This window comes from Pristiophorus japonicus, unplaced genomic scaffold, assembly GCF_044704955.1.
Source record: "Pristiophorus japonicus isolate sPriJap1 unplaced genomic scaffold, sPriJap1.hap1 HAP1_SCAFFOLD_416, whole genome shotgun sequence".
NCBI lineage: Eukaryota > Metazoa > Chordata > Chondrichthyes > Pristiophoridae > Pristiophorus > Pristiophorus japonicus.
In genome coordinates, this window is record NW_027254047.1 from 1 (window position 1) to 576,716 (window position 576,716).

The following is a 576,716-nucleotide window of genomic DNA, read 5'->3' on the forward strand; positions in this document are numbered from 1 at the left end:
CTTTAGCTATTTTCCCATGATTCCCTATCTCCGTCCTTTTGCCACATTCTCATGACCAGCTTTCCTTCTGTCACAAATCGCCTCCTGTAGCCCAGTGACACAAACAGCCCATTAAACACCAACAATGTCCTTTGGTCTGGTGAGGTCTCCCTTTGTGAAACATCAGCTGTTAAAGCTTCTCATTCTGACTCGCTCGCAGTGAGACAGCATTCACTGTCCTTTTTATTCCATGGGCTTCATCTTTGCTGGTATTGGTAACAAGCCCGGGATCACTAAACACAAAACCCAGTCTGTTAATCACTTCCAGCTACTGGACTTAGCGTGTACCCCAGAGCATCTCTCTCTCCTTCAATGTGTGAATAGAGCATCACGCCTGCAAAGCTGGTTTAAGTTTATAACCAGGCAGCGAATCTATTTAAGAAAAGCCTGTAGGCCGATGAGGCATTGTTCAGGTGCCAGTGTGCAGCTGGTTTGCCCGGCATTTTGCCTGTAATGGAACATAACTGAATATTTCTCCCAGTGTAACCTTTGCTGTAATGAAATGTGTCTTTTAATAAGCCTCACATTCTTGCTCATGTCTGCTGCAATTGTTTAGAAAGGGGATGTGTGAAGTGATGGTGTTTGTATGGGGATGTGAAGCAAGGAAACGCTATCTGTGTATGGCAGTGACACAGCCTTGTGGTCACAGGCAGAACAATGCAGCGATATCCTTGTGGTTATTGTTTGAGCAGGGTCAGTTCATGAATGCTCAAGCTAAGAGGTGCCAGGGATGGGGAGCAGCAGCAGTAAATAAAGTCTAAATGTAAATTCTGATGTAGTTTATCTTCATTTATTCCTATATTAATAGCTTTTGCTGAATGTGGCCCATGCCAAGTGCCTGGATATTGGATAAGGCCCACCATAGAAAATGAGTTTGACACCCTGAGGTAGACAATGTCAACTGGATTCCCCCATCCACCAACCTAACGGCTTCTTTACAAACTCAAGCTAGTTTGTAAGACATGACCATGTTTACCAGAATCCGTGTTCAGTATCTCTAATGGCCCCTTCCCTTTCCCCATGATCGAAAACAGCATCTCTCAGGATCCCTTCAAGCACCTTCCCATAATCGAGGTCACGTTGATGGGCCTTCAGTTCACGATTTCTGACTTGTGCCCAATTTGGAAAATGGTAACTACGTGTGCTATCTTCCAATCTCAGGGAACAATCCCTGACTCTACTGAGCTGTTGGAGATATGGGCAAGGGACTGACAGAGCACCTGTCCCATCTCTTTAAACACCCATGTCTGGATATCATCCACACCTTACACGCATCAAGATTAACCCGCATGGCGACTTTGCTGTCAGTGAAGAGAGATGAGAATGACCAAAGTGCCATTTGGCCCTCTCAGTGTGACCCGAAAGGACTGTGTCCAGACTCCCCCCATACGATCCTCCCCCAGATTGTCCTCTCTGAGCTCCAGCCAGCTGATGCTAAACACTCCGGTGGGAAAGACAAAAATCCACAGCAATGTGTTGAAAGCAACACTAATTTATTTGAATATATCACAAATATTAAACTCCAGTCCAGTTACAGGCGTTATTAACATCAGCGGAAACAAACTCCAACTGTCAGAATGAACACGATTCAGTCAGAATGTGATTAACAGCAGCAATAACAGCAGAATCCAACCCCTGCAATCACTTGTGAACTCGCTGGTGTGTCAGCAGGTTGGATGATGTAGTGAATCCCTTCCCACACTCCGAGCAGGTGAATGGCCTCTCCCCAGTGTGAACTCGCTGGTGTGTCAGCAGGTGGGAGAACCGAGTGAATCCCTTCCCACAATCGGAGCAGGTGAATGGCCTCTCCCCAGTGTGAACTCGCTGGTGTGTCAGCAGGTGGGAGAACCGAGTGAATCCCTTCCCACAATCGGAGCAGGTGAACGGCCTCTCCCCAGTGTGAACTCGCTGGTGTGCCAGCAGGCTGGAGGACTGAGTGAATCCCTCCCCACACTCGCAGCAGGTGAACGGCCTCTCCCCAGTGTGAACTCGCTGGTGCCTCAGCAGATGGGAGAACTGAGTGAATCCCTTCCCACAATCGGAGCAGGTGAACGGCCTCTCCCCAGTGTGAACTCGCTGGTGTGTCAGCAGGTTGGATGATGTAGTGAATCCCTTCCCACAATCGGAGCATGTGAACGGCCTCTCCCTAGTGTGAACTCGCTGGTGTGTCAGCAGGTGGGAGGGCTGAATGAATCCCTTCCCACAAACGGAGCAGGTGAATGGTTCCTCCCCAGTGTGAACTCGCTGGTGTGTCAGCAGGTTGGATGATGTAATGAATCCCTTCCCACAATCAGAGCAGGTGAAAGGCCTCTCCCTAGTGTGAACTCGCTGGTGTGTCAGCAGGTTGGATGACTGAGTGAATCCCTTCCCACAATCCGAGCAGGTGAACGGCCTCTCCCTAGTGTGAACTCGCTGATGAGTCAGCAGGTTGGATGATGTAGTGAATCCCTTCCCACACTCAGAGCAGGTGAATGGCCTCTCCCCAGTGTGAGCTCGCTGGTGTGTCAGCAGGTGGGAGGACCGAATGAATCCCTTCCCACACTCAGAGCAGGTGAACGGCCTCTCCCCAGTGTGAACTCGCTGGTGTGTCAGCAGGTGGGAGGACTGAGTGAATCCCTTCCCACAATCAGAGCAGGTGAACGGCCTCTCCCCAGTGTGAACTCGCTGATGTGTTTCCAGCTGGGACGGGTAGTTGAAACGTTTCCCACAGTCCCCACACGGTTTCTCCCCAGTGTGACTGCGCTTGTGTCTCTCCAGGTTGGATGATCGGCTGAAGCCTTGTCCACACACAGAGCACGTGTAGAGCTTCTCCCCGCTGTGAACAGTGCTTTTTGCTTCCATGGTCAAAGGCCGATGATATTCAGGTCCCGATGAATCGAGTGACTCCGTCAGATCTTAATGTGATGTTTGGTTTGAGCCTCCGGTCGACAAATCCTCCCCGTTTAATACCCTGTAAGTGAATTTCAAACAAGAAAAAGGGTGGGTGAGAGAGAACCCACAAAACACAAAGGCAGGTTGTGAAATTGAGCTGAATGAACCTGGTTATTTGTGCGGCCGTCAGCAGAAAAAAAAGTAAGCATGAAAGCTGTCGGATTGTCGTAAAAACCCAACTGGTCACTAATGTCCTTCAGGGACGGGAACCCACCACCCTAAGCCTACACAAGACTCTGGCCTCTATGGGAGGAGGGAGAGGTGGGCGGGGCGAAGAGGAGGGACTTTATACATCTGCAGGTCAACCAGAACTTTGACAGAACCTCCCAAACCTAGAACCTCTCCCACCTAGATGGACCAGGGCAGCAGGTGCATGGGAAATCCATCACCTCCAAGTTCCACTCCAAGTCTCTCACCATCCTGACTTGGGCATATATCACCGTTCCTACATTGTTACTGGGTGAAAATCCTGGAACTCCTCACCTAACAGCATAGTGGGAGGACCTTCACCACACGGACTGCAGCGGTTCGAGAAGGCCCACCATCACCTTGTCAAGGGGCAAATGGAAATTGGAAATATATTCTGACCTTACTAGCGACACCCACATCCCAAGAAGGGCTTAAAACAAATCTGCATACTGAACGCCTGTACAGAAATACTTGTTCCTAAACCAATACTCTTCTACATTGTGCGGGCAGTGTGTGTTTCGCAGCTTAATCTCCCCTAGAATCTACCGCCATTGACAGTCTCTCATCGGAAATTGTTGGGCCCGACTGGGCTCAGAGGTACTGGGGGTGAAACCCAGCAGTTTCTCCCCACCCCCCCCCCTCTCCACTCCAGCACAAACTGATGCAACAAACAGACCCACACAGGAGGCCAGGGAGCGACTTCCGCATCCAGTGCCCACCCTGATACAGAGCGGCTCTGGATTGGTCGCTCTGTGTTTCCAGTATCGATGCACTTCAGATCAGCCTGTGAGGGAGAAGGGAATAGAGGCTTATGCTGATAGAGTTAGAACCATCGAATCAGAGAATGGTTACAGCACAGAAGACCGTTCGGCCCATCGAGCCCGTGCCAGCTCTCTGCAAGAGCACCTCAGCTAGTCCCACTGCCCCGCCCTTACCCCACAGCCCTGCAAATGTTTTTCTTTCAGGAACTTATCCAACTCCCTTTTGAAAGCCGTGATTGAGTCTGCCTCCACCACCCTTTCAGGCCGTGCATTCCAGATATTAACCACTCACTACGCAAAAAGCTTTTTTCTTGTGTTGCCTTTGGTTCTTTTGCCAATCATCTTAAATCTGTGTCCTCTGGTTCTCGACCCTTCTGCCAATGGGAATAGTATCTCTCTATCCACTCTGGCAAGACCCCTCTTAATTTTGAACACCTCTATAAAATCTCCTCTCAATCTTCCCTGCTCTAAGGAGAACATAAGAAATAAGAGCGGGAGTAGACTATTTGGCCCCTCGAGCCTGCTCCGCCATTCAATACGATCATGGCTGATCTGATCATGGGCTCAGCTCCACTTTCCTCCCACTCCCCATAAACCTTTATTCCTTTATCGCTCAAATATCTGTCTATCTCCGCCTTAAATATATTCAATGACCCAGCCTCCACAGCTCTCTGGGGCAGAGAATTCTACAGATTTACAACCCTCAAGAGAAGAAATTCCGCCTCATCTCAGTTTTAAATGGGCGACTCCTTATTCTGAAACTATGCCCCTTGGTTCTAGATTCCCCTATGAGTGGAAACATCCTCTCTGCATCCACCTTGTCAAGCCCCCTCAGTATCTTTTATGTTTCAATACAATCACATCTCATTCTTCTGAACTGCAATGTGCAGAGACCCAAATTACTCAACCTTTCTTCATAAGTCAACCCCCTCATCTCAGGAATCAACCTGGTGAACCTTCTCTGAACTGCCTCCAATGTGAAAGTATATCCTTCCTTAAATACGGAGACCAAAACTGTATGCAGTACTCCAGATGTGGCCTCATCAATATCCTGTACAGTTGTAGCAGAACTTCTCTGCTTTTATACTCTATCCCCCTTGCAACCCCAGCTTCTCCAGTCCAGGTAACTGAAGTCCCTCATCCCTGGAATCATTCTCGTAAATCTTTTCTGCACCCTCTCTAAGGCCTTCACATTATTCCTAAAGTGCGTTGCCCACAATTGGGCATAATACTCAGGTTGAGGCCGAACCAGTGCTTTGTACAGGTTCATCATAATATCCACACTTTTGTACTCTATACTTCTATTTCTAAAGAAAGTACTGTCTAATGTAATACAAACAGGGACAGGGTCTAGTGTAATATAAACAGAGGCAGGGTCTCGGGTGATATTTAAAATTAGTCCCGGTGCCACGAGCTAGTGAGCACAGAAATAGGAGGATAGAGCAGATGACTGCGTGGCTGGAGAGATGGTGCAGGTGGGAGGGGTTTAGATTCCTGACGCATTGGGACCACTTCTGGGGGAGGTGGCACTGTATAAGCCGGACGGGTTGCACCTCAACAGAGCCGGGACCAATATCCTCGCGGGTGGGTTTGCTAGTGCTAGGAAGGGTTTAAACTAGTTTGGCAGGGGGATGGGAACCTGAAAATAGATTCAGGAGGAAGGGAAGTAAAGCTAGAATTAGAAAGCAAAAATGTAGAAAGTGAGTTTGAAGGACAGAGTAAAAAAGCAGGAAAAAAGTGTAAAAAAACAAATTTAAAAGATCTTTGTCTAAATGCACATAACATTCGTAACAAAATAGATGAGTTGACGGCACAAATAGATACAAATGGGTATGATCAGATAGCCGTTACAGAGACATGGTTGCAAAGTGACCAGGACTGGGAACTGAATATTCAGGGGTATTTGACAATTCGGAAGGACAGGCAGAAAGGAAAAGGAGGTGGGGTAGCGCTGTTGATAACGGATGGGATCAGTGCGTTAGTGAGAAACGATATTTGCTCAGAGGATCAAGATATTGAATCAGTTTGGGTGGAGATAAGGAATAATAAAGGGAAAAAATCACTGGTGGGCATAGTCTATAGGCACCCTAACAGTAGCTACACTGTTGGACGGAGTATAAATCAAGAAATAATGGAGGTTTGTAATAAAGGAACGGCAATAATTACGGGTGATTTTAAACCTCATGTTGATTGGACAAAGCAAATTGGCCTGGGGAGCCTTGAGGAGGAGTCCATAGAGTGTATCCGGGATAGTTTCTTTGAACAGTACGTTGCGGAACCAACCAGGGAGCAGACTATCTTAGATCTAATACTGTGTAATGAGGCAGGATTAATAAATGATCTCGTAGTAAAAGATCCTCTAGGAATGAGTGACCATAATATGGTTGAATTTCAAATTCAGTTGGAGGGTAAGAAAGTTGGTTCTCAAACCAGGGTCCGAAGCTTAAATAAAGGAGACTACAATGGTATGAGGGCAGAGTTGGCTAAAGTGGACTGGGAAAATAGACTAAAGAATGGGACGGTTGATGAGCAGTGGTAGATAGTTAAGGAGATATTTCATAACCTACAACAAAAATATATCTCAATGAGAAGGAAAGACTGTAAGAGAAGGGATAACCATCCGTGGCTAACTAATGAAATAAGGGACGGTATCAAATTGAAAACACAGGCATACAACATGGCCAAGACTAGTGGGAGGCTAGAGGATTGGGAATTTTTAAAAGCCAGCAGAGTACGACTAAAAAAAATGATTAAGAGGGAAGATAGATTATGAAAGTAAACTAGAACAAAATATAAAAACAGATAGTAAGAGTCCTTCATAGTAGAAGACACTAAAAACATCCCAATAGTGGATAATCAAGGGGCTGTAGGTAGGGAGGAACGTAATACAATCACTATCACTAATAACGTAGTATTAGATAAAATAATGGGATTAAAGGCGGACAAGTCCCTTGGTGATGGCTTGCATCCTAGGGTCTTAAGAGAAGTGGCTGCAGAGATAGTGGATGCATTGGTTGTAATCTACCAAAATTCCCTGGATTCTGGGGCGGTTCCAACAGATTGGAAAACCGCAAATGTAACGCCCCTATTTGAAAAAGGAGGCAGACAAAAAGCAGGACACTATACTATAGACCAGTTAGCCTAACATCTATCGTTGGGAAAATGCTGGAGTCCATTATTAAGGAAGCAGTAGCAGGATATTTGGAAAAGCATGATTCAATCAAGCAGATTCAGCATGGTTTTATGAAAGGGAAATCATGTTTGATAAATTCGCTGGAGTTCTTTGAGGATGTAATAAGCAGGTGGATAAGGGGGAAGCAGTGGATAGAAACATAGAAACATAGAAAATAGGTGCAGGAGTAGGCCATTCAGCCCTTCTAGCCTGCACCGCCATTCAATGAGTTCATGGCTGAACATGAAACTTCAGTACCCCCTTCCTGCTTTCTCGCCATAACCCTTGATCCCCCGAGTAGTAAGGACTTCATCTAACTCCCTTTTGAATATATTTAGTGAATTGGCCTCAACTACTTTCTGTGGTAGAGAATTCCACAGGTTCACCACTCTCTGGGTGAAGAAGTTTCTCCTCATCTCGGTCCTAAATGGCTTACCCCTTATCCTCAGACTGTGACCCCTGGTTCTGGACTTCCCCAACATTGGGAACATTATAGAAACATAGAAAATAGGTGCAGGGAAACATAAAGCAGGACACTATACTATAGACCAGTTAGCCTAACATCTATGTGGTGTATTTGGATTTCCAGAAGGCATTCGATAAGGTGCCACCTAAGAGATTACTGCATAAGATAAAAGCTCACAGGGTTGGGGGTAATATGTTATGGCATGGATAGAGGATTGGCTAAATAGAAAACAGAGAGTCGGGATAAATGGGTCATTTTCCAGTTGGCAAATATGACTAGTGGAGTGCCGCAGGGATCGGTGCTGGATCCTCAACTATTTACAATCTATATTAATGACCTGGATGAAGGGACCAAGTTTGCTGTTGATACAAAAATTGCGAGAACACAAAAAATCAGCAAAGGGATGTAGACAGGTTAAGTGAGTGGGCAAACATTTGGCAGATGCAGTATAACGTGGTAAAATGTGAGGTTATCCACTTTGGCAGAAATAATAGAAAAGCAAATTATAATTTAAATAGAAAAAAATTGCAAAGAGCTGCATTACAGAGAGACCTGGGGGTCCTTGTGCATGAAACACAAAAAATTATTGTGCAGGTACAGCAAGTAATCAAGAAGGCAAATGGAATATTGGCCTATCTTGCAAGGGGGATAGAGTATAAAAGCAGAGAAGTCCTACTACAACTGTACAGGGTGTGGGTGAGACCTTGAGACCTGGAGTACTGCGTACAGTTTTGGTCTCCGTATTTAAGGAAGGATATACTTGCATTGGAGGCAGTTCAGAGAAGGTTCGCTAGGTTGATTCAGGAGATGATATGAGGATAGGTTGAGTAGGCTGGTCCTATACACATTGGAGTTCAGAAGAATGAGAGGTGATCTTATTGAAACTTAATGATAATGAGGGGGCTCGACAAGGTGGATGCCGGCCATTTAAAACTGAGATGAGGAGGAATTTCTTCTTTCAGAGAGTTGTAAATCTGTGGAATTCTCTGCCCTGAGAGCTGTGGAGGCTGGGTCATTGAATATATTTAAGGCGGAGATAGACAGATTTTTGAGTGATAAGGGAGTAAAGGGTTATGGGAAGCGGGCAGGGAAGTGGAGCTGAGTCCATGATCAGACCAGCCATGATCTTATTGAATGGCGAGCAGGCTCGGGGGGTCAAATGACCTACTCCTGCTCCTATTTCTCATATTCTTATGTAATTGTGTGAACATAAACTCAGAACTGAGCAACGCCTTTCGGGGAGATGGTGAGAAATCCGAGATGTGGGGAGTGAGAATAAATTATCTGATACATTGCTTTCCGCACTAGGACCCGGTTGGAAACAGACACTGACATCATTCACTTTGTTCCTGCACCAAGATGGCCGCGCATGCGCTGTGCTACTCACTGAATCAAGATGGCTGAGCACTGAACCTGCCTTCCTGCACGAAGATGGCTGCCGTTAGCCTGGCCTGTGACCGGGAGAAAGCCCCGAAGCTGCAACCGTCGATATTCCGGTTATTATTCCGGGCTTGCGGCGGGCACCGGTTGTTTATAAAGCCTCCCCGGCTCCCCGCTGGTCCATTGCTCCCCTCCGACCCGCTGAAAATGACAATTCTGAGCAGCCTATACTACACGTGGCTCTTCCGCCATTACACGGACCGCGCATGCTCAAACCCCAGGCAGGACCCGCCCCTGCGCAATGAGCTCCTGTAGTCTGGGTGCGGCACATTCTCGCCCGTCGTGCATGCTGGACAAAAGCCCCGCCATTGACATCCTGCATTTGTGACTGGAACAGGATTTACTGTGATTGCATTGGGCACAGAACCATGCTCATTCTGGCAGTTATTGTTTGTTCCTGATGATCTTAATAACCCCTATATGTGAGCTGGAGATTAATATTGTCTATAAATGTTGAATAAATCAGCTTTGTTTCAAACACAGTGTGTCGAATATTTGAAGCAAAAGATAGAAATAAGAAAAGTAAAAGCGGAGGGCAGCAAAACCCAAGTCAAAAATGAAAAAGGGCCACATTACAGCCAAATTCTAAAGGGGCAAAGGGTGTTAAAAAGACAAGCCTGAAGGCTCTGCGCCTCAATGCGAGGTGTATTCGTAATTAGGTGGACGAATTAACTGCGCAGGCAGCAATTAACAAATATGATATAATTGGCATCACGGAGACATGGCTCCAGGGTGACCAAAGCTGAGAACTCATGAGTAATCAGCATTCAGGAAGGATAGATAGAAAGGAAAAGGAGGTGGGGTAGCTTTGCTGGTTAAAGAGGAAATTAACACAATAGTAGGGAAGGATATGGATGATGTGGAATCTGTATGGGTGGAGCTGCGGTATACCAAAGGGCAGAAAACGCTAGTGGGAGTTGTGTACAGACCACCAAACAGTGGGGTCGTGGACAGCATCAAACAAGAAATTAGAGATGCATGCAATAATGGTACAGCAGTTATCATGGGCGGCTTTAATCTACATATAAATGGAGCTAACCAAATTGGTAGCAATATGGTGAAGGAAGATTTCCTGGAGTGTATTTCTAGACCAATATGTCGAGGAAACAACTAGAGGGCTGGCCATCCTAGACTGGATGATGTGTAATGAGAAAGGACTAATTAGCAATCTTGTTGTGCGAGACCCCTTGGGGAAGAGTGACCATAATATGGCAGAATTCTTTATCAAGATGGAGAGTGACACAGTTAATTCAGAGACTAGGGTCTTGAACTTAAGGAAATGTAACTTCGATGGTATAAGACGTGAATTGGCTAGAATAGAGTGGCGAATGATACTTAAAGGGTTGATGGTGGATTGGCAATGGCAACATTTAAAGAGCACATGGATGAACTTCAACAATTGTACATCCCTGTCTGGAGTAAAAACAAAACGGAGAAGGTGGCTCAACCGTGGCTAACAAGGGAAATTAAGGATAGTGTTAAATCCAAGGAAGAGGCATATAAATTGGCCAGAAAAAGCATCAAACCTGAGGACTGGGTGAAATTTAGAATCCAGTAGAGGAGGACAAAGTGTTTAATTAGGAGGGGGAAAATAGAGTATGAGAGTTAGCTTGCTAGGAACATAAAAACTGACAGCAAGCGCTTCTATAGATATGTGAAGAGAAAAAGATTAGTGAAGACAAACGTAGGTCCCTTGCAGTCAGATTCAGGTGAATTTATAATGGGGAACAAAGAAATTGCAGACCAGTTGAACAAATACTTTGGTTCTGTCTTCATGAAGGAAGACACAAATAACCTTCTGGAAATACTAGGGGACAGAGGATCTAGTGAGAAGGAGGAACTGAAGGAAATCCTTATTAGGCGGGAAATTGTGTTAGGGAAATTGATGGGATTGAAGGCCGATAAATCCCTGTGGCGTGATAGTCTGTTTCCCAGAGTACTTAAGGAAGTGGCCATAGAAATGGTGGATGCATTGGTGACTATTTTCCAACAGTCTATGGACTCTGGATCAGTTCCTATGGACTGGAGGGTAGCTAATATAACACCACTTTTTAAAAAAGGAGGGAGAGAGAAAACGAATAATTACGGACAGGTTAACCTGACCTCAATAGTGAGGAAAATGTTGCAATCAATTATTACAGATGAAATAGCAGCACATTTGGAAAGCAGTGACAGGATCAGTCCAAGTCAGCATGGATGTGTGAAAGGGAAATCATGCTTGACAAATCTTCTAGAATTTTTTGAGGATGTTTCCAGTAGAGTGGACAAGGGAGAACCAGTGGATGTGGTGTATTTGGACTTTCAAAGGGCTTTTGACAATGTCCCACACAAGACACTTGTGTGCAAAATTAAAGCACATGGTATTGGGGGTAATGTACTGACATGGATAGAGAACTAGTTGGCAGAAGGAAGCAGAGAGTCAGGATTAACGGGTCCTTTTCAGAATGGCAGGCAGTGACTAGTGGGGTGCCGCAGGGCTCAGTGCTGGGACCCCAGCTATTTACAATATACAGCAATGATGTAGATGAATGAATTTGTGTATTATCTCCAAGTTTGCAGATGACACTAAACTGGGTGGCGGTGTGAGCTGTGAGGAGGATGCTAAGATGCTGCAGGGTGACTTGGACAGGTTAGGTGTTTGGACAAATGCATGCAGATGCAGTATAATGTGGGTAAATGTGAGGTTATCCACTTTGGTGGCAAAAACATGAAGGCAGAATATTATCTGAATGGCGGCAGATTAGGAAAAGAGGAGGTGCAACGAGACCTGGGTGTCATGGTACAATAGTCGTTGAAAGTTGGCATGCAGGTACAGCAGGCGGTGAAGAAGCAAATGGTATGTTGGCCATCATAGCTAGGGGATTTGAGTATAGGAGCAGGGAGGTCTTACTGCAGTTGTACAGGGCCTTGGAGAGGCCTCACCTGGAATATTGTGTTCAGTTTTAGTCTCCTAATCTGAGGAAGGACGTTCTTGTTATTTTGAGGGAGTGCAGCAAAGGTTCACCAGACTGATTCCCGGAATGGCAGGACTGACATATTGGGAAAGACTGGATCAACTGAGCCACTCGAGTATTCACTGGAGTTTAGAAGGATGAGAGGGGATCTCATAGAAACATATAAAGTTCTGATGGGACTGAACAGGTTAGATGCAGGAAGAATATTCCCAATGTTTTGGAAATCCAGGACCAGAGGACACAGTATAAGGATAAGGAGTAATCCATTTAGGACTGAGCTGAAGAGAAAATTCTTCACTCAGAGTTGTTAACCTGTGGAATTCTCTGCCGCAGAGAGTTGTTGATGCCAGTTCATTGGATATATTCAAGAGGGAGTTAGATATGGCCCTTACAGCGAAAGAGATCAAGGGGTATGGAGAGAAAGCAGGAAAGGGGTACTGAGGTGAAGGATCAGCCATGATCTTATTGAATGGTGGTGCAGGCTCGAAGGGCCGAATGGCCTACTCCTGCACCTATTTTCTATGTTTCTCCGTGATCAGAGGAGAGTAATTGATTTTCTGTTACCGACTGTTCCATTTTAGTGCTTTTTCTTACTCTAACTTACATCACTTCTCACCTAGTTCGCCTTCTATCATATCAAACCTCAAACTTGTTCCGTTTGAATACATGACTTGTGGTTGTAGTAGACTTAACTGCAATGTCTCACTGTAAACTCAGCTGAAATCCTTTGAACCACCCCTTTATTGGACTGTCTTGCATAATATTTGAAATCCGTTACTTTCTGTATCTGTTAACCCGTTTTTGGAACCGATTTAATTAAAAAAAACTCACCCACACATTTTGCATGTGATAGCCTGTGAAATATTTTAATATTTGTAATTATCATTGTCACAAACTCCGTTCCTTAGCCACCGACTCCATCCCTCTCCCCAACTTCTGTCTGATGCTCAAGCAGACTGTTCGCAACCTTGGTGTCATACTTGACCCCGACATAAGTTTTTGACCACATATCCTATCCGCAGCATAACTAAGATTGCTTATTCCACCTCTGAAACATCGCCCATTTACACTCATCCTCTGCTGAAGCCCTCATCCATGCCTTTGTCATCTCTGGACATGACTATTCCAACGCACTCCTCCCACATTCTACCCGACATAAACTCGAGTTGATCCACAACTCGGCTGCCCATGCCCTAACTCGCAACAAGTCCAGCTAACCCATCACCCTGTGCTCGCTGACCGGCATTGCCTTCTGGTTAAGCAATCAGTGGGTGTGGTCTAGTCATGGGTGGAGATTTCTCTGTATCTGACCCGTGTTGTACGTGCCCTAGGAGTATTTGAGGCAAGGTAGAGGAAGATATACTCTGTGTCTAACCTGTACTGTAGCTGCCCGGGAAGTGTTTGATGGGACTGTGTAGAGGGAGCTTTACTCTGTATCTCACCCATACTGTACCTGCCCGGGGAGTGTTTGATGGGACTGTGTAGAGGGAGCTTTACTCTGTATCTCACCCATACTGTACCTGCCCGGGGAGTGTTTGATGGACTGTGTAGAGGGAGCTTTACTCTGTATGTAACCCATGCTGTACATGCCCTGGGAGTGTTTGGGATACTGTAGACTGAGATTTACTCTGTATCAACCCTGGTATTGTTTGGGACAGGATGGAGTGAGATTTACTCTTTATCTAAGCCGTGCTGTACCGGTAGCCATGAAATCAGTGGTAGAGATAATGCTAGAATCGATTATTAAGCACGTGGTAACAGGGGACTTCGCAAATAATAACAGGATTGGGCAGAATCAACACGGATTTATGAAGGGGAAACTGTACTTGACAAAACTGTTAGTGTTTTTTGAGGTTGTTGTTGGTGTTTCGGACAGTGGGGTAACGCCCCTTTGGAATGTTGCATTCCTTTCTGCCACTTTTGATCGGTTCACACTTTCCGGAGTTTACTACTCAGCCTTTCTTGTCATTGTCGCTTGATTTATCCTCTTTAGTTATTTTCATTATTTTGAATTATGTTGATTAACAGTATGATCCTTTAGGTTCTAGTTTCTTTTTGGTAAATTGGATTCTCTGATGCCCCCTGTTTATTGTGTCTAGACCGCTGTGCCTTTGTGTATCATTCTGGACACTGATGCAATGCTCTGTTTTTAGATTAGATGTGGGGCTGGGTTAATATGGGTAATATACCTTCTGTTCTAGCTTCCTCTTTTTAGTTGTTTGGGTTTTCTCCTGTCTATTATTTGCTGTATCAGAGAGGCTGTGACTTTGTGTGTCATTCTGGACACTGATGCCTTGCTCTAATTTTATTCTGGATACTGGTGTACCATTCTATTTCTAGGGTTAGGGCCTTTGTTGTTTCGGACAGTGGGGTAATGTTCCTTTGGAACGTTTATGCAAGTGTTTTATTAATAATTAAATTGATGGTAAATTGAATTGTGCCAAGAGATTAAATTGATGGAGATTGGATTGTATTTATATACAGTCCTTCTTAGGGGGTTGTTGATTTAGGCAGGGTTATCTTTTGCAGGGGGGGACGGGGGAGGGGGGTTGTCATTTAAAATTGGTTATTAGGTGGGTTGTCAGTTCCTTACTATGTATTCAATTGATTCCTGTGGAGTTAGGGAACTTATTAATTGTAAATAAGTCAACTGTATTTTTTGGATTTATTGTTAATATTATCAGTGTTCTAAGTTAGGGATATTAATTGGGGAGTTATTGTTATTGTTTAAGCCATTCAAGGATTCTGTGGAATCAGTCTGTTGGAAACGGAGCCTTGTTGCTGCTGTTGGGCAGAATGCTGATTGGTCACAGTGTGGTGCCACATGTCCCTGAGTCTGTGTCTTCCCATTTTATTCATTTAAACATTTGTAAATTTGCAGATTACGTTTCGGTTACATGGCGGGCGGGGGGGATTTGGTGGGTTTGCTAACATTTTTTGGTTGTGGAGAGTGAGTCTGTTGTTTATTTATCGGGTTGGAGCGAGCGGTGGCTGAGGAAAAGAGTGTTTGAAGACCAGGCCCTCAAACCTACCACCAAGCTCATGGTCTACAGGGCTGTAGTAATACCCGCCCTCCTGTATGGCTCAGAGACATGGAGCATGTACAGTAGACACCAAGTCGCTGGAGAAATACCACCAATGTGTCTCCGCAAGATCCTACAAATCCCCTGGGAGGACAGACGCATCAACGTTAGCGTCCTCAACCAGACCAACATCCCCAGCATTGAAGCACTGACCACACTTGACCAGCTCCGCTGGGCAGACCACATTGTCCGCATGCCCGACACGAGACTCCCAAAGCAAGCGCTCTACTCGGAACTCCTTCATGGCAAATGAGCCAAAGGTGGGCAGAGGAAACATTACAAGGACACCCTCAAAGCCTCCCTGATAAAGTACAACATCCCCACTGACACTTGGGAATCCCTGGTGAAAGACCGACCTAAGTGGAGGAAGTGCATCCGGGAGGGCGCTGAGCACCTCGAGTTCATCACCGAGAGCATGCAGAAAACAAGCAGGCAGTGGAAAGAGTGTGCGGCAAACCTGTCCCACCCACCCCTCCCCTCAACGGCTGTCTGTCCCACCTGTGACAGAGACTGTAATTCCCGTATTGGACTGTACAGTCACCTGAGAAATCACTTTTAGAGCGGAAGCAAGTTTTCCTCGATTCCAAGGGACTGCCTATGATGATGATGACCTCCATTTGTTGAGGCCGTTTGTTTTGCTGGGAACCCTGATTTAATTTTTTTGAAAAAAAAATTATTTTTGTTTTTGTGCAACTGTATCTTGCTGTGGGGTCTCGGTTAGGTTGTGTGTGTGTGGGGGGTCTCGGTTAGGTTGTGTGTGTGTGGGGGATCTCGGTTAGGTTGTGTGTGGGGGGGGGGGAATCGCGGTTAGGTTGTGTGTGGGGCAGGGGCTCAGTTAGGTTGTCTGTGTGGCGGGCTCTCGGTTAGGTTGTGTGGGGGGGGTCTCGGTTAGGTTGTGTGTTGGGGGGTCTCGGTTAGGTTGTGTGTGGGGGGGGGTCTCGGTCAGGTTGTGTGGGAGAGATCTCGGTTCGGGGTGGTCTCTTTAATTTTTGTGGCTTTTAGGGATTGAGTAGTCGGGTCACTTTGTTTTTAGTTATTTCTGGGCCTAGTGCCGATTAAAAGCCTCAGGCTGGATTTAACATGCGGCGGTTGGAGTGGAGGTCTTGTTGTTCCCGGGGAAGGGATTGGTCTCCGGATTTTGAAGGTGGTTGATTTTAAGTTGCTATTACCTTCTTTTGGGAAGATTGAGTTATGTACTTTGATGTGCTGATTTTTATTTTTAAGAGTTTAAATGTTTAGTTGTTTTTTGTTATTTTTTTAAATTTATTTTAACAATGTTTTTGGGTGAGGGTTGTTTTAATGAGTAATTCAGTTGTAGGATGGGGAAGGGGGGGTGTTATGTCCTTTTATGGTCTTAGCGGGTTGATCAGGGTCCTTGCCGCGTTGGAGGACCGCATGGCGGGAGGGGGGAGGGAGAATTTAGGAAGCACTTTTTCCTTTGATTGTTTTTAAATTTACTTTAATAAATCTTGTGTGTGTCATCATCACAGGCAGTCCCTGGGAATCGAGGGAGACTTGCTTCCACTCAAAGTGAATTCTCAGCTGACTGAATATTCGAGGATCCACAAAATCCTACAAATCCCGAGAGGACAGACGCACCAACATTAGCGTTCTCGACCAGGCCAACATCCCCAACATTAAAGCACTCACCACACTTGATCAGCTCCGCTGGGCAGGCCACATTGTCCGCATGCCCGACATGAGACTCCCAAAGCAAGCGCTCTACTCGGAACTCCTTCACGGCAAACAAGCCAAAGTTGGGCAGAGGAAACGTTACAAGGACACCTTCAAAGCCTCCCTGATAAAGTGCAACATCCCCACCGACACCTGGGAGTCCCTGGCCAAAGACTGCCCTAAGTGGAGGAAGTGCATCCGGGAGGGCACTGAGCACCTCGAGCCTCGTCACCGAGAGCAAGCAGAAATCAAGCGCAGGCAGCGGAAAGAGCGTGCGGCAAACCAGTCCCATCCTCCCCTTTCACTCAACAACTATTTCTCCCACCTGTGACAGGGACTGTGGTTCTTGTATTGGACTGTTCAGCCACCTAAGGACTCATTTTACGAGTGGAAGCAAGTCTTCCTCAATTCCAAGGGACTGCCTATGATGAACAGTCCAATAAGAGAATTACAGTCTCTGTCATAGGTGGGACTGGTTTGCCGCACGCTCCTTCTGCTGCCTGCACTTGATTTCTGCATGCTCTCGGCAATGAGACTCGAGGTGACACTCGAGGTGTGTGTGCACGTAGTGGTTCGATGGCAATAGTGTTCCGTTGGGTAGGGTGGGGGGGGGGGAGGTGAGGAGGGAGCAGAGAAATCACAGTCCCGCATCAAACACTTATCCTACTAGTTCTAAGTAGCAGTACAATTAGAGCTGGTACGGAGAAAAAATTTTGTTAAGAATAAAGGGAAATGAGACATAGGCTTTTTTTTTTAAAAAGAAAAAAACCAGCACGGTGGTTTGGAAATGTGGAGAGAGTGAGGAAGAAGTCTCCCAAGGGTGGGGGGAGAAAAGTAAGGTGGGGGTTTTTCGGGGAGGGGGGGGATTTATACTCACTTCACGATCCATCGTCTAGGTGGTTGATTGTAGTCTATAGGCCTAATGTTTCACCCTTACTGGGGCTTCATCAGAGACCAGGAAAAGCAAGTGGGTCGGTGGGGGGGGGGGGGGGGTTCAAGGGTCAGAGGGTATCAGATTGATAACCTTACAGTGAGAGGTTATGGAGGGTTTAGAGCTCCCTACCTTCCACCAGGTCAATTGGAATGAAAAGGGCTGGGAGGTGGGAAAGAAACTATTTAAACCTCCTCCCTCTCAGTGATGAGCTGTTAATTGTGTGCTTTGTCTGGTGTTATGGTTTGTGTTTATACTCCTGGTGTGTTGTCTATGTGCTCAGTGGTCCTCCCTGTTTGTTAGGTACAAATGTGGAGCTCTGCTCCCTTTTTATTCGTGTTTGTGCATAGTGTGATGACTCACCTGGTTGAATGTCCGTGGTTGGGGTTTTTTGTGGGGCATCTAATGTTTTGATTTACTGATAGTTTGTTTGTTTCTTTTAAGTCTTTTACCCCATTTTTCCCTTACTTCCTGTACATTTTTGTTTTTTGATTTTAATAAATTATTTTTTTTTAATTAAAATTTTTTGTTTTTTTGTTTTGTACTTTTTTTGGTTTTGTTATAGTTTGGGGGTTAGTTCTGTTATGTTTTTGTTATTACCGTCTTTGTTCAATCCAGTGTTTTGTTTTATTTTCGGTTTGGTTCCCTACGTCGTCTGTTGTCCCCGATTGTTGTACACCCTTCTGTTTCCTGGTCTGCTCGGGGGGAGGGCAGTTTAGGCCTCTGTTTTACACACATTTCTGTTTAGTTCCTGTTTCCTTGAGGAGGAGGGAAGAGCTGGGGGTTGATTTAGGGGCATTTAGAGTTAGGTCTTGGGGTTAGGGTCTGCATTAATATGGTTTAGGTTAGGGTTCAGTCTTGGTGGGGGTCTAGGGTCTGGGGTTAGGATTGGGTTTGGGAGCTGTGGTGTGGGCTGTTCAGGTTTCGGTTAGGGTTCGGTTTTCGGGGTTTCGGATCCAGAGTTAGGGTTGCAGATTTGTGGTTGGGGTCTGGACTGTTATGTTTTATGTTGGGGTTAGATTTTAGGGGGGTTAGGGTCCTGGGTTAGGGTTTGGTTTTGGAGCTGGGGTCTGTGTTTACAAGGTTTAGGTTTATGAGGGTTAAGGTCTGGAGTTAGGGTTCGGTTTTGGGGCTGGGGTATAGATTTAAAGGTTACAAGTTTTAGGTTTAGGTTTATGAGGGTTGGGGTCTGGAGTTCGGTTTAGTTATTTTTGTTTTTTTTATATTATTTTAGTTAAGAGTATGATTCTTTCTGTTCTGGTTTCTTTTTGGTAAATTGGATTCTCTCTTAAGGTTTGGGATTAGTTTTAGTGTTTATTGTTACAGTCTGGGAACTAGGATTGGGTTTAGGGGTTATGGATAAGGCCTGGGAGTTAGGCTATTTTGTCACAGTGCTGCCCGGTCACAGTGCTGCCCGGTCACAGAGAAATGATCTGGGCTTGGGTATATGGGGCACATGATTAAAATCTCCAGGGAACACCAAAAAGGGCCCATGGCCACCTGTGAAGAGGACTTTAAGTGTCTTCATTTTCAATACACAAAATAGTAATTGGGGCAGGTAGATGTGAAATGAAATTTAATGCAGAGAAATGTGCTGAGATAGATTTTGAGAGGAAGAAAAAGGGTGGAAATGTACATTAAATGGTAAAACTTTCAATGGAGTAGAGGAGCAGAGAGATTTAGGGTTGTAAGATTCTAGCTAATTCCTTGTCTTATTAAGGATCAAGAATCTAGTGTTAGAACACAAGAAATAGGAGCAGGAGTAGGCCATCTGGCCCCCCGAGTCCGCTCTGCCATTCAATAAGATCATGGCTGATCTGATCCTGGCCTCAACTCCACTTCCCTGCCCACTCCCCATAACCCTTCACTCCCTGATCTTTCAAAACTCTGTCTATCTCCACCTTAAATATATTCAATGATTATCAGCAACTTTAATATCTTAAGAACTATAATTTGAGCAGATTCTCTGTGTTCTACCACATCAGAGTAAAGATGCAAGTCCAGCGTGTCCACAGTAACTGACACCAGGTCAGTCCGCTGGGTGCCCTGAGCTTGATCTCCGGTGTCTCCAGTCCCGACTGCCCCCTTACATCAGTCTCCCCTCACTTTTATACCCTGCACTGATCCACCTCTGGCACCGGACTCTTTGCCTTCTCTGCTGGGTTTTGGCAAGAAACTGGGAAAAGACAGCTGGAACTTCTCTAATCTGTGATTTACAAGGTCACTTTCCCAGGTTCCCAGCAGTTACTTTTCGTCAGTAATTTTCTCATTATCCCTAAACTCCCCTGCCTGCTATTAGTTGTTATTTCTTATAGTTTCACAATTATAGGTATAAACATCACACATTATAATCTAATCTATTGTGTTACTCACTCTGGTTTAAGCTTACATTGTGGTTACTCACAGACAAACCCTGTTCTTTCCCTTGATCTGATTACAGATTGCAACAGTGGGTTCAGTGAATGGAATGTCTGATCAGTGTTGCCATGGTGACCTGTCTGCAGTGAATCGATTGTTTGAGTTTCCAACTCAGACTAAACTTCTCTTTCCCATGATGCACATTATATCAGCCAGTTTATGTCAATGTGTTTTAGTCATGTTATGTTAATATGTCTTAAACCTACAAGGGCTTCAGTTAGACAAATCTTTAAAAGTAGGAGGACAAGTTAATAAAGTGGTTAAAGAGCACATGGTCCTAGGTTTTAGAAATAGGGGTGTGGAGTACAAAAGGGCAGAGGTCATGTAAACCTGCACAAATCATTGGTTCGGCTGCAGTCCCGATATTGTCAGGTTTTGGGGATCTTACACCAGGAAGGATGTCGAGGCCATGGAGAGGGTGCAGAGAGGTTCACTGAGATGGTACCAGGGAAGAGAGGCTTTAGTTATCAGGGGAGATTGGAGAAACTGGGGCTCTTTTCATTAGAACAAAGGGAAATTAGAGATCTGAGGGAGCTGTTCAAAGTTTGATCATAGAAACATAGAAAATAGGTGCAGGAGTAGGCCATTCGGCCCTTCGAGCCTGCACCGCCATTCAATGGGTTTATGGCTGAACATGCAACTTCAGTACCCCATTCCTGCTTTCTCGCCATACCCCTTAATCTCCTTAATAGTAAGGACCACATCTAACTCCTTTTTCAATATATTTAGTGAATTGGCCTCAACAACTTTCTGTGGTAGAGAATTCCACAGGTTCACCACTCTCTGGGTGAAGAAGTTTCTCCTCAGCTCAATCCTAAATGGCTTACCCCTTATCCTTAGACTGTGGCCCCTGGTTCTGGACTTCCCCAACATTGGGAATATTCTTCCTGCATCAAACCTCTCTAAACCCGTCAGAATTTTAAACGTTTCTATGAGATCCCCTCTCATTCTTCTGAACTCCAGTGAATACAAGCCCAGTTGATCCAGTCTTTCTTGATATGTCAGTCCCGCCATCCCAGGAATCAGTCTGGTGAACCTTCGCTGCACTCCCTCAATAGCAAGAATGTCCTTCCTCAAGTTAGGAGACCAAAACTGTACACAATACTCCAGGTGTGGCCTCACCAAGGCCCTGTACAACTGTAGTAACACCTCCCTGCCCCTGTACTCAAATCCCCTCGCTATGAAGGTGAGCATGCCATTTGCTTTCTTAACCGCCTGCTGTACCTGCATGCCAACCTTCAATGACTGATATACCATGAAACCCAGGTCTCGTTGCACCACCCCTTTTCCTAATCTGTCACCATTCAGATAATAGTCTGTCTCTCTGTTTTTACCACCAAAGTGGATAACCTCACATTTATACACATTATACTTCATCTGCCATGCATTTGCCCACTCACCTAACCTATCCAAGTCACTCTGCAGCCTCATTGCATCCTCCTCACAGCTTAGACTGCCACCCAACTTAGTGTCATCTGCAAATTTGAATATCCTAGATTTAATCCCCTCGTCTAAATCATTAATGTACAATTAATGATATAGACAAGGGGATTAAATGTGCTGGGGGCCCCAGCACAGAACCTTGTGGTGCCCCACTAGTCACTACCTGCCATTCTGAAAAGTACCCATTTACTCCTACTCTTTGCTTCATGTCTGCCAACCATTTCTCAATCCACGTCAGCACACTACCCCCAATCCCATGTGCTTTAACTTTGCACACTAATCTCTTGTGTGGGACCTTGTCGAAAGCCTTTTGAAAGTCCAAATACACCACATCAACTGGTTCTCCCTTGTCCACCCTATTGGAAACATCCTCAAAATATTCCAGAAGATTTGTCAAGCATGATTTCCCTTTCACAAATCCATGCTAACTTGGACCTATCATATCACCTCTTTCCAAATGCGCTGCCATGACATCCTTAATAATTGATTCCATCATTTTACCCACTGCCGATGTCAGGCTGACCGGTCCATAATTCCCTGTTTTCTCTCTCCCTTCTTTTTTTTAAAAGTGGGGTTACATTGGCTACCCTCCACTCCATAGGAACTGATCCAGAGTCTATGGAAAGTTGGAAAATGACTGTCAATGCATCCGCTATTTCCAAGGCCACCTCCTTAAGTACTCTGGGATGCAGACCATCAGGCCCTGGGGATTTATCGTCCTTCAATCCCATCAATTTCCCCAACATAATTTCCCGACTAATAAGAATTTCCCTCAGTTCCTCCTCCTTACTAGACCCTCTGACCCCTTTTATATCCGGAAGGTTGTTTGTGTCCTCCTTAGTGAATACCGAACCGAAGTACTTGTTCAATTGGTCTGCCATTTCTTTGTTCCCAGTTATGACTTCCCCTGATTCTGACTGCAGGGGACGTACGTTTGTCTTTACTAACCTTTTTCTCTTTGCATATCTATAGAAGCTTTTGCAGTCCATTTTAATGTTCCCTGCAAGCTTCCTCTCGTACTCTATTTTCCCTGCCCTAATGAAACCCTTTGTCCTCCTCTGCTGAGTTCTAAATGTCTCCCAGTCCCCGGGTTCGCTGCTATTTCTGGTCAATTTGTATGCCACTTCCTTGGCTTTAATACTATCCCTGATTTCCCTTGATAGCCACGGTTGAGCCACCTTCCCTTTTTTATTTTTACACCAGACAGGGATGTACAATTGTTGTAGTTCATCTATGCGGTCTCTAAATGTCTGTCACTGCCCATCCACTGTCAACCCCTTAAGTATCATTTGCCAATCTATCCTAGCCAATTCATGCCTCATACCTTCAAAGTCACCCTTCTTTAAGTTCTGGACCATGGTCCCTGAATTAACTGTTTCATTCTCCATCCTAATGTAGAATTCCACCATATTATGGTCACTCTTCCCCAAGGGGCCTCGCACAATGAGATTGCTAATTAATCCTCTCTCATTACACAACACCCAGTCTGAGATGGCCTCCCCGCTAGTTGGTTCCTTGACATATTGGTCCAGAAAACCATCGCTTATGCACGCCAGGAAATCCTCCTCCACCGTATTGTTTCCAGTTTGGTTAGCCCAATCTATATGCATATTAAAGTCACCCATGATAACTGCTGCACCTTTATTGCATGCACCCCTAATTTCCTGTTTAATGCCCTCCCCAACATCACTACCACTGTTTGGAGGTCTGTACACAACTCCCACTAGCGTTTTCTGCCCCTTGGTATTCCGTAGCTGCACCCATACCAATTCCAAATCATCCAAACTAATGTCTTTCCTTACAATTGCATTAATTTCCTCTTTAACCAACAATGCCACCCCACCTCCTTTTCCTTTCTGTCTATCCTTCCTAAATGTTGAATACTCTTGGATGTTTGGTTCCTGGGGGTCCTATCTTACGCATGGAGTAATTATCCTGGTTGTAATAATAATTACTTGCTGTCTGATTATCGGGTGTTTTAATATCTGCTGTAAAGTTATGATGGCCCGACTGATGCCAGTATCCAGTGTAATCGCCGAAGAAGAAGCACATCTGATGGAAATACCTGAAGAAACCATGGATGAAGAAACAGACGACGATGACACCGACCACTATCTTTGAAGGGTAGCCTAGAGCTACAGGCAAGATGGACATATGGAACATCAGGGAAGTTACATACCCCAAAGGACGAATATATGACAATATGATACTATCATTGTGGTCATCTGGATTTTGTGAACATCATCCAGGACCAAAAGGGGGAATATTGTTGGAGCGGATTTTTGGACATATACTGGACTAGTATACGGGACCAAACATTTGTTTTATTTTCCCCTTTAATGAATTTTGTAAGGGACAATACTGATGCATTATGTTTATATAAAAAAAATTGGAGCTGAAGGTGGATTCACTCTGGAGCCACCGACTCACCGACTGGTGGAAATAGTTTTTCCTCATTTACCTGAGGAGGTGCGTGGAGAGGCGGGAGTTCCGGGGATCGGAGAGGCCTACAAAAGGCCAGTGAGACCGGGAGCTGCATCGAGGAGCTGCTTGGAGAGGCGGGAGTTCCGTGGATCGGAGAGGCCGACAAAAGGCCAGTGAGACCGGGAGCAGCGTTAAGGAGGTGCGTGGAGATGTGGGAGTTCCGGGGATCGGAGAGGCCTACAAAAGGCCAGTGAGACCGGGAGCTGCATCGAGGAGCTGCCTCTACACTGTCCCATCAAACACTCCCAGGGCAGGTACAGCACAGGATTGCTGCACTCAGTGTTGCCATCTTTCAGATGAGTCATTCAACCGAGGCCCCATCAGCTCTCAACCAATATCACTCAAACAGATTATCTGGCCATTGCTGTTCATGGCAGCTTGCTGTGTGTAAATCATCTGCTGCATTTCCTATACTACAACAGTGAATGCACTTCAAATGTACTTTGATGTTGTTGTACTTCATTGGCTGTAAAGCACTTTGGGACATCCTGAGATCATGTGAGGTGCTACTGTTGTGGAAAAATATTTCCGAGACTGTATAATATATAAAGAGAGGTTTATTAAATCGGAGACAAAGCTTTGGGAGAAGTGTTAAAGACCCCTGTCTTTGAACCATCTTCTCAAATTGATATCTGCAGTGAAGTTCTTTTATCTTACAAATTACATCACTTTACAACACATGCTTTATCACTACAAAGCTGTTACTATCGAAGGCTAAGCTTTTGATATTAACCATCCTGCATTGTGACAGGGCAGTATAAATAAGTGCAGGTCTTTTGGCACCGGTATAAATAAACATACCCAGCACTTAACTCTCCAGTGTTCATTATCTCACTTTCCTATCTCCATAACTCAAGGCCCGCATACCTTGAAGTCTAACTGTTTTTTTTATATAAACATAATGCATCAGTATTGTCCCTTACAAAATTCATTAAAGGGGAAAATAAAACAAATGTTTGGTCCCGTATACTAGTCCAGTATATGTCCAAAAATCCGCTCCAACAATATTCCCCCTTTTGGTCCTGGATGATGTTCACAAAATCCAGATGACCACAATGATAGTATCATATTGTCATATATTCGTCCTTTGGGGTATGTTACTTCCCTGATGTTCCGTATGTCCATCTTGCCTGTAGCTCTAGGCTACCCTTCAAAGATAGTGGTCAGTGTCATCGTCGTCTGTTTCTTCATCCATGGTTTCTTCAGGTATTTCCATCAGATGTGCTTCTTCTTCGGCGATTACACTGGATACTGGCATCAGTCGGGCCATCATAACTTTACAGCAGATATTAAAACACCCAATAATCAGACAGCAAGTAATTATTATTACAACCAGGATAATTACTCCATGCGTAAGATAGGACCCCCAGGATTCCCCCTAACAGCTAGTCAAATCAGCCAGATCCTCCTGCTGTCATGGATAACTTCTTTACCTCCCTTCTTATGTGATCAGCGAGGTTGGTTATGTTTTCTGAATTATCGGGAATGTAAGTGCAACATTCAGCTCCAATTAAGGCACATGTGCCCCCGCTTAGTGCTAGTATATAATCGAGGGCCATTCGGTTCTGGAGTACCATTGTGCGTATGGCTACCATTTCAGCCGTTATGCCCTCTATTGCTTCAGCAGTGTCGTTAACTATCTGTTCCAGTACCCTCTCTAGATTACGTAATTCATCCATGGTGCATCCTATCCCGAATGGGAGCATCATGACTCCAAATAGCCTCTCTACCGGGGTAAGATCTCGTCTTAGTCGACCTGCTGTCTGTACTTCTGCTAGAATACATACCCGTCTGACAAAAGGGACCACATATCCCAAATAACAGGACCCCCTCCAGTTCTGAGGCAACCAGGGGTAGGCCTTATGCCCGCACACAAAATAAGTGCCATTGTATGCTGTTAGATTCGATCCCAATCTCTCTCTCAGCCTCCGTCGCCACCTAATCTTAGGGTCCCAGTCCTGGCTACTTGTCTGATTCTTCAAACCTTCTAATTCAAAGAACCACTGGTTTGTTGTTTCGCTGGCTATTATGTTCCACCTGGTGAGGTTAAAGTATATCCTGCTACAAAACCTGTTTAAACAAATGTCAGCGGTGGGCCTTCCAACTCCTGAGGTGTTGGTCAAAACCAGGAACGGGGATCGTACCGACCTATTGTATTCCAGCTGGTACCATCTGTCAAATGCATCCAAAAGGTAACACCCCGATCTCCACGTTTCTTTATCCCCACTCTGGTTCCAAGTATCATTTACTTCCCCTGTACCGTTTTGTCGCATTACCCACTCTTCCGAGATGTTAAGGGAGATTGACCTCAAGGGGATGCCTCCTTTGCTATGTATAGGGATGTGCGAACATACCCAGCAACTGGAAAAGTTCTCATTTTGTGCATAAACATAAGACATGTACAAAAAGGTATTCACATGTAACTCTCGTTTCGATCTAGCTAGCAGGCCGGACCTAACACGAACTATGATAATCGCACCGATCGCAATATATAGTTTCATTATCTTATTACTCTATAATTAACAAATAGTCAAAGGCAAAATGGCCGTATGGCTTGCTTGAAGAATCTCTCGCTGTCAATCTGTAAATAGACAAACAACAACAACTAATATGCGTGCTAAACGGCTGGTTCAAAAACCTTAAGCTGGGTCCGATGCTTCCATTGTCCATTCCCTTTAACATCGATGCAGGTACAAGTGTCCTTGCTGATTATAACCTCATACGGTTCTATCCATTTTTGGGGCAAACCCCGGTTTTCCCGGGAGGACCCTTACCATAACATGACTTCCCACCAACGGGACTTCAGGGAGCTTTGTAAGCTCTGCTTCCGCGTCTCTTTCTTCCTGATTGTCCCTAACTAATTTACGCATCCCTTTTAATTGAGTACCTAGTTCCAAAACATACCATTTTATTTTGTCTTTTAATGGGCCTACATCGGCCCCCCCTGTTATGATGTTCTCTGGTAATTGCATCGCCCTTCCTGTCATTAGTTCATAAGGAGTTAATCCGGTTGTCGGTTTGTTGTGGCTCTTAACTTCATCAATATAATGGGTAATACTTCTGTCCACGCTTTTCCTGACAGGCCTTTGCCAGGGCATTCTTAAGGGTACGGTTCATGAGCTCTACCATTCCAGAACTTTGCGGGTGGTAGGGGATGTGGAATTTTTGTTTTATGCCCATCAGCTGGCATATTGTTTTTACAATTTTTTTTTCGTGAAGTGGGTGCCTTGGTCAGAATATCCTTGCCACTGTTGAGGCAGTGCAATCACGTGTGGGGAAAGCTTCCACCCACCGGGTAAATTGATCGATAATCACTAGGCAATATCTTTTTCCATGGGATGGGGGCAAAGGACCTGTGAAATCAATTTGTACGTGTTCCCATGGCCCCCATGGACGGGGCTGGTGTCCCATTTTAATTTTAATGAGCCTATCTGGATTATATTGTGCGCACGTAACGCATCGATAGCAATATTTGGCAATATCTCTCCCCATCCCTTTCCACCACCAATCTCTCCCAAGACTCCCGGTCATGGCCTCTCATCCTGAATGAGACAGGCCATGATGCAACTCCAATAAGGTATTCTGTATGCATTCAGGCGCCATTACCTTTTCGTTTCATCTCCAAACGTTATCCTTCCCTTGCGTTGCGCCCTGCTTTGTCCACATACCTATTTCCTCAGAAGTGTCCTGGTGTAGTTTCTCAATAATTATCTGTTCGTCTCAGGCCCCAGCGGCACTGACTTAATTTTAATAATTTAAAATCATTATCAATGGAGAGTGGTTTTTTTTACCTCTTCAAATTCTTTTTTTCAATTAAACCAATATCTTTTTCACAGCTGATATCAACTGGTATTTAGTAAGTTATGTCTTTATCCATCGCAAACACCCCTTCTCCCCCATGCTGTCATATAATCCTGTACTACCCCAATGCATGTCTACTGTCCGTATAGATATTAACAATCATATTTTCCGATAATTCCAGTGCCTGGGTGAGGGCTACCAGTTCTGCCACTTGAGCTGACGACTCCCCATTAATTGGCCCTGATTCAACTGTCTCTAGATCCTGGTTAACTACGGCCCATCCGGTACGAGGTAGTCCCTCTACGTATTTTCGTGAGCCGTCCACAAACAAGATTTGTTCTGCGGTTTGAAGGGGGGCGTCTTTTATTCTATCCTCTTCCATATCCTCACATACCTCTTCGCAAAAGTGGGGTTCCCCTTCACCCATCATACCTTCTGCGGGGTTGTTTGCTACATCCCTAATTATGGTTACCGCTTTGTTGGGTGTTAAGAGTACTGCTTCCCACTTTGCCCGTCTCATATTAGATACAGTTCTCAGTTTTCCTGTGTTTAACATTTCTACCAATGTGTGTTTAGTGTGGAGAATGATGTTTCCAGTCATCACCACAGGCTTGCTTAATTTTACTGCCCAAGCTGCGCAATCTAGCGCGGCTATACATCTGGATAACCCAGTCACCACCGGGCTTTCGGTGGTAGAGTAATAGGCTATAGGTCTCCTTTTATCAGGGATAAAGTTCCGGCTGTAATTAAAGAGGCCCAGTACTTTCCTCACCCCCCTTACCGTTACTGGTCTCGGCATGTCCTTGACAGCCTTTTTCCTATCCGAGGGCATTTCTTTCAGCCCCTTGAGAGGCAGTACCCTAGGTACAGGACCTGGGATTTCCCTACCTGAGCCTTTTTGGGGAGTTAGTGGTGCTAACTGTTTCTTTTAAGATACCCTTTTCCACTAGCCCTTTTACTATTTCTACAACCGCTGTTCTAGCTTCAGGTCTTATAGGGTATTGTGGCAAGTCCCCCTTTTCTGCCCTCCTCCTGTCCCCGTGGCAGAGACCTTTTCCTTCATTATCTTTTTCTTTTCTAAACTGCTAAAGCTTACTGTTTTAGTCTTTTTCAAAAGTCCCTTTTACACCTTCACAGATAGCTCACCACTCGCCCAGGAGTTTGACCTGATCCCTGAAGTATTTCTAAATTTAAAACTCTTTTTTTTTTTACTGAGCTAGAAGCTTTTGTGTCAAGGTTTTACTCAAAGGAAAATGGGAGCGTTTTAAAAGGCATTCTTTATCTCATTCCTAGACTAAATTTATGTCTTGCAACCCAATTGCATGTTTTCTTTCGACAAGTAAGTGAGCGTGTCAAATTCTTTTTTTTTTACTACCGGGACCATGTATTTTTATCTTTTACTCAACAAACCTATCCTTTGTGCATTTCCTAGCTCCGTAACTTATCATCCGAATATATTCACACCTTCGTTTCTAACTTAAAATGTAATACCATAAGGTTCACAGTTTCTTAAACTTCCCACATACAGGACAACACTACGAAGGGTTAAAAAAAAACATTTCACTCTGTTTGGAAAGAGTGGGTGGAGCTAAAACAGGCAGGCAATGCCACACCTTCTTAAAACAGGCTTTCATTCATTCCACAGTCAGAATTACTCGAGTACTCTCTTCATTCAAAATAGACACTCACAAAAGTCTCTCTTCATTCAACAAAGCTTATGTCTGGATCCATATGTCACTTAAGATAGTCACTATCAGCTTTTTTTTAATGGCATTACGTAATTATGCAAGTTACAATTAATGATAGGAATTAATTAATGACCCGGGCAGCCCGCGTTTTACATTCCCTTCCTTACCTTCCATGTTCGCCAGTCTCGGACGTTTCCCTTTGTTTCTGTAATACTCATGGCCACGACTACTCTGTGGAGACCCTTTGTCTTCACAACAAAGCTAGCGTGTTTCCTTACCACCAGAGTTTTCGGCTCTAGGTTGGATCAATCAGTTCCCTTCCGCACCGACCTTATTTACTAAAGGGACAACTCAAACTGGTTAGTCAGCCTCTTCCCGCTATCTGTTTACTCGTATATTATACACTATCCCGTCGTGCCCGTACACCTCTCTTTTCAGTCTCTAACACCAGATTCCAGATACTGTCTTAAGTGATCACGTCTGATCAGACAGTAGCCTGTCGACTACGCCATTTTGTTGTGGAAAAATATTTCCGAGACTGTATAATATATATAAAGAGAGGTTTATTAAATCGGAGACAAAGCTTTGGGAGAAGTGTTAAAGACCCCTGTCTTTGAGCCATCTTCTCAAATTGGTATCTGCAGTGAAGTTCTTTTATCTTACAAATTATGTCACTTTACAACAAATGCTTTAGCACTACAAAGCTTTGACTATCGAAGGCTTAAGCTTTTGATATAACCTATCCTGCATTGTGACAGGGCAGTATAAACAAGTGCAGGCTTTTGACACCGTATAAACAAACATATCCAGCACTTAACTCTCCAGTGTTCATTATCTCACTTTACTATCTGCATTAACTCAAGGCCAGCATACCTTAAAGTCTAACTGGTTTTTTTATATCGAGCATAATGCATCAGTATTGTCCCTTACAAAATTCATTTAAAGGGGAAAATAAAACAAATGTTTGGTCCCGTATACTAGTCCAGTATATGTCCAAAAATCCACTCCAACAACGGTATCCAATTAAAAGCAAGGGCATACAAAGTGGCCAAAACTAGTAGGAGGACAGAAGATTGGAAAGCTTTTAAAAGTCGGCAAAGAATGACTAAAAAAAATCATTAAGAAAGGGATGATAGACTATGAAAGTAAACTAGCACAAAATATAAAAACAGATAGCAAGAGTTTCTATAGGTATATAAAAAGGAAAAGAGTGGCTAAAGTAAATGTTGGTCCCTCAGAGGACGAGAACGGGAATTAGTGATGGGGAACATGGAGATGGCAGAAACTCTGAACAAATATTTTGTATCAGTCATTATGGTAGAGGACACTAACAATATTCCAACAGTGGATAGTCAAGGGGCTATGGGGGGGTGGGGGGAGGAACTTATCACAATCACTGAGAAGTAAGGTAATGGGTCTAAAGGCGGATAGATCCCCTGGACCTGATGGCTTGCATCCTAGGGTCTTAAGAGAAGTAACGGCAGGGATAGTGGCTGCATTGCTTATAATTTACCAAAATTCTCTGGATTCTGGGAGGTCCCAGCAGATTGGAAAACGGCAAATGTAACGCCCCTATTTAAAAAAGGAGGCAGACAAAAAGCAGGAAACTAGACATCTGTGGTTGGGAAAATGTTGGAGTCCATTATTAAAGAAGCAGTAGCAGGATATTTGGAAAAGCATCATTCGGTCAGGCAGAGTTAGCATGGATTTATGAAGGGGAAGTCATGTTTGACAAATATGCAGGAATTCATTGAGGATGTAATGAACATGGTGGATAAAGGGGAACCAGTGGATGTGTATTTGGACTTCCAGAAGGCATTTGACAAGGTGCCACATAAAAGGTTACAGCGCAATATAAAAGTTCACGGGGTTTGGGGTAATAGATTAGCATGGATAGAGGATTGGCTAACAGAAAACAGAGAGTCGGGATAAATGGTTCATTCTCGGGTTGGCACTCAGTAACTAGTGGGGTGCCGCTGGGACCCCAACTATTTACAATCTATATTAACAACTTGGAAGAAAGGACCGAGTGTAACGTAGTCAAGTGTTCTGACGATGCAAAGATGGGATAAAAAGCAATGTGTGAGGAGGACACAAAATACCTGCAAAACGACATAGACAGGCTAAGTAAGTGGACAAAAATTTGGCAGATGGAGTATAATGTTGGAAAGTGTGAGGTCATGCACTTTGGCAAAAAAAAATCAAAGAGCAAGTTATTATTTAAATGGAGAAAAATTGCAAAGTGCTGCAGTACAGTGGTACCTGGGGGTATTTGTGCATGAAACACAAAAGGTTAGTATTCAGGTACAGCAAGTGATCAGGAAGGCCAATGGTATCTTGGTCTTTATAGAAACATAGAAAATAGGTGCAGGAGTAGGCCATTCGGCCCTTCGAGCCTGCACCGCCATTCAATGAGTTCATGGCTGACCATGCAACTTCAGTACCCCGTTCCTGCTTTCTTGTCATACCCTTTGATCCCCCTAGTAGTAAGGACGACATCTAACTCCTTTTTGAATATATTTCGTGAATTGGCCTCAACAACTTTCTGTGGTAGAGAATTCCACAGGTTCACCACTCTCTGGGTGATGAAGTTTCTCCTCATCTCGGTCCTAAATGGCTTACCCCTTATCCTTAGACTGTGACCCCTGGTTCTGGACTTCCCTAACATTGGGAACATTCTTCCTGCATCTAACCTGTCTCAACCCGTCAGAATTTTAAATGTTTCGATGAGATCCCCTCTCATTCTTCTGAACTCCAGTGAATACAAGCCCAGTTGATCCAGTCTTTCTTGATATGTCAGTCCCGCCATCCCGGGAATTAGTCTGGTGAACCTTCGCTGCACTCTCTCAATAGCAAGAATAGCAAAGGGGATGGAGTATAAAAGCAGGGAAGTCTTGCTACAGTTTTACAGGGTATTGGTAGGCCACACCTGGACTACTGCCTTGGTTTCCATATTTACAAAAGGATATACTTGCTTTGGAGGCAGTTCAGAGAAAGTTCACTAGGTTGATTCCGGAGATTAGGTTGTTGACTGACGAGGAAAGGTTGAGTAGAATGGGCCTATACTCATTGGAATTCAGAAGAATGAGAGATGATCTTATCAAAATGTAAAAGATTATGAGGGGGCTTGACAAGGTGGATGCAGAGAGGATGTTTCCACTGATAGGAGAGACTAGAACTTGGGGGCATAATCTTAGAATAAGGGGCCGCCCATTTAAAACTGAGATGAGGAGAAATTTCTCTCAGAGGGTTGTAAATCTGTGGAATTATCTGCCTCAGAGAACTGTGGAAGCTGGATCATTGAATAAATTTAAGACAGCGGTCGACAGTTTCTTAACCGATAAGGGATTAAGGGGTTATGGGGAGCGGGCAGGAAAGTGGACCTGAGTCTATAATCAGATCAGCCATGATTGTATTCAATGGCGGAGCAGGCTCCAGGGGCCGTATGGCCTACTCCTGCTCCTATTTCTTGTGTTCTTATGTAAAAGGCCGATGATAATCAGCCCTTGATGAATCGACTGACTCTGGCAGATAGGGACATGATCTTTGGGTTTGAGCTTCCCGTGTGCTAATCTTCTCCTTCTAACACCCTGTAAAAGGAGTTTACAAAAGTCATCACTGTAAGTACAGGATAGAACTTCAGAACATTCTCTCCTTCTTGTTCCTGTCCCATGGGCCATGCAGCGCCGATACACCTGGGTAATCTGGGCCTGTCACTGATGCGAAAACCCGCAGCTCCCGCCCCGCTGGACACACACGTGACAACCAATGGGCCAATGGTTTTCCTGGTGCCCTCCCCGCCCCTGGTGCCAGGCTTGGTACACAGCCATCCTGTGGGTCGGTGCCCTCCCCTGGTACCAGGCTCAATACACGGCCATCCTGTGGGGTCAGTCACCCTCCCCTGGTGTCAGGCTCGGTACACGACCATCTTGTGGTGTCGGTGCCCTCCCCTTGTGCCAGGCTCAGTACACGGCCATCCTGTGCGGTCGGTGCCCACCCCGCCAGGCTAAATAACGTCACAGAGACGGCGTTGCCAGGTTACTGAAGTCACACAGCTCGCGTTGCTGGGGTTCTGACGTCACACACCCATTATTGCCGGTTTGCTGACGTCACGCAGCTCGATCTGCCGGATTGGTGACGTCACTGGCGCTGAGTGAGCGGCGGCGCGGGTTTGAATCGCAACCACATGACCCGGAGCGAGCCCGCCTCCGACTGTGGGAGTGGGCGGGGTAAATGGCAGATACAAGGCCGCGATTGGTGGTCGGCCTGTCAATCAGCCAATTGCAACGGCGGACAACGCCTCCCTGAGCGCGCTGTGAGGCGGCACTGCGCATGTCCGGGATCACCGGAGACCGGGTGTTGGTGAAGGTAAACAAGATGGCGGAAAGTGAGCGGAGCTGAGCGGCATCGGGGGGAGAGGGGGCCGAGGGAGAGTGTCCCGGGGAGGGGAGAGGGAGAGTGTCCCGAGGGGAGAGGGGGCCGAGGGAGAGTGTCCCGAGGGTGAGTGTCCCGGGGGGGGAGAGGGAGAGTGTCCCGGAGGGAGAGTGTCCCGGGGGGAGAGAGGGGGCCGAGGGAGAGAGAGGGGGCCGAGGGAGAGAGAGGGGGCCGAGGGAGAGTGTCCCGGGGGGGAGAGAGGGGGCCGAGGGAGAGTGTCCCGAGGGGAGAGAGGGGGCCGAGGGAGAGTGTCCTGGGGGGGGGGGAAGAGGGGGCCGAGGGAGAGTGTCCCGGGGGGAGAGAGGGGGCCGGGGGAGAGAGAGGGGGCCGAGGGAGAGTGTCCCGGGGGGGGGAGAGGGGGCCGAGGGAGAGTGTCCCGGGGGGGGAGAGGGGGTCGAGGGAGAGTGTCCCGGGGGGAGAGGGGGCCGAGGGAGAGTGTCCCGGGGGGAGAGGGGGCCGAGGGAGAGTGTCCCGGGGGGAGAGGGGGCCGAGGGAGAGTGTCCCGGGGGGGAGAGGGGGTCGAGGGAGAGTGTCCCGGTGGGGAGAGGGGACACGGACACGCGCATACACACTGACAGAGGCACACCCCCAGAATGACTGGGGAGGGAATGGCGGGCGGGCGGTTCCTGCGAAAGCTGAGGGACTCCTGTAGTCGTCTCTCTCCCCGCTCCCCTCGGCTCCTCGTCTGGGGCCCAGTGAGATCAGACAGTGTGTAACCCGGGGGCCCAGTGAGATCAGACAGTGTGTAACCCGGGGGCCCAGTGAGATCAGACAGTGTGTAACCCGGGGGCCCGGTGAGATCAGACAGTGTGTAACCCGGGGGCCCAGTGAGATCAGACAGTGTGTAACCTGGGGGCCCAGTGAGATCAGACAGTGTGTAACCCGGGGACCCAGTGAGATCAGACAGCGTGTAACCCGGGACCCAGTGAGATCAGACAGTGTGTAACCCGGGGGCCCAGTGAGATCAGACAGTGTGTAACCCGGGGAGAATTCTGGCGATTTTCTGTAAGCCCAGACGTGTGGGACAGAGATCTGAGGAAAAGGATAAAATCAAACAGAAATACTGGACATACACTTTTCTGAAACGTTGTAAAAATACTTTACACTACATTCCACTTCATAACATTAATAATTTAATTTTCTGCCCTGTGATAATTAGATCTCCTGGTGAATGGCGGAGTGATTGAGAAAGTTCCACAGCTGGAAGGAAACGGGGATTGTGGACTGAGGAACAACAGCAGGTGAACCAGCACAGGATTGTGAGAGCACCAATCAGTGAGCTCTTCCGATTGAAAGCGCTTCAATAGATCGACTGGGGAGAAAGGTAAGAGAAAGTGCCATTTACTCAGATACACACCGGTCCTGTAGACAGTACACACAGGTTACAAGGTAAGACAGGAAATGAGACCGGGGGAGACTAACCACCGAGTACAATTATCCAGCATGAGGCCGTGCAATGGGATGTGAAGTGAGATCAGTTTCTGTCTCTGAACACAGTCACAGTGAATCTTGTGTGTGTTTTAGAGTAAAGGGCTTTGATCTAAGAGGTGACTCCAGTTTGAGGCACAGCCCAGCAGATGGACCGGTCTCTGTACATTAGGTGCGGCTGAACTCACACTGACACCATCAGATCTCAATGTTCAAATATTTCCCATCTGGTGAGAAAGCCAATGGAAAGATTGAACCGGAAGCATATCGTCAATTCACTGGTCACGGTGCACAGACCCATCTGAAAGACCAGCACGCCTATCACCCACAGAATTAATTATTCATTCATGGACATTTAGAATGATAAGAAAATATATTGATAACGACTTTATATTGATAACTACTAATATTGAAGCATTGATCACTAGAGATATGTAGTATTCTAATATACTGAAACACAGATATGGAGAGTTGCAATTTATTGATTGGCCTCGTACTTGACCCCGAGATGAGCTTCCGAACCCATATTCCCTCGATCACCAAGTCCGCTTACTTCCACCTCCATAACATCGCCGGTCTCTGCCCCTTCCTCAGCTCATCTGCTCAAACCCTCATCCATGTCTCTGATCGGCCTAACACCTCGCACTCTCCGTAAACATAAGCTTAAACTTAGGGGGCAGATGAGGGGGCTCATCTCGGGGTCAAGTATGACGCCAATCAATAAATTGCAACTCTCCATATCTATGTTTCAGTATATTAGAATACTACATATCTCTAGTGATCAATGCTTCAATATTAGTAGTTATCAATATAAAGTCATTATCAATATATTTTCTTATCATTCTAAATGTTCATGAATGAATAATTGATTCTGTGGGTGATAGGCCATGCTGGTCTTTCAGATGGGTCTGTTCACCGTGATCAGTGAATTGACGATATGCTTCCGGTTCGATCTTTCCATTGGCTCTCTCTCCAGATGGGAAATATTTGGTTAGTGGAAGGTTTAGAGGGGATTTGAGAAGGGCGGGGGGGGGGGGGGGGGGGAGGCTTCTTTACACAGAGGGTTGTGGGGATCTGGAACTCACTGCCTGGAAGAGTGGTGGATACAGAAACCCTCACCACTTTTAAGAGATGGTTGGATGGGCACTTAAAGTGCCGTAACCTGCAGGGTTACGGACCTAGAGCTGGTAATTGGGGTTAGACTAGATCACCTCTTATTGACCGATGCAGATATAATGGTAAGTGCTGCAGGGAATCGAATATGGCCAGGGTGATCTGGACTAGTTTCGATCACTTGGATGGGTAGGAGAGAAATTTTCCCACATTTTCTTTCCCTAAATTGGCCTGGGTTTTACTTGGTTTTTGCCTCTCCCAGGACATCACACGGTTCTGGTTGGGGTGGAGTATTGAATGTTTCGGTCAAGGGGTGTCGCAGTTGTGTGAGGCGGGCTGGTTGGGCTGGGTGCTATTTACCTTTCCGCCATTGTTCATTGTTCATAGGTTTATATGTAACCTTCAGGGCTGCTGACCGAGGGCCATGCGGCTCTTTGTCGGTCGGCGCGAACACGATGGTCTGAAATGGTCTCCTTCTGCGCTGTAAGTTTCTATATTTCTTCAACACTCCTGCCCGTATCCTTACTCAAGAACACAAGAAGTAGCAGCAGGAGTAGGCCATACGGCCCCTCCTATCTGACCCGCCATTCAGTAAGATCTCTATTCGATAGATAATTTTAAAGATTCACAACTCTGAGTGAAGAAATAGCTCCTCCACATCGTCTTAAATCACCGATCTCTTATCCTAATACTAGGACCCCTAACTCTAGACTATCCAGCCCTTGTCAATTCCTCTCAGAATTTTATATGTTTCAATGATATCACCTTCCGTTCTTCTAAACTCCAGAGAATATAGGCCTATTCTACTCAATCTGTCCTCAGCCCTCTCATCCCAACTTGTACCAATTTCCGTTCACCCATCACCCCTGTGCTCGCTGAACTACATTGGCTCCTGGTCCATCAGTGCCTCGCTTTCAAAATTCTCATCCTTGTTTTGAAATCCATCCAGGACCTTGCCCCTCCCTACTGCTGTAACCTCCTCCAGCACGACAACCTTCAGATCTTTGCATTCCTCCAATTCTGGCCTCTTGAGCAGCCCCAATTTTCAGCAATATTGGTGGCCGTACCTTCAGCTGCCGAGGCCATAAGCTGTGGAATTCCTCCCTAAACCTCTCCACCTTTAAAATGCTCCTTAATACCTACCCTTTTGAACAAGCTTTCAGTCACCTGTGCTAATATTTCCTTACGTGACTGGGTGTCAAATTTTGTTTGCTAACAGTCCTGTGAAGTGCCTTGGGACATTTTACTACGTTTAAGGCATGATATAGATGCCATTTGTTGCTGATAACTGAAGATATTTTGAATCGTAATATAATGAATCTACAGGCATGGGGAATTGCAATAGATTGATAACTGCAGAGGAAGAGGATTGTTATGTATTGCTAATAACGTGAATTCTTTTAACGTGAGGTGGCCCTTGCACATTCGCTACCACACGGGCTTGGCAGAGCAAGGTCTTGGTCCAATGGCAAGGGGATCCAAGATGACGGGAGACCAGGCTCTGCTGCATGTTTTCTCTGGTACTGACTCTCACTGGGATACAGTTTTCTCTGGCACTGACTCTCACTGGGATACAGTTTCCTCTGGCACTGACTCTCACTGGGATATAGTTTCCTCTGGCACTGACTCTCACTGGGATACAGTTTCCTCTGACACATTTACTGTACCTAATTCATGCTGTCCCTGCCCTGAGAGTGCATGATGGGACAGTTTAGAAGGAGCTTTAACCTGAAGCTGATCAGGAGCTGTGGGTGGAAAGTTTTCAGTGCAGTGGCAGATCGTACTGCTGCTGAATTTTAATTGATCAGCTGCCAGCAGTGCGGTCGGGACGGACACCGAAGTGTGCTCTGCGGCAGTGTAGAGGGAACTTTACTCTGTATCTAACCCATACACCACCTAGTCTGTGGGAATTTAGTGTGAATTTGAAATCAATTGCTCGGATAGATAGAGAGAAATTTATTCTGCTGCTTGGGGTGTCTAGGACGAGGGGACATCACCTTAAAATCAGAGCCAGGCCATTCAGGAGAGATGTTAGGAAACACTTCTTCACTCAATGGATGGTTGAAGTGTAGAACTTCCCACAATAGGCAATCGATGCTCGCCCATTGAATAATTCTGGGCCAGTTGTGATGTCTGCCCAATGACCGTTGCTTGTTCCCTTGGATTGGATCTTTATTTATTCCCTTTGGTTTGTTTTCAGTTTCACTGCTGGACCCACCACTCAAAGCACTTTGTCTGATCAGCCCCAGGGAATGAGCAGACTCCTCCCTCCTCTCCCACACTGCACCGTCTCTCCTCCTCTTTCCCCCTTGGTTGTGTTCCACACTCTGGGCCTTGGGCCTTCCCTGGGGATTCTCAGTATGAACAGCGAATGTGTGTTAAGACAGGATGTCCCAGCTCGCCTCCCCTTTCCCCCTTGGTTGTGTTCCACACTCGGCCTTGGGCCTTCCCCGAGGATTCTCAGTATGAACAGGGGGATGTGTGTTGAGACAGGATGTCCCAGCTCTCCACCTTTAAAGGGACATGGAGAGGACCCACTGGGCTGAATGGCCCTGCTTTATGACATCGCTGCAGTGCCTAGCAACCAATCTCCCTGAGCCCTGCTTATTATGGGCTGGCAGTGTCTGATGGGACAGTGAAGAGGGAGAAAGACTTGGATTTATTTGGCGCCTTTCACGACCAAAGGATCTCTCAAAGCGCTTTACAGCCAATGAAGTACTTTTGGATTGTAGTCACTGTTGTAGTAAGGGAGAGTTACCCTGTATCTAACCCGTGCTGTACCTGCCCTGGGATTGTTTGCTGGGACAGTGTAGAGGGAGCTTTACTCTGTATCTAACCTGTGCTTTCCCTGCCCCTGGGAGTGTTTGATGGGACAGTGCATACGGAGCTTTACTCTGTATCTAACCTGTGCTTTACCTGCCCCTGGGAGTGTTTGTTGGGTCAGTGTAGAGGGAGCTTTACTCTGTATCTAACCCCGTGCCGTACCTGCCCTGGGAGTGTTTGATGGGACAGTTTAGAGGGAGCTTTACTCTGTATCTGACCTGTACTGTACCTGCCCTGGGAGTGTTTCATGGGATAATGTAGAGGAAGATTTACTGTGTATCTAACCTGTGCTAACCTAGCAAGTTGTGAGGGGGACGCCAATAATCTACAAAGGGATATAGAGAGGCTAAGTGAGTGGGCAAAACTTTGGCAGATAGAGTATAATGCGGGAAAATGTGAGGTTATCCACTTTGGTCGGAGAAATAATAAAGCAAATTATTAATTAAATTGTGAGATTACAAAATGCGGTGGTACAGTGGGATCTGGGGGTCCTTGTACATTAAACACAAAAAGTTAGTATGCAGGTACTGCAATTAATTTGGAAGGCAAATGGAACGTTGGCCTTTATTGCAAGGGGGATGGAGTATAAAAGTAGGGAAGTCCTGCTACAATTGTACATAGTGTTGGTAAGACCACACCTGGAGTACTGCGTACAGTTTTGGTCTCTTTATTTAAGGAAGGATATACTTGCACTGGAGGCAGTTCAGAGAAAGTTCCCGAGGTTGATTACTGAGATGAAGGGGTTTTCATAATGAGAAAAGTTGAGCAGATTGGACCTGTCCTCATTGGAGTTTAGAAGACTTAGAGGTGATCTTATTGAAACGTATAAGATTCTGAGGGGGCTTGACAGGGTAGATACAGAGAGGATGTTTCCCCTCGTGGGGGAATCTAGAACTAGGGGCATAGTTTCAGAATAAGGGGTCGCTCATTTAAAACTGAAATGAGGAGGAATTTCTTATCTGAGGGACGTGAATCTTTGGAATTCTCTACCTCAGAGAGCTGTGGGGGCTGGGTCATTGAATGTATTTAAGGTGGAGATAGACAGATTTTTGAACGATAAGGGAGTCAAGGATTATGGGGAGTGGGCAGTGAAGTGGAGTTGAGACCTGGATCTGATCAGCCATGATCTTGTTGAATGGCGGAGCAGGCTCGAAGGGCCAAATGGTCTACTCCTGCTCCTATTTCTTATGTTCCATACCTACCCAGGGAGTGTTTGATGGGACAGTTCAGAGGGACTATTACTCTGTATCTAACCCATGCTGTACCTGCCCTTAGAGTCTCTGATGGGACAGTGCAGGCGGAGGTTTACTCTGTATCTAATCCATGCTGCACCTGCCCTGGGAACGTTTCATTAGACAGTGCACATAAGAGCATAAGGAACAGGAGTAGGCCATACGGCCCCTCGACCCTGCTCCTCCATTCAACAAGATCATGAACTCAGCTCCACTTCCCCGCCCGCTCCCCATAACCCCTTATCCCCTTATCGTTTAAGAAACTGTCTATTTCTGTCTTAAATTTATTCAATGTCCCAGCTTCTACAGCTTTCTGAGGCAGAGAATTCCACAGATTTAGAACCCTGTGAGAGAAGAAATTTCTCCTCATCTCTGTTTTAAATGGGCGGCCCCTTATTCTAAGATCATGCCCTCTAGATCTCGTCTCCCCCATTAGTGGAAACATCCTCTCTGCATCCACCTTGTCGAGCCCCCTCATAATCTTATACATTTCGATAATATCGCCTCTCATTCTTCTGAATTCCAGTGAGTAGAGGCCCAACCTTTCCTCATGTCAACCCTCTCATCCCCGGAATCAACCGAGTGAACCTTCTCTGAACTGCCTCCAAAGCAACTATATCCTTTCATAAATATGGAAACCAAAACTGCACACAGTACTCCAGGTGCGGCCTCGCCAATACCCTGTACAGTTGCAGCAGGACCTCCCTGCTTTTGTACTCCATCCCTCTCGCAATGAAGACCAACATTCCATTCGCCTTCCTGATTACCTGCTGCACCTGCAAACTAACTTTTTAGGATTCATGCACAAGGAGCTGTCCTGCAGGAGCCGCTGCTCGGGAATCCGTACCTCCACGACCGAGGTTTTATGTGGCGGTCGGAAGAGAGGGCTGTGGCTGGTGAGGTGACCAAGGTCAGGGACCTGCTCGATGGTGGAGGAGCGGGCTGGATGGTGCCAGGCACGCTGGCGCGGCGCCTAAATTCAGCCGACATCCGCCACACGGTCGAAGCCATCGAGTCGCTAAAAACAGCTTTGGGCCCTGACTCCGTTAGGTGCATCGAGGAGGCTCAAGCACGTGGGGAGATCCCGTCCGAACTGACCCCCGTCCGGACGGAATTCCTCATCGGCGCCAAACCCCGGAACCTCCCTCGGGGGCCGGCGCCTCACAACTTGAGCCGCCTCGGGGAAATCCCCTCCGTGCCTTTCAGTTCCGCGCGGAGGGGTTTCCTGTACGGGCTGCTCCTGCACACCCTCAACTTTGCCATCCTCGCCGGCCGTCCGGACACGCCATGGCGTACCATCTTGCCGTCCGGAGGAGGCGGGGGTCCCCGATGGAGGGCACTCTACGCAGGGGTCCTCCCACTATTCATCGGGGACTTGGCCTGGAGGGTGGTGCACGGAGCAGTGCCGTGCAACAAATTTTTAAGCCGGTTCACGGACTCCCAGGCCGCCTGCAATTTCTGCGGTCTGGAGGAGTCCGTGTTCCATGTTTTTATTGAGTGCACGAGGTTGCAGCCCCTGTTCCATTATTTGAAGGGGCTGCTCCTGAAATTCTGGCTGCACTTCAGTCCCACCCTCCTGATCTTTGGGCACCCTGTGCGGAGGGAAGCGGGTAGGTCCGAAGGCCTCCTCGTAGGACTGCTCCTGGGCACGGCCAAGGGTGCCATCAGCCGGTCCAGGCAGCGGGCGGTCGAGGGGGTCGTTCAACCTGACTGCCTGCCTCTCTTCCGTTCTTACATCCGGTCCAGGGTGTCCTTGGAGATGGAGCACGCGGTGTCCACCGGTACGCTCGCGGCCTTCGGCGAGAGGTGGGCACCGGAGGGACTGGAGTGCATCATCACGCCCGGCAACCAAATTTTAATTTGATTTTACGTTTTTAAGTTTAATTTGTTTTAATTGCCGGTGCTTTTAGTGTCCCCCTTCCCTTTTATAGGGGGCACTGGGGAAAATTGTGAATTTAGTGCCCAAAAAAAAAACCAAAAAAAGAAAAACACAAAAAAAAATCAAAAAAAGCGGGGGGGAAAAAAAAAAAGGGCCTTGTAAATGTCTGGAGTGTCACCCAGGTCGGGTGGCACCGTTTAATGTTTTATGTTTTCGCAGGTAAACTCAAAAGAGTTTCATGCACAAGGAGCTGTCCTGCAGGAGCCGCTGCTCGGGAATCCGTACCTCCACGTCCGAGGTTTTATGTGGCGGTCGGAAGAGAGGGCTGTGGCTGGTGAGGTGACCAGGGTCAGGGACCTGCTCGATGGTGGAGGAGCCTAAATTCAGCCGACATCCGCCACGCGGTCGAAGCCATCGAGTCGCTAAAAACAGCTTTGGGCCCTGACTCTGTTAGGTGCATCGAGGAGGCTCAAGCACGTGGGGAGATCCCGTCCGAACTGACCCCCGTCGGGACGGAATTCCTCATTGGCGCCAAATCCCGGAACCTCCCTCGGGGGGCCGGCGCCTCACAACTTGAGCCGCCTCGGGGAAATCCCCTCCGTGCCTTTCAGTTCCGCGCGGAGGGGTTTCCTGTACGGGCTGCTCCTGCACACTCTCAACTTTGCCATCCTCGCCGGCCGTCCGGACACGCCATGGCGTACCATATTGCCGTCCGGAGGAGGCGGGAGTCCTCCCACTATTCATCGGGGACTTGGCCTGGAGGGTGGTGCACGGAGCAGTGCCGTGCAACAAATCTTTAAGCCGGTTCACGGACTCCCAGGCCGCCTGCAATTTCTGCGGTCTGGAGGAGTCCGTGTTCCATGTTTTTACTGAGTGCACGAGGTTGCAGCCCCTGTTTCATTGTCTTAAGGGGCTGCTCCTGAAATTTTGGCTGCACTTCAGTCCCACTCTCCTGATCTTTGGGCACCCTGTGCGGAGGGGAGCGGGTAGGTCCGAGGGCCTCCTCGTAGGACTGCTGCTGGGCACGGCCAAGGGTGCCATCAGCCGGTCCAGGCAGCGGGCGGTCGAGGGGGTCGTTCAACCTGACTGCCTGCCTCTCTTCCGCTCTTACATCCGGTCCAGGGTGTCCTTGGAGATGGAGCACGCGGTGTCCACCGGTACGCTCACGGCCTTCCTCGAGAGGTGGGCACCGGAGGGACTGGAGTGCATCATCACGCCCGGCAACCAAATTTTAATTTGATTTTACGTTTTAAAGTTTAATTTGTTTTAATTGCCGGTGCTTTTAGTGTCCCCCTCCCCTTTTATAGGGGGCACTGGAAAAAATGTGATTTTAGCGCCCAAAAAAAAACACACAAAAAAAAAAAAGAAAAACACAAAAAAAAAACATAAAAAAGAAAAAAAGGGCCTTGTAAATGTCTGGTGTGTCATCCAGGGCGGGTGGCACGGTTAATGTTTATGTTTTTTTTCAGGTAAACTCCAAAAGAGTTTCATGCACAAGGACCCCCAGGTCCCTCTGCACCGCAGCATGTTGTAATTTCTCCCCATTCAAATAATATTCCCTTTTACTGTTTTTTTTTTCCCCAAGGTGGATGACCTCACACTTTCCGACATTGTATTCCATTTTCCAAACCTTCGCCCATTCGCTTAACCTGTCCAAATCTCTTTGCAGCCTCTCTGTGTCCTCTACACAACCCGCTTTCCCACTAATCTTCGTGTCATCTGTAAATTTTGTTACACTACACTCTGTCCCCTCTTCCAGGTCATCTATGTATATTGTAAACAGTTGTGGTCCCAGCACCGATCCCTGTGGCACACCACTAACCACCGATTTCCAACCCGAAAAGGACCCATTTATCCCGACTCTCTGCTTTCTGTTCGCCAGCCAATTCTCTATCCATGCTAATACATTTCCTCTGACTCTGCGTACCTCTATCTTCTGCAGTAACCTTTTGTGTGGCACCTTATCGAATGCCTTTTGGAAATCTAAATACACCACATGGTTAGGTTCTGGAATGCACGGCCTGAAAGGGTAGTGGAGGAAGACTCAATAACAGCTTTCAAAAGAGAGTTGGATAAGTTTCTGAAAGAAAACATTTGCAGGGCCGGTGTCGGGGGCGGGGGGGGGGCAGTGGGACGAGCTGGGAGCCAGCAGGGTCTCGACGGGCCGAATGGCCTTCTGTGCTGTAACCATTCTCTGATTGTGTGAGCAGAACCACTCTGTTCCCTGACTCAATCTAAAGCTTCCTGATTGTGAGCAACTCTGTTAAACCTGCCCTGCACCTTCACTGCTCCAAGGAAAAACACCCCAGATGCTGCAGCCATCATCTTATTGAATGGTGGCAGGCTCGAGGGACCAAATGCCGACTCATCTCCTATTTCTGATGTTCTCATGTATTCATGTCACTGGTCCCCATCCTGCACCTGATGGCCTCCCTGCAGTAAGATGGCCACCGCGCATGCTCCCTGCCCTGCAGAGGGACAATGGAAAGCATTGTGACGTCGAGGAAGCCACGCCCCTGTCGCTCCCTGCGGCGGCCGGTCCCGTGCTGCCCAAAGATGGCGGCCGAACTCCCTGCAATCCCTGACAGTAACAAAGGCCCGTCCCCGCCACCCGCCGACTTGGCGGCCAAATCTCGCTGCCCGCGCGTGTCCGTGAGTATGAGAGTCCGCAGGGAGGCCGGGCGCGCTGCTCGGGCCGCTCCTCCATCCTCCGCGACGGCGGCGGTGAAACATCGTCCGTCCATCCGCGGCCAATAGGTTGGCCCGCGCCTGCGCACAACTCCGCCTTGCCTCACCCGGGACCCCGAGCTCAAAGGCCGCGAGTGGAGCCCGCCAACCGCGCGCAGCACTCAGCCCGCAGCCAATGGTGAGGCGGTGCGGGGCACCAGCCCACCCAGCGCGCGGTGCTCCGCGCCAATCAGCGGCGGGGGGGGCGGGGCCGCGGCACCAATCAATCAATCGCCGAACAATCCAGGGCGCGCGGTGCTGAAGGGAAAGTGTCTCTGGCGACACAAACAGAAGATGCTGGAAGTGTCCGCGGCTCAGGCAGCATCTGTGGGCAGCGTCAGAGGGGGCGGGGCCGCGGCCCTCCGTCATAACTGGAGAGTGCTGGGAAAGAACAGATCCTGAAGGAGTACTGAAAGGGGGAGGGGGAGAAAGGACAACAGGGAAGGTCTGTGATAGGGGGAAGGCAGGAGAGATTAGAGAGACAACAGGGAGGATGGGCCGAATTCAAATGGTACTGGCAGGAGTTAGAACAACATTAGTCAGGATAGGATGTGAATCGTGGGATAATGATCAGTGGGCACTCGAGACAAGGAAAAAAACAGGCTCCGGGGGGGTGACCATGAGAAATAGGAGCGGGAGTGGGCCACCCGGACCCCGAGCCTGTTCCCCATTCAATAAGATCATGGCTGGTCTGATCATAGACTCAGCTCCACTTCCCTGCCTGCTCCCCAGAACCCTTTACTGCCTTATCGCTCAAAAATCTGTCTATCTCCGCCTTAAATATATTCAATGACCCAGCCTCCACAACTCTCTGGGACAGAGAATTCACAGATTTACAACCCTCAGAGAAGAAATTCCTCCACATCTAAGTTTTAAATGGGCGGCCCCTTTTTCTGAGACTATGTCCACTAGATACAGAGAAAAACTTGCTAAACACGATCACATCAAAAACTGCCAGGGCAGGTACAGCACAGGTTAGACAGGAAGGTTTAAGCTGGGCATTCCAGAACTTGGGGCCTGGGCAACAGAAGGCACAGCCAACAAAGCCACCAGTGTTTGAACAATTATAATCAGGGATGCTCAGGAAGACTGGGGGGTGGGGGGGGAGCAGATGTGGGGCTGGAGGAGTTTACAGAGCTAGGGAGGGGCGAGGCCATGGAGGGATTTGAAAATAAGTATTAGAATTTTGAAATCAAGGCGTTGCTCAACAGAAGCCAGTGCAGGTCAGCGAGCAGAGGGGTGATGGGTGAGCAGGATTTGGTGCGAGTTAGGACATGGGCAGCCGAGTTTTGGATCAACTCCAGCTTATGTAGGGTAGAATGTGGGAGGAGTGCTTTGGAATTGTCAAGACCAGAAGTAACAAAGGCATGGATGATGGCTTCAGCAGTGGATGAGCTGAGGCAAGAGCAGAGATGGGCGATGTTACAGAGGTGGAAATAGGCAATCTTAGTTATGCTGTGGATAAGTGGTCAAAAACTTATTTCAGGGTTAAGTATCACAACAAGATTGCGAACAGTCTGGTTCAGTCTCAGACAGAAGTTGGGGAGAGGGATGGAATCAGTGTCTAGGGAACGGAGTTTGTGGCAAACACAATTACAAATATAGGATATGTCACAAGCTATCACGTGCAAAATGTGTGGATGGGTTTGTTAAATTCAATCAGTTCCAAAACCGGGTTAACTGATACAGAAAGTAACGGATTTCAAATCTTATGCAAGACAGTTCAATAAAGGGGTGGTTCAAAGGATTTCAGCTGAGTTTAAAGTGAGACACTGCAGTTAAGTCTACTACAACCAAAACTCATGTACTCAAACATAGAAACATAGAAAATAGGTGCAGGAGAAGGCCATTCGGCCTATCGAGCCTGCACCACCATTCAATAAGATCATGGCTGATCATTCACCTCAGTACCCATTTCCTGCTTTCTCTCCATACCGCTTGATCCCTTTAGCCATAAGAGCCATATCTAACTCCCTCTTGAATATATCCAATGAACTGGCATCAACAACTCACTGCGGTAGGGAATTGCACAGGTTAACAACTCTCTGAATGAAGAAGTTTCTCCTCATCTCAGTCCTAAATGGCTTACCCCTTATCCTTAGATAAGGTCCCCTGGTTCCAGACTTCCCCAACATCGGGAACATTCTTCCTGCATCTAACCTGTCCAGTCCCGTCAGAATTTTATATGTTTCTATGAGATCCCCTCTCATCCTTCTAAACTCCAGTGAATAAAGGCCCAGTCGATCCAGTCTCTCCTCATATGTCAGTCCTGCCATCCCGGGAATCAGTCTGGTGAACCTTCGCTGCACTCCCTCAATAGCAAGAACGTCCTTCCTCAGATTAGGAGACCAAAACTGAACACAATATTCCAGGTGAGGCCTCACTAAGGCCCTGTACAACTGCAGTAAGACCTCCCTGCTCCTGTACTCAAATCCGCTAGATATGAACGCCCACATACCATTTGCCGCCTTCACCATCTGCTGTACCGCACGCCAACTTTCAATGGCTGATGTACCATGATACCCAGGTCTCGTTGTACCTCCCCTTTCCTAATCTGCCGCCATTTAGATAATATTCTGCCTTCATATTTTTTCCACCAAAGTGGATAAGCTCACATTTATCCACACTATACTGCATCTGCAATGAGTTTGCCCACTCACCTAACCTGTCCAAGTCACCCTGCAGCCTCTTAACGTCCTCCTCACAGCTCACACCGCCACCCAGCTTAGTGTCATCTGCAAATTTGGAGATAGTACACTCAATTCCTTCACATAAATCATTAATGTGTATTGTAAATAGCTGGGGTCCCAGCACTGAACCACTCCACTAGTCACTGCCTGCCATTCTGAAAAGGACCCGTTTATCCCGACTCTCTCCTTCCTGTCTGCCAACCAGTTCTCTATCCACGTCAGTACATTACCCCCAATACCATGTGCTTTGATTTTGCAAACCAATCTCTTGTGTGGGACCTTGTCAAAAGCCTTTTGAAAGTCCAAATACACCGCATCCACTATTCTGAAAAAATTCTAGAAGATTTGTCAAGCATGATTTCCCTTTCATAAATCCATGCTGACTTGAATTGACTTTCTCGCTCCCTCCTTTTTAAAAAAAGTGCCGTTACATTAGCAACCCTCCAGCCAATATGAACTGATCCAGAGCCGATAGACGGTTGGAAAATGATCACCAATGCATCCACTATTTCTAGGGCCATTTCCTTAAGTACTCTGGGATGCAGACGATCAGGCCCCGGGAATTTATCGGCCCTCATACCCATCAATTTCCCTAACACAATTTCCCGCCTAATAAGGATTTCCTTCAGCTCCTCCTTCTCACTAGACCCTCGGTCCACTCATATTTCCAGAAGGTTATTGGTGTCTTTCTTCGTGAAGACAGAACCAAAGTATTTGTTCAATTGGTCCGCCATTTCTTTGTTCCCCATTATAAATTCACCTGAATCTGACTGCAAGGGACCTACGTTTGTCTTCACTAATCTTTTTCTCTTCACATATCTATAGAAGCTTTTGCAGCCAGTTTTTATGTTCCCAGCAAGCTTCCTCTCAAACTCTATTTTCCGCCTCCTAATTAAACCCTTTGTTCTCCTCTGCTGAATTATAAAATTCTCCCAGTCCTCACATTTGCTGTTTTATCTGACCAGTTTATATGCCTCTTCCTTGGATTGAACACCATACTTAATTTATCTTGTTAGCCACGGTTGAGCCACCTTCCCCGTTTTATTTTTACTCCAGACAGGGATGTACAATTGTTGAAGTTCACCCATGTGATCTTTAAATGTTTGCCATTGCCAAGCCACCGTCAACCCTTTAAGTATCATTCACCAGTCTATTCTAGCCAATTCATGTCTCATACCATCGAAGTTACCTTTCCTAAGTTCAGGACCCCAGTCTCTGAACTAACTGTGTCACTCTTCCTCAAAGGGCCTCGAAAACAAGAGTGCTAATTAGTCCTTTCTTATTACACATCACCCAGTCTAGGATGGACAGCCCTCTAGTTGGTTCCTCGGCATATTGGTCTAGAAAATCATCCATAAAAGACTCCAGGAAATCCTCCTCCACCGCATTGCTACCAGTTTGGTTAGCCCAATCAATATGCAGATTAAAGTCGCCCATGATAACTGCTGTATCTTTATTGCACATCCCTAATTTCTTATTTGATGCTGTCCCCAACCTCACTACTATTGTTTGGTGGTTTGTACATAACTCCCAAAGGGTTTTCTGCCCTTTGGTATTCCGTAGCTCCACCCATACTGATTCCACATCATCCAAGCTAATGTCCGTCCTTACTATTGCGCTAATTTTCTCTTTAGCCAGCAAAGCCACCCCACCTCCTTTTCCATTCTGTCTATCCTTCCTGAATGTTGAATACCCCTGGATGTTGAGTTCCCAGCCTTGGTCACCCTGGAGCCATGTCTCCGTGATGCTAATTACATCATATCCATTAACAGCTATCTGTTTAGTTAATTCCTCCAGCTTATTACGAATACTCCTCGCATTGAGGCACAGAGCCTTCAGGTTTGTCTATTTAACACACTTTGCCCCTTTAGAATTTTGCTGTAATGTGGCCCTTTTTGCTTTTTGTCTTGGGTTTCTCTGCCCTCACTTTTACTTTTCTTCTTTCTACTTCTGCATTCTACTCCGTTCATCTGCACTCACTGATTCCTGGTATTGTTGTTGATGTACAAAATTCTAAATGCACTCTGAACAGCACTTAATTACAATTGTTGACATTTACAATGGGTTTGCTTCTGCCCCCATTCTACTTCCCTCTGTCTCCCTGCATAGGTTCCCATCCCCCTGCCATATTAGTCTAATCCCCAACAGCACTCGCAAACATTCCTAGGACATTGGTTCCGGTCCCTCCCATGTGCAGGTCAATTGTACTGGTCCCACCTCCCCCAGAACTGGTTCCAATATCCCAGGAATTTGAATCCCTCCCTTCTGCACCACTGCTCAAGCCACGTATTCATCTGAGCTATCCTGCGCTTCCTACTCTGACTAGCATGTGGCATTGATAGCAATCCTGAGATTACTACCTTTGAGGTCCTACTATTTAATTTAGCTCCTAGCTCCACAAATTCGTCTTGTGGGACCTCAAACAGAACAAGTCTGGGGTTTGATATGATAGAAGGCAAACTAGGTGAGAAGTGACAGAGTTAAATTAAGAAAAAGCACTAAAATGGAACATCGATTGGTCTCCTGTGATCACGGAGCAATCAAATATTCGAAACACTGTGTTTGAAACACAGATAATTTATTCAATATTTAGACAGGGTTTTAAATTCCAGCTCAGGTATAGGGGTTATTAAGTTCATCATAAACGAACAAGAGCTGCCAGAATGAACATGGTACAGTGCCCAATGAAATCACAGTAAATCTTGTTCTATTCACAAATGTAGCCTTTCTCCTCAGCCCATTTAAAACTGAGATGAGGAGGAATTTCTTTTCTCAGAGGGTTGTAAATCTGTGGAATTCTCTGCCCCAGAGAGCAGTGGAGGCTGGTTCATTGAATATATTTAAGGCGGAGGTAGACAGATTTTTGAGCGATAAGGGAGTAAAGGGCTCTGGGGAGTGGGCAGGGAAGTGGAGTTGACTCTATGATCAGATCAGCCATGATCTTATTGAATGGGGAGCAGGCTTGGGGGTCCGGGTGGCCCTCTCCTGCTCCAATTTCTCATGGTCTTATGTACCCAGCATGCCCCGCGGGGGAGAATGTGCCGCACACAGACAACAGGAGCTCAGTGCGCAGGCGCGGGTCCTGGGGGGGAGGAGGGGGTGGCTTTGGAGCATGTGCGGCGCGGGTACTGGCGGAGGCAACATGTTTTAAACAGGCTCTTCAGAAGTGTCCTTTTTAGCGGGACGGAGCGGAGTAATGAACCAGCGGGGAGCCGGGGAGGCTTCACAAACAACCGGTGCCTGTCGCAAGCCCGAAATAATAAGCGGAATATCGGCGGTTGCAGCATCGGGGCTTTTCCCGGTCACAGGCTCAGGCCATTTTTGTGTAGGAAGTCAGGTTCAACGGTCCGCCATCGATATTCAGTGAGTAGCAAAGCGCACGCGCGGCCATGTTGGTGCAGGAACAAAGTGAATGATGTCAGTGTCTGGAACTGAACCCAGCCAGAGTCAGCACCTTCAGGGGAGGGGAACCAGTGAATGTAGAACTGAACCCAGCCAGAGTCAGCACCTTCAGGGGAGGGGAACCTGTGAGTGTAGAACTGAACCCAGCCAGAGTCAGCACTTTCAGGGGAGGGGAACCTGTGAGTGTAGAACTGAACCCAGCCAGAGTCAGCACCTTCAGAGGAGGGGAACCAGTGAGTGTAGAACTGAACCCAGCCAAAATCGGTGGTGAAAACTGGGAGTGGAGGGGAAACTGTCTAGAACATAAGAAATAGGAGCAGGTGTAGGCCATTTGGCCCCTTGAGCCTGCTCCCCATTCAATAAGATCATGGCTGATCCGATCATGGATTAGGTTCCAATTCCCCGTTCGCTCCCCATAACCCTTTACTCCCTTATCGCTCAAAAATGTGCCTATCTTCACCTTAATTATGTGTAACTCTCCATCTTAATAAAGAATTCTACCATATTATGGTCACTCATCCCCAAGGGGCCTCGCACAACAAGATTGCTAATTAATCCTTTCTCATTACACATCACCCAGTCTAGGATGGCCAGCCCTCGCGTTGGTTCCTCGACATATTGGTCTATAAAACCATCTGTAAAAGACTCCAGGCAATCCTCCTCCACCGCATTGCTACCAGTTTAGCCTAATCAATATGTAGATTAAAGTCGCCCATGATAACTGTATTGCACATACCTTTATTGCACGCATCCCCAATTTCTTGTTTGATGCTGTCCCCAACCTCACTACTACTGTTTGGTGGTCTGTACATAACTCCCTCTAGCGTTTTCTGCCCTTTGGTATTCCGTAGCTCCATCCATACTGATTCCACATCATCCAAGCTAATGTCCTTCCTTACTATTGCGTTCATTTCCTCTTTAACCAGCAATGCCACCCCGCCTCCTTTTCCATTCTGTCTATCCATCCTGAATGTTGAATACCCCTGAATGTTGAGTTCCCAGCCTTGGTCGCCCTGGAGCCATGTCGCTGTGATACCAATTACATCATATCCGTTAACTGCTATCTGTGTAGTTAATTCATCCACCTTATTCCGAATACTCCTCGCATTGAGGCACCGAGCCTTCAGGCTTGTCTTTTTAACACACTTTGTCCCTTTAGAATTTTGCTGTAATTTGGCCCTACAACACTTTAATCTACTTTCCCAGTCCACTTTTGCCCAATCTGCCCTCATACCTTTGTAGTCTCCATCATTTAAGCTTAGAACGCTGGTTTGAGATCCAAATATCTCGCTCTCCATCTGAATTTGAAATTCAACCATGCTATGATCACTCATTCCAAGGGGTTCCTTTATTCAGAGATTGTTTATTAATCCTATCTCATTACACAGGACCAGATCTAAGATAGCCAGCACTTCAGAGGAGGAGAGGGAAAGGAAATCAGTTATTGTACAATTAAACCCAGCCAGAGTCAGCACTATCAGGGGAGGGAGAGGGAGGGGAACCAGTGAGTGTAGAACTGAACCCAGCCAGAGTCAGCACCATCAGGAGAGCAGAGAGTGGGGAACGTGTGATTGAAGAACTGAAGCCAGCCAGAGTCACCACCATCAGGAGAGGAGAGGGAGGGGAACCAGTGAGTGCAGAACTGAACTCGGCCAGATCCAGCTCATTCAAGAGAGCATAGGGAGGGGAACCAGTGAGTTCAGAACCGAATCCAGCCACAGTCAGCACCTTTAGGGGAGCAGAGGGTGGGAAACGTGTGATTGAAGAACTGAACCCAGCCACTGTCTGCACCATCAGGGGAGGGGAGGGAGGGAACCAGTGAGTGTAGAACTGAACCCAGACAGAGTTAGCATAAGAACATAAGAAATAATAGCAGGAGTAGGCCATATGGCCCCTCGAGTCTGCTTCACCATTTAATACGATCATGGTTGAGCCAATCATGGACTCAGGTCCACTTCTCTGCCTGCTCCCCCTAACCCCTTATTCCCTTATCGGTTAAGAAATTGTCTATCTCTGTCTTAAATTTATTCAATGAGCCAGCTTCCACAGCTCTCTGAGGCAGCAAATTGCACAGATTTACAACCCTTTGAGGGAAGACATTCCCTCTCATCTCAGTTTTAAATGGGCGGCTCCTTCTTCTAAGATCATGCCCCTTTAGTTCTAGTCTCCCCTATCAGTGGAAATATCCTCTCTGCATCCACCTTGTCAAGCTCCCTCATAATCTTATAAGTTTCGATAAGATCACCCCTCATTCGTCTGCATTCCAATGAGTAGAGGCCCAACCTCCTCAACCTTTCCTCATAAATCAACCCCCTCATCTCCGGAATCAACCTTATGAACCTTCTCTGAACTGCCTTCAAAGCAAGTATATCCTTTCTTAGATATGGAAACCAAAACTGTACACAGTATTCTAGGTGTGGCCTCACCAATACCCCGTATAACTGTAGCAAGACTTCCCTGCTTTTATACAACATCCCCTTTGCAATAAATGCCAAGATTCCATTGGCCTTCCTGTTTAGTTACTGTACCTGCATACTTACCTTTTGTGTTTCATGCAGCAGGACCCCCCAGGTCCCGCTGTACTGCAAATTTTTCTCCATTTAAATAATAACATGCTCTTCGAATTTTTTTCTGGCAAACTGCATAACCTCACACTTTCCAACATTATATTCCATCTGCCAAATTTTTGCCCACTCATTTAGCCTGTCTATGTCGCTTTGCAGGTTTTTTGTGTCCTCCTCGCACATTGCATTTCCTCCCATCTTGGCTACATTACACTCGGTCCCTTCATCCAATTCATTAATCTAGATTGTAAATAGTTGGGGGCCCAACACTGATTCCTGCAGCACCCCACTAGTTACTGATTGCCAACCCGAGAATTTATCCCGACTCTCTCTTTTCTGTTAGTTAACCAATCCTCTCTCCAGACGAATATATTACCCCCTACCCCGTGAACTTTTATCTTGTGCGGTAACCTTTTATGTGGCACCTTGTCAAATACCTTCTGGAAGTCCAAATACACCACATCCACTGGTTCCCCTTCATCTACCCTGTTCCTCAAAGCCAGAGTCAGCACTTTTAGGGGAAGAGGGAGAGGGAAACCAGTGAATGTGGATCTGGGCCCAGCCAGACTCAGCACCTTCAGGGGTGGAGAGGGAGGAGAACCAGTGAGTGTAGACCTGAACCCAGCCAGAATTGGTGGTGAAAACTGGGAGTGGAGGAGAAACAGTCGAGAAATGTGCGATGGGTTTGGATTTCAGCACAGCAGGAGGGACAATGTGTGGGATAGGGATTTACAGCTTTGGAAGAACAAGAGGGGAAAGAATGTTCCATGGAAACTAGATGTGTCTATCCTGAATTTCTGTCTTGTACTTACAGCGATGAGTTTTATTATCTCCTTTTACAGAATATTAGAAGGGGAAATTTTCAGACAGGAAACACAAACCAAACATCACGTCAAGATCTGACGGAGTCAATCGATTCATCAGGACCTGAATATCATCGGCCTTTGAAAGTGGAAGGAGGAATGTTTGCCTGTTCTGCCTGTGGGAAAAGATTTCAAATATCAGTGTGACTGGAAAAGCACCGAGACACACACAGCTGAGTGAGTGTTCCAGTGCACTGCCTGTGGAAAGAGCTTTAGCCAGTTACACAGCCTGAAAAAACATCGCACCATTCACAGCGCGAAGAAATTGTAAACGGGTTGTGTGCGTGGGCGAGGCTTCAACTGATCATCCAACCATGGAGAGTCACAAGGACACCCGCACCATGGAGAAACCGTGGAAATGTGGTGACTGTGGGAAGGGATTCAGATCACCGTCTCAGCTGGAAATTCATCGACGCAATCACACTGGGGAGAGGCCGTTCACTTGCTCCGAGTGTGGGAAGGGATTCACTGGGTCATCCCAACTTGTAGCTCACCGGCGAGTTCACACCGGGGAGAGACCGTTCACCTGCTCTGAGTGTGGGAAGGGATTCACTCGATCATCCCACCTGCTGATACACCGGCGAGTTCACACTGGGGAGAGGCCATTCACCTGCTCTGAGTGTGGGAAGGGATTCACTTTTTCATCCAAACTGCTGATACACCAGCGAGTTCACACTGGGGAGAGGCCATTCACCTGCTCAGAGTGTGGGAAGGGATTCACTACGTCAACCAACCGATTGACGCACCAGCGACTTCACACTGGGGAGAGACCGTTCGCCTGCTCTGAGTGTGGGAAGGGATTCAATCAGTCACACGACCTTGTAAATCACCAGCGAGTTCACACTGGGGAGAGGCCGTTCACCTGCTCTGAGTGTGGGAAGGGATTCACTCGATCATACAACCTGCTGATACACCAGCGAGTTCACACTGGGGAGAGGCCGTTCACCTGCTCTGAGTGTGGGAAGGGATTCATTCGATCATCCGACCTGCTGACACACCAGCGAGTTCACACTGGGGAGAGGCCATTCACCTGCTCAGAGTGTGGGAAGGGATTCACTCTGTCATCCACCCTGCTGACACACCAGCGAGTTCACACTGGGGAGAGGCCATTCACCTGCTCAGAGTGTGGGAAGGGATTCACTCAGTCATCCCACCTGCTGACACACCAGCGAGTTCACAAGTGACTGCAGCGGTTGGAATCTGCTGTTATTGCTGCTGTTAATCACATCCCGACTGAACCATGTTCATTGTGACAGTTAGAGTTTGTTTCTGCTGATGTTAATAACCCTATAACTGGGCTGGACTTTAATATTCTGGATATATTGCTGATTGTGTTCTCGGGGCTGCATTTTCCATTTAAGAAACGCTGTGTGTTATCTTTCCCCTTAATTCAGTGACTCACAACAGAAAGTTAGTTTGCAATAAAATTATGAACTTTTACTTTAATCCTAAATTGATCTTTGGTACAAAATCTGCAATAGTGTGTGAAAGTTTCTGCTGAATAGAATCTCCAATTAGAAAGAGCTTGCTGACAATTCTTACTGACTTGCACATTACACACAGTGGCCCCTCCATTATCCACCAGAAAGAAGGGGAATGGGAATTGGTGGGGAATCAGTGTCCCCAAATGTTGCCCCTCCCGTCTGGTGTAGCAATCCCCTCGGCACGGGAATAGAGACCACTCCAGACCAAAACTGTGCGCAGTACTCCAGGTATGGTCTTGCCAACGCTCTCTACAGTTGCAGCAGGACTTCCCTACTTTTATACTCCATTCCCCTTGCAATAAAGGCCAGCATTCCATTTGCCTTCCTGATTACTTGCTGTACCTGCATACTACCTTTTTTGTGTTTCATGTACAAGAACCCCCAGATCCATCTGTACATAGAAAATAGATGCAGGAGTAGGTCATGTGGCCCTTCGAGCCTGCACCACCATTCAATAAGATCGTGGCTGATCATTCACCTCAGTACCCCTTTCCTGCTTTCTCTCCATACCCCTTGATCCCTTCAGCTGTAAGGGCCTTATCTGACTTCCCCTTGAATATATCCAATGAACTGGCATCAACAACTCTCTGCGGTAGGGAATTCCACAGGTTAACAACTCTCTGAGTGAAGTTTCTCCTCATCTCAGTCCAAGATGGCTTAGCCTTTATCCTTAGACTCTGTCCCCTGGTTCTGGACTTCACCAATATCGGGAACATTCTTTCTGCATCTAACCTGTCCAGTCCTGTCAGAATTTTATATGTTTCTGTGAGATCCCCTCTCATCCTTCTAAACTCCAGTGAATACAGGCCCAGTTGATCCAGTCTCTCCTCATATGTCAGTCCTGCCATGCCAGGAATCAGTCTGGTGAACCTTCGCTGCACTCCCTCAATAGCAAGAACGTCCTCCCTCACATTAGGAGACCAAAACTGAACACAATATTCCAGGTGGGACCTCATTAAGGCCCTGTACAACTGCAGTAAGACCTCCCTGCTCCTGTACTCAAATCCCCTTGCTATGAAGGCCAACATACCATTTGTCTTCATCGCCTGCTGTACCTGTATGCCAACTTTCAATGATTGATGAACCATGACACCCAGGTCTCGCTGCACCTCCTCTTTTCCTAATCTGCCGCCATTCAGATAATATTCTGCCTTCGTGTTTTTGCCACCAAAGTGGATAACCTCACATTTATGCACATTATACTGCAACTGCCAGGCGTTTGCCCACTCACCCATCCTGTCCAAGTCACCCTGCAGTCTTTTAGCGTCCTCCTCACAGCTCACACTGCCACCCAGTTTAGTGTCACCTGCAAACTTGGAGATATTACACTCAATTTCCTCATCCAAATCATTAATGTATATTGTAAATAGCTGGGGTCCCAGCACTGAGCTCTGCGATACCCCACTAGTCACTGCCTGCCATTCTGAATAGGACCCGTTTATCCCGACTCTTTGCTTCCTGTCTGCCAACCAGTTCTCTATCCACATCAGTACATTACCCCCAAGACCATGTGCTTTAATTTTGCACACCAATCTCTTGTGTGGCACCTTCACAAAAGCCTTTTGAAAGTCCAAATACACCACATCCACTGGTTCTCCCTTGTCCATTCTACCAGTTACATCCTCAAAAAATTCTCGAAGATTGAACAAGCAGGATTTCCCTTTCATAAATCCATGCTGATTTGGGCCGATCCCATCACTGCTTTCCAAATGTGCTGCTATTTCATCTTTAATAATTGAATCCAACATTTTCCCCACTACTGATGTCAGGCTAACCGGTCTATAATTACCCGTTTTCTCTCTCCCTCCTTTCTTAAAAAGTAGTGTTACATTGGCTACCTCCAGTCCACAGGAACTGATGCAGAGTTGATAGACTGTTGGAAAATGATCACCAATGCATCCACTATTTCTCGGGCTACTTCCTTAAGTACTCTGGGATGCAGACTATCAGGCCCCGAGAATTTATCAGCCTTCAATCCCATCATTTTCCCTAACACCATTTCCCACCTAATAAGGATTTCCTTCAGTTCCTCCTTCTCACTAGACCCTCGGTCCGCTAATATTTCCGGAAGATTATTTGCGTCTTCCTTCGTGAAGACAGAACCAAAGTAGTTGTTTAACTGGCCTGCCATTTCTTTGTTCCCCATTATAAATTCACCTGAATCTGACTGCAAGGGACCTACGTTTGTTTTCACTAATCTTTTTCTCTTCACATATCTATAGAAGCTTTTGCAGTCTGTTTTTATGTTTCCTGCAAGCTTGCTCTCATACTCTTTTTTTTCATATGTTGCCTGACCTGCTGAGATTTCCAGCAGTTTGTTATTATTTCAGATTTCAGCGTCTGCAGTATTCGCTTTTGTATTAAGAAAGAAAGACTTGCATTGATATAGCGCCTTTCATGTCCACCAAACGTATCAAACACTTTACAGCCAATGAAGTACTTTTGGAGTGTAGTCACTCCAATGTGGGAAACGCAGCAGCCAATTTGAACACAGCAAGCTCCCACAAACAGCAATGTGATAAATGTCCAGATATGCTGTCTGTGTTATATTGGAAGATCGGGATATGTTATGGCAGGTCGGGACCATAAAAGGAGTGGTGTGCGGCCCAGGGAGCAGCGTGGGGGCATGCAGCTTCAGGGAGCAACGCGAGCTGTGAAGGCAGCAAAGAGTGATGTCATCAAGGTCCAGGTTGATGATTGGAACGTGGGTCGGTGCAGCAGGAGCAGTGAGGTCGGGGCAAAGGAACGGCGAGAGACTGTGGAGGGACGTGATTGGGGCCCAGGAGAGGTGTGAGTTCGGGGCCCAGGGGCAGCACGGGCCAGCCCACACTGCGATATGTGTGCGTACTAGGTCCATGCAGCAAAGCTGATCTGCAGTCGTCCTGGTTAATCCTCACCACTGGACCAAGACCTAGCTCTGTCAAGCCTGTGTGGTGGCTGGTGTGTAACAGCCACCACACGTTAAAAAAATCCACGCACAGGCATCTTCCTCCCTTCAGGATGTAGTTTGGGACCTGGAATATTAGGTCCTTTATTGAAACACCTGTGAACTCATCCTTTTTTGGTGTGGAAGCAAGTCATCCTCGTTTCGAGGGATTGCCTATGATGATGATTTCCCCCTCCGAATTAAACCCTTTGTCCTCCTCTACTGAGTTCTAAATTTCTCCCAGTCCTCAGGTTTGCTGCTTTTTCTGGCTAATTTAGATGCCTCTTCTTTGGATTTAACACTATCCCTAATTTCCCTTGTTATCCACGGCTGAGCTACCGTTCCCATTTTATTTTTACGCTACCAATTTGGTTAGCCCAATCTATATGTAGATTAAAGTCACCCATGATAACTGCTGTACCTTTATTGCACGCATCCCTAATTTCCTGTTTGATGACATACCCAACTTCCCGACTACTGTTTGGTGGTCTGTACACAAGTCCCGCTAGCGTTTTCTGCCCTTTGATGTTCTGCAGCTCCACCCATACAGATTCCACATCATCCAAGCTAATATCCTTCCTTACTATTGCGTTAATCTCCTCTTTAACCAGCAACACTACCCCACCTCCTTTTCCTTTCTGTCTATCCTTCCTGAATATTGAATACCCCTGGATGTTGAGTTCCCAGCCCTGGTCACCCTGGAGCCATGTCTCCGTAATCCCAATTACATCATATCCGTTAACAGCTATCTGTGCCTTATTATGAATCTTCCTCACATTGAGACACAGAGTCTTCAGGCTTGTTTTTTTTTAACACTCTTTGTGCTTTTAGAATTATGTTGTAATGTGGCCCTTTTTGATTTTTGCCTTTGATTTCTCTGCCCTCCACTTTTCCTTATCTCCTTTCTACATTTTGCTTCTGCCCCCATTTTACTTCCCTTTGTCTCCCTGCATAGATTCCTATCCCCCTGCTGTATTAGTTTAAACTCTCCCCAACAGCACTAGCAAAACACTCCCCCTAGGACATCGGTTCCGGTCCTGCCCAGGTGCAGACCGGTTGTATTGGTCCCACCTCCCCCAGAACCGGTTCCAATATCCCAGGAATTTGAATCCCTCCCTCTTGCACCATTCCTCAAGAAACGTATTCATCTTAACTATCCTGCTATTTTTACTCTGACTAGCATGTGGCCCTGGTAACAATCCTGAGATTACTACCTTTGAGGTCCTACTTTTTAATTTAACTCCTAGCTCCCTAAATTCAGCTTGTTGGATCTCATCCCATTTTTTACCTATATCGTTGATACCTCATTATCCTATCCATATCCCTTTCTAGATTCTTTGCACCCTCCTTACAACTTAGTTTCCCACCTATCTTTGTATCATCAGCAAATTTGACTGTGTTACACTTGGTCCCTTCATCCAAGTCATTAATATAAATTGTAAATAGTTGAGGTCCCAGCACTGATCCCTGCGGCACCCCACTTGTTACAGTTTGCCAACCGGAAAATGACCCATTTATCCCGACTCTCTGTTTTCTGTTCATTAGCCAATCCTCCATCCATTCTGATATATTACCCCCAACCCCGTGAGCTCTTAGCTTGTGCAGTAACCTTCTATGTGGCACCTTATCGAATGCTTTCTGGAAATGCAAATGTACAACTTCAACTGGTATTCCTTTATGCACTCTGCTCATTACATCCCCAAACAACTCCAGCAAATTTGTCAACCATGATTTCCCTTTCATAAAACCATGCTGACTCTGCTTGACTGCAACATGATTTTCTAAATGTCCTTATACTAATTCCTTAATGATGCATTCCAGTATTTTCCCAGTGACCGATGGTAGGCTAACTGGTCTATGGTTTCCTGCTCTCTGCCTCCCTCCTTACTTGAATAGGGGTGTTACATTGGCAGTTTTCCAGTCTGCTGGGACCTCTCCAGAATTCAGCTAATTTTAGTAGATTACAACCAGGGCATCCACTATCTCTGCAGCCACTTCTTTTAAGACCTTAGGATGCATGCCATCTGGGGGATTTGTCCACCTTTAGTCCCATTTATTTGCTAAGTACTTTATCTCTAGTGATAGTGACTGTTTTAAGTCCCCCCTCACCACCGCAATAGCTCCTTGATTATCAACTGTTGGGATGTTTTTAGTGTCCTTTACCGTGAAGAACAAGTCAAAATATTTGTTCAAAATCTCTGCCATTTCCATATTTCCTGTTATTAATTCTCCAGTCTCATCCTCTAAGGGACCAACATTTACGTTAGGTACTCATTTCCTTTTTATTTCCCTGTAGAAGCTCTTACTGTCTGTTTTTATATTTCTTGCTAGTTTGCTCTCATGTGCCATCTTCTCTGTCTTTATCATTTTTTTGTCGTCCTTTGCTGGTTTCTAAAAAATTCCCAATCTTCTGGCCTTCCACTGTGCTTCGCAACATTATATCAGACAGGAGAGGATTGGTGTCAGTGACTGTGGGGTTAATTTATATCCGACAGGAGAGGATTGGAATCATAGCAGTTTACAACACAGAGTGAGGCCATTAGGCCCATCATGTCTGTGCGGCCGAAAAAGAGCTTTCCAGCTCTTGGTCCGTAGCCCTGTAGGTTAACGCACTTCCAGTGCATATCCAAGCACTTTTGTAAATGCGATGAGGGTTTCTGCCTCTACTGTTCTTTCAGGCAGTAAGTTCCAGACTCCCACCTCCCTCTGGAGGTTATGCTAGAACTGTGTAAAACACTAGTTAGGACACAGCTGGAGTACTCACACAGTTTTGGTCATTACATCACCCTATTGGGCCAGCCCAAGCTCACTCTATTGGGCCAGCATGGACTCACCCTATTGGGCCAGCACGGAAGAGCCAGCGTAGAAAATCAGCAGCTCATTGAGTTTATTCTCACTCTGCGCACAGGAGGTGCAGAACTGAACCCAACCTTGCAAGCTAGAAATGCATTGTCACAGTCACAAGGGGAGAGGCTGTTCACCTGCTCTGAGTGTGGGAAGGGATTCACTCATTCATCCGACCTGCTGAGACAGCAGCGAGTTCACAAGTGACTGCAGGGATTGGTTTCTACTGTTATTGCTGCTGTTAATCACATCCTGACTGAATCGTGTTCATTCTGTCAGTTGAGGATTGTTTCTGCTGATGTTAATAACCCCTATAACTGGGCTGGAGTTTAATATTTTGATATTTCAAATAACAAAGTGTGTCGATATTTGATGACTCCAAAATTAGATGAGACTAATTGACATCCTGTTACTGACTGCTCCATTTTGGGCCTTTTCTCCTTTCTAACTCTGGATTATTTTAGTTCTTATACCTTTGGTTACTCTCAGGGGCAAGTCCCAGTTTCCCATACCTTCCAGAGTTGATCTCCTAGCCTTGGTATCCAGGGAAGGTGTTGATAACACGCCCAGGATCACTAAACATAAAACCCAGTCTGTTAATCACCTTCAGACCTTGGACTTATCATGTGCCCCACAGCATCTCTCTCACGTTCGATGTGTGAATGGGGCATCACGCCTGCAAACCTGGCTTCAATTTGTATTTGAATTCACTCAGCAAACATATTTAAAAAAATACGCACATGTAAACCGATCACATCAAATAATTGGCAAAGATTTAGAGTCAACAAGATGAATAAGTAAACACATTACGGCCCAATAACCCAGCTCTATATGCACAGGAGAAAGTCTGTTATCTAACTCCTCGAATGTCAGTTGGTGAGATGAGCGACTGAATCACTTTCCATGTACAACAGCATCCATTCCCACTGTCCCCACATTTACAGTGTTGAGTCAGGTGGGTGCACGAGTCTCACAGACTGAACGATTGGTTGAAGGTGTATCCACACACACAACATGTGTCCTGTTTCTCCCCGCTGTGATTGGTGTTTTTACAAAGGCTGATGATAAGGTGATCCTGATCAATCCGGGAATCTGTCAAATCTTGACGCAATGTTTGGTTTGAGTTTCCGAGCTGCAGATCCTCCCCTTCTAATACCCTGCAAATAAATGGTGGTTACAAACATTGTTACTTTAAATACAGGATAGAAATTCAGAACAGACAATTCTAGATTCTACACAACATTCTGTCCCCTCCTGTCCCCCCTAAGCTGTAAATTCCTTATTCTAGACACTCTCCCTCCATCCTCACTGTCTAAATTCAACATTCCTTTCATCGTCAGATTTATTATCTCCAGAAAATGCTAAATCTGGCTGGGTGCAATTCTACAGACATTCGTTAACCTCTAGTGCCTCACCGTCAGTCGACTCAGTGAGTGCCAGCAGGATTTCCACTGCGGTAGGCATCACAGCTTCATATCCTGTCCTCAAATGACACCCACACACTTCCCAGTTGAGGTCACGGGATCGGTATGAACAGTAGGGACACTGGCTCATTTTTACTCATATTTAGCCCAGTGGTACTGAGGACAATTATAATCCCTGAACTGCTGCCTTGGCTGAGATCAACTCACAGCCCAGATCATGGATTCAACTTGGGAACTTCCCAGTCAGTATTGCAGTGTTCTAAAATTTGGGGGGTTGGGGGAGGGTTAGAACAGAATATTTTGAAACAAATTTGACTCCACCTTTAACGTTGGTCATCACACTGCACAATTCTGAAATCTTTCCAAATTATACAAGTGGATCAGCAAAAACAGTGAGACATTTTAGAAAGGCTCAAGTCACTGAAATAGACAGCTTTACAATCACTGCACAGTACAGAAAGGAGCGACTGTTGATGGGAGCTCTGCTAGCGAAGTCCTCCGACACCCCAAGATAAACTGGACTGTCTCTTTAAATATAATGAGGCAAAGAAAGGGGAGTCCCTGCCCCTTTAAATATCTGCCCCCTTCCCCCAGGCAGTGGGAGGAGGAACAGCGCACGGTCTCTTTAGATCCTAACCCAGCAAGCACCGCCGGATAGGCTAAAGAACATCGAATGTGTGGATCACATCAGGTTACGCAGAACAACTGAAAAGAGCACACAAAGTCTATATATATTATATATAGATATACACACAAAGCACATCATTTTTAATGTTTGCTCGTCAATTCCAGAGATAAATTATCTTCACCAATTATTTTCCAGTATTTTATTTACAATGTAATTGCAGAGTGTTTAATACATTTACCATTTACTGATAACCCATTGTCTTGTGTGCTCTTGTTTACAAAGTGATGTCACACTGACCATTCTGTTACCAAGGTGACCATGTCTGTCCGCAGTATTCAGTGGGAAAGGGGATTAAATCACAGAGGATAATGAGCAGCCCCCCCATCAGTCTCTGAGCTTTATTGTTCAGTGATCACCTCACCATCTCACAGAAGTTCGTGATATTTACCTCCAGTGTGGATCATTGGTATAATTGATGGTCAAAATGAAATTGTATACGTGAAATAGGAGTAGGGGTTGAGGGGGGGATGTTTGGGGCGAGGGGGGGATGTTTGGGGCGAGGGGGGGATGTTTGGGGCGAGGGGGGGATGTTTGGGGCGAGGGGGGGATGTTTGGGGCGAGGGGGGGATGTTTGGGGCGAGGGGGGGATGTTTGGGGCGAGGGGGGGATGTTTGGGGCGAGGGGGGGATGTTTGGGGCGAGGGGGGGATGTTTGGGGCGAGGGGGGGATGTTTGGGGCGAGGGGGGGATGTTTGGGGCGAGGGGGGGATGTTTGGGGCGAGGGGGGGATGTTTGGGGCGAGGGGGGGATGTTTGGGGCGAGGGGGGGATGTTTGGGGCGAGGGGGGGATGTTTGGGGCGAGGGGGGGATGTTTGGGGCGAGGGGGGATGTTTGGGGCGAGGGGGGATGTTTGGGGCGAGGGGGGATGTTTGGGGCGAGGGGGGATGTTTGGGGCGAGGGGGGATGTTTGGGGCGAGGGGGGATGTTTGGGGCGAGGGGGGGATGTTTGGGGCGAGGGGGGGATGTTTGGGGCGAGGGGGGGATGTTTGGGGCGAGGGGGGGATGTTTGGGGCGAGGGGGGATGTTTGGGGCGAGGGGGGATGTTTGGGGCGAGGGGGGATGTTTGGGGCGAGGGGGGATGTTTGGGGCGAGGGGGGATGTTTGGGGCGAGGGGGGATGTTTGGGGCGAGGGGGGATGTTTGGGGCGAGGGGGGATGTTTGGGGCGAGGGGGGATGTTTGGGGCGAGGGGGGATGTTTGGGGCGAGGGGGGATGTTTGGGGCGAGGGGGGATGTTTGGGGCGAGGGGGGATGTTTGGGGCGAGGGGGGATGTTTGGGGCGAGGGGGGATGTTTGGGGCGAGGGGGGATGTTTGGGGCGAGGGGGGATGTTTGGGGCGAGGGGGGATGTTTGGGGCGAGGGGGGATGTTTGGGGCGAGGGGGGATGTTTGGGGCGAGGGGGGATGTTTGGGGCGAGGGGGGATGTTTGGGGCGAGGGGGGATGTTTGGGGCGAGGGGGGATGTTTGGGGCGAGGGGGGATGTTTGGGGCGAGGGGGGATGTTTGGGGCGAGGGGGGATGTTTGGGGCGAGGGGGGATGTTTGGGGCGAGGGGGGATGTTTGGGGCGAGGGGGGATGTTTGGGGCGAGGGGGGATGTTTGGGGCGAGGGGGGATGTTTGGGGCGAGGGGGGATGTTTGGGGCGAGGGGGGATGTTTGGGGCGAGGGGGGATGTTTGGGGCGAGGGGGGATGTTTGGGGCGAGGGGGGATGTTTGGGGCGAGGGGGGATGTTTGGGGCGAGGGGGGATGTTTGGGGCGAGGGGGGATGTTTGGGGCGAGGGGGGATGTTTGGGGCGAGGGGGGATGTTTGGGGCGAGGGGGGATGTTTGGGGCGAGGGGGGATGTTTGGGGCGAGGGGGGATGTTTGGGGCGAGGGGGGATGTTTGGGGCGAGGGGGGATGTTTGGGGCGAGGGGGGATGTTTGGGGCGAGGGGGGATGTTTGGGGCGAGGGGGGATGTTTGGGGCGAGGGGGGATGTTTGGGGCGAGGGGGGATGTTTGGGGCGAGGGGGGATGTTTGGGGCGAGGGGGGATGTTTGGGGCGAGGGGGGATGTTTGGGGCGAGGGGGGATGTTTGGGGCGAGGGGGGATGTTTGGGGCGAGGGGGGATGTTTGGGGCGAGGGGGGATGTTTGGGGCGAGGGGGGATGTTTGGGGCGAGGGGGGATGTTTGGGGCGAGGGGGGATGTTTGGGGCGAGGGGGGATGTTTGGGGCGAGGGGGGATGTTTGGGGCGAGGGGGGATGTTTGGGGCGAGGGGGGATGTTTGGGGCGAGGGGGGATGTTTGGGGCGAGGGGGGATGTTTGGGGCGAGGGGGGATGTTTGGGGCGAGGGGGGATGTTTGGGGCGAGGGGGGATGTTTGGGGCGAGGGGGGATGTTTGGGGCGAGGGGGGATGTTTGGGGCGAGGGGGGATGTTTGGGGCGAGGGGGGATGTTTGGGGCGAGGGGGGATGTTTGGGGCGAGGGGGGATGTTTGGGGCGAGGGGGGATGTTTGGGGCGAGGGGGGATGTTTGGGGCGAGGGGGGATGTTTGGGGCGAGGGGGGATGTTTGGGGCGAGGGGGGATGTTTGGGGCGAGGGGGGATGTTTGGGGCGAGGGGGGATGTTTGGGGCGAGGGGGGATGTTTGGGGCGAGGGGGGATGTTTGGGGCGAGGGGGGATGTTTGGGGCGAGGGGGGATGTTTGGGGCGAGGGGGGATGTTTGGGGCGAGGGGGGATGTTTGGGGCGAGGGGGGATGTTTGGGGCGAGGGGGGATGTTTGGGGCGAGGGGGGATGTTTGGGGCGAGGGGGGATGTTTGGGGCGAGGGGGGATGTTTGGGGCGAGGGGGGATGTTTGGGGCGAGGGGGGATGTTTGGGGCGAGGGGGGATGTTTGGGGCGAGGGGGGATGTTTGGGGCGAGGGGGGATGTTTGGGGCGAGGGGGGATGTTTGGGGCGAGGGGGGATGTTTGGGGCGAGGGGGGATGTTTGGGGCGAGGGGGGATGTTTGGGGCGAGGGGGGATGTTTGGGGCGAGGGGGGATGTTTGGGGCGAGGGGGGATGTTTGGGGCGAGGGGGGATGTTTGGGGCGAGGGGGGATGTTTGGGGCGAGGGGGGATGTTTGGGGCGAGGGGGGATGTTTGGGGCGAGGGGGGATGTTTGGGGCGAGGGGGGATGTTTGGGGCGAGGGGGGATGTTTGGGGCGAGGGGGGATGTTTGGGGCGAGGGGGGATGTTTGGGGCGAGGGGGGATGTTTGGGGCGAGGGGGGATGTTTGGGGCGAGGGGGGATGTTTGGGGCGAGGGGGGATGTTTGGGGCGAGGGGGGATGTTTGGGGCGAGGGGGGATGTTTGGGGCGAGGGGGGATGTTTGGGGCGAGGGGGGATGTTTGGGGCGAGGGGGGATGTTTGGGGCGAGGGGGGATGTTTGGGGCGAGGGGGGATGTTTGGGGCGAGGGGGGATGTTTGGGGCGAGGGGGGATGTTTGGGGCGAGGGGGGATGTTTGGGGCGAGGGGGGATGTTTGGGGCGAGGGGGGATGTTTGGGGCGAGGGGGGATGTTTGGGGCGAGGGGGGATGTTTGGGGCGAGGGGGGATGTTTGGGGCGAGGGGGGATGTTTGGGGCGAGGGGGGATGTTTGGGGCGAGGGGGGATGTTTGGGGCGAGGGGGGATGTTTGGGGCGAGGGGGGATGTTTGGGGCGAGGGGGGATGTTTGGGGCGAGGGGGGATGTTTGGGGCGAGGGGGGATGTTTGGGGCGAGGGGGGATGTTTGGGGCGAGGGGGGATGTTTGGGGCGAGGGGGGATGTTTGGGGCGAGGGGGGATGTTTGGGGCGAGGGGGGATGTTTGGGGCGAGGGGGGATGTTTGGGGCGAGGGGGGATGTTTGGGGCGAGGGGGGATGTTTGGGGCGAGGGGGGATGTTTGGGGCGAGGGGGGATGTTTGGGGCGAGGGGGGATGTTTGGGGCGAGGGGGGATGTTTGGGGCGAGGGGGGATGTTTGGGGCGAGGGGGGATGTTTGGGGCGAGGGGGGATGTTTGGGGCGAGGGGGGATGTTTGGGGCGAGGGGGGATGTTTGGGGCGAGGGGGGATGTTTGGGGCGAGGGGGGATGTTTGGGGCGAGGGGGGATGTTTGGGGCGAGGGGGGATGTTTGGGGCGAGGGGGGATGTTTGGGGCGAGGGGGGATGTTTGGGGCGAGGGGGGATGTTTGGGGCGAGGGGGGATGTTTGGGGCGAGGGGGGATGTTTGGGGCGAGGGGGGATGTTTGGGGCGAGGGGGGATGTTTGGGGCGAGGGGGGATGTTTGGGGCGAGGGGGGATGTTTGGGGCGAGGGGGGATGTTTGGGGCGAGGGGGGATGTTTGGGGCGAGGGGGGATGTTTGGGGCGAGGGGGGATGTTTGGGGCGAGGGGGGATGTTTGGGGCGAGGGGGGATGTTTGGGGCGAGGGGGGATGTTTGGGGCGAGGGGGGATGTTTGGGGCGAGGGGGGATGTTTGGGGCGAGGGGGGATGTTTGGGGCGAGGGGGGATGTTTGGGGCGAGGGGGGATGTTTGGGGCGAGGGGGGATGTTTGGGGCGAGGGGGGATGTTTGGGGCGAGGGGGGATGTTTGGGGCGAGGGGGGATGTTTGGGGCGAGGGGGGATGTTTGGGGCGAGGGGGGATGTTTGGGGCGAGGGGGGATGTTTGGGGCGAGGGGGGATGTTTGGGGCGAGGGGGGATGTTTGGGGCGAGGGGGGATGTTTGGGGCGAGGGGGGATGTTTGGGGCGAGGGGGGATGTTTGGGGCGAGGGGGGATGTTTGGGGCGAGGGGGGATGTTTGGGGCGAGGGGGGATGTTTGGGGCGAGGGGGGATGTTTGGGGCGAGGGGGGATGTTTGGGGCGAGGGGGGATGTTTGGGGCGAGGGGGGATGTTTGGGGCGAGGGGGGATGTTTGGGGCGAGGGGGGATGTTTGGGGCGAGGGGGGATGTTTGGGGCGAGGGGGGATGTTTGGGGCGAGGGGGGATGTTTGGGGCGAGGGGGGATGTTTGGGGCGAGGGGGGATGTTTGGGGCGAGGGGGGATGTTTGGGGCGAGGGGGGATGTTTGGGGCGAGGGGGGATGTTTGGGGCGAGGGGGGATGTTTGGGGCGAGGGGGGATGTTTGGGGCGAGGGGGGATGTTTGGGGCGAGGGGGGATGTTTGGGGCGAGGGGGGATGTTTGGGGCGAGGGGGGATGTTTGGGGCGAGGGGGGATGTTTGGGGCGAGGGGGGATGTTTGGGGCGAGGGGGGATGTTTGGGGCGAGGGGGGATGTTTGGGGCGAGGGGGGATGTTTGGGGCGAGGGGGGATGTTTGGGGCGAGGGGGATGTTGGGGCGGGGGGATGTTGGGGCGAGGGGGGATGTTTGGGGCGAGGGGGGATGTTTGGGGCGAGGGGGGATGTTTGGGGCGAGGGGGGATGTTTGGGGCGAGGGGGGATGTTTGGGGCGAGGGGGGATGTTTGGGGCGAGGGGGGATGTTTGGGGCGAGGGGATGTTTGGGGCGAGGGGGATGTTTGGGGCGAGGGGGGATGTTTGGGGCGAGGGGGGATGTTTGGGGCGAGGGGGGATGTTTGGGGCGAGGGGGGATGTTTGGGGCGAGGGGGGATGTTTGGGGCGAGGGGGGATGTTTGGGGCGAGGGGGGATGTTTGGGCAGGATTTTGGGCGAGGGGGGATGTTTGGGGCGAGGGGGATGTTTGGGGCGAGGGGGGATGTTTGGGGCGAGGGGGGATGTTTGGGGCGAGGGGGGATGTTTGGGGCGAGGGGGATGTTGGGGCGAGGGGGGATGTTTGGGGCGAGGGGATGTTTGGGGCGAGGGGGGATGTTTGGGGCGAGGGGGGATGTTTGGGGCGAGGGGGATGTTTGGGGCGAGGGGGATGTTTGGGGCGAGGGGGATGTTTGGGGCGAGGGGGGATGTTTGGGGCGAGGGGGATGTTTGGGCGAGGGGGATGTTTGGGGCGAGGGGGATGTTTGGGGCGAGGGGGGATGTTTGGGGCGAGGGGGATGTTTGGGGCGAGGGGGGATGTTTGGGGCGAGGGGGATGTTTGGGGCGAGGGGGGATGTTTGGGGGCGAGGGGGGATGTTTGGGGCGAGGGGGGATGTTTGGGGCGAGGGGGATGTTTGGGGCGAGGGGGGATGTTTGGGGCGAGGGGGGATGTTTGGGGCGAGGGGGGATGTTTGGGGCGAGGGGGATGTTTGGGGCGAGGGGGGATGTTTGGGGCGAGGGGGGATGTTTGGGGCGAGGGGGGATGTTTGGGGCGAGGGGGATGTTTGGGGCGAGGGGGGATGTTTGGGGCGAGGGGGATGTTTGGGGCGAGGGGGGATGTTTGGGGCGAGGGGGGATGTTTGGGGCGAGGGGGGATGTTTGGGGCGAGGGGGGATGTTTGGGGCGAGGGGGGATGTTTGGGGCGAGGGGGGGATGTTTGGGGCGAGGGGGGATGTTTGGGGCGAGGGGGGATGTTTGGGGCGAGGGGGGATGTTTGGGGCGAGGGGGGATGTTTGGGGCGAGGGGGGATGTTTGGGGCGAGGGGGATGTTTGGGGCGAGGGGGGATGTTTGGGGCGAGGGGGGATGTTTGGGGCGAGGGGATGTTTGGGGCGAGGGGGATGTTTGGGGCGAGGGGGGATGTTTGGGGCGAGGGGGGATGTTTGGGGCGAGGGGGGATGTTTGGGGCGAGGGGGGGATGTTTGGGGCGAGGGGGATGTTTGGGGCGAGGGGGGATGTTTGGGGCGAGGGGGATGTTTGGGGCGAGGGGGGATGTTTGGGGCGAGGGGGGATGTTTGGGGGCGAGGGGGATGTTTGGGGCGAGGGGGGATGTTTGGGGGCGAGGGGGGATGGTTTGGGGCGAGGGGGGATGTTTGGGGCGAGGGGGGATGTTTGGGGCGAGGGGGATGTTTGGGGCGAGGGGGGATGTTTGGGGCGAATTTGGGGCGAGGGGGGGGGGGGGATGTTTGGGGCGAGGGGGATGTTTGGGGCGAGGGGGATGTTTGGGGCGAGGGGGATGTTTGGGGGCGAATTTATGAATTCTCCTGCGAGGGGGGATGTTTGGGGCGAGGGGGGATGTTTGGGGCGAGGGGGGATGTTTGGGGCGAGGGGGGATGTTTGGGGCGAGGGGGGATGTTTGGGGCGAGGGGGGATGTTTGGGGCGAGGGGGGATGTTTGGGGCGAGGGGGGATGTTTGGGGCGAGGGGGGATGTTTGGGGCGAGGGGGGATGTTTGGGGCGAGGGGGGATGTTTGGGGCGAGGGGGGATGTTTGGGGCGAGGGGGGATGTTTGGGGCGAGGGGGGATGTTTGGGGCGAGGGGGGATGTTTGGGGCGAGGGGGGATGTTTGGGGCGAGGGGGGATGTTTGGGGCGAGGGGGGATGTTTGGGGCGAGGGGGGATGTTTGGGGCGAGGGGGGATGTTTGGGGCGAGGGGGGATGTTTGGGGCGAGGGGGGATGTTTGGGGCGAGGGGGGATGTTTGGGGCGAGGGGGGATGTTTGGGGCGAGGGGGGATGTTTGGGGCGAGGGGGGATGTTTGGGGCGAGGGGGGATGTTTGGGGCGAGGGGGGATGTTTGGGGCGAGGGGGGATGTTTGGGGCGAGGGGGGATGTTTGGGGCGAGGGGGGATGTTTGGGGCGAGGGGGGATGTTTGGGGCGAGGGGGGATGTTTGGGGCGAGGGGGGATGTTTGGGGCGAGGGGGGATGTTTGGGGCGAGGGGGGATGTTTGGGGCGAGGGGGGATGTTTGGGGCGAGGGGGGATGTTTGGGGCGAGGGGGGATGTTTGGGGCGAGGGGGGATGTTTGGGGCGAGGGGGGATGTTTGGGGCGAGGGGGGATGTTTGGGGCGAGGGGGGATGTTTGGGGCGAGGGGGGATGTTTGGGGCGAGGGGGGATGTTTGGGGCGAGGGGGGATGTTTGGGGCGAGGGGGGATGTTTGGGGCGAGGGGGGATGTTTGGGGCGAGGGGGGATGTTTGGGGCGAGGGGGGATGTTTGGGGCGAGGGGGGATGTTTGGGGCGAGGGGGGATGTTTGGGGCGAGGGGGGATGTTTGGGGCGAGGGGGGATGTTTGGGGCGAGGGGGGATGTTTGGGGCGAGGGGGGATGTTTGGGGCGAGGGGGGATGTTTGGGGCGAGGGGGGATGTTTGGGGCGAGGGGGGATGTTTGGGGCGAGGGGGGATGTTTGGGGCGAGGGGGGATGTTTGGGGCGAGGGGGGATGTTTGGGGCGAGGGGGGATGTTTGGGGCGAGGGGGGATGTTTGGGGCGAGGGGGGATGTTTGGGGCGAGGGGGGATGTTTGGGGCGAGGGGGGATGTTTGGGGCGAGGGGGGATGTTTGGGGCGAGGGGGGATGTTTGGGGCGAGGGGGGATGTTTGGGGCGAGGGGGGATGTTTGGGGCGAGGGGGGATGTTTGGGGCGAGGGGGGATGTTTGGGGCGAGGGGGGATGTTTGGGGCGAGGGGGGATGTTTGGGGCGAGGGGGGATGTTTGGGGCGAGGGGGGATGTTTGGGGCGAGGGGGGATGTTTGGGGCGAGGGGGGATGTTTGGGGCGAGGGGGGATGTTTGGGGCGAGGGGGGATGTTTGGGGCGAGGGGGGGATGTTTGGGGCGAGAGGGGGATGTTTGGGGCGAGGGGGGGATGTTTGGGGCGAGGGGGGATGTTTGGGTGAGTGGGTGAAGGAGGGGTTGAGGTTAGGAGTTGGGGAGTAGGGGTGGCTGGTGTGCAACCACACGTTAAAAAAATCCATGCACAGACATCTTCCACCCTTCAGGATGTAGTTCGGGATCCGGAATATGAGGTCCTTCATTGAAAAACCTGTGAACTCATCCCTTTTCGGCGTAGAAGCAAGTCATCCTCATTTCGAGGGACTGTCTATGATGATGATGATGATGATGGTACAAGATTACCGAGAGGGTTGTTTAATATGGAAATTACTTCAAGGTGTAAATGACCTTGATCTTTGCTGGAACAAAAGAGAACAACTCCAGTAATGTTCAACTTCTTACCTGCAGTAATGGATCTTGAATACCACAGCATGGTGACAAATGGAACTTAAGACTTTTTGAAAAAAATGCCTGGAATGAATGATTTGGAATCATGTGTTATCTTCCACGACAGATTGCTCGAGAGGGAAGATAAAGAACTTGCAGCAAACACATTGCAGATACCTTTTGTATTGTTCAATCACAAAGGCTGGACCAAGGTTTGTGTGAAAATAAAATTGACTATCTAAATAGAAACATAGAAACATAGAAACATAGAAAATAGGTGCAGGAGTAGGCCATTCGGCCCTTCTAGCCTGCACCGCCATTCAATGAGTTCATGGCTGAACATTCAACTTCAGTACCCCATTCCTGCTTTCTCGCCATACCCCTTGATCCCCCTAGCAGTAAGGACCTCATCTAACTCCTTTTTGAATATATTTAGTGAATTGGCCTCAACAACTTTCTGTGGTAGAGAATTCCACAGGTTCACCACTCTCTGGGTGAAGAAGTTCCTCCGCATCTCGGTCCTAAATGGCTTACCCCTTATCCTTAGACTGTGACCCCTGGTTCTGGACTTCCCCAACATTGGGAACATTCTTCCTGCATCTAACCTGTCTAACCCCGTCAGAATTTTATATGTTTCTATGAGGTCCCCTCTCATTCTTCTGAACTCCAGTGAATACAAGCCCAGTTGATCCAGTCTTTCTTGATAGGTCAGTCCCGCCATCCCGGGAATCAGTCTGGTGAACCTTCGCTGCACTCCCTCAATAGCAAGAATGTCTTTCCTCAGGTTAGGAGACCAAAACTGTACACAATACTCCAGGTGTGGCCTCACCAATGCCCTGTACAACTGTAGCAACACCTCCCTGCCCCTGTATTCAAATCCCTTCGCTATGAAGGCCAACATGCCATTTGCTTTCTTAACCGCCTGCTGCACCTGCATGCCAACCTTCAATGACTGATGTACCATGACACCCAGGTCTCTTTGCACCTCCCCTTTTCCTAATCTGTCACCATTCAGATAATAGTCTGTCTCTCTGTTTTTACCACCAAAGTGGATAACCTCACATTTATCCACATTATACTTCATCTGCCATGCATTTGCCCACTCACCTAACCTATCCAAGTCGCTCTGCAGCCTCACAGCATCCTCCTCGCAGCTCACACTGCCACCCAACTTAGTGTCATCCGCAAATTTGGAGATACTACATTTAATCCCCTCATCTAAATCATTAATGTACAGTGTAAACAGCTGGGGCCCCAGCACAGAACCTTGCGGTACCCCACTAGTCACTGCCTGCCATTCTGAAAAGTACCCATTTACTCCTACTCTTTGCTTCCTGTCTGACAACCAGTTCTCAATCCATGTCAGTACACTACCCCCAATCCCATGTGCTCTAACTTTGCACATCAATCTCTTGTGTGGGACCTTGTCGAACGCCTTCTGAAAGTCCAAATATACCACATCAACTGGTTCTCCCTTATCCACTCTACTGGAAACATCCTCAAAAAATTCCAGAAGATTTGTCAAGCATGATTTCCCTTTCACAAATCCATGCTGACTTGGACCTATCATGTCACCTCTTTCCAAATGCACTGCTATGACATCCTTAATAATTGATTCCATCATTTTACCCACTACCGATGTCAGGCTGACCGGTCTATAATTCCCTGTTTTCTCTCTCCCTCCTTTTTTAAAAAGTGGGGTTACATTGGCTACCCTCCACTCCATAGGAACTGATCCAGAGTCAATGGAATGTTGGAAAATGACTGTCAACGCATCCACTATTTCCAAGGCCACCTCCTTAAGTACTCTGGGATGCAGTCCATCAGGCCCTGGGGATTTATCCAAGGCCACCTCCTTAAGTACTCTGGGATGCAGTCCATCAGGCCCTGGGGATTTATCGGCCTTCAATCCCATCAATTTCCCCAACACAATTTCCCGGCTAATAAGGATTTCCCTCAGTTCCTCCTCCTTACTAGACCCCCCGACCCCTTTTATAACCGGAAGGTTGTTCGTGTCCTCCTTCGTGAATACCGAACCAAAGTACTGGTTCAATTGGTCCGCCATTTCTTTGTTCCCCGTTATGACTTCCCCTGATTCTGACTGCAGGGGACCTACATTTGTCTTTACTAACCTTTTTCTCTTTACATATCTATAGAAACTTTTGCAAACCGTCTTAATGTTCCCTGCAAGCTTCTTCTCATACTCCATTTTCCCTGCCCTAATCAAATAGATAGGAGTTGCTGCTCAAGCATTTGGGATGGGAAATGTAATCCATCTAACCTAAGTTTGAGCTGTGGAGGGAAGACCTCTCACAGAGCGGTGCTATTTTTCCTTTTGTTTTTTTCTTGCAGAAGCAAGTGGAAGCGAGGTCGCAGGATGAAATATCGCAGCCAGCAAGATCCAGGTGAACGAGGGAAGGCCAGTGTGCCTAGAATGCTGGGGAAACATCGTTGACCTACATTCTTCCTGGTTAAGCAACGCCTCACTTTCAAAAAATTCATGTTTGTTTTCAGATCCCTCCATGACCTCGCCCCTCCCTATCTCTGTAATCTCCCCCAGCCCCACAACCGCTGAGATATCTGCTCTCCTCTAATTCTGCCTTCTTCAGCATCCCTGATGGTAATCGCTCAACCTTCTGTTGCCTCGACCCCAATCTCTAAAACCTCTCCGCCTCTCATTCCTCCTTTAATCTGCTCCTGAAAACCTATGTCTTTGACCAAGCTTTTGGTCACCTGTCCTGATATCTGCTTATGTGGCTTGGTGTCAAGTTTTTGTCTTATAATACTCGGTGAAATTCCTTGGGACGTTTTACACATTAAAGGCGTTATATAAATCAAGTTTTTGTTGTTGCTGATTCCCTTGATGTGACCTTTCATGGTATTATATAGAACACAGCATAGAAACAGGCCATTCGGCCCAACTGGTCCATGTTGGGGTTTAAACACCACACGACCCTCCTCCCACCCGATCAACATATCCTCCTATTCTTCTACAGTGAGGAGTTCCACAATCACTGGTTGCCTTCTGGTGCCCGTCCAAAGGGCGATTGTGTGAGGGTATGCAGTGATTGTTGACAGCCTATTCAACCTTGCGGGCATCACAGTCCAAAACAACGCCCCGTTTACAGACTTGGTTTTTGCTGCTGGGGTGAGTGGACAGTGATCAGTAGCAGGAGCCCAGGGCACTGAGGTTAACTGAGTCTCCCCAACTGCAGCCCAGGCTGGGATCCGCTGATAACCCCCACAGTGAGCAGCTGGAATGTGCAACCTCTCCTGGTCTGCATTGTGGAGCAAGGGAGCTCGAGGGTCAGCACAGAATGTCATCAACCTTCACCCCCCACCCCCCGCCCCCCCCCAGCCTCCCTCACTCAGGAGAACCAAGTTGCAACGACGTCATGATGTTAGCACATTCCGATGTGTGTCACGCTTGACTGCCCGCCCACAGTGCTGCAGGACGCTGATTGGTTGGTGAGTCAGACAGGCTTTGTCCCTCCGTGGGCTGACTAACTGTCCATTGCTGAAATCACAACTTGTATTTATATAGCGCCTTTAACAGAGCAACACGTCCCAAGGGCTTCACAGCAGCGTTACAGACACAACACATAAATTTAACACCCAGACACAAAAGGAGAAATTAAGGCAGATGTCCAAAAGCTTGTTTAAAGGGGCAGGTTTTAAGGAGCGTGTTAAAGGAGGAAAGAGAGGGAGGGGTTTAGGGAGAGAGTTCCCGAGCTTGGAGCCCAGGCAGCTGAGGGCACGGCCACCGCTGGTGGAGCGATTATAATGAAGGATGTTCAAGAGGGCAGAATTTGGGGAGCGCAGACGTCTCGTGGGGTTGTGAGGCTGAAAAAGAGTGATTTGTAAACTGGGATGAGAATTTTGAAATCGAGCGTTGTTTAACCGAGAGCCAATGTAGGTCAGCGAGCACAGGGGTGGTGGGTGATCGTGACTTGGTGCGAGTTAGGATGGGCTGCTGAGTTTTGGATGACCTCAAGTTTATGTAGTGTAGAATGTGGGAGGCCAGGAGTGAGTTGGAATAGTCAAGTCTAGAGGTAACAAAGGCATGGATGAGGGTTTCAGCAGCAGAAGAGTTGAAGCAGGGCCTGAAGCGGGCAATGTCACGGAGGTGGAAAAAGGCAGTTTTAGTTATACTGCGGATATGTGGCTCAATTCATTTCAGGGTCAAATATGACATTGAGGTTGTGAACAGTCTTGTTCACTCTCAGATTCATGCGAGGGAGAGGGATGGAGTCAGTGGTTAGGGAACACAGTTTGTGACGGGAGCCAAAGATAATGGCTTCGGTCTTTCCAATACTTGGAGAAAATTTCTGCTCATCCGGTTCTGGATGACGGACAAACAATCTAATTTATAACTACTTTCTTTAATTAGTGACTAAATGAGATAAAACCAATAAATAATAAAACTAAAATCATAAAAAAGAATGAATTAACGAATCAATTTAAAACAGAAAAAGCTGGAAATCTCAGCGGGTCAGGCAGCATCAGTGGAGAGAAGCAGAGCCAACGTTTTGGGTCTGTGACCCTTCGTCAGAACTGGCAAAAGTTTCAAATGTAACAGATTGTTAAGGAAGTGCTGGGGCCCTGAAAGGGGGAGGGGAGGAAAGAACAAAAGGGAATATCTGTGATCGGGTGGGAGGCAGAAGTGGTTTAAGAGACAAAGGTGATGATGGGCCAAACTGATAAAGTAATGGCACAAGTTAGGAAACAAAAGGTGAGTCTAGATACGGTGTGAATGCCTGAATAATTACCAGCTGTCATGGGAAACTGGGAGAAGTTTGTAAAAAAAAAGGGAGGAAAGGGAACAAAATATGGGTAGAGATTATGGTCTGAAATTGTTGAACTTGATATTGAGTCCGGAAGGCTGTAAAGTGCCTAATCTAAAGATGGGGTACTGTTCCTTGGGCTTGCGTTGAGCTGCACTGGAACAGTGTAGGACACCAAGGACAGAGAGGTCAGAGTGGGAGTGGGGAATTAAAGTGACAGAAGACCGGAAGCTCAGGGTCACACTCGCAGACTGAACAGAGGTGTTCCACAAAGTGCTCACCCAATCTGCATTTGGTCTCCCCAATATACAGGAGACCACATCGTGAACAGCAAATACAGTTTTTGAGGTTGTAACTAGTAGGTTAGATAAGGGAGAATCAGTAGATGGGGTGTATTTGGATTTACTGAAGGCATTTGATAAGATGCCACACAGGTTATTGAACAAAATGAGGGCCCATGCGATTGTGGGTAAAATACTAGCATGGATTGAGGATTGGTTAACGGAGAGAAAACAGAAGATAGGAATAAACGGGTCATTTTCAGGTTGGCAGGCTGTAACTAGTGGGGTACCGCAAGGATCAGTGCTTGGGCCCCAGCTATTCACAGTCTATATCAATGATTTGGATGAAGGGACCAATGTAACTGTCGCAGGAGAGAGAGTGGAGAGCACCAGTTCAAACTGTCACAGGAGAATCCAGTCGTGCCCCGCTAACTGTCCCCAAAGGAAGTGGAGTGTGGGAAATTGCACTCCGCTTCCATTGAGGGGTGGTAAGGCCAATCCTGCGGCGAGAGCAGGACTTCCATGCCGGGGGCTAAAACTCCTGGCCCCAGAAGGTTACCGCCCCCAAGATGGAAGCCTGTGCGGGGAAGCAGAGGGAAGATGAGGGGAGACGGGAGCGGGGGATGGAGGGGAGAGTAGTGGAGGTAGGGGGGGGGGGCGGGGGCGGAGAAACCCAGGGCGGGGGACAGGAGGGGCCACATTGCAGCGAAGGTCTGGGGGGGCGAAGTGTGTTGGAGGGGCGGGCCTGGGGGCTCTGTGCCTTGGTGCGGGGAGTGCTCAGAGTGGTGTGGACGGGTTGACTGTGCAGATGGCGGTTGGTGGATGTGATGTGGTTGGCGTCGCGGGGGCGTGGCTCCGGGGTGACCAGGGCTGGGGGCTCGACATCCGCGGGTGTTCGGCATTTGGGAAGGATTCTGACGGGACGGGGCGGGTTGGGTGTTCCCGGTGTTGGGTGGGTCCACAACTGTTTACAATATACATAGGTGACCTAGAAGAGGGGACAGAGTGTAGTGCAACAAAATTTGCAGATGACACTAAGATTAGTGGGAAAGCGGGTTGTGTCGAGGACTTAGAGACTGCAAGGAAATTTGGACAGGTTAAGCGAATGGGCGAAGGATTGGCAGATGGAATACAATGTCGGAAAGTGTGAGGTCATCCACCTTGGGGAAAAAAAACAGTAAAAGGGAATATTATTTGAATGGTGAGAAATTACAACATGCTGAGATGCAGAGGGACCTGGGGTCCTTGTGCATGAAACTCTTTTGAGTTCACCTGTGAAAACATAAAAACAATAAACGGTGCCACCCGACCTGGGTGACACTCCAGACATTTTCAAGGCCCTTTTTTTCCCCCCTTTTTTTTTTTTTTGTGTTTTTCTTTTTTTGGTTTTTTTTTTTTTTTTTTTTTTTTTTTTTGGGCACTAAAATCACAATTTTTCCCCAGTGCCCCCTATAAAAGGGAAGGGGACACTAAAAGCACCGGCAATTAAAACAAATTAACTTTAAAACGTAAAATCAAATTAAAATTTGGTTGCCGGGCGTGATGATGCACTCCAGTCCCTCCGGTGCCCACCTCTCGCGGAAGGCCGCGAGCGTACCGGTGGACACCGCGTGCTCCATCTCCAAGGACACCCTGGACCGGATGTAAGAGCGGAAGAGAGGCAGGCAGTCAGGTTGAACGACCCCCTTGACCGCCCGCTGCCTGGACCGGCTGATGGCACCCTTGGCCGTGCCCAGGAGCAGTCCTACGAGGAGGCCTTCGGACCTACCCGCTCCCCTCCGCACAGGGTGCCCAAAGATCAGGAGAGTGGGACTGAAGTGCAGCCAGAATTTCAGGAGCAGCCCCTTCAAATAATGGAACAGGGGCTGCAACCTCGTGCACTCTATAAAAACATGGAACACGGACTCCTCCAGACCGCAGAAATTGCAGGCGGCCTGGGAGTCCGTGAACCGGCTTAAAAATTTGTTGCACGGCACTGCTCCGTGCACCACCCTCCAGGCCAAGTCCCCGATGAATAGTGGGAGGACCCCTGCGTAGAGTGCCCTCCATCGGGGACCCCCGCCTCCTCCGGACGGCAAGATGGTGCGCCATGGCGTGTCCGGACGGCCGGCGAGGATGGCAAAGTTGAGGGTGTGCAGGAGCAGCCCGTACAGGAAACCCCTCCGCGCGGAACTGAAAGGCACGGAGGGGATTTCCCCGAGGCGGCTCAAGTTGTGAGGCGCCGGCCCCCGAGGGAGGTTCCGGGGTTTGGCGCCGATGAGGAATTCCGTCCGGACGGGGGTCAGTTCGGACGGGATCTCCCCACGTGCTTGAGCCTCCTCGATACACCTAACGGAGTCAGGGCCCAGAGCTGTTTTTAGCGACTCGATGGCATCGGCCGCGCGGCGGACGTTGGCAGAATTTAGGCGCCGCGCCAGCGTGACTGGCGCCATCCAGCCCGCTCCTCCGCCATCGAGCAGGTCCCTGACCCTGGTCACCTCACCAGCCACAGCCCTCTCTTCCGACCGCCACATGAAGCCTCGGCCGTGGAGGTACGGATTCCCGAGCAGCGGCTCCTGCAGGACGGCCGCCACTCCAGCCGGCGGAGAGCTGCGCTTGGTGGAGACTTTGTTCCAGACCCTGATGAGTTCCCTGTAAAAGACAGGCAGCTCCCGGAGGGCGGTCCTGGCACCCCCCAAGTTCACAAACAGGAGCTGCGTGTCATAATTGAGGTCGAGCTGCTGGCGGAAGAAATACCTCGCCAGAGCACACCACCTAGGAGGGGGCTCGACGTAAAGGTATCTCTGCAGGGTCTGAAGACGGAAAGTCGCGAGCTGGGCGCTGACGCACACCAACGACTGACCGCCCTCCTCAAGCGGGAGACTCAAGACCGCGACAGAGACCCAGTGCTTCCTGTTGTTCCAGAAGAAGTCCACCAGCTTCTTCTGTATCTTGGCGACAAACGCAGGGGGAGGGGTCAAAGTGACCAGCCGGTACCACAGCATTGCGGCCACCAGCTGGTTTATGACTAGCGCTCGACCCCTGTAGGACAGCACTCGGAGCAGTCCTGTCCAGCGCCCTAGGCGAGCGGCGACCTTGGCCTCCAGCTCCTGCCAGTTCGCCGGCCAGGCTTCCTCGTCGGGGCTAAGGTAGACTCCCAGATAGAGGAGATGGGTCGTGCTCCAGGCAAAAGGCCTGAGCTCCTCCGGCAGGGAGTCCACCCGCCACTGACCCACCAGGAGTCCGGAACATTTCTCCCAGTTGATCCTGGCGGAGGACGCGGCCGAGTAAATCTCCTGGCACTCACGCATCCTCCGCAGGTCAGCGGGATCCTCTACCGCGAGGAGCACGTCATCGGCGTAAGCCGAGAGGACGACCTCCACGCCCGGCCCTTGCAGAGCCAGTCCCGTCAACCTCGTCCGCAAGAGGCGCAGGAAAGGCTCCACGCAAACGGCGTATAACTGGCCGGACATGGGGCATCCCTGGCGCACCCCTCTCCTAAAGCGAAGGGGCGCCGTCAAGGACCCGTTAACCTTAATCAGACACTCCGCGGCGGCGTACAAAAGTCGGATCCGGGCGACGAAATGCGTCCCGAACCCGAAAGCGCGCAGAGTTCCGAGCAGATAGTCGTGATCCACCCTGTCGAACGCCTTCTCTTGGTCGAGGGATAGGAAGGCGACCGACAGACCAGCCTCCTGGGAACAATGGATGAGGTCCCGGACCAGATGGATGTTGTCGTGGATCGTCCGGCCCGGGACCGTGTATGACTGGTCGGGGTGGATCATGTGGTCCAGCACGGCACCAAGGCGAGCAGACATCGCCCTGGCGAAGATTTTGTAGTCCGTGCTGAGGAGGGAGACCGGGCGCCAGTTCTTAAGGAGGCGGAGATCGCCCTTCTTAGGCAGCAGGACGATGACTGCCCTGCGCCAAGAGAGGGGCATCTCCCCGGTCGCCAGACTTTCCCCCAGGACCCGCGCGTAGTCGCTCCCCAGGACGTCCCAGAACGCCCTGTGGAACTCCACGGTCAGCCCGTCCAGCCCCGGGGATTTTCCCCTCGAGAGCCGGGCGAGGGCACCGGTCAGCTCCGCCAGGCTTAGCGGAGCTTCCAGATTTTCGGCGCCCTCCGGGCCGACCTTCGGCAGGTCCTCCCACAAAACTCTACGCGCTTCCTCGCTGGACGGATCCGGAGAGAACAGAGCCCCGTAATATTCACGGACCCTGTTGTTGACGCCCTCCGGATCCGAGACGAGAGAGCCGTCGTCGGCCAGCAGCGTCAAGAGCTGCTTACGGACACTCTGCCTTTTTTCCAGCGAGTAGAAGAAGGGGGAGCCGCGGTCCAGATCCCGCAGGAACCGGATCCGCGACCTCACGAACGCGCCTCGGGACCCGACGAGCTGCAGGTCCTTCAGCGCGGCCTTCTTCGCTTCGTACACCGTCCGCAGGGCCGGGTCCTGGACGACTTGACCGAGACGGGCTTCCAGGTCGAGCACCTCTTTTTCTAGGCGCCCGACTCTGGCCGCCCGCCTCTTGGTCGACCCCCTCGCGTACTCTTGACAGAAGACGCGGACGTGAGCCTTGCCCACGTCCCACCATAGCCTCAAGGAGGGGAAGCCCCCCTGCTTCCTTCTCCAGTCGGACCAGAATCGACGGAACGAGTCCTGGAACCGCACGTCCTCCAGCAGCCGGTTGTTAAAGTGCCAGTACGCGGACCCCGTCCTCGCGCGGAGCGAAGCGAGCTCCGCCCACACCAGGTGGTGGTCCGAACACGGCACCGGCCGCATGGAGGCCGCCGGGACGCAGGAAACGTACGCCCGAGACACGTAAAGGCGGTCGACTCTAGACCATCCAACTCCAGGCCTCACCCAAGTAAAGGCGCTGGAGTCGGGGTGGAGATTTCGCCAGACGTCCACCAAGTCGAAGGACCCGACCAGGTCCCTCAACTTCTCCATCGCCGTCATGCACTGCGGGGCACCGGAGCGGTCCCTCGCCTCGAGGGTGCAGTTAAAATCCCCCCCGAGGACAATGCAGTCGCCGACGTCGACGGAGCCAAGAAGAGCGGACACCTCTTCAAAGAAGCGCGTTTGCTGCGGGCCGGGATGAGGGGCGTACACGTTCACGAGATGGAGCGGCACGTCCCCCAGGCGAACCGTTACGTGCAGCAAGCGGCCTGGCACGGGCTCCTCGACCCCCAAGATCTCCGGCTGAAAATGCGGGCCCAGCAAGATGGCCACCCCACTAGAAATGGCGGTGAGGTGGCTCATGCGGACCTCTCCTTGCCATTCCAGGAGCCACGTGGCTTCGTCTCCCGGAACGGTGTGGGTTTCTTGCAGGAAGCACACCGCATATTTCCCCTCCCGCAGGAGCGAAAAATTGTCAAATCTACGGCGTGCCCCTCTGCCGCCGTTGATGTTGAGGCTGGCTATGGTTATCTTCATGGCAAAAGCATAGTGCAACCTCTACCTTAACCTATTGTGGGGGAGGGAGCGGAGTCTTTTGTTGAACTCCGCTCCCTCCGCAGCCCAGCGAGGAGTCCCTCGAGCTCGCGCAGCTCAAGGTGCTGCTCCTTTGTCAAGGGCCCGCCCGCGGCCAAGGTTTTAACGGCGGCGCGGACGGACCCCTTGATCAGCTCCGGCTCGGACCATTTTTCCAGGGCCAGTCGGGCTTGGTCGCGGCGACCCCGGCTCTGGGCCAAAAAGTCCCGGAGTTCCTTTGCAGGAACGAGGAGGGCCTCAGCGGCGGCCGCGAGCAGATCCACCGCCTCCCTGGCGGTGGTCTCTAGGTCTTCACCCGCGTCCCCCACCGAGTCCCCGTCCTCCTCCGGGAGGTGGCCGCCAGCAGCCGGCCCATCGACCGCACAAGGTACGGCAAATGAACCGGCCGCTCCAACCGGCCCTGGCACTGCCCCGATCCCACCCCCAGGATCGTCGGCAGAGGAGTCCCCACTGGGCTCTTTTAAAAATGGTGCTGGGTCAGGAAATGACAGCGGAAGGGGTTCCCCCTCCGCCCCAGGAACCGGAGAACAAGGAGAGACCCGGCCATAGGAAATCCCCAGGCCCTCCAAGTGCTCCAGCTCCAAAGTAAGGGGCGAGGGTGGGTGTTCCTCCCCCTCCCCGCTGCCACCCCCCGGCCCAGCATCTACAGTATCATTAAAATCAATTGTTTCATTCTCTGCCGGGTCGAGCAAATCCCGGGGTAAGTTGTGTATTGGCTGGGCGGGCTCAGGTTCGGCCTTTTCGGCCCCGCCCGCCTCGGTCCCCGGGACGCTCGACCCGGCGGCTACGCATTCTTCCACTGGCCCCACGCCCCCCACGACAGGCAGATCTTCCACGCCCTCCCCAGGAGGCAGCGGCTGGGCAGCCTCGACTGCCTCACCCTCCCCGGGGAAAGACTCCTCGCGCCTGCAGCGCAATTTGGGGGCGCTGGTGGGGGACGCGGGACACGCGGCGGGCACCGCCTCCTCCGCGGAGGGATGTTGTTCCCCCTCCGCCTCATTGGGGCGGTGCCTCTTTTTGTTCCTGGGGGCGCGCGGAGTCAGGGAGACCTCCATGTCTGCCGAGGCCTCCCGCTCCGCCCCCCCCTTTTCCTTTTCTTGCCCGCGCCTGGGCCCCTCTGTGGTGTTATTCAAGGGCCCGGGCACGGGCTCGGGGCACCCCGCGCTCGCCGGTGACTGGGTTGGGCTGAGCGCGGTGGTCAGACTTTCCGGCGCACCGAGGGGACCCGCCTCTAGATGTTTTTCCTTCTTCCGCGCCTTCTTTCCGCTCGGACGCTCTCCCTCCCCCCCGCCGGAGGCCCTGAAAACAAAGGCCTCCGACGATGCCCGCGCACCCATGGCTCCCGGCACGCGGACGCAACTAGGGGGAGGGGTGGCGGCGGCGCCAGCTATGGCCGCCTTCGGTGGTTTGGCGGCCTTGGAGGCGGGGCAGTTCTTGCGAACGTGCCCCACCTCCCTGCAGGCATGGCACCGCACGCCGTCCGACGTCCAGAAGACGCGGTAGGCAGTCCCCTCGTGCACCACATTAAAGTGCCCTTCTGTCAGGTCCTCCCGCGCCAGCCGGACAAAGAGCTGGCGGCGGAAGGAGAACACGTGGCGCAGGCTGTTCTCCCTGAGGCCGAGCGGTATGGGGTTGATCCCTGACCTTACCTCCCCCAGTTGTTGTAGGTGAGGGAGGAGGAGCTCAGCGGGAACAAAGGGCGGGACGTTCGACACGATGACCCTCTGCGCGGTGGCCTCGAGAGGATCCACCGGCAGGAACGTCCCGCCCACCGTGAGCCCCTTTTCGAGGGCCAGGGACACCGCCCGCTCCGACCCCAGGAAGAAAACAGCCTTCCCAGACATCTTGGAGGCTGCGACAATGGCCGAGGGGCCGACTACCCCAGCCATCGCCCGCACGCACTCCTCAATGCTCATTGTGGGGTGAGTGTAGCTCTTGACCCCGTGTTTTCTAGTAATTAATCTAAATGGTGGCAGGGCAGCGGGTGGCGCAGGAGGTGCTGTGGAAGCGGTTGCCACCTGCGCATACGTCCTTGCTGGCCCTGCCACCGGCGTGGATGGGGTCGCCATCACGGGGTCCCTTTAAGGGCTACACCCACCCCAAAGTCACAGGCCTTAATGGTCTTTAATGGCCTCTTATGTTCACTGAGCAGAGGAGCCCTTAACGAGGCACCTCTCCCCTCGTTGACAATTGGGGAGAGGCCTTGCTCCCTCTGCTCAGTTGTCTTAATTGGTTTTTTTTTGTAAATTTGGAAGGAAAGGGTTCTCAGAGAGAGAGGGGAGAAACAGAGTAGCAGAGAAAGAGAGAGGGGGGTGGGAAGGGGGGGGGACTGCGAGGGCAGGTCTCCCCTCGCAGCTGTGGGTGGGTGCACTCCCCAGATGGCAAAACACAAAAATCTTTGGGGTGGTCTTCAGGTGGGGGGAGAAGATGTCTTCACCTGGGGTAGCTGGAGCCACCAGGCACTCCTAACGATCTTTAATTGGGTGATTGATGACAATCTTCAGCCTGGTAGCTCCAGCTATCCCAGGCTAGGCAAATGTGGGGGGTGGGGGGGGTTCCAATTGTGGGGGGGGGCCCAGTTGTAAGCACGGCCCCCACGCACACTACCACACACACACACACACACCCCCCGCGATGTTCCGGCCCTCAGTGGTCTTCTTTCCTCCCCCCACCGAAACAACAAAGTCTTTTTGGGGAAATGCACCCACACCCACCTGTAGAATGTTGAGTCTCCCTCCTTCCACACTGGATGTTGTTGGTTTTTCCCCCTCTCTCCAACTCCTTGCAGAATGGTGAAAGTTGTTAATGTTTTCTGCTTTTTCCTCCTCTCCCTCTGGATAAAAGTTGGTGTGAAGCCCCTTCCTTCCTTCTATTCCTGGGCTGGTCTCAGGGCTCTCCAGGCAGGAGCACAGGTTGCTTGCTGCTCCTCTCACTGCTCACAGCTTCTACTGAGCAGGACACGCCTCCACTGCTCTACCATTGGTCCTTGTGCTTGAATGACAGAAGGATAGTTTGCAGGTGAAGCAGGCAATCAGGAAGGCAAATGGAATATTGGCCTTCATTGCGAAAGGGATGGAGTGCAAAAGCAGGGAGGTCCTGCTGCAACTGTACAGGGTATTGGTGAGGCCGCACCTGGAGTACTGCGTGCAGTTTTGGTCACCTTACTTAAGGAAGGATATACTAGCTTTGGAAGGGGTACAGAGACGATTCACTAGGCTGATTCCAGAAATGAGGGGGTTACCTTATGATGATAGATTGAGTAGACTGGGTCTTTACTCGTTGGAGTTCAGAAGGATGAGGGGTGATAGAAACATAGAAACATAGAAAATAGGTGCAGGAGTAGGCCATTCAGCCCTTCTAGCCTGCACCGCCATTCAATGAGTTCATGGCTGAACATGAAACTTCAGTACCCCCTTCCTGCTTTCTCGCCATAACCCTTGATCCCCCGAGTAGTAAGGACTTCATCTAACTCCCTTTTGAATATATTTAGTGAATTGGCCTCAACTACTTTCTGTGGTAGAGAATAACACAGGTTCACCACTCTCTGGGTGAAGAAGTTTCTCCTCATCTCGGTCCTAAATGGCTTACCCCTTATCCTCAGACTGTGACCCCTGGTTCTGGACTTCCCCAACATTGGGAACATTCTTCCTGCATCTAACCTGTCTAAACCCGTCAGAATTTTAAACGTTTCTATGAGGTCCCCTCTCATTCTTCTGAACTCCAGTGAATACAAGCCCAGTTGATCCAGTCTTTCTTGATAGGTCAGTCCCGCCATCCCGGGAATCAGTCTGGTGAATCTTCGCTGCACTCCCTCAATAGCAAGAATGTCCTTCCTCAAGTTAGGAGACCAAAGCTGTACACAATACTCCAGGGTGTGGCCTCACCAAGGCCCTGTACAACTGTAGCAACACCTTCCTGCCCCTGTATTCAAATCCCCTTGCTATGAAGGCCAACATGCCATTTGCTTTCTTAACCGCCTGCTGTACCTGCATGCTAACCTTCAATGACTGATGTACCATGACACCCAGGTCTCGTTGCACCTTCCCTTTTCCTAATCTGTCACCATTCAGATAATAGTCTGTCTCTCTGTTTTTACCACCAAAGTGGATAATTTCACATTTATCCACATTATACTTCATTTGCCATGCATTTGCCCACTCACCTAACCTATCCAAGTCACTCTGCAGCCTAATAGCATCCTCCTCGCAGCTCACACTGCCACCCAACTTAGTGTCATCCGCAAATTTGGAGATACTGCATTTAATCCCCTCGTCTAAATCATTAATGTACAATGTAAACAGCTGGGGCCCCAGCACAGAACCTTGCGGCACCCCACTAGTCACTGCCTGCCATTCTGAAAAGTACCCGTTTACTCCTACTCTTTGCTTCCTGTCTGACAACCAGTTCTCAATCCACGTCAGCACACTACCCCCAATCCCATGTGCTTTAACTTTGCACATTAATCTCTTGTGTGGGACCTTGTCGAAAGCCTTCTGAAAGTCCAAATATACCACATCAACTGGTTCTCCTTTGTCCACTTTACTGGAAACATCCTCAAAAAATTCCAGAAGGTTTGTCAAGCATGATTTCCCTTTCACAAATCCATGCTGACTTGGACCTATCATGTCACCATTTTCCAGATGCACTGCTATGACATCCTTAACAATTGATTCCATCATTTTACCCACTACTAAGGTCAGGATGACCGGTCTATAATCCCCTGTTTTCTCTCTCCCTCCTTTTTTAAAAAGTGGGGTTACATTGGCTACCCTCCACTCCATAGGAATTGATCCAGAGTCAATGGAATGTTGGAAAATGACTGTCAATGCATCCGCTATTTCCAAGGCCACCTCCTTAAGTACTCTGGGATGCAGTCCATCAGGCCCTGGGGATTTATCGGCCTTCAATCCCATCAATTTCCCCAACACAATTTCCCGACTAATAAAGATTTCCCTCAGTTCCTCCTCCTTACTAGACCCTCTGACCCCTTTTATATCCGGAAGGTTGTTTGTATCCTCCTTAGTGAATACCGAAGCAAAGTACTTGTTCAATTGGTCTGCCATTTCTTTGTTCCCCGTTATGACTTCCCCTGATTCTGACTGCAGGGGACCTACGTTTGTCTTTACTAACCTTTTTCTCTTTACATACCTATAGAAACTTTTGCAATCCACCTTAATGTTCCCTGCAAGCTTCTTCTCGTACTCCATTTTCCCTGCCCTAATCAAACCCTTTGTCCTCCTCTGCTGAGTTCTAAATTTCTCCCAGTCCCCAGGTTCGCTGCTATTTCTGGCCAATTTGTATGCCACTTCCTTGGCTTTAATACTATCCCTGATTTCCCTAGATAGCCACGGTTGAGCCACCTTCCCTTTTTTATTTTTACGCCAGACAGGAATGTACAATTGTTGTAATTCATCCATGCGGTCTCTAAATGTCTGCCATTGCCCATCCACAGTCAACCCCCCAAGTATCATTCGCCAATCTATCCTAGCCAATTCACGCCTCATACCTTCAAAGTTACCCTTCTTTAAGTTCTGGACCATGGTCTCTGAATTAACTGTTTCATTCTCCATCCTAATGCAGAATTCCACCATATTATGGTCACTCTTCCCCAAGGGGCCTCGCACAATGAGATTGCTAATTAATCCTCTCTCATTACGTAACACCCAGTCTAAGATGGCCTCCCCCCTCGTTGGTTCCTCAACATATTGGTCGAGAAAACCATCCCTTATGCACTCCAGGAAATCCTCCTCCACCATATTGCTTCCAGTTTGGCTAGCCCAATCTATGTGCATATTAAAGTCACCCATTATAACTGCTACACCTTTATTGCATGCACCCCTAATTTCCTGTTTGATGCCCTCACCAACATCCCTATTACTGTTTGGAGGTCTGTACACAACTCCCACTAACGTTTTTTGCCCTTTGGTGTTCTGCAGCTCTACCGATATAGATTCCACATCATCCAAGCTAATGTCTTTCCTAACTATTGCATTAATCTCCTCTTTAACCAACAATGCTACCCCACCTCCTTTTCCTTTTATTCTATCCTTCCTGAATGTTGAATACCCCTGAATGTTGAGTTCCCAGCCCTGATCATCCTGGAGCCACGTCTCCGTAATCCCAATCACATCATATTTATTAACATCTAATTGCACAATTAATTCATCCACCTTATTGCGGATACTCCTTGCATTAAGACACAAAGCCTTCAGGCTTGTTTTTTTAACACCCTTTGTCCTTTTAGAATTTTGCTGTACAGTGGCCCTTTTTGTTCTTTGCCTTGGGTTTCTCCGCCCTCCACTTTTCCTCATCTCCTTTCTGTCTTTTGCTTTTGCCTCCGTTTTGTTTCCCTCTGTCTCCCTGCATTGGTTCCCATCCCCCTGCCATATTAGTTTAAATCCTCCCCAACAGCACTAGCAAACACTCCCCCTAGGACATTGGTTCCGGTCCTGCCCAGGTGCAGACCGTCCGGTTTGTACTGGTCCCACCTCCCCCAGAACCGGTCCCAATGCCCCAGGAATTTGAATCCCTCCCTGCTGCACCACTGCTCAAGCCACGTATTCATCTGCGCTATCCTGCGATTCCTACTCTGACTATCACGTGGCACTGGCAGCAATCCCGAGATTACTACTTTTGAGGTCCTACTTTTTAATTTAGCTCCTAGCTCCTTAAATTCTTTTCGTAGGACCTCATCCCTTTTTTTACCTATGTCGTTGGTACCAATGTGCACCACGACAACTAGCTGTTCTCCCTCCCATTTCAGAATGTCCTGCACCCGCTCCGAGACATCCTTGACCCTTGCACCAGTGAGGCAACATACTATCCTGGAGTCTCGGTCGCGGCCGCAGAAACGCCCATCTATTCCCCTCACCATTGAATCCCCTATCACTATTGCTGTCCCACTCTTTTTCTTGCCCTCCTGTGCAGCAGAGCTAGCCACGGTGCCATGAACTTGGCTGCTGCTGCCCTCCCCTGATGAGTCATCCCCCTCAACAGTACTCAAAACAGTGTATCTGTTTTGCAGTGGGATGACCACAGGGGACCCCTGCACTACCTTCCTTGCACTACTCTTCCTGCTGGTCTTCCATTCCCTAGCTGGCTGTGGACCCTTTCCCTGCGGTAAGACCAACTCACTACACGTGATACTCACGTCATTCTCAGCATCGTGGATGCTCCAGAGCGAATCCACCCTCAGCTCCAACTCCGCAACACGGACAGTCAGGAGCTGGAGGTGGATACACTTCCTGCACACGTAGTCGTCAGGGACACCGGAAGTGTCCCTGAGTTCCCACATGGTACAGGAGGAGCATAACACCCGACCGAGCTCTCCTGCCATGACTTAACCCTTAGATACACTTAAATTGGCAACAACAATGTTAAAAGTTACTGACTAATATAAGAAGAAAAAGAAAAACTACTCACCAATCACCAGCCAATCACTTACCCCCTAGGCTGTGACGTCACCTTTGTTTCTTTCTTTGCCTTCTCCCTGTAGCTGCACCGGTACGCCTCTCGCTGACCCCGGACTCGCGCTGCTCCGAGCTCCCGCCTCCTCGACTGACTGCTCGAACTGCCTGACTCCCGCTGGCCTTTATAGGCCTCTCGCCGACCCCGGACTCGCGCTGCTCCGAGCTCCCGCCTCCTCAACTGACTGCTCGAACTGCTCGACTCCCGCTGGCCTTTATAGGCCTCTCGCCGACCCCGGACTCGCGCTGCTCCGAGCTCCCGCCTCCTCAACTGACTGCTCGAACTGCTCGACTCCCGCTGGCCTTTATAGGCCTCTCGCCGACCCCGGACTCGCGCTGCTCCGAGCTCCCGCCTCCTTGACTGACTGCTCGAACTGCTCGACTCCCGCTGGCCTTTATAGGCCTCTCGCCGACCCGGATTCGCGCTGCTCCGAGCTCCCGCCTCCTCGACTGACTTGGATAGACAAGATAGAGGCAGAGAGGTTGTTTCCGCTGGTAAGGGAGACTAGAACTAGGGGGCACAACCTCAAAATACGGAGGAGCCAATTTAAAACCGAGTTGAGAAATAATTTCTTCTCCCAGAGGGTTTTGAATCTGTGGAATTCTCTGCCCAAGGAAGCAGTTGAGGCTAGCTCATTGAATGTTTTCAAGTCAAAGATAGATAGATTTTTAACCAATAAGGGAATTAAGGGTTACGGGGAGAGGGCGGGTAAGTGGAGCCGAGTCCACGTCCAGATCAGCCATGATCTTATTGAATGGTGGAGCAGGCTCGAGGGGCTAGATGGCCTACTCCTGTTCCTAATTCTTTGTTCTTATGTCCGGAGCCGGGGGGTGGGCTGTTTGGGGCTGGGATTGGGAGAGACTTCTTCACTCGGGGAGTTGTTGGCCTGTGGGGTTCCCTGCCGCGGAGAGTTGTTGGTGCCAATTCATTAGATGTGTTCGGGAGGGAGTTGGATGTGGTCCTTTCATCTGGGGGGGGGGGGGTCGGGGGAGGTGTGGGGGGGGGGGGAGTTGCTGGGGTGAGTGATCAGCCATGATCTTGTTGAATGGCGGTGCAGGCTCGAAGGGCCGAATGGCCTACTCCTGCACCTATTGTCTATGTTTCTATGTAACACAGGTTGAACCTCTCCAGTCCGGCACCCTCAGAACCTGACCGGTGCCGGACCAGAGAATTTTCCAGACCTCGGGAGATTACACAGACCCCCAGATTTTAAAATCCCATTGTCAGTAATGTTTCCGGACAGGTTTCTGCTCCATTCACTGCAATCCACGTCAGAGTCCAGTTAACACGAGGTGCCATGCAGCTGTTGCACACACTGTGTCCCGGGGGGAGGGCACTTTGTCTCCTGTGTCCCGGGGGGGGAAATGATATGTCCTGTGTCCCAGGAGTGGGGGGGGGGGGGGTGGGGGCACTGTGTCCTGTAGCCCACTGCGCAGCATTTCAGGCCCAGCTTCGGCTACCACACTTCTTGCTCCCTCTCCAACCCGACCAGGAGATGGGGGGGTGGTGGGTGGGGGGAAAGAGGAGAAGCGGCCAGCCCCGGGACCCAGCGTGGGTCGCGACCCCTCGCCGGGAATGATGCCAGACCAGGGAGGTTGCCGGACCAGGGAGGTTCAACCTGAGTATCCAAGTTTGCTGATGACACAAAGCTCGGTGGGAATATAAGTTGTGAGGAGGATGCAAAGACGCTTCAAGGGGTTTTTGACAGTCTCAGTGAGTGGGTAAGAACATGGAAAATGGAATATAATGTGGAGAAATGTGAAGTTATCCACTTTGGTAGGGAAAATAGAAAAGCAGAGTACTTTTAAAATGGTGAGAGATTGGGAAATGTTGGTGTTCAGAGGGACCTGGGTGTCCTTGTACACAAATCACTGAAAGTTAACATGCAGGTACAGCAAGAAATTAAGTAAGCAAATGGTATGTTGGCCTTTATTACAAGAGGATTTGAGGATAAGAGTAAAGATGTCTTACTGCAGTTATTTAGGCCTCTGGTGAGACCACACCTGGAGTATTGTGTACAGATTTGGTCCCCTTACCCAGGAAAGGATACACTTGCCATAGCGGGAGTGCAATGAAGGTTCACCAGACTGCTTCCCGGGATTGTGGGGACGGGGGGGTGGTTGCCCTATGAGGAGAAATTGAGGAGACTGGGCCTATATTCTCTGGGATCTTATTGAAACGTATAAGATTATGAGGGGGCTTGATAAGATGGATGCAGAGAGGATGTTTCCACTGATGGGGGAGACTAGAACTAGAGGGCATGATCTTAGAATAAGGGGCTGCCATTTAAAACTGAGATGAGGAGAAATTTCTTCTCTCAGAGGGTTGTAAATCTGTGGAATTCGCTGCCTCAGAGAGCTATGGAAGCTGGGACATTGAATAAATTTAAGACAGTTTTTTTAAACGATAAGGGGTTATGGGGAGCGGGCAGGGAAGTGAAGCTGAGTCCATGATCAGATCAGCCATGATTGTATTAAATGGTAGAGCAGGCTCGAGGGGCCATATGGCCTACTCCTGTTCCTATTTCTTATGTTCTTATGAATGTAGAAGAATGAGAGGTGATCGCATTGCAACATATAAAATTCTTACAGGGCTTGACAGGGTGGATGTTTCCCCTGGCTGTGCAGTCTAGAACCAGGTGTTACATTTTCAGAATAAGGGGTCGGCCATTTGGGACTGAGATGAGGAGAAACTTCTTCACTCAGAGGGCGGTGAATCTTTGGAATTCTCTACCCCAGAGAGGTGTGGAAGCTCAGTCGTTGAGTATATTCAAGGTAGAGACGGATAGATTTTTGTATATTTGGGGAATCAAGGGCTATGGGGATAGTGCAGGAAAGTGGAGTTGAGATAAAAGATTGAATGGCGGAGCAGGCTCAAGGGGTGATATGACCTACTCCTGCTGCTATTTCTTATGTTCTTTATTTCTGTAAGACATAGGAGACTAATTGATATCCTGTTACCCACTGCTTCATTTTGGGGCCTTTTCTCCTTTCTCACTCTAGATTATCTCAGTTTTTATACATTAGGTTACTATCATTGACAAGTCCCAGCTCCCCATACCTTCCAGAGTGTCTTTCCTAGCCTTGGGATTCAGGGAAGGTATTGGGAAAATACCAATGAGCGAAGCGATACTAAAAATAATTCAATGGGAGAAATAATTCGCGATTAGTTTGGTGTAATTTTATTGATATGGATTTCCAGAAGGCATTTGATAAAGTCCCACATAGAGACTGTTATTCAAGGTAGAAGTCACAGAATTGGGGGCAAATTATTGACCTGGTTAGGAAATTGGCAAAACTGCAGGAGACAGAGAGCAGGGATAATGGATATGTACAGAAAGGGAAAGATATAGAGCAAAGCTCCCTCTACTCTGTTCCCTCAAACACTCCAGGGCAGGTACAGCAAGGGATAGACAGGGAGCAAAGCTCCCTCTACACTCTCCCATCAGACACTTCCAGGGCAGGTACAGCAAGGGTTGGATACAAAGCTAAGCTCTCTCGACACTCTCCCATCAGACACTTCCAGGGCAGGTACAGCATGGGATAGATACAGAGCAAAGCTCCCTCTACACTGTCCCATCAAACACTCCCAGGGCAGGTACAGCATGGGATAGATACATAGAAACATAGAAATGTAGAAAATAGGTGCAGGAGTAGGCCATTCGGTCCTTCGAGACTGCACCACCATTCAATAAGATCATGGCTGATCATTCACCTCAGAACCCCTTTCCTGCTTTCTCTCCATACCCTTGATACCTTTAGCCGTAAGGGCCATATCTAACTCCCTCTTGAATATATCCAATGAACTGGCATCAACAACTTGCTGCGGTAGGGAATTCCACAGGTTAACAACTCTCAGTGAAGAAGTTTCTCCTCATCTCAGTCCTAAATAGCTTACCCCTTATCCTCAGACTATGTCCCCTGGTTCTGGACTTCCCCAACATTGGGAACATTCTTCCTGCATCTAACCTGTCCAGTCCCGTCAGAATTTTATATGTTTCTGTGAGATCTCCTCTCATCCTTCTCAACTCCAGTGAATAAAGGCCCAATCGATCCAGTCTCTCCTCATATGTCAGTCCAGCCATCCCGGGAATCAGTCTGGTGAACCTCCCCTGCACTCCCTCAATAGCAAGAACATCCTTCCTCAGATTAGCAGACCAAAACTGAAAACAATATTCCAGGTGAGGCCTCACCAAGGCCCTGTACAACTGCAGTAAGACCTCCCTGCTCATATTCTCAAAATACCGAGCTATGAAGACCAACATACCATTTGCCTTCTTCACCGCCTGCTGTACCTGTATACCAACTTTCAATGACTGATGTACCATGACACCCAGGTCTCATTGCACCTCCCCTTTTCCTAATCTACCACCAGTCAGATAATAATCTGCCTTCATGTTTTTGCCCCCTAAGTGGATAACCTCACATTTATCCACATTATACTGCATCTGCCATGCATTTGGCCATTCACCTAACCTGTCCAAGTCACCCTCAAGCCTCTTAGCATCCTCCTCACAGCTCACACCACCACCCAGTTTAGTGTCATCTGCAAATTTGGAGATATTACACTCAATTCCTTCATCCAAATCATTAATGTATATTGTCAATAGCTGGGGTATTTGTCTGCTGTATGGCTGAGAGACATGGAGCATCTACAGTAGACACCTCAAATCACTGGAGAAATATCACCAACGATGCCTCTGCAAGATCCTACAAATCCCCTGGGAGGACAGGCGCACCAACATTAGTGTCCTCGACCAGGCCAACATCTCCAGCATTGAAGCACTGACCACACTTGATCAGCTCCACTGGGCAGGCCACACTGTCCGCATGCCAGAGACGACACTCCCAAAGCAAGCGCTCTACTCGGAACTCCTTCATGGCAAACGAGCCAAAGATGGACAGAGGAAACATTACAGGTACACCCTCAAAGCCTCCCTGATAAAGTCCAACATCCCCACCGACACCTGGGAGTCCCTGGCCAAAGACCACCCTAAGTTGAGGAAGTGCATCCAGGAGGGCGCTGAACGCCTCGAGTCTCATCGCCGAGAGGATGCAGAAATCAAGCGCAGGCAGCGGAAAGAATGTGCAGCAAACATGTCCCACCCTCCCTTATCCTCAACGACTATCTGTCCCACCTGTGGCAGGGACTGTGGCTCTTGTATTGGACTGTTCAGCCACCTAAGGACTCATTCTAAGAGCGGAAGCCAGTCGTCCTCGATTCCGAGGGACTACCTATGATGATTATTAGCATGGATAGAGAATTGGCTAACTAACAGAAAACAGAGAGTCGGGATAAATGGTTCATTCTCGGGTTGGCAATCAGTAACTAGTGGGGTGCTGCAGGGATCAGTGCTGGGACCCCAACTATTTACAATCTATATTAACGACTTGGAAGAAGGGACCGAGTGTAACATAGCCAAGTTTGCTGATGATACAAAGATGGGAGGAAAAGCAATGTGCGAGGAGGACACAAAAAACCCACAAAAGGACATAGACAGGCTAAGTGAGTGGGCAAAAATGTGGCAGATGGAGTTTAATGTTGGAAAGTGTGAGGTTATGCACTTTGGCAGAAAAAAAATCAAAGAGCAAGTTATTATTTAAATGGAGAAAAATTGCAGTGCTGCAGTACAGTGGTACCTGGGGGTACTTATGCATGAAACACAAAAGGTTAGTATGCAGGTACAGCAAGTGATCAGGAAGGCCAATGGAATCTTGGCCTTTATTGCAAAGGGGATGGAGTATAAAAGCAGGGAAGTCTTGCTACAGTTATACAGGACATTGGTGAGGCCACACCTGGAATACTGCGTGCAGTTTTGGTTTCCATATTTACGAAAGGATATACTTGCTTTGGAGGCAGTTCAGAGAAGGTTCAGTCAGTTGATTCCAGAGATGAGGGGGTTGACTTATGAGGAAAGGTTGAGTAGGTTGGGCCTCTACTCGTTGGAATTCAGATGAATGAGAGGTGATCTTATCGAAACGTATAAGATTATGAGGGGGCTTGACAAGGTGGATGCAAAGAGGATGTTTCCACCGATAGGGGAGACTAGAACTAGAGGGCATAATCTTAGAATAAGGGGCCGCCCATTTAAAACTGAGATGAGGAGGAATTTCTTCTCTGAGGGTTGTAAATCTGTGGAATTCGTTGCCTCAGAGAGCTGTGGAAGCCGGGACATTGAATAAATTTAAGTCAGAGATAGACAGTTTATTAACTGATAAGGGGATAAAGAGTTATAGGGAGCGCAGGGAATTGGACCTAGAAACATAGAAAATAGGTGCAGGAGTAGGCCATTCAGCCCTTCTAGCCTGCACTGCCATTCAATGAGTTCATGGCTGAACATGAAACTTCAGTACCCCCTTCCTGCTTTCTCGCCATACCCCTTGATCCCCCGAGTAGTAAGGACTTCATCTAACTCCCTTTTGAATATATTTAGTGAATTGGCCTCAACTACTTTCTGTGGTAGAGAATTCCACAGGTTCACCACTCTCTGGGTGAAGAAGTTTCTCCTCATCTCGGTCCTAAATGGCTTACCCCTTATCCTTAGACTGTGGCCCCTGGTTCTGGACTTCCCCAACATTGGGAACATTCTTCCTGGATCTAACCTGTCTAAACCCGTCAGAATTTTAAACGTTTCTATGAGGTCCCCTCTCATTCTTCTGAACTCCAGTGAATACAAGCCCAGTTGATCCAGTCTTTCTTGATAGGTCAGTCCCACCATCCCGGGAATCAGTCTGGTAAATCTTCGCTGCACTCCCTCAATAGCAAGAATGTCCTTCCTCAAGTTAGGAGACCAAAACTGTACATAATACTCCAGGTGTGGCCTCACCAAGGCCCTGTACAACTGTAGCAACACCTCCCTGCCCCTGTACTCAAATCTCCTCGCTATGAAGGCCAACATGCCATTTGCTTTCTTAACCGCCTGCTGTACCTGCATGCCAACCTTCAATGACTGATGTACCATGACACCCAGATCTCGTTGCACCTCCCCTTTTCCTAACCTGTCACCATTCAGATAATAGTCTGTCTCTCTGTTTTAACACCAAAGTGAATAACCTCACATTTATCCACATTATACTTCATCTGCCATGCATTTGCCCACTCACCTAACCAAGTCACTCTGCAGCCTCATAGCATCCTCCTCGCACCTCACACTGCCACCCAACTTAGTGTCATCCGTAAATTTGGAGATACTACATTTAATCCCCTCGTCTAAATCATTAATGTACAATGTAAACAGCTGGGGCCCCAGCACAGAACCTTGCAGTATCCCACTAGTCACTGCCTGCCATTCTGAAAAGTACCCATTTGCTCCTACTCTTTGCTTCCTGTCTGACAACCAGTTCTCAATCCACGTCAGCACACTTCCCCCAATCCCATGTGCTTTAACTTTGCACATTAATCTCTTGTGTGGGACCTTGTCGAAAGCCTTCTGAAAGTCCAAATATATCACATCAACTGGTTCTGCTTTGTCCACTTTACTGGAAACATCCTCAAAAAATTCCAGAAGATTTGTCAAGCATGATTTCCCTTTCACAAATCCATGCTGACTTGGACCTATCATGTCACCATTTTCCAAATGCGCTGCTATGCAATCCTTAATAATTGATTCCATCATTTTACCCACTACTGAGGTCAGGCTGACCGGTCTATAATTCCATGTTTTCTCTCTCCCTCCTTTTTTAAAAAGTGGGGTTACATTGGCTATCCTCCACTCGATAGGAACTGATCCAGAGTCAATGGAATGTTGGAAAATGACTGTCAATGCATCCACTATTTCCAAGGCCACCTCTTTAAGTACTCTGGGATGCAATCCATCAGGCCCTGGGGATTTATCGGCCTTCAATCCCATCAATTTCCCCAACACAATTTCCCGACTAATAAAGATTTCCCTCAGTTCCTCCTCCTTACTCGTCCCTCTGACCCCTTTTATATCCGGGAGGTTGTTTGTGTCCTCCTTCGTGAATACCGAACCAAAGTACTTGTTCAATTGGTCTGCCATTTCTTTGTTCCCCGTTATGACTTCCCCTGATTCTGACTGCAGGGGACCTACGTTTGTCTTTACTAACCTTTTTCTCTTTACATACCTACAGAAACTTTTGCAATCCGCCTTAATGTTCCCTGCAAGCTTCTTCTCGTACTCCATTTTCCCTGCCCTAATCAAACCCTTTGTCCTCCTCTGCTGAGTTCTAAATTTCTCCCAGTCCATGATCGGATCAGCCATGATCGTGTTGGATGGCGGAGCAGGCTCGAGGAGCAGTATGGCCTGCTGATGCTCCTATTTCTTATATTCGTTTGTGCTTATGTTCTACACTCACTAATTAGACACTTCCAGGGCAGGTACAGCACGGGATAGATAGAGAAAATCTCACTCTTTACCTTCCCATTAATCACTCCCAGGGCACATGCAGCACAGTTTAGAGAGAGCAAAGCTTGCTCTGCAATTACCATCAAAAACGCACAGGGCAAGTATAGCATCATTTAGATAGAGTAAAGCTCCCAGATACAGCATAAAGCTCCCTCTATCCTGGTCCATTAAACACGCCCACGGCTGGTACAGCACAGGTTAGATACAGAGTAAAGCTCCCTCTACACTGTACCATCCAAAAACTTCCAGGATGGGACAGCTCGTATTAATTACAAAGCAAAGATCCCTCTACATTGTCCAAGCAAGCATTCCCAGGGCAGGTACAGCAAGGGTTAGATATCGAGGAAAGCTCCCTCTACACTGTCCCATCAAACATTCTCATGTTGATACAGCAAGAGCCAGATACACAGTAAAGCTCCCTCTACACTGTCCCATCTTACACTCCCAGGACAGGTAAAGCAAGGGTTAGATACAGAGTACAGCTCCATTTGCACTGTTCCTTCAGGGAAGGAGAACCAGTGAGTGTAGACCTGAACCCAGCCAGAATTTGTGGGTGAAAACTGGGAGTGGAGGAGAAACAGTCTAGAAATGTGTGTTGATTTGGATTTCAGCACAGCAGGAGGGACAATGTGTGGGGCAGGGATTTACAGCTTTGGAAGAACAAGAGAGGAAAGAATGTTCCATGGAAACTAGATGTGTATATTCTGAATTTCTGTCTTGTACTGAGAGTGATGAGCTTTGTTACCTCCTTTTACAGCGTCTTCGAAGGGGAGATTTTCAGACAGGAAACACAAACTAAACATCGCGTCAAAATCTGACGAAGTCAATCGATTCATCAGGACCTGAATATCGGCCTCTGAAAATGGAAGGATAAATGTTTGTCTGTTCCGCCTGTGGGAAATGATTTCAAATATCAGTGTGACTGGAAAGGCACTGAGACACACACACCCGAGTGTTCCAGTGCACTGCCTGTGCAAAGAGCTTTAGCCAGTTACACAGCCTGAAACAATATCGCACCATTCACAACTGATTGTCCAACCATGGAGAGTCACAAGGATACCCGCACCATGGAGAAACCGTGGAAATGTGGGACTGTGGGAAGGTATTCAGAAAACCGTGTAAGCTGGAAATTCATCGAAGCAATCACACCGGGGAGAGGCTGTTCACCTGCTCTGAGTGTGGGAAGGGATTCACTTCGTCATCCGACCTGCTGACACACCAGCGAGTTCACAAGTGATTGCAGGGGTTGGAATCTGCTGTAATTGCTGCTGTTAATCACATCCCGATTGAACCATGTTCATTGTGACAGTTGGAGTTTGTTTCTGCTGATGTTAATAACCCTATAACTGGGCTGGACTTTAATATTCTGGATATATTCCTGATTGTGTTCTTGGGGCTGCAGTGTCCATTTAAGAAACGCTGTGTGTAATCTTTCCCCTTAATTCAGCGACTCTCAACAGAAATTTAGTTTGCAATAAAATTATGAACTTTTACTTTAATCCTAAGTTGATCTTTGATACAAAATCTACAATAGTATGAAAGTTTCCACTGAAGAACATCTCCAATTAGAAAGAGCTTGCTAACAATTCTTACTGACTTGCACATTACACACAGTGGCCCCTCCATTATCCACCAGAAAGAAGGGGAATGGGAATTGGTGGGGAATCAGTGTCCCCAAATGTTGCCCCTCCCGTCTGGTGTAGCAATCCCCTCGGCACAGGAATAGAGACAAGTCCAGACCAAAACTGTGCGCAGTACTCCAGGTGTGGTCTTACCAACGCCCTGTACAGGTGCAGCAGGACTTCCCTACTTTTATACTCCATCCCCCTTGCAATAGAGGCCAACATTCCATTTGCCTTCCTGATTGTTTGCTGTACTTGCATGCTAACTTTTTGCGTTTCATGTATAAGAACGCCCAGATCTCTTTGTACTACAGCATTTTGTAATCGTCCTCATTTTTAAATAATATATTTTTTATTTTTCCTACCAAAGGGGATAACCTGACATTTTAACACATTATAGTCCATCTGCCAGATTTTTGCCGATTCACTGAGCCTATCCAAATCCCTTTGTAGATTCTTCGCGTCCTCCTCACAACTTGCTTTCCGCCTATCTTTGTATCAGCAGCAAATTTGGCTGCATTACACTAAGTCCCTTCATCCAAGTCATTAATATAAATTATAAATAGTTGAAGCCCCAGCACTGATCCCTGTGGCACACCACTAGTTACAGTTTACCAACCTGAAAATGACCCATTTATCCTGACTCTCTGTTTTTTGTTAGTTAACCAATCCTCTATCTATGCTAATATATTACCCCCAACCCTGTGAGCTCTTAGCTTGTGCAGTAACCTTTTGTGTGGCACCTTATCGAATGCTTTCTGGAAATCCAAATATATGACATCATCGGGTTCTCCTTTATCCACTCTGCTCGTTACATCCTCAAACAACTCCAGCAAATTTGTCAAACATGATTTCCCTTTCAAAAAACCATGCTGACTCTGCTTGACTGCAATATGATTTTCTCAATGACCTGCTACTACTTCCTTAATGATGTGGACTCCAGTATTTTCCCAATGACATGCTAGGCTAACTGGTCTATAGTTTCCTGCTTTCTGTCTCCGTCTCTTGAATAGGAATGTAACATTTGCAGTTTTTCAGTCCGCTGGGACCTCTCCAGAATTCAGGTAATTTTGGTAGATTACAACCAATGCATCCACTATCTCTGCAGCCACTTCTTTTAAGACCCTAGGATGCATGCCATCAGGTCCAGGAGACTTGTCCACCTTTAGTCCCATTTGTTTGCTGAGTACTTTATCTCTAGTGATAGTGACTGTTTTAAGTCCCACCCTCACCACCGCAATAGCTCCTTGATTATCAACCATTGGGATGTTTTTAGTGTCCTCTATCGTGAAGACCAACACAAAATATTTGTTCAAAATCTCTGCCATTTCCATGTTTCCCATTATTAATTCTCCAGTCTCATCCTCTAAAGGACCAATGTTTACTTTAGCTACTTGGTTCCTTTTTATATACCTGCAGAAGCTCTTACTGATATTTCTTGCTAGTTTGCTCTCAACTGCTATCTTCTCTGTCATCAATTGTTTAGTCGTCCTTTGCTGGTTTCTAACAATTTCCCAATCCTCTGGCCTTCCACTGTCCTTCAAAACATTGCATGCTTTTTTTCAATTTGATACCATCCTTTACTTCCTTAGTTAGCCAGGGATGGTTCAGCCTTCTCGAAGCATCTTTGTTTCTCACGAATAAATCTTTGCTGAGAGTTATGAAATATGTCCTTAAATGTTTGCCACTGCATTTCTACAGTCTTACCCTTTAACATACTTTCCCAGTCCACGTGGTGTCAGTGACGATGGTGTGCCGACAGGGTGGATGAGCGAGTGAATCCCTTCCCACACTCTGAGCAGAACGACCTCTCCCCGGTGTGACTGTAGTGATGAGTTTCCAACAGGGATGGGTAATTGAACCCCTTCCCACAGTCCCCACATTTCCACGGTTTCTCCATGGTGCGGGGTGTCCATGTGTCTCTCCAAGTTGGACGACCAGTTGAAGCCTGGTCCCCACAGAACATGTGTACGGTTTCTCCCCAGGGTGAATGGTGCGATGTTTTTTCAGGCTGTGTAACTGGTTAAAGCTCTTTCCACAGTCAGTGCACTGGAACAATATCATTCGGGTGTGTGTGTCTTGGTGCTTTTCCAGTCACACTGAAATTTGAAATCTTTTCCCACAGGCAGAACAGGCAAACATTTCTCCTTCCACTTTCAAAGGCCGATGATATTCAGGTACTGATGAATCGAGTGACTCTGTCAGATCTTGATGTGATGTTTGGTTTGAATTTCCCGTCTGTAAATCCTCCCCTTCTAATACCCTGTAAAAGAGTTCACAAAAGTCATCACTAAGTCCAGGGCAGAAAATCAAAACAGACAATTCCAGCTTCCATGGAATATTCTTTCCTCTCTTGTTCCCACAAACATGTGATCCAATCAAATGAAAAGGCGGCAAAATAAGCAACAAAAGCAAAGGGCACCTTCCCAACTAAACCAGAATGTTGTTCCCAGTGTGTTTGAGACACTCCGTACCCTGAGGTGCCAACGGTCACGGAAGACATCAAGGAACCAGTGCACACCACATGTTCCCTCTCCAGGGCCATCCGGGCACCGACAAGACAACAGACCACAAGAATTAGGCGCAGGAATAGGCCATATTGCCCCTTGGGCCTGCTCCGCCATTCAATATGTTCATGGCTGATCTTCAACCTCAGCTCCACTTTCCTGCCTGATTTCCATATCCCTTGATTCCCCCCCCCCAACCCCCCCTTCTTCCCCCCCCAACCCCCCTTCTTTCCCCCCCCCTTCTCCTCTCCTCTCCCCCCCCCTCTTTCCCCCCCCCCCTTATACTCAACACCCACAGCCCTTTCCAAAGATTTACAACCCTCTGAGTGAAGAAATTCCTCCTCATCACAGTCTTATATGGCCGACCCCCTTATTCTGAGACTGTGGGCCCTATTTCGAGACTCTCCAGCTGAGGGAAACAACCTCTTAGCATCTACCCTGTCAATCCCCCTCAGAATTTTACATGTTTCAATGAGATCCCCTCTTATTCATCTAAACTCCGGAGAGTATAGGCCCATACTGCTCAATCCCTCCTCATAGGACAATCCCCCCATCCCGGGAATCAATCTGGTGAACCTCCATTGCACTCTCTCTAAGGCAAGTATATCCTTCCTCAGATAAGGAGATCAAAACTGCACAGTACTGCAGGTGTGGACTCACTAAGGCCTTGTACAATTGTAGCAAGACTTCCTTGCTCTTGTACTCCAAACCCCTGGCAATAAAGGCCCACATGCCTTCCTGATCGCTTGCCGTACCTGTATGCCAGCGCTCTGTGTTTCCTGTACAAGGACACCGGAATCTCTCTGAACACTAACATTTATTAGTTTTTCACCATTTAAAAAATATTCTGTTTTTCTATTCTTCCTACCAAAGTGAACAACCTCACATTTCCCCACATTATACTCCATCTGCCACCTTATTGCCCACTTTCTTGACCTGTCCATATCCCTTTGCAGGCTCTTTGCATCCTCCTCACAGTGTACTTTCCCACCTGGCTTTGTATCGTCAGCAAACTTGGATACATTGTACTTGATCCCTTCATCCAAGTCTTTAATATAGATTGTAAATAGCTGAGGCCAAAGCAAAGCTAAGACCAAAGCTGACCGATCCTTGCAGTACCCCACTAGTTACAGCCTGCCAACCGGAACATGGTCCGTGTATCCCGACTCTCTGTCCGTTAACCAATCCTCTATCCGTGCTAATATATTACCCCCAACTCCGTGAGCTCTCAATTAGCATTTTATGTGGCACATCAAATGCGTTTTGGAAATCCTGCAACATTACAGCCACTGGTTCCCCTTCATCCACCCTGCTGCTGACATCCTCAAAAAGCTTAATAAATGTATTAAAGACGATTTCCCTCCCACAAGACCATGTTGAGTGCAGACTGAGAGCCTGATTTTCTCAGTGCCCTGTTACACTTGTGTAGTAATGGATTGCAGCATTTCCCCCAAGGACTGATGTCAGACTAACTGGCCCCGAGTTGCCCGTTTTCTCTCTCCCTCCTTCCCTGACCGTGGAGGAGAGGCAGGCAGCCAGAGTGAGCCAGCCCCTGGGCCTGTCACCGCGGGGCGGGGGGGGGACAAACCCGGGCTCAGCCTGTGGGCTGTGATTGGGGCCTGAGGCCTACAGCGGGTATGGGTGAAGCTCCCCGGCCCACCCGCGGGTCCACACCCTCCGCCGCCCCCACAATCTCCTCCCGCCTCCCCGAAGGGTCTGACCCACTCGAGCTCGGGGCAAACGCCGGAGCCGCAGGTTGTTGTTGGGGGCCTGAGGCCTACCCCGGGTGTTTAGAAAGCCTCCCCGCCGGTTCCGGGGCTCCCCTGCGCCGCCGCCGCTTCGTCCTCCTGCCCGCTCCGGAACCTTCTCTCCGCCTCCGGCCGTTGGGCGGCGCGCGCACTCGAGCGGCACGTGACCCGGGCCCACGGCCTGATTGACGGGAGCTCCCGACCAATGGGGAGTGAGATCGCGGGAACAGTGGGCGGGCGGCCGAGGGTGACGCGCGCTGCAACGTGCCCATGAAAAGTGCAACTTGGTTCTCCTGAGTGAGGGAGGCTGGGGGTCAAGGTTGAATTGATTCTGTGCTGACCCTTGACCTCCCTTGCTCCCAAGTGCAGGAGAGGTTTCACATTCCAGCTGCTCACTGTGGGGGTTGTCAGCGGATCCCAGCCTGGGCTGCAGTTGTGGAGACTGCAGTTAACCTCAGTGCCCTGGGCTCCTGCTACTGATCACTGTCCACTCACCCCAGCAGCAAAGGCCAAGTCTGCAAAGGGGGCGTTGTTTTGGACTGTGATGCCCCCAAGGTTGAATAGGCTGCCAACAATCACTGCATACCCTCACACATTGGCCCTTTGGACGGGCACCAGAAGGCAACCAGTGATTGTGGATCTCCTCACTGTAGAGCAATAGGAGGATATGTTGATCGGGTAGGAGGAGGGTCATGTGGAGTTTAAACCCCGACATGGACCAGTTGGACCGAATGGCCTGTTTCTGTGCTGTGTTCTATGAAATACCATGAAAGGTTAAATCAAGGGAATCAGCAACAACAAAAACAAAAACTTGTATTTATATAATGCTTTTAATGTGTAAAACGTCCAAAGGATTTTCACATAGTATTATAAGACAAAAACTTGACACCAAGCCACATAAGCAAATATCAGGACAGGTGACCAAAAACTTGGTCAAAGACATAGGTTTTCAGGAGCAGATTAAAGGAGGAATGAGAGGCGGAGAGGTTTTAGAGCTTGGGGTCGAGGCAACAGAAGGTTGAGCGATTACCATCAGGGATGCTCAAAAAGGCAGAATTAGAGGAGAGCAGATATCTCAGCGATTGTGGGGCTGGGGAAGATTAAAGAGATAGGGAGGGGCGAGGCCATGGAGGGAACTGAAAACAAGCATGAACATTTTGAAATCGAGGCGTTGCTTAACCGGGAAGAATGTAGGTCAGCGATGCTTCCCAGCATTCTAGGCACACTCGCCTTCCCTCGTTCACCTGGACCTTGCTGGCTGCGATATTTCATCCTGCGACCTTGCTTTCACTTGCTTCTGCAAGAAAAAAACAAAAGGAAAAATAGCACCGCTCTGTGAGAGGTCTTCCCTCCACAGCTCAAACTTAGGTTATATGGATTACATTTCCCTTCCCGAATGCTTGAGCATCAACTCCTATCTATTTAGATAGTCAATTTTATTTTCACACAAACCTATGTCCAGCCTTTGTGATTGAACAATACAAAAGGTATCTGCAATGTGTTTGCAGCAAGTTCTTTATCTTCTCTATCACGCAATCTGTCGTGGAAGATAACACATGATTCCAAATCATTCATTCCAGGCATTTTTTTCAAAAAGTCTTACATTCAATTTTGTCACCATGCTGTGGTATTCAAGATCCATTACTGCAGCTAAGAAGTTGAACATAACTGGAGTTCTTCTTTTTGTTCCAGCAAAGATCAAGGTCGTTTACACCTTGAAGTTATTTTCAAATTAAAGGACCCTCTCGGTAACATTGCACCATCACCATCATCACAGACAGTCCCTCGAAATGAGGATGACTTGCTTCTATGCCGAAAAGGGATGAGTTCACAGGTTTTTCAATGAAGGACCGAATATTCTGGATCCCGAACTACATCCTGAAGGGTGGAAGATGCCTGTGCATGGATTTTTTTAACATGTGGTTGCACATCAGCCACCTTTACTCTCCAACTGCTCGCCCCAACCCCTCCTCCACCCCCTCACCCCAACCCCTCCTTCACCCCCTCACCCCAAACCCTCATTCACCCCCTCACCCCAACCCCTCCTTTACCCCTTCACTCCAACTCCCCTCACCCCAACCCCTCCTTCACCCCCTCACCCCAACCCCCCTCACCCCAACCCCTCCTCCACTCCCTCACTCCAACCCCTCCTCCATCCCCTCACCCCAACCCCTCCTTCACCCCCTCACCCCAACCCCCCTCACTCCAACCCCTCAACCTAAGCCCTCCTTCACCCCCTCCCCTCCTTCACCCCTCATCCCAACCCCTCCTTCACCCCCTCACCCCAACCCCTCCTTCACCCTCTCACCCCAACCCCACTCACTCCAATCCCTCCTTCACCCCCTCACTCCAACCCCTCCTTTACCCCTTCACTCCAACTCCCCTCACCCCAACCCCTCCTTCACCCCCTCACCCCAACCCCTCCTCCACTCCCTCACCCCAACCCCTCCTCCATGCCCTCACCCCAACCCCTCCTTCACCCCCTCACCCCAACCCCTCCTTCACCCCAACACCTCTTTCACCCCCTCACCCCAACCCCTCCTCCACCCCAATCCCTCCTTCATCCCAACCCCTCCTTCACCCCCTCACCCCAACACCTCCTTCACCCCCTCACCACAACCCCTCCTTCACCCCTACTCTCCAACGCCCCTCACCCCAACCCCGACTTCACCCCAATCCCTATTTCACACATACAATTTCATTTTGACCATCACTTACACCAATGATCCACACTGGAGGTAAATATCAGGAGCTTCTGTGTGATGGTGAGGTGATAGAAACATAGAAACATAGAAAATAGGTGCAGGAGTAGGCCATTCGGCCCTTCTAGCCTGCACCGCCATTCAATGAGTTCATGGCTGAACATTCAACTTCAGTACCCCATTCCTGCTTTCTCGCCATACCCCTTGATCCCCCTAGTAGTAAGGACCTCATCTAACTCCTTTTTGAATATATTTAGTGAATTGGCCTCAACAACCTTCTGTGGTAGAGAATTCCACAGGTTCACCACTCTCTGGGTGAAGAAGTTCCTCCGCATCTCGGTCCTAAATGGCTTCCCCCTTATCCTTAGACTGTGACCTCTGGTTCTGGACTTCCCCAACATTGGGAACATTCTTCCTGCATCTAACCTGTCTAACCCCGTCAGAATTTTATATGTTTCTATGAGGTCCCATCTCATTCTTCTGAACTCCAGTGAATACAAGCCCAGTTGATCCAGTCTTTCTTGATAGGTCAGTCCTGTCTTCCCGGGAATCAGTCTGGTGAACCTTCGCTGCACTCCCTCAATAGCAAGAATGTCCTTCCTCAGGTTAGGAGACCAAAACTGTACACAATACTGCAGGTGTGGCCTCACCAATGCCCTGTACAACTGTAGCAACACCTCCCTGCCCCTGTACTCAAATCCCCTTGCTATGAAGGCCAACATGCCATTTGCTTTCTTAACCGCCTGCTGCACCTGCATGCCAACCTTCAATGACTGATGTACCATGACACCCAGGTCTCTTTGCACCTCCCCTTTTCCTAATCTGTCACCATTAAGATAATAGTCTGTCTCTCTGTTTTTACCACCAAAGTGGATAACCTCACATTTATCCACATTATACTTCATCTGCCATGCATTTGCCCACTCACCTAACCTATCCAAGTCGCTCTGCAGCCTCATAGCATCCTCCTCGCACCTCACACTGCCACCCAACTTAGTGTCATCCGCAAATTTGGAGATACTACATTTAATCCCCTCATCTAAATCATTAATGTACAGTGTAAACAGCTGGGGCCCCAGCACAGAACCTTGCGGTACCCCACTAGTCACTGCCTGCCATTCTGAAAAGTACCCATTTACTCCTACTCCTACTCTTTGCTTCCTGTCTGACAACCAGTTCTCAATCCATGTCAGTACACTACCCCCAATCCCATGTGCTCTAACTTTGCACATCAATCTCTTGTGTGGGACCTTGTCGAACGCCTTCTGAAAGTCCAAATATACCACATCAACTGGTTCTCCCTTATCCACTCTACTGGAAACATCCTTGGATAATAAAGCTCAGAGACTGGTGGGGGTCTGCTCATTATCCTCAGTGTGATTTAATCCCCTTTCCTACTGAATACTGCGGACAGACATGGTCACCTTGGTAACAGAATGGTCAGTGTGACATCATTTTCTAAACAAGAGCACACAAGACAATGGGTTATCAATAAATGGGAAAGGTATTAAACACTCTGCAATTGCATTGTAAACAAAATGGAAATAAAATGCTGGAAAATAATTGGTGAAGATAATTTATCTCTGAAATTGATGAGCAAACATTAAAAATGATGTGCTTTGTATACACACACACTATATATATATAGAAAATATATATATATATATGCTATATATATATATATATATGCTATGATATATATATAGACTTTATGTGCTCGTTTCAGTTGTTCTGCGGAACCTGATGCGATCAACATTCTACGAGCTTTAGCTCATTCGGCGGTGCTTGGTGGATCAGGATATAAAGAGACCGCGCGCTGTTCCTCCTCCCACTTCCTGGGGGAATGGGGTAGATATTTACAGGAACAGGGACTCCCCTTTCTCTGCCTCATTATATTTAAAGGGACAGTCCAGTTTATCTTGGGGTGTCGGAGGACTTCACTAACAGAGCTCCCATCAACAGTCGCTCCTTTCTGTACTGTGCAGTGATTGTAAAGCTGTCTATTTCAGTGACTTGAGCCTTTCTAAAATGTCTCACTGTGTTTGATGATCCAATTGTATAATTTGGAAAGATTTCAGAATTGTTCAGTGTGATGAAGGTGTTGGTTAAAGGTGGAGTCAAATTTGTTTCAAAATATTCTGTTCTAACTCTCTCCCAACCCCCCAAATTTTAGAACACTGCAATACTGACTGGGAAGTTCCCAAGTTCGATCCATGATCTGGGCTGTGAGTTGATCTCAGGCAAGGCAGCAGTTCAGGGATTATAAGTGTCCTCAGTACCACTGGGCTAAATATGAGTAAAAATCAGCCAGTGTCCTTACAGTTCATACCGATCCAGTGAACTCAACTGGGAAGTGCGTGGATGTCATTTGAGGACAGAATTTGAAGCTGTGATGCCTACCATAGTGGAAATCCTGCTGGCACTCATTGAGTCGACTGACGGTGAGGCACTAGAGGTTAACTAATGTCTGTGGAATGGCACACAGCCAGATTCAGCATTTTCTGGAGACAATAAATCTCAGACGATGAAAGGAATGTTGAATTTAGACATTGAGGATGAAGGGAGAGTGTCTAGAATAAGGAATTTACAGCTTAGGGGGGACAGGAGGGGACAGAATGTTGTGTTGAATCTAGAATTGTCTGTTCTGAATTTCTATCCTGTATTTAAAGTAACAATGTTTGTAAGCACCATTTATTTGCAGGGTATTAGAAGGGGAGGATCTGCAGCTGGGAAATTCAATCCAAACATCGCGTCAAGATTTGACAGATTCCCGGATTGATCAGGATCACCTTATCATCAGCCTTTGTAAAAACACCAATCACAGCGGGGAGAAACAGGACACATGTTGTGTGTGTGGATGCACCTTCAACCAATCGTTCAGCCTGTGAGACTCATGTACCCACCTGACTCAACACTGTAAATGTGGGGACAGTGGGAATGGATGCTGTTGCACATGGAAAGTGATTCAGTCGCTCATCTCACCAACAGACATTTGAGGAATTAGATAACAGACTTTCTCCTGTGAATATAGAGCTGGTTTATTGGACCATAATGTGTTTACTTATTCATCTTGTTGACTCTAAATCTTTGCCAATTATTTGATGTGATTGGTTTACATGTACGTATTTAAAAAAATATGTTTGCTGAGTGGATTCAAATACAAATTGAAACCAGGTTTGCAGGCGTGATGCTCCATTCACATATCGAAGGTGAGAGAGATGTTGTGGGGCACACGCTAAGTCCAGTATCTGAAGATGATTAACAGACTGAGTTTTATATTTCGTGGTCCTGGGCGTGTTATCAACACCTTCCCTGGATACCAAGGCTAGGAGATCAACTCTGGAAGGTATGGGAAACTGGGACTTGCCCCTGAGAGTAACTGAAGGTATAAGAACTGAAATAATCCCGAGTTGGAGAGGAGAAAAAGCCCAAAATGGAGCAATCAGTAACAGGATGTCAATTAGCCTCTTCTTATTTTGGAGTCATCAAATATCAACACACTCTGTTATTTGAAATATCAAAATATTAAACTCCAGCCCAGTTATAGGGGTTATTAACATCAGCATAAACAATCCCCAACTGACAGAATGAACATGATTCAGTTAGGATGTGATTAACAGCAGCAGGAACAGTAGAAACCAACCCCTGCAGCCACTTGTGAACTCGCTGGTGTCTCAGCAGGTCGGATGAATGAATGAATCCCTTCCCACACTCAGAGCAGGTGAACAGCCTCTCCCCAGTGTGACTGTGACGATGCATTGCCAGCTTACAAGGTTGGGTTCAGTTCTGCACCCGCTGTGCGGAGAGTGAGAATAAACTAAATGAGCTGCTGATTTTCTCTGCTGGCCCAATTGGGTGAGCCCATCCAATCCAATAGGGTGAGCCCATGTTGGCCCAATTGGGTGAGCCCGGGCTGGCCCAATAGGGTGAGCCCGGGCTGGCCCAATAAGTTGAGCTCGGGCTGGCCCAATCAGCTGAGCCTGGGCTGGCCCAATAGGATGAGCCTATGCTGGCCCAATAGGGTGAGCAAGGGCTGGCCCAATAGGGTAACGTGATGACCAGAACTGTGTGAGTACTCCAGCTGTGTCCTAACTAGTGTTTTACACAGTTCAAGCATAACCTCCAGAGGGAGATGGGAGTCTGGAACTTACTGCCTGAAAGAATAGTTGGGGCAGAAACCCTCATCGCATTTACAAAAGTACTTGGATATGCACTGGAAGTGCTTTAACCTACAGGGCTACGGACCAAGAGCTGGAAAGTGTGATTAGGCTGGATAGCTCTTTTTCAGCCGCACAGACATGATGGGCCTAATGGCCTCATTCTGTGTTGTAAACTGCTATGATTCCATGTCACCAATCCTCTCCTGTCTGATATAAACCAACCGCACAGTCACTGACACCAATCCCCTCCTGTCTGATATAAACCAACCTCGCAGTCACTGACACCAATCCCCTCCTGTCTGATATAAACCAACCCCACAGTTACTGACACCAATCCCCTCCTGTCTGATATAAACCCACTCCACAGTTACTGATACCAATCCCATCCTGTCTGATATAATGTTGTGAAAGACAGTGGAAGGCCAGAAGATTGGGAATTTTTTAGAAAGCAGCAAAGGACGACAAAAAAATGATAAAGACAGAAAAGATAGCATTAGAACAAACTAGCAAGAAATATAAAAACAGACAGTAAGAGCATCGACAGGTATATAAAAAGGAAATGAGTAGCTAAAGTAAATGTTGGTCCCTTAGAGGATGAGACTGAAGAATTAATAATGGGAAACACGGAAATGGCAGAGATTTTGAACAAATATTTTGTATTGTTCTTCACGGTAGAGGACACTAAAAATATCCCATAATCAAGGAGCTATTGCGGTGGTGAGGGTGGGATGAGGGGGGACTTAAAACAGTCACTATCACTAGAGATAAAGTACTCAGCAAACAAATGGGACTAAAGGTGGACAAATCCCCTGGACCTGATGGCATGCATCCTAAGGTCTTAAAAGAAGTGGCTGCAGAGATTGTGGATGCACTGGTTGTAATCTACCAAAATTACCTGAGTTCTGGAGAGGTCCCAGCAGACTGGAAAACTGCAAATGTAACACTCCTATTCAAGTAAGGAGGGAGGCAGAGGGCAGGAAACCATAGACCAGTTAGCCTACCATTGGTCATTGGGAAAATACTGGAATCCATCATGAAGGAATTAGTAGCAGGACATTTAGAAAATCATGTTGCAGTCAAGCAGAGTCAGCATGGTTTTATGAAAGGGAAATCATGGTTAATAAATTTGCCGGAGTTGCTTGGCGATGTAATGAGCAGAGTGCATAAAGGAATACCAGTTGAAGTTGTATATTTGCATTTCCAGAAAGCATTCGATAAGGTGCCACACAAAAGGTTACTGCACAAGCTAAGAGCTCACGGGATTGGGGGTAATATATCAGAATGGATAGAGGATTGGCTAAGTAACAGAAAACGGAGAGTCGGTATAAATGGGTCGTTTTCTGGTTGGCAAACTGTAACTAGTGGGGTGCTGCAGGGATCAGTGCTGGGACCTCAACTATTTACAATTTATATTAATGCCTTGGATGAAGGGACCAAGTGTAACACAGTCAAATTTGCTGATGATACAAAGATAGGTGGGAAACCAAGTTGTGAGGAAGATGCAAATAATCTAGAAAGGGATATGGATAGGATAATGAGGTACCAACGATATAGGTAAAAAATGGGATGAGGTCCAACAAGCTGAATTTATGGAGCTAGGAGTTAAATTAAAAAGTAGGACCTCAAAGGTCGTAATCTTAAGATTGTTACCAGTGCCACATGCTAGTCAGAGTAGAAATAGCAGGATAGTTAAGATGAATAAGTTTCTTGAGGAATCGTGCAAGAGGGAGGGATTTAAATTCCTGGGACATTGGAACCGGTTCTGGGGAAGGTGGGACCAATACAACCGGTCTGCACCTGGGCAGGACCGGAACTGATGTCCGAGAGAGAGTGTTTGCGAGTGCTGTTGGGGAGGATTTAAACTAATACAGCAGGGGGATGGGAATCTATGCAGGGAGACAAAGGGAAGTAAAATGGGGGCAGAAGCAAAAGGTAGAAAGGTGATAAGGAAAAGTGGAGGGCAGAGAAATCAAAGGCAAAACTCAAAAAGGGCCACATTACAACATAATTCTAAAAGCACAAAGAGTGTTAAAAAAACAAGCCTGAAGACTGTGTCTCAATGTGAGGAGCATTCATAATAAGGCGCAGATAGCTGTTAATGGATATGATGTAATTGGGATTACGGAGACATGGCTCCAGGATGACTAAGGCTGGTAACTCAACATCCAGGGGTATTTAATACTCAGGAAGGATAGACAGAAAGGAAAAGGAGGTGGGGTAGTGTTGCTGGTTAAAGAGGAGATTAACACAATAGTAAGAAGGACATTAGCTTGGATGATGTGGAATCTGTATGGGTGGAGCTGCAGAATATCAAATGGCAGAAAACGCTAGTAGGATTTGTGTACAGACCACCAAACAGTAGTAGGGAGGTTGGGTATGGCATCAAACAGGAAATTAGGGATGCGTGCAATAAAGGTACGGCAGTTATCATGGGTGACTTTAATCTACATATAGATTGGGCTAACCAAACTGGTAGCAATACAGTGGAGGAGCATTGCCTGGAGTGTATAAGGGATGGTTTTCTCGACCAATATGCCAAGGAACCAACTAGAGAGCTGGCCATCCGAGACTGGGTGTTGTGTAATGAGAGAGGATTAATTAGCAATCTTGTTGTGCGAGGCCCCTTGGGGAAGAGTGACATTAATATGGCAGAATTCTTCATTAAGGTGGAGAGTGACACAGTTAATTCAAAGACTAGGGTCCTGAACTTAAAGAAAGGTACCTTCGATGGTATGAGACATGAATTGTCCAGGATAGACTAGCTAATGATAATTAAAGGGTTTATGGTGGATAGGCAATGGCAGACATTTAAAGATCACATGGATAAACTTCAACAATTGTACATCCTTGTCTGGCGTAAAAATAAAATGGGAAAGGTGGCTCAACCGTGGCTAACAAGGGAAATTAGGGATAGTGTTAAATCCAAAGAAGAGCCATATAAATTAGCCAGAAAAAGCAGCACACCTGAGGACGAGGAGAAATTTAGAATTCAGCAGAGGAGGGCAAAGGGTTTAATAAGGAGGGGGAAAATCATCATCATAGGCAATCCCTCAAAACGAGGATGACTTGTTTCCACGCCAAAAAAGGATGTTTCAATAAAGGATCTAATAATCCAGGTCCTGAACTATATCCTAAAGGGAGGAAGATGCCTGTGCATGGATTTTTTTAACGTGTGGTGGCCATTGCACAGAGGCCACCACATAGGCTTGACAGAGCTAGGTCTTGGTCCAGTGGCGAGGATTAACCAGGACTGGAGACCAGCTCTGCCGCATGGACCTAGTGCGCACCCATATCGCAGTGTGGGCTGGCCCGTGCTGCCCCTGGGCCTGTGGCCCCGAACTCACACCTCTCCTGGGCCCCAATCACGTCCCTCGCTGCTCCTTCGCCCCGACCTCGCTGCTCCTGCTGCACCAACGCACCTTCCAATCATCAACCTGGACCTTGATGACATCACTCTTTGCTGCCTTTGCAGCTCACGCTGCTCCCTGAAGCTGCATGCCTCCACGCTGCTCCCTGGGCAGCACACTGCTCCTTTTATGGCCCTGACCTGCCATAACATACCTCGATCTTCCAATATAACATGGACAGGGTATCTGGTCATTTATCACATTCCTGATTGTGGGAGATTGCTGTGTTCAAATTGGCTGCTGTGTTTCCCACATTACAACAATGACTACACTCAAAACTACTTCATTGGCTGTAAAGCGTTTGAGATGTTTGGTGGACATGAAAGGCGCTATATCAATGCAAGTCTTTCTTAATACAAAAGCAAAATACTGCAGATGCTGAAATCTGAAATAATAACAAACTGCTGGAAATCTCAGCATGTCAGGCAACATCTGAGAGAAAAAATAGAGTATGAGAGGAAGCTTGCAGGAAACATAAAAACTGACTGCAAAAGCTTCTATAGATATGTGAAGAGAAAAAGATAAGTGAAAACAAGCGTAGGTCGCTTGCAGTCAGAATCAGGTAAATTTATAATGGGGGACAAAGAAATGGCAGGCCAATTGAACAAATACTTTGGTTCTGTCTTAACTAAGGAAGACACAAATAACCTTTCAGAAATATTAGGGGACCAAAGGTCTAGCGAGAAGGGGGAACTGAAGGAAATCCTGATTCGTCAGGAAATTGTGTTATGGAAATTTATGGGATTGAAGGCCGATAAATCCCCAGGGCCTGATAGACTGCATCCCAGAGTACTTAAGGAAATGGTCCTAGAAATAGTGGATGCATTGGTGGTCATTTTCCATCATTCTATCGACTTTGGATCAGTTCCTACGGATTTAAGGGTAGCGAGTGTAATACCACTTTTTTTAAAAGTGAGGGAGAAAACGGAATTAGAGACCGGTTAGCCTGACATCAGTCGTGGGGAAAATGTTGGAATCAATTATTAAAGATGTAACAGCAGCGCATTTGGAAAGCAGTGACAGGATCGGTCCAAGTCAGCATGGATTTATGAAAGGGAACTCATGCTTGACAAATCTTCTCGAATTTTTTGAGAATGTAACAAGTCGAGTGGACAAGGGAGAGCCAGTGGATGTGGTGTATTTGGACTTTCAAAAGGCTTTTGACAAGATCCCACAAAAGATATTAGTGTGCAAAATTAAAGCACATGGTATTGGGGGTAATGTATTGACGTGGATAGAGAACTGGTTGGCAGACAGGAAGCAAAGAGTAGGCATAAATGGGTCCTTTTCAGAATGGCAGGTAGTGACTAGTGGGTTACCGCAAGGTTCAGTGCTGGGGCCTCAGCTATTTACAATATACATTAATGATTTAGACGAAGGAATTGAATGTAATCTCTCCACGTTTGCAGATGACACTAAGCTGGGTGGCAGTGTGAGCTGTGAGGAGGATTCTAAGAGGCTGCAGGGTGGCTTGGACAGGTTGCATGAGTGGGCAAATGCATGGCAGATGCAGTATGATGTAGATAAATGTGAGCTTATCCACTTTGGTGGCAAAAACATGAAGGCAGAATATTATCTGAATGGTGACAGATTAGGAAAAGGGGAGCTGCATCGAGATCTGAGTGTCATGGTACATCAGTCATTAAAAGTTGGCATGCAGGTACAGCAGGCAGTGAAGAAAGCAAATGGCATGTTGGCCTTCATAGCGAGAGGATTTGCGTATAGCAGGGAAGTCTTACTGCAGTTGTACAGGGCCTTGGTGAGGCCACACCTTGAATATTGTGTACAGTTTTAGTCTTCTATTCTGAGGATGGACATTCTTGCTATGGAGTGCAGCGAAGGTTCACGAGACTGATTCCTGGGATGGCAGGACTGACATATGAAGAAAGACTGGATCGACTAGGCTTATATTCACTGGAATTTAGAAGAATAAGAGTGGATCTCATAGAAACATAAAATTCTGACGGGATTGGACGGGTTAGATGCAGGAAGAATGTTCCGGACGTTAGGAAAGTCCAGAACCAGGGGTCACAGTCTAAGGATAAGGGGTAAGCCAATTAAGACTGAGATGAGGAGAAACTTCTTCACTCAGAGAATTGTGAACCTGTGGAATTCTCTACCACAGAAAGTTGTTCAGGCCAGTTCGTTATATTCAAAAGGAGTTAGATGTGGCTCTTACAACTAAAGGGATCAAGGGGTATGGGGAGAAAGCATTGAATGGTGGTGCAGGCTCGAAGGGCCAAATGTCCTACTCCTGCACCTATTTTCTATGTTTCTATAACGAGCAAAAATCTGGCAGATGGACCATAATGTGGTAAAATATCAGGTTATCCCCTTTGGTAGGAAAAAGAAAAAAAATTATTTAAATGGGGACTATTGCAAAATGCTGTAGTACAGAGGGATCTGGAAGTTCTTCTACATGAAACTCAAAAAGTTAGCATGCAAATACAGCAAGTAATCAGGAAGGCAAATGGAATGCTGGCCTTTATTGCAAGGGGGATGGAGTATGAAAGTAGGGAAGTCCTGCTACACCTGTACAGGGCATTGGTAAGACCACACCTGGAGTACTGCGCACAGTTTTGGTCTGGACTTGTCTCTATTCCCGTGCCGAGGGGATTGCTACACCAGATGGGAGGGGCAACATTTGGGGACACGGATTCCCCATCAATTCCCATTCCCCTTCTTTCTGGTGGATAATGGAGGGGCCACTGTGTGTAATGTGCAAGTCAGTAAGAATTGTCAGTAAGCTCTTTCTAATTGGACATTTTATTCAGTAGAAACTATCACACACTATTGTAGATTTTGTACCAAAGATCAATTTAGGATTAAAGTAAAAGTTCATAATTTTATCGCAAACTAACTTTCTGTTGAGAGTTGCTGAATTAAGGGGAACGATAACACACAGCGTTTCTTAAATGGACACTGCAGCCCCGAGAACACAATCAGTAATGTATCCAGAATATTAAAGTCCAGCCCAGTTCATTAACATCAGCAGAAACAAACCCCAACTGTCAGAATGAACATAATTCAGTTGGGATGTGATTAACCGCAGCAATAACAACAGATTCCAACTCCTGCAGTCACTTGTGAACTCGCTGGTGTCTCAGCAGGGTGGATGAACAAGTGAATGCTTTCCCACACTCAGAGCAGGTGAACGGCCTCTCCCCAGTGTGAACTCGCTGGTGTCTCAGCAGATCGGAAGAACAAATGAATCCCTTCCCACACTCAGAGCAGGTGAACGGCCTCTCCCCAGTGCGAACTCGCTGGTGTCTCAGCAGGCCAGATGACCGAGTGAACCGCTTCCCACACTCAGAGCAGGTGAACGGCCTCTCCCCAGTGTGAACTCGCTGGTGTATCAGCAGGGTGGATGACCGAGTGAATCCCTCCCCACACTCTGAGCAGGTGAATGGCCTCTCCCCAGTGTGAAGTTGCTGGTGTATCAGCAGGGTGGATGACCGAGTGAATCCCTCCCCACACTCTGAGCAGGTGAATGGCCTCTCCCCAGTGTGATCTCGCTGGTGTATCAGCAGGTTGGATGACCGACTGAATCCCTCCCCACACTCTGAGCAGGTGAATGGCCTCTCCCCAGTGTGATCTCGCTGGTGTATCAGCAGGTTGGATGATCGGGTGAATCCCTGCCCACACTCAGAGCAGGTGAACGGCCTCTCCCCAGTGTGAACTCGCTGGTGTCTCAGCAGGATGGATGAATAAGTGAATCCCTTCCCACATTCAGAGCAGGTGAACGGACTCTCCCCGGTGTGAACTCGCCGGTGAGCTACAAGTTCGGATGACCCAGTGAATCCCTTCCCACACTCTGAGCAGGTGAATGGCCTCTCCCCAGTGTGAACTCGCTGGTGTGTCAGCAGGTTGGATGCCTGAGTAAATCCCTTCCCACACTCTGAGCAGGTGAATGGCCTCTCCCCAGTGTGAACTCGCTGGTGTGTCAGCAGGTTTGATGACTGAGTAAATCCCTTCCCACACTCAGAGCAGGTGAACGGCCTCTCCCCAGTGTGACTGCGTCGATGAACTTCCAGCTGAGACGGTGATCCGAATACCTTCCCACAGTCACCACATTTCCACGGTTTCTCCATGGTGCGGGTATCCTTGTGACTCTCCAGCTTGGACGATGGGTTGAAGCCTCGCCCACGCACACAACACGTTTACACTATCTTCGCGCTGTGAATGGTGCGATGATTTTTCAGGCTGTTTAATTGGTTAAAGCTCTTTCCACAGGCAGTGCACTGGAACACTCACTCGGGTGTCGGTCTCGGTGCTTTTCCAGTCACACTGATGTTTGAAATCTTTTCCAACAGACAGAACAGACAAACATTTCTCCTTCCACTTTCAAAGGCCGATGATATTCAGGTCCTGATGAATCGATTGACTCCGTCAGATCTTGACGTGATGTTTGGTTTGTGTTTCCTGTCTGAAAATCTCCCCTTCTAATATTCTGTAAAAGGAGATAACAAAACTCATCGCTGTCAGTACAAGACAGAAATTCAGAATCGACACATCTAGTTTCCATGGAACATTCTTTCCTCTCGTTCTTCCAAAGCTGTAAATCCCTATCCCACACATTGTCACTCCTGCTATGCTGAAATCGAAACCCATCGCACATTTCCAGACTGTTTCTCCTCCACTCCCAGTTTTCACCACCAATTCTGGCTGGATTCAGTTCTACACTCACTGGTTCCCCTCCCTCTCCACCCCTGAAGGTGCTGACTCTGGCTGGGCCCAGTTCCACATTCACTGGTTTCCCTCCCTCTCTTCCCCTAAAAGTGCTGACTCTGGCTTTGAGGAACAGGGTGAATGAAGGGGAACCAGTGGATGTGGTGTATTTGGACTTCCAGAAGGTATTTGACAAGGTGCTACATAAAAGGTTACCGCACAAGATAATAGTTCACGGGATTGAGAGTAATATATTCGCATGGATAGAGGATTGGCGAACTAACAGAAAACAGAAAGTCGGGATAAATTCTCGGGTTGGCAATCAGTAACTAGTGGAGTGCTGCAGGAATCAGTGTTGGGACCTCAACTATTTACAATCTGGATTAATGAATTGGATGAAGGTTTCCGAGTGTAATGTTGCCAAGATGGGAGGAAATGTAATGTGCGAGGAAAACACAAAAAACCTGCAAAACGACATAGACAGGCTAAGTGAGTGGGCAAAAATTTGGCAGATGGAGTATAATGTTGGAAAGTGTGAGGTTATGCAGTTTGACAGAAAAAAATTCGAAGAGCATGTTATTATTTAAATGGAGAAAAATTTGCATTACAGCGGGACCTGGGGAGTCCTGCTGCATGAAACACAAAAGGTAAGTATGCAGGTACAGTAACTAAACAGGAAGGCCAATGGAATCTTGGCCTTTATTGCAAAGGGGATGTTGTATAAAAGCAGGGATGTCTTGCTACAGTTATACGGGGTATTGGTGAGGCCACACCTAGAATACTGCGTACAGTTTTGGTTTCCATATCTAAGAAAGGAGATACTTGCTTTGGAGGCATATCAGAGAAGGTTCACAAGGTTGATTCTGGAGATGACGGGGTTGACTTATGAGGAAAGGTTGAGTAGGTTGGGCCTCTACTCATTGGAATTCAGACGAATGAGAGGTGATTTTATCGAAACGTATAAGATTATGAGGGAGCTTGACAAGGTGGATGCAGAGAGGGTGTTTCCACTGAGATGGGGAGACTAGAAGTAGAGGGCATAATCTTAGAATAAGGGGCCACCCATTTAAAACTGAGATGAGGAGGAATGTCTTCCCTCAAAGGGTTGTAAATCTGTGCAATTTGCTGCCTCAGAGAGCTGTGGAAGCTGGCTCATTGAATAAGTTTAAGACAGCGATAGACAATTTCTTAACCGATAAGGGAATAAGGGGTTAGGGGGAGCAGACAGAGAAGTGAACCTGAGTCCATGATCGGCTCAACCATGATCGTATTAAATGGTGGAGCAGACTCGAGGGGCCGTATGGCCTACTCCTGCTATTATTTCTTATGTTCTCATGCTAACTCTGGCTGGGTTCAGTTCTACACTCACTGGTTCCCCTTCCTCCCCTCCCTGATGGTGCTGACTCTGGCTGGGTTCAGGTCTACATTCACTGGTTCCCCAGCCTCTGCTTCCTTGATTGTGCAGACACTGGCTGGGTTCAGTTCTTCAATCACATGTTCCCCACCCTCTGCTCCCCTAAAGGTGCTGACTGTGGCTGGATTCAGTTCTGCACTCACTGGTTCCCCTCCCTATGCTCTCCTGAAGGAGCTGGATCTGGCCAAGTTCAGTTCTACACTCACTTGTTCCCCTCCCTCTCCTTCCCCTGAAGGTGCTGACTCTGGCTGGGTTCAGTTCTACACTCACTGGTTCCCCTCCCTCCCCTCCCCTGATGGTGCTGACTCTGGCTGGGTTCAGTTCTTCAATCACACGTTCCTTTCTCTCTCCGCCCCTTAAGGTTCTGACTCTGGCTGGGTTCAGTTCCACACTCACTGGTTCCTCATCTCCCCTGAAGATGCTGACTCTGGCTGGGTTTAGGTCTACACTCACTGGTTCCCCTCTCTCTCCTCCCCTGATGGTGCTGACTCTGGCTGGATTCAGTTCTACAATAACTGGTTTCCTCTCTCTCTCTTCTCCTCTGAAGATCTGGTCCTGTGTAATGAGATAGGATTAATAAACAATCTCCGAATAAAGGAGCCCCTTGGAATGAGTGATCATAGCATGGTTGAATTTCAAATTCAGATGGAGAGCGAGAAATTTGGATCTCAAACCAGCGTTCTAAGCTTAAATGATGGAGACTACATAGGTATGAGGGCAGATTGGACAAAAATGGACTGAGAAAATAGATTAAAGTGTAGGACAGTTAAAGTGTAGGGCCAAATTACATCAAATTCCTAAAGGGGCAAAGTGTGTTAAAAACACAAGCCTGAAGGCTCTGTGCCTCAATGCGAGGAGTATTCGAAATAAGGTGGATGAATTAACTGCACAGATAGCTGTTAACCGATATGATGTAATTGGCATCACGGAGACATGGCTCCAGGGTGGCCAAAGCTGGGAACTCACCATCCAGGGGTATTCAACATTCAGGAAGGATAGACAGACTGGAAAAGGAGGTGGGGTGGCATTGCTGGTTAAAGAGGAAATTAACGCAATAATAAGGAAGGACATTAGCTTGGATGATGTGGAATCAGTATGGATGGAGCTACGGAATACCAAAGGGCAGAAAACGCGAGTGGGAATTATGTACAGACCACCAAACAGTAGTAGTGAGGTTGTGGCCAGCATCAAATAAGAAATTAGGGATGCGTGCAACAAAGGTACAGCAGTTATGGGCGATTTTAATCTACATATTGATTGGGCTAACCAAACTGGTAGCAATGCGGTGGAGGAGGATTTCCTGGTGTGTATTAGGGATGGTTATCTAGACCAATATGTCGAGGAACCAACTAGAGGGCTGGCCATCCGAGACTGGGTGATGTGTAATGAGAGAGGGCTAATTAGCAATCTTGTTGTGCGAGGCCCCTTGGGGATGAGTGACCATAATATGGTAGAATTCTTTATTAAGATGGAGAGTTACACATAATTAAGGTGAAGATAGGCACATTTTAGAGTGATGAGGGAGTAAGGGTTATGGGAAGCGGATGGGGAATTGGAACCTAATCCATGATCGGATCAGCCATGATCTTATTGAATAGGGAGCAGGCTCAAGGGGCCAAATGGTCTACACCTGCTCCTATTTCTTATGTTCGAGACAGTTTCCCCTCCACTCCCAGTTTTCACCACCGATTCTGTCTGGGTTCAGTTCTACACTCACTGGTTCCCCTCCTCTGAAGGTGCTGACTCTGGCTGGGTTCAGTTTGACACGCACTAGTTCCCCTCCCCTGAAGGTGCTGACTCTGTCTGGGTTCAGTTCAACACTTACTGGTTCCCCTCCCCTGAAGGTGCTGACTCTGTCTGGGTTCAGTTCCACACTCACTGGTTCCCCTCCCCTGAAGGTACTGACTCTGGCTGGGTTCAGTTCCAGACACTGACATCATTCACATTGTTCCTGCACCAACATGGCCGCGCATGCGCTTTGCTACTCACTGAATATAGATGGCAGACCGTTGAACCTGACTTCCTACACTAAAATGTCCGCCGTTAGCCTGGGCCTGTGACCGGGAGAAAGCCCCGAAGCTGCAACCGCCGATATTCCGGTTATTATTTCGGGCTTGCGGCGGGCACCGGTTGTTTATGAAGCCTCTCCGGCTCCCCGCTGGTTCATTACTCCGCTCTGTACATATGAAAAGGACACTTCTGAGGAGCCTACCTAAAACGTGCGTCCTCCGCCATTACCCGCACCGCACATGCTCCAAAGCCCCTCCCCCCCTTCCAGGACCCGCGCCTGCGTACTGAGCTCCTGTAGTCTGGGTGCAGCACATTCTTCCCCGCGGGGCATGCTGGGTACATAAGACCATGAGAAATATAAGCAGGAGTGGGCCACCCGGACCCGCGGGCCTGCTCCCCATTCAATAAGATCATGGCTGATCTGATCATAGAGTCAGCTCCACTTCCCTGCCATCTTCCCAGAGCCCTTTACTCCCTTATCGCTCAAAAATCTGTCCATCTCCAACTTAAATATATTCAATGAACCAGCCGCCACTGCTCTCTGGGGCAGAGAATTCCACAGATTTACAACCCTCTGAGAAAAGAAATTCCTCCTCATCTCAGTTTTAAACGGACTGAGGAGAAAGGCTGCATTTGTGAATAGAACAGGATTTACTGTGATTGCATTGGACACTGAAACATGTTCATTCTGGCAGCTCTTGTTCGTTTCTGATGATCTTAATAGCCCCTATACCTGTACTGGAAATTGACACTCTGTACAAATGTTGAATAAATTATGTGTGTTTCAAACACAGTGTTTCGAATATTTGATTGCTTCCGTGATCACAGGAGACCAATTGATGTTCCATTTTAGTGCTTTTTCTTAATCTAACTTATATCACTTCTCACCTCGTTTGCCTTCTATCATATCAAACCCCAAACTTGTTCTGTTTGAGGTCCTACAAGACGAATTTATGGAGCTAGGAGCTAAATTAAAAAGTAGGACCTCAAAGGTAGTAATCTCAGGATTGCTACCAATGCCATGTGCTGGTCAGAGTAGGAATCACAGGATAGCTCAGAGGAATAAGTGGCTTGAGGAGTGGTGCAGAAGAGAGGGATTCAAATTCCTGGAATATTGGAACCAGTTCTGGGGGAGGTGGGATCAGTACAATTGATCTACACCTGGGAAGGACCGGAACCAATGTCCTTGGGGGAGTGTTTGCTAGTTCTGTTGGGGAGGGGTTAGACTAATATGGCAGGGGGATGGGAACCTATGCAGGGAGAAAGAGGGAAGTAGAATGGGGGCAGAAGCAAACCCATTGTAAATGTCAACAATTGTATTTAAGTGGTGTTCAGAGGGCAGTGTCATTAATTTAGAATTTTTTTTACATCAACAACAATACCAGGAATCAGTGAGTGTAGATGAATGGAGTAGGATGCAGGAGTACAAAGAAGAAAAGTAAAAGTGGAGGGCAGAGAAACCCAAGACAAAAAGCAAAAAGGGCCACACTACAGCAAAATTCTAAAGGGGCAAAGTATGTTAGAAAGACAAGCCTGAAGGCTCTGTGCCTCAATGCGAGGAGTATTCATAATAAGGTGGACAAATTAACTGCACAGATAGCTGTTAACAAATATGATGGAATTGGCATCACGGAGACATGGCTCTAGGGTGATCAAGGCTGGGAACTCAACATTCAGGGGTATTCAACATTCAGGAAGGATAGACAGAATGGAAAAGGAGGTGGGGTGGCGTTTCTGGTTAAAGAGGAAATTAACGCAATAGTAAGGAAGGACATTAGCTTGGATAATGTGGAATCAGTATGGGTGGAGCTACGGAATACCAAAGGGCAGAAAACGCTAGTGGGAGTTATCTACAGACCACCAAACAGTAGTAGTGAGGTTGGGGACAGCACCAAATAAGAAATTAGGGATGCGTGCAATAAAGGTACAGCAGTTATCATGGGAGACTTTAATCTGCATATTGATTGGGCTAACCAACCTGGTAGCAATGCGGTGGAGGCGGATTTCCTGGAGTATTTTATGGATGGTTTTATAGACCAATATGCTGAGGAATTAACTAGAGGGCTGGCCATCCTAGGCTGGGTGATGTGTAATGAGAAAGGAATAATTAGCACTTTTGTTTGCGAGGCCCCTTGGGGAAGAATGACTATAACATGGTAGAATTCTTTATTAAGATGGAAAGTGACACAGTTAATTCAGAGACTAGAGTCCTGAACTTAAGGAAAGGTAACTTCGATGGTGTGAGACATGAATTGGCTAGAATAGACTGGTGAATGATACTTAAAGGGTTGATGGTGGCTTGGCAATGGCAAACATTTAAAGATCACATTGATGAACTTCAACAATTGTACATCCCTGTCTGGAGTAAAAATAAAACGGGGAAGGTGGCTCAACCGTGGCTAACAAGGGAAATTAAGTATAATGTTCAATCCAAGGAGGAGGCATATCAACTGGTCAGATCAAGCAGCAAATCTGAGGACTGGGAGAATTTTATAATTCAGCAGAGGAGGACAAAGGGTTTAATTAGGAGACGGAAAATAGAGTTTGAGAGGAAGCTTGCTGGGAACATAAAAACCGGCTGCAAAAGCTTCTATAGATATGTGAAGAGAAAAAGATTAGTGAAGACAAACATAGGTCCCTTGCAGTCAGATTCAGGTGAATTTATAATGGGGAACAAAGAAATGGCAGACCAGTTGAACAAATAGTTTGGTTCTGTCTTCATGAAGAGAGACACCAATAACCTTCCGGAAATACTAGTGGACTGAGGGTCTAGTGAGAAGGAGGACCTGATGGAAATCTTTATTAGACGGAAAATTGTGTTACGGAAATTTATGGGATTGAAGGCCGATAAATCCCGAGGGCATGATAGTCTGCATCCCAGAGTACTTAAGGAAGTGGCCCTAGAAATAGTGGATGCATTGGTGATCATTTTCCAACAGTCTATCGATCCTGGATCAGTTCCTATGGGCTGGAGGGTTGCTAATGTAACACCACTTTTTAAAAAAGGCGGGAGAGAGAAAACGGGTAATTATAGACCAGTTAGCCTGACATCAGTAGTGGGAAAAATGTTGGAATTAATTATTAAAGATGACATAACAGCGCATTTGGAAAGCAGTGAAAGGGTCAGTTCAAGTCAGCATGGATTTATGAAAGGGAAAACATGCTTGACAAATCTTCTAGAATTTTTTGAGGATGTAACTAGTAAAGTGGGCAAGGGAGAACCAGTGGATGTGGTGTATTTGGACTCTCAAAAGATTTTTGATACGGTCCCACATAAGAGATTGGTGTGCAAAATCAAAGCACCTGGTATTGGGGGTAATGTACTGACGTGGATGGAGAACTGGTTGGCAGACCGGAAGGAGAGAGTTGGGATAAACGAGTCCTTTTCAGAATGGCAGGCAGTGACTAGTGGGGTGCCGCAGGACTCAATGCTGGGACGCCAGTTATTTACAAGATACATTAATGATTTAGATGAAGGAATTGAGTGTAATATCTCCAAGTTTGCAGATGACACTAAGCTGGGTGGCGGTGTGAGCTGTGAGGAGGACGCTAAGAGGCTGCAGGGTGACTTGGGCAGGTTAGGTGAGTGGGCAAACTCATGGCAAATGCAGTATAATGTGGATAAATGTGAGCTAATCCACTTTGGTGGAAAAAACATGAAGGCAGAATATTATCTGAATGGTGGCAGATTAGGAAAGGGTAGGTGCAACGAGACCTGGATATCATGCTACATCAGTCATTGAAAGTTGGCATGCAGGTACAGCAGGTGGTGAAGAAGGCAAATGGTATGTGGGCGTTCATAGCTAGCGGATTTCAGTATAGGAGCAGGGAGGTCTGACTGCAGTTGTACAGGGCCTTAGTGAGGCCTCACCTGGAATATTGTGTTCAGTTTTGGTCTCTGAATCTGAGGAAGGACGTTCTTGCTATTGAGGGAGTGCAGCAAAGGTTCACCAGACTGATTCCCGGGATGGCAGGACTGACATATGAGGAGAGACTGGATTGACTGGGCCTTAATTCGCTGGAGTTTAGAAGGATGAGAGGGGATCTCATAGAAACATATAAAATTCTGACGGGACTGGACAGGTTATATGCAGGAAGAATGTTCCCGATGTCGGGGAAGTCAGGAACCAGGGGACTTTATCTAAGGATAAGGGGTAAGCCATTTAGGACTGAGATGAGAAGAAACTTCTTCACTCAGAGAGTTGTTAACCTGTGGAATTCCCTCCCGCAGTGAGTTGTTGATGCCAGTTCATTGGATATATTCAAGAGGGAGTTAGATATGGCTCTTATGGCTGAAGGGATCAAGCGGTATGGAGAGAAAGCAGGAAAGAGGTACTGAGGGAATGATCAGCCATGATCTTATTGAATGGTGGTGCAGTCAGAATCAGGGGAAGTCATAACAGGGAACAAAGAAATAGCAGACCAATTGAACAAGTACTTTGGTTCGGTATTCACTCAGGAGGACACAAACAACCTACCAGATATAAAGGGGGAGGTGCAATGAGACCTGGGTGTCATGGTACATCAGTCATTGAAGGTTGACATGCAGGTGCAGCAGGCAGTTAAGAAAGCAAATGGCATGTTGGCCTTCATAGCGAGGGGATTTGAGTACAGGGGCAGGGAGGTGTTACTACAGTTGTACAGGGCGTTGGTGAGGCCACACCTGGAGTATTGTGTACAGTTTCGGTCTCCTATCTTGAGGAAGGACATTCTTACTATTGAGGGAGTGCAGCGAAGGTTCACCAGACTGATTCCCGGGACGGCAGGACTGACATATCAAGAAAGACTGGAACAACTGGGCTTGTATTCACTGGAGTTCAAAAGAATGAGAGGGGATCTCATAGAAACGTTTAATATTCTGATGGGTTTAGACAGGTTAGATGCAGGAAGAATGTTCCCAATGTTGGGGAAGTCCAGAATCGGGGTCACAGTCTAAGGATAAGGGGTAAGCCATTTAGGACCGAGATGAGGAGAAACTTCTTCACCCAGAGAGTGGTGAACCTGTGGAATTCTCTACCACAGAAAGTTGTTGAGGCCAATTCACTAAATATATTCAAAAAGGAGTTAGGTGAAGTCCTGACTACTCGGGGGATCAAGGAGTATGGCGAAAAAGCAGGAATGGGGTACTGAAGTTGCATGTTCAGCCATGAACTCATTGAATGGCGGTGCAGGCTAGAAGGGCCGAATGGCCTACTCCTGCATCTATTTTCTATGTTTATATGGGTCAGAGGGTCTCGTGAGAAGGAGGAACTGATGGAAATCCTTATTAGTCGGGAAATTGTGTTGGGCAAATTGATGGGATTGAATGCCGATAAATCCCCAGGGCCTGATGGACTGCATCCCAGAGTACTTAAGGGGGTGACCTTGGAAATAGCGGATGCATTGACAGTCATTTTCCAACATTCCATAGACTCTGGATCAGTTCCTATGGAGTGGAGGGTAGCTAATGTAACACCACTTTTTAAAAAAGGAGGAGAGAAAAAACAGTGAATTCTAGACCGGTCAGCCTGACATCAGTAGTGGGTAAAATGATGGAATCAATTATTAAGGATGTTATATCTGCGCATTTGGAAAGAGGTGACATGATAGGTCCAATCAACATGGATTTGTGAAAGGGAAATCATGTTTGACAAATCTTCTGGAATTTTTTGAGGATGCATCCAGTAGAGTGGACAAGGGAGAACCAGTTGAAGTGGTGTATTTGGACTTTGAGAAGGCTTTCGACAAGGTCCCACACAAGAGATTAAAGTGCAAAGTTAAAGCACATGGGATTGTGGGTAGTGTGCTGACGTGGATTGAGAACTGGTTGGCAGACAGGAAGCAAAGAGTCGGAGTAAATGGGTACTTTTCAGAATGGCAGGCAGTGACTAGTGGGGTACTGCAAGGTTCTGTGCTGATGCCCCAGCTGTTTACATTGTACATTAATGATTTAGAAGAGGGGATTAAATGTAGTATCTCCAAATTTGCGGATGACACTAAGTTGGGTGGCAGTGTGAGCTGCGAGGAGGATGCTATGAGGCTGCAGAGTGACTTGGATAGGTTAGGTGAGTGGGAAAATGCATGGTAGATGAAGTATAATGTGGATAAATGTGAGGTTATCCATGTTGGTGGTAAAAACAGAGAGACAAACTATTATTTGAATGGTGACAGATTAGGAAAAGGGGAGGTGCAACGAGACCTGGGTGTCATGGTACATCAGTCATTGAAGGTTACCATGCAGGTACAGCAGGCGGTTAAGAAAGCAAATGGCATGTAGGCCTTCATAGCGAGGGGATTTGAGTACAGGGGCAGGGAGGTGTTGCTACAGTTGTGCAGGGCCTTGGTGAGGCCACACCTGGAGTATTGTGTACAGTTTCGGTCTCCTCACTTGAGGAAGGACATTCTTGCTCTTGAGTGAGTGCAGCGAAGGTTGACCAGACTGATTCCCGGGATGGCGGGACTGACCTATCAAGAAAGATTGGATCAACTGGGCTTGTATTCACTGGAGTTCAGAAGAATGAGAGGGGACCTCATAGAAACATTTAAAATTCTGACGGGGTTAGACAGGTTAGATGCAGGAAGAATGTTCCCAATGTTGGGGAAGTCCAGAACCAGGGGTCACAGTCTAAGGATAAGAGGTAAGCCATTGAGGACCGAGCTGAGGAGAAACCTCTTCACCCAGAGAGTGGTGAACCTGTGGAATTCTCTACTACAGAAAGTTGTTGAGGGCAATTCACTAAATATATTCAAAAATGAGTTCGATGGAGTCCTTACTACTCGGGGGATCAAGGGGTATGGCAAGAAAGCAGGAATGGGGTACTGAAGTTGCATGTCCAGCCATGAACTAATTGAATGGCGGTGCAGGCTCGAAGGGCCGAATGGCCTACTCCTGCACCTATTTTCTATGTTTTCTATGTTCCTATGTAAGATTTGAAATCCATTACTTTCTGTATCAGTTAACCCGGTTTTGGAACCAAATGAATTTAACAAACTCATCCACACATTTTACACGTGATAGCCGTGAAATATCGTGATATTTGTAATTGTTATTGCCACAAACCCCGTTCGCTAGTCACTGATTCCATCCCTCTCCCCAACTTCTGTCTGACACTGAATCAGACTCTTCGCAAACTTGGTGTCATACTTAACTCTGAAATAAGTTTTTGACCACATATCCACAGCATCACTAAGATTGTCTATTTCCACCTCTGTAACATCACCCGTCTCTGCTCTTGCCTCAGCTCATCCACTGCTGAAGCCCTCATCCATGCCTTTGTTACTTCTGGTCTTGACAATTCCAAAGCACTCCTCCCACATTCTACCCTGCATAAACTAAAGTTGATCCAAAACTCGGCTGCCCGTGTACTATCTCACACCAAGTCCTGCTCACCTATGACCCTTCTGCTCGCTGACCTACACTGGCTTTTGTTAAGCAACGCCTTGAGTTCAAAATGCTAATACTTATTTTCAAATCCCTCCATGGCCTCGCCTCTCCCTAGCTCTGTAAATTCCTCCAGCCCCACATCTGCTCCCCCCACCCCCCACACCCCGGCCAAAAATATATCTGCCTTCCTGAGCATCCCTGATTATAATTGTTCAACCACTGGTGGCTTTGTTGGCTGTGCCTTCTGTTGCCCAGGCCCCAAGTTCTGGAATGCCCAGCTTAAACCTTCCTGTCTAACCCGTGCTGTCCCTGCAGTTTTTGATGTGATCGTGTATAGCAAGCTTTTCTCTGTATCTAGTGGACATAGTCTCAGAAAAAGTGGCCGCCCATTTAAAACTGAGATGTGGAGGAATTTCTTCTCTCAGAGGGTTGTAAATCTGTGAATTTTCTGCCCAAGAGAGCTGTGGAGGCTGGGTCATTGAATATATTTAAGGCGGAGATAGACAGATTTTTGAGCGATAAGTGAGTAAAGGGTTCTGGGGAGTAAGCAGGAAAGTGGAACTGATTCGATGACAAGACCAGCCATGATCTTATTGAATGGGGAGCAGGCTCGGGGTCACAGAAACATAGAAAATAGGTGCAGGAGTAGGCCATTCGGCCCTTCTAGCCTGCACTGCCATTCAATGCGTTCATGGCTGAACATGCAACTTCAGTACCCCATTCCTGCTTTCTCACCAAAACCCTTGATCCCCCTAATAGTAAGGACTACATGTAACTCCTTTTTGAATATATTTAGTGAATTGGCCTCAACAACTTTCTGTGGTAGAGAATTCCACAGGTTCACCACTCTCTGGGTGAAGAAATTTCTCCTCATCTCGGTCCTAAATGGCTTACCCCTTATCCTCAGACTGTGACCCCTGGTTCTGGACTTCACCAACATTGGGAACATTCTTCCTGGATCTAACCTGTCTAAACGTCAGAATTTTAAACGTTTCTATGAGGTCCCCTCTCATTCTTCTGAACTCCAGTGAATACAAGCCCAGTTGATCCAGTCTTTCTTGATAGGTCAGTCCCGCCATCCCGGGAATCAGTCTGGTGAACCTTCGCTGCACTCCCTCAATAGTAAGAATGTCCTTCCTCAGGTTAGGAGACCAAAACTGTACACAATACTCCAGGTGTGGCCTCACCAATGCCCTGTACAACTGTAGCAACACTTCCCTGCCCCTGTACTCAAATCCCCTCGCTATGATGGCCAACATGCCATTTGCTTTCTTAACCGCCTGCTGTACCTGCATGCCAACCTTCAATGACTGATGTACCATGACACCCAGGTCTCGTTGCACCTCCCCTTTTCCTAATCTGTCACCATTCAGATAATAGTCTGTCTCTCTGTTTTTACCACCAAAATGGATAACCTCACATTTATCCACATTATACTTCCTCTGCCATTCATTTGCCCACTCACCTAACCTATCCAAGTCGCTCTGCAGCCTCATAGCATCCTCCTCGCAGCTCACACGGCACCTAACTTAGTGTAATCCGCAAATTTGGAGATACTACATTTAATCCCCTCGTCTAAATCATTAATGTACAGTGTAAACAGCTGGGGCCCCAGCACAGAATCTTGCGGTACCCCACTAGTCACCGCCTGCCATTCTGAAAAGTACCCATTTACTCCTAGTCTTTGCTTCCTGTCTGACAACCAGTTCTCAATCCATGTCAGCACACTACCCCCAATCCCATGTGCTTTAACTTTGCACATTAATCTCCTGTGTGGGACCTTGTCGAAAGCCTTCTGAAAGTCCAAATATACCACATCAACTGGTTCTCCCTTGTCCACTCTACTGGAAACATCCTCAAAAAATTCCAGAAGATTTTTCAAGCATGATTTCCCTTTCACAAATCCATGCTGACTTGGACCTATCACGTCACCGCTTTCCAAATGCGCTGCTATGACATCCTTAATAATTGATTCCATCATCTTACCCACTACCGATGTCAGGCTGACTGGTCTATAATTCCCTGTTGTCTCTCTCCCTCTTTTTTTAAAAAGTGGGGTTACATTGGCTACCCTCTATTCGATAGGAACTGATCCAGAGTCAATGGAATGTTGGAAAATGACTTTCAATGCATCCGCTATTTCCAAGGCCACCTCCTTAAGTACTCTGGGATGCAGTCCATCAGGCCCTGGGGATTTATCGGCCTTCAATCCCATCAATTTCCCCAACACAATTTCCCGACTAATAAGGATTTCCCTCAGTTCCTCCTCCTTACTAGACCCTCTGACCCCTCTTATATCTGGAAAGTTGTTAGTGTCCTCCTTAGTGAATACCGAACCAAAGTACTTGTTCAATTGGTCCACCATTTCTTTGTTTCCCATTATGACTTCCCCTGATTCTGACTGCAGGGGACCTACGTTTGTCTTTACTAACCTTTTTCTCTTTACATATCTATGGAAACTTTTGCAATCCGTCTTAATGTTACCTGCAAGCTTCTTCTCGTACTCCATTTTCCCTGCCCTATTCAAACCCTTTGTCCTCCTCTGCTGAGTTCTAAATTTCTCCCAGTCTCCGGGTTCACTGCTATTTCTGGCCAATTTGTATGCCACTTCCTTGGCTTTAATACTATCCCTGATTTCCCTTGATAGCCACGGTTGATCCACCTTCCCTTTTTTTTTTACGACAGACAGGAATGTACAATTGTTGTAGTTCACCCATGTGGTCTCTAAATGTCTGCCATTGCCCATCCACAGTCAACCCCTTCAGCATCATTCGCCAATCAATCCTAGCCAATTCACGCCTCATACCTTCAAAGTTACCCTTCTTTAAGTTCTGGACCATGGTCTCTGAATTAACTGTTTCATTCTCCATCCTAATGCAGAATTCCACGATATTATGGTCACTCTTCCCCAAGGGGTCTCGCACAACGAGATTGCTAATTAATCCTTTCATTACACAACACCCAGTCTAAGATGGCCTCCCCCCTAGTTAGTTCCTCGACATATTGGTCTCGAAAACCATCCCTTATGCACTCAAGGAAATCCTCCTCCACCGTATTGCTTCCAGTTTGGTTAGCCCAATCTATGTGCATATTAAAGTCACCCATTATAACTGCTGCACCCCTAACTTCCTGTTTGATGCCCTCCCCAACATCACTACTACTGTTTGGAGGTCTGTACAGAACTCCTACTAACGTTTTTTGCCCTTTGGTGTTCTGCAGCTCTACCCATATAGATTCCACATCATCCAAGCTAATGTCCATTCTAACTATTGCATTAATCTCCTCTTTAACCAGCAATGCTACCCCACCTCCTTTTCCTTTTATTCTATCCTTCCTGAATGTTGAATACCCCTGGATGTTGAGTTCCCAGCCCTGATCATCCTGGAGCCATGTCTCCGTAATCCCAATCACATCATATTTGTTAACATCTATTTGCACAGTTAATTTATCCACCTTATTATGGATACTCCTTGCATTAAGACACAAAGCCTTCAGGCTTGTTTTTTTAACACCCTTTGTCCTTTTAGAATTTTGCTGTACAGTGGCCCTTTTTGTTCTTTGTCTTGGATTTCTCTGCTCTCCACTTTTCCTCATCTCCTTTCTGTCTTTTGCTTTTGTCTCCTTTTTGTTTCCCTCTGTCTCCCTGCATTGGTTCCCATCCCCCTGCCATAATAGTTTAACTCCTCCCCAACAGCACTAGCAAACACTCCCCCTAGGACATTGGTTCCGGTCCTGCCCAGGTGCAGACCGTCCGGTTTGTACTGGTCCCACCTCCCCCAGAACCGGTTCCAATGTCCCGGGAATTTGAATCCCTCCCTGCTGCACCACTGCTCAAGCCACGTATTCATCTACGCTATGCTGCAATTCCTACTCTGACTAGCACGTGGCACTGGTAGCAATCCCGAGATTACTACTTTTGAGGTCCTACTTCTTAATTTAGCTCCTAGCTCCTTAAATTCGTTTCGTAGGACCTCATCCCTTTTTTTACCTATGTCCTTGGTACCAATGTGCACCACGTCAACTGGCTGTTCACCCTCCCTTTTTAGAATGTCCTGCACCCGCTCAGAGACATGCTTGACCCTTGCACCAGGGAGGCAACATACTATCCTGGAGTCTTGGTTGTGGCCGCAGAAACGCCTATCTATTCCCCTTACAATTAAATCCGGGTGGCCCACTCCCGCTCCTATTTCTCATGGTCTCCACCCACCGAGCCTTTTTTTTTCCTTGTCTCTAGTGCCCACTGATCATTATCCCACCACTCACACACTATCCTGACTAATGTTGTTCTAACTCCTGCCAGTATCTTCTGAATTCGGCCCATCCTCCCTTTTGTCTCTCTAATCTCTCCTGCCTTCCCCCCATCACAGACCTTCCCTGTTGTCTTTTCTCCCCCTCCCCCTTTCAGTGCTCCTTCAGGATCTGTTCTTTCCCAGCACTCTCCAGTTGTGACGGAGGGCCGCGGCCCCGCCCCCTCTGACGCTGCCCACAGATGCTGCCTGAGCCGTGGACACTTCCAGCATCTTCTGTTTGTGTCGCCAGAGACACTTTCCCTTCAGCACCGCGCGCCCTGGATTGTTCGCCGATTGATTGATTGGTGCCTCGGCCCCTCCTCCCCGCCGCTGATTGGCGCGGTGCAGCGCGCGCTGGGTGGGCTGGTGCGCCGCGCCGCCTCGCCATTGGCTGCGGGCTGAGTGCTGCACGTGGGCGGTTTGTTGGCGGGCTACGCTCGCGGCCTTTGAGCTCGGGGGCCCGGGTGAGGCGGGGCGGTGTTGTGCGCAGGCGCGAGGCCAGCCTATTGGCCGCGGACGGACGGACGATGTTTCGCCGCCGTCGCGGAGGATGGAGGAGCAGCCCGAGCAGCGCGCCCGGCCTCCCTGCGGACTCACATACTCACGGACACGCGCGGGAAGCGAGATTTGGCCGCCGAGTCGGCGGGTGGCGACTGCGGGGCACCTTCGGGCGCGAACGGGCCTGGGTTACTGTCGGGGATTGCGGGGAGTTCGGCCGCCATCTTTGGGCAGCAAGGGACCGGCCGCGGCTGAGAGCGGGGAGCGACAGGGGCGTGGCTTCCTGGACGTCACAATGCTTTCCATTGTCCCTCTGCAGGGCAGGAGCATGCGGGCGGCCATCTTACTGCAGGGTGGCCATCAGGTGCAGGATGGGGACCAGTGACATGAATACATGAGAACATCAGATTTAGGAGATGAGTCGGCATTTGGTCGCTCGAGCTTGCCGCCATTCAATAAGATGATGGCTGCAGCATCTGGGGTGGTTCTCCTTGGAGCACTGAAGGGGCAGTGCAGGTTAAACAGAGGTGCTCACAATCAGGAAGCTTTAGATTGAGTCAGGGAACAGAGTGGTTCTGCTCACACAATCAGAGAATGGTTACAGCACGGAAAGCCATTAGGCCCGTCGAGACTTTGCCGGCTTCCAACGAGTCCCACCGGCCTGCCCTTTCCCCCCAGCCCTGCAAATGTTTTCTTTCAGATACTTATCCAACTCTCTTTTGAAAGCTGTTAGTGAGTCTGCCTCCACTACCCTTTCAGGCCGTGCATTCCGGATCCTAACCACTCGCTGCATAAAAAAGATTTTTCTTACGTCGCCTTTCGTTGTTCTGCCAATTCGCTCATGTACCAGCAGGTTGGATGAATGAGTGAATCCCTTCCCACACACGGGGCAGTTGAACGGCCTCCTTCCGTTGTGACGGCGTCGATGAGTTTCCAGCGCAGAGGGGCAATTGAATCCCTTCCCACAATCCCCACATTTATACGGTTTCTCCGTGGTATGAGTGTCCTTGTGTCTCTCCATGTTGGATGATCAGTTGCAGCCTGGTCCACACACACAACGTGTATGGTTTCTCCCTGCTGTGAATGGTGCGATGTTTTTTCAGGCTGTGTAACTGGTTAAAGCTCTTTTCACAGGCAGTGCACTGGAACACTCTCACTCGTGTGTGTGTGTCTCATTCATCACACCTGCTGGTAAACGAGCGAATTCACACTAGAGATAAGCTGTTCAACTGTCCTGTGTGTCGATTTTTTGTGTGCCTTACCCACAGACTACCAAAGAGTGCACCATCGGAGCAGGCTGGGGAGCGGAAGGAGCAGCATGGCGGCCTGGCCCAGCAGTCTGCGCGGCCCCTGGCCTGGGAACACCATTGGAGCAGGCCGGGCAGCAGAAAGAGAAGTATGGCAGCCTAGCCCAGCAGACTGAGCGGCACCCGGCCTACAAGCACTATCGGAGCAGGCCAGCGAGCGGACGCAGCAGCGTGGCGGCCTAGACCAGCAGTCTGAGGGACCCCCAGATTGCGACCACCATTGAAACAGGCCAGGGAGTGGAAGGAGCAGCGTGGCAGCCTGGCCCAGCAGGCTGAGTGGCCCCCGGCCTGCGAGCACCATTGGAGCCAGCCAGGGAGCGGAAGGAGCACCGTGACGGCATTTCACTCCAGGGAGCAGCACGTGCTGCAGCAGGAGAGCAATGGCAGTGAAAAGGGACGTCGCCAGGGTCCAGGTCAGTGATTGGAGCGTGGGCAGGTACAGCAGGAGCGGCGAGGTTGGAGCAAAGGAGCGGCGAGAGATTGTAGAGGGACGTAATCGGGGCCCAGGAGAGGCGCAAGTTCAGGGCCTAGAAGAGGCGAGGACCCAGGTGCAGCATGGACCAGTCCACACTGCGATTTGTGTGCACACTAGGTCCGTGCAGCAGAACTGGTCTCCAATCGTCTTGATTAATCCTTGCCACTGGACCAAGACCTAGCTCTGTCAAGGCCGTGTGGTGGCTGGCATGCAACGGTCACCACACGTTAAAAATTCCACGTACAGGCATCTTCCAGCCTTCAAGATTTAGTTTGGACCTGGAATTTTAGGTCCTTCATTGAAACACGTGTGAACTTTTTAACATGGAAGCAAGTCATCCCCGATTCGAGGGACTGCCTATGATGATGATGATCTTCTGCCAATCACCATAAATCTGTCTCCTCTGGTTCTCAACCCTTCTGCCAGCGGGAACAGTATCTCTCTATCTAATCTGTCTGGACCACTCATGATTTGGAACACCTCTATCAACTCTGCTCTCAACCTTCTCTGCTCAAAGGGGAACAACCCCAGCTTCTCCAGTCTATCCACATAACTGAAATCCCTCATCTCATGAATCATTCTTGTAAATCTTTTCTGCACCCTCTCGAAGGCCATCACATCCTAATGTGCAGTGCCCAGAATTGGACACAATGCTCCAGTTGAGGCTGAACCAGTTTTACAAAGGTTCATCATAACCTCCTTGCTTTTGTACGCCACGCCTCTATGATGCCCAGGACACTGTAAGCATTTTTAACTGCTTTCTCAACCTGTCCTGCCACCTTCAGTGATTAGTGCATGTAAACCCGCTGTTCTCACTGTTCATGCAGCCCCTTTAGGATTGTATCCTTTAGTTTATCTTGCCGCTCCTCGTTCATTTATTCATACTTCTCTAATTTTATTTCTTAGCTCAGATTCACGGCCTCAATTTATTACTTCCTCTGAGCCCCTCAACTTAATCTGGCAGCATAATGTTGGCGAGTAGTGATTGATTACCCTGGGAACCAACAGGAAGAGAGCTCAGAGATCGGTGGTGTTATGCTCATAATAAAGTAATGCAACTGAGCACTGTAGAAAATGAGTAATTGTGACGTTAGCTCCTTTATTCAGACTCCAGCGTGGGAGGCCTGCTTATATACAGTGCTCCCAAGGGATGTTGGGATCCAACAGGTAAGCCCTCTGATGGCAGTATTATACAGGTAGCGTGGGGTTGCAAACATGATATCACTCCCTCCCAAAGGCAATAGTACTCTTATTTACAGGGTGGGACGATTTGGGGCTTTTCACTCCCTTGTCGATCGTCTCGGTACAAATGCGGGTGTGGGTGAGTTGGTTGGTTCTTCACTGGGCTGCTGGACAGCTGGCCTTTCCGGGCTGCTGGGGATGGTGAGTTCAGTTTCGTGGTCAACCGTGATGTTGGTTGCCACTTGTGTATATGTTGGAGGGTCGAAGTTGGTGATGTCCTCATTGGGTTGCTCGTGGCTGTTTGTGAATCGCAGTTGGGTTTGGTCCAAATGCTTTCTGCACATTAGTCCATTGGCAAGTTTGACCTGAAACACCTGACTCCCTGCTTTGGCTATGACAGTGCCAGCAAACCATTTGGAACCATGTCCATAATTGAGTACAAATACAGGGTCATTGACTTTAATATCGCGTGACACATTTGCATGATCATGGTACATGTTTTGTTGATGCCACCTATCCTCGACGTGATCATGGAGATCAGGGTGGACAAGAGAGAGCCTTGTTTTGAGCGCCCTTTTCATGAGCAGCTTGGCTGGGGGAACCCCGGTGAGCGAGTGGGGTCTGGTGCGGTAGCTGAGCAGGACTCGGGACAGGCGGGTCTGCAGGGAGCCTTCCGACATGCATTTCAAGCTTTGCTTGATGGTCTGGACTGCCCGTTCTGCCTGACCGTTGGATGTGGGCTTGAACGGGACAGATGTGATGTGCTTGATCCCATTGCGGGTCATGAATTCCTTGAATTCAGCATTGGTGAAGTACGGCCCATTGTTGCTGACAAGGAAATCGGGCAGGCCGTGCATGGCAAACATGACTTTTAGGCTTTCGATGGATGGGCTTACAGACATTATTACACATTCAATCCATTTTAAATAAACATCCACAACAACCAAAAACATTTTGCCTCGGATCGGGCCCGCAAAGTCAACATGGATCCTCGGCCATGGTTTGGAGGGCCATGACCACAAATTTAGCGGTGCCTCTCTGGGTGCATTGCTCAGTTGAGAGCAACTGTTGCATTGGTGCACGTACGACTCTAAGTCTGCGTCGATGCCGGGCCACCACACATGGGCTCTAGCTATAGCTTTCTTCATTACTATGCCTGGGTGGGTATTGTGTCGGTCGCGTATGAACATTTCCCTGCCTTTCTTAGGCAAAACCACGCGATTACCTCACAAAAGACAGTCCACCTGTATGGACATTTCGTCTTTGCACCGCTGGAACGACTTGATCACTTCACGCATCTCTGCTGGGACGCTGGACCAGCTCCCATGGAGGATACAGTTTTTTTTACAAGGGACAGTAAAGGATCCTGGCTGGTCCAGGTCCTGATCTGGCAGGCCGTAACGGGTGACTTTTCATTTTCGAATGCATTCATCACCAAGAGCAAGTCTGCAGGCTGGGCAATGGTAGCCGACTGAGAGCATCAGCACAGTTCTCTGTGCCTGGTCTGTGGTGGATTACAAAGTTGTATGCAGCCAGCGTGAGTGCCCATCTTTGGATGCGGGCAGAGGCATTGATATTAATCCCTTTGCTCTCTGAGAATAGTGATATGAGTGGCGTTTGGTCAGTTTCTAGATCAAACTTGCGACCAAACAGATACTGGTGCATTTTTTTCACCCCATAAGTGCATGCCAGAGCTTCTTTTTCAATCATGCTATAGGCCCTTTCGGCCTTGGACAAACTTCTGGAAGCATCGGCGACCGGTTGCAATGTTCCCGATTCATCAGCTTGTTGTATCACACACCCAACCATGTATGAAGGTGCATCACAAGCTAGCACTAAACATTTACATGGGTTATACAGAACAAGCAGTTTGTTGGAACATAACAGATTTCTGGCTTTCTCAAAAACAGCCTCTTTTGATCTCCCCCATACCCAGTCATCTCTCTTGCATAGCAGCACATGTAGGGGTTCTAGCAAGGTGCTTAACCCAGGTAGGAAATTACCAAACTAGTTGAGGAGCCTCCGGAACGACCGCAGCTCCGTCATGTTCTGTGGTCTCGGCACGTTCTTGATGGTCTCCGTCTTGGCGTCAGTGGGTCTGATGCCATCTGCAGCAATTCTTCTCCCTAAGATCTCGAACTCTGGTGCCAGGAAAATACACTTCGAGCATTTCAACCTGAGTCCCATGCGATCGAGCTGACTTAGAACCTCTTCCAGGTTCTTCAAGTGTTCGATGATCTCCCAACCTGTGACCAGTATGTCATCCTGGAAAACCATGGTGCGCGGAACTTAGCAGACTCTCCACGTTCCTTTGGAAAATTGCCGCGGCTGATAGCATCCCAAACGGGCACCAATTGTAGATGAACAGACCTTTGTGCGTGCTGATGCAGGTGAGGCCTTTCAAAGATTCTGCCAGCTCCTGCGTCATGTAGGCCAAGGTCAGGTCCAACTTGGTGAATGACTTTCCTCCAGCCAGAGTCGCAAATAGGTCGTCTGCCTTGGGTAGCGGGTACTGGAACTGTAGCAAAAAATGGTTAATTGTTACTTTATAGTCCCCACAAATTCTGACCATGCCGTCTTCTTTGAGAACTGGAACAATAGGACTGGCCCACTCGTTGAACTCCACTGACGCGATGATGCCTTCTTGCTGCAGCCTGTCCAGCTCAATTTCCACTTTCTCTCGCATCATATATGGTACCGCCCGTGCCTTGTGATGGATGGGTTGTGTACCAGGAACCAAGTGGATTTGTACCTTTGACCCCGAGAAACTTCCGATGCCAGGCACAAACAATGACGGGAAATTGCTCAGAACCTGGGCACATGAGGCATCGTCAATGGATGGGAATGCTCGGATGCCGTCCCAGTTCCAGCGGATTTTTCTTAGCCAGCTTCTGCCAAACAGTTTGGGGCTATCTCCTGGTACAATCCATAGTGGGAGTTCATGCACTGTTCCATCATAGGATCTTGTACTGCTGAGCTGCCAATTACAGGGATCAGCTCTTTAGTGTAAGTTCTTAGCTTGGTATGAATGGAGCTAAGCTTGGGCCTGTGTGCCTTGTTGCACCACAACCTGTCAAAGGCCTTTTTGCTCATGAGAGACTGACTCGCACCCATGTCCAGTTCCACGGATATTGGAATTCCATCCAGTTCGACTTTTAGCATGATTGGTGGGCATTTCGTGGTGAAGGTCTGTACCCCATACACTTCTGCCTCCTCGGTTCGAGTCTGTAGTTCAGCCTGCTCCGCCATGGATCTGTTCTCTTCTGCAACGTGGTGGTTTGCAGAGTTTGCAGCTCGTCTGCACATTCGCTGCAGGGATCTCATTGTTTCACACCCTTTGCACAGATAGTATATGAAGCAGCATTGATGGGCTTGATGATCACTTCCACAGCTCCAACAAGGTGTTAACTGCATCGCATTAATGATTAATGGTGGATTCTGGGTCATCTGAGGTCTTGCAGCTGCCGGCGTGTACGTTCTGCCATATGCATTTCTGCCTAAAAACGGCGTTACTTTGTGTACAGTACTTACCGAAACCTCGTTATGCTGCGAAATTTGTTTGGTGTTATCGCTGGTGGACATAAATGCCTGGGCTATTGTTATGGCTTTGCTCAGATTCGGTGTTTCAACAGTTAATAGTTTGCAAAGGATAACCTCATGGCCAATGCCAAGCATTTGCTCAAGGAATCCATCGAATTCGCAATAGAAATATAGAAACATAGAAAATAGGTTCAGGAGTAGGCTATTCGGCCCTTCAAGCCTGCACCACCATTCAGTAAGATCATGGCTGATCATTTACCTCAGTTCCCCTTTCCTGCTTTCTCTCCATGCCCCTTGATCCCTTTAGCCATAAGGGCCATATCTAACTGCCTCTTGAATATATCCAATGAACTGGCATCAACAAGTCTCTGCGGTCGGGAATTCCACAGGTTAACAACTCTCTGAGTGAAGAAGTTTCTCCTCATCTCAGTCCTAAATGGCTTACCCCTTATCCTTAGACTATGTCTCCCCTGGTTCTGGACTTCCCCAACATCGGGAACATTCTTCCTGCATCTAACCTGTCCAGTCCCGTCAGAATTTTATATGTTTCTATGAGATCCCCCCTCATCCTTCTAAACTCCAGTGAATACAGGCCCAGTCGATCCAGTCTCTCCTCATATGTCAGTCCTGCCACCCCGGGAATCAGTCTGGTGAACCTTCACTGCACTCCCTCAATAGTAAGAACGTCCTTCCTCAGATTAGGAAACCAAAACTGAACACAATATTCCAGGTGAGGCCTCACTAAGACCCTGTACAACTGCAGTAAGACCTCCCTGCTCCTATACTCAAATCCCCTGGTTATGAAGGCCAACATACCATTTATCTTCTTCACCGCCTTTTGCACCTGCATGACAACTTTCATAGACTGATGTACCATAACACCCAGGTCTCGCTGCACCTCCCCTTTTCCTAATCTGCCGTCATTCAGATAATATTCTGCCTTCGTGTTTTTGCCACCAAAGTAGATAACCTCATATTTATCCATATTATACTGCATCTGCCACGCGTTTGCCCACTCACCTGACCTGTCCAAGTCACCATACAGCCTTTTAGTGGTCTTCTCACAGCTCATGTCCTGCAAGGCGCCTTAGTTCGGTGATGTAGCTCGCCACTTCCTGGCCTTCAGACTGCTCACACATATGGAATCGATACCTTGCCATCAGAACGCTTTCCTTCGGATTTAGGTGCTTTCGGAAAAGCGTACACAGTTCTTAATAGGATTTGCTTGTTGGTTTCCCCGGAATGAGAAGATTCTTCATGAGACCATAGGTTGTTGCCCCACAGACAGTGAGGAGGATCGGTCTTCGTTTGGAAGTGTTCTCATCCACTTCCAGCTCATTGACGACAAAGTATTGGTCGAGTTGCTCCATGCAGGCCTCCCAATCGTCCCTTTCTGAGAATTTCTCCAGGATACCAACAGTTCTCTGTATTTTCGCGTGGTTGTTGGTTATCTCGTCGCTATTGTGTTCCTAATACAGATGAGACTGCACACAGGGACGTTAAAGTAACGGTGACCTCAGTCTTTATTAAGACACTCCAGAGTGAGGAACAGGCCTTAGGGGCCGGCTTATATACAGTGCTCCCAAGGGATTCTGGGATCCCTTGGGATGTCAGGGGATGCACTCCCTGGTGACGGAACATGGGAGTGCATGCTTTACAGAGCCACAATATCACTTCCCCTCCAAAGTCAAAGTGAAAACTATTTACAAAGAGAGGCGGTCGGGAGCCTTTCTTTCCCTGGTGGACTGCCTCGGTACAAATGCCTATTCTGGTGTGTTGGCTGTGCCCTCGCTGCGCTGGCGTGTTGTTGGCCCTGCAGGGCTGCTGGGTGAGCCTGGCCTTGCTCGGCTGTTGGGCATGATGGGTTCGATTTCCTGGTCCGGGGTGGTGTCATTGATCCTTTGGGTGTGTGTTGTGGGCTCGAAAAAGGTGGTGTCTGCTGTGGTTTGTTCAGGGCAGTCTGTGAACTACAGCCTCGTTTGGTCCAGGTGCTTTCTGAAAATGTGTCCATTGTCTAGTTTGACTCCAAACACTCTACTCCCTTCTTTAGCTATCACCGTGCCCGCGATCCACTTGGGACCATGTCCATAGTTTAGCACATACACAGAGTCATTCAGATCAATTTCCCATGACACAGTGGCGCCACTATCGTTTACATTTTGTTGCTGCCGCCTGCTCTCTACCTGATCATAAAGGTTGGGGTGAACCGGTGAGAGTCTGGTTTTAAGTGTCCTTTTCATGAGTAGCTCAGCCGGGGTCACCCGTGAGCGAGTGGGGTCTCGTGCGGTAGCTGAGCAATACTCGGGACAGGCGGGTTTGGAGTGAGCCTTCTGTGACTCGTTTAAGGCTCTGTTTGATTGTTTGTATTGCCCCTCTGCCTGCCCATTGGAGGCTGGTTTAAACGGGGCCGAGGTGACATGTTTGATCCCATTGCGGGTCATGAATTCTTTAAATTCGGCACTGGTGAAACATGGCCCATTGTCACTGACCAGTATGTCAGGCAGGCCATGGGTGGCAAACATGGCCCTCAGGCTTTCAATGGTGGTGGTGGTGGCGGTGCTTCCCGACATTATTTCACATTCAATCCATTTTGAAAAAGCATCCACCACCACCAGGAACATTTTACCATGAAACGGGCCCAGATAGTCGACATGGATTCTTGACCATGGTCTGGAGGGCCAGGACCACAAACATAGTAGTGCCTCAACTGAGCACTCACGTGGCATTGCCGTACACAGGACTCTAAATCAGAGTCGATACTGGGCCACCACACGTGGGATCTGGCTATTGCTTTCATCATTACTATACCCGGGTGTGTGCTGTGGAGATCCGAGATGAACGTCTCCCTGCCCTTTTTGGGTAGCACTATGCGGTTACCCCACAACAAGCCGTCTGCCTGAATGGACAACTCGTCCTTTTGCCACTGGAACGGCTTGATTAGCTCTTGCATTTCAACGGGGATGCTGGCCCAGCTCCCATGCAGTACACAGTTTTTTTACTTGGGACAGCAGAGGATCTTGGCTGGTCCAAGTCCTAATCTGGCAGGCTGTGACAGGTGATTTATTATTTTCAAATGCTTTCATGACCATCAACAAGTCTGCGGGCTGTGCCACCATCAACAAGTTTGCAGGCTGCGCCATTTCCACCCCCGTGGTGGACAATGGTAGCTGGCTGAGAGCATCTGCACAGTTCTCGGTGCCTGGCCTGTGACGGATGTTATAGTTATATGCTGATGGTGCGAGTACCCACCTTTGTATGCGGGCTGAGGCATTAATATTTATCCCCTTGTTTTCAGCAAACAGGGATATGAGGGGCTTGTGATCGGTTTCCAGCTCAAATTTGAGGCCAAACAGATATTGATGCATTTTCTTTACCACGAACACACACGCTAATGCCTCTTTCTCAATCATACTGTAGGCCCTCTCGGCCTTAGAAAAGTTCCTGGAGGCATAGGCGACATGTTGCACTTCCCTGCAATGTTATCTTTTTGTAATACACACGCGACTCCGTACGCTGACGCAGCACATGCTAGCACAATTCTTTTACACGGGTTATACAATACAAGCAGCTTGTTGGAGCATAAAATGTTCTGGATTTGTCAAAAGCAATTACTTGTTTTTTCCCCATACCCAGTTCTCACCTTTATGCAATAACACATGTAGGGGCTCTAAGAGGGTGCTTAATCGTGGTAGGAAGTTACCAAAATAGTTGAGGAGTCCCAGGAACGATTGCAGCTCCATGACGTTCTGTGGCCTGGGAGCATTCCTAATAGCCTCTATCTTGGCGTCTGTGGACCGAATGCCGTCCGCTGCGATCTTTCTCCCCAAAAACCCAATTTCTGTTGCCATGAAGATGCATTTCGACCTCTTCAGCTGCAGCCCTATGCGATCCAATCGCTGGAGGACCTCATCCAGGTTTTGTAGGTGCTCGACGGTGTCCCAACCCATGACCAATATGTTGTTCTGAAAAACCACCATGCGTGGTATCGACTTGAGTAGGCTCTCTATGTTTCTGTGGAAGATCGCTGCAGCAGACCGAATTCCAAACGGGTATCTGTTGTAGATGAACAGTCCCTTGTGCGTGTTGATGCAGGTGAGGCCCTTCGAAGACTTCTCCAGCTCCTGCGTCATGTGAGCCGAAGTCAGGTCGAGCTTGGTGAACATCTTGCCTCCTGCCAGCATCGCAAATAGGTTGTCTGCCTTAGGTAGCAGGTATTAGTCCTGTAGCGGGAAACAATTAATAGTTACTTTATAATCGCTGCAAATCCTGACCGTGCCATCACTTTTGAGTACTGGAACAATCGGGCTGGCCCACTCACTGAATTCCACTGGGGTGATGATGCCCTCGCATTGCAGCCTGTCCAGCTCGATTTCCACTCTCTCCCTCATCATGTGAGGTACCGCTCGCGCCTTGTGGTGAATGGGTCATGCCAATTGGATCTGCACCTTTGCCCCGGAAAAGTTTCCAATGCCTGGCTCAAAAAGGGAAGGAAATTTGTTAAGAACCTGGGTACATGAGGCCTCATCGACATGTGATAGCGCTCAGATGTCATCCCAGTTCCAGTGGATTTTGCCCAGCCAGCTCCTTCCAAGCAGTGTGGGGCCATCGCCCGGGACAATGCAGAGTGGCAATTCGTGCATCATGCCCTCGTAGGTGACATTAACCATGTCACTGCCCAGGACAGTGACAAGCTCTTTGGTGTACATACTCAGTTTCGTGTGGATGGGGCTCAGGGCTGGTCTGAGTGCCTTGTTGCACCACAGTCTCTCAAACATATTTTTACTCATGATGGATTGGCTAGTGCCAGTGTCCAGTTCCATGGCTATGGGTAAGCCATTCAATTTTACATTTAGCATTATAGGTCGACATTTCGTTGAAGATGTGTGCACCCCGTGTACTTCAGCATCTGCCTCCTCTCTCAGGCTCAAAATTACTTTGATCCACCATGAACCGATCTTCCTCTGCCATGTGGTGGTTAGCAGGTTTCACAGAGCTTGCAGCTCGTCTGCAAACTCATTGGAAATGCCCCATTGTTCCACAGCTCTTGCAAACATAACCTTTGAAGCGGCTTGAATAGGCTGAATGGAAGCCTCCACAACGCCAACAAGGTGTGAATTGCCTTGCATTCATCCTTTGTTGCGGACTCCGAGTCATCTGGGTCACCTGAGGCCTGCTGGCAGTTGCAGACTCTTGGTTTCTGCCCTGTACATTTCTGCTTGCAAACACAGTTCCAGTTAATTTAAGAACATTGCTCGCACTTGTGTGCTGAGAGATTTGATTGGAGTTATTACTGGTGGACATAAACGCCTGTGCTATTGCAATGGCCTTACTGAGGGTCGGTGTCTCTACAGTCAAAAGTTTTCGGAGGATGGTCTCGTGGCCAATGCCCAGTACAAAAAAGTCTCTGAGCATTTGCTCCAGGTAGCCATCAAACTCACATTGTCCTGCAAGTCGCCTTAGCTCGGCGACATAGCTCGCCACTTCCTGACCTTCAGATCGCTGGCATGTGTAGAACCGATACCTCGCCACCAGCATGCTCTCCCTCGGGTTAAGATGCTCCCGAACCAGTGTACACAGCTCCTCATACGACTTATCTGTGGGTTTCACTGGAGCCAGAAGATTCTTCATGAGGCTGTCGGTCGGTGCCCCGCAGACCATGAGGAGGACCGCTCTCCTTTTTGCCGTGCTTTCTTCTCTGTCCAGCTCGTTGGCTACAAAGTACTGGTCTAGCCGTTCGACATAGGCTTCCCAGTCCTCACCCTCCGAGAACTTCTCCAGGATGCCCATGTTAGCGTGAATGTTTTCTCAGAGGAATCACTCAACACTCAGAGTCGGTTCCAACGCCAATGCGGCCTTTATTTACACTAGCGGGGAGGAAGCCTCAGGACTGGATCCAGGCACTTCTCTCCGCCGAACAAAGAAACTCATCGATATTTATATATTTTACAATAGTTCTTTACAGTTACTCAGCCCACTTCGGCTGGACACAATCCAATCATAACGATTATAGATTACATATAGGTTTCTTTAACCCAATAGAATTCCCCTGATACCTCAGGAACTGCATGTTTGGTTTTTGTCAGCTCGGGCTGATTAATGACCTCGTTATGTGAGGCAGGTTCTCCCCTTATCTCTCTTCCTCGGGCTTCGGCTGTGTGAAATCACTGGTTCATTATAATTATCTTGTATCCAAGGCATTCCTGGTAGTGAGCCTCACAGAGCCATTGCTCGGTCATTGCTCGGTCAGCCCCAGTTCATTACTTGACTAACGGGGTTCCCATCATGCTTGGGCAGCCATTTTATATGTGGCCACTTTAAACTTATATGAGTTTAGATATATTCAGCAGGTGCCTAATGCCTAGTGTTTGATATATTCAGCAGGTGCCTAATGCCTAGTGTTTTGATATATTCAGCAGGTGCCTAATGCCTAGTGTTTGATATATTCAGCAGGTGCCTAATGCCTACAACAATTCCCTCCTTTCTGTAAAGGGACTAGTCCTAGTCCCCCTTTAACCGACCGCCCTACTTTTATTAGATTATGTGCACGGCCCGGTGCTCCCTGCCTCAACGTGCTGGCCAGTCATGCGGTTTCAGGAGTCCCAGTTGCTTAAATCAAATTGACAAAGGCCAAATCCTCCTGCCCCTTTATTAGACAGGCTTGTTTAGTATTTGGGGGACCGGTCATGGGTCCCTTTCCGTTGTGCATGGTGCTTGCATGCCTGGCAGGCCATTATGCCCCATGTTATTGCTAAGATCAATAGTATCCCGACCAGTATGTGTGAAATTATTCGAATCCAAGGATGGATGTTCACATTTATTCCCCAGTCCCAGACCTTTCTCCACCAACTCTGACTTTGTAAGTCTACATCGATATCTTCTTCCAGTACTTTGATTTTAGTTTGCAGTTGGTGGTAGAGCTTTACGGATTGACCCACTCTGAGCCTCAACTCTCGTAATACTTCGGTCAGATGTGGGATAGGGACTTGATCTGGCTCGTTATAATCCTGCAAATGATCATGGAGCTGATCGGTTACCTCAATAACTTCGGACTTACGGCGCCTAACCTGGGTGATATGCGCTTGCCAGATCGTGACAGGTCGTAGTGGCGTAAAGCAAAAGTTTGGCTGTGGTATAGGGCACTGCAGGTCATTATACTGGTATGAACGCTCTGTGGTAGAGACACAGTATCTTCCCTTCCCTCCGTAGCCTGCCCTCGCGAAGTGCCTGTGTGCGGGCACTATTTCTAGTACACACCCGTCGGTTCGGTTAAACCCGCACTCGTCTAGCTCACCTCGGTCTACCGGGTGAGGGCATATTGTGATCTCCGCCCTTTGCTTGCAATCTGTTAGGGAAATCCTGGTAAGTATGTTGTTTCGACGAACAGCGGAGGTGGTGGTCAGATAGTAATGCATGGAGACATTTTCCCGTATTACTCCGATATTCTCTAGTTGGTACAGGGGGAACGGCCCTAAGTCCGGCGTGGCTATAGGGATCATCAGGACTATCCCTATCCCAGTATTCCTACCCATCTGGCAATCTGGAATTGCTGCGTATACTCGGGTCAGTCCCTTCAGAGTACAATTATCCAGTGTCCCCCTCTGGTTAGCCAACTGAGCCAAATGTGAACTGTCTATCCAATCGGGTACTTCCCCGCATTAGATCTGGTCGAGATTGTGGTGGATCTGTCCCACCATCCACAGACCATAAGCGTGACAGAGTTGCCCCTGTCTTTGCTTTCCTGTATCTTCTTTTTCTCTATCAATGAGGTGATTGATGGTTTTGGCGTGAGCTTCCAGGACTGAGATGCCATCCAACTGGATTTCGGCACCCTCCTTTCCGAGGTTGGCTTGGTCTTCCTGGTTTTGCTCCACCCTCTCTAATAACCCCTTCATCACCCCTCTAAGCTGTTCCGCCCTCTCATTTAACCCTTGTATATCTATCAAGTTTACTATGGAGGTCCCTGTATTGAAAACGGTGGCAATATCATTAACTATTTCCCTCTTGACCCTAGGGGCTGACCCCTGTCCCCGGAATCTACTGACACCCATTGCATCGGCAGCCTGCTGCATTACAACTTTACTTAATACATTGTATATCTTCCTTGACTGTTCTGTACAGTATTCCAGCATCTGGATGCCTGAAATATTGATCAGAACAGGCACAATTTCATGTTTAACATTATCATACAATAATTCCCCTTCGTTGTACATTACAATCCCATTCTCTGGTCCCTTAGTAGTTATGGGACAAGGCAGTTCCTCGGGCAATGTAGTGGTTCTTATGGGGCGCGGTGTCGGAAGGGGTGAGAAACATACATACAATGATATTGCAGCCGCCCCCGCCTCCTCGTAGTACCCACACAGCCTCATTCCCTTTTTGCAGATGACTGATTGCTGGGACTGTCCCGGAGGTGCGCAAATTATGCCGAAAGTACATTCATCGGCTCTTTGACATCCCTCTGTTTAATGCAGCTGCTCCTTATACCCGTGGAGCACTGTACACATACCCGGTTCTTATTAGGGTTTACTTGTAACCATGCATTAAAATAAGTCCTGTCCTTGCTCCAATCTTTAGTCCGTCAAATTGAATAAAACTCCATAGTTCATGTGATTGTTTATTTCCAGCGTGCTGTGCTGTCCGTCGGTGTTGTCCAGGGTACGTGCATGTCGCAGGGCTATCCATATTATGAGTAGCGCCATTCGTATTCCCATTCTGGTAAGTATTATCTGTAATTTTAAACAGATGGCCTGGTCGTCACCAGGGGTTAGGTTTTGCTCTACGAGTATCCCTGTCACCCTGCGAAATCAGAAGCACAAGGTTATAATCGAACCATTTCGAGCTGAATCTGTAGGGCGTGCGCCTGTGTCTTTACCCACTTAAATATTACCCAAACTCCTATTATCACCAAGACCAAAGCTATTCCTCCGAACACCCCTTCCAAAAGGGTGTCTAACCACTCCTGGTATTTTGCAGCATACCATTCCGTCTCGTCTAGGCGTATCACCCTTGGTTCGGCCATTACCCTTCTGAGTTATACCTTTTTAATTGCGACCAGTGCTTCCACCGGCCTCTCCCTCTCATGTCGACACATGCACACGTGTCGCTAGTCAAAATGATGTCATACGGCCCGGTCCACCTTGGGGCAAACCCCGTCCTGTTGGGGGTGACTTGTACCAACACTTTGTCGCCTACCTGTGGGAGCTGTGCGTCGACCTTTCCTTTGTTTTGGGTCTCCAAGTCCCGTATGGTCTGTTGCTCCACCACCTCTTTCCTTAGTTCCTTTAGCTGTGAGTCTAATTGTTTTACATACTGTTTAATCCGATCTCGTAAAGGCCCCATGTCCTCTCCCCCCGTTATGAAGCCTTCGGGGAGTCTCATAGCCCTCCCCGTCATTAATTCAAAGGGGGTCAGGCCTGTGGTCCAGTTAGGGGTGGCCCTAAGTCTCATTAGTATACAGGGTAAAACATCCACCCATCCCTTCCCGGTTTCAGTTATGGCTTTGGCAATTGCTGTCTTGAGGGTGCGGTTCATTCGCTCAACCATTCCTGAGCTCTGGGGGTGGTACGGGATGTGGAACCGGTGTCGGATTCCAAGCAGACCGCATGCCCGCTTCATGACCTGTCCCGTGAAGTGTGTCCCCTGGTCTGAGTCAATTTGAAGGGGCACTCCCCACCGTGGGATTATGTCGAATGCGAGAATCTGCGCTACCGTGGATGCTCCACAATCCCGGGTGGGAAAAGCCTCAACCCACCTGGTAAACTGATCGATAATGACCAGGCAGTATTTCTTTCCCCGACTGTTGGGTAGGGGCCCTGTGAAATCAATCTGTAGATTCTCCCCCCGGCCCCTGGGATGTGTCTGATGTGCCATTTTGACCTTTATGGGTCTGCCTGGATTATGCTGTGTGCATACTATGTAGCGCTGGCAATGCTTGGCTACGTCTCGCCCTACCCCGGCCCACCACCAGTCTTTGAGTAGACGGCTCAGCATTCCGTCTCGCCCAGTGTGGTCCGGCTCGTGGTGTAGCCGGAGTAGTTCGGTCTGGATTGAGGACGGGGCGACTACTTGTAATCCCTTCCTCCAAACCCCGTCCTCCCCAATGCTGGCCCCCTTGCTTTCCCATAGCGACCGTTCCTCCGAGCTACTTTCCTCTGTACCTTACGGATATTCAGCTCTCCTGGTCCTATCACGGCTACTTTGATTATCTGGGGCTCATCTTCTTCCGCTGCACTTCTGGCTGCTTGATCTGCCAGCATGTTTCCCCGCTGTTCCCTGGTCTCTACCCTTTGATGGCTGCTTGATCTGCCAGCATGTTTCCCCGCTGTTCCCTGGTCTCTACCCTTTGATGGCTGCTTGATCTGCCAGCATGTTTCCCCGCTGTTCCCTGGTCTCTACCCTTTGATGGCTGCTTGATCTGCCAGCATGTTTCCCCGCTGTTCCCTGGTCTCTACCCTTTGATGGCTGCTTGATCTGCCAGCATGTTTCCCCGCTGTTCCCTGGTCTCTACCCTTTGATTGCTGCTTGATCTGCCAGCATGTTTCCCCGCTGTTCCCTGCTCTCTACCCTTTGATGCGCCTTGATCTTTATTACTGCTGCCGTCGCAGGTCTTTTAACGGCTTTTACCAATTCCCGAACTATATTCTCGTGTTTAATGTGTCCCCCCCCACCTGAAGTTATGTATCCACGTCTGCTCCATGCTATCATGTAGTCGTGTACTACCCCGAATGCGTACCAGCTGTCAGTATAAACATTTACACGCTTCCCCTCTGCCCATTTGAGGGCTTCGGTCAACGCTACAAGCTCCCCCACTTGGGTGGACACTGTTCCTTCCAGTGCCCCTCGCAGGAGGGTGGCACCGTCCTGGTCTACCACGCCCCATCCAGTGCGGAATTGCCCGTCAATATATCGTCGGGACCCATCAACGTAAAGGGTTAAATCAGGGTCGCTCAGAGGTTCATCGGCTATTCCCCCTTCCGTTCCTTGGTCTATCTCAGTTTTGCAACTATGGGGTTCACCTTCGGTCACTATTCCCTCCACGGGATTAAAACCTATATCCCTGATTACTTGTATGGATTGGTCTTTGGGTAATAGTACTGCCTCCCAGGTAGCTCGTCGCGCATCTGACACTGTTTTTAACCTCCCGGTGTTTACCAATTCCACTATGGTGTGCTTCGTGTGTAGGATTAGCTGCCCCGACATTGTGACTGGTTCGCATATTCTTGCAGCCCAAGCGGCGCAATCGAGGGCAGCCACACACCGATGAAGTCCCTTCACTACCGGGGACTCTTGTGTTGAGTAATACGCTACTGGTCTCATTACCCCTCCCTTTTCCTGGGTTATGACGGCGCTATAGAAACCTCCCTCGATAACGGCTTCATCATGTCAGGTAGCTTCAGCGCCGGGGCTGCCAATAATTCGGCTTTTAATTTCCCATAGGATTCCTCTTGCTCCAATCCCCACTCTACCTGTTCTGTTCCTGGTTTTCCTCCCCTCACTAGTCGCTGAATGGGTTCGGCCATATTCACAAATTGAGGAATGAAATTCCTGCAATAGTTGAACAAGCCCATCACCCGTCGCACTGCCACACCGTGGTTGGTCGGGGCATATCAGCTATGGCTGTCTTTCGGTCTGTCGGAAGGGTCTTTTTCCCCTGACTGATATCGTGTCCCAGATATCGAACCGTGGCTTGCCCGATCTGTGCCTTTTTTGGATTTATTTTAAAACCTGCCTTGTCTAGAGTCCTTAAAACCGTGACTACGGCCCCTAAATGCTCTTGGTCGCTTGACGAGGCTATCAAGATGTCATCCACGTAGTGAAGGATTGTGCTATTGTAAGGGGTTAAGTTACACTGTTCCAAGGCATTACTCATGACTCGGTGGAAAATGTTCGGACTATTATGGAATCCCTGAGGGAGTTGGGTCCACGTGTATTGTCTGCCTCTGGAGGTAAATGCGAATCTTTCCTGAGACGCAGGGTCCAGTGGGATTGACCAAAATCCGTTAGCAATATCTAAAATGGTGAAAATCCTGTGTTCCGGATTCAGACCGTTGAAGATAGTCGCTGGGCTGGCCACAAACTAATGTTCCCTAGGCGTTACTTTATTTAGGGCTGTATCATCTATCGTTAGTCGGTAACTCTCATCCGGCTTTTTAACTGACCATATCGGGGAGTTCGTGACTGACACTGTCTGTCGTTAAATGCCTTGGTCTACCAGGGCTTCTACTATTTCCTCAGTGGCCTGCATGGCCTCTGGTTTAATAGGGTATTGTTTGTGGGGAGGATGTACCGATCCCGTGACCTTCTCCGGTGTTATATCAATGAGTCCACAGTCCTGTTTGCTTTTTGCCCAAACTCCCGGGATGGCCTGACACAGTAATCCCAACATCCCGTCCTTAGACCAGTCTCTCGTCAAGGTGCCTGTTTTACCTAATGTGGCTATATTTTTTACTGGGGCCCATCTCCTGGCAACTTTATCCTTATATCCTTTCTTAGTCTTCCAGGTTACCCGCCTTCGCTGTGCGTCCACTATGGTGCCTAGTTCGCGGAGTAGGTCCATCCCTAATATAGTGCCCTCTGAATTTTGACATACCCAGAACTGGACCGGTACCATTATACCGTCCACCTTGAGCACTTGTGTTTCACTTTGATATGCCGTGGTCCTGTCTCCCCCTACCCCTTGGATTATGATCGATCGCCGGGTAGTGGGTAGGTCGAGATTGGTTAGGGATAACGACGCCCCGGTGTCTATCAACATACTGCATCACCGGCCCCCTAACGGTGCATTGATCCACATATGGGGATCGGGTTCTTGGCTGGGGGCCGATGCGATTCATTGGGGATTCGTCTGCTTCTGGGTCAGCTGCTGTATAATGTCCAGCAGCTGCTGATTTCCGAGGGTACTAACGTCTAGGGCTCTTTCATTGGGGTTTTGTCCTGTTTTAGGTCCCCGTTGCGGTCCCTTCCCTTCCTTGCCGCCTCCCTTTGCCCAACAGTCCTTTGACTCGTGACCTAATCGGTCACAGTTCCTACACTTTTTGCGTCCGTCGCGTTTTGGGGCTCTACACTCGGCGCGGCAATGTCCCGTTTTGTTGCAATTATAGCATGTCTCAGCCGTCTTTTTGTCGGTGACCGCTCAGACCTCCGCTGTACTGGCGGCTATTTTGGACCTTTGTTGATTGTCTACCGAGGTCGCCCAACTTTCCAGATCATCAAAATTATTATATACCACTAAGCCTGTTTTTAGGATGGCTTGGTGTGCGGAGCTTAGTCTGTCCTTTTCCAACGGTATGAAGGCCGGGTTCTGCCGGTCTGCATCCAGTACTCCGCTATGTGCCAAGAACGCCTCAAATTTTCTAACCCCGTACTCTTGTCCCCGTTCGTCCTTCTTTTGCACTACTCCCACTATAGAGTTCCAGTTTACGGGAACCTGGCCTAAGACGAGTGTCACGTTCACTTTGAATGCTGTCATGCTCGTCTCCTGCTGCTGCCTAGTAGCAGGCAGGTCGGTACACCAGGTACCGCTTCGGTACTCATTATGTAGTCTGTCCCAGTAGTTTTCTGGCATTTTAATCCTAACTATACCAGCGATGTCTTGATTGTGGAGCTGGTGGCAAATTTTCATTTCCTTGAGCTTCTGCCAGAAGGTTGCATTGCTATGGCGGGGTATTAGGGGTGGCAGTTTGTCTAACAACTACATCGTGTCCCCGGGGGACAACGATGTATATGTTATTTGTGTTTGTGCGGGTAGGGCGGGACTGCCATGACATCTTGCTCCTGCTGGGACCGTGGGTATGCGTTCCACCTTTAGCGGCGCGATGTTGGCCGGGTTTATTGTGGCATATGGGGGTGGCAAGACGTCCCCTTTAACCGAGTCGCAACTATCCGTTTCATTCCCTAGGCATTCCCAATCTTCCTCACTAGGTGGCGCACTTGGGCTATTTATGGTCAGGACTGGCAAAACTGTCTGTCCGTTTTCAACAGTTACTTGCTTTCTTTTTGTTTGCACATACTGGTTAACTTTCTCTGTTAACTTTACATGGGCTCGCAGTATCAAAACTACTGCCTTTCCCTCTTTGTCTTTCCTTTCCTTCTCCCACCATTCCCTTTGCTTCGCTGGCAGGTCCTGAGAATCCCACCCTGCTCTAATCATTTTCTCAATTAGTTTCTTTTGTTTTTCCGCCAGGTGGCGGGTAAGGGGCCCTTCTGGTCCCCACTCGAGGTTACTTGCTTTCGTGGCCATTCCTATAGGACTAGAACCGTTAGGAATCTACTCTCAGAGGTCCGCTTTCTACCTAGCGTAACTTGTAGTAGACCGTCTCCTGGCTACTGTCAGGTCACAAGTTCTGCTGTTGCACAAACTTATACAATTCTTAAAATGCGTTTAAGCAATTCCCACAGTGCTCTACGTATCCTTAATGACTACCTACCACCGCTCTGCCCATTGGTCCGACGCTGTTCACAGGTTTGGATTCTGTTAGCTGCTGTACACTGCTTGGTTCTACCCCGGGGTATATTTCAAATTACACTACTGGGTCCGGAAGATGTCTTTCGGTATCATGATCCCACGGTCCAAGTGTGTTCCCGGCACCTACTTAGTTCCTGGCTGTCACGTGGGACTAAAGTCCTCTTAATTCAGGCTCAGGCTAGGTTTTTGAGATATTGGACCGTCTCCTCGTGTCGATCAACCAGCATCTACCTTCTGCACCCGTTATAAAATTTTGTTTAAGGTATACTCACCCGGTTTCTCCAAGAGCATCAGCGACCCCGAAATCCTGTTTGTGACACCACTGTTAGCGTGAATGTTTTCTCAGAAGTATCACTCAACACTCAGAGTCGGTTCCAACGCCAATGCGGCCTTTATTTTCACATACAGGGAGGAAGCCTCAGGACTGGATCCAGGCACTTCTCTCCAACGAACAAAGAAAGTCATCGATATTTATATGTTTTACAATAGTTCTTTACAGTTACTCAGCCCACTTCGGCTGGACACAATCCAATCCTAACGATTATAGATTACATATAGGTTTCTTTAACCCAATAGAATTCCCCTGACACCTCAGGAGCTGTGTGTTCGTTTTTTGTCAGCTCGGGCTGATTAATGACCTCGTTATGTGAGGCAGGTTCTCCCCTTAGCTCTGTTCCTCAGCGTTCGGCTGTGTGAAGTCACTGATTATACCAGTGTACTATAATGGTTCGTTATAATTATTTTGTATCCAAGGCATTCCTGGTAGTGAGCCTCACAGGGTCATTGCTCGGTCATTGCTCGGTCAACCCCAGTTCATTACTTGACTAATGGGGTTCCCATCATGCTTGGGTAGCCATTTTATATGTGTCCACTTTAAACTTATATGAGTTTAGATATATTCAGCCGGTGTCTAATGCCTAGTGTTTTGATATATTCAGCAGGTGCCTAATGCCTACAACATATATTGTAAACAGTTGTGGTCCCAGCACCGATCCCTGTGGCACACCACTAACCACCGATTTCCAACCCGAAAAGGACCTATTTAGAAACATAGAAACATAGAAAATAGGTGCAGGAGCAGGCCATTCAGCCCTTCTAGCCTGCACCGCCATTCAATGAGTTCATGGCTGAACATGAAACTTCAGTACCCCCTTCCTGCTTTCTCGCCATAACCCTTGATCCCCCGAGTAGTAAGGACTTCATCTAACTCCCTTTTGAATATATTTAGTGAATTGGCCTCAACTACTTTCTGTGGTAGAGAATTCCACAGGTTCACCACTCTCTGGGTGAAGAAGTTTCTCCTCATCTCGGTCCTAAATGGCTTACCCCTTATCCTCAGACTGTGACCCCTGGTTCTGGACTTCCCCAACATTGGGAACATTCTTTCTGCATCTAACCTGTCTAAACCCGTCAGAATTTTAAACGTTTCTATGAGGTCCCCTCTCATTCTTCTGAACTCCAGTGAATACAATCCCAATTGATCCAATCTTTCTTGATAGGTCAGTCCCGCCATCCCGGGAATCAGTCTGGTGAACCTTCGCTGCACTCCCTCAATAGCAAGAATGTCCTTCCTCAAGTTAGGAGACCAAAACTGTACACAATACTCCAGGTGTGGCCTCACCAAGGCCCTGTACAACTGTAGCAACACCTCCCTGCCCCTGTATTCAAATCCCCTCGCTATGAAGGCCAACATGCCATTTGCTTTCTTAACCGCCTGCTGTACCTGCATGCCAACCTTCAATGACTGATGTACCATGACACCCAGGTCTCGTTGCACCTTCCCTTTTCCTAATCTGTCACCATTCAGATAATAGTCTGTCTCTCTGTTTTTACCACCAAAGTGGACAACCTCACATTTATCCACATTATACTTCATCTGCCATGCATTTGCCCACTCACCTAACCTATCCAAGTCACTCTGCAGCCTAATAGCATCCTCCTCGCAGCTCACACTGCCACCCAACTTAGTATCATCCGCAAATTTGGAGATACTGCATTTAATCCCCTCGTCTAAATCATTAATGTACAATGTAAACAGCTGGGGCCCCAGCACAGAACCTTGCGGCACTCCACTAGTCACTGCCTGCCATTCTGAAAAGTACCCGTTTACTCCTACTCTTTGCTTCCTGTCTGACAACCAGTTCTCAATCCACGTCAGCACACTACCACCAATCCCATGTGCTTTAACTTTGCACATTAATCTCTTGTGTGGGACCTTGTCGAAAGCCTTCTGAAAGTCCAAATATACCACATCAACTGGTTCTCCCTTGTCCACTTTACTGGAAACATCCTCAAAAAATTCCAGAAGATTTGTCAAGCATGATTTCCCTTTCACAAATCCATGCTGACTTGGACCTATCATGTCACCATTTTCCAGATGCACTGCTATGACATCCTTAATAATTGATTCCATCACTTTACCCACTACTGAGGTCAGGCTGACCGGTCTATAATTCCCTGTTTTCTCTCTCCCTCCTTTTTTAAAAAGTGGGGTTACATTGGCTACCCTCCACTCCATAGGAACTGATCCAGAGTCAATGGAATGTTGGAAAATGACTGTCAATGCATCCGCTATTTCCAAGGCCACCTCCTTAAGTACTCTAGGATGCAGTCCATCAGGCCCTGGGGATTTATCGGCCTTCAATCCCATCAATTTCCCCAACACAATTTCCCGACTAATAAAGATTTCCCTCAGTTCCTCTTCCTTACTAGACCCTCTGACCCCTTTTATATCCGGAAGGTTGTTTGTATCCTCCTTAGTGAATACCGAACCAAAGTACTTGTTCAATTGATCCGCCATTTCTTTGCTCCCCGTTATGACTTCCCCTGATTCTGACTGCAGGGGACCTACGTTTGTCTTCACCAACCTTTTTCTCTTTACATACCTATAGAAACTTTTGCAATCCGCCTTAATGTTCCCTGCAAGCTTCTTCTCGTACTCCATTTTCCCTGTCCTAATCAAACCCTTTGTCCTCCTCTGCTGAGTTCTAAATTTCTCCCAGTCCCCAGGTTCGCTGCTATTTCTGGCCAATTTGTATGCCACTTCCTTGGCTTTAATACTATCCCTGATTTCCCTAGATAGCCACGGTTGAGCCACCTTCCCCTTTTTATTTTTACGCCAGACAGGAATGTACAATTGTTGTACTTCATCCATGCGGTCTCTAAATGTCTGCCATTGCCCATCCACAGTCAACCCCCTAAGTATCATTCGCCAATCTATCCTAGCCAATTCACGCCTCATACCTTCAAAGTTACCCTTCTTTAAGTTCTGGACCATGGTCTCTGAAATTACTGTTTCATTCTCCATCCTAATGCAGAATTCCACCATATTATGGTCACTCTTCCCCAAGGGGCCTCGCACAATGAGATTGCTAATTAATCCTCTCTCATTACACAACACCCAGTCTAAGATGGCCTCCCCCCTAGTTGGTTCCTCAACATATTGGTCTAGAAAACCATCCCTTATGCACTCCAGGAAATCCTCCTCCACCGTATTGCTTCCAGTTTGGCTAGCCCAATCTATGTGCATATTAAAGTCACCCATTATAACTGCTGCACCTTTATTGCATGCACCCCTAATTTCCTGTTTGATGCCCTCCCCAACATCCCTATTACTGTTTGGAGGTCTGTACACAACTCCTACTAACGTTTTTTGCCCTTTGGTGTTCTGCAGCTCTACCCATATAGATTCCACATCATCCAAGCTAATGTCTTTCCTAACTATTGCATTAATCTCCTCTTTAACCAGCAATGCTACCCCACCTCCTTTTCCTTTTATTCTATCCTTCCTGAATGTTGAATACCCCTGAATGTTGAGTTCCCAGCCCTGATCATCCTGGAGCCACGTCTCCGTAATCCCAATCACATCATATTTGTTAACATCTATTTGCACAATTAATTCATCCACCTTATTGCGGATACTCCTTGCATTAAGACACAAAGCCTTCAGGCTTGTTTTATTAACACCCTTTGTCCTTTTAGAATTTTGCTGTACAGTGGCCCTTTTTGTTCTTTGCCTTGGGTTTCTCTGCCCTCCACTTTTCCTCATCTCCTTTCTGTCTTTTGCTTTTGGCTCCTTTTTGTTTCCCTCTGTCTCCCTGCATTGGTTCCCATCCCCCTGCCATATTAGTTTAAATCCTCCCCAACAGCACTAGCAAACACTCCCCCTAGGACATTGGTTCCAGTCCTGCCCAGGTGCAGACCGTCTGGTTTGTACTGGTCCCACCTCCCCCAGAACCGGTCCCAATGCCCCAGGAATTTGAATCCCTCCCTGCTGCACCACTGCTCAAGCCACGTATTCATCTGCGCTATCCTGCGATTCCTACTCTGACTATCACGTGGCACTGGTAGCAATCCCGAGATTACTACTTTTGAGGTCCTACTTTTTAATTTAGCTCCTAGCTCCTTAAATTCGTTTCGTAGGACCTCATCCCTTTTTTTGCCTATGTCGTTGGTACCAATGTGCACCACGACAACTGGCTGTTCTCCCTCCCATTTCAGAATGTCCTGCACCTGCTCCGAGACATCCTTGACCCTTGCACCAGGGAGGCAACATACCATCCTGGAGTCTCGGTTGCGGCCGCAGAAACGCCTATCTATTCCCCTCACAATTGAATCCCCTATCACTATCGCTCTCCCACTCTTTTTCTTGCCCTCCTGTGCAGCAGAGCCAGCCACGGTGCCATGAACTTGGCTGCTGCTGCCCTCCCCTGATGAGTCATTCCCCTCAACAGTACCCAAAGCGGTGTATCTGTTTTGCAGGGGGATGACCGCAGGGGACCCCTGCACTACCTTCCTTGCTCTACTCTTCCTGCTGGTCTTCCATTCCCTATCTGGCTGTGGACCCTTTCCCTGCGGTAAGACCAACTCACTACACGTGATACTCACGTCATTCTCAGCATCGTGGATGCTCCAGAGTAAATCCACCCTCAGCTCCAATTCCGTAACGCGGACCGTCAGGAGCTGGAGGCGGATACACTTCCCGCACACGTAGTCGTCAGGGACACCGGAAGTGTCCCTGAGTTCCCACATGGTACAGGAGGAGCATAACACCCGACCGAGCTCTCCTGCCATGTCTTAACCCTTAGATACACTTAAACTGGTAATAACAATGTTAAAAGTTACTGACCAATATAAGAAGAAAAAGAAAAACTACTCACCAATCACCAGCCAATCACTTACCCCCTAGGCTGTGACGTCACCTTTGTTTTTTTGCCTTCTCCCTGCAGCTGCACCGGTACGCCTCTCGCCGACCCCGGACTCGCGCTGCTCCGAGCACCCGCCTCCTCGACTGACTGCTCGAACTGCTCGACTCCCGCTGGCCTTTATAGGCCTCTCGCCGACCCCGGACTCACGCTGCTCCGAGCTCCCGCCTCCTCGACTGACTGCTCGAACTGCCCGACTCCCGCTGGCCTTTATAGGCCTCTCGCCGACCCCGGACTCACGATTTATCCCGACTCTCTGCTTTCTGTTATCCAGCCAATTATCTATCCATGCTAATACATTTCCTCTGACTCCGCGTACCTTTATCTTCTGCAGTAACCTTTTGTGTGGCACCTTATTGAATGCCTTTTGGAAATCTAAATACACCACATCCATCGGTACACCTCTATCCACCATGCTCGTTATATCCTCAAAGAATTCCAGTAAATGAGTTAAACATGATTTCCCCTTCATGAATCCATGTTGCGTCTGCTTGATTGCACTATTCCTATCTAGATGTCCCGCTATTTCTTCCGTTGATGAACACTGGCATACATTGAAGGAAATATTTCACAACTCTCAAGGAAAATATATTCCAGTGAGGAGGAAAGGGTGTAAAAGAAAAGATAGTCATCCAGGGCTAACTAACGAAATAAAGGATGGTATCTAATTAAAAACAAAGGCATATAAAGTGGCCAAAAGTACTGGAAGGACAGAAGATTGGGAAGCTTTTAAAAGCCAGCAAAGAATGACTAAAAAAATTAAGAAAGGGAAGATAGACTATGAAAGTAAACAAGCACGAAATATAAAAACAGATAGCAAGAGTTTCTACAGGTATATAAAAAGGAAAAGAGTGGCTAAAGTAAATGTTGGTCCCTTCGAGGATGAAACCGGGAAATCAGTGATGGGGAACATGGAGATGGCAGAAAATCTGAACACATATTTTGTATCAGTCTTTATGGTTGAGGACATTAAAAATATCCCAACAATGGATAGCCAAGGGGCTATAGGCGGGGAAGGATCTTACCACAATCACAAAGGAGGTGGTACTCAGTAAGATAATGGGACTAAAGGCCCCTGGACCTGATGCCTTACATCCTAGGATCTTAAGAGAAGTGGCTGCAGAGATAGTGGATGCATTGGTTGTAATCTACCAAAGTTCCCTGGATTCTGGGGCGGTCCCAGCAGATTGGAATACTGCAAATGTAACGCTCCTGTTTAAAAAAGGAGGCAGACAAAAAGCAGGAAACTATAGACCAGTTAGCCTAACATATGTGGTTGGGAAAATGCTGGAGTCCATTAATAAGGAAGCAGTAGTGGATCATTTGGAAAAGCATGATTCGATCAAGCAGAGTCAGCATGGTTTTATGAAAGGGAAATCATGTTTGACAAATTTTCTGGAATTCTTTGAGGATGTAATGAGCAGGGTAGATAAGGGGGAACCAGTGAATGTGGTATATTTGGATTTCTAGAAGGCATTCGATAAGGGGCGACTTAAGAGGTTACTGCACAAGATAAAAGCTCACAGGGTTTGGGGGTAATATATTAGCATGGATAGAAGATTGGCTAACTAACAGAAAATAGAGTTGGGATAAATGGGTCATTTTCCAGTGGGCAAACAGCGACTAGTGGGATGCTGCAGGGATTGGTGCTGGGTTCCCAACTATTAACAATCTATACTAATGACTTGGATGAAGGGACTGAGTGTAATGTAGCCAAGTTTGCTGACTACACAAAGATGGGTGGGAAAGGAAATTGTGAGGAGGATACAAAAAATCTGCAAAGAGATAGACAGGCTAAGTGAGTGGGCAAAAATTGGCAGATGGAGTATAATGTGGGAAAATGTGAGGTTATTCACTTTGGCAGGAATAATAGAAAAGCAAATTATAATTTAAATGGAGAAAAATTGCAAAGTGCTGCAGTACAGAGGGACCTGGGGGTCTGGTGCATGAAACACAAAAAGTTAGTGTGCAGGTACAGCAAGTAATCAGGAAGGCAAATGGAATGTTGGCCTTTATTGCAAAAGGGGATAGAGTATAAAAGCAGAGAATTCCTGCTACAACTGTAAAGGGTATTGGTGAGGCCACAGCAGGAGTACTGCGCACAGTTTTGGTCTCCGTATTTAAGGAAGGATATACTCGTATTGGAGGCTGTTCAGAGAAGGTTCATTAGATTGATTCCGGAGATGAGGGGGTTGACTTATGAGGATAGGTTGGGCCTATACACATTGGAGTCCAGAAGAATGATGGGTGATCTTATTGAACCTTATAAGATAATGAGGGGGTTCGACAAGGTGGATGTAGAAAGGATATTTCCACTCATCAGGGAAATTAAAACTCGGGGACACAGTCTCAAATAAGGGGCCACCCATTTAAAACTGAGATGAGGTTGTAAATCCATGGAATTCTCTGCCCCAAAGAGCTGTGGAATCTGGATGCCATTGAATATATTTAAGGTGGATTTAGACACATTTTTGAGTGATAAGGAAGTAAAGGGTTATGGGGAGCGAATAGGGAAGTGGAGCCTAGTCCATAGAAACATAGAAAATAGGTGCAGGAGTAGGCCATGCGGCCCTTCGAGCCTGCACCGCCATTCAATAAGATCATGGCTGATCATTCCTTCAGTACCCCTTTCCTGCTTTCTCTCCATAGCCCTTGATCCCCTTAACCGTAAGAGCCATATCTAACTCCCTCTTGAATATATCCAGTGAACTGGCATCAACAACTCTCTGAGTGAAGAAGTTTCTCCTCATCTCAGTCCTAAATGGCATACCCCTTATCCTAAGACTATGTCACCTGGTTCTGGACTTCCCCAACATCGGGAACATTCCTCCCGCATCGAACCTGTCCAGTTCCGTCAGAATCTTATAATCTTATATGTTTCTATGAGATTTCCTCTCATCCTTCTAAACTCCAATGAATAAAGGCCCAGTTGATCCAGTCTCTCCTCATATGAAAGCCCAGCCATCCAGTCTGGTGAACCTTCGCTGCACTCCCTCAATAGCAAGAATGGCCTTCCTCAGACTAGGAGACCAAAACTGAACACAATCTTCCAGGTGAGGCCTCACTAAGGCCCTGTACAACTGCAGTAAGACCTCCCTGCTCCTATACTCAAATCCCTTTGCTATGAAGGCCAACATACCATTTGCCTTCTTTACCGCCTGCTGTACCTGCGTGCCCACTTTCACTGACTGATGAAACATGACACCCAGGTCTCGTTGCACTTCCCCTTTTCCTAGTCTGCCGCCATTCAGATAATATTCTGCCTTCGTGTTTTTGCCCCCAAAATGGATAACCTCACATTTATCCACATTATACTGCATCTGCCATGCATTTGCCCACTCATCTAATCTGTCCAAATCACCCTGCAGCCTCTTAGCGTCCTCCTCACAGCTCACACCGCCACCCAGTTTAGTGTCATCTGCAAACTTGGAGATATTACACTCTATTCCTTCATCCAAATCGTTAATGTATATTGTAAAGAACTGGGGTCCCAGCACTGAGCCCTGCAGCACTCCACTAGTCACTGCCTGCCATTCTGAAAAGGACCCGTTTATCCCGACTCTCTACTTCCTGTCTGCCAACCAGTTCTCCCTCCACATCAATACATTACCCCCAATACCATGTGCTTTTATTTTGCACACAATCTCTTGTGCGGGACCTTGTCAAAAGCCTATTGAAAGTCCAAATACACCACATCCACTGGTTCTCCCTTGTCCACTCTACTAGATACACCCTCAAAAAATTCCAGAAGATTTGTCAAGCATGATTTCCCTTTCATAAATCCATGCTGACTTGGACTGATCCTGTCACTGCTTTCCAAATGCGCTGCTATTTCATCTTTAATAATTGATTCCAACATTTTCCCCACCTCCGATGTCAGGCTAACCAGTCGATAATTCCTCGTTTTCTCTCCCTCCTTTTTTAAAAAGTGGTGTTAGATTAGCTACCCTCCGGTCCATAGGAACTGATTCAGAGTCGATAGACTGTTGAAAAATCACCAATGAATCCACTATTTCTAGGGCCACTTCTTTAAGTATCCTGGGATGCAGACTATCAGGCCTTGCTGATTTATCGGCCTTCAATCCCATCAATTCCCTAACACAATTTCCTGACTAATAAGGATTTCCTTCAGTTCCTCCTTCTCGATAGACCCTCAGTGCCCTAGTATTTCCGGAAGGTTATTTGTGTCTTCCTTAGTGAAGACAGAACCAAAGTCTTTGTTCAATTGGTCTGCCATTTCTTTCACCTGATTCTGACTGCAAGGGACCTACGTTTGTCTTCACTAATCTTCACATCTCTATGGAAGCTTTTCCAGTCAGTTTTTTATGTTCCCAGCAAGCTTCCTCTCATACTCTATTTCCCCCCTCCTAATTAAACCCTTTGTCCTCCTCTGCTGAATTCTAAATTTCTCCCAGTCCTCAGGTTTGCTGCTTTTTCTGGCAAATTTATATGCCTCTTCCTTGGATTTAACACTATCCCTAATTTCCTTTGTTAGCCACGGTTGAGCCACCTTCCCATTTTATTTTTATTCCAGACAGGGATGTACAATTGTTGAAGTTCATCCACGTGCTCTTTAAATGTCTGCCATTGCCTATCCACCGTCAACCCTTTAAGTATCATTTGCCAGTCTGTTCTTGCCAATTCACATCTCATACCATCGAATTTACTGTGTCACTCTCCATCTTCATAAAGAGTTCTACCATATTATGGTCACTCTTCCCCCAGGGGTCTCGCACAACAAGATTGCTAATTAGTCCTTTCTCATTACACATCACCCAGTCTAGGATGGCCAGCCTTTCGTTGGTTCCTCGACATATTGGTCTAGAACATCATCCCTAATACACCCCAGGAAATCCTCCTCCACCGTATTGCTCCCAATTTGTTAGCCCAATCTATATGTAGATTAATGTCGCCCATGATAACTGCTGTACCTTTATTGTACGCATCCCTAATTTCTTGTTTGCTGCTGTCCCCAACCTCACTACTACTGTTTGGTGGTTTGTACACAACTCCCACGAGCGTTTTCTGCCCTTTGGTATTCCGTAGCTCTAACCGTACAGATTCCAAATCATCCAAGCTAATGTCCTTCCTTACTATTGCGTTAATTTCCTCTTTAACCAGCAATGCTACTCCAACTCCTTTTCCTTTTTGTCTATTCCTTCCTGAATGTTGAATATCCCTGGATGTTGAGTTCCCAGCCTTGGTCACCCTGGAGCCATGTCTCCATAATCCCAATCATATCATATTCGTTAGTAGCTGCCTGCACAGTTAATTCGTCCACCTGATTATGAATACTCACATTGAGGCACAGAGCCTTTAGGCTTGTCTTTTTAACACACTTTGTTCCTTTAGAAATTTGCTGTAATGCGGCCCTTTTTGATTTTTGCCTTGGGTTTCTCTGCCCTCCAGTTTTACTTTGCTTCTTCTATCTTTAGCTTCTGACCCCATTTTACTTCCCTCTGTCTCCCTGCATAGGTTCCCATCCCCCTGCCATATTAGTTTATCCCCTCTCCCCCCCAACAGCACTAGCAAACACTCCCCTTGGTCATTGGTTCCAGTCCTGCCAGGTGCAGACCATCCGGTTTGTACTGGTCCCACCTCCCCGAGTCCCAGGAATTTGAATCCCTCCCTCCTGCACCACTCCACAAGCCACATATTCATCTGAGCTATCCTGCTATTTCTACTCTGACTAGCACGTGGCACTGGTAGCAATCCTGAGATTACTACATTTGAGGTCCTGCTTTTTAATTTAACTCCTCGCTCCCTAAATTCAGCTTGTCGAACCTCATCCTGTTTTTTTACCTATATTGTTGGTACCTATATGCACCACGACAACTTGCTGTTCACCCGCCCCTTCCAAAATGTGCCGCAGCTGCTCCGAGACATCCTTGACCCTTGCACCAGGGAAGGAATATGCCATCCTGAAGTCTCGATTGTGGTTGCATAAATACCTATCTATTCCCCTGACAATAGAATCCCCTACCACTATACCTCTCCCCTCTTTTTCCTGCCCTCCTGTGCAGCAGATCCACCGTTGGTGTCATGAACTTGGCTGCTGCTACCCGCCCGGCCCCACCCCCCACGATGAGTCATCGCCCCAACAGCACCCAAGGTGGTGTATCTGTTTTGGAGGGGGATGACCGCAGTGGACCCCTGCACTACCTTCCTTCCGCTGCTCTGCCTGATGGTCACCCATTCCCTATCTGCCTGAATAACCTTTACCTGCGGTGTGACCAACTCACTAAATGTGCTATTCATGACAGCTTCAGCATCGCGGATGCTCCAGAGCGAATCCATGCGCAGCTCCAGTGCTGCAATACGATCCATCAGGAGGTGCAGCTGGATACACTTCCTGCACATGTAGTCATCAGGGACATTGGAAGCGTCCCTGACTTCCCACATAGTACAGGAGGAGCATAACATGGGTCTCGGCTATCCTGCCATGACTTAACCATTAGATTAACTTAATTTGGCAACAATGTCAAAGGTTACCTACTGATAAAGAAATAAAAAGAAAAAAAAAGATTAAATACTCACCAATCCACCAGCCAATCACTTACCCACTTGGCTGTGATGTCACCCTTTGATTTCTTTCTACTTCTTTGTTTTACCTTCGGCCTCTGCACCAGCTCGTTCCTCGGACTGCTGCCGCTCTCAGTCACTGCCACTACCCTTCATCCTCCCGCGCTGCTCCTCTCGCGATGCTAGCCCGTCGGACTGCAGCCGCTCAGTCACTGCCACCGCCCTTCATCCTCCCAAGCTGCTCCTCTCGTGATGCTGGCCCCTCGGACTGCTGCCGCTCTCGGTCGCTGCTGCCGCTCTTCATCCTCCCAAGCTGCTCCTCTCGCGATATTGGCCCCTCGGACTGCCGCCGCTCTCGGTCGCTGCTGCTGCCCTGCATCCTCCCAAGCTGCTCCTCTCGCGATATTGGCCCCTCGGATTGCCGCCGCTCTCGGTCGCTGCTGCCGCCCTTCATCCTCCCAAGCTGCTCCTCTCGTGATGCTAGCCCCTCGGACTGCCGCCACTCTCAGTCACTGCTGCCGCCACCCTTCATCCTCCCACGCCGCACCTATTGCCTGCCTTTGGAATGTCTGGTGAGACAGTGTTGAGGAAGCTTTACTCTGTGTATCTAAGTAAGGCAAGTACATCCTTCCTTAGATAAGGAGACCAAAACTGTGCACGGTACTCCAGGTTTGGTAAGGGAGTAAAGGGTTCTGTGGAGCGGGCAGGTAAGTCGAGCTGAGTCAATGATCAGACCACCCGTGATCTTATTGAATGGGGAGCAGGCTCGGGGGTCCGGGTGGCCCACTCCTGCTCCGATTTCTCATGGTCTTATGTACCCAGTATGCCCCGGGGGGGAGAATGTGCCTCACCCAGATTACAGGAGCTCAGTGCGCAGGCGCGGGCCATGGCTGGGTTTGGAGCATGCGCGGTGCGTGAAATGACGGAGGAGACACATTTTGGACAGGCTCCTCAGAAGTGTCCTTTTCTGCGGGACGCAGCGGAGTAATGGACCAGCGGGGAGCCGGGCAGGCTTCATAAACAACCGGTGCTCGCCAGAAGCCCGGAATAATAACCGGAATATCGGCGGTTGTAGGTTCGGGGCTTTCTCCCGTTCACAGGCGCAGGCTAACGGCGGCCATCTTTGTAAGGAAGGCAGGTTCAGCGCTCCGCCATCTTGATTCCGTGAGTTGCACAGCGCATGCGCGGCTATCTTGGTGCAGGAACAAAGTGAATGATGTCAGTTTCTGGAACTGAACTCAGTCAGAGTCAGCACCTTCAGGGGTGGGGAACCAGTCAGTGTGGAACTGTACCCAGACAGAGTCAGCATCTTCAGGGGAGGGGAACCTGTGAGTGTAGAACTGAACCCAGCCTGAGTCAGCATCTTCAGGGGAGGAGAAAGATGGAGGGGAGGGGAACCGGTATTGTAGAACTGATCCCAAATAGAGTCAGCATCTTTAGGGGAGGGGAACCAGTGAGTGTGAAATTGAACCCAGACAGAGTCGGCACTTTCAGGGGAGAAGAGAGAGGGGAACAAGTGAATGCAGAACTGAACCCAGCCAGAGACAGCATCTTTAGGGGAGGAGAGGGTAGCCAGTGAGTTTGGAACTGAACCCAGTCAGTCAGCACCTTCACGAGAGGAGAGGGAGGGGAACAAGTGAGTGCGGAATTGAGCACAGTCAAACTCAGCAAATTCAGAGGAGAGAGCTGCGAGCGAAGGGAACCAGCGAGTCTATATCTGAACCCAGGCAGAGTCAGCATCTTCAGGGAAGGAGAGGGAGGGGAACCAGTGAGTGTAGAACTGAATACAGCCTGACTCAGCAGCTTTAGGGGAGGAGAGAATTGTGAGGGAGGGGAACCAGTGAGTATAGAATTGAACCCAGACAGAGTCAGCACCTTTAGCGGAGGAGAGGGGAGCCAGTGAGCATGGAAGTGAACCCAGCCACAGTCAGCACCTTAAGGGGAGAAGAGGGAGAGGAAGCAGTGATTGTAGAACTGATCCCAGACAGAGTCAGCAGCTTTAGGAGAGGAGAGGGAGGGGAATCAGTGAGTGTAGAACTAAACCCAGCCAGAGTCAGTATCTTCAGGGGAGGGGAACCAGTGACTGTAGAACTGAACCCAGCCAGAGTCAGCATCTTCAGGGGAGGGCGATGGATTGGAACGAGTGAGTGCAAAACCGATTCCAGACAGAGTCAGCATCTTCAATGGAGCAGAGGGGAGCCAGTGCGTCTATATCTGAACCCAGCAAGAATCAGTACCGACAGGGAAGGAGCAGCAGGGGAACCAGTGAGTGTAGAACTGAACCCAGCCAGAATCAGCATCTTGAGGGGAGCGAGTGAGTGTAGAACTGAACCCAGCCAGAGTCAGCATCTTCAGGGGAGGGATAGGGTCGGGAACCAGTGAATGTAGAACTGAACCCAGCCAGAGCCAACATCTTCAGGGGAGGGATAGGGTCGGGAACCAGTGAGTCTGCACCTAGGCAGGACCAGAACCAATGTCCTAGAGGGAGTGTTTGCTAGTGCTGTTGGGGAAGAGTTAAACTAATATGGCAGGGGGATGGGAACCAATGCAGGGAGACAGAGGGAAACAAAAAGGAGACAAAAGCAAAAGACAGAAAGGAGATGAGTAAAAGTGGAGGGCAGAGAAACCCAAGGCAAAAAACAAAAAGTGACACTGAATATAAAGGGGCTGCAGGAGGGGTCAAAACTAAAAATCATGGTTTAAAATCTAGTATTAAAACACTCCACCTAAACTCATGCAGCATTCAAAATAAAGTAAATGAGTTGACGGCACAAATCATTACAAATGGGTATGATTTGGTGGCCATTACAGAAACGTGGTTGCAGGGTGGCCAAGACGGGGAATTAAACATACAGGGGTATCTGATGATTCGGAAAGGTAGACAAGAAGGGAAAGGAGGTGGGGTAGCTCTGTTAATAAAGGATGATATCAGGGCAGTTGTGAGAGACGATATTGGCTCTAATGAACAAAATGTTGAATCATTGTGGGTGGAGATTAGAGATAGTAAGGGGAAAAAGTCACTGCTGGGCGTAGTTTATAGGCCCCCAAATAATTACTTCACGGTGGGGTGGGCAATAATCAAGGGAATAATGGAGGCATGTGAAAAAGGAATGGCAGTAATCATGGGGGATTTTAACCTCCATATCGATTGGTCAAATCAAATTGCACGGGGTCACCTGGAGGAGGAATTCATAGAATGCATACAGGATTGTTTCTTAGAACAGGATGTTACAGAACCTACAAGGGAGCAAGCTATCTTAGATCTGGTCCTGTGTAATGAGACAGGAATAATAAACGATCTCCTCGTAAAAGATCCTCATGGAATGAGTGATCACAGTATGGTTGAATTTGTAATACAGATTGAGGGTGAGGAAGTAGTGTCTCAAACGAGCGTACTTTGCTTAAACAAAGGTGACTACAGTGGGATGTGATAAGAGTTGGCTAAAGTAGACTGGAAACACAGACTAAACGGTGGCCGTGGATAACCAAGGAAATAAAGGAGAGTATCAAATTAAAAACCAATGCGTATAAGGTGGCCAAGGTTAGTGGGAAACTAGAAGATTGGGAAAATTTTAAACGACAGCAAAGAATGACTAAGAAAGGAATAAAGAAAGGAAAGATAGATTACGAAGGTAAACTTGCGCAAAACATAAAAACGGATAGTAAAAGCTTTTACAGATATATAAAACGGAAAAGAGTGACTAAAGTAGATGTTGGTCCCTTAGAAGATGAGAAGGGGGATTTAATAATGGGAAATATGGAAATGGCTGAGACCTTAAACAATTATTTTGCTTCGGTCTTCACAATGGAAGACACAAAAACCATGCCAAAAATTGCTGGTCACAGGAATGTGGGAAGGGAGGACCTTGAGACAATCACAATCACTAGGGGAGTAGTGCTGGACAGGCTAATGGGACTCGAGGTAGACAAGTCCCCTGGTCCTGATGAAATGCATCTCAGGATATTAAAAGAGATGGCGGAAGTTATAGCAGATGCATTCGTTATAATCTACCAAAATTCTCTGGACTCTGGGGAGGTAACAGCAGATTGGAAAGCAGCTAATGTAACGCCTCTGTTTTAAAAAAGGAGGCAGACAAAAGGCAGGTAACTATAGGCCGGTTAGTTTAACATCTGTAATGGGGAAAATGCTTGAAACAATCATTAAGGAAGAAATAGCGGGACATCTAGATAGGAATAGTGCAATCAAGCAAACGCAGCATGGATTCATGAAGGGGAAATCATGTTTAACTAATCTACTGGAATTCTTTGAGGATATAACGAGCATGGTGGATAGAGGTGTACCGATGGATGTGGTGTATTTAGATTTTCAAAAGGCATTCGATAAGGTGCCACACAAAAGGTTACTGCAGAAGATAAAGGTACGTGGAATCAGTGGAAATGTATTAGCATGGATAAAGAATTGGCTGGCTAACAGAAAGCAGAGAGTCGGGATAAATGGGTCCTTTTCGGGTTGGAAATCAGTGGTTAGTGGTGTGCCACAGGGATCGGTGCTGGGACCACAACTGTTTACAATATACATAGATGACCTGGAAGAGGGGACAGAGTGTAGTGTAACAAAATTTGCAGATGACACAAAGATTTGTGGGAAAGCGGGTTGTGTAGAGGACACAGAGAGGCTGCAAAGAGATTTAGATAGGTTAAGCGAATGGGCTAAGGTTTGGCAGCTGGAATACAATGTCGGAAAGTGTGAGGTCATCCACCTTGGGGGTAAAAAAACAGTAAAAGGGAATATTATTTGAATGGGGAGAAATTACAATGTGCTGCGGTGCAGAAGGACCTGGGGGTCCTTGTGCATGAAACTCTTTTGGAGTTTACCTGCAAAATATAAACATTAATCGGTGCCACCCGACCTGGATGACACACCAGACATTTACAAGGCCTTTTTTTTTGGCACTAAAATCACTTTTTTTTCCTCCAGTGCCCCCTATAAAAGGGGAGGGGGACACTAAAAGCACTGGCAATTAAAACAAATTAAACTTTAAAACGTAAAATCAAATTAAAATTTGGTTGCCGGGCGTGATGATGCACTCCAGTCCCTCCGGTGCCCACCTCTCGCGGAAGGCCGCGAGCGTACCGGTGGACACCGCGTGCTCCATCTCCAAGGACACTCTGGACTGGATGTAAGAGTGGAAGAGAGGCAGGCAGTCAGGTTGAACGACCCCCTCGACCGCCCACTGCCTGGACCGGCTGATGGCACCCTTGGCCATGCCCAGGAGCAGTCCTACGAGGAGGCCCTCGGACCTACCCGCTCCCCTCCGCACAGGGTGCCCAAAGATCAGGAGAGTGGGACTGAAGTGCAGCCAGAATTTCAGGAGCAGCCCCTTTAAATAATAAAACAGGGGCTGCAACCTCGTGCATTCCATAAAAACATGGAACACGGATTCTTCCAGACCACAGAAATTGCAGGCGGCCTGGGAGCCCGTGAACCAGCTTAAAAATTTATTGCACGGCACTGCTCCGTGCACCACCCTCCAGGCCAAGTCCCCGATAAATACTGGGAGGACTCCCGCGTAGAGTGCCCTCCATCGGGGACCCCCGCCTCCTCCGGATGGCAAGATGGTACGCCATGGCGTGTCCGGACGGCAGGCGAGGATGGCAAAGTTGAGAGTGTGCAGGAGCAGCCCGTACAGGAAACCCCTCCGCGCAGAACTGAAAGGCACGCAGGGGATCTCCCCGAGGCGGCTCAAGTTGTGAGGTGCCGGCCCCTGAGGGAGGTTCCGGGGTTTGGCGCCGATGAGGAATTCCGTCCGGACGGGGGTCAGTTCGGACGGGATTTCCGCACGTGCTTGAGCCTCCTCGATGCACCTAACGGAGTCGGAGCCCAGAGCTCTTTTTAGCAACTCGATGGCATCGGCCGCCTGGCGGACGTTGGCAGAATTTAGGCGCCGCGCCAGCATGTCTGGTGCCATCCAGCCCATTCCTCCACCATCGAGCAGGTCCCTGACCCTGGTCACCTCACCAGCCACAGCCCTCTCGTCCGACCGCCACCTAAAACCTTGGTCGTGGAGGTACGGATTCCCGAGCAGCGGCTCCTGCAGGACGGCTGCCACTCCAGCCGGTGGAGAGCTGCGCTTGGTGGAGACTTTGTTCCAGACCCTGATGAGTTCCTTGTAAAAGACAGGCAGCTCCCGGAGGGCGGTCCTGACGCCCCCCACACTCACAAACAGGAGCTGCATGTCGTAATTGAGGCCGTGCTGCTGGCGGAAGAAATACGTCGCCAGAGCAAGCCACCTAGGAGGGGGCTCGACGTAAAGGTATCTCTGCAGGGTCTGAAGACGGAAAGTCGCGAGCTGGGTGCTGACGCACACCAACGACTGACCGCCCTCCCCAAGTGGGAGTCTCAAGACCGCCGCAGAGACCCAGTGCTTCCTGTTGTTCCAGAAGAAGTCCACCAGCTTCTTCTGTATCTTGGCGACAAACGCAGGGGGAGGGGTCAAAGTGAGCAGCCGGTACCACAACATGGCTGCCACCAGCTGGTTTATGACTAGCGCTCGGCCCCTGTAGGACAGCACTCGGAGCAGTCCTGTCCAGCGCCCTAGGCGAGCGATGACCTTGGCCTCCAGCTCCTGCCAGTTCGCCGGCCAGGCTTCCTCGTCGGGGCTAAGGTAGACTCCCAGATAGAGGAGATGGGTCCTTGTGCATGAATCCCAAAAAATTAGTTTGCAGGTGCAGCAGGCATTCAGGAAGGCGAATGGAATGTTGGCCTTCATTGCAAGAGGGATGGAGTACAAAAGCAGGGAGGTCCTTCTGCAACTGTATGGGGTATTGGTGAGGCCGCACCTGGAGTACTGCGTGCAGGTTTGGTCACCTTACTTAAGGAAGGATATACTAGCTTTGGAGGGGGTACAGAGACGATTCACTGGGCAGATTCCGGAGATGAGGCGGGGTTACCTTATGATGATAGATTGAGTAGACTGGGTCTTTACTCGTTGGAGTTCAGAAGGATGAGGGGTGATCTTATTGAAACATTTAAAATAATGAAAGGGATAGACAAGATAGAGGCAGAGAGGTTGTTTTCACTGATCGGGGAGACTCGAAATAGGGGGCACAGCCTCAAAATACGGGGGAGCCAATTTAAAACCGAGTTGAGAAGGAATTTCTCCTCCCAGAGGGTTATGAATCTGTGGAATTCTCTGCCCAAGGAAGCAGTTGAGGCTAGCTCATTGAATGTATTCAAGTCACAGATCGATAGATTTTTAACCAATAAGGAAATTAAGGGTTATGGGGAGCAGGCGGGTAAGTGGAGCTGAGTCCACGGCCAGATCAGCCATGATCTTGTTGAATGGCGGAGCAGGCTCGAGGGGCTATATGGCCTACTCCTGTTCCTAATTCTTAGGTTCTTATGTTCTTATGAGTGTAGACCTGAACATGGCCAGAGTCAGCTCCTTTAGGAGAGGAGAACCAGTGAGTGTAGAACTGAACCCAGTCAGAGTCTGTACCTTCAGGGCAGGAGAGGGAGAGGCACCAGTGAGTGTAGAACTGAACCCAGCCAGTGTCAGCAGCTGCAGGTGAGGAGAAGGAAGTGTACCAGTGAGTGAGTGTATTTCTGAACCCAGCCAGAATTGGTGTTGAAAACTGGGAGTGGAGGAGAAACAGTCTAGAAAAGTGCGATGGGTTTGGATTTCAGCACAGCAGGAGGGACAATGTGTGGGACAGGGATTTACAGCTTTGGAAGAACAAGAGAGGAAAGAATGTTCCATGGAAACTAGATGTGTCTGTTCTGAATTTCTGTCTTGTACTGACAGTGATGAGTTTTGTTATCTCCTTTTACAGCGTTTTAGAAGGTTAGATTTTCAGACAGGAAACACAAATCAAACGTTGCGTCAAGATCTGACGGAGTCAATCGATTCATCAGGACCTGAATATCATCGGCCTTTGAAAGTGGAAGGAGGAATGATTGTCTGTTCTGCCTGTGGGTAAAGATTTCAAATATCAGTGTGACTGGAAAAGCACCGAGACACACACACCCGAGTGAGTGTTCCAGTGCATTGACTGTGGAAAGAGCTTTAGCGGTTGCACAGCCTAAATGAACATTGCACCATTCAAATTGCAGAGAAACTGTAAACGTGTTGTGTGCGTGGGTGAGGCTTCAACTGATTGTCCAAACATGAAGAGTCACAAGGATACCCGCACCACGGAGAAACCATGGAAATGTGGTGACTGTGGGAAGGGATTCAGAAAACCATCTGAGCTGGAAGTTCATCGACGCAGTCACACTGGGGAGAGGCCGTTCACCTGCTGTGAGTGTGGGAAGGGATTCACTCGATTATCCCATCTACAGTCACACCAGCGAGTTCACACCGGGGAGAGGCCGTTTACCTGCTCTGAGTGTGGGAAGGGATTCACTCAGTCATCCACCCTGCAGAAACACCAGAGAATTCACACTGGGGAGAGGCCATTCACCTGCTCTGAGTGTGGGAAGGGATTCACTCAGTCATCCACCCTGCTGACACACCAGCGAGTTCACAATGAGGAGAGGCCGTTCACCTGCTCTGAGTGTGGGAAGGGATACACTTGTTCATCCCACCTGCTGAGACACCAGCGAGTTCACACTGGGGAGAGGCCGTTCACCTGCTCTGAGTGTGGGAAGGGATTCACTCGGTCATCCACCCTGCTGACACACCAGCGAGTTCACAAATGACTGCAGGGGTTGTAATCTGCTGTTATTGCTGCTGTTAATCACATCCCGACTGAACCATGTTCATGCTGACAATTGGGGTTTGTTTCTGCTGATGTTAATAACCCTATAACTAGGCTGGACTTAATATTCTGGATATATTGCTGGTTGTGTTCTCGGGGCTGCAGTGTCCATTTGAGAAATGCTGTGTGTTATCTTTCCCCTTAATTCAGCGACTCTCAACAGAAATTCAGTTTGGAATAAAATTATGAACTTTTACTTTTATTGATCTTTGGTATAAAATCTACAATTGTGTCAAAGTTTCCACTGAATAAAATATCCAATTAGAAAAAGCTTGCTGACAATTCTTACTGACTTGCATATTACGCACAGTGGTCCCTCCATTATCCACCAGAAAGAAGGGGAATGGGAATTGGTGGGGAATCCGTGTCCCCAAATGTTGCCCTTCCCGTCTGGTGTAGCAATCCCCTTGGCACGGGAATGGAGACAAGTCCAGACCTAAACTGTGCGCAGTACTCCAGGTGTGGTCTTACCAATGCCCTGTACCATTGTAGCGGGACTTCCCTACTTTTATACCATCCCCCAGCATTCCATTTGCCTACTTGCTGTAACTACATACTAACTTTTTGAGTTTCATGTACAAGAACCCCCAGATCCTTCTGTACTACAGCATTTTGTAATTGTCACAATAATAATAATTTATTTTTATTTTTCCTACCAAAGGGGATAACCTGACAATTTACCACATTATAGTCCATCTGCCAGATTTTTGCCAGCTCATTGAGCCTATCTCTATCCCTTTGTAGATTATTTGTGTCCTCCTTGCAACTTGCTTTCCCACCCATCTTTGTATCATCAGCAAATTTGGCCGCATTACACTCGGTGCCTTCATCCAAGTAACTAATATAAATTGTAAATAGTTGAGGCTCCAGCACTGATCCCTGCAGCACCCCACTAGTTACTGATGGTCAACCAGACAATCTCCAAGTTTTCTGTTAGTTAGCCAATCCTCTATCCATGCTGATATATTACCCCCAACCCCATGAACTTTTACCTTGTGCAGTAACCTTTTATGTGGCACCTTGTCAAATGCCTTCTGGAAGTCCAAATACACTGGTTCCCCTTTATCTACCCTGTTCGTTACATCCTCAAAGAATTCCATCAAATTTGTCAAACATGACTTCCCCTTCATAAATCGATGCTGACTCTGCTTGACCGAACTTTGTTTTTCCAAATGTCCTGCTACTGCTTCTTTAATAATGGACTCCAACACTTTCCCAACCACAGATGTTAGGCTAACTAGTTTCCCGCTCTTTGTCTGACTCCTTTTTTAAATAGGGGCGTTACATTTGCAGTTTTCCAATCTGCTGGGACCGACCCAGAATCTAAGGAATTTTGATAAATTACAACCAGTGCATCCACTATCCCTGCCACTACTTCTCTTAAGACACGAGGATGCAAGCCAGTCCGCTTGCCTCATAACCCTGCAAATCTTTCCAACTCAAATATTTATCTCTTTTGAAAGTAACATGAATCTGCTTCCATCACCCTTACAGGCAGTGCATTCCAGGCCATAACATCTGGCTGCTTAATTTTTCCCCCTTGTGTAGCATCTGGTTCATTTGCCAATCACCTTAAATGGGTGTCCTCTGGTTACCGAGCCTTCTGACACTGAAAATTGTTTCTTCTTATTAAGAGAGTTGATGCGCTGGAGGAGGTCACAGAGATAGTGAGGGGTGAGGCCTTGGTGGGATTTGGACAAGAGGAGTATTTTAAAGGTTGAAGCCACCAACTGTCTCTCCCAGTGCAGAATGTGACTCACTGCTAACAGGAAAGATTTTTGTTTAATGACTAAAGATGCATAATGAGGGTAAATCAATCTCTCTACCTTTTAACTAACAGCAACACAGACCCCCGACACTGTAAATTGTTTCTCATTATAGAAGCATAGAAATTTACACAGAAGGAGGCCATTTAGGCCCATCGTGTCTGCGCAGGCCGACAGAGAGCTATCCAGCCGAATCCCACTTTCCAGCTCTTTGTCCGTAGCCTTGTAGGTTACAGTACTTCAAGTACACATCCAAGTACTTTTTAAATGTGGTGAGGGTTTCTGCCTCTACCAATCTTTCAGGCAGTGAGTACCAGACCCCCCCCCCACCACCCTCTAGGTGAAGAAATTTCCCCTCTAAACCTCCTACCAGTTACTTTAAATCTATGCCCCCTGGTTGTTGACCCCCCTCTGCGAGCGGAAATAGGTCCTTCCTATGCACTCTATTTAGACCCCTCATAATTTTATACACCTCAATAACGTCTCCCTTCAGCCTCCTCTGTTCCAAAGAAAACAAACCCAAACTGTTAAGAGGGTTGCTGGGCTGGAGGAGGCCACAGAGATAGACAGGGGTGATACTTTGAAGAAATTTCAACAAGTGGAGGAGTATTTTAAAGGCTGAAACCACCAGCCATCTCCTCAAGCACAGAATGTGACTCACTACCAATAGGAAGGCTGTTACTTTAACTACTACAAATGCATAATGAGGGGAACTCAATCTCTGTTCCTTTAACTAACAGTGACATGCTAAGAGGGAAATGAATGATCTTTTCAATTTTTATTCGACTTGGCACTAAAATGCCTGGAACTCATAATAGGAACTCCAGGGAAACAAAATACTGACAAATGTTCACCTGTTATGTTGCCAAAACAAACCTCGATTTAACTGTGAAAAGATAAATTCTTTAAGAGGGGTTCACACCGACTCACCTGACAGTCCGACTCAGGATCCAACCCTCAATCAGAGTGATTGGTCGCAGAACACGCTGCTGCCTTGGCCCACCTGTCATGTATTATACAGGTTGCCTGGGGTTGCATACTACCAACAGACGGCTTACCTGTTGGAGTCCTAAGGGATCCCAGCATCCCTTAGGAGCACTGTATATAAGCAGGTCTCCCACACTGTACCAGCACTCTGGAGTCTGAATAAAGGTGCTTAGGTCACAGTTACTCATTGTCATATAAATTAGCCAGAAAAAGCAGCAAACTGGAGGACTGGGAGAAATTTAGAATTCAGCAGAGGAAAAAGGGTTTAATTAAGAGTGGGAAGCTTGCTGGAAACATAAAAACTGACTGCAAAAGCGTCCATAGATATGTGAAGAGAAAAAGATTAGTGAAGACAAACGTAGGTCCCTTGCAGTCGGATTCGGGTGAATTTATAATGGGGAACAAAGAAATGGCTGACCAATTGAACAAATACTTTGGTTCTGTCTTCACAAAGGAAGACACAAATAACCTTCCGGATGTACCAGGGGACCGAGGGGCTAGAGAAGGAGGAACTAAAGGATATTCTTATTAGGCGGGAAATTATGTTTGGGAAATTGACGGGATTAAAGGCCGATAAATCCCCAAGGCCTGATAGTCTACATCCCAGAGTAATTAAGGAAGTGTCCCAAGAAATAGCGGATGCATTGGTAATTTTCCAACAATCTATCGACTCTGTATCAGTTCCTATGGACTGGAGGGTTGCTAATGTAACACCACTTTTTTTTTTTTAAAAAGAGGGAGAGAGAAAACGGGTAATTATAGACCGGTTAGCCTGACATCAGTAGTGGGGAAAATGTTGGAATCAATCATTAAGGATGAAATAGCAGCGCATTTGGAAAGCAGTGATAGATTGGTCCAAGTCAGCATGGATTTATGAAAGGGAAATCATGCTTGACAAACCTTCTGGAATTTTTTGAGGGTGTATTTAGTAGAGTGGACAAGGGAGAACCAGTGGATGTGGTGTATTGGACTTTCAAAAGGCGTTGACAAGGTCCCACACAAAAGATTGGTGTGCAAAATTAAAGCACATGGTATTAGGGGTAATGTACTGATGAGGATAGAGAACTGATTGGCAGACAGGAAGCAGAGAGTCGGGATAAATGGGTCCTTTTCAGAATAGCAGACAGTGATTAGTGGAGTGCCGCAGGGCTCAGTGCTGGGACCCCAGCTCTTTACAATACATATTAACGATTTAGATGATGGAATTGAGTGCAAAATCTCCAAGTTTGCAGATGACACTAAACTGGGTGGCGATGTGAGCTGTGAGGAGGACGCTAAGAGGCGGCAGGGTGACTTGGACAGATTAGGCGAGTGGGCAAATACATGGCAGATGCAGTATAATGTGGATAAATGTGAGGTTATCCACTTTGGGGGCAAAAACACGAAGGCAAAATATTATCTGAATGGTGGCAGATTAGGAAAAGGGGAGATGCAGTGAGACCTGGGTGTCATGGTTCATCAGTCAGTGAAAGTTGGCATGCAGGTACAGCAGGCGGTGAAGAAGGCAAATGGTATGTTGGCCGTCATAGCGAGGGGATTTTAGTATAGGAGCAGGGAAGTCTTACTGCAGTTGTACAGGGCCTTGGTGAGGCTCCACCTGGAATATTGTGTTCTGTTTTGGTCTCCTAATCTGAGGAAGGACGTTCTTGCTATTGAGGGAGTGCAGCGAAGGTTCACCAGACTGGTTCCAGGGATGGTTGGACTGACATATGAGGAGAGACTGGATCAACTGGGCCTTTATACACTGGAGTTTAGAAGGATGAGGGGATCTCATAGAAACATGTAAGATTCTGATGGGACTGGACAGCTTAGATGCGGGAAGAATGTTCCCAATGTGGGGGAAGTCCAGAAGCAGGGGACACAGACTTAGGATAAGGGGCAGGCCATTTAGGACTGATATGAGGAGAAACTTCTTCACCCAGAGAGTTGTTAACCTGTGGAATTCCCGACCGCAGAGAGTTGTTGATGCCAGTTCACGGGATATATTCAAGAGGGAGTTAGATATGGCCCTTACGGCTAAAGGGATCAAGGGGTATGGAGAGAAAGCAGGAAAAGGGTACTGAAGGAATGATCAGCCATGATCTTATTGAATGGTTGTGCAGGCTCAAAGGGCCGAATGGCCGACTCCTGCACCTATTTTCTATGTTTCTATGTCTACAGTACTCAGTTGCATTACTTTATTATGAGCATAACAATTGGTGACGAGATAATGAACAACCACACGAACAACCACGGAACACTGTTGGTCTCGTGGAGAAATTCTCAGAAGGGGATGATTGAGAGGCCTTCATGGAGTGACTCAACAAATACTCTGTAGTCAATGAGCTAGAAGCAGATGAGAACACTGCCAAACGAGGGGCGATCCTCCTCACCGTCTGCGGGGCAACAACCTATGGCCTCATGAAGAATCTTCTCGCTCCGGTGAAACCAACAACCAAATCCTATGAAGAACTGTGTACGCTGGTCTGAACACACCGAAATCCGAAGGAAAGCGTTCTGATGGCAAGGTATCAATTCTACATGTGTCAGTGGTCTGAAGGCCAGGAAGTGGCAAGCTGCATCGCCGAACTAAGGCGCCTTGCAGGACATTGGAATTCGATGGATTCCTTGAGCAAATGCTTAGAGACTTTTTGTGCTTGGCATTGGCCATAAGGTTATCCTTCGCAAACTGTTGACTGTTGAAACACCGAATCTGAGCAAAGCCATAACGATAGCCCAGGCATTTATGGCCACCAACGATAACACTAAACGAATTTCGCAGCATAAAGAGGTTTTGCCAAGTACTGTACACAAAGTAATGTCCTTTTCAGGCAGAAATGGATATGGCAGAATGTACACGCCTGCAGCTGCACGACCTCAGATGACCCAGAGTCTGCCATCAACCATTAATTCGAGGCAGTTAACACCTTGATGTTGCTGTGAAGGTGATCATCGAGCCCATCAATGCCGCTTCAAACACTATGTGTGCAAAGGCTGTGGAACAATGGGACACCTCCAGCGAATGTGCAGATGAGCTGCAAACCCTGCAAACCACCATGTTGCGGAGAACAGATCCATGGTGGATCAGGCTGAACTAGAGACTAGAACCAAGGAGGCAGAAGTGTACAGGGTACACACCTTCACCAGGAAATGGCCACCGATCATGCTAAAAGTCAAACTGGATGGAATTCCAGTATCCATGGAACTGGACACGGGTGCGAATCAGTCTATCATGAGCAAAAAGGCCTTTGACAGGCTGTGGTGCAACAAGGCACACAGGCCCAAGATTAGCTCCATTCATACCAAGGTAAGAACTTACACTAAAGAGCTGATCCCTGTAATTGGCAGCGCAGCAGTAAAAGTCTCCTATGATGGAGCAGTGCACGAACTCTCACTATGGATTGCACCAGGAGATAGCCCCACGCTGTTCGGCAGAAGCTGGCTGGGAAAAATCCGCTGGAACTGGGACAGCATCCGAGCGCTCTCGTCTGTTGATGACGCCTCATGTGCCCAGGTTCTGAGCAAGTTCCTGTCATTGTTTGAGCCAGGCATCGGAAGTTTCTCGGGGTCAAAGGGACAGATCCACTTGGTACCCGGTACACAACCCATCCACCAAAAGGCACAGGCGGTACCATATATGATGTGAGAGAAAGTGGAAATTGAGCTGGACAGGCTGCAGTGAGAAGACATCATTGCGCCGGTAGAGTTCAATGAGTGGGCCAGCTCTATTGTTCTGGTTCTCAAAGGTGACGGCACGGTCAGAATTTGTGGGGACTAGAAAGTAACGATTGACTGTTTTTTGCTACAGGACCAGTACCTGCTACCCAAGGCAGATGATCTATTTTGTGACTCTGGCTGGAGGAAAGAAGTTCACCAGGTTGGACCTGATCTCGGCCTACATGACGCAGGAGCTGGCGGAATCTTCGAAAGGCCTCACCTGCATCAACACGCACAAAGGTCTGTTCATCTACAATAGGTGCCCGTTTGAGATTCGATCGGCCGCAGCAATTTTCCAAAGGAACATGGAGAGTGTGCTACAGTTGGTTCCACGCATCGTGGTTTTCCAGGACGACGTACTGGTCACAGGTCGGGTCACCGTCGAACACTTGCAGAACATGGAAGAGGTTCTAAGTCGGCTAGATCATGTGGGACTCAGGTTGAAATGCGCAAAGTGTGTTTTCCTGGCACCAGAGGTCGAGTTCTTAGGGAGAAGAATTACGGCAGATGGCATCAGACCCACCGACGCCAAGACGGAGGCCATCAAGAATGTGACAAGACCACAGAACGTGACAGAGCTGCCGTCATTCTGGGGACTCCTCAACTATTTCGGTAATTTCCTACCTGGGTTAAGCACCTTGCTAGAACCCCTACATGTACTACGCAAGGGAGACGATTGGATATGGGGGAAATCACAAGAGGCTGCTTTTGAGAAAGCCAGAAATCTGTTATGTTCCAACAAACTGCTTGTCTTGTATAACCCATGTAAATGCTTAGTGCTAGCTTGCAATGCGTCTTCATACAGGATCGGGTGTGTGTTACAACAAGCTAACAAATCGGGAACATTGCAACCGGTCGCCTATGCGTCCAGGAGCTTGTCCAAGGCCGAAAGGGTCTATAGCATGATTGAAAAAGAAGCTCTGGCATGCATTTACGGGGTGAAAAAAATGCACCAGTATCTGTTTGGTCTCATGTTTGAGCTGAAAACTGACCATAAGCCGCTCATATCGCTATTCTCAGAGAGCAACGGGATTAATGCCAATGCCTCTGCCCGCATTCAAACATGGGTGCTCACACTGGCTGCATACAACTATGTAATCCACAACAGACCAGGCAGAGAAATATGCTGATGCTCTCAGTCAGCTACTATTGCCCACCACTGGGGTGGAAATGGCACAGCCTGCAACTTGCTCTTGGTGATGGATGCATTCGAAAATGAAAAGTCACACGTTACCGCCTGCCAGATCAGGACCTGGACCAGCCAGGATCCTTTACTGTCCCTTGTAAAAAACGGTGTCCTCCATGGGAGCTGGTCCAGCATCCCAGCGGAGATGCATGAAGAGATCAAGCCGTTCCAGCGGTGCAACGACGAAATGTCCATACAGGCGATTGTGGGGTAATCGCGTGGTTTTGCCTAAGAAAGGCAGGGAAATGTTCATACACGATCTACACAGTATCCACCCAGGCATAGTAATGATGAAAGCTATAGCCAGATCCCAAGTGTGGTGGCCCGGCATCGACGCAGACTTAGAGTCATGCATGCACCAATGCAACACTTGCTCTCAACTAAGCAATACACTCAGAGAGGCACCGCTAAGTTTGTGGTCATGGCCCTCCAAACCATGGTCGAGGATCCACAATGACTTTGCAGGCCCGTTCCTAGGCAAAATGTTTTTGGTTGTTGTGGATGCTTAAAAATGGATTGAATGTGTAATATTGTCTGTAAGCACATCCACTGCCACCATCGAAAGCTTTCAAGCCATGTTTGCCACACACGGTCTGCCCGATGTCCTTGTCAGCGACAACGGGTCGTACATCACCAGTGCTGAATTCAAGGAATTTATGACCCGCAATGGGATCAAGCACATCACATCTGCTCCGTTCAAGCCCACATCCAACGGTCAGGCAGAACGGGCAGTCCAGACCATCAAGCAAAGCTTGAAATGCTTATCGGAAGGCTCCCTGCAGACCCGCCTGTCCTACGTCCTGCTCAGCTACCGCACCAGACCCCCCTCACTCACGGGGGTTCCCCCAGCCAAACTGCTCATGAAAAGGGCGCTCAAAACAAGGCTCTCTCTTGTCCACCCTGATCTCCATGGTCACGTCGAGGACAGGTGGCATCAATGAAATATGTACCATGATCATGCAGACTTATCACGTGATATTGAAGTGAATTACCCTGTATTAGTATGCAATTATGGACATGGTCCCAAATGGTTTGCTGGCACTGTGATAGCCAAAGCAGGGAGTCAGGTGTTTCAGGTCAAACTTGCCAATGGACTAATGTGCAGAAATCATTTGGACCAAACCAAACTGCGATTCACAAACAGCCACGAGCAACCTGATGAGGGCACCACCAACTTCGACCCTCTAACATATACACAAGCGACAACCGACATCACGGTTGACCACGAAACTGAACTCACCATCCCCAGCAGCCCGGCAAGGGCAGCTGTCCAGCAGCCCAGCGAAGAACCAACCAACTCACCCACAACTGCATTTGTACCGAGACGATCGACAATGAAGTGAAAAGCCCCAAATGGTCTCACCCTGTAAATAAGAGTACTATTGACTTTGGGAGGGAGTGATGTCATGTATGCAACCCCAGGCAACCTGTATAATACTGCCACCAGAGGGCTTACCTGTTGGATCCCAGCATCCCTTGGGAGCACTGCATATAAGCAGGCCTCCCACACTGTACCAACACTTTGGAGTCTGAATAAAGGAGCAAAGGTCACACATACTCATTGTCTACAGTACTCAGTTGCATTACTTTATTATGAGCCTAACACCACCGATCTCTGAGCTCTCTTCCTGTTGATTCCCAGGGCAATCAATCACCACTCGCCAACATTATGCTGCCAGATTAAGTTGAGGGGCTCAGAGGAGGTAATAAATTGAGGCCGTGAATCTGAGTTAAGAAATAAAATTAGAGAAGCATGAATAAATGAACGAGTAGCTGCAACATAAACTAAAGGGTACAATCCTAAAGGGAGTGCATGAACAGTGAGCGGGTTTACGCACACAAATCGCTGAAGGTGACAGGACAGGTTGAGAAAGCAGTTAAAAAATTTACAGGATCCTGTGCATCACAGAGGTGAGGCGTACAAAAGCAAGGAGGTTATGATGAACCTTTGTAAAACATTAGTTCAGCCTCAACTGGAGCATTGTGTCCAATTCTGGGCACCGCACATTAGGATGTGAAGGTCTTAGAGAGGGTGCAGAAAAGATTGACAAAAATGATTCATGAGATGAGGGACTTCAGTTACGTGGATAGACTGGAGAAGCTGGGGTTGTTCTTCTTTGAGCAGAGACGGTTGAGAGCAGAGTTGATAGCGGTGTTCCAAATCATGAGTGGTCCAGACAGATTAGATAGAGGGATACTGTTCCCGCCGGCAGAAGGGTTGAGAACCAGAGGAGACAGAGTTATGGTAATTGGCAGAAGATCATCATCATCATAGGCAGTCCCTCGAATCGAGGATGACTTGCTTCCATGTTAAAAAGTTCACACGTGTTTCAATGAAGGACCTAAAATTCCAGGTCCAAACTAAATCTTGAAGGGTGGAAGATGCTGTGCGTGGAATTTTTAACGTGTGGTGACCATTGCATGCCAGCCACCACAGCCTTGACAGAGCTAGGTCTTGGTCCAGTGGCAAGGATTAATCAAGACGACTGGAGACCAGCTCTGCTGCACGGACCTAGTGCGCATACAAATCGCAGTGTGGGCTGGTCCATGCTGCACCTGGGTCCTCACCTCTTCTAGGCCCTGAACTCGTGCCTCTCCTGGGCCCCGATCACGTCCCTCTACAATCTCTCGCCGCTCCTTCACCCCGACCTCGCTGCTCCTGCTGTACCTGCCCATGCTCCAATCACTGCCCTGGATGTTGGTGACGGCCCTTTTCACTGCCATTGCTCACCTGCTGCAGCACATTCTGCTCCCTGGAGTGGTACGCCGCCACGCTGCTCCTTCCGCTCCCCGGCCTGCTTCAATGGTGGTCGCAGGCCGGGGGCCGCTCAGACTGCTGGTCTAGGCCACCACGCTGCTGCTTCCGCTCGCTGGCCTGCTCCGATGGTGCGCGCAGGCCGGGGCCACTCAGTCTGCTGGGCTAGGCCGCCATGCTGCTCCTTCTGCTCCCTGGCCTGCTCCGATGGTGCACTCTTTGGTAGACTGCGGGTAAGACACACAAAGAAACTACACACAGGACAGTTGAACAGCTTCTCCCCAGTGTGAATTGGCTCATGTACCAGTAAGTGGGATGAACGAGACACACACACACCCGAGTGAGAATATTCCACTGCACTGCCTGTGAAAATAGCTTTAACCAATTACATAGCCTGAAAAAACATCACACCATTCACAGTGGGGAGAAACCGTACACATGTTCTGTGTGTGGATCAGGCTTCAATTGGTCGTCCAACCTGGAGAGACACAAGAACACCCGCACCACGGAGAAACCGTGGAAATGTGGGGATTGTGGGAAGGGATTCAATTGCCCCTCTGTACTGGAAACTCATCGACGCCGTGACAATGGAGAGAGGCCGTTCAACTGCCCTGTGTATATGAAGGGATTCACTCGTTCATCCAACCTGCTGGTACATGAGCGAATTGGCAGAAGAACCAAAGGTGATGTAAGAAAAATCTATTTTATGCAGCAAGTGGTTACGATTTGGAATGCACGGCCTGAAAAAGGTGGTGGAGTCAGACTCAATCACTGCTTTCAAAAGGGAGTTGTATAATTATCTGAAAGAAAACATTTGCAGGGCCGGAGGAAAGGGCAGGGCAGTGGGACTAGCTGGGAGCCAGCAAGGGCTGGATGGGCTGAATGGCCTTCCGTGCAGTAACCATTCTGATTGTGTGAGCAGAACACATAAGTCTGGTCCCTGACTCAATCTAAAGCCTTCCTGATTGTGAGCAACTCTGTTAAACCTGCCCTGCACCTTCACTGCTCCAAGGAGAACCACCCCAGATGTTGCAGCCATCATCTTATTGAATGGTGGCAGGCTCGAGGGACCAAATGCCGACTCATCTCCTATTTTTGATGTTCTCATGTATTCATGTCACTGGTCCCCATCCTGCACCTGATGACCTCCCTGCAGTAAGATGGCCACCGCGCATGCTCCCTGCCCTGCAGCGGGACAATGGGAAGCATTGTGACGTCGAGGAAGCCCCGCCCCTGTCACTCCCCGTGGCGGCCGGTCCCGTGCTGCCCAAAGATGGCGGCCGAATTCCCCGCAACCCCCGACAGTAACTAAGGCCCGTCCCCGCCCGAAGGTGCCCCGCAGCCGCCATCCGCCGACCAAATCTCGCCGCCCGCGCATGTCCGTGAGTATGTGAGTCCGTAGGGAGGCCAAGCGCGCTGCTCCATCCTCCGCGACGGCGGTGGCGAAGCATCGTCCGTCCGTCCGCGGCCAATAGGCTGGCCCACGCCTGCGCACAACTCCGCCCCGCCTCACCCGGGCCCCCGAGCTCAAAGGCCGCGAGCGGAGCCCGCCAACAAACCGCCAACCGCCCGCGCGCGCAGCACTCAGCCCGCAGCCAATGGCGAGGCTGCGCGGGGCACCAGCCCACCCAGCGCGCGCTGCTCCGCACCAATCAGCGGCGGGGGGGCGGGGCCGAAGCACCAATCAATCAATCGGCGAACGATCCAGGGCGCGCGGTGCTGAAGGGAAAGTGTCTCTGGCGACACAAACAGAAGATGCTGGAAGTGTCCGCGGCTCAGGCAGCATCTGTGGGCAGCGTCAGAGGGGGCGGGGCGGGGCGGGGCCGCGGCCCACCGTCACAACTGGAGAGTGCTGGGAAAGAACAGATCCTGAAGGAGCACTGAAAGGGGGAGGGGGAGAAAGGACAACAGGGAAGGTCTGTGATAGGGGGAAGGCAGGAGAGATTAGAGAGACACAAGGGAGGATGGGCCGAATTCATTGGTAATGTCAGGAGTTAGAACAACATTAGTCAGGATGGGGTGTGAATGGTGGGATAATGATCAGTGCCCATTAGAGACAAGGAGAAAAAACAGGCTCCCGGGGGGGGGGGGGAAGACCATGAGAAATAGGAGCAGGAGTGCGCCAACCGGCCCGCAGAGCCTGCACTCCATTCAATAAGATCATGGCTGATCATTCACCTCAGTACCCCTTTCCTGCTTTCTCTCCATACGCCTTGATCCCTTTAACCGTAAGGGCCATATCTAACTCCCTCTTGAATATATCTAATCAACTGGCATCAACAACTGTCTGCGGTAGGTAATTCCACAGGTTAACAACTCTCTGAGTGAAGAGTTTTCTCCTCATCTCAGTCCTAAATGGCTTACCCCTTATCCTTAGATAAGGTCCCCTGGTTCTGGACTTCCCCAACATCGGGAACATTCTTCCTACATCTAACCTGTCCAGTCACATCAGAATTTTATATGTTTCTATGAGATCCCCTCTCATCCTTCTAAATTCCAGTGAATAAAGGCCCAGTCGATCCAATTTCTCCTCATATGTCAGTCCTGCCATCCCAGATATCAGTCTGTGAACCTTCGCTGCACTCCCTCAATAGCAAGAACGCCCTTCCTCAGATTAGGAGACCAAAACTGAACACAATATTCCAGGTGAGGCCTCACTAAGGCCCTGCACAACTGCAGTAAGACCTCTCTGCTCCTATAGTCAAATCCGCTAGCTATGAACGCCCACATACCATTTGCCTTCTTCACCACCTGCTGTACCTGCATGCCAACTTTCATTGACTGATGTACCATGATACCCAGGTCTCGTTGCACCTGCCGTATCCTAATCTGCCACCATTCAGATCATATTCTGCCTTCATGTTTTTTCCACCAAAATAGTTAAGCTCACATTTATCCACATTATACTGCATCTGCCATGAGTTAACCCACTCATCTAACCTGTCCAAGTCACCCTGCAGCCGCTTAGCATCCTCCTCACAGCTCACACCGCCACCCAGTTTAGTGTCATCTGCAAACTTGGAGATATTTCACTCAATTACTTCATTTAAATCATTAATGTATATTGTAAATAGCTGGCGTCCCAGCATTGAGTCCTTCAGCACCCAACTAGTCACTGCCTGCCAGTCTGAAAAGGAATCGTTTATCCTGACTCGCTCCTTCCTGTCTGCCAACCAGTTCTCTATCCACGTCAGTACATTACCCCCAATACCATGTGCTTTAATTTTGCACAACAATCTCTTGTGTGGGACCTTGTCAAAAGCCTTTTGAAAGTCCAAATACACCACATCCACTGGTTCTCCTTTGTCCACTTTACTAGTTACATCCTCAATAAATTCTAGAAGAATTGTCAAGCATGATTTCCCTTTCATAAATCCATGCTGACTTGAGCTGATCCTGTCACTGCTTTCCAAATGCGCTGTTATTTCATCTTTAATAATTGATTCCAACATTTTCCCCACTACTGATGTCAGGCTAACTGGTCTATAATTACCCGTCTTCTCTCTCCCTCCTTTTTTAAAAAGTGGTGTAACATTAGCTACCCTCCAGTCCATAGGAACTGATCCAGAGTCGATAGACTGTAGGAAAATGATCACCAATGCATCCACTATTTCTGTGGCCACTTCCTTAAGCACTCTGGGATGCAAGCTATCAGGCCCCGGGGATTTATCGGCCTTCAAGTCTATCAATTTCCCTGACACAATTTCGCGCCTAATAAGGATTTCCTTCAGCTCCTCCTTTTCACTAGACCCTCGGTCCACTAGTATTTCCGGTTGGTTATTGGTGTCTTTCTTCGTGAAGACAGAACCAAAGTATTTGTTCAACTGGTCCGCCCTTTTATTTGTTCCCCATTATAAATTCACCTGAATCTGACTGCAAGGGACCTACGTTTGACTTCACTAATCTTTTTCTCTTCACATATCTATAGAAACCTTTGCAGCCAGTTTTTATGTTCCTAGCAAGCTTCCTCTGAAACTCTATTTTCCGCCTCCTAATTAAACCCTTTGTCCTCCTCTGCTGAATTATAAAATTCTCCCAGTCCTCAGATTTGCTGCTTTATCTGACCAGTTTATATGCCTCTTCCTTGGATTGAACACTATACTTAATTTCCCCTTGTTAGCCACGGTTGAGTCACCTTCCCCGTTTTATTTTTTACTCCAGATAGGGATGTACAATTGATGAAGTTCATCAAGGTGATCTTTAAATGTTTACCATTGCCAAGCCACCATCAACCCTTTAAGTATCATTCATCAGTCTATTCTAGCCAAGTCATGTCTCATACCATCGAAGTTATCATTCCTTAAGTTCAGGACCCTAGTCTCTGAATTAACTGTTTCACTCTCCATCTTAAGAAAGAATTCTACCATATTATGGTCACTCTTCCCCAAGAGGTCTCGCACAACAAGATTGCTAATTAGTCCTCTCTCATTACACATCACCCAGTCGAGGATCGCCAGCCCTCTCGTTGGTTCCTCAACATATTGGTCTAGAAAACCATCCATAAAAGACTCCAGGAAATCCTCCTCCACCACATTGCTACAGTTTGGTTAGCCCAATCAATACGTAGATTAAAGTCGCCCATGATAACTGCTGTACCATTATTGCACACATCCCTAATTTCTTGTTTGATGCTGTCTCCCCCACCTCACTACTACTGTTTGGTGGTCTGTACATAACTCCCACTAGCGTTTCTGCCCTTTGGTATTCCGTAGCTCCACCTATACTGATTCCACATCATCCAAGCTAATGTCTTTCCTTACTATTGTGTTAATTTCCTCTTTAACCAGCAACGCCACCCCACCTCCTTTTCCATTCTGTCTATCCTTCCTGAATGTTGAATAGCCCTGAATGTTGAGTTCCCAGCCTTGGTCACCCTGGAGCCATGTCTCCGTGATGCCAATTACATCATATCCATTAACAGCTATCTGTGCAGTTAATTCGTCCACCTTATTGTGAATACTCCTCGCATTGAGGCACAGAACCTTCAGGCTTGTCTTTTTAGTACACTTTGCCCCTTTAGAATTTTGCTGTAATGTGGACCTTTTTGCTTTTTGTCTTGGGTTTCTCTGCCCTCCACTTTTACTTTTCTTCTTTGTACTCCTGCATCCTACTCCATTCATCTACACTCACTGATTCCTGGTATTGTTGTTGATGTACAAAATTCTAAATAAATGACACTGCTCTCTGAACAGCACTTAGTTACAATTGTTGCCATTTACAATGGGTTTGCTTCTGCCCCCATTCTACTTCCCTCTGTCTCCCAGCATAGGTTCCCATCCCCCTGCCATATTAGTCTAACCCCTCCCCAACAGCACTAGCAAACACTCCCCCTAGGACATTGGTTCCGGTCCTTCCCAGGTGTAGATCAATTGTACTCGTCCCACCTCCCCCAGAACTGGTTCCAATATCCCAGAAATTTGAATCCCTCCCTTCTGCACCACTGCTCAAGCCACATATTCATCTGAGCTATCCTGTGCTTCCTACTCTGACTAGCACGTGGCATTGGTAGCAATCCTGAGATTAGTATCTTTGAGGTCCTACTTTTTAATTTAGCTCCTTGCTCCCTAAATTCGTCTCGTAGGACCTCAACCAGAACAAGTTTGGGGTTTGATATGATAGAAGGCAAACTAGGTGAGAAGTGACAGAAGTTAGATTGAGAAAAAGCACTAAAATAGAATATCAATTGGTAGAAACATAGAAACATAGAAACATAGAAAATAGATGCAGGAGTAGGCCATTCGGCCCTTCGAGCCTGCACCGCCATTCAATGAGTTCATGGCTGAACATGCAACCTCAGTACTCCATTCCTGCTTCCTCGCCATACCCCTTGATTCCCCCGAGTAGCAAGGACTATATCTAACTCATTTTTGAATATATTTAGTGAATTGGCCTCAACAACTTTCTGTGGTAGAGAATTCCACAGGTTCACCACTCTCTGGGTGAAGAAGTTTCTCCTCATCTCAGTCCTAAATAGCTTACCCCTTATCCTTAGAATGTGACCCCTGGTTCTGGACTTCCCCAACATTGGGAACATTCTTCCTGCATCTAACCTGTCTAAACCGTCAGAATTTTAAATGTTTCTATGAGATCTCCTCTCATTCTTCTGAACTCCAATGATTACAAGCCCAGTTGATCCAGTCTTTCTTGATATGTCAGTCCCGCCATCCCAGGAATCAGTCTGGTGAACCTTCGCTGCATTCCCTCAATAGCAAAAATGTCCTTCCTCAAGTTAGGAGACCAAAACTGTGTGCAATACTCCAGGTGTGGCCTCACCAAGGCCCTGTACAACTGTAGCAATACCTCCCTGCCCTGTGATCACGGAGCAATCAAATATTCGAAACACTGTTTGGAACACAGATACTTTATTCAACATTTATACAGGGTTTTAAATTCCAGCTCAGGTATAGGGGTTATTAAGATCATCAGAAACGAACAAGAGCTGCCAGAATGAACATGGTTCAGTGCCCAATGAAATCACAGTAAATCCTGTTCTATTCACGAATGCAGCCTTTCTCCTCAGCCCATTTAAAACTGAGATGAGGAGGACTTTCTTTTCTCAGAGGGTTGTAAATCTGTGGAATTCTCTGCCCGAGAGAGCAGTGGAGGCTGGTTCATTGAATATATTTAAGGCGGAGATAGACAGATTTTTGAGCGATAACGGAGTAAAGTGTTCTGGGGAGCCTGGGAAGTGGAGCTGAGGAGTCTGTGATCAGACCAGCCAAGATCTTATTGAATGGGGAGCAGGCTCGGGGGGGCCGGAGGGCCCACTCCTGCTATTATTTCTCATGGTCTTATGTACCCAGCATACCGCGCGGGGGAGAATGTGCCGCAACAAGATTACAGGAGCTCAGTGCGCAGGCGCAGGTTCTGGTGGGTGGGCTTTGGAGCAGGCGCGGTGTGGGTAATGGCGGAGGCAGCACGTTTTAGACAGGCTCTTCAGAAGTGTCTTTTTCAGCGGGTAGGAGCGGAGTAATGGACCAGCAGGGAGCCCGGGATGCTTCATAAACAACCGATGCCCGCCACAAGCCGGAAATAATAACCGGAATATCGGCGGTTGCAGCTTCGGGGCTTTCTCCCGGTCACAGGCCCTAGCTAACGGCGGCCATCTTTGTGTAGGAAGTTAGGTTCAACGGTCGGCCATCGATATTGAGTGAGTAGCACAGCACATGAGCGGCCATCTTGGTGCAGGAACCATGTCTGGAATTGAACCCAGCCAGAGTCAGCACCTTCAGGGGAGGGGAAACCAGTGAGTGTAGAATTGAACCCAGCCAGAGTCAGCACCTTCAGGGGAGGGGAACCAGTGAGTGCAGAACTGAACGAAGCCAGATTCGGTGGTGAAAACTGGGAGTGGAGGGGAAACTCTAGAACATAAGAAATAGGAGCAGGTGTAGGCCATTTGGCCCCTTGAGCCTGCTCCCCATTCAATAAGATCATGGCTGATCCGATCATGGACTCGGCTCCAATTCCCCGTCCGCTCCTCATAACCCTTTACTTCCTTATCGCTCAAAAATGTGCCTATCTTCACCTTAATTGTGTCACTCTCCATCTTAATAAAGAATTCTACCATATTATGGTCACTCGTGCCCAAGGGGCCTCGCACAACAAGATTGCTAATTAGTCCTTTCTCATTACACATCACCCAGTCTAGGATGGCCAGCCCTCTGGTTGGTTCCTCGACATATTGGTCTAGAAAACCATCCGTAAAAGACTCCAGGAAATCCTCCTCCACCGCATTGCTACCAGTTTGGTTAGCCCAATCAATATGTAGATTAAAATCGCCCATGATAACTGCTGTACCTTTATTGCACGCATCCCTAATTTCTTGTTTGATGCTGTCCCCAACCTCACTACTACTGTTTGGTGGTCTGCACATAACTCCCACTAGCGTTTTCTGCCCTTTGGTATTCCGTAGCTCCATCCATACTGATTCCACATCATCCAAGCTAATGTCCTTCCTTACTATTGCGTTAATTTTCTCTTTAACCAGCAACGCCACCCCGCCTCCTTTTCCATTCTATCTATCCTTCCTGAATGTTGAATACCCCTGGATGGTGAGTTCCCAGCCTTGATCACCCTGGAGCCATGTCTCCGTGATGCCAATTACATCATATCCATTTACAGCTATCTGCACAGTTAATTCGTCCACCTTATTCTGAATACTCCTCGCATTGAGGCACAGAGCCTTCAGGCTTGTCTTTTGAACACACTTTGCCCCTTTAGAATTTTGCTGTAATTTGGCCCTACACTTTAACCATCCTACACTTTAATCTATTTTTCCAGTCCACTTTTGCCCAATCTGCCCTCATACCTATGTAGTCTCCATCATTTAAGCTTAGAACGCTGGTTTGAGATCCAAATTTCTCGCTCTCCATCTCAATTTGAAATTCAACCATGCTATGATCACTCATTCCAAGGGACTCCTTTATTCGGAGATTGTTTATTAATCCTATCTCATTACACAGGACCAGATCTAAGTTAGCCAGCACTTAAGAGGAGGAGAGGGAGAGGAAACCAGTTATTGTAGAATTAAACCCAGCCAGAGTCAGCACCATCATGGGAGGGAGAGGGAGGGGAACAAGTGAGTGTAGAACTGAACTCACCAGATCAAGCTCATTCAGGAGAGGAGAGGGAGAGGAACCAGTGAGTGCAGAACTGAACATAACCACAGTCAGCACCATCAGGAGGAGAGGGAGGGGAATCAGTGAGTGTAGAACTGAACCCAGCCAGAGTCAGCATCATCAGGGGAGGAGAGGGAGGGGAACCAGTAGTGTAGAACTGAACCCAGCCAGAGTCAGCATCTTCAGGGGAGGAGAGGGAGGGGAACCAGTGAGTGTAGAACTGAACCCAGCCAGAGTCAGCACCATCAGGGGAGGGAGAGGGAGCGGAATAAGTGAGTGTAGAACTGAACGCGGCCAGATCCAGCTCATTCAAGAGAGCATAGGGAGGGGAACCAGTGAGTGCAGAACTGAATCCAGCCACAGTCAGCACCTTTAGGGGAGCAGATGGTGGGAAACGTGTGATTGAAGAACTGAACCCAGCCAGTGTCCGCACCATCAAGGAAGCAGAGGCAGGGAAACCAGTGAGTGTCGAACTGAACCCAGCCAGAGTCAGCACCATCAGGGGAGAGGAGGGAGGGGAACCAGTGAGTGTAGAACTGAACCCAGACAGAGTCAGCATAAGAACATAAGAAATAAAGCAGGAGTAGGGCATACGGCCCCTCGAGTCTGCTCCACTATTTAATACGATCATGGTTGAGCCGATCATGGACTCAGGTCCACTTCTCTGCCTGCTCACCCTAACCCCTTATTCCCTTATCGGTTAAGAAATTGTCTACCTTTGTCTTAAATTTATTCAATGACCCAGCTTCCACAGCTCTCTGAGGCAGCAAATTGCACAGATTTACAACCCTTTCAGGGAAGACATTCCTTCTCATCTCAGTTTTAAATGGGCGGCCCCTTATTCTAAGATTATGCCCTCCAGTTCTAGTCTCCCCTATCAGTGGAAACATCCTCTCTGCATCCACCTTGTCAAGCCCCCTCATGATCTTATACGTTTCAATAAGATCACCTCTCATTCGTCTGAATTCCAATGAGTAGAGGCCCAACCTTCTCATCCTTTCCTCATAAGTCAACCCCCTCATCTCCGGAATCAACCTTGTGAACCTTCTCTGAACTGCCTCCAAAGCAAGTATATCCTTTCTTAGATATAGAAACCAAAACTGCACGCAGTATTCCAGGTGTGGCCTCACCAATACCCCGTATAACTGTAGCAACACTTCCTTGTTTTTATACTCCATCCCCTTTGCAATAAAGTTCAAGATTCCATTGGCCTTCCTGTTGACTTGCTGTACCTGCATACTAACCATTTGTGTTTCATGCAGCAGGACTCCCCAGGTCCCGCTATACTGCAAATTTTTCTCCATTTAAATAATAACATGCTCTTCGAATTTTTTTCTGCCAAACTGCAGAACCTCACACTTTCCTACATTATAGAAACATAGAAATATAGAAAATAGGTGCAGGAGTAGGCCATTCGGCCCTTCTAGCTTGCACCCCCATTCAATGAGTTCATGGCTGAACACGCAACTTCAGTACCCCATTCCTGCTTTCTCGCCATACCCCTTAATCTCCCTAGTAGTAAGGACTACATCCAACTCCTTTTTGAATATATTTAGTGAATTGGCCTCAACAACTTTCTGTGGCAGAGAATTCCACAGGTTCACCACTCTCTGGGTGAAGAAGTTTCTCCTCATCTCGGTCCTAAATGGCTTACCCCTTATCCTTCGACTGTGACCCCTGGTTCTGGACTTCCCCAACATTGGGAACAATGTTCCTGCATCTAACCTGTCTAAACCCGTCAGAATTTTAAACGTTTCTATGAGATCTCCTCTCATTCTTCTGAACTCCAGTGAATACAAGCCCAGTTGATCCAGTCTTTCTTGATATGTCAGTTCTGCCATCCCGGGAATCAGTCTGGTGAACCTTCGCTGCACTCCCTCAATAGCAAGAATGTCCTTCCTCAAGTTAGGAGACCAGAACTGTACACAATACTCCAGGTGTGGCCTCACCAAGGCCCTGTACAACTGCAACAACACCTCCCTGCCCCTGTACTCAAATCCTCTCGCTATGAAGGCCAACATGCCATTTGCGTTCTTAACCACCTGCTGTACCTGCATGCCAACCTTCAATGACTGATGTACCATGACACCCAGGTCTCGCTGCACCTCCACTTTTCCTAATCTGTCACCATTCAGATAATAGTTTGTCTCTCTGTTTTTACCACCAAAATGGATAAACTCACATTTATCCACATTATACTTCATCTGCCATCCATTTGCCCACTCACCTAACCTATCCAAGTCACTCTGCAGCCTCATAGCATCCTCCTCGCAGCTCACACTGCCACCCAACTTAGTGTCATCCGCAAATTTGGAGATACTACATTTAATCCCCTCGTCTAAATCATTAATGTACAATGTAAACAGCTGGGGCCCCAGCACAGAACCTTGCGGTACCCCACTAGTCACTGCCTGCCATTCTGAAAAGTACCCATTTACTCCTACTCTTTTCTTCCTGTCTGCCAACCAGTTCTCAATCCACGTCAGCACACTACCCCCAATCCCATGTGCTTTAACTTTGCACATTAATCTCTTGTGTTGGACCTTGTCGAAAGCCTTCTGAAAGTCCAAATATACCACATCAACTGGTTCTCCCTTGTCCACTCTACTGGAAACATCCTCAAAAAATTCCAGAAGATTTGTCAAGCATGATTTCCCTTTCACAAATCCATGCTGACTTGGACCTATCATGTCACCTCTTTCCAAATGCGCTGCTATGACATCCTTAATAATTGATTCCATCATTTTGCCCACTACCGATGTCAGGCTGACCGGTCTATAACTCCCTGTTTTCTCTCTCCCTCCTTTTTTAAAAAGTAGGGTTACATTGTGATGTGGGACAATGTGCCCGGTGTGTAATGTGCGACAGTGTGCACACCGTGTGATGTGTGACAATGTGCGTGGTGTGATGTGTGACAATGTGCGCGGTGTGATGTGTGACAATGTGCCCGGTGTGTAATGTGTGACAGTGTGCGCACCGTGTGATGTGTGACAATGTGCACGGTGTGATGTGTGGCAATGTGTACGGTGTGATGTGTGACAATGTGCACGGTGTAATGTGTGACAATGTGCACGGTGTGATGTGTGACAATGTGCGCGGTGTGATGTGTGACAATGTGCGCGGTGTGATGTGTGACAATGTGCGCGGTGTGATGTGTGACAATGTGCGTGGTGTGATGTGTGACAATGTGCGCGGTGTGTGATGTGTAACAACGTGCACGATGTGATGTGTGACTGCGCATTGTGTGATGTGTGACTGTGCGCACCGTGTGATGTGTGACATTGTGCGCACTATGTGATGTTATATGTGCATTATATTCCATCTGCCAAATTTTTGCCCACTCACTTAGCCTGTCTATGTCGTTTTGCAGGTTTTTTGTGTCCTCCTCGCACATTGCATTTCCTCCCATCTTGGCTACATTACACTCGGTCCCTTCATCCAATTCATTAATCTAGATTTTAAATAGATGGGCGCCCAACACTGATTCCTGCAACACCCCACTAGTTACTGATTGCCAACCCGAGAATTTATCCCGACTCTCTGTTTTCTGTTCGTTAACCAATCCTCTATCCATGCGTATATATTACCCCCAACCCCGTGAACTTTTATCTTGTGCGGTAACCTTTTATGTGGCACCTTATCAATTACCTTCTGGAAGTCCAAATACACCACATCCACTGGTTCCCCTTCATTCACCCTGTTCCTCAAAGCCAGAGTCAGCACTTTTAGGGGAAGAGAGGGAGGGGAACCAGTGAGTGTAGAACTGAACCCAGCCAGAATTGGTGGTGAAAACTGGGAGTGGAGGAGAAACAGTCTAGAAATGTGCGATGGTTTGGATTTCAGCACAACAGGAGGGACAATGTGTGGGACAGGGATTTACAGCTTTGGAAGAACAAGAGAGGAAAGAATGTTCCATGGAAACTAGATGTGTGTATCCTGAATTTTTGTCTTGTACTGACAGCGATGAGTTTTATTATCTCCTTTCACAGAATATTAGAAGCGGAGATTTTCAGACAGGAAACACAAACCAAACATCATGTCAAGATCTGACGGAGTCAATCGATTCATCAGGACCTGAATATCATCGGCCTTTGAAAGTGGAAGGAGAAATGTTTGCCTGTTCTGTCTGTTGGGAAAGATTTCAAACATCAGTGTGACTGGAAAAGCACCGAGACACACACACACCCTAGTGAGAGTGTTCTAGTGCACTGTCTGTGGAAAGAGCTTTAACCAGTTACACAGCCTGAAAAAACATCGCACCATTCAAAGCGCAAAGAAACTGTAAACGTGTTGTGTGCATGGGTGAGGCTTCAACCCATCGTCCAACCATGGAGAGTCACAAGGATACCCGCACCATGGAGAAACCGTGGCAATGTGGTGACTGTGGGAAGGTATTCAGATCACCATCTGAGCTGGAAATTCATCGACGCAGTCACACTGGGGTGAGACCGTTCACTTGCTCCGAGTGTGGGAAGGGATTCACTGGGTCATCCCAACTTGTAGCTCATCGGCGAGTTCACTCCGGGGAGAGACCGTTCACCTGCTCTGAGTGTGGGATGGGATTCGTTACTTCATCCACACTGCTGATACACCAGCGAGTTCACACTGGGGAGAGGCCATTCACCTGCTCTGAGTGTGGGAAGGGATTCACTCGGTCATCTGACCTCCTGAAACACCAGCGAGTTCACACTGGGGAGAGGCCGTTCACCTGCTCTGAGTGTGGGAAGGGATTTACTCAGTCATCCAACCGGCTGACACACCAGCGAATTCACACTGGGGAGAGGTCATTCACCTGCTCTGAGTGTGGGAAGCGATTCACTTGGTCATCCACCCTGGTGAAACACCAGCAAGTTCACACTGGGGAGAGGCCATTCACCTGCTCTGAGTGTGGGAAGCGATTCACTCGGTCATCCTACCTGCTGACACACCAGCGAGTTCACACTGGGGAGAGGCCATTCACCTGCTCAGAGTGTGGGAAGCGATTCACTCGGTCATCCCACCTGCTGAGACACCAGCGAGTTCACAAGTGACTGCAGGGGTTGGAATCTGCTGTTATTGCTGCTGTTAATCACATCCCGACTGAATCATGTTCATTCTGACAGTTGGGATTTGTTTCTGTTGATGTTAATAACCCTATAACTGGGCTGGACTTTAATATTCTGGATATATTGCTGATTGTGTTCTCGGGGCTGCAGTGTCCATTTAAGAAACGCTGTGTGTTATCTTTCCCCTTAATTTAGCAAATCTCAACAGAAAGTTAGTTTGCAATAAAATTATGAACTTTTACTTTAATCCTAAATTGATCTTTGGTACAAAATCTGCAATAGTGTGTGAAAGTTTCCACTGAATAAAATGTCCAATTAGAAAGAGCTTGCTGATGATTCTTACTGACTTGCACATTACACACAGTGGCCCCTCCATTATCCACCAGAAAGAAAGGGAATGGGAATTGGTGGGGAATCCGTGTCCCTAAATGTTGCCCCTCCCGTCTGATGTAGCAATCCCCTCGGCACGGGAATAGAGACAAGTCCAGATCAAAACTGTGCGCAGTACTCCAGGTGTGGTCTTACCAATGCCCTGTACAGGTGTAGCAGGACTTCCCTACTTTCATACTCCATCCCCTTTGCAATAAAGGCCAGCATTCCATTTGCCTTCCTGATTACTTGCTGTACTTGCATGCTAACTTTTTGAGTTTCAGGTACAAGAACCCCCAGATCCATCTGTACTACAGCATTTTGCAATAGTCCTCATTTAAATAACAATTTTGTTTTTTCTTTTTCCTACCAAAGGGGATAACCTGACATTTTACCACATTATAGTCCAACTGCCAGATTTTTGCTCGCTCACAGAAACATAGAAAATAGGTGCAGGAGTAGGCCATTCGGCTCTTCGAGCCTGCACCACCATTCAATGCTTTCTCCCCATACCCCTTGATCCCTTTAGCTGTAAGGGCCACATCTAACTCCCTTTTGAATATATCTAACGAACTGGCCTCAACAACTTTCTGTGGTAGAGAATTCCACAGGTTCACAATTCTCTGAGTGAAGAAGTTTCTCCTCATCTCAGTCTTAATTGGCTTACCCCTTATCCTTAGACTGTGACTCCTGGTTCTGGACTTCCTGAACATCCGGAACATTCTTCCTGCATCTAACTGTCCAATCCCGTCAGAATTTTATATGTTTCCATGAGATCCCCTCTCATTCTTCTAAATTCCAGTGAATATAAGCCTAGTCGATCCAGTCTTTCTTCATATGTCAGTCCTGCCATCCCAGGAATCAGTCTGGTGAACCTTCGCTGCATTCCCTCAACAATAGCAAGAATGTCCAACCTCAGATTAGGAGACCAAAACTACACAATATTCAAGGTGTGGCCTCACCAAGGCCCTGTACAACTGCAGTAAGACCTCACTGCTATACTCAAATCCTCTCGCTATGAAGGCCAACATGCCATTTGCCTCCCTCACTGCCTGCTGTACCTGCATGCCAACTTTCAATGACTGATGTACCATGACACCCAGGTCTCGATGCACCTCCCCTTTTCCGAATCTGTTACTATTCAGATAATATTCTGCCTTCATGTTTTTGCCACCAAAGTGGATAACCTCACATTTATCTACATCATACTGCATCTGCCATGCATTTGCCCACTCATGCAACCTGTCCAAGCCACCCTGCAGTCTCTTAGCATCCTCCTCACAGCTCACACTGCCACCCAGCTTAGTGTCATCTGCAAACTTGGAGAGATTACATTCAATTCCTTCATCTAAATCATTGATGTATATTGTAAATAGCTGAGGTCCCAGCACTGAACCTTGCGGTACCCCACTAGTCACTACCTGCCATTCTGAAAAGGACCCATTTATGCCTACTCTTTGCTTCCTGTCTGCCAACCAGTTCTCTATCCACGTCAATACATTACCCTCAATACCATGTGCTTTAATTTTGCACACTAATCTCTTTTGTGGGACATTGTCAAAAGCCTTTTGAAAGTCTCAATGCACCACAACCACTGGTTCTCCCTTGTCCACTCTACTAGTTACATCCTCAAAAAATTCTAGAAGATTTGTCAAGCATGATTTCCCTTTCATAAATCCATGCTGACTTGGACGATTCCTGACACTGCTTTCCAAATGCGCTTCTGTTACATCTTTAATAATTGATTCCAACATTTTCCCCACTACTGATGTCAGGCTAACCGGTCTATAATTCCCTGTTTTCTCTCTCCCTTTTTTAAAAAGTGGTATTACACTCGCTACCCTTAAATCCATAGGAATTGATCCAGAGTCGATAGAATGATGGAAAATGACCACCAATGCATCCACTATTTCTAGGGCCATTTACTTAAGTACTCTTGGATGCAGACTATCAGACCCTGGGGATTTATCGGCCTTCAATCCCATAAATTTGTGTAACACAATTTCCTGACTAATCAGGATTTCCTTCAGTTCCCCCTTCTCGCTAGACCCTCGGGCCCCTAATATTTCTGAAAGGTTATTTGTGTCTTCCTTAGTGAAGACAGAACCAAAGTATTTGTTCAATTGGCCTGCCATTTCTTTGTTCCCCATTATGAATTCACCTGATTCTGACTGGAAGCAATCTATGTTTCTTTTCACTAATCTTTTTCTCTTCACACATCAATAGAAGCTTTTGCAGTCAGTTTTTATGTTTCCTGCAAGCTTCCTCTCAGATGTTGCCTGACCTGTTGAGATTTCCAACAGTTTGTTATTATTTCAGATTTCAACATCTGCAGTATTTTGCTTTTGTATTAATAAAGAAAGACTTGCATTGATATAGCACCTTTCATGTCCACCAAACGTCTCAAACGCTTCACAGCCAATGAAGTACTTTTGGAGTGTAGTCACTGTTGTTATGTGAGAAACGCGGCAACCAATTTGAACACAGCAAGCTCCCACAAACAGCAATGTGATAAATGACCGGATACTTTGTCCGTGTTATATTGGAAGATCGAGGTATGTTATGGCAGGTCAGGGCCATAAAAAGAGCAGCGTGCAGCCCAGGGAGCAGCGTGGAGGCATGCAGCTTCAGGGAGCAGCGCGAGCTGTGAAGGCAGCAAAGAGTGACGTACGTCATCAAGGTCCAGGTTGATGATTGGACCGTGGGTCGGTGCAGCAGCAGAAGCGAGGTCGGGGCGAGGGAGCAGCGAGGGACATGATTGGGGCCCAGGAGAGGTGTGAGTTAGGGGCCCAGGTGCAGCACGGGCCAGCCCACACTGATATGTGTGCGCACTAGGTTCATGCAGGAGAGCTGGTCTCCATTCGTCCTGGTTAATCCTTGCCACTGGACCAAGACCTAGCTCTGTCAAGCCCGTGAGGTGGCTGGTGTGCAACGGCCACCACACGTTAAAAAAATCCATGCACAGGCATCTTCCTCCCTTCAGGATGCAGTTCGGGACATCCAGCATTTTGCCAATGACCGATGATTCCACATCATCCAAGCTAAGGTCCTTCTTACTATTGTGTTAATCTCCTCTTTAACCAGCAACACTACCCCACCTCCTTTTCCTTTCAGTCTAACCTTCCTGAATATTGAGTTACCAGCCTTGGTCACCCTGGAGGCATGTCTCCGTAATCCCAATTACATCATACCCGTTAACAGCTATCATTACCTTATTATGAATGCTCCTCACATTGAGACACAGTCTTCAGGCTTGTTTTTTTAACACTCTTTGTTCTTTTAGAATTATGTTGTAATGTGGCCCTTTTTGATTTTTGCCTTTGATTTCTCTGCCCTCCACTTTTCCTTATCTCCTTTCTACCTTTTGCTTCTGCCCCCATTTTACTCTGTCTCCCTGCATAGATTCCCATCCCCCTGCTGTATTAGTTTAAACCCACCCCAACAGCACTAGCAAACACTCCCCCTTGGACATCAGTTCCGGTCCTGCCCAGGTGCAGACCGGTTGTCATGGTCCCACCTCCCCCAGAACCGGTTCCAATGTCCTAGGAATTTGAATCCCTTCCTCTTGCACCATTCCTCAAGAAACGCATTCATCTTAACTATCCCGGTATTTCTACTCTGACTAGCATGTGGCACTGGTAACAATCCTGAGATTACTACCTTTGAGGTCCTACTTTTTAATTTAACTCCTAGCTCCCTAAATTCAGCTTGTTGGACCTCATCCCATTTTTTACCTATATCGTTGGTACCTCGTTATCCTATCCATATCACTTTCTAGATTCTTTGCATCTTCCTCACAACTTGGTTTCCCACCTATCTTTGTATCATCAACAAATTTGACTGTGTTACACTTGGTCCCTTCATCCAAGTCATTAATATAAATTGTAAATAGTTGAGGTCCCAGCACTGATCCCTGCAGCACCCCACTAGTTACAGTTTGCCAACCGGAAAATGACCCATTTATACCGACTCTCTGTTTTCTGTTACTTAACCAATCCTCTATCCATTCTGATATATTACCCCCAACCCCGTGAGCTCTTAGCTTGTGCAGTAACCTTTTGTGTGGCACCTTATCAAATGCTTTCTGGAAATGCAAATATACAACTTCAACTGGTATTCCTTTATGCACTCTGCTCATTTAATCGCCAAGCAACTCCAGCAAATGTATTAACCATGATTTTCCTTTAATAAAACCATGCTGACTCTGCTTGACTGCAACATGATTTTCTAAATGTCCTGCTACTAATTCCTTAATGATGGATTCCAGTATTTTCCCAATGACCGATGGTAGGCTAACTGGTCTATGGTTTCCTGCTCTCTGCCTCCCTCCTTACTTGAATAGGGGTGTTACATTTGCAGTTTTCCAGTCTGCTGGGATCTCTCCAGAATTCAGGGAATTTTGGTAGATTACAACCAGTATATCCACTATCTCTGCAGCCACTTCTTTTAAGACCTTAGGATGCATGCCATCAGGTCCGGGGGATTTGTCCACCTTTCGTCCCATTTGTTTGCTGAGTACTTTATCTCTAGTGATAGTGACTGTTTTAAGTCCCCCCTCACCCCACCCTCACCACCGCAATAGCTCCTTGATTATGGAATGTTTTTAGTGTCCTCTACCGTGAAGAATATTACAAAATATTTGTTCACAATCTCTGCCATATCCGTGTTTCCCGTTATTAATTCTTTAGTCTCATCCTCGAAGGGACCAACGTTTACTTTCGCTACTCATTTCCCTTTTATATACCTGTAGCTGCTCTTACTGCCTGTTTTTATATTTCTTGCTAGTTTGTTCTAATGCTATCTTTTCTGTCTTTATCATTTTATTGTCGTCCTTTGCTGGTTTCTAAAAAATTCCCAATCTTCTGGCCTTCCACTGTCTTTCACAACATTATATCAGACAGGAGGGGATTGGTGTCTGACTGTGGGGTTGGTTTATATCAGACAGGAGAGGATTGGTGTCAGTGACTGTGAGGTTGGTTTATATCAGACAGGAGAGGATTGGTGTCAGTGACTGTGGGTTGGTTTATATCAGACAGGAGAGGATTGGTGACATGGAATCATTGCAGTTTACAACACAGAACGAGGCCATTAGACCTATCATGTCTGTGCGGCCGAAAAAGAGCTATCCAGCCTAATCACACTTTCCAGCTCTTGGTCCGTAGCCCTGTAGGTTAACACACTTCCGGTGCATATCCAAGTACTTTTGTAAATGCGATGAGGGTTTCTGCCTCTACTATTCTTTCAGGCAGTAAGTTCCAGATTCCCATCTCCCTCTGGAGGTTATGCTGGAACTGTGTAAAACACAAGTTAGGACACAGCTGGAGTACTCACACAGTTCTGGTCATTACATTACCCTATTGGGCCAGCCCTTGCTCACCCTATTGGGCCAGCCCGGGCTCATCCTATTGGGCCAGCAGAGAAAATCAGCAGCTCATTTAGTTTATTCTCACTCTGCGCACAGTGGGTGCAGAACTGAACCCAACCTTGTAAGCTGGCAATGCATCGTTACAGTCACACTGGGGAGAGGCTGTTCACCTGCTCTGAGTGTGGGAAGGGATTCACTCATTCATCTGAGGAGTCCGTGTTTCATGTTTTTATTGAGTGCACGAGGTTGCAGCCCCTGTTCCATTATTTGAAGGGGCTGCTCCTGAAATTCTGGCTGCACTTCAGTCCCACTCTCCTGATCTTTGGGCACCCTGTGCGGAGGGGAGCGGGTAGGTCCGAAGGCCTCCTCGTAGGACTGCTCCTGGGCACGGCCAAGGGTGCCATCAGCCGGTCCAGGCAGCGGGCGGTCGAGGGGGTCGTTCAACCTGACTGCCTGCCTCTCTTCCGCTCTTACATCCGGTCCAGGGTGTCCTTGGAGATGGAGCACGCGGTGTCCACCGGTACGCTCGCGGCCTTCCGCGAGAGGTGGGCACCGGAGGGACTGGAGTGCATCATCACGCCCGGCAACCAAATTTTAATTTGATTTTACGTTTTTAAGTTTAATTTGTTTTAATTGCCGGTGCTTTTAGTGTCCCCCTTCCCTTTTATAGGGGGCACTGGGGAAAATTGTGATTTTAGTGCCCAAAAAAAAACCAAAAAAGAAAAACACAAAAAAAAAACAAAAAAAGGGGGGGGGAAAAAAAGGGCCTTGTAAATGTCTGGAGTGTCACCCAGGTCGGGTGGCACCTTTTAATGTTTTATGTTTTCGCAGGTAAACTCAAAAGAGTTTCACTCATTCATCTGACCTGCTGAGACACCACCAAGTTCACAAGTGGCTGCAGGGGTTGGTTTCTACTGTTACTGCTGCTGTTAATCACATCCTAACTGAATCATGTTCATTCTGTCAGTTGGGGATTGTTTCTGCTGATGTTAATAACCCCTACAACTGGGCTGGAGTTTAATATTTTGATATTTCAAATAACAGAGTGTGTCGATATTTGATGACTCCAAAATAAGAAGAGACTAATTGACATCCTGTTACTGACTGCTCCATTTTGTGCCGTATCTCCTCTCTAACTCTGGATTATTTCAGTTCTTATACCTTCAGTTACTCTCAGGGGCAAGTCCCAGTTTCCCATATCTTCCAGAGTTGATCTCCTAGCCTTGGTATCCAGGGAAGGTGTTGGTAACACGCCCAGGATCACTAAACATAAAACCCAGTCTGTTAATCACCTTCAGATACTGGACTTAGCGTGTGCCCCTCAGCATCTCTCTCACCTTCAATGTGTGAATGGAGCATCACGCCTGCAAACCTGGTTTCAATTTGTATTGAATCCACTCAGAAAACATATTTTTAAAAATACATACATGTAAACCAATCACATCAAATAATTGGCAAAGATTTAGAGTCAACAAGATGAATAAGTAAACACATTACGGCCCAATAAACCAGCTCTATATTCATAGGAGAAAGTCTGTTATCTAATTCGTCAAATGTCTGTTGCTGAGATGAGCGACTGAATCACTTTCCATGTACAACAGCATCCATTCCCACTGTCCCCACATTTACAGTGTTGAGTCAGGTGGGTACACGAGTCTCACAGACTGAACGATTGGTTGAAGGTGTATCCACACACACAACATGTGTCCTGTTTCTCCCCGCTGTGATTGGTGTTTTTACAAAGGCTGATGATAAGGTGATCCTGATCAATCCGGGAATCTGTCAAATCTTGATGCAATGTTTGGTTTGAGTTTCCCGGCTGCAGATCATCCCCTTCTAATTCCCTGCAAATAAATGGTGCTTACAAACATTATTACTTTAAATACAGGATGGAAATTCAGAACAGACAATTCTAGATTCTACACAACATTCTGTCCCCTCCTGTCGCTCCTAAGCTGTAAATTCCTTATTCTAGGCATTCTCCCTCCATCCTCACTGTCTAAATTCAACATTCCTTTCATCGTCTGAGATTTATTTTCTCCAGAAAATGCTGAATCTGGCTGTGTGCAATTCTACAGACATTAGTTAACCTCTAGTGCCTCACCGTCAGTCGACTCAATGAGTGCCAGCGGATTTCCACTGTGGTAGGCATCACAGCTTCAAATCCTGTCCTCAAATGACACCCACACACTTCCCCAGTTGAGTTCACTGGATCGGTATGAACAGTAGGGACACTGGCTGATTTTTACTCATATTTAGCCCAGTGGTACTGAGGACAATTATAATCCCTGAACTGCTGCCTTGGCTGAGGTCAACTCACAGCCCAGATCATGAATCGAACTTGGGAACTTCCCAGTCAGTATTGCAGTGTTCTAAAATTTGGGGGGTTGGGGGAGGGTTAGAATAGAATATTTTGAAACAAATTTGACTCCACCTTTAACCAACACCTTTATCACACTGCACAATTCTGAAATCTTTCCAAATTATGCAAGTGGATCATCAAACACAGTGAGACATTTTAGAAAGGCTCAAGTCACTGAAATAGATAGCTTTACAATCACTGCACAGTACAGAAAGGAGCGACTGTTGATGGGAGCTGTGTTAGTGAAGTCCTCCGACACCCCAAGATAAACTGGACTGTCCCTTTAACTATAATGAGGCAGAGAAAGGGGAGTCCCTACCCCTTTAAATATCTGCCCCATTCCCCCAGGCAGTGGGAGGAGGAACAGCACGCGGTCTCTTTATATCCTGATCCACCAAGCACCGCCGGATGAGCTAAAGATCATAGAATGATGATCGCATCAGGTTACACAGAACAACTGAAATGAGCACACAAAGTCTATATATATATATATATATATATCATAGCATATATATATATATATATCGCATTTTTTTTTCTATATATATATAGTGTTTGTGTATACAGAGCACATCATTTTTAATATTTGCTAGTCAATTCCAGAGATAAATTATCTTCACCAATTATTTTCCAGCATTTTATTTCCAATGTAATTGCAGAGTGTTTAATACCTTTACCATTTATTGATAACCCATTGTCTTGTGTGGTCTTGTTCAGAAAGTGATGTCACACTGACCATTCCGTTACCAAGGTGACCATGTCTGTCCACAGTGTTCAGTGGGAAAGGGGACTAAATCACACTGGGGATAATGAGCTGCCCACCACCGGTCTCCGAGCTTTATTGTCCAGTGATCACCTCATCATCACACAGAAGCTCCTGATATTTACCTCCAGTGTGGATCATTGGTCGAAGTGATGGTCAAAATGAAATTGGATGTGTGAAATATGGGTTGGGGTGAAGGAGGGTTTGGTGTGAGGGGGCTTGGGGTGAGGGGGGTTGCAGAGTAGGAGTGAGGGGGGTTGGGGTGAGGGGGGTTGGGGCGAGGGGTGAAGGAGAGGTTGGGGTGAGGGGGGTTGAAGTGAGGGGGGTTGGGGTGAGGTGGGTTGGGGTGAGGGGGTGAAGGAGGGGTTGGGGTGAGGGCGGTTGGGGTGAGGGGGTGGAGGAGGGGTTGGGATGAGGGGGGTTGGGGTGAGGGGGTGAAGGAGGGGTTAGTGTGAGGGGGGTTGGGGTGAGTGGGTGGAGGAGAGGTTGGGGTGAGGGGGGTTTGGGTGAGGGGGTGAAGGAGGGTTTGGGGTGAGGGGGGTTGGGGTGAGGGGGTGCAGGAGGGGTTGGGGCGAGCAGTTGGAGAGTAGGGATGGCTGGTGTGCAACCACATGTTAAAAAAATCCAGGCACAGGCATCTTCCACCCTTCAGGATGTAGTTCGGGATCCGGAATATTAGGTCCTTCATTGAAAAACCTGTGAACTCATCTCTTTTCGCATAGAAGCAAGTCATCCTCATTTCGAGGGACTGTCTATGATGATAATGATGATGATGATGATGGTGCAGATGGTGCAACGTTACCGAGAGGGTCCTTTAATTTGGAAATAACTTCAAGGTGTAAACGACCTTGATCTTTGCTGGAACAAAAAGAAGAACTCCAGTTATGTTCAACTTCTTATCTGCAGTAATGGATCTTGAATACCACAGCATGGTTACAAAATTGAATGTAAGACTTTTTGAAAAAAATGCCTGGAATGAATGATTTGGAATTATGTGTTATCTTCCACGACAGATTGCTCGAGAGGGAAGATAAAGAACTTGCAGCAAACACATTGCAGATACCTTTTGTATTGTTCAATCACAAAGGCTGGACATAGGTTTGTGTGAAAATAAAATTGACTATCTAAATAGATAGGAGTTGCTGCTCAAGCATTCGGGAATGGAAATGTAATCCATATAATCTAAGTTTGAGCTGTGGAGGGAAGACCTCTCACAGAGCGGTGCTATTTTTTGTTTTGTTTTTTTCTTGCAGAAGCAAGTGGAAGTGAGGTCGCAGGATGAAATATCGCAGCCAGCAAGGTCCAGGTGAACGAGGGAATGCTGTGCATAGAATGCTGTGCATAGAATGCTGGGGAAACATCGCTGACCTGCATTCTTCCTGGTTAAGCAACGCCTCGATTTCAAAATGTTCATGCTTGTTTTCAGATCGCTCCATGGCCTCGCCCCTCCCTATCTCTGTAATCTCCCCCAGCCCCACAACCGCTGAGATATCTGCTCTCCTCTAATTCTGCCTTTTTGAGCATCCCTGATGGTAATCGCTCAACCTTCTGTTGCCTTGACCCCAATCTCTAAAACCTCTCCGCCTCTCATTCCTCCTTTAATCTGCTCCTGAAAACCTATGTCTTTGACCAAGCTTTTGGTCACCTGTCCTGATATCTGTTTATGTGGCTTGGTGTCAAGTTTTTGTCTTATAATACTCTGTGAAAATCCTTTGGACGTTTTATACATTAAAGGCATTATATAAATACAAGTTTTTGTTTTTGTTTTTGCTGATTCCCTTGATTTGACCTCTCATGGTATTTCATGGAACACAGCACAGAAACAGGCCATTCGGCCCAACTGGTCCATGTCGGCGTTTAAACTCCACACGACCCTCCTCCCACCCGATCAACATATCCTCCTATTCCTCTACAGTGAGGAGTTCCACAGTCACTGGTTGCCTTCTGGTGCCCGTCCAAAGGGCCAATGTGTGAGGGTATGCAGTGATTGTTGGCAGCCTATTCAACCTTGGGGGCATCACAGTCCAAAACAACGCCCCCTTTGCAGACTTGGCCTTTGCTGCTGGGGTGAGTGGACAGTGATCAGTAGCAGGAGCCCAGGGCACTGAGGTTAACTGCAGTCTCCCCAACTGCAGCCCTGGATGGGATCCGCTGACAACCCCCACAGTGAGAAGCTGGAATGTGCAACCTCTCCTGCACTTGGGAGCAAGGGAGGTCAAGGGTCAGCACAGAATCAAATCAACCTTGACCCCCAGCCTCCCTCACTCAGGAGAACCAAGTTGCATTGTATCATGACGTCTGTACTCTTCATGACGTCAACACGTTCCAGCGCGCGTCACCCTCGGCCGCCCGCCCACTGTTCCCGCGGTCTCACTCCCCATTGGTCGGGAGCTCCCGTCAATCAGGCCGTGGGCCCGGGTCACGTGTCGCTCGAGTGCGCGCGCCGCCCAACGGCCGGAGGCGGAGAGAAGGTTCCGGAGCGGGGAGGAGGAGGAAGGGGCGGCGGCGGCGGCGGCGGCGGCGCAGGGGAGCCCCGGAACCGGCGGGGAGGCTTTCTAAACACCTGGGGTAGGCCTCAGGCCACCAACAACAACCTGCGGCTCCGGCGTTTGCCCCGAGCTCGAGTGGGTCAGACCCTTCGGGGAGGCGGGAGGAGATTGTGGGGGCGGCGGAGGGTGTGGACCCGCGGGTGGGCCGGGGAGCTTCACCCACACCCGCTGTAGGCCTCAGGCCCCAATCACAGCCCACAGGCTGAGCCCGGCTTTGTCCCCCCCCCGCGGTGACAGGCCCAGGGGCTGGCTCACTCTGGCTGCCTGCCTCTCCTCCACGGTCAGGGAAGGAGGGAGAGAGAAAACGGGCAACTCGGGGCCAGTTAGTCTGACATCAGTCCTTGGGGGAAATGCTGCAATCCATTACTACACAAGTGTAACAGGGCACTGAGAAAATCAGGCTCTCAGTCTGCACTCAACATGGTCTTGTGGGAGGGAAATCGTCTTTAATACATTTATTAAGCTTTTTGAGGATGTCAGCAGCAGGGTGGATGAAGGGGAACCAGTGGCTGTAATGTTGCAGGATTTCCAAAACACATTTGATGTGCCACATAAAATGCTAATTGAGAGCTCACGGAGTTGGGGGTAATATATTAGCACGGATAGAGGATTGGTTAATGGACAGAGAGTCGGGATACACGGGACATGTTCCGGTTGGCGGGCTGTAACTAGTGGGGTACTGCAAGGATCGGTCAGCTTTGGTCTTAGCTTTGCTTTGGCCTCAGCTAATTACAATCTGTATTAAAGACTTGCATGAAGGGATCAAGTACAATGTATCCAAGTTTGCTGACGATACAAAGCCAGGTGGGAAAGTACGCTGTGAGGAGGACGCAAAGAGCCTGCAAAGGGATCATGGACAGGTCAAGAAAGTGGGCAATAAGGTGGCAGATGGAGGAGTATAATGTGGGGAAATGTGAGGTTATTCACTTTGGTAGGAAGAATAGAAAAACAGAATATTTTTTAAATGGTGAAAAACTAATAAATGTTAATGTTCAGAGAGATTTAGGTGTCCTCGTACAGGAAACACAGAGCGCTGGCCTGCAGGTACGGCAAGCAATCAGGAAGGCATGTGGGCCTTTATTGCTAGGGGTACAAGAGTAAGGAAGTCTTGCTACAATTGTACAAGGCCTTGGTGAGACCACACCTGCAGTACTGTGTACAGTTTTGGTCTCCTTATCTGAGGAAGGATATACTTGCCTTAGAGAGAGTGCAATGAAGGTTCACCAGATTGATTCCCGGGATGGGGGGGATTGTCCTATGAGGAGGGATTGAGCAGTATGCGCCTATACTCTTCCGGAGTTTAGAAGAATAAGAGGGGATCTCATTGAAACATGTAAAATTCTGAGGGGGACTGACAGGGTAGATGCTGAGAGGTTGTTCCCCTCGGCTGGAGAGTCTAGAAATAGGGCCCACAGTCTCAGAATAAGGGGGTCGGCCATATAAGACTGAGATGAGGAGGAATTTCTTCACTCAGAGGTTTGTAAATCTTTGGAATTCTCCACCCCAAAGGCCTGTGGGTGTTAGTATATTCAAGACTGAGATAGATAGATTGTTGGACTCTGGGGGAATCAAGGGATATGGAGATCAGGCAGGAAAGTGGAGCTGAGGCTGAAGTTCAGCCATGATCATAGTGAATGGTGGAACAGGCCTGAGGGACCGTATGGCTTATTCTTGCGCTTAATTCTTGTGGTCTTTTGTCTTGTCGGTGCCCGGATGGCCCTGGAGAGGGAACATGCGGTGTGCACTGGTTCCTTGATGCCTTGGTGACCGGTGGCACCCCAGGGTATGGAGTGTCTCATACACACTGGGAACAACATTCTGGTTTAGTTGGGAAAGTGCCCTTTGCTTTTGTTGCTTATTTTGCCGCCTTTTAATTTGATTGGATCACATGTTTGTGGGAACAAGAGAGGAAAGAATATTCCATGGAAGCTGGAATTGTCTGTTTTGATTTTCTGCCCTGGACTTACAGTGATGACTTTTGTGAACTCTTTTACAGGGTATTAGAAGGGGAGGATTTGCAGACGGGAAATTCAAACCAAACATCACATCGTCACTCGATTCATCAGGACCTGAATATCATCGACCTTTTGCAAGTGGAAGAAGAAATGTTTGCCTGTTCTGCCTGTGGGAAAATATTTCAAATATCAGTGTGACTGGAAAAGCACCGAGACACACTCACCCGAGTGAGATTATTCCAGTGCACTGACTGTGGAAAGAGCTTTAACCAGTTACACAGCCTGAAAAAACATCGTGTCATTCACATTGGGGAGAAACCGTACACATGTTCTGTGGGGACCAGGCTTCAACTGATCGTCCAACCTGGAGAGACACACGGACACCTCGCACCATGCAGAAACCGTGGAAATGTGGGGACGGTGGGAAGGGGTTCAATTACCCATCCCTGTTGGAAACTCATCACTACAGTCACACCGGGGAGAGGTCGTTCTGCTAAGAGTGTGGGAAGGGATTCATTCGCTCATCCACCCTGTCGGCACACCAGCGTCACTGACACCACGTGGACTGGGAAAGTATGTTAAACGGTAAGACTGTAGAAATGCAGTGGCAAACATTTAAGGAGATATTTCATAACTCTCAGCAAAGATTTATTCGTGAGAAACAAAGATGCTTAGAGAAGGCTGGACCATCCCTGGCTAACTAAGGAAGTAAAGGATGGCATCAAATTGAAAAAAAGCATACAATGTTTTGAAGGACAGTGGAAGGCCAGAGGATTGTGAAATTGTTCGAAACCAGCAAAGGACGACTAAAAAAATGATGACAGAGAAGATAGCAGCTGAGAGCAAACTAGCAAGAAATATCAGTAAGAGTTTCTGCAGGTATATAAAAAGGAACCGAGTAGCTAAAGTAAACATTGGTCCTTTCGAGGATGAGACTGGAGAATTAATATTGGGAAACATAGAAATGGCAGAGATTTTGAACAAATATTTTGTATTGCTCTTCATGTTGGAGGACACTAAAAACATCCCAACAGTTGATAATCAAGGAGCTATTGCTGTGGTGGTGGGGGAAGGGGGGACTTAAAACAGTCACTATCACTCGAGATAAAGTACTCAGCAAACAAATGGGACTAAAGGTGGACAAGTCCTCTGGACCTGATGGCACGCATCCTAGGGTCTTAAAAGAAGTGGCTGCAGAGATAGTGGATGCATTGGTTGTAATCTACCAAAATTCCCTGAATTCTGGAGAAGTCCCAGCGGACTGGAAAACCGCAAATGTTACATTCCTATTCAAGAGATGAAGACAGAAAGCAGGAAACTATACACCAGTTAGCCCACCATGTCATTGGGAAAATACTGGAGCCCATCATTAAGGAAGAAGTAGCAGGACATTTAGAAAATCATATTGCAGTCAAGCAGAGTCAGCATGGTTTTATGAAAGGGAAATCATGTTTGACAAAGTTGCTGGAGTTGTTTGAGGATGTAACAAGCAGAGTGAATAAAGGAGAACCCTTTGATGTCTTACATTTTGATTTCCAGAAAGCATTCGATAAGGTGCCACACAAAAGGTTACTGCACAAACTAAGAGCTCACGGGGTTGGGGGTAATATATTAACATGGATAGAGGATTGGTTAACTAACAGAAAACAGAGAGTTAGGATAAATGGGTCATTTTCAGGTTGGCAAACAGTAACTAGTGGTGTGCTGCAGGGATCAGTGCTGGGGCTTCAACTATTTATAATTTATATTAATGACTTGATGAGGGGACTTAGTGTAATGCAGCCAAATTTTCTGCTGATACAAAGATAGGTGGAAAGCAAGTTGTGAGGAGGACACGAAGGATCTACAAAGGGATTTGGATAGGCTCTGAGTGGGCAAAAATCAGGCAGATGGACTATAATGTGGTAAAATGTCAGGTTATCCCCTTTGGTAGGAAAAATTTAAAAAAATTATTATTTAAATGAGGACGATTACAAAATGCTGTAATACAAAGAGATCTGGGAGTTCTTATACATGAAACGCAAAAAGTTAGCATGCAAGTCAGCAAACAATCAGGAAGGCAAATGGAATGCTGGCCTTTATTGCAAGGGGGATGGAGTATAAAAGTAGGGAAGTCCTGCTACACCTGTACAGGGCGTTGGTTAGACCACAGCTGGAGTACTGCACACAGTTTTGGTCTGGACTTGTCTCTATTCCTGTGCCGAGGAGATTGCTACACCAGACGGGAGGGGCAACATTTGGGGAGACTGATTCCCCACCAATTCCCATTCCCCTTCTTGTGGATAATGGAGGGGCCACTGTGTGTAATGTGCAAGTCAAGAATTGTCAGCCAGCTCTTTCTAATTGGAGATGTTCTTCAGTGCAAACTTTCATACCATTGTAGATTTTGTACCAAAGATCAACTTAGGATTAAAGTAAAAGTTCATAATTTTATTGCAAACTAAATTTCTGTTGAGAGTCGCTGAATTAAGGGGAAAGATAACATACAGCGTTTCTTAAATGGACACTGCAGCCCCAAGAACACAATCAGCAATATATCCAGAATCTTAAAGTCCAGCCCAGTTGTAGGGTTATTAACATCAGCAGAAACAAACCCCAACTGTCAGAATGAACATGGTTCAGTCGGGATGTGATTAACAGCAGCAATAACAACAGATTCCAACCCCTGCAGTCACTTGTGAACTCGCTGGTGTGTCAGCAGGTCGGATTACCGAGTGAATCCCTTCCCATACTCCGAGCAGGTGAACGGTCTCTCCCCAGTGTGAACTCTCTGGTGAGTTACAAGTTGGGAAGACCCAGTAAATCCCTTCCCCCACACGGGGCAGATGAACGGCCTCTCCCCAGTGTGACTGCATCGATGAATTTCCAGCTCTCACGGTTTTCTGAATACCTTCCCACAGTCCCCACATTTCCATGGTTTCTCCATGGTGCGGGTATCCTTGTGACTCTCCATGGTTGGACAATCAGTTGTGAATGGTGTGATGATTTTTCAGGCTGTGTAACTGGATAAAGCACTTTCCACAGGCAGTGCACTGGAACACTCTCACTAGGGTGTGTGTGTCTCGGTGCCTTTCCAGTCACACTGATGTTTGATATCTTTTCCCACAGACAGAACAGGCAAACATTTCTCCTTCCACTTTCAGAGGCCGATGATATTCAGGTCCTGATGAATCGATTGACTTCGTCAAATCTTGACATGATGTTTGGTTTGTGTTTCCTGTCTGAAAATCTCCCCTTCTAATACGCTGTAAAAGGAGATAACAAAACTCATCACTGTCAGTACAAGACAGAAATTCAGAATAGACACATCTAGTTTCCATGGAACATTCTTTCCACTCTTGCTCTTCCAAACCTGTAAATCCCTGTCCCACTCATTGTCCCTCCTGCTGTGCTGAAATCCAAATCAACACACATTTCTAGACTGTTTCTCCTCCACTCCCAGTTTTCACCACCAATTCTGTCTGGGTTCAGGTCTACACTCACTGGTTCCCCTCCCCCTCCTCCCCTGAAGGAACAGTGCAGATGGAGCTTTACTCTGTATCTTACCCTTGCTGTACCTGCCCTGGGAGTGTATGATGCGACAGTGTAGAGGGAGCTTTATTGTGTATCTGGCTCTTGCTGTATCAACATGGGAATGTTTGATGGGACAGTGTAGAGAGAGCTTTCCTCGATATCTAACCCTTGCTGTACCTGCCCTGGGGATGCTTGCTAGGACAATGTAGAGGGATCTTTGTTTTGTATTTAACACGAGCTGTCCCATCCCTGGGAGTTTTTGGATGGTACAGTGTAGAGGGAGCTTTACTCTGTATCTAACCCATGCTGTACCAGCTGTGAGCGTGTTTGACGGACCAGGGTAGAGGGAGCTTTATGGTGTATCTAGGAGCTTTACTCTGTATCTAAATGATGCTGTACCTGCCCTGGGAGTGATTGATGGGAAGATATAGAGTGAGATTTTCTCTATCTAAACTGTGCTGTACCTGCCCTGGGAGTGATTGATGGGAAGGTATAGAGGGAGATTTTCTCTATCTAACCCGTGCTGTACCTGCCCTGAAAGTGTCTAATTAGTGAGTGTAGAACACAAGCACAAACGAATATAAGAAACTGGAGCAGCAGCAGGCCATACTGCCCCTCGAGCCTGCTCCGCCACCCAACACGATCATGGCTGATCCGATCATGGACTCGGGTCAATTCCCTGCGCTCCATATAACCCTTTATTCCCTTATCAGTTAAGAAACTGTCTATTTCTGTCTTAAATTTATTCAATGTCCCGTCTTCCACAGCTCTCTGAGGCAGCGAATTCCACAGATTTACAACTCACCGAGAAGAAATTACTCCTCATCTCAGTTTTAAATGGGCGGCCCCTTATTCTAAGATTATGCCCCCTAGTTCTAGTCTCCCCTATCGGTGGAAACATTCTCTCTGCATCCACCTTGTCAAGCCCCCTGATAATATTATACGTTTCGATAAGATCACCTCTCATTCTTCTGAATTCCAATGAGAAGAGGCCCAACCTACTCAACCTTTCCTCATAAGTCAACCCCCTCGTCTCTGGAATCAACCGAGTGAACCTTCTCTGAACTGCCTCCAAAGCAAGTATATCCTTTCGTAAATATGGAAACCAAAACTGCACGCAGTATTCCAAGTGTGGCCTCACCAATACCCTGTATAACTGTAGCAAGACTTCCCTGCTTTTATTCTCCATCCCCTTTGCAATAAAGGCCAAGATTCCATTGGCTTTCCTGATCACTTGCTGTACCTGCATACTAACCTTTTGTGTTTCATGCACAAGTACCCCCAGGTACCACTGGACTGCAGCACTGCAATTTTTTTCCATTTAAATAATAACTTGCTCTTTGATTTTTTTTCTGCCAAAGTGCATAACCTCACACTTTCCAACATTATACTCCATCTGCCACATTTTTGCCCACTCACTTAGCCTGTCTATGTCCTTTTGCAGGTTTTTTGTGTCCTCCTCGCACATTGCTTTTCCTCCCATCTTTGTATCGTCAGTAAGCTTGGCTACGTTACACTCGGTCCCTTCTTCCAAGTCATTAATATAGATTGTAAATAGTTGGGGTCCCAGCACTGATCCCTGCAGCACCCCACCAGTTACTGATTGCCAACCCGAGAATGAACCATTTATCCCGACACTCTGTTTTCTGTTAGTTAGCCAATTCTCTATCCATGCTAATCATCATCATAGGTAGTCCCTCGGAATCAAGGACGACTGAGTCCTTAGGTGGCTGAATAGTCCAATATGAGAGCCACAGTCCCTGCCACAGGTGGACAGACAGTCGTTGAGGGTAAGGGAGGGTGGGACATGTTTGCTGCACATTCTTTCCGCTGCCTGCGCTTGATTTCTGCATCCTTGTGGCGATGAGACTCGAGGCGTTCAGTGCCCTCCTGGATGCACTTCCTCAACTTAGGGTAGTCTTTGGCCAGGGATTCCCAGGTGTCGGTGGGGATGTTGGACTTTATCAGGGAGGCTTTGAGGGTGTCCTTGTAACGTTTCCTCTGTCCACCTTTGGCTCGTTTGCCATGAAGGAGTTCCGAGTAGAGCGCTTGCTTTAGGAGTGTCATGCCTGGCATGCGGGCAGTGTGGCCTGCCCAGTGGAGCTGATCAAGTGTGGTCAGTGCTTCAATGCTGGGGATGTTGGCCTGGTCGAGAATGCTAATGTTGGTGCACCTGTCCTCCCAGGGGATTTGTAGGATCTTGCAGAGGCATCGTTGGTGATATTTCTCCAGTGATTTGAGGTGTCTACTGTAGATGGTCCATGTCTCTGAGCCATACAGCAGACAAATACCCCAGCTATTTACAATATACATTAATGATTTGGATGAAGGAATTGAGTGTAATATCTCCAAATTTGCAAATGACACTAAACTGGGTGGTGGTGTGAGCTGTGAGGAGGACGCTAAGAGGCTTGAGGGTGACTTGGACAGGTTAGGTGAATGGCCAAATGCATGGCAGATGCAGTATAATGTGGATAAATGTGAGGTTATCCACTTTGGGGGCAAAAACATGAAGGCAGATTATTATCTGACTGGTCGATTAGGAAAAGGGGAGGTGCAATGAGACCTGGGTGTCATGGTGCATCAGTCATTGAAAGTTGGCATACAGGTACAGCAGGCGGTGAAGAAGGCAAATGGTATGTTGGTCTTTATAGCTCGGTATTTTGAGAATATGAGCAGGTAGGTCTTACTGCAGTTGTATAAGGCCTTGGTGAGGCCTCACCTGGAATATTGTTTTCAGTTTTGGTCTGCTAATCTGAGGAAGGATGTTCTTGCTATTGAGGGAATGCAGCGGAGGTTCACCAGACTGATTCCCGGGATGGCTGGACTGACATATGAGGAGAGACTGGATCGACTGGGCCTTTATTCACTGGAGTTTCGAAGGATGAGAGGGGATCTCATAGAAGCATATAAAATTCTGACGGGACTGGACAGGTTAGATGCAGGAAGAATGTTCCCAATGTTGGGGAAGTCCAGAACCAGGCGACATAGTCTGAGGATAAGGGATAAGCTATTTAGGACTGAGATGAGGAGAAACTTCTTCACAGAGTTGTTAACCTGTGGAATTCCCTACCGCAGAGAGTTGTTGATGCCAGTTGATTGGATATATTCAAGAGGGAGTTAGATATGGCCCTTACGGCTAAAGGGATCAAGGGGTATGGAGAGAAAGCAGGAAAGGGATACTGAGGTGAATGATCAGCCATGATCTTATTGAATGGTGGTGCAGGCTTGAAGGACTGAATGGCCTACTCCTGCACCTATTTTCTACATTTGTATGTTTCTATGTATCTATCCCATGCTGTACCTGCCCTGGAAGTGTCTGATGGGAGAGTGTAGAGAGAGCTTAGCTCTGTATCCAACCCTTACTGTACCTACCCTGGAAGTGTCTAATGGACAGTGTAGAGGGAGCTTCACTCTGTATCTAACCCATGCTGTACCTGCCCTGGAAGTGTCTGATGGGACAGAGTAGAGGGAGCTTTGCTCTGTATCTATCCCTTGCTGTACCTGTCCTGGAAGTGTCTAATGGACAGTGTAGAGGGAGCTTTGCTCTGTATCTATCCCTTGCTGTACCTGCCCTGGAATGTTTGAGGGAACAGAGTAGAGGGAGCTTTGCTCTATATCTTTCCCTTGTTGTACGTATCCATTATCCCTGCTCTCTGTCTCCTGCCATTTAGCCAATTTCCTAACCAGGTCAATAATTTGCCCCCAATTCTGTGACTTCTACCTTGAATAACAGTCTCTATGTGGGGCTTTATCAAATGCCATCTGGAAATCCATATCAATAAAATTACACCAAACTAATAGCGAATTATTTCTCCCATTGAATTATTTTTAGTATCGCTTCGCTCATTAGTATTTTCCCAATACCTTCCCTGCATCCCAAGGCTAGGAAAGGCACGCTGGAAGGTATGGGAAGCTGGGACTTGTCAATGATAGTAACATAATGTATAAAAACTGAGATAATCTAGAGTGAGAAAGGAGAAAAGGCCCCAAAATGGAGCAGTGGGTAACAGGACATCAATTAGTCTCCTATGTCTTACAGAAATAAAGAACATAAGAAATAGCAGCAGGAGTTGGCCATATCACCCCTTGAGCCTGCTCCGCCATTCAATAAGATCATGGTTAATCTTTTATCTCAACTCCACTTTCCTGCACTATCCCCATAGCCCTTGATTCCCCAAATATACAAAAATCTATCCATCTCTACCTTGAATATACTCAACGACTGAGCTTCCACACCTCTCTGGGGTAGAGAATTCCAAAGATTTATTGCCCTCGGAGTGAAGAAGTTTCTCCTCATCTCAGTCCCAAATGGCCGACCCCTTATTCTGAAAATGTAACACCTAGTTCTAGACTGCACAGCCAGGGGAAACATCCACCCTGTCAAGCCCTGTAAGTATTTTATATGTTGTAATGAGATCACCTCTCATTCTTCTACATTCATAAGAACATAAGAACATAACAAATAGGAACAGGAGTAGACCATACGGCCCCTCGAGCCTGCTCTACCATTTAATATGATCATGGCTGATCTGATCATGGACTCAGCTCCACTTCCCCGCCCGCTCACCATAACCCCTTATCGTTTAAGAAACTGTCTTAAATTTATTCAATGTACCAGCTTCCAGAGCTGTCTGAGGCAGCAAATTCCACAGATTTATAACTCTGAGAGAAGAAATTTCTCTTCATCTCAGTTTTAAATGGCAAACCCTTATTCTAAGATCATGCCCTCCAGTTCTAGTCTACCCCATCAGTGGAAACATCCTCTCTGCATCCACCTTGTCAAGCCCCCTCATAATCTTATACGTTTTGATAAGATCCCAGAGAATATAGGCCCAGTCTCCTCAATCTCTCCTCATAGGGCAACCAACCCCCCATCCCCCGCCCCCTGCCCCCACAATCCCGGGAAGCAGTCTGGTGAACCTTCATTGCACTCCCGCTATGACAAGTATATCCTTTCCTAGGTAAGAGGACCAAAACTGTACACAATACTGCAGGTGTGGTCTCACCAAAGCCCTAAATAACTGCAGTAAGACATCTTTACTCTTATCCTCAAATCCTCTTGTAATAAAGGCCCCATACCATTTGCTTTCTTAATTTCTTGCTGTACCTGCATGTTAACTTTCAGTGATTTGTGTACAAGGACACCCAGGTCCCTCTGAACACCAACATTTCCCAATCTCTCACTATTTTAAAAAGTACTCTGCTTCTCTATCTTTCCGACCAAAGTGGATAACTTCACATTTCTCCACATTATATTCTATTTTCCATGTTGTTACCCACTCACTGAGACTGTCAAAAACCCCTTGAAGCCTTTTTGTATCATCCTCACAACTTATATTCCCACCTCGCTTTGTGTCATCAGCAAACTTAGATATTCAGGTTGAACCTCCCTGGTCCGGCAACCTCCCTGGTCCGGCATCATTCCCGGCGAGGGGACGCGACCCACGCTGGGTCCCGGGGCTGGTCGCTTCTCCTCTTTCCCCCCACCTCCCGGTCGGGTCAGAGAAGGAACGAGAAGTGCAGTAGCCAACCGAGGCGCCGAAGCTAGGCCTGAAATGCTGTGCAGTGAGCTACTGCACAGCGCATGCGCAGAACACAGCCGGATCTTTGTGCAGCATTTCGGGCCCAGCTTCGGCACCTTGGTCGGCCGTCACACTCCTGGCTCTCTCTCCACGCTGATCTGACTGGGGAGGGGGCAGCGGCTGGCCCCAGGTCACAGCGTGCCCCCCCCCCCCAATCCTGGGACACAGGACATATCATCCCCCCCCCCCGGGACACAGGAGACAAAGTGCTCTCTCCCAGGGACACAGCGTGTGCAACAGCTGCACGGCACCTCGTGTTAACTGGACTCTGACGTGGATTCCAGTGAATGGAGCAGAAACCTGTCCGGAAACATTACTGACAATGGGATTTTAAAATCTGGGGGTCTGTGTAATCTCCCGTTGTCTGGAAAATTCTCTGGTCCGGCACTGGTCAGGTTGCGAGGGTACCGCACTGGAGAGGTTCAACCTGTGTTATATAGAAACATAGAAAATAGGTGCAGGAGTAGGCCATTCGGCCCTTCGAGCCTGCACCGCCATTCAACAAGATCATGGCTGATCACCCACCCCAGCACCTCCCCCCCACCCCCTACGCCCCCTGCACACCCCCCGACCCCCCCAGACGCAAGGACCACATCTAACTCCCTCCCGAACACATCCAATGAATTGGCATCAACACCTCTCTGCGGCAGGGAACCCCACAGGCCAACAACTCCCTGAGTGAAGAAGTCTCTCCCCATCCCAGCCCCAAACAGCCCACCCCCCCCGGCTCCGGACCCACCCAACACCGGGAACACGCCCCCCGCACCCAACCCGCCCCATCCCGTCAGAATCCTTCCCAAATGCCGAACACTCCCGGATGTCGAGCCCCCAGCCCTGGCCACCCCGGAGCCACGCCCCCGCGACGCCAACCACACCACATCCACCAACCGCCATCTGCGCAGTCAACCCGTCCACCCCACTCTGAACACTCCCCGCACCGAGGCACAGAGCCCCCAGGCCCGCCCCTCCAACACACCGCCTCCCCAGACCTTCGCTGCAATGTGGCCCCTCCTGTCCCCCACCCTGGGTTTCTCCGCCCCCACCTCCACCACTCTCCCCTCCATCCCCCGCTCCCGTCTCCCCTCATCTTCCCTCTGCTTCCCCGCACAGGCTTCCATCTTGGGGTCGGTAACCTTCTGGGGCCAGGAGTTTTAGCCCCCGGTGTGGAAGTCCTGCTCCCGCCGCAGAATTGGCCTTACCACCCCTCAATGGAAGCGGAGTGCAATTTCCCACACTCCACTTCCTTTGGGGGCAGTTACCGGGGCACGACTGGATTCTCCTGTGACAGTTTGAACTGGTGCTCTCCACTCTCTCTCCTGCGACAGTTACATTGGTCCCTTCATCCAAATCATTGATATAGATTGTGAATAGCTGAGGCCCAAGCACTGATCCTTGCGGTACCCCACTAGTTACAGCCTGCCAATCTGAAAATGACCCGTTTATTCCTATCCTCTGTTTTCTCTCCGTTAACCAATCCTCAATCCATGCTAGTATTTTACCCACAATCGCATGGGCCCTCATTTTGTTCAATAACCTCTTGTGTGGCACCTTATCAAATGCCTTCAGTAAATCCAAATACACCCCATCTACTGATTCTCCCTTATCTAACCTACTAGTTACAACCTCAAAAACTGTATTCGCTGTTCACGATGTGGTCTCCTGTATATTGGGGAGACCAAATGCAGATTGGGTGAGCACTTTGTGGAACACCTCCGTTCAGTCTGCGAGTGTGACCCTGAGCTTCCGGTCTCCTGTCACTTTAATTCTCCACTCCCACTCCGACCTCTCTGTCCTTGGTGTCCTACACTGTTCCAGTGCAGCTCAACGCAAGCCCAAGGAACAGTACCCCATCTTTAGATTAGGCACTTTACAGCCTTCCGGACTCAATATCAAGTTCAACAATTTCAGACCATAATCTCTGCCCATATTTTGTTCCCTTTCCTCCCTTTTTTTTCACAAACTTCTCCCAGTTTCCCATGACAGCTGGTAATTATTCAGGCATTCACACCCTATCTAGACTCATCTTTTGTTTCCTAACTTGTGCCATTACGATATCAGTTTGGCCCATCATCGCTTTTGTCTCTTAAACCACTTCTGCCTCCCACCCGATCACAGAATATTCCCTTTTGTTCTTTCCTCCCCTCCCCCTTTCAGGGCCCCAGCACTTCCTTAACAATCTGTTACATTTGAAACTTTTGCCAGTTCTGACGAAGGGTCACAGACCCAAAACTTTGGCTCTGCTTCTCTCCACTGATGCTGCCTGACCCGCTGAGATTTCCAGCTTTTTCTGTTTAAATTGATTCGTTAATTCATTCTTTTTTATGATAGTTTTATTATTTATCGTTTTTTTCTAATTTAGTCACTAATTAAAGAAAGTAGGTATAAATTAGATTGTTTGTCCGTCATCCAGTACCGGATGAGCAGAATTTTTTTTCCAAATATTGGAAAGACTGAAGGCATTATCTTTGGCTCCCGTCACAAACTGCGTTCCCTAACCACTGACTCCATCCCTCTCCTGAGCATGAATCTGAGAGTGAACAAGACTGTTCACAACCTCAATGTCATATTTGACCCTGAAATGAGTTGAGCCACATATCAGCAGCATAACAAAAACTGCCTTTTTCCACCTCCGTGACATTGCCCGCTTCTGCCCGTGCCTCAACTCTTCTGCCCGTGCCTCAACTCTTCTGCTGCTGAAACCCTCATCCATGCCTTTGTTACCTCTAGACTTGACTATTCCAACTCACTCCTGGCCTCCCACATTCTACACTACATAAACTTGAGGTCATCCAAAACTCAGCAGCCCGTCCTAACTCGCACCAAGTCACGATCACCCACCACCCCTATGCTCGCTGACCTACATTGGCTCTCGGTTAAACAACGCTCGATTTCAAAATTCTCATCCCTGTTTACAAATCACTCTTTTTCAGCCTCACAACCCCACAAGACGTCTGCGCTCCCCAAATTCTGCCCTCTTGAACATCTTTCATTATAATCGCTCCACCAGCGGTGGCCGTGCCCTCAGCTTGGGCCCTAAACTTGGGAACTCCCTAAACCTCTCCCTCTCTTTCCTCCTTTAAGATGCTCCTTAAAACCTGCCCCTTTAAACAAGCTTTTGGTCATCCGCCTTAATTTCTCCTTTTGTGTCTGGATGTTAAATGTATGTGTTGTGTCTGTAACGCTGCCGTGAAGCCCTTGGGATGTGTTGCTCCGTTAAAGGCGCTATATAAATACAAGATGTGATTCCAGCAATGGACAGTTTGTCCGTCCGTGGAGGGACAAAGCCTGTCCGACTCACCAACCAATCAGCGTCCTGCAGCACCGTGGGTGGGCAGCCAAGCGTGACACATACCGGAATGTGCTAACGTCATGACGTCGTTGCAACTTGGTTCTCCTGAGTGAGGGGGGGGGGGGGGGGGGGTCAAGGTTGATGACATTCTGTGCTGACCCTTGACCTCCCTTGCTCCCCAATGCAGACCAGGAGAGGTTGCACATTCCAGCTGCTCACTGTGGGGGTTATCAGCGGATCCCAGCCTGGGCTGCAGTTGGGGAGACTCCGTTAACCTCAGTGCCCTGGGCTCCTGCTACTGATCACTGTCCACTCACCCCAGCAGCAAAGGCCAAGTCTGCAAAGAGGGCGTTGTTTTGGACTGTGATGCCCCCAAGGTTGAATAGGCTGCCAACAATCACTGCATACCCTCACACATTGGCCCTTTGGACGGGCACCAGAAGGCAACCAGTGATTGTGGATCTCCTCACTGTAGAGGAATAGGAGGATATGTTGATCGGGTGGGAAGAGGGTCGTGTGGAGTTTAAACCCCGACATGGACCAGTTGGGCCGAATGGCCTGTTTCTGTGGTGTGTTCTATGAAATACCATGAAAGGTCACATCAAGGGAATCAGCAACAACAAAAGCTTGATTTATATAATGCCTTTAATGTGTAAAACGTTCCAAGGAATTTCACAGAGTATTATAAGACAAAAACTTGACACCAAGTCACATAAGCAGATATCAGGACAGGTGACCAAAAGCTTGGTCAAAGACATAGGTTTTCAGGAGCAGAGTAAAGGAGGAATGAGAGGCGGAGAGGTTTCAGAGCTTGGGGTCGAGGCAACAGAAGGTTGAGCGATTACCATCAGGGATGCTGAAGAAGGCAGAATTAGAGGAGAGCAGATATCTCAGCGGTTGTGGGACTGGGGGAGATTACAGAGATGGGGAGGGGCGAGGCCATGGAGGGATCCGAAAACAAGCATGAACATTTTGAAATTGAGGCGTTGCTTAACCAGGAAGAATGTAGGTCAGCGATGTTTCCCCAGCATTCTAGGCACACTCGCCTTCCCTCGTTCACCTGGACCTTGCTGGCTGCGATATTTCATCCTGCGACCTCGCTTCCACTTGCTTCTGTAAGAAAAAAACAAAAGGTCTTCCCTCCACAGCTCAAACTTAGGTTACATGGATTACATTTCCATTCCCGAATGCTTGAGCAGCAACTCCTATATATTTAGATAGTCAATTTTATTTTCACACAAACCTTGGTCCAGCCTTTGTGATTGAACAATACAAAAGGTATCTGCAATGTGTTTGCTGCAAGTTCTTTATCTTCCCTCTCGAGCAATCTGTCGTGGAAGATAACACATGATTCCAAATCATTCATTCTAGGCATTTTTTTCAAAAAGTCTTAAGTTCCATTTGTCACCATGCTGTGGTATTCAAGATCCATTACTGCAGATAAGAAGTTGAACATTACTGGAGTTCTTCTCTTTTGTTCCAGCAAAGATCAAGGTCATTTACACCTTGAAGTCATTTCCATATTAAACAACCCTCTCGGTAATCTTGTACTATCATCATCATCATCATCATAGACAGTCCCTCGAAATGAGGATGACTTGCTCCTACGCCGAAAAGGGATGAGTTCACAGGTTTTTCAATGAAGGACCTCATATTCCGGATCCCGAACTACATCCTGAAGGATGGAAGATGTCTGTGCATGGATTTTTTTAACGTGTGGTTGCACACCAGCCACCCCTACTCCCCAACTTCTAACCCCAAGCCCTCATTCACCCCCTCGCCCCAAAGACCCCCCTCGCCCCAAAGATCCCCCTCGCCCCAAAGATCCCCCCTCCAACCCCCCTCGCAACCCCCACCCTCCAACCCCCCCTCAACCCCTACTCCTATTTCACGTATACAATTTCATTTTGACCATCAATTATACCAATGATCCACACTGGAGGTAAATATCAGGAGCTTCTGTGAGATGGTGAGGTGATCACTGGACAATAAAGCTCAGAGACTGGTGGGGGGCTGCTCATTATCCTCAGTGTGATTTAATCCCCTTTCCCACTGCGGACAGACATGGTCACCTTGGTAACAGAATGGTCAGTGTGACATCAATTTCTAAACAAGAGCACACAAGACAATGGGTTATCAATAAATGGTAAATGTATTAAACACTGCAATTACATTGTAAATAAAATGCTGGAAAATAATTGGTGAAGATAATTTATCTCTGGAATTGACGAGCAAACATTAAAAATGATGTGCTTTGTGTGTATATCTATATATATATATATAGACTTTGTGTGCTCTTTTCAGTTGTAACCTGATGTGATCAACATTCTATGATCTTTAGCCCATCCGGTGGTGCTTGCTGGGTTAGGATCTAAAGAGACCGTGCGCTGTTCCTCCTCCCACTGCCTGGGGGAATGGGGCAGATATTTAAAGGGGCAGGGACTCCCCTTTCTCTGCCTCATTATAGTTAAAGGGACAGTCCAGTTTATCTTGGGGTGTCGGAGGACTTCACTAGCAGAGCTCCCATCAACAGTCGCTCCTTTCTGTACTGTGCAGTGATTGTAAAGCTGTCTATTTCAGTGACTTGAGCCTTTCTAAAATGTCTCTCTGTTTTTGCTGATCCACTTGTATAATTTGGAAAGATTTCAGAATTGTGCAGTGTGATGAAGGTGTTGGTTAAAGATGGAGTAAAATTTGTTTCAAAATATTCTGTTCTAACCCTCCCCCAACCCCCCAAATTTTAGAACACTGCAGTACTGACTGGGAAGTTCCCAAGTTGAATCCATGATCTGGGCTGTGAGTTGATCTCAGGCAAGGCAGCAGTTCAGGGATTATAATTGTCCTCAGTACCACTGGGCTAAATATGAGTAAAAATCAGCCAGTGTCCCTACTGTTCATACCGATCCAGTGACCTCAACTGGGAAGTGTGTGGGTGTCATTTGAGGACAGGATATGAAGCTGTGATGCCTACCACAGTGGAAATCTGCTGGCACTCATTGAGTCGACTGACGGTGAGGCACTAGAGGTTAACTACTGTCTGTAGAATTGCACACAGCCAGATTCAGCATTTTCTGGAGATAATAAATCTGACGATGAAAGGAATGTTGAATTTAGACAGTGAGGATGGAGGGAGAGTATCTAGAATAAGGAATTTACAGCTTAGGGGGGACAGGAGGGGACAGAAAGTTGTGTAGAATCTAGAATTGTCTGTTCTGAATTTCTATCCTGTATTTAAAGTAACAATGTTTGTAACCACCATTTATTTGCAGGATATTAGAAGGGGAGGATCTGCAGCTGGGAAACTCAATCCAAACATCGCATCAAGATTTGACAGATTCCCGGATTGATCAGGATCACCTTATCATCAGCCTTTGTAAAAACACCAATCACAGCGGGGAGAAACAGGACACATGTTGTGTGTGTGGATACACCTTCAACCAATCGTTCAGCCTGTGAGACTCGTGCACCCACCTGACTCAACACTGTAAATGTGGGGACAGTAGGAATGGATGGTGTTGTACATGGAAAGTGATTCAGTCGTTCATCTCACCAACTGACATTTGAGTAATTAGATAACAGACTTTCTCGTGTGAATATAGAGCTGGGTTATTGGGCCGTAATGTGTTTACTTATTCATCTTGTTGACTCTAAATCTTTGCCAATTATTTGATGTGATCGGTTTACATGTACGTATTTAAAAAAATATGTTTGCTGTGTGGATTCAAATACAAATTGAAACCAGGTTTGCAGGCGTGATGCTCCATTCACACATCGAAGGTGAGAGCGATGCTGTGGGACAGATGCTAAGTCCAGTATCTGAAGGTGATTAACAGACTGGGTTTTATGTTTAGTGATCCTGTGCGTGTTATCAACACCTTCGCTGAATACCAAGGCTAGATCATCAACTCTGGAAGGTATGGGAAACAGGGACTTGCCCCTGAGAGTAACCGAAGGTATAAGAACTAAAATAATCCAGAGTTAGAGAGGAGAAAATGCCCAAAATGGAGCAGTCAGTAACAGGATGTCAATTAGTCTCGTCTTATTTTGGAGTCATCAAATATTGACACACTGTTATTTGAAATATCAAAATATTAAACTCCAGCCCAGTTCTAGGGGTTATTAACATCAGCAGAAACAATCCCCAACTGACAGAATGAACACGATTCAGTCAGGATGTGATTAACAGCAGCAATAACAGTAGAAACCAACCCCTGCAGTCACTTGTGAACTCGCTTGTGTCTCAGCAGGTCGGATGAATGAGTGAATCCCTTCCCACACTCAGAGCAGGTGAACAGCCTCTCCCCAGTGTGACTGTGACAATGTATTTCCAGCTTACAAGGTTGGGTTCAGTTCTGCACCCGCTGTGCGCAGAGTGAGAATAAACTCAATGAGCTGCTGATTTTCTCGACTGGGTCTTCTGTGCTGGCCCAATAGGGTGAGCTTGGGCTGGCCCAATAGGGTGATGTAATGACCAGAACTGTGTGAGTACTCCAGCTGTGTCCTAACTAGTGTTTTACACAGTTCTAGCATAACCTCCAGAGGGAGGTGGGAGTCTGGAACTTACTGCCTGAAAGAACAGTAGAGGCAAAAACCCTCATCGCATTTACAAAAGTGCTTGGATGTGCGTTAACCTACAGGTCTACGGACCAAGAGCTGGAAAGCTCTTTTTCGGCCGCACAGACATGATGGGTCTAATGGCCTCATTCTGTGTTGTAAACTGCTATGATTCCAATCCCCTCCTGTCTGATATAAACCAACCTCACAGTCACTGACACCAATCCCCTCCTGTCTGATATAATGTTGTGAAAGACAGTGGAAGGCCAGAAGATTGGAAATTTTTTAGAAACCAGCAAAGGACGACAAAAAAATGATAAAGACAGAAAAGATAGCACATGAGAGCAAACTAGCAAGAAATATAAAAACAGACAGTAAGAGCTTCTACAGGGAAATAAAAAGGAAATGAGTACCTAAAGTAAATGTTGGTCCCTTAGAGGATGAGACTGAAGAATTAATAACGGGAAACATGGAAATGGCAGAGATTTTGAACAAATATTTTGTATTCTTCACAGTAGAGGACACTAAAAACATCCCAACAGTTGATAATCAAGGAGCTATTGCGGGGGTGAGGGGGGACTTAAAACAGTCACTATCACTAGAGATAAAGTACTTAGCAAACAAATGGGACTAAAGGTGGACAAATCCCCCAGATGGCATGCATCCTAAGGTCTTAAAAGAAGTAGCTGCAGAGATAGTGGATGTACTGGTTGTAATCTACTAAAATTAGCTGAATTCTGGAGAGGTCCCAGCAGACTGGAAAACTGCAAATGTAACACCCCTATTCAAGTAAGGAGGCAGGCAGAGGAAACCATAGACCAGTTAGCCTACCATTGGTCATTGGGAAAATACTGGAATGCATCATTAAGGAATTAGTAGCAGGACATTTAGAAAATCATGTTGCAGTCAAGCAGAGTCAGCATGGTTTTATGAAAGGGAAATCATGGTTGACAAATTTGCTGGAGTTGTTTGGGGATGTAATGAGCAGAGTGCATAAAGGAATACCAGTTGAAGTTGTACATTTGCATTTCCAGAAAGCATTCGATAAGGTTACTACACAAGCTAAGAGCTCACGGGGTTGGGGGTAATATATCAAAATGGATGGAGGATTGGCTAAGTAACAGAAAACAGAGAGTCGGGATAAATGGGTCATTTTCCGGTTGGCAAACTGTAACAAGTGGGGTGCCGCAGGGATCAGTGCTGGGACCTCAACTATTTACAATTTATATTAATGACTTGGATGAAGGAACCAAGTGTAACACAGTCAAATTTGCTGATGATACAAAGATAGGTGGGAAACCAAGTTGTAAGGAGGGTGCAAAGAATCTACAAAGTGATATAGATAGGATAATGAGATACCAACGATATAGGTAAAAAATGGGATGAGATCCAACAAGCTGAATTTAGGGAGTTAAATTAAAAAGTAGGACCTCAAAGGTAGTAATCTCAGGATTTCTACCAGTGCCACGTGCTAGTCAGAGTAGAAATAGCAGGATAGTTAAGATGAATATGTTTCTTGAGGAATGGTGCAAGAGAGAGGGATTCAAATTCCTGGGACATTGGAACTGGTTCTGTGGGAGGTGGGACCAATACAACCGGTCTGCACCTGGGCAGGACCAGAACCGATGTCCTAGGGGGAGTGTTTGCTAGTGCTGTTGGGGAGAGTTTAAACTAATACAGCAGGGGGATGGGAATCTATGCAGGGAGACAAAGGGAAGTAAAATGGGGGCAGAAGCAAAAGGTAGAAAGGAGATAAGGAAAAGTGGAGGGCAGAGAAATCAAAGGCAAAAATCAAAAAGGGTCACATTACAACATAATTCTAAAAGCACAAAGAGTGTTTAAAAAAAAACAAGCCTGAAGACTCTGTGTCTCAATGTGAGGAAGATTCATAATAAGGCGCAGATAGCTGTTAACGGATATGATGTAATTGGGATTACGGAGACATGGCTCCAGGGTGACCAAAGCTGGGAACTCAACATCCAGGGGTATTCAATATTCAGGAAGGTTAGACAGAAAGGAAAAGGAGGTGGGGTAGCGTTGCTGGTTAAAGAGGAGATTAACACAATAGTAAGGAAGGATATTAGCTTGGATGATGTGGAATCTGTATGGGTGGAGCTACAGAACATCAAAGGGCAGAAAACGCTAGTGGGACTTGTGTACAGACCACCAAACAGTAGTAGGGAAGTTGGGTATGGCATCAAACAGGAAATTAGGGATGCGTGCAATAAAGGTACAGCAGTTATCATGGGTGACTTTAATCTACATATAGATTGGGCTAACCAAATTGGTAGCGTAAAAATAAAATGGGAAAGGTGGCTCAGCCGTGGATAACAAGGGAAATTAGGGATAGTGTTAAATCCAAAGAAGAGGCATATAAATTAGACAGAAAAAGCAGCACACCTGAGGACTGGGAGAAATTTCGAACTCAGTAGAGGAGGACAAAGGTTTTAATTAGGAGCGGAGAAATCATCATCATAGGCAATCCCTCGAAACGAGGATGAATTGCTTCCACACCAAAAAAGGATGAGTTCACAGGTGTTTCAATAAAGGACCTAATATTCCATTTCCAGAACTACATCCTGAAGGGAGGAAGATGCCTGTGCGTGGATTTTTTTAACGTGTGGTGGCTGTTGCACACCAGCCACCACACAGGCTTGACAGAGCTAGGTCTTGGTCTAGTGGCAAGGATTAAGCAGGACGACTGCAGATCAGCTTTGCTGCATGGACCTAGTACGCACACATATCGCAGTGTGGGCTGGCCCGTGCTGCCCCTGAACTCACACCTCTCCTGGGCCCCAATCACGTCCCTCCACAGTCTCTCGCCGCTTCTTCGCCCCGACCTCGCTGCTCCTGCTGCACCGACCCAGGGTCCAATCATCAACCTGGACCTTGATGACATCACTCTTTGCTGCCTTCACAGCTTGCGCTGCTCCCTGAAGCTGCATGCCTCCACGCTGCTCCCTGGGCCGCACGCTGCTCCTTTTATGGTCCCGACCTGCCATAACATATCCCGATCTTCCAATATAACACAGACAGCATATCCGGACATTTATCACATTGCTGTTTGTGGGAGCTTGCTGTGTTCAAATTGGCTGCCGCATTTCCCACATTGGAGTGACTACACTCCAAAAGTACTTCATTGGCTGTAAAGTGTTTGATACGTTTGGTGGACATGAAAGGCGCTATGTCAATGCAAGTCTTTCTTTCTTAATACAAAAGCGAATACTGCAGACGCTGAAATCTGAAATAATAACAAACTGCTGGAAATCTCAGCAGGTCAGGCAACATCTGAAAAAAAAAGAGTATGAGAGCTAGCTTGCAGGAAACATAAAAAGACTGCAAAAGCTTCTATAGATAAGAGAAGAGAAAAAGATTAGTGAAAACAAACGTAGGTCCCTTGCACTCACATTCAGGTGAATTTATAATGGGGAACAAAGAAATGGCGGGCCAGTTAAACAAGTACTTTGGTTCTGTCTTCACGAAGGAAGACGCAAATGATCTTCCGGAAATATTAGGGGACCGAGGGTCTAGTGAGAAGGAGGAACTGAAGGAAATCCTTATTAGGTGGGAAATGGTGTTAGGGAAAATGATGGGATTGAAGGCTGATAAATTCTCGGGGCCTGATAGTCTGCATCCGAGAGTACTTAAGGAAGTAGCCCGAGAAATAGTGGATGCATTGGTGATCATTTTCCAATAGTCTATCAAATCTGCATCAGTTCCTGTGGACTGGACGGAGCCAATGTAACACCACTTTTTAAGAAAGGAGGGAGAGATAAAATGAGTAATTATAGACCGGTTAGCCTGACATAAGTAGTGGGGAAAATGTTGGATTCAATTATTAAAATTGAAATAGCAGCACATTTGGAAAGCAGTGATGGGATCGGCCCAAATCAGCATGGATTTATGAAAGGGAAATCCTGCTTGTTCAATCTTCGAGAATTTTTTGAGGATGTTACTGGTAGAATGGACAAGGGAGAACCAGTGGATGTGGTGTATTTGGACTTTCAAAAGGCTTTTGAGAAGGTGCCACACAAGTGATTGGTGTGCAAAATTAAAGCACATGGTATTGGGGGTAATGTACTGATGTGGATAGAGAACTGGTTGGCAGACAGGAAGCAGAGTCAGGATAAACGGGTCCTATTCAGAATGGCAGGCAGTGACTAGTGGGGTATCGCAGAGCTCAGTGCTGGGACGCCAGCTATTTACAATATACATTAATGATTTGGATGAGGAAATTGAGTGTAATATCTCCAAGTTTGCAGGTGACACTAAACTGGGTGGCAGTGTGAGCTGTGAGGAGGACGCTAAAAGACTGCAGGGTGACTTGGACAGGTTAGGTGAGTGGGCAAACGCCTGGCAGTTGCAGTATAATGTGCATAAATGTGAGGTTATCCACTTTGGTGGCAAAAACACGAAGGCAGAATATTATCTGAATGGCGGCAGATTAGGAAAAGAGGAGGTGCAGCGAGACCTGGGTGTCATGGTTCAACAATCATTGAAAGTTGGCATTCAGGATCAGCAGGCGGTGAAGACAAATGGTATGTTGGCCTTCATGGCGAGGAGATTTGAGTATAGGAGCAGGGAGGTCTTACTGCAGTTGTACAGGGCCTTAATGAGGTCCCACCTGGAATATTGTGTTCAGTTTTGGTCTCCTAATCTGAGGAAGGACGTTCTTGCTATTGAGGGAGTGCAGCGAAGGTTCACCAGACTGATTCCTGGCATGGCAGGACTGACATATGAGGAGAGACTGGATCAACTGGACCTGTATTCACTGGAGTTTAGAAGGATGAGAGGGGATCTCACAGAAACATATAAAATTCTGACAGGACTGGACAGGTTAGATGCAGAAAGAATGTTCCCAATATTGGTGAAGTCCAGAACCAGGGGACATAGTCTAAGGATAAAGGCTAAGCCATTTAGGACTGAGATGAGGAGAAACTTCACTCAGAGAGTTGTTAACCTGTGGAATTCCCTACCGCAGAGAGTTGTTGATGCCAGTTCATTGGATATATTCAAGGGGGAGTCAGATAAGGCCCTTGCAGCTGAAGGGATCAAGGGGTATGGAGAGAAAGCAGGAAAGGGGTACTGAGGTGAATGATCAGCCACGATCTTATTGAATGGTGGTGCGGGCTCGAAGGGCCGAATGGCCTACTCCTGCATCTATTTTCTATGTACAGATGGATCTGGGGGTTTTTGTACATGAAACACAAAAAGGTAATATGCAGGTACAGCAAGTAATCAGGAAGGCAAATGGAATGCTGGCCTTTATTGCAAGGGGAATGAGTATAAAAATAGGGAAGTCCTGCTGCAACTGTACAGGACATTGGTAAGACCACACCTGGAGTACTGCGCACAGTTTTAGTCTGGAGTGGTCTCTATTCCCGTGCCGAGGGGATTGCTACACCAGATGGGAGGGGCAACATTTGGGGACACGGATTCCCCACCAATTCCCATTCCCCTTCTTTCTGGTGGATAATGGAGGGGCCACTGTGTGTAATGTGCATGTCAGTAAGCATTGTCAGCAAGCTCTTTCTAATTGGACATTTTATTCAGTAGAAACTTTCACACACGATTGCAGATTTTGTACCAAAGATCAATTTAGGATTAAAGTAAAAGTTCATAATTTTATTGCAAACTAACTTTCTGTTGAGAGTTGCTGAATTAAGGGGAAAGATTACACACAGCGTTTCTTAAATGGACACTGCAGCCCTGAGAACACAATCAGCAATATATCCAGAATATTAAAGTCCAGCCCAGTTATAGGGTTGTGAACATCAGCAGAAACAAACTCTAACTGTCACAATGAACATGGTTCAGTCGGGATGTGATTAACAGCAGCAATAACAGCAGATTCCAACTGCTGCAGTCACTTGTGAACTCGCTGGTGTGTCAGCAGGTGGGATGACTGAGTGAATCCCTTCCCACACTCTGAGCAGGTGAATGGCCTCTCCCCAGTGTGAACTCGCTGGTGTGTCAGCAGGGTGGATGACAGAGTGAATCCCTTCCCACACTCTGAGCAGGTGAATGGCCTCTCCCCAGTGTGAACTCGCTGGTGTGTCAGCAGGTCAGATGATCGAATGAATCCCTTCCCACACTCTGAGCAGGTGAACGGCCTCTCCCCAGTGTGAACTCGCTGGTGTATCAGCAGGTTGTATGATCGAGTGAATCCCTTCCCACACTCAGAGCAGGTGAACGGCCTCTCCCCAGTGTGAACTCGCTGGTGATTTACAAGGTCGTATGACTGATTGAATCCCTTCCCACACTCAGAGCAGATGAACGGCCTCTCCCCAGTGTGAACTCGCTGGTGATTTACAAGGTCCTGTGACTGATTGAATCCCTTCCCACACTCAGAGCAGGCAAACGGCCTCTCCCCAGTGTGAAGTCGCTGGTGCGTCAATCGGTTGGTTGACGTAGTGAATCCCTTCCCACACTCAGAGCAGGTGAATGGCCTCTCCCCAGTGTGAACTCGCTGGTGTATCAGCAGGTTGGATGAAAAAGTGAATTCCTTCCCACACTCAGAGCAGGTGAATGGCCTCTCCCCAGTGTGAACTCGCCGGTGTATCAGCAGGTGGGATGATCGAGTGAATCCCTTCCCACACTCAGAGCAGGTGAACGGTCTCTCCCCAGTGTGAAGTCGCCGGTGAGCTACAAGTTGGGATGACCCAGTGAATCCCTTCCCACACTCGGAGCAAGTGAACGGCCTCTCCCCAGTGTGATTGCGTCGATGAATTTCCAGCTGAGACGGTGATCTGAATCCCTTCCCACAGTCACCACATTTCCACGGTTTCTCCATGGTGCGGGTATCCTTGTGACTCTCCATGGTTGGACGATGGGTTGAAGCCTCGCCCACGCACACAACACGTTTACAGTTTCTTCGCGCTGTGAATGGTGCGATGTTTTTTCAGGCTGTGTAATTGGTTAAAGCTCTTTCCACAGGCAGTGCACTGGAACACTCACTCGGGTGTGTGTGTCTCAGTGCTTTTCCAGTCACACTGATATTTGAAATCTTTTCCCACAGGCAGAACAGGCAAACATTCCTCCTTCCACTTTCAAAGGCCGATGTTATTCAGGTCCTGATGAATCGATTGACTGTGTCAGATCTTGACGTGATGTTTGGTTTGTGTTTCCTGTCTGAAAATCTCCCCTTCTAATATTCTGTAAAAGGAGATAACAAAACTCATCACTGTCAGTACAAGACAGAAATTCAGGATAGACACATCTAGTTTCCATGGAACATTCTTTCCCCTCTTGTTCTTCCAAAGCTGTAAATCCCTATCCCACACATTGTCCCTCCTGCTGTGCTGAAATCCAAACCCATCGCACATTTCTCGACTGTTTCTCCTCCACTCCCAGTTTTCACCACCAATTCTGGCTGGGTTCAGTTCTACACTCACTGGTTCTCCTCCCTCTCCACCCCTGAAGGTGCTGACTCTGGCTGGGCCCAGATCCACATTCACTGGTTTCCCTCCCTCTCTTCCCCTAAAAGTGCTGACTCTGGCTTTGAGGAAGAGGGTAGATGAAGGGGAACTAGTGGATGTGGTGTATTTGGACTTCCAGAAGGTATTTGACAAGGTGCCACATAAAAGGTTACCGCACAAGATAAAAGTTCACGGGGTAGGGGGTAATATATTCGTATGGATAGAGGATTGGTTAATTAACAGAAAAGAGAGAGTCGGGATAAATTCTCGGGTTGGCAATCAGTAACTAGTGGGGTGCTGCAGGAATCAGTGTTGGGCCCCCAACTATTTACAATCTAGATTAATGAATTGGATGGAGGGACCGAGTGTAATGTAGCCCAGATGGGAGGAAATGCAATGTGCGAGGAGGACACAAAAAACCTGCAAAACGACATAGACAGGCTAAGTGAGTGGGCAAAAATTTGGCAGATGGAGTATAATGTTGGAAAGTGTGAGGTTATGCAGTTTGCCAGAAAAAAATTCGAAGAGCATGTTATTATTTAAATGGAGAAAAATTTGCAGTACAGCGGGACCTGGGGGGTCCTGCTGCATGAAACACAAAAGGTTAGTATGCAGGTACAGCAACTAAACAGGAAGGCCAATGAAATCTTGGCCTTTATTGCAAAGGCGATGTTGTATAAAAGCAGGGATGTCTTGCTACAGTTATACGGGGTATTGGTGAGGCCACACCTCGAATACTGCATACAGTTTTGGTTTCCATATCTAAGAAAGGAGATACTTGCTTTGGAGGCAGTTCAGAGAAGGTTCACTAGATTGATTCCGGAGATGAGGGGGTTGACTTATGAGGAAAGGTTGAGTAGGTTGGGCCTCTACTCATTGGAATGCAGACGAATGAGAGGTGATTTTATCAAAACGTATAAGATTATGAGGGGGCTTGACAAGGTGGATGCAGAGAGGATGTTTCCACTGATAGGGGAGACTAGAACTAGGGGGCATAATCTTAGAATAAGGAGCCGCCCATTTAAAACTGAGATGAGGAGGAATGTCTTCCCTCAAAGGGTTGTAAATCTGTGCAATTTGCTGCCTCAGAGAGCTGTGGAAGCTGGCTCATTGAATAAATTTAAGACAGAGATAGACAATTTCTTAATCGATAAGGGAATAAGGGGTTAGGGGGAGCAGGCAGAGAAGTGGACCTAGTCCATGATTGGCTCAACCATGATCGTATTAAATGGTGGATCAGACTCGAGGGGCCGTATGGCCTACTCCTGCTATTATTTCTTATGTTCTTATGCTAACTCTGGCTGGGTTCAGTTCTACATTCACTGGTTCCCCTCCCTCCCCTCCCCTGATGGTGCAGACAGTGGCTGGGTTCAGTTCTTCAATCACACGTTCCACACCCTCTGCTCCCCTAAAGGTGCTGACTGTGGCTGGATTCGATTCTGCACTCACTGGTTCCCCTCCCTATGCTCTCCTGAATGAGATGGATCTGGCCGAGTTCAGTTCTGCACTCACTGGTTCCCCTCCCTCTCCCTCCCCTGATGGTGGTGACTCTGGCTGGGTTCAGTTCTTCAATCACACGTTCCCCACTCTCTGCTCTCCTGATGGTGCTGACTCTGGCTGGGTTCAGTTCTACACTCACTGGTTCCCCTCCCTCTTCCTTCCCTGATAGTGCTGACTCTGGCTGGGTTTAATTGTACAATAATTGGTTTCCTTTCCCTCTCCTCCTCTGAAGTGCTGGCTATCTTAGATCTGGTCCTGTGGAATGAGATAGGATTAATAAACAATCTCTGAATAAAGGAACCCCTTGGAATGAGTGATCATAGCATGGTTGAATTTCAAATTCAGATGGAGAGCGAGATATTTGGATTTCAAACCAGCGTTCTAAGCTTAAATATGGAGACTACAAAGGTATGAGGGCAGATTGGGCAAAAGTGGACTGGGAAAGTAGATTAAAGTGTTGTACTGTTAAAGTGTAGGGCCAAATTACAGCAAAATTCTAAAGGGACAAAGTGTGTTAAAAAGACAAGCCTGAAGGCTCTGTGCCTCAATGCGAGGAGTATTCGGAATAAGGTGGATGAATTAACTGCACAGATAGCAGTTAACGGATATGATGTAATTGGTATCACAGCGACATGGCTCCAGGGTGACCAAGGCTGGGAACTCAACATTCAGGGGTATTCAACATTCAGGAAGGATAGACAGAATGGAAAAGGAGGCAGGGTGGCATTGCTGGTTAAAGAGGAAATGAACGCAATAGTAAGGAAGGACATTAGCTTGGATGATGTGGAATCAGTATGGATGGAGCTACGGAATACCAAAGGGCAGAAAACGCTAGTGGGAGTTATGTACAGACCACCAAACAGTAGTAGTGAGGTTGGGGACAGCATCAAACAAGAAATTGGGGATGCGTGCAATAAAGGTACGTGCAATACAGTTATCATGGGCGACTTTAATCTACATATTGATTAGGCTAAACTGGTAGCAATGCGGTGGAGGAGGATTGCCTGGAGTCTTTTACAGATGGTTTTATAGACCAATATGTCGAGGAACCAACGCGAGGGCTGGCCATCCTAGACTGGGTGATGTGTAATGAGAAAGGATTAATTAGCAATCTTGTTGTGCGAGGCCCCTTGGGGATGAGTGACCATAATATGGTAGAATTCTTTATTAAGATGGAGAGTTACACATAATTAAGGTGAAGATAGGCACATTTTTGAGCGATAAGGGAGTAAAGGGTTATGGGGAGCGAACGGGGAATTGGAACCTAATCCATGATCGGATCAGCCATGACCTTATTGAATGGGGAGCAGGCTCAAGGGGCCAAATGGCCTACACCTGCTCCTATTTCTTATGTTCTAGACAGTTTCCCCTCCACTCCCAGTTTTCACCACCGATTTTGGCTGGGTTCAGTTCTACACTCACTGGTTCCCCTCCTCTGAAGGTGCTGACTCTGGCTGGGTTCAGTTCCAGACACTGACATCATTCACTTTGTTCCTGCACCAACATGGCCGCGCGTGCACTTTGCTACTCACTGAATATCGATGGCGGACCGTTGAACCTGACTTCCTACACAAAAATGACGTGGGCCTGTGACCGGGAAAAACCCCGAAGCTGCAACCGCCGATATTCCGGTTATTATTTCGGACTTGCGGTGGGCACCGGTTGTTTATGAAGCCTCCCCGGCTCCCCGCTGGTTCATTACTCCGCTCCGTCCCGCTAAAAAGGACACTTCTGAAGAGCCTGTTTAAAACATGTTGCCTCCACCAGTACCTGCGCCGCACATGCTCCAAAGCCCCTCCCCCCTTCCCCCTCCCCCCCAGGACCCGCGCCTGCGCACTGAGCTCCTGTTGTCTGGGTGCGGCACATTCTCCCCCGCGGGGCATGCTGGGTACATAAGACCATGAGAAATTGGAGCAGGAGAGGGCCACCCGGACCCCCGGGCCTGCTCCCCATTCAATAAGATCATGGCTGATCTGATCACAGAGTCAGCTCCACTTCCCTGCCCACTCCCCAGAGCCCTTTACTCCCTTATCGCTCAAAAATCTGTCTACCTCAGCCTTAAATATATTCAATGAACCAGCCTCCACTGCTCTCTGGGGCTGAGAATTCCACAGATTTACAACCCTCTGAGAAAAGAAATTCCTCCTCATCTCAGTTTTAAATTGGCTGAGGAGAAAGGCTGCATTTGTGAATAGAACAGGATTTACTGTGATTTCATTGGAGACTGAAACATATTCATTCTGGCAGCTCTTGTTTGTTTATGATGAACTTAATAACCCCTATACCTGAACTGGAATTTAAAACCCTGTCTAAATATTGAATAAATTATCTGTGTTTCAAACACAGTGTTTCGAATATTTGATTGTTCCGTGATCACAGGAGACCAATTGATGTTCCATTTTAGTGCTTTTTCTTAATCTAACTTCTGTCACTTCTCACCTAGTGTGCCTTCTATCATATCAAATCCCAGACTTGTTCTGTTTGAGGTCCAACAAGACGAATTTGTGGAGCTAGGAGCTAAATTAAAAAGTAGGACCTCAAAAGTAGTAATCTCAGGATTGCTATCAATGCCACATGCTAGTCAGAGTAGGAAGCACAGGATAGCTCAGATGACTACGTGGCTTGAGCAGTGGTGCAGAAGGGAGGGATTCAAATTCCTGGTATATTGGAACCAGTTCTGGGGGAGGTGGGACCAGTACAATTGATCTGCACATGGAAGGGACCGGAACCAATGTCCTAGGGGGAGTGTTTGCTAGTGCTGTTGGGGAGGGGTTAGACTAATATGGCAGGGGGATGGGAACCTACGCAGGGAGACAGAGGGAAGTAGAATGGGGGCAGAAGCAAACCCATTGTAAATGTCAACAATTGTAATAAGTGCTGTTGAGAGTGCATTTAGAATTTTTTACATCAACAACAATACCAGGAATCAGTGAGTGTAGATGAACGGAGTAGAATGCAGAAGTAGAAAGAAGAAAAGTAAAAGTGAGGGCAGAGAAACCCAAGACAAAAAGCAAAAAAGGGCCACATTACAGCAAAATTCTAAAGGGGCAAAGTGTGTTAAATAGACAAACCTGAAGGCTCTGTGCCTCAATGCGAAGAGTATTCGTAATAAGCTGGAGGAATTAACTGCACAGATAGCTGTTAACGGATATGATGTAATTAGCATCACAGAGACATGGCTCCAGGGTGATCAAGGCTGGGAACTCAACATCCAGGGGTATTCAACATTCAGGAAGGATAGACAGAATGGAAAAGGAGGTGGGGTGGCGTTGCTGGCGAAAGAGGAAATTAGCGCAATAGTAAGAAAGGACATTAGCTTGGATGATGTGGAATCAGTATGGATGGAACTACGGAATACCAAAGGGCAGAAAACCCTAGTGGGAGTTATGTACAAACCACCAAACAATAGTAGTGAGGTTGGGGACAGCATCAAATAAGAAATTAGGGATGCGTGCAATAAAGATACAGCAGTTATCATGGGCGACTTTAATCTGCGTATTGATTGGGCTAACCAAACTGGTGGAGGAGGATTTCCTGGAGTCTTTTACGGATGGTTTTCTAGACCAATATGCCGAGGAACCAACTAGAGGGCTGTCCATCCTAGACTGGGTGATGTGTAATAAGAAAGGACTAATTAGCACTCTTGTTTGCGAGGCCCTTTGAGGAAGAGTGACACAGTTAATTCAGAGACTAGGGTCCTGAACTTAGGAAAGGTAACTTCGATGGTATGAAACATGAATTGGCTAGAATAGACTGGTGAATGATACTTAAAGGGCTGACGGTGGCTTGGCAATGGCAAACATTTAAAGATCACATGGATGAACTTCAACAATTGTACATACCTGTCTGGAGTAAAAATAAAACGGGGAAGGTGGCTCAACCGTGGCTAACAAGGTAAATTAAGTATGGTGTTCAATCCAAGGAAGAGGCATATAAACTGGTCAGATTAAGCAGCAAATGTGAGGACTGGGAGAATTTTATAATTCAGCAGAGGAGAACAAAGGGTTTAATTAGGAGGCAGAAAATAGAGTTTGAGAAGAAGCTTGCTGGGAACATAAAAACTGGCTGCAAAAGCTTCTATAGATATGTGAAGAGATAAAGATTAGTGAAGACAAACGTAGGTCCCTTGCAGTCAGATTCAGGTGAATTTATAATGGGGAACAAAGAAATTGCGGACCAGTTGAACAAATACTTTGGTTCTGTCTTCACGAAGAAAGACACCAATAACCTTCCGGAAATACGAGTGGACCGAGGGTCTAGTGAGAAGGAGGAGCTGAAGGAAATCCTTATTAGGCGGGAAATTGTGTTAGGGAAATTGATGGGATTGAGGGCCGATAAATTCCCGGGGCCTGATCGTCTGCATCCCAGAGTACTTAAGGAAGTGGCCCTAGAAATAGTGGATGCATTGGTGATCATTTTCCAACCGTCTATCGACTCTGGATCAGTTCATATTGGCTGGAGGGTTGCTAATGTAAGGCACTTTTTTTAAAAAGGAGGGAGAGAGAAAACGGGTAATTATAGACCAGTTAGCCTGACATCAGTAGTGGGAAAAATGTTGGAATCAATTATTAAAGATGAAATAACAGCGCATTTGGAAAGCAGTGACAGGATCAGTTCAAGTCAGCATGGATTTATGAAAGGGAAATCATGCTTGACAAATCTTCTAGAATTTTTTCAGGATAGTGGATGCGGTGTATTTGGACTTTCAAAAGGCTTTTGACAAGGTCCCACACAAGAGATTGGTTTGCAAAATCAAAGCACATGGTATTGGGGGTAATGTACTGACGTGGATAGAGAACTGGTTGGCAGACAGGAAGGAGAGAGTCGGGATAAACGGGTCCTTTTCAGAATGGCAGGCAGTGACTAGTGGAGTGGTTCAGTGCTGGGACCCCAGCTATTTACAATATACATTAATGATTTATGTGAAGGAATTGAGTGTACTATCTCCAAGTTTGCAGATGACACTAAGCTGGGTGGTGGTGTGAGCTGTGAGGAGGACGTTAAGAGGCTGCAGGGTGACTTGGACAGGTTAGGTGAGTGGGCAAACTCATTGCAGATGCAGTATAATGTGGATAAATGTGAGCTTATCCACTTTGGTGGAAAAAATATGAAGGCAGAATATTATCTAAATGGCGGCAGATTAGGAAAGGGGAGGTACAACGAGACCTGGGTATCATGGTACATCAGCCATTGAAAGTTGGCGTGCGGTACAGCAGATGGTGAAGGCTGCAAATGGTATGTGGGCGTTCATATCTAGCAGATTTGAGTACAGGAGCAGGGAGGTCTTACTGCAGTTGTACAGGGCCTTAGTGAGGCCTCACCTGGAATATTGTGTTCAGTTTTGGTCTCCTAATCTGAGGAAGGACGTTCTTGCTATTGAGGGAGTGCAGCGAAGGTTCACCAGACTGATTCCCGGGATGGCAGGACTGACATATGAGGAGAGACTGGATCGACTGGGCCTTTATTCACTGGAGTTTAGAAGGATGAGAGGGGATCTCATAGAAACATATAAAATTCTGACGGGACTGGACAGGTTAGATGCAGGAAGAATGTTCCCGATGTTGGGGAAGTCTGGAACCAGGGGACCTTATCTAAGGATAAGGGGTAAGCCATTTAGGACTGAGATGAGGAGAAACTTCTTCATTCAGAGAGTTGTTAACCTGTGCAATTCCTGACCGCACTGAGTTGTTGATGCCAGTTCATTGGATATATTCAAGAGGGAGTTAGATTTGGCTCTTATGGCTAAAGGGATCAAGCGGTATGGAGAGAAAGCAGGAAATGGGTACTGAAGTGAATGATCAGCCATGATCTTATTGAATGGTGGTGCAGGCTCGATAGACCGAATGGCCTACTCCTGCACCTATTTTCTATGTTTCTATGTTTGAGTACATGAGTTGTGGTTGTAGTAGACTTAACTGCAGTGTCTCACTTTAAACTCAGCTGAAATCCTTTGAACCACCCCTTTATTGAACTGTCTTGCATAAGATTTGAAATCCGTTACTTTCTGTATCAGTTAACCCAGTTTTGGAACTGATTGAATTTAACAAACCCATCCACACATTTTGCACGTGATAGCCTGTGAAATATCCTGATATTTGTAATTGTGTTTGCCACAAACTCCGTTCCCTAGACACTGATTCCATCCCTCTCCTTAGGAAATGTATTTTTATCTAAGCTAATTTGTGTGCACCTTGCAATATATATCAAAATGGAGTCCTGGTCTTCCCAGAACTTTCTGCTTTTTAGCAGTCAGCTTGCATAAACAGCTAAACCTGGTTTGAGATGGCTGATGGCCATCAGACAGCTAGGAGACAAGTCATGCTGAGACAAATACCCCCCCCCCATGGTGCTCTCCTATTGTCTACACGACACCAGTTCCATGTCACCCCACCTTTCCTATGTACTCCATTCCACCAGCCACTATCTCTTGTAGAGACCTCATCCTTTTGATGTGAATGATAAACTGACCAGGAAATTGAACAATCCTGACACAATACAAGACAGGTGATAGCCCATTACATATGATTCATGGAGTAATGGCCAGCTGGCCAACTGATAACCCTGACAAAAGGAAATATCTGTAAACCATGTCAGGACCAGGATATAGTAATTAACTCTTTATCTGTATTCACTGACTGTGAGACAGAGCAATACACAGGGAGAGGCCAGAACTTGGGTTTTACTGTATAAATATCTTGTGAAGCTGTACCATTTCGGAGGTGTTCACTTAGCCCTTGACTGAGATGTAACCTGCCCCTTGCTAGCAAGCGAATTAAAGAAACTTCCACCGGAGCTGTAAGTGTCGGAGTCATTCTTTTCGGAGGTCGAGATTTCGACAGTTACTTCTTGGAGGTTCCACCGAGATGCATACTCTCTGTCCTGTGAGTAAAACGGATACAGGTATAGTGCCTCTCCAGTGAAAGGCCACGTAACGGCCAGGAGAAGTGGGCGGAGAGAACTCGGTTGGCCGAAAGGATTGTGAGATCAGAAACTGTGGAAAATCTTAATCATCCAGAATGGGTGCCGGAGCAAGTTAAAACACCACAAAAGGCACACCAGCCTATGTCATGCTCCAGAATTGTGGACAGTCTTCAATTGACCAAAGAAACAAAAACCGGTAAAGTGGACTAAGGGTGAAAACAGGCCATTTCCACCCGATGGTTCATTTAATTTAGAGAGAACAACATGTCTAGAGGAGTGTCTTATAAACAGAGATCCAGGTAGAAGAAAAAAAAAGGAAAGTAATAGAAAAGGCCTGGGTTCCGATTCTTCAAGCCCATGTAAAATTAACAGAGGAAGTAAATCAAATGTAAAAAAAAAAGAGAACCTGATAGTGACTTATGGATTCAAAAAAAAAATAAAGCTAGCAAAAAAAAAAGCTTTATTGAATGGAGAGAGACTTTTGTGAATGTCTTGTCTTTGAATGAGAGTGCGTGAATGTCTTGTCTTTGAATGAGAGTGCTTCTGTGTTTCTTCCTTGTGTCTGGAAACCTGTTTGGAAAGGTTGTGGAGCTGCCTGTTTGTTTTAGCTCCACCCACTTTTTCAAACAAAGTGAAGTTTTTTAACCCTTCATAGTGTTGTCCTGTATGTGGGAAGTTTAAGACATTTTAAGTTAGAAGCGCAGGTGTGGATTTATTCGGATGAGAAGTTACGGAGCTAGGAAATGCACAAAGGATAGGTTTGTTGAGACATGGTCCCGGTGGTTAAAAGTTGTAATGACTTTTTTTTTAAAAGCCTTTGTGGGTCTCTCGAGGTGCAGGCTGGGGGAGTACAATCTCATTGTCCTTGGTGTAAAATCTTGGTACAAAAGCTTCTAGCTCAGTAAGAGGATTTGTTTTTAATAAAGAGTGGCAGTACAATAGTTGAATTGGGATTTTGATATATTTCAGGTGATCTCCTTGATCAACATTTTGGGTGTATTGGAAAAATCTTGGGTTTGGAAGCTTTTTAATAAGATTAGAAAACAAGTACTTTACATTCTGTGATCTGTGAATCACTATAAGCATAAATGAGAAGTCTGTGTAACACACAGATTCGTCCAGTTCAGAAGCCCACACAAATGGAGGTTTGTCCATGACCTACGAGCTGTGAATGAATCTACTATATTCTCACAATGCTCAAAGGATGTGGAATGAAGTATCCCGGAATGCTTTCCAGAGTCTTAAGCAGTCCCTCACTTCAGCACCCGCCTTGGGATTACCAGATTAGACTAAGCTATTCAACTTATTTGTGCATCACAAGTCGGGTTTTGCTCAATCTGTTTTGACTCAGTTACATGGGGACAGGCAGCGACCAGTAGCATATTTCAATACCCAACTAGCCCCAGTAGGACGCGGACTACCAGGATGTCTTCCTTCGTTGGCAGCAGCTTATTATGCTATGCAACAGGCTCAGACAATAACTCTAAATCATCAGACCATTTTGTATATCCCACACTCTGTCGAGATTTTACTTACTAAATGTGCCACCTAACACCTAACCTCTGCAAGAACCATGAAATATGAAGTTGAACTGTTATCAAATCCGAACCTTATCAAAAGATGCACTACCTTAAATCCAGCCACTCTACTCCCCATGGAAGACGACGGCGAACCCCATTCATGTGAAATGGTAACCGAATTAGTGACTAAACCACGTATCAATCTAACAGATGTACCAATGTGTAACCCTGATCTAGTGTACTATGTTGACGGATCAGCCCTACGAAATGATAGGGGCCAACCTAGAGCGGCTTATGCAATTGTAACTCAGTTTAATGTTGTCGAAACAGCCTCTCTTCCAGACTCCTTTTCAGCCCAACAAGCCGAATTGTTTGCGTTAACTCGAGCCTGTATTCTGGCTGAAGGACACAGTTAATATCTACACTGACTCCAGGTATGCTTTTGGGGTATCACATGACTATGGACAAATTTGGAAGATTCGCGGGTACCTGACTTCTTCAGGAACCACTATCAAAAATGCAGAACAAGTGGAAAATCTTCTGCGAGCCATTCAATGCCCCTTGAAACTTGCCATTATCAAATGCCAAGCACATACAGGCCCAGTCGAATGAGGTGGCATTTGGGAATGCCAGAGCTGATAATGCAGCTAAGTCAGCAGCTCTGTCAAAAGGGGGGATGCAGGTGTCATTGTTCCCACTAAGGAAAAATAATTGCTCAGACCCGCCACCCACTATTAATGACGTGCTGGCCTTTCAGACACAGGCCAGTACGGAGGAGGTGGTGACCTGGACGAAGGATCAATGTTATAAAAATCCAGAAGGAATATGGGTTCACCACGACGGCCGTGTGGTGGCGCCCAGATCCTTACTTCCATGGATTGCCCGATGTGTGCATACATTCACACATGCAGGCAAAGGGGGATTGGCAGATTATATTTTGGCAACTTGGTATGCACCAGGTATTTCGGCAATTGCAAAACAAATCTGTGAAAATTGTGTTACCTGTCAGACAATGAATCCGGGTAAGACGGAAAAAGTAGAGTCTGCCTCCCACCCAAATCCAGTGGGGCCTTTTGTACATTTACAAATGGATTTTATTGAATTACCTATGTGTATGGGATTCAAGTATGTATTAGTTATTGTAGATGTGTTCTCTAGATGGATTGAAGCCTTTCCATGTAAAAAGGCCGATGCCACTACTATTGCTAAATGTTTGTTAAAAGAAATTGTACCGCGCTTCGGAATCCCTGCTAAGCTTTCTAGTGATAACGGGTCACATTTCACGGGAACTGTTATAAGAGAAATGTGCAAAGCTTTGCAGATTAATCAACGTTTTCATTGCAGTTATCATCCACAATCAGCTGGACTTGTTGAAAGATATAATGGAATGCTTAAAAATAAGGTGGCAAAACTATGCAATGACACTGGACTGAAATGGACAGAACTGCTGCCCTTAGCTTTGATGGTAATGCGATCTACAACCAACAGAACAACAGGCCTGTCACCGCATGAGATAGTTATGGGACGTCCCCAACGACTACCTTTTACAGCATCATTTACTGCAAAACAGATGGACATCCACAAAATGGAGGAAAATATGTTGAATTATTGTATTGCACTAACCAAATGTATTTCCAGCTTTCATTCACAGGTAAAGGAAACCCAAGTCAAGCCAGCAGAAGGGAAGTGTCATAACCTGGAGCCAGGGGAATTCGTTTACATCAAGATTTTTAAAAGAAAAAGCAGTTTACAGCCAAGATTCGAAGGACCATACCAGGTCTTGCTGGCGACCAATACTGCAATCAAGGTAAAGGAAAGACCAACATGGATCCACGCATCCCATTGCAAACGGGCACCCGACCAGGAGGAAGGGAAGAAGGAACCAGAGGAACAGAAAAAGGAAGACTGAATAAGGAACTGTATGGACTATGGTGCTGGGCTTGACAGGGATTTACTTTACATTATTGATTACACCAGGGGTACAGACACACCACCGAAGGGAATTGCACGTAAACGTATTTATGGCACTGAGTCATAAGTATGCTTAAGAAAGAAACTTGTCGAGTTGTTGGATATGTTCCCATGTATCTGTCCACTCCGAACGGGGTATTCCCCTGAGATCTGTCCCCTTTAATGAATCAGAAATGGTAGAATGGTTGACAGTGCCAAATAGGACAAACCTAACTAAGGGGCCAGAAACGAAGGAGCAAACAGAATGGAGGTCGGCAGGGTATAAACTTACAGCCTTCCAGGGATGGTACCAGCCCAATTATGATAATAACCATCAGCCTCCTTTCCTAAGCATTACTCCCAGAATAGAAAATCCCGAAGGTATAATATGCCTAGTGAGTAATGAGACTAAAGGACCAGAAATGGGACGCAGCAAGTGTTCCCAAATGATTAAATGGCAAGCCACAACTAATCCCACTGAGAGAAAGATAGCAACCGTTGGCTGGACAACGGTCCATAACAAAGCCCCAGGTGAAGGGTGGGAAGGTGAGACCACTCGAGTAGGGACAGTGCGAAAGGACCAGGAGCTGACATCCTATAATTGCACCTACTTTATTTGTGGCCATAAAGCCTACCCATTGTTACCAGCCAACTGGACAGGGTCCTGTTACTTAGGATATGTGGTACCCCTTATCAGATCAGTAAAGACTCAAAGGGAGGCCTATGGAAGTCACAGATTTAAACGGGATTTGACGTGGCTAAACGGAATATTCAAGGTAATGGTGCTACCCTATGGTATAGCATCGACCGAATGGCAGTTACGGGAACTGGCTAACTTAGTCGAATCAGTAGCCAACGCAACTTCCCAAGCCTTTGAAGGGATAAATGACGAAATGGTAGCTAGTCGAACAGTGGCTCTCCAAAATCGTATGGCCTTAGATTATCTCCTAGCCAAGGAAAGAGGGACATGCGCATTAATAGGTGGAGAATGCTGTACATATATCCCAGATAAATCAGAAGATATCGGCAGTCTAGCTGAAAACATCAGGAAAAAGGTAATAGAGTATAAACAGACAGTTGGTCAGGACGGTATCACCTTGTGGAGTTGGGTATCGGGATGGTTGGGATCCCGAGGGAGATCTGTGGTACAGGGTTTGATCATATCCCTGCTGATAGTCTTCGCCCTCTATCTATTATTTGTCGTCATTAAGTGTTGCTGTGCCAGGGTGGGAGAAACTATGTTACCTACCGAGACAACGGCGAGAGTTATGGTAGCAACAACTGCTGAAGGCTCTTGTGTGGAAATGGAAATGGAGAGACTGGACAAGATCAGAATGGATTGAGTTGTCCTTGTGAAGGACAAAATGGAGGAATGTGGAAATGTATTTTTATCTAAGCTGATACCATACGGTATTTGTGTGCCCCTTGCAATATATATCAAAATGGAGTCCTGGTCTTTCCAGAACTTTCTGCTTTTTAGCAGTCAGCTTGCATAAACAGCTAAACTTGGTTTGAGATGGCTGATGGCCATCAGACAGCTAGGAGACAAGTCATGCTGAGACAAGTACCCCCCCCCCATGGTGCTCTCCTATTGTCTACACGACACCAGTTCCATGTCACCCCACCTTTCCTATGTACTCCATTCCACCAGCCACTATCTCTTGTAGAGACCTCATCCTTTTGATGTAAACGATAAACTGACCAGGAAATTGAACAATCCTGATTCATGGAGTAATGGCCAGCTGGCCAACTGATAACCCTGACAAAAGGAAATATCTGTAAACCATGTCAGGACCAGGATATAGTAATTAACTCTTTATCTGTATTCACTGACTGTGAGACAGAGCAATACACAGGGAGAGGCCAGAACTTGGGTTTTACTGTATAAATATCTTGTGAAGCTGTACCATTTCGGAGGTGTTCACTTAGCCCTTGACTGAGATGTAACCTGCCCCTTGCTAGCAAGCGAATTAAAGAAACTTCTACCGGAGCTGTAAGTGTCGGAGTCATTCTTTTCGGAGGTCGAGATTTCGACACTCCCCAACTTCTGTCTGAGACTGAACCAGACTGTTCGCAATCTTGTTGTGATACTTAACCCTGAAATAAGTTTTTGACCACTTATCCACAGCATAACTAAGATTGCCTATTTCCACCTCTGTAACATCGCCCGTCTCTGCTCTTGCCTCAGCTCATCCACTGCTGAAGCCCTCATCCATGTCTTTGTTACTTCTGGTCTTGACAATTCCAAAGCACTCCTCCCACATTCTACCCGACATAAGCTGGAGTTGATCCAAAACTCGGCTGCCCATGTCCTAACTCGCACCAAATCCTGCTCACCTATCACCCCTCTGCTCGCTGACCTGCACTAGCTTCTGTTGAGCAACACCTTGATTTCAAAATTCTAATACTTATTTTCAAATCCCTCCATGGCCTCGCCCTTCCCTAGCTCTGTAAACTCCTCCAGCCCCACATCTGCTCCCCCCACCCCCCGGTCTTCCTGAGCATCCCTGATTATAATTGTTCAAACACTGGTGGCTTTGTTGGCTGTGCCTTCTGTTGCCCAGGCCCCAAGTTCTGGAATGCCCAGCTTAAACCTTCCTGTCTAACCTGTGCTGTACCTGCCCTGGCAGTTTTTGATGGGATCGTGTGTAGCAAGCTTTTCTCTGTATCTAGTGGACATAGTCTCAGAAAAAGGGGCCGTCCATTTAAAACAGAGAATTGGAGGAATTTCTTCTCTCAGAGAGTTGTAAATCTGTGAATTCTCTGTCCCAGAGAGTTGTGGAGTCTGGGTCATTGAATATATTTAAGGCGGAGATAGACAGATATTTTAGCGATAAGTGAGTAAAAGGTTCTGGGGAGCAGGCAGGAAAGTGGAGCTGAGACTATGATCAGACCAGCCATGATCTCATTGACCGGGACGGGGCTTCCTGACGTCACAATGCTTTCCATTGTCCCTCTGCAGGGCAGGGAGCATGCGCGGCGGCCATCTTACTGCAGGGAGGCCATCAGGTGCAGGATGGGGACCAGTGACATGAATACATGAGAACATCAGAAATAGGACATGAGTCGGCATTTGGTCCCTCGAGCCTGCCACCATTCAATAAGATGATGGCTGCAGCATCTGGGGTGTTTCTCCTTGGAGCAGTGAAGGTGCAGGGCAGGTTTAATAGAGGTGCTCACATTCAGGAAGCTTTAGATTGAGTCAGGGAACAGAGTGGTTCTCCTCACACAATCAGAGAATGGTTACAGCACGGAAGGCCATTCGGCCCGTCGAGACCCTGCTGGCTCCCAGCTCATCCCACTGCCCCCCACCCCCCACCCCGGCCCTGCAAATGTTTTCTTTCAGAAACTTATCCAACTCTCTTTTGAAAGCTGTTATTGAGTCTTCCTCCACTACCCTTTCAGGCCGTGCATTCCAGATCCTAACCATGTGGTGTATTTAGATTTCCAAAAGGCATTCGATAAGGTGCCACACAAAAGGTTACTGCAGAAGATAGAGGTACGCGGAGTCAGAGGAAATGTATTAGAATGGATAGAGAATTGGCTGGCGAACAGAAAGCAGAGAGTCGGGATAAATGGGTCCTTTTCGGGTTGGAAATCGGTGGTTAGTGGTGTGCCACAGGGATCGGTGCTGGGACCACAACTGTTTACAATATACATAGATGACCTGGAAGAGGGGACAGAGTGTAGTGTAACAAAATTTGCAGATGACACAAAGATTAGTGGGAAAGCGGGTTGTGTAGAGGACACAGAGAGGGTGCAAAGAGATTTGGACAGGTTAAGCGAATGGGCGAAGGTTTGGCAGATGGAACACAATGTCGGAAAGTGTGAGGTCATCCACCTTGGGGAAAAAAAAACAGTAAAAGGGAATATTATTTGAATGGGGAGAAATTACAACATGCTGAGATGCAGAGGGACCTGGGGTTCCTTGTGCGTGAATCCTAAAAAGTTAGTTTGCAGGTGCAGCAGGTAATCAGGAAGGCGAATGGAATGTTGGTCTTCATTGCGAGAGGGATGGAGTACAAAAGCAGGGAGGTCCTGCTGCAACTGTACAGGGTATTGGTAAGGCCGCACCTGGAGTACTGCGTGCAGTTTTGGTCACCTTACTTAAGGAAGGATATACTGGCTTTGGAGGGGGTACAGAGACGATTCACTAGGCTGATTCCGGAGATGAGGGGGTTACCTTATGATGATAGATTGAGTAGACTGGGTCTTTACTCGTTGGAGTTCAGAAGGATGAGGGGTGATCTTATAGAAACATTTAAAATAATGAAAGGGATAGACAAGATAGAGGCAGAGAGGTTGTTTCCACTGGTAGGGGAGGCTAGAACTCGGGGGCACAGCCTCAAAATACGGGGGAGCCAATTTAAAACCGAGTTGAGAAGGAATTTCTTCTCCCAGAGGGTTGTGAATCTGTGGAATTCTCTGCCCAAGGAAGCAGTTGAGGTAAGCTCATTGAATGTATTCAAGTCACAGATAGATTTTTAACCAATAAGGGAATTAAGGGTTACGGGGAGCGGGCGGGTAAGTGGAGCTGAGTCCACGGCCAGATCAGCCATGATCTTATTGAATGGCGGAGCAGGCTCGAGGGGTGAGATGGCCTACTCCTGTCCCTAATTCTGATGTTCTTATGACCCAGGAGGTAGTGATGGAGGAGCCTCAGCCCTTGCAATTGTCCAACAGGTACGAGATTCTTGTTCCTTGTTTGGACGAGGGCAGGGGCTGCAGGGAGGATGAGCAAACTGACCACAGTGCCGTGGTACAGGAGGCCATTCAAGTGGGGGGACTAAAAATAAATGTTGTAGTGGTAGGAAAGAGTATAGTTAGGGGGATAGATACTGTTCTCTGCAGCCGAGAGCGTGAGTCCTGAAGGCTGTGTTGCCTGTGTGGCTCAAAGACTGGTGTGGGAGAAATGGGTTTCGGTTCATGGGGCACTGGCACCAGTACTGGGGGTGGAGGGGGGGGTTCAGGTGAGCAGAAATTTAAAAAAGGCAAAGAGCATGGAGAAGGCAATAGAGCAGGGTAGCGGTGGGGGAAATGATAACCAGATTGTGACTGGAAGGGACAGAATGTATAAAATAAGAGTGCATCAGAAAGTAGGGTCAAAGCAGGGAAAAATGGTAAAAAGACAAAATTAAAAGCTCTTTATCTGTATGCACATAATATTCGTAACAAGATAGATGAGTTGACGGCACAAATAGATACAAATGGGTATGATCTGATAGCCATTACAGAAACGTGGTTGCAAGGTGACCAAGGCTGGGAACTGAATATTCAGGGGTATTAAACAATTCAGAAGGATAGACAGAAAGGAAAAGGTGAGGTAGCTCTGTTAATAAAGGATGAGATCAGTGCAGTAGTGAGAAATGATATTGGCTCAGAAGATCAAGATGTAGAATCAGTTTGAGTGGAGATAAGAAATAATAAGGGGAAGAAGTCACTGGTGGGCGTAGTCCATAGGCCCCCTAACAGTAACTACACTGTTGGACGGTGTATAAATCAAGAAATAATGGAGGCTTGTAAGAAAGGTACGGCAATAATCATGAGCGACTTTAATCTTCATGTTGATTAGACAAATCAAATTGGCCAAGGTAGACTTGAGGAAGAGTTTATAAGAGTGTATCCGGGATGGTTTCCTTGAACAGTAAGTTGAAGAAACCAATCAGGGAGCAGGCTATCTTAGATCTGGTACTGTGTAATGAGACAAGATTAATAAATTATCTCATAGTAAAGGATCCTCTCAGAAAAAGTGATCATAACATGGTTGAATTTCAAATTCAGTTGGAGGGCGAGAAAGTCAGACCTCAAACCAGTGCCCTGATTCTAAATAAAGGCGACTACAAAGGTATGAAAGCAGAACTGGGGATGTTCGCTGATGACTGCACAGTATTCAGTTCCATTCGAAACTCCTCAGATAATGGAGCAGTCCATGCCCGCTTGCAGCAAGACCTGGACAACATTCAGACTTGGGCTGATAAGTGGCAAGTAACATTCGTGCCACACGAGTGCCTGACAATGACTATATCCAACAAGTGAGAGTCTAACCACCGTCCCTTAACATTCAATGGCATTACCATCGCCGAATCCCCTACCATCAACATCCTGGGGGTCACCATTGACCAGAAACTTAACTGGACCAGCCACATAAATACTGTGGCAACAAGAGCAGGTCAGAGGCTGGGTATTCTGCGGCAAGTGTGTCATCTCCTGACTCCCCAAAGCCTTTCCACCATCTACAAGACACAAGCCAGGAGTGTGATGGAATACTCTCCACTTGCCTGGATGAGTGCAGCTCCAACACTCAAGAAGCTTGACACAATCCAGGACAAAGCAGCCCACTTGATTGGCACCCCATCCACCACCTTAAACACCCACTCCCTCCACCACTGGTGTACCGTGGCTGCAGTGTGTACCATCTACAAGATGCACTGCAGCAACTCGCCAAGGCTTCTTCGGCAGCACCTCCCAAACCCGCGACCTCTAACATCGAGAAGGACAAGGGCAGCAAGCGCATGGGAACACCATTACCTCCATGTTCCCCTCCAAGTCATACACCATCCTGACTTGAAAGCATATTGCCATTCCTTCATCGTCGAGAGGTCAAATTCCTGGAACTCCCTCCCTAACAGCACTGTGGCACTACCATCACCACACGGACTGCAGCAGTTCAAAAAGGTGGCTTACCACTATCTTCTCAAGGGCAATTAGGGATGGGCAATAAATGCTGGCCTTGCCAGCAACGCCTACACCCTGTGAACATATTAAAAAAAAAGTTGGCTTAAGTCAACTGGGAAAATACACTGTCCCATCAAACACTCACAGGGCAGGCATAGCATAGGATAGATAAGAGCAAGGCTCCTTTTACACACCCTGATCAAACACTCTCAGGGCAGGTATAGCACGGGTCAGATATAGAGTAAAGCCCTGTCTACACTCTCCCACCAGGGCAGGTACAACACGGATTTGATAGAGTAAACCTCCCTCGACACTGTCCCATCAGACACTTCCAGGACAGGTACAGTACTGGTTAGATACAGAGTAAATCTCCTTCTACACAGTTCCATCAAACACTCTCAGGGCAGGTACAGCCTGGATTAGATATAGAGGAAAGCTCCCTTTGCACTGTTCCATCAAACACTCCCAAGTCAGGTATAGAACATAATAAATAGGAGCAGGAGTAAGCCATTTGGCCCCTCGAGCCTGCTCTGCCATTCAATAAGATCATGGCTGATCTGATCCTGGCCTCAACTCCACTTCCCCGCCCGCTCCCCATAACCCTTGACTCCCTAATCATTTAAAAATCTCTCTATCCCCACCTTAAATACATTCAATGATCCAGCCTCCACAGCTCTCGGAGGTAGAGAATCCCAAAGATTCACGTCCCTCAGTTAAGAAGTTCCTCCTCATTTCAGTTTTAAATGAGTGACCCCTTATTCTGAAACTATGCCCCCTAGTTCGAGATTACCCCACGAGGGGAAACATCCTCTCTGTATCTACCCTGTCAAACCCCCTCAGTATCTTATACGTTTCAATAAGATCACCTCTAAGTCTTCTAAACTCCAATGAGTATAGGCCCCACCTGCTTTACCTTTCTTCTTATGACAACCCCTTTATCTCAGTAATCAACCTCGGGAACCTTCTCTGAACTGTTTCCAGTGCAAGTTTACCCTCCTTAAATAAGGAGACCAAAACTATACGCAGTACTCCAGGTGTGGTCTCACCAACGCCCTGTACAATTGCAGAAGGACTTTCTCACTTTTATACTCCATCCCCCTTGCAATAAAGGATAACATTCCATTTGCGTTCCTAATTAATTGCAGTAACTGCATGCTAACTTTTTGTGTTTAATGTACAAGGACCCCCAGATCCCTCTGTACGATCGCATTTTGTAATCTCTCCCCATTTAAATAATAATTTGCTGTTTTATTTTTCCTACCAAAGTGGATAACCACACATTTTCCCACATTATACTCCATCTGCCAAAGTTTTGCCCACTCACTGAGCCTCTCTATATCTCTTTGTAGATTCTTTGCGTCCTCCTCACAACTTGCTAAGTTAGCACAGGTTAGATACAAAGTAAATCTCCGTCTACATTATCCATCAAACACTCGCAGAGCAGGCACAACATGGGTTAGGTACCGATTAAAGCTCCCTCTAACTGTCTCCTCAAACACTGCTCGAGCAGGTACAGCAAAGGTTAGACACAGAGTACAGCTCCGTCTGCACTGTCCCATCCAAAACTCCCAGGGCAGGTATAGCACGGGCCAGATACAAAGTAAAGCTCCCTCTACACTGCCGCATCAAACACTCTCAGGGCACGTACAGCAAAATAAGATACAGAATAAATCTCCCTCCAGACAGAATAAATCAAAAACTCTAAGGGCCAATATAGCACGGGTCAAATACAGAGTTTAGTTCCCTCTGCACTACCCCATCAAACACTCCCAGAGCAGTTACAGCACGGGTCAGAAACAGATTAAAGCTCCGTCTACACTGTCCCATCAAACACTCCCAGGACAGGTACAGCATGGATTAGATACAGGGTAAACCGCCCTCTACACTGTCCCATCAGACACAACTAAGGCAGGTAGAGTATGGGTTAGATATAGAGGAAAGCTTCCCCTACACCAACCCATCAAAGCTCACAGGGCAGGTAGAGCATGGGTTAGATACATAGCAAAGCTCCCTCTGAAGTATCCCATCAATCACTCACAAGACAGGTACAGCACGGGTTATGTGGAGAGTAAAGCTCTCTCTACATTCTGGGAAATAACAACAGGGAAGTCTTGCTACAGCTATACAAGGTTTTGGTAAGGACACACCTGGAATACTGTGTGCAGTTTTGGTTTCTATATTTATGAAAGGATATACTTGCTTTGGAGGCAATTCAGAGAAGGTTCACAAGGTTGATTCCGGGGCTGAGGGGGTTGAGGGGGTTGACTTATGAGGAAAGGTTGAGTAGGTTGGGCCTCTACTCACTGGAATTCAGAAGAATGAGGAGTGATCTTATCGAAACGCATAACATTATGAGGAGGCTCGACAAGGTGAATGCAGAGAGGATGTTTCCACTGATGGGGGAGACTAGAACTAGAGGGCATGATTTTAGAATAAGGGGCCGCCCATTTAAAACAGAGATGAGGAGACATTTCTTCTCTCGCAGGGTTGTAAATCTGTGGAATTCTCTGCCTCTGAGAGCTGTAGAAGCTGGGTCATTGAATAAATTCAAGACAGAAATAGACAGTTTCTTAAACGATAAGGGGATAAGGGGTTATGGGGAGCGGGCGGGAAAGTGGAGCTGAGTCCATGATCTTATTGTGTGGCGGAGCAGGCTCGAGGGGCCGTATGGCCTACTCCTGTTTCTTATGTTCTTCTGTAAACTGTCTAACGAAACACTCTCAGGGCAGGTGCAGCACAGGTTAGATACAGAGTAAACCTCCACCTACACTGTCCTGTCAAAAACTCCTGGGGCAGGTACAGCGCGGGTTAGATACAGGGCAAATCTCCTGCTACACTGTCCCATCAAACACTCCAAGGGCAGGTATGGAACATAAGAAATAGAAGCAGGAGTAGACCATTTGGCTCCTCGAGGCTGCTCCGCCATTCAACAAGATCATGCCTGATCAGATCCAGGCCTCAACTCCAGTTCACTGCCCATTCCCCATAATCACTGACTCCCTTATCGTTCTCCACCTTAAATACATTCAATGACCCAGCCCCCACAGCTCTCTGAGGGAGAGAATTCCAGAGATTCACAACCCTCAGAGAAGAAATTCCTCCTCATTTCCGTTTTAAATGGGCGACCCCTTATTCTGAAACTATGCCCTCTAGTTCTAGATTCCCCCATGAAGGGAAACATCCTCTTTGTATCTACCCTGTCAAGCCCCCTCAGAATCTTATACGTTTCAATAAGTCTTCTAAACTCCAATGAGTTCAGGCCCAATCTGCTCAACCTTTCTCATTATGAAAATCCCTTCATCTCAGTAATCAACCTCGGGAACCTTTTCTGAACTGCCTCCAGTGCAAGTATATCCTTCCTGTAATAAGGAGACCAAAACTGTACGCAGTACTCCAGGTGTGGTCTTACCAACAACCTGTACTGTTGCAGCAGGACTTCCCCACTTTTATACTCCATCCCCCCTGCAATAAAGCCAGCATTCCATTGCCTTCCAGATTAATTGCAGTAACTGCATGCTAACTTTTTGTGTTTAATGTACAAGGTCTCCCAGATCCCACTGTACCACCGCATTTTGTAATCTCACAATTTAAATAATAATTTGCTTTATTATTCTCTGACCAAAGTGGATAACCTCACATTTTCCCGCATTATACTCCATCTGCCAAAGTTTTGCCCACTCACTTAGACTCTCTATATCCCTTTGTAGATTCCTTGCGTCTCCCTCACAAGTTGCTAGGTTAGCACAAGTTGCTAGGTTAGCACAGGTTAGATACACAGTAAATCTCCATCTACATTATCCCATCAAACACTCCCAGGGCAGGTACAGTACAGGTCAGATACAGAGTAAAGCTTCCTCTGCACTGTCCCATCAGACAGTCCCAGGGCAGGTACAGCAAAATTGGATACAGAGTGAAGCTCCTTCTACACTGCCCATCAAACACTCCCAGAACAGGTACAGCACGGGTCAGAAACAGAGTAAACCTCCCTCTATATTGTCCCATCAGACACTCCCAGGGCAGGTACAGCACGGGTTAGGCAGAGAGTAAAGCTCTCTTTACACTGTCTGATCAAAAGCTCCAAGGGCAGGTATAGAACACAAGAAATAGGAGCAGGAGTAGGCCATTTGGCCCCCCGAGGCTGCTCCGCCATTCAATAAGATCATGGCTGATCGGATCCAGGCCTCAACTCCACTTCCCTGCCGGCTCCCCATTAACCTTGACTCCCTTATCTTTCAAAAATCTGTCCATCCCCACTTTAAATACATTCAATGACCCAGCCCCCACAGCTCTCGGAGGTACAAAATTTCAAATATTCACGTCCCTCCTGGAGAAATTCCTCCTCATTTCCATTTTAAATGAGCGACCCCTTATCCTGAAACTATGCCACCTAGTTCTAGATTCCCCCACGAAGGGAAACATGCTCTGTGCATTTATCCTGTCAAGCCCCCTCAAAATTGTATACGTTTCAATGAGATCACCTCTAAGTCTTCTAAACTCCAAGGAGTATAGGCCCAACCTGCTCAACCTTTCATCTTAGTAATCAACCTCGTGTACCTTCTCTGAACTGCCTCCAGTGCAAGAATATCCTTCCTTAAATAAGCAGACCAAAACTGTACATAGTACTCTAGGTGTGGTCTTACCAATGCTATATACAGTTGCAGCAGGACTTCCCTACTTTTATACTCCATCCCTCTTGCAATAAAGGCCAGCATTCCATTTGCCTTCCTAATTAATTGCAGTAACTGCATGCTAAATTTTTGTGTTTCATGTACAAGGACCCCCAGATCCATCTGTACACAACATTTTGTATTCGCTCCCCATTTAAATAATAATTTGCTTTTTTATTTCTCCTACCAAAGTGGACAAGCTCACATTTTCCCACACTATACTCCATCTGCCAAAGTTTTGCCCACTCACTTAGCCTATCTATATACCTTTGTAGATTATTGGCGTCCTCTTCACAACTTGCTAGGTTAGCACAGATTTGGTACACAGTAAATCTCCGTCTACATTATCCCATCAAACACTCCCAGGGCAGGTACAGTATGGGTTAGATTCAGAGAAAAGCTCCCACCACACTGTCCCATCAAATACTCCCAAGACAGTTACAGTATGGGTTAGATAGAGAGAAAAGCTTCCTCTAAACTGTCCCATCAAACTCTGCCAGATCAGGTACAACATGGGTTAGATACAGCGCAAAGCTCCCTTTACATTATCCCGTTAAAAACTCCCAGGGCAGATACAGCACAGGGTTAGATACAGAGTAAAACCCTCTCTATACTATCCCATCAAACAGTCCCGGGACATGTACAACACGGGTTAGATACAGAGTAAAGCTCCCTCTAAACTGTCCCATCAAACACTCCCAGGGCAGGTACAGCACAGGTTAGATACAGAGTAAACCTCCCTCTACGCTGTCCCATCAAACACTCCCAGGGCAGGTACTGCACGGGTTAGATACAGAGTAAAGCTCCGTATGCACTGTCCCATCAAACACTCCCAGGGCAGGTACAGCACAGGTTAGATACAGAGTAAACCTCCCTCTACGCTGTCCCATCAAACACTCCCAGGGCAGGTACAGCACGGGTTAGATACAGAGTAAAGCACCCTCTACCTTGTCCCAGCAAACAAACCCAGGGCAGGTACAGTACGGGTTAGATACAGGGTAACTCTCCCTTACTACAACAGTGACTACAATCCAAAAGTACCTTATTGGCTGTAAAGCACTTTGAGAGGTCCGGTGGTCATGAAAGGCGCCAAATAAATTCAAGTCTTTCTCCCACTTCACTGTCCCATCAGACACTGCCAGCCCATAATGAGCAGGGCTCAGGGAGGTTGGTTGCTAGGCACTGCAGTGATGTCATAAAGCAAGGCCATTCAGCCCAGTGGGCCCTCTCCATGTCCCTTTAAAGGTGGAGAGCTGGGACATCCTGTCTCAACACACATCCCCCTGTTCATACTGAGAATCCCCGGGGGAGGCCCAAGGCCCAGAGTGTGGAACACAACCAAGGGGGAAAGAGGAGGAGAGCTGGTGCAGTGTGGGAGATGAGGGAGGAATCTGCTCATTCCCAGAGGCAGATCAGACAAAGTGCTTTAAGTGGTGGGTCCAGCAGTGAAACTGAAAACAAACCAAAGGGAATAAATAATGATCCAATCCAAGGGAACAAGCAACAGTCATTGGGCAGACATCACAACTGGCCCATAATTATTCAATGGGCGAGCATCGATTGCTTATTGTGGGGTTCCACACTTCAAACATCCATTGAGTGAAGAAGTGTTTCCTAACATCGCTCCTGAATGGCCTGGCTCGGATTTTAAGGTGATGTCCCCTCGTTCTAGACACCCCAAGCAGCAGAATAAATTTCTCTTGATGTACCCGAGCAATTGCTTTCAAAATGCCACTAAATTCCCACAGACAAGGTGGTGTATGGGTTAGATACAGAGTAAAGTTCCCTCTACTCTGCCGCAGAGCAAACTTCGGTGTCCGTCCCGATCGTGCTGAGCAGCTTATCAATTAAAATTCAGCAGCAGTACGATCTGCCACTGCAATGAAAACTTTCCACCCGCAGCTCCTGATCAGTTTCAGGTTAAACTGTCCCATCATGCACTCTCAGGGCAGGGACAGCACAAATTAGGTACACAGTAAATCTGTGTCAGAGAAAACTGTATCCCAGTGAGAGTCAGTGCCAGAGGAAACTGTACCCCAGTGAGAGTCAGTGCCAGAGGAAACTGTACCCCAGTGAGTCAGTGCCAGAGGAAACTGTACCCCAGTGAGTCAGTGACAGAGGAAACTGTACCCCAGTGAGTCAGTGCCAGAGGAAACTGTATCCCAGTGAGTCAGTGCGACAGGAAACTGTATCCCAGTGAGTCAGTGCGACAGGAAACTGTATCCCAGTGAGAGTCAGTGCCAGAGGAAACTGTATTCCAGTGAGAATCAGTGCCAGAGGAAACATGCAGCAGAGCCTGGTCTCCAGTCATCTTGAATCCCCTTGCCATTGGACCAAGATTGTGCTCTGCCAAGCCCATGTGGTAGCTAATGTCAAGGGCCACCTCACGTTAAAAGAATTCACGCTATTAGTAATACATAACAAACCTCTTCCTCTGCAGTTATCAATCTATTTCAATTCCCCATGCCTGCAGTCTCATTATATTACAATTCAAAATATCTTCAGTTATCAGCAACAAATTGCATTTATATCACGCCTTAAACGTAGTAAAATGTCCCAAGACACTTCACAGGGCTGTTAGCAAACAAAATTTGACACCCAGTCACGTAAGGAAATATGAGCACAGGTGACTGAAAGCTTGTTCAAAGGGTAGGTATTAAGGAGCATTTTAAAGGTGGAGAGGTTTTGGAAGGAATTCCAGAGCTTATGGACTTGGCAGCTGAAGGTACGGCCACCAATATTGGTGGGATGAAAATTGGGGCTGCTCAAGAGGCCAGAATTGGAGGAATGCAAAGATCTGAGGGTTGTCGCACTGGAGGAGGTTACAGCAATAGGGAGGGGCAAGGTCCTGGACGGATTTCAAAACAAGGATGACAATTTTGAAAGCGAGGCATTGATGGACCAGGAGCCAATGTAGTTCAACGAGCACAGGGGTGATGGATGAACGGAAATTGGTACAAGTTGGGATGAGAGGGCTGAGAAAGATTGAGTAGAATAGGCCTATATTCTCTGGAGTTTAGAAGAACGGAAGGTGATATCATTTAAACATATAAAATTCTTAGAGGAATTGACAAGGGCTGGATAATCATGAGTTAGGGGTCCTAGTATTAGGATAAGAGATCGGTCATTTAAGACTATGAGGAGGAGCTATTTCTTCACTCAGAGTTGTGAATTTTTAAAATCTATCGAAGAAAGATCTTACTGAATGGCGAAGCAGATGGGAGGGGCCGTATGGCCAACTCCTGCTGCTACGTCTTGTGTTCTTGAGTAAGGATACGGGCAGGAGTGTTGAAGAAACATAGAAATTTACAGCGCAGAAGAGGCCATTTCAGACCATCGTGTCCGAGCCGGCCAACAAAGAGCTGCACGGCCCTCGGTCAGCAGCCCTGAAGGTTACATAAAAATATGCATATAGATTGGCCGAACCAAACTGGAAGCAATATGGTGGAGGAGGATTTCCTGGAGTGCATAAGGGATGGTTTTCTCGACCAATACTTCGAGGAACCAAGAGGCCATCTTAGACTGGGTGTTGTGTAATGAGTGAGGATTAATTAGCAATCTCGTTGTGCAAGGCCCCTTGGGGAAGAGTGACCATAATATGGTAGAATTCTACATTAGGAGGGAGAATGAAACAGTTAATTCAGAGACCATGGTCCAGAACTTAAAGAGGGGTAACTTTGAAGGTATGAGGCGTGAATTGGCTAGGATAGATTGGTGAATGATACTTAAGGGGTTGACAGTGGATGGGCAATGGCAGACACTTAGAGACCGCATGGATGAACTACAACAATTGTACATCCCTGTCTGGCGTAAAAATAAAAAAGGGAAGGTGGCTCAACCGTGGCTATCAAGGGAAATCAGGGATAATATTAAAGCCAAGGAAGTGGCATACAAATTGGCCAGAAATAGCAGCGAACCCGGGGACTGGGAGAAATTTAGAACTCAGCAGAGGAGGACAAAGGGTTTGATTAGGGCAGGGAAAATAGAGTACGAGAGGAAGCTTGCAGGGAACATTAAGACGGACTGCAAAAGCTTCTATAGATATGTAAAGAGAAAAAGGTTAGCAAAAACAAACGTAGGTCCCCTGCAGTCAGAATCAGGGGAAGTCATAACGGGGAACAAAGAAATGGCAGACCAATTGAACAAGTACTTTGGTTCGGTATTCACTAAGGAGGACACAAACAACCATCCGGATATAAAAGGGGTCAGAGGGTCTAGTAAGAAGGAGGAACTGAGGGACATCCTTCTTAGTCAGGAAATTGTGTTGGGGAAATTGATGGGATTGAAAGCCGATAAATCCCCAGGGCTTGATGGACTGCATCCCAGAGTACTTAAGGAGGTGGCCTTGGAATTAGCGGATGCATTGACAGTCATTTTCCAATATTCCATAGATTCTGGATCAGTTCCTATGGAGCGGCGGGTAGCCAATGTAACCCCACTTTTTAAAAAAGGAGGGAAAGAGAAAACAGGGAATTATAGACCGGTCAGCCTAACACCAGTAGTGGGTAAAATGATGGAATCAATTGTTAAGGATGTCATAGCAGTGCATTTGGAAAGAGGTGACATGATAGGTCCAAGTCAGCATGGATTTGTGAAAGGGAAATCATGCTTGACAAATCTTCTGGAATTTTTTGAGGATGTTTCCAGTCGAGTGGGCAAGGGAGAATCAGTTGATGTGGTGTATTTGGACTTTCAGAAGGCTTTCGACAAGGTCCCACACAAGAGATTAATGTGCAAAGTTAAAGCACATGGGATTGGGAGTAGTGTACTGACGTTGATTGAGAACTGGTTGGCAGACAGGAAGCAAAGAGTAGGAGTAAATGGGTACTTTTCAGAATGGCAGGCAGTGACTAGTGGGGTACCGCAAGGTTCTGTGCTGGGGCCCCAGCTGTTTACATTGTACATTAATGATTTAGACAAGGGGATTAAATGTAGTATCTCCAAATTTGCGGATGACACTAAGTTGGGTGGCAGTGTGAGCTGCGAGGAGGATGCTATGAGGCTGCAGAGTGACTTGGATAGGTTAGGTGAGTGGGCAAATGCGTGGCAGATGAAGTATAATGTGGATAAATGTGAGGTTATCCACTTTGGTGGTAAAAACAGACAGACAGATTATTATCTGAATGGTGACAGATGAGAAAAAGGGGAGGTGCAACGAGACCTGGGTGTCATGGTACATCAGTCATTGAAGGTTGGCATGCAGGTACAGCAGGCGGTGAAGAAAGCAAATGGCATGTTGGCCTTCATAGCGAGGGATTTGAGTACAGGGGCAGGGAGGTGTTACTACAGTTGTACAGGGCCTGGGTGAGGCCACACCTGGTGTATTGTGTACAGTTTTGGTCTCCTAACTGGAGGAAGAACATTCTTGCTATTGAGGGAGTGCAGCGAAGGTTCACTCGACTGATTCCTGGGATGGCGGGACTGACATATCAAGAAAGACTGGATGAACTGGGCTTGTATTCACTGAGTTCAGAAGAATGAGAGGGGATCTCATAGAAACGTATAAAATTCTGACGGGTTTCGACAGGTTAGATGCAGGAAGAATGTTCCCAATGTTGGGGAAGTCCAGAACCAGGGGTCACAGTCTAAGGTTAAGGGGTAAGCCATTTAGGACCGAGATGAGGAGAAACTTCTTCACCCAGAGAGTTGTGAACCTGTGGAATTCTCTACCACAGAAAGTTGTTGAGGCCAAGTCACTAAATATATTCAAAAAGGAGTTAGATGTAGTCCTTACTACTAGGGGGATCAAGGGGTATGGTGAGAACGCAGGAATGGGGTACTGAAGTTGCATGTTCAGCCATGAACTCATTCAATAGCGGTGCAGGCTCGAAGGGCCGAATGGCCTACTCTTGCACCTATTTTCTATGTTTCTATGTAAACCTATGAACAATAGCGGAAAGGTAAATAGCACCCAGCCCAACCAGTCCGCCTCACACAACTGCGACACCCCTTGCACCGAAAAATTCCACACTCCACCCCAACCAGAGCCATGTGAAGTCATGGGAGAGGCAAAAACCCAGGCCAATTTAGGGAAAAAGAAATCTGGGAAAATTTCTCTCCTACCCATCCAGTCGATCGAAACTAGTCCAGATCACCCTCGCCATATTCAATTCCCTGCAGCACTTACCATTATATCTGCGCCGGCCAACAAGAGGTGATCTGGTCTATTCCCAATTACCAGCTCTCGGTCCGTAACCCTGCAGGTTACGGCACATTGTGCCCATCCAACCATCACTTAAAAGTGGTGAGGGTTTCTGTGTCCACCACTCTTCCAGGCAATGAGTTCCAGATGCCCACAACTCTCTGGGTAAAAAAGCCCCCCCCTCAAATCCCCATCAACTACCTTAAAACTAAGCCCCCTCAGTTTAAGCTTAAGTTTACGGAGAGTGTGAGTTGTGAGGACGATCAGAGACATGGATGTGGGTTTGAGCAGATGAGCTGAGGAAGGGGCAAAGACCAGCGATGTTATGGAGGTGGAAGTAAGCGGACTTGGTGACTGCGGGAATATGGGTTCGGAAGCTCATCTCGGGGTCAAGTACGACGCCAATCAATAAATTGCAACTCTCCATATCTGTGTTTCAGTACATTAGAATACTACACATCTCTAGTGATCAATGCTTCAATATTAGTAGTTATCAATATAAGTAGTTATCAATATATTTTCTTATAATTCTAAATGTTCATGAATGAATAATTGATTCTGTGGGGATAGGCCGTGCTGGTCTTTCAGATGGGTCTTGCACCGTGACCAGTGAATTGACGATGTGCTTCCGGTTCAATCTTTCCATTGGCTTTCTCACCAGATGGGAAATATTTGAACATTAAGATCTGATAGTGTCGGTGTGAGTTCAGCCCCACCTAATGTACAGAGACCGGTCCATCTGCTGGGCTGTGCCTCAAACTGGAGTCACCTCTTAGATCAAAGCCCTTTACTCTAAAACACACACAAGATTCACTGTGACTGTGTTTAGAGACAGAAACTGATCTCACTTCACATCCCATTGCACGGCCTCATGCTGGATAATTGTGCTCGGTGGTTAGTCTCCCCCGGTCTCATTTCCTGTCTTACCTTGTAACCTGTGTGTACTGTCTACAGGACCGGTGTGTATCTGAGTAAATGGCACTTTCTCTTACCTTTCTCCCCAGTCGATCTATTGAAGCGCTTTCAATCGGAAGAGCTCACTGGTTGGTACTCTCACAATCCTGTGCTGGTTCACCTGCTGTTGTTCCTCAGTCCACAATCCCTGTTTCCTTCCAGCTGTGGAACTTTCTCAATCACTCCGCCATTCACCGGGATCTAATTATCACAGGGCAGAAAATTAGAAGATTAATGTTGTGAAGTGGAATCTAGTGTAAAGTGTTTTTCCAAAAGTTTGAGAAAAGTATATGTCCAGTATTTCTGTTTGATTTTATCCTCTTCCTCAGATCTCTCCCGCCCGTCTGGACTTAGAGAAAATCACCAGAATTCTCCCCGGGTTACACACTGTCTGATCTCACTGGGTCCCCGGGTTACACACTGTCTGATCTCACTGGGCCCCCGGGTTACACACTGTCTGATCTCACTGGGCCCCGGGTTATACACTGTCTGATCTCACTGGGCCCCCGGGTTACACACTGTCTGATCTCACTGGGTCCCCGGGTTACACACTGTCTGATCTCACTGGGCCCCCGGGTTACACACTGTCTGATCTCACTGGGCCCCCGGGTTACACACTGTCTGATCTCACTGGGCCCCGGGTTATACACTGTCTGATCTCACTGGGCCCCCGGGTTACACACTGTCTGATCTCACTGGGTCCCCGGGTTACACACTGTCTGATCTCACTGGGCCCCCGGGTTACACACTGTCTGATCTCACTGGGCCCCGGGTTACACACTGTCTGATCTCACTGGGCCCCCGGGTTACACACTGTCTGATCTCACTGGGCCCCCGGGTTACACACTGTCTGATCTCACTGGGCCCCCAGGTTACACACTGTCTGATCTCACTGGGCCCCCGGGTTACACACTGTCTGATCTCACTGGGCCCCCGGGTTACACACTGTCTGATCTCACTGGGCTGTCGGGTTACACACTGTCTGATCTCACTGGGCCCCCGGGTTACACACTGTCTGATCTCACTGGGCCCCCGGTTACACACTGTCTGATCTCACTGGGCCCCCGGGTTACACACTGTCTGATCTCACTGGGCCCCCGGGTTACACAGTCTGATCTCACTGGGCCCCCGGGTTACACACTGTCTGATCTCACTGGGCCCCCGGGTTACACACTGTCTGATCTCACTGGGCCCCCGGGTTACACAGTCTGATCTCACTGGGCCCGCGGGTTACACACTGTCTGATCTCACTGGGCCCCCGGGTTACACACTGTCTGATCTCACTGGGCCCCCGGGTTACACACTGTCTGATCTCACTGGGCCCCCGGGTTACACACTGTTTGATCTCACTGGGCCCCCGGGTTACACACTGTCTGATCTCACTGGGCCCCCGGGTTACATACTGTCTGATCTCACTGGGCCCATCCCCGGGTTACACACTGTCTGATCTCACTGGGCCGTCGGGTTACACACTGTCTGATCTCACTGGGCCCCCGGTTACACACTGTCTGATCTCACTGGGCCCCCGGGTTACACACTGTCTGATCTCACTGGGCCCTAGGGTTACACACTGTCTGATCTCACTGGGTCCCTGGGACCGTGATGAGGAGCCGAGGGGAGGGGGCGAGGAGGAGGAGGAGGAGGAGGACGACGATTTCAGAGTCCCTCAGCTTTCCCCCCACCCCCACACCTGTCTCCTCCCTCCCCAGTCATTCTGGGGGTGTGCCTGTGTCAGTCTGTGTGCGCGTGTCCTTTCCTTCCCGGGACACTCTCCCTCAGCCCCCTCTCCCCGCCGGGACACTCTCCCTCAGCCCCATCTTCCCCCCGGGACACTCTCTCTCGGCCCCCCTCTGCCCCCTTGTCCGCTCAGCTCCGCTCACTTTCCGCCATCTTGTTTACCTTCACCAACGGCCGACCTCCAGGGATCCTGGACATGCGCAGTGCCGCCTCACAGCGTTGTCCGCCCCTGCAATTGGTTGATTTACCTGATTGACACGCGGCCCACCAATCGCGGCTCAGTATCTGCCATTTACCCCGCCCACTCCCACAGTCGGAGGCGGGCTCGCTCCTGGTCACGTGTCTGCGATTGGAACCCGCGCCGCCGCTCGCTCTGCGCCAGTGACGTCACCAATCCGGAGCGCGAGCTGTGTGACATCAGTAATCTAGCAAGGGGTGTGTGGCGTCAGAACCCCAGCAACGCAAGCTGTGTGACATCAGTAACCTGGCAACGCAGTCTCTGTGACGTCATGTAGCCTGGTGGGGAGGGCACCGACTCCACAGGATGGCCGAGTACCGAGCCTGGCACCAGGGGCGGGGAGAGCACCAGGAAAACCATTGGCCCATTGGTTGTCACGTGTGTGTCCAGCGGGGCGGGAGCTGCGGGTTTTACCATCAGTGACAGGCCCAGATTACCCAGGTGTATCGGCGCTGCATGGCCCATGGGACAAGAAGGAGAGAATGTTTTGAAGTTCTATCCTGTACTTACAGTGATGACTTTTGTAAACTCCTTTTACAGGTATTAGAAGGAGAAGATTAGCACACGGGAAGCTCAAACCCAAAGATCACATCCCTATCTGCCACAGTTAGTCGATTCATCAAGGGCTGATTATCATCGGCCTTTTACATAAGAACACAAGAAATAGGAGCAGGAGTAGGCCGTACGGCCCCTGGAGCCTGCTCTGCCATTTAATGCAATCATGGCTGATCTGATTATAGACTCAGGTCCACTTTCCTGCACGCTCCCCATAACCCCTTAATCCCTTATCGGTTAAGAAACTGTCTACCGCTGTCTTAAATTTATTCAATGTCCCAGCTTCCACAGTTCTCTGAGGCAGCGAATTCCACAGATTTACAATCCTGCAAGAAGAAAGTTCTCCTCATCTCAGTTTTAAATGGGCGGCCCCTTATTTTAAGATTATGCCCCCAAGTTCTAGTCTCCCCTATCAGTGGAAACATCCTCTCTGCATCGACCTTGTCAAGCCTCCTCATAATCTTATACGTTTTGATAAGATCACCTCTCATTCTTCTGAATTCCAATGAGGATAGGCCCATTCTACTCAACCTTTCCTCGGAAGTCAACAACCCCATCTCCAGAATCAATCTAGTGAACCTTCTCTGAACTGTCTCCAAAGCAATTATATCCTTTTGTAAATATGGAAACCAAGGCAATATCCCAGGTGTGGCCTCACCAATACCCAGTAAAACTGTAGCAAGACTTCCCTGCTTTAAAACTCCATCCCCTTTGCAATAATGACCAAGATACCATTGGCCTTCCTGATCACTTGCTGTACCTGAATACTAACCTTTTGTGTTTCATGCACAACTACCCCCAGGTCCCGCTGTACTGCAGCACTTATTCTTCATTTAAATAATAACTTGTTCTTTGATTTTTTTTTGCCAAAGTGCATGACCTCACACTTTCCAACATTATACTGCATCAGCCAAATTTTTGCCCACTCACTTAGCCTGTCTATGTCGTTTTGCAGGTATTTTGTGTCCTCCTCACATATTGCTTTTTATCCCATCTTTGCATTGTCAGCAAACTTGGCTACGTTACACTCGTCCTTTCTTCCAAGTTGTTAATATAGATTGTAAATAGTTGGGGTCCCAGCGGCACCCCACTAGTTACTGATTGCCAACCCGAGAATGAACCATTTATCCCGACTCTCTGTTAGCCAATCCTCTATCCATGCTAATATATTACCCCCAACCCCGTGAACTTTTATCTTGCGCAGTAACCTTTTCTCACTTTGTCAAATGCCTTCTGGAAGTCCAAATACACCACAGCCACTGGTTCCCCTTTATCCACCATGTTCGTTACATCCTCAAAGAATTCCAGCAAATTTGTCAAACATGACTTCCCCTTCATAAATCCATGCTGACTCTGCCTGACCAAATTATGCTTTTACAAATGTCCTGCTACTGCTTCTTTAATAATGGACTCCAACATTTTCCCAACCACAGATGTTAGGCTAACTGGTCTAGTTTCCTGCTTTTTGTCTGCCTCCTTTTTTAAATAGTGGTGTTACATTTGCGGTTTTCCAATCTGCTGGGGCCTACCAGAATCCAGGGAATTTTGATAAATTATAACCAATGCATCCACTATCCTTGCTGTTACTTCTCTTAAGACGCTAGGAGGCAAGTCATCAGGTTCAGGGGATCTATCTGCCTTTAGACCCATTACCTTACTTCTTAGTGATTGTGATCAGTTCCTCCCCCCCCGCCTATAGCCCCTTGACTATCCACTGTTGGAATATTGTTTGTGTCCTCTACCGTAAAGACTGATACAAAATATTTGTTCACAGTTTCTGCCATCTCCATGTACCCCATCACTAATTCCCGTTCTCGTCCTCTGAGGGACCAACATTTACTTTAGCCACTCTTTTCCTTTTTATATACCGAGAGAAACTCTTGCTATCTGTTTTTCTATTTTGTGCTAGTTTACTTTCATAGTCTATCTTCCCTTTCTTAATGATTTTTTTAGTCATTCTTTGCTGGCTTTTAAAAGCTTCCCAATCTTCTGTCCTTCCAATAGTTTGGGCAACTTTGTATGCCTTTGTTTTTAATTGGATACCGTCCTTTATTTCTTTAGTTAGCCATGGATGGCTATCTTTTCTTTTGCACCCTCAATGGAACTGGATTGCAGTGGGACTTTCAGGAGAATATTAAAGTTGGGCACCACAGAAATAATTACAATCTGAGCGTCAACATCAGGGCAACTTATTCCCGGGGCATTCATTCATCGTGGGCCACCCCGACCTGTGAGAGGACACCACCGCAGGTCGGGAGGATAAAAGAGCAGCGTGGGTCCTGGAATATCGTGGGCCACCCCAACCTGTGAGAGGGCACCACCGCAGGTCTGGAGGATAAAAGAGCAGCGTGGGTCCTGGGACATCGTGGCCCACCCTGACCTGTGAGAGGACACCACCGCAGGTCGGGAGGATAAAAGAGCAGCGTGAATCCTGGAATATCGTGGGTCACCCCGACCTGTGAGAGGACATATTCTCATCCGTTCCGTGTACTGCATTCATCTGCATAGTGCTACATGTAACGTGATTCGTGATCGGTATTGAAATGTATCCTGGAATGTAATGTAAACCTGTTATTATCTGCTCCATGTAATACCCTTATTTGCACAGTACTACATGTAACGTGATTTATGGATTATACTAAACTGTACCTTGAAATGAAATGCACGCTAGTGCATCGTATGGAACTGCTGTCAGCATCCAAACGAATTGTATGGAATTGCTGACCGCAAGGTACTGAACTATTTTCCAATGTATTGTGAAAATTTTATATGAATAAAGTATATTTTTGAAGGAAAAAAAGACCACCGCGGGTCGGGAGGATAAAAGAGCATACCACTGCAGCTTCCAGAGTGAGCTGCTACAAGTGTGCGACGGCTTCAAGGTGGGCGACTGGATGACATCATCAAAACCCAGGTCACAGTTTGGAGCGTGGGTAGGAACATCGGCGGGGTCCAGATACAGCGGATGAGCGGTGAGAGATCGTGGCGGAGGAACGGTGAGAGATCGTGGCGGATGTGTGGCGAATGTTTTTGTGGTGGAGGAACGGTGAGAGATCGTGGTGGAGGAACGGTGAGAGATCATGGCGGAGGTACGGTGAGAGATCGTGGCGGAGGAACGGTGAGAGATCGTGGCGGAGGTACGGTGAGAGATCGTGGCGGAGGAACGGTGAGAGATCGTGGCGGAGGTGCGATGAATGAGGGTACGGGGCCCAGAAGAGCCGAGAGCCCAGGGCAGCACGGGCCTGCCCACACTGCGATATGTGTGCGCACTAGGTCTTTGCAGCAGAGCAGGTCTCCAGCCGTCCTGGTTAACTCAGGCCGAGCTCTGTCAATCCCGTGTGGTGGCTGGTGTGAGATGGTCACTACACGTTAAAACAATCCAGGCACAGGCATCTTCCACCCTTCAATTGGAGTTCAGGACTGGAATATCGGCTCCTTCATTGAAACATCTGTGAACCCATGTGGAAGCAAGTCATCCTGGTTCCAGGGAGCGCTGATGATGATGAAGACCATTCTCGGGGAGGTTGCGGGTATTCCTGGGATTCTGTAGATATTGTGGGAGGCAGATTAGTTCGGTGACAATCACAGATCCACCTCGGAATAGATAAAACAATCTGTGACCCTCCTGTGAAGCGCCTGGGGACCTTTTACTGCATTAAAGGCGCTATATAAACACAAGTTGTTGTTGTTGTCCTGGCAATCCCACTTTTTTCATAGGCAGTCCCTCTGAATCGAGGAAGACTTGCTTCCACTCCTAAAATATGAGTTCTTTAGTGGTTGAACAGTCCAATACGAGAGCCACAGACCCTGTCACAGGTGGGACAGATATTCGTCGGAGGAAGGGGTGGGTGGCACTGATTTATCACACGCTCCTTCCGTTGCCTGCGTTTGACCTCTTCACGCTCGTGGCGCTGAGATTCAAAGAGCTCAACAACCTCCCGATCCACTTCCTCCACTTAGGGCGGTCTTTGGCCAGGGACTCCCAGGTGTCAGTGGGGATGTTGCACTTTATCAGGGGAGGTTCCTTGTAACGTTTCCTCTGCCCACCTTTGGCTCGTTTGCCGTGACGGAGCTCTGCGTAGAGCGCTTGCTTTCGGAGTCTCGTGTCTGGCATGCGGACAATATGGCCTGCCCAGCGGAGCTGGTCGAGTGTGGTCAGTGCTTCAATGCTGGGGATGTTGGCCTGGTCGAGGACGCTAACGTTGGTGCGTCTGTCCTCCCAGGGGATTTGCAGGATCTTGCGGAGACATCGTTGGTGGTATTTCTCCAGCGACTTGAGCTGTCTGTTGTACATGGTCCAAGTCTCTGAGCCATACAGGAGGGTGGCTATTACTACAGCCCTGTAGACCATGAGCTTGGTGGTAGGTTTGAGGGCCTGGTCTTCAAACACTCTTTTCCTCAGGCGGCCGAAGGCTGCACTGGCGCACTGGAGGCGGTGTTGGATCTGGTGGTCAATGCCTGCCCTTGTTGATAAGAGACTCCCGAGGTTTGGGGAATGGTCCCCGGTGTCCAGGGCCGCGCCGTGGACCTTGCTGACTGGGGGGCAGTGCTGTGCGGCGGGGAAAGGCTGCTGGAAGACCTTTGTCTTACGGATGCTTAGTGTAAGGCCCGAGCTTTTGGCTGTCTCAGTAAATACGTCACAATGTCCTGGAGTGGAACACAGGGGCAAAGGTCACCGCCCGTTAAACATTCAAATATTTCAACCCAACCGCCAAGCTCCGAGCGCGAGCCTCGCTCAACCCAAATCATGGCCGCAAACCCCGCCTCCCGGCGGCACTGATTGGCCAGGGGCGGCCGGGTGAGGAACTCTCGGGGGAAGGGGATTGGCCGGAGCGCCTGTCACTCAGAGTGAGGGAGGCGGGTCCGGACCCAGGCCTCAGTGGGACTCGGAGCTCGGGCAGTGTGTTTGGGCCGGGCACCAGTGACGCGGCGCTGGGCCCTTGTGTCGGTGAGTTGGAGCCGGTGGGAGCGGCCGCCTGGTTTTATACCCGGGGGGTGAGGGCTGGGATGAGGGGAGGGGGGATTGAGGAGGAGGGGGATGTGTTTGCTCCAGTCTGTACTATATATAATGTGTTGAATGTTGTTGTGGATTGTTACAGAGGGGAAACACATTGAAATAGTGTTTGCAATGACAGGGTCTGCTGCCCAGTGAGTGAGCCACAGGCCTGGCTGCTGGGTACAGGATGTGCTGCAGAGGGCACAGATCAAATGTTTCATCTATTGGAAGGTAATGCACCTAATTCCGGACCTGCCAAGTCTGTTATTTGGAGTGGGCACCATATAGCGGATCATTTTTAAATTCACAAACCGCAGCCGTGCCTTCAGCTGCCTGGGCCCTGAGCTCTGGATTCTCTCCCTAAACCTCTCCGCCTCTCTACCCCTCTCCTTTAAAGCGCTCCTTAAAACCTGCCTCTTTTACCAGCTTTTGGTCACCTGTCTTAATATCTCCTCACGTGGCTCAGTGTTGGCACCGATTTAAGAAGCGGGGTCAAATGCAACTTTTTTTTTTATAAACACAGCGAGTTGTTGTGATCTGGAACTACTTTTGAAGTGTACTTGTGGTTGTAATGTAGGAAACGTGGCCGTCAATCTGCACACGGCAAGCTCCCACAAGCAGCAATGTGTTAGCGACCAAATAATATGATTTTGTTGATGTTGGTTGAGGGATAAATATTGGCCAGGGTATTGTGGATAACTTCCCCTGCTCTTCAAAATAGTGCCGTGAGATCTTTTACATCCACCTGAGGGGGTAGATGGGGGGCTCGGTTTAAGATTTCATCCGAAAGACGGCACCTCCGACAGTGCAGCGCTCCCTCAGCACTGCATTGGTGTGTCAGCCTAGATTTTGTGCTCCAGGTTGTGGAGCAGGACTTAAACCTATAACCTTCTGAATCGTAAAACCAAATTGGTAATACAGAAAAATAGACAGGAGGAGTTGGGGGCAGGTCTTGGTGCAATTATCTCCCTCCTGTCACTATATGAAGGCACAGTTTTAAGAGAATGACTTCTTTACCCAGAGAGTGTTGAGAATGTGAGATTCGCTGCCGCATGGAGTTGTTGAGGCGAATAGCATAGATGGAATTGAGGGGAAACTAGGTTCTTTATTATCATCCTTTATTATCAGGGTTCCCCTCCCCTTTACCATTCGAGCCTGCTCCCCCGTTCAATAAGATCATGGTTAATCTTCGACCTTAACTCTACTTTCCCGCCCAATCCCCATATCCCTTGATTCCCCCAGAGTCCAAAAATCTATCGATCTCAGCCTGAAATATACTCAGAGGCTCAGCATCCATAACCCTTTGGGTTAGAGCATTCCAAAGATTCACATCCCTCTCAGCGAAGAAATTCCTCCTCATCTCGGTCTTAAATGGCCGACCGCTTATCCTGAGACTATGTCCCCTAGTTTTGGACTCTCCAGAAAGGGGAAACAACCTCTCAGCATCTACCCTGTCAGTCCCCCTCAGAATCTTGTGTTTCAATGAGATCACCTCTCTTTCTTCTTAACTCCAGAGAGTATGGGCCCAATGTGCATTGAGGAGGGGGATGGGATGGGAAGGGGGGAGAGTAAGGGGGATGGGATGAGGATGGGGAGAGGAAGGGGGGTGGGATGAGGAGGGGGAATGGTGAGGCAGAGGAAGGATGCAAATAATCCCCATAATAAAATGGTGGGTAATCTTAGTCATGGGTTAAAGACGATCTGTGCATGGGATCTTCTGTTTTTTTGAGGGGGCTGTCCTCTATTGTAAGGTGTGTATGTATGTGCTTAAATTAGACTTGTAGTGTGAAGAATCTGCTCATAGCTGGAGTATGGGTAAGAAATGATTGAATCAGCAACGACAGGAAATGATGCTGTATCAGGACTATCTCAGTCACACACTGTTGCTGACTTTGTCTGACAGTTTCTAGCAGAGGACATGTCATGCTGCAATAACGGCGTGTGTTAATCCCGTAGAAAGAAAGAAAGACTTGCATTTATATAGCGCCTTTCACGAGCTCAGGGCGTCCCAAAGTGCGTTACAGCCAATGAAGTACTTTTGAAGCGTAGTCAGTGTTATAAAGTAGGAAACGCAGCAGCCAATTTGCGCACAGCAAGCTCCCGCAAACAGCAATGTGACAATAACCAGCTTGTCTGTTTTAGTGATGTTGGTTGAAGGATAAATATTGACCCAGGACACAGGTGAACTCCCCTGCTCTCCTTCCCAATAGGAAACATGGTGTTGCCTGACTTTGCATCTTATTTAAACTTCAGGATATCTTGTGAGCTGGAGGAGGGCAGGAATCTTACTGTGAATCTAATGCTGTTGAAGTATAGAAAGCTCAGTACTTCTGTGCATAGTTCAGCTGATTCTGCCTGTCTTAACTCAGTATGTCCCGGCTCAGTGTGATTGGGACAGTCATGTCACATACTCTGTGTTGATGCAAAGCAGTTTGAGATTGATGGCGAGGGGAGATGTGCAGAGTAACTCTGAAGACCAATAGTTTCCATTGACCGTGGGCCAGGAGAGAGTTTGACTCCACTTCAGCTTTGCATCAGCTGCAACCATTATGAAGTGAAGTTAAAACAGTTGGTCCAGCTAAGAATTTATTTTAAAATTCACATTTAATCCTAATTGTAGAAGAGCCCTGACTCTGCTGTCAGCACCTAGAATCATAGAAACACACAGCACTGGAGGCCATTCGGCCCATCGTGCCTGTGCTGGCTCTTTGAAAGAGCTGTCCCATTAGTCTCACTCCTCTGCTCTTTCCCCAGAGCCCTGTGAATGTCTCCTAGTCAACTATTTATCCAATTCCCATTTGAAAGTTACTACTGAATCTGCTTCCACCGCCCTTTCAGGCAGTGTACTCCAGATCACCATAACTCGCTGTGTAAAAATGTTTCTCCTCATTTCCTCCCTGGATTTTTTGTCAACTAACTTCAGACCTGAACCCTGCGGCACCACACGAGTCACTGCCTGCCATTCTGAAAAGGACCTGTTTATCCCGACTCTGCTTCCTGTCTGCCAACCAGTTCCCTATCCACGTCAGTACATTACCTCCAAGACCATGTGCTTTAATTTTGCACACCAATCTCTTGTGTGGGACCTTGTAAAAAGCCTTTTGAAAGTCCAAATACACCACATCCACTGGTTCTCCCTTGTCCACTCTACCAGTTACATCCTCAAAAAAATTCTAGAAGATTTGTCAAGCATGATTTCCCTTTCATAAATCCATGTTGACTTGGACCGATCCTGTCAGTGTTTTCCAAATGCGCTGTTATTTCATCTTTAATAATTGATTCCAACATTTTTCCCACTACTGATGTCAGGCTAACCGGTCTATAATTACCTGTTTTCTCTCCCTCCTTTTTTTAAAAGTGGTGTTACATTAGCTACCCTCCAGTCCATAGGAACTGATCCAGAGTCGATAGACTGTTGGAAAATGATCACCAATGCATCCACTATTTCTAGGACCACTTCCTTAAGTACTCTTGGATGCAGACTATCAGGCCCCGGGGATTTATCGGCCTTCAATCCCATCAATTTCCCTCACACAATTTCCCATCTAATAAGGATATCTATCGGTTCCTCCTTCTCACTAGACCGTCGGTCCCCTAGTACTTCCGGAAGGTTATTTGTGTCTTCCTTTGTGAAGACAGAACCAAAATATTTGTTCAACTGGTCTGCCATTTCTTTGTTCCCCATTATAGATTTGCCTGAATCTGACTGCAAGGGACCTACATTTGTCTTCACTAACCTTTTCCTCTTCACAAATCTATGGAAGCTTTTGCAGTCAGTTTTTATGTTCCCGGCAAGCTTCCTCTCATACTCTATTTTCCCCCTCCGAATTAAACCCTTTGTCTTCCTCTGCTGAATTCTAAATTTCTCCCAGTCCTCAGCCTTACTGCTTTTTCTGGCCAATTTATATGCCTCTTCCTTGGATTTAACACTATCCTTAATTTCCCTTGCTGAGCCACCTTCCTCATTTTATTTTTACTCCAGATAGGGATGTACAATTGTTGAAGTTCAGTCATGTGATCTTTAAATGTTTTCCATTGCCTATCCACTGTCAACCCTTTAAGTATCATTTGCCAGTCTATTGTAGCCAATTAACGTCTCATACCATCGAAGTTCCCTATCCTTACGTTCAGGACCCTAGTCTCTGAATTAACTGTGTAACTCTCCATCTTAATAAAGAATTCTACCATATTATGGTCACTCTTCCCCAAGGGGCCTCGCACAACAAGATTGCTAATTAGTCCTTTCTCATTACACATCACCCAGTCTAGGATGGCCAACCCTCTAGTTGGTTCCTCGACATATTGGTCCAGAAAACCATCCCTAATACACTCCAGGAAATCCTCCTCCACTGTATTGCTACCAGTTTGGTTAGCCCAATCTATATGCAGATTAAAGTCGCCCATGATGACTGCTGTACCTTTATTGCATGCATCCCTAATTTCTTGTTTGATGCTGTCCCCACCCTCACTACTACTGTTTGGTGGTCTGTACACAACTCCCACTAGTGTTTTCTGCCCTTTGGTATTCCGCAACTCCACCCATACCGATTCCACATCATCCAAGCTAATGTCCTTCCTTACTATTGCGTTAATTTCCTCTTTAACCAGCAACGCTACCCCACTTCCTTTTCCTTTCTGTTTATCCTTCCTGAATGTTGAATACCCCTGGATGTTGAGTTCCCAGTCTTGGTCACCCTGGAGCCATGTATCTGTGGTGCCAATTATATCATATTCATTAATTGCTGCCTGTGCAGTTAATTCGTCCACCTTATTACGAATACTCCTCGCATTGAGGCGCAGAGCCTTCAGGTTTGTCTTTTTAACACACTTTGCCCTTTTAGAATTTTGCTGCAATGTGGCCCTTTTTGATTTTTACCTTGGGTTTCTCTGCCCTCCACTTTTACTTTTCTTCATTCTATCTTTTGCTTCTGCCCCCATTTTACTCCCCTCTGTCTCCCTGCATAGGTTCCCATCCTCCTGCCATATTAGTTTAACCCTTCCCCAACAGCAGTAGCAAACACTCCCCTAGTACATTGGTTTCGGTCCTGCCCAGGTGCAGACCGTCCGGTTTGTACTGGTCCCACCTCCCCTAAAACCGGTTCCAATGTCCCAGGAATTTGAATCCCTCCCTTCTGCATGACTGCTCAAGCCACATATTCATCTGAGCTATCCTGCGATTCCTACTCTGACTAGCGCATGGCACTGGGAGCAATCCTGAGATTAATACCTTTTGAGGTCCTACTTTTTAATTGAACTCCTAGCTCCCTAAATTCAGCTTGTAGGACCTCATCCCGTTTTTTACCTATATCGTTGGTACCTATATGCACCACGACAGCTGGTGCAAAATGTCCTGCAACTGCTCTGAGACATCCTTGAACCTTGCACCAGGGAGGCAACATACCATCCTGGAGTCTCGATTTCGGCTGCAGAAACGTCTATCTATTGCCCTTACAATAGAATCCCCTATCACTATACCTCTCCCACACTTTTTCCTGCCCTCCTGTGCAGCAGAGCCACCCATGGTGCCATGGACTTGGCTGCTGCTGCCCTGCCCTGATGAGTCATCCCCCCCCCCCCCCCCCCAACAATATCCAAAGCGTTGTATCTGTTTTGGAGGGGGATGACCGCAGGGGACCTCTGCACTACCTTCCTTCCACTGTTCTTCCTGTTGGTCATCCATTCACTATCTGTCTGTGTAAGACCAACTCATTAAACGTGCTATTCACAACATCCTCAGCATCGCGCATGCTCCAGAGTGAATCCACCCGCAGCTCCAGTGATGCAATGCAGTCTATCATGAGCTGCAGCAGGACGCACTTCCCGCACATGTAGTCATCAGGGACACTGGAAGCGTCCCTGAGTTCCCACACAGCACAGGAGGAGCATGACACGTGTCCGAGCTCTCCTGCCATGACTTAACCCTTGGATTATCTTAATTTGGCAACAACAATGATAAAGGTTACCTACTGGGGGGTCCTGGTGCATGAAACACAAAAGGTTATTATGCAGGTACAGCAAGTGATCAGGAAGGCCAATGGAATATTGGCCTTTATTGCAAAGGGATGGAGTATAAAAGCAGGGAAGTCTTGCTACAGTTATACAGGGTATTGGTGAGGCCACACCTAGAATACTGCACACAGTTTTGGTTTCCATATTTATGAAAGGATATACTTGCTTTGGAGGCAGTTCAGAGAAGGTTCACTAGGTTGATTCCAGAGATGAGGGGGGTGACTTATGAGGAAAGGTTGAGTAGGTTGGGCCTCTACTCATTGGAATTCAGAAGAATAAGAGGTGATTTTATCAAAACATATGATTATGAGGGGGCTTGACAAAGTGGATGCAGAGAGGCTGCTTCCACTGATGGGGGAGAGTAGAACAAGGGGGCATAATCTTAGAATAAGGGGCCACCCATTTAAAACTGAGCTGAGGAGGAATTTCTTCTGAGGGTTGTAAACCTGTGGCATTCGCTGCCTCAGAGAGCTGTGGAAGCTGGGTCACTGAATAAATTTAAGACAGAGATAGACAGTTTCTTAACCGCTAAGGGAATAAAGGGTTATGGGAGCGGGCAGGGAAGTGGACCCGAGTCCATGATCGGATCAGCCATGATCGTGTTGGGTGGCGGAGCAGGGCTCAATGGGCCTATTTCTGCTCCTATTTCTTATGTTTGTTTGTGCTTATGTTCTACACTCACTCATTAGGCACTTCCAGGGCAGGTACAGCAAGGGTTAGATACAGAGTAAAGCTCCCTTTATACCTTCCCATCAATTACTCCATGGGTCGGTGCAGCAGTTTAGATATAGAGCAAAGCTTGCTCTGCAATTACCATCAAATACAGCATGGTTTAGGTACAGATATGGCATAAAGGTCCCTCTACCCTGGCCCTTCAACTATTCCCAGTGCAGGTACAGCATGGGTTAGGTAAAGAGTAAAGCTCCTTCTACACTGTCCCATGAAACATTTCATGGGCCGGTCCTACATGGATTACATACGGAGTAAAGCTCCCTCTGCTCTGTCCTATCCAACATTCCCAGGCAGATACAGCAAGAGTTAGATACAAAGTAAAGCTCCATCTACTGTCCCATTAAACACTCCCAGGATGGGACAGCTCGCGTTAAATACAAAGCAAAGATCCCTCTACATTGTCCTCGCAAGCATTCCCAGGGCAGGTACAGCACGGGTTAGATACCGAGCAAAGCGCTCTCTACACTGTCCCACCAAACACTCCCAGGGCAGGTACAGCAGAGGATAAATACAGAGCAAAGTTCCCTCTGCACTGTCCGTTCGAACATTCCCATGCAGATACAGCAAGAGCTAGATACAAAGTAAAGCTCCATCTACACTGTCCCATCAAACACTCCCAGGGCAGGTGCAGCACGGGTTAGATACAGAGTGAAGCTCCATCCACACTGTTCCTTCAGGGGAGGAGAGGGAGGGGAACCAGTGAGTGATTGTGATTGTGGTATGTTCCTTCCCCCCCCTATAGCCCCTTGACTATCCACTGTTGGGATCGTTTTAGTCGTCTACCGTAAAGACTGATGCAAAATATTTGTTTATCTCCATGTTCCCCATCACTGATTCCCTGGTTTCATCCTCTAATGGACCAACATTTACTTTAGCCACACTTTTCCTTTTTATATACCTGTAGAAACTCTTGCTATCTGTTTTTCTATTTCGTGTTAGTTTACTTTCATAACATATCTTCCCTTTCTTAATCATTTTTTGTCATTCTTTGCTGGCTTTTAAAAGCTTCCCAATCTTCTGTCCTCCCAGTAGTTTGGGCCACTTTGTATGCCCTTGTTTTTAATTGGATACCATCCTTTATTTCTTTAGTTAGCCACGGATGGCTATCTTTTCTTTTACACCCTTTCCTCCTCACTGGAATATATTTTTCTTGAGAGTTGTGAAATATTTCCTTAAATGTACACCACTGTTCATCAACCGTCTTACACTTTAATCTATTTTCCCAGTCCACTTTAGCCAACTCTGCCCTCATACCTTTGTAATCTCCTTTATTTAAGCTTCGTACACTGGTTTGAGATCCAACTTTCTCGCTCTCCATCTGAATTTGAAATTCAATCATGCTTTGCTCACTCATTCCAAGGGGATCCTTTACTCGGAGATTGTTTATTAATCCTGTCTCATTACACAGGACCAGATTGAAGATAGCCAGTGCTTCAGAGGAGGAGAGAGGGAGAGGAAACCAATGATTGTAGAATTAAACCCAGCAAAAGTCAGCATGATCAGGGGAGGGAGAGGGAGGGGAACCAGTGAGTGTCGAACTGAATCCAGCCAGAGTCAGCACCTTCAGGGGAGAAGAGGGAGGGGAACAAGTGAGTGTAGAACTGAACCCAGCCAGAGTCAGCACCTAAAGGGGAGGAGAGGGAGGGGAACCATTGAGTGCGGACTTGAACTCAGCCAGATCCAGCTTATTCAGGGGAGTAGAGGGAGGGGAACCAGTGAGTGTAGAACTGAATCCAGCCAGAGTCAGCACCTTCAGGGGAGGGGAACCAGTGAGTGTAGAACTGAACCCAGCCAGAGTCAGCACCTTCAGGGGAGGAGAGGGAGGGGAACCAGTCAGTGCAGAACTGAACCCAGCCAGAATTGGTGGTGAAAACTGGGAGGAGAAACAGTCGAGAGACGTCCAATGGGTTTGGATTTCAGCACAGCAGGAGGGACAATGTGTGGGACAGGGATTTACAGCTTTGTAAGAACAAGAGAGGAAAGAATGTTCCATGGAAACTAGGTTTGTGTAGGGGTACAAAGGAGGCTTCTCTCCTTCAATGTGGACTAACTGATATAGTTAATCGACACCTGCCCATCAGTTGGGATAAAAGGAGGCTTCTCTTCCTCGGGGTGGATTAACTGATATAGTTAATCGACACCTCGCCCAGCTCCCACTGTATATAAACCACGGAAGTAAACAAACGAAACCTCAGGTTTACCGGTTTTATTACGAGCAATGCACGGGAAGGTTCAGCCTAAAACCTGCGAAATACAAGAGGTTTCAAGTACAATTTATACAGGTTTTGGAGAGGAGCGCCCTCCTACAAAATCCTTGATAGGTCTAATTCTATCAGCGAAGTTACATTGATTTGTCGACTCTTCTCAAACTGTCTGAGTGGTATATGCAATTCCCATCTTCTATGGTGTTGTTCCATGACTTGCACTTTGCCACAGTATAATAAACGCCTAAACTGGCTTCCTTATCTCTTCCTTAGAGACTTCTGATCAACAACTGCTGATTTTGCTGTTTAAGTATTAGAGGTTACGGATTCAGTTTAATGCGTTATACATTTGTGCTATACCTACATAAGCAAGTGTTACATACATAAGCAATTATACAGACCCTCCTAATACAGATAAGTTCACTACCTTCAGCATAATTCTGACCACTTATTTGCAACTCTTACAATTTATCCCTTACAATTCCCCCCCTAATGGCCCTTGGCTATATGCCTAAGATAGGCCATTTCCCAATTAATACCTCACGGGTGAGCTTTCAGGGTTGTCCATTCGCTTGGGTAGCGCTACTTCCCGAGCTGCAGGATGTACCTGTTGGTTTTCCCATCAAGGTTATACTAAGTAAGTCCTTTCTGCTGGACTGTTTGATTTCCTTTTATTCATTATTTTAACTATAGTACGGGCTAGGGCCTGCCTCTTACGTCGGTTACACCTTTTTACAGGATGATACTAGCAAGATGAGTTCCCTTGCACTACAACCAGTACATTTAGTCCAGCATAGTTCGTGTATAAGTCCTTTTTACCCAACATTATCTCAGTGTTCGAATTATGCCCCGCCTGGGGTATCCTCTGTTTCTTCTATCTTTCCTCCACTTGGGATCTTCTCTATTCTGCCGAATTTCTGCCCCGCCTGGGTATCCTCTATGTTGTTGAATGGTGTCCAATTCAATCGAGTTTGTTCCTTTTTCAGTTCGAGTATCGGTTTTCCTTGTGGCCCGATGGCCTTCACATAAACTGCTCAGTAATGTCCATCATCGTCCCATTGATCTTTCCTCCTTTAGTTCAGGGGTTATAATAAACCCGTTTATATTTAGTAATCCTGTGTTAGGGGGGTGATTTTTATAACAATCATCTATGCTGAGACTTTTAGTCCTGTTCTCTTCAGTTACATTTCTGGGTTTGTCATGGTACCGCACGCAAGTTTGATTTCTTATTTCTCCTACATTGTTTGGTATAGAGGACCTCCCTTTGTCACATCATACTGTGGTATAGATAATACAAAACCTATTATATTTAAATGTCCAATTACAACCTGGCCTTTGGGACCCAAGCATGACTGTTTTTACGCACCTCGCAGGCATGAGTCATGTTTTTGTCCAAGGTCCAGTTGGTAAATACATCAAGTGTTATCCAATCCGGCACCTTTCCATTCTGAAGCTGCTCTAGGTTGTGTTGTATTCCATACGCTGTACATACTAGTTCTGTCTGTATGGTTTTACTTAAGTTCCGTTCTGCTCTATTCATCGAATTTATAGTTCTGGCGTGGTCTCACAATGTGTGGGCCACTTGTAATAATTCCCTTTCTGCGCCATTACCCAGTTGTGCCTGTATCTTTTCATTATCCTCATCCCTTTCCAGCAATCCCTGTAAGGTGTGTGTTGGAGCGTTAACTCGATTATCTATCGTGTGTAGGTCTGTAGTGTTTACCGTTGTAACTCCCGCCACGTATCCCAAAGTGTATCTTAGCCTTGGTCTGCCTTATCAATCCCCCTTTTGCTCCAGCGTTCATAGTTGGACACGTTTGTGGCACTGGGGGTGTGATAGTCGGGGCCCTGGTAGTGCTCACTGTTGCTAAAGTAGTGGGTGGGGCCATGTTGGTGGGTCTATCTCTGGAGATATCCCTCCACCACCATTCATAGATGTTGAGTAAAATCTGCAACCCCTTCCCCCGGGTGCAGTATCTCTGTCCCTCCTGATAAAACACACCCTGGTCTTATTCCCACGAATTATTGGTCCCGTATTACTGGCCCATCCCCAATGTTGTCTCGTTTCCTTGTTACGTTGTTTTATGCCCGTTATTTAAGTCTGCTGTTGCTCCATGCGTCACCATCAGTGTTTTTGATTCTTTTTAAACTAATGTCACCCAAGTCCCTGTAATACAGGCCTTGCCGTCCCTCAGCCTGTTGTCCTTGATATGAGGCAGCGTTACCCCACGTTGTTTCCATGAGCACTAGAGTCCAACAAAAAAACAATATTTCCTGGTCGTCACCGGTTAGTTAGTGACCATGCTTTTTTAACTGGGTCCAGTGTTTCCATTTGACGATACCCCTTCTAACTACCATAACTTACCATTATTACCTGATAGGGTGCGGTCCATTTGGGTGCCAGCCTGGACCCCTCTGGGGTAATCACCTGACTGCCTATTTGGGGTGCTGGACTTTCGGGTCCTTCATGTCGTTCTCTAAGTCCTTGATTTGCTAATCTCTAGCCTGTGTCTTTAAATCATGTAACTGTTTAGAGAGTTCCATTACAAATTTCCGTATCCTGTCTCTATTAGTTCAAAGGGTGTCAGTCCTGCGTCCAACTAGGGGTTGCCTTGAGCTTCATCGGGTATCCTGTCTACTCAGCCCTTTCCAGTCTCTTTGATATGGGATATTTGTGCCTGATCCCTAGTAAAGCGCAATCCTGTTTCATTATCTTCCATGTGAAGTGTCTACCTTAATTTAAGTCTACATTATTTCTTCTGCTAGGATGCTGGCCACGATTTCTGATGAACAATTTCTCGTGGTGAAAGCCTCTACCCACTTCGTAAACTGGTCTATTACTTCTAGGCAGTATGTCTTCCCTTTGTTGCTGGGTAACGGTCCAGTTAAATCTATCTGCAAGTTTTCCCAGGGTCCTTTCGATCGGGGCTGATGTCCCATTCTGACCTTTACTTTCCCCCCGGGTTGTATTTTAGAAACATAGAAACATAGAAAATAGGTGCAGGAGTAGGCCATTCGGCCCTTCGAGCCTGCACCACCATTCAATGAGTTCATGACTGAACATGCAACTTCAGTATCCCATTCCTGCTTTCTCGCCATACCCCTTGATCCCCCGAGTAGTAAGGACTACATCTAACTCCTTTTTGAATATATTTAGTGAACTTTCTGTGGTAGAGAATTCCACAGGTTCACCACTCTCTGGGTGAAGAAGTTTCTCCTCATCTCGGTCCTAAATGGCTTACCCCTTCTCCTTAGACTGTGACCCCTGGTTCTGGACTTCCCCAACATTGGGAACATTCTTCCTGCATCTAACCTGTTTAAACCCGTCAGAATTTTAAACGTTTCTATGAGATCCCCTCTCATTCTTCTGAACTCCAGTAAATACAAGCCCAGTTGATCCAGTCTTTCTTGATCTGTCAGTCCCGCCATCCCGGGAATCAGTCTGATGAACCATCGCTGCACTCCCTCAATAGCAAGAATGTCCTTCCTCAAGTTAGGAGACCAAAACTGTACACAATACTCCAGGTGTGGCCTCACCAAGGCCCTGTACAACTGTAGTAATATCTCCCTGCCCCTGTACTCAAATCCCCTCGCTATGAAGGCCAACATGCCATTTGCTTTCTTAACTGCCTGCTGTACCTGCATGCCAACCTTCAATGACTGATGTACCATGACACCCAGGTCTCGTTGCACCTCCCCTTTTCCTAATCTGTCACCATTCAGATAATAGTCTGTCTTTCTGTTTTTACCACCAAAGTGGATAACCTCACATTTATCCACATTATACTTCATCTGCCATGCATTTGCCCACTCACCTAACCTATCCAAGTCACTCTGCAGCCTCATAGCATCCTCCTCGCAGCTCACACTGCCACCCAACTTAGTGTCATCCACAAATTTGGAGATACTACATTTAATCCCCTCGTCTAAATCATTAATGTACAATGTAAACAGCTGGGGCCCCAGCACAGAACCTTGCGGTACCCCACTAGTCACTGCCTGCCATTCTGAAAAGTACCCATTTACTCCTACTCTTTGCTTCCTGTCTGCCAACCAGTTCTCAATCCACGTCAGCACACTACCCCCAATCCCATGTGCTTTAACTTTGCACATTAATCTCTTGTGTGGGACCTTGTCGAAAGCCTTCTGAAAGTCCAAATATACCACATCAACTGGTTCCCACTTGTCCACTCTACTGGGAACATCCTCAAAAAATTCCAGAAGATTTGTTAAGCATGATTTCCCTTTCACAAATCCATGCTGACTTGGACCTATCATGTCGCCTCTTTCCAAATGCACTGCTATGACATCCTTAATAATTGATTCCATCATTTTACCCACTACCGATATCTGGCTGACCGGTCTATGCATATCACGCACCTTCTACTGTGGTCCTCTATCTCTCTACCCATTTCCTTCCACCACCGGCATCTGGACATCGAGCTTATCATGTTGGTTCTACCTATATGGACTTACCCGTGGTATAAATTTAATAGTCTCCCCTGGATGCATTCCGGGGCCACCACATTCCCATTATTTCTTCCATATCCTGTCGGTCTCTTGTTGGGGCCCCTCTGCTTCCACCCCTCCGTTTCCTGTGGAGTGGCTTCTCCCTGTGCCTTAAGCATGTTTACTTCCTCAGGCCTGATTGTACATGCTCCGACTTGGGCTTCCCCGGCCAGTGTACCTGTCTCTGCCACTCACTTGGCTGCTTCATCTGCCCATTCATTCCCCTGTTGATGTTGATCGCACACTCTTTGGATAGGAGGGAGGCGTCCACTAAGTGTTTAACAATCGGCCCTCCTCCTGAGATCATGTATCCCCGTCTGCTCCAGGCTATCATATAATCATGCACTACTCCAAAAGCATATCGAGTGTCTGTATAGATGTTTACTCCGTTTCCCCGAGCCAGCCTCAGAGCTTCAGTGAGAGCCACTAATTCAGCCACTTGAGCTGATTGACCCCCTTCAAACCGTCCTTCACTTTTGACCTGTTTGCTGCTATCTACCACGGCCCATCCGTGGAGTCCCACATAGTGCCGAGACCCATCTACATATAGATCCATGTCTACCTCCTCAAGCCTGACTACTTCCCTCGTCTTCTCCTGTCGGGCTACACTGCTGCTCCTTCCCCTGCGTAATGATCCATCCTGCAGGGTTGTTACAGTTGTCTTTTATTGTTACCGTCCCGTTGGGAGGGTAAAAGCATGCTTCCCACCTTGTCCTTCGTGCGTCGGATACCAGTTTTAGCCTTCCTGTGTTAAGCAATTCTACTAAGGTATGCTGGGTATGTGTCCCGACATTACTATGCCACTGGCCTATGCCTGTCCCCATGTAATGATCCTTACTGTGGTGGGTATAGATGTGGAAGGGCCTATTCTGGTCGGATAATCCCAGGCTGGAGCACTTGTGAGAGCTTGTTTTAAACTTACAACCACAATTTCCTGATCTTTCTGCAGTAGTTGAATAGCCCTAGTACCTGCCTGACCACTTTCGCGGTTCCTGACGTGGGCATTGATTGAATTGCTTCCTTTCTGTCCTTGGGCATCTGTCTCTTCCCTTGTGATATTATGTATCCTAGATATGTTACTTCACTCCTTCCCACCTGCACCTTCCTAGGATTTATTTTTAATCCTGCACTCTCTACAGCTCCTAGCATTGTAGTTGCAGCTAATACGTGTTGTTCTGTGCTGGAGGCAATAAGGATATCATCCACATACTGCAAAAGGGTGCTCCCTTCTTTGCCTGGAGTGGGCCTCGCCTTCCTGCGCCTCTTCCCTTATTGCAGCTAGCGAGCTGCGCGGGGGTGTCTCCTCCCCCTTCATCTCTGCTGCTACCTTCTCCCTTTGTTTTGACTTTAACTCTTCTTCATGTTCTGCCTATTCCAAAGTTTCATCGTAATCATCTCCTATCTTAAATCCTAACAATTATCTTTTGATGTGCCTCTCCTAGTCCATCTTTAAACATTTTCAAGAATGCTGCATCATTTTTGTTGGGGTCATCAAGCCCCAGAGTGGTTTTTGTATTCAATTCACTTTTGTTCCCTGTCCTCCCCTACCCTTTCACCTGCCTTTTGAGTCACTGTATTCTACTCTAATCTTTTGTCAGAATTCTGTATTTCTACTATTTTGCTTTCGGGGTTGGTAACTTATTCAATAGAATTTGTGTCTCCAGTGGGTTGAGGGGTACCACCTGTATGGTAATGTGAGCTGCTCTATGTCCGTTGGTGGGAATGGTGGTAGTGCGTATCGGTGCCACTGATAAATAGCCATTATCATGTGCCGGGGGCCACTTTACTCCGGTCTGCTTTACTGTTAGGTTATGTTTGTGGACTACACTTATCCACCGTGGGGTACATTGGCTCTCTTACCATAGGTGATGGTGCAATGGCTGTGCACTGCACTATCCATCTGGTCCTGTCTTTATCTCTTCCAGCTTATTGATCTTAGCTTCTAACTCTTGAATTTGTTTTGTTTCAGTATCTATCTGTCCTCTGTAGCAGGGGAGTATTATTACATAGGCTTTCTTCATTTTATTTTTATTCTGACTATCCCACCATTTCCTCTGTCTGTCAGATGAGTTTTTCTTTTATTAAGAAATCCAAATTAATAATATCCAGTATAAAACAGCTGTCAATGGAAAGGGTTAACTCCTTTACAGGTTTGTAAGAAGCCCTGACGTCATTACGTGATTTTGCATAATCATCCAAAAAATTTTCCCCACGTCTTTGCGCTTTCAGGAATCCGTTAAAACAGCAGAAATCATTCGTAAAGTTGTCATAATAAAACCATCTCATCGGGAAAGACAGCATTTTAGAGTAAACTCCAATTTCTCCAAACTTCCAATTCAAATACCTATCAAAGATTTTTTCATTGATTTAAAATGAGATTAGACATTTTTAATAGCTATTTTGTTTACTGAAATCCAATTTTCACACAAGCTATATACATTCCAGCATTTCACTGAGCAAATCTTGTGTTTTATTTCTCTCGGCACAAAATCTAAACTTCCGTGCTGGTTCCATCTTTTTTAAGAATTCTTTCATTCCCAGTTTTTTTCCTTCCTTTGCTGAATTTGCATAACTTAGATTTTTTTTTTCCTTTTGAATCTGAACGTAATTTTTTGATGACCTTCCTCTAGTCCATAGTTAAACATCTTTGTTTCTCTTTCTTGGCATAAAACTTCTGTGTCGGGTTTAACTCGTAAGTTTTTGTATTTAAACCAATATCTTTTTCACAGCCAATTTAAATCTCCTTTCTTCAAATTAGGTTTTGTATTTTGATGATCTTCCTCCAGTCCATTTTCCTAAACATCTTTCTTTCGCTTTCCAGCAGCTGCAGCTTTCAAGATCATATTTTTATCTTTTGATAAAAAGACGCTGTCCTTTGTAAATTCAATGTGTTTTTTCTTTTCTTTTATTAATTTTCCATTTTACTCAGCTAGCATTTTATCCCAGTGGCCAGTTTTCCTAGGATCCTGGGGTCCCACCCCACTTTTTAGGTTGTATTCCTTCTTTGTTTGCACGATCAATACCGGCTTCTCCGTGTTATTACCATGTCACGCTTCGGGACATTCACCTTATTTTTCCTCTAACGATCGCTGGGGTCCTCTCCCCCTTAGGTTGTATTCCTTCTTTTTCAGGCAATACACCTATTCCCGACCTTGGTTTTTGTCCTTCTGTGGTTCGCTATAACTTGTTCTACAGATTGCGCCTTCGAATTCTTTATATAGAATACCTCCTTCCCCGTCAATGCTACAGCTGCAGGTGATACACAATCATACTCACTGCCATTCAGCTGTCACATCATCCAGGTCAGAGGGTCTATATCCTGCCGACTACGCCAAATGTAGGGGTACAAAGGAGGCTTCTCTCCTTCTAAGGTGGACTAACTGATATAGTTAATCGACACCTGCCCGTCAGTTGGGGTAAAAGGAGGCTTCTTTCCCTCAAGGTGGATTAACTGATATAGTTAATCGACACCTCGCCGAGCTCCCACTGTATAACGACCACGGAAGTAAACAAACGAAACCTCAGGTTTACCGGTTTTATTACAAGCAATGCACGGGAAGGTTCAGCCTAAAACCTGCGAAATACAAGAGGTTTCAAGTACAATTTATACAGGTTTTGGAGAGGAGCACCCTCCTACAAAATCCTCGATAGGTCTAATTCTGTCAGCAAAGTTACATTGATTTGTCGACTCTTATCAAACTGTCTCTGAGTAGTATATGCAATTCCCATCTTCTATGGTGTTGTTCCATGACTTGCACTTTGCCACAGTATAATAGACGCCTAAACTGGCTTCCTTATCTCTTCCTCAGAGACTTCTGATCAACAACTGCTGAGTTTGCTGTTTAAGTATTAGAGGTTACGGATTCAGTTTAATGCGTTATACATTTGTGCTATACCTACATAAGCAAGTGTTACATACATAGGCAATCCTAATACAGACAAGTTCACTACCTTCAGCATAATTCTGACCACCTATTTGCAACTCTTGCAATTTATCCCTTACAGTTTGTCTATTCTGAATTTCTGTCTTGTGCTTACAGTGATGAGTTTTGTTGGTTCCTTTTACAGTGTATTAGAAGGGGAGATTTTCAGACAGGAAACACAAACCAAACATCACGTCAAGATCTGACGGAGTCAATCGTTTCATCAGGACCTGAATATCATCGGCCTTTGAAAGTGGAAGGAGAAATATTTATTTGTTCTGCCTGTGGGAAAAGATTTCAAACGTCACTGTAACTGGAAAAGCACCGAGACACACACACACCCGAGTGAGAGTGTTCCAGTGCACTGCCTGTGGAAAGAGCTTTAATCAGTTACACAGCCTGAAAAAACATCGCACAAAAACGTGTTGTGTGTGTGGACGAGGCTTCAACTGATCGTCCCACCATGGAGAGTCACACGGATAACCCCACCATTTACAAACCGTGGGAATGTGGTGACTGTAGGAAGGTACTCAGATCACCGTCTGCGCTGGAAATTCATCGACACAATCACACTGGGGAGAGGCCGTTCACCTGCTCAGAGTGTGGGAGGGGATTCACTTGGTCTTCTTCCGGCTGAGACACCAACGAGTTCACAAGTGACTGCAGGGGTTGGAATCTGCTGTTATTGCTGCTGTTAATCACATCCCGACTGAATCATGTTCATTCTGACAGTTGGGGTTTGTTTCTGATGATGATAACCCTATAACTGGGCTGGACTTTAATATTCTGGATATATTGCTGATTGTGTTCTTGGGGTTGCAATGTCCATTTAAGAAACGCTGTGTGTTATCTTTCCCCTTAATTCAGCGACTCTCAACAGAAATTTAGTTTGCAATAAAATTATGAACTTTTACTACAATGCTAAATTGATCTTTGTTCAAAATCTACAATAGTGTCAAAGTTGCTACTGAATGAGCTTGCTGGCAATTCTTACTGACTTGCACATTACAAACAGTGGCCCCTCCATTATCCACCAGAAAGAATGGGAATGGGAATTGGTGGGGAATCAATGTCCCCAAATGTTGCCCTTCCTGTCTGGTGTAGCAATTCCCTCAGCACGGGAATGGAGACAAGGCCGGACCAAAACTGTGCGCAGTACTCCAGGTGTGGTCTTGCCTACTTTTATACTCCATCCCCCTTGCAATAAAGGTCAGCATTCCATTTGCCTTCCTGATTACTTGCTGTACCTGCATGCCAACGTTTTGAGTTTCATGCACCAAGATCCCCCAGATCCCTCTACTGCCGCATTTTGTAATTGTCCCATTTAAATAATAATTTCCTTTTTTTTTCCGACCAAAAGGGGTAACCTGACATTTTACCACATTACAGTCCATCTGCCAGATTTTTGCCCACTCACTGAGCCTATCTATATCCCTTTGTAGATTCTTTGCATCCTCCACACAACTTGCTTTCCCACCTACCTTTGTATCATCAGCAAATTTGGCTGCATTACACTCGGTCCCTTCATCCAAGTCATTAATATAAAATGAAATGGTTGAGGCCCCAGCACTGATCCCTTCAGCACCCCACTAGTTACAGTTTGCCAATCTGAAAATGATCCATTGATCCCGACTCTCTATTTTCTGTTAGTTAGCCAATCCCCTCTATCCATGCTGATATATTACCTCCAACCCCATGAACTTTTATCTTATATAGTAACCTTTTATGTGGCATTTTATCGAATGCTTTCTGGAAATCCAAATATATGACATCAACTGGTTCTCCTTTATTCACTCTGCTCGTTACATCCTCAAACAACTCCTGCAAATTTGTCAAACATGATTTCCCTTTTATAAAACCATGCTGACTCTGCTTGACTGAAATATGATTTTCTAAATGTCCTGCTACGACTACAACATAATGATGGACTCCAGTATTTTCCCAATGACAGATGACTGGTCTATAGTTTCCTGCCTTCTGACTCCTTCCTTTCTTGAATAGGGGTGTTACATTTGCAGTTTTCCAGTCCGTTGGGACCTCTCCAGAATTCGGGGAATTTTGCTAGATTACAACCAATGCTGTCACTATCTCTGCAGCCATTTCTTTTAAGACCTAGGATGCATGCCATCAGGTCCAGGGGACCTGTCCACCTTTTGTCCCATTAGTTTGCTTCGTACCTTATCTCTAGTGATAGTGATCTGTTTTAAGTCTACTTCCCCCACCCCCCCTCCCAAATAGCCCCTTGATTATCAACTGTTGGGATGTTTTTAGTGTCCTCTACCGTAAAGACTGATACAAAATATTTGTTCAAAATCTCTGCCATTTCCATGTTTCCCATTAATTCTCCAATCTCCCCCTCTAAGGGACCAACATTTACTTTAGCTACTCGTTTCCTTTTTATATACCTGTAGAAGCTCTTACTGTCTTTATCATTTTTTTTTTAAGTCGTCCTTTGCTGGTTTATAGAAATTTCCCAATCCACTGTCCTTCACAACATTGTATGCCTTTTTTTTCAATTTGATACCATTCTTTACTTCCTTAGTTAGCCAGGGATGGTTCATCCTTCTCTTAGCATCTTTATCTCTCCCTTGAATAAATCTTTGCTGTGATTATGAAATATCTCGTTAAATATTTGCCACTGCATTTCTACAGTCTTACCCTTTAACATATTTTCCCAGTCCATAAAACTGCCCTGTTTGGTCCCATCGGTTTTTGTGCCAGTGCTTTCATCTTTAAAACAGTTGCTGCAATATCACTCATAACAGACCCTTATTTGACCCTTAATTTATCATGAACTCTCTTACCCGCAGGAAACAGAACTTGTATTTTAAAAGAGAACTGAACTCGTGTATCCTTATGTCTGAGATTGAGAGGGGCTGTCTGGGTAGATGCTGAGGCTGTTTTTTCCCTGGTTGGAGAGTTTAGAACTAGGAGTCAGAGAGTCAGAAATTAGCCAGCCTAATGCATGTTTTAATGCGATTTCTTTCCACGTTTTCATCTACGCAGCGTGGAGGCCCCGAACTGCGGGAGACCATCAGCGGCAGGTCGGGGCCATAAAAGGAGCGGCGAGTGATGGCCCAGGGAGCAGCATGGAGGCATGCCACTACAAGGTACAGCACGAGCTGGTACAGGAGGACAACAGCAGTGAAGAGTGACGTCAGCAAGGTCCAGGATGGTGATTGGCGCGTGGGCAGGTGCAGCAAGAGCGATGAGATCGGGGCGAAGGAGCGGCGAGAGACTGGAGGGATGTGATCGGAGCCCAGGGGAGGCATGAGTTTGGGGCCAGGGGCCCAGGGACAGCACGGGCCAGCCCACACTGCGATATGGGTACGGACTGGGTCCGTGCAGCAGAGCAGGTCTCCGCTTGTCTTGAGTAATCCTTGCCACTGGACCAAGACCTAGCTCTGTCAAGCCCATTTGGTGGTTGGTGTGCAACGGCCACCACACGTTAAAAAAAAATCCACGCACAGACATCTTCCACCCTTGAGGATGTAGTTCGGGTTCTTCTTTCGAAACACCTGTGAACTCCTTTTTTTGGGGGCGTGGAAGCAAGTCATCCTCGTTTTGAGGGACCGCTTATGAGTTGACGTCTAGTAACTTGCCATCAGTCGAATCAGTGAGTGTCAGCAGATTTCCACTGTGGTGGGCATCACAGCCTCAAACCCTGCCCTCAAATAATATCCAGACACTTCCCAGTTGAGGTCACTGGATCGGTATGAAGAGCAGGGGCACTGGCTGATTTTTACTTGTATTTAGCCCAGTGATACTGAGGACAATTATAACCCCTGAACTGCTGCCTTGGCTGAGATTAGCTCACGGTTCAGATCAAGGATCGAACTTGGGACCTTCCCAGTCAGTACTGCAGTGTTATAAAATTTGGGCGTTGGGGGAGGGTTAGAACAGAATATTTTGAGACAAGTTTTACTCCATCTTTAAACGAAACCTTCATTACACTGCACAATTCTGAAGTCTTTCCAAATTATACAAGCATGTTAAATGGACTATCAAACACAGTGAGACATTTTAGAAAGGCTCAAGTCACTGAAATAGACAGCTTTACAATCACTGCACAGTACAGAACATAAGAACATAAGAATTAGAAACAGGAGTAGGCCATCTAGCCCCTCGAGCCTGCTCCGCCATTCAACAAGATCATGGCTGATCTGGCCGTGGACTCGGCTCCACTTACCCGCCCGCTCCCCGTAACCCTTAATTCTCTTATTGGTTAAAAATCTATCTATCTGTGATTTGAATACATTCAATGAGCTAGCCTCAACTGCTTCCTTGGGCAGAGAATTCCACAGATTCACAACTCTCTGGGAGAAGAAATTCCTTCTCGGCTCGGTTTTAAATTGGCTCCTCCGTATTTTGAGGCTGTACCCCCTAGTTCTAGTCTCCCCGACCAGTGGAAACAACCTCTCTGCCTCTATCCTGTCTATCCCTTTCATTATTCTAAATGTTTCTATAAGATCACCCCTCATCCTTCTGAACTCCAACGAGTAAAGACCCAGTCTACTCAATCTATCATCATAAGGTAACCCCCTCATCTCCGGAATCAGCCTAGTGAATCGTCTCTGTACCCCTCCAAAGCTAGTATATCCTTCCATAAGTAAGGTGACCAAAACTGCACGCAGTACTCCAGGTGCAGCCTCACCAATACCCTGTACAGTTGCAGCAGGACCTCCCTGCTTATGTACTCCATCCCTCTCGCAATGAAGGCCAACATTCCATTCACCTTCCTGATTACCTGCTGCACCTGCAAACTAACTTTTTGGGATTCATGCACAAGGACCCCCAGGTCCCTCTGCACCGCAGCATGTTGTAATTTCTCCCCATTCAAATAATATTCCCTTTTACTGTTTTTTTTTCCCAAGATGGATGACAGCACATTTTCCGACATTGTATTCCATTTGCCAAAACTTAGCCCATTCGCTTAACCTATCTAAATCTCTTTGCAGCCTCTCTGTGTCCTCTACACAACCCGCTTTCCCACTAATCTTTGTGTCATCTGCAAATTTTGTTACACTGCACTCTGTCCCCTCTTCCAGGTCACTTATGTATATTGTAAACAGTTGTGGTCCCAGCACCGATCCCTGTGGCACACCACTAACCACCGATTTCCAACCCGAAAAGGACCCATTTATCCCGACTCTCTGCTTTCTGTTAGCCAGCCAATTCTCTATCCATGCTAATACATTTCCACTGACTCCGCGTACCTTTATCTTCTGCAGTAACCTTTTGTGTGACACCTTATCGAATGCCTTTTGGAAATCTAAATACACCACATCCATCGGTACACCTCTATCCGCCATGCTCGTGATATCCTCAAAGAATTCCAGTAAATTAGTTAAACATGATTTCCCCTTCATGAATCCATGTTGCGTCTGCTTGATTGCACTATTCCTATCTAGATGTCCCGCTATTTCTTCCTTAATGATAGCTTCAAGCATTTTCCCCACTACAGATGTTAAACTAACCGGCCTATAGTTACCCACTTTTGTCTGCCCCCTTTTTTAAACAGAGGCGTTACATTAGCTGCTTTCCAATCCGCTGGTACTTCCCCGGAGTCCAGAGAATTTTGGTAGGTTATAACGAATGCATCTGCTATAACTTCCGCCATCTCTTTTAATACCCTGGGATGCATTTCATCAGGACCAGGGGACTTGTCTACCTTGAGTCCCATTAGCCCATCCAGCACTACCCCACTAGTGATAATGATTATCTCAAGGTCCTCCCTTCCCACATTCCCGTGACCAGCAATTTTTGGCACGGTTTTTGTGTCTTCCACTGTGAAGACCAAAGCAAAATAATTGTTTAAGGTCTCAGCCATTTCCACATTTCCCATATTAAATCCCCCTTCTCATCTTCTAAGGGACCAACATTTACTTTAGTCACTCTTTTCCGTTTTATATATCGATAAAAGGTTTTGCTATCTGTTTTTATGTTTTGCGCAAGTTTACCTTCGTAATCTATCTTTCCTTTCTTTATTGCTTTCTTATTCATTCTTTGCTGTCATTTAAAATGTTCCCAATCTTCTAGTTTCCCACTAACCTTGGCCACCTTATATGCATTGGTTTTTAATTTGATACTCTCCTTTATTTCCTTCGTTTGCCATGGCTGGTTATCCCTTCACTTACCGCCCTTCTTTTTCACTGGAATATATTTTTGTTGAGCACTATGAAAGAGCTCCTTAAAAGTCCTCCACTGTTCCTCAATTGTGCCACCGTTTAGTCTGTGTTCCCAGTCTACTTTAGCCAACTCTACCCTCATCCCACTGTAGTCCCCTTTGTTTAAGCATAGTACACTCGTTTGAGACACTACTTCCTCACCCTCAATCTGTATTACAAATTCAACCATTTTTGATCAGTCATTCCGAGAGGATCTTTTACTAGGATCTTTATTATTCCTATCTCATTACACAGGACCAGATCTAAGATAGCTTGCTCCCCTGTAGGTTCTGTAACATACTGTTCTAAGAAACAATCCTGTATGCATTCTATGAATTCCTCCTCAAGGCTACCCCGTGCAATTTGATTTGGCCAATCGATATGTAGGTTAAAGAAGGTACTGACTGTTAATGGGAGCTCTGTTAGTGAAGTCCCCCGACACCCCAAGATAAACTGGACTATCCTTTAAATATAAATATGCAGAGACAGGAGTCCCTGTCACTTTAAATATCTGCCCCATTCCCACAGGCAGTGGGAGGAGGAACAGCGCGCGGTCTCTTTAGATCCTGACCCAGCCAGTAACGCTGGATGGTCTGCCGCAGGGTCCTAAAATCCACAAAAAGCATTTTGCATCTGGTTTAGCAGAACAACTGAAAAGAGCACACAGAGTCTTTGCTACATATATTATAGTTATATATTTACATATATATATATAATATAGTCCTTTTTATTTACAATGTAATTGCAGACTGTTTAATACCTTTACAATTTATTGATAATGCATTGTCTTGTGTGCTCTTGGTCAGAAAGTGATGTCACACTGACCATTCTGTTACCAAGGTGACCATGTCTGTCAGCAGTATTCAGTGGGAAAGGGAATTAAATCACACCGAGGATAATGAGCAGCCACCCACAGGTCTCTGCCCTTTATTGTCCAATGATCACCTCACCATCACACACAAGCTCCTGATATTTACCTCCACTGTGGATGATTAGTGTAAGTGATGGTATAAATGAAATTGTCGGGGTGAAAGACGAGTAAGGATGAGGAATGGTATGTTGCCTTCCTGGTGCAAAGATCAAGGATGTCTCGGAGCGGGTGCAGGACATTCTGAAATGGGAGGGTGAACAGCCAGTTGTCGTGCACATTGGTACCAACGATATAGGTTAAAAAAAGGGATGAGGTCCTACAAGATGAATTTAAGGAGCTAGGAGCTAAATTAAAACGTAGGACCTCAAAAGTAGTAATCTCAGGATTGCTACCAGTGCCACGTGCTAGTCAGAGTAGGAATCGCAGGATAGCTCCGATGAATACATGGATTGAGCAGTGGTGCAGCAGGGAGGGATTCAAATTCCTGGGGAATTGGAACCGGTTCTGGGGGAGGTGGGACCAGTACAAACCGGACGGTCTGCACCTGGGCAGGACCGGAACCAATGTCCTTGGGGGAGTGTTTGCTAGTGCTGTTGGGGAGGAGTTAAACTAATATGGCAGGGGGATGGGAACCAATGCAGGGAGACAGAGGGAAACAAAATGGAGATGAAAGCAAAAGACAGAAAGGAGATGAGTAAAAGTGGAGGGCAGAGAAACCCAAGGCAAAAAACAAAAAGGGCCACTGAATGTAAAGTGGCTGCAGGAGGGGTCAAAACTAAAAATCATGGTTTAAAAACTAGTATTAAAACACTCTACCTAAACACACGCAGCATTCGAAATAAAGTAAATGAGTTGACGGCACAAATCATTACAAATTTGGTGGCCATTACAGAAACGTGGTTGCAGGGTGGCCAAGACTGGGAATTAAACATACAGGGGTATCTGACGATTTGGAAAGATAGACAAGAAGGGGAAAGGAGGTGGGGTAGCTCTGTTAATAAAGGATGATATCAGGGCAGTTGTGAGAGACGATATTGGCTCTAATGAACAAAATGTTGAATCATTGTGGAGGAGATTAGAGATAGTAAGGGGAAAAAGTCGCTGGTGGGCGTAGTTTATAGGCCCCCAAATAATAACTTCACGGTGGGGTGGGCAATAATCAAGGGGATAATGGAGGCATGTGAAAAAGGAATGGCAGTAAGCATGGGGGATTTTAACCTACATATCGATTGGAGGAGGAATTCATAGAATGCATACGGGATTGTTTCTTAGAACAGTATGTTACAGAACCTACAAGGGAGCAAGCTATCTTAGACTTGGTCCTGTGTAATGAGACAGGAATAATAAACAATCTCCGAGTAAAAGATTCTCTCGGAATGAGTGATCACAGTATGGTTGAATTTGTAATACAGATTGAGGGTGAGGAAGTAGTGTCTCAAGCGAGCATAATATACTTAAACAAAAGGGACTACAGTGGGATGAGGGCAGAGTTGGCTAAAGTAGACTGGAAACACAGCCTAAAAGGTGGCACAATTGAGGAACAGTGGAGGACTTTTAAGGAGCTCTTTCATAGTGCTCAACAAAAATATATTCCAGTGAAAAAGAAGGGCAGTAAGAGAAGGGATAACCAGCCGTGGATAACCAAGGAAATAAAGGAGAGTATCAAATTAAAAACCAATGCGTATAAGGTGGCCAAGGTTAGTGGGAAACGAGAAGATTGGGAAAATTTTAAACGACAGCAAAGAATGACTAAGAAAGCAATAAAGAAAGGAAAAATAGATTACGAAGGTAAACCTGCGCAAAACATAAAAACGGATAGTAAAAGCTTTTAGAGATAGAAAAAGGAAAAGAGTGACTAAAGTAAATGTTGGTCCCTTAGAAGATGAGAAGGGGGATTTAATAATGGGAAATGTGGAAATGGCTGAGACCTTAAACAATTATTTTGCTTCGGTCTTCACAGTGGAAGACACAGAAAACATGCCAGAAATTGCTGGTCACAGGAATGTGGGAAAGGAGGACCTTGAGACAATCACTATCACTAGGGGGGTAGTGCTGGACAGGCTAATGGGACTCAAGGTAGACAAGTCCCCTGGTCCTGATGAAATGCATCCCAGGGTATTAAAAGAGATGGCGGAAGTTATAGCAGATGCATTCGTTATAATCTACCAAAATTCTCTGGACTCTGGGGAGGTACCAGCGGATTGGAAAGCAGCTAATGTAACACCTCTGTTTAAAAAAAGGGGGCAGACAAAAGGCAGGTAACTATAGGCCAGTTAGTTTAACATCTGCAGTGGGGAAAATGCTTGAAACTATCATTGAGGAAGAAATAGCAGGACATCCAGATAGGAATAGTGCAATCAAGCAGATGCAGCATGGATTCATGAAGGAGAAATCATGTTTAACTAATTTACTGGAATTCTTTGAGGATATAACGAGCATGGTGGATAGAGGTGTACCGATGGATGTGGTGTATTTAGATTTTCAAAAGGCATTCGATAAGGTGCTACACAAAAGGTTACTGCAGAAGATAAAGGTACGCGGAGTCAGTGGAAATGTATTAGCATGGATAGAGAATTGGCTGGCTAACAGAAAGCAGAGAGTCGGGATAAATGGGTCCTTTTCAGGTTGGAAATCGGTGGTTAGTGGTGTGCCACAGGGATCGGTGCTGGGACCACAACTGTTTAGAATATGCATAGATGACCTGGAAGAGGGGACAGAGTGTAGTGTAACAAAATTTGCAGATGACACAAAGATTAGTCGGAAAGCGGGTTGTGTAGAGGACACAGAGGCTGCAAAGAGATTTAGATAGATTAAGCGAATGGGCTAAGGTTTGGCAGATGGAATACAATGTCGGAAAGTGTGGGGTCATCGACCTTGGGGAAAAAAAACAGTAAAAGGGAATATTATTTGAACAGGGAGAAATTACAACATGCTGCGGTGCAGAGGGACCTGGGGGTCCTTGTGCATGAATCCCAAAAAGTTAGTTTGTAGATGCAACAGGTAATCAGGAAGGCGAATGGAATGTTGGCCTTCATTGTGAGACGGATGGAATACAAAAGCAGGGAGGTCCTTCTGCAACTGTACAGGGTATTGGTGAGGCCGCACCTGGAGTAATGCATGCAGGTTTGGTCACCTTACTTAAGGAAGGATATACTAGCTTTGGAGGGGGCACAGAGACGATTTACTAGGCTGATTCCGGAGATGATGGGGTTACCTTATGATGATAGATTGAGTAGACTGGGTCTTTACTCGTTGGAGTTCAGAAGGATGAGGGGTGATCTTATAGAAACATTTAAAATAATGAAAGGGATAGACAAGATAGAGGCAGAGTGGTTGTTTGCACTGGTGGGGGAGACTAGAACTAGGGGGCACAGCCTCAAAATATGGGGGAGCCAATTTAAAACCGAGTTGAGAAGGAATTTCTTCTCCCAGAGGGTTGTGAATCTGTGGAATTCTCTGCCCAAGGAAGCAGTTGAGGCTAGCTCATTGAATGTATTCAAATCACAGATAGATAGATTTTTAACCAATAAGGGAATTAAGGGTTCTGGGGAGCGGGCGGGTAAGTGGAGCTGAGTCCACGGCCAGATCAGCCATGATCTTGTTGAATGGCGGAGCAGGCTCGAGGGGCTAGATGGCCTACTCCTGTTCCTAATTCTTATGTTCTTATGTTCTTATGAATTGGAGAGTAGGAGTGAAGGAGGTGTATGCAGAGCGGGAGTTGGAGAGTAGGGGTGAAGGAGATGTATGTTGAGAGGGAGTTGGAGAGTAGAGGTGAAGGAGGTGCATGTCGAGAGGGAATTGGAGAGTAGGGGTGAAGGAGGTGTATGTTGAGAGGAAGTTGGAGAGTAGGGGTGAAGGAGGTATTGAGTGATGGGGACATACTGCCCATTAATCACCTTTGTTGAGCTGTGATGGGGTTTATTTTCCCTTTAAAATGTTTAGAATTGTTTGTTTCAACGAAGTTAGATGCGGGGCTACAGTTACTTGCGGGCACTGGGCTGTTACTGGTGAATTAATGTGGGGTGTGTTAATTGGGAATAGGTTTGAGTGGGCTCATTCTGTACTGACTGCATTGCTGAGCTGCGGATTTGCCCTCAATCCCAGTGATGAGGTGCTTTTGACAATAAATCCAGAGACTACGTGCATTATGACATCAAATCCAGGGACCACTTACATTGTGACACCAAATCCAGGCACCACTTACATTGTGACACCAAATCCAGTGACCACTTATACTGTGACACTAAATCCTTGGACCACTTACATGGAAGCACCAAACCCAGGTTCCAATTGCACTGAAACTACAAATTTACATAAGATATATGGCACGGAATCGGGCCATTTGGAATAACCAGTCCATGCCAGCATCTGTGCTCCAATCAGGAATTAGAGAGCCTCAGTGTGGGGAATGCTCATGATGGTGAAACCAGCTCGAGTGAGGGCAAAAATTGAGTAATGGATGAAGATATGATGGTGGAATCACATGGCGACTGATGGGGCCTGGTACAAGAACATAATAAATAAGAGCAGGAATCGGCCACCTGGCCCCTCGAGCCTGCTCTGCCATTCAATAAGATCATGGCTGATCTGATCATGGACTCAGCTCCACTTCCCTGCCCGCTCTGCATAACCCTTTATTCCCTTCACTCAAAAATTTGTCTATCTCCACCTTAAATATATTCAATGACCTAGGATACACAGCTCTCTGGCAGAGAATTCCACAGATTTACAACCCTCTGATAGAAGAAATTCCTCCTCATCTCAGTTTTAAATGGGCGGCCCCTTATTCTGAGACTATGCCCCCTAGTTTTAGTTTCCCCGATGAGTGGAAATATCCTCTCTCTATCCATATTGTCGAACCCCCTCATTATCCTCTATGTCTCAATAAGATCACCTCTCATTCTTCTGAACTCCAATGAGTATAGGCCCAACCTACTCAACCTATCTTCATAAATCAACCCCCTCATCTCTGGAATCAACCTAGTGAACTTTGTCTGAACTGCCTCCAATGCAAATGTATCTCTCCTTAAATACAAGACCAAAACTGTACATAGTACTCTAGGTTTGGCCTCACCAATACCCTGTACATTTGTAACAGGACTTCTCTGCATTTATACTCTAACCCCCTTGCAATAAAGGCCAACATTTCATTTGCCTTCCTGATCACTTGCTGTATATGCATACTAACGTTTTGTGTTTCATGCACAAGGACCCCCAGATTCCTCTGTACTGCAGCACTTTTGCAATTTTTCTCCATTTAAATTATAATTTGCTTTTCTATTTTTTCTGCCAATTTGGTGATAGATTATTGTCAGAAGCACTTTTCAGACAGGCTGATAATCAGCTGTAACCAGCACAACAAATGTATCCATCTGTTCTTGTTCCAAAATCCCAAAATTTAATGTCCCTAATTAAATGTTCGGTGAGATTTGTTGAGATGCGTAAGAAGGGAGGAAATGAGGCTTGCAGGAATGTAGGTTCCTTGAATGAACAGTTTATGAGGCTGTTTTATGACTCGTCTGCATGAGGTTAAAAGCATGAAATGGAAAAGGGCACGTCCACTGACACTTATATTGTCAATAATGCTTTCTAAGTTAATCACTATCTCCTAAGCCTCCATCATCATTATCATATACAATCCCTCGAAATCGAGGAAGACTTACTTACACTCTAAAAGTGAGTTCTCAGGTGACTGTACAGTCCGATCTGGGAATTGCAGTTGCTGTCACAGGTGAGACTGACAGTCGTTGAAGGAAAGGGTGGGTGGGATGGTTTGCCACATGCTCCTTCCACTGCCTGTGCTTGTTTTCTGCATGCTCAGCGACAAGACTCAAGGTGTTCAGCGCCCTCCTCGATGCTCTTCCTCCACTTATGGTGATCTTGGGCCAGGGATGCCCAGCTGCCTAATATCCTATTGACTACCCCAACCACTAAGCCCATTTCTAACAAATAACTGCAACCACTAACCCTAAACCTGTACCCAAACGCCAGCCCCTAACCAAGGATTGTTGACAGGGATCAGTGGGGGATCTAAAGACCTGATAATGGAAGTATTTAAACAATTATCTTGATGCAAGAAATACTGCAAGGTATGTTAGTAACAAGTAATTATATCAACAAAACTATCAAAATCAGCAAAGACAATTACAAAGATCAGACATTTCAAAGACTATTACATGCAGTAATCACATTCAAAAAGCGTTAAACAATATACAAAATAATAGATTTTTGGTCTTAAGCAAGATAGTTCTTTCAATGGTTGGTTGAAAGGAACGTCAGATGAGTGTAAAATGAGACACACCATGTTCAGTCTATGACACCCACAAGAACACTCAAACAGAACAACCTTGGGATTTGAAGTGTTAAATGATGAACTGAGTGAGGAAAAGGGGAGGTGCAATTAGACCTGGGTGTCATGGTACATCAGTCATTGAAGTTTGGCATGCAGGTACAGCAGGCGGTTAAGAAAGCAAATGGCATGTTGGCCTTCATAGCGAGGGGATTTGAGTACAGGGGCAGGGAGGTGTTACTACAGTTGTGCAGGGCCTTGGTGAGGCCACACCCAGTGTATTGTGTACAGTTTTGGTCTCCTAACTTGAGGAAGGACATTCTTGCTATTGAAGGAGTGCAGCGAAGGTTCACCAGACTGATTCCCGGGATGGTGGGACTGATATTTCAAGAAAGATTGGATCAACTGGGCTTGTATTCACTGGAGTTCAGAAGAATGAGAGGGGATCGCATAGAAACATTTAAAATTCTGACGGGTTTAGACAGGTTAGATGCAGGAAGAATGTTCTCAATTTTGGGGAAGTCCAGAACCAGGGGTCACAGTCTTAAGGATAAGGGGTAAGCCATTTAGGACCGAGATGAAGAGAAATTTCTTCACCCAGTGAGTGGTGAACCTGTGGAATTCTCTACCACAGAAAGTTGTTGAGGCCAATTCACTAAATATATTCAAAAAGGAGTTAGATGTAGTCCCCTTACTACTAGGGGGATCAAGGGGTATGGCGAGAAAGCAGGAATGGGGTACTGAAGTTGCATGTTCAGCCATGAACTCATTGAATGGCGGTGCAGACTCGAAGGGCCGAATGGCCTACTCCTGCACCTATTTTCTATGTTTCTATGTTTCTATGTTTCTATGTTTAAGAAAAGGCCCAAAATGGAACAGTCAGTAACAGAACATTAATTGGTCTCCTCTTATTATGGAGAAATCAAATATTTGATACACTGTGTTTGAAGCAAGCTGATTTATTCAATATTTATACACAACATCAATCTCCAGCTCTGGTATAGGGATTATTAAGATCATCAGAAACAAAAAATAACTGGCAGAATGAACATGGTTCAGTGCCCAATGCAATGCCAGTAAATACTGTACTATTCACTAAAGCCCTTCAATGGCAGGATCTTTACCCAGCATGCCAGACGGGAGAGAATGTGCCGCACCCAGACTAGAGGAGTTCAATGCGCAGGCGCGGGTCCTGGTTGGGTTTAGAGCATGCGTGGTGCGTGTAATGGCGGAGGACACACGCACGAAATGTGTGTTCCGCAAAAGCGTTCATTTTCAACGTAGCGGAGGGCAGTAATGGACCAGCGGGTAGCCGGGGAGGCTTCACAAACAACTGCTGCCCGTCGCAAGCCCCGAATAATAACCGGAATATCGGCGGTTACAACTTCGAGGCTTTCCCCCGGTCACAGGCCCAGGCTAGCAGCGGCCATCTTGATGCAGGAAGGCAGGTTCAGCGCTCCGCCATCTTGATTCGGTGAGTAGCACAGCGCATGCGTAGCCATCTTGGTGCAGGAACAAAGTGAGCGATGTCAGTCTCTGTTTCCAACCGGGTATTCGTAGAAACATAGAAAATAGGTGCAGGAGTAGGCCATTCGGCCCTTCTAGCCTGCACCGCCATTCAATGAGTTCATGGCTGAACATGCAACTTCAGTACCCCATTCCTGCTTTCTCACCATACCCCTTGATTCCCCTAGTAGTAAGGACTTCATCTAACTCCTTTTTGAATATATTTAGTGAATTGGCCTCAACAACTTTCTGTGGTAGAGAATTCCACAGGTTCACCACTCTCTGGGTGAAGAAATTCCTCCTCATCTCAGTCCTAAATGGCTTCCCCCTTATCCTTAGACTGTGTCCCCTGGTTCTGGACTTCCCCAACATTGGGAACATTCTTCCTGCATCTAACCTGTCTAACCCCGTCAGAATTTTAAACGTTTCTATGAGGTCCCCTCTCATTCTTCTGAACTCCAGTGAATACAAGCCCAGTTGATCCAGTCTTTCTTGATAGGTCAGTCCCGCCATCCCGGGAATCAGTCTGGTGAACCTTCGCTGCACTCCCTCAATAGCAAGAATGTCCTTCCTCAGGTTAGGAGACCAAAACTGTACACAATACTCCAGGTGTGGCCTCACCAAGGCCCTGTACAATTGTAGCAACACCTCCCTGCCCTTGTACTCAAATCCCCTCGCTATGAAGGCCAACATGCCATTTGCTTTCTTAACCACCTGCTGTACCTGCATGCCAACCTTCAATGACTGATGTACCATGACACCCAGGTCTCGTTGCACCTCTCCTTTTCCTAATCTGTCACCATTCAGATAATAGTCTGTCTCTCTGTTTTTACCACCAAAGTGGATAACCTCACATTTATCCACATTATACTTCATCTGCCATGCATTTGCCCACTCACCTAACCTATCCAAGTCGCTCTGCAGCCTCATAGAATCCTCCTTGCAGCTCACACTGCCACCCAACTTAGTGTCATCCGCAAATTTGGAGATACTACATTTAATCCCCTCGTCTAAATCATTAATGTACAGTGTAAACAGCTGGGGCCCCAGCACAGAACCTTGCGGTACCCCACTAGTCACTGCCTGCCATTCTGAAAAGTCCCCATTTACTCCTACTCTTTGCTTCCTGTCTGACAACCAGTTCTCAATCCATGTCAGCACACTACCCCCAATCCCATGTGCTTTAACTTTGCACATTAATCTCTTGTGTGGGACCTTGTCGAAAGCCTTCTGAAAGTCCAAATATACCACATCGACTGGTTCTCCCTTGTCCACTCTACTGGAAACATCCTCAAAAAATTCCAGAAGATTTGTCAAGCATGATTTCCCTTTCACAAATCCATGCTGACTTGGACCTATCATATTACCTCTTTCCAAATGCACTGCGATGACATCCTTAATAATTGATTCCATCAATTCCCTGTTTTCTCTCTCCCTCCTTTTTTAAAAAGTGGGGTTACATTGGCTACCCTCCACTCCATAGGAACTGATCCAGAGTCAATGGAATGTTGGAAAATGACTGTCAATGCATCCACTATTTCCAAGGCCACCTCCTTAAGTACTCTGGGATGCAGTCCATCAGGCCCTGGGGATTTATCGGCCTTCAATCCCATCAATTTCCCCAACACAATTTCCCGACTAATAAGGATTTCCCTCAGTTCCTCCTCCTTACTAGACCCTCCGACCCCTTTTATATCCGGAAGGTTGTTTGTGTCCTCCTCAGTGAATACCGAACCAAAGTACTTGTTCAATTGGTCCGCCATTTCTTTGTTCCCCGTTATGACTTCCCCTGATTCTGACTGCAGGGGACCTACGTTTGTCTTTACTAACCTTTTTCTCTTTACATATCTATAGAAACTTTTGCAATCCGTCTTAATGTTCCCTGCAAGCTTCTTCTCGTACTCCATTTTCCCTGCCCTAATCAAACCCTTTGTCCTCCTCTGCTGAGTTCTAAATTTCTCCCAGTCCCCGGATTCTCTGCTATTTCTGGCCAATTTGTATGCCACTTCCTTGGCTTTAATGCTATCCCTGATTTCCCTTGATAGCCACGGTTGAGCCACCTTCCCTTTTTTATTTTTACGACAGACAGGAATGTACAATTGTTGTAGTTCATCCATGCGGTCTCTAAATGTCTGCCATTGCCCATCCACAGTCAACCCCTTCAGTATCATTCGCCAATCTATCCTAGCCAATTCACGCCTCATACCTTCAAAGTTACCCTTCTTTAAGTTCTGGACCATGGTCTCTGAATTAACTGTTTCATTCTCCATCCTAATGCAGAATTCCACCATATTATGGTCACTCTTCCCCAAGGGGCCTCGCACAACGAGATTGCTAATTAATCCTCTCTCATTACACAACACCCAGTCTAAGATGGCCTCCCCCCTAGTTGGTTCCTCGACATATTGGTCTAAAAAACCATCCCTTATGCACTCCAGGAAATCCTCCTCTACCGTATTGCTTCCAGTTTGGTTAACCCAATCTATGTGCATATTAAAGTCACCCATTATAACTGCTGCACCTTTATTGCACGCACCCCTAATTTCCTGTTTGATGCCCTCCCCAACATCACTACTACTGTTTGGAGGTCTGTACACAACTCCCACTAACGTTTTTTGTCCTTTGGTATTCTGCAGCTCTACCCATATAGATTCCACATCATCCAAGCTAATGTCCTTCCGAACTATTGCCTTAATTTGCTCCTTAACCAGCAATGCTACCCCACCTCCTTTTCCTTTTATTCTATCTTTCCTGAATGTTGAATACCCCTGGATGTTGAGTTCCCAGCCCTGATCATCCTGGAGCCACGTCTCCGTAATCCCAATCACATCATATTTGTTAACATCTATTTGCACAGTTAATTCATCCACTTTATTGCGGATACTCCTTGCATTAAGACACAAAGCCTTCAGGCTTGTTCTTTTAACACCCTTTGTCCTTTTAGAATTTTGCTGAAAAGTGGCCCTTTTTGTTCTTTGCCTTGGGTTTCTCTGCCCTCCACTTTTCCTCATCTCCTTTCTGTCTTTTGCTTTTGCCTCCTTTTTGTTTCCCTCTGTCTCCCTGCATTGGTTCCCATCCCCCTGCCATATCAGTTTAAATCCTCCCCAACAGCACTAGCAAACACTCCCCCTAGGACATTGGTTCCGGTCCTGCCCAGGTGCAGACCGTCCGGTTTGTACTGGTCCCACCTCCCCCAGAACCGGTTCCAATGCCCCAGGAATTTGAATCCCTCCCTGTTGCACCACTGCTCAAGCCACGTATTCATCTGCGCTATCCTGCGATTCCTACTCTGACTATCACGTGGCACTGGTAGCAATCCCGAGATTACTACTTTTGAGGTCCTACTTTTTAATTTAGCTCCTAGCTCCTTAAATTCGTTTCGTAGGACCTCATCCCTCTTTTTACCTATGTCGTTGGTACCAATGTGCACCACGACAACTGGCTGTTCTCCCTCCCTTTTTAGAATGTCCTGCACCCGCTCCGAGACATCCTTGACCCTTGCACCAGGGAGGCAACATACCATCCTGGAGTCTCGGTTGCGGCCGCAGAAACGCCTATCTATTCCCCTCACCATTGAATCCCCAATCACTATTGCTCTCCCACTCTTTTTCCTGCCCTCCTGTGCAGCAGAGCCAGCCACGGTGCCATGAACTTGGCTGCTGCTGCCCTCCCCTGATGAGTCATCCCCCTCAACAGTACCCAAAGCAGTGTATCTGTTTTGCAGGGGGATGACCACAGGGGACTCCTGCACTACCTTCCTTGCACTGCTCTTCCTGTTGGTCTTCCATTCCCTATCTGGCTGTGGACCCTTTCCCTGTGGTACGACCAACTCGCTACACGTGATACTCACGTCATTCTCAGCATCGTGGATGCTCCAGAGTGAATCCACCCTCAGCTCCAACTCCGCAACGCGGTCTGTCAGGAGCTGGAGGCGGATACACTTCCCGCACACGTAATCGTCAGGGACACCGGAAGTGTCCCTGAGTTCCCACTTGGTACAGGAGGAGCATAACACCCGACCGAGCTCTCCTGCCATGACTTAACCCTTATATACACTTAAATTGGCAACAACAGTGTTAAAAGTTACTCACTGATATAGAAGAGAAAAAAGAAAAACTACTCACCAATCACCAGCCAATCACTTACCCTCTTGGCTGTGACGTCACCTTTTGATTTCTTTCTACTTCTTTTTTGCCTTCTCCCTGTAGCTGCACAAGCACGCCTTTTATAGGCCTCACCACGCACCTCCTCGACGCTGCTCCCGACTGCCGCCGACGCTGGCCCCCGGACTCCCTGCTGTGCCTTTTATAGGCCTCACCACGCACCTCCTCGACGCTGCTCCCGACTGCCGCCGACGCTGGCCCCCGGACTCCCTGCTGTGCCTTTTATAGGCCTCACCACGCACCTCCTCGACGCTGCTCCCGACTGCCGCCGACACTGGGCCCCGGACTCCCTGCTGTGCCTTTTATAGGCCTCACCACGCACCTCCTCGACGCTGCTCCCGACTGCCGCCGACGCTGGCCCCCGGACTCCCTGCTGTGCCTTTTATAGGCCTCTCCACGCACTTCCTCGACGCTGCTCCCGACTGCCGCCGACGCTGGCCCCCGGACTCCCTGCTGTGCCTTTTATAGGCCTCTCCACGCACTTCCTCGACGCTGCTCCCGACTGCCGCCGACACTGGGCCCCGGACTCCCTGCTGTGCCTTTTATAGGCCGCTCCACGCACCTCCTCGACGCTGCTCCCGACCCCGGACTCCCTGCTGTGCCTTTTATAGGCCGCTCCACGCACCTCCTCGTGAAGTCCTGACACACATATTTTATTCTCACTCTTCACACCACGGATTTCTCACCGTCTCTCGCAAAGGCGCTGCTTAGTGCCGACCTTACGGTTTACGTCTCACACAACTGTAACAGAGAAGCCCCAGAACTGTTTACTCCTTGGGTTAGAATCCCCATGTACAGTCCCAGGGTTAGAATCCCCATGTACAGTCCCAAGGTTAGAATCCCCATGTACAGTCCCAGGTTTGGAATCCCCATGTACAGTCCCAGGGTTGGAATCCCTATGTACAGTCCACGGTTAGAATCCCCATGTACAGTCCCAGGGTTGGAATCCCCATGTACAGTCCCAGGGTTGGAATCCCCATGTACAGTCCCAGGGTTAGAATCCCCATGTACAGTCCCAGGGTTGGAATCCTGTGACTGTACACAGACGAAGAGAAAAATTGAGGCCTTGAATGTGAGTTTGGGAAAAAAATCATAGAAGCATGATTCAATTTATATACTAAACTATTTGAAATCAAATCAAACGAATTGTTGCAATTAACACATGACTTACATGCCAAATGGGAAGAAGTGATGTCTGGGCTGTGCGGGAGTGTTTGCGCCCAGTTACACAGCATGTGTCTGGCTCTCCACTGCAAATGAGCTTCTTTAGGTTCACAGTCTTATTGACACATCCAAGTGACAGGATGGACCTTTAAACCGCATCAGAGAAATATCAGCATTTGATGTTTAGTTTTCTAAATCTTTATAAAACACTGGTTAGGCCTCAGCTGGAGTATTGTGTTGAAGTTTGGGCTCCAAACTTTCGGAATGATGCCAAGCTTTTCGAGAGGGTGCAGAAGGAATGGTGCCAGAGATGAGGGACTTCCGTTATGTGGAGAGACTGGTGAAGTTTTCTCCAGAGAGCAGGAAAGGGTAAAAGGAGATTTGAAGGAGAAATGGAAATGTACAAAATTATGAACAATTTAGACAGAGTAAATATGGAGAAAGTGTTTCCAGTGGCATTAGGGTAGGTAACGAGAGGAGTCTGACTTCCGATGATTGGCAAAAGAATTAGAGCGGATTTTTATGATCTGGAATGCACTGTCTGAAAGGGTGGTGGAAGCAGATTCAATAGTAACTTTCAAAATGGAATTGGATAAATACTTGAAGGGAAAAATATACCGAGCCATGGGTAAAGAGCAGAGGAGTGAGACTCATTGAACAGCTCAACCAAATAGCCGGCATAGACACGATAGGCCAAATGGCCTCCTGTGCTGTACCACTCCCAAACAATGGCAGATGATCTTACCCAGAGTGCTCCGCCTGGGGGAATACGCTCTATCTTCATCAGCAAGGGGGCAGCGCACGGGAAGGACTAGTCCCTGGAGAGCACCTCCCTGTGTGGAGTAGCTCCCGGGGACTGAGCAGTGTGAACGTGGCGTCAGCAACACCGAGTGCGGCTCTCAGGCCCTAGGCCACACCGAGTGCGGCTCTCAGGCCCCGGGCAACACCGAGTGCGGCTCTCGGGCCCCGGGCAACACCGAGTGCGGCTCTCGGGCCCCGGGCAACACCGAGTGCGGCTCTCGGGCCCCGGGCAACATCAGGTGCGGCTCTCAGGCCCCAGGCAACATCGATTGCGGCTCTCAGGCCCCGATCAACACCAAGTGTGGCTCTCAGGCGCCGGGCAACGCCAAGTGCGGCTTTTGTCAAGGTCCCACACAAGAGATCGGTGTGCAAAATTAAAGCACATGGTATTGGGGGTAATGTACTGACGTGGATAGAGAACTGATTGGCAGACAGGAAGCAGAGAGTCGGGATAAACGGGTCCTTTTCAGACTGGCAGGCAGTGACTAGTAGGGTGCTGCAAGGCTCAGTGCTGGGACCCCAGCTATTTCCAACATGCATTAATGATTTGAATGAGGGAATTGAGTGTAATATCGGCAAGTTTGCAGATGACATTAAGCTGGGTGGCAGTGTGAGCTGTGAGGAGGACGCGAAAAGGCTGCAGGGTGAATTGGACATTTTGGTGAGTGGGCAAATGTATGGCAGATGCAGTATAATGTGGATAAATGTGAGGTTATCCACGTTGGTGGCAAAAATACGAAGGCAGAATATTATCTGAATGGCGGCAGATTAGGAAAAGGGGAGGTGCAACGAGACCTGGGTGTCATGGTACATCAGTCATTGAAAGTTGGCATGCAAGTACAGCAGGTGGTGATGAAGGCAAATGGTATGTTGGCCTTCATAGCTCGGGGATTTGAGTATAGGAGCAGGGAGGTCTTACTGCATTTGTACAGGGCCTTAGTGAGACCTCACCTGAAATATTGTGTTCAGTTTTGGTCTCCTAATCTGAGGAAGGACGTTCTTGCTATTGAGGGAGTGCAGCGAAGGTTCACCAGACTGATTCCCGGGATGGCAGGACCGATATATGAGGAAAGACTGGATCGACTGGGCCTGTATTCACTGGAGTTTAGAAGGATGAGAGGGGATCTCATAGAAACATATAAAATTCTGACAGGGCTGGATAGGTTAGATGCAGGAAGAATGTTCCCAATGTTGGGGAAGTCCAGAACCAGGGTACATAGTCTAAGGATAAGGGGTAACCCATTTAGGACTGAGATGAGGATAAACTTCTTCACTGAGAGTTGTTAACCTGTGGAATTCCCTACCGCAGAGGGTTGTTGATGCCAGTTCATTGGATATATTCAAGAGAGAGTTAGATATGGCCCTTACGGCTAAAGGAGAAAGCAGGAAAGGGGTACTGAGGTGAATGATCAACCATGATATTGAATGGTGGTGTAGGCTCGAAGGGCCGAATGGCCTACACCTGCACCTATTTTCTATGCTTCCATGTTTCTCGGGCCCCGGGCAACACCGAGTGCGGCTCCCGGGCCCCGGGCAACACCGAGTGCGGCTCTCAGGCCCCGGGCAACACCGAGTGCGGCTCTCGGGCCCCGGGCAACACCGAGTGCGGCTCTCGGGCCCCGGGCAACACCGAGTGCGGCTCTCGGGCCCCGGGCAACACCGAGTGCGGCTCTCGGGCCCCGGGCAACACCGAGTGCGGCTCTCGGGCCCCGGGCAACACCGAGTGCGGCTCTCGGGCCCCGGGCAACACCGAGTGCGGCTCTCAGTCCCCGAGTCAGAGGCGCCGGGCCCGGCACCAGCAAACCCTGAGGGTAGATCCTCCCTCAAACCAGAAAAACAAAACTTCCATTTATACAGCAGGCTCAGAAATTCCCAGCCGCTCTGTGTCAGGGTGGACGCTGGATGCGGAAGTCGCTCCCTGGCCTCCTGCATAGTATAGAATTAGGTAGTCCCTTGTATCGAGGATGACCCGCTTCCACACCAAAAAGGGATGAGTTCACAGGTGTTTCAATATGGGAGCTGATATTCCAGGTACAAACTCCATATTGAAGGATGGAAGGTGCCTGTGCGTGGATTCTTTTAACGTGGGTGGCTGCTGCACACCGACCACCACACGGGCTGGAGAGAGCTAGGTCTTGGTCCAGTGGAAAGGGTTAACTAAGACAACTGGAGACCAAGCTCTGCTGCACAGACCTGGCGCACATACTCCTACTGCCCACAGATCGCAGTGTGGGCTGGCCCGTGCTGCCCCTGGACCCTCGCCTCTTCCGGGCCACGAAATCTCGCCTCTCGTGGGCCCAATCTCTCCACCCTGAACTCTCGCCTCTCCTTGGCCCCAATCCCTCTGCCCCAAACTCTCACCGCTACTCCACCCCAACCTCACCGCTTCTCTGCTGCTTGCTGTACCTGGGACATTCCAATGGTCCTGCCCATGCTCCAATCGGTGACCTGGATTCTGGTACAAAGCAAAATCTAGACTCTCAAGTCTCCACATCTAGGGCAATTTAGAGAAGATCGCCGCTCACCTCTGCTACAAATGTAACAAAGACGCTTTGGATACCTGGCCTCCTGTGTGGGTCTGTTTGTTGCATCAGTTTGAGCTGGAGTGGAGGTGGAGGAGAAGCTGCTGGGTTTCACCCCCAGTACTTCTGGGCCCAGTGGGACCAACAATTCCCCATGTGGAACTGTCAATGGAGGTGGGTTCCCTTTCCTAAAAGACATTAATGAACCATTTGGATTTTACCACAAACTGGCAACTTTCATGGTCACAGTTTCTAGTGCCGGCCCCACAAATGACCCGGTTCACTAAGTTCAATTTCACAACCTGTCTTTATGTTTTTGTGGGTTCCCTCTCATCCACCCTTTTTCCTGTTTGAAATTCACTTTACAGGGTATTAAAAGGGGAGGATTTGTCGACCGGAGGCTCAAACCAAACATCACAGTAAGACCTGACAGAGTCACTCGATTCACCGGGAACGGAATATCATCGATCTTTGACCATGGAAGCAAAAAGCACCGTTCACAGCGGGGAGAAACTGCACACATGCTTTGTGTGTGGACAAGGCTTCAGCCTATCATCCAACCTGGAGGGACACAAGTGCAGTCACACTGGGGAGAAACTGTGTAAATGTGGGGACTGTGGGAAATGTTTCAACTACCCGTCCCAGCTGGAAACACATAGGCGAATTCACACTGGGGAGAGGCCATTCACCTGCTCCGATTGTGGGATGGGATTCGCTCAGTTATCCAACCTGCTGGCACACCAGCGAGTTCACACTGGGGAGAGACTGTTCCTCTGCTCTGAGTGTGGGAAGGGATTTATTCAGTCATCCAACCTGCTGGCACACCAGCGAGTTCACACTGGGGAGAGACTGTTCCTCTGCGCTGAGTGTGGGAAAGGATTTACTCGGTTATCCAACCTGCTGACACACCAACGAGTTCACACTGGGGAGAGACCGTTCCTCTGCTCTGTGTGTGGGATGGGATTCACTCAGTTATCCAGCCTGCTGAGACACCAGCAAATTCACACTGGGGAGAGGCCGTTCACCTGTTCTGAGTGTGGGAAGGGATTCATTCGGTCATCCCACCTGTTGACACACCAGCGAGTTCACAAGTGACTATAGTGGTTGGAATCTGCTGTTATTGCTGCTGTTAATTACATCCAGGACTAAATCGTGTTCATTCTGACAGTTGGGTTTGTTTCCGCTGATAATAACTCCTCTAACTGGACTGGAGGTTAATATTTGGGATAATCAAATAAATGAGTGTTGCTTTCAACACATTGTTGTAGATTTTTGTCTTTCCCATCTGAGTGTTTAGCATCAGCTGGCTGGAGCTCAGAGAGGACAATCTGCGGGGGAGGGGGGAGGGGATCTTATTGGGGGAGAACTTCAGCCTGGACGCAGTCCTTCAGGGTCACACTGAGAGGGGCAAATGGCACTTTGGTCTCTCTCATCTCTCATCACTAACAGCAAAGTCGCCGTGTGGGTTAATCTTGACGTATGTAAGGTGCGGATAATATCCACCCAAGGGTGTTTAAAGAGATGGGACGGGTGCTCTGTCAGCCCCTTGCCCATATTTCTCAACAGCTTAGTAGAGTCAGGGATTGTTCTGAGATTGGAAGCCAGCACGCGTAGTTCCCATTTTCCAAATTGGGCACAAGTCTGAGCTCAGGAACTAAAGGCCCATCAACATGACCTCGATCATCGGGAAGGTGCTTGAAGGGATCCTGAGAGATGCTGTTTTTGATCATGGGGAAAGGGAAGGGGCCATTAGAGATACTGAACACGGATTCTGGTAAACATGGTCATGTCTTACAAACTAGCTTGAGTTTGTAAAGAAGTTGTTAGGTTGGTGGATGGGGGAATCCGGTTGACATTGTCTACCTCAGGGTGTCAAACTCATTTTCTATGGTGGGCCTGATCCAATATCCTGGCACTTGGCGTGGGCCACATTCAGCAAAAGTTATTAGATTGTATTTACTGGCGCTGCTCCCAATCCCTGCCACCTCTTAGCTTGAGCATTCATGAACTGACCCTGCTCAAACAATAACCAGAAGGATATCGCTGCATTGTTCTGCCTGTGACCACAAGGCTGTGTCACTGCCATACACAGATAGCGTTTTCTTGCTTCACGTCTCCATACAAAAACCATCACTTCACACATCCCCTTTCTACACAATTGCAGCAGACATGAGCAAGGATGTGAGGCTTATTAAAAGACACATTTAATTACAGCAAAGGGAGAAATGTTCAGTTATTTTCCATTACAGGCAAAATGCCGGGCAAACCAGCAGCATACTGGCACCCGAACAGTGCCTCATCGGCCGACAGGCTTTTCTCAAATATATTTGCTGCGTGGATATAAATTAAACCAGTTTTGCAGGTGTGATGCTCTATTCATACATTGAACGTGGAAGAGATGCTGTGGGGCATATGCTAAGTCCAGTAGCTGAAAGCGATTAACAGACTGGGTTTTGTGTTTCGTGATCCCGGGCGTGTTACCAATACCAGCAAAGATGAAGCCCATGGAATAAAACGGACAGTGAGCGAGTCAGAATGAGAAGCTTTAACAACAACCGATGTTTCACAAAGGGAGACCTCACAAGACCAAAGGACATTGGTGGCGTTTAATAGGCTGTTTGTGTCACTGGGCTACAGGAGGCTATTTGTGACAGAAGGAAAGCTGGTCACAACAAACAAACAATTTACCTGCCTGTCCAGGGCCCACTCTGACTATTGACTCTGACTTCTCTCTCTCACTATTGATGGACACTGCTGCAGTAATTGCTCCTCTGGCCTTTCCTCTCTTGTCCCTCTTACACCCCTAATACACGGCCCGACTCAATCTCCCTCCCCCTACATCCTCACTGTGCTGGAATCGACACCAGTTTCCCCATCTGTTCCTTGTTCTCTTCCTGGATCCTGAAACTACAGAACTCACTCTTCCCCTCCTGAAGTCTATAGGCTCCAAAACTGAAGCTTGGTGGCCCTCAGTCCCGACTCCTTGATTTACCTCCCCTTCTTTCCTCCTCTTTCCCTCTTGGTTATGTTCCACTCTGGGCCTTGGGCCTTCCCCGGGGATTCTCAGTATGAACAGGGGGATGTGTGTTGAGACAGGATGTCCCAGCTCTCCACCTTTAAAGGGACAAGGAGAGGACCCACCGGGCTGAATGGCCCTGCTTTATGACTTCACTGCAGTACCTAGCAACCACCTTCCCTGAGCCCTGCTCATTATGGGCTGGGTTGAGCTCAGTGCTGTTGCAGGAAGGGAAACAGCAGCAGGATTCGACCCGTGTGGAGCCCAGGATTAATGGGGAGAGGTACAGGATCAATTTGTATCTTATTGAGTGAGAAATGTTATTGTCCCGGACACTCCCTGTCCCTCAGTATCTGTGTTGGGGAGTGACTGATGGGTTCACTCTGTATCTAAGCCGTACTGTGCCCGACTGAAGAGAGTTTGATGCTGGCATGAGGTGCTCAGCTCGATGAGGACAACATTTAACCCAAAGATGATCGGATAAACCCATCAGCTTCTCCCCTGGACACAGGTCCTGAAGGACAGTGAGTGTCTCTAATAATTTGTCTGGTGTCCTTGATCAAATTTAAACACCTCACTCATCTCTTTTTAAAATTAGTTCATGGGATGTGGGCATTGCCTCTCATTAAATGCTAGAGAATATAGGCCTAGTCTACTCAATCTCTCATAGGACAATACCCCCATCCCAGGAATCAGTCTGGTGAGCCGCCTTTGCACTCCCTTTATAGCAAGTTTATCTTTCCTTAGGTAAGGAGACCAAAACTGTGCATAATACTCCAGGTGCGGTCTCACCAGGGCCCTGTATAATTGCAGTAAGACATCTTTACTCTTAAACTCAAATCCTCTTGTAATAAAGGCCAATGTTGTTATGTTCATAATAAAGCAATATAACTGAGTACTGTAGACATGAGTAAGTATGACCTTAGCTCCTTTATTCAAACTCCAGAGTGATGGCACAGCATGAGAGGCCTGCTTATATACACTGCTCCCAAGGGATCCATTAGGACTCCAACAGGTATGCCCTCTGATGGTGGTATGATACAGGTTGCATACATAACATCACTCCCTCCCAAAGTCAATAGTACACTTATTTACAGGGTGAGACGATCTGGGGTTTTTTGCTCCCTTGTCGATCGTCTTGGTACAAATGCAGGTGTGGGTGAGTTGGTTTGTTCTTCGCTGGGCAGCTGGGCTGCTGGGGATGGTGAGTTCAGCTTTGTGGTCAACCGTGATGTCAGTTGCCACTTGTGTGTGTGTTGGAGGGCCGAAGTTGGTGGTGGCCTCTTCGAGTTGCTCATGGCTGTCTGTGAATCGCAGTTTGGTTTGGTCCAAATGCTTTCTGCAAGTTAGTCCATTAGCAAGTTTGACCTGAAACACCCTACTCCCTTCTTTGACTATGGCAGTGCCAGCAAACCATTAGGGATCATGTCCATAGCTGAATAAAAATACAGGGTCATTAACTCCAATATTGCGTGACAAGTTTGCGCGATCATGGTACATGCTTTGTCGATGCCGCCTGTCCTCGACGTGATCATGGAGATCAGGGTGGACAAGCGAGAGCCTTGTTTTGAGCGCCCTTTTCATGAGCAGCTCGGATGGGGAAACCCTGGTGAGTGAGTGGGGTCTGGTGCAGTAGCTGAGCAGGATTCGGGACAGGTGGGTCTGCAGGGAGCCTTCCGACACATGTTTCAAGCTTTTCGTGATGCTTTGGACTGCCCGTTCTGCCTGGCCGTTGGATATGGGCTTGAACGGGGCAGATGTGACATGCTTGATCCCATTGTGGGTCATGAATTCCTTGAATTCAGCATTGGTGAAGCATGGCCCATTGTCGCTGAAAAGGACATCAGGCAGGCCTTGCGTGGCAAACATGACTCATAGGCTTTCAATGGTGACAGTGGACATGCTTACAGACATTATTACACACTCAATCCATTTTGAATAAGCATCCACAACAACCAAAAACATTTTGCCTAGAAACGGGCCCGTAAAGTCAACGTGGATCCTAGACCACGGTTTAGAGGGCCATGACCACAAACTGCCTCCCTGGGTGCATTGCTCAGTTGAGAGCAAGTGTTGCATTGGTGCACGCATGACTCCAAATCTGAGTCAATGCTGGGCCACCACACATGGGATCTGGCTATTGCTTTCATCATTACTATGCCTGGATGGGTACTGTGTAGGTCGCGTATGAATGTTTCTCTGCCTTTCTTAGGCAAAACTACATGATTGCCCCATAAAAGACAGTCTGCCTGTATGGACATTTCATCTTTGCGCTGCTGGAACAGCGTGACCTCTTCACGCATCTCCGCTGGGATGCTGGACCAGCTCCCATGGAGGACACAGTTTTTTTTACAAGGGACAGTAAAGGATCCTGGCTGGTCCAGGTCCTGATCTAGCAAGCTGCAATGGGTGACTTTTCATTTTCGAATGCATCCATCACCAAGAGCAAGTCTGCAGGCAGTGCCATTTCCACCCCAGTGGTGGATAATGGTAGCCGACAGAGCATCAGCACAATTCTCTGTGCCTGGTCTGTGGCGGATTACATAGTTATATGCAGACAGCGTAAGCGCCTATCTTTGGATGCGGGCAGAGGCTTTGGTATTAATCCCTTTGTTTTCTGAGAGTAGCGATATAAGCGGCTTATGGTCGGTTTCTAAATCAAACTTGAGACCAAACAGATACGGGTGCATTTTTTTCACCCCGTAAATGCATGCCAGAGCTTCTTTTTCAATCCTGCTGTAGGCCCTTTCGGCCTTGGACAGACTCCTAGATGCATAGGCGACTGGTTGCAATGTTCCTGATTTGTTTACTTGCTGTAACACACTCTCGACCCCATACGAAGATACATCGCAAGCTAGCAGTAAATGTTTACATGGGTTATACAGAACAAGCAGTTTGTTGGAACATAACAGTTTTCTTGCTTTCTCAAAAGCAGCCTCTTGTGATTTCCCCCATACCCAGTCATCTCACTTGCATAGCAGCACATGTATGGGTTCTAGCAAGGTGCTTAACCCAGGTAGGAAATTATCAAATAGTTGAGGAGTCCCAGGAATGACACAGCTCTGTCACATTCTGTGGTCTCGGTGCATTCTTAATGGCCTCCATGATTTTTCTCCCAAAGAACTCGACCTCTGGTGCCAGAAAAACACACTTCGAGTGTTTCAACCTGAGTCCCAAGCGGTCTAGCTGACTTAGAAACTCTTCCAGGTTCTTCAAGTGTTCGATGGTGTCCCGACCTGTGACCAGTATGTCATCCTGGAAAACCACGGTGCGCAGAACCAACTTTAGCAGGCTCTCCATGTTCCTTTGAAAAATTGCCGCGGCTGATCGAATCCCAAACAAGCCTCTATTGTAGATGAACAGACCTTTGTGTGTGTTGATGCAGGTGACACCTTTCGAATATTCTGCCAGCTCCTGCATCATGTAGCCGTGGTCAGATCCAACTTGGTGAACGTCTTTCCTCCAGCCAGGGCCGCAAATAGGTCGTCTGCCTTGGGTAGCGAGTACTGCTCTTGTAGCGAAAAACAGTTAATCATTACTTTATAACCCCCACAAATTCTGACCATGATATTGCCTTTGAGAACTGGAACAATCGGACTGGCCCACTTGTTGACCTCCACCGTGGCGATGATGCCTTCTCGCTGCAGCCTGTCCAGCTCAGTTTCCACTTTCTCTCGCATCATATATGGCACCGCTCATGCTTTGTGGTGGATGGGTCATATATCGGGAACCAAGTGGATCTGCACCTTCGCCCCTGAGAAACTTCCGATGCCTGCCTCAAACAACAACGGGAACTTGCTCAGAACCTGGCCACATGAGGCATAGTCAACGGACGAGAGCACTCGGGGGTCATCCCAGTTCCAATGGATTTTTCACAGCCAGCTTCTGCCGAACAGTGTGGGCCCATCTCCTGCTACAATCCATAGTGGGAGTTCATGCACTGCTCCATCATAGGAGACTTTTACTGCTGCGCTGCCAATTACAGGGATCAGCTCTTTATGTAAGTTCTTAGCTTGGTATGAATGGAGCTAAGTTTGGGCCTGTGTGCCTTGTTGCACCACAGCGTGTCGAAGACCTTTTTGCTCATGATAGACTGGCTCGCACCCATGTCCCGTTCCATGGATACTGGAAATCCATCCAGTTTGACTTTTAGCATGATCGGTGGACATTTCGTGGTGAAGGTGTGTACCCCGTACACATCTGCCTCCTTGGTTCGAGTCTCTAGTTCAGCCTGATCCACCATGGATCGATCCTCCTCTGCAACGTGGTGGTTAGCAGAGTTCGCAGCTCGTCTGCACATTCGCTGGAGGTGTCCCATTGTTCCACAGCATAGTGTTTGAAGCGGTATTGATGGGCTCGATGATCACCTCCGCAGCGCCAACAAGGTGTTAACTGCCTCGCATTAACATTTGATGGTAGACTCTGGGTCATCTGAGGTCGTGCAGCTGCAGGTGTGTACGTTCTGCCGTATGCATTCCTGTCTGAAAATGACATTACTTTCTGTACAGTACTTGCCAAAACCTCTATGTTGCAAAATTTGTTTCATGTTATCGCAGGTGAACATAATGCCTGGGCTATCGTTATGGCTTTGCTCAGGTTCGGTGTTTCATCAGTCAATAGTTTGCGAAGGATAACCTCATGTCCAATGCCAAACCTCAAAGAAGTCTCTTAACATTTGCTCAAGGAATCCATCAAATTCGCAATGTCCTGCAAGGCGCCTTAGACGTAGCTCACCACTTCCTGGCCATCAGACCGTTGATATGTGTAAAATCGATACTTTGCCATCAGAACGCTTTCCTTCAGATTTAGGTGCTCCTGGACCAGCGTACACAGTTCTTCATACAATGTGGTTGTTGGTTTCACCGGAGCTAGAAGATTCTTCATGAGGCCATAGGTTGTTGACCCACAGACAGTGAGGAGGATCGCCCTTCGTTTGGCAGCATTCTCATCCCCTTCCAGCTCGTTGGCCACAAAATAATGGTCGAGTTGCTCCACGAAGGCCTCCCAATCGTCCCCTTCTGAGAATTTCTCCAGAATACCAACAGTTCTCTGCATTTTCGCGTGATTGTTCGTTATCTCATTGCCAGTTTTTATGTTCATAATAAAGCAATGTAACTGAGTACTGTAGATATGAGTAAGTGTGACCTTAGCTCCTTTATTCAAACTCGAGTGATGGTACAGCATGGGAGGCTTGCTTCGGTGCTCCCAAGGGATGCTCGGACCCTACCAGTTACAGCCTGCCAACCGGAAAATTACCTGTTTATTCCTCCTCTCTGTTTTCCAATCCTTAATCCTTGCAAGTATTTCACATCCAATCCCATGAGCCATAATTTTGTTTAATAATTTCTTGTGTGGCTCCTCATTAAATTCCTTCTGTAAATCTAAATATACCACATCCAGTGGTTTCCCCCTTATCTATCCTGCTAGCTACCACAAAAAATGTTAACAGATTTTCAAGGACAATTTCCCTTTCATAAATCCGTGTTAATTCTGCCCAATCCTGTTATTAATTCCGAAATGCCCTGTTACTACGTACTTAATAATAGATTTTAGCATTTTCCTGACTACTGATGTCAGGACTACCGGTACTGCAAGGGTTTGATACAAAGTAAATCCCATTCCATCACGTCCCAAACACTACCAGGGTTGATAGAGTAAATCTCAGTCTACAGTATCCCAAACACTCACAGGGCAGTTACACACGGGTTAGATACAGAGTAAAGCTCCCTCTACACTGTCCCATCAAACTCTCCCAGGGCAGGTACAGTACAGGTTAAGTCCAGCATAAAACTCTCTCTGAACAGTCCCATCAAAAGTCACAGGGCAGCTCCAGCACGGGTTAAATGCAGAGTAACTTCTCCCACTACACTGTTCCATCAAACACTCACAGAACAGGTACAGCATGGGTTAGATACAGTGTAAAGCTCCCTCAACACTGCCCCATCAACCACTCCCAGGGCAGGTACTGCATTGGTTAGATACCAAGTAAAGCTCCCTCTACATTGTCCAAATAAACACTCCTAGGGCAGGTACAGCACAATTACAATACAATATAATTCTCTCTCTAACTTCACTCTACAATGGGCCTTGATGAGACCACACCTGGAGTACTGTGCACAGTTTTGGTCTCCTTTTCTAAGGAAGGATATACTTGCCTTGCTTAGATACAGAGTAAAGCTCCCTTAACATTGTCTCACCTGACATTCCAAGGGCAGGAATAGGCCACTTGGCCCCTCGAGCCTGCTCCGCCATTTAATAGAATCCTGGCTGATTTGATCATGGACTCAGCTTCATTTCCCTGCCTGCTCCCCATAACCATTTATTCCCTTATCGATCAAAAATCTGTCTATCTCTGCCTTAAATGTATTCAATGACCCAGCCTCCACAGCTCTCTGGGGCAGAGAATTCCAAAGATTTACAACCCTCAGAGAAGAAATGGGCGGCCTCTTATTTGGAGACTCTGTCCCCTGGTTTTGGTTTCCCCTATGAATGGAAATATCCTCTCTGTATCCACCTTGTTGAGCCCCCTCATTATCATATATGCCCAACCTATCTTCATAAGTCAACCGCCTCATCTCCAGAATCAATCTAGTGAACCTTCTCTGAACAGCCTCCAATGCAAGTCTATCCTTCCTTAAATACGGAGACCAAAACTGGAAGTAGTACTCTAGGTATGGCCTCACCGATACCGTGTACAGTTGTAGAAGTACTTCTCTGCTTTTATACTCTATCCCCCTTGCAATAAAGGCCAACATTCCATTTGCCTTCCTGATTATTGCCATACCTGCATACTAACTTTTTGTGTTTCATGCACAAGAACCCCCAGGTCCCACTGCACTGTAGCACTTTGCAATTTTTCTCCATTTATATTATAATTTGCTTTTCTGTCTTATCTGCCAAGGTAGATAACCTCACAGTTTCCCACATTGTACACCATCTGCCAAAATTTTGCCTACTCACTTAGCCTGTCTATATCCCTTTGCAAATTTTTTGTGTCCTCACTATTTGCTTTCCCAGCCATCTTTGTATCATCAGCAAACTTGGCTGCATTACACTTGGTCCCTTCATCCAGGACATTAATATAGATTGTAAATAGTTGAGGACCCAGCACCGATCCCTGTAGCACCCCACTAGTCACTGTTTGCCAATAGAAAAATTATCCATTTATCCCGACTCAGATACAAAGTAAAACTCCATCTCCACTGCCTCATCAAACACTCCCAAGGCAGGTACAGCACGGGCTAGAAAAAGAGTGAAGCTCCCTCTACACGGTCCCATGAAACACTCCCAGGGCAGGTACAGCACAGGTTAGATACACAGTGAGGATCGCTATACACATTCCCATGGTAGGGACTGCACAGGTTAGATCCAGAGTAAAGCTCCCTCTACACTGTCCCATCAAGCACTCCCAGGGCAGGTACTGCTTTGATTAGATACAGAGTAAAGCTCCCTCTACACTTTCCAAATAAACACTCCTAGGGCAGGTACAGCACAATTACGATACAATATAATTCTCTCTCTAACTTCACTCTACAATTGTACAGGGCCTTGGTGAGACCACACTTGGAGTACTGTGCACAGCTTTGGTCGCAGAGTCAGCACCTTCAGGGGAGGGGAACCAGTGAGTGTAGAACTGAACCCAGCCAGAGTCAGCACTTAAGGGGAGGGTAACATAAGAACATAAGAAATAGGAGCTCGAGTAGGCCATACGGCCCATCGAGCCTGCTCTGCCATTTAATAGGATCATGGCTTAATAGGACTCGGGTCCACCTCCCTGCCCACTCCCCATAACCCTTTAATCCATTATCGGTTAAGCAACTGTCTATCTCTTAAAGTTATTCAATGATCCAGCTTCCACAGCTCTCTGAGGCAGTTAATTCCACAGATTTACAATGCTCTGGGAGAAGAAATTTTTCCTCATCTCAGTTTTAAATGGGAGGTCCCTTATTCTAAGATTATGCCCCCTAGTTCTAGTCTCCCCTATCAGTGGAAACATCCTCTCTGCATCCACCTTGTCAAGCCGCTTCAAAACGTTATACGTTTCGATAAGATCACCTCTCATTCTTCTGAATTCCAATGAGTAGAGGCCCAAGCTTCTCAAATGTTCCTCATAAGTCAACACCTCATCTCCGGAATCAACTTAGGAACCTTCTCTGAACTGCCTCCAAAGCAAGTATATCCTTTTGTAAATATGGAAACCAAAACTGCACGCAGTATTCTAAGTGTGGCCTCACTAATACCCTGTATGACTGTGGCAAGACTTCCCTGTTTTTATACTCCATCCCCTTTGCAATAGAGGCCAAGATTCCATTGGCCTTCCTGTTCACTTGCTGTACCTGCATACTAAACTTTTGTGTTTCATGCACAAGTACCCCCCAGGTCCCACTGTACTGTAGCACTTTGCAATTTTTCTCCATTTAAATAATAACTTGCTCTTTGATTTTTTTTTCTGCCAAAGTGCATGACCTAACACTTTCCTACATTTTACTCCATCTGCCAAATTTATGCCCACTCACTTAGCCTGCCTTTGTCCTTTTGCAGATTTTTTGTGTCCTCCTCACACATTGCTTTTCCTCCCATCTTTGTATCATCAGTGTAGTGGAAATTTTTAGAAACCCCGCTTTATGCATTCTGGTGATGTTAAAATGGTCAAATAAAGTCTGCTGATTCTGAGTCATGGGGAAAGAAGAAGTTGGACAAAGTATGGTTGCAGTGCAAACAGATGTGTGCATGTTTTTCTCTGATAAGGAGGAACCGAATGCCCTAAACGCTGACCTCAGGGTCCCATGTACTTTATTGTGAAAGGTTTTTCTTCTTCCATTGTAACCACAATGATGCATGTGCTTGTGGGTTGTGAGATTAAATATGGAACGGCCGGGCCCAGCCAGCGAGTTCAGGCGCAACAGGCTGCGAAGCTTTTAGACTGATCTCCAACTCGGCCGAATCTCTGTATACGTATAATAAACTTGTGTGTTTTCCACTTGAGCAGATGGGTGTCTGAGTCATATTCTTCAATATAGATTCCACCCCAACAATTTGGCTACATTACACTCGGTCCTTTCTTCCAAGACGTTAATGTAGATTGTAAATAGTTGGTGTCCCAGCACTGATCCCTGTGGCACCCCACTAGTTACTGATTGCCAACCCGAGAATGAACCATTTATCCCGACTCTCTGTTTTCTGTTAGTTAGCCAATCCTCTATCCATGCTAATATATTACCCCCAAACCCATGTTTTTTTTATCTTGTGTGGTAAACTTTTATGTGGCACCTTGTCAATGCCTTCTGGAAGTCCAAATACACCACATCCACTGGTTCCCCTTTATCCACCCTGTTTGTTACATTGGTGGAGCCCAGATGATGTTGGACAGGAGACGGTCGGTTGTCGGTGCGGGGCAGGAATTGGAGCCGCGAGTGGGCTGGTGAGCCTCATAAACACCTGCTTTAGGTCCCAGGCCCCAATCACAGGCCCTGGGATGGCCCCGCGGTGACAGGCTTGGGTCAGCGGGGTCACTGGCCGCCATCTTGGACGGTTCATGGCGCATGTGCGGCCACCTTGTTGCAGGAACCAAGATATTTAGCAAAACATCAAATGCTGATATTTGTGTGCTGGGGTTTAGACGGGCGAGGTTTATCCAGTCAGTTGGATGTGAGCTGAAACATGTGCACTTGGAGCGGAGAGCCAGGGACACGCTGTGTAACCGGGCACAGACACTCTGTGCAGCCCACACATCACTTGGCCCAAAAGGAATATATTAATTGCAACAATTCATTTGATTTGACTTTAAATAGTTTTGTTTATAAGTTTAATCATGCTTCTCCAATTTTATTTCTTAACTCAGATTCACAACCTCATTTTATTTCTTCCTCTGAGCCCCTCAACTTCATCTGGCAGCGTAATGTTGACGATTGCTGATTGATTGCCCTGGGAACCAACAGGAAGGGAGCTCAGAGGCCCGAGGGCCCAGGGAGCAGCGTGTTCTGCAACCAATCGCGGTGTTTGAGGGGTGGATCCTGAGTCGGCCTGTCAGGTAAATCTGTGTGAACCCCTGTTAAACAATTCATCTTTTAAAAGTTAAATCGATATTTCTTTTGTCAGCATAACAATTTAATATTTGTCAGTATTTTGTTTTCTTGGATTTCCTATAATGTGTTTCAGACACTTCAGTGCCAAGTGGACCAGGTGTTTAAAGGTAATTCATTTCCCCCATATCGCTGTTAGTTAAAGGTATAGAGATTGATTTACCCCTCATTATGCATCTTTAGTAGTTAAACGAAAATCCTTCCTGTTAGTAGTGAGTCACATTCTGCACTGGGGGAGATGGCTGGTGGCTTCAGCCTTTAAAATACTCATCCTCTTGTTCAAATCCCGCCAAGGCCTCACCCCTCCCTACCTCTGTAACCTCCTCCAGCCCACCAACCCTCTTAATAAGGAGAACCAATTTTCAGTGCCAGAGGTAACCAGAAGACAGGGATTTAAGGTGTTTGGCAACATAGCCGGAACCAATATCCTCATGGTAGGGTTTGGTAGTGTGGTTAAGGAGGGTTTAAATTATCTGGCAGGGGGATGGGAATCTGAGAATGGATTCAGAAGGGAGAGAAGCAAAGCTGAAATTGGAAATCAAAAAAGTAGAAAGTGAATTTGGAATACATGAGAAACAAGGGCTATAAAATAGACCACAAGGCAGTTTGGCAGTACTTAATGGTATATTCTTCAATGCATGGAGTCTAGGGAATAAGGCAGATGAGCTGAGAGCACAGATAGACACGGGGAGTATAATATAACTATTACTGAGACATGGCTATGGCAGCTCAACATTCCTGGTTACAGGGTTTTCAGACGGGATAGAGAGGGGGTAAAAAAGGAGGGGGGTGGTCGCAGTATTGATTAAAGAAACAATTACAGCTGTGAGGAGGGATGATATGTCAGAAGGATCATCAAATGAGGCCACGTGGGAGAACTGAAGAACAAAACATCACACTGCTGGGGATGTACTATAGACCCCCAAACAGTCAGAGGGAGACAGAAGAGCAAATATGTAGGCACATTTCTGATAGGTGCAAAAATAATAGGGCAGTAATAGTCAGGGATTTCAACTGCCCTAATATTAATTGGGATAGAATTAGTGTGAATGGTATAGAGGGTGCGGACTTTCTAAAATGCATTCAGGAGAACTTTTTTAACCAGTGTGTAACAAGTCCAACAAGAGAGGGGGTGGTTCTGCACTTTGTTTTAGGGAATCAAGCTGGGCAGATGGAAGGGGAGAGCGTTTTGGTGGTAGGGACCATAATTCAGTTGGATTTAGGGTAGTTATGGAAAAGGACAAAGATAGACCAGGAATAAAAGTTCTCAATTGTGGGAAAAGCCAATTTTGCTAAGCTGAGATGGGACTTAGCCAAAGTGGACTGGAAACAGCTACTTGATGGTAAATCAGTCTCAGAGCAGTGGGAGGCTTTCAAGGAGGAGATAGTGAGGGTTCAGAGCAAGTATGTTCCTTTAAAGAAAAAGGATGGGACTAATAAATCTAGAGCTCCCTGGATGTCAAGGGACATACAGGGTAGGATAAAGAAAAAAGGGAGGCTTATGACAGATACCGAGGGCTCAGTACTGCAGAAACTCAGGAGAAGTTAGAAAGTGCAGGGGTGCAATTAGGAAAGCAAAGAGAGAGCATGAAAAATGTTGCCAAGTAAAATCAAGGAAAACCCAAAGATGTTTTATCAATACGTTAAGAGGAAGAGGCTAATTAAGGGAAGAGAAGGGCCTATTAGGTACCATAAAGGTAACCTGTGTGTGGAGATGGAAGATGTGGGTATGGTTCTTAATGAATACTTTGCATCTGGTTTCACAATAGAGAGGAGTGATGCAGACATTGCAATCAGGGAGGAGGAGTGTGAAATATTAGATGAAATAAACAGTGAGAGAGGAGATATTAAGGGGCTTAGCAGCTTTGAAAATAGATAAACCCCCAGGCCCAGATGAAATGTATCCCAGGCTGTTAAGAGAAGCAAAAGAGGAAATAGCAGAGGCTTTGACCATTATTTTCCAATCCTCTCTGGCTACAGGTGTGGTGCCAGAGGACTGGAGGATTGCAAATGTTGTACTGTTGTTTAAAAAGGGAGAAAAGGATAGACCGAGTAATTACAGGCCAGTCAGTCTAACCTCAGTGGTGGGAAAATTATTGGAGAAAATTCTGAGGGGCAGGATAAATCTTCAGTTAGAAAGATACGGATTAATCAAGGACAGTCAGCATGGATTTGTTCAGGGAAGGTCGGGTCTGACTAACTTCATTGAATTTTTTGAGGAGGTAACAAAGAGGGTCGATGAGGGTCGTGCATTTGATGTAGTGTATATTGATTTTTAGCAAGGCATTTGATGGCCCCACGTGGCAGACTGGTCAGGAAAGTAAAAGCCCATGGGATCCAAGACAAAGTGGTAAGTTGGATCCAAAATTGGCTCAGCGACAGGAAGGAAAGGGTAATGGTCGATGGGTGTTTTTGTGACTGGAAGGCTGTATCCAGTGGGGTTCTGCAGGGCTCAGTACTAGGTCCCTTGCTTTTTGTGGTATATATCAATGATTTAGACTTGAATGCAGGGGGTATGATTAAGAACTTTGCAGATGATACAAAAATCAGCTGTGTGGTTGATAATGAAGAAGAAAGCTGTGGGCTGCAGGAAGGTATGAATGAACTGATCAGGTGGGCTGAACAGTGGCAAATGGAATTCAATCTGGAGAAGTGTGAGGTAATGCATTTGGGAATGGCGAACAGGCAAGGGAATACACATTAAATGGTAGGACACTGAGAAGTGTAGAGGAACAGAGGGACCTTGGAGGTAGCAGTTCAGGTAGATAAGGTGGTTAAGAAGGCATACGGAATACTTGCCTTTATTAGCCGAGGCATAGAATACAAGAGCAGGGCGGTTATGCTTGAACTGTATAAAACACTGGTTAGGCCACAGCTAGAGTACTGCATGCAGTTCTGGTCACCACATTACAGGAAAGATGTGATTGCACTGGAGAGGGTACAGAGGAGATTTGCGAGAATGTTGCCTGGACTGGAGAATTTTAACTATGAGGGAAGATTGGATAGGCTGGAGTTGTTTGCTTTGGAACAGAGGCGGCTGAGGGAAGGCCTAATTGAGGTGTATAAAATTATGGGGGTGCATAGATATAGTGGATAGGAAGGACCTATTTCCCTTAGCAGGGGGTCAACAACCAGGGGCATAGATTTAAAGTGGTAGGAGGTTTAGAGGGGAAATCTCTTCACCCAGAGGGTGGTTGGGGTCTGGAACCTACTGCCTGAAAGGGTGGTAGAGGCAGAAACCCTTGTTGCATTTAAAACAAACTTGGATAGGCACTTGAAGTGCCGTGACCTACAAGGCTACGGACCAAGAGCTGAAAAGTGGGATTAGGCTGGATAGCGCTTTGTCAGCCGGCACAGACACGATGGGCTGAATGGCCTCTTTCAATGCTGTAAACTTCTGTGGTTCTATGACCCTGTACTTACAGTGATGAAGTTTGTAAATTATGAGAAATATAGAAGATTAAAGGGTGATATAATTGAGGTGTTTAAATGATTAAAGCAGTTGATAGAGTGGATGGAGAGAAACGATTTCCTCTGGTGGAGGAGTCCACAACAAGGGGACACAACCTTAAAATCAGAGCCAGGCCGTTCAGGGTGATGTCAGGAAGCACTTCCTCACACAAATGCTGATTGGCTGTTTCTCTTGGTTGGAGAGTCTGGAACTAGGGGTCATAGTCTCAGGATAACGGACTGCCATTTAGGACTGAGATGAGGAGAAATGTCTTCACTCAAAGGGTTGTGAATCTTTAGAATTCTCTGCCCCAAAGAGCTGTGGATGCTCAGTCGTTGAGTATATTCAGGGCTGAGATCGATAGATGTTTGGACACTAAAGAAATGAAGGGATACGGGGATAGTGCGGGAAAGTGGAGCTGAGGTAGAAGATCAGCCTTGATCTTATTGAATGATGCAGCAGGCTCGAGGGACTGTTTAACCCACTCCTGCTCCTATTTCTTATGCTCTTAAAGCCTAGTGGAAATCTGGAACTCTGTTCCCCATAAAACAGAGGCTGGGGACCAATTGAAAATTCCAAAACTGAGATTGATAGATTGTCCTTAGGCAAGGGTATTAATGGCGATAGAACCAAGGCAGGTAGACAGAGTTAAAATACTGATCAGCCACAATCTCATTGAATGGTGGGACAGGCTCAAGGGACTGAATGGCCTTTTCCTGTTCCTATGTTCCTACTTACAGCAATGACTTTTGTAAACAACTTTTACAGGGGATTAGAAGGGGAGGATGTGCAGACAGGATTAAACCTGGGTCCCTCCTGTTCCTAGGACTCAGTCACACTGGGCGTTACCTGTACCTACTGAGCCATTGGGAGGAGAGTCCTGTGACCCTGCTGAAAAATGCACATGTGAGGCCTCAGTTGAGGACAGTGGAATAGCCTATCGACACTCACTGTTGAGGTTCACACGTGGAGATTGGGCACATGGGTCACATATTGGAGAGAAACTGGTGATTGTAGAACTGAACCCAGCCAGAGTCAGCACCTTCAGGGGAGGAGAGGGAGGGGAACCAGTGAGTGTAGAACTGAACCCAGCCAGAGTCAGCACCTTCAGGGGAGGGGAACCAGTGAGTGTAGAACTGAACCCAGCCAGAGTCAGCACCTTCAGGGGAGAAGAGGAGAGAAGGTTAAAATAGTAGGAATTTGTGCAATGTGCCTTGTGCCTTGCTCTCTCTCCCTGGATCCTGAAACTACAGAACTCACTCTTCCCCATCTGACGTCTACAGCCTCTAAAACTGAAGCTTGGTGGCCCTCAGTCCCGACTCATTGATTTACCTCCCCTTCTCTCCTCCTCTTTCCCCCTTGGTTGTGTTCCACACTCTGGATTTTGGGCCTTCCCTGGGGATTCTCAGTATGAACAGGGGGATGTGTGTTGAGACAGGATGTCCCAGCTCTCCTCCTTTAAAGGGATAAGGAGAGGACCCGCTGGGTTGAATGGCCCTGCTATATGACATCACTGCAGTGCCTAGCAACCAACCTTCCTGAGCCCTGATCATTATGGGCTGGGTTTAGCATTTGATGTGACAGTGTAGAGGGAGCTTTACTCTGTATCTAACCCGTGCTGTACCTGCCCTCGGGGTGTTTGATGGGACAGTATAGAGGGAGCTTTACTCCAAATCTAACCCGTGCTGCACCTGCCCTGGGAGTGTTTAATGGGACAGTGTAGAGGGAGCTTCACTCTGTATCTAACCCGTGCTGTACCAGCACTGGGAGTGTTTGATGGCACAGTGTAGAGGAAGCTTTACTTTGCATCAAACCCGTGCTGTACCTGCCCTGGGAGTCTTTAAGAACATAAGAAATAGGTGCAGGAGTAGGCCATTTGGTCCCTTGAGCCTGCTTCGCCATTCAATATCGTGGCTGATCTGATCATGGACTCAGCTCCACTTCCCTGCCCGCTCCCCATAACCCTTTATTCCCTTATCGCTCAAAAATCTGTCTATCTCCGCCTTAAATATATTCAATGACCTAGCCGCCACAGCTCTCTGGGGCAGAGAATTCCATGGATTTATAACCCGCTGAGAGAAGAAATTTCTCCTCATCTCAATTTTAAAAGGGTGGCCCCTTATTCTAAGACTATGTCCCCTAGTTTTAGTTTCCCCTATGAATGGAAATATCCTCTCTGCATCCACCTTGTCGAGCCCCCTCATTATCTTATAAGTTTCAATAAGATCACCTCTCATTCTTCTGAACTCCAATGAGTTGAGGCCCAACCTACTCAACCTATCCTCATAAGTCAATCCCCTAATCTCTGGAATCAACCTCGTGAACCTTCTCTGAACAGCCTCCAATGCAAGTATATCCTTCCTTAAATATAGAGACCAACACATATGAAGGTTAAAATCACCCATGATTATTGCCGTTCCTTCTTTACAAGGCTCCATTATTTCTTGATTTATACTCCGTCCAATCGTATAGCTACTGTTCGGGGGCCTATATACTACGTCCACCCTTTATTATTCCTTATCACTACCCAAACTGATTCAACCTCTTGATCCTTTGAGCCAATATCGTTTCTCTCTAACGCACTGATCCCATCCTTTATTAATAGTGCTACCCTGCCTCCTTTTCCTTTCTGTCTGTCCTTCCAAATTGTCAAATACCCCTGAATATTTTGTTCCCAGTCCTGGTCACCATGTCTCTGTAATGGCTATCAGATCTATTTGTGCTGTCAACTCATCTATTTTGTTACGAATGCTACGTGCATTTAGACAAAGAGCTTATCAATTTATTTTTTTACCCTTTTTTCCTGCTTGTTTCCTCTGACTTCAAACTCACTTTCTACATGTTTGATGGGACAGTGTAGAGGGAGCTTTACTCTGTATCTAATCTGTGATGTACCTGGTCTGGGTGTGTTTGATGATACAGTGTAGAGGGAGCTTTACTCTGTACCTGACCAGAACGTGTTTCAGGCACACACTCGGTGTTCTGAATACCCATAGAATACAGTGTAGACGTGAACCCAGCCAGAGTCAGCACCTTCAGCGGAGGGAGGGGAACCAGTGAGTGTAGAACTGAACTCAGCCAGAGTCAGCACCTTCAGGGGAGGAGAGAGAGAGGGGAACCAGTGAGTGTGGAACTGAACCCAGCCGTGAGGAAGGAGAGAGAGAGAGAGAGAGAGAGAGAGACCGACCGACCGACCGACCAACCAGTGAGTGTGGATCTGAACCCAGCCAGAGTCAGCACATTCAGGGGAGGAGAGGGAGGGGAACCAGTAAGTGTAGAACTGAACCCAGCCAGAGTCAGCACCTTCAGGGGAGGAGAGAGAGAGGGGAACCAGTGAGTGTGGAACTGAACCCAGACAGAGTCAGCACCTTCAGGGGAGGAGAGAGAGAGGGGAACCAGTGAGTGTGGAACTGAACCCAGACAGAGTCAGCACCTTCAGGGGAGGAAAAGAACAGCGAGAAGAAAGAAATTATGGATATGGTGCGATGGGTTTGGGTTTCAGCTCCGGGAGGAGGGAGAGTGTGTGGGATGGGGATTTACAGCTTTGGGGGAACAAGAGAGGAAAGAATGTTTTGTAGAAACTAGAATTGTCTGTTCTGAATTTCTATCCTGCCCTTACAGTAGTGAGTTTTGTAAACTCCTTTTACAGGGTGTTAGAAGGGGAGGATTTACAGACAGGGAATTGGAACCAAACATCACGTCAAGATCTGACAGTCACTCGATGCATCAGGACCTGAATATTATCGGCCTTTGAATGTGGAAGGAGAAATGTTTGTCTGTTCTGTCTGTGGGAATAGATTTCAAACATCAGTGTGATTGGAAAAGCACCGAGACACACACACCCGAGTGAGAGTGTTCCAGTGCACTGCCTGTGGAAAGAGCTTTAACCAGTTACACAGCCTCAAAAAACATCGCACCATTCACAGTGGGGAGAAACCGTACACGTGTTCTGTGTGTGGACGAGGCTTCAACTGATCGTTCAACCTGGAGAGACACAAGGACATCCACACAATGGAGAAACAATGGGAATGTGGGGACTGTGGGAAGGGATTCAGTTACCCATCTGAGCTGGAAATTCATTGACGCAGTCACACTGGGGAGAGGCCATTCACCTGCTCTGATTGTGGGAAGGGATTCATTAATTCATCCCACCTGAAGACACACCAGCGAGTTCACACTGGGGAGAGACCTTTTAAATGTTCGGACTGCGGGAAATGCTTTAAAAGTTCCGGGCCCCTGAGACGCCGTAAACTTGTTCACACGGATAAGGGAGCTTTTAAATGTTCTGACTGTGAGAAGAGCTTTAAAACCAAAACTGAGCTGCTGATACACCAACGAGTTCACACTGGGGAGAGACCGTTCACCTGTTCCGTGTGTGGGAAGGGATTATCTGTGTCATCCCAGCTCACTATGCACCTCCTTGTTCACACCAATAAGAGGCCTTTTAAATATTCTGACTGTGAGCAGAGCTTTAAAAGCAGAAATAGTTTGATGATGCACCAACGTATCCACACTGGGGAGAGGCCGTTCACCTGCTCCGTGTGTGGGAAGGGATTCAGTGATTCATCCACCCTGCTGACACACCAGCGAGTTCACACCGGGGAGAGGCCGTTCACCTGCTCTGAATGCGGGAAGCGATTCACTACATCATCCGACCTGCTGAGACACCAGCGCCTTCACAAGTGACTGCAGGGTTTATATTCTGCTGTGAATCACATCGGGACTGAACCGTGTTCATTCTGACAGTCGGGCTGTGTTTCCCCTGTAACTGGGCTGGAGTTTAATTTTCTGGATATCTGACAAATAAATCAGCTTTGGTTCCAACACAGTGTGTGTCCATTCCTTGATTTCTCCAATATAATAGGAGAATAATTGTTGTTCTGTTACCAACTGTTCCTTTTTTGGAACTTTTCTCCTTCATTTAACAAAGACCTGTCCTTATGTAGCACCTCACATGACCTTAGGATGTCCCAAAGTGCTTTACAGCCAATGAAGTACAACAACACCAAAGTACATTTGAAGTGCATTCACTGTTGTAGTATAGGAAATGCAGCAGATGATTTACACACTTCAAGCTGCCATGAACAGCAATGGCCAGATAATCTGTTTGAGTGATATTGGTTGAGAGCTGATGGGGCATCAGTTGAATGACTCATCTGAAAGATGGCTACACTGACAGTGCAGCAATCCTGTGCTGTACCTGTCCTGGGAGTGTTTGATGAGACAGTGTAGAGGGAGCTTTACTCTGTATCTAACCCGTGCTGTACCTGCCCTGGGAGTGTTTGATGGGACCGTGTAGAGGGAGCTTTACTCTGTATCTAACCCGTGCTGTACCTGACTGGAGAGTGTTGGTGCTCAGAATACACTATTCCATGGCAGTGACATCCATCACCTGAATGAGAACAAAATTTAACCCAAAGATAAGAGAAACCCATCAGTTCCTCCCCTGGACACAGATCCGGAGGGACAGTGAGTGTCCCGAACATTGTTGTGCATTGTGCTCGATAGTTCCTCCCTGGGTCTGAGCCTTTTGGTGATGATTTGAATTTGATGCCCTCAAGTTACTGACTCATCGACTGGTGGAAATAGTTTATCCTCATTTACCTGATCAAACTTTGAACACCTCCCTCAAATCTCCAATTCCCCTTTGTTCTAATGAAAAGAGCCCCAGTTTCTCCAATCTCCCCTGATAACTAAAGCCTCTCTTCCCTGGTACCATCTCAGTGAATCTCTCTGCACTCTCTCCATGGCCTCGACATCCTTCCTGGTGTCAGATCCCCAAAACCTGACACAATATTCGAACTGCAGCCTAACCAATGATTTGTGCAGCTTTACATGCCCTCTGCTCTCTTGTACTTCACACCCCTATTTATAAAACCTCGGATCCCATGTGCTGTTTAACCACTTTATCAACTTATCTTCCTACTTTTAAAGATTTGTGTAACTGATCCCCTTGTAGGTTTTAGAGATATTAACATAACATGACTAAAACACATTGACATAAACTGGCTGATATAATGTGTATCATGGGAAAGAGAAGTTTAGTCTGAGTTAGAAACTCAAGCAATCGATTCACTGCAGACAGGTCACCATGGCAACACTGATAAGACATTCCATTCACTGAACCCACTGTTGGAATCTGTAATCAGATCAGGGGAAAGAACAGGGTTTGTCTGTTAGTACCCACAATGTAAGCTCAAACCAGAGTGAGTTACACAATAGATTAGATTATAACGTGTTTTGGTTAGACCTATAATTGTGAAACTATAATAACAACTAACAGCAGGCAGGGGAGTTCAAAGATAATGAGAAAATTACTGAAGAAAAGTAACTGCTGGGAACCAGGGAAAGTGACCTTGTAAATCACAGATTAGAGAAATTCCAGCTGTCTTTTCCTCGCTTCCTGCCCAAACCCAGCAGAGAAGACAAAGAAGAGTCCGGTGCCAGAGGTGGATCAGTGCAGGGTATAAAAGTGAGGGGAGACTGATGTAAGGGGGCAGTCGGGACTGGAGACACCGGAGATCAAGCTCAGGGCATCCAGCGGGCTGACCTGGTGTCAGTTACTGTGGACACGCGGGACTTGTATCTTTACTCTGATGTGGTAGAACACAGAGAATCTGCTCAAATTATAGTTCTTAAGATATTAAAGTTGCTGATAATCATTGAATATATTTAAGGTGAAGATAGACAGAGTTTTGAAAGATCAGGGAGTGAAGGATTATGGGGAGTGGGCAGGGAAGTGGAGCTGAGGCCAGGATCAGATCAGCCATGATCTTATTGAATGGCAGAGTGGACTCAAGGAGCCAGTTGGCCTACTCCTGCTCCTATTTCTTATGTTCTTGTGTTCTAACACTAGACTCTCGATCCTTAATAAGACAAGGAATTAGCTAGAATCTTACAACCCTAAATCTCTCTGCTCCTTTAATCCATTGAAAGTTTTACCATTTAATGTACATTTCCTCCCATTTTCTTCCTCCCAAAATCTATCGCAGCACACTTCGCTGCATTAAATTTCATTTCACATCTACCTGCCCCAATTACTAACCTGTGTATTGACAATGAAGGCACTTAAAGTCCTCTTCACAGTTGGCCATGGGCCCTTGTTGGCGTTTCCTGGAGATTTTGATCATGTGCCCCATATACCCAAGCACAGATGACAGAATAGCCTAACTCCCAGGCCTTAGCCATAACCCCTAAACCCAATCCTAGTTCCCAGACCTTAACAATAAAGGCTAAAACTAGTCCCAAACCTTAACAGAGAATCCAATTTACCAAAAAGAAGAAACCAGAACAGAAAGAATCATACTCTTAATTAAAATAATTTAAAACAACAAAAATAACTAATCTGAACTCCAGACCCTAACTCTCATAAACCTAAAGCTAAAACTTGCAACCTTTAAATCTATACCCCAGCCCCAAAACCTAACCCGAACTCCAAACCCTAACTTTCATAAACCTAAACCTAAAACTTGCAACCTTTAAATCTATACCCCAGCCCCAAAACCTAACCCGAACTCCAGACCCTAACCCTCATAAACCTAAACCTAAAACTTGTAAACACAGACCCCAGCCCCAAAACTAAACCCTAACCCAGGACCCTAACCCCCCTAAAATCTAACCCCAACATAAAACATAATAGTCCAGACCCAACCCCAAAACCCCAACCCTAACTCTGGATCCTAAACCCCGGAAACCGAAACCTGAACAGCCCACACCACAGCTCGCAAACCCAATCCTAACCGCAGACCCTAGACCCCCCCCCCACCTAGACTGAACCCTAACCTAAAACATATTAATGCAGACCTTAACCCCAAGACCCAACTCTAAATGCCCCTAAATCAACCCCCGGCCCTTCCGTACTGCTCAAGGAAACAGGAACTAAACAGAAATGTGTGTAAAACAGAGGCCTAAACCGCCCTCCCCCCCGAGCAGACCAGGAAACAGAAGGGTGTACAACAATCGGGGACAGACGACGTAGGGAACCAAATCGAAAATAAAACAAAACACTGGATTGAACGAAGATGATAAGAACAAAAACATCACAGAACTAACCCACAAACTGTAACATAACCAAAAAAAGTACAATACAAAAAACCAAAAAATTTTAATTAAAAAAAATAATTTATTAAAATCAAAAATTTACAGGACGTAAGGGGAAAATGGGGTAAAAGACTTAAAAGAAACAAACTGTCAGTAAATCAAAACATTAGACCCCCACAAAAAAAACCAAACCCGAAACAGGACATTCAACCAGGTGAGTCATCACACAAACACGAACACAACAAAAAGGGGGCAGAGCTCCACATTTATACCTAAAACAGAGAGGACCACTGAGCACACAGAGACAACACACCAGGAGTATAAACAAGAACCATAACACCAAACAAAGCTCACAATTAACACCTCATCCCAGTCCTTCTCATTCCGACTGACCTGGTGGAAGTTAGGGAGCTCTAAACCCTCCATAATCTCTCACTGTAAGGTTATCAATCTGATACCCTCTGACCCTTGAAACCCCCCCCCCCCCCCCTGACCCACTTGCTTTTCCTGGTCTCTGATGAGGCCCCAGTAAGGGTGAAACATTAGGCCTATAGACTACAATTAGCAACCTAGACGATGGATCGTGAAGTGAGTATAAATCCCACCCCCCGCCCCCGAAAAACCCCCACCTTACTTTTCTCCCCCCACCCTTAGAAGACTTCTTCCTCACTCTCTCCACACTTTCAACCCACCGTGCTGGTCTTTTTCATTAAAAAAAGCCTATGTCTCATTTCCCTTCATTCTTAACAAAAAATGTTCTCCGTACCAGCTCTAATTGTACTGCTATTTAGAACTAGTAGGATAAGTGTTTGCTGCGGGACTGTGATTTCTCTGCTCCCCACTCCCCAACCATACCCAATACTATTGCCATCGAACCACTACGTGCACACACACCTTGAGTGTCACCTCGAGTCTCATTGCCGAGAGCATGCAGAAATTAAGCGCAGGCAGCAGAAGGAGCGTGCGGCAAACCAGTCCCACCCTCCCTTACCCAAAACGACTGTTTGTCCCACCTGTGACAGAGACTGTAATTCTCATATTGGAATGTTCATCATAGGCAGTCCCTCGGAATTGAGGAAGACTTGCTTCACTCTTAAAATGAGTCCTTAGGTGGCTGAACAGTCCAATATGAGAACCACAGTACCTGTCACAGGTGGGAGAGATAGTCGTTGAGGGAAAGGGTGGGTGGGACAGGTTTGCTGCACGCTCTTTCCGCTGCCTGCGCTTGATTTCTGCTTGCTCTCGGCGATGAGACTCGAGGTGCTCAGTGCCCTCCCGGATGCACTTACTCCACTTAGGGCAGTCTTTGGCCAGGGACTCCCAGGTGTCGGTGGGGATGTTGCACTTTATCAGGGAGGCATTGAGGGTGTCCTTGTAACGTTTCCTCTGCCCAACTTTGGCTTGTTTGCCGTGAAGGAGTTCTGAGTAGAGCGCTTGCTTTGGGAATCTCAGGTCGGGCATGCGGACAATGTGGCCTGCCCAGCGGAACTGATCAAGTGTGGTGAGTGCTTTAATGCTGGGGATGTTGGTCTGGTCAAGGACGCTAACGTTGGTGTGTCTGTCCTCCCAGGGGATTTGTAGGATTTTGCGGATCCTTGTCTATTCAGTCAGCTGAGAATTCACTTTTAGAGTGGAAGCAAATCTTCCTCGATTCCCAGGGACTGCCTGTGATGATGAAACACACAAGATTATGAAAGTAAATTTAAAAACAATCAAAGGAAAAAGTGCTTCCTAAATTTTCCCTCCCCCCACACGATCCTCCAACGCGGCAAGGATCCTGATCAACCAGCTAAGACCATAAAAGGACATAACCCCCCTTCCTCATCCTACAACTGAATGACTCATTAAAACAACCCTCACCCAAAAACAGACATTGTTAAAATAAATCAAAAAATAACAAAAAACAACTAATAACATTTAAAATTTAAAAAATAAAAATCAGCACATCAAAGTACATAAATCAATCTTCCTGAAAGAAGGTAATAGCGACTTAAAATCAACCACCTTCAAAATCCGGAGACCAATCCTTTCCTGGGGAACAACAAGACCTCCGCTCCAACCCGCTCCCTCGGCCGCATGTTAAATCCAACCCGAGGCTTATAATCGTCTCTAGGCCCAAAAATAACTAAAAACGAATTGACCTGATTACTCGATCCCTAAAAGCCACAAAAATTAAAGAGACCACAACCCCACACAATCTAACCGAGAACCCCCACACATAATCTAACCGAGAACCCCCACACAACCTAACCGAGACCCCCCACACATAACCTAACCGAGACTCCCCGCAACACAACCTAACCGTGAACCCTCGCCCCCCCCACACACAACCTAACTGTGACCCCTCCCCCCCGCAACACAACCTAACCATGACCCCTCCCCCCACACAACCTAACCATGGCCCCCCCCACAAAACCTAACCGTGACCCCCCCCACACACAACCTAACCGAGACACCCCCACGCAAAACCTAACCGAGACACACCCCCCACACACAACCTAACCGAGACCCCCCCACGCAAAACCTAACCGAGACCACCCCGCACACACACAACCTAACCATGGCCCCCCCCACAAAACCTAACCGTGACCCCGCACACACACAACCTAACCAAGACCCCCCACACACACACAACCTAACCAAGACCCCCCACACACACACAACCTAACCGAGACCCCCCCCACGCAAAACCTAACCAAGACCACCCCACACACACAACTTAACCGAGACCCCCCACATACACACAACCTAACCGAGACCCCCCCACATACACACAACCTAACCGAGACCCCCCACATACACACAACCTAACCAAGACCCCCCCACATACACACAACCTAACCGAGACCCCCCACATACACACAACCTAACCAAGACCACCCCACATACACACAACCTAACCGAGACCCCCCCACATACACACAACCTAACCAAGACCACCCCACACACACAACTTAACCGAGACCCCCACACACACACAACCTAACCGAGACCCCCCCCACACACAACCTAACCGAGAACCCCCACACACAACCTAACCAAGACCCCCCCCACACACAACCTAACCAAGACCCCCCCCACACACAACCTAACCGAGACCCCCAACACACAACCTAACTGAGACCCCCACACAACCTAACCGAGACCCCCCACACAACCTAACCGAGACCCCCACACACAACCTACCCAAGACCCCCCCCACACACAACCTAACCGAGACACCCCACACACAACCTAACCGAGACCCCCACACACAACCTACCAGAGACCCCCCCCACACACAACCTAACCGAGACCCCCCACACAATCTAACAGAGACCCCCACACACAACCTACCCGAGACCCCCCCCCCACACACAACCTACCCGAGACCCCCCACACAACCTAACCGAGACGCACACACACAACCTAACTGAGAACCCCCCCTACACACAACCTAACCGAGGCCCCCACACACAACCTAACCGAGAACCCCCCCTACACACAACCTAACCGAGACCCCAAACATACAACCTAACCGAGACCACCACCCCAACACACAACCTAACCGTGACCCTCCCCCCCACACACAACCTAACCGAGACCTCACAGCAAGATACAATTGCAGAAAAACAAAAATAATTTTGTTTTCAAAAATATAAAATCGGAGATCCCAGCAAAACAAACGGAGGTCATCATCATCATCGGCAGTCCCTCGGAATCGAGGAAGACTTACTCCACTCTAAAAGTGATTTCTCAGGTGACTGAACAGTCCAGTACGAGAACCACAGACTCTCTCTCAGATGGGACAGAGAGTCGTTGAGGTAAAAGGTGGGTGGGACTGGTTTGCCACATGCTCATTCCATTGCCTGCACTTGATTTTTGCTTGCTCTCGGCAATGAGACTCAAGGTTCTCAGCGCCCTCCAGGATGCACTTCCTCCACTTAGGGCGTTCATTGGCCAGGGACTACCAGATGTCAGAGGGGATGTTGCACTTTATCAGGGAAGCTTTGAGGGTGTTCTTGTAACGTTTCCTCTGCCCACCTTTGGCTCGTATGCCATGAAGGAGCTCCGAGTAGAGCGCTTGCTTTGGGAGTCTTGTGTCTGGCATGCGGACAATGTGGCCCGCCCAGCGGAGCTGGTCGAGTGTGGTCAGTGCTTCGATGCTGGGGGTGTTAGCCTGGTCGAGGACGCTAACGTTGGTGCATCTGTCCTCCCAGGGGATTTGTAGGATCTTGGGGAGACATCATTGGTGGTATTTCTCCAGCAATTTGAGGTGTCTACTGTTCATGGTCCATGTCTCGGAGCCATACAGGAGGGCGGGTATTACTACAGCCCTGTAGACCATGAGCTTGGTGGTAGGTTTGAGGGCCTGGTCTTCAAACACTCTTTTCCTCAGCCACTGCTCGCTCCAACCCCATTAAATAAACAACGGACTCGTTCTCCACAACCAAAAAACTTTAGCAAACCCACCAAATCCTCACCCCACCCCCGCCCTCCCCACCCATGTAACCAAAACTTAATCCACAAATTCACAAATGTTTAAATGAATAAAATGGGAAGACACAGACTCAGGGACATGCGGCACCACGCTGTGACCAATCATCATTCTGCCCAACAGCAGCAACAAGTCTCCGTTTCCAATAGGCAGGTTCCACAGGATCCTTGAACAGCTTAAACAATAACAATAACCCCCCAATTAATATCCCTAACTTAAAACACCGGTAATAATATTATTAATAAATCCAAATAATACAATTGGCTTACTTACAATTAATTAGTTACCTAACTCCACAAATATCAAATTGAATACAAAGTAAGGAACTAACATCCCACCGAATAACCAATTTTAACTGACAAACCCAACCCCCCCCACCCCACCAAAAAAAATAACCCTTCCTAACCCAACACCTCCCAAAGAGGGACTTTATATAAATACAATCCAATCTTCATCAATGTAATCTCTTGGTTAATCTCAATTTACCATCAATTTAATTATTAATAAAACACTTCCATAAAAGTTCCAAAAGGAACATTACCCCACTGTGCCAAACAACAAAGGCCCTAACCCTAGAAATATAATGGTACACCAGTATCCAGAATAAAATTAGAACAAGGCGTCAGTGTCCAGAACGACACACAAAGCCACAGCAACTCTGATACAGCAAATAATGGACAGGAGAAAACCCAAACAACTAAAACAAGGAAGCTAGAACAGAACGTATATTACCCATATTAACCCCACCCCAGATCAAATCTATATACAGAGCATTGCATCAGTGTCCAGAACGACACATAAAGCACAGTGGTCCAGACACAATAAACAGGGGGCATCAGAGAATTCAATTTACCAAAAAAGAAACTAGAACCTAAAGGATCATAATCTTAATCAAATTAATTCAAAATAATGAAAATAACTAAAGAGGATAAATGAAGGAACAAGGGCAAGAAAGCCTGAGTAGTGAACTCCAGAAAGCGTGAGCCGACCAAAAGTCGCAGTAAGGAATGCAACATTCCAAAGGGGCGATACCCCACTGCCCGAAACACCAACAAGCTCAAAAACACTAACAGATTTGTCAAGTACAATTTTCCCTTCATAAATCCGTGTTGATTCTGCCCAATCCTGTTATTACTTCCGAAGTGCACTGTTACCACGTGCTTAATAATCGATTCTAGCATTTTCTCTACCACGGATTTCATGACTACCAGTACCGCACGGCTTAGATACAGAATAAATCTCACTCCATCCTATCCCAAGCACTACCAGGGTTGAAACAGAGTAAACCACAGTCTACAATATTCCAGGGCACGTACAGCATGGGTTAGATACAGAGTAAAGCTCCCTCTACCCTGCCTCAAATACTCCCAGAACACGTCCAGCACGGGTCAGATACAGAGCAATCCCCACCCACTGACTGCTTAACCAGAAGGCAATGCAGCTCAGCAAGAACAGGGGTGACGGGTGAGCTTGACTTGTTGCGAGTTAGGGCATGGGCAGCCGAGTTTTGGATCAACTCTAGTTTATGTAGGGTAGAATGTGGGAGGAGTGCGTTGAAATAGTCATGTCCAGAGGTAACAAAGGCATGGATGAGGGCTTCAGCAGTGGATGAGCTGAGGCAATAGTGTAGACGGGCGATGTGTCAGAGGTGGAAATAAGCAATCTTCGTTATGCTACAGATATATGGTCACAAACTTATTTCAAGATCAAGTATAACACCAAGGTTGCGAACAGTCTGGTTCAGCATCAGACAGAAGTTGGGGAGAGGGATGGAGTCAGTGGCTAGGGAACGGAGATTGTGACAATGGCAATTACAAATATTGGAATATTTCACAGGCTATCACATGCAAAATGTGCGGATGAGTTCTTTAAATTAAATCGGTTCCAAAACGGCTTAACTGATACAGAAATAACGGATTTCAAATCTTATGCAAGATAGTTCAATAAAGGGGTTGTTCAAAGGATTGCAGCTGAGTGTAAAGTGAGACACTGCAGTCAAGTCTACTGCAACCACAAGTCATGTACTCAAACGGAACAACTTTGAGGTTTGATATGATAGAAGGCGAACTAGGTGAGAAGTGATATAAGTTAGAGTAAGAAAAAGCCCTAAACTGGAACAGTGGGTAACAGAACATCAACTAGTCTCCTCTGATTATGGAGAAATCAAATATTCGACACATTGTGTTTGAAACAAAGCTGATTTATTCAATATTTATGTCGGATATTTATCTCCAGCCCACATATACGGGTTATTGAGATCATCAGAAACAAAGTCTTACTGCCAGAATGAACATGGTTCAGTGACCAATGCAATTCCAGTAAATCATGTTCGTTCAATAACATGGGCTTCCAATGGCGGTATGTTCACCCAGCATTCCCCGCGATAAGAATGTGCCTCACCCAGACTACAGGAGCTCAGTGCGCAGGCGCTGGCCCTGGCTGGGTTTGGAGCATGTGTGATGCATGTAATGGCGGAGAAGACACGTTTCGGACAAGCGCCTCAGGAGAGGAGAGATCAAAGAACGAGTGAGTGCAGAACCGAACACAGGGGAGGAGAGGGGAGCCAGTGAGTGTGGAACTGACCCCAGTCAGAATCACCACACTCAGGGGAGAGGAACCAGTGAGTGTAGAACTGAATTCAGCCAGAGTCTACTTCTTTTGGAGAAGGAAGTGTACCAGTGAGTGTAGATCTGAACCCAGCCAGTATCTGTACATTCTGGGGAGGAGGGGGATGGGAAACCAGTGAGTGTAGACCTAAACCCAGCCTGAATTGGTGGTGAAAACTATGTGTGGAGGAGAAACTGTCCAGAAATGTGCGATGGTTTGGATTTCAGCACAGCAGGAGGGACAATGTGTGGGACAGGGATTTACAGCTTTGGAAGAACGAGAGAGGAAAAAATGTTCCATGGAAACTAGATGTGGCTATTCTGAATTTCTGTCTTGTACTGACAGTGATGAGTTTTGTTATCTCGTTTTACAACGTATTAGGAGGTGAGATTTTCAGACAGGAAGCACAAACCAAACATCGCATCAAGATCTGATAGGGGCAGTTGATTCATCAGGAGCTGAATATCGTTGGCCTTTGAAAGCGGAAGGAGAAATGTTTGTCTGTTCTGTCTGTGGGAAAAGATTTCAATTATCATCCTGACTGGAAAGGTACCAAGACACACACATCCAAGTGAGTATTCCAGTGCACTGACTGTGGAAAGAGCTCTAACCAATTACACAGCCTGAAAAAACATCGCACCATTCAAAGCGCAGAGAAACTGTAAATGTGTTGTGTGAGTGGGCGAGGCTTCAACTGATTGTCGAACCATGGATAGTCACAAGGATACCTGCACCACGGAGAAACCGTGGAAATGCGATGACTGTGAGAAGCTATTCAGATCACCATCTGAGCTGGAAATGCATCGACGCTGTCACACTGGGGAGAGGCCGTTCACCTGCTCTGAGTGTGGGAAGGGATTCACTGCATCATCCGACCTGCTGAAACACCAACGTGTTCACACTGGGGAGAGACCGTTCACCTGCTCTCAGTGTGGGAAGCGATTCACTGAGCAATCCAACCTACTGAAACACCAGCGAGTTCACACTGGGGAGAGGCCGTTCGCCTGCTCAGTGTGGGAAAGGATTCACTCAGTCATCCACCCTGCTGAGACACCAGCGAGTTCACACTGGGGAGAGGCCGTTCACCTGCTCAGTGTGTGGGAAGGGATTCACCCAGTCATCCACCCTGCTGAGACACCAGCGACTCCACAAGTGACTACAGGGGTGGGATTCTGCTGTTATTGCTGCTTTTCATCACATCCCGACTGAACCATGTTCATGTATCATTAAGTTGTTGAGGCCAATTCACTAAATATATTCAAAAAGGAGTTAGATGTAGTCCTTACTACTAGGGGGATCAAGGGGTATGGCGAGCAAGCAAGAATGGGGTACTGAAGTTGCATATTCAGCCATGAACTCATTGAATGGCAGTGCAGGCTAGAAGGGCCGAATGGCCTACTCCTGCACCTATTTTCTATGTTTCTATGTTTCATTCTGACATTTGGGGTTTATTTCTGCCGATGTTAATAACCCTATAACTGGGCTGGACTTTAATATTCTGGATATATTGCTGATTGTGTTCTTGGGGCTGCAGTGTCCACTTAAGAAATGCTGTGTGTTAGCTTTCCCCTTAATTCAGCAACTCTCAACAGAAATTTAGTTTGCAATTAAATTATGAACTTTTACTTTAATTCTAAATTGATCTTTGGTACAAAATCTACAATTGTGTCAAAGTTTCCACTGAATAACATCTCCAATTAAAAAGAGCTTGCTGACAATTCTTACTGACTTGCACATTACACACAGAGGCCCCTCCATTATCCACCAGAAAGAAGGGGAATGGGAATTGGTGGGGAATCAGTGTCCCTAAATGTTGCCCCTCCCGTCTGGTGTAGCAATCCCCTTGGCACGGGAATAGAGACAAGTCCAGACCAAAACTGTGCACAGTACTCCAGGTGTGGTCTTACCATTTGTAGCAGGACTCCCTACTTTTATACTCCATCCCCCTTGCAATAAAGGGCAGCATTCCATTTGCCTTCCTGATTACTTGCTGTACCTGCATGCTAACTTTTTGAGTTTCATATACAAGAACCTCCAGATCCCTCTGTACGACAGCATTTTGTAATTGTCCCCATTTAAATAATTATTTGCTTTTTTATTTATCCTACCAAAAGGGATAACCTGACATTTTACCACATTATAGTCCATCTGCCAGATTTTTGCCCACTCACAGAGCCTATCTATATCACCTTGTAGATTCTTTGTGTCCTCCTCACAACCTATCTTTGTATCATCAGCAAATTTGACTATGTTACACTCGGTCCCTTCAGCCAAGTTATTTATATTAGTTGTAAATAGTTGAGTCCCCAGCACTGATCCCTGCGGCACCCCACTAGTTACAGTTTGCCAAGCTGAATATGATCCATTTATCCTGACTCTCTGTTAGTTTTCTGTTAGTTTGCCAATTCTCTATCCATGCTGATATATTACCCCCAACCCCGTGAACTCTTAGTTTGTGAAGTAACCTTTTGTGTGGCACCATATGGAATGTTTTCTGGAAATCCAAATATGTGACATCAACTGGTTCTCCTTTATCCACTTTGCTTGTTACATCCTCAAATAATTGCAGGAAATTTGTCAAACATGATTTCCCTTTCATGAAACCATGCTGACTCTGCTTGACTGCAATATGATTTGCTAAATGTCCTGCTACTACTTCCTTAATGATGGACTCCAGTATTTTCCCAATGACAGATGGTAGGCTAACTGGTCTATAGTTTCCTGCTTTCTGTCTCCCTCGTTTCTTAATTAGGGATGTACATTTGCGGTTTTCCAGTCTGTTGGGATCTCTCCAGAATTCAGGGAATTTTGGTAGATCACAACCGATGCATCCACTATCTCTGCAGCCACTTCTTTAAAGACCCTAGGATGCATGTCATCATGTCCAGGAGACTTGTCCACCTTTAATCCCATTAGTTTGATTAGTACTTAATCTCTAGTGACAGTGACTGTTTTAAGTTAACCCCCTCCCCCGCATTAGCTCCTTGATTATCAACTGTTGGGATGTTTTTAGTATCCTCTACCGTGAAGACCGATACAAAATATTTGTTCAAACATTTCCGTGTTTCCCATTATTAATTCTCCAGTCTCATCTTCTAAGGGACCAATGTTTATTTTAGCAACTTGTTTCCATTTTATATTCCTGTAGAAGCTCTTACTGTCTGTTTTTATATTTCTTGTTAGTTTGCTCTCATCTGCTATCTTCTCTGTCTTTATCATTTTTTAGTCGTCCTTTGCTGGTTTCTAAAAATTTCCCAATCCTCTGGCCTTCCATTGTCCTTCACAACATTGTATGCCTTTTTTCAATTTGGCACCATCCTTTACTTCCTTAGATAGCTAGGGATGGTTCATCCTTCTCTTAGCATCTTTATTTCTCACTTGAATAAATCTTTGCTGAGAGTTATGTAATATCTCCTTAAATGTTTGCCATTGTGTTTCTACAGTCTTACCCTTGAACATATTTTCCCAATCCACTTGGTGTCAGTGACAAGTGTCGATTTATATCACATGGGAGGAGATTGGTGTCAGTGACAGTGGGGTTGGTTCAACCTTCTTTGACCTGACCAAGGCCTTTGACACTGTTAAACGTGAGGGATTATGGAGTGTAATCTACAAATTCAGCTGTCCATATGCCCGATAGGAGACTCCCAAAGCAAAAGCTCTACTCGGAGCTTCGACACAGCAGGGACAATGGGTGGGCGGGGCTTCAGGATATCTGTCAGTTTGATTGGACACATGTTTGTGCCCAGGTCAGTGGCCCCTGAAAGGGAACCTTGTGCTGATTGTTGTCTGGTGTTCCTGGGCCAGCCCGGGCTCACCGTATTGGGAAAACCTGGGCTCACCCTATTGGGTCAACCCGGGCTCACCCTATTGGGTCAACCCGGGCTCACCCTATTGGGTCAACCCGGGCTCACCCTATTGGGTCAACCTGGGCTCACCCTATTGGGTCAACCCGGGCTCACCCTATTGGGTCAACCCGGGCTCACCCTATTGGGTCAACCCGGGCTCACCCTATTGGGTCAACCCGGGCTCACCCTATTGGGTCAACCCGGGCTCACCCTATTGGGTCAGCCCGAGCTCACCCTGTTGGGCCAGCCCGGGCTCACCCTGTTGGGCCAGCTCAGGCTCACTCTATTGGGCCAATCTGGGCTCACCCTATTGGCCCAGCACAAAAGGCCCATTATCCAGCAGAGAAAATTAGCAGCTCATTGATTTTATTGTCACTCTGTGCACAGCGGGTGCAGAACTGAACCCAACCTTGTAAACTGGAAATGCATTGTCACAGTCACACCGAGGAGAGGCTGTTCACCTGCTCTGAGTGTGAAATGGGATTCACTACGTCATCTGACCTGCTGAGACAGCAGCGAGTTCACAAGTGACTGCAGGTGTTGGACTCTATTCTTATTGCTGCTATTAATCGCATCCTGACTGAATCATGTTCATTCTGTCAGTTGGTGTTTGTTTCTACTGATGTCAATAACCTCTATAACTGGGCTGGAGTTTAATGTTTTGATATTTCAAATAACACTGTGTGTTGATATCTGATGACTCCAAAATGAGTGGAGATTAATTGATGTCCTGTAACTGACTGTTCCATTTTTGGTCTTTTCTCCTTTCTAACTCTGGATTATTTTAGTCCTTATATCTTCAGTTGCTCTCAGGGGCAAGTCCCAGTTTCCCATACCTTCCAGAGTTGATCTCCTAGTCTTGGTATCCAGGGAAGGTGTTGGTAACACGCCCAGGATCACAAAACATAAAACCCAGTCTGTTAATCACCTTCAGATACTGGACTTAGCGTGTGCCCCACAGCATCTCTCTCACCTTCGATGTGTGAATGGAGCATCACTCCTCCAAACCTGGTTTCAATTTAAATTTTAATCCACTCAGCAAACATATTTTTAAAAGATGTAGGTGTAAACCAATCACATCAAATAATTGGCAAAGATTTAGAGTCAATGAGATGAATAAGTAAATACATTATGGTCCAATAACCCAGCTCGATATTCACAGGAGAAAGTCTGTTATCTAACTCCTCGAATGTCAGTTGGTGAGATGAGCGACTGAATCACTTTCCATGCACAACAGCATCCATTCCCACTGTCCCCACATTTACAGTGTTGAGTCAGGTGGGTGCACGAGTCTCACAGGCTGAACGATTGGTTGAAGGTGTATCCACACACAGAGCATGTGTCCTGTTTCTCCCCGCTGTGATTGGTGTTTTTACAAAGGCTGATGATAAGATGGTCCTGATCAATCCGGGAATCTGTCAAATCTTGACGCAATGTATGGATTGAGTTTCCCTGCTGCAGATCCTCCCCTTCTAATACCCTGCAAATAAATGGTGCTTACAAAAGTTATTACTTTAAGTACAAGATAGAAATTCAGAACAGACAATTCTAGATTCGATAGAACATTCTGTGCCCCCTAAGCTGTAAATTCCTTATTCTAGACAGTCTCCCTCAAACCTCACTGTCTAAAATCAACAGTCATTTCAGCATCTGAGATTTTTTATCTCCAGAAAGTGCTGAATTTGGCTGGGTGCAATTCCACAGACATTAGTTAACCTCTAGTGCCTCACCGTCAGTCGACTCAGTGAGTACCAGCAGGATTTCCACTGTGATAGACAATACAGCCTGAAATCTTGTCCTGTAATGGTGTGTGTGTGTGTGTGTGTGGGGGGGGGGGGGTTGCTGTGTGTGGTGGGGTGTGTGTGTGGGGTGTATGTGTATATCCATGTGTGTGAGGGTGCGTGTGTGAGTGTGGGGGGGTGTGTGTATGGGGGATGTGAGTGTAGTGTGGGTGGGTGTGTGTGGCGGGGTGTGTGTGAGTATGGGGGTGTGTGTGTATGAGCAGGGTGGGTGTGTGTGTGGGGGGGCTGGGGGTGTGTGTGGCGGGATGTGTGTGTGTGGGGGGTGGGGTCGGGGTGGATAGGTATGTGTGGGGGGGTGGGGTGGGGGTGTATAGGTGTGTGTGTCGGGGATGTGTATGGAGGTGTGTGTGGGTGCGTGTGTGTGTGTGGGGTGGGGGTGTGTGGAGGGGTGTATGTGGGGAGTGTGTATGTGTGTGGGGCGTGTGTGTGTGTGGGGGAGTGGGTGTGGGGGATGTAATTTGTGGGTATGTGTGTGGGGGGAGGTTGTGTGTGTAATGATGTGTGGGGGGTGGGGTGTGTGTATGTGGGGGGTGTGTGTGTGGTGTATCTGTGTGAGGGGTGGGTGTGTGTGTGGGTGTGGAGGGGGGGTGTAATGTGTGTGGGAGGGGGTGGGTGGGGTGTGTGTGGGGGGTGGGTGTGGTGAAATTCCACAGACATTAGTTAACCTCTAGTGCCTCGCTGTCAGTCGACTCAGTGAGTGCCGGCAGGATTTCCACTGTGGTAGGCATCACAGCCTCAAATCCTGCCCTCAAATGACATCCACACACTTCCCAGTTGAGGTCACTGGGTCGGTACGAAGAGCAGGGCTACTGGCTGATTTTCACTCGTATTAGTCCAGTGGTACTGAGGATAATTAGAACCCCTGAACTGCTGCCTTGGCTGAGATCAACTAACAGCCCAGATCACGGATCGAACTTGGGACCTTACCAGTCAGTATTGCAGTGTTCTAAAATTTGGGGGGTTTGGGAAGAATGAGAACAGAATATTTTGAAACAAATTTGACTCCACCTTTAACCGAAACCTTCTTCACACTGCACAATTCTGAAATCTTTCCAAATTCTGCAGCAAGTTAAATGGATCATCGAAAACAGTGAGACATTTTAGAAAGGCTCAAGTCACCGAAATAGGCAGCTTTACAATCACTGCACAGTCCATTTTGTTTCCAATGTAATTGCAGAATGTTTAATACCTTTACCATTTATTGATAACCCATTGTCTTGTATAGAAAGTGATGTCACTCTGACCATTCTGTTACCAAGGTGACCATGTCTGTCCACAGTATTCAGTGGGAAAGGGGATTAAATCCCCAATATAATGAGCAGTCCCCCAGTCTCTGCGCTTTATTGTCCAGTGATCATCTCACCATCGCACAGAAGCTCCTGAGATTTATCCCCAGTGTATGATGATTGGTGCCAGTGATGGTAAAAGTGAAACTATATCTATACCTGCCGTGAGGTTAATAAATCTCTCATTCTCTCACTGGTTATGTCCTTCGTTTGGGAAGGAATGAAACACTTGCAACTATCCAGCGAAATTTGGACTATTTCGCTCTACAGTCTTCCGTTTTCTGACTGTTACTTTCACTGTTTCCTCCCCAACGATTTCCAATATTTGTGGATGTTGTTTAGTGCCGCAGTAACTAAAACATGGTCGAGGTTCAAAAAACTGAGACTGGGTCTAGTGCAGAATAAACAGAGACAGGGTCTAGTGCAGTATAAACAGAGACAGGGTCAAGTGTAATATAAACAGAGACAGGGTCTCTGTAACTGGTGGTTTATACAGTGCAGGAGGTGAATATCTGACTGTGTGTGTCTTGTAGTGTTACTGTAACTGGGGGTTTATACAGTGCAGGAGGTGAATATCTGACCGTGTGGGTCTTGTAGTGTTACTGTAACTGGGGGTTTATACAGTGCAGGAGGTGAATATCTGACCATGTGGGTTTGGTTGAGGTGCCCAGTATACCGACTGCACTTGCTCAACATGGGTCGGAATCTAAGTAAATTATCCACAGACTGGGATAGATTTTCAGGAGAGAGCACGAAGTCTGAATCCCGCCTTTAAAACCCAACTCTTAATGCGGCGACAGGTGGGATACTATTTGGAATATTTTAAAGTGAACAGAGCTGTAATTCTGGGTCATTCCTGTATACAAATTAAAAGGGTAAAATTCTGCATGGTTCAATGCGTTCACTTAAACTGAAAATGTTTTAGCCTCATTTCTGATCAGGAAATTCGCAGTTTGATTGCAGGAGATTCAATATGTTAAATTAGATCTGGAACAATTATAATCCATAGACCAGTAACCAGCCTTTCACAGATACTGTGGGTGGCTCTGAAAAGAGCCTTTGGGTTATTAGATTAAATTTTGTCCGCTTTATTTGCTCTTGGACTAAGTGGTGGTTTTCTTGGGCAGCAGCACAGCCTGGATATTAGGCAGCACTCCGTCCTGAGCGATGGTCACCTTTCCCAGCAGCTTGTTGAGCTCCTCGTCGTTGCGGATGGCCAGCTGCAGGTGTCTGGGGATGATGCTGGTCTTCTTGTTGTCACGGGCCGCGTTGCCGGCCAGCTCCAGGATTTCAGTGGTCAGATACTCGAGCACAACAGCAATGTAGACCGGGGCTCCGGCACCCACACGCTGAGCGTAGTTCCCCTTCCGCAGGAGTCTGTGAACACGGCCCACAGGGAACTGCAGTCCGGCCCGGGAGGAGCGAGATTTGGCCTTGGCCCGAGCTTTTCCGCCGGTTTTTCCTCTTCCAGACATTTCCACAATCCACAAGTTCAGAGAAATAATGAGAAACTCCTCCCACATCTGCCCTTCTTATACATCCTGGAGGGATGTAGGGAGCGAACACCCTCTGTTTAGCCCGCCAATGAAAAGAGGGCGAAAATTATTGTTAACAGTCCGATCTTTGACGGATTTTCAATTTCAAAAAGCCCGCCAATAATTTTTACAAGTGCGGATTATATTAATAAATTCATCATTAGTCAAAGAGTTTTAATTCCTTTTGTCTTATTCTATATTACCTTGCAAATTCCAGGATGTTACAATCAGGATTAAATTCGGGTTCAGTTTCAAATAGTATGTAATGGGCTGGAATTTTCCGTAACGGGACACATTCCAGCTCAATCTTTGTACAATTTGGGAATCACAGATGGTGGATCGATCCTCCGCACAGGCGATAGTGAGACCAGAACTGGGAGTCCTTCTGTGAGAAAAGAGGGACAGAGTGTTCAAACTGCCCCCGTTCTGGTCTCTGTAAGAACTCCCATTCTGGCTTGTTACACACGGAGTCTCGGTTAATAAGCAGATTGACCCCGAACTACAATTTTATTTTAAACTATAAAGAGAGAGAATGAGGTGACTAAAGTTTGAGTCTCACCCCCTAAAACAAGATCATAATTCGTCGGCAGGCGACCAGGGACAGTGTGTGTAGTTTATTGGGAGGGAAATTCATCAGCGAAGCTAAGGTTGAACTGGACAGTAAAACCGCTTATCTGAGAATTCAAATCTAAATCTACAGCTGGATCTTTAAAGGTTGTCAAACACATTTGCTCAGGAAATAACTACAGAAAATTGAGTTTAAAGGATGACGCGTTTGTGCAGCTCTTTCAACGATGTTGTGGGTGGCTCTTAAAAGAGCCGTTGTGTTTGGGGTTTGTTCGGTCAGGACAGCGTGGAGTTTTACTTGGAGCTGGTGTACTTGGTCACCGCCTTTGTCCCTTCCGACACGGGGTGCTTGGCCAGCTCCCCGGGCAGCAGCAGGCGCACAGCGGTCTGGATCTCCCGGGAGCTGATGGTGCGGCGCTTGTTGTAATGGGCCAGGCGGGAAGCCTCACCCGCGATCTGCTCGAAAATATCGTTCACAAACGAGTTCATGATGCCCATGGCCTTGGAGGAGATGCTGGTGTCAGGGTGAACATCACTTTGTAGATGTAGATGGAGTAACTCTCCTTCCTCAACTTTCTACGCTTCTTGCCGCCCTTCGGTGGTGTTTTCTTGATTACTTTCTTGGCAATTTGTTTCTTTTCCTCAGGCATCGTCTTGTTCAGTCAGGCACAATTATGAAGGAAACTCAGCTCGGAGCTCGCATTATATAGGCAGCCCCCACACTCCGCCCACAGCCCGATGCTAATGAGGGATGGGTGAAGGCAATGACTGTGATTGGTTCGTTGGCTGCATTGTCAATTTCTATTGTTCTGTATCTCTCTGATTGGGTGTTTAAAGAGACCAATCAAATTTATTGCTCGCCACAATCTCAAATTCGAAGTCATCAATTACATCCCCTCCCGATTTATACTCTGTTCTTTATGTTTCTATTCTGCTCTTAGGCAAAAATGGTTACTGACGGCGGTCTTGTGAGGAAGGTTCATTCACGTGTTTTCCTATATATATATATATTCAATAATCTGAACAGCAAAATCGCTGTCTATCTAGATTTCTACATGTTCGAGAGACATTAACCGGTTTATAACTGAGATTGCCTGAGGGTCACTTCTGATCAGGACCTGGGAGTCCTTCTTTGAGGGCAAGAGACCCTCACTGACCTTCCGCTCACCGTTTAATTCAACACCTTTCTTATCGGTCACTGCTGTAACAACATTAGCTGTTTCTGTATTACCTTCACCTGAAATATGCCGTACCTTCTGTGCCGTAAAGGGCCTATTTCCCTTAGCACAAAGGGCATAAATTTAAAGTAATTGGTAGAAGGTTTAGAGGGGAAATGTCTTCACGCGGAGGGTGGTGGGGTCTGGAACTCACTGCCTGAAAGGGTGGTAGAGGCAGAATCCCTCACCACATTTAAAACTACTTGGATGTGCACTTGAAGTGCCGTAACCTGCAGGGTTACGGACCTAGAGCTGGAAAGTGGGATTCCGCTGGATAGCCTCTTGTTGGCCGGCGCGGACACGATGGGCCGAAGTGGCCTCCTTCCGTGCTGTAAGGGTTGACAGTGGATGGGCAATGGCTGACATTTAGAGACCGCATGGATGAGCTACAATTGTACATTCCTGTCTGGCGTAAAAATAAAAAAGGGAAGGTGGCTCAACTGTGGCTATCAAGGGAAATCAGGGATAGTATTAAAGCCAAGGAAGTGGCATACAAATTGGCCAGAAATAGCAGCGAACCCGGTGATTGGGAGAAATTTAGAACTCAGCAGAGGAAGACAAAGGGTTTGATTCGGGCAGGGAAAATAGAGGACGAGAGGAAGCTTGCAGGGAACATTAAAATGGACTGCAAAAGCTTCGATAGATATGTAAAGAGAAAAAGGTTAGTAAAGACAAATGTAGGTCCCCTGCAGTCAGAATCAGGGGAAGTCATAACTGGGAACAAAGAAATGGCAGACAGATTGAACAGATACTTTGATTCGGTATTCACTAAGGAGGACACAAACAACCTTCCGGATATAAGAGAGGTCAGAGGGTCTAGTAAGGAAGAAGAACTGAGAGAAATCCTTATTAGTCGGGAAATTGTGTTGGGGAAATTGATGGGATTGAAGGCCGATAAATCCCCAGGGCCTGATGGTCTGCATCCCAGAGTACTTAAGGAGGTGGCCTTGGAAATAACAGGTGCATTGACAGTCATTTTCCAACATTCCATAGACACTGGATCAGTTCCTATGGAGTGATGGGTAGCCAATGTAACCCCACTTTTAAAAAAAAGGGAGAGAAAACAGGGAATTATAGACCAGACAGCCTGACATCAGTAGTGGGTAAAATGATGGAATCAATTATTAAGGATGTCATAGCAGCGCATTTGGAAAGAGGTGACATGATAGGTCCAAGTCAGCATGGATTTGTGAAAGGGAAAGCATGCTTGACAAATCTTCTGGAATTTTTTGAGGATGTTTCCAGTAGAGTGGACAAGGGAGAACCAGTTGATGTGGTGTATTTGGACTTTCAGAAGGCTTTCGACAAGGTCCCACACAAGAGATTAATGAGCAAAGTTAAAGCACATGGGATTGGGGGTAATGTGTTGACGTGGATTGAGAACTGGTTGCCAGTTTTGGTCACCTTACTTAAGGAAGGATATACTAGCTTTGGAGGAGGTACAGAGACGATTCACTAGGCTGATTCCGGAGATGAGGGGGTTACCTTATGATGATAGATTGAGTAGACTGGGTCTTTACTCGTTGGAGTTCAGAAGGATGAGGGGTGATCTTATAGAAACATTTAAAATAATGAAAGGGATAGACAAGATAGACAAGATGGGTCGGGGAGAATAGAACTAGGGGGCACAGCCTCAAAATACAGGGGAGCCAATTTAAAACCGAGTTGAGAAGGAATTTCTTCTCCCAGAGGATTGTGAATCTGTGAAATTCTCTGCCCAAGGAAGCAGTTGAGGCTAGCTCATTGAATGTATTCAAATCACAGATAGATAGATTTTTAACCAATAAGGGAATTAAGGGTAATGGGGAGCGGGCGGGTAAGTGGAGCTGAGTCCACGGCCAGATCGGCCATGATCTTATTGAATGGCGGAGCAGGCTCGAGGTGCTCGATGGCCTACTTCTGTTCCTAACTCTTATGACAGGAAGCAAAGAGTAGGAGTAATAGGGTACTTTTCAGAATGGCAGGCAGTGACTAGTGGAGTACCGCAAGGTTCTGTGCTGGGGCCCCAGCTGTTTACATTGTACATTAATGATTTAGACAAGGGGATTAAATGTAGTATCTCCAAATTTGCGGATGACACTAAGTTGGGTGGCAGTGTGAGCTGTGAGGAGGATGCTATGAGGCTGCAGAGTGACTTGGATAGGTCAGGTGAGTGGGCAAATGCTTGGCAGATGAAGTATAATGTGGATAAATATGAGGTCATCCACTTTGGTTGTAAAAATAGAGATACAGACTATTATCTGAATGGTGACAGATTAGGAAAAGGGGAGGTGCAACGAGACCTGGGTGTCATGGTACATCAGTCATTGAAGGTTGGTGTGCAGGTACAGCAGGCGGTTAAGAAGGCAAATGGCATGTTGGCCTTCATAGCGAGGGGATTTGAGTACAGGGGCAGGGAGTTGTTACTACAGTTGTACAGGGCCTTGGTGAGGCCACACCTGGAGTACAGTGTACAATTTTGGTCTCCTAACGTGAGGAAGGACATTCTTGCTATTGAAGGAGTGCAGCGAAGGTTCATCAGACTGATTCTCGGGATGGCGGGACTGACATATCAAGAAAGACTGGATCAACTGGGCTTGTATTCACTGGAGTTCAGAAGAATGAGAGGGGATCTCATAGAAACGTTTAAAATTCTGATGTGTTTAGGCAGGTTAGATGCAGGAAGAATGTTCCAAATGTTGGGGAAGTCCAGAACCAGGGGTCACCGTCTAAGGATAAGGGGTAAGCCATTTAGGACTGAGATGAGGAGAAACTTCTTCACTCAGAGTTGTTAACCTGTGGAATTCTCTACCGCAGAGAGTTGTTGAAGCCAGTTCATTGGATATATTCAAGAGGGAGTTAGATATGGCCCTTACGGCTAAAGGGATCAAGGGGTATGGAGAGAAAGCAGGAAAGGGGTACGGAGGTGAATAATCAGCCATGATCTTATTGAATGGTGGTGAAGGCTCGAAGGGCCGAATGGCCTACTCCTGCACCTAATTTCTATGTTTCTATCCCGCTCTCTCCAGTGGTTTTCGGGTCTTTATCTCCTGGTGCTGATTCGGGCCCAAAATCGACGTAAATCGATCAGAAAAATGAGAGGGGATCTCATAGAAACGTTTAAAATTCTGATGTGTTTAGACAGGTTAGATGCAGGAAGAATGTTCCAAATGTTGGGGAAGTCCAGAACCAGGGGTCACCATCTAAGGATAAGGGGTAAGCCATTTAGGACTGAGATGAGGAGAAACTTCTTCACCCAGAGTTGTGAACCTGTGGAATTCTCTACCACAGAAAGTTGTTGAGGCCAATTCATTAAATATATTCAAAAAGGAGTTAGATGTAGTCCTTACTGCTAGGGGGATCATGGGGTATGGCGAGAAAGCGGGAATGGGGTACTGAAGTTGCATGTTCAGCCAGGAACTCATTGAATGGCGGTGCAGGCTCGAAGGGCCGAATAGCCTACTCCTGCACCTATTTTCTATGTTTCTATGTAAGCTTCGTTGATAAATGTCTATAATTCGCAGACTTGAAAGGATATTCCGTTCATCGTGCATATGCTGATTTAAAACATAGACCTTGGCGAAAAATATATATCTATACAGAACAACATGTAAATCAACTATCTCTCCCTCCCTCGCCCTCCTGTGAGGCGGTGGGTGGCTCTTAGAAGAGCCTTTGCTTTTTGCTTGGGGGAAGAGGGTTGCGTTGAATCCATAGAATGCGGCCCAGCCGTTTCAGAGCGTACACCACATCCATGGCAGTGACCATCTTGCGATTGGCTGCTCAGTGTAGGTCTGAACTGACCGGCTCAGGAGAGAAATACACAGCCCGGAAGCGGCCGGATCTCCCGAGAACAGAACCAGCATTCAAACTATCTCAAACCAGACCAGAATTAAACTAGGCCCTTTTAATAACCGCCGACTCTCTTCATACAGCTTTCATTGACAGACTAAAAAATATTTAGGGAACCGGTTGCGGTATTTATACAATTTTTGAGTCTTTAACAACTGTAGTTCAATTATTCGCTGCTAACTAGAAGAGCGTTTGTGTGAGTAGAGAACCGTAATGCAGAGACAGGTAACTGAAAACTCCCGCATACAGGTCTGAAATAGGCCAATTTATCGGTACATTACCTCAAGGTCTCCATTCAGACAGTAAGCAGCCTTTCACAGATACTGTGGGTGGCTCTGAAAAGAGCCTTTGGGTTATTAGATTAAATCTGTCCGCTTTACTTGCTCTTGGATGAAGTGGTGGTTTTCTTGGGTAGCAGCACAGCCTGGATATTAGGCAGCACTCCGCCCTGAGCGATGGTCACCTTTCCCAGCAGCTTGTTGAGCTCCTCGTCGTTGCGGATGGCCAGCTGCAGGTGTCTGGGGATGATGCGGGTCTTCTTGTTGTCGCGGGCCGCGTTGCCGGCCAGCTCCAGGATTTCAGCGGTCAGATACTCGAGCACAGCAGCCATGTAGACCGGGGCTCCGGCACCCACACGCTGAGCGTAGTTCCCCTTCCGCAGGAGCCTGTGAACACGGCCCACAGGGAACTGCAGTCCGGCCCGGGAGGAGCGAGACTTGGCCTTGGCCCGAGCTTTTCCGCTAGTTTTCCCTCTTCCAGACATTTGCACAATCCACAGGCTCAGAGAAAGAATGAGAAGCTCCTCCCACATCTGCCCTTCTTATAGCTTCTGGAGGGATTCAGGGAGTGAAGTTGTAATTGGTCACTCTCTAGTGAATTTCATTGGTCGTTTCCGATGACCAATCACAGCCTGCTTAGTCCACCAATGAAAGGAGGGCGGAAATTACTGGTTCTCAACAGTCAGAAGCGAACGATTTTTTAAATTAAAAAATCCCGCCAATAATTGTTAAAATTGTGAATTATACTAGTAACTTCACCATTAGCAAATACTTCAAAACACTGTTTACTTTTATCTTATTCCATATTTCCCTTGCAAATTCCAGGCTGCTACAATCAGGATTACATTCGGCTTCAGTTTCAAACTGTCTGTAACGGGCGGGACTCAGTCCCCACTGATTCTGTAATGGGACACATTCCAGCTCATCTTTGTAAAAAAGTGAACTTCTTTTCACAGGAACTGCTGTGGAAGTGAGACCAGAACTGGGCGTTCTTCTGTGAAGAGAGATAGTGTGTTCAAACTGCTCCCGTTCTGGTCTCCAAGAACTCCCATTCTGGGTTATTACACCGAGGGAAGTCGCAGGTTAATAACGGACTGAGCCGCAACGGAATAAAAAAAAAAGTGAAAAGGGCTTGAGTGAGAATGTATGACTGAAATCGGAGTTTCCCCGCCCCCCAAAATAAGCCCTTTGTCAGCAGGCGCTGTGAATGAACGGGTCTGAGAGTAAAGGGAAAGCGACCAGGGACCGTGTTTGTAGTTTACTCACTGCGGGAAATTCCAGCGACGCCAAGGTCAAACCAGACAGTGAAGCTGCTTGAGAATTCAAAACTGAATCTATAACTAGTACTGCAAAGGTTCTCACACACACTCGTTCGGGAAATAATTACAGTAAATTCAGTATAAAGGGTTTGTGCAGCTCTTTCAATGATGTTGTGGATGGCTCTTAAAAGAGCCGTTGTGTTTGGGGTTTGTTCTGTCAGGACAGCGTGGAGTTTTATTTGGAGCTGGTGTACTTGGTCACCGCCTTTGTCCCTTCCGACACGGCGTGCTTGGCCAGCTCCCCGGGCAGCAGCAGGCGCACGGCGGTCTGGATCTCCCGGGAGCTGATGGTGCAGCGCTTGTTGTAATGGGCCAGGCGGGAAGCCTCACCCGCGATGCGCTCGAAAATATCGTTCACAAACGAGTTCATGATGCCCATGGCCTTGGAGGAGATGCCGGTGTCGGGGTGAACCTGCTTCATCACTTTGTAGATGTAGATGGAGTAACTCTCCTTCCTCGACTTTCTGCGCTTCTTGCCGCCCTTCGGTGGTGTTTTCTTGATTACTTTCTTGGCGCCTTTCTTTGAAGCTGGTTTCTTTTCCTCAGGCATCGTCTTGTTCAGTCAGGCACAGATCTGAAGGGAGCTCTGCTCCGGGCTCGTATTATATAGGCAGCCCCCACACTCCGCCCACAGCCCTATGCTAATGAGGGATGGGTAAAGGCAATGAATGTGATTGGTTCATTGGTCGCGTTGTCAATTTCCATTGTTCCATATGTCTCTGATTGGTCTCTTTAAACATCCAATCAGATTTATTGCTCGCCACAATCTCAAATTCTTGTATGAGGTCATCAGTTACATCCCCTCCCGATTTATACTCTGTTCTTTATGTTTCTATTCTGCTCTCAGGCAAACATGGTTACTGACGGCGGTCTTGTGAGGAAGGTTCATTCACGTGTTTTCCTATATATATATATTCAATAATCTGAACAGCAAACTCGCTGCTGTCTTTGTCGGTCTAGATGTCTACATGTTCCAGACATTGACCTGTTTATATCCGAGATTGCCTGAGGGTCACTTCTGATCAGGACTTGGGAATCCTTCTGTGAGGGCAAGAGACCCTCACTGTCCTCCCACCGGTTAATTCAACACCTTTCTTATCGGTCACTGCTGTAACTACATTAGTTGTTTCAGTATTACCTTCACCTGGAATATGCCGTAAATGTCTATGATTCGAAGACTAAAAGGACATTGCGTCCATCGTGCATATGCTGATTTAATAAACCTAACGCCACAATACAGATCTTGGCGAAAAACATATCTATGCTGAACAAAATGTAAATCAACTGTCTCGCCCCCGCCCCGTTCCCAAGTTACTGCTCTCTCTGTGAGGCGGTGGGCGGCTCTGAGAAGAGCCTTTATGTTGTGTTGGGGGGAAAGGGTCGAGTTGTTCAGCCACCGAATCCACAGAGAGCGCGGCCCTGCCGTTTCAGAGCGTACTCCACATCCATGGCAGTGACCGTCTTGCGCTTGGCGTGCTCAGTGTAGGTGACCACATCCTCCAGGAAAACCTTCAGCACCCCGCGGGTCTCCTCGTAGATCAGGCCCGAGATCCGCTTGACACCGCCACAGCAAGCCAGGCGGCGGATGGCTGGTTTTGTGATGCCCTGGATGTTATCACGGAGCACTTTACAGTGCAGTTTGGCCCCGCCTTTACCCTGTCCTTTGCCTCCTTTACCTTGGCCAGACATGATGATTCTTCACTCAAATCGCCGCTGAATGTTAATCTCTCGCCTTACCCATAGTCTGTTGAGACTACCAATGAAACGAGGGCGGAAATTCCTGTCAACAGTCAGACCTCGAACCATTTTTAATTTCAAAAACCCCAATAATTTTTTTAAGTGCGGATTATGTTAATAAATTCACCATTAGCCAAAGGTTTACAAACAGGTTTTACTTCCTTTTATTTTATTCCATATTTCCCTTGCAAATTCCAGGCTGTTACAATCAGGATTAAATTCACGTTCACTTTCAAACTGTTTGTAACGGACAGCAATCAATCCCCACTGACTCTGTAACAGGGACACATTCCAGCTCAAACTGTGTAAAAGTTGGGAATCACAGATCATGGATCGATCCTCCGCACAGCCGGGAGTGAGACCAGAACTGGGGGTCCTTCTGTGAAAAGATAAGAGGGACAGAGTGTTCACACTGTTCCCGTTCTGGTCTCTGTCCGAACTCCCATTCTGGGTTGTTACACTGCGGGGAGTCCCGGGTTAATAAACGGATTGACCCACAATAGGAATTGAAAAATAAACTTGAAAAGGGCTTGCGAGAGAATGAGGTGACTGAAATCTGAGTCTCATCCCCTAAACAAGCTCTTAATTCTTCGGCAGGCACTGTAAATGGGAAAGAGCGAGAGGAACTGTGTTTGCAGCTTGAATGGCGGGAAATTCAACAGCGGCTCAACATCGAACCGGTCAGTGAAGCTGCTTATGAGAATTCAAAAGTAAATCCACAGCTGGAACTGCAAAGGTTCTCAAACACATTTGTTTAGGAAATAATTACAGTAAATAATTACAGTAAATTGAGTCTAAAGGGTGATGCTTGTGCAGCTCTTTCAGCGAGGTTGTGGGCGGCTCTTAAAAGAGCCGTTGTGTTTGGGGTGTTGTGTCAGGACAGCGTGGAGTTTTACTTGGAGCTGGTGTACTCGGTCACCGCCTTTGTCCCTTCCGACACGGCGTGCTTGGCCAGCTCCCCGGGTGTGGATATGTGAACTGGATATATGAAAATAAAGACAGTGAAGTGAACTGAATATATGAAAATGTATAAGCCATGGAAAAATAACTAAGAGAATGTCAGATTGCAAATATTACAACATCAGCACAATTAGCAGAATTGCAAGGTCTCAGTTACTAGTCACGCCAGTAAAATTGTAACATTTAGAAACAATGCCTGAGCTTTAGTAAAAACAGCTCATATAGATGTCGCCTCATGAGTGGACAAAGGAAAGGAGGGATCAAAAGGGATAGGCTGAACTAGGATGTCACTCTAATTGTATCTTGTTATCTTGTACCAAAAAATGTATAACTGTGTGCCTTCACAATGAAAATTACTTGTCCGTAGGAAGTGTGTACGCTCTATCAAGAGAGTATTCCTTCTGTCTGATAAGTCTCGACCGGTGAGAGAAATAAAGACTGCTTTGTTACAAGCTCCTTTGGTGTTCGCCTCAGTGTATTCACTGAAACAGATTGAAGGAAAAGAATCTAGAAATCAACATTTGGTGTCAGAAGTGTGATCTCAACGGACGACTGCCGAAAACTTGCGAATTAAGAGCCAGACTAGCCTTGGACGAGACGAGGGGAAAGTGGCCACTGGAGTGAGTATGATTTCAATACTGCTCCAGTTTCCCCCGGTTTCAAAAGTCTGAGGAAAGTTTAGCCATTCGCTGGTTCTCAGGTCGTGTCTGAACGAGATCCAGGTTAATCTGGCGAATACCTTCTAAACTTAGTAAATAAGTGTCCAAGTCAGGTGTGACGTCGACCTTGTATATCACTTGGCCCGTCCAGGCACTGATTGGATTTAAACTGCGCGGTGACGTGAAAGCAAATGGCATGTTGGCCTTCATAGAGAGGGGATTGGAGTACAGGGGCAGGGAGGTGTTGCTACAGTTGTACAGGGCCTTGGTGAGGCCACACCTGGAGTATTGTGTACAGTTTTGGTCTCCTAACTTGAGGAAGGACATTCTTGCTATTGAGGGAGGCAGCGAAGATTCACCAGACTGATTCCCGGGATGGTGGGACTGACCTATCAAGAAAGACTGGATCAACTGGGCTTGTATTCACTGGAGTTAGGAAGAATGAGAGGGGACCTCATAGAAACGTTTAAAATTCTGACGGGTTTAGACAGGTTAGATGCAGGAAGAATGTTCCCAATGTTGGGGAAGTCCAGAACCAGGGGTCACAGTCTAAGGATAAGGGGTAAGCCATTTAGGACCGAGATGAGGAAAAACTTCTTCACCCAGAGAGTGGTGAACCTGTGGAATTCTCTACCACAGAAAGTAGTTGAGGCCAATTCACTAAATATATTCAAAAGGGAGTTAGATGAAGTCCTTACTACTCGGGGGATCAAGGGGTATGGCGAGAAAGCAGGAAGGGGGTACTGAAGTTGCATGTTCAGCCATGAACTCATTGAATGGCAGTGCAGGCTAGAAGGGCTGAATGGCCTACTCCTGCACCTATTTTCTATGTTTCTATGTTTTTCTATGTTTCAATCCCATCAATTTTCCTAACACAATTTCCCACCTAATAAGGATATCCTTCAGTTCCTCCTTCTCACTCGACCCACTGTCCCCTAGTACCTTCGGAAGGTTATTTGTATCTTCCTTCGTGAAAACAGAACCTAAGATTGGTTCAATTGGTCTGCCATTTCTTTGTTCCCCACTATAATTTCACCTGCATCTAACTGCAAAGGACCTACGTTTGTCTTTACTAATCTTTTTCTCTTCACATATTTATAGAAACTTTTGCAGTCAGTTTTTATATTCCCTGCAAGCTTCAGCTCATACTCTATTTTCCCCCTCTTAATTAAACCCTTAGTCCTCCTCTGCTGAATTCTAAATTTCTCCCAGTCCTCAGATTTGTTGCTTTTTCTAGCCAATTTATATGCCCCTTCCTTTGCTTTAAACACTATCCTTTATTTCTTTTGTTAGCCAGGGTTGAGCCACCTTCCCAGTTTTATTTTTGCTCCAGACTGGGATGTACATTTGCTGAAGTTCATCCATGTGATCTTTAAATGTTTGCCATTGCTTATCGACCGTCAACCCTTTTAGTATCGTTTGCTAGTCTATTCTAGCCAATTCACACCTCATACCGTCGAAGTTACCTTTCCTGAAGTTCAGGACCCTGGTTTCCAAATTAACTTTGTCACTCTCCATCTTAATAAGGAATTCTACCATATTATGGTCACTTTTCCTCAAGGGGCCTCGCACAATAAGATTGCTAATTAGTCCCTTCTCATTACACAATACCCAGTCTATGATGGCCAGCTCCCTGATTGGTTCCTCGACATATTGGTCTAGAAAACCATCCTCCATCGCATTGCTACCAGTTAGGTTAGCCCAATCAAAGTGTAGATTAAAGTCGCCCATGATTACTGCTGCACCTTTATTGCACACATCCCTTATTTCTTGCTTGATGCTGTCCCCAACCTCACTACTACTATTTGGTGGTCTATACACAACACCCACTAGTGTTTTCAGCACTTTGGTATTCCGCAGCTCCACCCATACCGATTCCACATCATCCAAGCTAATGTCCTTCCTTACAATTGCATTGATTTCATCTTTAACCAGCAACGCCACCCCGCCTCCTTTTCCTTTCTGTCTATCCTTCCTAAATGCTGAATACCCTTGGATGTTGAGTTCCCAACCTTGGTCACCCTGGAGCCATGTCTCCGTGATGCCAATCACATCGTATCCGTTAACTGCTATCTGAGCAGTTAATTCATCCACCTTATTCCGAATACTCCTCGCATTGAGGCACAGAGCCTTCAGGCTTGTTTTTTTTTTAAATACACTTTGCCCCCTTAGAATTTTGCTGTAATGTGGCCCTTTTTGTTTTTTGCCTTGGGTTTCTCTGCCCTCCACTTTTACTATTCTCCTTTCTATATTTTGCTTCTGCCTCCTTTTTATTTCCCTCTGTCTCCCTGCATAGGTTCCCACCCCCCTGCCATATTAGTTTAACTCCTCCCCAACAGCACTAGCAAACACTCCCCCATGGATATTGGTTCTGGTCCTGCCCAGGTGCAGACCATCCAGTTTGTACTGGTCCCACCTCCCCCAGAACCGCTTCCAATGTCCCAGGAATTTGAATCCCTCCCTTCTGCACCACTCCTCAAGCCATCGGAGTTATCCTGCAATTCCTACTCTGACTAGCACGTGGCACTGGTAGCAATCCTGAGATTACTTTTGAGGTCCTACATTTTAATTTAGCTCCTAGCTCCCTAAATTCGCCTCATAGGACCTCATCCCGTTTTTTACGTTTGTTATTGGTACCTATATGCACCACGACAACTGGCTGCTCACCCTCCCTTTTCAGAATGTCCTGCACCCGCTCAGAGACATCCTTGACCCAGGAAGGCAACATACCATCCTGCAGTCTCGGTTGCGGCCGCAGAATTGCCTATCTATTCCCCTTACAATTGAATCCCCTATCACTATCGCTCTCCCACTCTTTTTCCTGCCCTCCTGTGCAGCAGAGCCAGCCATGGTGCCATGAACTTGGCTGCTGCTGTTCCCCCCCCCCCGAGGAGTCATCCCCCTCAATAGTACTCAAAGCGGTGTATCTGTTTTGCAGGGGGATGACCGCAGGAGATCCCTGCACTACCTTCCTTGGTCTTCCATTCTCTATCTGGCTGTGGACCTTTTACCTGCGGTAAGAGCAACTCGCTGCACGTGCTATTCACAGCATCGTGGATGCTCCAGAGTGAATCCACCTTCAGCTCCAATTCTGCAACGCGGTCCATCAGGAGTTGGAGGCGAATACACTTTCCGCACACGTAGTCGTCAGGGACACCGGAGGCGTCCCTGATTTCCCATATAGTACAGGAGGAGCATAACACGTGTCCGAGCTCTCCTGCCATGACTTAACCCTTAGATACACTTAAATTGGCAACAACAGTGCTAAAAGTTACTCACTGATATAGAAGAGAAAAAAGAACAAGGAAAACTACTGACCAATCACCAGCCACTTACCCCCTTGGCTGTGACGTCACCTTTCTATTTCTTTCTTTTTTCCCCTCTCCCTGTAGCTGCACCGACACGCCTTTTGTAGGCCTCTCGCCGACCCCGGACTCACGACTCTCCGACGCACCTACTGACGCCTCTCGCGGCCTTTTATAGGCATGGCAGATGCTGTATAATGTGGATAAATGTGAGGTTATCCACTTTGTGGGTAAAAACACAAAGGCAGATTATCTGAATGGCGGCAGATTAGGAAAAGGGGAGGTGCAGCGAGATCTTGGTGTCATGGTTCATCAGTCATTGAAAGTTGGCATGCAGGTACAGCAGGCGGCGAAGGTTGGCCGTCATCGCTAGGGGATTTGAGTATAGGAGCAGGGAGGTCTGATTGCAGTTGTACAGGGCCTTGGTGAGGCCTCACCTGGAACAGTGTGTTCAGTTTTGGTCTCCTAATCTGAGGAACGACGTTCTTGCTATTGAGGGAGTGCAGCGAAGATTCACCAGACTGATTCCCGGGATGGCTGGACTGACATATGAGGAGAGACTGGATCAACTGGGCCTTTATACACTGGAGTTTAGAAGGATGAGAGGGGATCTCATAGAAACATATAAGATTCTGACGGGACTGGACAGGTTAGATGCAGGAAGAATGTTCCCGATGATGGGGAAGTCCAGAACCAGGGGACATAGTCTTAGGATAAGGGGTAGGCCATTTAGGACTGAGATGAGGAGAAACTTCTTCACTCAGAGTTGTTAACCTGTGGAATTCCCTACCGCAGAGAGTTGTTGATGCCAGTTCATTGGATATATTCAAGAGGGAGTTAGATATGGTCCTTGCGGCTAAAGGGATCAAGGGATATGGAGAGAAAGCAGGAAAGGGGTAGAGGGAATGATCAGCCATGATTTTATTGAATGGTGGTGCAGGTTCAAAGGGCCGAATGGTCTACTCCTGCACCTATTTTCTATGTTTCTATGTAATGGACTCTAGCATTTTCCCAGTGACTGATGTTAGGCTAATGGTTTCCTACTTTCTGTCTCCCTCCTTTCTTAAATAGGGGAATTACATTTGCTGTTTTCCAATCCACTGGGACCTCTCCAGGATCCAGGGATTTTTGCAAATGCAGCCACTATCTCTATAGCCACTTCTTTTAATACCATAGGATGCAGGCCATTCGGTCCAGGGGACTTGCCCATCTTGTCACCCTCCCGATAGCCCCTTGATTATCCATGATTGGGATGCTTTTAGTGTCTTCTACAGTGAAGACCGATACAAAATATTTATTCAAATTCTCTGCCATTTCCCGGTTTCCCATTATTAATTCCCCAGTCTCATCCTCTAAGGGACCAACTTAGCTGCTCTCTTCCTTTTTATATACCTGTAGAATCTCTAACTGTCTCTTTTTATATTTCTTGCAAGTATACTCTCAATCTATCTCCTTTCCCTTTTTTCTTTTTTTAGTTGTTCCTAATCTTTTGGCCTTCCGCTAATCTTTGCAACATTGTATGCTTTTGTTTTCAATTTGACACCATCCTTTACTTCTTAGTTAGCCATGGCTGGTTCACCCTTCTTCAGTCTTTCTTTCTCACTGGAATATATCTTTGCTGAGAGTTATAAAATATCTCCTTAAATGTCTGCCACTGCTTAGCTACCATCTTACCCTTCCTTTGTAATTGCCTTTATTTAAGTTCAGGGCGCTAGTACGAGATCCAAGTTTCTCAGTCTCAAACCGAATTTGAAATTATACCATGTTATGATCACTCTTCCCAAGCGGATCCTTTACTATGAGATCATTAATTAATCCAGTCACATTACATATTACCAGATCTAAAATAGTCTGCTCCCTGGTTGGTTCCACATCCTATTGTTCTAAGAAAACATCCCGAATACACTCTATGAACTCTTCCTTAAGGCTACCTTTGCCAATTTGATTTGTCCAATCAAAATTAAAATAATTTGATTTATATGCTGTTCTGTAGTGTAGCTACTGTTAGAGGGCCTATAGACTGCTCCCACCAGTGATTTCTTATCTCCACACAAACTGATTCTACATCTTGATCTTGTGAGATGAAAAGGCTGAAGTGTTTACAACCATCTTCAGCCAGAAATGCCAAGAGGATGATCAATATCAGCCGCCTCCTAAGGAAGCCAGTCTTCAGCCAATTCGATTCACTCCACGTGATGTCAAGCAACGGCTGAATGCATTGGATACAGCAACGGCTATGGGCTCTGACAACATACTGGCTGTTGTGCTGAAGACTTGTGCTCCAGAACTAGCCGCGCCTCTAGCCAAGCTGTTCCAGTACAGCTACAACACTGGCATCTATCAGACGATGTGGAAATCTGCCCAGGTATGTCCTGTCCACAAAAAGCAGGATAAATCCAATCCGGCCAATTACCGCCCCATCAGTCTACTCTCAATCATCAGCAAAGTGATGGAAGGTGTTGTCAACAGTGCTATCAAGCTGCACTTACTCACCAATAACCTGCTCACTGATACCCAGTTTGGGTTCCACCAGGACCACTTAGCTCCAGACCTCATCACAGCCTTGGTCAAAACATGGACAAAAGAGCTGAATTCCAGAGGTGAGGTGAGAGTGACTACCCTCGACATCAAGGCAGCATTTGACCGAGTGTGGCATCTAGGATCCCTAGTAAAACTGAAGTCAATGGGAATCAGGGGGAAAACTCTCCACTGGCTGGAATCATACCTAGCACAAAGGAAGGTGGTTGTGGTGGTTGGAGGCCAATCATCACAGCCCCAGGATATCGCTGCAAGAGCTCCTCAGGGCAGTGTCCTAGGCCCAACCATCTTCAGTTGCTTCATCAATGACCTTCCTTTCTTCATAAGGTCAGAAGTGGGGATGTTTGCTGATGACTGCACAGTGTTCAGTTCCATTCACAACTTAAATAATGGAGCAGTTCATGCCTGTATACAGCAAGACCTGGGCAACATTCAGGCTTGGGCTGATAAGTGGCAAGTAACATTCACGAACAAAAGTGCCAGGCAATGACTATCTCCAACAAGCGAGAGTCTAACCACTGTCCCATAACATTCAATGGCATTACCATCGCCGAATCTCCTACCATCAACATCCTCGGGGTTACCATTGACCAGAAACTTAACTGGACCAGCCACATAAATACTGTGGCAACAAGAGCAGATCAGAGGCTGGGTATTCTACGGCGAGTGTCTCACCTCCTGACTTGCCAAAGCCTTTCCACCATCTACAAGGCACAAGTCAGGAGTGTGATGGAATATTCTCCACTTGCCTGGATGGGTGCAACTGTGACAACACTCAAGAAGCTCGACACCATCCAGGACAAAGCAGCCTGCTTGATTGGCACCCCATCCACCACCTTAAACATTCACTCCCTCCATCATTGACGTACCGTGGCTGCAGTGTTTACCAGGTACAAGATGCACTGCAGCAACTCGCCAAGGCTTCTTCGGCAGCACCTCCCAAACCCACGACCTGTACCACCAAGAAGGACAAGGGCAGCAGGCGCATGGGAACACCACCACCTCCACGTTCCCCTCCAAGTCACACACCATCCTGATCTGGAAGCATATCGCCGTTCTTTCATTATCGCTGGGTCAAAATCCTGGAACTTCCTCCCCAACAGTACTATGGGAGTACCATCACCAGATGGACTGCAGCAGTTCAAGTAGGTGGCTCTCCATCATCTTCTCAAGGGCAATTATGGATGGGCAATAAATGCTGGCCTTACCAGCGATGCCCACATCCTGTGAACGAATAAAAAAAGAATCAGAACCATCTGACCTCTCAAGTGGGCGTAAAAGATTCCATGACGTTATTTCGAAGAAGAGAGATCTCTGGTGTCCTGGCTAACATTTATCCCTCAATCAACATCACTAAAACAGAGGCCATGAAAAACATTTTATAAATACAAGTCTTCCTTTAACAACGGAAAAAAGGTTCAAAACTGAAACAATCGGTAACAGGGCATCAATTAGTCTCCCCCATGGAAAAATCAAGGAATCGACTCACTGTATGTAGGAAACACAGCTGATTTATTTGACAGTTATTTGACAGAGGATGCAGAAAAGATTTACAAGAATGATTCCAGGGATGAGGGACTTCAGTTACATGGATAGACTGGTGAAGCTGGGGTGGTTGTTCTTAGAACAGAGAAGGTTGAGAGGAGATTTGATAAAATCATGAGGGGTCTGGACAGAGTAGAGAGAAAATATTCCCATTGGCGGAAGGGTGGAGAACCAGAGGACACAGATTCAAGGTGATCGGCAAAAGAACCAAAGGCGACATGAGAAAATATTTTTTTTTTACGCAGTGAGTGGTTAGGATCTGAAATGCACAGCCTGAAAGGCTGGTGGAGGCAGATTCAATCGTGGCTTTCAAAAAGTGAATTGGATAAGTACCGGAAATAAAGCATGTGCAGGGCTACGGGGAAAGGGCAGGGAGTGGGACTAGCTGAAGTGCTCTTGCAGAGAGCCGGCACGGGCTCGACGGTCCGAAAGGCCTCCTTCTGTGCTGTAACCATTCTATGATATCCAGAAAATTAAACTCCAGCCCAGTTATAGGGATTAATTACACCAACGGCAACAAACCCCAACTGTCCGAGTGAACATGGTTCAGACTTGGATGTGATTAACGGCAACAATAACAGCAGAGTCCAACCCCCGCAGTCATTTGTGAAGTCGCTGGTGTCTCAGCAGGTTGGATGACTGAGTGAACCCCTTCCCACACTCAGAGCAGGTGAATGCCCTCTCCCCAGTGTGAATGCGTTGGTGTATCAGCAGGATGGATAATTGAGTGAATCCCTTCCCACACACGGAGCAGGTGAACGGCCTCTCCCCAGTGTGAATTCGCTGGTGTGTCAGCAGATGGGTTGATCGAGTGAAACCCTTCCCACATTCAGAGCAGATGAACGGCCTCTCCCCAGTGTGAATGCGTTGGTGTCTCAGCAGGTTGGATAAACAAGTGAATCCCTTCCTACACTCGGAATAGATGAATGGCCTCTCCCCAGTGTGAGTGAGTTGGTGTGTCCGCAGGTTGGATGACTGAGTGAAGCCCTTCTCACACACTGGGCAGGTGGACGGCCTCTCCCCAATGTGAATTCGCTCATTTACCAGCAGGCTGGATGAATAAGTGAATCCTTTCCCACACACGAGGCAGGTGAACAGCCTCTCTCCGTTGTGACTGCAGCGATGAGTTTCCAGCTCAGAGGGACAATTGAATCCTTCCCACAATCCCCACATTTCCACGGTTTCTCCATGGTGTGGGTGTCCTTGTGTCTCTCCAGGTTGGATGATCAGTTGAAGCCTCAACCACACACAGAGCACGTGTACGGTTTCTCCCCGCTGTGAATAGTGCGATGTTTTTTCAGGCTGTGTAACTGGTTAAAGCTCTTTCCACAGTCAGTGCACTGGAACACTCTCACTCGGGTGTCTGTGTCTCGGTGCTTTACCAGTCACACTAATGTTGAAAATCTTTTCCCACAGACAGAACAGACAAATGTTTCTCCTTCCACATTCAAAGGCCGATGATATACAGGTGAATCGAGTGACTCTGTCAGATCTCGATATGATTGGTTGGAGTTTCCCGTCTGCAAATCCTCCTTTTCTAATATCCTAGAGAAGGAGTTTACAAAAGTCAGCACTGGAAGTGCAGGATAGAAATTGAGGACAGACAATCCTAGTTTCTACGGAACATTCTTTCCTCTCTTGTTCCCCCAAAGCTGTAAATTCCCGTCCCACACACTCTCCCTCCTCCTGCTGCTGAAATCCAAAGTCATCGTACCATCTCCATCATTTCTTTCTTCCATCTGCTGTTTTCTCACTCCCTCGTCTCTGGTTGAGTTCAGTTCTACATTCCTAGTGTGCAGACTGAGAATAAATGAGGAATGATTTTCTCCCCTGGTCACTGGGACTCTAAAGCCCCGCCCACCCTCTGCTCCTGTAGCAAGATGGCCACGCAGGCGCCCTGATCCTGTCCAAGAATTCGGCTAGTTACCCCGAGCGGTCGGGTCCATCACCGCGGGTCAAACATGGGGCCTGCGGGCTCGTATTCGGGGCCTGAGGCCTACACCAGGTGTTTATGAAGCTGCCCAGCCCACTCAGGGGTCCAATTCCTCCGCTGAGTCCACAAGCTCCTACCGACTCGCGGAACGTCTCTTCCGCCTCAGACCACCTCCACCACTGGCACTGCACCTGCTCAGGGCACAGCCCGGTCCCACGTCTGGGCTCCTGTTGTCATTGATAGAGCACTTTACCCCTGCACGGGGGATTCTGGCTACAGAAGTAAACATTGCAACATTTGGTAGTGAAATGGGTTGATTCAGGACAGACAGCAGGGATTATTGCAGGAAATAACACAGTGCAGTGAGAAAGGAAATGCAGGGGATGTTGTGTAGATGGATTGTCAAAAGGTGTTTGATAAGGTGCCGGACAGGAGGCTTGTTGATCAAATTAAGGCTCACGGTATTAAAGGGAGAGGGGCCACGTGGAGAGGAAGTTGGGTAAAGGGCAGAAAACAGAGAGTAGTGGTTAATGGATGTTCTTCAGACTGGAGGGATGTAAACAGTGGTGTCCCCAGGGTCAGTGTTGGGACCATTGCTCTTAATATAGAGAAATGATCTGGGCTAAGGTATAAACACATAAGAATTAGAAGCAGGAGTAGGCCATTTGTCTCCTCGACCCTGCTCCGCCATTCAAGACCATACTGATTCATCAATTGATCCACCGCTACGAAAATCAATAATAAGAATAAAACCGGACTGACCACCCGGCATCGACCTCCGCCCCGGTTACGGACACGACAACGGCACACCCAGCCCAGTCTTTCCCACCAACATCTGGGGACTTGTGCCAAAATTGGGAGAGATGTCCCAGACTAGTCAAGCAACAGCCTGACATCGTCATACTCACAGAATCATACCTTTCAGCCAATGTCCCAGACTCCTCCATCACCATCCCTGGGTATGTCCTGTCCCACCGTCAGGACAGATCCACCAGGGGTGGCAGCACAGTAGTATACAGTCGGGAGGGTGTGGCCCTGGGACTCCTCAACATTGACTCCGGACCCCATGAAGTCTCGTGGCTCGAGGTCAAGCATGGGCAAGGAAACCTCCTGCTGATTACCACCCACCATCCTCCCTCAGCTGATGAATCAGTACTCCTCCATGTTGAACACCACTTGGAAGAAGCACTGAGAGGAGCAAGGTGCACAGAATGTACTCTGGGTGGGGGACTTCAATGTCCATCAAGACTGGCTCGGCAGCACCACTACTGACTGAGTCCTGAAGGACATCGCTGCCAGACTGGGCCTGCAGCAGGTGGTGAGAGAACCAACACGAGGGGAAAAACCTACTTGCGCCCATCCCTTCGGAAAGGGCCCGAGAGTGGGAGCAGCGGTAAGCCTACAAAGGGCGTGAGTCAGCCGAGCAGCGGGACTTCGGAAAGGGCTCGAGAGTGGAAGCAGCGGTAAGCCTACAAAGGGCGTGAGTCAGCCAAGCAGCAGGACTTCGGAAAGGGCCCGAGAGTGGGAGCAGCGGTAAGCCTGCAAAGGGCGTGAGTCAGCCGAGCAGCGGGACTTCGGAAAGGGCCCGAGAGTGGGAGCAGCGGTAAGCCTACAAAGGGCGTGAGTCAGCCGAGCAGACAGTCGAAACAGCACCAAGTGACCTGGGAGGGTAAGAAGTAAAAAGATTCAAAGTGTGATGTCACAGGAAAGCAGGGAAGTGATTGGTTGGTCAGTTTTTCTCTCTTTTTTGGGCATTGGTTTAAATTAAGAGCTGGGATTAAAAATCTAAACTTTCAAAACGTGAAAACTTAATTAAACCCATTCAAGATGGCAGGGCAGGCGATGTGTTACTGCTGCTACATGTGGGAGCTGGTTGACCCCATTGAGGTCCACGGCGACCACATCTGCAGTAAGTGTTGGCTGCTCGAGGAACTTCGGTTCCGCGTTGATGAGCTGGAGTCCGAGCTGCAGACACTGCGACACATCAGGGAGGGGGAGAGTTACCTGGACACTGTGTTCCAGGAGGCTGTCACACCCCTTAGATTAATTCATTCAAATTTGGTCCGTGGTCAGGGACAGGAGGGTGTGACTATGAGCGAGGCAGCTGTGGGGACCCAGGAGGTAGTGATGGAGGAGCCTCAGCCCTTGCAATTGTCCAACAGGTACGAGATTCTTGTTCCCTGTTTGGACGAGGGCTGGGACTGCAGGGAGGATGAGCAAACTGACCAAAGCGCCGTGGTACAGGAGGCCATTCAATGGGGGGAGTAAAAATAGTGGTAGGAAAGAGTATAGTTAGGGGGATAGATACTGTTCTCTGCAGCCGAGAGCGGGAGTCCCGAAGGTTGTGTTGCCTGCCCGGTGCCAAGGTTAAGGACATCTCCTCCGGGCTGGAGAGTGGGAGGGGGGAGATCCAGTTGTCCTGGTCCACGTAGGGACCAATGACATAGACAGAACAAAGAAAGAGGTTCTGCTGAGGGATTTTGAGCAGCTAGGGGCTAAATTAAAAAGCAGAACCACAAAGGCAATAATCTCTGGATTACTACCCGAGCCACAAGCAAATTTGCATAGGGTAAATAAGGTCAGAGAGATGGACACGTGGCTCAAAGACTGGTGTGGGAGAAATGGGTTTCGGTTCATGGGGCACTGGCACCAGTACTGGGGGGGTGGGGGGGAAAGAGGGTTCAGGCTAGCAGAAATTTGAAAAGTCAAAGAGCAAGGAGAAGGCAATAGAGCAGGGTAGCGGTGGGGGAAATGATAACCAGACTGTGACAGGAAGGGACAGAATGTATAAAATAAGAGTGTAACAGAAAGTAGGGTCAAAGCAGGGGAAAATGGTAAAAAGACAAAATTAAAAGCTCTTTATCTGAATGCACGCAACATTTGTAACAAGATAGATGAGTTGACAAGACAAATAGATACAAGTGGGTATGATCTGACAGCCATTACAGAAACGTGGTTGCAAGGTGACCAAGGCTGGGAACTGAATATTCAGGGGTATTTAACAATTCAGAAGGATAGACTGAAAGGAAAAGGTGAGGTAGTTCTGTCAATAAAGGATGAGATCAGTGCAGTAGTGAGAAATGATATTGGCTCAGAAGATCAAGATGTAGAATCAGTTTGAGTGGAGATAAGAAATAATAAGGGGAAGAAGTCACTGGTGGGCGTAGTCCATAGGCCCCCTAACAGTAGCTACACTGTTGGACGGAGTATAAATCAAGAAATAATGGAGGCTTGTAAGAAAGGTACGGCAATAATCATGAGCGACTTTAATCTTCATGTTGATTAGACAAATCAAGTTGGCCAAGGTCGACTTGAGGAAGAGTTTATAAGAGTGTATCCGGGATGGTTTCCTTGAAGAGTAAGTTGAAGAAACCAATCAGGGAGCAGGCTATCTTAGATCTGGTACTGTGCAATGAGACAAGATTAATAAATTATCTCATAGTAAAAGATCCTCTCAGAAAAAGTGAACATAACATGGTTGAATTTCAAATTCAGTTGGAGGGTGAGAAAGTCAGACCTCAAACCAGTGCCCTGATTCTAAATAAAGGCGACTATAAAAGGTATGAAAGCAGAACTGGGGATGTTCGCTGATAACTGCACAGTATTCAGTTCCATTTGCAACTCCTCAGATAATGGAGCAGTCCATGCCCGCTTGCAGCAAGACCTGGACAACATTCAGACTTGGGCTGATAAGTGGCAAGTAACATTCGCGCCACTCGAGTGCCTGACAATGACTATATCCAACAAGTGAGAGTCTAACCACCGCCCCTTAACATTCAATGGCATTACCATCGCCGAATCCCCTACCATCAACATCCTGGGGTCACCATTGACCAGAAAGTTAACTGGACCTGCCAAATAAATACTGTGGCAACACGAGCAGGTCAGAGGCTGGGTATTCTGCGGTGAGTGTGTCATCTCCTGACTCCCCAAAGCCTTTCCATCATCTACAAGGCACAAGCCAGGAGTGTGATGGGATACTCTCCACTTGCCTGGATGAGTGCAGCTCCAACAACACTCAAGAAGCTTGACACCATCCAGGACAAAGCAGCCCACTTGATTGGCACCCCATCCACCACCTTAAACACCCACTCCCTCCACCACCGGCGTACCGTGGCTGCAGTGTGTACCATCTACAAGATGCACTGCAGCAACTCGCCAAGGCTTCTTCAGCATCACCTCCCAAACCCGCGACCTCCAACATCGAGAAGGACAAGGGCAGCAAGCGCATGGGAACACCACCACCTCCACATTCCCCACCAAGTCATACACCATCCTGACTTGAAAGCATATCGCCATTCCTTCATCGTCGCGAGGTCAAATTCCTGGAACTCCCTCCCTAACAGCACTGTGGCACTACCATCACCACACGGACTGCAGCAGTTCATGAAGGTGGCTTACCACCATCTTCTCAAGGGCAATTAGGGATGGGCAATAAATGCTGGCCTTGCCAGCGACGCCCACATCCCATGAACGTATTAAAAAAAAAAGTTGGCTTAAGTCAACTGGGAAAATAGATTGAAGTGTAAGACAGTTGAGAAGCAGTGACAAACAATAAAGGAGATATTTCATAACTCAACAAAAATATATTTCAGTGAGAAGGAAAGACTTTAAGCGAAGGGAGAATCACCCGTGGCTAACGAAGGAAGTAAAGGATGGTATCAATTTGAAAACAATGTCATACAAAGTGGCCAAGATCAGTGGGAGGCCGGAGCATTGGCAAATATTTTAAAAACAGCAAATGATGACTAAAGAAATAATAGAGAGGGAAGATAGATTATGAGAGTAAACTAGCAAACAATATAAAAAAGATAGTATGAGCTTCTACAGGTATGTAAAAAGGATAGGGTAACTAAAGTAAACGTTGGTCCCTTGGAGAATGAGACTGGGGAATTAATAATGGAGAACAGGGAAATGGCAGAGACTTTGAACAAATAATTTGTGTCAGGCTTCACGGTAGAAGATACTAAAAACATCCCAATAATAGATAATCAAGGGGGGAAAGCGAGGGAGGAACTTAAAGCAATCACTATCACAAAAAAAGGGCTCAGTAAAATAATGGGACGAAAGATGGAAAAGTTCCCTGGACCTGATGGCTTGCAACCTTGGGTCTTAATACATAGTAATGGTCCCACTTCACTGTCCCATCAAATACTCCAAGTGCCCACACAGCACGGGTTAGATACAAAGTAAAGCTCCCTCTATACTGTCCCATCAAACACTCCCAGGGGAGGTACAGTACAGGTTAGATATAGAGTAAAGTTTCCTCTATACTGTCCCATCAAACACTCCCAGGGGAGGTACAGTACAGGTTAGATACAGAGTAAAGTTTCCTCTACACCGGCCAACAGACACTCCAAGGGCAGGTATAGCATGGGTTAGGCAGAGGGTGAAGCTCTCTCTACACTCCCCGATCAAACAATGCCAGGGCAGGCATAGCATATGCTAGATAAGAGCAAGGCTCCTTCTACACTGTCCCATCAAACACTCCCAGGACAGGTACAGCACAGGTTAGATACAGAGTAAACCTACCTCTACACTGCCCCAAACACTCCCAGAGCAGGTACAGCATGGGTCAGATACAGAGTAAAGCCCTGTGTACACTATCCCACCAGGGCAGGTACAACACGGATTAGATAGCGTAAACCTCCCTCTATACTGTCCCATCAGACACTCCCAGGACAGGTACAGTACTGGTTAGATACAGAGTAAATCTCCTTCTACACTGTTCCATCAAACACTCCCAGGGCAGGTACAGCCTGGATTAAATATAGAGGAAAGCTCCCTTTTCATTGTCCCATCAAACACTCCAAGGGTAGGTATAGAACATAAGAAATAGATGCAGGAGTTAGCCATTTGGCCCCTCGAGCCTGCTCCGCCATTCAATAAGATCATGGTTGATCTGATCCTGGCCTCAACTCCACTTCCCCACCCACTCCCCATAACCCTGGACTCCCTTATCATTCAAAAATCTGTCTATCCCCACCTTAAATACATTCAATGACCCAGCCTCCACAGCTCTCTGAGGTAGAGAATTCCAAAAGATTCTCGTCCCTCACATAAGAAATTCCTCCATTTCAGTTTTAAATGAGCTACCGCTTATTCTGAAACTATGCCCCCTAGTTCTAGATTCCTCCACGAGGGGAAACATCCTCTCTGTATCAACCCTGTCAAGCCCCCTCAGAATCTTATACGTTTCAATAAGATCACCTCTAAGTCTTCTAAACTCCAAAGAGTACAGGCCCCACCTGCTTTACCTTTCTTCTTATGACAACCCCTTCATCTTAGTCATCAACCTCGGGAACTTTCTCTGAACTGCTTCCAGTGCAAGTATACCCCTCCTTAAATAAGAAGACCAAACTGTATGCAGTACTCCAGGTGTAGTCTCACCAATGCCCTGTACAGTTGCAGAAGGACTTTCTTACTTTTATACTCCATCCCCCTTGCAATAAAGGACAACATTCCATTTGTGTTCCTAATTAATTGCTTTAACTGCACACTAACTTTTTGTGTTTAATGTACAAGCACCCCCAGATCCCTCTGTACTATTGCATTTTGTAATCTCTCCCCATTTAAATAATCATTTGCTGTTTTATTTCTCCGACCAAAGTGGATAACCACACATTTTCCCACATTATACTCCATCTACCAAGATTTTGCCCACTCACTTAGCCTCTCTATATCCCTTTGTAGATTCTTTGCGTCCTCCTCACAACTTGTTAAGTAAGCACAGGTTAGATACAGAGTAAATCTCCATCAACATTATCCATCAAACACTCGCAGAGCAGGTACAACACGGGTTAGATACAAAGTAAAGCTCCCTCTACATTGTCCCATCAAATACTCTCAGGGCAGGTACAGCATGGGTTAGGTACCGATTAAAGCTCCCTCTAACTGTCCCCTCAAACACTGCTATAGCAGGTACAGCACGGGTCAGAAACAGAATAAAGCTCCGTCTACACTGTCCCATCAAACACTTGCAGGGCAGTTTCAGCATAGATTAGATAGAGTAAACCTCCCTCTACACTGTCCCATCAAACATTTGCAGGGCAGTTTCAGCATAGATTAGATAGAGTAAACCTCCCTCTACACTGTCCCATCAAACACTCCCAGGACAGGTACAGCTTGGATTAGATACAGAGTAAGCCTCCCTCTACACTGTCCTATCAGACACAACGAGGGCAGGTAGAGTATGGGTTAGATATAGAGGAAAGCTTCCCCTACACCAACCCATCAAAGCTCACAGGGCAGGTAGAGCATGGGTTAGATACAGAGCAAAGCTCCCTCTGAAGTGTCCCATCAATCACTCACAAGACAGGTACAGCACGGGTTATGTGGAGAGTAAAGCTCTCTCTACACTCTGGGGGGAGAGTTGAACAGCCAGAGGTTATGGTTCACATCGGTACCAATGGCATGGGTAGGAAGAGGGATCAGGTCCTGCAGGCAGAGTTTAGGGAGTGAGGAGAGAAATTAAAAAGCAGGACCTCAAAAGGTAGTAATCTCTGGATTACTCCCGGTGCCACGAGCTAGTGAGTACAGATGGCTGGAGAGATGGTGCAGGCGGGAGGGCTTTAGCTTCCTGAGGCATTGGGACTGCTTCTGGGGGAGGCGGGACCTGTACAAGCCAGACGGGTTGCACCTCAACAGAGCAAGGACCAATATCCTTGCGGGTGGGTTTGCTAGTGCTGTTGGGGAGGGTTTAAACTAGCTTGGCAGGGGGATGGAACCTGAAAAAGATTCAATAGGGAGAGGAGTAAAGCTGGAATTAGAAAGCAAAAATAAAGAAAGTGAATTTGAAGGAGAGAGGATACAAGCAGGAAAAAAAGGTAAAAAAAAACAAACTTAAAGGCACTGTGTCTAAATGCACGTAGCATTTGTAACAAAATAGATAAGTTGACGGCACAAATTGAGACAAATGGATATGATCTGACAGCCATTAGAGATGTGGTTGCAAGGTGACCAGGACTGGGAATTAAATATTCAGGGGTACTTGACAATCCGGAAGGACAGACAGAAAGGAAAAGGAGGTGGGGTAGCTCTATTGATAAAGGATGGAATCACTGCAAAAGTGAGAGATGATATTGGCTCAAATGATAAGGGTGTGGAGACAGTTTGGGTGGAGATAAGGAATAATAAGGGGAAAAAGTCACTGGTGTGCATAGTCTATAGGCCCCCGAACAATAGAAGCTCTGTTGGCCGGAGTATAAACCAGGAAATAGTGGGGGCTTGTAAAAAGAGAACAGCAATAATCATAGGTGATATTAACTTCCATATTGATTGGACAAATCAAATTGGTCAGGGCAGCCTTGAGGAGTTGTTCATGGAGTGCATAAGGGACGGGTTCCTCGAGCAGTATTTAACAGAACCAACCAGGAGGCAGGCTATCTTAGATCTGATCCTGTGTAATGAGACAGGATTAATAAACAGTCTCCTAGTAAAGGATCACCTCGGAATGAGTGATCATAACATGATTGAATTTCAAATTCAGATGGAGGGTGAGCAAGTTGGATCTCAAACCAGCGTACTAAGCTTAAATAAAGGAGACTATGAAGGTATGAGGGCAGAGTTGGATAAAGTGGACTGGGAAAATAGATTAAAGTGTAAGATGAACTGTGGTGTACATTGAAGGATATATTTCACAACTCTCAAGAAAAATATATTCCAGTGATGAGGAAAGGGTGCAAGAGAAAAGATAGCCATCGATGGCTAACTAAAGAAATAAAGGACGGTATCTAACTAAAAACAAGGGCATACAAAGTGACCAAAACTAGTGGGAGGACAGAAGACTTGGAAGCTTTTAAAAGTCAGCAAAGAATGACTAAAAAAAATGATGAAGGGAAGATAGACTATGAAAGTAAACTAGCACAAAATATAAAAACAGATAGCAAGAGTTTCTATAGGTATATAAAAAGGAAAAGAGTGGCTGAAGAAAATGTTGGTCCCTTGGATAACGAGACCAGGGAATTAGTAATGGGGAACATGGAGATGGCAGAAACTCTGAACAAATATTTTGTATCAGTCTTTACGTTAGAGGACACTAACAATATTCCAACAGTGGATAGACAAGGGGCTATGGGGGGGGGGGGGGGGAGGAACTTAACACAATCACAATCACTAAGGAGGTGGTACTCAGTAAGATAATGGGACTAAAGGCAGATATATCCCCTGAACCTGATGGCTTGCATCCTAGGGTCTTAAGAGAAGTAGCGGCAGGGATTGTAGATGCATTGGTTGTAATTTACCAAAATTCCCTGGATTCTGGAGAGGTCCCAGCAGATTGGAAAACTGCAAATGTAACGTCCCTATTTAAAAAAGGAGGCAGACAAAAAACAGGAAACTATAGACCAGTTAGTCTAACATCTGTGGTTGGGAAAATGTTGCCAGAGTCCATTATTAAAGAAGCAGTAGCAGGACATTTGGATAAGCAAAATTCGGTCAGGAGAGTCAGCATGGATTTATGAAGGGGAAGTCATGTTTGACAAACTTACTGGAGTTCTTTGAGGATGTAACGAACAGGGTGGATAAAGTGGAACCAGTGGATATGGTGTATTTGGACTTCCAGAATGCATTTGACAAGGTGCCACATAAAAGGTTGCTGCACAAGATAAAAGTTCACAGAGTTGGGGGTAATATATTTAGCATGGATAGAGGATTGGCTAACTAATAGAGAACAGAGAGTCGGGATAAATGGTTCATTCTCTGGTTGGCAACCAGTAACTAGTAGGGTGCCGCAGAGATCAGTGCTGGGTCCCCAACTATTTACAATCTATATTAACGACTTGGAAGAAGGGACTGAATGTAACGTAACCAAGTTTCCTGACAATACAAAGATGGGAGGAAAAGCAATGTGTGAGCAGGACACAACAAATCTACAGAAGGACATAGACAGGCTCAGTGAGTGGGCAAAAATTTGGCAGTTGGAGTATAATGTTGGAAAGTGTGAGGTCATGCACTTTGGCAGAAAAAAAATCAAAGAGCAAGTTATTATTTAAATGGAGAAAGATTGCAAAGTGCCACAGTACAGCGGGACCTGGGGGTACTTGTGCATGAAACACAAAAGGATAGTATACAGATACAGCAAGTGATCAGGAAGGCTAATGGTATCTTGGCCTTTATTGCAAAGGGGTTGGAGTATAAAAGCAGGGAAGTCTTGCTGCAGCTATACATAGTGTTGGTGAGGCCACACCTGGAATACTGCGTGCAGTTTTGGTTTCCATATTTGCGAAAGGATATAGTTGCTTTGGAGGCAGTTCAGAGAAGGTTCACTCGGTTGATTCTGGGGATGAGAGGGTTGACTTATGAGGAAAGGTTGAGTAGGTTGGACCTCTACTCACTGGAGTTCAGAAGAATGAGAGGCGATCTTATCGAAACATCTAAATTTATGAGGGGGCTCGACAAGGTGGATACAGAGAGGATGTTTCCACTGATGGGGGAGACTAAAACTAGAGGGCATGGTCTTAGAATAAGGGGCCGCCCATTTAAAACAGAGATGAGGAGAAATTTCTTCTCTCACAGGGTTCGAAATCTATGGAATTCGCTGCCTCAGAAAGCTGTAGAAGCTGTGACATTGAATAAATTTAAGACAGAAATAGACAGTTTCTTAAACGATAAGGGGATAAGGGGTTATGTCCTCTTCACAACTTGCTAGGTTAGCACAGGTTTGGCACACAGTAAATCTCCATCTACACTATCCCATCAAACACTCCCAGGGCAGGTACAGTATGAGTTAGATTCAGAGAAAAGCTCCCACCACACTGTCCCATCAAATACTCCCAAGGCAGTTACAGTATGGGTTAGATAGAGAGAAAAGCTTCCTCTAAACTGTCCCGTCAAACTCTGCCAGATCAGGTACAACATGGGTTAGATACAGCGCAAAGCTCCCTTTACATTATCCCGTCAAAAACTCCCAGGGCAGGTACAGCACAGGGTTAGATTCAGAGTAAAACTCTCTCTATACTATCCCATCAAACAGTCCCGGGACATGTACAACATGGGTTAGATACAGAGTAAAGCTCCCTCTACACTGTCCCAGCAAACAATCCCAGGGCAGGTACAGCACGGGTTAGATACAGGGTAACTCTCCCTTACTACAACAGTGACTACAATCCAAAAGTACTTCATTGGCTGTAAAGTGCTTTGAGGGGTCCTTTGGTCGTGAAAGGCGCCAAATAAATCCAAGTCTTTCTCCCTCTTCACTGTCCCATCAGACACTGCCAGTCCATAATGAGCAGGGCTCAGGGAGGTTGGTTGCTAGGCACTGCAGTGTTATCATAAAGCAGGGCCATTCAGCCCAGTGGGTCCTCTCCATGTCCCTTCAAAGGTGGAGAGCTGGGACAGCCTGTCTCAACACACATCCCCCTGTTCATACTGAGAATCCCCGGGGAAGGCCCAAGGCCCAGAGTGTGGAACACAACCAAGGGGGAAAGAGGAGGAGAGACGGTGCAGTGTGGGAGAGGAGGGAGGAGTCTGCTCATTCCCAGGGGCAGATCAGACAAAGTACTTTGAGTGGTGGGTCCAGCAGTGAAGCTGAAAACAAACCAAAGGGAATAAATAAAGATCCAATCCAAGGGAACAAGCAACGGGTCATTGGGCAGACATCATAACCGGCCCAGAATTATTCAATGGGCGAGCATCGATTGCTTATTGTGGGAAGTTCCACACTTCAACCATCCATTGAGTGAAGAAGTGTATCCTAACATCTCTCCTGAATGGCCTGGCTCGGATTTTAAGTTTATGTCCCCTCGTCCTAGACACCCCAAGCAGCAGAATAAATTTCTCTCTATCTACCCTAGCAGTTGCTTTCAAATTCACACTAAATTCCCACAGACTAGGGGGCGTATGGGTTAGATACAGAGTAAAATTCCCCTACCCTGCCGCAGGGCACACTTCGGTGTCCGTCCCGACCGCACTGCTGGCAGCTTATCAATTAAAATTCAGCAGCAGTACGATCTGCCACTGCACTGAAAACTTTCCACCCGCAGCTCCTGATCAGTTTCAGGTTAAAGCTCCCTCTAAACTGTCCCATCATGCACTCTCAGGGAAGGGACAGCACAAATTAGGTACACAGTAAATCTGTGTCAGAGGAAACTGTACCCCAGAGAGAGTCAGTGCCAGAGGAAACTGTACCCCAGTGAGAGTCAGGGCCAGAGGAAACTGCACCCCAGTGAGAGTCCGTTCCAGGGGAAACTGTACCCCAGTGAGAGCCAGTGCCAGAGGAAACTGTACCCCAGTGAGAGTCCATGCCAGAGGAAACTGTACCCCAGTGAGAGTCAGTGCCAGAGGAAACTGTACCCCAGTGAGAGTCAGTGTCAGAGGAAATTGTACCCCAGTGAGTGTCAGTGCCAGAGGAAACTGTACCCCAGTGAGAGTCAGTGCTACAGGAAACTGTATCCCAGTGAGAGTCAGTGACACAGGAAACTGTATCCCAGTGAGAGTCAGTGCCAGAGGAAACTGTATTCCAGTGAGAATCAGTGCTACAGGAAACTGTATTCCAGAGAGAATCGGTGACACAGGAAACTGTACTCCAGTGAGAGTCAGTGCCAGAGGAAACTGTACCCCAGTGAGAGACTGTGCCAGAGGAAACTGTATCCTAGTGAGAGTCAGTGCCAGAGGAAACTGTATCCCAGTGAGAGTCAGTGCCAGAGGAAACATGCAGCAGAGCCTGGTCTCCAGTCATCTTCGATCCCTTGCCATTGGACTAAGACCTTGCTTTGCCAAGCCCGTGTTGTAGCTAATATGCAAGGGCCACCTCACATTAAAAGAATGCACGCTATTAGCAATACATAAAAATCCTCTTCCTCTGCAGTTATCAATCTATTGCAATTCCCCATGCATGTAATTTCGTTATATTACAATTCAAAATATCTTCAGTTATCAGCAACAAATTGCATTTATATCGTGCCTTAAATGCAGTAAAATGTTCCAAGGCACTTCACAGGACTGTTAGCAAACAAAATTTGACACCCAGTCACGTAAGGAAATATTAGCACAGGTGACTGAAAGCTGGTCCAAAAGGCTAGGTATTAAGGAGCATTTTAAAGGTGGAGAGGTTTAGGGAGGAATTCCAGAGCTTATGGCCTCGGCAGCTGAAGGTACGGCCACCAATATTGCTGAAAATTGGGGCTGCTCAAGAGGCCAGAATTGGAGGAATGCAAAGATCTGAGGATTGTCACGCTGGAGGAGGTTACAGCAATAGGGAGGGGCAAGGTCCTGGATGGATTTCAAAACAAGGATGAGAATTTTGAAAGTGAGGCACTGATGGACCAGGAGCCAATGTAGTTCAGCGAGCACAGGGGTGATGGGTGAACGGAAATTGGTACAAGTTGGGATGAGAGGGCTGAGGACAGATTGAGTAGAATAGGCCTATATTCTCTGGAGTTCAGAAGAACAGAAGGTGATATCATTGAAACATATAAAATTCTGAGAGGAATTGACAAGGGCTTGATCGTCTAGAGTTAGGGTTCCTATGTATTAGGATAAGAGATCGGTCATTTAAGACTATGTGGAGGAGCTATTTCTTCACTCAGAGTTGTGAATCTTTAAAATTCTCTATCGAATAGAGATCTTACTGAATGGCGGAGTAGATGGGAGGGGCCGTATGGCCAACTCCTGCTGCTACTTCTTGTGTTCTTGAGTAAGGATACGGGCAGAAGTGTTGAAGAAACATAGAAATTTACAGCACAGAAGGAGGCCATTTCAGACCATCGTGTCCGCGCCGGCCGACAAAGAGCCGCACGGCCCTCGGTCAACAGCCCTGAAGGTTACAGATAAACCTATGAAGAATGAACAATGGTGGAAAGGTAAATAGCACCCAGCCCAACCAGCCCGCCTCATAGAACTGCGACACCCCTTGCACCGAAACATTCTACACTCCACCCCAACCAGAATGTTCAGCCATGAACTCATTGAATGGCGGTGCAGGCTAGAAGGGCTGAATGGCCTGCTCCTGCACCTATTTTCTATGTTTCTATGAACCATGTGATGTCCTGGGAGAGGCAAAAAAACAGGTAAAAACCAAGGCCAATTTAGGGAAAGAAAATGTGGGAAAATTTCTCTCCCACCCATCCAGGTGATCGAAACTAGTCCAGATCACCCTGGCCATATTCGATTCCCTGCAGCACTTACCATTATATCTGCGCCAGCCAACAAGAAGTGATCTAGTCTAATCCCAATTACCAGCTCTCGGTCTGTAACCCTGCAGGTTACGGCACTTTAAGTGCCCATCCAACCATCTCTTAAAAGTGGTGAGGGTTTCTGTATTCACCACTCTTCCAGGCAGTGAGTTCCAGATCCCCAAAACCCTCTACATAAAGGAGCCCACCCCCACTCAAATCCCCTCTAAGCCTTCCACCAACCACCTTAAAACTATGCCCCCAAAGTTTAAGCTTAAGTTTACGGAGAGTGTGAGGTATGAGGCCGATCAGAGGCATGGATGAGGGTTTGAGCAGATGAACTGAGGAAGGGGCAGAGACCGGCGATGTTATGGAGGTGGAAGTAAGCGTACTTGGTGATTGAGGGAATATGGGTTCGGAAGTTCATCTCGGGGTCAAGTACGATGCCAATCAATAAATTGCAACTCCCCATATCTGTGTTTCAGTATATTAGAATACTATGTATCTCTAGTGATCAATGCTTCAATATTAGTAATTATCAATATAAAGTCATTATCAATATATTTTCTTATCATTCTAAATGTTCATGAATGAATAATTGATTCTATGGGCGATAAGCCGTGCTGGTCTTTCAGTTGGGTCTGTGCACCGTGATCAGTGAATTGACGATGTGCTTCCGGTTCAATCTTTCCATTGGCTTTCTCACCAGATGGGAAATATTTGAACATTGAGATCTGATGGTGTCGGTGAGAGTTCAGCCGCACCTAATGTACAGAGACCGGTCCATCTGCTGGGCTCTGCCTCAAACTGGAGTCACCTCTTAGATCAAAGCCCTTTACTCTAAAACACACACAAGATTCACTGTGACTGTGTTTAGAGACAGAAACTGATCTCACTGCACATCCCATTGCACGGCCTCATGCTGGATAATTGTACTCGGTGGTTAGCTTCCCCGGTCTCATTTCCTGTCTTACCTTGTAACCTGTGTGTACTGTCTACAGGACCGGTGTGTATCTGAGTAAATGGCACTTTCTCTTACCTTTCTCCCCACTCGATCTATTGAAGCGCTTTCAATCGGAAGGGGCTCACTGGTTGGTGCTCTCACAATCCTGTGCTGGTTCACCTGCTGTTGTTCCTCAGTCCACAATCCCTGTTTCCTTCCAGCTGTGGAACTTTCTCAATCACTCCGCCATTCACCGGGATCTAATTATCACAGGGCAGAAAATTAGAAGATTAATGTTGTGAAGTGGAATGTAATGTAAAGTGCTTTTCCAAAGTTTCAGAAAAGTATATGTCCAGTATTTCTGTTTGATTTTATCCTTTTCCTCAGATCTCTGTCCCGCCCATCTGGACTTAGAGAAAATCACCAGAATTCTCCCCGGGTTACACACTGTCTGATCTCACTGGGCCCCCGGGTTACACACTGTCTGATCTCACTGGGCCCCCGGGTTACACACTGTCTGATCTCACTGGGCCCCCGGGTTACACACTGTCTGATCTCACTGGGCCCCCGGGTTACACACTGTCTGATCTCACTGGGCCCCCGGGTTACACACTGTCTGATCTCACTGGGCCCCCGGGTTACACACTGTCTGATCTCACTGGGCCCCCGGGTTAAACACTGTCTGATCTCACTGGGCCCCGGTGACGAGAAGCCGAGGGGAGGGGGAGGAAAGGGGATGGGAGGGGGAGAGGAGTGGGGGACAATTACAGGAGTCCGTCAGCTTTCCCAGGAACCCCCACCACTCTCACACCCGGTCTGTCTCCTCCCTCCCCAGTCATTCTGGGGGTGTGCCTCCTGTGCGCCCGTGTGTCTCTTTTGCCCTCCTCCCCTCCCCACCCCACCCGCCTGGTACACTCACCCTCCCCCCCGGGACACTCTCCCTCGGCCCCCCCCCGGTGCCGCTCAGCTCCGCTCACTTTCAGCCATTTTGTTTACCTTCACCAAAGGCCAGCCTGCGGGGTCCCGCACATGCGCAGTGCCGCCTCACAGCGCGCTCAGGGAGGCATTGTCCGCCCCTGCAATTGGCTGATTGACCTGATTGACAGGCCGCCCACCAATCGCGACCCTGTTTCTGCCATTTACCCCGCCCACTCCCACAGTCGGAGGCGGCTTGCTACGTGGCTACGATTCGAACCCGCGCCGCCACTCACTCAGCGCCAATGACGTCACCAATTCGGTAGCATGAGCTGCGTGACGTCACAACCCGGCAAGAAGGGGTGTGTGACGTCAAACACCAGCAACGCGAGCTGTGTGACACAGTAACCTGGCAACGCAGTCTCTATGATGTCATGTCGGGGAGGGCACCCACCCCACAGGATGTGCGTATACTGAGCCTGACACCACGGGAGGGCACCGACCCCACAGGATGGTGTATACCGAGCCTGGCACCAGGGGAGGGCACCCACCCCACAGGATGGCATATACCGAGCCTGGAACCAAGGGAGGGCACCGACCCCACAGGATGGGTGTATACCGCGGTAGCCTGGCACTAGGGGAGGGCACAAACCCTACAAGATGGCCATATACCGAGCCTAGCACAAGGGGAGGGCACCGACCCCACAGGATGGCCGTGTATCTAGCCTGGCACCAGGGGAGGGCACAAATCCCACAGAATGGCCGAGTATTGAGCCTGGCACCAGGGGAGGGCACAAACCCCACAGGATGGCCGAGTATTGAGCCTGGCAACAGTGGTGGGGGGTGGCGGACGCGGGGAGTGCACCAACACCACAGAATGGCCATGTATTGAGCCTGGCACCAGGTGCGTGGAGGGCAGCAGGAAAACCATTGGCCCATTGGTTGTCACGTGTGTGTCCAGCGGGGCGGGAGCTGCGGGTTTTACCATCAGTGACAGGCCCAGATTACCCAGGTGTATCGGCGCTGCATGGCCCACGGGACAGGAACAAGAAGGAGAGAATGTTCTGAAGTTCTATCCTGTACTTACAGTGATGACTTTTGTAAACTCCTTTTACAGGGTGTTAGAAGGAGAAGATTAGCACACGGGAAGCTCAAACCCAAAGATCACATCCCGATCTGCCACAGTTAGTCGATTCATCAAGGGCTGATTATCATCGGCCTTTTACATAAGAAATAGGAGCAGGAGTGGGCCGTACGGCCCCTGGAGCCTGCTCCGCCATTTAATACAATCATGGCTGATCTGATTATAGACTCAGGTCCACTTTCCTGCCCGCTCCCCATAACCCCTTAATCCCTTATCGGTTAAGAAACTGTCTACCGCTGTCTTAAATTTATTCAATGTCCCAGCTTCCACAGCTCTCTGAGGCAGCGAATTCCACAGATTTACAACCCTCTGAGAGGAGAAATTTCTCCTCATCTCAGTTTTAAATGGGCGGCCCCTTATTCCAAGGTTATGCCCCCTAGTTCCAGTCTCCCCTATCAGTGGAAACATCCTCTCTGCATCCACCTTGTCAAGCCCCCTCATAATCTTATACGTTTCGATAAGATCACCTCTCATTCTTCTGAATTCCAATGAGTAGAGGCCCATTCTACTCAACCTTTCCTTGTAAGTCAATCCCCTCATCTCCGGAATCAACCTAGTGAACCTTCTCTGAACTGCCTCCAAAGCAAGTACATCCTTTCGTAAATATGGAAACCAAGGCAGTATTCCAGGTGTGGCCTCACCAATACCCTGTACAATTGTAGGAAGACTTCCCTGCTTTTATACTCCACCCCCTTTGCAGTAAAGGCCAAGATACCATTGGCCTTCCTGATCACTTGCTGTACCTGAATACTAACCTTTTGTGTTTCATGCACAAATACCCCCAGGTCCCATTGAACTGCAGCACTTTGCAATTTTTCTCCATTTAAATAATAACTTGCTCTTTGATTTTTTTTTTACCAAAGTGCATGACCTCACACTTTCCAACATTATGCCAAATTTTTGCCCACTCATTAGCCTGTCTATGTCGTTTTGCAGGTATTTTGTGTCCTCCTCACACATTGCTTTTTATCCCATCTTTGCATCGTCAGCAAACTTGGTTACGTTACACTCGGTCCTTTCTTCCAAGTTGTTAATATAGATTGTAAATAGTTGGGGTCCCAGCGGCACCCCACTAGTTACTGATTGCCAACCCGAGAATGAACCATTTATCCCGACTCTCTGTTTTCTGTTAGCCAATCCTCTATCCATGCTAATCTATTACCCCCAACCCCGTGAACTTTTATCTTGCGCAGTAACCTTTTATGTGGCACCTTGTCAAATGCCTTCTGGAGGTCCAAATATACATCCACTGGTTCCCCTTTATCCACCATGTTTGTTACATCCTCAAAGAATTCCAGCAAATTTGTCAAACATGACTTCCCCTTCATAAATCCACGCTGACTCTGCCTGACCGAATTATGCTTTTCCAAATATCCTGCGACTGTTTCTTTAATAATGTACTCCAACATTTTCCCAACCACAGATGTTAGGCTAACTGGCCTAGTTTCCTGCTTTTTGGCTGCCTCCTTTTTTAAATAGGGGCGTTACATTTGTAGTTTTCCAATCTGCTGAGACCTCCCAGAGTCCAGGGAATTTTGGTAAATTGTAACCAATGCATCCACTATCCCTGCCGTTACTTCTCTTAAGACCGTAGGATGCAAGTCATCAGGTCCAGGGGATGTATCCGCCTTTAGTCCCATTATCTTACTTCTTAGTGATTGTGATAAGTTCTTTCCCCCACCCCCCCGAAAACCCCTTGACTATCCACTGTTGGAATATTGCTTGTGTCCTTTACCTTAAAGACTGATACAAAATATTTGTTTAGAGTTTCTGCTCTCTCTTTGTTCCCCATCACTAATTCCCGTTCTCATCCTCTGAGGGACCAACATTTACTTTAGCCACTGTTTTCCTTTTTATATACCTATAGAAACTCTTGCTGTCTGTTTTTATATTTTGTGCTAGTTTACTTTCATAGTCTATCTTCCCTTTCTTAATGATTTTTTTAGTCATTCTTTGCTGACTTTTAAAAGCTTCCCAATCTTCTGTTCACTCACTAGTTTTGGCCACTTTGTATGCCTTTGTTTTTAATTGGATACCGTCCTTTATTTCTTTAGTTAGCCACGGATGGCTATCTTTTCTTTTACACCCTCAATGGAACTGGAACTGGATTGCAGTGGGACTTTCAGGAGAATATTAAAGTTGGGCACCAGAGAAATAATTACAATCTGAGCGTCAATATCAGGGCAACTTATTCCCGGGGCATTCATTCATCGCGGGCCACCCCGACCTGCGAGAAGACGCCACCGCAGGTCGGGAGGATAAAAGAGCAGCATGGGTCCTGGGACATCGTGGGTCACCCTGACCTGAGAGGACATATTCTCATCCGTTCCGTGTACTGCTTTCATCTGCATAGTGCTACATGTAACGTGATTCCTGATCGGTATTGAAATGTATCCCGGAATGTAATGTAAACCTGTTATTATCTTCTCCATGTAATACCCTTATTTGCACAGTACTACATGTAACGTGATTTACGGATTGTACTAAACTGTACCTTGAAATGAAATGCACGCTAGTGCATCGTATGGAACTGCTGTCAGCATCCAAACGAATTGTATGGAATTGCTGACCGCAAGGTACTGAACTATTTTCCAATGTACTGTGAAAGTTTTACATAAATAAAGTATATTTTTGAAGGGAAAAAAAGACCATCGTGGGTCAGGAGGACAAAAGAGCATACCACTGCAGCTTAAAGAGTGAGCTGCTACAAGTGTGCGACAGCTTCGAGGTGGGCGACTGGATGACATCAACAAAATCCAGGTCACAGTTTGGAGCGTGGGCAGGAACATTGGCGGGGTCCAGGTACAGCGGAGGAGCGGGAAGGTTGGGGCGGATGAGCGGCGAGAGATCGTGGCGGAGGAGCGGTGAGAGATCGTGGCGGAGGAACGGTGAGAGATCATGGCGGAGGAACGGTGAGAGATCGGGACGGAGGAGCGGCGAGAGATCGGGACGGAGGAGCGGCAAGGGATCGTGGCGGAGGAGCGGCGAGAGATCGTGGCGGAGGAACGGTGAGAGATCGTGGCGGAGGAACGGTGAGAGATCGTGGCGGAGGTACGGTGAGAGATCGTGGCGGAGGAACGGTGAGAGATCGTGGCGGAGGAACGGTGAGAGATCGTGGCGGAGGTACGGTGAGCGATCGTGGCGGAGGAATGGTGAGAGATCGTGGCGGAGGAATGATGAGAGATCGTGGCGGAGGAGCGGGAAGGTCGGGGCGGAGGAACGGTGAGAGATCGTGGCGGAGGAACGGTGAGAGATTGTGACGGAGGAACGGTGAGAGATCGTGGCGGAGGTACGGTGAGAGATCGTGGCGGAGGTACGGTGAGAGATCGTGGCGGAGGGACGGTGAGAGATCGTGGCGGAGGAGCGGGAAGGTCGGGGCAGAGGAACGGTGAGAGATCGTGGCGGAGGAACAGTGAGAGATCGTGGCCGAGGTACGGTGAGAGATCGTGGCGGAGGAACGGTGAGAGATCGTGGCGGAGGTACGGTGAGAGATTGTGGCGGAGGAGCGGGAAGGTCGGGGCGGAGGTACGGTGAGAGATCGTGGCGGAGGTACGGTGAGAGATCGTGGCGGAGGTACGGTGAGAGATCGTGGCGGAGGTACGGTGAGAGATTGTGGCGGAGGAGCGGGAAGGTCGGGGCGGAGGTACGGTGAGAGATCGTGGCGGAGGTACGGTGAGAGATCGTGGCGGAGGAGCGGGAAGGTCAGGGCGGAGGAACGGTGAGAGATCGTGGCGGAGCAGCGGGAAGGTCGGGGCGGAGGTACGGTGAGAGATCGTGGCGGAGGAACGGTGAGAGATCGTGGCGGAGGAACGGTGAGAGATCGTGGCGGAGGTATGGTGAGAGATCGTGGCGGAGGAACGGTGAGAGATCGTGGCGGAGGTACGGTGAGAGATCGTGGCGGAGGTACGGTGAGAGATCGTGGCGGAGGAACGGTGAGAGATCGTGGCGGAGGAACGGTGAGGGATCGTGGCGGAGGAGCGGTGAGAGATCGTGGCGGAGGAACGGTGAGAGATCGTGGCGGAGGAGCGGTGAGAGATCGTGGCGGAGGAACGGTGAGAGATCGTGGCGGAGGAGCGGTGAGAGATCGTGGCGGAGGAACGGTGAGAGATCGTGGCGGAGGAACGGTGAGAGATCGTGGCGGAGGAAAGGTGAGAGATCGTGGCGGAGGAACGGTGAGAGATCGTGGCGGAGGAACGGTGAGAGATCGTGGCGGAGGTACGGTGAGAGATCGTGGCGGAGGGACGGTGAGAGATCGTGGCGGAGGAACGGTGAGAGATCGTGGCGGAGGAACGGTGAGAAATCGTGGCGGAGGAGCGGGAAGGTCGGGGCGGAGGAACGGTGAGAGATCGTGGCGGAGGAGCGGGAAGGTCGGGGCGGAGGAACGGTGAGAGATCGTGGCGGAGGAACGGTGAGAGATCGTGGCGGAGGAACGGTGAGAGATCGTGGCGGAGGAGCGGGAAGGTCGGGGTGGAGGAACGGTGCGAGATCGTGGCGGAGGTACGGTGAGAGATCGTGGCGGAGGTACGGTGAGAGATCGTGGCGGAGGAACGGTGAGAGATCGTGGCGGAGGAGCGGGAAGGTCGGGGCGGAGGAACGGTGAGAGATCGTGGCGGAGGTACGGTGAGAGCTCGTGGCGGAGGTACGGTGAGAGATCGTGGCGGAGGAACGGTGAGAGATCGTGGCGGAGGAATGGTGAGAGATCGTGGCGGAGGTGCGGTGAGAGATCGTGGTGGAGGAACGGTGAGAGATCGTGGCGGTGGAACGGTGAGAGATCGTGGCGGAGGAACGGTGAAAAATCGTGGCGGAGGTGTGATGAATGAGGGTACGGGGCCCAGAAGAGCCGAGAGCCCAGGGGCAGCACGGGCCTGCCCACACTGCGATATGTGTGCGCACTAGGTCCTTGCAGCAAAGCAGATCTCCTGCCGTCCTGGTTAACCCTTGCCACTGGATAAAGGCCGAGCTCTGTCAATCCTGCGTGGTGGCTGGTGTGAGACGGTCACCACATGTTAAAACAATCCAGCCGATATTCCACCCTTCAATTGGAGTTCAGGACTGGAATATCGGCTCCTTCATTGAAACATCTGCGACCCCCTGTGGAAGCAAGTCATCCTGGTTCCAGGGACCGCCGATGATGATGAAGACTATTCTCGGGGAGGTTGCGGGTATTCCCGGGATTCTGTAGATATTGTGGGAGGCAGATTAGTTCGGTGACAATCGCAGATCTGCCCCGGAATAGACAAAACAATCTGTGACCCTCCTGTGAAGCGCCAGAGGACGTTTTACTGCGTTAAAGGCACTATATAAAGACAAGTTGTTGTTGTTGTTGTCCCGCCAATCCCTCTTTTTTTTCATAGGCAGTCCCTCGGAATCGAGGAAGGCTTGCTTCCACTCCTAAAATATGAGATCTTTGGTGGTTGAACAGTCCAATATCAGAGCCACAGACCCTGTCACATGTGGAACAGATATTCGTCGGAGGAAGTGGTGGGTGGCACTGAATTATCACACACTCCTTCCGCTGCCTGTGCCTGACCACTTCACGCTCGCGGTGTTGAGATTAGAAGTGCTCAACAACCTCCCGATGCACTTCCTCCACTTAGGGCGGTCTTTGGCCAGGGTCTCCCAGGTGTCAGTGGGGATGTTGCACTTCATCAGGGAGGCTTTGAGGGTGTCCTTGTAACGTTTCCTCTGCCCACCTTTGGCTCGTTTGCCGTGACGGAGCTCCGAGTAGAGTGCTTGCTTTGGGAGTCCCGTGTCGGGCATGCGGACAATGTGGCCTGCCCAGCGGAGCTGGTCGAGTGTGGTCAGTGCTTCAATGCTGGGGATGTTAGCCTGGTCGAGGACGCTAACGTTGGTGCGTCTGTCCTCCCAGGGGATTTGCAGGATCTTGCGGAGACATCGTTGGTGGTATTTCTCCAGCGACTTGAGCTGTCTGCTGTACATGGTCCATGTCTCTGAGCCATACAAGAGGGCGGCTATTACTACAACCCTGTTGACCATGAGCTCGGTGGTAGGTTTGAGGGCCTGGTCTTCAAACACTCTTTTACTCAGGCGGCCGAAGGCTACACTGGAGGCGGTGTTGGATCTGGTGGTCAATGCCTGCCCTTGTTGATAAGAGACTCCCGAGGTTTGGGGAATGGTCCCCGGTGTCCAGGGCCGCGCCGTGGACCTTGCTGACTGGGGGGCAGTGCTGTGTGGCGGGGACAGGCTGCTGGAGGACCTTTGTCTTACGGATGTTTAGTGTAAGGCCCGAGCTCTCGGCCGCCTCAGTAAATACGTCACAATGTCCTGGAGTGGAACACAGGGGCAAAGGTCACCGCCCGTTAAACATTCAAATATTTCAACCCAACCGCCAAGCTCCGAGCGTGAGCCTCGCTCAACCCAAATCATGGCCGCAAACCCCGCCTCCCGGCGGCGCTGATTGGCCAGGGGCGGCCCGGTGAGGAGCTCCCGGGGGAAGCGGATTGGCCTGAGCGCCTGGCACCCAGAGTGAGGGAGGTGGGTTTGCGGGGGCGGGGCTCTCCCGGCGGAAGCGGATTGGCCGGAGCGCCTGTCACTCAGAGTGAGGGAGGCGGGCCGGGACTCGGAGCTCGGGCAGGGTGCCAGTGAAGCGGCGCTGGGCCCTTGTGTCGGTGAGTTGGAGCCGCCTGGTTTTATACCCGGGGGGTGAGGGCTGGGATGAGGGGAGGGGGGATTGAGGAGGAGGGGGATGTGTTTGCTCCAGTCTGTACTATATATAATGTGTTGAATGTTGTTGTGGATTGTTACAGAGGGGAAACACATTGAAATAGTGTTTGCAATGACAGGGTCTGCTGCCCAGTGAGTGAGCCACAGGCCTGGCTGCTGGGTACAGGATGTGCTGCAGAGGGCACAGATCAAATGTTTCATCTATTGGAAGGTAATGCACCTAATTCCGGACCTGCCAAGTCTGTTATTTGGAGTGGGCACCATATAGCGGATCATTTTTAAATTCACAAACCGCAGCCGTGCCTTCAGCTGCCTGGGCCCTGAGCTCTGGATTCTCTCCCTAAACCTCTCCGCCTCTCTACCCCTCTCCTTTAAAGCGCTCCTTAAAACCTGCCTCTTTTACCAGCTTTTGGTCACCTGTCTTAATATCTCCTCACGTGGCTCAGTGTTGGCACCGATTTAAGAAGCGGGGCGAAATGAAACTTTTTATTTTAAACACAGCGAGTTGTTGTGATCTGGAACTACTTTTGAAGTGTACTTGTGGTTTAATGTAGGAAACGTGGCCGTCAATCTGCACACGGCAAGCTCCCACCAGCAGCAATGTGTTAGCGACCAAATAATATGTTTTTGTTGATGTTGGTTGAGAGATAAATATTGGCCAGGGTATTGTGGATAACTTCCCCTGCTCTTCAAAATAGTGCCGTGAGATCTTTTACATCCACCTGAGGGGGTAGACGGGGGATCGGTTTAAGATTTCATCAGAAAGACGGCACCTCCGACAGTGCAGCGCTCCCTCAGCACTGCATTGGTGTGTCAGCCTAGATTTTGTGCTCCAGGTTCTGGAGCAGGACTTAAACCTATAACCTTCTGAGTCTTAAAAAAACCCAAGCTGGTAATACAGAAAAATAGACAGGAGGAGTTGGGGGCAAGTTTTGCTGCAATTATCTCCCTCCTGTCACACTATATGAAGGCACAGTTTTAAGAGGATGACTTCTTTACCCAGAGAGTGTTGAGAATTTGGGATTTGCTGCCACATGGAGTTGTTGAGGAGAATAGCACAGATGCAATTCAGGGGAAACTAGGTTCTTTATTATTCTTTGTCATCCTTTATTATCAGGGTTCCCCCCCCCCCCCACCTTTACCATTCGAGCCTGCTCCGCCATTCAATAAGATCATAGCTGATCTTCGACCTTAACTCTACTTTCCCGCCCAATCCCCATATCCCTTGATTCCCCCAGAGTCCAAAAATCTATCGATCTCAGCCTTAAATATATTCAGAGACTCAGCATCCATAGCCCTTTGGGTTACAGAATTCCAAAGATTCACATCCTCTCAGCGAAGAAATTCCTCCTCATCTCGGTCTTAAATGGCCGACCCCTTATCCTGAGACTATGTCCCCTAGTTCTAGACTCTCCAGACAGGGGAAACAACCTCTCAGCATCTACCCTGTCAGTCCCCCTCAGAATCTTGTGTTTCAATGAGATCACCTCTCTTTCTTCTTAATTCCAGAGAGTATGGGCCCAATGTGCATTGGGGAGGGGGGAGAGGAAGGGGGATGGGATGAGGAAGGGGAATGGTGAGGCAGAGGAGGGATGCAAATAATCCCCATAATACAATGGTGGGTAATCTTAGTCATGGGTTAAAGACAATCTGTGCATGGGATCTTGTTTTTATGAGTGGTGGGGGGCTGTCATCTATTGTAAGGTGTGTGTATGTGTGTGCTTAAATTAGACTTGTAGTGTGAAGAATGTGCTCATAGCTGGAGTATGGGTAAGAAATGATGGAGTCAGCAACGACAGGAAATGATGCTGTATCAGGACTATCTCAGTCACACAGTCGTTGAATTGTGTCTGACAGTTTCTAGCAGAGGACATGTCATGCTGCAATAATGTTGTGTGTTAATCCCGTAGAAAGAAAGACTATATTGTGTTTTTCACAAGCTCAGGACATCCCAAAGTGCTTTACAGCCAATGAAGTACTTTTGAAGCGTAGTCAGTGTTGTAAAGTAGGAAACGCAGCAGCCAATTAGCGCACAGCAAGATTCCACGAACAGCAATGTGACAATGACCAGCTCATCTGTTTTAGTGATGTTGGTTGAAGGATAAATATTGACCCAGGACACTGAGGTGAACTCCCCTGCTCTCCTTCCCAATAGGAAACATGGTGTTGCCTGACTTTGCATTTTATTTAAATTTCAGGATATCTTGTGAGCTGGAGGAGAGCAGGAATCTTACTGTGAATCTAATGTTGTTGAAGTATAGAAAGCTCAGTACTTCTGTTCATAGTTCAGCTGATTCTGCCTGTCTTAACTCAGTATGTCCCGGCTCAGTGTGATTGGGACAGTCATGTCACATACTCTGTGTTGATGCAAAGCAGTTTGAGATTGATGACGAGGGGAGATGCGCAGAGTAACTCTGAAGACCAATAGTTTCCATTGACCGTGGGCCAGGAGAGAGTTTGACTCCACTTCAGCTTTGCACGAGCTGCAACCATTATGAAGTGAAGTTAAAACAGTTGGTCCAGCTAAGAATTTATTTTAAAATTCACATTTAATCCTAATTGTAGCAGAGCCCTGACTCTGCTGTCAGCACCTAGAATCATAGAAACACACAGCACTGGAGGCCATTCTGCCCATCGTGCCTGTGTTGGCTCTTTGAAAGAGCTGTCCCATTACTCTCACTCCTCTGCTCTTTCCCCAGAGCCCTGTGAATGTCTCCTATTCAACTATTTATCCAATTCCCTTTTGAAAGTTACTATTGAATCTGCTTCCACCGCCCTTTCAGGCAGGGCACTCCAGATCACCATAACTCGCTGTGTAAAAATGTTTCCCCTCATTTCCTCCCTGGATTTTTTGCCAACTAACTTAAGACCTCATTTTAATTTAAATTGCAGGTGAAAATGAACTGAATCCTACATTCTCTGAGGCAGAAGGAAATCTCATGATTTTGAGTTTAAGCAGCAAGAGAGCATCTCCGAAATGAAGGTGAATTCTCAGTAGGCCGATGTGGGCTGTACCTGTACGGGGAGCGTGTTATGCACCCCATGCCTGGCTAACAGAACTCTTTCCCTGTGCATTTTCAGCAGCGTGGCTTGGTGGTTATTAAGCATTGTAATCAATGTGCTGGTGACCTGCGATAGTTTTGTTTCCTTCTTCAACAAACTTTTTTTGTCTTCACAGGAACATTCGAATCAATCGCAGAACCTCATCGACTCTGAATTTTCTACATTGCGCAATATTTTGGATGAAAAGGAACAGAATTTGGTCGAAGAACTGAATGAGGAAAAGGATGATATTTTATTCAGAATGGAGACAAATCTGTGAGAAATCTGAGACAATTCACGATAAGCTTTCCTTGCTGTAGATAAATAACCTGAACCTCGGGATAGAAAGTACAATTTTGAAGTTTGCAGACGAGTCAAAACTTGGCAACGTAGTGAATAGTGAGCAGGATAGAAGCAGACTTCAGGAGGACAAAGACAGACTGGAGAAATGGGCAGACACATGGCAGGTACAGTTTAACGTGGCTGAGTGTGAGGTGATGCACTTTGGGAAGAACAACATGGAGAGGCAGTATAATCTAAATAGTGCTATTTTGAGCGTTGTGCAAGAACAGAATGAACTGGGGTAAATGTTCACAAATCTTTTGAAGGTGGCAGGGCAAATTGATAAGACAGTGAAGAAAGCTTGTGGGATACTTGGCTTTGTAAACGGGGGCATTGAATTCAATACAAGGAAGTCATGCTGAACCTTTACAAATCACTGGTTAGGCTGCAGCTGGAGTATTGTGTAGAATTCTGGGAACCACACTTGAGGAAGGATGTCAAGGTCTTGGAGAGAGTAAGGAGGAGGTTTATTAGGATGAGAGTAGGAATGAGGGACTTCAGTAAAGTGGAGAGATAGCAGAAGCTGGGATTGTTCTCCTTGGAGCAACAAAGGTCAAGGGGACACCTAATGGAGGTATTCAAAATTCTGAGGGGGTTTTGATTGAGCAAACGGGAGAAACTATTTCTTCTGGCAACCGGACCGGTAGCCAGAGGTCACAGATCTAAAATAATTGGCAAGAGAACTAGAGGGGAAATGTGGAGATATGTTTTCAGATTTGTAACCTGAAAGGGTGGTGGAAGCAGATTCCATCGGGACGTTCAAAGGGCAATGGGACATGTAGCTGGAGAGAACTCATTTTCAGCGTTATGGGGAAAGGATTGGGTGTGGGAGTAAATTGGACAGCTCTTTCACAGGATCAACAGCTTTAATCTCCTCGGTGTCTTTGACATCCAGGCCCACATCACATCCTTGCTGTCTACTCTGCTGTGCCTGAATACTTTTTTAAAAATTCATTCAGAGTTGTGGAAATCTGGAACTCCCTCCCTCAAAAGACTGAATGCTCGGATCAAACAATTCAACATTTTCCAGACTGAGATGGGTAGATTGTTGTTGGTTAAGGGCATCAAAGGATATGGAGCAGAAGTGGGTAAATGCAGTTGGGGTACAGATCTAACTGAATGGTGCAACAGGCTCCTCCTGTCCCTGTGCACCATCCTCTGCAGTCAGCCATGTTTATAATATTCCCACAACATTGGAGTTCCCGAGTGCTGCAGTAACCTCGTGTTTTGGAATTGCTGATCCCGAATGCATTCAGCGTTCACGTCTATACAGCTTAATGTAGATGTTCCATCTTTTGGCCCCTAGTTTACCCTTGTTAATGTTACCTGGTTCTTGTATATCACCCACCTGCTGTCTAGATTCCACTCTGTAATCAATGTCATGTGGATCACCTTTCCTCCTGGCCTTCTCCCTCCTCCAATGTAAATGCTTCTTGCAGCTACTTCAACGTTCCTGACCATTTCCATGGTTTTTATTTGGTCAGCTCTCTCCCATTTTTTGTCACAGGAACAGCGCCATTTACGCTTCAACGTCCCAGTATTATTTTCGCAGCAGATTGACATAATTTGCGATTTTCTTTGCAAACATCTTTGTCACCAAAAACCGGAAGTATAACAAATGGAATTGCCTTGATTTTCTCGGCCATCCTTGCATGGGACGGTTCAGAGCCCTTACAGGATTTCATACATTGTCATTTAGCCCCTCCTGCTCCTCCAGTACCTTTTGTCATTTATCTTCAATGTGCACAGACCTATCTCTGGGTAACCAACTCATCATCATTACCACACTCATCACCACCCACCTCCCTACAGCCAGAATCTCCCTGCACCTTAACAGACTGCAGGAAGATATCAGTGAATGGTCACGTGGGCAGAACAGTGGCAAATAGAATTCAATCTGCAGAAGTGTGAGGTCATGCATTTGAGGAGGGCTAACAAGGCAAGGGAATACACATTAAATGGTGGGACACTGAGCAGTGCAGAGGAGCTGACACTGAGACACACACAGGCTCTACAGTAGCAGAGGGGAGTGAATTGTTCCTTTACCCGCTGTGTACTGTACCTGTACAGGAGCTGGCACTGAGAGGCACGGGCTCTACAGTACCAGAGGGGAGTGAATCGTTCCCCTTTACCCACTGTCTACTGTACATGTACAGGAGCTGGCACTGAGAGGCACACGAGCCATACAGTACCAGGCGTGAGTGAATCGTTCCCCTTTACCCGCTGTGTACAGGAGCTGACACTGAGACATGCACGGGCTTCACAGAAGCAGCCGGGAGTGAATCGTTTCCCTTTACCCGCTGTGTACTGTACATGTACAGGAGATGACACTGAGATACACATGGACTTTACAGTAGCAGACGGGATTTATGAGGATGTTGCCTGGACTGGAGAATTTTAGCTTTGAGGAAAGACTGGACAAGCTGAGATTGTTTATTCTTTGGCAAAGAGGAGGCTGAGGAGAGAGCTGAGTGAATAGGAAGGACCTATTTCCCTTAGCAGTGGGGTCAACAAGCAGGGGGCATAGATTTAAAGTAATTGGTAGGAGGAGAGAGGCGGGAGTCCAGAGAGGCAGCGGCCTGTAAAAGGCTCAGCAGTCCGGGGAGCGTCGAGAGAGGCGGGAGTCCAGAGAGGCAGCGGCCTGTAAAAGGCTCAGCAGTCCGGGGAGAGTCGAGAGAGGCGGGAGTCCAGAGAGGCAGCGGCCTATAAAAGGCTCAGCAGTCCGGGGAGCGTCGAGAGAGGCGGGAGTCCAGAGAGGCAGCGGCCTGTAAAAGGCTCAGCAGTCCGGGGAGCGTCGAGAGAGGCGGGAGTCCAGAGAGGCAGCGGCCTATAAAAGGCTCAGCAGTCCGGGGAGCGTCGAGAGAGGCGGGAGTCCAGAGAGGCGTAGCGGTGCAGCTCCAGCTGGGAGAGAAGGCAAAAAAGTAGAAGGAAATCAAAAGGTGACGTCACAGCCAACGTGGTAAGTGATTGGCTGCTGATTGGTGAGTAGTTTTTCTTTTTCTTTATTAGTCAGTAACTTTTAACATTGTTGTCGGCAATTTAAGTGTATCTAAGGGTTAAGTCATGGCAGGACAGCTCGGTCACGTGATATGCTCCTCCTGTACCATGTGGGAACACGGGGACAACACCAGTGTCCCTGACGACTACATGTGCGGGAAGTGTGTCCACCTCCGGCTACTGACGGTCCGCGTTGCGGAGTTGGAGCTGAAGGTGGATTCACTCTGGAGCATCCACGATGCTGAGAATGACGTGAGTATCACGTGTAGCGAGTTGGTCTTACTGCAGGAGAAGGGTCCACAGCCAGCGAGGGAATGGAAGACCAGCAGGAAGAGTAGTGCAAGGAAGGTAGTGCAGGGGTCCCCTGTGGTCATCCCCCTGCAAAACAGATACACCGCTTTGAGTACTGTTGAGGGGGATGACTCATCAGGGGAGGGCAGCAGCAGCCAAGTTCATGGCACCGTGGCTGGCTCTGTTGCACAGGAGGGCAGGAAAAAGAGTGGAAGAGCGATAGTGATAGGGGATTCAATTGTAAGGGGAATAGATAGGCGTTTCTGCGGCCGCAACCGAGACTCCAGGATGGTATGTTGCCTCCCTGGTGCAAGGGTCAAGGATGTCTCGGAGCGGGTGGAGGACATTCTAAAAAGGGAGGGAGAACAGCCAGTTGTCGTGGTGCACGTTGGTACCAATGACATAGGTAAAAAAAGGGATGAGTTCCTACGAAATGAATTTAAGGAGCTAGGAGCTAAATTAAAAAGTAGGACCTCAAAAGTAGTAATCTCGGGATTGCTACCAGTGCCACGTGCTAGTCAGAGTAGGAATCGCAGGATAGCTCAGATGAATACGTGGCTTGAGCAATGGTGCAGCAGGGAGGGATTCAAATTCCTGGGGCATTGGAACCGGTTCTGGGGGAGGTGGGACCAGTACAATCCGGACGGTCTGCACCTGGGCAGAATCGGAACCAATGTCCTCGGGGGAGTGTTTGCTAGTGCTGTTGGGGAGGAGTTAAACTAATATGGCAGGGGGATGGGAACCAATGCAGGGAGATAGAGGGAAACAAAAAGGAGGCAAAAACAAAAGACAGAAAGGAGATGAGGAAAAGTGGAGGGCAGAGAAACCCAAGGCAAAGAACAAAAAGGGCCATTGTACAGCAAAATTCTAAAAGGACAGAGGGTGTTAAAAAAACAAGCCTGAAGGCTTTGTGTCTTAATGCAAGGAGTATCCGCAATAAGGTGGATGAATTAACTGTGCAAATAGATGTTAACAAATATGATGTGATTGGGATTACGGAGACGTGGCTCCAGGATGAGCAGGGCTGGGAACTCAACATCCAGGGGTATTCAACATTCAGGAAGGATAGAATAAAAGGAAAAGGAGGTGGGGTAGCATTGCTGGTTAAGGAGGAGATTAAGGCAATAGTTAGGAAGGACATTAGCTTGGATGATGTGGAATCTATATGGGTAGAGCTGCAGAACACCAAAGGGCAAAAAACGTTAGTGGGAGTTGTGTACAGACCTCCAAACAGTAGTAGTGATGTTGGGGAGGGCATCAAACAGGAAATTAGGGGTGCGTGCAATAAAGGTGCAGCAGTTATAATGGGTGACTTTAATATGCACATAGATTGGGCTAACCAAACTGGAAGCAATACGGTGGAGGAGGATTTTCTGGAGTGCATAAGGGATGGTTTTTTAGACCAATATGTCGAGGAACCAACTAGGGGGGAGGCCATCTTAGACTGGGTGTTATGTAATGAGAAAGGATTAATTAGCAATCTCGTTGTGCGAGGCCCCTTGGGGAAGAGTGACCATAATATGGTGGAATTCTGCATTAGGATGGAGAATGAAACAGTTAATTCAGAGACCATGGTCCAGAACTTAAAGAAGGCTAACTTTGAAGGTATGAGGCGTGAATTGGCTGAGATGGATTGGCGAATGATACTTAAGGGGTTGACTGTGGATGGGCAATGGCAGACATTTAGAGACCGCATGGATGAACTACAACAATTGTACATTCCTGTCTGGCATAGAAATAAAAAAGGGAAGGTGGCTCAACCGTGGCTATCAAGGGAAATCAGGGATAGTATTAAAGCCAAGGAAGTGGCATACAAATTGGCCAGAAATAGCAGCGAACCTGGGGACTGGGAGAAATTTAGAACTCAGCAGAGGAGGACAAAGGGTTTGATTAGGGCAGGGAAAATGGAGTATGAGAAGAAGCTTGCAGGGAACATTAAGACGGATTGCAAAAGTTTCTATAGATATGTAAAGAGAAAAAGGTTAGTAAAGACAAACGTAGGTCCCCTGCAGTCAGAATCAGGGGAAGTCATAACGGGGAACAAAGAAATGGCGGACCAATTGAACAAGTACTTTGGTTCGGTATTCACGAAGGAGGACACGAACAACCTTCCGGTTATAAAAGGGGTCGGGGGGTCTAGTAAGGAGGAGGAACTGAGGGAAATCCTTATTAGCCGGGAAATTGTGTTGGGGAAATTGATGGGATTGAAGGCCGATAAATCCCCAGGGCCTGATGGACTGCATCCCAGAGTACTTAAGGAGGTGGCCTTGGAAATAGTGGATGCGTTGACAGTCATTTTCCAACATTCCATTGACTCTGGATCAGTTCCTATGGAGTGGAGGGTAGCCAATGTAACCCCACTTTTTAAAAAAGGAGGGAGAGAGAAAACAGGGAATTATAGACCGGTCAGCCTGACATCGGTAGTGGGTAAAATGATGGAATCAATTATTAAGGATGTCATAGCAGTGCATTTGGAAAGAGGTGACATGATAGGTCCAAGTCAGCATGGATTTGTGAAAGGGAAATCATGCTTGACAAATCTTCTGGAATTTTTTGAGGATGTTTCCAGTAGAGTGGATAAGGGAGAACCAGTTGATGTGGTATATTTGGACTTTCAGAAGGCGTTCGACAAGGTCCCACACAAGAGATTGATGTGCAAAGTTAGAGCACATGGGATTGGGGGTAGTGTACTGACATGGATTGAGAACTGGTTGTCAGACAGGAAGCAAAGAGTAGGAGTAAATGGGTACTTTTCAGAATGGCAGGCAGTGACTAGTGGGGTACCGCAGGGTTCTGTGCTGGGGCCCCAGCTGTTTACACTGTACATTAATGATTTAGATGAGGGGATTGAGTGTAGTATCTCCAAGTTTGCGGATGACACTAAGTTGGGTGGCATTGTGAGCTGCGAGGAGGATGCTGTGAGGCTGCAGAGCGACTTGGATAGGTTAGGTGAGTGGGCAAATGCATGGCAGATGAAGTATAATGTGGATAAATGTGAGGTTATCCACTTTGGTGGTAAAAACAGAGAGACAGACTATTATCTGAATGGTGACAGATTAGGAAAAGGGGAGGTGCAAAGAGACCTGGGTGTCATGGTACATCAGTCATTGAAGGTTGGCATGCAGGTGCAGCAGGCGGTTAAGAAAGCAAATGGCATGTTGGCCTTCATAGCAAGGGGATTTGAGTACAGGGGCAGGGAGGTGTTGCTACAGTTGTACAGGGCATTGGTGAGGCCACACCTGGAGTATTGTGTACAGTTTTGGTCTCCTAACCTGAGGAAGGACATTCTTGCTATTGAGGGAGTGCAGCGAAGGTTCACCAGACTGATTCCCGGGATGGCGGGACTGACCTATCAAGAAAGACTGGATCAACTGGGCTTGTATTCACTGGAGTTCAGAAGAATGAGAGGGGACCTCATAGAAACATATAAAATTCTGACGGGGTTAGACAGGTTAGATGCAGGAAGAATGTTCCCAATGTTGGGGAAGTCCAGAACCAGGGGTCACAGTCTAAGGATAAGGGGTAAGCCATTTAGGACCGAGATGCGGAGGAACTTCTTCACCCAGAGAGTGGTGAACCTGTGGAATTCTCTACCACAGAAAGTTGTTGAGGCCAATTCACTAAATATATTCAAAAAGGAGTTAGATGAGGTCCTTACTGCTAGGGGGATCAAGGGGTATGGCGAGAAAGCAGGAATGGGGTACTGAAGTTGAATGTTCAGCCATGAACTCATTGAATGGCGGTGCAGGCTAGAAGGGCCGAATGGCCTACTCCTGCACCTATTTTCTATGTTTCTATGTTTCTATGTTTAGCGGGTATTTGAGGGGAAATGTTTTCACCCAGAGGGTGGTTGGGGTATGGAACTCACTTATCGAAAGGTTGGTAGAGGCAGAAAACCTCACCACGACTAAAACGTACTTGAATGTGCACTTGAAGTGCCATAACCTACAGGGCTAGGACCGAGAGCTGGAAAGTGGGATAAGGCCGGATAACTCTTCGTCGGCCGGCACGGACACAATGGGCCGAAATGACTTCCTGCTCTGCTGTAAATTTCTATGATTCTATGAACTGCATCTTTGTCCTAACTATGTTCTCTGGCTTCTGAACTACTTGTTCCTCCATTACTTGGTCTTCTGCATTCGGAGTTAGTGCTTGATCTAATTAAATGATGGAACAGTCTCGAGGGGCTGAATGGCCTACTCCTGTTCCTATGTTCCTATATCTGCACATTGTTGTAAGAACATAAGAACATAAGAATTAGGAACAGGAGTAGGCCATCTAGCCCCTCGAGCCTGCTCCGCCATTCAACAAGATCATGGCTGATCTGGCCGTGGACTCAGCTCCACTTACCTGCCCGCTCCCCGTAACCCTTAATTCGCTTATTGGTTAAAAATCTATCTATCTGTGATTTGAATACATTCAATGAGCTAGCCTCAACTGCTTCCTTGGGCAGAGAATTCCACAGATTCACAACCCTCTGGGAGAAGAAATTCCTTCTCAACTCGGTTTTAAATTGGCTCCCCCATATTTTGAGGCTGTGCCCCCGAGTTCTAGTCTCCCCGACCAGCGGAAACAACCGCTCTGCCACTATCTTGCCTATCCCTTTCATTATTTTAAATGTTTGTATAAGATCACCCCTCATCCTTCTGAACTCCAACGAGTAAAGACCCAGTCTACTCAATCTATCATCATAAGGTAACCCCCTCATCTCCGGAATCAGCCTAGTGAATCGTCTCTGTACCCCCTCCAAAACTAGGATATCCTTCCTTCAGAAAGGTGACTTTCTCAGTGTCTTTATAAGCATTCTTCCTGCCGTCAGTGCATCCTCTATTATCTTATGTGCTCAGTTTCCCCCAGCTGTTATTTCTGTTTCTTGCTGCCCCTGTACCTGTTTGCAAAAATCCCTGTCCCAGCTCCCCAGTGACTCGCCCTCAATATTGAGTACCAGCCCATGCACTTCACTAAACTGACTCAATTTGTCCAACCCGTGTCTTTGCTTATTAGCTTTCCAACTGTTTCCTTTCATTAGTTCCCATCTGCTCCTCTCAAAGGCCCTAACATAGAAACATAGAAAATAGGTGCAGCAATAGGCCATTCGGCCCTTCAAGCCTACACCACCATTCAATGAGTTCATGGCTGAACATGCAACTTCAGTACCCCATTCCTGCTTTCTCACCATACCCTTTGATGACCCTAGTAGTAAGGACGACATCTAACTCCTTTTTGAATATATTTAGTGAATTGGCCTCAACAACTTTCTGTGGTAGAGAATTCCACAGGTTCACCACTCTGGGTGAAGAAGTTTCTCCTCTGTCCTAAATGGCTTACCCCTTATCCTTAGACAATGACCCCTGGTTCTGGACTTCCCCAACATTGGGAACAATGTTCCTGCATCTAACCTGTCTAAACCCGTCAGAATTTTAAACGTTTCTATGAGATCCCCTCTCATTCTTCTGAACTCCAGTGAATACAAGCCCAGTTGATCCAGTCTTTCTTGATATGTCAGTCCCGCCATCCCGGGAATCAGTCTGGTGAACCTTCGCTGCACTCCCTCAACAGCAAGAATGTCCTTCCTCATGTTAGGAGACCAAAACTGTACACAATACTCCAGATGTGGCCTCACCAAGGCCCTGTACAGCTGTAGTAATACCTCCCTGCCCCTGTACTCAAATCCCCTCGCTATGAAGGCCAACATGCCATATGCTTTCTTAACCGCCTGCTGTATCTGCATGCCAACCTTCAATGACTGATGTACCATGACACCCAGGTCTCGTTGCACCTCCCCTTTTCCTAATCTGTCACCATTCAGATAATAGTCTGTCTCTCTCTTTTTACAACCAAAGTGGACAACCTCACATTTATCCACATTATACTTTATCTGCCATGCATTTTCCGACTCACCGAACCTATCCAAGTCACTCTGCAGCTTCATAGCATCCTCCTCGCAGCTCACACTGCCACCCAACTTAGTGTCATCCGCAAATTTGGAGATACTACAATTAATCCCCTCGTCTAAATCATTAATGTACAGTGTAAACAGCTGGGGCCCCAGCACAGAACCTTGCGGTACCCCACTAGTCACTGCCTGCCATTCTAAAAAGTACCCATTTACTCCAACTCTTTGCTTCCTGTCTGACAACCAGTTCTCAATCCATGTCAGCACACTACCCCCAATCCCATGTACTTTAACTTTGCACATTAATCTCTTGTGTGGGACCTTGTCAAAAGCCTTCTGAAAGTCCAAATACACCACATCAACTGGTTCTCCCTTGTCCACTCTCCTGGAAACATCCTCAAAAAATTCCAGAAGATTTGTCAAGCATGATTTCCCTTTCACAAATCCATGCTGACTTGGACCTATCATGTCACCTCTTTCCAAATGCGCTGCTATGACATCCTGAATAATTGATTCCATCATTTTACCCACTACCAATGTCAGGCTGACCGGTCTATAATTTCCTGTTTTCTCTCTCCCTCCTTTTTTAAAAAGTGGGGTGACATTGGCTACCCTCCACTCCATAGGAACTGATCCAGAGTCTGTGGAATGTTGGAAAATGACTGTCAATACATCCGCTATTTCCAAGGCCACCTCCTTAAGTACTCTGGGATGCAGACCATCCGGCCCTGGGGATTTATCGGCCTTCAATCCCATCAATTTCCCCAACACAATTTCCCGACTAATAAGGATTTCCCTCAGTTCCTCCTTCTTACTACACCCTCTGACCCCTTTTATATCCGGAAGGTTGTTTGTGTCCTCCTTAGTGAATACCGAACCAAAGTACTTGTTCAATTGGTCTGCCATTTCTTTGTTCCCAGTTATGACTTCCCCTGATTCTGATTGCAGGGGACCTACGTTTGTCTTTACTAACCTTTTTCTCTTTACATATCTATAGAAGCTTTTGCAGTTCATTTTAATGTTCCCTGCAAGCTTCCTCTCGTACTCTATTTTCCCTGCCCTAATCAAATGCTTTGTCCTCCTCTGCTGAGTTCTAAATTTCTCCCAGTTTCCTGGTTCGCTGCTATTTCTGGCCAATTTGTATGCCACTTCCTTGGCTTTAATATTATCCCTGATTTCCCTTGATAGCCACGGTTGAGCCACCTTCCCTTTTTTATTTTTACGCCAGACAGGGATGTACAATTGTTGTCGTTCATCCATGCGGTCTCTAAATATCAGCCATTGCCCATCCACTGTCAACCCCTTAAGTATCATTCGCCAATCTATCCTAGCCAATTCACGCCTCATACCTTCAAAGTTACCCTTCTTTAAGTTCTGGACCATGGTCTCTGAATTAACTGTTTCCTTCTCCATCCTAATGTAGAATTCCACCATATTATGGTCACTCTTCCCCAAGGGACCTCGCACAACGAGATTGTTAATTAATCCTCTCTCATTACACAACACCCAGTCTAAGATGGCCTTTCCCCTATTTAGTTCCTTGACATATTGGTCTGGAAAACCATCCGTTATGCACTCCAGGAAATCCTCCTCCACTGTATTTTTCCAGTTTGGTTAGCCCAATCTATATGCATATTAAAGTCATCCATGATAACTGCTGCACCTTTATTGCATGCACCCCTAATTTCCTGTTTGATGCCCTCCCCAACATCTCTACTACTGTTTGGAGGTATGTACACAACTCCCACTAGCGTTTTCTGCCCCTTGGTATTCCGTAGCTCCACCCATACCGATTCCACATCATCCAAGCTAATGTCCTTTCTTACAATTGCATTAATTTCCTCTTTAACCAGCAACGCCACCCCGCCTCCTTTTCCTTTCTGTCCATCTTTCCAATAGTTGAATACCCTTGGATGTTGAGTTCCCAGCCTTGGTCACCCTGGAGCCATGTCTCCGTGATGCCAACCACATCGTATCCGTTAACTGCTATCTGCACAGTTAATTTGTCCACCTTATTCTGAATACTCCTCGCATTGAGGCACAGAGCTTTCAGGCTTGCCTTTTTATTACACTTTGACCCTTTAGAGTTTTTCTGTAAAGTGGCCCTTTTTGTTTTTTGCCTTGGGTTTCTCTGCCCTCCACTTTTACTCATCTCCTTTCTGTCTTTTGCTTCTGTCTCCATTTTGTTTCCCTCTGTCTCCCTGCATTGGTTCCCATTCCCCTGCCATATTAGTTTAACTCATCCCCAACAGCACTAGCAAACATTCCCCCTTGGACATTGGTTCCCGTTCTGCCGAGGTGCAGACCGTCTGTTTTGTACTGGTCCCACCTCCCCCAGGACCGGTTCCAATGCCCCAGGAATTTGAATCCCTCCCTGCTGCACCACTGCTCAAGCCACGTATTCATCTGAGCTATCCTGAGATTCCTACTTTGACTAGCACGTGGCACTGGTAGCAATCCTGAGATTACTACTTTTGAGGTCCTACTTTTAAATTTAGCTCCTAGCTCCTTAAATTCGTCTCGTAGGACCTCATCCCGTTTTTTACCTATATCGTTGGTACCAATGTGCACCACGACAACTGGCTGTTCACCCTCCCTTTTCAGAATGTCCTGCATCCGCTCCGAGACATCCTTGACCCTTGCACCAGGAAGGCAACATACCATCCTGGAGTCTCGGTTGCGGCCGCAGAAACGCCTATCTATTCCCCTTACAATTGAATCCCCTATCACTATTGCTCTCCCACTCTTTTTCCTGCCCTCCTGTGCAGCAGAGCCAGCCACGGTGCCTTGAACTTGGCTGCTGCTGCCTTCCCCTGGTAAGTCATCCCCCCCCAACAGTACTCAAAGCGGTGTATCTGTTTTGCAGGGGGATGACCGCACTACCTTCCTTGCACTGCTCTTCCTGTTGGTCTTCCATTCCCTATCTGGCTGTGGACCCTTCACCTGTGGTAAGACCAACTCGCGACACGTGCTACTCACGTCATTCTCAGCATCGTGGATGCTCCAGAGTGAATCCACCCTCAGCTCCAATTCCGCAACGCGGTCCGTCAGGAGCTGGAGGTGGATACACTTCCCGCACACGTAGTTGTCAGGGACACCGGAAGTGTCCCTGAGTTCCCACATGGTACAAGAGGAACATATAACTTCAGGTTTTGGGCAGCTGAGATCAGTGAGTTGCTCCACACTTTATTATTGACTCTCTAGCTCTCTCATGCTGCAAAGTTGAGCCTTGTTTAGTCTGTTTGAGCACTGCCAGCGGTCTGCTGTGCGTTAACATTTGTGTTTCTGTCTATTTCAGGAGAGTCCGCCGGAGGAGCAGAGGTACGACACGCTCCAAAAATAACTGAACAACATTATAAAGTAGGATATTGAAGAGCGGTTTTATTTTCTGCTGTTTAATATTTCATATTTACATTATTAGTGAAGCGTAATATCAGCCAAACATAGCGGGAGGCAGCCTGTCTCTGGGAGCATTTAAGGGACCCACCCAGTATAGAGTGTGGAGACATGTAATGGACATTCTCAACCCTGGTACGGAGGGCCTTTCCTGGTTTCTCACTTAACCCGTAAAACCCTCAATAAGTGGGCACATCTTAAGAATACCAGACACGAGTAAAAGAATGTAAATATTATCCATACCCCTTCAAATAAGAAAATAGATGAAATGGCAGCATTTGATATCTGATTCATGATTTATAATGCAACAATCTAATAATCACAACTATTTTAGAAGCAATCGGCCATTAGAATTCATTCATTAGTAAACAAAAACAGTGATCTAAATCATTAACCTGTTACACTGGGTTCTCTCATGGTTTAAAACTGGAGAATTAATGCACGAGTATATTCACAACTGATTTGGTCAAATCACTTTCAATCACCTCCTGACTGCTCAAAGCCTTTCCCCCATCTCAAAGGCATAAGTCAGGAGTGTGATGGAATACTCTCCACTTTCCTGGATGAGTGCAGCTCCAACAAAGTTCAAGAAGTTCGACACCATCCAGGACAAAGCATCCCGCTTGATTGGCACCCCATCCACCACCTTCAACATTCACTCCCTCCACCACCGGCGCACCGTGGCTGCAGTGTGTACCATCTACACGTTGCACTGCAGCAACTCCCAAACCCGCGACCTCTACCACCCAGAGGGACAAGGGCAGCAGTTGCAGGGGAACACCCTCACCTACAAGTTCCCCTTCACGTTACACACCATCCTCACTTGGGAAATATATCAGCTGTTCCCTCATCGCTGGATCAAAATCCTGGAACTCCCTCCCTCGTATCCCTGTGGGAGCACCTTCACCACACGGACTGCAGTGGTTCAAGAAGGTGGCTCACCACCCCCTTCTCGAGGGCAATTAGGGATGGGCAATAAATGCTGGCCTTGCACCACCAGATCCCAGCAACGAATGAAAAAAATACAGAAGAGACTTTCAACATGAAATGTTCAAACTTTCATGGACAAAGATGAAGGAACGGCCTTGAAGGGAGTGGAACACGGGAAGGTTGAAAATATTTGTATACAAAATGAAGTAAATCAGAAATATAATGGTTGCGATGTCAGGAATGTGTTTGTTTTTAGGAAAGAGATCTGTTTTATAAAAAATATTTGAGCGGCCTCCAGCGAGTGTTTGAAGAGCAGCTGGTTCGGCCGCTCAACGTGCCCTCACTCCGCCCATTTGTACCTCAGAATTGCAGTCAGGGTCCTCTATACATCACGGGACCCCGGTTTGATGAGGTTTCCTCCCCTGAAACAGGCAGGCGTTCCCGTTGCCCATCTCAGGACCCCACCCACGGTGACGATGGCTGAAGCACCAGCGTAAACTTTAGTGCCATTTCCAGGCGACTATCACTCCGGTTACACCAGGCGGGGGCTCTTAAAATCAGTCCTGTTAGTTCAGGATAGGAGCAGGAAGAGGCCATTCAGCCCCTGGAGCCTGTCCCACCATTCAATGAGATCACGGCTGATCTGTGACCTGTCTCCATAAACCCGCCTTTGGCCCATATCCCACAATCCCTTTGGTTAATGAAAATCCATCAACCTCCGGTTTAAAATTAACAATTGAAGCTGCATCAATTGTGGTTTGCAGAAGAAAATTCCAAACTTCTCCCACCCTTTGTGTGTCGAAGTATTTTCTAACTTCACTCCTGAAAGGCCTGGCTATAATTTTTAGATGATGCCCCTAGTCCTAGACAATCCACGCAGCGGAAAGGCTTACTCTCGGTTCTTAATATCTTGAAAACTTCGATCAAATCACGGCTTAAACTTCTAAATTCCAGGGATGGGTAAGGTGCAAATTTAAAATAAAAACATTTAGTACATGACTTTGGGATGTCGTTAAGCCCCCAATTCGCTTAAAAAAAAAATCAATGTTGCTTCTGTTGTGTAGTTTAATAACAGGCTTGCCAGAAGAGGTGTTGCACTAATTCATCTCAAACACCGCCATGTAGTGTCACCTTCTGCCTGTGGAGCAACATTACAGGCAGCAAGATCACCGGATTCTTGTGTTACACAGCTCATTCCACCCAGTAACTCCCCGTCTACAATTCACCATCGATTTGTTTCTTCTCTCTTCCCCACCCCCCCCAACACCCCACTCCACGCATGCGCTTTCTCTCCCTCGCTCCCTCGCTCCCCAGCTCCCTCCCGGCACCACATGTGACTGGGACCAACGGCCAGCAGGTGGCAAGTTGAAATTTTGGGATGGGCCTGTTGGTGACCTTTAACCCCATAGATTGTCAGTGGTGCGGAGTTTTTTCCGCCATCATTCAGCCCCGGGGAGAAGTAGGGAAAGGTTCTCTCAGTGAAAGTGTGGAGATGGGACATGATGGGACAAGTTGCCTGCATTGTAAAATGACACCTGTCCACCCTCATAGTCCAGGTACACCCTGATCGTCAGGGGCTTCACACTCTGGGTGAGGTGGGTTAGTGAGGGGGAGGTGCCGGCAAAATAGCCTCTTCCGGGATCCAGCCCCACAATCCAGTATCCGGTCTCTGTGCTCGGGGTGAATAGCCCTTTTCTCCCGGCAGACTCTCTGACCGCTTCCAGACCCCACCTTGTTCCACACCTCCACCTCTGATCCCAGGACACAGCCCCAGGGATCAAACCTCTCCAGGGTGTCAGGGAGCGGCTGCTGTTTGTCTCCATGTCTCACACGGGTCCGGTCCTCAGACAGGATGAGCCGGGGATTCGCTGTGTTCAGATCCAGACTCATCGAGGCTGGAGCTTGGGGAAAGTTAAAATACAACAGTCAGTAATTCAGTTTCTTGCTGTGATTTATTCAAACACTTTCCTGTTTAAAGTGCCCACTCGGGCTCTGGGTTGTGATCATAGAATCAGCTGCTGCTCCAGGGTTTACGCCCTGGGGGGCGATTTACGTCGATTTCGACCCGAATCAGTGCCCGGAGATAAAGACCCGAAAACCACTGGACAGAGCGGGATCAAAACATAGAAATTGGGTGCAGGAGTAGGCCATTCGGCCCTTCGAGCCTGCACCACCATTCAATAAGATCATGGCTGATCATTCACCTCAGTACCCCTTTCCTGCTTTCTCTCCATACCTCTTGATCCTTTTAGCCGTAAGGGCCATAACTAACTCCCTCTTGAATATATCCAATGAACTGGCATCAACAACTCTCTGCGGCAGGGAATTCCACAGGTTAACAACTCTGAGTGAAGAAGTTTCTCCTCATCTCAGTCCTAAATGGCTTATCCCTTATCCTTCGACTGTGTTCCCTGGTTCTGGGCTTCCACAGCATCGGGAACATTCTTCCTGCATCTAACCTGTCCAGTCCCGTCAGAATTTTATATATTTCTATTAGATCCCCCCTCATCCTTCTAAACTCCAGTGAATAGAGGTCCAGTTGATCCAGTCTCTCCTCATTTATCAGTCCTGCCATCCCGGGAATCAATCTGGTGAACCTTCGCTGCACTCCCTCAATAGCAAGAACGTCTTTCCTCAGATTAGGAAACCAAAACTGAACACAATATTCCAGGTGAGGCCCCACTAAGGTCCTGTACAACTGCAGTAAGACCTCCCTGCTCCCATACTCAAATCCCCTAACTAGGAAGGCCTTCTTCACCGCCTGCTGTACCTGTATGCTAACTTTCAATGACCGATGTACCATGACACCCAGGTCTCGTTGCACCTCCCCTTTTCCTAATCTGTCACCATTCAGATAATATTCTGCCTTCGCGTGGGGGGAGGGGGAGAGAGAGCGGGTGGGGGGGAGAGAGTGCGGGTGGAGGAAAAGTGGGGGACAGAGAGCGGAGGGGAGGGGAAGAGAGCACAGGGGGGTGGAGAGAGAGAGAAGAGGGGGGAGAAAGAGCAGGTGGGGGGGGGGTTGAGGAGCAGAGAGAGGGGTGGGGGAAGCTATTTCCAAAGGCCACAAGGAATGTAGTTTTGTGAATAAAATATTTCACAGGTAAGACAGCGTCCAGTATAAGGAATGCGATGGAAATAAACACACTGCAATTACATCTGAAGGAGAAACTTACATTTCCAATGTTCCTGACAAATATCTCAAACCACTTCCCACAATGTATTACTTCCCATACCCTCTGCATAAAGTAGTTGGGAGTGATTTACGTCTCACTATTGTCCGGATTTACACCGTAAACAGAGCAGTAACGAGACAAAAATCACCCGCAGTGGTTCCCACTAAGGGCCGCCGGGAAATTATGCCGCAGCCGCAAAATAGGAATCCAGCATTCCAGCACTAAACATGGGGGAGGCCTCATTGGTTGATGCAAACCGGATCCCAGAATGTACATGGGACCCCTGTGCAATCTTGGTCTTCCATTGGTCGGTGCATGAGCTGTGCAAGTCCCGCCCAGTGGAACAGTCTGTAGAATGGCCCAACCTGTGGTCCTTAAAGGGACTGCTGGAAGCTCCCAGAGGGAATGATGCAAGGAGTTAGTTCCGTCCGGTATCCTGGACAATATTTATCCATCAACCAACATCATGAAAACTGGTTATCTGGTCATTATCACTTTGCTGCTTGTGGGAGCTTGCTGTGCACAAATTGCAACAGTGACTACACTTTAAAAACTCTTCATTGTCTGTAAAGAGCTTTGGGACGTCCTGAAGTCGTGAAAGGTCGGATATAAAAACAGGTTCTTTCTATTTATTTTGTGTGTAAGTTTCTCTGTGGCCGGGAGGTGCAGGAATTGTCCTGCCCGCTGCTGGCTGCTCCTCGACTTTGCCCCTCCACCCCACAACCCCCCCACCATCCTATCTCCTTCCCCCTCCCCCACCATCCTATCTCCTTCCCCCTCCCCCACCATCCTATCTCCTTCCCCCGCCCACCATCCTATCTCCTTCCCCCTCCCCCCGCTATATTTTCCCGCCATTCTCTGAGTTCGAGACTATCGCTACTTTGTTGTCGACTCTGACTGTGTTAAACCTCTGGATGTTTATCTTCTCTCTGTGGCTAAGGATCTTGAATACTTCAGTAAGATCATCCCAAGCCCTCCCTTATCCAATGCAAAGACTCCTGACTTCCAGACTAGACACGGACATCAGCGATCTTTTAACCCAGGGTCTGGAAGCCGGTTTAGGCCTTTCTCATCTGGACTGAGAAATGCGAGAGAACAGCTCCGCAGGTCGGCAAGTATAAGAGCTGGACCACTCCAACCTCCAGCGTGAGCTGCTCCAAGTATGCAATGATTTTGAGATGGGCGACTGGGTGACGTCATCAAAACACTGGTCGCCATTTTGGCACGTGGGCAGGAACATTGGCAGGACCCAGGTACAGAGGAGTGGGAAGGTCGGGGCGGATGAGTAGTGAGTGTTTGTGGCGAGATGCGGTGAATGTTTATGGTGGAGGAGCGGCGAGAGATGAGGGTACGGGGCCCAGAAGAACCGAGGGCCCAGTGGTAGCACGGACCTGCCCACACTGCGATATGTGCACGCACTAGGTCCGTGCAGCAGAGCAGATCTCCAGTTGTCCTGGTTAACCCTTGCCACTGGATAAAGGCCTAGCTCTGTCAAACCCGTGTGGTGGCTGATGTGCAACGGTCACCACACGTTAATAAAAATCCAGGCACAGGCATCTTCCACCCACTCAATTGGAGTTCAGGACTGGAACATCGGGTCCTTTATCGAAATACCTGTGAACTCGTGGAAGCATGTCATCCTTGTTCAATGGACCGCCTGTGATATAAAGCAGGAAAAGGAATATAGGAGATTTACTGGGGTTAATGTCGTCTATCATGTCTCTCCACATTGTGTATTGTAAAGGGCCATCTGCTACTGACAGCTTGAGATAGTCCTCACTAATCCTGTAAATATTACACAGTTAATGTTATAAATTGACCATAAACACTTTACCAAACTGCAGAGTTTCAGTAAAGAACATGTCCTACCTCTTCTTCTGACAAGCTTCCTCCTGAAATAAATAAAACACAAACAGTGAGGTCAGTAAAAGACTTCAGGAGGCCATCGACAGGCTGGTGAAATGAGCAGATACAGGGCGGATAAAATTTAAAACAGAGACGTGTGAAGTGATGCATTTTGGAAGAAAGAATGAGGAGAGGCAATATAAACTAAATGGTACAATTTTAAATGGGGTGCAGGAACAGAGACCTGGGGGTCACATACACAAATGAAGGAGCGTGGGGATTGGTTTTAAGTGAATCATAGAAATGTACAGCACGACAGGAGGCCATTCAGCCCATTGTGTCCGTGCCGGCCGACAAAGCGCTATCCAGCCTAATCCTATGCTCCAGCTCTTGGTACGTAGGTTTAAAGGTTACGCCTCTAAGTACATATTCAAGTATTTTTAAATGTGGTGAGGTTTTCTGCCTCTACCACCGTTTCAGGCAGTGAGTTCCAGATCCCCACCACTCTCTGGGTGAAACATTTCCCCCTCAAATCCCCTCTAAACCTGCTACAGATTGCTTTAAATCTATGCCTCCTGGTTGTTGACCCCTCTAAGGGAAATAGGCCCTTCCTATCCACTCTATCCAGACCCCTCATAATTTGATACACCTCAATATGGTCTCCCCTCAGCCTCCTCTGTTCCAAAGTAAACAACCCCCAGCCTATCGAATCTTTCCTCATAGCTAAAATTCTCCAATCCAGGCAACATCCTTGTAAATCTCCTCTGCACCCTCTCTAGTGCAATCACATATTTCCTGTAATGTGGTGATCAGAACTGAACGCAGTACTCCAGCTGCAGCCTAACTCGTGTTTTATACAATTCAAGCATAATCTCCCTGTTCTTGTATTCAATGCCTCGGTGAATGAAGGCAAGTATTCCATATGCCTTCTTAACAACCTTATCTACCTGTCCTGCTACCATCGGGGATCTGTGGACATGTACTCCAAGGTCCCTCTGTTGGCTTAGAGACGTGGACCATGTACAGTCGACACCTCAAGTCGCTGGAGAAATACCACCAACGGTGCCTCCGCGAGATCCTGCAAATCCACCATCATCAGTGTCTTCGTCCAGGCAATCCCCAGCATTGAAGCACTGAGCACACTTGATCAGCTCCGCTTGGCAGGCCACATTGTCTGCATGCCAGACACAAGACTCCGAAAGCAAGCGCTCTACTCAGAACTCCTTCATGGCAAATGAGCCAAAGGTGGGCAGAGGAAACATTACAAGGACACCCTCAAAGCCTCCCTGATAAAGTGCAACATCTCCACTGACACTTGGGAGTCTCTGGCCAAAGACTGCCCTAAGTGGAGGAAGTGCATCCGGGAGAGCGCGGAGTGCCTCGAGTCTCATTGCCGATTGCATGCAGAAGACAAGTGCAGGCAGTGGAAAGAACGTGTGGCAAACCTGTCCCACCCTCCATTACCCTCAACCACTGTCTGGCCCACCTGTGACAGGCACTGTGGTTCTCGTATTGGACTGTTCAGCCACCTAAGGACTTATTCTAAGAGTGGAAGCAAGTTTTCCTTGATTCCGAGGGACTGCCTATGATGATGATGTTCCACAATGACTTGTGATGATCAGGAATGCACTGAATGACAGCGTGGAGGAAGCAGATTCCATAGTAATTTTAAAAAGGGAATTGGAAATACACTTGAAAAGGAAATAAATGCAGGGCTATGGGGAAAGAGGAGTGGGACTAATTGGATCGCTGTTTCAAAGAGCTGCACAGACACGATGGGCCATTTGTGTTGTGGGATTCTATGATTGTAAGTAGTTGAACATTCCAATTCGTGTGTCAGATACTGGAACTATACATCAGTGCCACTCACACACACAGTGACTGTCACACCCACCGTACCAGACACACCCACACACTCACAACATGGAACTGTAACTGGATTGCAATGAGAGTTCCGGCAGATATTAAACAATGGGGCAGCACACAAATAATTATAAGCAAAGTACTACGATCACGGCAATTCATTCCTATGATTCGACAGACAGTGTGGGAGTGGGATCATTCCATGTCGATAGCAGAACCGCCCATGAACAGATAAAACAATGGGTTGAAATCAGTTTAGAAATGTTCAGCAAATGCTGTATTTATTTCCGTTATCGTCGGTTATTTTGTGACTGTGGAAAGTTTCACTGAACTGACCCGCAATATAATCCTCACCTTCAGAAATATCAGTCCGTCTTTTTGCTCCATCTGTTTCTGCAACGTTGAGAGCTCCTCCTGAATAGAATTTAAATTCTCTTGAATTTCTCAAAGGTTTTTCTCCATTGTTTCTAGAATCTGCCCCCCTTGTTCGCTGAGATATCGGATTAAACGTGGAAGAGCTAGGGGAGAGGTGTTTAAGAAGATGGTTGGCAGTGGAGAATAGAAGCTGGGGTTTATCTTTGCATTCTAGAATGACTCTGGAAGAGTGTTCCTGGAATTAACCACAACACAGGCAGAGACAGGGTCCCTTTAAATGTCCAGCTCACCTGCTCGGCACCGCGCATGCTCAGGAGTCCCACAAACCGGCCTCTCCTGCGCCTGCGCACTGGGCTCGGTGTCATTTCAAACATTCGCCAGATTTGACGAAAGGTCATCGACCTGAAACGTTAACTCTGTTTCTCTCTCCACAGACGCTGAGATTTCCAGCATCTGCAGTATTTTACTTTTTTAGTGTCTTGGAAAAGGTCGGCCGTTGAGGCCGAATCACCGACAGAAAATGCGTTTTCTGAGCCGATTTAACTCGAGGTGGGTGCGGAGAGAGGGAATATAGTAACATCCAAACCCGAGAGTCGGTCGAGAGCTCCCCGGACACCGAATGGAGCGGATTCAGCCGCCTGTCACCTGGTGTTGTGAGGGGGCGGAGTTAACTGGAGCACGTGACACCGGGGCCCTGACTGACCAATGGGAAGAGACCGGCGGAGGTGGGAGGAGCGAACTGGCGGCGGGTCTTCCAATTAGTGGTGGTGCAACTAGGGGGCAGGGCTTGGTGTCCAGCTCAGCTGTGCTGGGGACGATTGTGTGGCGCTGGCCACGGGTGAGAGCACAGAGCTTGAATCTGGGAGAGAGACCACAGTGAGCACAGAGCTGGGGCAGGAAGCTGGGAGAGGGGCCACAGTGAGCACAGAGCTGGAATCTGAGAGAGGGGCCACAGTGAGCACAGAGCTGGGGCTGAAATCTGCGAGAGGGGCCACAGTGAGCACAGAGCTGGGGCTGGAATCTGGGAGAAGGGCCACAGTGAGCACAGAGCTGGGGCTGGAATCTGGGAGAAGGGCCACAGTGAGCACAGAGCTGGGGCTGGAATCTGGGAGAGGAGCCACAGTGAGCACAGAGCTAGAATCTGGGAGAGAGGCCACAGTGAGCCCAGAGCTGGGGCTGGAATCTGGGAGAGGAGCCACAGTGAGCAGAGAGTTGGAATCTGGGAGAGGGGCCACAGTGAGGCTGGAGCTGGAATCTGGGAATGGGACCACAGTGAGCACAGAGCTGCAGCAGGAATCTTGGAGAGGGGCCACAGTGAGCACAGAGCTGGAATCTGGGAGAGGGGCCACAGTGAGCACAGAGCTGGGGCTGGAATCTGGGAGAGAGGCCACAGTGAGCCCAGAGCTGGGGCTGAAATCTGGGAATGTAGCTACAGTGAGCACAGAGCTGGGGCTGGAATCTGGGAGAGGGGCCACAGTGAGCACAGAGCTGGAATCTGGGAATGGGGCCACAGTGAGCCCAGAGCTGGAATCTGGGAATGGGGCCACAGTGATCACAGAGCTGGGGCTGGAATCTGGGAGAGGGGCCACAGTGAGCACAGAGCTGGAATCTGGGAATGGGGCCACAGTGAGCACAGAGCTGGGGCTGGAATCTGGGAGAGGGGCCACAGTGAGCACAGAGCTGGGTCTGGAATCTGGGAGAGGGGCCACAGTGAGGACAGAGCTGGGGCTGGAATCTGGGAGAGCGGTCAGTGAGCAACCTTTCGAAGGGCCAGAGCTTCACCACACAAGCTTATTTAAATATAATTTCATGCTCATCACCTTCTCGAGTGCAATAAACGCCAGTGATGCCCGCATCCCATAAACAAATTTTAAAAAGCTATTCCACTTGTCTCACAAGCTTCTATTCCTTTCTTCCCTCGTGTGTTTTCCTCAGAAGCTTTCCCTTACATGTATCCATTCCACTCAGGCGTTCACGCCTAAACTCAGAAGAGCGCCCTCTGCTGCATTATTCTTGTCTGTGCAGTGGAAGTCCCGCCCCTCGGACCCCCCGATTGCTTGAGGGCCCGCCGTCACCTCAGTCCTCCAAGCCCCGCCTGTTCTCTCCCTATTGGTGGGAGCTCACGTCAGTCACGGCCGTTGAGTTGATCACGTGGCACCCTAAAGGAGACCCCGTGCTGCGGCCGCTCAATCCGCTCCGCTCGGTGCCGGGGGGCGCTCGGACTCTGCGGTTTGTATTTTATTTATTTCCCCGCCCGCGCTTCACTCCGTTATTTATTTAAAAAACCCTCATAAAACTAACTTTCCGCCGGTGATCCGGGCCCTTGGGTGGTGTTTGTGCCGGTGTAGGGGGCGCTTGCGCGGTGTCAGCCACAACTCAGCGCGGGGGCCCGAGCGCTTTCTATAGCGCGGGGATTTGTGGGTACCGAAGCCACCATTACTGTTCGTTATTTCAACCAATCTGTGTGGCAGCTGGGCCTGAAAATCAGCTTCACTACCCCAGTGCTGGGAAAAGGCGACAAGAGACAACGTTTTTAAAGTTTTTGCTGATGGGTTGTTTGGGCATTTCCACCGCCCCCGAAAAAAATTAATCTTTTTTAAAATAAAAATAGAGCAACTTTTGAGAAAGCAACATTATATTGAGTGGGAGGATAGAAACAATCAAGAAAGCCCTCTGGTTTCTTGGGCATCTCTTTGTCCCAACACACTATTCGCCAACTGAGAGGATATCGACATGATTCAATTGGTGGGTCCCACAGGCTAGCTTTGGTTCAAATATAGGAATATGTGTTGGTCTTTTCCTCTTTGCTCCTCTCCTGTGTGTGTTCGAGCCAGCCGTGGCTCAGTGGGTAGCACTCTCACATCTGAGTCAGAAGGTTGTGGATTGAAGTCACACTCCAGAGACTTGAACACAAAATCTAGGCTGACACTCCAGTGCAGTGCTAAGGGAGTGCTGCTGTGTCGGAGATGCCGTCTTTTGGATGAGACGTTAAACTCCCCTGCTCTCTCAGGTGGACGTAAAAGATTCCATGACACAATTTTGAAGATGAGCAGGGGAGTTATCCCTGGTTCTCTCGCCAATATTCATCGCTCAATCAACATCATTAAAAAAGATTATCTGGTCATTATTATATTGTAGATATTGGCTGCCGCATTTCCCACTTTACATCAGTGACTGCACTTGAAAATTGGGTGCAAGCACTTTGGAACGTCCAATGATCATGAAAGGCGCTATATAAATGCAAGTTTGACTGTCTCAATCGATGTTTAAAGGCCATTAATGGCCATTTAGAATCATAGAATCGTTACAGCACAGAAGAAGGTCATTCAGCCCGTCGAGCCTGTGCCGACTCTCAGCTCAGCCCACTCCCCTGCCCTTTCCCTGTAGCCCATATCTTTCCCACTATCTGGTGGTCTATAGAATACACCAAGTAGTGTAATGGATGAGGTAAAAAGAATGAGGAGAGGACATCTAAACGAAATGGTACAATCCTGAAAAGGGTGGACAAAGAGAGAGACTTGGGGGTATATGTGCATAAATCGTTGATGGTAGCAGGCAGGTTGAGAAAGCAATTAAAAAAGCTTACAGGATCTTGAACATGAGTGTGGAAATTATGATGAACCTGTATAAAACACTGGTTCGGCCCCCAACTGGAGTTTTGTGTCCAATTCTGGGCACCACATTTTAGGAAGGCTGTGAAGGCCTTAGACAAGGTGCAGAAAAGATTTATGAGAATGATACCAGGAATGAGGGCCTTCAGTTACATTGATAGACTGGTGAATCGGGGATTGTTCTCATTGAAGCAGACGATGGAGAGGAGATTTGATCGAGGTTTTCAAAATGATGAGGGCTCTGGACATGTAGCTAGAGGGAAACTGTTCCCATTGGCAGAAGGGTCGAGAACCAGAAGACATATAGAGTAAGGTGATTAACAAAAGAACCAAAGGTGACCTAAGAAGAAACTTTTTTTATGCAGCGAGTGGTTCAGATCGGGAATGCAGAACCTGAAAGGGTGGTGGAGGCAGACTCAATCTTATCTTTCAAAAGGGAGTTGGATAAATATCTGATGGAAAATAATTTGCAGGCGAGGAAGAGGGACTAATTGAGAGTCGGCATGGGATCGACGGGCCGAATGGCCTTCTTTGTGCTGTAACCATTCTATGGTTTTAATTTGTTGTTTCTCTGCTGGTCACTGGGACCCTGAAGCCCCAGAGATGTCAGGGCACATGAGATTGGGTGAGAAGAACATAAGAAATTGGAGCAGGAGAGGCCATTTGGCCCCTCGAGCCTGCTCTGCCTTTCAGTAAGATCATGGTTGGTCTTCTACCTCAACTCCACTTTCCTCCACTTATCCCCATATCCATTGATTCACTTAATATCCAAAAATCTATTGATCTCTGTCTTCAATATACTCAACAACTGAGGTTCCAAAGCTCTCTGGGGTAGAGAATTCCAAAGATTCAACACCCTCTGAGTGAAGAAATTTCTCCTCATCTCAGTCCTAAATGGCTGACCCTTTATTCTGAGACTGTGACCCCTGGTTCTAGACTCCCCAGCCAGGGGAAACATCCTCCCTACATCTACCCTATCAAGCCCTGTAAGAATATAGGCCGAGTCTACTCAATCTCTCCTCATAGGTAAATCCCCCTATCCCAGGAATCAGTCTGGCGAGCCTTCAGGTACATTTATAATGGGGAACAAGGAAATGGCAGACCAATTGAACAAATATTTTGGTTCTGTTTCACGAAAGAAGACACATATAAGCATATAACCTTCCGGAAACACTAGGGAACCGAGGGTCTAGTGAGAAGGAAGAACTAAACGAAATTGTGTTAGGGAAATTGATGGGATTGAAGGCTGATAAATCCCCAGAGCCTGATGGTCTGCATCCCAGAGTACTTAAGAAAGTGGCCCTAGAAATAGTGGATGCATTGGTGATCATTTTCCAACAGTCTATCGACTCTGGATCAGTTCCGATGGACTGGAGGGTAGCTAATGTAAGACTACTTTTTTAAAAAGGAGGGAGAGAGAAAACGGGGAATTATACAGCGGTTAGCCTGACATCAGTAGTGGGGAAAATGTTGGAATCAATTATCAATGAAATAGCAGTGCATTTGGAAAGCATTGACAGGATTGGTCCAGGTCAGCATGGATTTATGAAAGGGAAATCATGCTTGACCAAATCTTCTAGAATTTTTTGAGGATGTAACTACGAGAGTGGACAAGGGAGAACCAGTGGATGTGGTGTATTTGGACTTTCAAAAGGCTTTTTGACAAGGTCCCACACAAGAGATTAGTGTGCAAAATTAAAGCACATGGTATTGGGGGTAATGTATTGACGTGGATAGAGAACTGGTTGGCAGACAGGAAGCAGAGATTAGGGATAAACGGGTCCTTCTCAGAATGGCAGGCAGTGACGAGTGGGGTGCCACAGGGCTCAGTGCTGGGACCCCAGCTATTTACAATATACATCAATGATTTAGATGAAGGAATTGAGTGTAATATCTCCAAGTTTGCAGACGACACTAAGCTGGGTGGCGATGTGAGCTGTGAGGAGGATGCTTTGAGGCTGCAGGGTAACTTGAACAGGTTGGGTGAGTGGGAAAACGCATGGCAGATGCAGTATAATGTGGATAAATGTGAGGTTATCCACTTTGGTGGCAAAAACATGAAGGCAGAATATTATCTGAATGGCTGCAGATTAGGAAAAGGGGAGGTACAACGAGACCTGGGTGTCATGGTACATTAGTCATTGAAAGTTGCCATGCAGGTACAGCAGGTGGAGACGAAGGCAAATGACATATTGGCCTTCATAGCTAGGGGATTTGAGTATAAGAGCAGGGAGGCTTAATGCAGTTGTACAGGGCTTTGGTGTTGCTTCACCTGGAATATTGTGTTCAGTTTTTTGTTCTCCTAATCTGAGCAAGGACGTTCTTGCTGTTGAGGGAGTGCAGCGAAGGTTCACCAGACAGATTCCTGGGATGGCGGGACTGACATATGAGGAGAGACTGGATAGACTGGGCCTGCATTCACTGGAGTTTAGAAGAATGAGAGGGGATCACACAGAAACATATAAAATTCTGACGGGACTGGACAGGTTAGATGCAGGAAGAATGTTTCCGATATTTAGAAGTCCAGAACTAGGGGACACAGTCTAAGGATAAGGGGTAAGCCATTTAGGAACGAGATGAGGAGAAACTTCTTCACTCAGAGAGTTGTTAACCTCTGGAATTCTCTACTGCAGAGAGTTGTTGATGCCAGTTCGTTAGATATATTCAAGAGGGAGTTGGATATGGCCCTGATGGCTAAAGGGATCAAGGGATTTGGAGAGAAAGCAGGAAAGGGGTACTGAGGTGAATGATCAGCCACGATCTTATTGAATGGTGGTGCATTCCTAGTTTCTATGTTTCTATGCTTCATTATATTCCCTCTATGGCAAGTGTATCCTTCCTTAGGGAAGGAGACCAAAATTGTGCACAATACACGAGGTGCGGTCTTACCCAGGGCCCTATATAATTGCATTTGGATGGCTTTACTCTTGTACTCAAATCCTCTTGTATTAAAGGCCAACATATCATTTGCTTTTCTAATTGCTTGCTGTGCCTGCATGTTAGGTAGGTTTTAAAGAACACTTAAAAGGTGGAAAGTGAAGTTGAATGGAGAGGTGAAACGATTTAAGGAGGGAATTCCAGAGCTTAGGACTGAGGCAGCTGAAGGCGCGATCGTCAATGGTGGAGCAATTAAAATCGGTGATGGTCAAAAGGCCAGAATAGGTGGAGTATTGAAATCTGGGGGATTATAGGGCAGGAGGAAATTACAAAGCTTTGGAGGAGCAAGCCTATGGAGGGATTTGAAAACAAGAATGAGAATTTTGAAATTGATGTGTTGCTTAACTGAGAGCCAATGTAGGTCAGAAAGCACAGGAGTGATGGGAGAACGGGACTTGGTGAGAGTTAGGACCACGGGCAACCGAATTTTGAATGGTCTCAACTTTATAGAGGGTAGAACTAGGTAGGCCAGCCAGGAGTGCATCGGAATAGTCAAGTCTAGAGGTGATGGATGAGGCTTTCGGCAGCAGATAAGTTGAGTTAGGGCAGAGACGGGCGATATTATGAAGGGCGGTATTCGTGATAGAACGGATATGAGACGGGAAGCACAATTTGTGATCAAATATCACACCAAGGTTGTGAACAGACTTGGTCAGCCTCAGACAGTTGCCAGCAAGATAGATCGAATCAGTGGAAAGGGACTGGAGGTTGTGGCATGAACCAAAGACAATGGCTTCAGTCTTCCCGATATTTAATTGGAGGAAATTTCTACCCATCCAGTGCTGGATGTTGGTCAAGCAGTCAAATAGTATATATAGTACATATTCACGTAGCAGAATGGATGGAAAGATTGCTACAAAACAGAAATAAGAGTGTAGAAGTTTAAGGACGTTTCTCAGACTGGTGGAAAGTGAGAAGTGGTGTCCCACAGGGATCTGTGCTGCTGGGACCAGTGCTGTTTACCATGGTTTAGACTCACAACTTCGAGTATGGTGTCAGAATTTGAAGATGACACCAAATTGGATGGTGTAACTAATAGTGTGGGGGCTGCACCAAAATACAGGAAGACATAAACAGGCTTGCAAAGTGGGCAGAGGAATGGGGGATGCAATTCAACATTGTGAAATGTGAGCTGGTTAATTTTGGTAGAAGGAATAAGGAGACCACTTATTCCTTAGAAGGGAAGAAATTAAATAAACGAGAGGTATAAAAAGACCTGGGAAAAAAGACACAAAAAATTAGCAACACAATTTGGACAGGCCATAAACAGTGCAAAGAAAATACTGGGCTCATTTCTAGAACAGAATACAAATACAAAAGCAGAGAGGTAACATTTACTCTATATTGAACGTTGGTTAGACACAGTTGAAGCACTGTGAGTAGTTCTGGGCTTCACACGATAAAAGGATATTGATGCACTGGAGAAAATGCTGAAAAGATTTACAAGAATGTTACCAGAATTGAGAGGATGCAACTCGCAGGCAAGATTGAGCGGGCTGGGGCTTGGGCTTTCTCTGGAAAAGGGGAGACTAAGAAAAGACCAGAAAGATATGAAGGAGTTTGATAGGGTAGATGTGGATAAACTGTTTCCACTTATGGCTGAGTCAGAACAAGGAGATAGAAACATAAGATAGTCACTGACAGATCAAATAAAGAATTAGGAGCAATTTATTTACTCAGAGGGTGGTGAGAATGTGGAACTTGTTGCCACAAGGCGTGGTTGAAGCAGATAACATTTAGGGAAGGCTTGATGTATCCATGAGGGAGAAGGGAATAGAGGGATATGGGGACAGGATGGGATAAGATCATTAGAGTGAGAAGAGGTTCGTATGGAGTATAAACACTGGCACAGACCAGTTGGGCTGAATGACCTGTTTCTATGCTGTAAATTCTATATCTGTATGGCAGGGGTGGTTTAATACTCTGGTGGATGAATGCTCAGAACTATGTGCCCATGAGGTGGTTTAATGCTTTGGCTGATTGGCCCTCCCCAGACTGGCTCAGCAATTAGGGTTTTCAATGGCGGAATCGTTACCTAGAATCCCCCGCACGGCAGAAAGTGCCCTATCAATGACAACGGGAGCCCAGTGCTCAGGCGCAGGACTGGGCTGTACTCTGAGCATGTGCAGTGCCAGTGGTGGAGATGGTCTCGGGCGGAAGAGACGGTTCTCCGAGGTGGTAGGAGCTTGTGGGTGTAGGGGAGTAATTAGACCCCTGGGTGGGCTGAGCAGCTTCATAAACTCTCGGTAAAGGCCTCAGGTCCTGAATAAAAGCCCACAGGCCCCGAATAAGAGCCCAATGGTCCCGAGTTTGCACCGTGGTGATAGGCCCCGTCGCTCCAGGTTGGACAGGGAGGGATCAGGGCTCCTGCGTGGCCATCTTGCTAGTGACTTTCTCCCCGGAGACAGACCCAGGCTACAGTGCATGCGCGGCCAACTTGGTACAGGAGCAGAGGGTGGGCGGGGCTTCAGGGTCCCAGTGACCAGGAGAGAAAATCATTGCCTCATTGATTTTATTCTCACTCTGCACGCAGCGGGTGTAGAACTGAACCCAACCAGAGCAAAGGGAGGGAGAAAACTGGGGATGGAGGAATGAAATGATGGAGATGTTACGATTGGGTTTGGATTTCAGCACGAGCAGGGAGGGAGAGTGAGTGGGACAGGGATTTACAGCTTTGGGGGAACAAGAGAAGAAAGAATATTCCATAGAAACTAGGATTGCCTGTCAATTTCTATCCTGTGCTGACCTTTGTAAACTCCTTTTACAGGGTATTAGAAGGGCAGGATTGACAGACGGGAAACGTGAACCAAACATCACATCAAGATCTGACGGAGTCACGCGATTCATCAGGACCTGACTATCTGCGGCCTTTCAAAGTAGGAGAAATGTTTATCTGTTCTGTCTGTGGGAATAGATTTCTGACTGGAAAAGCACCAAGACACTGCCTGTGGAAAGAGCTTTAACCAGTTACACAGCCTGAAAAACATCGCACCATTCACAGTGGGGAGAAACTGTACACGTGCTCTGTGTGTGGTCGAGGCTTCAACTGATCGTCCAACCTCCATAGACACAAGGACACCCGCACCATGGAGAAACCGTGGGAATGTGGAGACTGTGGGAAGGGATTCAATTACCCATTTGAGCTGCAAACTCATCGACGCAGTCACACCGGGGAGAGGCCGTTCACCTGCTCTGAGTGTGGGGAGGGATTCATTCGGTCAACCAACCTGCTGGTACACCAGCGAGTTCACACTGGGGAGAGACCATTCACCTGCTCAGTGTGTGGGAAGGGATTCACTCAGTCATCCAACCTGCTGAGACACCAGCGAGTTCACAAATGATTGCAGGGTTTGGATTCCGCTGTTGTTGCTGCTGTTGTTCACATCCTAATGAGCTGTGTTCATTCTGTTAGCTGGCGTTTGTTTCTGCTGATGTTAATAACCCTTCAACTAGGCTGGAGTTTAGTATTTTGATACTTCAATTAACAGTGTTGATATTTGATGTCTCCAAGATAAGAGGAGACCAATTGATGTCCTGTTTCTGATCGGGGCGCAGGAGCAGTGAGAGATCGGGGCCCAGGAACGAGGTTTTGGGGCCCAGGAGAGGTGAAGGCCCAGAAACAGCATGGGCCAGCCCACACTATGATCCGTGGATAGTCGGAGCATGCATGCACACTAGGTCCGTGCAGCAGGACTTGGTCTCCAGTCATCTTGGTTAACCCTTGCCACTGGATCAACACCTAGCTCTGTCAAGCCCGTGTGGTGGCTGGTGTGCAATGGCCACCCCACATTAAAAGAATCCATGCACAGGCATCTTCCACCCTTCACTGTGTAGTTCGGGACCTCGAATGTCAGGTCCCTCATTGAAACACCTGTGAACTCATCCCTTTTTGGTGTGGAAGTGGGACATCCTTGATACGAGGGATGGCCTAATACTATACCACCATTTTTGAGCCTTTTCTCCTTTCTGACTCTAGATTAGTTCAGTTCTCATACCTTTGGTTATTCAGGGACAAATCCCAGCTCCCCATACCTTCCAGAGTGCCTCTCCTCGCCTTGGTATCCAGGGAAGGCATCAGTAACACGCCCGGGATCACTAAACACAAAACCCAGTCTGTTAATCACTTTCAGCTAGTGGACTTAGTGTGTGCCCCACAGCATCTCTCTCACCTTCGATGTGTGATTGGAGCATCACGCCTGCAAACCTGGGTTCAATTTAAATTTAAATCCACTCCGTGTATTTAAAAAAAATACATACAAGTATACAGATCACGTCAAATAGTTGGCAACGGTTTAGAGTCAACAAGATTAAGATGTAGTCACACCAAGGCCCAATAAACCAGCTCTGTATTCACAGGATAAAGTCTGTTATCTAACTTCTCGAGTGACAGAGAAAGATCGGGACTCTAAGAATATCTAGAATCTGTTGTAAATATGTTTCAAATCCTCACTGGTACAACCTGTCTATTTCTTTTCAATTGAAGTGAATGGAAGATGAGGAGGGGTTGGAGAATAGGGATGGAAGAGGAGTTAGGGTGGTGTTGGGGTGAGGGGTGAAGGTGGACGGAGAGGAGTTGTAATGGAGGAAATGCAGCAGCCAATTTGTGTACAGCCAGATCCCACAAACAGCAATGTAATGATAACAAGATAATCCATTCTCAGTGATGTTAGTTGGGGGATACACATTGTGCAGGACACCGTGGAGAACTCCACCTGTTCTTCCTCAGAATTGTGGCCATGGGATCTTTTATGTCCAACTTATGGACTCGAGGGGACATCGGTTTGATGTCTCATCTGAATGACAGTACCTCTGATGTGCAGCACTCCCTCTGTACTGCACCTGGAGTCTCGGCCTAGATTATGTGCTCGGGTCTCTGGATTGGGAATTGAACCCCGACCCCCTGACTCAGGGCCGAGAGTGTTACCACTGAGCCAAGGCTGACATGGTCTGTCCCCTGTTCCCATTACACTAGACCGTGCCTGTGTTATTACACTAACCCCACCCATTCATACTGCAGTGGGCCCCAACTCTGTTATTAGACATTCGGCAAAGCATTTGCTACAACAATAAAACAACCAGAACTTACATTAATATAGCGCCTTTAACTCAGTGAAACTTCTCATGGTGCTTAACAAGATCGATATCAATAAAAGAAACATTTTTGATACAGAGCCACAGAGAACGATATCAGGACAGATTCCCAAAAGGTTGATCGAAGAGGTATATTTTAAAAAGAACCTTGAAAGAGGAGGTGGAGGTTTCGGGGAATTCCAAAACTTGGAGCCTCGGCAGCTGAAGGCACAGCCACCAATGGTGGAGCGATTAAAATCGGGGATGCTCAAGAGGCCAGATTTGGAGGAGCGCAGGGAACTCAGAGGGTTGTGGGACTGGAGGAGATTACAGAGATAGGGAGGGGCGAGGCCATGGAGAGTTTTGAAACCAAGGATGAGCGTTTTTAAATTGAGGCGTTGCTTAACTGGGAGCCAATGTAGGTCAGTGAGCACAGGGGTGATGGGGTGAATAAGATTATAGCAATAGGCCTTGACTTGCACACACTATTAGATGAGACCCAATCTTTGTTTTGTTGCACTAGATACTGGCTGTGTGACCATCACACTAGATCCAGCATTGTGTTCAGTATAACACTTGAGTCTGCCTCTGTTATTATTGGATCAAACACTGTCTTTGTTACTCTCACAGTGGGCCATGCATTTGCTGTTATTACTCTGGACCCTGTCTCCACTCTTATTGTATGGGCCCCTGTCTCTGGAATTGTTACACTAGACCCGGCCTCTGCTATGATTGGAAAATAACCTGTCCCTGTTATTCCAGTTCTAGTGCACACCTCTATTATTATAACTATAGATCTTGTCTCTGTTGCATTCAATGGAGTATGTTTCTGATATTGTTAAAGTAGACCCGGCTTCTGTTAGTGTGACACTATCACCTCTTTCAGTTATTATTGCAAAAAAACTTTAGATTCTTAAAGACTTGTTTCTAGTGTAAAACAAGGCCTTGTTTCAGTTATTAATGCAGTATACCCTGTCTCTGTTTATATTACACTAGACCTTGTCTCTGTTTATATTACACTAGACCTTGTCTCTGTTTATATTACACTAGACCCTGACTCTGTTTATACTACACTAGACCCTGTATCAGTTTATTGAACCTCGACCATGTCTTAGTTATTGCGGCACTAAACAACATCCACAAATATTGGAAAAGATTGGGGAGGAAACAGTGAAAGTAACAGTCAGAAAATAGAAGACTGGAGACAGAAACAGAGCAAATTTCACTGGATAGTTGCAAGTGTTTCATTCCTTTCCAAACGAAGGACATAACCAGTGAGAGAATGAAATATTTATTAACCTCATGGCAGGTATAGGTACGGAAACATAGAAACATAGAAAGAAAGAAAAATAGGTGCAAGAGTAGGCCATTCAGCCCTTTTAGCCTGCACCGCCATTCAATGAGTTCATGGCTGGACATGCAACTTCAGTACCCCCTTCCTGCTTTCTCGCCATACCCCTTGATCCCCCTAGTAGTAAGGACTTCATCTAACTCCCTTTTGAATACAGTTTCACTGTTGCCATCACTGGCACCAATTATCACACACGGGGGTAAATCTCAGGAGCTTGTGTGTGATGGTGAGGTGATTACTGGACAATAAAGCTCCGAGACTGGTGGAGGGCTGCTCATTATCCCCAATGTGATTTAATCCCCTTTCCCACTGAATACTGCGGACAGACATGGTCACCTTGGTAACAGAATGGTCAGTGTGACATCACTTTCTAAACAAGAGCAACAAGACAATGGGTTATCAGTAAATGGTAAAGGTATTAAACACTCTGCAATTACATTGTGAAGAAAATGGAAATAAAATGCTGAAAAATAATTGCTGTAGATAATAATTTATCTGTGGTATTGACTAGTAAACTTTAAGAATGATGTGTTTTGTTTACACACACAAACATATATATATATATATAGCAAAGGCTCTGTGTGTGCGCTTTTCAGTTGTTCTGCTACACCCGATGTAGAAATTTTCTGTGAACTTTTGGACCCTGCGGCAGCCTATCCGGCGGTGCTCGCTGGGTCAGGATAGAAAGGTTCTGCGCGCTGTTCCTCCTCCCACTGCCTGGGGGAATGGGGCAGATATTTTAAGGGGCAGCGACTCCCCTTTCTCTGCCTATTTATAGTTAAAGGGCCAGTCCAGTTTATCTTGGGGTGTCGGAGGACTTCACTAACAGAGTTCCCATGAACAGTCGCTCCCTTCTGTACTGTGCAGTGATTGTAAAGTTGTCTATTTCAGTGAATTGAGCCTTTCTAAAATGTCTCACTGTTTTTGATGTTCCAGTGACGAAGGTTTCGGTTAAAGGTGGAGTAAAATTTGTTTCAAAATACTCTGTTCTTACCCTCCCTCAACCCCCCAAATTTTAGAACGCTCTGCAGCACTGACTGGGAAGTTCCCAAGTTCGTTCCTTGATCTGGGCTGTTAGTTGATCTCAGCCAAGGCAGCAGTTCAAGGGTTATAATTGTCCTCACTACCACTGGGCTAAATATGAGTAAAATCAGCGAGTGTCCCTGCTCTTCATACCGATCCAGTGACCTCAACTGGGAAGTGTGTGGATAAGAACATAAGACATAAGAACATAAGAATTAGGAACAGGAGTAGGACATCTAGCCCCTCGAGCCTCCTCCGCCATTCAATAAGATCATGGCTGATCTGGCCGTGGACTCAGCTCCACTTACCCGCCCGCTCCCCGTAACCCTTAATTCCCTTATTAGTTAAAAATCTATCTATCTGTGACTTGAATACATTCAATGAGCTAGCCTCAACGGCTTCCTTGGGCAGAGAATTCCACAGATTCACAACCCTCTGGGAGAAGAAATTCCTTCTCAACTCGGTTTTAAACTGGCTCCCCCGTATTTTGAGGCTGTGTCCCCTAGTTCTAGTCTCCCCTACCAGTGGAAACAACCTCTCCGCCTCTATCTTGTCTATCCCTTTCATTATTTTAAATGTTTCTATAAGATCACCCCTCATCCTTCTGAACTCCAACGAGTAAAGACCCAGTCTACTCAATCTATCATCAAAAGGTAACCCCCTCATCTCCGGAATCAGCCCAGTGAATCGTCTCTGTATCCCCTCCAAAGCCAGTATATCTTTCCTTAAGTAAGGTGACCAAAACTGCACGCAGTACTCCAGGTGCGGCCTTACCAATACCCTATACAGTTGCAGCAGGACCTCCCTTCTTTTGTACTCCATCCCTCTCGCAATGAAGGCCAACATTCCATTCGCCTTCCTGATTACCTGCTGCACCTGCAAACTAACTTTTTGGGATTCATGCACAAGGACCCCCAGGTTCCTCTGCACCTCAGCATGTTGTAATTTCTCCCCATTCAAATAATATTCCCTTTTACTGTTTTTTTCCCCAAGGTGGATGACCTCACACTTTCCGACATTGTATTCCATCTGCCAAACCTTAGCCCATTCGCTTAACCTATCTAAATCTCTTTGCAGCTGTGTCCTCTACACAACCCGCTTTCCCACTAATCTTTGTGTCATCTGCAAATTTTGTTAGACTACTCTCTGTCCCCTCTTCCAGGTCATCTATGTATATTGTAAACAGTTGTGGTCCCAGCACCGATCCCTGTGGCACACCACTAACCACCGATTTCCAACCCGAAAAGGACCCATTTATCCTGACTCTCTGCTTTCTGTTCGCCAGCCAATTCTCTTTCCATGCTAATACATTTCCTCTGACTCCGCGTACCTCTATCTTCTGCATTATTTGAGGACAGGATTTGAGGCTGTGATGCCTACCACAGTGGAAATCCTGCTGGCACTCACTGAGTCGACTGACGGTGAGGCACTAGAGGTTAAATATGTCTGTGGAATTGCACACAGCCAGATTCAGCACTTTCTGGAGATAAAAAATCTCAGATGCTGAAAAGAATGTTGATTTTTAGACAGTGAGGATGGAGGGAGAGTGTCGAGAATAAGGAGGGACAGGAGGGGACAGAATGTTCTGTAGAATCTAGAATTGTCTGTTCTGAATTTCTATCCTGTATTTAAAGTAACAACGTTTGTAACCACCATTTATTTGCAGGGTATTAGAAGGGAAGGATCTGCAGCTGGGAAACTCAATCCAAACATCGCCTCAAGATTTGACAGATTCCCGGATTGATCAGGATCACCTTATCATCAGCCTTTGTAAAAACACCAATCACAGCGGGGAGAAACAGGACACATGTTGTGTGTGTGGATACACCTTCAACCAATCGTTCAGCCTGTGAGACCCGTACCCCCACCTGACTCAACACTGTAAATGTGGGGACAGTGGGAATGGATGGTGTTGTACATGGAAAGTGATTCAGTCGCTCATCTCATCAACTGACATTTGAGTAATTAGATAACAGACTTTCTCCTGTGAATATAGAGCTGGTTTATTGGGTTGTGATGTGTTTACTTATTCATCTTGTTGACTCTAAACCATCGCCAATTATTTGATGTGATCAGTTTATATGAACATATTTTTAAAATACATTTGTTGAGTGGATTCAAATACAAATTGAAACCAGGTTTGCAGGCGTGATGCTCCATTTGCACATCGAAGGTGAGAGAGATGCTGTGGGGCACACGCTAAGTCCAGTATCTGAAGGTGATTAACAGACTGGGTTTTATGTTTCGTGATCCTGGGCGTGTTGCCAACACCTTCCCTGGATACCAAGGCTAGGAGAGGCACTCTGGAAGGTATGGGGAACTGGGACTTGTCCCAGAGAGTAACCGAAGATATGAAAACTGAAATAACCTCGAGTTAAAAAGGAGAAAAAGCCCAAAATGGTGCAGTTGGTAACAGAACATAAATCAGTCTCCTCTTATAGTGGAGACATCAAATATTGACACACTTTGTTATTTGAAATATCAAACTATTAAACTCCAGCCTAGTTATAGGGGTTATTAACATCAGCAGAAACAAACCCCAACTGACAGAATGAACACGATTCAGTCAGGATGCGATTAACAGCAATTACAGTAGAATCCAACTCCTGCAGTCACTTGTGAACTCGTTGGTATCTCAGCAGGTGGGATGACCGAGTGAATCCCTTCCCACATACAGAGCAGGTGAATGGCCTCTCCGCGGTGTGACTGCGACGATGCATTTCCAGTTTATAAGGTTGGGTTCAGTTCTGCATCCAATGTGCGCAGATGAGAATAAAATCTATGAGCTGCTCATTTTCTCTGCTGGATACTGGGCCTTCTGTGCTGGCCCAATAGGGTGAGCCCGGGCTGGCCCAATAGGGTGATGTAATGACCAGAACTGTGAGAGTACTCCAGCTGTGTCCTAACTAGTGTTTTACACAGTTCTAGCATAACCTCCAGAGGGAGGTGGGAGTCTGGAACTTACTGCCCGAAAGAGCAGCAGAGGCAGAAACCCTCATCGCATTTACAAAAGTACTTGGATATGCACTGGAAGTGTGTTAACCTACAGGGCTACGGACCAAGAGCTGGAAAGTGGGATTAGGCTGGAGAGCTCTTTTTCGGCCACACAGACATGATGGGCCGAATGGCCTCGTTCTGTGTTGTAAACTGCTATGATTCCATGTCACCAATCCCCTCCTGTCTGATATAATGTTGCGAAGCACAGTGGAAGGCCAGAAGATTGGGAAATTTTTAGAAACCAGCGAAGGACGACTAAAAAAATGATAAAGACAGCGAAGATAGCATATGAGAGCAAACGAGCAAGAAATATAAAAACAGACAGTAAGAGCTTCTACAGGTATATAAAATGGAAACAAGCGGCTAAAGTAAATGTTGGTCCCTTAGAGGATGAGACTGGAGAATTAATAACGGGAAACACGGAAATGGCAGAGATTTTGAACAAATATTTTGTATTGTTCTTCACGGTAGAGGACACTAAAAACATCCCAACAGTTGATAATCAAGGAGCTATTGCAGTGGTGGCGGTGCGGTGAAGCGGGACTTAAAACAGTCACTATCACTAGAGATAAAGTACTCGGCAAACAAATGGGACTAAAGATGGACAAGTCCCCTAGACCTGATAGCATGTATCCTAGGGTCTTAAAAGAAGTGGCTGCAGAGATAGCGGATGCACTGGCTGTAATCTACCAAAATTCCCTGAATTCTGGAGTGGTCACAGCTGACTGGAAAACTACAAATATAACACCCGTATTCAAGTAAGGAGGGAGGCAGAGAGCAGGAAACCATAGACCAGTTATGAGACCATCTCAGTGTGAAAATACTGGAGTCCAGCATTAAGGAAGTAGTAGCAGGACATTTAGAAAATCATACTGCAGTCAGGCAGTCAGCATGGTTTTATGAAAGGGAAATCATGTTTTGACAAATTTGCTGGAGTTGTTTGAAGATGTAACAAGCAGAGTGGATAAAGGAGAACCAGTTGATGTTGTATATTTGCATTTCCAGAAAACATTCGAGAAGGTGTCACACAAAAGGTTACTGCACAAGGTAAGAGCTCAAGGGGTTGGGGGCAATATATCAGAATGGATAGAGGATTGGCTACCTAACAGAAAACAGAGTCAGCATAAATGGGTCATTTTTCGGTTGGCAAACTGTAACTAGTGGGGTGCCGCAGGGATCAGTGCTGGGGCTTCAACAACTTACAATTTATATTAATGACTTGGATGAAGGGACCGAGTGTAACATAGCCAAATTTTCTGATGATACAAAGATAGGTTGTTGTGAGGAGGACGCAAAGAATCTACAAAGGGATATAGATAGGCTCAATGAGTGAGCAAAAATCTGGCAGATGGACTATAATGTGGTAAAATGTCAGGTTATCCCCTTTGGTAGGAAAAATAAAAAAGCAAATTATTATTTAAATGGAGACAATTACAAAATGCTCTAGTGCAGAGGGATCGAGGGGTTCTTGTACATGAAACTCAAAAGATTAGCATGCAGGTAAAGCAAGTAATCAGAAGGCAAATGGAATGCTGGCCTTTATTTCAAGGGGGATGGAGTATGAAAGTAGGGAAGTCCTGCTACAATTGTACAGGGCGTTGGTAAGACCACACTTGGAGTACTGCGCACAGTTTTGGTCTGGACTTGTCTCCATTCCCGTGCCGAGGGGATTGCTACACCAGACGGGAGGGGCAACATTTGGGGACACGGATTCCCCACTAATTCCCATTCCCCTTCTTTCTGGTGGATAATGGAGGGGCCACTGTGTGTAATGTGCAAGTCAGTAAGAATTGTCAGCCAGCTCTTTCTAATTGGAGATTTTATTCAGTGGAAACTTTCACACACTATTGCAGATTTTGTACCAAAGATCAGTTTAGGATTAAAGTAAAAGTTCATAATTTTATTGTAAACTGAATTTCTGTTGAGAGTCGCTGAATTAAGGGGAAAGATAACACACAGCGTTTCTTAAATGGACACTGCAGCCCCGAGAACACAATCAGCAATATATCCAGAATATTAAAGTCCAGCCCAGTTATAGGGTTATTATCAGCAGAAACAAACCCCAACTGTCAGAATGAACGTGGTTCAGTCAGGATGTGATTAACAGCAGCAATAACAGCAGATTCCAACTCCTGCAGTCACTTGTGAACTCGCTGGTGTGTCAGCAGGTGGGATGACCGAGTGAATCGCTTCCCACACTCAGAGCAGGTGAATGGCCTCTCCCCAGTGTGACCTCGCTGGTGTTGCACCAGGTCGGATGATGTCGTGAATCCCTTCCCACATTCAGAGCAGGTGAATGGCCTCTCCCCAGTGTGAACTCGTTGGTGAGCTACAAGGTGGGATGACTGAGTGACTCCCTTTCCACACTCAGAGCAGGTGAATGGCCTCTCCCCAGTGTGAACTCGCTGGTGAGCTACAAGTTTGGATGACTGAGTGAATCCCTTCCCACATTCAGAGCAGGTGAACGACCTCTCCCCAGTGTGAACTCGCTGGTGTCTCAGCAGGTCGGATGACTGAGTGAATCCCTTCCCACACTCAGAGCAGGTGAACGGCCTCTCCCCGGTGTGATTGCGTCGATGAATTTCCAGCTCAGATGGTGATCTGAATACCTTCCCACAGCCACCACATTTCCACGGTTTCTCCATGGTGCGGGTGTCCTTGTGACTCTCCATGGTTGGACGATGGGTTGAAGCCTCGTCCACGCACAAAACACATTTACAGTTTCTCCGTACGGTGAATAGTGCGATGTTTTTTCAGGCTGTGTAACTGCTTAAAGCTCTTTCCACAGGCAGTGCACTGGAACACTCACTCAGGTGTGTGTGTGTCTCAGTGCCTTTCCAGTCACACTGACATTTGAAATCTTTTCCCACAGGCAGAACAGGCAAACAATTCTCCTTCCACTTTCAAAGGCCGATGATATTCAGGTCCTGATGAATCGATAGACTCCGTCAGATCTTGACGTGATGTTTGGTTTGTGCTTCCTGTCTGAAAATCTTCCCTTCTAATAATCTGTAAAAGGAGATAATAAAACTCATCACTGTCAATACAAGACAGAAATTCAGAATAGACAATCTTGGGATCAAGTTTTGACAGGAGTTGCTCCTATTTTTTTGTAACAACTAGTTTTTTTTGAGTATCCTAGAAATCGCAATTCTCCCCATTTAGTTTGCTCCAGTTTCAGTTGGTTAGTTCATTTTTTTTTTAGTTCAGTTTCTTTTTAGTTCAGTTTTTTTTCCAAAAGAGGGCGTTACCAGCCACTTACGCCTGTTTTGGCCATTTAAGTAAGTTTAGACAGCGAAAAGTTACTCCAAACTAACTTAGGCCTGAGCAAATGTCCACTTTGATATGCTCAGAAAAACCTTGCGGACACTTTAGCAATCAGGCGCAGGTAGCCAGAGTTAAGGGGCGGGGTAAGTGAAGTTAGAGGGAAGTGAGAGGATTTTCCAAAGCATTAAACATTTCACTTTTAAAAATAAAGAACCAGCATCAATAATAAATGATCAATAAATCAATCAATAAATAAAATAAAAAAATCAATAAATAAAAAATTATAAGTTCCTACCTCACCTACTGCAGCACCTATGTGTTGGGGAGCACCGGGAGCCCTCCAGCAGCACACGGCCCACACTCAGCCCTGCCTGCCTGCCTGATTACATTTTCAAGGGGAAGAGCTCGGGTGTGCCCCGCCGCCGAGAAGGTGGTCCGGTGGGGCCTGCTGCCGAGGAGGTGGTCGGGCGGCCCCATCGTGGAGGAGGTGTTCAGGTGGGCCGGCGAGGAGGCCTTGAGGTAAGAGCAGTGGTGGCGAGGTGAGGCCCGAGGTTGGGCAGCGGCGAGGCGAGGCAAGGCCCGAGGTTGGGCAGCGGCAAGGCGAGGGACGGTGAGGCAAGGCCCGAGGTTGGGCAGCGGCGAGGCGAGGGACGGTGAGGCAAGGCCCGAGTTTAGGCAGCGGCGAGGGGCGGTGAGGCAAGGCCCGAGGTTGGGCAGCGGCGAGGCGAGGGACGGTGAGGCAGGCAGGCCACTCGGCCAGGGATAGGGTCACCTGGAGCCACAATGCGCTGGGAGGGCCAGGAACTACTGCGCATGTGCACAGACTCCACTGCGTACGCGTGCAGCTGCCGGCACTTTTTCGCCGAAGGGCTGTAGCTCCGCCCACCACTGCTTCTGCTGCGCTGCACCTAGTCCAAAGCAGGCCTGATCATCGTGGAGAATCCCGAGGTAAGTATTAGGTGCGCTTTTCCTTCTAGAAAGTCGGCGGACCTCTCGGAGGTGCACCATTCTACGGGTCGGTCGAAACTTGGCCCCGAGTTTCCATGGAACATACTTTCCTCTCTTGTTCTTCCAAAGCTGTAAATCCCTGTCCCACACATTGTCCCTCCTGCTGTGCTGAAATCTAAACCCATCGCACATTTCTAGACTGTTTCTCCTCCACTCCCAGTTTTCACCACCAATACTGGCTGGGTTCAGTTCTACACTCACTGGTTCCCCTCCCTCTCCTCCCCTGACGGTGCTGACTCTGGCTGGGTTCAGTTCTACACTCACTGGTTCCCCTCCCTCTCCTCCCCTGAAGGTGCTGACTCTGGCTGGGTTCAGTTCTACATTCACTGGTTCCGCTCCCTCTCCTCCCCTGAAGGTGCTGACTCTGGCTGGGTTCAGTTCTACACTCACCAGTTTCTCTCCAGTAGTGACCTATGTGCCCAATCTCCCTGTGTGAACCTCGACAGTGAGTGCCGACAGGCTATTCCACTGTCCTCACCTGAGGCCTCACACGTGCATTTTCCAGCAGGGTCACTGGACCCTCCTCCCAATTACTCAGTTTCTAAACGATAAGCAGATAAGGGGTTATAAGGAGTGGGCAGAGAACATAAGAAAAAGGAACAGGAGTCGGCCATTAGGCCCCTCGAGCCTACTCTGCCATTCAATAAGATCATGGCTGATTCGTACATGGACTCAGCTCCACTTACCCGCCCGCTCCCCATAACCCCTCATCGGTTAAGATACTGTCTATTTCTGTCTTAAATTTATTCAATGGCCCGGCTTCCATAGCTCTCTGAGGCAGATTCCACAGATTTACAACCCTCTGAGATAAGAAATTTCTCCTCGTCACAGTTTTAAATGGGTGGCCCCTTATTCTAAGATTATGCCCTCTAGTTCTAGACTCCCCCATCAGTAAAAACATCCTCTCTGCATTCACCTTGTCAAGCCCCTCATAAATCTTATATGTTTCGATAAGATCACCTCTCAATCTTCTGAATTCCAATGAGTCGAGGCCCAACCTACTCAACCTTTCCTCATAAGTCAACCCCCTCATCCCCGGAATCAACCTTGTGAACCTTCTCTGAACTGCCCCCAAAGCAAGTATATCCTTTCATAAAATTGGAAACCAAAACTGTGCACGCAGCATTCTAGGTGTGGCCTCACCAATACCTTATATAGCTGTAGTAAGACTTCCCAGCTTTTATACTCCATCCCCTTTGCAATAAAGGCCAAGATACCATTGGTCTTCCTGATCACTTGCTGTATCTGCATTTCATGCACAAGTACCCCCCAGGTCCTGCTGTACTGCGGCACTTTGCAAGCTTTCTCCATTTAAATAATAACTTGCTCTTTCATTTTTTTCTGCCAAAGTGCATGACCTCACACTTTCCACATTATACTCCAGCTGCCAAATTTTCGCCCATGCACTTAGCCTGTCTATGTCGTTTTGCAGATTTTGTGTGTCCTCCTCACACATTGCTTTTTCTCTCATCTTTGTATCATCAGCAAATTTCGCTACGTTACAATCAGTCCCTTCTTCCAAGTCGTTAATATAGATTGTAAATAGTTGGGGTCCCAATACTGATTCCTGCGGCACCCCACTAGTTACTAGTTGCCAACCCAAGAATGAATCATTTATCTCGACTCTCTGTTTTCTGTTAGTTAACCAATCCTCTATCCATGCGAATATATTGCTCCCAACCTCCTCAATATTTCCTCATAAGTTCACACACTCATCTCTGAAATCAACCTCGTGAACCTTCTCTGAACTGCCGCCCCTCTCCTCTCCTTAAGATGCTAACTTTGGCTGGGTTCAGTTCTGCACTCACTGGTTCCCCTCCCCTCCCCTGAAGATGCTGACTCTGGCTGGTTTTAGTTCTGCACTCACTGGTTAACATAAGAAATAGGAACAGAAGTAGGCCATACGGCCCCTCGAGCCTGCTCCGCAATTTAATATGATTATTCGTGATCCGATCATGGACTCAGGTCCACTTCCCCGCCCGATCCCCATAACCCTTATCGTTTAAGAAACTGTCTATTTCTCTCTTAAATTTATACAAATGTCCCAGCTTCCACAGCTCTCTGAGGCAGCAAATTCCACAGATTTACAACCCTCAGAGAAGAAATGTCTCCTCATCTCAGTTTTAAATGGGCGGCCCGTTATTCTAAGATTATGCTGGGTTCAGTTCTACACTCACTGGTTCCCCTCCCTCTCCTCCCCTGAAGGTGCTGACTCTGGCTGGGTTCAGTTTTAGACTCACTGGTTGCCCTCCCCTGAAGGTGCTGACTCTGGCTGGGTTTAGTTTTAGACTCACTGGTTCCCCTCCCCTGAAGGTGCTGACTCTGGCTGAGTTCAGTTGTATACTCGCATGTTCCCCTTCCTCCTATCCGCCCCTTCCCTTAAGGCGCTAACTCTGGCTGTGTTCAATTCCACAGTCACTGTTTCCCCTTCCTCCCCTCTCCAGCAGGCAGAGTTTAGGGAGCTAGCAGGGAGATTAAAAAGCAGGACCTCAAAAGGTAGTAATCTCCGCATTACTCCCGGTGCCACGAGCTAGCGAGTACAGAAATAGGAGGATAGAGCAGATGAATGCGTGGCTGGAGAGATGGTGCAAGAGGGAGGGCTTTAGATTCCTGACACATTGGGACCACTTCTGGGGGAGGTGGGACCTGTACAAACAGAATGGGTTGCACCTCAACAGAGCCGGGACCAATATCCTTGTGGGAGGGTCGGGAGGTTTGCTAGTGTTGTTGGGGAGGATTTAAACTAGCTTGGCAGGAGGATGGGAACCTGACAATAGATTCAGCAGGGAGGGGAGCAAAGCTGGAATTTGAAAGCAAAAATAAAGAAAGTGAGTTTGAAGGAGAGAGGAAACAAGCAGGAAAAAAGGGTAAAAAAACAAACTTAAAGGCACTTTGTCTAAATGCACGTAGCATTTGTAACAAAATAGATACGTTGATGGCACAAATTGAGGCAAATGGGTATGATCTGATAGCCATTACCGAGATGTGGTTACAAGGTGACCAGGACTGGGAATTAAATATTCAGGGGTACTTGACAATCCGGAAGGACAGTCAGAAAGGAAAAGGAGGTGGGGTAGCTCTATTGATAAAGGATGGAATCACTGCAATAGTAAGAAACGATATTGTCTCAAATGATAAGGATGTTGAAACAGTTTGGGTGGAGATAAGGAACAATAAGGGGAAAAAGTCACTGGTGGGCATAGTCTATAGGCCCCCGAACAGTAGTAACTCTGTTGGTCGGAGCGTAAACCAGGAAATAGTGGGGGCTTGTAAAAAGGGAACAACAATAATCATGGGTGATTTTAATCTCCATATTGATTGGATAAATCAAATTGGTCAGAGCAGCCTTGAGGAGGAGTTCATGGAGTGCATAAGGGACAGGTTCCTTGAGCAGTATGTAACGGAACCAACCAGGGGGCAGGCTATCTTAGATCTGGTCCTGTGTAATGAGACAGGATTAATAAACAATCTCCTAGTAAAGGATCTCCTTGGAATGAGTGATCAGAGTATGACTGAATTTCAAATTCAGATGGAGGGTGAGAAAGTTGGAGCTCTAACCAGCGTACTAAGCTTAAATAAAGGAGACTATAAAGGTATGAGGGCAGAGTTGGGTAACTTGGACTGGGAAAATAGATTAAAGTGCAGGATGGTTGATGAACAATGGTGTACATTTAAGGAGATATTTCACAACTCTCAAAAAAAATCTATTCCAGTGAGGAGGAAAAGGTGCAAGAGAAAATAGAGCCATCCATGGCTAACTAAAGAAATAAAGGCCGTTATCCATTAAAAACAAGGGCATACAAAGTGACCAAATCTAGTGGGAGGACAGAAAACTGGGAAGCTTTTAAAAACCAGCAAAGAATAACTAAAAAATGAGTAAGAAAGGGAAGATAGACTGTGAAAGTAAACTAGCACAAAATATAAAAACAGATAGCAAGAGTTTCTATAGGTATATAAAAAGGAAAAGAGTGGCTAAAGTAATTGTTGGTCCTTTAGAGGACGAGACCAGGGAATTAGTAACGGGGAACAGGGAGATGGCAGAAACTCTGAACAAATATTTTGTATCCGTCTTTACGGTAGAGGACACTAATATTCCAACAGTGAATAGTCAAGGGGATACAGGGGGGGAGGAACTTAACACAATCACTAAGGAGGTGGTACTCAGTAAGATAATGGGATTAAAGACAGATAAAACCCCTGGACTTGATGGCTTGTATCCTAGGGTCTTAAGAGAAGTAGCGGCAGGGATTGTGGATGCATTGGTTGTAATTTACCAAAATTCCCTGGATTCTGGGGAGGTCCCAGCAGATTGGAAAACTGCAAATGTAATGCCACTATTTCAAAAAGGAGGCAGACAAAAAGCAGGAAACTATAGACCAGTTAGCCTAATATCTGTGATTGGGAAAATGTTGGATCCATTATTAAGGAAGCAGTAGCAGGACATTTGCAAAAGCAAAATTCAGTCATGCAGAGTCAGCATAGATTTATGAAGGGGAAGTCATGTTTGACAAATTTGCTGGAATTCTTTGGGGATGTAATGAACCGGGTGAATAAGGGGGAACCAGTGGATGTGGTGTATTTGGACTTCCACAAGGCATTTGACAAGGTGCCACATAAAAGGTTACTGCACAAGATAAAAGTCCACGGGGATGGGGGTAATATATTAGCATGGATAGAGGATTGGCTAACTAACAGAGAACAGAGAACAGAGAATCAGGATAAATGGTTCATTCTCTGGATGGCAACCAGTAACTAGTGGGGTGCCACAGGGATCAGTGCTGGGACCCCAACTATTTACATTCTATATTAACGACTTGGAAGAAGGGACTGAATGTAACGTAGCCAAGTTTGCCGACGATACAAAGATGGGAGGACAAGTAAAATCTGCAAAAGGACACAGACAGGCTCAGTGAGTAGGCAAAAATTTGGCAGATGGAGTATAATGTTAGAAAGTGTAAGTTCATGCACTTTGGCAGAAAAAAAATCAAAGAGCAAGTTATTATTTAAATGGAGACAGATTGCAAAGTGCCGCAGTAAGTGGGACCTGGGGGTACTTGTGCATGAAACACAAAAGGATAGTATGCAGGTACAGCAAGTGATCAGGAAGGCCAATGGAATGGAGTATAAAAGCAGGGAAGTATTGCTACAGTTGTACAACGTATTGGTGAGGCCACACCTGGAATACTGCGTGCAGTTTTGGTTTCCATATTTACGAAAGGATATACTTGCTTTGGAGACAGTTCACAGAAGGTTCACTAGGTTGATTCCATGGATGAGGGAGTAAGGTTGAGTAGGTTGGGCCTCTACTCATTGGAATTCAAAAGAATGAGAGGAGATCGAATCAAAATGTATTAGATATAAGGGGGCTTGTAAAGGTGGATGCAGAGAGGATGTTTCCACTGATGGGGGAGACTAGAATTGGAAGGCATGATCTTAGAATAAGAGGCCGTCAATTTAAAAGAGATGAGGAGAAATTTTTACTATCAGACGGTTGTAAATCTGTGGAATTCACTGCCTCGGAGAGCTGTAGAAGCTGGGACATTGAATAAATTTAAGACAGAAATAGACAGTTTCTTAAACGATAAGGGGGGATAAGAGGTTATGGGAATCGGGCAGGGAAGTGGAGCTGAGTCCAAGATCAGATCAGCCATGATCTTATTGAATGGCGGAGCAGGCTCAAGCAGCTATATGGCCTACTCCTGCTCCTATTTCTTATGTTCTTATAAGGTGCTGACTCTGTCTGGGTTCAGTTCTACACTTACTGGTTCCCCTCCCCTGAAGGTGCTGACTCTGGCTGGGTTCAGTTCCAGACACTGACATCATTCACATTGTTCCTGCACCAACATGGCCGCACATGCGCTTTGCTACTCAATGAATATAGATGGCAGACCGTTGAACCTGACTTCCTACACCAAATTGTCCGCCGTTAGCCTGGGCCTGTGACCGGGAGAAAGCCCCGAAGCTGCAACCGCCGATATTCCGGTTATTATTTTGGGCTTGCGGCGGTCACCGGTTGTTTATGAAGCCTCGCCGGCTAACCGCTGGTTCATTACTCCGCTCTGCACCGATGATAAGGACACTTCTAAGGAGCCTGCCCAAAACGTACTGCCTCCGCCATTAACCGCACCGCACATGCTCCAAAGCCCCGCCCCCCAGGACCCGCGCATGCGCACTGAGCTCCTGTAATCTGGGGGCGACACATTCTTCTCCGCGGGACATGCTGGGTCCATAAGACCATGAGAACTAGGAGCAGGAGTGGGCCACCTGGGCCCCCGGGCCTGCTCCCCATTCAATAAGATCATAGCTGATCTGATCATAGAGTCAGCTCCACATCCCTGCCCGCTCCCCAGAGCTCTTTACTCCCTTATCGCTCAAAAATTTGTCCATCTCCGCCTTAAATATATTCAATGAACCAGCCTCCACTGCTCTCTAGGGCAGAGAATTCCACATATTTACAACCCTCTGAGAAAAGAAATTCCTCCTCATCTCAGTTTTAAATGGGCTGAGGAGAAAGGCTGCATTTGTGAATAGAACAGGATTTACTGTGATTGCATTGGACACTGAAACATGTTCATTCTGGCAGCTCTTGTTCATTTCTGATGATCTTAATAACCCTTATACCTGAGCTGGAAATTGATACCCTGTATAAATGTTGAATAAATTATCTGTGTTTCAAACACAGTGTTTCGAATATTTGATTGCTCTGTGATCACAGGAGACCAATTGATGTTTCATTTTAGTGCTTTTTCTTAATCTAAATTATATCACTTCTTACCGAGTTTGCCTTCTATCATATAAACCCCAATCTTGTACTGTTTGAGGTCCTACAAGACGAATTTATGGAGCTAGGAGCTAAATTAAAAAGTAGGAGCTCAAAGGTAGTAATCTCAGGATTGCTACCAATGCCACGTGCTGGTCAGAGTAGGAATCGCAGGATAGCTCAGAGGAATGTGTGACTTGAGGAGTGGTGCAGAAGAGAGGGATTCAAATTCCTGGAATATTGTAACTGGTTCTGGGGGAGGTGGGACCAGTACAATTGATCTGCACCTGAGAAGGACCAGAACCAATGTCCTCGGGGGAGTGTTTGCTAGTTCTGTTGGGGAGGGGTTAGACTAATATGGTTGGGGGATGGGAACCTATGCAGAGAGACAGAGGGAAGTAGAATGCCTGCAGAAGCAAACCCATTGTAAATGTCAACAATTGTATTTAAGTGCTATTCAGAGGGCAGTGTCATTAATTTAGAATTTTTTTACATCAACAACAATACCAGGAATCAGAGAGTGTAGATGAATGGAGTAGGATTCAAGAGTAGAAAGAAGAAAAGTAAAAGTGGAGGGCAGAGAAACCCAAGACAAAAAGCAAAAAGGGCCACATTACAGCAAAATTCTTAAGAGGAAAAGTGTGTTGGAAAGACAAGCCTGAAGGCTCTGTGCCTCAATGCGAGGAGTATTCATAATAAGGTGGACGAATTAACTGCACAGATAGCTGTTAACAGATATGATGTAATTGGCATCACGGAGACATGGCTCCAGGGTGACCAAGGCTGGGAACTCAACATTCAGGGGTATTCAACATTCAGGAAGGATAGACAGAATGGAAAAGGAGGTGGGGTGGCGTTGCTGGTTAAAGAGGAAATTAACGCAATAGTAAGGAAGGACATTAGCTTGGATGATGTGGAATCAGTATAGGTGGAGCTACGGAATACAAAAGGGCAGAAAACGCTAGTGGGAGTGATGTACACACCACCAAACTGTAGTAGTGAGGTTGGGGGCAGCATCAAATAAGAAATTAGGGATGCGTGCAATAAAGGTACAGCAGTTATCATGGGCGACTTTAATCTGCATATTGATTGGGCTAACCAACCCGGTAGCAATGCAGTGGAGGCGGATTTCCTGGAGTCTTTACGGATGGTTCTCTAGACCAATATGCCGAGAAACCCACTAGAGGGTTGGCCATCCTAGGCTGGGTGATGTGTAATGAGAAAGGACTAATTAGCACTCTTGTTTGCGAGGCCACTTAGGAAAGAGTGACCATAATAAGATAGAATTCTTTATTAAGATGGAGAGTGACACTGTTAATGCAGAGACTAGGGTCCTGAATTTAGGAAAGGTAACTTAGATGGTATGAGACATGAATTGGCTAGAATAGACTGGTGAATGATACTTAAAGGGTTGTCGGTGGCTTGGCAATGGCAAACATTTAAATATCACATTGATGAACTTCAACAATTGTACATCCCTGTCTGGAGTAAAAATAAAACGGGGAAGGTGGCTCAACCGTGGCTAACAAGGGAAATTAAATAGAGTGTTCAATCCAAGGAGGAGGCATATCAACTGGTCAGATAAAGCAGCAAATCTGAGGACTGGGAGAATTTTATAATTCAGCAAAGGAGGACAAATGGTTTAATTTGGAGGCGGAAAATAGAGTTTGAGAGGAAGCTTGCTGGGAACATAAAAACTGTCTAAAAAAGATTCTATAGATATGTGAAGAGAAAAAGATGAGTGAAGACAAACGTAGGTCCTTTGCAGTCAGATTCAGGTGAAATTATAATGGGGAACAAAGAAATAGCAGACCAGTTGAACAAATACTTTGGTTCTGTCTTCATGAAGAAAGACACCAATAAACTTCTGGAAATACTAGCGGACCGAGGGTCTAGTGAGAAGGAGGAGCTGAAGGAAATCCTTATTAGACAGGCAATTGTGTGAGGGAAATTGATGGGATTGAAGGCAGATAAATCCCCAGGGCCTGATAGTCTGCATCCCAGAGTACTTAAGGAAGTGGCCCTAGAAATAGTGGATGCATTGGTTATCATTTTCCAACCGTCTATCAACTCTGGATCAGTTCCTATGGGCTGGAGGGTTGCTAATGTAACACCACTTTTTTAAAAAGACGGGAGAGAGAAAACGGGTAATTATAGACCAGTTAGCCTGACATCAGTAGTGGGAAAAATGTTGGAATTCATTATTAAAGATGACATAACAGCGCATTTGGAAAGCAGTGAAAGGGTCAGTTCAAGTCAGCATGGATTTATGAAAGGGAAATCATGCTTGAAAAATCCTCTAGAATTTTTTGAGGATGTAACTAATAAAGTGGACAAGGGAGAACCAGTGGATGTGGTGTATTTGGACTTTCAAAAGGCTTTTGACAAGGTCCCACATAAGAGATTGGTGCGCAAAATCAAAGCACCTGGGATTGGGGGTAATGTACTGACGTGGATAGAGAACTGGTTGGCAGACAGGAAGGAGAGAGTTGGGATTAAGGACTCCTTTTCAGAATGGCAGGCAGTCACTAGTGGGATGCCGCAGGACTCAATGCTGGGATGCCAGCTATTTACAAGATAAATTAATGATTTAGATGAAGGAATTGGGTGTCATATCTCCAAGTTTGCAGATGACACTAAGCTAAGTGGCGGTGTGAGCTGTGAGGAGGACGCTAAGAGGCTGCAGGGCTACTTGGACAGGTTAGGTGAGTGGGAAAACTCATGCCAGATGCAGTATAATGTGGATAAATGTGAGCGAATCCACTTTGGTGGAAAAAGCATGAAGGCTGGGCCTTTATTCACTGGAGTTTAGAAGGATGAGAGGGGATCTCATGGAAACATATAAAATTCTGACGGGACTGGACAGGTTAGATGGAGGAAGAATGTTCCCAATGGTGGGGAAGTCCGGAACCAGGGGACCTTATCTAAGGATAAGAGGCAAGCCATTTAGAACTGAGATGAGGAGAAACTTCTTCACTCAGAGAGTTGTTAACTTGTGGAATTCCCTACCGCAGTGAGTTGTTGATGCCAGTTCATTGGATATATTCAAGAGGGAGTTAGATATGGCCCTTATGGCTGAAGGGATCAAGCGGTATGGAGAGAAAGCAGGAAAGAGGTACTGAGGGAATGATCAGCCATGATCTTATTGAATGGTGGTGCAGGCTTGAAAGACCGAATGCCCTACTCCTGCACCTATTTTCTATGTTGCTATGTTTCTATGTTTGAGTACATGAGTTGCGGTTGTAGTAGACTTAAATGCAGTGTCTTACTTTAAACTCAGCTGAAATCCTTTGAACCACCCCTTTATTGAACTGTCTTGCATAAGGTTTATTATGGGTGACTTTAATATGGATATAGATTGGGCTAACCAAACTGGAAGCAAGATGGTGGAGGAGGATTTCCTGGAGTGCATAAGGGATGGTTTCCTAGACCAATATGTCGAGGAACCAACTGGGGGGAGGCCATCTTAGACTGGGTGTTGTGTAATGAGAGAGGATTAATTAGCAAACTCGTTGTGCGAGGCCCCTTGGAGAAGAGTGACCATAATATGGTGGAATTCTGCATTAGGATGGAGAATGAAACAGTTAATTCAGAGACCGTGGTCCAGAACTTAAAGAAGGGTAACTTTGAATATATGTGGCGTGAATTGGCTAGGATAGATTGGCGAATGATATTTATGGGGTTGACTGTGGATGGGCAATGGCAGACATTTAGAGACCACATGGATGAACTACAACAACTGTACATCCCTGTCTGGCGTAAAAATAAAAAAGGGAAGGTGGCTCAACTGTGGCTATTAAGGGAAACAGGGATAGTATTAAAGCCAAGGAAGTGGCATACAAATTGGCCAGAAATAGCAGCGAACCCGGGGACTGGGAGAAATTTAGAACTCAGCAGAGGAGGACAAAGGGTTTGATTAGGGCAGGGAAAATAGAGTCCGAGATGAAGCTTGCAGGGAACATTAAGACAGACTGCAAAAGTTTCTATAGATATGTAAAGAGAAAAAGGTTAGTAAAGACAAACGTAGGTCCCCTGCAGTCAGAATCAGGGGATGTCATTAACGGGGAACAAAGAAATGGCAGACCACTTGAACAAGTACTTTGGTTCGGTATTCACTAAGGAGGACACAAACAACCTTCCAGATATAAAAGGGGTCAGAGGGTCTAGTAAGAAGGAGGAACTGAGGGAAATCCTTATTGGTCGGAAAATTGTGTTGGGCAAATTGATGGGATTGAAGGCCAATAAATCCCCAGGGCCTGATGGACTGCATCCCAGAGTACTTAAGGAGGTGACCTTGGAAATAGCGGATGCATTGACAGTCATTTTCCAACATTCCATAGACTCTGGATCAGTTCCTATGAAGTGGAGGGTAGCTAATGTAACACCACTTTACAAAAAAGGAGGGAGAGAAAAAAACAGGTAATTATAGACCAGTCAGCCTGACATCGGTAGTGGGTAAAATGATGGAATCAATTATTAAGGATGTCATAGCTGCGCATTTGGAAAGAGGTGACATGATAGGTCCAAGTCAGCATGGATTTGTGAAAGGGAAATCATGCTTGACAAATCTTCTGGAATTTTTTGAGGATGTTTCTCGTTGAGTGTGTTAGTGTGAATGTTTTGAAGAATCACTCAACACTCAGAGTCGGTTCCAATGCCAATTCGGCCTTTATTTTCGTTAGCGGGGAGGAAGCCTCAGGACTGGATCCAGGCACTTCTCTCCGATGAACAAAGAAACTCATCGATATTTATATGTTTTACAATAGTTCTTTACATTTACTCAGCCCACTTCGGCTGGACACAATCCAATCATAACGATTATAGATTATGTATAGGTTTCTTTAACCCAATAGAATTCTCCTGATATCTCAGGGGCTGTATGCTAGGTTTTTGTCAGCTCGGGCTGATTAATGACCTCGTTATGTGAAGCAGGTTCCCCCCTTATCTCTGTTCCTCGGGGCTCGGCTGTGTGAAATCACTGATTATACCAGTGTACTATAAAGGTTCGTTATAATTATCTTGTATCCAAGGCATTCCTGGTAGTGGGCCTCACTAAGTCATTGCTCGGTCAGCCTCAGTCAGTAGTTCACTACTTGACTAACTGAGTACCCATCATGCTTGGGCAACCATTTTATATGTGGCCACTTTAAACTTATATGGGTTTAGATTTATTCACCAGGTGCCTAATGCCGAGTGTTTTGATATATTCAGCAGGTGCCTAATGCCTACAACAAGTGGACAAGGGAGAACCAGTTCATGTGGTGTATTTGGACTTTCATAAGGCTTTCGACAAGGTCCCACACAAGAGATTAATGTGCAACGTTAAAGCACATGGGATTGTGGGTAGTGTGCTGACGTGGATTGAGAACTGGTTGGCAGACAGGGAGCAAAGAGTAGAAGTAAATGGGTACTTTTCAGAATGGCAGGCAGTGACTAGTGGGGTACCGCAAGGTTCTGTGCTGGGACCCCAGCTGTTTACATTGAACATTAATGATTTAGACGAGGGGATTAAATGTAGTATCTCCAAATTTGCGGATGACACTAAGTTGGGTGGCAGTGTGAGCTGCGAGAAGGATGCTATGCGGCTGCAGAGTGACTTGGATAGGTTAGGTGAGTGGGCAAATGCATGGCAGATGAAGTATAATGTGGATAAATGTGAGGTTATCCATTTTGGTGGTAAAAACAGAGAGACAGACTATTATTTGAATGGTGACAGATTAGGAAAAGGTGAAGTGCAACGAGACCTGGGTGTCATGCTACATCAGTCATTGAAGGTTGGCATGCAGGTACAGCAGACAGTTAAGAAAGCAAATGGCATGTTGGCCTTCATAGTGAGGGGATCTGAGTACAGGGGCAGGGAGGTGTTACTACAGTTGTACACGGCCTTGGTGAGGCCACACCTGGAGTATTGTGTACAGTTTTGGTCTCCTAACTTGAGGAAGGACAATCTTGCTATTGAGCGAGTGCAGCGAAGGTTAACCAGACTGATTCCTGGGATGGTGGGACTGACATGTCAAGAAAGACTGGATCAACTGGGCTTGTATTCACTGGAGTTCAGAAGAATGAGAGGGGATCTCAGAGAAACGTTTACAATTCTGACGGGTTTAGACAGGTTAGATGCAGGAAGAATGTTCCCAATGTTGGGGAAGTCCAGAACCAGGGGTCACAGTCCAAGGATAAGAAGTAAGCCATTTAGGACCGAGATGAGGAGAAACTTCTTCATCCAGAGAGTGGTGAACCTGTGGAATTCTCTACCACAGAAAGTTGTTGAGGCCAATTCACTAAATATATTCAAAAAGGAGTTAGATGAAGTCCTTACTACTAGGGGGATCAAGGGGTATGGCGAGAAAGCAGGAATGGGGTACTGAAGTTGCATGTTCAGCCATGAACTCATTGAATGGTGGTGCAGGCTCGAAGGGCCGAATGGACTACTCCTGCACCTATTTTCTATGTTTTCTATGTTTCTATGTAAGATTTGAAATCCGTTACTTTCTGTATCAGTTAAACAGTTTTGGAACAGATTGAATTTAACAAACTCATCCACACATTTTACACGTGATAGCCTGTGAAATGTCGTGATATTTGTAATTCCCTAGTCACTGATTCCATCCCTCTCCTCAACTTCTGCCTGACGCCGAACCAGCCTGTTCACAACCTTGGTGTCATACTTAACCCTGAAATAAGTTTTTGACCACATATCCACATCATAACTAAGATTGCCTATTTCCACTTCTGTAACATCGCCCGTCTCTGCTCTTGCCTCAGCTCATCCACTGCTGAAGCCCTCATCCATACCTTTGTTACTTCTGGTCTTGACAATTCCAATGCACTCCTCCCACATTCTACCCTACATAAACTAGAGTTGATCCAAAACTCGGCTGCCCGTGTCCTAACTCACACCAAGTCCTGCTCACCTATCACCCCTCTGCTCGCTGACCTACACTGGCTTTTGTTAAGCAATGCCTTGAGTTCAAAATTCTAATACTTATTTTCAAATCCCTCCATGGCCTCGCCCCTCCCTAGCTCTATAAACTCCTCCAGCCCCACATCTGCTCCCCCCACCCCCACACCCCGGCCAAAAATATAGCTGCCTTCCTGAGCATCCCTGATTATAATTATTCAACCACTGGTGGCTTTGTTGGCTGTGCCTTCTGTTGCCCAGGCCCCAAGTTCTGGAATGCCCAGCTTAAACCTTCCTGTCTAATCCGTGCTGTACCTGCCCTGGCAGTTTTTGATGGGATCGTGTGTATCAAGCTTTTCTCTGTATCTAGTTGACATAGTCTCAGAAAAAGTGATCGCCCATATAAAACTGAGATGTGGAGGAATTTCTTCTTTCAGAGGATTGTACATCTGTGAATTTTCTGCCCCAGAGAGCTGTGGAGGCTGGGTCATTGACTATATTTAAGGTGGAGATAGACAGATTTTTGAGCGACAAGTGAGTAAAGTGTTCTGGGGAGCAAACAGGAAAGTGGAACTGACTCTATGATCAGACCAGCCATGATCTTATTGAATGGGAAGCATGCTCGGGGTCCGGGTGGCCCACTCCTGTTCCTATTTCTCATGGTCTCCACCCACCGAGCCTGTTTTTTTTTCTTCTCTCTAATGGCCACTGATCATTATCCCACCCCATCCTGACTAATGTTGTTCTAACTCCTGCCAGTACCATTTGAATTCGGCCCATCCTCCCTTTTGTCTCTCTAATCTCTCCTGCCTTTGCCCCTATCACAGACCTTCTCTGTTGTCCTTTCTCCCCCTCCCCCTTTCAGTGCTCCTTCAGGATCTATTCTTTCCCAGCACTCTCCAGTTGTGACGGAGGGCCGCGGCCCCGCCTCCTCTGACGCTGCCCACAGATGCTGCCTGAGCCGCGGACACTTCCAGTATCTTCTGTTTGTGTTGCCAGAGACATTTTCCCTTCAGCACCGCGCGCCCTGGATTGTTCGCCGACTGATTGATTGGTGCCGCGGCCCCGCCCCCCCCGCCACTGATTGGCGCGGAGCAGCGCGCGCTGTGTGGGCTGGTGCCCCGCGCCGCCTCGCCATTGGCTGCAGGCTGAGTGCTGCGCGCGCGTGGGTGGTTGGCGGTTTGTTGGCGGGCTCCGCTCGCGGCCTTTGAGCTCGGGGTCCAGAGTGAGTCCTTAGTGTGTTGTGGGCTCGAAAAAGGTGGTGTCTGCTGTGGTTTGTTCAGGGCAGTCTGTGAACTACAGCCTCGTTTGGTCCAGGTGCTTTCTGCAAATTTGTCCATTGTCTAGTTTGACTACAAACACTCTACTCACTTCTTCAGCTATCACTTGGGACCATGTCCATAGTTTAGCACATACACAGGGTCATTCAGATCAATTTCCCATGACACAGTGGCGCCACTATCGTTTACATTTTGTTGCTGCCGCCTGCTCTCTACCTGATCATAAAGGTTGGGGTGAACCGTCGAGAGTCTGGTTTTAAGTGTCCTTTTCATGAGTAGCTCAGCCGGGGTCACCCGTGAGCAAGTGGGGTCTCGTACGGTAGCTGAGCAATACTCGGGACAGGCGGGTTTGGAGTGAGCCTTCTGTGACTCGTTTAAGGCTCTGTTTGATTGTTTGTATTGCCCCTCTGCCTGCCCATTGGAGGCTGGTTTAAACGGGGCCGAGGTGACATGTTTGATCCCATTGCGGGTCATGAATTCTTTAAATTCGGCACTGGTGAAACATGGCCCGTTGTCACTGACCAGTATGTCAGGCAGGCCGTGGGTGGCAAACATGGCCCTCAGGCTTTCAATGGTGGTGGTGACGGTGCTTCCCAACATTATTTCACATTCAATCCATTTTGAAAAAGCATCCACCACCACCAGGAACATTTTACCGTGAAACGGGCCCACATAGTCGACATGGATTCTTGACCATGGTCTGGAGGGCCAGGACCACAAACATAGTGGTGCTTCAACTGAGCACACACGCGGCATTGCCGTACACAGAACTCTAAGTCAGAGTCGATACTGGGCCACCACACATGGAATCTGGCTATTGCTTTCATCATTACTATACCCAGGTGTGTGCTGTGGAGATCCTAGATGAACGTCTCCCTGCCCTTTTTGGGTAGCACTATGCGGTTACCCCACAACAGGCAGTCTGCCTGAATGGACAACTCGTCCTTTTGCCACTGGAATGGCTTGATTAGCTCTTGCATTTCAACGGGGATGCTGGCCCAGCTCCCATGCAGTACACAGTTTTTTTACTAGGGACAGCAGAGGATCTTGGCTGGTCCAAGTCCTAATCTGGCAGGCTGTGACAGGTGATTTATTATTTTCAAATGCTGTCATGACCATCAACAAGTCTACGGGCTGTGCCACCATCAACAAGTTTGCAGGCTGCGCAATTTCCACCCCCGTAGTGGACAATGGTAGCTGGCTGAGAGCATCTGCACAGTTCTCGGTGCCTGGCCTGTGGCAGATGGTATAGTTATACGCTGATAGTGCGAGTACCCACCTTTGTATGCGGGCTGAGGCATTAGTATTTATCCCCTTGTTTTCAGCGAATAGGGATATGAGGGGCTTGTGATCGGTTTCCAGCTCAAATTTGAGGCCAACCAGATATTGATGCATTTTCTTTACCACGAACACACACGCTAATGCCTCTTTCTCAATCATACTGTAGGACCTCTCGGCCTTAGAAAAGCTCCTGGAGGCATAGGCGACATTTTGCACTTCCCTGCAATGTTAGCTTGTTGTAATACACACGCGACTCCGTACGCTGACGCAGCACAAGCACAATTCCTTTACACGGGTTATACAATACAAGCAGCTTGTTGGAGCATAAAATGTTTCTGGCTTTCTCAAAAGCAATTACTTATTTTTTTCCCCATACCCAGTTCTCACCTTTATGCAATAAAACATGTAGGGGCTCTAAGAGGATGCTTAATCCTGGTAGGAAGTTACCAAAATAGTTGAGGAGTCCCAGGAACGATTGCAGCTCCATGACGTTCTGTGGCCTGGGAGCGTTCCTGATAGCCTCTGTCTTGGTGTCTGTGGGCCGAATGCCGTCCGCTGCGATCTTTCTCCCCAAAAACTCCACTTCTGTTGCCATGAAGACGCATTTCAACCTCTTCAACTGCAGCCCTATGCGATCCAATCCAGGTTTTGTAGGAGCTCGACGGTGTTCCAACCCATGACCAATATGTCGTTCTGAAAAACCACCATGCGTGGTATCGACTTGAGTAGGCTCTCCATGTTTCTCTGGAAGATCGCTGCAGCTGACCGAATTCCAAACGGGTATCTGTTGTAGATGAACAGTCCCTTGTGCGTCTTGATGCAGGTGAGGCCCTTCGAAGACTTCTCCAGCTCCTGCGTCATGTGAGCCGAAGTCAGGTCGAGCTTGGTGAACATCTTGCCTCCTGCCAGCATCGCAAATAGGTTGTCTGCCTTAGGTAGCGGGTATTAGTCCTGTAGCGGGAAACAATTAATAGTTACTTTATAATCGCCGCAAATCCTGACCGTGCCATCACTTTTGAGTACTGGAACAATCGGGCTGGCCCACTCGCTGAATTCCACTGGGGCGATGATGCCCTCACATTGCCTCATCATGTGAGGCACCGCTCGCGCCTTGTGGTCAATGGGTCATGCCAATTGGATCTGCACCTTCGCCCCGGAAAAGTTTCCAATGCCTGGCTCAAAAAGGGAAGGACATTTGTTAAGAACCTGGGTACATGAGGCCTCATCGACATGTGATAGCGCTCAGATGTCATCCCAGTTCCAGTGGATTTTGCCCAGCCAGCTCCTTCCAAGCAGTGTGGGGCCATCGCCCGGGACAATGCTGAGTGGCAATTCGTGCATCATGCCCTCGTAGGTGACCTTGACCAAGGCACTGCCCAGGACAGTGACAAGCTCTTTGGTGTACATACTCAGTTCCGTGTGGATGGGGCTCAGGGCTGGTCTGAGTGCCTTGTTGCACCACAGTCTCTCAAACATCTTTTTACTCATGATGGATTGGCTAGTGCCAGTGTCCAGTTCCATGGCTATGGGTAAGCCATTCAATTTTACATTTTGCATTGTAGGTGGACATTTCGTTGAAAATGTGTGCACCCCGTGTACTTCAGCATCTGCCTCCTCTCTCAGGCTCATAATTACTTTGATCCACCATGAACCGATCTTCCTCTGCCACGTGGTGGTTAGCAGGTTTCACAGAGCTTGCAGCTCGTCTGCAAACTAATTGAAAATGCCCCATTGTTCCACAGCTCTTGCAAACTTAACCTTTGAAGCGGCATGAATAGGCTGAATGAAAGCCTCCACAACGCCAACAAGGTGTGAATTGCCTTGCATTCATCCTTTGTTGCGGACTCTGAGTCATCTGGGTCACCTGAGGCCTGCTGGCAGTTGCAGACTCTTGGTTTCTGCCCTGTACATTTCTGCTTGCAAACACAGTTCCAGTTAATTTATGAACGTTGCTCGCACTTGTGTGCTGAGAGATTTGTTTAGAGTTCTTACTGGTGGACATAAACGCCTGTGCTATCGCAATGGCCTTACTGAGGGTCGGTGTCTCTACAGTCAAAAGTTTTTGTAGGATGGTCTCGTGGCCAATGCCCAGTACAAAAAGTCTTTGAGCATTTGCTCCAGGTAGCCATCAAACTCACATTGTCCTGCAAGTCACCTTAGCTCGGCGACATAGCTCGCCACTTCCTGACCTTCAGATTGCTGGCACGTGTAGAACCGATACCTCGCCACCAGCATGCTCTCCCTCGGGTTAAGATGCTCCCGAACCAGTGTACACAGCTCCTCATACGATTTATCTGTGGGTTTCACTGGAGCCAGAAGATTCTTCATGAGGCTGTTGGTCGATGCCCCGCAGACCGTGAGGAGGACCGCTCTCCTTTTTGCAGTGCTTTCTTCTCTGTCCAGCTCGTTGGCTACAAAGTACTCGTCTAGCCGTTCGACATAGGCCTCCCAGTCCTCACCCTCCGAGAACTTCTCCAGGATGCCCATGTTAGCGTGAAAGTTTTCTCAGAAGGATCACTCAACACTCAGAGTTGGTTCCAACGCCAATGCGGCCTTTATTTACACTAGCGGGGAGGAAGCCTCAGGACTGGATCCAGGCACTTTTCTCCGCCGAACAAAGAAACTCATCGATATTTATATGTTTTACAATAGTTCTTTCCAGTTACTCAGCCCACTTCGGCTGGACACAATCCAATCATAACGATTATAGGTTACATATAGGTTTCTTTAACCCAATAGAATTCCCCTGATACCTCAGGAACTGCATGTTCGGTTTTTGTCAGCTCGGGCTGATTAATGACCTCGTTATGTGAGGCAGATTCTCCCCTTATCTCTCTTCCTCGGGCTTCGGCTGTGTGAAATCACTGGTTCATTATAATTATCTTGTATCCAAGGCATTCCTGGTAGTGAGCCTCACAGGGTCATTGCTCGGTCATTGCTCGGTCAGTCCCAGTTCATTACTTGACCAACGGGGTTCCCATCATGCTTGGGCAGCCATTTTATATGTGGCCGCTTTAAACATATATGAGTTTAGATATATTCAGCAGGTGCCTAATGCCTAGTGTTTGATATATTCAGCAGGTGCCTAATGCCTAGTGTTTTGATATATTCAGCAGGTGCCTAATGCCTAGTGTTTGATATATTCAGCAGGTGCCTAATGCCTACAACAATTCCCTCCTTTCGGTAAAGGGACTAGTCCTAGTCCCCCTTTAATTGACCGCCCTACTTTTATTAGATTTTGTGCACGGCCCGGTACTCCCTGCCTCAACGTTCTGGCCAGTCACGCGGTTTCAGGAGTCCCAGTTGCTTAAATCAAATTGACAAAGGCGAAATCCTCCTGCCCCTTTATTAGACAGGCTTGTTTAGTATTTGGGGACCGGTCATGGGTCCCTCTTCGTCGTGCGTGGTGCCTGCATGCCTGGCAGGCCATTATGCCCCATATTATTGCTAAGCTCAATTGTATCCCGACCAGTATGTGTGAAATTATTCGAATCCAAGGATGGATGTTCATATTTATTCCCCAGTCCCAGACCTTTCTCCACCAACTCTGACTTTGTAAGTCTACATCGATATCTTCTTCCAGTACTTTGATTTTAGTTCGCAGTTGGTGGTAGAGCTTTACGGATTGACCCACTCTGAGCCTCAACTCTCGTAATACTTCGGTTCGATGTGGGATAGGGACCTGATCTGGCTCGTCATAATCCTGCAAATGATCATGGAGCTGATCGGTTACCTCAATAACTTCGGACTTCCGGTGCCTAACCTGGGTGATATGTGCTTTCCCGATCGCGACAGGTCATAGTGGCGTAAAGCAAAAGTTTGGCCGTGGTATAGGGCACTGCAGGTCATTATACTGGTATGAATGCTCTGTGGTAGAGACGCAGTATCTTCCCTTCCATCCATAGCCTGCCCTCGCGAAGTGCCTGTGTGCGGGCACTATTTCTAGTACACACCCGTCGGTTCAGTTAAACCCGCACTAGTCTAGTTCACCTCGGCCTACCGGGTGAGGGCATACTGTGATCTCCCCCCTTTGCTTGCAATCTTATAGGGAAATCCCGGTAAGTATGTTGTTTCGACGAACGGCGGAGGTGGTGGTCAGATAGTAACACATGGAGACATTTTCCCGTATTACTCCGATATTCTCTAGTTGGTACAGGGGGAACAGGCCTGAGTCCGGCGTGGCTATAGGGATCATCAGGACTATCCCTATCCCAGTATTCCTACCCATCTGGCAATCTGGAATTGCTGGGTATACTCAGGTCAGTCCCTTCAGAGTACAATAATCCAGTGTCCCCCTCTGGTTAGCCAACTGAGCCAAATGTGAACTGTCTATCCAATCGGGTACTTCCCCACGTTGGATCTGGTCGAGATTGTGGCGGATCTGTCCCACCATCCACAGACCATAAGCGTGACAGAGTTGCCCCTGTCTTTGCTTTCCTGTATCTTATTTTTCTCTATCAATGAGGTGATTGATGGTTTTGGCGTGAGCTTCCAGGACTGAGATGCCATCCAACTGGATTTCGGCACCCTCCTTTCCTAGGTTGGCTTGGTCTTCCTGGTTTTGCTCCACCCTCTCTAATAACCCCTTCATCACCCCTCTAAGCTGTTCCACCCTCACATTTAACCCTTGCATATCTATCGAGTTTACTACGGAGGTCCCTGTATTGAAAACGGTGGCAATATCATTAACTATTTCCCTCTTGACCCTGGGGGCTGACCCCTGTCCCCGGAATCTACTGGCACCCATTGCACTGGCAGCCTGTTGCATTACAACTTTACTTAATACATTGTACATCTTCCTTGACTGTTCTGTACAGTATTCCGGCATCTGGATGCCTGAAATATTGATCAGGACAGGCACAATTTCATGTTTAACATTATCATACAATAATTCCCCTTCGTTGTACATTACAATCCCAATCTCTGGTCCCTTAGTAGTTATGGGACAAGGCAGTTCCTCGGGCAATGTAGTGGTTCTTATGGGGCACGGTATTGGAGGGGGTGAGAAACATACATACAATGATATTGCAGCCGCCCCCGCCTCCTCGTAGCACCCACACAGCCCCATTCCCTTTTTGCAGATGACTGATTGCTGGGACTGTCCCGGAGGTGCGCAAATTATGCCGAAAGTACATTCATCGGGCCCTTTGACATCCCTCTGTTTAATGCAGCTGCTCCTTATACCCGTGGAGCACTGTACACATACCCAGTTCTTATTAGGGTTTACTTGTAACCATGCATTAAAATAAGTCCTGTCCTTGCTCCAACCTTTAGTCACTGGGACACACACTCCATCCGTCAAATTAATAAAACTCCATAGTTCATGTGATTGTTTATTTCCAGCGTGCTCTGCTGTCCGTCGTTGTCCAGGGTACGTGCATGTCGCAGGGCTGTCCATATTATGAGTAGCGCCGTTCGTATTCCCATTCTGGTAAGTATTATCTGTAATTTTAAGCAGATGGCCTGGTCGTCACCAGGGGTTAGGATTTGCTCTACGAGTATCCCTGTCACCCTGCGAAATCAGAAGCACAAGGTTACAATCGAACCATTTCGAGCTGAATCTGTAGGGCGTGCGCCCGTGTCTTTACCCACTTAAATATTACCCAAACTCTTATTATCACCAAGACCAAGGCTATTCCTCCGAACACCCCTTCCAAAAGGGTGTCTAACCACTCCTGGTATTTTGCAGCATACCATTCCGTCTCGTCTAGTCGTATCACCCTTGGTTCGGCCATTACCCTTCTGAGTTATACCTTTTTAATTGCGACCAGTGCTTCCACCGGCCTCTCCCTCTCATGTCGACACATGCACACGTGTCGCTAGTCAAAATGATGTCATACGGCCCGGTCCACCTTGGGGCAAACCCCGTCCTGTTGGGGGTGACTTGTATCAACACTTTGTCGCCTACCTGTGGGAGCTGTGCGTCGGCCTTTCCTTTGTTTTGGGTCTCCAAGTCCTGTATGGTCTGTTGCTCTACCACCTCTTTCCTTAGTTCCTTTAGCTGTGAATCTAATTGTTTTACATATTGTTTAATCCGATCTCGTAAAGGCCCCATGTCCTCTCCCCCCGTTATGAAGCCTTCGGGGAGTCTCATGGCCCTCCCCGTCATTAATTCAAAGGGGGTCAGGCCTGTGGTCCGGTTAGGGGTGGCCCTAAGTCTCATTAGTATACAGGGTAAAACATTCATCCATCCCTTCCCGGTTTCAGTTATGGCTTTGGCAATTGCTGTCTTGAGGGTGCGGTTCATTCGCTCAACCATTCCTGAGCTCTGGGGGTGGTACGGGATGTGGAACCGGTGTCGGATTCCGAGCAGACCGCATGCCCGCTTCATGACCTGTCCCGTGAAGTGTGTCCCCTGGTCTGAGTCAATTTGAAGGGGCACTCCCCACCGTGGGATTATGTCGAATGCGAGAATCTGCGCTACCGTGGATGCTCCACAATCCCGGGTGGGAAAAACCTCAACCCACCTGGTAAAGTGATCGATAATGACCAGGCAGTATTTATTTCCCCGACTGTTGGGTAGTGGCCCTGTGAAATCAATCTGTAGATTCTCCCACGGGCCCCTGGGACGTGTCTGATGTGTCATTTTGACCTTTATGGGTCTGCCTGGATTATGCTGTGTGCATACTATGTAGCGCTGGCAATGCTTGGCTACGTCTCGCCCTACCCCGGCCCACCACCAGTCTTTGAGTAGACGGCTCAGCATTCCGTCTCGCCCAGTGTGGTCCGGCTCGTGGTGTAGCCGGAGTAGTTCGGTCTGGATTGAGGGCGGGGCGACTACTTGTAATCCCTTCCTCCACACCCCGTCCTCCCCAATGCTGGCCCCCTTGCTTTCCCATAGCGACCGTTCCTCCGAGCTACTTTCTTCCTGTACCTTACGGATATTCAGCTCTCCTGGTCCTATCACGACTACTTTGATTATCTGGGGCTCATCTTCTTCCGCTGCGCTTCTGGCTGCTTGATCTGCCAGCATGTTTCCCCGCTGTTCCCTGGTCTCTACCCTTTGATGGCTGCTTGATCTGCCAGCATGTTTCTCCGCTGTTCCCTGGTCTCTACCCTTTGATGGCTGCTTGATCTGCCAGCATGTTTCCCCGCTGTTCCCTGGTCTCTACCCTTTGATGGCTGCTTGATCTGCCAGCATGTTTCCCCGCTGTTCCCTGGTCTCTACCCTTTGATGGCTGCTTGATCTGCCAGCATGTTTCCCCGCTGTTCCCTGGTCTCTACCCTTTGATTGCTGCTTGATCTGCCAGCATGTTTCCCCGCTGTTCCCTGGTCTCTACCCTTTGATGCGCATTGATCTTTATTACTGCTGCCGTCGCGGGTCTTTTAACGGCTTTTACCAATTCCCGAACTATATTCTCGTGTTTAATGTGTCCCCCCCGCTGAAGTTATGTATCCACGTCTGCTCCATGCTATCATGTAGTCGTGTACTACCCCGAATGCGTACCGGCTGTCAGTATAAACATTTACACGCTTCCCCTCTGCCCATTTGAGGGCTTCGTTCAATGCTACAAGCTCCGCCACTTGGGCGGACACTGTTCCTTCCAGTGCTCCTCGCAGGAGGGTGGCACCGTCCTGGTCTACCACGCCCCATCCAGTGCGGAATTGCCCGTCAATATATCGTCGGGACCCATCAACGTAAAGGGTTAAATCAGGGTCGCTCAGAGGTTCATCGGCTATTCCCCCTTCCGTTCCTTGGTCTATCTCAGTTTTGCAACTATGGGGTTCACCTTCGGTCACTATTCCCTCCGCGGGATTAAAACCTATATCCCTGATTACTTGTATGGACTGGTCTTTGGGTAATAGTACTGCCTCCCAGGTAGCTCGTCGCGCATCTGACACTGTTTTTAACCTCCCGGTGTTTAGCAATTCCACTATCGTGTGCTTCGTGTGTAGGATTAGCTGCCCCAACATCGTGACTGGTTCGCATATTCTTGCAGCCCAAGCGGCGCAATCGAGGGCAGCCAGACACCGATGAAGTCCCTTCACTACCGGGGACTCTTGTGTTGAGTAATACGCTACTGGTCTCATTACCCCTCCCTTTTCCTGGGTTATGACGGCGCTATAGAAACCTCCCTCGAGAACGGCTTCATCATGTCAGGTAGCTTCAGCGCCGGGGCTGCCAATAATTCGGCTTTTAATTTCCCATAGGCTTCCTCTTGCTCCAATCCCCACTCTACCTGTTCTGTTCCTGGTTTTCCTCCCCTCACTAGTCGCTGAATGGGTTCGGCCATATTCTCAAATTGAGGAATGAAATTCCTGCAATAGTTGAACAAGCCCATCACCCGTCACACTGCCTGCACCTTAGTTGGTCGGGGCATATCAGCGATGGCTGTCTTTCGGTCTGTCGGAAGGGTCTTTTTCCCCTGACTGATATCATGTCCCAGATATCGAACCGTGGCTTGCCCGATCTGTGCCTTTTTTGGATTTATTTTAAAACCTGCCTTGTCTCGAGTCCTTAAAACCGTGGCTACGGCCCCTAAGTGCTCTCGGTCGCTTGACGAGGCTATCAAGATGTCATCCACGTAGTGAAGGATTGAGCTATTGTAAGGGGTTAAGTTGCACTGTTCCAAGGCATTACTCATGACTCGGTGGAAAATGTTCGGACTATTATGGAATCCCTGAGGGAGTCGGATCCACGTGTATTGTCTGCCTCTGGAGGTAAATGCGAATCTTTCCTGAGACGCAGGGTCCAGTGGGATTGACCAAAATCCGTTAGCAATATCTAAAAGGGTGAAAATCCTGTGTTCCGGATTCAGACCGTTGAAGATAGTCGCTGGGCTGGCCACAATCGGGTGTTCCCTGGGCGTTACTTTATTTAGGACTGTATAATCTATCGTTAGTCGGTAACTCTCATCCGGCTTTTTAACTGGCCACATCGGGGAGTTCGTGACTGACACTGTCTGTCGTAATATGCCTTGGTCTACCAGGGCTTCTATTATTTCCTCAGTGGCCCGCATGGCCTCTGGTTTAATAGGGTATTGTTTGTGGGGGGGATGTACCAGTCCCGTGACCTTCTCCGGTGTTATATCAATGAGTCCACAGTCCTGTTTGCTTTTTGCCCAAACTCCCGGGATGGCCTGACACAGTAATCCCAACATCCCGTCCTTAGACCAGTCTCTCGTCAAGGTGCCTGTTTTACCTAATGTGGCTATATTTTTTACTGGGGCCCATCTCCTGGCAACTTTATCCTTATATCCTTTCTTAGTCTTCCAGGTTACCCGCCTTCGCTGTGCGTCCACTATGGTGCCTAGTTCGCGGAGTAGGTCCATCCCTAATATAGTGCCCTCTGAATTTTGACATACCCAGAACCATTATACCGTCCATCTCGAGCACTTGTGTTTCACTTTGATATGCCGTGGTCCTGTCTCCCCCTACCCCTTGGATTATGATGGATCGCCGGGTAGTGGGTAGGTCGAGATTGGTTAGGGATACCGATGCCCCGGTGTCTATCAACATACCGCATCGCCGGCCCCCTAATGATGCATTGATCCACATACGGGGATCGGGTTCTTGGCTGGGGGCTGATGCGATTCATTGGGGATTCGTCTGCTTCTGGGTCAGCTGCTGTATAATGTCCAGCAGCTGCTGATTTCCGAGGGTACTAACGTCTGGGGCTCTTTCATTGGGGTTTTGTCCTGTTTTAGGTCCCCGTTGCGGTCCCTTCCCTTCCTTGCTGCCTCCCTTTGCCCAACAGTCCTTTGACTCGTGACCTAATCGGTCACAGTTCCTACACTTTTTGCGTCCGTCGCGTTTTGGGGCTCTACACTCGGCGCGGTGATGTCCCGTTTTGTTGCAGTTATAGCATGTCTCAGCCGTCATTTTGTCGGTGGCCGTGCAGACCTCCGCTGTACTGGCAGCTATTTTGGACCTTTGTTGATTGTCTACCGAGGTCACCCAACTTTCCAGATCATCAAAATTATTATAGACCACTAAGTCTGTTTTTAGGATGGCTTGGTGTGCGGAGCTTAATCCGTCCTTATACAACTGTATGAAGGCCGGGTTCTGCCGGTCTGCGTCCAGTACTCTGCTATGTGCCAAGAACGCCTCAAATTTTCTAACCCCATACTCTTGTGCCCGTTCGTCCTTCTTTTGCACTACTCCCACTATAGAGTTCCAGTTTACGGGAACCTGGCCTAAGACGAGTGTCACGTTCGCTTTGAATGCTGTCATGCTCGTCTCCTGCTGCTGCCTCGTAGCAGACAGGTCGGTACACCAGGCACCGCTTCGGTACTCATTATGTAGTCTGTCCCAGTAGTTTTCTGGCATTTTAATCCTAACTATACCAGCGATGTCTTGATTGTGGAGCTGGTGGCAAATTTTCATATCCTTGAGCTTCTGCCAGAAGGTTGCATTGCTATGGCGGGGTATTAGGGGTAGCAGTTTGTCTAACAACTACATCGTGTCCCCGGGGGACAATGATGTCTATGTTATTCGTGTTTGTGCGGGTAGGGCGGGACTGCCATGACGTCTTGCTCCTGCTGGGACCGCGGGTATGCGTTCCACCTTTAGCGGCGCGATGTTGGCCGGGTTTATTGTGGCATATGGGGGTGGCAAGACATCCCCTTTAACCGAGTCGTAACTATCCGTTTCATTCCCTAGGCATTCCCAATCTTCCTCACTAGGTGGCGCACTTGGGCTATTTATGGTCAGGGCTGGCAAAACTGTCTGTCCGTTTTCAACAGTTACTTGCTTTCTTTTTGTTTGCACATACTGGTTTACTTTCTCTGTTAACTTTACATGGGCTCGCAGTATCAAAACTACTGCCTTTCCCTCTTTGTGTTTCTTTTCCTTCTCCCACCATTCCCTTTGCTTCGCTGGCAGGTCCTGAGGATCCCACCCTGCTCTAATCATTTTCTCGATTAGTTTCTTTTGTTTTTCCGCCAGGTGGCGGGTAAGGGGCCCTTCTGGTCCCCACTCGAGGTTACTTGCTTTCGTGGCCATTCCTGGGTAGGACTAGAACCGTTAGGAATCTACTCTCAGAGGTCCGCTTTCTACCTAGTGTAACTTGTAGTAGACCGTCTCCTGGCTACTGTCAGGTCACAAGTTCTGCTGTTACACAAACTTATACAATTCTTAAAATGCGTTTAAGCAATTCCCGCAGTGCTCTACGTATCCTTAATGACTACCTACCACCGCTCTGCCCGTTGGTCCGTTCACAGGTTTGGATTCCGTTAGCCACTGTACACCACTTGGTTCTACCCCGGGGTATATTTGAAATTACACTACTGGGTCTGGAAGATGTCTTTTGGTATCACGATCCCACGGTCCAAGTTTGTTCCCGGCACCTACTTAGTTCCTGGCCGTCACGTGGGACTAAAGTCCTCTTAATTCAGGCTGAGGCTAGGTTTTTGAGATATTGGACTGTCTCCTCGTGTCGATCAACCAGCATCCACCTTCCGCACCCGTTATAAAATTTTGTTTAAGGTATACTCACCCGGTTTCTCCAAGAGCATCAGCGACCCAAAATCCTGTTCGTGATGCCACTGTTAGCGTGAATGTTTTCTCAGAAGAATCACTCAACACTCAGAGTCAGTTCCAATGCCAATGCGGCCTTTATTTTCGCATGCGGGGAGGAAGCCTCAGGACTGGACCCAGGCACTTCTCTCCAACGAACAAAGAAACTCATCGATATTTATATGTTTTACAATAGTTCTTTACAGTTACTCAGCCCACTTCGGCTGGACACAATCCAATCATAACGATTATAGATTACATATAGGTTTCTTTAACCCAATAGAATTCCCCTGATACCCCAGGAGCTGTGTGTTCGGTTTTTGTCAGCTCAGGCTGATTAATGACCTCGTTATGTGAGGCAGGTTCTCCCCTTAGCTCTGTTCCTCAGGGTTCCGCTGTGTGAAGTCACTGATTATACCAGTGTACTATAATGGTTCGTTATAATTATCTTGTATCTAAGGCATTGCTGGTAGTGGGCCTCACAGGGTCATTGTTCGGTCATTGCTTGGTCAGCCCCAGTTCATTACTTGACTAATGGAGTTCCCATCATGCTTGGGCAGCCATTTTATATGTGTCCACTTTAAACTTATATGAGTTTAGATATATTCAGCTGGTGCCTAATGCCTAGTGTTTTGATATATTCAGCAGGTGCCTAATGCCTACAACATATATTGTAAACAGTTGTGGTCCCAGCACCGATCCCTGTGGCACACCACTAACCACCGATTTCCAACCCAAAAAGGACCCATTTATCCCGACTCTCTGCTTTCTGTTATCCAGCCAATTCTCTATCCATGCTAATACATTTCCTCTGACTCCACGTACCTTTATCTTCTGCAGTAACCTTTTGTGTGGCACCTTATCGAATGCCTTTTGGAAATCTAGATACAACACATCCATCTGTACACCTCTATCCACCATGCTCGTTATATCCTCAAAGAATTCCAGTAAATTAGTTAAACATGATTTCCCCTTCATGAATCCATGTTGCGTCTGCTTGATTGCACTATTCCTATCTAGATGTCCCGCTATTTCTTCCGTTGATGAACAGTGGCATACATTGAAGGAAATATTTCACAACTCTCAAGGAAAATATATTCCAGTGAGGAGGAAAGGGTGTAAAAGAAAAGATAGCTATCCAGGGCTAACTAACGAAATAAAGGATGGTATCCAATTAAAAACAAGGGCATACAAAGTGGCCAAAACTACTGTGAGGACAGAAGATTGGGAAGCTTTTAAAAGCCAGCAAAGAATGACTAAAAAAATTAAGAAAGGGAAGATAGACTATGAAAGTAAACTAGCATGAAATATAAAAACAAATAACAAGAGTTTCTGCAGGTATATAAAAAGGAAAAGAGTAGCTAAAGTAAATGGTGGTCCCTTCGAGGACGAAACCGGGGAATCAGTGATGGGGAATATGGAGATGGCAGAAAATCTGAACACATATTTTGTATCAGTCTTTATGGTTGAGGACATTAAAAATATCCCAACAGTGGATAGCCAAGGGGCTATAGGCGGGGAAGGATCTTACCACAATCACAAAGGAGGTGGTACTCAGTAAGATAATGGGACTAAAGGCCTCTGGACCTGACGCCTTAAATCCTAGGATCTTAAGAGAAGTGGCTGCAGAGATAGTGAATGCATTGGTTGTAATCTACCAAAGTTCCCTGGATTCTGGGGCGGTCCCAGCAGATTGGAATACTGCAGATGTAACGCTCCTGTTTAAAAAAGGAGGCAGACAAAAAGCAGGAAACTATAGACTAGTTAGCCTAACATCTGTGGTTGGGAAAATGCTGGAGTCTATTATTAAGGAAGCAGTAGCGGATCATTTGGAAAAGCATGATTCGATCAAGCAGATTCAGCATGGTTTTATGAAAGGGAAATCATGTTTGACAAATTTGCTGGAGTTCTTTGAGGATGTAATGAGCAGGGTAGATAAGGGGGAACCAGTGAATGTGGTATATTTGGATTTCTAGAAGGCATTCGATAAGGGGCGACTTAAGAGGTTACTGCACAAGATAAAAGCTCACAGGGTTGGGGGTAATATATTAGCATGGATAGAAGATTGGCTAACTAACAGAAAATAGAGTCGGGATAAATGGGTCATTTTCCGGTTGGCAAACAGTGACTAGTGGGATGCTGCAGGGATTGGTGCTGGGTTCCCAACTATTTACAATCTATACTAATGACTTGGATGAAGGGACAGAGTGTAATGTAGCCAAGTTTGCTGACTACACAAAGATGGGTAGGAAAGGAAATTGTGAGGAGGATACAAAAAATCTGCAAAGAGATAGACAGGCTAAGTGAGTGGCAAAAATTGGCAGATGGAGTATAATGTGGGAAAATTGTGAGGTTATTCACTTTGGCAGAAATAATAGAAAAGCAAATTATAATTTAAATGGAGAAAAATTGCAAAGTGCTGCAGTACAGAGGGACCTGGGGGTCCTTTTGCATGAAACACAAAAAGTTAGTGTGCAGGTACAGCAAGTAATCAGGAAGGCAAATGGAATGTTGGCCTTTATTGCAAAAGGGGATAGAGTATAAAAGCAGAGAATTCCTGCTACAACTGTAAAGGGTATTGGTGAGGCCACACCAGGAGTACTGCGCACAGTTTTGGTCTCCATATTTAAGGAAGGATATACTTGTATTGGAGGCTGTTCAGAGAAGTTTCACTAGGTTGATTCCGGAGATGAGGGGGTTGACTTATGAGGATAGGTTGGGCCTATACACATTGGAGTCCAGAAGAATGATGGGTGATCTTATTGAATCTTATAAGATAATGAGGGGGTTCGACAAGATGGATGTAGAGAGGATATTTCCACTCATCGGGGAAACTAAAACTCGGGGACACAGTCTCAAATAAGGGGCCACCCATTTAAAACTGAGATGAGGTTGTAAATCCATGGAATTATCTGCCCCAAAGAGCTGTGGAATCTGGGTGCCATTGAATATATTTAAGATGGATTTAGTCACATTTTTGAGTGATAAGGAAGTAAAGGGTTATGGGGAGCGGATAGGGAAGTGGAGCCAAGTCCATAGAAACATAGAAAATAGGTGCAGGAGTAGGCCATGCGGCCCATCGAGCCTGCACCGCCATTCAATAAGATCATGGATGATCATTCCTTCAGTACCCCTTTCCTGTTTCTCTCCATACCCCTTGATCCCCTTAACCGTAAGAGCCATATCTAACTCCCTCTTGAATATATCCAGTGAACTGGCATCAACAACTCTCTGAGTGAAGAAGTTTCTCCTCATCTCAGTCCTAAATGGCATACCCCTTATCCTAAGACTATGTCACCTGGTTCTGGACTTCCCCAACATCGGGAACATTCCTCCCGCATCTAACCTGTCCAGTCCCGTCAGAATCTTATAATCTTATATGTTTCTATGAGATCCCCTCTCATCCTTCTAAACTCCAGTGAATAAAGGCCCAGTTGATCCAGTCTCTCCTCATATGAAAGCCCAGCCATCCAGTCTGGTGAACCTTCGCTGCACTCCCTCAATAGTAAGAATGTCCTTCCTCAGACTAGGAGACCAAAACTGAACACAATATTCCAGGTGAGGCCTCACTAAGGCCCTGTACAACTGCAGTAAGACCTCCCTGCTCCTATACTCAAATCCCTTTGCTATGAAGGCCAACATACCATTTGCCTTCTTTACCGCCTGCTGTACCTGCGTGCCCACTTTCAGTGACTGATGAAACATGACACCCAGGTCTCGTTGCACCTCCCCTTTTCCTAGTCTGCCGCCATTCAGATAATATTCTGCCTTCGTATTTTTGCCCCCAAAATGGATAACCTCACATTTATCCACATTATACTGCATCTGCCATGCATTTGCCCACTCATCTAATCTGTCCAAATCACCCTGCAGCCTCTTAGCGTCCTCCTCACAGCTCACACCGCCACCTAGTTTATTGTCATCTGCAAACTTGGAGATATTACACTCTATTCCTTCATCCAAATCGTTAATGTATATTGTAAAGAACTGGGGTCCCAGCACTGAGCCCTGCAGCACTCCACTAGTCACTGCCTGCCATTCTGAAAAGGACCCGTTTATCCCGACTCTCTACTTCCTGTCTGCCAACCAGTTCTCTCTCCACATCAATACATTACCCCCAATACCATGTGCTTTAATTTTGCACACAATCTCTTGTGCGGGACCTTGTCAAAAGCCTATTGAAAGTCCAAATACACCACATCCACTGGTTCTCCCTTATCCACTCTACTAGTTACATCTGAAAAATTCTAGAAGATTTGTCAAGCATGATTTCCCTTTCATAAATCCATGCTGACTTGGACTGATCCTGTCACTGCTTTCCAAATGCGCTGCTATTTCATCTTTAATAATTGATTCCAACATTTTCCCCATCTCCGATGTCAGGCTAACCAGTCTATAATTCCTCGTTTTCTCTCCCTCCTTTTTTAAAAAGTGGTGTTACATTAGCTACCCTCCGGTCCATAGGAACTGATTCAGAGTCGATAGACTGTTGAAAAATCACCAATGAATCCACTATTTCTAGGGCCACTTCTTTAAGTATCCTGGGATGCAGACTATCAGGCCTTGGCGATTTATCGGCCTTCAATCCCATCAATTCCCTAACACAATTTCCTGACTAATAAGGATTTCCTTCAGTTCCTCCTTCTCGATAGACCCTCAGTGCCCTAGTATTTCCGGAAGGTTATTTGTGTCTTCCTTAGTGAAGACAGAACCAAAGTATTTGTTCAATTGGTCTGCCATTTCTTTCACCTGATTCTGACTGCAAGGGACCTACGTTTGTCTTCACTAATCTTCACATCTCTATGGAAGCTTTTCCAGTCAGTTTTTTATGTTCCCAGCAAGCTTCCTCTCATACTCTATTTCCCCCCTCCTAATTAAACCCTTTGTCCTCCTCTGCTGAATTCTAAATTTCTCCCAGTCCTCAGGTTTGCTGCTTTTTCTGGCAAATTTATATGCCTCTTCCTTGGATTTAACACTATCCCTAATTTCCTTTGTTAGCCACAGTTGAGCCACCTTCCCATTTTATTTTTATTCCAGACAGGGATGTACAATTGTTGAAGTTCATCCACGTGCTCTTTAAATGTTTGCCATTGCCTATCCACCGTCAACCCTTTAAGTATCATTTGCCAGTCTGTTCTTGCCAATTCACATCTCATACCATCGAATTTACTGTGTCACTCTCCATCTTCATAAAGAGTTCTACCATATTATGGTCACTCTTCCCCCAGGGGTCTCGCACAACAAGATTGCTAATTAGTCCTTTCTCATTACACATCACCCAGTCTAGGATGGCCAGCCTCTAGTTGGTTCCTCGACATATTGGTCTAGAACATCATCCCTAATACACTCCAGGAAATCCTCCTCCACCGTATTGCTACCAATTTGTTAGCCCAATCTATATGTAGATTAATGTCGCCCATGATAACTGCTGTACCTTTATTGCACACATCCCTAATTTCTTGTTTGCTGCTGTCCCCAACCTCACTACTACTGTTTGGTGGTTTGTACACAACTCCCACGAGCGTTTTCTGCCCTTTGGTATTCCGTAGCTCTAACCGTACAGATTTCAAATCATCCAAGCTAATGTCCTTCCTTACTATTGCGTTAATTTCCTCTTTAACCAGCAATGCTACTCCAACTCCTTTTCCTTTCTGTCTATTCCTTCCTGAATGTTGAATATCCCTGGATGTTGAGTTCCCAGCCTTGGTCACCCTGGAGCCATGTCTCCATAATCCAAATCATATCATATTCGTTAATAGCTGCCTGCACAGTTAATTCGTCCACCTGATTATGAATACTCACATTGAGGCACAGAGCCTTTAGGCTTGTCTTTTTAACACACTTTGTTCCTTTAGAAATTTGCTGTAATGCGGCCCTTTTTGATTTTTGCCTTGGGTTTCTCTGCCCTCCAGTTTTACTTTGCTTCTTCTATCTTTTGCTTCTGACCCCATTTTACTTCCCTCTGTCTCCCTGCATAGGTTCCCATCCCCCTGCCATATTAGTTTATCCCCTCTCCCCCCCAACAGCACGAGCAAACACTCCCCTTGGTCATTGGTTCCAGTCCTGCCAGGTGCAGACCATCCGGTTTGTACTGGTCCCACCTCCCCGAGTCCCAGGAATTTGAATCCCTCCCTCCTGCACCACTCCTCAAGCCACATATTCATCTGAGCTATCCTGCTATTTCTACTCTGACTAGCACGTGGCACTGGTAGCAATCCTGAGATTACTACCTTTGAGGTCCTGCTTTTTAATTTAACTCCTCGCTCCCTAAATTCAACTTGTCGGACCTCATCCTGTTTTTTTACCTATATTGTTGGTACCTATATGCACCACGACAACTTGCTGTTCACCCGCCCCTTCCAAAATGTGCCGCAGCTGCTCCGAGACATCCTTGACCCTTGCACCAGGGAAGGAATATGCCATCCTGAAGTCTCGATTGTGGTTGCATAAATACCTATCTATTCCCCTTACAATAGAATCCCTACCACTATACCTCTCCCTCTTTTTCCTGCCCTCCTGTGCAGCAGATCCACCGTTGGTGTCATGAACTTGGCTGCTGCTACCCGCCCGGCCCCACCCCCCACGATGAGTCATCTCCCCAACAGCACCCAAGGTGGTGTATCTGTTTTGGAGGGGGATGACCACAGGGGACCCCTGCACTACCTTCCTTCCGCTGCTCTGCCTGATGGTCACCCATTCCCTATCTGCCTGAATAACCTTTACCTGCGGTGTGACCAACTCACTAAATGTGCTATTCATGACAGCTTTAGCATCGCGGATGCTCCAGAGCGAATCCATGCGCAGCTCCAGTGCTGCAATACGATCCATCAGGAGGTGCAGCTGGATACACTTCCTGCACATGTCGTCATCAGGGACATTGGAAGCGTCCCTGACTTCCCACATAGTACAGGAGGAGCATAACATGGGTCTCGGCTATCCTGCCATGACGTAACCATTAGATTAACTTAATTTGGCAACAATGTCAAAGGTTACCTACTGATAAAAAAATAAAAAGAAAAAAAAGATTAAATACTCACCAATCCACCAGCCAATCACTTACCCACTTGGCTGTGACGTCACCCTTTGATTTCATTCTACTTCTTTGTTTTACCTTCGGCCTCTGCACCAGCTCGTTCCTCGGACTGCTGCTGCTCTCAATCACTGCCACCACCCTTCATCCTCCCGTGTTGCTCCTCTCGCGATGCTGGTTCCTCGGACTGCTGCCGCTCTCAGTCACTGCCACTACCCTTCATCCTCCCGCGCTGCTCCTCTCGTGATGCTGGCCTCTCGGACTGCAGCCGCTCTCAGTCACTGCCACTACCCTTCATCCTCCCGCACTGCTCCTCTCGCGATGCTAGCCCCTCGGACTACAGCCGCTCTCAGTCACTGCCACCGCCCTTCATCCTCCCAAGCTGCTCCTCTCGCGATGCTGGCCCCTCGGACTGCCGCCGCTCTCGGTCGCTGCTGCCGCCCTTCATCCTCCCAAGCTGCTCCTCTCGCGATATTGGCCCCTCGGATTGCCGCCGCTCTCAGTCGCTGCTGCCGCCCTTCATCCTCCCAAGCTGCTCCTATTGCCTGCCTTTGGAATGTCTGGTGAGACAGTGTTGAGGAAGCTTTACTCTGTGTATCTAAGTAAGGCAAGTACATCCTTCCTTAGATAAGGAGACCAAAACTGTGCACGGTACTCCAGGTTTGGTAAGGGAGTAAAGGGTTCTGTGGAGCGGGCAGGTAAGTCGAGCTGAGTCAATGATCAGACCACCCGTGATCTTATTGAATGGGGAGCAGGCTCGGGGGTCCGGGTGGCCCACTCCTGCTCCGATTTCTCATGGTCTTATGTACCCAGTATGCCCCGCGGGGGAGAATGTGCCTCACCCAGATTACAGGAGCTCAGTGCGCAGGCGCGGGCCCTGGCTGGGTTTGGAGCATGCGCGGTGCGTGTAATGACGGAGGAGACACATTTTGGATAGGCTCCTCAGAAGTGTCCTTTTCTGCGGGACGCAGCGGAGTAATGGACCAGCGGGGAGCCGGGCAGGCTTCATAAACAACCGGTGTTCGCCAGAAGCCCGGAATAATAACCGGAATATCGGCGGTTGTAGGTTCGGGGCTTTCTCCCGGTCACAGGCCCAGGCTAACGGCGGCCATCTTTGTACAGGAAGGCAGGTTCAGCGCTCCGCCATCTTGATTCCGTGAGTTGCACAGCTCATGCGCGGCTATCTTGGTGCAGGAACAAAGTGAATGATGTCAGTTTCTGGAACTGAACTCAGTCAGAGTCAGCACCTTCAGGGGTGGGGAACCAGTCAGTGTGGAACTGTACCCAGACAGAGTCAGCATCTTCAGGGGAGGGGAACCTGTGAGTGTAGAACTGAACCCAGCCTGAGTCAGCATCTTCAGGGGAGGAAAAAGATGGAGGGGAGGGGAACCGGTATTGTAGAACTGATCCCAAATAGATTCAGCATCTTTAGGGGAGGGGAACCAGTGAGTGTGAAATTGAACCCAGACAGAGTCGGCACTTTCAGGGGAGAAGAGAGAGGGGAACAAGTGAATGCAGAACTGAACCCAGCCAGAGACAGCATCTTTAGGGGAGGAGAGGGTAGCCAGTGAGTTTGGAACTGAACCCAGTCAGTCAGCACCTTCACGAGAGGAGAGGGAGGGGAACAAGTGAGTGCGGAATTGAGCACAGTCAAACTCAGCAACTTCAGAGGAGGAGAGCTGCGAGCGAAGGGAACCAGCGAGTCTATATCTGAACCCAGGCAGAGTCAGCATCTTCAGGGAAGGAGAGGGAGGGGAACCAGTGAGTGTAGAACTGAATACAGCCTGAGTCAGCAGCTTTAGGGGAGGAGAGAATTGTGAGGGAGGGGAACCAGTGAGTATAGAATTGAACCCAGACAGAGTCAGCACCTTTAGCGGAGGAGAGGGGAGCCAGTGTGCATGGAGGTGAACCCAGCCACAGTCAGCACCTTAAGGGGAGAAGAGGGAGAGGAAGCAGTGATTGTAGAACTGATCCCAGACAGAGTCAGCAGCTTTAGGAGAGGAGAGGGAGGGGAATCAGTGAGTGTAGAACTAAACCCAGCCAGAGTCAGTATCTTCAGGGGAGGGGAACCAGTGACTGTGGAACTGAACTCAGCCAGAGTCAGCATCTTCAGGGGAGGGCGATGGATTGGAACGAGTGAGTGCAAAACCGATTCCAGACAGAGTCAGCATCTTCAATGGAGGAGAGGGGAGCCAGTGCGTCTATATCTGAACCCAGCCAGAATCAGTACCGACAGGGAAGGAGCAGCAGGGGAACCAGTGAGTGTAGAACTGAACCCAGCCAGAATCAGCATCTTGAGGGGAGCGAGTGAGTGTAGAACTGAACCCAGCCAGAGTCAGCATCTTCAGGGGAGGGATAGGGTCGGGAACCAGTGAATGTAGAACTGAACCCAGCCAGAGCCAACATCTTCAGGGGAGGGATAGGGTCGGGAACCAGTGAGTCTGCACCTAGGCAGGACCAGAACCAATGTCCTAGAGGGAGTGTTTGCTAGTGCTGTTGGGGAAGAGTTAAACTAATATGGCAGGGGGATGGGAACCAATGCAGGGAGACAGAGGGAAACAAAAAGGAGACAAAAGCAAAAGACAGAAAGGAGATGAGTAAAAGTGGAGGGCAGAGAAACCCAAGGCAAAAAACAAAAAGTGCCACTGAATATAAAGGGGCTGCAGGAGGGGTCAAAACTAAAAATCATGGTTTAAAAACTAGTATTGAAACACTCCACCTAAACTCATGCAGCATTCAAAATAAAGTAAATGAGTTGACGGCACAAATCATTACAAATGGGTATGATTTGGTGGCCATTACAGAAACGTGGTTGCAGGGTGGCCAAGACTGGGAATTAAACATACAGGGGTATCTGATGATTCGGAAAGATAGACAAGAAGGGAAAGGAGGTGGGGTAGCTCTGTTAATAAAGTATGATATTAGGGCAGTTGTGAGAGACGATATTGGCTCTAATGAACAAAATGTTGAATCATTGTGGGTGGAGATTAGAGATAGTAAGGGGAAAAAGTCACTGCTGGGCGTAGTTTATAGGCCCCCAAATAATTACTTCACGGTGGGGCGGGCAATAATCAAGGGAATAATGGAGGCATGTGAAAAAGGAATGGCAGTAATCATGGGGGATTTTAACCTACATATCGATTGGTCAAATCAAATCGCACGGGGTCGCCTGGAGGAGGAATTCATAGAATGCATACAGGATTGTTTCTTAGAACAGGATGTTACAGAACCTACAAGGGAGCAAGCTATCTTAGATCTGGTCCTGTGTAATGAGACAGGAATAATAAACGATCTCCTCGTAAAAGATCCTCATGGAATGAGTGATCACAGTATGGTTGAATTTATAATACAGATTGAGGGTGAGGAAGTAGTGTCTCAAACGAGCGTACTATGCTTAAACAAAGGTGACTACAGTGGGATGAGATAAGAGTTGGCTAAAGTAGACTGGAAACACAGACTAAACGGTGGCCGTGGATAACCAAGGAAATAAAGGAGAGTATCAAATTAAAAACCAATGCGTATAAGGTGGCCAAGGTTAGTGGGAAACTAGAAGATTGGGAAAATTTTAAACGACAGCAAAGAATGACTAAGAAAGGAATAAAGAAAGGAAAGATAGATTACGAAGGTAGACTTGCGCAAAACATAAAAACGGATAGTAAAAGCTTTTACAGATATATAAAACGGAAAAGAGTGACTAAAGTAGATGTTGGTCCCTTAGAAGATGAGAAGGGGGATTTAATAATGGGAAATATGGAAATGGCTGAGACCTTAAACAATTATTTTGCTTCGGTCTTCACAATGGAAGACACAAAAACCATGCCAAAAATTGCTGGTCACAGGAATGTGGGAAGGGAGGACCTTGAGACAATCACAATCACTAGGGGAGTAGTGCTGGACAGGCTAATGGGACTCGAGGTAGACAAGTCCCCTGGTCCTGATGAAATGCATCTCAGGATATTAAAAGAGATGGCGGAAGTTATAGCAGATGCATTCGTTATAATCTACCAAAATTCTCTGGACTCTGGGGAGGTAACAGCAGATTGGAAAGCAGCTAATGTAACGCCTCTGTTTTAAAAAAGGAAGCAGACAAAAGGCAGGTAACTATAGGCCGGTTAGTTTAACATCTGTAGTGGGGAAAATGCTTGAAACTATCATTAAGGAAGAAATAGCGGGACATCTAGATAGGAATAGTGCAATCAAGCAGACGCAGCATGGATTCATGAAGGGGAAATCATGTTTAACTAATCTACTGGAATTCTTTGAGGATATAACGAGCATGGTGGATAGAGGTGTACCGATGGATGTGGTGTATTTAGATTTTCAAAAGGCATTCGATAAGGTGCCACACAAAAGGTTACTGCAGAAGATAAAGGTACGTGGAATCAGTGGAAATGTATTAGCATGGATAAAGAATTGGCTGGCTAACAGAAAGCAGAGAGTCGGGATAAATGGGTCCTTTTCGGGTTGGAAATCAGTGGTTAGTGGTGTACCACAGGGATCGGTGCTGGGACCACAACTGTTTACAATATACATAGATGACCTGGAAGAGGGGACAGAGTGTAGTGTAACAAAATTTGCAGATGACACAAAGATTTGTGGGAAAGCGGGTTGTGTAGAGGACACAGAGAGGCTGCAAAGAGATTTAGATAGGTTAAGCGAATGGGCTAAGGTTTGGCAGCTGGAATACAATGTCGGAAAGTTTGAGGTCATCCACCTTGGGGGAAATAAACAGTAAAAGGGAATATTATTTGAATGGGGAGAAATTACAATGTGCTGCGGTGCAGAAGGACCTGGGGGTCCTTGTGCATGAAACTCTTTTGGAGTTTACCTGTAAAATATAAACATTAATCGGTGCCACCCGACCTGGATGACACACCAGACATTTACAAGGCCTTTTTTTTTTGGCACTAAAATCACTTTTTTTCCCTCCAGTGCCCCCTATAAAAGGGGAGGGGGCACTAAAAGCACCGGCAATTAAAACAAATTAAACTTTAAAACGTAAAATCAAATTAAAATTTGGTTGCCGGGCGTGATGATGCCCACCTATCGCAGAAGGCCGCGAGCGTACCGGTGGACACCGCGTGCTCCATCTCCAAGGACACCCTGGACGGGATGTAAGAGCGAAGAGAGGCAGGCAGTCAGGTTGAACGACCCCCTCGACCGCCCACTGCCTGGACCGGCTGATGGCACCCTTGGCCGTGCCCAGGAGCAGTCCTACGAGGAGGCCTTCGGACCTACCCGCTCCCCTCCGCACAGGGTGCCCAAAGATCAGGAGAGTGGGACTGAAGTGCAGCCAGAATTTCAGGAGCAGCCCCTTTAAATAATAAAACAGGGGCTGCAACCTCGTGCATTCCATAAAAACATGGAACACGGACTCTTCCAGACCGCAGAAATTGCAGGTGGCCTGGGAGCCCGTGAACCAGCTTAAAAACTTATTGCACGGCACTGCTCCGTGCACCACCCTCCAGGCCAAGTCCCCGATAAATACTGGGAGGACTCCCGCGTAGAGTGCCCTCCATCGGGGACCCGCGCCTCCCCCGGATGGCAAGATGGTACGCCATGGCATGTCCGGACGGCAGGCGAGGATGGCAAAGTTGAGAGTGTGCAGGAGCAGCCCGTACAGGAAACCCCTCCGCGCGGAACTGAAAGGCACGGAGGGGATCTCCCCGCGGCGGCTCAAGTTGTGAGGCGCCGGCCCCCGAGGGAGGTTCCGGGGTTTGGCACCGATGAGGAATTCCGTCCGGACGGGGGTCAGTTCGGATGGGATTTCCGCACGTCCTTGAGCCTCCTCGATGCACCTAACGGAGTCGGGGCCCAGAGCTCTTTTTAGCGACTCGATGGCATCGGCCGCCTGGCGGGCGTTGGCAGAATTTAGGCGCCGCGCCAGCGTGTCTGGCGCCATCCAGCCCATTCCTCCACCATCAAGCAGGTTCCTGACCCTGGTCACCTCACCAGCCACAGCCCTCTCGTCCGACCGCCACCTAAAACCTTGGTCGTGGGGGTACGGATTCCCGAGCAGCAGCTCCTGCAGGACGGCTGCCACTCCAGCCGGTGGAGAGCTGCGCTTGGTGGAGACTTTGTTCCAGACCCTGATGAGTTCCTTGTAAAAGACAGGCAGCTCCCGGAGGGCGGTCCTGACGCCCCCCACACTCACAAACAGGAGCTGCATGTCGTAATTGAGGCCGTGCTGCTGGCGGAAGAAATACCTCGCCAGAGCACGCCACCTAGGAGGGGGCTCGACGTAAAGGTATCTCTGCAGGGTCTGAAGACGGAAAGTCGCGAGCTGGGTGCTGACGCACACCAACGACTGACCGCCCTCCCCAAGCGGGAGTCTCAAGACCGCCGCAGAGACCCAGTGCTTCCTGTTGTTCCAGAAGAAGTCCACCAGCTTTTTCTGTATCTTGGCGACAAATGCAGGGGGAGGGGTCAAAGTGACCAGCCGGTACCACAACATGGCTGCCACCAGCTGGTTTATGACTAGCGCTCGGCCCCTGTAGGACAGCACTCGGAGCAGTCCTGTCCAGCGCCCTAGGCGAGCGACGACCTTGGCCTCCAACTCCTGCCAGTTCGCCGGCCAGGCTTCCTCGTCAGGGCTAAGGTAGACTCCCAGATAGAGGAGATGGGTCCTTGTGCATGAATCCCAAAAAATTAGTTTGCACGTGCAGCAGACATTCAGGAAGGCGAATGGAATGATGGCCTTCATTGCAAGAGGGATGGAGTACAAAAGCAGGGAGGTCCTTCTGCAACTGTATGGGGTATTGGTAAGGCCGCACCTGGAGTACTGCGTGCAGTTTTGGTCACCTTACTTAAGGAAGGATATACTAGCTTTGGAGGGGGTACAGAGACGATTCACTGGGCAGATTCCGGAGATGAGGCGGGGTTACCTTATGATGATAGATTGAGTAGACTGGGTCTTTACTCGTTGGAGTTCAGAAGGATGAGGGGTGATCTTATAGAAACATTTAAAATAATGAAAGGGATAGACAAGATAGAGGCAGAGAGGTTGTTTCCACTGATCGGGGAGACTCGAAATAGGGGGCACAGCCTCAAAATACGGGGGAGCCAATTTAAAACCGAGTTGAGAAGGAATTTCTCCTCCCAGAGGGTTGTGAATCTGTGGAATTCTCTGCCCAAGGAAGCAGTTGAGGCTAGCTCATTGAATGTATTCAAGTCACAGATCGATAGATTTTTAACCAATAAGGAAATTAAGGGTTATGGGGAGCAGGCGGGTAAGTGGAGCTGAGTCCACGGCCAGATCAGCCATGATCTTGTTGAATGGCGGAGCAGGCTCGAGGGGCTATATGGCCTACTCCTGTTCCTAATTCTTAGGTTCTTATGTTCTTATGAGTGCAGACCTGAACATGGCCAGAGTCAGCTCCTTTAGGAGAGGAGAACCAGTGAGTGTAGAACTGAACCCAGCCAGAGTCTGTACCTTCAGGGCAGGAGAGGGAGAGGCACCAGTGAGTGCAGAACTGAACCCAGCCAGTGTCAGCAGCTGCAGGTGAGGAGAAGGAAGTGTACCAGTGAGTGAGTGTATTTCTGAACCCAGCCAGAATTGGTGGTGAAAACTGGGAGTGGAGGAGAAACAGTCTAGAAAAGTGCGATGGGTTTGGATTTCAGCACAGCAGGAGGGACAATGTGTGGGACAGGGATTTACAGCTTTGGAAGAACAAGAGAGGAAAGAATGTTCCATGGAAACTAGATGTGTCTGTTCTGAATTTCTGTCTTGTACTGACAGTGATGAGTTTTGTTATCTCCTTTTACAGCGTTTTAGAAGGTTAGATTTTCAGACAGGAAACACAAATCAAACATTGCGTCAAGATCTGACGGAGTCAATCGATTCATCAGGATGTGAATATCATCGGCCTTTGAAAGTGGAAGGAGGAATGATTGTCTGTTCTGCCTGTGGGTAAAGATTTCAAATATCAGTGTGACTGGAAAAGCACCGAGACACACACACCCGAGTGAGTGTTCCAGTGCATTGACTGTGGAAAGAGCTTTAGCGGTTGCATAGCCGAAATGAACATTGCACCATTCAAATTGCAGAGAAACTGTAAACGTGTTGTGTGCGTGGGTGAGGCTTCAACTGATTGTCCAAACATGGAGAGTCACAAGGATACCCGAACCACGGAGAAACCGTGGAAATGTGGTGACTGTGGGAAGGGATTCAGAAAACCATCTGAGCTGGAAGTTCATCGACGCAGTCACACTGGGGAGAGGCCGTTCACCTGCTGTGAGTGTGGGAAGGGATTCACTCGATTATCCCATCTACAGTCACACCAGCGAGTTCACACCGGGGAGAGGCCGTTTACCTGCTCTGAGTGTGGGAAGGGATTCACTCAGTCATCCACCCTGCAGAAACACCAGCGAATTCACACTGGGGAGAGGCCATTCACCTGCTCTGAGTGTGTGAAGGGATTCACTCAGTCATCCACCCTGCTGACACACCAGCGAGTTCACAATGAGGAGAGGCCGTTCACCTGCTCTGAGTGTGGGAAGGGATACACTTGTTCATCCCACCTGCTGAGACACCAGCGAGTTCACACTGGGGAGAGGCCGTTCACCTGCTCTGAGTGTGGGAAGGGATTCACTCGGTCACCCACCCTGCTGACACACCAGCGAGTTCACAAATGACTGCAGGGGTTGTAATCTGCTGTTATTGCTGTGTTAATCACATCCCGACTGAACCATGTTCATGCTGACAATTGGGGTTTGTTTCTGCTGATGTTAATAACCCTATAACTGGGCTGGACTTAATATTCTGGATATATTGCTGGTTGTGTTCTCGGGGCTGCAGTGTCCATTTGAGAAATGCTGTGTGTTATCTTTCCCCTTAATTCAGCGACTCTCAACAGAAATTCAGTTTGGAATAAAATTATGAACTTTTACTTTTATTGATCTTTGGTATAAAATCTACAATTGTGTCAAAGTTTCCACTGAATAAAATCTCCAATTAGAAAAAGCTTGCTGACAATTCTTACTGACTTGCACATTACGCACAGTGGTCCCTCCATTATCCACCAGAAAGAAGGGGAATGGGAATTGGTGGGGAATCCGTGTCCCCAAATGTTGCCCCTCCCGTCTGGTGTAGCAATCCCCTTGGCACGGGAATGGAGACAAGTCCAGACCTAAACTGTGCGCAGTACTCCAGGTGTGGTCTTACCAATGCCCTGTACAGTTGTAGGGAGACTTCCCTACTTTTATACCATCCCCCAGCATTCCATTTGCCTAATTGCTGTAACTACATACTAACTTTTTGAGTTTCATGTACAAGAACCCCCAGATCCTTCTGTACTACAGCATTTTGTAATTGTCACAATAATAATAATTTATTTTTATTTTTCCTACCAAAGGGGATAACCTGACAATTTACCACATTATAGTCCATCTGCCAGATTTTTGCCAGCTCATTGAGCCTATCTCTATCCCTTTGTAGATTATTTGTGTCCTCCTTGCAACTTGCTTTCCCACCCATCTTTGTATCATCAGCAAATTTGGCCGCATTACACTCGGTGCCTTCATCCAAGTAACTAATATAAATTGTAAATAGTTGAGGCTCCAGCACTGATCCCTGCAGCACCCCACTAGTTACTGATGGTCAACCAGACAATGAACCAGTTATCCCACCTCTCTGTTTTCTGTTAGTTAGCCAATCCTCTATCCATGCTGATATATTACCCCCAACCCCATGAACTTTTACCTTGTGCAGTAACCTTTTATGTGGCACCTTGTCAAATGCCTTCTGGAAGTCCAAATACACTGGTTCCCCTTTTCCACTCTGTTCGTTACATCCTCAAAGAATTCCATCAAATTTGTCAAACATGACTTCCCCTTCATAAATCGATGCTGACTCTGCTTGACCGAACTTTGTTTTTCCAAATGTCCTGCTACTGCTTCTTTAATAATGGACTCCAACACTTTCACAACCACAGATGTTAGGCTAACTAGTTTCCCGCTCTTTGTCTGACTCCTTTTTTAAATAGGGGCGTTACATTTGCAGTTTTCCAATCTGCTGGGACCGACCCAGAATCTAAGGAATTTTGATAAATTACAACCAGTGCATCCACTATCCCTGCCGCTACTTCTCTTAAGACACGAGGATGCAAACCACTCCTCTTGCCTCATAACCCTGCAAATCTTTCCAACTCAAATATTTATCTCTTTTGAAAGTAACATGAATCTGCTTCCATCACCCTTACAGGCAGTACATTCCAGGCCATAACATCTGGCTGCTTAATTTTTCCCCCTTGTGTAGCATCTGGTTCATTTGCCAATCACCTTAAATGGGTGTCCTCTGGTTACCGAGCCTTCTGACACTGAAAATTGTTTCTCCTTATTAAGAGAGGTGATGCGCTGGAGGAGGTTACAGAGATAGTGAGGGGCGAGGCCTTGGTGGGATTTGGACAAGAGGAGTATTTTAAAGGTTGAAGCCACCAGCTGTCTCTCCCAGTGCAGAATGTGACTCACTGCTAACAGGAAAGATTTTTGTTTAATGACTAAAGATGCATAATGAGGGTAAATCAATCTCTCTACCTTTTAACTAACAGCAACACAGACCCCCGACACTGTAAATTGTTTCTCATTATAGAAGCATAGAAATTTACACAGAAGGAGGCCATTTAGGCCCATCGTGTCTGCGCAGGCAGACAGAGAGCTATCCAGCCTAATCCCACTTTCCAGCTCTTTGTCCGTAGCCTTGTAGGTTACAGTACTTCAAGTACACATCCAAGTACTTTTTAAATGTGGTCAGGGTTTCTGCCTCTACCAACCTTTCAGGCAGTGAGTACCAGACCCCCCACCACCCTCTAGGTGAAGAAATTTCCCCTCTAAACCTCCTACCAGTTACTTTAAATCTATGCCCCCTGGTTGTTGACCCACCTCTGCGAGCGGAAATAGGTCCTTCCTATGCACTCTATTTAGACCCCTCATAATTTTATACACCTCAATAACGTCTCCCTTCAGCCTCCTCTGTTCCAAAGAAAACAAACCCAAACTGTTAAGAGGGTTGCTGGGCTGGAGGAGGCTACAGAGATAGGCAAGGGTGATACTTTGAAGAAATTTCAACAAGTGGAGGAGTATTTTAAAGGCTGAAACCACCAGCCATCTCCTCAAGCACAGAATGGGACTCACTACCAATAGGAAGGCTGTTACTTTAACTACTACAAATGCATAATGAGGGGAACTCAATCTCTGTTCCTTTAACTAACAGTGACATGCTAAGAGGGAAATGAATGATCTTTTCAATTTTTATTCGACTTGGCACTGAAGTGCCTGGAACTCATAATAGGAACTCCAGGGAAACAAAATACTGACAAATGTTCACCTGTTATGTTGCCAAAACAAACCTCGATTTAACTGTGAAAAGATAAATTCTTTAAGAGGGGTTCACACCGACTCACCTGACAGTCCGACTCAGGATCCAACCCTCAATCAGCGTGATTGGTCGCAGAACACGCTGCTGCCTTGGCCCACCTGTCATGTATTATACAGGTTGCCTGGGGTTGCATACTACCAGCAGACGGCTTACCTGTTGGAGTCCTAAGGGATCCCAGCATCCCTTAGGAGCACTGTATATAAGCAGGTCTCCCACACTGTACCAGCACTCTGGAGTCTGAATAAAGGAGCTTAGGTCACAGTTACTCATTGTCATATAAATTAGCCAGAAAAAGCAGCAAACTGGAGGACTGGGAGAAATTTAGAATTCAGCAGAGGAGGATAAAGGGTTTAATTAAGAGTGGGAAGCTTGCTGGAAACATAAAAACTGACTGCAAAAGCGTCCATAGATATGTGAAGAGAAAAAGATTAGTGAAGACAAACGTAGGTCCCTTGCAGTCGGATTCGGGTGAATTTATAATGGGGAACAAAGAAATGGCTGACCAATTGAACAAATACTTTGGTTCTGTCTTCACAAAGGAAGACACAAATAACCTTCCGGATGTACCAGGGGACCGAGGGGCTAGAGAAGGAGGAACTGAAGGATATCCTTATTAGGCGGGAAATTGTGTTTGGGAAATTGACGGGATTAAAGGCCGATAAATCCCCAAGGCCTGATAGTCTAAATCCCAGAGTAATTAAGGAAGTGTCCCAAGAAATAGCGGATGCATTGGTAATTTTCCAACAATCTATCGACTCTGTATCAGTTCCTATGGACTGGAGGGTTGCTAATGTAACACCACTTTTTTTTAAAAAAAGAGGGAGAGAGAAAACGGGTAATTATAGACCGGTTAGCCTGACATCAGTAGTGGGGAAAATGTTGGAATCAATCATTAAGGATGAAATAGCAGCGCATTTGGAAAGCAGTGATAGATTGGTCCAAGTCAGCATGGATTTATGAAAGGGAAATCATGCTTGACAAATCTTCTGGAATTTTTTGAGGGTGTATTTAATAGAGTGGACAAGGGAGAACCAGTGGATGTGGTGTATTGGACTTTCAAAAGGCTTTGACAAGGTCCCACACAAAAGATTGGTGTGCAAAATTAAAGCACATGGTATTGGGGGTAATGTACTGATGAGGATAGAGAACTGATTGGCAGACAGGAAGCAGAGAGTCGGGATAAATGGGTCCTTTTCAGAATAGCAGACAGTGATTAGTGGAGTGCCGCAGGGCTCAGTGCTGGGACCCCAGCTCTTTACAATACATATTAACGATTTAGATGATGGAATTGAGTGCAAAATCTCCAAGTTTGCAGATGACACTAAACTGGGTGGCGATATGAGCTGTGAGGAGGACGCTAAGAGGCGGCAGGGTGACTTGGACAGATTAGGCGAGTGGGCAAATACATGGCAGATGCAGTATAATGTGGATAAATGTGAGGTTATCCACTTTGGGGGCAAAAACACGAAGGCAGCATATTATCTGAATGGCGGCAGATTAGGAAAAGGGAAGATGCAGCAAGATCTGGGTGTCATGGTTCATCAGTCAGTGAAAGTTGGCATGCAGATACAGCAGGCGGTGAAGAAGGCAAATGATATGTTGGCCGTCATAGCGAGGGGATTTTAGTATAGGAGCAGGGAAGTCTTACTGCAGTTGTACAGGGCCTTGGTGAGGCTCCACCTGGAATATTGTGTTCTGTTTTGGTCTCCTAATCTGAGGAAGGACGTTCTTGCTATTGAGGGAGTGCAGCGAAGGTTCACCAGACTGGTTCTAGGGATGGTTGGACTGACATATGAGGAGAGACTGGATCAACTGGGCCTTTATACACTGGAGTTTAGAAGGATGAAGGGATCTCATTGAAACATGTAAGATTCTGATGGGACTGGACAGCTTAGATGCGGGAAGAATGTTCCCAATGTTGGGGAAGTCCAGAACCAGGGGACACAGACTTAGGATAAGGGGCAGGCCATTTAGGACTGATATGAGGAGAAACTTCTTCACCCAGAGAGTTGTTAACCTGTGGAATTCCCTACCGCAGAGAGTTGTTGATGCCAGTTCACTGGATATATTCAAGAGGGAGTTAGATATGGCCCTTACGGCTGAAGGGATCAAGGGGTATGGAGAGAAAGCAGGAAAGGGGTACTGAAGGAATGATCAGCCATGATCTTATTGAATGGTTGTGCAGGCTCAAAGGGCCGAATGGCCGACTCCTGCACCTATTTTCTATGTTTCTATGTCTACAGTACTCAGTTGCATTACTTTATTATGAGCATAACAATTGGCGACGAGATAATGAACAACCACACGAACAACCACGGAACACTCTTGGTCTCGTGTAGAAATTCTCAGAAGGGGATGATTGAGAGGCCTTCATGGAGTGACTCGACAAATACTCTGTAGTCAACGAGCTAGAAGCAGATGAGAACACTGCCAAACGAGGGGCGATCCTCCTCACTGTCTGCGGGGCAACAACCTATGGCCTCATGAAGAATCTTCTCGCTCCGGTGAAACCAACAACCAAATCCTATGAAGAACTGTGTACGCTGGTCTGAACACACTTAAATCCGAAGGAAAGCGTTCTGATGGCAAGATATCAATTCTACATGTGTCAGTGGTCTGAAGGCCAGGAAGTGGCAAGCTACGTCGCCGAACTAAGGCGCCTTGCAGGACATTGGAATTCGATGGATTCCTTGAGCAAATGCTTAGACACTTTTTTGTGCTTGGCATTGGCCATAAGTTTATCCTTCGCAAACTGTTGACTGTTGAAACACCGAATCTGAGCAAAGCCATAACGATAGCCCAGGCATTTATGGCCACCAACGATAACACTAAACAAATTTTGCAGCATAAAGAAGTTTTGGCAAGTACTGTACACAAAGTAATGTCCTTTTCAGGCAGAAATGGATATGGCAGAATGTACACGCCTGCAGCTGCACGACCTCAGATGACCCAGAGTCTGCCATCAATCATTAATGCAAAGCAGTTAACACCTTGATGTTGGTGTGAAGGTGATCATCGAGCCCATCAATGCCGCTTCAAACATTATGTGCGCAAAGGCTGTGGAACAATGGGACACCTCCAGCGATTGTGCAGATGAGCTTCAAACCCTGAAAACCACCATGTTGCAGAGGAGAACAGATCCATGGCGGATCAGGCTGAACTAGAGACTAGAACTGAGGAGGCAGAAGTGTACTGGGTACACACCTTCACCACGAAATGGCAACCGATCATGCTAAAAGTCAAACTGGATGGAATTCCAGTATCCATGGAACTGGACACGGGTGCGAGTCAGTCTATCATGAGCAAAAAGGCCTTTGTCAGGCTGTGGAGCAACAAGGCACACAGGCCCAAGATTAGCTCCATTCATCCCAAGGTAAGAACTTACACTAAAGAGCTGATCCCTGTAATTGGCAGCGCAGCAGTAAAAGTCTCCTATGATGGAGCAGTGCACGAATTCTCACTATGGATTGCACCAGGAGATAGCCCCACGCTGTTCGGCAGAAGCTGGCTGGGAAAAATCCGCTGGACTGGGACAGCATCCAAGCACTCTCGTCTGTTGATGACGCCTCATGTGCCCAGGTTCTGAGCAAGTTCCCGTCATTGTTTGAGCTAGGCATCGGAAGTTTCTCGGGGTCAAAGGGACAGATCCACTTGGTACCCGGTACACAACCCATCCACCAAAAGGCACAGGCGGTACCATATATGATGCGAGAGAAAGTGGAAATTGAGCTGGACAGGCTGCAGTGAGAAGATATCATCGCGCCGGTAGAGTTCAATGAGTGGGCCAGCCCTATTGTTCTGGTTCTCAAAGGCGACAGCACGGTCAGAATTTGTGGGGACTAGAAAGTAACGATTGACTGTTTTTTGCTACAGGACCAGTACCCGCTACCCAAGGCAGATGACCTATTTGTGACTCTGGCTGGAGGAAAGAAGTTCAACAGGTTGGACCTGATCTTGGCCTACATGACGCAGGAGCTCGCGGAATCTTCGAAAGGCCTCACCTGCATCAACACGCACAAAGGTCTGTTCATCTACAATAGGTGCCCGTTTGAGATTCGATCGGCCGCAGCAATTTTCCAAAGGAACATGGAAAGTGTGCTACAGTTGGTTCCACGCATCGTGGTTTTCTAGGACGACGTACTGGTCACAGGTCGGGACACCGTCGAACACTTGCAGAACATGGAAGAGGTTCTAAGTCGGCTAGATCACGTGGGACTTAGGTTGAAATGCGCAAAGTGTGTTTACCTGGCACCAGAGGTCGAGTTCTTAGGGAGAAAAATTACGGCAGATGGCATCAGACCCACCGACGCCAAGACGGAGGCCATCAAGAACGTGCCGAGACCACAGAACGTGACAGAGCTGCCGTCATTCAGGGGACTCCTCAACTATTTCGGTAATTTCCTACCTGGGTAAAGCACCTTGCTAGAACCTCTACATGTACTATGCAAGGGAGATGACTGGGTATGGGGTAAATCACAAGAGGCTGCTTTTGAGAAAGCCAGAAATCTGTTACGTTCCAACAAACTGCTTGTCTTGTATAACCCATGTAAACGCTTAGTGCTAGCTTGCAATGCATCTTCATACGGGATCGGGTGTGTGTTACAACAAGCTAACAAATCGGGAACATTGCAACCGGTCGCCTATTCATCCAAGAGTTTGTCCAAGGCCGAAAGGGTCTATAGCATGATTGAACAAGAAGCTCTGACATGCATTTACGGGGTGAAAAAAATGCACCAGTATCTGTTTGGTCTCATGTTTGAGCTGGAAACTGACCATAAACCGCTCATATCGCTATTCTCAGAGAGCAAAGGGATTAATACCAATGCCTCTGCCCGCATCCAAACATGGGCACTCATGCAGGCTGCATACAACTATGTAATCCACCACAGACCAGGCAGAGAAATGCGCTGATGCTCTCAGTCAGCTACTATTGCCCACCACCGGGGTGGAAATGGCAAAGCCTGCAACTTGCTGTTGGTGATGGATGCATTTGAAAATGAAAAGTCACCCGTTACCGCCTGCCAGATCAGGACCTGGACCAGCCAGGATCCTTTACTGTCCCTTGTAAAAAACAGTGTCCTCCATGGGAGCTGGTCCAGCATCCCAGCGGAGATGCATGAAGAGATCAAGCTGTTCCAGCGGTGCAACGACGAAATGTCCATACAGGCGGACTCTCTTTTGTGGGGTAATCGCGTGGTTTTGCCTAAGAAAGGCAGGGAAATGTTCATACACGACCTACACAGTACCCACCCAGGCATAGTAATGATGAAAGCTATAGCCAGATCCCATGTGTGGTGGCCCGGCATCGACTCAGACTTAGAGTCATGCATGCGCCAATGCAACACTTGCTCTCAACTGAGCAATACACCCAGAGAGGCACCGCTAAGTTTGTGGTCATGGCCCTCCAAACCATGGTCGAGGTCCACAATGACTTTGCAGGCCCGTTCCTAGGCAAAATGTTTTTGGTTGTTGTGGATGCTCAAAAATGGATTGAATCTGTAATATTGTTTGTAAGCACATCCACTGCCACCATTGAAAGCCTTCAAGCCATATTTGCCACACACAGTCTGCCCGATGTCTTTGTCAGCGACAATGGGTCATACATCACCAGTGCTGAATTCAAGGAATTCATGACCCGCAATGGGATGAAGCACTTCACATCTGCCCCGTTCAAGCCCACATCCAACGGTCAGGCAGAACAGGCAGTGCAGACCATCAAGCAAAGCTTGAAATGCTTATCGGATGGCTCCCTGCAGACCCGCCTGTCCCAAGTCCTGCTCAGCTACCGCACCAGACCCCCCTCACTCACGGGGGTTCCCCCAGCCAAACTGCTCATGAAAAGGGCGCTCAAAACAAGGCTCTCTCTTGTCCACCCTGATCTCCATGATCACATCGAGGACAGGTGGCATCAATGAAGCAGGTACCATGATCATGCAGGCTTATCACGTGATATTGACGTCAATTACCCTGTATTAGTACGCAATTGTGGACATGGTCCCAAATGGTTTGCTGGCACTGTCATAGCCAAAGCAGGGAGTCAGGTGTTTCAGGTCAAACTTGCCAATGGACTAATGTACAGAAATCATTTGGACCAAACCAAACTGCGATTCACAAACAGCCACGAGCAACCTGATGAGGACACCACCAACTTCGACCCTCTAACATATACACAAGCGACAATCGACATCACGGTTGACCATGAAACTGAACTCACCATCCCCAGCAGCCCGGCAAGGCCAGCTGTCCAGCAGCCCAGCGAAGAACCAACCAACTCACCCACAACTGCATTTGTACCGAGACGATCGACAAGGAAGTGAAAAGCCCCAAATCGTCTCACCCTGTAAATAAAAGTACTATTGACTTTGGGAGGAAGTGATGTCATGTATGCAACCCCAGGCAACCTGTATAATACTGCCACCAGAGGGCTTACCTGTTGGATCCCAGCATCCCTTGGGAGCACTGCATATAAGCAGGCCTCCCACACTGTACCAACACTTTGGAGTCTGAATAAAGGAGCTCAGGTCACACCTACTCATTGTCTACAGTACTCAGTTGCATTACTTTATTATGAGCATAACACCACCGATCTCTGAGCTCTCTTACTGTTGATTCCCAGGGCAATCAATCACCACTCGCCAACATTATGCTGCCAGATTAAGTTGAGGGGCTCAGAGGAGGTAATAAATTGAGGCCGTGAATCTGAGTTAAGAAATAAAATTAGAGAAGCATGAATAAATGAACGAGTAGAGGCAACATAAATTAAAGGGTACAATCCTAAAGGGGGTGCATGAACAGTGAGCGGGTTTACGCACACAAATCGCTGAAGGTGGCAGGACAGGTTGAGAAAGCAGTTAAAACATTTACAGGATCCTGTGCATCACAGAGGCATGGCGTACAAAAGCAAGGAGGTTATGATGAACCTTTGTAAAACATTAGTTCAGCCTCAACTGGAGCATTGTGTCCAATTCTGGGCACCGCACATTAGGATGTGAAGGTCTTAGAGAGGGTGCAGAAAAGATTGACAAAAATGATTCATGAGATGAGGGACTTCAGTTACGTGGATAGACTGGAGAAGCTGGGGTTGTTCTTCTTTGAGCAGAGACGGTTGAGAGCAGAGTTGATAGAGGTGTTCCAAATCATGAGTGGTCCAGACAGATTAGATAGAGAGATACTGTTCCCGCTGGCAGAAGGGTTGAGAACCAGAGGAGACAAATTTATGGTGATTGGCAGAAGATCATCATCATCATAGGCAGTCCCTCGAATCGAGGATGACTTGCTTCCATGTTAAAAAGTTCACACGTGTTTCAATGAATCCCCTAAAATTCCAGGTCCAAACTAAATCTTGAAGGGTGGAAGATGCCTGTGCGTGGAATTTTTAACGTGTGGTGACCATTGCATGCCAGCCACCACGGACTTGACAGAGCTAGGTCTTGGTCCAGTGGCAAGGATTAATCAAGACGACTAGAGACCAGCTCTGCTGCACGGACCTAGTGCGCACACAAATCGCAGTGTGGGCTGGTCCATGCTGCACCTGGGTCCTCACCTCTTCTAGGCCCTGAACTCGCGCCTCTCCTGGGCCCCGATCACGTCCCTCTACAATCTCTCGCCGCTCCTTCACCCCGACCTCGCCGCTCCTGCTATACCTGCCCATGCTCCAATCACTGCCCTGGACCTTGGTGACGGCCCTTTTCACTGCCATTGCTCACCTGCTGCAGCACGTGCTGCTCCCTGGAGTGGTACGCCGCCACGCTGCTACTTCCGCTCCCCGGCCTGCTTCAATGGTGGTCGCAGGCCGGGGGCCACTCAGACTGCTGGTCCAGGCCACCACACTGCTGCGTCCGCTCGCTGGCCTGCTCCGATGGTGCTCGCAGGCCGGGGGCCGCTCAGTCTGCTGGGCTAGGCTGACATGCTTCTCTTTCTGCTCCCCGGCCTGCTCCAATGGTGGTCGCAGGCTAGGGTCCGCACAGACTGCTGGGCCAGGCCGCCATGCTGCTCCTTCTGCTCCCTGGCCTGCTCCGATGGTGCACTCTTTGGTAGACTGCGGGTAAGACACACAAAGAAACTACACACAGGACAGTTGAACAGCTTCTCCCCAGTGTGAATTCGCTCGTGTACCAGTAAGTGGGATGAACGAGACACACACACACACACCCGAGTGAGAGTGTTCCAGTGCACTGCCTGTGAAAATAGCTTTAACCAATTACACAGCCTGAAAAAACATCACACCCTTCACAGTGGGGTGAAACCGTACACATGTTCTGTGTGTGGATCAGGCTTCAACTGATCGTCTAACCTGGAGAGACACAAGGACACCCGCACCACCGAGAAACCGTGAAAATGTGGGGATTGTGGGAAGGGATTCAATTGCCCCTCTGCACTGGAAACTCATCGACGCCGTGACAATGGAGAGAGGCCGTTCAACTGCCCTGTGTATATGAAGGGATTCACTCGTTCATCCAATCTGCTGGTACATGAGCGAATTGGCAGAAGAACCAAAGGTGATGTAAGAAAAATCTATTTTATGCAGCAAGTGGTTACGATTTGGAATGCACGGCCTGAAAAAGGTGGTGGAGGCAGACTCAATCACTGCTTTCAAAAGGGAGTTGTATAATTATCTGAAAGAAAACATTTGCAGGGCGGGGCAGTGGGACTAGCTGGGAGCCAGAAAGGGCTGGATGGGTTGAATGGCCTTCCGTGCAGTAACCATTCTCTGATTGTGTGAGCAGAACACATAAGTCTGGTCCCTGACTCAATCTAAAGCTTCCTGATTGTGAGCAACTCTGTTAAACCTGCCCTGCACCTTCACTGCTCCAAGGAGAAACACCCCAGATGCTGCAGCCATCATCTTATTGAATGGTGGCAGGCTCGAGGGACCAAATGCCGACTCATCTCCTATTTCTGATGTTCTCATGTATTCATGTCACTGGTCCCCATCCTGCACTTGATGGCCACCCTGCAGTAAGATGGCCACCGCGCATGCTCCCTGCCCTGCAGCGGGACAATGGGAAGCATTGTGACGTCGAGGAAGCCCCGCCCCTGTCGCTCCCCGCGGCGGTCGGTCCCGTGCTGCCCAAAGATGGCGGCCGAATTCCCCGCAATCCCCGACAGTAACTAAGGACCGTCCCCGCCCGAAGGTGTCCCGCAGCCGCCATCCGCCAACCAAATCTCGCCGCCCGCGCATGTCCGTGAGAATGTGAGTCCGTAGGGACGCCGGGCGCGCTCCTCCATCCTCCGCGACGGCGGCGGCGAAGCATCGTCCGTCCGCGGCCAATAGGCTGGCCCACGCCGGCGCACAACCCCTCTGTCCGCTAACCACTCCTTCACCCTCTCTCCTTGCCTCTCTCACTCCATCCACTCTCTCCCTCCCTTCCACACACTCTCTCCCCTTCCTCCCTCTTTCCTCTCCCCCTCTGTCTCTCCCCTTCCCCTCTCTCTTCCCCCCTGTCTCCCCTTCCCCCTCTCGCTCACTCCTTCCCCTCCCTCTCCCCTTCCCTCTCCCTCTCACTCATTCAACTCTCTCTTTTCCCTTCCTGTCTCTTTCCTGCTCCTTCCTCTATCTTTCACAGAGCGGGTAGGTCCATAGCTCAGGGGTTAGAGCACTGGTCTTATCAATCATGGGTCGTGAGATCAAATCTCCCTGGGGCTTTGTCAAAATTAGTTTAGTATTTAAATACACTGTCAATTAACAAGGGGTTTAATTATGAATATTAAACAGCTCCGAGACCGAACCTTGAACAGAAGATTCTCCTTTCCCTTTCCCCGTCACTACACATTCTGCCTCTTTTTACTCTCTCTCGCTTTCCCCGTTTCTCTTTATCACTCATGCCCCTCTCCCCATCCCCACTCTCTCCCCTTCCCCACTCTCTCCCTTCCCCACTCTCTCCCCTTCCCCTCTCTCTCCCCATCCCCACTCTCTCCCCTTCCCCTCTCTCTCCCCTTCCCCACTCTCTCCCCATCCCCACTCTCTCCCCTTCCCCTCTCTCTCCCCTTCCCCACTCTCTCCCTCATTCTCCACTCTCTCCCTTTCCCCTCTCTCTCCCCTTCCCCACTCTCTCCCTTTCCCCTCTCTCTCCCCTTCCCCACTCTCGCCCCTTCCCCTCTCTCTCCCCTTCCCCTCTCTCGCCCCTTCCCCTCTCTCGCCCCTTCCCCTCTCTCTCCCCTTCCCCACTCTCGCCCCTTCCCCACTCTCTGCCCTGACCCTCTCTCTTCCTCACTGTCTCCCCATCCCCTTCCCCTCCCACTCTCTCCTCTCCCTCTCTCTCTCCCACTCCTTCCCCACTCTCTTCCCTTCCCCTCTCTCGCCCATTCCACACTCTCCCTCTCTCCATCCCCTCCCTCACTTGCCCCACCTCCCTCTCTTCCCCACTCTCTCCCTTTTCCCTCCCTCTCTCTCGCCTTCCCCCTCTCTCTCAATCATTCCACTCTCTCTTTTCCCTTCCACTCTCTCTTTTCCCTTCCACTCTCTTTCCTGCTCCTTTTCCTGCCTTCACCAGGGCTGGTGGCTCCATAGCTCAGGGGGGGTCAGAGCACTGGTTTTGTAAACCAGCAGTCGTGGGTTCAAATCTCATTGGGCCTACTCAAAATTAGTGTCAGTATTTAAATACACTATCAATTAACAGGGGCTTTAATTATTAATATTAAACAGCTCCGAGACCGAACCTTGAACAGAAGATTCGCCTTTCCCTTTCCCCATCACTACACATTCTGCCTCTTTTTACTCTTTCCCGCTCTCACGCTTTCCCCGTTTCTCTTTATCACTCATTCCCCTCTCCCCTTCCCCACTCTCTCCCCTTCCCCTCTCTCTCCCCTTCCCCACTCTCTCCTTCATTCCCCACTCTCTCCCTTTCCCCTCTCTCTCCCATTCCCCACTCTCTCCCCTTCTCCTCTCTCTCCCCTTCCCCACTCTCGCCCCTTCCCCTCTCTCTCCCCTTCCCCACTCGCTCCCTCATTCCCCACTCTCGCCCCTTCCCCTCTCTCTCCCCTTCCCCACTCTCGCCCCTTCCCCTCTCTCTCCCCTTCCCCACTCTCTCCCCTTCCCCACTCTCTCCCCTGACCCTCTCTCTTCCTCACTGTCTCCCCATCTCCTTCCCCTCCCACTCTCTCCTCTCCCTCTCTCTCTCCCACTCCTTCCCCACTCTCTTCCCTTCCCCTCTCTCGCCCATTCCACACTCACCCTCTCTCCATCCCCTCCCTCACTTGCCCCACCTCCCTCTCTTCCCCACTCTCTCCCTTCCCCCTCCCTCTCTCTCGCCTTCCCCCTCTCTCTCACTCCTTCCACTCTCTCTTTTCCCTTTCACTCTCTTTCCTGCTCCTTCCCCTGTCTTTCCAAGGGCGGGTGGCCCCATAGCTCAGGGGTCAGAGCACTGGTCTTGTAAACCAGGAGTCGTGGGTTCAAACCTCACTGGGGTCTACTCAAAATTAGTGTCAGTATTTAAATTCACAGTCAATTAACAGGGGCTTTAATTATAAATATTAAACATCTCTGAGACCGACCCTGGAACAACAGGCATGTCGTCTCTCTTACACGCTCTCCCCTTCCAAATCTCTTTATCCCTTCCCCATTACGACCTGTTCTACATCATTTTCCTCCTCTACATCATTTTCCTCCTCTCTCCCTTTCCAACTATCTCGCTTTCCCCGTCTCTGACTCATTCCCCTCTCCCCCCGTCCCCATCCCTCGCCTCACCCTCTCTCACCCCTTCCCCTCTCTTGCTCTCCCCTTCCCTCTCTACTTTCATTCGCTCCCCACTCCTTCCCCTCTCTCTCCTTCCTCATCTATGTTACTTCTCTCCCCAACCCCTCTGTCCGCTAACCACTCCTTCCCCCTCTCTCCTTGCCTCTCTCACTCCATCCACTCTCTCCCTCCCTTCCACACACTCTCTCCCCTTCCTCCCTCTTTCCTCTCCCCTCTGTCTCTCCCCTTCCCCTCTCTCTTCCCCATGTCTCCCCTTCCCCCTCTCTCTCACTCCTTCCCCTCCCTCTCCCCTTCCCCCTCCCTCTCACTCATTCAACTCTCTCTTTTCCCTTCCTGTCTCTTTCCTGCTCCTTCCTCTATCTTTCACAGAGCAAGTAGCTCCATAGCTCAGAGGTTAGAGCACTGGTCTTATCAACGAGGGGTCGTGAGGTCAAATCTCTCTGGGGCTTTGTCAAAATTAGTTTAGTATTTAAATACACTGTCAATTAACAAGGGGTTTAATTATGAATATTAAACAGCTCCGAGACCGAACCTTGAACAGAAGATTCTCCTTTCCCTTTCCCCGTCACTACACATTCTGCCTCTTTTTACTCTCTCTCGCTTTCCCCGTTTCTCTTTATCACTCATTCCCCTCTCCCCTTCCCCACTCTCTCCCCTTCCCCACTCTCTCCCCTTCCCCACTCTCACCCCTTCCCCACTCTCTCCCCTTCCCCACTCTCTCCCCTTCCCCACTCTCTCCCCTTCCCCTCTCTCTCCCTTCCCCACTCTCTCCACTTCCCCTCTCTCTCCCCATCCCCACTCTCTCCCCTTCCCCTCTCTCTCCCCTTACCCACTCTCTCCCTCATTCCCCACTCTCTCCCTTTCCCCTCTCTCTCCCCTTCCCCACTCTCTCCCCTTCCCCACTCTCGCCCCTTGCCCTCTCTCTCCCCTTCCCCACTCTCGCCCCTTCCCCTCTCTCTCCCCTTCCCCACTCTCGCCCCTTCCCCACTCTCTCCCCTTCCCCACTCTCTGCCCTGACCCTCTCTCTTCCTCACTGTCTCCCCATCCCCTTCCCCTCCCACTCTCTCCTCTCCCTCTCTCTCTCCCACTCCTTCCCCACTCTCTTCCCTTCCCCTCTCTCGCCCCTTCCACACTCTCCCTCTCTCCATCCCCTCCCTCACTTGCCCCACCTCCCTCTCTTCCCCACTCTCTCCCTTTCCCCTCCCTCTCTCTCGCCTTCCCCTCTCTCTCACTCCTTCCACTCTCTCTTTTCCCTTTCACTCTCTTTCCTGTTCCTTCCCGTCTTTCCCAGTGCAGGTGGCTGCATAGCTTAGGGGTTAAAGCACTGGTCTTGTAAACCAGGAGTCATGGGTTCAAACCTCACTGGGATTTACTCAAAAATAGTGTCAGTATTTAAATTCACAGTCAATTAACAGGGGCTTTAATTATAAATATTAAACATCTCTGAGACCGACCCTGGAACAACAGGCATGTCGTCTCTATTGCACGCTCTCCCCTTCCAAATCTCTCTATCCCTTCCCCATCACGACCTGTTCTACATCATTTTCCTCCTCTACATCATTTTCCTCCTCTCTCCCTTTCCAACTATCTCGCTTTCCCCGTCTCTGACTCATTCCCCTCTCCCACCGTCCCCATCCCTCGCCTCACCCTCTCTCACCCCTTCCCCTCTCTTGCTCTCCCCTTCCCTCTCTACTTTCATTCGCTCCCCACTCCTTCCCCTCTCTCTCCTTCCTCATCTATGTTACTTCTCTCCCCAACCCCTCTGTCCGCTAACCACTCCTTCCCCCTCTCTCCTTGCCTCTCTCACTCCATCCACTCTCTCCCTCCCTTCCACACACTCTCTCCCCTTCCTCCCTCTTTCCTCTCCCCCTCTGTCTCTCCCCTTCCCCTCTCTCTTCCCCCCTGTCTCCCCTTCCCCCTCTCTCTCACTCCTTCCCCTCCCTCTCCCCTTCCCCCTCCCTCTCACTCATTCAACTCTCTCTTTTCCCTTCCACTCTCTTTCCTGCTCCTTCCCCTGTCGTTACTAGTGCTGGTGGCTCCATAGCTCAGGGGTCAGCGCACTGGTTTTATAAACCAGGAGTCGTGGGTTCAAATCTCACTGGGGCCGACTCAAAGTTCGTGTCAGTATTTAAATACACTATCAATTAACAGGGGCTTCAATTATGAATATTAAATAGCTCCGAGACCGAACCTTGAACAGAAGATTCGCCTTTCCCTTTCCCCATCACTACACATTCTGCCTCTTTTTACTCTTTCCCGCTCTCTCGCTTTCCCCGTTTCTCTTTATCACTCATTCCCCTCTCCCCATCCCCACTCTCTCCCCTTCCCCACTCTTTCCCTTCCCCACTCTCTCCCCCTTCCCCTCTCTCTCCCCATCCCCACTCTCTCCCCTTCCCCTCTCTCTCCCCTTCCCCACTCTCTCCCCATCCCCACTCTCTCCCCTTCTCCTCTCTCTCCCCTTCCCCACTCTCTCCCTCATTCCCCACTCTCTCCCCTTCCCCTCTCTCTCCCCTTCCCCACTCTCTCCCCTTCCCCTCTCTCTCCCCTTCCCCACTCTCTCCCCTTCCCCACTCGCTCCCTCATTCCCCACTCTCGCCCCTTCCCCTCTCTCTCCCCTTCCCCACTCTCGCCTCTTCCCCTCTCTCTCCCCTTCCCCACTCTCTCCCCTTCCCCACTCTCTCCCCTGACCCTCTCTCTTCCTCACTGTCTCCCCATCCCCTTCCGCTCCCACTCTCTCCTCTCCCTCTCTCTCTCCCACTCCTTCCCCACTCTCTTCCCTTCCCCTCTCTCGCCCATTCCACACTCTCCCTCTCTCCATCCCCTCCCTCACTTGCCCCACCTCCCTCTCTTCCCCACTCTCTCCCTTTCCCCTCCCTCTCTCTCGCCTTCCCCCTCTCTCTCACTCCTTCCACTCTCTCTTTTCCCTTCCACTCTCTTTCCACCTCCTTCCCCTGTTTTTCCCAGGGTGGTTGGCTCCATAGCTCAGGGGTCAGAGCGCTGGTTTTGTAAACCAGGAATCGTGGGTTCAAACGTCACTGGGGTTTACTCAAAATTAGTGTCAGTATTTAAATTCACATTCAATTAACAGGGGCTTTAATTATAAATATTAAACATCTCGAAGACCGACCCTGGAACAACAGGCATGTCGTCTCTCTTACACGCTCTCCCCTTGCAAATCTCTCTCTCCCTTCCCCATCACGACCTGTTCTACATCATTTTCCTCCTCTCTCCCTTTCCAACTATCTCGCTTTCCCCATCTCTGACTCATTCCGCTCTCCCCCCGTCCCCATCCCTCGCCTCACCCTCTCTCACCCCTTCCCCTCTCTTGCTCTCCCCTTCCCTCTCTACTTTCATTCGCTCCCCAGTCCTTCCCCTCTCTCTCCTTCCTCATCTATGTTACTTCTCTCCCCAACCCCTCTGTCCGCTAACCACTCCTTTCCCCTCTCTCCTTGCCTCTCTCACTCCATCCACTCTCTCCCTCCCTTCCACACACTCTCTCCCTTCCTCCCTCTTTCCTCTCCCCCTCTGTCTCTCCCCTTCCACTCTCTCTTCCCCCCTGTCTCCCCTTCCCCCTCTCTCTCACTCGGTCCCCTCCCTCTCCCCTTCTCCCTCCCTCTCACTCATTCAACTCTCTCTTTTCCCTTCCACTCTCTTTCCTGCTCCTTCCTCTATCATTCACAGAGCAGGTAGCTCCATAGCTCAGATGTTCGAGCACTGGTCTTATCAACCAGGGGTGGTGAGATCAAATCTCTCTGGGGCTTTGTCAAAATTAGTTTAGTATTTAAATACACTGTCAATTAACAAGGGGTTTAATTATGAATATTAAACAGCTCCGAGACCGAACCTTGAACAGAAGATTCTCCTTTCCCTTTCCCCGTCACTACACATTCTGCCTCTTTTTACTCTCTCTCGCTTTCCCCGTTTCTCTTTATCACTCATTCCCCTCTCCCCTTCCCCACTCTCTCCCCTTCCCCACTCTCTCCCTTCCCCACTCTCTCCACTTCCCCTCTCTCTCCCATCCCCACTCTCTCCCCTTCCCCTCTCTCTCCCCTTACCCACTCTCTCCCTCATTCCCCACTCTCTCCCTTTCCCCTCTCTCTCCCCTTCCCCACTCTCTCCCCTTCCCCTCTCTCTCCGCTTCCCCACTCTCGCCTCTTCTCCTCTCTTTCCCCTTCCCCACTCTCTCCCTCATTCCCCACTCTCTCCCCTTCCCCACTCTCTCCCCTTCCCCACTCTCGCCCCTTCCCCTCTCTCTCCCCTTCCCCACTCTCGCCCCTTCCCCTCTCTCTCCCCTTCCCCACTCTCTCCCCTTCCCCAATCTCTGCCCTGACCCTCTCTCTTCCTCACTGTCTCCCCATCCCCTTCCCCTCCCACTCTCTCCTCTCCCTCTCCCTCTCCCACTCCTTCCCCACTCTCTTCCCTTCCCCTCTCTCGCCCCTTCCACACTCTCCCTCTCTCCATCCCCTCCCTCACTTGCCCCACCTCCCTCTCTTCCCCACTCTCTCCCTTTGCCCTCCCTCTCTCTCGCCTTCCCCCTCTCTCTCACTCCTTCCACTCTCTCTTTTCCCTTCCACTCTCTTTCCTGCTCCTTCCCCTGTTTTTCCCCGCGCAGGTGGCTCCATAGCTCAGGGTTAGAGCACTGGTCTTATTAACCAGGAGTCGTGGGTTAAAACCTCACTGGGGTCTACTCAAAATTAGTGTCAGTATTTAAGTTCACAGTCAATTAACAGGAGGTTTAATTATAAATATTAAACATCTCTGAGACCGACCCTGGAACAACAGGCATGTTATCTCTCTTACACGCTCTCCCCTTCCAAATCTCTCTCTCCCTTCCCCATCACGACCTGTTCTACATCATTTTCCTCCTTTCTCCCTTTCCAACAATCTCGCTTTCCCCGTCTCTGACTCATTCCCCTCTCCCCCCGTCCCCATCACTCGCCTCACCCTCTCTCACCCCTTCCCCTCTCTTGCTCTTTCATTCGCTCCCCACTCCTTCCCCTCTCTCTCCTTCCTCATCTATCTTACTTCTCTCCCCAACCCCTCTGTCCGCTAACCACTCCTTCCCCCTCTCTCCTTGCCTCTCTCACTCCATCCACTCTCTCCCTCCCTTCCACACACTCTCTCCCCTTCCTCCCTCTTTCCTCTCCCCCTCTGTCTCTCCCCTTCCCCTCTCTTTTCCCCCCTGTCTCCCCTTCCCCTCTCTCTCACTCCTTCCCCTCCCTCTCCCCTTCCACCTCTCTCTCACTCATTCCATTCTCTCTTTTCCCTTCCACTCTCTTTCCTGCTCCTTCCCGGTCTTTACCAGGGCTGGTGGCTCCATAGCTCAGGGGTCAGAGCACTGATTTTGTGAACCAGGAGTCGTGGGTTCAAATCTGACTGGGACCGACTCAAAATTAGTGTTAGTATTTATATACACTATCAATTAACAGGGGCTTTAATTATGAATATTAAACAGCTCTGAGACCGAACCTTGAACAGAAGATTCGCCTTTCCCTTTCCCCATCACTACACATGCTGCGTCTTTTTACTCTTTCCCGCTCTCTCGCTTTCCCCGTTTCTCTTTATCACTCATTTCCCTCTCCCCTTCCCCACTCTCTCCCTTCCCCACTCTCTCCCCTTCCCCACTCTCTCCCCTTCCCACTCTCTCCCCTTCCCCACTCTCTCCCCTTCCCCACTCTCTCCCCTTCCCCACTCTCTCCCCTTCCCCACTCTCTCCCTTCCCCACTCTCTCCCCTTCCCCTCTCTCTCCCCATCCCCACACACTTCCCTTCCCCTCTCTCGACAATTCCACACTCTCCCTCTCTCCATCCCCTCCCTCACTTGCCCCACCTCGCTCTCTTCCCCACTCTCTCCCTTTCCCCTCCCTCTCTCTCGCCTTCCCCCTCTCTCTCACTCCTTCCACTCTCTCCTTTCCCTTCCACTCTCTTTCCTGCTCCTTCCCCTGTCTTTCCCAGGGCGGGTGGCTCCATAGCTCAGGGGTCAGAGCACTGGTCTTATAAACCAGGAGTCGTGGGTTCAAACCTCACTGGGGTCTACTCAAAATTAGTGTCAGTGTTTAAATTTACAGTCAATTAACAGGGGTTTTAATTATAAATATTAAACATCTCTGAGACCGACCCTGGAACAACAGGCATGTCGTCTCTCTTGCACGCTCTCCCCTTCCAAATCTCTCTCTCCCTTCCCCATCACGACCTGTTCTGCATCTTTTTCCTCCTCTCTCCCTTTCCAACTATCTCGCTTTCCCCGTCTCTGACTCATTCCCCTCTCCCCCCATCCTCCTCCCTCGCCTCACACTCTCTCACCCTTCCCCTCTCTTGCTCTCCCCTTCCCTCTCTACTTTCATTCGCTCCCCACTCCTTCCCCTCTCTCTCCTTCCTCGTCGATCTTACTTCTCTCTCCAATCCCTCTGTCTGCTAACCACTCCTTCCCCCTCTCTCCTTGCCTCTCCCACTCCATCCACTCTCTCCCTCCCTTCCACACAATCTCTCCCCTTCCTCCCTCTTTTCTCACCCCCTCTGTCTCTCTCCTTCCCCTCTCTCTTCCCCCCTGTCTCCCCTTCCCCCTCTCTCTCACTCCATTCCCTCTCTCTCCCCTTCCCCCTCTCTCTCACTCATCAACTCTCTCTTTTCCCTTCCTGTCTCTTTCCTGCTCCTTCCTCGTTATTTTACAGAGCAGGTAGCTCCATAGCTCAGGGGTTAGAATACTGGTCTTGTCAACCCGGGGGTCGTGAGATCAAATCTCCCTGGGGATTTGTCAAAATTAGCTTAGTATTTAAATACACTGTCAATTAACAAAGGGTTTAATTATGAATATTAAACTGCTTCGAGACCGAATCTTGAACAAAAGATTCTCCTTTCCCCTTCTCCCTCTCTCCCTGCTTTACCCATCACTGCACATTCTGCCTCTTTTTACTCTTTCCCGCTCTCTCGCTTTCCCCGTTTCTCTTTATCACTCATTCCCCTCTCCCTTTCCCCACTCTCTCCCCTTCCCCACACTCTCCCCTTCCCCTCTCTCTCCCCTTCCCCACTCTCGCCCCTTCCCCTCTCTCTCCCCTTCCCCCCTCTCTCCCCTTCCCCACTCTCGCCCCTTCCCCTCTCTCTCCCCTTCCCCACTCGCTCCCTCATTCCCCACTCTCTCCCCTTCCCCTCTCTCTCCCCTTCCCACTCTCTCCCTCATTCCCCACTCTCTCCCTTTCCCCTCTCTCTCCCCTTCCCCACTCTCTCTCCGTCCCCTCTCTCTCCCCTTCCCCACTCTCGCCCCTTCCCCTCTCTCTCCCCTTCCCCACTCGCTCCCTCATTCCCCACTCTCTTCCCTTCCCCACTCTCGCCCCTTCCCCTCTCTCTCCCCTACCCACTCGCTCCCTCATTCCCCTCTCTCTCCCCTTCCCCACTCTCTCCCCTTCCCCACTCTCTCCCCTGATCCTCTCTCTTCCTCACTGTCTCCCCATCCCCTTCCCCTCCCACTCTCTCCTCTCCCTCTCTCTCTCCCACTCCTTCCCACTCTCTTCCCTTCCCCTCTCTCGCCCATTCCACACTCTCCCTCTCTTCATCCCCTATCTCACTTGCCCCACCTCCCCCTCTTCCCCACTCTCTCCCTTTCCCCTCCTCTCTCTCGCCTTCCCCCTCTCTCTCACTCCTTCCACTCTCTCTTTTCCCTTCCACTCTCTTTCCTGCTCCTTCCCCTGTTTTTCCCAGGGCGGGTGGCTCCATAGCTCAGGGGTCAGAGCACTGGTCTTGTAAACCAGGAGTCGTGGGTTCAAACCTCACTGGGGTTTACTCAAAATTAGTGTCAGTATTAAAATTTACAGTCAATTAACAGGAGCTTTAATTATAAATATTAAACATCTCTGAGACCGACCCTGGAACAACAGGCATGTCGTCTCTCTTACACGCTCTCCCCTTCCAAATCTCTCTCTCCCTTCCCCATCACGACCTGTTCTGCATCTTTTTCCTCCTCTCTCCCTTTCCAACTATCTCGCTTTCCCCGTCTCTGACTCATTCCCCTCTCCCCCCATCCCCCTCCCTCGCCTCACCCTCTCTCACCCTTCCCCTCCCTTGCTCTCCCCTTCCCTCTCTACTTTAATTCGCTCCCCACTCCTTCCCCTCTCTCTCCTTCCTCGTCGATCTTACTTCTCTCTCCAATCCCTCTGTCCGCTAACCACTCCTTCCCCCTCTCTCCTTGCCTCTCCCACTCCATCCACTCTCTCACTCCCTTCCACACACTCTCTCCCTTCCTCCCTCTTTCGTCTCCCCCTCTGTCTCGCCCCTTCCCCTCTCTCTTCCCCCCTGTCTCCCCTTCCCCCTCTCTCTCACTCCTTCCCCTCTCTCTCCCCTTCCCCTCTCTCTCACTCATCAACTCTCTCTTTTCCCTTCCTGTCTCTTTCCTGCTCCTTCCTCTTTATTTCACAGAGCAGGTAGCTCCATAGCTCAGCGGTTAGAATGCTGGTCTTGTCAACCCGGGGGTCGTGAGATCAAATCTCCCTGGGGATTTGTCAAAATTAGCTTAGTCTTTAAATACGCTGTCAATTAACAAAGGGTTTAATTATGAATATTAAACAGCTCCGAGACCGAATCTTGAACAGAAGATTCTCCTTTCCCCTTCTCCCTCTCTCCCTGCTTTCCCCATTCTGCCTCTTTTTACTCTTTCCCGCTCTCTCGCTTTCCCCGTTTCTCTTTATCACTCATTCCCCTCTCCCTTTCCCCACTCTCTCCCCTTCCCCACACTCTCCCCTTCCACTCTCTCTCCCCTTCCCCACTCTCGCCCCTTCCCCTCTCTCTCCCCTTGCCCCCTCTCTCCCTCATTCCCCACTCTTTCCCCTTCCCCACTCTCTCCCCTTCCCCACTCTCGCCCCTTCCCCTCTCTCTCCCCTTCCCCACTCTCGCCCCTTCCCCTCTCTCTCCCCTTCCCACTCTTTCCCTCATTCCCCACTCTCTCCCTCATTCCCCACTCTCTCCCTCATTCCCCACTCTCTCCCCTTCCCCTCTTTCTCCCCTTCCCCTCTTTCTCCCCTTCCCCTCTCTCTCCCCTTCCCACTATCTCCCCTTCCCCTCTCTCTCCCTTCCCCACTCTCTCCCCTTCCCATCCCTCTCCCCTTCCCCACTCTCTCCCGTTCCCCTCTCTCTCCCCTTCCCCTCTCTCTCTGCTTCCCCACTCTCTCCCGTTCCCCTCTCTCTCCCCTTCCCCACTCTCTCCCCTTCCCCTCGCTCACCCCTTCCCCTCTCTTGCTCTCCCTTCCCTCTCTACTTTCATTCGCTCCCCACTCCTTCGCCTCTCTCTCCTTCCTCGTCTATCTTACTTCTCTCACCAACCCCTCTGTCCGCTAACCACTCCTTCCCCCTCTCTCCTTGCCTCTCTCACTCCATCCACTCTCTCCCTCCTTCCACACACTCTCTCCCCTTCCTCCCTCTTTCCTCTCCCCCTCTGTCTCTCCCCTTCCCCTCTCTCTTCCACCCTGTCTCCCCTTCCCCCTCTATCTCACTCCTTCCCCTCTCTCTCCCCTCCCCCTCCCTCTCACTCATTCAACTCTCTCTTTTCCCTTCCTGTCTTTTTCCTGCTACTTCCTCTATCTTTCACAGCGCAGGTAGCTCCATAGCTCAGGGGTTAGAGCACTGGTCTTGTCAACCAGGGTCGTGAAATCAAATCTCCCTGGGGATTTGTCAAAATTAGCTTAGTATTTAAATACACTGTCAATTCGCAAAGGGTTTAATTATGAATATTAAACAGCTCCGAGACCGCATCTTGAACAGAAGATTCTCCTTTCCCCTTCTCCCCTCTCTCCCTGCTTTGCACATTCGGCCTCTTTTTACTCTTTCCCGCTCTCTCGCTTTCCCCGTTTCTCTTTATCACTCATTCCCCTCTCCCTTTCCCCACTCTCTCCCCTTCCCCACACTCTCCCCTTCCCCTCTCTCTCCCCTTCCCCACTCTCGCCCCTTCCCCTCTCTCTCCCCTTCCCCCCTCTCTCCCTCATTCCCCACTCTTCCCCTTCCCCACTCTCTCCCCTTCCCCACTCTCGCCCCTTCCCCTCTCTCTCCCCTTCCCCACTCACGCCCCTTCCCCTCTCTCTCCCCTTCCCCACTCTTTCCCTCATTCCCCACTCTCTCCCTCATTCCCCACTCTCTCCCTCATTCCCCACTCTCTCCCTCATTCCCCACTCTCTCCCCTTCCCCTCTCTCTCCCCTTCCCCTCTCTCTCCCCTTCCCCTCTCTCTCCCCTTCCCCACTCTCTCCCCTTCCCATCTCTCTCCCCTTCCCCACTCTCTCCCGTTCCCCTCTCTCTCCCCTTCCCCTCTCTCTCTGCTTCCCCACTCTCTCCCGGTCCCCTCTCTCTCCCCTTCCCCACTCTCTCCCCTTCCCCTCTCTCTCCCCTTCCCCACTCTTTCCCCTTTCCCACTCTATCTCCTTCCCCACTCTCTCCCATTCCTCACTCTCCCCTTCCCCTCTCTCTCCACTTCCTCACTCTCTCCCCTTCGCCTCTCTCTCTCCCCTTCCCCACTCTCTCCCCTTCCCCACTCTCTCCCCTTCCCTCGCTCACCCTTTCCCCTCTCTTGCTCTCCCCTTCCCTCTCTACTTTCATTCGCTCCCCACTCCTTCGCCTCTCTCTCCTTCCTCGTCTATCCTACTTCTCTCACCAACCCCTCTGTCCGCTAACCACTCCTTCCCCCTCTCTCCTTGCCTCTCTCACTTCATCCACTCTCTCCCTCCCTTCCACACACTCTCTCCTCTTCCTCCCTCTTTCCTCTCCCCCTCTGTCTCTCCCCTTCCCCTCTCTCTTCCCCCCTGTCTCCCCTTCCCCCTCTATCTCACTCCTTCCCCTCTCTTTCCCCTTCCCCCTCCCTCTCACTCATTCAATTCTCTCTTTTCCCTTCCTGTCTTTTTCCTGCTACTTCCTCTATCTTTCACAGCGCAGGTAGCTCCATAGCTCAGGGGTTAGAGCACTGGTCTTGTCAACCAGCGGTCGTGAGATCAAATCTCCCTGGGGCTTTGTCAAAATTAGCTCAGTGTTTAAATACACTGTCAATTAACAATGGGTTTAATTATAAATATTAAACAGCTCCGAGACCGAATCTTGAGCAGAAGATTCTGTCTCTTTTTACTCTTTCCCGCTCTCTCGCTTTCCCATTTCTCTTTATCACTCATTCCCCACTCCCCTTCCCCACTCTCTCCCCTTCCCCTCTCTCTACCCTTATCCCCTCTCTCTACCCTTACACACTCTCGCCCCTTACACACTCTCGCCCCTTACCCACTCTCGCCCCTTCCCCTCTCTCTCCCCTTCCCCACTCTCTCCCTCATTCCCCACTCTCTCCTCTTCCACACTCTCTCCCCTTCCCCACTCTCGCCCCTTCCCCTCTCTCTCCCCTTCCCCACTCTCGCCCCTTCCCCTCTCTCTCCCCTTCCCCACTCTCTCCTCATTCCCACTCTCTCCCCTTCCCCACTCTCTCCCCTTCCCCTCTCTCTCCCCTACCGCTCTCTCTCCCCTACCCCACTCTCTCCCTTCCCCTCTCTCTCCCCTTCCCCTCTCTCTCCCCTTCCCCACTCTCTCCCCTTCCCCTCTCTCTCCCCTTCCCCACTCTCTCCTCCCACTCTCTCCCCTTCTCCACTCTCTCCCATTCCCCACTCTCCCCTTCCCCTCTCTCTCCACTTCCCCACTCTCTCCCCTTCCCCTCTCTCTCTCCCCTTCCGCACTCCTCTCCCCTTCCCCTCTCTCACCCCGTCCCCTCTCTTGCTCTCCCCTTTCCTCTCTAATTTCATTCGGTCCCCAATCCTTCCCCTCTCTCTCCTTCCTCGTCTATGTTACTTCTCTCCCCAACCCCTCAGTCCGCTAACCACTCCTTCCCCCTCTCTCCTTGCCTCTCTCACTCCATCCACTCTCTCCCTCCCTTCCACACACTCTCTCCCCTTCCTCCCTCTTTCCTCTCCCCCTCTATCTCTCCCCTTCCCCTCTCTCTTCCCCCTGTCTCCCCTTCCCTCTCTCTCTCACTCCTTCCCTTCTCTCTCCCCTTCCCCCTCTCTCTCACTCATTCAACTCTCTCTTTTCCCTTCCCGTCTCTTTCCTGCTCCTTCCCCTGTCTTTCCTAGAGCAGGTGGCTCCATAGCCCAGGGTTTAGAGCACTGGTCTCGTTAAACCAGGGATCGTGAGTTGAAGTCTCCCTTGTCAAAATTCGCTCAGTATTTATATACAATATCAATTAACGAGGAGTTTAATTATAAATATTAAACAGCTCCGAGACCAAACCTGCAACAAAAGACTCTTCTGTTCTCCTTTTGCCCCTGACCCTGTCTTTACCCTTCTCTCTCTCTCCCGACCTTCCCCATCACTACACATTCTGCCTCTTTTTACTCTTCCCCTCCCTCTCCCATTCCCCACTTTCTCCCCTTGCCCACTCTCTCCCGTTCCCCTCTCTCTCACTCCTTCCCCACTCTCTCCCCTTCCCCACTCTCTCCCCTTCCCCTCGCTCACCCCTTCCCCTCTCTTGCTCTCCCCTTCCCTCTCTACTTTCATTCGCTCCCCACTCCTTCGCCTCTCTCTCCTTCCTCGTCTATCTTACTTCTCTCACCAACCCCTCTGTCCGCTAACCACTCCTTCCCCTCTCTCCTTGCCTCTCTCACTCCATCCACTCTCTCCTTCCCTTCCACACACTCTCTCCCCTTCCTCCCTCTTTCCTCTCCCCCTCTGTCTCTCCCCTTCCCCTCTCTCTACCCCCCTGTCTCCCCTTCCCCTCTATCTCACTCCTTCCCCTCTCTCTCCCCTTCCCCCTCCCTCTCACTCATGCAACTCTCTCTTTTCTCTTCCTGTCTTTTCCCTGCTACTTCCTCTATCTTTCACCGCACAGGTAGCTCCATAGCTCAGGGGTTAGAGCACTGGTCTTGTCAACCAGGGGTCGTGAGATCAAATCCTCCCTGGGGCTTTGTCAAAATTGGCTCATGTTTAAATGCACTGTCAATTAACAATGGGTTTAATTATAAATATTAAACAGCTCCGAGACCGAATCTTGAACAGAAGATTCTGCCTCTTTTACTCTTTCCCGCTCTCTCGCTTTCCCCATTTCTCTTTATCACTCATTCCCCTCTCCCCTTCCCCACTCTCTCCCCTTCCCCACTCTCTCCCCTTCCCTCTCTTTACCCTTACCCACTCTCGCCCCTTCCCCTCTCTCTCCCCTTCCCCACTCTCTCCCTCATTCCCCACTCTCTCCTCTTCCCCACTCTCTCCCCTTCCCCACTCTCGCCCCTTCCCCTCTCTCTCCCCTTCCCCACTCTCGCCCCTTCCCCTCTCTCTCCCCTTCCCCACTCTCTCCCTCATTCCCCACTCTCTCCCCTTCCCCACTCTCTCCCCTTCCGCTCTCTCTCCCCTTCCCCTCTCTCTCCCCTTCCCCACTCTCTCCCCTTCCCCACTCTCTCCCCTTCCCCTCTCTCTCCGCTTCCCCACTCTCTCCCCTTCCCCTCTCTCTCCCCTTCCCCACTCTCTCCCCTTTCCCACTCTCTCCCCTTCTCCACTCTCTCCCATTCCCCACTCTCCCCTTCCCCTCTCTCTCCACTTCCCCACTCTCTCCCCTTCCCCTCTCTCTCTCCCCTTCCGCACTCTCTCCCCTTCCCCTCTCTCTCCCCTTCCCCACTCTCTCCCCTTCCCCACTCTCTCCCCTTCCCCTCTCTCTCCGCTTCCCCACTCTCTCCCCTTCCCCTCTCTCTCCCCTTCCCCACTCTCTCCCCTTTCCCACTCTCTCCCCTTCTCCACTCTCTCTCATTCCCCACTCTCCCCTTCCCCTCTCTCTCCACTTCCCCACTCTCTCCCCTTCCCCTCTCTCTCTCCCCTTCCGCACTCTCTCCACTTCCCCTCTCTCACCCCTTCCCCTCTCTTGCTCTCCCCTTCCCTCTCTACTTTCATTCGCTCCCCAATCCTTCCCCTCTCTCTCCTTCCTCGTCTATGTTACTTCTCTCCCCAACACCTCAGTCCGCTAACCACTCCTTCCCCCTCTCTCCTTGCCTCTCTCACTCCATCCACTCTCTCCCTCCCTTCCACACACTCGCTCCCCTTCCTCCCTCTTTCCTCTCCCCCTCTGTCTCTCCCCTTCCCCTCTCTCTTCCCCCCTGTCTCCCCTTCCCCCTCTCTCTCACTCCTTCCCTTCTCTCTCCCCTTCCCCCTCTCTCTCACTCATTCAACTCTCTCTTTTCCCTTCCCGTCTCTTTCCTGCTCCTGCCCCTGTCTTTCCTAGAGCAGGTGGCTCCATAGCCCAGGGGTTAAAGCACTGGTCTCGTTAAACCAGGGATCGTGAGTTGAAGTCTCCCTTGTCAAAATTCGCTCAGTATTTATATACAATGTCAATTAACGAGGAGTTTAATTTTAAATATTAAACAGCTCCGAGACCAAACCTGCAACAAAAGACTCTTCTGTTCTCCTTTTGCCCCCTGACCCGTCCTTTACCCTTCTCTCTCTCTCCCGACCTTCCCCATCACTACACATTCTGCCTCTTTTTACTCTTCCCCTCCCTCTCCCATTCCCCACTCTCTCCCCTTGCCCACTCTCTCCCGTTCCCCTCTCTCTCACTCCTTCCCCACTCTCTCCCCTTCCCCACTCTCTCCCGTTCCCCTCTCTCTCCCCTTCCCCACTCTCTCCCGTTCCCCACTCTCTCACTCCTTCCCCTCTCACTCTCCTTCCCCGCTCTCTCCCCTTCCCCACTCTCTCCCGTTTCCCTCTCTCTCCCCTTCACCTCTCTCTCCTGTACCCATTTCCTCCGCTCTCTCTCCCCTTCCCCTCTCAGCCCTCCCTCTCTCTCTCATTCCTTCCCCATCTCTCCCCTTAACTTCTCTTGCCCCTTCCTTCCTCTCTCTCCCCTGCCCCTGCTAGTCTCTTCTTCCCCCTCTCTCTCACTTCTTCCCCACTCTCTCTCTCCCCTTCCCCCTCTCTCTCACTCCTTCCACTCTCTCTTTTCCCTTCCCCTCTCTTTCCTGCTCCTTCCAGTGTCTTGCCCGAAACCGGTGACTCCATAGCTCAGGGATTAGAGCACTAGTCTTGCAAACCAATTGTCGGGAGTTCAGAATTCGCAGGAGTTAAATCAAAATTCACTGTCAATTAGGAAAAGCTTCGATTATAAATATTAACAAGGGTTTTAATTATAAATATTAAACACCTCCAGGACCGACCCTGCAACAACAGGCTTTTGTCTCTCTTACACTTTCTATCCATCCAAATCTCTCTCTGCCTTTTCCCATTTGACATCTTTTTACCCCGCTCTCCCTTAACGCTATCTTGCTCTCCCCGTCTTTCACTCATTCCCCCCTCGCCACACCCTCTCTCCCCTCACTTTCAATCTTTTCCTGTCTCTCTCTCTCTCCCCTTCCCTCTCTCACTCCTTCCCCTCACTCTCTCCATCCCCTCCCCGCCCCTCCCATCCCCTTTCCCCTGTCTATCACTTCTTCCTTAATTCTACCCCACGTAAACTAGAGGTGATCTAAAACACGGCTGCCCCCGTGTCCTAACTCGCACCGAGTCACGCTCACCCATCATCCCCTGTGCTCACTGCCCCGTGTCCTAACTCGCACCCAGTCCCGCTCACCCATCACCCCCTGTGCTCGCCGACCAACATTGGCTCCCGGTTAACCAACGCCTCGATTTCAAAATTCTCATCCTTGTTTACAAATCCCTCCATGGCCCTCGCCCCTCCCTATCTCTATAACTTCCACTAGCCTCTACACCCTCCCTATCTCTGTAACTTTCTCCAGCACTACACCCTCCCTATCTCTGTAACCTCCACCAGCCCCAACACACCTCCCTATCTCTGTAACCTCCTCCAGGCCCTACACTCCTCCCTATCTCTGTAACCTTCTCCAGCCCGACACCCCTCCCTATCTCTGTAACCACATCCAGCCCCTGTACCCCTCCCTATCTCTGTACCCTCCTCCTGCCATTAAACCCCTCCCTATCTCTGTAACCTCCCCCAGCCCCAACACCCCTCCCTATCTTTGTAATCTCCTCCTGCCCCAACACCCCTCCCTATCTCTGTAACCTTCTCCAGCCCCTACACCCCTCCCTATCTCTGTAATCTCCCTTAGCCCCACAACCCCCGAGATGTCTGCGCTCCTCTAATTCAGCCCTCCTGAGCATCCCTGATTATAATCGCTCTACCATCGGTGGCCGTGCCTTCTGTTGCTTGGGCCCCAAGCTCTGGAACTCCCTCCCTAAACCTCTCCGCCTCTCTACCTCTCTTTCCCCTCTCACTCCCCTTCCCCCCTCTCTCTCCCCTTCCCCCACTCTCTCACTCCTTCCACTCTCTCTTTTCCCTTCCCCTCTCTTTCCTACTCCTTCCCCTGTTTTTCCTAGAGCAGGTGGCTCCATAGCTCAGGGGTTCGAGCACTGGTCTTGTCAACCAGCGGTCGTGAGTTTGAATCTCATTGGAGCCAAATCAAAATTAGCTGAGTATTTAAATTCACTGTCAATTAACAAGAGCTTTAATTATAAATATTAAACAGCTCTGAGATTGACCCTGGAATGACAGCTCCCCTCTCCTCTTCTCGTCCTGGTTTACTCTCTCTCCCATATTAAAAATCTCTCTTTCCCTTCCCCATCATGACTCATTCTACATCTTTTCTCACTCATTCTCCTTTCTTATCCTCTCTCCTTCCCGTCTCTCCCTCCTTCCCCTCCCCGTTCTCACCACCCCTCTCTCTCCTTCCCCTCCCTCTCTTTCCCGTTTCCCTCTCTCTCTTTCCCTTTCCTCGCTCTCCCCTTCCCCTTCCTCGCTCTCCTCTTCCCCTCTCACTCTCCCTCTTTCCGCTCTCTCTCCTCTCTCCCCTTCCCTCTCGACTTTTATTCTCTCCCCACTCCTTCCCTCTCTCTCCCCTTCCCTCTCTACTTTCATTCTCTCCCCACTTCTTCCCCTTCTCTCCCCTTCCCCTTTCTCTTCTTCCCCCTCGAGAGACACACAGAGAGAAAGTGAGAGTCTGTGAGAGAGACAGAGAGAGTGAGAAAGTGTTGTTTGTGCAATAACTGAACAGACGGAATACTGTAAACTCCGAACAGGTACAAACCTGGCTCTACTTTATTAGGGCCCAAAGTGATTACATTACAAGATGGCTGGCCTTTTATACCTGGGCCGCACACACGTGTGCACAGCCCAATGACCTCCAACAGTGGCCCCACCTGGTGGCTAGTAACCCCAAGCACACATACATGACAGAAAGAGAGAGACAGGGAGACTGAGAGATTGGGACAGAGTGTGACTGAGTTGCCTTGGGATGTTTTACTACGTGAAAGACCCGATATATCGATGTTGAGAGGCGAATATTGAAGAGACGGGGGCAGGAGTCTGGGGGATGAGACACAATCTGAGCGTTTCACTGACCCCTCCTTATTCTTCAAGCACACATCACTAACTGGGGAATGACCCACAGCCCAGCGCAGGTGGCTCCATAGCTCAGGGGTTGGAGCACTGGTCTAGTAAACCAGGGGTCGTGAGTTCAAATCTCATTGGGGCCTGCTCAAAATTAACTCAGTGTTTAAATTCGCCGTCAATTAACAAGGGCTTTAATTATGAATATTAAACAGCTCAGAGACCGACCCTGAAACAACAGGCTCCCTTCGTACCCTTCCCCCTCTCTTACACTCTCTCCTCCCTTCCCATTGTAACCCATTCAACATCTTTTTCCCAGTCTCTCACTCATTCCCCTCTCTCACCCTCTCCCCTACCCACTCTCTGTGTCTCTTCTCCCTTTCTTTTCAGATTCTCCGATAAAAATATACGAACATAAGAAATAGGAGCAGGAGTAGGCCATATGGCCCCTCGAGCCTGCTCCGCCATTTAATACGATCATGGCTGATCCGATCATGGACTCAGGTCCACTTCCCCGCCCGCTCTCTTATCCCCTTATCGTTTAAGAAACTGTCTATTTCTGTCTGAAATTTATTGAATGTCCCAGCTTCCACAGCTCTCTGAGGCAGTGAATTCCACAGATTTACAACCCTCTGAGAGAAGAAATTTCTTCTCATCTCAGTTTTGAATGGGCGGCCCCTTATTCTAAGACCATGCTCCCTAGTTCTATTCTCCCCCATCAGTGGAAACATCCTCTCTGCATCCACCTTGTCAAGCCCCCTCATAATCCTATACATTTCGATAAGATCACCTCTCATTCTTCTGAATTCCAATGAGTAGAGGCCCAACCTACTCAAACTTTCCTCAAAGTCAACCCCCTCATCCCCGGAATCAACCGAGTGAACCTTCTCTGAACTGCCTCCAAAGCAAGTATATCCTTTCGTAAATACGGAGACCAAAACTGCACGCAGTATTCCAGGTGTGACCTCACCAATATCCTGTATAACTGAAGCAAGACTTCCCTGCTTTTATACTCCATCCCCTTTGCAATAAAGGCCAAGATTCCATTGGCCTTCCTGATCACTTGCTGTACCTGCGTACTATCCTTTTGCATTTCATGCACAATACCCCAAGGTCCCGCTGTACTGCAGCACTTTGCAATCGTTCTCCATTTAAATAAAAACTTGCTCTTTGATTTTTTTGCTGCCAAAGTGCATGACCTCACACTTTCCAACATTATACTCCATCTGCCAAATTTTTGCCCACTCACCTAGCCTGTCTATGTCTTTTTGCAGATTTTTTGTGTCCCCCTCACACACTGGTTTTCCTCCCATCTTTGTATCGTCAGCAAACTTGGCTACGTTACACTCAGTCCCTTCTTCCAAGTCGTTAACCTCGATTGTAAATAGTTGGTGTCCCAGCACTGATCCCTGCGGCACCCCACTAGTTACTGGTTGCTAACCAGAGAATGAACCACTTGTGTTCCTAACACAGATGAGACTGCACACAGGGAGGTTAAAGTAACAGTGGCCTCAGTCTTTATTAAGACACTCCAGAGTGAAGAACAGGCCTTAGGGGCCGGCTTATATCCAGTGCTCCCAAGGGATGCTGGGATCCATTGGGACTTCAGGGGATGCACTCCCTGGTGGTGGATGATGGGAGTGCATGCTTTACAGATACACAACAGAACCATCTATTCTTCTCTCTCCCCTTCCCTCTCTCAGTCCTTCCCCTCTCTCTCCCATCCCCCTTAACTCTCTCTTCGTCCCTGCTCTTTCCCCCTCCCCCTCTCTCTCTCCCCTTCCCCTCCCACATTACCATTCCCCTCGCTCACTCCCCTTCCCCTCTCGCTCTCTCTCTCCCCTTTCCTCTCGACTGTCATTCTCCCCCCACTCCTTCCCCTCTCTCTCCTTCCTCCTCTAGCTTGCCTCTCTCTCCCCTCTCCCTCTCTCCCCCCTATCTCCCCTTCCCCCTCTGCTTTTTCACTCTCCCCATCACTCTCCCTCTCCCCTTCCACTCTCTTCCCTCCCCTCCCTCCACTCTCTCTCTTTACCCTTTCTTTTCAGATTCTCCCCTTCTCCCTCTCTCTCCCCTTCCTTTCTCTCTCCCCTGCCTCCTCCCTCTCTCGTCTTCCCATCTCTCTCCTCTTCCCGTCTATCCACTCCCTCTCTCCTTCTCTGACACTCCCCTCTCTCTCACTATGTCTCCCTCTCTCTCCCATCCCTCTCTTTCCCCTTCCCCCTCTCTCTCACTCCTTCCACTCTCGCTTTTCCCTTCCCGTCTCATTCCTGTTCCTTCCCCTGTAACTGCAAAAGCAGGTGGCTCCATAGCTCAGGGGTTAGAGCACTGGTCTTGTAAACCAGCGGTCATGTGTTCAAATCTCACTGGGGCCTACTCAAAGTTAAATCAATATTTAAATTCGCCCTCAATTAACAACGGTATTGAACAGCTTTGAGACTGACCCTGGAGCAACAATCTCCTTCTGTCTCCAGTAATATCACTCTCCCTTCCCATTCTGCATCTTTTTCCCGCTATCGAGCTTTCCCCATCCCTCACAGGCTCCCCTCTCCCCCTCTCCCCCACCCTTTCACCATCTCTCTCTCTTTACCCACTCCCCTTCCCCGCTCTCTTTCCCCTTCACGTCTCTTTCCACTCCTCCACTCTCGCATTCCCCTTCCCACCTCCCTCTAACCCTTCCCTTTTCTCGCTCTCCACTTCCCCTCTCTCCCCTTCTCTCTCACTTTCATTCACCGTGCACTCCTTCCCTCTCTCTCCTTCCTCCGCTATCTTCCCTCTCCCTCCCCTCCCCCTCATTCCCCTTCCCCCTCTGCCTTTTCACTCTCCCTTTCCCTCTCCCCTCCCCTCTCTCTCCTCCCCTGCCTCCTCTGTCTCTCCCTTTTCCCTTTCTTTTCAGATTCTCCCCTTCTCCCTCTCTTTCCTGTTCCGATCTCTCCTCTCCCCCTCTCTCTCCTCTGCCCCTCACTCTCTCTCCCCTTCCCTTCTCTCTCTTCCTCCATTTTTCCCCTTCCTCCTCGCTCTCAGTCCTTCCCCTCTCTCTCACTCCTTCCACTCTCTCTCCGCTTCCCCTCTCTTTCTGACTCCTTCCCCCTCTCTCTCCCTTCCCCCTCCCACTCATTCCTTCCCCTCTCTCTCTGACTCCTTCCCCCTCTCTCTCCCTTCCCCCACCCTCTCATTCCTTCCACTCTCTCTCTCACTCCTTCCCCCTCTTTTTCCCTTTTCTTCCTCTTTCCCCTGCCACAGCCCTCCCTTCCCCCCTCTCTCCCCTTCCCGCTCTCTACCTCCCTGTCTCCCTTCCCTCTCTGTCACCTTCCCTCTCTCACTCCTCCCCTCTCTTCCCCTCCCCCTCTCACTCCTTCCACTCTCTCCCTCCCTTCCACACTCTCTCTCCCCTTTCCCCCCTTTCTCCTCTCGCCTCTCTCCCTCCCTTCCACACACTCTCTCTCTCTCTCTCCCCTTCCCCTCTCTCTCTCCTTCTGCTCCCTCTCTTTCCCCTTCCCTTCCTCTCTCACTCCTTTCACACTCTCTTTCCCCTTTCCCCCTCTCACTCCTTTCCCTCCCTCTCTTTCCCCTTCCCCCTCTCTCTCACTCCTTCCCCTCTCTGTCTCCTCTTCCCCCTCTCTCTCACTCCATCCCCCTCTCTCTCACTTCTTCCCTCTCTGTCTCCCCTTCACCCTCTCTCTCACTCCTTCCCCTCTCTGTCTCCTCTTCCCCCTCTCTCTCACTCCTTCCTGCTCTCTCTCACTCCTTCTCTCGCTGTCTCCCCTTCCCCCCTCTCTCTTTCCTTCCACGCTCTCTTTTCCCTTCCCCTCTCTTTCCTGCTCCTTCCCCTGTCTTTCCCAGAGCAGGTCTCATGAGTTAGAGCAATGGTCTAGTAAACCAGCGGTCGTGAGTCCAAATCTCACTGGGCCTACTCAACATCAGCTAATTTATTAAATTCACCGTCTATTAACAAGGGCTTTAATTATAAATATTAACCAGCTCTGAGACCGACCCTGGATCAACAGGCTTCCCCTGTCTCTCTTACACTCTCTCTCCCCTTCCAAATCTTTCTCTGCCCTCCCCATCACTGTTATGTTCAGAATAAATCCACAGGACTGTATCGTAAGCTAAAACTATTGTGACCTTGGTCTTTTTATTGAGACCCCAGAGTGGGAAAGCAGCATGGTAGATCACCTTATGTACCTGCTTGCCCCAGGGTGCACAAGTGACCCTTAGGCCTCCCACAGGTGTGCCCCCTAGTGGCAAGTCTTACATATTGGTGAGGTTTACGTGCATATATAACATCACTCCGCCCCCCAGCCCCATCCAAAGGCTTATGTACAAGTTATTTGCAAGTTGAGGTGATATGACGCCCTGTGTCCCCGGGTCGATCACCTGATTTGAATTCTTGGCATGGGTGAGTTGGTCGGAACGTTGCTGCCTGGCCGAGTGGCTGGTGTGATGGGACTGACGTGGCCAGTTCTTTTCACAATGGTGGCCTGTTTATCGATAGTTTTCAGTCTGGTCTGGTCCAAACGCTTTCTGCGTTTGCCCAGTATATGGTTTCACAACCAAACACTCCATTTTCATCACACACACACACACTCCATTCCCCTCTTTGGCTAACACAGTGCTCTCGGCCCATCTGGGGTCCCTGAATATTGTCGACGTCACTTACTCTGATGTGGCGTGGAGGGGGGCGTACGATCGTGGTGCATTCTCTGCTGAAAGCATACAGAAGGCTCGGTCCTGAGCGATTCTGCCTGGTGACTGCGTAGCAACCCGGGACAGCCAGGGTCTGCAGGGAGTCTACCGTGACATGTGTGGTGCTCGGCTTTGTGGTTTGGGCTGCCCGCTGCGGACTATTGTCGCTGACCCTCAGGTCTGGCGAGCCCAGGATGGCCGACACGGCCCTGAGACTTTCAGTGGTAGCGGGAGGCCGTTTGGTCCCCGTGGATCCTGGGCCATAGTACAGAGGTTCCCGCACCACCGACTGTGTGTAGCCTCCCTGCCTTTCTTTGCAACGTTGCAGGGTTTGCCCCACAGGGGGGGGCAATCTGATGGGATGAGCATTACGTCTTTGCGATGGATAAGCTGCATCACCCCCATCTGGCGGTTCGCCGTGAGCAGGCGGTAATGTGGGACCCTGGTTGCTCCAGGTCCTAAACTGAGGGGGCCGTTATGGTTGACTCATCGCTTTCTCGCACTTCCGTAACAACGAGCAGGTCTGTGGGCTGCGCCATTTACACCCCGGTTGGTGGGCAAGGTTGGCCAACTGAGGGCATCAGCGCCGTTCTCAGTGCGTGGCCCGTGGCGGATCATGTTACAGAGCACAGACAGTGTAAGACATATTCGAAACAAAGCCTTGATAATGGTGCCTCTGCTCTCCCAAAACTGTGGGATGGGCAGCTTGTCTGACTCGGGCACATATTGGGATCCACGTTGGTGCGTCTCTTTTGCCCTGTGAACGCAGGCTACTGCCTTGGGTAACTTATAGGATACATGTACAACCGGTTGGGGCTTGCCCGCTATTTTGGCTTGGTGTACAACACTCCGGAACTTGTGTGGTAACACATCACTTGCTACGAACACTTTGTTAGAGACATATACAACTGGTTGGGATTTGCCCGCTACTTTGGCTTGCTGTACAACACTCCCGACCTCGTGTGGTAACACATCACTTGCTACAAGCACTTTGTCAGATACATATACAACTGGTTGGGGCTCACCCGCTACTTTGGCTTGCTGTACAACACTCCCGACCTCGTGTGATAACACATCACTTGCTACAAACACTTTGTCAGATACATATACAACTGGTTGGTGTTTGCCCTCTACTTTGGCTTGTTTTAACGTACCCCCGACCCCATATGATAGTACATCATTGGCCGCGAAAGAATGCTCACATGGGTTCCACAGTGCAAACAACTTATTGGAACGTAGTGGGTACCTGGCCTTCTCAGCGGCCCTCCACTTTACCTTTGCCCCAAACCCAGTCGCCTTCCTTGCTGGGCAACACATGCCTCTGTTCCGTTGCGGCCACATCCCGTCGTCTGGACGCTCTCTCGACCCGTGGTCTGGACGCTTCTCTCGACTGCCACCATCTTCCTCCCCAGGGATTTCACATCTGGCGTCGGGAAGACACATTCGGTTTCGGCCGGTGCCCCGCTCCGCTTGGTTGACCTGGAGCCTCTTCCGTCGCCGCGAAGAGGTCATCGGCTTCGGGTGGTGGGTACCCCCGTCTGTAACCGCTGCTCGGTTGATCTTCGCCTCCTCGTGGTCACGACGAGCGGCCTGTGCCTCGGGGTTCTGCAAATGGATCTGCACTTCGACGCCTGGTTCAGCTGAAGGTGGGGGCTTGCTCAGCCTTTGAGCAAGGGGAGAGGTTGTTCGCCAGAGAAGGTACACGGAGGTCTTCCCAGTTCCATCGAATCTTCCCCATCCACCTTCTACCAAGCAGCATTGGCCCATCACCTGAAACAATCCACAGTGGTAAATCGTGCACTGCTCCCTCATGGGATACCCTTATGCCCGCACTACCAATAACTGTTATCAGTTCCTTGGTGTAGGTGCGCAGTTTTGCCTGAATCGGCATCAGCTTGGGTCGTTGTGCTCTGTCGCCCCCCACAGCCTCTCGAATGCCTTCTGGCTCATTATTGATTGAATCGCCCCCGTGTCTAGTTCCATGGAGACTGGAGTGCCGTTAAGTTCAACTTTTAACATTATCGGAGGGCTTTTGGTGGTGAAGGTGTGTATCCCATCTACTTCCCCTTCAGCCTCAGGTTGAGTTGCCTCTCCTGCTCGTTCAGCGTGACCCTCTGCCACGTGGTGAGTCACAGATCGTTTGCACATTCGCTGGAGGTGCCCCATTGTTCCACAGCCCTTACACACAGGGCTTGAATCGACATTGATGAGCTCGATGGCTGCCCCAGCAGCGCCAACATGGTGCTAATGGATACGCATTCATGCCCCACGGCGGACTCTGAGTCACTCTAGGCCTAGGTCTGGCCTTTGCGGTCATGTGGGCCCTGTCCTGTGCCGTTCTGCCTGCTGAATACATTATTTTATGCACAGTACTTGCCGGTGAGCTTCGATTCTGTGAGGGTATCTGTTTCGTGTTATCACTCGTGGATATGAAGGCTTGGGCTATCGCGATGGCATTGCTCAGATAGAAACATAGAAACATAGAAAATAGGTGCAGGAGTAGGCCATTCGGCTCTTCGAACCTGCACCACCATTCAATAAGATCATGGCTGATCATTCACCTCAGTACCCCTTTCCTGCTTTCTCTCCATACCCCTTGATCCCTTTAGCCGTAAGGGCCGTAGCTAACTCCCTCTTGAATATATCCAAGGAATTGGCCTCAACAACTCTCTGTGGTAGAGAATTCCACAGGTTAACAACTCTCTGAGTGAAGAAGTTTCTCCTCATCTCAGTCCTAAATGGCCGACCCCTTATCCTTAGACTGTGACCCCTGGTTCTGGACTTCCCCAACATCGGGAACATTCTTCCTGCATCTAACCTGTCCCATCCCGTCAGAATCTTATACGTTTCTATGAGATCCCCTCTCATCCTTCTAAACTCCAGTGTATAATTGTCCAGTTTATCCAGTCTCTCCTCATATATCATTCCAGCCATCCAGGGAATCAGTCTGGTGAACCTTCGCTGCATTCCCTCAATAGCAAGAACGTCCTTCCTCAGATTAGGAGATCAAAACTGAACACAATATTCCAGATGAGGCCTCACCAAGGCCCTGTACAATTGCAGTAAGACCTCCCTGCTCCTATACTCAAATCCCCTCGCTATGAAGGCCAACATGCTATTTGCCTTCTTCACCGCCCGCTGTACCTGCATGCCAACTTTCAATGACTGATGTACCATGACACCCAGGTCTCATTACACCTCCCCTATTCCTAATCTGTCACCATTCAGATAATGTTCTGTCTTCGTGTTTTTGCCCCCAAAGTGGATAACCTCACATTTATCCACAATATACTGCATCTGCCATGCATTTGCCCACTCACCTAACCTGTCCAAGTCACCCTGCAGCCTTTTAGCGTCCTCCTCACAGCTCACACTGCCACCCAGTTTAGTGTCATCTGCAAACTTGGAGATATTACACTCACTTCCTGCATCCAAATCATTGATGTATATTGTAAATAGCTGGGGTCCCAGCACTGAGCCCTGCGGCACTCCACTAGTTATTGCCTCCCATTCTGAAAAGGACCCGTTTTTCCCGGGATTCGGCAGACAGCAGCTTGCGAAGGATGACCTCGTGGCCGATTCCAAGCACGAAACCGTTCGTCAACATTTGCCGCAAAGATCCATCAAAAATCGTACTGCCTCGCAAGGAATCTTCTGGCCCTGGGAGCGACGGTGCTTGTAAAAGTGATACCTGGCTTTTAAGATGCTCTCCTTCGGCTTTAGGCGTTCCCACACCAGCGCACACAGCTCTGTGTAAGTCTTCTCCTCTGGTTTGACCAGTGCCAGCAGATTTTTGAGCAGGCCGTATATCGGAGACCCACATACGGTGAGGAGAATCGCCCTGGGCTTGATCGCTCTCTCTTAGCCTCGTCCTGTTCGTTGGCGACGAAGTACCGGTCGAGACGCTCAACGAAGGCTTCCCAAATCATCACCCTCAACAAATCCCTCAACAATACCAACGGCAGCCATTACTGCATAAAGTTTCGTGATCCGTTACTCGTCGCCAGTATGTGATGTTCAGAATAAATCCACAGGACTGTATTGAAAGCTCAAACTGTTGTGACCTTGTGCTCTTTATTCAGACTCCAGAGTGGGGAAGTAGCATGGTGAGTCACCTTATATACCTGCTTGTCCCAGGGTGCACAGGTGACCATTGGGTCTCCCACAGGTGTGCCCCCTAGTGGCAAGTCTTACATATTGGTGACGTTTACATGCATACACAACAATCATGACCCGTTCCACATCTTTTTATTCCTCACTCACTTTCCCGCTATTTCGCTTTCTCCGTCTCTCACTCATTCCCCTCTCCCCCTTTCCCCTCTCTCGCCTCACCCTCTTCCCGTCCCACTCTCTCCCCTTCCGACTCTGCCTTTCCACTCTCCCTCTCCCTCCTCCTTCTCCGCTCCCTTTCTTCCCCTCCCTCCTCTCTCTATCTCTTTTCCCTTTCCTTTCAGATTCTCCCCTTCTCCCTCTCTCCCCGTCCCCTTTCTCTCTCCCCTGCCTCCTCCCTCTTTCGACTTCCCATCTCTCTCCCCTCCCCCTCTCGCTCTGGGGAATGACGCACAGCCCGGGGCAGGTGGCTCCATAGCTCAGGGGTTAGAGCACTGGTCTGGTAAAACAGGGGTCATGGGTTCAAATCTTAGTGGGGCCTACTCAAAATTAGCTCAGTACTTAAATTCACTGTCAATTAACAAGGGCTTTAATTATAAAGATTAAACAGCTCTGAGATTGACCCTGAAACAACAAGTTCCCCTCACGCCTTTCCCTGTCTCTCTGCTTTCCAGATCACGACTCGTTCTACATTTTTTTTTAACTCCTCTCTCACTTTCCCGCGATCTCACTTTCTCCATCTATCTCTCCCCTTCCCCTCTCTCTCCTTCCGCTCCCTCCCCTCACTCCTCTCTCTCCCTCTTTTGCCTTTCTTTTCAGATTCTCCCCTGCTCCCTCTCTCCCCTTCCTTTCTCTCTCCCCTGCCTCCTCCCTCTCTCGACTTCCCATCTCTCTCCCCTTTCCCTCTCTCTCCCCTTCCCCTCTCCTCCCTCCTCTCTCTCACTCTTTTGCCTTTCTTTTCAGATTCTCCCCTGCTCCCTCCCTCTCCCCTTCCTTTCTCTCTCCCCTGCCTCCTCCCTCTCTCGACTTCCCATCTCTCTCCCCTTTTCCTCTCTCTCCCCTTCCCCTCTCCTCCCTCCTCTCTCTCACTCTTTTGCCTTTCTTTTCAGATTCTCCCCTGCTCCCTCCCTCTCCCCTTCCTTTCTCTCTCCCCTGCCTCCTCCCTCTCTCGACTTCCCATCTCTCTCCCCTTTCACTCTCGCTCTCTCCCATTCTGCTCTCTCCCATTCCCCTCTGGCTGACTCCTTCCCCCTTTCTCTCCCATTCCCTCTCCCACTCATTCCCCTCTCTCCCTCCTTTTACAACTTCCAAGCACTAATCTCTCTCACAGTGCCGGCACAGACACGATTGGCTGAATGGCCCTCCTTGTGTGCTGTAAGATTCTGTCAATGTTCAGAGATGAATCACCAACAATGATTATTCGGGCCCCACCTCCATGTTAACAATAGTAAGATGCAAAAAGGAGCAAGTGTCACAAGTGGCTCCATACCTCAGGGGTTAGAGCACTGGTCTTGTAAACCAGGGGTTGTGGGTTCAAATCTCATTGGGGTCAACTCAATCTTGGCTTCTGTTAATGAATTGACCGTCAATCGGCGACAGGCCGACACATCAACAGGAACCGCTCACTCTGCACTTTACAATCTGCCCACATCACTTTCACTTCCCACCCCCAGTCTGTATCCCACCTTTTCCACATCCAGTCTCAGAGACACAAATATATCATCGACTCATAGAAACTTACAGATGGGAAGGAAACCATTTCGGCCCATCGTGTCTGTGCCGGCCGACCAAGACCTATCTGCTGGGCAGGCCACATAGTCCGCATGCACCAGACACGAGACTCCCAAAGCAAGCGCTCTACTCGGAACTCCTTCACGGCAAGCAAGCCAAAGGTGGGCAGAGGGAATGTTACAGGAACACCCTCAAAGCCTCCCTGATAAAGTACAACATCCCCAACGACACCTGGGAGTCCCTGGCCAAAGACCAGTCTGCCCTAAGTGGAGGAGGAAGTGCATCTGAGAGGGCGCTGAGCACCTCGAGTCTCGTCGCCAAGCGCAGGCAGTGGAAGGATCGTGTGGCAAACCAGCCCCACCCTCCCCTTCTCTCAACGACTATCTGTCCCACCTGTGACAGGGACTGTGGTTCCTGTATTGGACTGTTCAGTCACCTCAGGACTCATGTTGAGAGTGGAAGCAAGTCTTCCTCGATTCCGAGGGACTGCCTATGATGGTGATCTAATCCCACTTTCCAGCTCTCGGTGCGTAGCCCTGTAGCTTACGGCACTTCAAGTGCACATCCAAGTACCTTTTAAACGTGGTGAGGGTTGCTGCCTCTACCACCCGTTCAGGCAGTGAGTTCCAGACCCCCACCATCCTCTGGGTGAAGGAATGGAGGTCTCCCCTCAGCCTCCTCTGTTCCAAAGAAAACAACCCCAGCCCATCCAATCTTTCCTCGTCACTAAAATTCTCCAGTCCCGCCAACATCCTGGTAAATCTCTGCACCCTCTCCAGTGCAATCACATCCTTCCTGTGATATCCTGACATTTCCCAGTTCCTGCCTTCGCTGGTTTTAGTCTCAAGATGCGGCAATGGACACAAGATGATCCAGTTGAGATTTTCCACAAATAATGAATCCCACGGCCACATCTGTTTGACCCTCGGAGGGCATTCTGTAAATTCACCAAATGTATTAAATGCATACCTTACCCCCGCCCTGTGGTTACGCTCGAACTGTATACAACACTGGTTAGGCCACAGCTGGAGTACTGCGTGCAGTTCTGGTCACCACATTACAGGAAGGATGTGATTGCACTGGAGAGGATGCAGAGGAGATTTACCAGGATGTTGCCAGGACTGGAAAATTTTAGCTATGAGGAAAGATTGGATAGGCTGGGGTTGTTTTCCTGGGAACAGAGGAGGCTGAGGGGAGATTTAATTGAGGTGTATAAAATTATGAGAGGCCTGGATACAGTGGATAGGAAGGACCTATTTCCCCTTAGCAGAGGGGTCAACAACCGGTGGGCATAGATTTAAAGTAATTGGGGGGAGGTTTAGAGGGGATTTGAGGGGAAATGTCTTCACCCAGAAGGTGGGGGGGGGGGGGTCTGGAACTCACTGCCTGAAAGGGTGGTAGAGGCAGAAACCCTCACCACATTTAAAAACTACTTGGATGTGCACTTGAAGTTCCGTAACCTACAGGGCTACGGACTGAGAGCTGGAAAGTGGGATTAGGCTGGGTAACTCTTGGTCGGCCGGCGCGGACACGATGGGCCGAAATGGCCTCCTTCCGTGCTGTAAATCTTTATGATTCTCTGATTCTCTCTCTCACTCCTTCCCACATTCTACCCGACATAAACTAGAGGTGATCCAAAACTCGGCTGCCCCATGTCCTAACTCGCACCGAGTCCCACTCACCTATCACCCACTGAGCTCGCTGTCCCATGTCCTAACTCGCACCGAGTCCCGCTCACCCATCACCCCCTGTGCTCACTGCCCCGTGTCCGAACTCGCACCAAGTCCTGCTCACCCATCACCCTCTGTGCTCACTGCCCCGTGTCCTAACTCGCACCGAGTCCCGCTCACCTATCACCCACTGTGCTTGCTGTCCCGTGTCCTAACTCACAACGAGTCCCGCTCACCCATCACCCCCTGTGCTCGCTGACCCGTGTCCTAACTCGCACCGAGTCCTGCTCACCCCTCACCCCCTGTGCTCGCCGACCGACATTGAATCCTGGTTAAGCAACGACTCGATTTCAAAATTCTCATCCTTGTTTTCAAATCCCTCCATGGCCCCTCGCCCCTCCCCATCTCCGTAACCTCTTCCAGCCCCTACACCCCTCCCTATCTCTGTAATCTTCTCCAGCCTCTACACCCCCTCCCTATCTCCGTAACCTACTCCAGCCCCTACACCCCTCCCTATCTCTGTAACCTCTTCCAGCCACGACACCCCACCCTATCTCTGTAACCTCCTCCAGCCCTTACACCCCTCACTATCTCTGTAACCTCTTCCAGCCACTACAACCCTCCCTATCTCTGTAACCCCCTCCAGCCCCTACACTGCTCACTATCTCTGTAATCTCATCCAGCCCCTACACCCCTCCCTATCTTTGTAACCTCTTCCTGCACCTATAGCCCTCCCTATCTCTGTAACCTTCTCCAGCCCTACACCCCTCCCTATCTCTGTAACCTCCCCAAGCCACTACATCCCTCCCTATCTCTGTAACCTCCCCAAGCCCCTACACCCCTCCCTATCTCTGTAACCTCCTCCAGCCGCTACACCCCCCCTATCTCTGTAATCTCTTCCAGCCCCACAACCCCCTGAGATGTCTGCACTCCTCTAATTCTGCCCTCTGACCATCCCTGATTATAATCGCTCCACCATCGCTGGCCGGGCCTTCTGTTGCCTGGGCCCCAAGCTCTGGAACTCCCTCCCTAAACCTCTACGCCTCTCTACCTCTCTTTCCTCCTTCAAGACACTCCTTAAAACCGCCCCCCCACCTGCACTAATTTTTATCGCATAATCCTCCTGTGGAGCACCTTGGGACGTTTCACTACGTTAAAGGCGCTGTATAGATATACATTATTGTTGTTGTTCCCTCTGTCTCTCCTCTTCCCCGTCTCTCTCTCACTCCTTCCCCTCACTCTCCCCTTCCCTCTCTCTCACTCATTCGCCTCACTCTCCCCTTCCATCTCTCTCTCACTCCTTCCCGTCACTCTCCCCTTCCCTCTCTCTCACTCCTTCCCCTCACTCTCCCCTTCCCTCTCTCTCACTCCTTCCCCTCACTCTCCCCTTCCCTCTCTCGTCCTCTAATAGAGCCCCACCTAGTGGACTATCGATGTAATAACAACTACTGATACGCTCCTCTCTCTCTCCTTCTCTCTCTCTCTCTCTCTCTCCCCTTCCCCCTCTCACTCACTCCTTCCCTCTCCCTGTCCCTTTCCCCCGCTTTCTCCCCTCCCCATTCTCCGCTCCTCTCTCTCCACTCACTCCTCAATCTCTCTCCTCCCTCTCTCTCTCTCTCCTTTCCCTTCTGACTTTCTCCTTGTCCCTCTCTAACTCCTTCCGGCTCGAGAGACAGTGAGCGACAGAGAGAAAGTGATAGAGAGACAGAGGGAGTGAGACAGAGAGACAGAGAGACAGAGAGATTGGGCCAGAGTGTGACTGAGTTGCCTTGGGATGTTTTATCACGTGAAAGACACGATATATCGATGTTGAGAGGCGAATATTGAAGAGGTGGAGGCAGGAGTCTGGGGGATGAGACACAATCTGAGCGTTTCACTGACCCCTCCGCATTCTTCAAACACACAGCACTAACTGGGGAATGACCCACAGCCTCGGGCAGGTGGCTCCATAGCTCAGGGGTTAGAGCACTGGTCTAGTAAACCAAGATCGTGGGTTCAAATCTCACTGGGGTCCATTCTAAATTAGCTCAGTATTTAAAGTCACTGTCAATTAACAAAGGCTTTAATAATAAATATTAAACTGCACTGAGACCAACCCTGAAACAACAAGTTCTTTTCTCGTCTCAGTTGCACCATCTCTCCATCTGCCTTTGTCTTTTTACCCCTCTCTCCCTTTTCCGCTATCTCACTGTGATATATTTACAGAGCACAAGCACACACAGCTTCCAACATGGCAGGCAGCACGCTCGGAAGCCTCCGGAAATCTGCCTGGTTCTGTTTATTAGTAACTATGCAGTTGCAGTACGCAATACGTCCACATCCACAGTGTGGCGCTACAAACATTACAAGCTTACAGACATTACACTTCTCCCTCCTTAATGAAGAAGTAATTATAACAAACATCATACATAACTTTCATGTTTATACATAACACAGGATATAAACTTATTATTTTTCCCATATTTACAAATTTAACTTTACCACTTGTTTTCCATTTCGAAGAGGATCCCTTCGCTCTCGAACAGGACCTTCCAAACATGGTGTCGATTTCACACTCATTCGAGGCTCATCCTGAGGAACGTTTTCCTCCACGGAATTTCCTTGATTTTCATTTGAACTCACTCTAACGTCAGGCTCTTTGTTTTCCTGACTCGGACTCAGACTTTCATTCTGATTCTCTCCTGGATTTGTTTCCAGTCCATTGGATTTAGGATTTGCTACTGGTGTATCAAAACTATCTGATGAGTCAGAAATAATTGAATCATTCCCACCTTCAACTCCTTCAATGTCTGTAGGTAAAATATGATCAATATGGACAAACCTAACCTGTCCATTATCAAATATCTTTACCAAATATGTGCGAGGACCACATATCTTCACCACTCTTCCTGGTAATCACTTTAAGCATTTATGGTGATGGTTCTTCACTCTCACCTTCTGGTTTAATTTCACACTTCTCTCTTTTACTCTACCTCTATCATGATTCTCTTTCTGTTTTAATTGTGTCTCTTCGACGGACTGTGCCAAATTTGGCTTTAACAACGAGAATCTGGTTCATGGCTGTCATTGGAGAAACAACTCTGCTGGTGTTCTACCAGTAGTTGTGTGAGGAGTATTTCGATATGTAATCAAAAAATTTGCCAATTTGTGATCCAATGACAACTGTCGTTTCCTTGGATTTGGATCTAACATTTGTTTTATGAAGGCACGTTTTACAATTTTTACAGTGCGCTCTGCTGCACCATTCGAAGCAGGGTGGTGTGGTGGAACCTTGGTATTTTTTACACCATTTTTGCTCGTGAATTGTGCAAATTCTTCTGAACGAAATTGTGGTCCATTATCTGAAACAATTTCTTCAGCGAAGCCAAATGAAGAAAATAATTTTCGTAAAATGTCCACTGTTTTACTTGTTGTTATTTTCCACATTGGAAACACCTCAGCCCACTTCGAATGGCTATCAATCACAATGAACAATTGTTGTCCTTCTAACTCAGCAAAATCAATATGTAGCCTTTGCCACACCTTGGGAGTGGGTGCATTTCAAATTGCATCCAATTTTTCAATGGTTGGATGTAAGCCATCTTTGTCTACTCTGTACCCTAAGTACTCAACTGAGTTTTTAAATAACTCACACTTACGAGCAGACACTCGCACTCTGTGCTTCTCTAGCTGTTTGAGGACTTCATTCAATGTTTTAGTAATGAGTCTAGTAAGAAGGAGGAACTGAGGGAAATCCTTATTAGTCGGGAAATTGTGTTGGGGAAATTTATGGGATTGAAGGCCGATAAATCCGCAGGGCCTGATGGAGTGCATCCCAGAGTACTTAAGGAGGTGGCCTTGGAAATAGCGAATGCATTGACAGTCATTTTCCAACATTCCATAGACTCTGGATCAGTTCCTATGGACTGGAGTGTAGCCAATGTAACCCCACTTTTTAAAAAAGGAGGGAGAGAGAAAACAGGGAATTATAGACCGGTCAGCCTGACATCGGTAGTGGGTAAAATGATGGAATCAATTATTAAGGATGTCATAGCAGCGCATTTGGAAAGAGGTGACATGATAGGTCCAAGTCAGCATGGATTTGTGAAATGGAAAGCATGCTTGACAAATCTTCTGGAATTTTTTGAGGATGTTTCCAGTAGAGTGGACAAGGGAGAACCAGTTGATGTGGTGTATTTGGACTTTCAGAAGGCTTTCGACAAGGTCCCACACAAGAGATTAATGTGCAATGTTAAAGCACATGGGATTGGGGTAGTGTGCTGACGTGGATTGAGAACTGGTTGGCAGACAGGAAGCAAAGAGTAGGAGTAAATGGGTACTTTTCAGAATGGCAGGCAGTGACTAGTGGGGTACCGCAAGGTTCTGTGCTGGGGCCCCAGCTGTTTACATTGTACATTAATGATTTAGACGAGAGAATTAAATGTAGTATCTCCAAATTTGCGGATGACACTAAGTTGGGTGGCAGTATGACCTGCGAGGAGGATGCTATGAGGCTGCAGAGTGACTTGGATAGGTTAGGTGAGTGGGCAAATGCATGGCAGATGAAGAATAATGTGGAGAAATGTGAGGTTATTGAGGCCAATTCACTAAATATATTCAAAAAGGAGTTAGATGTAGTCCTTACTACTAGGGGGAATCAAGGGGTACGGCGAGAAAGCAGGAATGGGGTACTGAAGTTGCATGTTCAGTCATGAACTCATTGAATGGCGGTGCAGGCTCGAAGGGCCGAATGGCCGGCTCCTGCATCTATTTTCTATGTTTCTATGTTTCTGTATTATTATGAATTTGCCTATTTGATGCTGAAATTAGTATGTCATCCAAATAACATACTGCCCCTTCAATACCTTGCAAAACCTGGTTCATTACCCCTTGGAATATGACAGGGGCGGAAGACACTCCAAACGGTAACCTATTAAATTGATATGGGCCGAGATGAGTATTTATAGTCAAACATGACTTGGACTCCTCATCTAGTTCAAGCTGTAAGTAGGCATTCGTCAGATCCAGTTTTGAGAAGATCTGACCACCTGTCAGTGTTGTGAACAAATCTTCTATATTCGGCAATATATTGGGGACATTACCCTCTAGAACCTGGTTTACGGTTACCTTATAATCACCACACAATCTTACCTTACCATCAGACTTAGGTACAACAACAATGGGTGTAGCCCAATATACATCAATCTATCTTACAAATAATGTTCTGTCTCTAGCCTTTTGAGTTCTTGCTCAACTTTCTCCTTGAGTGCATATGGTACGGAACGTGGCTTGTAATTAAACTGATCTAGCATCCTTCTGTACCCTGACACTCGAAGCCTTGGATCGGACTGCCCATTTCACAGAACACCTTCGGATACTGCTTGATAACCTCATCCGTTGATGAAAATCTTGCTTCCACACAGAAAATCTCACTCCAATCCGGCTTCAGTGAGCTCAACCAATTTCTTCCGAGTAAAGCAGGCTTGTCTCCTTTCACTACTATTAGAGGCAAGTTCTGAAATTGATCTTTATATTTCACCGGTACGGTGATACGACCTACCACAGGAATTTTCTCTCCCGAGTAGCCTCGCAGCTCTATCTTGGATTTCTCCAGTTGGAAATTGTCGAGGTACAGTGACTCCGGTACTACACTCACGGATGCACCCGTGTCAATTTCCATTGGTATCTTGAATCCCGTAACATCTATGTGGCTTTTGATGCTTCCCGAATCGCTGTCCGTTAACCTCGTGCTCCTGATGACATGTAACTCTAACATCTCCTCGTCCTGTTGTTGTTCTTCCATGCTATGTAGTCTCTTGGGATTTCTATCATAGCTTTGAACGCTGGACTCATAGCTTTAAAAACTGGTTTGCCCTTCAGTCGGCATGCCTTTGCAAGATGCCCAGTCTTTTTGCAGAAGAACCACTCTGCCTTCACGTATGGACAACTTTGAACAATGTGTTGTCCCAGGCACCTATAGCACGACTTCGACACTCTGTTAGAATTTGCAGTTTCTGAGACTTTGGGCCCCAACCGTCTTTTACCTTGATCGTGCAGGTGATTTACCTCGGTTGACTGACGACCGTAATTATTATTTAATTCTCGGGAATATTGTTCAGCCATGCCCATCGACCTCGCTGTCTGACAAGCAATCTCAAAAGTCAAGTCATCTGTCGTCAATAACTTCCTTCTGATCGCATCATTTTTCACCCCACAAACAAAACGATCCCGTAATGCGCGGTTTTGAAAGTTTCCATAATTACAGTGCATCGATAGCTTTTTTAATGCTACGATGTAATCACTGATATTTTCATCAGCCTTTTGATTCCGAATCCCGAAATGATAGCTTTCAGCAATTTCTAACGGTTTGGGGTTATAGTGCTGCTCCAGTTTCGTTAAAATCTCTTTAAGCGTTGTGTCCTTTGGCTCGTCAGCCACAAGCAGATTTACAAGGGTTTTGTATAATGTCGGACCTGCCTCTGATAAGAAGATCGCTTTCTTACGTTCCAACACAGCCCGGTTCTGGACTGCATTGTCTGGAACTTCGATTATGTTATTTGCAGTGAAATACATTTGTAGCTGATCCACATACGCTTTAAAACGTTCCCGGTCGTGTCTATATTCTCCTAAATGTCCGATTACACCAGCCATTTTAATCTCTAGCTGTTCACACCGTGTGCTGTATTTTACCTCGGATTATTGCAGCTTTTTCCAAAGACAGAACCTTCCAAAGTCACTCTGTCGGCTGGCTGAATCCTTCACCAACAAAATTTAAGCTTCAAATCATCCGAAAAATCCCATCTCGCCGCCAAATGTGATATATTCACACGCAGCTTCCTAACATGGCAGGCAGCTCTGTCGGAAATCTCCGGAAATCTGCCTGGTTCTGTTTATTATTAACTCTGCAGTTGCATTACACAATACGTCCACATCCACAGTGTGGAGCTACAAACATTACAAGCTTACAGACATTACACTCACTTTTCCCGTCTCTCACTCATTCCCCTCTCCCCCTTCCCCCTCCCTCTCCTCACACTCTTCCCTTCTTCTCTCTATTTCCATTCACTCCCCACTCCTCCCCTCTCTCTCCTTCCTCCTCTATCTTCCCTCTTTCTCCCCTTCCCCTTTCGTTACCCCTTCCCCTCTCACTCCCCCCTTCCCGCTCTCCTGCTCCCCCTCTCTTTTCCTCTCTCCTCTCTCTCACCCCTTCCCCTCTTGCTCACCTTCCCCTCCCTCTCTCTCCCTCCCTGTCTCCCTTTCCCCGTCTCTCACTCCTTCCCCACTCTCTCCCCTACCCAGTATCTCCCCCCTCTCTACCCTTACCCCACTCTCTTACTCCTTCCCCACTCTCTCCCCTACCCAGCCTCTCCCCACTCTCTCCCCTTCCCCCACTCTCTTACTCCTTCCCCTTTCGCTCTCCCCCTCCCACTCCTTTCCCTCCCACACTCTCTCTGTGTCCATCCCTTCCCTCTCTTTCCCCACCTCCATCTCTTCCTCGCTGCCTCCCCTCCACCCTCTCTCCCCTTCCCCATCCCTCTCTCCCCCTTCCCCCTCTCTCTCCCGCCTCTCTCTCTCATCCCTTCCCCCCCTCTCACCTACCCTCTCTCTCTTCCCTTCCCCCTCTCTCTCACTCTCTCTCCCCTTCCGACACTCTCTCTCCCCTCTTCTGTCTCCACTTTTTTGGCCCCCTCCCACCTCCCTTTCTCTCCTTCCCTCGCTCTCGCTCTCCCCTTTCCCATCAGACTCTCCCCCTCCCCCTCTGGCCCATTCCCCCCTCTCTCCCTTTCTCCCTCCCTCCCCACTCTCTCCCCTCCCCACTCTCTCCTTCCCCCTCTCTCTCACTCATTCGCCACTCTCTCCCCCTCCCCTCCCTCCCTCTCTTTCCCATCTCCACCTCTCTCTCCCATTCCCCTCTCTCTTCCTCCCTGTCCCCAGGGGTTGTGAGTTCAAATCTCACTGGGGCCTACTCAAAATTAGCTCAGCATTTAAATTCACCGTCAATTAACAGGGGCTTTAATTATACATATTAAACAGCTCTGAGACTGACCCTGGAACAACAGGCTCCCCTCACACCCTTCCCCCTCTCCTCTTCTCGTCTCTTTTACACTCTCTCTCCCCTTCCAAATCTCTCTCTCCCTTCCCCATCACGACCCGTTCTACATCTTTTTACCCCTCTCTCCCTTTCCCACTATCTCGCTTTCCCCGCCTCTCACTCATTCCCTTCTCCCCTTCCCCCTCCCACCCCTCACCCTCTCTCCTTCCCCCTTTCTCCTTCCCCTCTCTACTTTCATTCTTTCCTCACTCCTTCCCTCTCTCTCCCCTTCGCCTCTCTCTCTCCCCTTCCCCTCTCTTTTCCCCTTCCCCTCTCGCTCCCCCTTCCTGCTCTCCCCCTCCTCCTCTCTTTTCCTCTTTCTCTCTCTCACTCCTTCCCCTCCCTCTCTCTCCCAAAGCCCTCTCTCTTCCTCCGTCTCACCTTCCCTCGCTCACTCCATCTGCTCTCTCTCCCATTCCCCCTCTCTCTCACTCCCTCCAGTCTCTCTTTTCCCTTCCCCTATCTTTCCTGCTTCTTCCCCTGTCTTTACCCGAACAGGTGGCCCCATAGCTCAGGGGTTAGAGCACTGGTCCAGTAAACCAGCGGTCGTGAATTCAAATCTCACTGGGGCCGAATTTATTATTCAAATACCCGTCTCTCATTCCTCCCACTCTCTTCGCCCTTTTCCCTCCCTCCTGTCTCTTTATTTTTCCTTTCCTTTCAGGTTCTCTCCCTCTCTCTCCCCTCCCCCTCTCTCTCTCACTCCTTCCCCCTCTCTCCCCTTAGCATCTCTTTCCGCTTACTCCCTCTCTCTCCCATTCCCCCTCTCTCTCACTCCTTCCCCTTCCTCTCCCCTTCCGCTCTCTCCCATTACCCTCTTTCCCACTTCAACCCCTCTCTCTCCACCCCCTTCCACACTCTCTCTCTTCATCCTTTCCCTCTCTTCCTCGCTGTCTCCCCTTCCCTCTATCCCCACTCTCTCCCGTGCCCCTCTCCCTCTCCCCTTCCCTTGCTATCTCTCCCCTTCTCTCTCTCTCTCCCCTTCCCCCTCTCTCTCACTCCTTTCACTCTCTCTTTTCCCTTCCCCTCTCTTTCCTGTTCCTTCCCGGTCTTTCCCAGAGTTGGTGGCTTCATAGCTCAAGGGTTAGAGCTCTGGTGTTACAAACCAGGAGTTGTGAGTTCAGATCTCACTGGGGCCTGCTCAGTATTAAATTCACTGTCAATTAACAAGGGCTTTAATTATAAATATTAAACAGCTCCGAGACTGACCCTGGAACAACTGGCTCTCTTCTCGTCTCTCGAGCACTCTCTCCCTCCCTTCCACACATTTTGTCCCCTTCCTGTTCTACATCTTTTTTCCCCGTCTTTCACTCATTCCCCTCGCCCTCCTTCCCCATCCCTCGCTTCACCCTCTCTCCTTCCCCTTTCGCTCCCCTTCCCTCTCTACTTTCATTCGCTCCCCACTCCTTCCTCGTCGATCTTACTTCTCTCCCCAACCCTTCTGTCCACTAACCACTCCTTCACCCTCTCTCCCCTTCCCTCTCTCACTCCATCCTCTCTCTCCCTCTCTTCCACACACTCTCTCCCCTTACCCCCTCTTTCCTTTCCCCCTCTGTCTCTCCCTTCCCCTCTCTCTTCCTCCCTGTCTCCCCTTCCCGCTCTCTCTCACTCCTTCCCCTCTCTCTTTCCCCTTCACCCTCTCTCCCTCCTTCCACTCTCTCCTTTCCCTTCCCCTCTCTTTCCTGCTCTTTCTCCTGTCGTTTCCTATACAGGTGACTCCATAGCTCAGGGGTTAGAGCACTGGTCTAGTAAACCAGGGGTTGTGAGTTCAAGTCTCACTGGGGCCTATGCAAAATTAGCTCAGTATTGAAATTCACTGTCAATTAACAAGGGCTTTGATTATAAATATTAAACAGCTCCGAGACCAACCCTGCAACAACAGGCTCCCCTCACACCCAGCTGTGCAGTGTATTGGTGAGGCCGCACCTGGAGTACTGCGTGTAGTTTTGGTCACCTTCCTTAAGGAAGGATATACTAGCTTTGGACGGGGTACAGAGACGATTCACTTGGTTGATTCCGGAGATGAGGGGGTTACCTTATGATGATAGATTGAGTAGTCTGGGTCTTTTCTTGTTGGAGTTCAGAAGGATGAGGTGTGATCTCATAGAAACATTTGAAATAATGAAATGGAGAGACAGGATAGAGGCAGAGAGGTTGTTTCCACTGGTCGGGGAGACTAGAACTCGGGGGCACAGCCTCAAATTATGGGGGAGCCAATTTAAAACCGAGTTGAGAAGGAATTTCTTCTCCCAGAGTGTTGTGAATCTGTGGAATTCTCTGCCCAAGGAAGCAGTTGAGGCTAGCTCATTCAATGCATTCAAGTCACAGATAGATAGATTTTTAACCAATAAGGGAATTAAGGGCTACGGGGAGCGGGCGGGTAAGTGGAGCTGAGACAACGGCCAGATCAGCCATGATCTTACTGAATGGCGGAGCAGGCTCGAGGGGCAAGATGGCCTGCTCCTGTTCCTAATTCTTATGTTCTTATGTTCCCCCTCTCCTCTTCTCGTCTCTCTTGCACTCTCTCTCCCCTTCCAAATCTCACTCTCCCTTCCCCATCACATCCCGTTCTACAGCTTTTTACCCCTCTCTTCCTTTCCCACTCTCTCGCTTTCACCATCTGTCACTCATTCCCTTCTCTCTCCTTCCCCCTCCCTTGCCTCACCCTCTCTCTCCCCTCCCCCTCTCTCTCTCACTCCTTCCCCCTCTCTCCCCTTAGCATCTCTTTCCGCTTCCTCCCTCTCTCTCCCATTCCCCCTCTCTCTCACTCCTTCCCCTTTCTCTCCCCTTCCGCTCTCTCCCATTACCCTCTTTCCCACTTCAACCCCTCTCTCTCCACCCCCTTCCACACTCTCTCTCTTCATCCCCTCCCTCTCTTTCCCTCTCTTCCTCGCTGTCTCCCCTTCCCTCTATCCCCACTCTCTCCCGTGCCCCTCTCCCTCTCCCCTTCCCTTGCTATCTCTCCCCTTCCCTCTCTCTCCCCTTCCCCCTCTCTCTCACTCCTTTCACTCTCTCTTTTCCCTTCCCCTCTCTTTCCTGCTCCTTCCCGGTCTTTCCCAGAGTTGGTGGCTTCATAGCTCAAGGGTTAGAGCTCTGGTGTTACAAACCAGGAGTTGTGAGTTCAGATCTCACTGGGGCCTGCTCAGTATTAAATTCACTGTCAATTAACAAGCGTTTTAATTATAAATATTAAACAGCTCCGAGACTGACCCTGGAACAACTGGCTCTCTTCTCGTCTCTCGAGCACTCTCTCCCTCCCTTCCACACACTCTGTCCCCTTCCTGTTCTACATCTTTTTACCCCTATCTCGCTTTCCCCGTCTTTCACTCATTCCCCTCGCCCTCCTTCCCCATCCCTCGCCTCACCCTCTCTCCTTCCCCTCTCGCTCCCCTTCCCTCTCTACTTTCATTCGCTCCCCACTCCTTCCTCGTCGATCTTACTTCTCTCCCCAACCTTTCTGTCCACTAACCACTCCTTCACCCTCTCTCCCCTTCCCTCTCTCACTCCATCCTCTCTCTCCCTCTCTTCCACACACTCTCTCCCCTTACCCCCTCTTTCCTTTCCCCCTCTGTCTCTCCCTTCCCCTCTCTCTTCCTCCCTGTCTCCCCTTCCCGCTCTCTCTCACTCCTTCCCCTCTCTCTTTCCCCTTCACCCTCTCTCCCTCCTTCCACTCTCTCTTTTCCCTTCCCCTCTCTTTCCTGCTCCTTCTCCTGTCGTTTCCAATACAGGTGGCTCCATAGCTCAGGGGTTGTGAGTTCAAGTCTCACTGGGGCCTACTCAAAATTAGCTCAGTATTGAAATTCACTGTCAATTAACAAGGGCTTTGATTATAAATATTAAACAGCTCCGAGACCAACCCTGCAACAACAGGCTACCCTCACACCCAGTTGTGCAGTGTATTGGTGAGGCCGCACCTGGAGTACTGCGTGTAGTTTTGGTCACCTTCCTTAAGGAAGGATATACTAGCTTTGGACGGGGTACAGAGACGATTCACTTGGTTGATTCCGGAGATGAGGGGGTTACCTTATGATGATAGATTGAGTAGTCTGGGTCTTTACTTGTTGGAGTTCAGAAGGATGAGGTGTGATCTCATAGAAACATTTGAAATAATGAAATGGAGAGACAGGATAGAGGCAGAGAGGTTGTTTCCACTGGTCGGGGAGACTAGAACTCGGGGGCACAGCCTCAAATTATGGGGGAGCCAATTTAAAACCGAGTTGAGAAGGAATTTCTTCTCCTAGAGTGTTGTGAATCTGTGGAATTCTCTGCCCAAGGAAGCAGTTGAGGCTAGGTCATTCACTGCATTCAAGTCACAGATAGATAGATTTTTAACCAATAAGGGAATTAAGGGTTACGGGGAGCGGGCGGGTAAGTGGAGCTGAGACAACGGCCAGATCAGCCATGATCTTACTGAATGGCGGAGCAGGCTCAAGGGGCAAGATGGCCTGCTCCTGTTCCTAATTCTTATGTTCTTATGTTCCCCCTCTCCTCTTCTCGTCTCTCTTGCACTCTCGAAACGAATTTAAGGAGCTAGGAGCTAAATTAAAAAGTAGGACCTCAAAAGTAGTAATCTCGGGATTGCTACCAGTGCCACGTGATAGTCAGAGTAGGAATCGCAGGATAGCGCAGATGAATACGTGGCTTGAGCAGTGGTGCAGCAGGGAGGGATTCAAATTCCTGGGGCATTGGGACCGGTTCTGGGGGAGGTGGGACCAGTACAAACCGGACGGTCTGCACCTGGGCAGGACTGGAACCAATGTCCTAGGGGGAGTGTTTGCTAGTGCTGTTGGGGAGGATTTAAACTAATATGGCAGGGGGATGGGAACCAATGCAGGGAGACAGAGGGAAACAAAAAGGAGACAAAAGCAAAAGACAGAAAGGAGACGAGGAAAAGTGGAGGGCAGAGAAACCCAAGGCAAAGAACAAAAAGGGCCACTGTACAGCAAAATTCTAAAAGGACAAAGGGTGTTAATAAAACAAGCCTGAAGGCTTTGTGTCTTAATGCAAGGAGTATCCGCAATAAGGTGGATGAATTAATTGTGCAAATAGATGTTAACAAATATGATGTGATTGGGATTACGGAGACGTGGCTCCAGGATGATCAGGGCTGGGAACTCAACATTCAGGGGTATTCAACATTCAGGAAGGATAGAATAAAAGGAAAAGGAGGTGGGGTAGCATTGCTGGTTCAAGAGGAGATTAATGCAATAGTTAGGAAAGACATTAGCTTGGATGATGTGGAATCTATATGGGTAGAGCTGCAGAACACCAAAGGGCAAAAAACGTTAGTAGGAGTTGTGTACAGACCTCCAAACAGTAATAGGGATGTTGGGGAGGGCATCAAACAGGAAATTAGGGGTGCATGCAATAAAGGTGTAGCAGTTATAATGGGTGACTTTAATATGCACATAGATTGGGCTAGCCAAACTGGAAGCAATACGGTGGAGGAGGATTTCCTGGAGTGCATAAGGGATTGTTTTCTAGACCAATATGTTGAGGAACCAACTAGTGGGGAGGCCATCTTAGACTGGGTGTTGTGTAATGAGAGAGGATTAATTAGCAATCTCATTGTGCGAGGCCCCTTGGGGAAGAGTGACCATAATATGGTGGAATTCTGCATTAGGATGGAGAATGAAACAGTAATTTCAGACACCATGGTCCAGAACTTAAAGAAGGGTAACTTTGAAGGTATGAGGTGTGAATTGGCTAGGATAGATTGGCGAATGATACTTAGGGGGTTGACTGTGGATGGGCAATGGCAGACATTTAAAGACCGCATGGATGAAGTACAACAATTGTACATTCCTGTCTGGCGTAAAAATAAAAAGGGGAAGGTGGCTCAACCGTGGCTATCTAGGGAAATCAGGGATAGTATTAAAGCCAAGGAAGTGGCATACAAATTGGCCAGAAATAGCAGCGAACCTGGGGACTGGGAGAAATTTAGAACTCAGCAGAGGAGGACAAAGGGTTTGATTAGGACAGGGAAAATGGAGTACGAGAAGAAGCTTGCAGGGAACATTAAGGCGGATTGCAAAAGTTTCTATAGGTATGTAAAGAGAAAAAGGTTGGTGAAGACAAACGTAGGTCCCCTGCAGTCAGAATCAGGGGAAGTCATAACGGGGAACAAAGAAATGGCGGACCAATTGAACAAGTACTTTGGTTCGGTATTCACTAAGGAGGATACAAACAACCTTCCGGATATAAAAGGGGTCAGAGGGTCTAGTAAGGAGGGGGAACTGAGGGAAATCTTTATTAGTCGGGAAATTGTGTTGGGGAAATTGATGGGATTGAAGGCCGATAAATCCCCAGGGCCTGATGGACTGCATCCTAGAGTACTTAAGGAGGTGGCCTTGGAAATAGCGGATGCATTGACAGTCATTTTCCAACATTCCATTGACTCTGGATCAGTTCCTATGGAGTGGAGGGTAGCCAATGTAACCCCACTTTTTAAAAAAGGAGGGAGAGAGAAAACAGGGAATTATAGACCGGTCAGCCTGACCTCAGTAGTGGGTAAAATGATGGAATCAATTATTAAGGATGTCATAGCAGTGCATCTGGAAAATGGTGACATGATAGGTCCAAGTCAGCATGGATTTGTGAAAGGGAAATCATGCTTGACAAATCTTCTGGAATTTTTTGAGGATGTTTCCAGTAAAGTGGACAAAGGAGAACCAGTTGATGTGGTATATTTGGACTTTCAGAAGGCTTTCGACAAGGTCCCACACAAGAGATTAATGTGCAAAGTTAAAGCACATGGGATTGGGGGTAGTGTGCTGACGTGGATTGAGAACTGGTTGTCAGACAGGAAGCAAAGAGTAGGAGTAAACGGATACTTTTCAGAATGGCAGGCAGTGACTAGTGGAGTGCCGCAAGGTTCTGTGCTGGGGCCCCAGCTGTTTACATTGTACATTAATGATTTAGACGAGGGGATTAAATGCAGTATCTCCAAATTTGCGGATGATACTAAGTTGGGTGGCAGTGTGAGCTGCGAGGAGGCTGCTATTAGGCTGCAGAGTGACTTGGATAGGTTAGGTGAGTGGGCAAATGCATGGCAGATGAAGTATAATGTGGATAAATGTGAGGTTATCCACTTTGGTGGTAAAAACAGAGAGACAGACTATTATCTGAATGGTGACAGATTAGGAAAAGGGAAGGTGCAACGAGACCTGGGTGTCATGGTACATCAGTCATTGAAGGTTGGCATGCAGGTACAGCAGGCGGTTAAGAAAGGAAATGGCATGTTGGCCTTCATAGCGAGGGGATTTGAATACAGGGGCAGGGAGGTGTTGCTACAGTTGTACAGGGCCTTGGTGAGGCCACACCTGGAGTATTGTGTACAGTTTTGGTCTCCTAACTTGAGGAAGGACATTCTTGCTATTGAGGGAGTGCAGCGAAGGTTCACCAAACTGATGCCCGGGATGGCGGGACTGACCTATCAAGAAAGATTGGATCAACTGGGCTTGTATTCACTGGAGTTCAGAAGAATGAGAGGGGACCTCATAGAAACGTTTAAAATTCTGACGGGTTTAGACAGGTTAGATGCAGAAAGAATGTTCCCAATGTTGGGGAAGTCCAGAACCAGGGGTCACAGTCTGAGGATAAGGGGTAAGCCATTTAGGACCGAGATGAGGAGAAACTTCTTCACCCAGAGAGTGGTGAACCTGTGGAATTCTCTACCACAGAAAGTAGTTGAGGCCAATTCACTAAATATATTCAAAAGGGAGTTAGATGAAGTCCTTACTACTCGGGGGATCAAGGGTTATGGCGAGAAAGCAGGAAGGGGGTACTGAAGTTTCATGTTCAGCCATGAACTCATTGAATGGCGGTGCAGGCTAGAAGGGCTGAATGGCCTGCTCCTGCACCTATTTTCTATGTTTCTATGTTTCTATGTTTCTCTCTCCCCTTCCAAATCTCACTCTCCCTTCCCCATCACATCCCGTTCTACAGCTTTTTACCCCTCTCTTCCTTTCCCACTCTCTCGCTTTCCCCATCTGTCACTCATTCCCTTCTCTCTCCTTCCTCCTCCCTTGCCTCACCCTCTCTCTCCCCTCCCCCTCTCTCTCTCACTCCTTCCCCCTCTCTCCCCTTAGCATCTCTTTCCGCTTCCTCCCTCTCTCTCCCATTCCCCCTCTCTCTCACTCCTTCCCCTTTCTCTCCCCTTCCGCTCTCTCCCATTACCCTCTTTCCCACTTCAACCCCTCTCTCTCCACCCCCTTCCACACTCTCTCTTCATCCCCTCCCTCTCTTTCCCTCTCTTCCTCGCTGTCTCCCCTTCCCTCTATCCCCACTCTCTCCCGTGCCCCTCTCCCTCTCCCCTTCCCTTGCTATCTCTCCCCTTCCCTCTCTCTCCCCTTCCCCCTCTCTCTCACTCCTTTCACTCTCTCTTTTCCCTTCCCCTCTCTTTCCTGCTCCTTCCCGGTCGTTCCCAGAGTTGGTGGCTTCATAGCTCAAGGGTTAGAGCTCTGGTGTTACAAACCAGGAGTTGTGAGTTCAGATCTCACTGGGGCCTGCTCAGTATTAAATTCACTGTCAATTAACAAGCGTTTTAATTATAAATATTAAACAGCTCCGAGACTGACCCTGGAACAACTGGCTCTCTTCTCGTCTCTCGAGTGCTCTCTCCCTCCCTTCCACACACTCTGTCCCCTTCCTGTTCTACATCTTTTTACCCCTATCTCGCTTTCCCCATCTTTCACTCATTCCCCTCGCCCTCCTTCCCCATCCCTCGCCTCACCCTCTTTCATTCCCCTCTCTCTCCCCTTTCCTCTCTACTTTCATTCGCTCCCCACTCCTTCCCCTCACTCTCCTTCCTCGTCGATCTTCCTTCTCTCCCCAACCCTTCTGTCCACTAACCACTCCTTCACCCTCTCTCCCCTTCCCTCTCTCGCTCCATCCCCTCTCTCCCTCTCTTCCACACACTCTCTCCCCTTACCCCCTCTTTCCTTTCCCCCTCTGTCTCTCCCCTTCCCCTCTCTCTTCCTCCCTGTCTCCCCTTCCCGCTCTCTCTCACTCCTTCCCCTCTCTCTTTCCCCTTCACCCTCTCTCCCTCCTTCCACTCTCTCTTTTCCCTTCCCCTCTCTTTCCTGTTCCTTCTCCTGTCGTTCCCAATGCAGGTGGCTCCATAGCTCAGGGGTTAGAGCACTGGTCTAGTAAACCAGGGGTTGTGAGTTCAAGTCTCACTGGGGCCGACTCAAAATTAGCTCAGTATTGAAATTCACTGTCAATTAACAAGGGCTTTAATTATAAATATTAAACAGCTCCGAGACCAACCCTGCAACAACAGGCTCTCCTCACACCCAGCTGTGCAGTGTATTGGTGAGGCCGCACCTGGAGTACTGCGTGTAGTTTTGGTCACCTTCCTTAAGGAAAGATATACTAGCTTTGGACGGGGTACAGAGACGATTCACTTGGTTGACTCCGGAGATGAGGGGGTTACCTTATGATGATAGATTGAGTAGTCTGGGTCTTTACTTGTTGGAGTTCAGAAGGATGAGGTGTGATCTCATAGAAACATTTGAAATAATGAAATGGAGAGACAGGATAGAGGCAGAGAGGTTGTTTCCACTGGTCGGGGAGACTAGAACTCGAGGGCACAGCCTCAAATTACGGGGGAGCCAATTTAAAACCGAGTTGAGAAGGAATTTCTTCTCCCGGAGTGTTGTGAATCTGTGGAATTCTCTGCCCATGGAAGCAGTTGAGGCTAGCTCATTCAATGCATTCAAGTCACAGATAGATAGATTTTTAACCAATAAGGGAATTAAGGGTTACGGGGAGCGGGCGGGTAAGTGGAGCTGAGATAACGGCCAGATCAGCCATGATCTTATTGAATGGCGGAGCAGGCTCGAGGGGCTCGATGGCCTGCTCCTGTTCCTAATTCTTATGTTCTTATGTTCCCCCTCTCCTCTTCTCGTCTCTCTTGTACTCTCTCTCCCCTTCCTAATCTCACTCTCCCTTCCCCATCACGTCCCGTTCTACAACGTTTTACCCCTCTCTTCCTTTCCCACTCTCTCGCTTTCCCCGCCTCTCACTCATTCCCTTCTCTCTCCTTCCCCCTCCCTTGCCTCACCCTCACCCTCTCTCTCCCCTTCCCCTCTCTTGCTCTCCCCTTCCCTCTCTACTTTCATTCGGTCCCCACTACTTCCCCTCTCTCTCCTTCCTCCTCTATCTTACTTCTCTCCCCAACCCCTCTGTCTGCTAACCACTCATTCCCCCTCTCTCCCCTTCCCTCTCTCACTCCATCCACTATCTCCCTCCCTTCCACACGCTCTCTCCCCTTACCCCCTCTCTTCCTCCCTGTCTCCCCTTCCCCCTCTCTCTCACTCCGTCCAGTCTGTCTTTTCCCTTCCCCTCTCTTTCCTGCTCCTTCCCCTGTCTTTCCCAAAGCAGGTGGCTTCATAGTTCAGGGGTTAGAGCACTGGTCTAGTAAACCAGTGGTCGTGGGTTCAAATCTCAATGGGATTAGCTCAGTATTTAAATTCAAGGTCAATTAATAAAGACTTTAATTATAAATATTAAACCAACCCTGGAACAACAGGCATTCCTGTTCTTGTCTCTCGCTCTCCTATCGCCTCCTTTTCCCTTCTCTCTCTCTCCCTACATTCCCCATCACTACACATTCTGCCTCTTTTTACTCGTTCCCGCTCTCTCGCTTTCCCCGCTACTTTTCTCACTCATTCCCCTCTCTCTTCCCTTCCCCACTCTCTCACCTTCCCCACTCTCTCCCCTTCCCCTCTCTCTTCCCTTCCCCACTCTCTCTCCCCTTCCTCACTCTCTCCCCTTCCCCACTCTCTCCCCTTCCTCACTCTCTCCCCTTCCCCTCTCTCTCCCCTTCCCCACTCTCTCCCTCATTCCCCACTCTCTCCCTTTCCCCTCTCTCTCCCCTTCCCCACTCTCTCTCCTTCCCCTCTCTCTCCCCTTCCCCACTCTTGTCCCTTCCCCTCTCTCTCCCCTTCCCCACTCGCTCCTCATTCCCCACTCTCTTCCCTTCCCCACTCTCGCCCCTTCCCCTCTCTCTCCCCTTCCCCACTCGCTCCCTCATTCCCCTCTCTCTCCCCTTCCCCACACTCTCCCCTTCCCCACTCTCTCCCCTGACCCTCTCTCTTCCTCACTGTCTCCCCATCCCCCTTCCCCTCACACTCTCTCCTCTCCCTCTCTCTCTCCCACTCCTTCCCCACTCTCGCCCATTCCACACTCTCCCTCTCTCCATCCCCTCCCTCACTTGCCCCACCTCCCTCTCTTCCCCACTCTCTCCCTTTCCCCTCCCTCTCTCTCGCCTTCCCCCTCTCTCTCACTCCTTCCACTCTCTTTCCTGCTCCATCCCCTGTCTTTCCCAGGGCGGGTGGCTCCATAGCTCAGGGGTCAGAGCACTGGTCTTGTAAACCAGGAGTCGTGGGTTCAAACCTCACTGGGGTCTACTCAAATTTAGTGTCAGTATTTAAATTTACAGTCAATTAATAGGGGTTTTAATTATAAATATTAAACATCTCTGAGACCGACCCTGGAACAACAGGCATGTCGTCTCTCTTACACGCTCTCCCCTTCCAATCTCTCTCTCCCTTCCCCATCACGACCTGTTCTGCATCTTTTTCCTCCTCTCTCCCCTTTCCAACTATCTCGCTTTCCCCGTCTCTGACTCATTCCCCTCTCGCCCCATCCCCCTCCCTCACCTCACCCTCTCTCACCCTTCCCCTCTCTTGCTCTCCCCTTCCCTCTCTACTTTCATTCGCTCCCCACTCCTTCCCCTCTCTCTCCTTCCTCGTCGATCTTACTTCTCTCTCCAATCCCTCTGTCCGCTAACCACTCCTTCCCCCTCTCTCCTTGCCTCTCCCACTCCATCCACTCTCTCCCTCCCTTCCACACAATCTCTCCCCTTCCTCCCTCTTTCCTCTCCCCCTCTGTCTCTCTCCTTCCCCTCTCTCTTCCCCCCTGTCTCCCCTTCCCCTCTCTCTCACTCCTTCCCCTCTCTCTCCCCTTCCCCCTCTCTCTCACTCATCAACTCACTCTTTTCCCTTCCTGTCTTTTTCCTGCTACTTCCTCTATCGTTCACCGCGTAGGTAGCTCCATAGCTCAGGGGTTAGAGCACTGGTCTTGTCAACCAGGGGTCGTGAGATCAAATCTCCCTGGGGCTTTGTCAAAAATTAGCTCAGTGTTTAAATACGCTGTCAATTAACAATGGGTTTAATTATAAATATTAAACAGCTCCGAGACCGAATCTTGAACAGAAGATCCTGCTTTACACATTCTGCCTCTTTTTACTCTTTCCCGCTCTCTCGCTTTCCCCATTTCTCTTTATCACTCATTCCCCTCTCCCCTTCCTCACTCTCTCCCCTTCCCCACTCTCTCCCCTTCCCCTCTCTCTACCCTTACCCACTCTCGCCCCTTCCCCTCTCTCTCCCCTTCCCCACTCTCTCCCTCATTCCCCACTCTCTCCTCTTCCCCACTCTCTCCCCTTCCCCTCTCTCTCCCCTTCCCCTCTCTCTCTCCTTCCCCACTCTCTCCCCTCCCCCTATCTCTCCCGTTCCCCTCTCTCTCCCCTTCCCCACTCTCTCCCCTTCCCCTCTCTCTCCCCTTCCCCACTCTCTCCCCTTCCCCACTCTCTCCCCTTCCCCTCTCTCCCCTTCCCCTCTCTCTCCGCTTCCCCACTCTCTCCCCTTCCCCTCTCTCTCCCCTTCCCCACTCTCTCCCCTTTCCCACTCTCTCCCCTTCTCCACTCTCTCCCATTCCCCACTCTCCCCTTCCCCTCTCTCTCCACTTCCCCACTCTCTCCCCTTCCCCTCTCTCTCTCCCCTTCCGCACTCTCTCCCCTTCCCCTCTCTCACCCCTTCCCCTCTCTTGCTCTCCCCTTCCCTCTCTACTTTCATTCGCTCCCCAATCCTTCCCCTCTCTCTCCTTCCTCGTCTATGTTACTTCTCTCCCCAACCACTCAGTCCGCTAACCATTCCTTCCCCATCTCTCCTTGCCTCTCTCACTCCATCCACTCTCTCCCTCCCTTCCACACACTCTCTCCCCTTCCTCCCTCTTTCCTCTCCCCCTCTGTCTCTCCCCTTCCCCTCTCTCTTCCCCCCGTCTCCCCTTCCCCCTCTCTCTCACTCCTTCCCTTCTCTCTCCCCTTCCCCCTCTCTCTCACTCATTCAACTCTCTCTTTTCCCTTCCCGTCTCTTTCCTGCTCCTTCCCCTGTCTTTCCTAGAGCAGGTGGCTCCATAGCCCAGGGGTTAGAACACTGGTCTCGTTAAACCAGGGATCGTGAGTTGAAGTCTCCCTTGTCAAAATTCGCTCAGTATTTATATACAATGTCAATTAACGAGGAGTTTAATTTTAAATATTAAACAGCTCCGAGACCAAACCTGCAACAAAAGACTCTTCTGTTCTCCTTTTGCCCCCTGACCCGTCCTTTACCCTTCTCTCTCTCTCCCGACCTTCCCCATCACTACACATTCTGCCTCTTTTTACTCTTCCCCTCCCTCTCCCATTCCCCACTCTCTCCCCTTGCCCACTCTCTCCCGTTCCCCTCTCTCTCACTCCTTCCCCACTCTCTCCCCTTCCCCACTCTCTCCCGTTCCCCTCTCTCTCCCCTTCCCCACTCTGTCACTCCTTCCCCTCTCACTCTCCTTCCCCGCTCTCTCCCCTTCCCCACTCTCTCCCGTTTCCCTCTCTCTCCCCTTCACCTCTCTCTCCTGTACCCATTTCCTCCGCTCTCTCTCCCCTTCCCCTCTCAGCCCTCCCTCTCTCTCTCATTCCTTCCCCATCTCTCCCCTTAACTTCTCTTGCCCCTTCCTTCCTCTCTCTCCCCTGCCCCTGCTAGTCTCCTCTTCCCCCTCTCTCTCACTTCTTCCCCACTCTCTCTCTCCCCTTCCCCCTCTCTCTCACTCCTTCCACTCTCTCTTTTCCCTTCCCCTCTCTTTCCTGCTCCTTCCAGTGTCGTTCCCGAAACCGGTGACTCCATAGCTCAGGGGTTAGAGCACTAGTCTTGCAAACCAATTGTCGTGAGTTCAGAATTCGTAGGGGTTGACTCAAAATTCACTGCCAATTAGGAAAAGCTTCGATTATAAATATTAACAAGGGTCTTAATTATAAATATTAAACACCTCCAGGACCGATCCTGCAACAACAGGCTTTTGTCTCTCTTACACTTTCTATCCATCCAAATCTCTCTCTGCCTTTTCCCATTTGACATCTTTTTACCCCGCTCTCCCTTAACGCTATCTCGCTCTCCCCGTCTTTCACTCATTCCCCCCTCGCCACACCCTCTCTCCCCTCACTTTCAATCTTTTCCTGTCTCTCTCTCTCTCCCCTTCCCTCTCTCACTCCTTCCCCTCCCCGCCCCTCCCATCCCCTTTCCCCTGTCTATCACTTCTTCCTAAATTCTACCCCACGTAAACTAGAGGTGATCTAAAACTCGGCTGCCCCCGTGTCCTAACTCGCACCGAGTCACGCTCACCCATCATCCCCTGTGCTCACTGCCCCGTGTCCTAACTCGCACCCAGTCCCGCTCACCCATCACCCCCTGTGCTCGCCGACCAACATTGGCTCCCGGTTAACCAACGCCTCGATTTCAAAATTCTCATCCTTGTTTACAAATGCCTCCTTGGCCCTCGCCCCTCCCTATCTCTGTAACTTCCACTAGCCCCTACACCCTCCCTATCTCTGTAACTTTCTCCAGCACTACACCCCTCCCTATCTCTGTAACCTCCCCCAGCCCCAACACACCTCCCTATCTCTGTAACCTCCTCCAGGCCCTACACTCCTCCCTATCTCTGTAACCTTCTCCAGCCCGACACCCCTCCCTATCTCTGTAACCACATCCAGCCCCTGTACCCCTCCCTATCTCTGTACCCTCCTCCTGCCATTACACCCCTCCCTATCTCTGTAACCTCCCCCAGCCCCAACACCCCTCCCTATCTTTGTAATCTCCTCCTGCCCCAACACCCCTCCCTATCTCTGTAACCTTCTCCAGCCCCTACACCCCTCCCTATCTCTGTAATCTCCCTTAGCCCCACAACCCCCCGAGATGTCTGCGCTCCTCTAATTCTGCCCTCCTGAGCATCCCTGATTATAATCGCTCCACCATCGGTGGCCGTGCCTTCTGTTGCTTGGGCCCCAAGCTCTGGAACTCCCTCCCTAAACCTCTCCGCCTCTCTACCTTTCTTTCCCCTCTCACTCCCCTTCCCCCCTCTCTCTCCCCTTCCCCCACTCTCTCACTCCTTCCACTCTCTCTTTTCCCTTCCCCTCTCTTTCCTACTCCTTCCCCTGTTTTTCCTAGAGCAGGTGGCTCCATAGCTCAGGGGTTCGAGCACTGGTCTTGTCAACCAGCGGTCGTGAGTTTGAATCTCATTAGAGCCAAATCAAAATTAGCTGAGTATTTAAATTCACTGTCAATTAATAAGAGCTTTAATTATAAATATTAAACAGCTCTGAGATTGACCCTGGAATGACAGCTCCCCTCTCCTCTTCTCGTCCTGGTTTACTCTCTCTCCCATATTAAAAATCTCTCTTTCCCTTCCCCATCATGACTCATTCTACATCTTTTCTCACTCATTCTCCTTTCTTATCCTCTCTCCCTCCTTCCCCTCCCCGTTCTCACCACCCCTCTCTCTCCTTCCCCTCCCTCCCTCTCTTTCCCGTTTCCCTCTCTCTCTTTCCCTTTCCTCGCTCTCCCCTTCCCCTTCCTCGCTCTCCTCTTCCCCTCTCACTCTCCCTCTTTCCGCTCTCTCTCCTCTCTCCCCTTCCCTCTCGACTTTTATTCTCTCCCCACTCCTTCCCCCTCTCTCCCCTTCCCTCTCTACTTTCATTCTCTCCCCACTTCTTCCCCTTCTCTCCCCTTCCCCTTTCTCTTCTTCCCCCTCGAGAGACACACAGAGAGAAAGTGAGAGTCTGTGAGAGAGACAGAGAGAGTGAGAAAGTGTTGTTTGTGCAATAACTGAACAGACGGAATACTGTAAACTCCGAACAGGTACAAACCTGGCTCTACTTTATTAGGGCCCAAAGTGATTACATTACAAGATGGCTGGCCTTTTATACCTGGGCCGCACACACGTGTGCACAGCCCAATGACCTCCAACAGTGGCCCCACCTGGTGGCTAGTAACCCCAAGCACACATACATGACAGAAAGAGAGAGACAGGGAGACTGAGAGATTGGGACAGAGTGTGACTGAGTTGCCTTGGGATGTTTTACTACGTGAAAGACCCGATATATCGATGTTGAGAGGCGAATATTGAAGAGACGGGGGCAGGAGTCTGGGGGATGAGACACAACCTGAGCGTTTCACTGACCCCTCCTGATTCTTCAAGCACACATCACTAACTGGGGAATGACCCACAGCACAGCGCAGGTGGCTCCATAGCTCAGGGGTTGGAGCACTGGTCTAGTAAACCAGGGGTCGTGAGTTCAAATCTCACTGGGGCCTGCTCAAAATTAACTCAGTATTTAAATTCGCTGTCAATTAACAATGGCTTTAATTATAAATATTAAACAGCTCAGAGACCGACCCTGAAACAACAGGCTCCCTTCGTACCCTTCCCCCTCTCTTACACTCTCTCCTCCCTTCCCATTGTAACCCATTCAACATCTTTTTCCCAGTCTCTCACTCATTCCCCTCTCTCACCCTCTCCCCTACCCACTCTCTGTGTCTCTTCTCCCTTTCTTTTCAGATTCTCCGATAAAAATATGCGAACATAAGAAATAGGAGCAGGAGTAGGCCATATGGCCCCTCGAGCCTGCTCCGCCATTTAATACGATCATGGCTGATCCGATCATGGACTCAGGTCCACTTCCCCGCCCGCTCCCTTATCCCCTTATCGTTTAAGAAACTGTCTATTTCTGTCTGAAATTTATTGAATGTCCCAGCTTCCACAGCTCTCTGAGGCAGTGAATTCCACAGATTTACAACCCTCTGAGAGAAGAAATTTCTTCTCATCTCAGTTTTGAATGGGCGGCCCCTTATTCTAATACCATGCTCCCTAGTTCTATTCTCCCCCATCAGTGGAAACATCCTCTCTGCATCCACCTTGTCAAGCCCCCTCATAATCCTATACATTTCGATAAGATCACCTCTCATTCTTCTGAATTCCAATGAGTAGAGGCCCAACCTACTCAAACTTTCCTCAAAGTCAACCCCCTCATCCCCGGAATCAACCGAGTGAACCTTCTTTGAACTGCCTCCAAAGCAAGTATATCCTTTCGTAAATACGGAGACCAAAACTGCACGCAGTATTCCAGGTGTGGCCTCACCAATATCCTGTATAACTGAAGCAAGACTTCCCTGCTTTTATACTCCATCCCCTTTGCAATAAAGGCCAAGATTCCATTGGCCTTCCTGATCACTTGCTGTACCTGCGTACTATCCTTTTGCATTTCATGCACAACACCCCAAGGTCCCGCTGTACTGCAGCACTTTGCAATCGTTCTCCATTTAAATAAAAACTTGCTCTTTGATTTTTTTGCTGCCAAAGTGCATGACCTCACACTTTCCAACATTATACTCCATCTGCCAAATTTTTGCCCACTCACCTAGCCTGTCTATGTCTTTTTGCAGATTTTTTGTGTCCCCCTCAGACATTGGTTTTCCTCCCATCTTTGTATCGTCAGCAAACTTGGCTACGTTACACTCAGTCCCTTCTTCCAAGTCGTTAATCTCGATTGTAAATGGTTGGTGTCCCAGCACTGATCCCTGCGGCACCCCACTAGTTACTGGTTGCTAACCAGAGAATGAACCACTTGTGTTCCTAACACAGATGAGACTGCACACAGGGAGGTTGAAGTAACAGTGGCCTCAGTCTTTATTAAGACACTCCAGAGTGAAGAACAGGCCTTAGGGGCCGGCTTATATACAGTGCTCCCAAGGGATGCTGGGATCCATTGGGACTTCAGGGGATGCACTCCCTGGTGGTGGATGATGGGAGTGCATGCTTTACAGATACACAACAGAACCATCTATTCTTCTCTCTCCCCTTCCCTCTCTCAGTCCTTCCCCTCTCTCTCCCATCCCCCTTAACTCTTTCCCCCTCCCCCTCTCTCTCTCCCCTTCCCCTCCCACATTACCATTCCCCTCGCTCACTCCCCTTCCCCTCTCTCTCTCTCTCTCCCCTTTCCTCTCGACTGTCATTCTCCCCCCACTCCTTCCCCTCTCTCTCCTTCCTCCTCTAGCTTGCCTCTCTCTCCCCTCTCCCTCTCTCCCCCCTATCTCCCCTTCCCCCTCTGCTTTTTCACTCTCCCCATCACTCTCCCTCTCCCCTTCCACTCTCTTCCCTCCCCTCCCTCCACTCTCTCTCTTTACCCTTTCTTTTCAGATTCTCCCCTTCTCCCTCTCTCTCCCCTTCCTTTCTCTCTCCCCTGCCTCCTCCCTCTCTCGTCTTCACATCTCTCTCCCCTTCCCGTCTATCCACTCCCTCTCTCCTTCTCTGACACTCCCCTCTCTCTCACTCTGTCTCCCTCTCTCTCCCATCCCTCTCTTTCCCCTTCCCCCTCTCTCTCACTCCTTCCACTCTCGCTTTTCCCTTCCCCTCTCTTTCCTGTTCCTTCCCCTGTAACTGCAAAAGCAGGTGGCTCCATAGCTCAGGGGTTAGAGCACTGGTCTTGTAAACCAGTGGTCATGTGTTCAAATCTCACTGGGGCCTGCTCAAAGTTAAATCAATATTTAAATTCGCCCTCAATTAACAACGGTATTGAACAGCTTTGAGACTGACCCTGGAGCAACAATCTCCTTCTGTCTCCAGTAATATCACTCTCCCTTCCCATTCTGCATCTTTTTCCCGCTATCGAGCTTTCCCCATCCCTCACAGGCTCCCCTCTCCCCCTCTCCCCCACCCTTTCACCATCTCTCTCTCTTTCCCCTCTCCCCTTCCCCTCTCATCTTTCCCCTTCACGTCTCTTTCCACTCATCCACTCCTCCACTCTCGCATTTCCCTTCCCACCTCCCTCTAACCCTTCCCTTTTCTCGCTCTCCACTTCCCCTCTCTCCCCTTCTCTCTCACTTTCATTCACCGTGCACTCCTTCCCTCTCTCTCCTTCCTCCCCTATCTTCCCTCTCCCTCCCCTCCCCCTCATTGCCCTACCCCCCCTCTCTCCTTCCCCCTCTGCCTTTTCACTCTCCCTTTCCCTCTCCCCTCCCCTCTCTCTCCTCCCCTACCTCCTCTGTCTCTCCCTTTTCCCTTTCTTTTCAGATTCTCCCCTTCTCCCTCTCTTTCCTGTTCCGATCTCTCCTCTCCCCCTCTCTCCTCTGCCCCTCTCTCTCTCCCCTTCCCTTCTCTCTCTTCCTCCATTTTTCCCCTTCTCCCTCGCTCTCAGTCCTTCCCCTCTCTCTCACTCCTTCCACTCTCTCTCCGCTTCCCCTCTCTCTCTGACTCCTTTCCCCTCTCTCTCCCTTCCCCCTCCCACTCATTCCTTCCCCTCTCTCTCTGACTCCTTCCCCCTCTCTCTCCCTTCCCCCACCCTCTCATTCCTTCCACTCTCTCTCTCACTCCTTCCCCCTCTTTTTCCCTTTTCTTCCTCTTTCCCCTGCCACAGCCCTCCCTTCCCCCCCTCTCTCCCCTTCCCGCTCTCTACCTCCCTGTCTCCCTGTCACCTTCCCTCTCTCACTCCTCCCCTCTCTTCCCCTCCCCCTCTCACTCCTTCCACTCTCTCTCTCCCCTTTCCCCCCTTTCTCCTCTCGCCTCTCTCCCTCCCTTCCACACTCTCTCTCTCTCTCTCCCCTTCCCCTCTCTCTCTCCTTCTGCTCCCTCTCTTTCCCCTTCCCTTCCTCTCTCACTCCTTCCACACTCTCTTTCCCCTTTCCCCCTCTCACTCCTTTCCCTCCCTCTCTTTCCCCTTCCCCCTCTCTCTCACTCCTTCCCCTTCCCCCTCTCTCTCACTCCTTCCCCTCTCTGTCTCCTCTTCCCCCTCTCTCTCACTCCATCCCCCTCTCTCTCACTTCTTCCCTCTCTGTCTCCCCTTCCCCCTCTCTCTCACTCCTTCCCCTCTCTGTCTCCTCTTCCCCCTCTCTCTCACTCCTTCCTGCTCTCTCTCACTCCTTCTCTCGCTGTCTCCCCTTCCCCCTCTCTCTCTTTTCTTCCACGCTCTCTTTTCCCTTCCCCTCTCTTTCCTGCTCCTTCCCCTGTCTTTCCCAGAACAGGTCGCTCCAAAACTCATGAGTTAGAGCACTGGTCTAGTAAACCAGCGGTCGTGAGTTCAAATCTCACTGGGCCTACTCAACATCAGCTAATTTATTAAATTCACCATCTATTAACAAGGGCTTTAATTCTAAATATTAACCAGCTCTGAGACCGACCCTGGATCAACAGGCTTCCCTTGTCTCTCTTACACTCTCTCTCCCCTTCCAAATCTTTCTCTGCCCTCCCCATCACTGTTATGTTCAGAATAAATCAACAGGACTGTATCGTAAGCTGAAACTATTGTGACCTTGGTCTTTTTATTGAGACCCCAGAGTGGGAAAGCAGCATGGTAGATCACCTTATGTACCTGCTTGCCCCAGGGTGCACAAGTGACCCTTAGGCCTCCCACAGGTGTGCCCCCTAGTGGCAAGTCTTACATATTGGTGAGGTTTACGTGCATATATAACATCACTCCGCCCCCCAGCCCCATCCAAAGGCTTATGTACAAGTTATTTGCAAGTTGAGGTGACATGACGCCCTGTGTCCCCGGGTCGATCACCTGATTTGAATTCTTGGCATGGGTGAGTTGGTCGGAACGTTGCTGCCTGGCCGAGTGGCTGGTGTGATGGGACTGACGTGGCCAGTTCTTTTCACAATGGTGGCCTGTTTATCGATAGTTTTCAGTCTGGTCTGGTCCAAACGCTTTCTGCGTTTGCCCAGTATATGGTTTCACAACCAAACACTCCATTTTCATCACACACACACACACTCCATTCCCCTCTTTGGCTAACACAGTGCTCTCGGCCCATCTGGGGTCCCTGAATATTGCCGACGTCACTTACTCTGATGTGGCGTGGAGGGGGGCGTACGATCGTGGTGCATTCTCTGCTGAAAGCATACAGAAGGCTCGGTCCTGAGCGATTCTGCCTGGTGACTGCGTAGCAACCCGGGACAGCCAGGGTCTGCAGGGAGTCTACCATGACATGTGTGGTGCTCGGCTTTGTGGTTTGGGCTGCCCGCTGCGGACTATTGTCGCTGACCCTAAGGTCTGGCGAGCCCAGGATGGCCGATACGGCCCTGAGACTTTCAGTGGTAGCGGGAGGCCGTGTGGTCTCCGTGGATCCTGGGCCATAGTACAGAGGTTCCCGCACCACCGACTGTGTGTAGCCTCCCTGCCTTTCTTTGCAACGTTGCAGGGTTTGCCCCACAGGGGGGGCAATCTGATGGGATGAGCATTATGTCTTTGCGATGGATAAGCTGCATCACCCCCATCTGGCGGTTCGCCGTGAGCAGGCGGTAATGTGGGACCCTGGTTGGTCCAGGTCCTAAACTGAGGGGGCCGTTACGGTTGACTCATCGCTTTCTCGCACTTCCGTAACAACGAGCAGGTCTGTGGGCTGCGCCATTTCCACCCCGGTTGGTGGGCAAGGTTGGCCAACTGAGGGCATCAGCGCCGTTCTCAGTGCCTGGCCCGTGGCGGATCATGTTACAGAGCACAGACAGTGTAAGACATATTCGAAACAAAGCCTTGATAATGGTGCCTCTGCTCTCCCAAAACTGTGGGATGGGCAGCTTGTCTGACTCGGGCACATATTGGGATCCACGTTGGTGCGTCTCTTTTGCCCTGTGAACGCAGGCTACTGCCTTGGGTAACTTATAGGATACATGTACAACCGGTTGGGGCTTGCCCGCTATTTTGGCTTGGTGTACAACACTCCGGAACTTGTGTGGTAACACATCACTTGCTACGAACACTTTTTTAGAGACATATACAACTGGTTGGGATTCGCCCGCTTCTTTGGCTTGCTGTACAACACTCCCGACCTCGTGTGGTAACACATCACTTGCTACAAGCACTTTGTCAGATACATATACAACTGGTTGGGGCTCACCCGCTACTTTGGCTTGCTGTACAACACTCCCGACCTCGTGTGATAACACATCACTTGCTACAAACACTTTGTCAGATACATATACAACTGGTTGGTGTTTGCCCTCTACTTTGGCTTGTTTTAACGTACCCCCGACCCCATATGATAGTACATCATTGGCCGCGAAAGAATGCTCACATGGGTTCCACAGTGCAAACAACTTATTGGAACGTAGTGGGTTCCTGGCCTTCTCAGCGGCCCTCCACTTTACCTTTGCCCCAAACCCAGTCGCCTTCCTTGCTGGGCAACACATGCCTCTGTTCCGTTGCGGCCACATCCCGTCGTCTGGACGCTCTCTCGACCCGTGGTCTGGACGCTTCTCTCGACTGCCAGCATCTTCCTCCCCAGGGATTTCACATCTGGCGTCGGGAAGACACATTCGGTTTCGGCCGGAGCCCCGCTCCGCTTGGTTGACCTGGAGCCTTTTCCGTCGCCGCGAAGAGGTCATCGGCTTCGGGTGGTGGGTACCCCCGTCTGTAACCGCTGCTCGGTTGATCTTCGCCTCCTCGTGGTCGCGACGAGCGGCCTGTGCCTCGGGGTTCTGCAAATCGATCTGCACTTCGACGCCTGGTTCAGCTGAAGGTGGGGGCTTGCTCAGCCTTTGAGCAAGGGGTGAGGTTGTTCGCCAGAGAAGGTACACGGAGGTCTTCCCAGTTCCATCGAATCTTCCCCATCCACCTTCTACCAAGCAGCATTGGCCCATCACCTGAAACAATCCACAGTGGTAAATCGTGCACTGCTCCCTCATGGGATACCCTTATGCCCGCACTACCAATAACTGGTATCAGTTCCTTGGTGTAGGTGCGCAGCTTTGCCTGAATCGGGATCAGCTTGGGTCGTTGTGCTCTGTCGCCCCCCACAGCCTCTCGAATGCCTTCTGGCTCATTATTGATTGAATCGCCCCCGTGTCTAGTTCCATGGAGACTGGAGTGCCGTTAAGTTCAACTTTTAACATTATCGGAGGGCTTTTGGTGGTGAAGGTGTGTATCCCATCTACTTCCCCTTCAGCCTCAGGTTGAGTTGCCTCTCCTGCTCGTTCAGCGTGACCCTCTGCCACGTGGTGAGTCACAGATCGTTTGCACATTCGCTGGAGGTGCCCCATTGTTCCACAGCCCTTACACACACAGGGCTTGAATCGACATTGATGAGCTCGATGGCTGCCCCAGCAGCGCCAACATGGTGCTAATGGATACGCATTCATGCCCCACGGCGGACTCTGAGTCACTCTAGGCCTAGGTCTGGCCTCTGCGGTCATGTGGGCCCTGTCCTGTGCCGTTCTGCCTGCTGAATACATTATTTTATGCACAGTACTTGCCGGTGAGCTTCGATTCTGTGAGGGTATCTGTTTCGTGTTATCGCTCGTGGATATGAAGGCTTGGGCTATCGCGATGGCCTTGCTCAGATAGAAACATAGAAACATAGAAAATAGGTGCAGGAGTAGGCCATTCGGCTCTTTGAACCTGCACCACCATTCAATAAGATCATGGCTGATCATTCACCTCAGTACCACTTTCCTGCTTTCTCTCCATACCCATTGATCCCTTTAGCCGTAAGGGCCGTAGCTAACTCCCTCTTGAATATATCCAATGAATTGGCCTCAACAACTCTCTGTGGTAGAGAATTCCACAGGTTAACAACTCTCTGAGTGAAGAAGTTTCTCCTCATCTCAGTCCTAAATGGCCGACCCCTTATCCTTAGACTGTGACCCCTGGTTCTGGACTTCCCCAACATCGGGAACATTCTTCCTGCATCTAACCTGTCCCATCCCGTCAGAATCTTATACGTTTCTATGAGATCCCCTCTCATCCTTCTAAACTCCAGTGTATAATTGTCCAGTTTATCCAGTCTCTCCTCATATATCATTCCAGCCATCCAGGGAATCAGTCTGGTGAACCTTCGCTGCATTCCCTCAATAGCAAGAACGTCCTTCCTCAGATTAGGAGATCAAAACTGAACACAATATTCCAGATGAGGCCTCACCAAGGCCCTGTACAATTGCAGTAAGACCTCCCTGCTCCTATACTCAAATCCCCTCGCTATGAAGGCCAACATGCTATTTGCCTTCTTCACCGCCCGCTGTACCTGCATGCCAACTGTCAATGACTGATGTACCATGACACCCAGGTCTCATTGCACCTCCCCTATTCCTAATCTGTCACCATTCAGATAATGTTCTGTCTTCGTGTTTTTGCCCCCAAAGTGGATAACCTCACATTTATCCACAATATACTGCATCTGCCATGCATTTGCCCACTCACCTAACCTGTCCAAGTCACCCTGCAGCCTTTTAGCGTCCTCCTCACAGCTCACACTGCCACCCAGTTTAGTGTCATCTGCAAACTTGGAGATATTACACTCAATTCCTGCATCCAAATCATTGATGTATATTGTAAATAGCTGGGGTCCCAGCACTGAGCCCTGCGGCACTCCACTAGTCATTGCCTCCCATTCCGAAAAGGACCCGTTTATCCCTGGATTCGGCAGACAGCAGCTTGCGAAGGATGACCTCGTGGCCGATTCCAAGCACGAAACCGTTCGTCAACATTTGCCACAAAGATCCATCAAAAATCGTACTGCCTCGCAAGGAATCTTCTGGCCCTGGGAGCGACGGTGCTTGTAAAAGTGATACCTGGCCTTTAAGATGCTCTCCTTCGGCTTGAGGCGTTCCCACACCAGCGCACACAGCTCTGTGTAAGTCTTCTCCTCTGGTTTGACCAGTGCCAGCAGATTTTTGAGCAGGCCGTATATCGGAGACCCACATACGGTGAGGAGAATCGCCCTGGGCTTGATCGCTCTCTCTTAGCCTCGTCCTGTTCATTGGCGACGAAGTACCGGTCGAGACGCTCAACGAAGGCTTCCCAAATCATCACCCTCAACAAATCCCTCAACAATACCAACGGCAGCCATTACTGCATAAAGGTTCGTGATCCGTTACTCGTCGCCAGTATGTGATGTTCAGAATAAATCCACAGGACTGTATTGAAAGCTCAAACTGTTGTGACCTTGTGCTCTTTATTCAGACTCCAGAGTGGGGAAGTAGCATGGTGAGTCACCTTATATACCTGCTTGTCCCAGGGTGCACAGGTGACCATTGGGTCTCCCACAGGTGTGCCCCCTAGTGGCAAGTCTTACATATTGGTGACGTTTACATGCATACACAACATTCATGACCCGTTCCACATCTTTTTATTCCTCACTCACTTTCCCGCTATTTCGCTTTCTCCGTCTCTCACTCATTCCCCTCTCCCCCTTTCCCCTCTCTCGCCTCACCCTCTTCCCATCCCACTCTCTCCCCTTCCGACTCTGCCTTTCCACTCTCCCTCTCCCTCCTCCTTCTCCGCTCCCTTTCTTCCCCTCCCTCCTCTCTCTATCTCTTTTCCCTTTCCTTTCAGATTCTCCCCTTCTCCCTCTCTCCCCGTCCCCTTTCTCTCTCCCCTGCCTCCTCCCTCTTTCGACTTCCCATCTCTCTCCCCTCCCCCTCTCGCTCTGGGGAATGACGCACAGCCAGGGGCAGGTGGCTCCATAGCTCAGGGGTTAGAGCACTGGTCTGGTAAAACAGGGGTCATGGGTTCAAATCTCAGTGGGGCCTACTCAAAATTAGCTCAGTACTTAAATTCACTGTCAATTAACAAGGGCTTTAATTATAAAGATTAAACAGCTCTGAGATTGACCCTGAAACAACAAGTTCCCCTCACGCCTTTCCTTGTCTCTCTGCTTTCCAGATCACGACTCGTTCTACATTTTTTTTTAACTCCTCTCTCACTTTCCCGTGATCTCACTTTCTCCATCTATCTCTCCCCTTCCCCTCTCTCTCCTTCCGCTCCCTCCCCTCACTCCTCTCTCTCCCTCTTTTGCCTTTCTTTTCAGATTCTCCCCTGCTCCCTCTCTCCCCTTCCTTTCTCTCTCCCCTGCCTCCTCCCTCTCTCGACTTCCCATCTCTCTCCCCTTTCCCTCTCTCTCCCCTTCCCCTCTCCTCCCTCCTCTCTCTCACTCTTTTGCCTTTCTTTTCAGATTCTCCCCTGCTCCCTCCCTCTCCCCTTCCTTTCTCTCTCCCCTGCCTCCTCCCTCTCTCGACTTCCCATCTCTCTCCCCTTTCACTCTCACTCTCTCCCATTCCCCTCTGGCTGACTCCTTCCCCCTTTCTCTCCCATTCCCTCTCCCACTCATTCCCCTCTCTCCCTCCTTTTACAACTTCCAAGCACTAATCTCTCTCACAGTGCCGGCACAGACACGATTGGCTGAATGGCCCTCCTTGTGTGCTGTAAGATTCTGTCAATGTTCAGAGATGAATCACCAACAATGATTATTCGGGCCCCATCTCCATGTTAACAATAGTAAGATGCAAAAAGGAGCAAGTGTCACAAGTGGCTCCATACCTCAGGGGTTAGAGCACTGGTCTTGTAAACCAGGGGTTGTGGGTTCAAATCTCATTGGGGTGAACGCAATCTTGGCTTCTGTTACTGAATTGACCGTCAATCGGCGACAGGCCGACACCATCAACAGGAACCGCTCACTCTGCACTTTACAATCTGCCCACAGCACTTTCACTTCCCACCCCCAGTCTGTATCCCACCTTTTCCACATCCAGTCTCAGAGACACAAATATATCATCGACTCATAGAAACTTACAGATGGGAAGGAAACCATTTCGGCCCATCGTGTCTGTGCCGGCCGACCAAGACCTATCTGCTGGGCAGGCCACATAGTCCGCATGCACCAGACACGAGACTCCCAAAGCAAGCGCTCTACTCGGAACTCCTTCACGGCAACCAAGCCAAAGGTGGGCAGAGGGAATGTTACAGGAACACCCTCAAAGCCTCCCTGATAAAGTACAACATCCCCAACGACACCTGGGAGTCCCTGGCCAAAGACCAGTCTGCCCTAAGTGGAGGAGGAAGTGCATCCGAGAGGGCGCTGAGCACCTCGAGTCTTGTCGCCAAGCGCAGGCAGTGGAAGGATCGTGTGGCAAACCAGCCCCACCCTCCCCTTCCCTCAACGACTATCTGTCCCACCTGTGACAGGGACTGTGGTTCCTGTATTGGACTGTTCAGTCACCTCAGGACTCATGTTGAGAGTGGAAGCAAGTCTTCCTCGATTCCGAGGGACTGCCTATGATGATGATCTAATCCCACTTTCCAGCTCTCGGTGCGTAGCCCTGTAGCTTACGGCACTTCAAGTGCACATCCAAGTACCTTTTAAACGTGGTGAGGGTTGCTGCCTCTACCACCCGTTCAGGCAGTGAGTTCCAGACCCCCACCATCCTCTGGGTGAAGGAATGGAGGTCTCCCCTCAGCCTCCTCTGTTCCAAAGAAAACAACCCCAGCCCATCCAATCTTTCCTCGTCACTAAAATTCTCCAGTCCCGCCAACATCCTGGTAAATCTCTGCACCCTCTCCAGTGCAATCACATCCTTCCTGTGATATCCTGACATTTCCCAGTTCCTGCCTTCGCTGGTTTTAGTCTCAAGATGCGGCAATGGACACAAGATGATCCAGTTGAGATTTTCCACAAATAATGAATCCCACGGCCACATCTGTTTGACCCTCGGAGGGCATTCTGTAAATTCACCAAATGTATTAAATGCATACCTTACCCCCGCCCTGTGGTTACGCTCGAACTGTATACAACACTGGTTAGGCCACAGCTGGAGTACTGCGTGCAGTTCTGGTCACCACATTACAGGAAGGATGTGATTGCACTGGAGAGGGTGCAGAGGAGATTTACCAGGATGTTGCCAGGACTGGAAAATTTTAGCTATGAGGAAAGATTGGATAGGCTGGGGTTGTTTTCCTGGGAACAGAGGAGGCTGAGGGGAGATTTAATTGAGGTGTATAAAATTATGAGAGGCCTGGATACAGTGGATAGGAAGGACCTATTTCCCCTTAGCAGAGGGGTCAACAACCGGTGGGCATAGATTTAAAGTAATTGGGGGGAGGTTTAGAGGGGATTTGAGGGGAAATGTCTTCACCCAGAAGGTGGGGGGGGGGGTCTGGAACTCACTGCCTGAAAGGGTGGTAGAGGCAGAAACCCTCACCACATTTAAAAACTACTTGGATGTGCACTTGAAGTTCCGTAACCTACAGGGCTACGGACTGAGAGCTGGAAAGTGGGATTAGGCTGGGTAACTCTTGGTCGGCCGGCGCGGACACGATGGGCCGAAATGGCCTCCTTCCGTGCTGTAAATGTTTATGATTCTCTGATTCTCTCTCTCACTCCTTCCCACATTCTACCCGACATAAACTAGAGGTGATCCAAAACTCGGCTGCCCCATGTCCTAACTCGCACCGAGTCCCACTCACCTATCACCCACTGAGCTCGCTGTCCCATGTCCTAACTCGCACCGAGTCCCGCTCACCCATCACCCCCTGTGCTCACTGCCCCGTGTCCGAACTCGCACCAAGTCCTGCTCACCCATCACCCTCTGTGCTCACTGCCCCGTGTCCTAACTCGCACCGAGTCCCGCTCACCTATCACCCACTGTGCTTGCTGTCCCGTGTCCTAACTCACAACGAGTCCCGCTCACCCATCACCCCCTGTGCTCGCTGACCCGTGTCCTAACTCGCACCGAGTCCTGCTCACCCCTCACCCCCTGTGCTCGCCGACCGACATTGAATCCTGGTTAAGCAACGACTCGATTTCAAAATTCTCATCCTTGTTTTCAAATCCCTCCATGGCCCCTCGCCCCTCCCCATCTCCGTAACCTCTTCCAGCCCCTACACCCCTCCCTATCTCTGTAATCTTCTCCAGCCTCTACACCCCCTCCCTATCTCCGTAACCTACTCCAGCCCCTACACCCCTCCCTATCTCTGTAACCTCCTCCAGCCACGACACCCCACCCTATCTCTGTAACCTCCTCCAGCCCTTACACCCCTCACTATCTCTGTAACCTCTTCCAGCCACTACAACCCTCCCTATCTCTGTAACCCCCTCCAGCCCCTACACTGCTCACTATCTCTGTAATCTCATCCAGCCCCTACACCCCTCCCTATCTTTGTAACCTCTTCCTGCACCTATAGCCCTCCCTATCTCTGTAACCTTCTCCAGCCCTACACCCCTCCCTATCTCTGTAACCTCCCCAAGCCACTACATCCCTCCCTATCTCTGTAACCTCCCCAAGCCCCTACACCCCTCCCTATCTCTGTAACCTCCTCCAGCCGCTACACCCCCCCTATCTCTGTAATCTCTTCCAGCCCCACAACCCCCTGAGATGTCTGCACTCCTCTAATTCTGCCCTCTGACCATCCCTGATTATAATCGCTCCACCATCGCTGGCCGGGCCTTCTGTTGCCTGGGCCCCAAGCTCTGGAACTCCCTCCCTAAACCTCTCCGCCTCTCTACCTCTCTTTCCTCCTTCAAGACACTCCTTAAAACCGCCCCCCCACCTGCACTAATTTTTATCGCATAATCCTCCTGTGGAGCACCTTGGGACGTTTCACTACGTTAAAGGCGCTGTATAAATATACATTATTGTTGTTGTTCCCTCTGTCTCTCCTCTTCCCCGTCTCTCTCTCACTCCTTCCCCTCACTCTCCCCTTCCCTCTCTCTCACTCATTCGCCTCACTCTCCCCTTCCATCTCTCTCTCACTCCTTCCCCTCACTCTCCCCTTCCCTCTCTCGTCCTCTAATAGAGCCCCACCTAGTGGACTATCGATGTAATAACAACTACTGATACGCTCCTCTCTCTCTCCTTCTCTCTCTCTCTCTCTCTCTCCCCTTCCCCCTCTCACTCACTCCTTCCCTCTCCCTGTCCCTTTCCCCCGCTTTCTCCCCTCCCCATTCTCCGCTCCTCTCTCTCCACTCACTCCTCAATCTCTCTCCTCCCTCTCTCTCTCTCTCCTTTCCCTTCTGACTTTCTCCTTGCCCCTCTCTAACTCCTTCCGGCTCGAGAGACAGTGAGCGACAGAGAGAAAGTGATAGAGAGACAGAGGGAGTGAGACAGAGAGACAGAGAGACAGAGAGATTGGGCCAGAGTGTGACTGAGTTGCCTTGGGATGTTTTATCACGTGAAAGACACGATATATCGATGTTGAGAGGCGAATATTGAAGAGGTGGAGGCAGGAGTCTGGGGGATGAGACACAATCTGAGCGTTTCACTGACCCCTCCGCATTCTTCAAACACACAGCACTAACTGGGGAATGACCCACAGTCTCGGGCAGGTGGCTCCATAGCTCAGGGGTTAGAGCACTGGTCTAGTAAACCAAGATCGTGGGTTCAAATCTCACTGGGGTCCATTCTAAATTAGCTCAGTATTTAAAGTCACTGTCAATTAACAAAGGCTTTAATAATAAATATTAAACTGCACTGAGACCAACCCTGAAACAACAAGTTCTTTTCTCGTCTCAGTTGCACCATCTCTCCATCTGCCTTTGTCTTTTTACCCCTCTCTCCCTTTTCCGCTATCTCACTGTGATATATTTACAGAGCACAAGCACACACAGCTTCCAACATGGCAGGCAGCACGCTCGGAAGCCTCCGGAAATCTGCCTGGTTCTGTTTATTAGTAACTATGCAGTTGCAGTACGCAATACGTCCACATCCACAGTGTGGCGCTACAAACATTACAAGCTTACAGACATTACACTTCTCCCTCCTTAATGAAGAAGTAATTATAACAAACATCATACATAACTTTCATGTTTATACATAACACAGGATATAAACTTATTATTTTTCCCATATTTACAAATTTAACTTTACCACTTGTTTTCCATTTCGAAGAGGATCCCTTCGCTCTCGAACCGGACCTTCCAAACATGGTGTCGATTTCACACTCATTCGAGGCTCATCCTGAGGAACGTTTTCCTCCACGGAATTTCCTTGATTTTCATTTGAACTCACTCTAACGTCAGGCTCTTTGTTTTCCTGACTCGGACTCAGACTTTCATTCTGATTCTCTCCTGGATTTGTTTCCAGTCCATTGGATTTAGGATTTGCTACTGGTGTATCAAAACTATCTGATGAGTCAGAAATAATTGAATCATTCCCACCTTCAACTCCTTCAATGTCTGTAGGTAAAATATGATCAATATGGACAAACCTAACCTGTCCATTATCAAATATCTTTACCAAATATGTGCGAGGACCACATATCTTCACCACTCTTCCTGGTAATCACTTTAACCATTTATGGTGATGGTTCTTCACTCTCACCTTCTGGTTTAATTTCACACTTCTCTCTTTTACTCTACCTCTATCATGATTCTCTTTCTGTTTTAATTGTGTCTCTTCGACGGACTGTGCCAAATTTGGCTTTAACAACGAGAATCTGGTTCATGGCTGTCATTGGAGAAACAACTCTGCTGGTGTTCTACCAGTAGTTGTGTGAGGAGTATTTCGATATGTAATCAAAAAATTTGCCAATTTGTGATCCAATGACAACTGTCGTTTCCTTGGATTTGGATCTAACATTTGTTTTATGAAGGCACGTTTTACAATTTTTACAGTGCGCTCTGCTGCACCATTCGAAGCAGGGTGGTGTGGTGGAACCTTGGTATTTTTTACACCATTTTTGCTCGTGAATTGTGCAAATTCTTCTGAACGAAATTGTGGTCCATTATCTGAAACAATTTCTTCAGCGAAGCCAAATGAAGAAAATAATTTTCGTAAAATGTCCACTGTTTTACTTGTTGTTATTTTCCACATTGGAAACACCTCAGCCCACTTCGAATGGCTATCAATCACAATGAACAATTGTTGTCCTTCTAACTCAGCAAAATCAATATGTAGCCTTTGCCACACCTTGGGAGTGGGTGCATTTCAAATTGCATCCAATTTTTCAATGGTTGGATGTAAGCCATCTTTGTCTACTCTGTACCCTAAGTACTCAACTGAGTTTTTAAATAACTCACACTTACGAGCAGACACTCGCACTCTGTGCTTCTCTAGCTGTTTGAGGACTTCATTCAATGTTTTAGTAATGAGTCTAGTAAGAAGGAGGAACTGAGGGAAATCCTTATTAGTCGGGAAATTGTGTTGGGGAAATTTATGGGATTGAAGGCCGATAAATCCGCAGGGCCTGATGGAGTGCATCCCAGAGTACTTAAGGAGGTGGCCTTGGAAATAGCGAATGCATTGACAGTCATTTTCCAACATTCCATAGACTCTGGATCAGTTCCTATGGACTGGAGTGTAGCCAATGTAACCCCACTTTTTAAAAAAGGAGGGAGAGAGAAAACAGGGAATTATAGACCGGTCAGCCTGACATCGGTAGTGGGTAAAATGATGGAATCAATTATTAAGGATGTCATAGCAGCGCATTTGGAAAGAGGTGACATGATAGGTCCAAGTCAGCATGGATTTGTGAAATGGAAAGCATGCTTGACAAATCTTCTGGAATTTTTTGAGGATGTTTCCAGTAGAGTGGACAAGGGAGAACCAGTTGATGTGGTGTATTTGGACTTTCAGAAGGCTTTCGACAAGGTCCCACACAAGAGATTAATGTGCAATGTTAAAGCACATGGGATTGGGGTAGTGTGCTGACGTGGATTGAGAACTGGTTGGCAGACAGGAAGCAAAGAGTAGGAGTAAATGGGTACTTTTCAGAATGGCAGGCAGTGACTAGTGGGGTACCGCAAGGTTCTGTGCTGGGGCCCCAGCTGTTTACATTGTACATTAATGATTTAGACGAGAGAATTAAATGTAGTATCTCCAAATTTGCGGATGACACTAAGTTGGGTGGCAGTATGACCTGCGAGGAGGATGCTATGAGGCTGCAGAGTGACTTGGATAGGTTAGGTGAGTGGGCAAATGCATGGCAGATGAAGAATAATGTGGAGAAATGTGAGGTTATTGAGGCCAATTCACTAAATATATTCAAAAAGGAGTTAGATGTAGTCCTTACTACTAGGGGGAATCAAGGTGTACGGCGAGAAAGCAGGAATGGGGTACTGAAGTTGCATGTTCAGTCATGAACTCATTGAATGGCGGTGCAGGCTCGAAGGGCCGAATGGCCGGCTCCTGCATCTATTTTCTATGTTTCTATGTTTCTGTATTATTATGAATTTGCCTATTTGATGCTGAAATTAGTATGTCATCCAAATAACATACTACCCCTTCAATACCTTGCAAAACCTGGTTCATTACCCCTTGGAATATGACAGGGGCGGAAGACACTCCAAACGGTAACCTATTAAATTGATATGGGCCGAGATGAGTATTTATAGTCAAACATGACTTGGACTCCTCATCTAGTTCAAGCTGTAAGTAGGCATTCGTCAGATCCAGTTTTGAGAAGATCTGACCACCTGTCAGTGTTGTGAACAAATCTTCTATATTCGGCAATATATTGGGGACATTACCCTCTAGAACCTGGTTTACGGTTACCTTATAATCACCACACAATCTTACCTTACCATCAGACTTAGGTACAACAACAATGGGTGTAGCCCAATATACATCAATCTATCTTACAAATAATGTTCTCAGTCTCTAGCCTTTTGAGTTCTTGCTCAACTTTCTCCTTGAGTGCATATGGTACGAAACGTGGCTTGTAATTAAACTGATCTAGCGTCCTTCTGTACCCTGACACTCGAAGCCTTGGATCGGACTGCCCATTTCACAGAACACCTTCGGATACTGCTTGATAACCTCATCCGTTGATGAAAATCTTGCTTCCACACAGAAAATCTCACTCCAATCCGGCTTCAGTGAGCTCAACCAATTTCTTCCGAGTAAAGCAGGCTTGTCTCCTTTCACTACTATTAGAGGCAAGTTCTGAAATTGATCTTTATATTTCACCGGTACGGTGATACGACCTACCACAGGAATTTTCTCTCCCGAGTAGCCTCGCAGCTCTATCTTGGATTTCTCCAGTTGGAAATTGTCGAGGTACAGTGACTCCGGTACTACACTCACGGATGCACCCGTGTCAATTTCCATTGGTATCTTGAATCCCGTAACATCTATGTGGCTTTTGATGCTTCCCGAATCGCTGTCCGTTAACCTCGTGCTCCTGATGACATGTAACTCTAACATCTCCTCGTCCTGTTGTTGTTCTTCCATGCTATGTAGTCTCTTGGGATTTCTATCATAGCTTTGAACGCTGGACTCATAGCTTTAAAAACTGGTTTGCCCTTCAGTCGGCATGCCTTTGCAAGATGCCCAGTCTTTTTGCAGAAGAACCACTCTGCCTTCACGTATGGACAACTTTGAGCAATGTGTTGTCCCAGGCACCTATAGCACGACTTCGACACTCTGTTAGAATTTGCAGTTTCTGAGACTTTGGGCCCCAACCGTCTTTTACCTTGATCGTGCAGGTGATTTACCTCGGTTGACTGACGACCGTAATTATTATTTAATTCTCGGGAATATTGTTCAGCCATGCCCATCGACCTCGCTGTCTGACAAGCAATCTCAAAAGTCAAGTCATCTGTCATCAATAACTTCCTTCTGATCGCATCATTTTTCACCCCACAAACAAAACGATCCCGTAATGCGCGGTTTTGAAAGTTTCCATAATTACAGTGCATCGATAGCTT

General features: G+C 48.0%; 7 protein-coding genes and 18 non-coding genes across 53 annotated transcripts; 21 read left to right on the forward strand and 4 right to left on the reverse strand.

The window, feature by feature from the left end:
• Nucleotides 1–1,515: 1,515 nt before the first annotated feature.
• LOC139250701 (zinc finger protein 229-like) lies at nt 1,516–105,365 on the reverse strand. 9 transcript variants are annotated; one of them, XM_070873076.1, is made up of 3 exons: nt 105,231–105,365; nt 102,662–103,205; nt 1,516–2,989 (listed from the first exon to the last, which is right to left on the reverse strand). In XM_070873076.1, the coding sequence occupies exon 3, from the start codon at nt 2,878–2,880 to the stop codon at nt 1,681–1,683; it is 1,200 nt and encodes a 399-aa protein (XP_070729177.1). In that variant the 5' UTR covers nt 2,881–2,989; nt 102,662–103,205; nt 105,231–105,365; the 3' UTR covers nt 1,516–1,680. The 9 variants fall into 9 exon arrangements, 3 of the variants coding, with proteins under 3 accessions (XP_070729177.1, XP_070729176.1, XP_070729178.1); XM_070873075.1 differs by having other exon boundaries at nt 102,650–103,205; XR_011591344.1 differs by lacking the exon at nt 1,516–2,989 and adding an exon at nt 33,052–33,064 and having other exon boundaries at nt 102,650–103,205.
• Nucleotides 33,810–418,508, forward strand: LOC139250704 (zinc finger protein 432-like). Of its 11 annotated transcripts, none has more exons than XR_011591353.1 (4): nt 33,834–33,861; nt 35,068–35,232; nt 404,622–404,952; nt 417,310–418,508. XR_011591353.1 is itself a non-coding variant. In XM_070873083.1 (3 exons), the coding sequence occupies exon 3, from the start codon at nt 54,944–54,946 to the stop codon at nt 55,811–55,813; it is 870 nt and encodes a 289-aa protein (XP_070729184.1). In that variant the 5' UTR covers nt 33,810–33,842; nt 35,068–35,232; nt 54,609–54,943; the 3' UTR covers nt 55,814–56,067. The 11 variants fall into 11 exon arrangements, 2 of the variants coding, with proteins under 2 accessions (XP_070729184.1, XP_070729183.1); XR_011591348.1 differs by lacking the exons at nt 33,834–33,861; nt 35,068–35,232 and adding exons at nt 276,615–276,705; nt 404,336–404,426; XR_011591355.1 differs by lacking the exons at nt 33,834–33,861; nt 35,068–35,232 and adding exons at nt 276,615–276,705; nt 404,336–404,426 and having other exon boundaries at nt 404,622–404,761.
• On the reverse strand, nt 118,225–269,354 carry LOC139250702 (zinc finger protein 432-like). 2 transcript variants are annotated; one of them, XM_070873079.1, is made up of 3 exons: nt 269,266–269,354; nt 123,538–123,724; nt 118,225–119,916 (listed from the first exon to the last, which is right to left on the reverse strand). In XM_070873079.1, the coding sequence occupies exon 3, from the start codon at nt 119,555–119,557 to the stop codon at nt 118,547–118,549; it is 1,011 nt and encodes a 336-aa protein (XP_070729180.1). In that variant the 5' UTR covers nt 119,558–119,916; nt 123,538–123,724; nt 269,266–269,354; the 3' UTR covers nt 118,225–118,546. The 2 variants fall into 2 exon arrangements, with proteins under 2 accessions (XP_070729180.1, XP_070729181.1); XM_070873080.1 differs by lacking the exons at nt 123,538–123,724; nt 269,266–269,354 and adding an exon at nt 123,761–123,788.
• Nucleotides 188,781–201,481, forward strand: LOC139250705 (zinc finger protein 154-like). Of its 2 annotated transcripts, none has more exons than XM_070873086.1 (2): nt 188,781–188,895; nt 200,121–201,481. In XM_070873086.1, exon 2 carries the CDS (start codon nt 200,430–200,432, stop codon nt 201,159–201,161), a length of 732 nt encoding a protein of 243 aa, XP_070729187.1. In that variant the 5' UTR covers nt 188,781–188,895; nt 200,121–200,429; the 3' UTR covers nt 201,162–201,481. The 2 variants fall into 2 exon arrangements, with proteins under 2 accessions (XP_070729187.1, XP_070729186.1); XM_070873085.1 differs by lacking the exon at nt 188,781–188,895 and adding an exon at nt 194,444–194,663.
• Nucleotides 237,010–269,355, reverse strand: LOC139250703 (zinc finger protein 432-like). Its single transcript, XM_070873081.1, has 2 exons — nt 269,266–269,355; nt 237,010–238,635 (listed from the first exon to the last, which is right to left on the reverse strand). The coding sequence occupies exon 2, from the start codon at nt 238,298–238,300 to the stop codon at nt 237,347–237,349; it is 954 nt and encodes a 317-aa protein (XP_070729182.1). The 5' UTR covers nt 238,301–238,635; nt 269,266–269,355; the 3' UTR covers nt 237,010–237,346.
• Nucleotides 308,686–318,868, forward strand: LOC139250706 (zinc finger protein 239-like). Its single transcript, XM_070873087.1, has 2 exons — nt 308,686–308,931; nt 317,982–318,868. The coding sequence occupies exon 2, from the start codon at nt 318,091–318,093 to the stop codon at nt 318,706–318,708; it is 618 nt and encodes a 205-aa protein (XP_070729188.1). The 5' UTR covers nt 308,686–308,931; nt 317,982–318,090; the 3' UTR covers nt 318,709–318,868.
• Nucleotides 366,847–393,687, reverse strand: LOC139250707 (zinc finger protein 239-like). Of its 9 annotated transcripts, XM_070873089.1 has the most exons (6): nt 393,620–393,687; nt 392,797–392,960; nt 375,038–377,258; nt 371,662–371,820; nt 368,024–368,148; nt 367,564–367,684 (listed from the first exon to the last, which is right to left on the reverse strand). In XM_070873089.1, the coding sequence occupies exon 3, from the start codon at nt 376,884–376,886 to the stop codon at nt 376,314–376,316; it is 573 nt and encodes a 190-aa protein (XP_070729190.1). In that variant the 5' UTR covers nt 376,887–377,258; nt 392,797–392,960; nt 393,620–393,687; the 3' UTR covers nt 367,564–367,684; nt 368,024–368,148; nt 371,662–371,820; nt 375,038–376,313. The 9 variants fall into 9 exon arrangements, 8 of the variants coding, with proteins under 8 accessions (XP_070729192.1, XP_070729194.1, XP_070729196.1 ...); XM_070873091.1 differs by lacking the exons at nt 367,564–367,684; nt 393,620–393,687 and adding an exon at nt 366,847–367,085 and having other exon boundaries at nt 392,797–393,213; XM_070873088.1 differs by lacking the exon at nt 393,620–393,687 and having other exon boundaries at nt 392,797–393,213.
• Nucleotides 418,509–504,277: 85,769 nt separating the features above from the next.
• Nucleotides 504,278–504,350, forward strand: trnat-ugu (transfer RNA threonine (anticodon UGU)). The gene has a single exon. It is a non-coding gene; the product is annotated as a tRNA-Thr (tRNA).
• Nucleotides 504,351–506,669: 2,319 nt separating this feature from the next.
• trnai-uau (transfer RNA isoleucine (anticodon UAU)) lies at nt 506,670–506,742 on the forward strand. The gene has a single exon. It is a non-coding gene; the product is annotated as a tRNA-Ile (tRNA).
• Nucleotides 506,743–510,596: 3,854 nt separating this feature from the next.
• On the forward strand, nt 510,597–510,669 carry trnai-uau (transfer RNA isoleucine (anticodon UAU)). Its single transcript has one exon. It is a non-coding gene; the product is annotated as a tRNA-Ile (tRNA).
• A 1,667-nt stretch (nt 510,670–512,336) lies between these two features.
• On the forward strand, nt 512,337–512,409 carry trnat-ugu (transfer RNA threonine (anticodon UGU)). Its single transcript has one exon. It is a non-coding gene; the product is annotated as a tRNA-Thr (tRNA).
• Nucleotides 512,410–520,953: 8,544 nt separating this feature from the next.
• trnat-ugu (transfer RNA threonine (anticodon UGU)) lies at nt 520,954–521,026 on the forward strand. The gene has a single exon. It is a non-coding gene; the product is annotated as a tRNA-Thr (tRNA).
• A 1,002-nt stretch (nt 521,027–522,028) lies between these two features.
• Nucleotides 522,029–522,101, forward strand: trnat-agu (transfer RNA threonine (anticodon AGU)). Its single transcript has one exon. It is a non-coding gene; the product is annotated as a tRNA-Thr (tRNA).
• A 2,153-nt stretch (nt 522,102–524,254) lies between these two features.
• On the forward strand, nt 524,255–524,327 carry trnat-ugu (transfer RNA threonine (anticodon UGU)). Its single transcript has one exon. It is a non-coding gene; the product is annotated as a tRNA-Thr (tRNA).
• Nucleotides 524,328–532,227: 7,900 nt separating this feature from the next.
• trnat-ugu (transfer RNA threonine (anticodon UGU)) lies at nt 532,228–532,300 on the forward strand. The gene has a single exon. It is a non-coding gene; the product is annotated as a tRNA-Thr (tRNA).
• Nucleotides 532,301–536,091: 3,791 nt separating this feature from the next.
• trnat-agu (transfer RNA threonine (anticodon AGU)) lies at nt 536,092–536,163 on the forward strand. The gene has a single exon. It is a non-coding gene; the product is annotated as a tRNA-Thr (tRNA).
• Nucleotides 536,164–542,720: 6,557 nt separating this feature from the next.
• trnat-agu (transfer RNA threonine (anticodon AGU)) lies at nt 542,721–542,793 on the forward strand. The gene has a single exon. It is a non-coding gene; the product is annotated as a tRNA-Thr (tRNA).
• A 1,141-nt stretch (nt 542,794–543,934) lies between these two features.
• Nucleotides 543,935–544,007, forward strand: trnat-agu (transfer RNA threonine (anticodon AGU)). Its single transcript has one exon. It is a non-coding gene; the product is annotated as a tRNA-Thr (tRNA).
• A 7,328-nt stretch (nt 544,008–551,335) lies between these two features.
• trnat-agu (transfer RNA threonine (anticodon AGU)) lies at nt 551,336–551,408 on the forward strand. The gene has a single exon. It is a non-coding gene; the product is annotated as a tRNA-Thr (tRNA).
• A 2,152-nt stretch (nt 551,409–553,560) lies between these two features.
• On the forward strand, nt 553,561–553,633 carry trnat-ugu (transfer RNA threonine (anticodon UGU)). Its single transcript has one exon. It is a non-coding gene; the product is annotated as a tRNA-Thr (tRNA).
• A 642-nt stretch (nt 553,634–554,275) lies between these two features.
• trnat-ugu (transfer RNA threonine (anticodon UGU)) lies at nt 554,276–554,348 on the forward strand. Its single transcript has one exon. It is a non-coding gene; the product is annotated as a tRNA-Thr (tRNA).
• A 4,205-nt stretch (nt 554,349–558,553) lies between these two features.
• On the forward strand, nt 558,554–558,626 carry trnat-agu (transfer RNA threonine (anticodon AGU)). Its single transcript has one exon. It is a non-coding gene; the product is annotated as a tRNA-Thr (tRNA).
• Nucleotides 558,627–560,762: 2,136 nt separating this feature from the next.
• trnat-ugu (transfer RNA threonine (anticodon UGU)) lies at nt 560,763–560,835 on the forward strand. The gene has a single exon. It is a non-coding gene; the product is annotated as a tRNA-Thr (tRNA).
• Nucleotides 560,836–567,755: 6,920 nt separating this feature from the next.
• trnat-ggu (transfer RNA threonine (anticodon GGU)) lies at nt 567,756–567,828 on the forward strand. Its single transcript has one exon. It is a non-coding gene; the product is annotated as a tRNA-Thr (tRNA).
• A 4,570-nt stretch (nt 567,829–572,398) lies between these two features.
• trnat-agu (transfer RNA threonine (anticodon AGU)) lies at nt 572,399–572,470 on the forward strand. Its single transcript has one exon. It is a non-coding gene; the product is annotated as a tRNA-Thr (tRNA).
• The last annotated feature ends 4,246 nt before the right edge of the window (nt 572,471–576,716 follow it).

Coding starts and splice junctions, on each gene's coding strand:
- LOC139250701 (XM_070873076.1), bottom strand. CDS start 2,880: ATGGAAGCAAAAAGCACTGTTCACAGCGGGGAGAAGCTCTACACGTGC.
- LOC139250705 (XM_070873086.1), top strand. CDS start 200,430: ATGGGTGAGGCTTCAACCCATCGTCCAACCATGGAGAGTCACAAGGAT.
- LOC139250704 (XM_070873083.1), top strand. CDS start 54,944: ATGGAGAGTCACAAGGACACCCGCACCATGGAGAAACCGTGGAAATGT.
- LOC139250706 (XM_070873087.1), top strand. CDS start 318,091: ATGGAAGCAAAAAGCACCGTTCACAGCGGGGAGAAACTGCACACATGC.
- LOC139250703 (XM_070873081.1), bottom strand. CDS start 238,300: ATGGAGAGTCACAAGGATACCCGCACCATGGAGAAACCGTGGAAATGT.
- LOC139250702 (XM_070873079.1), bottom strand. CDS start 119,557: ATGGAGAAACCGTGGAAATGTGGTGACTGTGGGAAGGTATTCGGATCA.
- LOC139250707 (XM_070873093.1), bottom strand. CDS start 376,886: ATGTGGGGATTGTGGGAAGGATTCAATTGTCCCTCTGAGCTGGAAACT.